Source organism: Geotrypetes seraphini, chromosome 10 (genome assembly GCF_902459505.1).
Source record: "Geotrypetes seraphini chromosome 10, aGeoSer1.1, whole genome shotgun sequence".
Lineage (NCBI taxonomy): Eukaryota > Metazoa > Chordata > Amphibia > Gymnophiona > Dermophiidae > Geotrypetes > Geotrypetes seraphini.
In genome coordinates this window covers 105072395-105649110 of record NC_047093.1, presented here as the reverse complement: position 1 = coordinate 105649110, position 576716 = coordinate 105072395, and the positions used below count along the sequence as shown (strand labels likewise).

At 44.2% G+C, this 576716-nt stretch overlaps 3 protein-coding genes and 1 long non-coding RNA gene across 11 annotated transcripts; 3 read left to right on the top strand and 1 right to left on the bottom strand.

Annotated features, from left to right (window-relative positions):
* The first annotated feature begins 4686 nt into the window (after positions 1-4686).
* On the top strand, positions 4687-114358 carry MEGF9 (multiple EGF like domains 9). Its single transcript, XM_033961584.1, has 6 exons — positions 4687-5488; positions 30666-30867; positions 81319-81458; positions 100595-100744; positions 110771-111034; positions 113797-114358. Exons 1-6 carry the CDS (start codon positions 4762-4764, stop codon positions 114252-114254), a joined length of 1941 nt encoding a protein of 646 aa, XP_033817475.1. The 5' UTR covers positions 4687-4761; the 3' UTR covers positions 114255-114358.
* Positions 114359-139257: 24899 nt separating this feature from the next.
* Positions 139258-512192, top strand: LOC117367981 (CDK5 regulatory subunit-associated protein 2-like). Of its 5 annotated transcripts, XM_033961144.1 has the most exons (24): positions 139349-139498; positions 160085-160255; positions 160337-160401; positions 178249-178307; positions 183962-184072; positions 198514-198590; positions 229634-229757; positions 259358-259492; positions 275445-275564; positions 278413-278505; positions 296445-296663; positions 306461-306794; positions 327872-328310; positions 334741-334973; positions 360529-360577; positions 367074-367282; positions 380844-380969; positions 385926-386109; positions 400049-400170; positions 420899-421140; positions 429607-429741; positions 444927-445065; positions 467253-467299; positions 511932-512192. In XM_033961144.1, the coding sequence occupies exons 1-24, from the start codon at positions 139446-139448 to the stop codon at positions 511956-511958; spliced, it is 3513 nt and encodes a 1170-aa protein (XP_033817035.1). In that variant the 5' UTR covers positions 139349-139445; the 3' UTR covers positions 511959-512192. The 5 variants fall into 5 exon arrangements, with proteins under 5 accessions (XP_033817040.1, XP_033817038.1, XP_033817035.1 ...); XM_033961149.1 differs by lacking the exons at positions 139349-139498; positions 160085-160255 and adding an exon at positions 139258-139302; XM_033961147.1 differs by lacking the exon at positions 160085-160255 and having other exon boundaries at positions 139347-139498.
* Positions 512193-520382: 8190 nt separating this feature from the next.
* PDCL (phosducin like) lies at positions 520383-571373 on the top strand. 4 transcript variants are annotated; one of them, XM_033961264.1, is made up of 5 exons: positions 520525-520597; positions 520692-520750; positions 555809-555977; positions 566777-566958; positions 570678-571373. In XM_033961264.1, the coding sequence occupies exons 3-5, from the start codon at positions 555815-555817 to the stop codon at positions 571218-571220; spliced, it is 888 nt and encodes a 295-aa protein (XP_033817155.1). In that variant the 5' UTR covers positions 520525-520597; positions 520692-520750; positions 555809-555814; the 3' UTR covers positions 571221-571373. The 4 variants fall into 4 exon arrangements, with proteins under 4 accessions (XP_033817157.1, XP_033817156.1, XP_033817155.1 ...); XM_033961266.1 differs by lacking the exon at positions 555809-555977 and having other exon boundaries at positions 520383-520597; XM_033961265.1 differs by lacking the exon at positions 520692-520750 and having other exon boundaries at positions 520393-520597.
* Positions 571325-572540, bottom strand: LOC117368027. The gene is made up of 2 exons (XR_004540894.1): positions 572498-572540; positions 571325-572205 (listed from the first exon to the last, which is right to left on the bottom strand). It is a non-coding gene; the product is annotated as an uncharacterized LOC117368027 (long non-coding RNA).
* Positions 572541-576716: the final 4176 nt, after the last annotated feature.

Genomic DNA, 576716 nt, shown 5'->3' with positions numbered 1-576716 from the left:
CAAAAAAACTATAACAAAACTCAATAAAGTAACATACACCTCACGCAAACACATCGAACCCTCCATATTCTGGTCTAAAATAGATGAAACTATTCTAGAAAACAACCCCAAGGACTTCATCTTACATTGGGAAAGACTTTGCTCCAACACCCTTGATGATTTAGCCCCACTGCAAACCAAATCCAGACCCAGCAGGAGATCAGATAAATGGTTTGACTCCGAACTACTACAACTCAAAAGACAATGTAGACGACTAGAGAGAAAATCGAACTCGGATCATACAAAATCCGCCTGGAAAAAAATCAACAAACAATACAAATCACAATTAAAGGACAAGAGAAAAGCACACTACACCAACCTAATAGGCACTGAAACCCAAGACACCAAAAAACTATTCCAAATTCTAAAAACCCTAACCGACACCAAACCTTACCTGACCACTAACAATACTAACCCCCCCCCCCTCAGCCACTCTATTAGCAGAACACTTCCAAAATAAAATTACCAATGCAAGAGCTACCCTCTACCCATCCTAACAAATTCACAATTCTCCCCATAGATAGAGATTCTACTGCAGCAGATAGAATATGGTCTCAATTCCCCAACATACAATGGCCCGAATTCAACAAATACTACAAAAAATACAGCCATGCATCCTGTGACCTCAACAACTGTCCACCATATCTCCTAAAAACATCCAGCACAAAATTCCGCACTCTTCTTCTAAACTGGATACAAATCTCGCTAATAAATGGCCACTACCCTACCAACCTCAGCGAAATCATCATCACCCCGATCCTCAAAGACCCCAAAGCCAAACAAAGCCAAATAGACCAAACAGCCAACTACAGACCCATTGCCTCTATTCCACTCTACGTCAAAATAATAGAAGGACTAGTTGCCAAATTCCTCTCCAATTACCTAGAAAACCATAACATACTCCATCCCACACAATCCGGCTTCAGAAACAACTTCAGCACAGAAACACTACTAGGATCTCTCTTGGACACAGCCAGACAACATCTCAACACAGGAAAAAAAATGATGCTCGTACAACTAGACCTGACCGCTGCATTCGACTTGGTGGACCATAACATTCTACTACAAATCCTGGATACAATAGGTATCACAGATAAAGTATACACATGGTTTGAAGGATTCCTTAAATCAAGAACCTATAGAGTAAAATCAGACAAACAAAAATCTGAACCTTGGTCAAACCCCTGCGGAGTTCCCCAAGGATCCCCTCTATCCCCTACTCTCTTCAATCTCTATACAGCCTCCCTCAGCTCTCACCTGGACAAACAAGGCATAACCTCCTACAGCTATGCCGATGACATTACCATTCTCATACCCTTCGATCAACCTGAACTCTCCATGACGAACACAATATACCAAACACTAAAATCAAAAGCAACCTGGATGAAAGATCACAAACTGAAATTGAACCCAGATAAAACGAAATTCATCCTCCTAGAAAACAACAAAATACCAACCATAATCAACATTGAAATCAACGCAATCAACTACCCCATACAAACCACTCTAACACTGCTAGGAATAACTATCGACAGATGCTGCACCATGCAACCGCAAATCAATAAAACAATACAAAAGTCATTCTTGGTCATGAGAAACTTAAGACAAGTTCGGAAATTCTTTGAAAAAACTCAATTCCAGCTCATAGTTCAGTCCTTAATACTAGGCCTACTTGACTACTGTAATATCCTCTACCTCCCATGCCCTACAACCATAACAAAACAACTACAAACTATCTAAAACATAGCACTAAGACTCATCTACTCATTAAAGAAACATGATCACATTACAGAAGCATATCTCCAATCGCACTGGCTTCCGATCCCAGCAAGAATACAATTTAAATTCTACTGCCTACTATTTAAGACTTTATACGGAGACAGTCCAAACTACCTGAATAACTGCCTCATCCACAACACCACAACCAGACATTGGAAAACTCACACCCCATTCTCATACCCCCCAATTAAGGAGGTCAAATGGAAAAAACTATATGATGGCCTCCTGGCCAATCAAGCAGCCAAACTAGACAACCAAATTGACAATCTACTGACGGCATCCCTTGACTACAAGACTTTTAGAAAAGAAATAAAGACCATACTCTTCAAGAAAACTCTGAAAAAATAAATAATACCACAAGTCTCAAACTCCACCTCTCACTAAAGCCAACTACCCCAAACAAATAACCTTACCCATTTCTTACTCTTTTTGAAAATGACCAATTTTTTTTTTTTTTGTTAGTTCTTGTTGTAATACATCTTGGATTATTCTTTTGTAATCTGCCTTGAACTGCAAGGTAATGGCGGAATAGAAATCCCTAATTCTAATGTAATGTAATAATAGTGGGGGGCCAGAAATGTAAAATTAGCCTATTTGCTGATGATATCTTACTTTATTTGGATCAGGCTCTGGAGTTCATGAGATTTTGGGGCAGTGCAGGGGAAGTGGGGCCTGCCATCTCGTTATCTATTTTCCTATTTCCAAATTTGACATTACTGGGAGTTTGATGGAAAAACACATGAGGGAGCATGGATTAAGGGGCCACTGGATAAGATTTACTCGGCTACCCCAGTACCACTTAACAAATTTTCCCACTGGTACAAGGCTTTGAAAATGACTAGCCCTCTTGATGGGATATAACCTCAATAATCGAAAAAAACTTCTGTGAACAAGGTTGGCTAATAAATTAAACTGATTTATTTGAACTTTGTACATAGGACTAATCATAAAACAAATAGTCAGGAATAGCTCTCTCAGTTCTGACTAGTGCTGCCCGATTTGCTGATTCAAATCAATTCACTAATTCACTTTGGTGAATCGATGCAAATTGATCTGTTCTCCCAAAAAATCAGGCTCATCGATTCAGTGACCAACATCCCTCCGGTGACATACCTCCAGGCTGCCTAAAGCAACAGCAGCAGTGGTAGTGGCCAGCCCACAGAAGCAGCACTGTGAATAGGCTGGTACAACCTGTCCCGCCGGGGTCTTCCCTCTGCCATGTCATTGATTATATCATTAATGATGCAACAGAGGGAAGTCTTGGTGGGGCAGGCCACAGGCAACCTGATCACAGTGCTGCTTCTGTTGGCTGGCCACCATCGCTGCAGCTTTAGGAGGCCCGAAGTATATCAGATCTCATGGCGAGGGGGTCAGTTGGGAGGTACTGTACTGAGGGATAGGAGGGATGGAAAGCTGCTGTATAAGGGGGGAGAGGGGAGAGAGGAAGTACAGCCCTGCTTTAAACCCGCGTGTTAAAATCATGGGCTTGTACTCCAGAGAAGGGCAGCCTAGCCTGGGACACGGGAGAGTAAATGGGCTTGTGAAAAGTCTCATAGCTCTCAAAAAAAAAAATCTTCCCTCCTCTGTTCGCAGGCACCCAACCCCATTGCACGCTGAAGTGAGGAAACAGCAGTCCCCCTTGTCTTCTTGTAACCCACAGGAAGCTATTGTGTGTGCCTGAAGGTTATCCCAGTGTTTCTTATTTGCAAGTGGGGGGGTGAACCTCGGCTACTAAATTGCAGTAAATCTGTTCATGTTCAGAATCCCATGGTGAGCATGCACAGACCATCTTTACAGGCAAACATGATGGTCTGCGCATGTGTCAGGATTGCTCTTCTACAATCCGTGGGGTCAGTAAGGGGCGGGCGTCCGATTGGGCTAATTTGCATGGAGACTAATGGTGAATCAATCGGCTGGCCAGTGATCGCATAGGAACAGACACCGACCGGAAAGGTAAGGTGGGCTTAGTGAATCTAGGTAGGCATGAATCTAGGTAGGTGTGGCTGTTTACCTAGATCCATCTTTCTTTTCCAATCCACCCTCACCCAGTCCCCAAAATCTCACTCAATCCATGGAGGCTCTTAGGTGGGTGTTGTCTTCCCTGGCTGGTGGGCTTCCCCATGTGGCAGCCTCCTGGTGGTTATCTCCAGGGAGCCTTCTCCCTTGTTGGGCCACTGGTGCCAATTGCACCCCAGAGGCCTGGCGCTTCCATTGGGCTACTAGTGGCAATTCGCACTCTGGTAGCCTTCCCCTTCTTTGACAGGAGCCTCTGGGATAGCTCCCTGCTGGGGTCCTGGTTACCAGCACTCAAATGGGCTCAGCTAGAGGTTAGCTGGCTCCTGGTGGGGTGGGGATGCAAGAGGGTTGTAAAAATAGTATCACAGAAAAGCAGTACTGTATATTAAATCCCATTTACCCTTTGTATGTGTTGAAGAGGAATATCTTTCATTTAGATAAATAGTCATCCATGTGACTCTTATAGTCTTACTGTTGGGATTCATTATTCTTTGTGCCTTATGATTCTTCATCACACCACTTGTCCAGGTAGCCCTGGTCTGTCCTCTATACTCCAAAACTCATTTCCTTATTCTTAGATATGGAGCGCAGCCCGGAAGTCTCTTTTGACAGTATACTAGAGTGATGACGTCATAGCACACTCTCCCGCTCTCTGCCATATAATTGGTCGAGAAGCATAAACAGGCGGGGAAATGGTACGTGATTTGGCAGCTCGTACCGCAGGCACTGTCGTGATAGTGACATCGAACTTGACAAGCGACGCGCGAGCTTTTAGGCTGCTGTAGCAGCTCTAATTCCAACACCTCCCTCCCCCCCCCCTCGCGTGTCTGAGCACGCGCTTTCTCACGTTAACCGTCAGGTGTGCACGGCGCTGTCATCTGGGTTCGCCGAAGGAAGGATAGGCTGGGCGGAACCAGCGGTGAGTGAATGAATGGTGATGCAAGGCGACTGACGTCTGGGATGTTGCGTTCGGCACCGGTAGATCGAGTGTACCTGGTGGCTGCACTCATTCTGGCCTCGGTCAGCCTCGCTTTCATAACTGATGGTGATGGAGAACTTACGGGTAATGGCATTTACGACCTCCCCGAGCCTGCTCTTCGTTCACGTAACGCGGCCGAAGACTCCGGAATTCGGACAGCAGACGCAAGGAGCGCTGCGGAGATCACCTGGACCCCAGCGGCGGTACCCGAGAGCCGGTCCGAGGATGCGGGAAGCCCAGCCGTAGAGCCTCAGTACCGGACCAATGAGACCAGAGACCCGATCGCAGACGCCAGCAATCGGACTGAAGACGCGGGCAGTTTGAGCGAAGATGTTAGCAAGCAGGCCGTGGACTCGGAACCGGCAAACCGTAACACGCACACCATGACCGTAAAACCCGAGAATCGGACCGAAGACTCGGTACATTCTCTTAGGTTCCCGGCCCCAACTGAGAGCGGCAGAGAGCTGGGAGCAACGGACACGGAGGACAACCGAGCCGAGGCCGTTTCGTCTGTCGGTGGGCTCCTGGTGACCGCGACACCTGCTGTGCCCACGGCTTCGACCCGCTCCCTGGTAACCGGCACACCTGAGGTTTCGGTGATCGAAACGGCGGTGCCCTGGATGTGGAACGTCTCTAGTACGGTGGACTCGGTAGTCCCGGATACGGAGGACGAAGGTGAGTGTTTAATTCTCCTCTAGTGACATTGGTAAGTAATGGGACAAAAAGACTAGCTGAGGCTGAGCCACCCATTGATTCATCGCTACGTCCCTCTCCGCCTTAGGAAATAGGGTTCTCTTACTGGCTGATGCTGATGGTGTCTTTCTTTCTGTGCTTTCTGCAGTAAGAACTAGGGTGCAACTGTCTTTTCTGCCCCGATGATAAGTAGAGCATGTGTAACCTGCAGTATTTATTCTTCTGAGTCTTGTACACTTTCGATGGGGCTGGGGTAGGAGGGGCAAACCTCACCTTATTTTTTTGTTTTATTGCATTTAATTCTAACTTATCGTGAAATGAAATAGTAAAGGCTGCTTTTGTTTTGCTGTACGTTAAAACTAAGTAGTGCAGGCCTAGTATTTTAGAATGTGCTAAACAAAGATGAAAAAAAGCATATTCTTGTTCAGTTGCTAGAGGCAGAGCTTACTACCACTGGAATACTGATGAGTTTGCTTGCTTAACACATCAGATAGCCTTTCCAGGTCAAACTTCTTGTATTTTTATATATTGTTCCAAAATACATAGGTTGAGAATATTGCCTCCATTGGATCTGTAAATATTGTTTTGTCTTGGATGTGCTTTGGGTCAGCAAGGAAGTTGATGCCTGAGACGGAGGTGCTCAGCATCGCCGTCCCATGCATTCTTCCCCGTCACCCCAACACAGACATGCCTTCCTGCCACACTCCCCCCTCCCGTCATACCTCTTCACCAGCAGTGAGCAGAATGTCACACCCACTGCCGGTGCTGGCTGAACCTTCCTTCTGACATCACTTCAGCGAACAGGAAATGACCTCAAAGTGAGGGAAAAGGCTGGTGCTGCACTTGGGGTGGGGAGGGGGACAAAGCCCTGTCGCCAGTGAATTGGGCAGCACTATTGTCAGTGATGGAGTCAGGGAGTGTTGTGGACATTTGAGAGGAGCTTCGGGGGTCGATCAAACTAGGGCTTATTTTTGGGGTAATGGTTATATTAGGAGCTCCTTTAAAAATCATTCTAGGGCTTATTTTCAGGATAGGTCTTATGTTCACGGAAACACGATATCTATATATCTTTCCTCCCCTCTCACCCATCCCCTTGTGCAGCATCTTTATATCCCTCCCCCCCATCCCTCTGTGTAGCAGAACCCCGCTGACCCTCCCACACATCCCCTTGTGCAGTATCTTTCCATCCCTACCACCACGAGACCGACATACCTCCGTTCCAAACAGCAGCAGCAGCACTCTGAACAGGCTGCTTTGCGGCCTTCCCCGTGCTACATCACTGATGACAATATTGATAAAGAGGTTTTACCAGAAGTTACATTAGAAGGGGGACTTGGTGGGAATTCAGTGCTGCATGCGACGACGTTGCTTCTTCGTCCTATGAATGCTTCTAAGAAGCTGGTAGGCCCGCCTCGGGAGATGCAAAGGGGCCATCGGGGGAGTCGCAGATTTGTTTGTTTTGGGGAGCTGTTTGCTGGTAGCCATGATTGTGATCAAGGGGTCTGTTGGACCTACGAGAGGGAGGGAGGGGGGTGCTGCTGCTGCATCCATGAAGGGGAGAAGGGGTTGTTTGGGCTGCTGGACTAGCTGGAGCTGAAGGGATGGGAGACAGTTGCTGGATCTGGTCTGGTGATTGGGGGAGAAGGGAAACAGGTGCTGGGCCCATGTGGTGGGTGGATTGGTGCTGGAGGTAAAGGAGAGGTGCAAGACCCACACCTGGGCAGTGAAGGGAGGGGATGGAGGTGTTGGACCCATAGGAAGGGTCTAGAGGGAAGGGAGAGAGGTGCAGGACATGCAGGAAGGAAGAGAGAGAAGGAAAGGGCAAGAGAAAAGCTGAACCAAGGGGATGAAGGAAAAGCGAGTGAAATATTGAACATAGCGGAGGGAGGAAAGAGAGATTGTGAGAGTAAGAGAAGGGAGAAGCTGGACACAGGGAGATATACAAAAAGAAGCGAGATGGTGGGCATGGATAGGATCATAGGAACAAGGACAAAAAGGGGAATGCTGCATCTGCATGGGGGTGGTATATGGACACAGAGGGATAATGTTATATATGGGAGGGTATATGGACACAGAGAGAAGACAGCTAGACATGGGGGACAATAAGAATGCAGAAAGAAGATGCTTGACAGGGGGCATAGGGAAATAGAGGAGTGATACTGTACTCAGGAGAAGGGGATCATAGAATGGCGAGATGATGAAGGCAGGGAGATGGGCACAGGGGAAATACTAGAAAGGGACTTATAGGAGACATAGAGAAGGGAGATGCTGAACATGGGGAACAATACATACACAGAGATAGAAGATGGATGGTGAGCATGGAGAAAGAAGAAATGTCAAATGGTCAGAAGACCCTGGCAAATGAGTTAAGAGAATTCAAAAGAAAACAGAGACTAGTGCCTGAGACTAACATGATTTGAAGAATAAAATGACGAGACAACAAAAGGTAGAAAAAATAATTTTATTTTCTATTTTGTGATTAGAATATATCAGATCTGAAATATGTATCCTACTAGAGTTGGTATTAGACTTAACTGGGGACTGCAAAGCCCAGGCCGTGCTTCTTTAGCTTCCAGCTGGTTTAGGGCTCTCTCTGACCAGAGGGCAGTTACCCTAGTTGCACTCCCCTAACACTATTCCTGTCATGTGTGACTGTGGTATTCTGTTAGCATGATTTTTCTGTGTACAGGTAGCATTCTGTAATAATTTGGCTTATTCAGTTTTCTCGATAGTGCAGAGGATATTTGTGGAGGGGAGTGGAGACGGGGGGGTTTGTGTTTATAAAATGACAATTGTACAGAATATTGTTTCTTTTTATACTTTAATAAAATAAGTTCAATATAAAATCATAACTATTCGAGGCTTGTGCGGATGGGATCAGATGGGATGTGGGCAAATTTTTCCCTGCATCATTCTCTAGAGCAGAGTCACAGAAAGAAAATCTGGATTGGATTCCTTCTGCAAATAGCACACAGTCACTGGGATACTACCCAATTGTATAAAATGTCTCCCCTATTGCACTGGAAAAGATTTTACTTAGGTTGTACATGTCTCCCCCGTAGGGCCTTCCTTATGAAGTTAAGAGCAGATTTTACTTGTCCTAAGTTTGAACAGGTGGAGGCCAGTCTGGGACATATGCTGTGGAAATGTCCTCTTATAGCAGTTTTTTGGACAAGAGCTTTTGAATTTAATGAAACTATTTGGAGGGTCAGGATTCGCTTTGAACCTGCTATAGTTTGGTCAGCTACCATTTTATAATCCCAGGAAGAGGAGAGCAGGTAATTTATCTTAGATGGTCCACACTTCTGGCCCTTAAGTGCATTCTGATTAAGTGGCTGGACACTGATGCTCCTTCTTTGCATGTATGGCATACTCAAATGCTCTAAGTTGTGGCCTGTGAAAAGGCACTGCCTACATTTTCATGGAGGCCTTATTCTTGATTCTCCCTCATTTGGGAGAGAAAGGAAATATTTGAATTCTCATCCCGAAGTGAAGAGAGTTTTCAGACCGCATGGGAACTTTTTTGGACACTGACTACTACTGTTGCTTGCAGTCATATCTTAAATGGCTGAATGTCTTGGGATTTTCTGTTTTCAGTGGTTGTTTGATACTTGCACATTTCTGAATTTTGAAAGGGTAGGAGGGAGGGAGTGGGTAGTGCATTGTATTTTTGATAATCAGAGCTGTAAACATGTGAGAATTGGTTAAGTTCTGTTTGAAGATTTTGAACAGCTCAATAAAATTATTTGAACTAGTATAACTCTAGAAATTACTCTTTAAAACTCAGAAAATGGAAGTCTCTCTCTAGAGAAGTGGTCTTAAACTTGCGGCCCGGGGGGCCAAATGTGGCTTTGTAAAACAGGCCCTTAGTCAAAAGGAATTTCTTTAATAAGACATTAACTATTTTTTATGAGGCCCTCCAAGTACCTACAAATCCAAAATGTGGCCCTGCAAAGGGTTTGAGTTTGAGACCACTGCTCTAGAGTATTTTCTTTTATAATTCAGGAACATTTTTCTTTATTCAATTTTTTGTGCCTGCTACTGTGTTTCCCCCCCAAATAAGACAGTATCTTATATTTATTTTGGGTCCAAAAAATGCACTAGGGCTTATTTTCAGGGATGTCTTATTTTTTCTTGTACAATGATCATCTCTCCCTTCCTGTCTTCCACCCCAATTCTTCTTCTTTCCTTTTTTCCCTTCCATGTGCAACATCTTTCCTCTTCTCTCACCCATCCCCTTGTGCGGCATCTTTCTATCCCTCCCTCCCATCCTTCACCCCCTCCACCCCATACAGCAGAACCCCGCTGACCCTGTGCAGTATCCCTCCATCCTTTCCTCGGTTCAGTGAACTTCAGGGCTGCGTACGATGACTTTGCCTCTTCACCTATGAACGCTTCTAAGAAGCTGGTATACCCACCCTGGGAGGTGTAAAGGGGCTGAAGGGGGAGTCGCAGGTTTGTTTGGTTTTTTGCCGGTAGCTGTGATAGGGAGGGAGGGGGGCTGTTGGATCTGCAATAGGGAAGATGGGGGGGCTGCTGACCGGGAGGGTTGGAAAGGGAGGTGACTGGTGGCAGATTCTTTACTATGGGGACAAGGCCATTCACTGCTCCATGGGGCGGTGAAAAGCCTTGTCCCCATACCCACAGCAACCAGTCAATTTTTCCCCCTGTTCCTATGGGTTACCAGCAGCTACCTGCGGCAAGCAGTCACCATATCATTCTCTACTCTGCTCTATTTCAGTGTGCTCTCTAGCTCAACCTACAGTTTTTCTCTTCTGCACTCATGACAGCAGGAGTATGTTTGTTCTGCTCCTTCCTTTTTTTAACTTTAAATTTTTTATTAAATTTTTGAAAATATACATCTCACAAATAATGGGTACAGTAATGCACATTCCATAAAACTCTATGAACTCAGTACATCACAAACCAAATATAAATTTTAACAATTTGACCATAGGCTAAACAAGTCTGCCTACAGTCCTGCAAAACTCCTTCATGATCCTAGCAACGATATGTATCCAAACTTTATTGAAACTCTAGTCAAGTTAACCGGCTGAAGCAGCAGGCACACCCATCCCTCGCTAAGCCCAAATTATGCATCCCCACCTCCCCCCCCCCCGCCATGATTATATATAGCGTGAACAGGAGCCACAGTCCAGAGTGAAGAACAAAATTGGCTGATACCATGCTGCACCTACCCTTATAGGGTTTCTAATTTATCAGACAATGTATTCCAGGATCCCATAGAGTGAGCTCCATTCTCCCCAGCATTTGTAACTTCTGGCTCCACTCTGCCAGAGTGGGTGCTCTAGTATTCTTCCAAGAAGCAGCTATCAAACATTTAGCAGCCGCCAAACCTAAGCGCGTTAATCTGGTTTGCCATTTATAGGGGCAGATATTGTACAAGCCCAATAAACAACACTGGGGTGTATCACCCACAGGTCTGCCCAACAAAGAGAATAAAGTTCCCACCACCAACCTCCAAAATAGTACCAATACTGTACATTCCGGCACTTAGACACACACGACCTGATGAGAGCCAGCCAACATGGATTCAGGAAGGGGAAGCCATGTTTGACGAACCTACTTCAATTCTTTGAGACAGTGAACAGACAAATTGATAATGGAGAACCGGTGGATATTGTATACTTGGATTTTCAGAAAGCATTCGACAAGGTTCCACATGTAAGACTCCTCAGGAAACTGCAAGGCCATGGAATAGAAGGAGACATACTAAGATGGATAGGCAAATGGCTGGAGAACAGAAGGCAGAGAGTGGGCATAAATGGGAAATTCTCATACTGGGAGACTGTGACTAGCAGTGTGCCCTAGGGCTCGGTACTTGGGCCCATCTTATTTAATAGAGCAGGGCAGCAGGAGAGAAGCGAGGAGTGAACACTGCCCAGGAGAGTCGGAAGGCAGGAGACAGTGAGGGGCAGTGGCGAGAGTTAGCTCCGCCCACACCTCCGACGTCACCAGAGCAGGATCGGAGCTCCTCCTTAAAAGGGGAGGGGCCAAACGGCGATTCACTGCAGGGAGAGCAGGGCAGCAGGAGAGAAGCGAGGAGTGAACACTGCCCAGGAGAGTCGGAAGGCAGGAGAACCCAGGGCAGAGGAGAGCCGCGAGGCAGAGGGAGAAGGCAGGAGACAGTGAGGGGCAGCGGCGAGAGTTAGCTCCGCCCACCCCTCCGACATCACCAGAGCAGGATTGGAGCTCCTCCTTAAAAGGGGAGGGGCCAACGGCGCACAGCCGTTCGGCGCACATCGAAGGCGAGCGTCAAAGGCGCTCGCCTTAGCGAGAGCGCCTTCGCGAAGGAGCCTTGTGAAGGAGCCCAAGCAGCCTAGCAGCAAATCTAACTTCTAACTTCCAAAAAAAAAAAAAAAGAAAATTTAAAACCAAGGTACTTTTCTTATCTTCTCATTCTTTTCTCTCTTTCTGCTTTTTCAGCTAGCTGCAAGCCAGGCACCACTCCCAATCACCGAGGAGCAAGAATAAAGCAATGGAGGCTACAGGAACCCAGGGGAGCTACCCAGTATACTGCATCGAATGTCATATGTATGACTACCTCCCCTCCGGGAGGCAGGCATACATATGCAGTCGATGTCAGGAACTGGATAGCCTGAAGAAGGAGGTCGGGAGACTGCAGGTTCGAGTACAGGAACTGGAGGGACTTTGCACCATGGAGGAACAGTGCTGGGCAACTGAGGACACTGCCAGAGAGGACCACATCACGGAACAAGTTAGAGAGCTCGAGAAATTCATTGAGGAGGCCTGCAGGATGGTGGAGGCACAGGACTATCAGCACATCAGGGGAGAACTAACAGTCGGACGACAAAATCCACCAGACACCATGGGAGTGGGACCTTGCGGAGAATCTGGACAGGCAGATGAGGAGGAGACCCAACAGAACCCGGAGGAAGGACTAGAGGACACAGACCTGAGACCAAAGAGACAGCTGAGGAAGGGGAAATCTGCTATCGTAGTGGGAGACTCAATCCTGAGAGGAGTGGACAGTCACATAGCTGGAGGGAGAGAGGACCGACTAGTGACATGTCTCCCGGGGGCAAGAACGAAGGACGTCATCGACAGAATTGAGAGGATCCTGGAAGGGGCCGAGACGGAGGAGACAGCTGTAGTAATCCATGTTGGAACCAACGACATCAGCAGGAGGAGCTACAACAGGACTGCACTAATTGATCAGTTCAGGATCCTGGGGATGAAACTGAAACTGAGGGCAAGAAAGATAGCCTTCTCAGAGATACTGCCAGTACCGAGAGCGGACGCAAGGAGGCAGAGTGAACTACAAGCAATAAACGGTTGGCTCAGGAAATGGTGCGAGGAAGAGGGTTTTCTTTTTGTTCGGAACTGGACAACTTTCTTGGGCAAGAATAAGCTCTACAGGGGAGACGGACTGCACCTGAGCACGACTGGGACGAGGATGCTGGCACGCAACGTCCAGAGCGTCATAGATATGGCTTTAAACTAAGGAAGAGGGGAAAGCTGACAGTCGATCTGACACATCGGACAAAAGTATCCAATGAGGATACTGAGAAAGGACATTGTAAAAGAGGGCTTGGGACTGAGAAAGGACATTGTAGAGGAGGGCTCGGGACTGAGTGGGAAATTTTGGAAAAAGGACCTAAGGATGCAATACAGGGGCCCAGGGCCAAGGACATTGAGCAAAGACATTGTAAAAAAGGGATCGGGACTGAGTGGGAAATTTTGGGACAAGGACCTAAGGACGCAATGCAGATGCCCAGGGCCAAGGACATTGAACAAGGACACTGTAAAGGAGGGCTCAGGACTGAGTGGGAATTTTTTGAAGAAGGACCTAAGGACAAATTGCAGGGGTCTAGGGCACAAAGGAATTTGGCAAACAGGACTAACAGAGAACAACGGAGCCCAGAAGGACAACCAAAAATGGGGAAGCAGGCTGAGGATGAAACAGACACACCACAGGAGGAGGATGACCGAGACGAGGCTTGGGGACTGGCAACTCACGAGGGGGTCGCCAGGAGCGCCAAACCACGAGTAAAACCAGCAAGAAAGGAGAACAACCGGGACTTACATTGCCTATACACAAATGCTAGGAGCCTAAGGGCTAAAATGGGAGAGTTGGAAGTCCTAGCCAACAAAAAAGGGCCTGGACATAATCGGAGTCACAGAAACGTGGTGGACCGATGAAAATAAATGGGATGTGGCTTTACCAGGGTTCAAACTCTACAGGAGAGATAGGCCACGCAAAAAAGGTGGAGGAATAGCGCTATATATAAAGGATTCTATATCTTCAACCAGGATAGAAACAACAGAAAGGGCGGATGACTTGGAATCACTATGGGTTAAGCTATCCGGAGGAACTGGAGCAGACATAAAATTGGGTCTGTACTATCGCCCACCGGGCCAAACAGAAGAAATCGACCAGGATCTGGAGGCTGAACTGGGGCAGATATGCAAAAGCGGAAGTGTGGTGGTGATGGGGGACTTCAACTACCCGGGAATAGACTGGAGTATAGGGCACTCAAACTGCATGAGGGAGACCAAATTCCTGGAGGTCACGAGGGACTGTTTCATGGAACAGCTGGTCACGGAACCAACACGGGGAGATGCCACTCTTGACCTAATCTTCACCGGACATGGGGGACCCGCTAAAGAGGTGGTGGTACTAGCCCCACTAGGAAACAGCGATCACAACACGATCCAGTACAGGCTAGAAATTGGATCATCAAAGGTGAAAAGAACTACAACGACAGCACTGGACTTCAAAAAAGGGAATTATGATGCCATGAGGAAAGTGGTGGGAAAGAAACTCAAGGACACCGCATGGAAGATGGAGTCCGTAGAAAAAACCTGGACCTTACTCAAGGGCACGGTGCACGAAGCACAAAACCTGTGCATCCCCAAGTTCAGGAAAAGGTGCAAAAAAAATAGAACAAAAAACCCAGTGTGGATAACAAATGCAGTGAAAAAGGCGATAAGTGACAAGAAGGCATCATTCAAAAAATGGAAAAAGGACAAATCAGAGGTCAACCAAAAGGAGCACAAAAAACACCAAAAGGAGTGTCACCGAGTGGTTAGGAAAGCAAAGAGAGATTATGAAGAGAGACTGGCGGGGGAAGCAACAAACTTCAAATCATTTTTCAGGTACGTCAAGGGGAAGCAACCAGCTAGGGAGGAAGTGGGACCCTTGGATGATGGAGACAGAAAGGGAGTGGTAAAAGAAGAAGAGGAGATAGCTGACAGGCTAAATGAGTTCTTCACTTCAGTTTTCACGAGGGAGGACACAACCAACATTCCGGAACCCGAGGAGATCGTAAAAGGAGATCAGGATGAAAATCTGGTCCAACTAGAGGTGAGCAAAGTGGATGTCCTCAGGCAGATAGACAGGCTAAAGAGCGACAAATCGCCAGGCCCGGACGGCATTCACGCAAGGGTACTCAAGGAACTAAGGAACGAAATAGCTGAGCCACTTAGACAAATATGCAACCTATCCTTAAAAACTGGAGAGATTCCGGAAGACTGGAAAATAGCAAATGTCACGCCCATCTTCAAGAAAGGCTCAAGGGGAGACCCAGGAAACTACAGGCCGGTGAGCTTGACCTCGGTCCCGGGAAAGATGATGGAAGCGCTGATTAAAGACAGCGTCTGGGAACACATCGAAAACACTGGGCAGCTAAAGCCGAGCCAGCATGGTTTCTGCAAGGGCAGGTCATGCCTCACGAACTTATTATACTTCTTTGAGTGGGTAAACAGCCAGGTGGATAAAGGGGAATCAATAGACATCATTTACCTTGACTTCCAAAAAGCCTTTGACAAGGTACCACATGAAAGACTGCTAAAGAAGCTATGGAACCATGGGGTGCAAGGGGAGGTCCACCGATGGATCAAAAACTGGCTGGTGGACAGGAAACAGAGGGTTGGAATAAAGGGCCATTACTCAGACTGGCAATGGGTCACGAGCGGAGTTCTGCAGGGGTCGGTGCTGGGACCGCTCCTGTTTAATATATTTATTAACGACCTGGAGGCAGGAACCAAATGTGAGGTTATTAAATTTGCGGATGACACCAAACTATACAGCAGGGTTGAAAACGAGGAGGACTGCATAAATCTCCAAAAAGATCTGACAGCGCTGGAAGAATGGGCCAAAAAGTGGCAAATGAGCTTCAACATAGGGAAATGCAAGGTCATGCATGTAGGGAAAAAGAACCCGATGTTCACTTACAAAATGGGCGGGATCACCGCTAGGGGTGAGTAACCTTGAAAGAGACCTGGGAATGATGGTAGACACATCATTGAAGGCGTCAGCACAATTTGCCACAGCCTCAAGGAAGGCAAACAGAATGTTGGGTATCATTAAGAAGGGTATCACGACCAGGACGAAGGAAGTCATCCTGCCACTGTATCGTGCAATGGTGCGCCCGCACCTGGAGTACTGTGTTCAGTACTGGTCGCCGTACCTCAAGAAGGACATGGCGGTACTTGAGAGAGTCCAGAGAAGAGCAACTAAGCTAATAAAGGGTATGGAAGACCTCTCATATACTGACAGACTGAAGAAGCTGGGGCTTTTCTCCCTGGAAAAGCGGAGGCTTAGAGGAGACATGATAGAAACCTTCAAGATCATGAAGGGCATAGAAAGAGTAGACAGGGACAGATTTTTCAAATTATGGGGAACCACAAGTACAAGGGGACACTCAGAGAAATTGAAAGGGGAAAGGTTTAGAACAAACGCCAGGAAGTTCTTCTTCACCCAGAGGGTGGTGGATACATGGAACGCGCTACCGGAGGATGTGATAAGCAGAAGCACGTTACAGGGATTCAAAGAAGGTCTGGACAGGTACCTGGAGGACAAAGGGATTGAGGGGTACAGATAGGAGTAGAGGTAGGAAATAGGGATAGGATTAGAGGCTGTTACAAAATTAGTCAGGGACACTGTTCAGGCAATTAGGCCTGAGGGGCCGTCGCTGGAGCGGACCGCTGGGCAAGATGGACCTCTGGTCTGACTCAGCGGAGGCAACTTCTTATGTTCTTATGTTCTTATCTTCATAAATGACCTGGAGGATGGAACACCTAGTGAGATCGTCAAGTTCGCAGATGACACAAAGCTATGCCGGGCAATCAAATCACAGAAGGACAATGAGGAACTCCAGAGCGACTAGAGCCGATTGGAGAATTGGGCAGATAAATGGCAGATGAAGTTTAATGTGGAAAAATGCAAAGTGATACACTTAGGCAGAAAAAATAAGGAACACAAGTATAGTATGTCAGGTGCAACTCTGGGAAAAACCGAACAGGAAAGGGACCTGGGCGTATTAATCGATAGGACCCTGAAGCCGTCGACGCAATGCGTGGCGGCAGCGGCAAAGAACACAAATAGAATGCTAGGCATGATAAAGAAGGGAATCGCGAGTAGATCGGAGAAAGTAATACTACCGCTTTATAGAGCGATGGTCAGACCACACTTGGAATATTGCGTCCAACATTGGTCTCCATACCTAAAGAAAGATTTAAAAATACTCGAGAGGGTGCAGAGACGAGCAATGAAGCTAATGAAGGGCATGGAGAAATTGGAATACGAGGAACGACCTAAGAGACTGGGATTGTTCTCCCTTGAGAAGAGAAGACTGCGAGGGGATAAGATCGAGACTTTCAAAATACTGAAAGGAATCGACCAAATAGAGCAGGATAAAAAATTATTTACAATGTCCAATGTGACCACAGACAAGAGGACATGGACTGAAGCTAAGGGGGGGACAAGTTCAGGACAAATATCAGGAAGTTCTGCTTCACGCAATGAGTGGTGGACACCTGGAATGCTTTTCCAGAAGAGGTAATTGTGGAATCCACCGTTCTAGGGTTTAAGGGTAAGTTAGATGTACATCTCCTTATGAGTGGCATAAGGTGACATAGGTAAGGGTAAGCTAGATGCACATCTCTTATGAGAAGCTTAGAGTGATATGGGGACTAAATCTATGCCAGGGTACACCTAGCGGGGCCTCCGCATGTGCGGATCGCCGGAATTGATGGACCTAGGATCTGTTCCGGAGAAGGCACTTCTTATGTTCTTATGTACTTATGTTCTTATATGAAGAAAAAGAGCCCAGCTGTATATTACAACGCCAACATTGATTCGAAGCCTGTGGATACATCTTATGAAGTCTCTCTGGAATATAATACCAGCGGGGAGTGGTGGCAGCACAAATATTCAGCAAGTGAATAAACGCTCGGCTACCCGGCGGGGCAGTTTATTTTGTTTTTGGGACTCGGCATGGCTGATGGTTCCATGCGCAAGACTGCGGACCCACCACAGCCTCAGAACTGCATTTTTCTGTCAGCTCAGGGTGACTGTGCACCCCAGGTGACAAGCGGCCTTCTCAGACTTTATGGCATATTTGCATAATGCATCTTTCAGCAGGCGTTCTTCCCATTCCGCCTCTTATCTGTCTCTAAGCAGCGTTGCTTCTATGGGCACGTAGTCTGCCGCTGTTCCAGTACTGCCTGATCCTGATCTAGGTGATCCTTCAGATGATGACCAGCTTGCTGGTCCTATATTCTCTAGTGCAGCGCTTCCAGGCATAGGAAATCGGGGACTGCATTCTGGCTCTTTGGAGTCCTCAGGAGCGGCTTTGCTGGATCTTATGTCTGCATTCTGCAGCAGTTGAGTTTGGTCACTTAGCCGGCTCTGTCCACTTTTCCTCCTGGCTTTGTAGAGTGTGTTCCCAGTCTTCCACCCTTCCTTTGTACCCTGATAAAAGCATTTTAATCTCAGAGCAGTATGTCTTTCTGGAAGGAGCTCTTAAGATAGCGTGGACATTGTCTCGCTTTTAGCTGCTGGCACAGCCTTGGGTAGATTTTTGAGTTGCACAGGTGTTTTCCATCACCTCTTTTCCCAGGTCAGGTGGTATGGTGCTTACAGGTAGATGGTGTCCTCTGGAGACTTTTGCTGCAGCTGCTTTAGGCATTAAGGCTGCTTTGGCAGCATCCTTTGTTGCTCACACCTGTCTGTCTCTACTGAGATGCTCTGGAGACTGAGGCTTTGGAGCTTCCTTCTCACCTTGTTTTAGCTTCTTATGGTACTGAATGCTCTGGATCTGCCACTGAGTTGCTCATTCCACTTACAATTCTCCTTTGGCTAACCTTTCCTTTATGGAGTGGTTTTGGTTTGGCAAGAGACTGGATGACCTCATGATTTCTGTTGTGGACCATTGCCCTATGTTCCAACTTGTTAGCAGACCCAGATTCTTTAGAGGTTCTGGTCACTCTTATTGTTCGTGGCTCTTGGCGATTCTGTCCATAAACAACTGCCATGTCTCCTGGATTTTCCCAGAGCACCCGGCAGCGGTACTCCAACTGATGGCGCTTCCAGGCTTCTGTCTCTGTTTCGTGCACAAAGGTGCAGTGATGCCAGGCTGAAGTATGCCCCTCTGTAGATAGGGGGGCAGATTCTCAGTTGCCTACTGGCCTGGGCTCACCTTTCATCCATCCTGTGGGTTATGGATGTTATTTGGTTAGACTTCACGTTGGACTAGCCTGGCTTCTGACAGATTGGTTTGTGGACTCTTCTGAAAGTCGACCTGCCACAGCACTCAAGGGGCAAGCCACTGTATAATGCTTGCTGGATATTCAAGCTATAGAGCTGGGGCTGCCCGATATCTTAGGCTCTGATGGCTACTCCTTATTCTTCTTTGTGCCTAACAAAAACCAATGAGGCTCCGAAGCGTAAGGGCCTATCCTGGATCTCTAGCACGTAAATGCAGCTCTCATGATTTAACGCTTTCGCCTGGAGACAGTGCAATCTGTCATTGCAGTAATGGCCCCAGGAGAGTCCCTCACCTATCTGGATTTCATGTAAACTTACGTGCACATGCCGATGTTTCCAGCGGTTGCATGTTAAAAAAGTCCAAATTAACAAACATTGCCAGTTCTCGGCTCTCCGTACCTTCTCCAAGGTGATGCTTGAGATGGCAACTTATTTACGGACCATGGGTCTGCCAGTTCACCCTTACTTGGACAATTGCCTGAGAAAAGCTTCCTTGTTAGCTGAGGGTTGTCATACAGTGGATCTGGTGATACCCGTTCTGGAGGACATAAGACATAAGAATAGCCTTACTGGGTCAGACTAATAGTTCATCAAGCTCAGTAGCCCATTCTCATGGTGGTCAATCCAGGACACTAGTATCTGACCAAAACCCAAAGAGTAGCAACATTCTATGCTACCGCTCTTACCACAACCTCTGGCAATGTGTTCCACAGCTGAGTGAAAAAAAATTTCCTCCTATTGGTTTTAAAAGTATTTCCCTGTAACTTCGAGTGTCCCCCTAGTCTTTGTAATTTTTGACAGAGTGAAACATCGATCCACTTGTATCCGTTCTACTGCACTCAGGATTTTGTAGACTTCAATCATATCTCCCCTCAGCCGTCTCTTTTCCAAGCTGAAGAGCCCTAACCTTTTTAGTCTTTCCTTATACAAGAGGAGTTCCATCCCCTTTATCATCTTTGTCACTCTTCTTTGAACCTTTTCTAGTGCCACTATATCTTTTTTGAGATAAGGAGACTAGAATTGAATGCAGTACTCCAGGTGAGGTCGCACAATAGAGCGATACAGAGGCATTATAACATTCTTAGTCTTGTTAACCATCCCTTTTTAAAATAATTCCTAGCATTTTGTTTGTGTTTTTGGCTGTCGCTGCACATTGGGTGGAAGGTTTCATTGTATTGTCTACAATGACACCCAGATCCCTTTCTTGGGCGCTAACCCCCAAGGTGGATCCTACCATCCAGTAACTGTGATTTCGGTTGAGATGCCAGCAATAGCTTTCCCCCTCAAGCTCAGAACCACAAGAGGCCTGCCATCTGAACTTTGAGAGACGCCACCACTAGATCTTTTTCTAGTCCGGCCTGCAGAAATGCTAGGTTCACAAGAGTTGGCATCTCAAAAGGTTCTATCTGATCTTTGGCATAAGTTACAAGTTATTCGCTATTGTGCGGATGACCCTGCCCACCATGGGGCAAGGAAAACCATATAGAAGCCTCTATTTGGCTAGGATTGAACCAATGCATTCAACCCTGTGCTTCTCGTTTTGTTTCTTTGGCTGTAGAAGTGATTCACCTTTGCGTTCTTGGCTGAATTTATCAAGGCCATGTCCAGTCTGGTTAGTAGGAGAACTATCATCTAGAATCTTGACATTTTAGTGAGTTGCTTGCAGATTTATATAGATAACAGTTTACAGGACTGACATGTATGGCTCTTGTTTATTATTTTATTTTATTCTATTTTACTTTACAGTGTGTCCTATTCTACATATATATATATATATTTATTTATTAAAAAATTTATATACCGCATACAACTATGCGGTTTCCATATCACATACATAAAATCTTGTTTCCCTCCGATTATTGCATATAACATAGACATGCCAAGACATTGTTAATTGCCCCTGTTATAATAGGGATAAAGTACAAATTCAATCAATTCAGAATTACAAACAAGCTTTAAATCATACATTGATGTCAGAAAAATTCTAGAAGGCGATTATCAACTGAAATATCTTAGCATAAGAAGGCATTGGCAAATAATTGAGTTTAGTGATTTTACTTTGTGACATATTTTACATTGTGTGATCTGGTGTGACACATTGTAAAGTATGTAGTAGATTTTTGGGGGTTTATTTTATTTTAAATTATCATTTTTATTAATTCCATAGCAACCACCAACTGTACAAAGTGAATGCTCAATCTACAGAAAAGTGTAATACCAAAATTCCACACAGATCAGAACTAAAAATTGAGGACAGCATGAAGTACAAACTGTGGAAAAACGGTGTTGTACAAATAAACTTTCCCTACTCCCTCCCACCCCTCCCCTCTCTGCGGAGACGGTTGGTACAATTTTTATACAAAACCTGTAAATATACTGTTAAGAGTTCAATAAACGGCTTCTGGCTGTAGGGGAGAGTATTCCAAAAGGGCTCCCAGACCTTGGTGAAATGGTGTCCCTCCTTAGAATCCAAATCAGCAATATTTCTCCATTTCATGGAGGCTTGTTGAATCATCAGAGATCGCCATTGTGGAATAGAAGGAGTCTGTGCAGAAAGCCAGCAGTGTAATATGCACTTCTTCCCCAGAAGAATAGACCTGTGCAAAAAGCTCTGCAAACCCTTCAGACGAGTGGAACCAGCGTTGAACTGCCAAATAACATCAAGGGGTCCGTTTTCCAGGATAAGGCCAGAATTTTGAAACCACCACATTGAGTTTCTTCCAAAAAGTCAAAATAACTGGACACGACCAGAACATATGTCCCAGAGAAGCAGGGCTCCGCGAACATTTCAGGCAGCAATCATTAGCACATAAATTAACTAAGAAAGCTCTTCTGGGCGATACATACAGCTGTGTAACAGAAATTTAAATTGCAACTCACAGAGTAATACATTTTTGAATACTGTTCGCCAGTTCTTGATACACTTGTGAAATAACTCCAAAATGAGGGTGAGCATAGCATCACTCTTCCATTTAATAACCCAGTTTTCACAGTTCAGCTCCGGAATCTTATCTAGCAAAAATTTATGATAGCATTTCATAGGGACCAACAACTGAGCATCCGGCCAATAAGTTTGTGTTAGTAACTCCTGCTGCTCTGCATTCTATGATGCTTTTGGCAGGGATGTGACATAATGGTGGAGTTGTAAATAGCTATAGATATCCCATTCTGGTATATCAAATTTTTGGCACAATGTAAGGAAAGTCTTCAATGTTCCCTGTGTAGACAGTACCTGGGATAAGTAGTAGATTTTCTTCTGCACCCAACAGTGAAAAATTGAGGCATCGAATCCCGGGCAGAAGTTGATATTACCACATAGGGCAGGGGTGTCCAATGTCGGTCCTCGAGGGCTGCAGTCCAGTCGGATTTTCAGGATTTCCCCAATGAATATACATGAGGTCTATTTGCATGCACTGCTTTCATTGTATGCTAATAGATCTCATGCATATTCATTGGGGAAATCCTGAAAACCCGACTAGATTGCGGCCCTCGAGGACCGACATTGGACACCCCTGACATAGGGGAAGCAATGAAGTCACTTTAGAAGAATAACCCATGAAGGCCCCCCCACTTTTTTTCTAGACAGTATACAGAGGGACATAAAACAATTCTAGGGGACCCAAGGGTACCATGGGTGGACGAGCAGCATGCAAAAAGGAACTGAAACATAGAGGTGTAGATAATTGTGTTTCAACTGCTGTGACAGAAAAGTGTGAAGGTTATGGAACCAATCCCCAGTATGACACATGCCACAAGCCCAGGAAAACCACTCTAGACTAAATAGACTTAAGCCACCCTTAGCCTTTGGAAACATTAATATGAATAAAAAAATGCAAGCTCTTTCCTTTCCACAAAAACTGAGACACCACTTTACCAATATATTGTGCGTGAGTGGGAGAAAGCAACAAGAGCAGCACTTGAAAAACATAAAGCCAATGTAGTACAATCAACATATTAAACAAAGCAATACAGCCCGAGAGTGATATAGGAAAAAACTGTCATGCTTGCAGTCAATTCTTCAATGCTCTCAATTGGAGTTCAATATTAGTAGTATACTGTACAGCATAGCAAGATCTTGCGGAAGCAATATTCCCAAGTATTTAATTTCTTTCTCTGCCCATGCTAGAGGGAAATCCCCCATCCAGGTGCGCCATACTCCTCCTATAGTGGAAGTGCCTGTGATATGTGCAAATTTAAAGTAAGGCCCGAATAACACCCATACTCTAAGAGAGCAGCAATAAGTGCAGTAATGAAATATGTGGTTGCACTAATGTAAAAAGCATGTCATCTGCATACGCCAACACTTTTAAATTCTGCGCACTCAATGATTACCCTTGAATATCCACATCCCTTTGAATGGTACACAAAAGAGGTTCCAGATAAAGTACAAACAAAAGGGGAGCTAGAGGCCACCCCTGACATGTCCCTCTGTTTTGATTGAAAATGCTGGAGTTCTCACTCCATTAACCATTACCTGTGCCAATAAGTGTATTACAGAAGCTAACCAGCCACTAATGCCCACAAAATTCAGGGTATGAAACAAAAAGTCCCAATTCACTTTATCGAATGCTTTCTCTGCATCTATATTTACTAACATACCTGGGATTCCATCCTGGTGTAAAAGTGACATTGCTAGTAAGACGCGGCAAACATTAAGCACTGAATGTCTGTTAGGTAAGAACCCCACCTGATGATCTCCTATTATGGAGGGCAAATGTGCAGCTAGTCTATTAGCCAATATTTTGGACAATATTTTGATATCTACATTTATCAGGTATATGGGCCTATAAGAGTCCAAGAAGACTCCTTCCTTTCCAGGTTTCGGAATCGGAGAGATATGAGCCGAGTTAGCATAATCTGGAAAAGCGCCCCCCTGTCCAACGCTGCATCATAGAAAGCTTTCAGAGGTGCAATCACAGAGAGGGATAACAGTTGATAAAATTTGGTACTGAACCCATCAGGACCAGGAGCCGTCCCTCTGTTCAAAAAAATGGATCATTGTTTGTATCTCCTTTGCATGTAGGGGAAAATTAAGTGCCACCACCGCTACATCTGAAAGATGTGGAAGTCCGGAGTCCTCCAGATAGTCTAATACAGGAGCCCAAAACGGCATCTGGCTTTGCATAGAAAGACTAGAAATAGTTATAAAAACCATCAGCTATAGCCGTCAGAGACGTGAGCAAATTACTACCCTTCCCCCCCAGGCATGAGATGTAGAATGATCCTTGCCAGTTCTTAGTAATTTGTGCAAGAAATTTACCTGGTTGGTCCCCGTATTTATATCGGAACTTGTGGTAAATGAGCATTTTCTTACTGCTTCTTTTACAAAGCCGCGCTAGCGGCTGCCGCATGGCAACGGCCCCGAAGCCCTTTAAATCACTATGGGTTTCGGGGCCATTAGCGCAGAGCAGCTGCTAGCACGGCTTTGTAAAAGAGGCCGATAGTCTGCTCATGAATAAGTGCATTTAATGCTTTTTGGGCCATTAACCAGAGTTCTTTATTCGAGGGCAATGGATGAAGAATATAACAGCGTTTAGCTGCTCTGCTTTTTTTTTTTTCTAACAGAATAATGCCCTATGCAATACGCTTATTTCTCGCTGCTACATATGCCATTATGTCACTCCAAATTACCACTTTAGCAGTGTTCCAATAGAGAAGGGGATCTGATTGATGTTGTTCATTAAATTTAGCAAAATCCTCCCATCTAGTCTGCAGATATTGTTTAAAATATTTATCCTCCCATAAATATACTGGAAACCGCCAAACAGTACTACCCAAGGACCAACCAGGCAACTCCATATCCACCCAAATGATATGAAATTTCCAAGGGTCCTATCTCTGCCCTCTGAACCCAGGTGAACGCAGATTGAGAAATTAAAATGTAATCTAATCTGGAAAGTGAGGTGTGTCTGGTGTTTCGTCTCCAGTAAAACAGACGAAGATCCTGTCTCAGCTGAAACACCACAAAGCTGATATAGCATGTTTGCAAGAGACAAAGTTAACTAAATTGGAACACCAGAAATTACGTAGGGGTTCGGTGGATAAGGTTTTTTATTCCTCTTCTGCCATAAAAAGAAAGCTGGAGTAGCAGTGCTGGTTTGAAAGAATTTATCAGTGGAAATAAAAATGCTCCATAGAGATGATCAGGGCAGATATATTCTTTTGCAGCTATCAGTTCAGGGAACGGTATTTAGGTTATTAGTCGTGTATGCGCCTAATATATACACTCTCACTTTTTTCATATCTCTTGCCCAGCTAGGCTTACAAGATACCTCTACTCCTCTTCTTTGAATCAGGTTTTGGACGCTCAGTTGGATTACTTACCTGCCGGACATCTTTCAGGCGACTCCCTTATTTGTGCACTGCTCTTACATTGGTGGGTCCATGGAGACTGCTCCATATCTCATAAGCTGATTACCGTATTTTCGCGGATATAACGCGCACCCGTGTAAAACGCGCACACGGGTATAGCGCGCAGAAATCACGATGACATGTACAAAAACTTTTGTATACCGCGCTCACGGGTATACCGCGCATGATGCCCGACGCTCCTTTCGCCCGCCCTGACTTTCCGTGCGCTGTCCCGACTCTCCGTTCACCCCCCCTGACTTCCGTGCACTGCCCTGACTTTCCGTGCGCTGTCCCGACTCTCCGTTCACCCCCCCTGACTTCCGTGCACTGCCCTGACTTTCCGTGCGCTGTCCCGACTCTCAGTTCACCCCCCCTGACATCCGTGCACTGCCCTGACTTTCCGTGCGCTGTCCCGACTCTCCGTTCACCCCCCCTGACTTTCCGTGCACTGTCCTCCCTTGAAGTCCTGTCCCCCCTTGAAGGTCTGTCCCCATCCTGAAAGCCTGATGCCCCCCCCCGACGTCCGATACATCCCCCCCCCCCGGCAGGACCACTCGCACCCTCACCCCGAAGGACCGCCGACTCCCCAACAATATCGGGCCAGGAGGAAGCCCAAACCCTCCTGGCCACGGCGACCCCCTAACCCCACCCCGCACTACATTACGGGCAGGAGGGATCCCAGGCCCTCCTGCCCTCGACGCAAACCCCCTCCCCCAACGACCGCCCCCCCCAAGAACCTCCGCCCGTCCCCCAGCCGACCCGCGACCCCCCTGGCCGACCCCCACGACACCCCCACCCGCCTTCCCCGTACCTTTGTGTAGTTGGGCCAGAAGGGAGCCCAAACCCTCCTGGCCACGGCGACCCCCTAACCCCACCCCGCACTACATTACGGGCAGGAGGGATCCCAGGCCCTCCTGCCCTCGACGCAAACCCCCCCTCCCCCCCACGACCACCCCCCCCCAATAACCTCCGACCGCCCCCCCAGCCGACCCGCGACCCCCCTGGCTGACCCCCCCACCCCCCCTCCCCCGTACCTTTGGTAGTTGGCCGGACAGACGGGAGCCAAACCCGCCTGTCCGGCAGGCAGCCAATGAAGGAATGAGGCCGGATTGGCCCATCCGTCCTAAAGCTCCGCCTACTGGTGGGGCCTAAGGCGCGTGGGCCAATCAGAATAGGCCCTGGAGCCTTAGGTCCCACCTGGGGGTGCGGCCTGAGACACATGGTCGGGTTGGGCCCATGTGCCTCAGGCCGCGCCCCCAGGTGGGACCTAAGGCTCCAGGGCCTATTCTGATTGGCCCACGCGCCTTAGGCCCCACCAGTAGGCGGAGCTTTAGGACGGATGGGCCAATCCGGCCTCATTCCTTCGTTGGCTGCCTGCCGGACAGGCGGGTTTGGCTCCCGTCTGTCCGGCCAACTACCAAAGGTACAGGGAAGGGGGGTGGGGGGGGTCGTGGGGGTCGGCCAGGGGGGTCGCGGGTCGGCTGGGGGGGCGGTCGGAGGTTCTTGGGGGGGGGCGGTCGTTGGGGGGGGGGGGGGGTTTTGCCTCGAGGGCAGGAGGGCCTGGGATCCCTCCTGCCCGTAATGTAGGGCGGGGTGGGGTTAGGGGGTCGCCGTGGCCAGGAGGGTTTGGGCTCCCTTCTTGCCCGATATTGTCGGGAAGTCGGCGGTCCTTCGGGGTGGGGGTGCGAGTGGTCCTGCCGGGGGGGGGATGTATCGGACGTCGGGGAGTCGGCCGGGCAAGAGGGCTTGGGCTCCCTCTTGCTCCGATCGTGGATGCGGGTGCGGGTGGGAGCGCGTGCGAGCGGTCGTTCGGGGTGGGGGTGCGAGCGGTCCTGCTGGGGGGTGAATCGGGCGTCGGGCGGGGTGGGAACTATGTTTAAAAACTTTTGTATACCGCGCTCAGGCATATAACGCGCGAGAGGTATGCGCGGTAGGTAAAAACGCGTATAACGCGCGCGTTATATCCGCGAAAATACGGTACACTCATAGATCATGAGTTCACACCTCACTTTCCAGATTAGATTACATTTTAATTTCTCTTCCCAACTACCCTCCTATCCAGTATCTCTATCCCCCCTCCACACCATCCTTTGTGTCCAACTTCTCTCCCTTTCTGTTCCTTCCCTCCCTAAATCCCATTGTCCACCATCTCTCTCCCTATCCTCTGTTTTTAGACCTATTATTTCTTCCCTCTCCCAGTCCAGCATATGCACGTCTCTTTGAACCTTCCCTCCCTCCCTCCATGTACTTCTACACCAGGATCCCCTCCACCTAAGGCCTGTCCCTCCTGAAGACCTGCCCTTCCTGCCCTTGAAGGCCTGCCTGTCCCCCCTTGAAGGCCTGCACCCCACCCTGAAGGCGTGCCCCCCCAAAGACCTGCACCCCCCGGAAAGCTTGCATGTTCCCCCCCGGCCTCCCGTGTATCCATTTACCTAATTTCAGCAGCGGAGCAGCCTGCAGAGAGGATCGTCGGTGCTTTAGCGATCCTTACAGGCTGCCATCGGACTCCGGAGCTGTTGATTCCTCTGCTGCGATCCTGCCTCTGATGTCAGAGTAGGGGCGGGACCGCGACAGAGGGAAGACAGCTCCGGAGGCCGATGGCAGCCTGCAAGGATCGCTAAAGCTCCAGTGATCCTCTCTGCAGGCTGCTCCGCTGCTGGAATTAGGTAAATGGATGCGTGGGAGGCTAGGGGGGAAGCTGGACACTGCAGCACTTCCTGACTGACCCTCCCCTCTCGCCCTCTAAAGCAGGAGCGGCAGTGGCCGGCCAGCAAGAGGCAGCGCTGTCGCTCCTGCTTTAGGGAGCGAAGGGGGTGGGTCAGTCACCGAATTGGGAGGACGATTTTTTTTTTTTTTATAGATTCGAATCGGGCAGCACTAGTGTCTACATTCAGAGTATCCTGAAAGGTTTGTGTGGCTTCTATAGAATCATATGTGACCCATTTCCCTGCAAAACACACTTTTAATACTGCATGGTACAGCAGCATAAACCAGATTTTTCTGTCCGCCAGCATGGAACCGATGGGATGGAACTTTCTATGGCGTTCTTGCAAGGAGGATAAGTAATCCTGAAATATCTTAATTGAATGTCCATCATAGGATAAAGTATCTTGTTTCTCTTTAAATCCTCTTAGAATATCCATTTTATGAAAATTATGAATTTTCACAATCATCACCCTGGCTTGCGTATGATCATCGTGGCACCAGCCCATGCAGTGCGCCTGTTCCACACAAAAGGTTCCCATTTTCGAAGAAAGTTGAAATTCCTTCCTTAGCCAGGTCTCCAATAATTGAGGCAGTTTACGTTCTGGCAATGATTCTGGGAAGCCCACGAAACGAAGATTACATATCCATGAGTGGTTCTCTAAATTGTCCAATTTTGCCATGTGATTGGCGAGTTGTTTTTGCATACGCTGAACTGCAGGACCCATGGCAATGTCAGCATCTTCCAAAGCAGACACTCATTTTTCCACCTTATTTATACGACTCGTGGTATCCTCTAGTAAGGTTTCCATGTGTGCAATTTGAGAAGAGAGTTGTTCCAGCCTATGATCCAAAGCTGTGTTTTCAGCCGAGGTAAATTGCTGCAATTACAACATTGTGAAAGTTGAGGTGTTTTCTAGGCCGCGTGTCATCATTTTCTCTTCAGGTATGCGATTCTTCTCCTTTTTTGATATTTTCACCGCCATACCCTGGAAATGCGGCTCAATATATTTGTCCATACAGTATCGAGAATCAATCTGGCTCAATATTGGTATGCTGACAAATGCTAGAAAAATGAAGAGGTTGACTCAGCGCAGGGACCCTAGAGCCGAGCATCTGCTCAGATCAAGGCATCACTTGCTCTCTCATGGTAGATTTTTAAAAAAAAATTCATTAATGTAATCAGTTCAATAGAGTATGGTTGAATGCCTTAGATATATTACATTTTGATGTAATAATTATTTATAATGCATTATAGTTGGTGTCCACCATCTTATATTTATTTTATGAATTTTTGATGTATTTTTATGGTTTTGGTTTTAATGATTGCAGATTTTTTGGTATAATTAGCAATTGTATGCTCTTTCTTTATTCTTTTTAAGATGCATATTGTGTTATGATTTGTATTTATGTGCAATTTCATTTGTCTTAGGGTTTATTTTTTACATTTTGTACCCTTGTTAACATTTTATATATTTTTAATAATATATGTGTATCAACTATTTGTAGACTCCTGAGGCAGGCCAATTTGGTTAAAATGTGTGTGTCAAGTCATTGAGTTAATAAAGTGCATCAGTCTATGGACATCTCTGCTGTTTTCCTGTGTGATAATCAACTTGTGGGGGTGGTTCTTCTGTTTCACGGCTCCACTTTCCATACTTTCACAAAGTTTTACAGAATGGACATGAAGGTGCAAATGGATGCCACTTTTAGGTCCTTAATGCTAGCAGCAGAATCATCTGACCTGCCCTAGACTCAGGGGACAGCTTTGGTACTCATGTCCTTTTGCAATGGAAGGGAAGATTAGGTTTTTACCTCAATAATCTTCTTTCCAGTATAAAGGAACATGAGTCTTGACATCTGCCCTGCCAGATATCAATTTAGCCTGCCTGCTTCTTGTCTCAAACATGTATGTGTGTCTCCAAATGCTTGCTTGGAGCAGCCAAGAGAGTATGTAGATTGATTTTCAACTGTCCAGCAAGTACAGTAAGTGATGCAATAACTTGCTATGTCAAAGTTTGAGGGAGAATCTGTAATAACTGTATAAATATGAGTGTTGATTATACTTAGATAGTTGGCTTGTTTGGGTCCACTTGCTTTTGTTAAGTTTCATGGGGTTTAATTAAGTGTCTTCATTGCAGAGCAGAAAACATTTGACTTGGTCGGTGAGTTTCACGTGCCCTTCTTGTTGTTCTTCCTCTTTTAGGGATGATCAACTACTTTGGTACAAACTGAGGAGATGGGGGACTGCCCACTACCACAAGGAGACGGAGCTGAAAAACTGTAGATGATTCCTTCTGCAAAGACTTGTGCATAGAGGTGAATAATCCACTGGTCAAGACTCATGTTTCTTTATACTGGAAAAAATATTATTGAGGTAAGAACCTAATCTTCCCTTACTGTACTTCTTGTTCTTGCATGACATTCTTTTGCTCCTATGTGAAAATCTTGCAAGCAGCATCAGAACCTAGGTGGGCTGCAGGGTGTAATGCTAAGTTTGTCCAGGGATGAATTTTAGTTTATAGGACAGATACAGACTGAACATATTTTCTGTGGTTTTCTTCTTTGCAGGTTTTGTTTGCAACTGCAGTACCATTGGAAGTTGGAATGCAAATCGATGCAACAGAACAACTGGAAGATGTGAATGCACCCAAGGTTACATAGGTGTGTACTGTGAAAACTGTGATGAAGGATTTTATCAAAACTCAACCAGTAGTTTCTGCTTTCCTTGTAACTGTAGTACTACAGGAGCTACAACCAGCTCTTGTGAGAGGTAAGTGGCTTTTAACTTTAAATATGTGTTTAAATTTTTTTTGTTTATTGTTCATCGTGGTAGTTTTGTCATTTTCTATAGTTTTTATTGTATATACCATATTTGCCAGTGTATAGGATGCAGCAGCGAATAAGACGCACCCCCTTTTTTATACACATTTTTAAGAAAAATATAATTTTTTACATTTTTTCATGTAATTAGGGAACACTGTACCTTTTAATCTTCATCCTCAAAACTCAGAAATTCATCTCCAGAGCTAAATGAAGAATCACTTGAAGCCTCTTCTTCAGAAACTGAGTCTTCGTATAACAAATCATCCTCTGTGCCATCAAGTGAGTTACTAAGTCCACATTTCTTAAATGACTTTACAACTGTCTCATGTTTCACAGCATTTCATGAAATTTTGACCCAAGTTTTGACAAATCTGTGAAATGCTAGGCATCTTCCTTCTTCCTGATGGTCTCACTTCAAAATCCATAGACTGCATCCAACTGTTCCATTTCTCCTTCATGAATCCTTTAAATGGTTTATTAATACAGACATCTAAAGGTTGAAGCTGGCTCATTAGGCCCCTGGAATTACAGCTATTTGAGTGTTCAGTTGTTTGATTTTATATTTCACAGCTTCTGTTCTGTGACTCTGAAACTGATCCCATACTAGCAAGGCATGTTTCTTTAACATTCCACCAGGACGCCTAGACCACACATTGCCTATCCACAAATTCATCCCCCCTTCATCCATCCAGCCCTTAGGATAAACATGCACAAACGCACCTTTAGGCAGTTTTTCCTTGGGCATGGCTTTCCTTTTGAAAATCAAAAGAGACGGCAGTTTTGTTCCATCGGCACAGCAAGACAACACGACTGTGTAATGCTTTTACTTATGTCCACAAGTTTTAACAATAACATTTTTTGCACCTTTGGAATCTACTGTTTTGTTTGAGGGTACATCGAATATCAGTGGGACCTCATCCACGTGTCCTATTTGTGAAAGTTCAAAATTTTCTTTTATTGCTTGCATTAATGACAAATTTATGAAACTTGATAATCTTGTCTTCATATTCTGTTGGTATTTTTTGTGCTATTTTTGTTTTAGTCCGCATATATAGGTCATTTCTCTTCATGAATCTAGAACACCATGACGTTGATCCTGTAAAATCAGCGATGCCTCTTTTAGTAGCTATCAGTCTTGCTTATTGAATAGTCATTTTTGTGGAAACTGAAAATCCCAAGCATCTATAGTCTAATATCCAAGATTTTAATTCTTTTAATTCCGGCCATTTTGCAATTCCATGTCGCAGATTGTGTTTACTATGCATAGCTTTTCGTAGGTCCTCTTCCTGTCTTCTCCAAGTTCTTATCATGTTTTCAGTTGGTGGTGATCCAAAATTCCTTTTTGTTGCCCTGCTTCCGTATTCTTTAGCATACTCAATCACTCGTAGCTTGAATGCAATATCATAGCAGAATCTGCGTTGTTTATGAGCCATGTTTTACCAAGAAATCTCAATATAAAATATCACAGAACACCAATAATGTTCTGGACAAATCTACCAAGTTCAAAATACTGTACTATACTATAGAACAGTGTGTACTTGTGACGTGTGTAGAGTGCATACCTGTGAGACCCTGAGGCATCTGAGAGAGAGCAGAAACAACGTGATGGTGTATTAATATAAACCAAAAGTTTTAGACTGACTGAAATATCAACTCAAGAGAGAAGTGGAGAAGTTTTTAAACTAGGAAAAAGGGAAAAGCTGACAGTCGACCGAGAGAGAGAGTCGATGGTTTGGGAACCGGTATACCCAGAGGATACCGTGCAAGAAGATAGAGGGGAAGACTCACCGGATCACAGGCAAGATAGATCGAAAAGGACACAAGAGGGAAGGAAATGCAACAAAGGAACAGACCTCAAACTCAAGTGTATGTACACGAACGCAAGGAGCCTTAGGAATAAGATGGATGAATTAGAAGCCATGGCGCAAAAAGATAACGTTGACATCATTGGCATCACGGAAACATGGTGGACTAAGGAAAATGTCTGGGACACTGTGTTACCAGGATACAAACTATACCGTAGAGACAGAGTGATTTAAAAAGGTGGGGGCATGGCCATATACATCAAAGAGGGAATTGAATCTACTGGAGAGAACACGCCCCAACTGACGGATAAGTTAGAGTCTCTATGGGTCAAAATTCCGGGAACAAATGACCTGGAAACGAAGGTAGGCATCTAGTACCGACCCCCAGGGCAGTCCAAAGAAATTGACGGAGCAATGACGGACGATATTAAACGCAACTGCAAGGGAGGCAACACAGTTATCATGGGTGACTTCAACTATCCGGGAATAAACTGGAACCTAGGCACCTCCAGCTGCGTTAGGGAGACCAAATTCTTGGATGCTGAAGGCGATTGCTTCGTGGAACAACATGTCAAGGAAAATACAAGGGGAAATGCAATTCTGGACTTAATTCTAAATGGCCTGCGAGGACCGGCGCAAGATGTAGAAGTAGAAGGGACGCTGTGAAACAGCGATCACAATATGATCCACTTCAATCTGGACGCATGGGAGAAACATCGGTCCAAAACGACAGCCATGGCATTGAACTTCCGAAAACGGAATTACGAAGGGATGAGACTCATGGTAGGGAAGAAGATTAAGAAGAGGATAAGCACTGTAAAAATGCTAGAGCAAGCTTGGTCCCTTTTCAAGGACACGGTCACCGAGGCGCAAAATCTATATATACCGCGTATCAAAAAGGGATCCAACAGTACAAAGAGCAAAGAACCGGCGTGGCTCATTGTAGAGGTGAAGGAAGCGATCATAAGAACATAAGAACATAAGAAATGCCTCCGCTGGGTCAGACCTGAGGTCCATCACGCCCAGCAGTCCGCTCACGCGGTGGCCCACCAGGTCCAGGACCTGTGCAGTAATCCTCTATCTATACCCCTCTATCCCCTTTTCCAGCAGGAAATTGTCCAATCCTTTCTTAAACCCCAGTACCGTACGCTGCCCTATAACGTCCTCTGGAAGCGCATTCCAGGTGTCCACCACACGTTGGGTAAAGAAGAACTTCCTAGCATTCGTTTTGAATCTGTCCCCTTTCAACTTTTCCGAATGCCCTCTTATTTTTTTATTTTCTGAAAGTTTGAAGAATCTGTCCCTCTCTACTCTCTCTATGCCCTTCATGATCTTGTAAGTCTCTATCATATCCCCTCTAAGTCTTCTCTTCTCCAGGGAAAAGAGACCCAGTTTCTCCAATCTCTCAGCGTATAAAGGCTTTCCATCCCCTTAATCAGTCGTGTCGCTCTCCTCTGAACTCTCTCGAGTAACGCCATATCCTTCTTAAGGTATGGTGACCAATACTGGACGCAGTACTCAAGATGCGGACGCACCATTGCCCGGTACAGCGGCAGGATAACTTCTTTCATTCTTGTTGTAATACCCTTCTTGATTATACCTAGCATTCTATTCGCTCTCTTAGCGGCCGCTGCGCACTGTGCCGTCGGCTTCATTGTCATGTCCACCATTACCCCCAAGTCCCTTTCTTGGGTACTCTCATTCAATAACATCCCTCCCATCGTATAGCTGTACCTCGGGTTTCTGATTCCCACATGCAATACTTTACACTTCTCAACATTGAACTTCATCTGCCATCTCTCTGCCCATTCCCCTAATTTGTCCAAGTCCCTTTGCAATTTTTCGCAGTCCTCCTTTGTCCGAGCTCCACTAAATAGTTTGGTGTCGTCCACAAATTTTATTATCTCACTCTTCGTTCCTGTTTCTAGATCATTTATGAATATATTAAACAGCAGCGGCCCGAGCACCGAGCCCTGCGGAACACCACTCGTGACCTTCCTCCAGTCTGAGTAGTGGCCCTTCACCCCTACCCTCTGTTTCCTACCCGCTAACCAGTTTCTAATCCATCTATGCACGTCTCCGTCCTCCCCATGGTTCTTCAGTTTCCGGAGTAGACGTTCATGAGGCACCTTGTCAAAGGCTTTCTGGAAATCTAGGTATATGATGTCTATGGGGTCTCCTCTGTCCATCTGTTTGTTAATTCCCTCGAAAAAGTGCAATAAGTTGGTCAGGCACGATCTCCCCCTGCAGAAACCATGTTGGCTGGTTATCAGAAGTTCGTGTTTTTCAAAATGTTCATCGATTTTTTTTCTTTTATCAGTGCTTCTGCCATTTTCCCCGGAACAGAGGTCAGACTCACCGGTCTGTAGTTTCCCGGGTCACCTCTTGATCCCTTTTTAAAGATGGGCGTAACGTTGGCTATCTTCCAATCCTCCGGGATCACACCTGTTTTCAGAGATAGGTTGCAAATTTGCTGTAGTAGTTCCGCTATTTCCTCCTTTAGTTCCTTCAGCACCCTTGGATGGATTCCATCCGGACCCGGGGATTTGTCAGTTTTTAGTTTTTCTATCTGTCTGTGCACATCATCAAGGCTCACTTCTATGGATGTTAACTTTTGTGCTTGATTGCCATTGAAGATTTGTTCAGGTTCCGGTATATTGGTTGTGTCTTCGCTTGTAAATACACACGAAAAGAACATGTTAAGTCTTTCTGCGACCTCTTTCTCTTCCTTCACCGCTCCCTTCCTGTCTCAGTCATCCAGTGGTCCCACCTACTCCCTAGCCGGCTGTTTCCCTTTAACATATCTAAAGAACGGTTTGAAATTTCGTGCTTCCCTGGCTAGTCTCTCTTCATACTCTCTTTTGGCTTTTCGAACCACACGATGACATTCTTTTTGATACTTCCTGTGCTCTTTCCAGTTTCCCTCAGTTTTGTCCCTTTTCCATTTTCTGAATGAATTTTTCTTATTGCCTATCGCTTCCTTCACTATTTTAGTTATCCACGCCGGGTCTTTTATTCGACTCTTGTTGCACCCTTTTCTGAATCTGGGGATATACAGATTTTGCGCCTCGCTCACAGTGTCCTTGAAAAAGGACCAGGCATTTAAATCTTTGTTTATGGAATGGAAAAGGTCAAAAACGGACAAAAACTGGAACAAACACAAACGATATCAACGCAGGTGCCATAGGGCGGTAAAAGGGGCCAAAAGAGACTTCGAGGAAAAAATAGCCAAGGAGGCATAAAACTTCAAGCCGTTCTTTCAATATATCAAGGGGAAACGACCCGCGAAGAAAGCGGTGGGACCGTTGGATGACCATGGAATAAAGGGAGTGCTAAAAGAGGACAAAGCAGTCGCCTACAAACTGAACATATTTTTGTGTCTATATTTACCGAAGAAGATTTACACAGTATACCGGAACCCATCAGGCTATATGCTGGAAATGAAGACAGAAAGCTGACAGGATTGATGGTCAGTCTAGAGGAGGTTTGTAGGCAGATTGATAGGTTTAAGAGTGATAAATCCCCAGGACCGGATGGCATCTATCTGAGGGTCATCAAGGAACTGAAAAAGACCATAGCTGAACTGCTTCAACTAATTGCCAATCTGTCAATCAAATCGGGAAAGATTCTGGAAGACTGGAAGGTGGCGAATGTTACGCCTATCTTCAAGAAAGGTTCGAGGGGAGATCCAGGAAACTACAGACCGGTGAGTCTGACCTCGGTATCGGGTAAGATGGTAGAGGCGCTGATAAAGGTTCTGCATAATTGATCACGTTGATGGACATGGGCTGATGAAGACCAGTCAGCACAGTTTTAGGAAAGGCAGATCATGTTTGACGAACTTGCTGCACTTCTTTGAAGGAGTAAACAGGCAGATAGACAAAGGCGACACGGTCGACATTGTATATCTAGATTTTCAGAAGGCATTTGACAAGGTTCCACATGAACGACTACTTCGGAATATTGCGAGCCATGGAATTGAGGGTAAAATACTCACATGGATTAAAAACTGGCTGGAGCATAGGAAACAGAGAATGGGGGTAAATACTCGGACTGGAAGCGCATCACCAGTGGGGTGCTGCAGGGCTCGGTGCTTGGACCCGTGCTCTTCAACATCTTTATAAACGATCTGGACATTGTTACAACGAGTGAGGTGATTAAATTTGCGGACGATACGAAGTTATTCAGAGTAGTGAAGACGTAGGAGGATTGCAATGATTTGCAACATGACATAATCAGGCTCGAAGAATGGGCATCGACATAGCAGATGAGGTTCAACATGGATAAGTGTAAAGTGATGCATGTAGGTAACAAAAATCTCATGCACAAATACAAGATGTCTGGGGTGGTACTTGGAGAGACCTCCCAGGAACGAGACTTGAGAGTTCTGATCGACAAGTCGATGAAGCCGTCCATGCAATGTGTGGTGGCGGCAAAAAGGGCGAACAGAATGCTAGGAATGATAAAGAAGGGGATCACGAACAGATCGGAAAAGGTTATGACGTTGTACCGGACTATGGTGCGCCCTCACCTGGAGTACTGCCTCCAGCGACTTGTCGCCGTACATGAAGAAGAACATGGTACTACTCGAAAGGGTCCAGAGAAGAGCGACTAAGATGGTTAAGGGACTGGAGGAGTTGTCGTACAGTGAAAGATTAGAGAAACTGGGCCTCTTCTCCCTCGAACAGAGGAGATTGAGAGGGAATATGATCGAAACATTTAAGGTACTGAAGGGAATAGATTTGGTAGATAAGGACAGGTTGTTCACCCTCTCCAAAGTAGGGAGAACAAGAGGGCACTCTCTAAAATTGAAAGGGGATAGATTCTGTACGAACATAAGAAAGTTCTTTTTCATCCAGAGAGTGGTAGAAAACTGGAACGCTCTTACAGTTTTCTACCACTCTCTGGATGAAAAAGAACGTTCTTATGTTCGTACAGAATCTATCCCCTTTCAATTTTAGAGAGTGCCCTCTCGTTCTCCCTACCTTGGAGAGGGTGAACAACCTGTCCTTATCTACCAAATCTATTCCCTTCAGTACCTTAAATGTTTCGATCATGTTCCCTCTCAAGCTCCTCTGTTCGAGGGAGAAGAGGCCCAGTTTCTCTAATCTTTCACTATACGACAACTCCTCCAGTCCCTTAACCATCTTAGTCGCTCTTCTGTGGACCCTTTCGAGTAGTACCATGTCCTTCTTCATGTACGGAGTCTGTCATAGGGGAGAACACCCTCCAGGGATTCAAGACAAAGTTAGACAAGTTCTGCTGAACCAGAATGTACGCAGGTGGGGCTAGTCTCGGTTAGGGCGTTTGTCTTTGACCAGAGGGCCGCTGCGTGAGCGGACTGCTGGGCACAATGGACCACCGGTCTGACCCAGCAGCGGCAATTCTTATGTTCTTATTACCAGCGCATAAGACGCACCCTCATTCTCCAAGCGTTTTAGGGAGAGAAAAATAACTAAATGAGAAGGTTCTACAAAAACATATTTTAAAGAGCGGTATCTAATAATACACTTGCAGGGGTAACACAAAAAGAAAACATCCCCTAATTGAGTTACCCCTGGAGAATGAAGGTGTAACAGCTCCTGTATAATCGAATAGCTCTTTGTTTCAGCAGCAGATATACATATCTTCATTATTTTATTATGACTTAGTAATTACTCTTTATCCCAGGACAAGCAGGCAGCATATTCTCACATGTGGGTGACGTCATCTACGGAGCCCCAGCGCGGACAGCTTTTTAAGCAAACTTGATTGAAGTTTCAAGTTTGCTACACTGCACCACGCATGTGCATGCCTTCTTGCCCACTAGAGGGCGCATCCCACCTCGTGGTCCTCAGTTCAGTTTTTTCCGCGGAGCCAGAAGCCCTGTGGAAATTGAGCTCCTATTTTTCAGCCTTCTGACACCGCGTCTGGGTTGTTTAGCTCGGTCGCTGTGCTTTATTTATTGTTTTTTCTTCATAGTCTGTCGTTTTTCGTCGAAAAAAAAACAACAAGGTTTGTTTCCTCCGTTCGGCTCCGGGGGCTCCCGGGAGCCCCGGCTGCGGGACTTCGTTCGTTCCCGGCCCCTTTCTTTTTCATGTCCCGTCCCTCGACGGGCTTTAAGAAATGCACCCGGTGTGAGCGGTTACTATCCATCACTGACCCCCACCGGTGGTGCTTGCTCTGCCTGGGACCCGAGCATCCGACTAATTCCTGCGATCGGTGTTCCACTCTTCAGGCTAGAGCGCTCCGTTGATGCCGCGCCAGGATGGCGGAGCTTTTTACAGTTGACTCCGCGCCCAGGAAGGCCTCGACGTCGGCCTCGGCTTCGGCCCCGGCCTTGACCTCGGCCTCGGCGCCTTCGGCGTCGCCGCGTGCCTCGACCTCGACTTCGAAGCCGACGCCTGCGACCAAACCTGCCTCGGGTAAGTTCTCTTTTCCATCCCCGACTCCAGGGTCGTCGAAGAAGCCATCCTCGAGTTCCTCTGCGGCGGGTGGGTCGTCCTCGGCCCCGCCCAGGACTCCGGCCACTAATGCCCCGAGGGAATACTCGAGACCGAGGTCGCCCTCCAGGGAGCATCCCCCGGCCTCGGACCTGCCTACCATGGTTGGGATCCCGGCGTTCCAGGACCTGCTCCGAGCATTGATTTCCTCGGAGCTGTCTGGCGCCCTTGAACAACTGCAGCGGGCTGTGACCTTGACTGCTTTGGTCTCGGGGGCACCGACCTCAGCGACCTCGGTCTCAACTCCCTCGGTCGCGGCTACCGGGGCACCGCCGACCTCGGCCTCGACCTTGCCCTCGACCTCGGGGGCCCCGCCTGAGAGCAGCGTTCGGCCCCGGGACAAGGTAATGTAATGTAATGTAATTTATTTCTTATATACCGCTACATCCGTTAGGTTCTAAGTGGTTTACAGAAAATATACATTAAGATTAGAAATAAGAAAGGTACTTGAAAAATTCCCTTACTGTCCCGAAGGCTCACAATCTAACTAAAGTACCTGGAGGGTAATAGAGAAGTGAAAAGTAGAGTTAGAGGAAAAATAAAAATAAAATAAACATTTTAATAAGACAGTATTGATCTAAATACTTTGGAAGGTAGAAGAGAGGAGAGAGAAGGAATAGAAGCAGAAGGGGGAGCCGTTGAACAGTAGAATTCTGGAGAAATTTAAATGATAGAAATAGAACAAAACAAAGACAAAAGGCAAAACAATAGATAAGATTAAAGATAAATCATAAGCTGGAAAGAAAAATAAAATAAAACTTTGTCTTCAATCCACGGTTTCAGCGTCAGTGATGAAGTGGAGCAAGTAAGTTTAGGAGGAGCGATTGACGTTTCCAGAAAGGTGCGCAGAGTGAGACGGATTTCCTCCTCCTCCTCCTCGAGGTCCTCCCGGGGTTCCTCGCCCTCGGGCCGGCCTCGGGCGAGGCGTCCGCGAGGCTCTCCTCGGCGACGTGGTCGCTCCTCGCCGCTCGGGGGCGAGGCCTTGCGGGTTTCGGAGCTTCGTCTCGACAACCCGAGGCTTCTCCGTTCCCCTGCGAGAGGGGGTTCTCGTGACTCCTCGCCGAGGAAAAGGGGGCGTACCTCGGTCCCTCGGACGCCTGGGACGTCTCCCAGGGGCTCTTTGAGGCGGAGACGTTCCCTGACCCCCTCGAGACCATTAGATCTGGCCTCATGGGGCTCGGGTTCCGGTAGGGAGCCCCGTTATTCTCATGAGCCCTCCCCCTTTTGTTCGGCGGAGAGGTTGAGAACTCCCTCCCCGCCGGCCAGGCAGTCCTCCTTCTCTGGCTTCGTGCAGGACATGGCGCGTGCCTTGGGCCTGGACCTCATGGCTGGGTCGCAATATACTAAGGAGTTCCTCGAGGAGCAGGACCTTCCTGCTCCTCCAAGGGAATCCCCTCGGCTACCCCTGAACAAGGTCCTTCATCAGACCTTGCTTAAGAACCTGACTTCACCTCTTACAGTCGCAGCGGTGCCGTCTAAGATGGAGTCCAAGAACAGGACGATACCACCCAAGGGGTTTGAGAAGGCTCAACTCTCCCACCAGTCTTTACTGGTCGAGTCTGCGCTCAAAAAGACGCAACCCTCCCGGGTTTCTGCGGCGGTTCCGCCCGGCAGGGAGGGTCGGACCCTTGACAAGTTTGGTCGTCGCCTCTATGCCAATTCCTTCATGGCAACCAGGGCGTTAAATTATGCCTTTACCTTTTCCTCCTATCTACGTGGCATGGTAAAGGATCTGCCCCAATATCGTGAGGCCTTGCCGGACTCCCGCAAGGAAGGGTTCGACAGGTTTGTGTCCAAACTGTCTCAATTGCGGTTGTACCTTTTCCATGCGGTGTACGATACGTTTGAGCTGGTATCGAGGGTGTCGGCCTTTGGGGTAGCTATGCGCCGGTTGGCGTGGCTACGCACCCTCGATATGGACCCAAACCTGCAGGAACGCCTTGCGGACTTGCCTTGCGTGGGGTCCGAATTATTCGATGAATCCCTGGAGGCGGCGACCAAACGGCTCTCCGAACAGGAGCGCTCGTTAGCCTCCTTGGTCCGTCCGAAACCTCGAGCCACGCCGCAGAAACCCTTCCGGCCTCCCCCGAGGAGGTACCCTCAAAAGTCGACCCCGGCTTTCTCAAGGCCACCACCTCGGCGCCCCCCTCGACAGGGCAGAGGGGGACAAACCAAAACTCCAGCGCAGGGTCCTGCCAAGCCGGCGCCGTCCTTTTGACGGGATAGGCGGATGGGGCCGGCCCCCCTCCGCCATCGCGCCGGACTCCCTTCCCATAGGGGGTCGACTCCGGTCCTTTTACGCGGCCTGGACCGAGATAACATCCGACGCTTGGGTGCTCTGGACCGTCTCCGAGGGCTACTCTCTCAACTTTTGCTCTGCGCCGCCGGAACATTCACCGGGGGCTTGCCCATACAACCGGACCCAGCTCCCCGTCCTCATGGCCGAGGCCAGGGCCTTGTTGAGGCTTCGGGCGGTGGAACCTGTTCCCTCCGACCAGCGGGGGCGGGGGTTTTACTCCCGTTACTTTTTGGTCCCAAAGAAGACCGGGGACTTACGCCCCATTCTAGACCTCAGGAAGCTCAACAAGTTCCTGGTCCGGGAGAAGTTCCGGATGTTGTCACTTCCGGTATTATATCCTCTCTTGGAGGAAGGGGACTGGATGTGCTCCCTAGACCTGAAGGAAGCGTACACCCATGTTCTGGTGCATCCCGCTTTCCACAAATTCTTACGGTTCCAGGTGGGCGAGCTGCACCTGCAGTACAGAGTCCTCCCCTTCAGCCTGGCCTCGTCCCCTCGAGTCTTCACGAAGTGTATGGTGGTAGTCGCTGCAGCCCTGAGGTCTCGGGGGCTTCAGGTCTTCCCTTACCTGGACGATTGGCTGATCAAGGCCCCGACCAGGGAAGGGGTTATCTCAGCGACCCTACAGTCTATCGCCTTCCTTCAACGACTACGGTTCGAAGTGAACTTTCCCAAGTCCCAATTATGCCCGACCCAATCACTTCAGTTTATAGGCGCAGTGCTGGACACTGTTCGCCTCCGTTCATTCCTTCCTCCTCCGCGGTTGGAGGCTTTGGTTCGGTTGGGTCGGCTAATCCTTCAGCTGCCACTGGTGTCGGCCCAGCGCATGATGATGCTTCTGGGCCACATGGCCTCGACGGTCCACGTCACGCCGTTCGCCAGGCTGCACATGAGAATTCCTCAGTGGACTCTGGCCTCTCAGTGGCGCCAGGAGTGCGATCCGGTCTCTTCTCGCATAACGGTGACTCCTTCTTTGAGACGCTCGCTCCGTTGGTGGACCGACTCTTCGAATCTTTCCGGGGGTTTGCTCTTTCTCGTTCCTCCGCCTCGCAAGGTTCTGACCACGGACTCCTCGGAGTACGCGTGGGGGGCCCATCTCGATGGTCTGCGGACCCAAGGCCTGTGGTCGGTGGAGGACCGACGCTGTCACATCAATGTGTTGGAGCTTCGCGCCATCTTTCTGGCGGCTCGTGCTTTCTGCCACCTGCTCCGCGACCAGGTAGTACTCGTGCGAACAGACAACCAGGTGGCCATGTATTATGTGAACAAGCAAGGTGGGACAGGCTCTTGGCCCCTTTGCCGGGAAGCTCTGCGCCTTTGGGAATGGGCGATCTCCCAGAACATCTTCCTACAGGCGGTCTATATACAGGGGGAACAGAACTGCTTGGCAGACAAACTCAGTCGGCTTCTTCAGCCGCACGAGTGGTCACTCAACTCCAGAGTCCTGCGCGAGGTCTTCGACCGCTGGGGGACTCCGCAAGTGGACCTGTTTGCCTCCCCGGACACTCGCAAACTACCCCTGTATTGTTCTCGGATGTACTCCCCGGACCGTCTGGAAGCGGATGCCTTCCTTCTCGACTGGGGAGGGAGGTTCCTTTATGCGTTTCCTCCTTTTCCCCTGATCTTGAGGACGTTGGTTCGTCTCAAATCGTCCAGAGCCACTATGATTCTCATTGCGCCTCGGTGGCCTCGTCAACACTGGTTCTCCCTGCTTCTTCAACTCAGTGTCAGGGAGCCTCTGCTTCTGCCTGTGTTTCCCTCTCTGCTATCTCAGAGTCGGGGTTCGTTGTTACATCCCAATCTTCAGTCGTTACACCTGACCGCTTGGTTCCTTTCCCCTTGACTTCGGTCCAGGTTTCACGGTCGGTGCGGGAAGTTTTGGAAGCCTCGCGCAAGGTCTCGACCAGGCTTTGTTATTCCCAGAAGTGGACCAGGTTTTCCTCCTGGTGTTCCTCACGTCATCCGGAGCCGGATTCGGTCCCGGTGTCTTCGGTACTGGACTATTTGTTACATTTGTCTAATTCCGGCCTGAAGACGACATCTGTCCGGGTACATCTCAGTGTCATTTCGGCTTTCCATCGGCACTTGGATGGACGTTCTCTTTCGCTTCATCCTCTGGTGACGCGTTTCATGAAGGGTCTAATCAATGTTTGTCCCCCTCTGAAGCCCCCTCCTGTCGTTTGGGATTTGAATGTTGTCTTAGCTCAACTGATGAAACCTCCTTTTGAGCCTATCGACAAGTCTCTCCTGAAATTCCTTACTTGGAAGGTGGTATTTCTGATTGCTCTCACATCTGCTCGACGGATTAGTGAGTTGCAAGCTTTGCTTGCGGATCCGCCCTTCACTGTGTTCCATCATGACAAGGTGGTCCTCCGCACCCATCCTAAATTTTTACCTAAAGTTGTGTCTGATTTCCACCTCAATCAGTCCATTGTCCTTCCTGTGTTCTTTCCTAAGCCCCACTCCCATCCTGGCGAGACGGCGCTCCACACGCTTGACTGTAAGAGGGCGTTGGCATTTTATCTCCAACGTACCAGGTCTTATCGGAAGGTTCCTCAATTATTTTTGTCCTTTGATCCTAATCGTTTAGGACACCCTGTTTCAAAGCGCACCTTGTCAAACTGGTTGGCTGCTTGTATTTCTTTTTGCTACGCTCAGGCTGGTCTTACGCTCCCGGGTCGAGTCACGGGGCATAAGGTCCGGGCGATGGCAGCTTCGGTTGCTTTCCTCCGATCTACTCCTATGGAGGACATATGTAAAGCTGCCACTTGGTCTTCGGTTCATACGTTCACCTCCCACTATTGTCTGGACACTTTGTCCAGAAACGACGGCCGGTTTGGCCAGTCGGTGTTACGTAATCTGTTTTCCTAATTGCCATCCTCCCACCTGCTCTTTTTTGGTTGGCTTGGAGGTCACCCACATGTGAGAATATGCTGCCTGCTTGTCCTGGGATAAAGCACAGTTACTTACCATAACAGGTGTTATCCAGGGACAGCAGGCAGATATTCTCACAACCCGCCCGCCTCCCCGGGGATGGCTTCTTTACTAGTTATGGAACTGAGGACCACGAGGTGGGATGCGCCCTCTAGTGGGCAAGAAGGCATGCACATGCGTGGTGCAGTGTAGCAAACTTGAAACTTCAATCAAGTTTGCTTGAAAAGCTGTCCGCGCTGGGGCTCCGTAGATGACGTCACCCACATGTGAGAATATCTGCCTGCTGTTCCTGGATAACACCTGTTACGGTAAGTAACTGTGCTTTTCTTACTTCTTGGATCACTTATGAGGACTTGAGTGTATTAAGAATGTTCTTCTTATTTTGATGATTTTTGTTTAAATTGTTATGTCTTACATTACACTTTCTGTACAAGATGTTAAAGCTTGGAAAATAATTTTGAAAATTTAATAAAGAATTAAATATATTTAAAAAAAGACGCACCCCATATTTTAAGCGTATTTTGAGGGGGAAAAATTCTGACCTATACGCCGGTAAATAAAGTAATTCTCAAACCTCAGCTTACCAAACAAGGTTTAAATGCTGCTAACAAATTGGTCTCTTGGTTCATATTTACAAACAGTTGGTGGGGGGGGGGGGGTGGAAATGGCCTGGCATGCAGTTCGGTTGTTGCTTTTCATTCTCTAGAACAGCAGGGGTGATCTGCTTCAGTCCTTCCTTTCCAGGCAGCTTCTAGGGAAGAAGAGGTGAGCCTGAAGCAGAGCAAAGAAATTTTTTCTGCTCCCTTTTTCCAGCTCTTGGTTAAGTAATTCCAATTCCATTTTATCTACAAATTAATCCCTTCAAAAATATATTTATGAATAAGAAAATTTTGTGTTGAATGTAGTATTGTGTTATTTGTTGAATGTAGTTTTGTGTGATTTGGTCAGGATCGCTCTCTCCATATTGTTGTGAATTAAATAATCAAAGAACATTTTTAAAAATCCTTTCTAGATTTATCCCTAATGAAGTTTTTCCTATAGGGTAACTTTTTAATATTTAGTTCCCCCCCCCCCCCCCGCCTTAACATCTACGGTCTACTGATGCACTTTATTGCTGCCCTTCGAATTCTCAAATGGCCCATCTAGTCTGCCCATCCATAGTAACCAAGTACTGTAAGCCAGTTTGCCAGAAGGGATAAATCACCACAGGTACAGAATCTAGAGTAGATGTAATTGAATTTGAATTATACATTATTTATTAATTTACTTATACAAATTTGTACACCCATTCTAGATGGTGTACAAAAACAGTTCTAAAATTCAACATCTAGGAAATACAATTTTAACGTATTTTATAAAAAAAAAAAAAAGAACAGTTTCCTGATCCCATGTGGCAGCCTGTTTGCCAGAAGGGATAAATCACCACAGGTACAGAATCTAGAGTAGATGTAATTGAATTTGAAATATACATTATTTATTAATTTACTTATACAAATTTGTACACCCATTCTAGATGGTGTACAAAAACAGTTCTAAAATTCAACATCTAGGAAATACAATTTTAACGTATTTTATAAAAAAAAAAAAAAAGAACAGTTTCCTGATCCCATGTGGCAGCCTGTTTGCCAGAAGGGATAAATCACCACAGGTACAGAATCTAGAGTAGATGTAATTGAATTTGAAATATACATTATTTATTAATTTACTTATACAAATTTGTACACCCATTCTAGATGGTGTACAAAAACAGTTCTAAAATTCAACATCTAGGAAATACAATTTTAACGTATTTTATAAAAAAAAAAAAAAAAAAAAGAACAGTTTCCTGATCCCATGTGGCAGCCTGTTCCATTTCTCAACAGCCCATTGTTGAAAAAGATATTTTCTCAGGAAAAACGACATGGACATTTCCAAACAATTTTTTATAAATTTGCCCTCTGAAAGTGGTTTCCCTTTCTTAGCTAAGTTACAGTTTCCGATGTTTGTCTTGCAATCTTGAAGAATGACTGTTGTCCCAAAACACTCTGTCTTAATGTGTTCACTCAATCAATCCGAGCTTGACCTGTAACAGTGTCTTTTTTTTTTTTTTTTCTTTTCAGCATGTTTCGTCAAATAGTGTCACTTAACATTGTATTTTTTGTAAACTGCTATCATTTCTTGACAAATAAGGCACAATAGTCTTTTGGAATGTTCGATAACGAAATAGTCAGCTATCCATGACTCCTTAAAAACTCAACCTTTATCATCAATTTTTGATTTCTTATGTGCACGTGGAGACATGATATGAAGTGTGTTTAGATAAAAAAATTGGCAGAAATTGGTTCACTCTTCCTCCTCTCGGCCTTCACCCAGTTTCTTTCTTTCTGTCTGTCATATGTAGCTTTCCAGCTAAGCAATAATTCTCTCTTAAAAAAAAAAAAAAGATAGGTAGGTAGTGAATTGATGGTGAATTTATTCAGCAGTTTATTTTTCTTCCACTTGCCCAAAATGCCCTTTTTCAGACGGAAGTTCAAGTGTTGGATTCAAGCACAAGGTGGTCTGTAATTAAGTGCCAAATAAATAAAAATATTGCAACTTGTTAAGCAAAATAATATTTGTAGTATTCAGGAAATAGGTTAACGCTTGGCTCCTATACAGGCCTAGTCCCCTAATCCAGCATCTTTTGAACCACCAAGAAGCACATTTTGCATGCATTGAAACACCAGAGAAAGAGAAAGTGATACATGTTAGAGAATGACACGGTGGCGGTTTACCCGCGGCCACCGCATTTTAGCCGCGGGTCACCCGCCGAAAACGGGGAAGAAAACTAGCAGTCGCTGCGGCGACGGGGACAAGGCCATTCACCGCCCGTGGGGCGGTGAATGGTCTTGTCCCCGCAGTGAGGCATGAAGGATCGCGCGGTCCCCGCAGCTCACACCCGCCTGCCCAATCGATTCTAGTGTTTAGCCAGCTCTCTCCCTTCTCCTCACCTTAGTTTGTAGATTTTCTTTTTCGGCGACCCGCACGCTATCAGAGAGCTGCGCACCCGCTGCTGCTCAGTTTCGATCTTCTGCTCTGACGCAACCGGAAACAGGAAATTGCAGCAGAGCAGAAGATTGAACACTGAGCAGCCGCGCGTGCGCGGCTCTTTGGGAAAGCGTGCAGGTCGCCGAAAAAGAAAACCTATAAACTAAGGTGAGGAGAAGGGAGAGAGCTGGCTAAACACTAGGATCGATTGGGCAGGCAGGTAGTGGCTGCAGGGACCGTGCGATCGCTAGTGTTCCCGGCTCAAATTGGAAGGAGGGAGTGAAAGGGAAAAGGATTCTGGGCCAAGGGGATGAAGTCGGAAAGAAAGGGAAGGACTGGCAGGTGAGCCAGATGCTAGAAGCAGGGGGGGGAAGAAAGAGGGAAAAAAGCTAGATGGGGTTGAAAAGAAGAGACACACTGGTATGGAAGAGGAAGATAGGGGAAATCTGGACACAGGAAGGTAACAGAAAGAGGGGAAATTATGTGCATGGGGCATAGGGACAGAGACATAAAGGGGACATGCCATGGGGATGGTATATGGACACAGGGGGGGCAATGACAGATACATAGGGGAGATATTAGAAATGGAGAAAATAGGAGCACAGAAGCGAGATGGTTTGTGGGGATGGGACAGGGACCGAGCTTGTAGGCTCCAGTGGCTTGCACAAATTACATTGTAACGTGCCATGAAAATAAGAGGAAGGAAGGTAGATAGGCCACGCAAGAGGAGCTGAAGGGTAGTAGAAAGGAACAGATGGTAAAGGAGGGAGGGAAGGGTGGTGGTGGAAAGGAATAGAACAGACATTGAAGGAGGGTGGAGAGGAACAGACCCCCAAGGGAAATGTGGAAGACAGAGTGGGAAGAAGACAGATGCCAGACTATGCGGGAGCGGAGGGAAGAAGATGGGTGCTAGACCAATTGGGGGGGGGGGGTTAAGGGAGAGGCACAGTAACAGCAAATGGAAGACGCAGAGAGAAGACACACAGTGGATGGAAGGAATTCAATGAGAAGATGTGGAAAGCAGAAACCAGACAACAAAGGTAGAAAAAAAAATTATATTTATTTATTTATTTTTTGCTTTAGGATAAAATAGTATATTAGTTGTGTTGATAAAAATTTATAAACAAAGCCCTTCCAGCTGAACATCTCTTTCTCTAGTTCAGCAGCAGGAACTTTGATTTATAAGAAAGGAATAAGCTAAATATTACAGTACTAAGGCTTATATGGATGCAGCGGGGACGGTGACGGGGCGGTGAATGGGATGGCAGTGGCGGTGACGGGGCGGTGAAAGGGATGGCGGTGACGGTGACGGGGCGGTGAAGGGAACGGCGGTGACGGGGCGGTGCAGAGGATGGTGGGCCGGTGACGGGGCAGTGACGGGGACAGATTTTTTCCCCGTGTCATTCTCTAATACATGTCTCTCTGTACTACAGAAATAGAGCAGATATTACATTACATTACATTGCATTACTGATTTCTATTCCGCCTCAACCCTGCAGTTCTGGGCGGATTACAAAAGAGAGAACTATAAATTTCAAAAACTGACATATTCCAATTGCTACATCATAATCATAAATTAACAAATAAAGTGGAAATGGAAAATAAGGTGACACCTTTTTATTGGACTAAACACCCCTTTTACAAGGCCATGGTAGCAATTCTACCTCGGCAAATGTACTGAAACCCATAGAAATTGAATGGGCTTTGGTGCATTTGCTGTGGTAGAATTGCTACTGCAAATTTGTAAAAGGGGCCCTAACTTGTTAAATATTTAACTAGCTTTCAGAGGCTAAGAAGAGCATACTATAAGCCAGTGTCCCTCAAACTGTGTGTCACAGCACAGTGGTGTATCCCAAAGGGATTCCAGGTGTGACATGAGAGATCCAGAATTTTACTTATTTTTAAAAATTCCCTTCATAAGTATACACTAGAATAGATGACATGTATGTCGCGTTTTCAATGTTATGAGTGTTTGTGTGTAAGGATACAACTGCCCAGACAAGCATCATTTTTTTGATGTGATTGGTCCTTGAAAATTAACGGCAAGTAATGTTGGGGTCATTTTACTAAGGCATGCTAACGCATCCATTATAGTCTATGGACGCGCTAGCATTTAGCGTGAGCTAAAATGGCTAGCACACCTTAGTAAAAGGACCCCTTTATTTTTATGTTTTGTGCAGTAGTTAATTTGAGCAACAAAGCAATCAAGACTTTGTTACCATTTGGATCTTCTTATCTTTATAAACTTGGATTTTCAGCTCTGATAGATATTACATTGAAAAAAAGAGAATGACTGCAGATGGTGGGCGATGAAATGCATGTTTGTTTATTGACTATCGCTTGTTGAGTTAATTTGCAGTCCAAAAACAAGCACATCTATCCATTTGATTAGCAATTCTATTCTATCTACTTTAGTTGCACTGTTACAATTACCCATATTTAGCTTAAAGAACTTTAAATAAATCTCTCTCAAATTTAATTTGTTGTTGGTTTTGCAATTTTATAATTTCAGTTATAATGTGTCACGAAAAACATTTATATCAGAGCTAAAAAAGTATGAGAGTCACTGCTATAAACTAAACTATTCAAAAAATATATTTTGTCCAATAAAGGTTTCATCTTACTGTATTTTTCCATTTTTTCTTTTCTTTTTATTTATTAACTTTTAAGGTGGATTAATGCAGCTACTACATTACTTCATCCTAAATTAAAAATAAAATTATTTTTTCTACCTTTGCTTTATGGCCATTTATTTTTTTTTTTTTTTGTAATTGTATTGGCCATGTTTATCTCTGTCTCTCTCTGCCCTCTATACTGCTGCCCTCCATATCTGTCTCTCTCTCTCTCCCCTCTGCACTATTTTGCCATGACCTTGTTTCTTTCTCTCTGTCCACCCCATGCAGCTGCCTCTGTCTCTGTATTACCTCTGTCTATATTCCTCTCCCTCTCATCATTGCCTCACACTTTAGCACAGTCTACAACTTCAATATCTTTGGCTTACCTGAGCCATGCAAAGAATGTTCCAGTGCAATAGGTGAGACATTCTAGACCAGGGGTGTCCAACCTGTGACCCGAGGGCCGCAAGCGTTTGTGCAGCCTCAGAAACTTTTTTATTGGCCAATGCGGCCCAGGGAGCCAAAAGGTTGGTCACCCCTGTTCTAGACAGTAGAGTTATTTCCCTTTAGCTGTATGCTGCAGAAGGAATCCACTCTGGATTTTTCATTCTGCCTCTATAGTACTTCACTGGGCTATTTAGCTCCCTCTACATTTCTTTCCTTCTGCACGCATGACTGCAGATGTGTTTTTTTCTGCCCATTTTATTATTTTTAATTTGATGTAATTTTGTTCCCTTTTTAGGAGTTTTAGTGCTTGGATCGATTTTGAAGCCTTGCCTGCTTGAAAATTCACAGACTTCAGTCTGAAGCTGACATGCCGATCCCACTGGGCACATGTTAGTCTGCATAGTTTCTCTGGAGTGCAGGGCCATCCCTGATGTGGTCTCACCTACTGTTAATCAGGGGTCGAAGCTCGGCAGTGTCTATAGAGTGCCGGCTGCATCGTTTCGCCTTCACCTGTACTGGTGTGCATCCGTTGGTCCGCAGGGTGGAGATGTAGTCAGACATTGGAGTCTGACTGACAGCCCAAAATTTAGCTTCACTGAACATTGTGGCAGTGAATTTTCTCATCTAGCTTCTGAATAGCATAGTTTATAGCAGTGACTCTCATACTTTTTTATCTCTGACATAAATGTTTTTTTGTGACACATTATAACTGAAATTATAAAATTGCAAAACCAACAGCAGATGCGGACGCACCATCGCCCGATACAACGGCAGGATAACTTCTTTCGCTCTGGTTGTAATACCCTTCTTGATTATACCTAGCATTCTATTCGCTCTCTTAGTGGCTGTTGCGCACTGTGCCGTCGGCTTCATTGTCATGTCCACCTTTACCCCCAAATCCCTTTCTTGGGTACTCTCATTCAATAACATCACTCCCATCGTATAGCTGTACCTCGGGTTTCTGCTTCCCACATGTAGTACTTTACATTTCTCAATGTTGAACTTCATTTGCCATCTCGTCGCCCATTCCCCCAGTTTGTTTAAGTCCCTTTGTAATTCTTCACAGTCCTCTTTAGTCCGAGCTCCACTAAATAGTTTGATGTCGTCCGCGAATTTTATTATCTTGCACTTCGTCCCTGTTTCTAGATCATATATAAATATATTAAATAGCAGCAGTCTGAGCACCGAGCCCTGCAGAACACCACTTGTGACCCTTCTCCAGTCCAAGTAGTGGCCCTTCACTCCTACCTTCTGTTTCCTACCCGCCAACCAATTTCTGATCCATCTATGTACGTCTCCTTCCACCCCATGGTTCTTCAGTTTCCGAAGTAGACGTTCATGGGGTACCTTGTCAAAGGCTTTTTGGAAATCTAGATATCTGATGTCTATGGGGGGTCTCCTCATTCCACCCGTCTGTTAATTCCTTCGAAGAATGCAATAAGTTTGTTAGGCATGATCTCCCCTTGCAGAATCCATGTTGGCTGGTTATCAGAAGTTTGTTTCTTTCAAAATGTTCATCGATGTTGTCTTTTATCAGTGCTTCCGCCATTTTCCCCGGAACCGAGGTCAGATTCACCGGTCTGTAGTTTCCCGGGTCACCTCTTGATCCCTTTTTAAAGATGGGTATAACTACTGATTCTATTTTAAAATCGAAACAACAGACTATTTGGGTAAACTCCAAGATACAAATAGGCGGGTTTAAGGTTGTCTGGAAAGATTGGATTAAAGCAGGTATAAGATCATTAACGGAAGTAATTGATAATGGTAAGATGCTTGAATTTTCACAATTGCAACATAAATATGGTCTGAATAAAAAACAAAGTTATAAGTGGTTGCAATTGAAGCAGGCTATTCAGGTGGGGTTCCCTGAATGGAAATCTTTAAATGATCATTACAGCTTAGAATTCTTATGTTTCCAGGCAGATTTTCTGGGTCACCAGGCCGCAAAGTGGTATAAAATTATATCTAATTATTTGAATAAGAAGCCTAAAAATGGATTAAGAGATATTTGGAGCATTGAGATTAAGCATCAGATTAATGCATCTCAATGGCCACGTATTTGGTCTTGGAGAATTAAAGGTACGATGTCAGCATCTATTAGGCAAACATGGTTCTTTTTGTTGCATAGAGCATTCTGGACCCCTACTAGATTACAAAAATTAGATTGCTCTAAGTCTAATAGATGCTGGCATTGTAAAATTGAAGTTGGAACGCTAGACCATCTTTTATTTTATTGTCCATGTATTCAGGCATTTTGGATATCAATATGGGATCAAGTTAATATGTTGATGGAGAGTCATGTGGCTTTATCCTATGACACAGTGATTTTTGGAATGTGTATGAGGGCCAAATGCCAAATATCTGCAGCAAACAATAAATTATTGATGATTCTTACTGGTGTGGGAATTCAGCAAATAACAACTAATTGGAAAGACTGTTCTAGACTGAATTGTAGTTTCTGGTGGAACTCAGTTTGTCATATGTACAAGATGGAAAGATTTCTTGCAGTACAAAGGGGGTATTTTAAAAGGTTTCAAGAGGTGTGGAGGCCATTAATTGATTATTATAATGATTAAGATTTATTCTTTTTCCTTAGGGGATAATTTATAGAAATGGGGTGGGGTGGGGGGGATAGGGAGGGAAAAATATTGGAAATATGTTGTTATGAAAAATAAGGAGATATATGTAATAGGATGGGATATTTATTGTTGTGCATTACTGGGTATAATAAAATGTTTAAAGTGTTTGAGGAAGAAGGATGGGGGGAGGGACAGATTTCATGTCAGATTAATTGTATTATCAAAAAGGGATATATAATTATATATAAATTTGTAAGGAATATTTTATTGATATGGAAAAGGGTGGGAGGTGGGGGAGGGAATAAAAACATGTATAATAATATTGTTTAAGAATGCCAAGTGTGTTATGTAAATTAATTGTAATAATACTGTACACTTGTTGAAAGAAATAAAAAGGAATAAAGATTTAAAAAAAAAAAAAAAAAAGATGGGTATAACATTGACTATCTTCCAATCCTCCGGGATCATGCCTGTTTTCAGGGATAGATTGCAAATTTGCTGCAGTAGTTCTGCTATTTCCTCCTTTAGTTCCTTCAGAACCCTTGGGTGGATTCCGTCCGGACCCAGGGATTTGTCAGTTTTTAATTTTTCTATTTGCCTGCGTACGTTTTCAAGGCTCACTTCCATCAGGGCCGCCATCAGAAATTTCTGGGCCCCTTACTGAGCAATCCTACTGGGCCTCCCACGCACCCCTTCTCCCCCCCGACCCACCCTTCTTCCATGGGCCGAATACACACATACTTTTCTCTGTCGCCGCACTCTTTGACCATAAGATTTGTAAGCCTGCAACCACGTCAAGGTAGACTCTTTCAGCAGGGCCCTAACCTAACCTAAACTAAACTAATCTATACCTATCTATTCTAAACTAACATGTCTAATACTGAACTAATAACAAAATAACAAACATCTGCATAATAAATAACTAATAAATAATAGTGCTAGTAGCTATAATTCACTTTTGAATGTAAAATCTCAGTTAAGGATTTCTTTTGACCTTTGTAGGCCAGAAGTAGATCACAATTGCACAATATTTTTTGTAACAAGTATTAAATGTGTTTTTATAAATACTGTAAGCTTAATAAATATATCAGAAAAAAATACACATCTGAGCGCATATCTGAACATACACATCTGTATGATCCCATCCTATAGCTGCATCATGCATGTTAAAAATATACGATATGTTGATATGTGCACCTTCCTTCCTTCCCATCCATCCTCCTCAGCCTGTCCTTACACATCCACAGCTGCATGTTAATGATGATGTATATGTTATGATGATAAATAAGTGCATATGAGCACATCATTAACATGCAGCCATGGATGAATATATAATGATGTTATGAGTGTGCACCTCTTCCTTCCCATCCTCCTCAGCATGTCACATACAGCATGTTACATTACACAGACTTTGTGTAATGTAACATGCTGTATGTGACATGCTAAGGAGGATGGGAAGGAAGAGGTGCACACTCATAACATCATTATATATTCATGAATCAATCTGATAATCATCACCACCAGGCTATGTGTGTTATGGGATGGAGGAAGAAAGGTGCATTGGATGGAGGAAGAAAAGTGCATGTTTAAATTGATGACTGCCTTACTAGTTTTGCAGCTCCTCGTGCTGCTCCTCTCGTCCTGTCCTCCTAGAGATGTGGTGATGTCATCCGGCCGACCCGCTCTCGCAGATTCAGTGGCAGGCAAGTGATGTGTCTCCAGATTGGCTAGGCACCCTAAGCCCAAGCCAATCGGAGTGGAGACAGAGCGGACCTTGGTGAAGGAGTCAGGAGACGAGAGGCACGCACCTAATATATCACTGGCTGCAGCTGCGGGCCAGGTAGACGGATCCACTTTTGTCCGGGGGGGGGTGCTATCAGGAAATCGGCAGGGGACAAAAAAAAGTATGACAGCAGTGTTTATTGTTTATTGTTGTGCACAGCAGAAGCATAATACAGGAATTTGTGCTATGGTGGCCTAGGACAGTGTTCTTCAACCTTTTTACACCCGTGGACCGGCAGAAAAAAAAGAATTATTTTGTGGACCGGCAAATTACTAGGACTAAAATTTAAAAACCCCGTTTCCGCCCCATCTCTGCGAGCTCGGTCCCCACAAATCATCTGATCCCATCCACACAAGCCTCAGTTATGATTTTATATTTAATGTATTTTATTAAAGTATAAAAAGAAACAATATTCTGTACAATTGTCATTTTATAAATACAAATAATACAGAGCAAGGATCAACAAAACCCCTGCCTCCCCTCCCCTTCACATATATCCCCTCTACTATCAAGAAAACTGAACAAGCCAAATTATTACAGAATGCTACACAGAAATATCATGCTAACAGAATACTGCAGTTACACATGACAGGAATAGTTTTAGGGGAGTGCAACTAGGGCAACAGCCCCCTGGTCAGAGAGCGCCCTAAGCCAGCTGGAAGCTAAAGAAGCACTGCCTGGGTTTTGCAGTCCCCAGTTATGTCTAACACCAGCTCTAGCAGGATATATATTTCAAATCTGATATATTCTAATCACAATGATGACACCAAACTCTGCAGCAGGGTTAGAAGCACGGAAGACTGTGAAGACCTGCAAAGGGACCTGACGAGACTGGAAGAATGGGCAAAAAAGTGGCAAATGAGTTTTAACGTAGAGAAATGCAAGGTCACGCATGTAGGGAAAAAGAACCCGATGTTCAGCTACAAAATGGGGGGAATATTGCTAGGGGTGAGCAACCTTGAAAGAGACCTGGGGATGATGGTGGACACAACATTGAAACCTTCGGCGCAGTGTGCGACAGCATCAAAGAAAGCTAACAGAATGCTGGGCATCATCAAAAAGGGTATCACAACCAGGACGAAAGAAGTCATCATGCCGCTGTATCGCGCAATGGTGCGCCCGCACCTGGAGTACTGTGTCCAGTACTGGTCGCCGTTCCTCAAGAAGGACATGGCGGTACTCGAGGGAGTCCAGAGAAGAGCGACTAAACTGATAAGAGGTATGGAAAATTTTGCATACGCTGACAGGTTAAAAATGCTGGGGCTGTTCTCCCTAGAGAAGAGGAGACTTAGAGGGGACATGATAGAAACCTTCAAAATCCTAAAGGGCATTGAAAAAGTGAATAAGGACAGATTCTTCAAACTGTGGGGACCCACAACCACTAAGGGTCACTCGGAGAAATTGAAAGGGGACAGGTTTAGAACAAATGCTAGGAAGTTCTTTTTTACCCAGAGGGTGATGGACACTTGGAACGCGCTTCCGGAGGATGTGATAGGCCAGAGCACTTTACAGGGGTTCAAGAAAGGTTTGGATAGGTTCCTGGAGGACAAGGGGATTGAGGGGTACAGATAGAACCAGAGGTAGGTTATAGAAGTGGTCAGAAACCACTTCACAGGTCATAGACCTGATGGGCCGCCGCGGGAGCGGACCGCTGGGCGAGATGGACCTCTGGTCTGACCCAGTGGAGGCAACTTCTTATGTTCTTACAAAATAGAAATAAAATTATTTTTTTCTACCTTTTGTCGTCTCTGGTTTCTGCTTTCAATCTTCTTTTCACTCTCTTCCTTCCAGCGCTTGCCCTCTCTGTCTCTTCAATCCAGCATCTGCCCCTTCCATCCACTGTCTGTCCTCTCCCACTTCCATATGATATCTGTCTTCTTTCTATGCTCCTCTCCCCTTTCCATCCAGCTTGTGCCCCCTCTCTCCTTTTTACATGATTCATTCCAGCTTCACTGCTCTCTTCATTTTTATCTCTCCTACACCAGATCTATCATCGTTGTCCCTCTCTGCTTATTTTTCTGCTAACCCCTTCCTATCATCAATCTCTCTACTTTCTCATGCCTGTGTCTCCCCTTCCCCTCCTCTAATTTCTCTGCCAGCTGTTTCCTTCCTTTTTTCATTCTCCCTTTCCTCCTCCTCCTGTCCAGCAGTAACTCTCTTCCCTTCCTCCCCTCCCAGCAGCATCTCTCCTTCTCCCTCTCCAGTAGCAGCTGTCCATTTTTTTCCCTTGCCAACAAGCTTCCCTCTAGGTCCAGTAGCAGCTGTCCCTTTTTTTCCCTTGCCCAGCAGCTTCCCAGTCTCCTTTCCCTCCTCGCCTCCCAGCAGCATCCCTCCTTCTCCTTCCTTCCAGGTCCAGTAGCAGCTGTCCCTTTTTTTCCCTTGCCCAGCAGCTTCCCAGATTCCTTTCCCTCCTCCCTTCCCAGCAGCATCTTTCCTTCTCCCTCTCCAGAGCAGCTGTCCCTGTTTCCCCTTGCCCAGCAGCTTCCCAGACTCCAATAGTTGCTTTCTCCCCTCCCAGCAGCTCTCCTTACTTCCCAGCGCAGCGATTCAGGAAGGCAGTCTTGGGTCCTTTGTTGGGTCGCGCCGCCTCTGAGGAAAGAGGAAGTTGCATCATCAGAGGCAGCCGCGACTCAGCAAAAGCCCTGAGGCTGCCTTCGTGAATTGCTGTGCTGGGAAGTAAAGGAGAGATGCAGAGAGGGGAGAAAGCCACTGTCGGAGGCTCCCCAAGATCTTTTCGGCCCAGCGCAGACTTCAGCTGTTGATCTTGCCGGCCCTGTGCGGACCGGCAAAAATTTCCTGCGGACCGGCAGTTGAAGAACTGTGGCCTAGGACCCTGGGGGAGCCCGTCTTTTGTTCGACTCTTTTTGCACCCCTTTCTGAATCTGGGGATATGCAGATTTTGCACCTCGCTCACCATGTCCTTGAAAAAAGACCAGGCATGTTATACCGTCTGCCATTTCTTGGAAGTGTTCCTAAGTTTCTTCCTAAGTACATAATCTGCTTTTCCTGTCGCTTAACAGTCTCTCTCTCTCTCTGTCTCTCTCTGTCTCTCTCTCCTCTCACTCCTCTCTCTCCTCTCTCTCCTCTCTCCTCACTCCTCACTCCTTCCTAAGGCTTCTGCCTCAGCTCACAGGTCTAGGGAAAACTTGGAGTCTCTCGTTCACTCACATTCTCTGTCTGGGATTTCTCTCTGAACCACTCTAAGCTAGGCATGTATCCTTCTCCCTACCTGAGTCCCACCCCTCTGTCTCAGCAGGGTTAAATTACTTCTGTTATGGGACAGGTAATTCCTCTCACACCTATCTATTGCCCCCTTCTGCCCAGTAGGACAGATGTAGCTTTAGTGAGGTAAAACTCCTTAATCTTTCATATGCCTCCTCTAATACCATGAATTTAAGGACTAGAAATGTCAAATCATTGATAGAACACTGGTATGTATTAAGACATTATCCCAGGACAAGCAGGCAGCATATTCTTGACTGATGGGTGACGGCACCGACGGAGCCCCGGTACGGACACTTTTAGAGTGATTGCACTCTAAGAACTTGGAAAGTTCTAGAGGCCGCACCGCGCATGCGCGAGTGCCTTCCCGCCCGACACAGGCGCGCGGTCCCCAGTTTCTTAGTTTCCGCGGAGCTAAGAAGACGTGTGTTCAACGGCTGTTGAATATTTTTTCAATTTTTGCCTTCCACGCTCGCGTAAACCTTTTGGAAAATATCATTTTCCTCATTTTTTCTTTATTTCTTTAAAAAAAAAAAAAAAATTCTATTTAGTCATTTTTTTCATTTTCTTTCGGTTTCGCCCCGGCGGAGCCTATTGCCACTATCGAAGCCTCGGGCTTCGATTTGGCTGAAGCCGTTTTTCCATTCATGCCCCCTCAACCCGGGTTTAAAAAGTACCAGCGGTGCGCTCGACCAATTTCACTGACAGACCCACATAACTGGTGTCTGCAGTGTCTTGGTCCTGATCATCGAGCGTCATCTTGTACCCGCTGCGCATCGTTAAAGAAAAGGACTCTGAAAAACCGCCAGATCCAACAGCGGTTACTTTTCGGTGCCGAGATGTCCGACTCTGCTACACCGGCACCGACATCGGTTCCATCTCAGTCGGCACCTTCCTCGTCGACACCGCGCGATACCGCGCCGGCGTCGCACCCTCCAGGTAAGCCGGCTAAGAAGCCTTCCCCGCTTGAGCGTCCTCCGGTCTCCACTGCAGTGAGCCCAATCCTGCCGACCGTGAAACGCCAGCGGAAGCGCTCCTCTCCGATTGAGGTTAGCCCTTCGACATCGGGTTCTTCCTCGGAGTGTAGAGCGGCACCTAAGGTACCGCAGAAGAAAAAAGCATGACCGGTGCCCTCGTTAGATGAGCGCATTGCTGCCGTCTTGCAGGTTCAGCTCAGGGAACAACTCCAGCAGCTGCTTCCTGCTATATTAACCCCGATCCTTCCAGAACCGGTCCGGTCTGAGCCACCGGTACCGGTAGTGGAGCAATCTCTTATTTCTGCATCCACTCCTTCGGTACCGGTGCACTCGGCCTCATCGACATCGATGCCACTTCTTGCACCGGAGCCGAGGCATCAGTCCGTACAGACTTCGGCACCGGTACAACCAGTGACTTCTCCCGGTACCGTGTCGATGAGATCGGGTAAGTCGGTACGCAAATCCCGACATTTAGAACCCTCGACTCCAGAGTCCCGGGATCGTACATCTCATGTAAGAGACCCTGATCTGTGGGGAGACTCTGAAGAACCATTCCTTTCTGAAGGTGAATGTTCCTCTGAAGAAGATGATTCTGCGTTACCTGATCCTTCTTCAAGACAGGAATCCACATCTTTCACTTCCTTTTTGAAAGATATGTGTGATTCCATGTCTATTCCTTTGGAGGCTGAGTCTAAAAAATCTAAAGCTTTTTTAGACGCACTTGACTTTGACCAGCCTCCTAAGGAATTCTTGAAACTGCCTCTGCATGATATATTACGAGAGACATTCTACAAGAATTTGGAAACTCCTTTAACAATTCCTGGAGCTCCCCGTAAACTAGATTCTTTGTACAAGGTGATCCCTATTCCTGGATTCGACAAACCTCAGCTTCCTCACGAATCATTGTTAGTGGAATCTACCCTAAAAAAATCCTCAGGAGCTAGTGTATATGCTTCTGTACCTCCTGGCAGAGAGGGCAAAGCCATGGACAAATTTGGTAAGAGACTTTATCAGAATGCAATGTTAGCCAATAGATCTGGCAACTACGCATTCCATTTTTCATTTTATCTGAAACACCTCCTTACCACCATGGCTTCGTTCGAAAAGTACCTCCCTCAACGAAAACAACAGGCTTTTCATCAATGCTCCTCTTCGCTATTCCAACTGCGAAAATTTATGGTTAGGTCCATCTATGATATCTTTGAGCTAACCTCCAGAGCAACAGCTATGTCTGTGGCCATGCGTCGACTTGCCTGGCTTCGGGTATCCGAACTTGATGTTAATCATCAAGATCGGTTAGCCAATGCACCATGCCTGGGGGATGAGCTCTTTGGGGAATCCACGGACTCGACCACTCAAAAGCTCTCGGCTCATGAAACACGTTGGGATACTCTGCTCAAAAATAAAAAGAAGCCCCCTACTACACGGCCTTTCAGACAGCAGTCGGCTTATCAGCGCCGCTATGCAGCTCGACCATTGTAGACACCTTCCCAACCACCTAGACGTCAAAGCCAACAACAACGTCAACCCCCGAGGCCTCAACAGCAACAGCAGCCTGTGAAGCCACCTCCACAACCAAAGTCCCAACCCTTTTGACTTAATTCTCCAAAGCATAGCCAGTGTTCAAATCTCCACCCACCTTCCTCAACCCATAGGTGGTCGTTTATCTCTTTTCCTCAGCCGATGGGAAATCATCACCTCGGACCAATGGGTCCTCAACATCATCCACCACGGCTACTCTCTCAACTTTCAAACTCTGCCGGCTCTAAGTCCACCAAAAGAGTCTGCTTTGAACACTCCTCAATCTGCTCTCCTTGTTCAAGAAGTTCAATCCCTTCTTCTTTTAAATGCTATAGAGGAGGTTCCTCCAGATCAGCAGGGGCAGGGGTTCTACTCCCGTTATTTTCTAGTCCCCAAAAAAAACAGGAGATCTAAGACCCATCCTAGATCTTCGAGATCTCAACAAATGTTTGGTCAAAGAGAAATTCAAAATGCTTTCTTTAGCCACTCTTTACCCTCTTCTCAATCAAAATGACTGGCTATGCTCCCTCGATCTCAAAGAAGCATACACTCACATTCCGGTCAATCTGACCTCCAGACAATATCTTCGTTTCATGATCAATCATCGCCATTACCAATACAAGGTGCTACCCTTCGGTCTTGCCTCCTCTCCAAGGGTGTTCACCAAGTGCCTCATTGTGGTGGCAGCATTTCTTCGCTCTCACCACCTTCAGGTCTTTCCTTACCTAGACGACTGGTTAATCAAGGCCGTCTCATCTCAGTCAGTTCTTCTGGCCACGAATCAAACCATCTTTTTTCTTCAAATCCTGGGATTCGAGATCAATCTTCCAAAATCTCACCTCATCCCCACTCAAAGACTACAGTTCATTGGAGCAATACTGGACACAATCCTGATGAGATCATTCCTACCATCCAATCGTCTTCAGACTCTCCAATTTCTCTGTCAGCAGATATTGTCTCAACGTTCCATCTCTGCCAAGCAAATGATGATTCTTTTGGGTCACATGGCTTCCACGGTTCACGTCACTCCCCTTGCGCGTCTCCACCTGCGCACTCCCCAATGGACCTTGGCTACCCAGTGGTCCCAGGCGACAGATCCTTGCTCACAACACATATCTGTGACATCGTCACTTCGTCGATCTCTGCAATGGTGGTTGATATCCTCAAATCTATCCAGAGGTCTTCTATTTCATCTGCCTCCGCATCAGCTTGTCATCACCACCGACGCATCCCCTTATGCATGGGGAGCACATTTGGACGAGTTTCAAACTCAAGGGTTTTGGACACCTCAGGAAATGAAGCATCACATCAATTTCCTGGAACTCAGAGCAATGTTTTATGCCCTCAAAGCATTTCAGCATCTTCTCTTTCCTCAGGTCCTCCTGCTTTGCACAGACAATCAGGTTGCAATGTATTACATCAACAAACAAGGTGGGACAGGCTCTCGCCTATTGTGCCAGGAAGCCCAGAGAATCTGGACTTGGGCCACAGATCACCACTTGTTCCTGAAAGCGATCTACATCCAGGGGGAGCAGAACTCGTTAGCGGACAAACTCAGCAGAGTTCTACAACCACACGAATGGACTCTCGATCCCTCGACCTTGCAGTCCATCTTCGACCAGTGGGGCACTCCTCAGGTGGACCTCTTTGCAGCTCCTCACAATCACCAACTGCCCCACTTCTGCTCCAGACTCTACACTCCTCACCGTCTGGCAGCGGATGCGTTCCTCCTGGATTGGTCCAATCTGTTCCTGTATGCTTTCCCTCCGCTACCACTCATGTTACACACCTTGTTCAAGCTCAAGAGGGACAGAGCCACCATGATCCTAATTGCTCCAAGATGGCCCAGGCAGCATTGGTTCTCCCTTCTACTTCAACTCAGTTCCAGGGAACCTTTTCTACTTCCAATATTTCCTTCTCTGCTTACGCAGCATCACGAGACCCTTCTTCATCCCAACCTCCAGTCTCTACACCTAACAGCTTGGTATCTCTCGGGCTGACTTCACATGATTCTCTACTGTCTCAGCCCGTTCGTTCTGTTCTGGATGCTTCCAGGAAACCGACCACTCTTCAGTGTTACCATCAGAAGTGGACAAGATTTTCTTCTTGGTGTCTTCTTCATCATCATGATCCCACGTCTCTTGCAGTGGAGACCTTGTTGGATTATCTGCTTTCTCTGTCTGACTCTGGCCTCAAATCTACCTCCGTCAGAGTTCATCTCAGTGCTATTGCGGCTTTTCATGAGCCAGTCCATGGGAAACTCCTTTTAGCTCATCCCCTGGTCACCAGATTCATGCGAGGTCTTTTTAATTTAAAACCACCTATTAAAGCACCTCCTGTGATCTGGGATCTTAATGTGGTTCTATCCGCTTTAATGAAGCCTCCATTTGAACCTTTGGCTAATGCCACTTTCAAGTTTCTCACTTGGAAGGTTCTTTTCCTTATTGCTCTCACCTCTGCCAGGAGGGTCAGTGAGCTCCATGCACTAGTTTCTGACCCACCTTTCACAGTCTTTCATCATGACAAGGTGGTTCTACGTACACATCCAAAGTTTCTCCCTAAGGTTGTTTCGGAATTTCATATCAATCAATCCATTGTTCTGCCTGTCTTCTTTCCGAAACCTCACTCTCACTCTGGAGAACAGGCTCTACATACTTTGGACTGTAAGCGGGCTCTGGCTTACTATTTAGACCGTACTAAGCCCCACAGATCATCTCCCCAACTCTTTCTGTCCTTTGATCCGAATAAATTGGGACATCCTGTTTCTAAACGTACGTTGTCAAACTGGCTTGCAGCGTGCATTTCATTCTGTTATGCTCAGACCGGACTGACACTGGAAAGTTCTGTCACGGCCCATAGAGTCCGAGCTATGGCAGCATTTGTAGCTTTCCTCCGTTCCACTCCTATTGAGGAAATCTGCAAGGCTGCCACTTGGTCCTCAGTTCATACTTTTACATCTCATTATTGTCTGGATGCATTCTCCAGACGGGATGGACACTTCGGCCAATCTGTTTTACAAAATTTGTTTTCCTAATGGCCAACCTTCCCTCCATCCCTCTTTTTGTTAGCTTGGAGGTCACCCATCAGTCAAGAATATGCTGCCTGCTTGTCCTGGGATAAAGCACAGTTACTTACCGTAACAGGTGTTATCCAGGGACAGCAGGCAGATATTCTTGCGTCCCCCCCACCTCCCCGGATTGGCTTCTTAGCTGGCTTATCATAACTGGGGACCGCGCGCCTGTGTCGGGCGGGAAGGCACTCGCGCATGCGCGGTGCGGCCTCTAGAACTTTCCAAGTTCTTAGAGTGCAATCACTCTAAAAGTGTCCGTACCGGGGCTCCGTCGGTGCCGTCACCCATCAGTCAAGAATATCTGCCTGCTGTCCCTGGAAACACCTGTTACGGTAAGTAACTGTGCTTTATCAGTGATGCTGATATGACATTGTGGCTTATGCAGCTGTAGTGTTCTACAATTTTTGTCCTAACCATCCTTTTGGTCTTGTCAATATACATGAGTGAACATGGACACTGAATTAAATAAATTACTTGTTCAGAATTACAATTTGAAGTGTGTTTTAAAAAGTAAGTTTGGTGTTTTTTTTTGTTCGTGGAAGGACAGTGTTAGAAGTCTCCCAGCAGGGAAGGGAAACACTACATTTACCACATTTTCGATGCCCTTCCAGAGGATGGTTTAAATGCGGCTGTTGAATCATAGGCAAAAAGAAGGTACCAACTTGTCTTTAAGATATTTTTATCTAGAGCATGTTACTACTAGATGTTTATCTGTGAAGCAAGAATGTCCCTCTGAAATGTGCCAGATTTTATGAGTAATCTTCTGAACGTCAGTTGTTAAATGTGAGAATTTACGTATTCAGACAATATTTGGTATTTGTCTGCTTGATCAAGAGTTCTTCCCTATGTTGTGGACATGCTTTGAGGTAACCTTCCTGAATGTGTGGTTTTGGGTAATGTTAATGCTGAAACCTCTGTGCAAAATATCTTGCGTTGCAAAACTTGACCTTAAGGCAGATTTTTCTTGGTTATGAAAGTTAGTATAGAAAATGCAAGAATTTGTCGGTTGGGCTTCCTATATACCTTAGTGGTAAAGCGTATTTGTCCTTTTAATCAATAGATCTAAAAAGTTTATTTCTTGGTGGTGATGTGTCATTTTTAAGATAGATGAGGATTCCTTGTGTTAAGCCATGTAAAGAAATTTGATTATATTTTTAAAGGGATAGTCTGCTGAAAAGGTTTTCTCAAATGAGCCATATCTGGGACCATTGTTGCCTTCATGGTGGTACCCTTTATTTGCTGATAAAGGAGTCCTGACAAATAAAATAGATTTGTGTGAGTGCAGTTACGGTAAAAGCAAGAATCAAAAAGTTAGGTATCTTTTGTACACTGGTATGTGTCTTGTCAGTATCTCTTTTCTATGATGTTAAGAACCTCTAACTGGGAAATACTGGTGTGTAGTGCATCAATGTTTAGAGTTACCAGTAGAATCTCTGAAAGACTGCCATCAAACTCATCCAACAGAGTAATCATATGGCTCAAGACCTATCATAGGAATTGATATTGAGGACATAAAGAGTGTGAAAAATAACAGAAATGGTTAAGGATTCAAGTACTGTTATGTAGTGTTATCTTACATTTAATTCAATATATATTGTTGCACATATACTTTTTTGGTGAACATATACAATGTTCCCTCTAAGCCAGGAAAGCAGATGTGCAAATCATGATGTATTCTGAGCAACAGTTGATTTGGGCTAGACTGGGCTGGTACTTGTTGAGGGGGGGGGGTGCAAAGACAAGCAATTTTTGAAGATTATGCCAAATTATATTACAAAATTGAGAAGTTAAATTATTTCTATTGAACTGGAAAGGAAGAATAAAGTTGTACATAAAATACTGTCGACTCCGCTTAAGTTCAAGCCTTCCAGACCGGACCGCGAAGTGCACTTAAATGAAGTGTGCACTTAATCGGAGTACCACTTTTTAGTCATGAAAAATCACAGTATGCTGTAGTCAAATGCAATAAAACTTTTATTCAGCAAAAAACACACAATTTAACACGGTTCAGTTTTAGAAACAGCACTGTTCCGTCTAATGCAATATACTGTAAACCTTTTTTAAACCAACATTCTACTGAAATAATCAGTCATTGTTTTCTGCACGCAGATTACACGATTCAGGCTGTGTATCTGATTACTGATGTTGTAAAACTGGCTATAGTCGTGACATCCATTTATCTCCAGATAACAACGCAGCATGTGTAGGAACTTCAGTGCATCTGAGAAGGAAACAATCCCTGCAGGCGTTTCATTATTCATAATGACTACAGCAGTATCTCCATCCTCATCAGACTCTTGGACGTCTGCAGTGTCCTTTATGACTGTACAGATATTAGAATTAGTGCTGTCAGATTATGTGGGCACGTCATTGTCAACGGCGACATACAGCTCAAACTCTTGTGGTGAGAGTCCAACTGGGAGTTCAATGGATGAAGTGTTAGCTTCAGTTGTCTCATCAGATGCGTGAACGAAGCTCACCCATCGATAGCAATTTGAAATTGTTGATGATGAGACTTGACTCCACGCCCTCCCGTACCATGTGAAGAGATTTGAGCACCGTCATTTTTCTTGCGAGCTCAGCAGCTCGGGGGCTGGATTCCGTGCTTGCATCAATCATTGCCATCACATATTTTAGAAACATAGAAACATAGAAAATGACTGCAGAAAATGGCTATAGCCCATCAAGTCTGCCCACTCTATTAACCCTCCCTAACTACCCTCCTAGAGATCACACTCAGGTGGCAATACCTTTACACTGCCCTCGTAGAGATCCGATGTGGGCATCCCACTTATTCTTGAAATCAGGCACGCCATTGGCCATGATCACCTGCTCTGGGAGCTTGTTCCAATGGTCAACCACTCTCTCTGTGAATAAATACTTCCTGGTGTCACCATGAAATTTCCCGCCCCTGAGTTTCAGCGGATGCCCTCTTGTATTAAATTACAAGAAATTGAATATGTTTTTTGGGACCCCATTCAACTACAACAATTTTTAATGGCTAGAGAACAGAAATGAAGCTTGTTGGTATACTGTTTCACTACTGAGAAAGATGGAGGATGTTAAAGTCCCATAAATAGTGAATGGTTAAGATTCATATGAATCCGAACTGATTCTTAGTTTTCTTTGTATTTCAGATAGGTAATATAGGTATGGCTCCCCAGTTTAGTGGGCTTGAAAAGTAATTTTGTGTTATATGTATAATGTAGGTTAAACTTTGTGTAAGATTTCTTTTTCTTTGATATCAATCGATATTAAAACTGTTAAAATTAAAAAAAAAAAAAGAAAGAAAATATCATCTTCCACCTCTACACGACCAGTGATATACTTAAATGTCTCGATCATGTCTCCCTTCTCCCTGCGTTCTTCGAGAGAGTATAGCCGCAATCTGTTCAGCCTTTCCTCATACTTGAGATCCTTGATCCTCAAGACCATCCTGGTGGCCATTCGCTGAACCGACTCAACACTCAGCACATCCTTACGGTAATGTGGCCTCCAGAATTGTACACAGTACTCCAGATGAGGTCTCACCATGGCTCCGTACAATGGCATAATGACCTCGGGCTTCCGGCTAAAGAAGCTTCTACGGATACAACTCAGCATTTGTCTGGCCTTTGATGAAGCTTTCTCCACCTGATTGGCAGTTTTCATGTCTTCACTGATGATCACCCCTAAATCTCATTCTGCCACAGTCCTAGCCAAGGTCTCCCCCTTCAGTGTGTACTTTCTGCATGGGTTATTGTTGCCTAGGTGCATGACCTTGCATTTCTTTGAGTTGAAGTCCAGCTGCCAGGTCGAGGACCAATCTTCCAATAAAAGCAATGTTCCAAAATAAGACGAGTGACCTGTAATGATGTTTGAAGTTAGTGATTATCCACTGGTCCTTTGGTTGGATCAAAGAGGTTGTGTTTGGTGGCAGAAACACGAGTTTGATGTTGGTTAGTCTTACGTCATTACTGTGTGCTGCACAGTTATCACACAGCATTACAATGCGCCTCCTACGCCTTCTCATCAGATTGTCAAGCTTCTGCAACCATTCAATCCAGAGTGTCGCCGTCATCCATGCGTTTTTGTTGCTTTCATATTCAACAGGCAGGTGTTTAATGTTTTTGAAGCACTGAGGATTTCAATTCTTCCCAATTACCAGTGGTTCGAACTTTTCACTACCGTCCATATTGCAACTGTGCAGCAATGTCAATCGTTCCTGTGGCACCTTGAAGCCAACTGTTTCGCTGCATTTGAAAGACAATATTCCATTAGGGATTGCACGCCAGTACAGGCCCGTCTCATTGGTGTTGAAAACGTTGCAAGGTTCATATCCACCAATGACTGATGGCAACACTTCCATGACCCATCTTTCTGCACCAAACTCATCCGCGTCTTGTTTTTTGCCATACTGCTTCTTAAATTTTATGCCGTTACGAACATTCCACCTCTCTAGCCATCCGTTTGTTGCTTTGAAGTCTTCGACACCCAGTTCTTCAGATAGCTGTGCTTCTTTCTCCATCAGCAGAGGCCCACTGATTGGCGGTTGATGACTTCTAACATCAGCAAACCATCACAGCAACGCCTGTTCAATGTCTCCAGCCTTCCCAATTCTTTTCCATTTCCTGGTAGGATTGCTGTTGTTTTGCCAGTCTTTCAATATGGTTTGCTTTTTTTTGTGAATCGGAGAAATCTGGCTAGGATGAACACTGTAATGTTTTGGAATAGAGACCTGACTCTCCCATTGGTCAAGTCTCTTTAAGACATCGACATGTTCAGCCAAAGACAATGACTTTTGTCCAGTGTGGTGGACATGTTCAGCTAAAGACAATGACTTTTGACCAGCGTGTTGGACACGTTCAGCCATAGAAAAAGATTTTTCTCCACGCGACGCCATGGTGCAGTTCCGAAAGTTCACACACCTGGCCAGGCCTAGACTGCTGATCTGAAACATGTGGCTCAGCCACGTGAGAACGTGATTGCTTTTAAATGGAGTGAACATAACGTGAACGAATAGAGGTGGGACCTATAACATCAGTGCGCATAACCGGATTGTGTGCTTATCAGAATTGCAATTAGCCAGAGTTTACGTCCATTGACTTTAATGTAAAAAAACCCAGGACCATGGTGGTAGGCTGCGGATAACCGAAGCGCGCGCTTAACCAACGTGCGCTTAGGTGGAGTCAATTGTTTTCAAACAGTAGAAAAATATATCTAGATCAACACTAATGCTTTTTTGGACCATCAGAGGTGATATTCTCAAGAGTTTTAATGAAACTATAAATCCACTTCAACTCATCATTTAGTCGAGTATTTTTGCAATATTCAATCCACTCTTCATCAATTAAAGATTAAAAGTCACTAACTCACTTTTTTTTAAATTTTAAACAGAAAGCACTTATCTGAGTTCACATCAGGGAAATTAGATTTGCTGACACATCTTCCATGTTTCACCTAAATAGGCTGTTTCAAGGTACTTCCCCCTCTGAAATCATTGCTATAGGTCTTTGTGGTCGCCAGGAAAATTTTGAAAGGCAAATGCTTTCTGGTTTTGGGTTTTTAAAAAAAACTATATGTGAGTTAGTGACTTCTAATCTTTAACTGATGAAGAGTGGATTGAATATTGCAAAAATACTAGACTTAAGGGCTCCTTTTACGAAGGTGTGCTGGCAATTTTAGCGCACGCTACATGCTAACGCCTCCATAGAGCTTGCATTAGCATTTTCCATGTAGCGCGGGGTTAGTGCGCGCTAAAAAAGCTAGCGCACCTTTGTAAAAGGAGCACTAAATGATGAATTGCAGTGGATTTATATTCTCATTAAAACTCCTTTTTAACATTTTCTACTGTTTGATATCTACCTATCTATCTCCCTCACTCTCCCTCTCTCTCCTTGAAGATGTGCAGTTTTTCTTTTTTATACTCATATACATATAAAAAGTAACTTAAATAGGAATACAGTGATATGAAAAAGTTTTAACCCCTATTATTTACCTAGCAATGTTTTGGTAGGTTACCAAAGGGCCACCAGGCTTTAACTCCACTATCCTTTAGTTTGCTGATTATCCTTTAGTTTGCTGATATGAGCCAAATATGGCTGGAGCAGCCAGCTGAGAACTAGGGAAGCCAGGGCTCAAATCCCACTGATGTTGCTTGAGATCTTGGAAAAATCACTTAACCCTCTAGTACTTCAGATACAAAACAAGACCCCCATAGACATCATGTATCTAGATTTCCAAAAAGCCTTTGACAAGGAACCCCATGAACGCCTACTTCGGAAACTGAAGAACCATGGGGTGGAAGGAGACGTACATAGATTGATCAGAAACTGGCTGGCAGGAAGAAAACAGAGGGTAGGAGTGAAGGGCCACTACTCGGACTGGAGGAGGGTCACGAGTGGTGTCCCGCAGGGCTCGGTGCTTGGGCCGATGCTATTTAATATATTTATAAATGATCTAGAAACAGGGACGAAGTGTGAGATAATAAAATTTGCGGACGACACCAAACTATTTAATGGAGCTCGGACTAAAGAAGACTGCGAAAAATTGCAAAGGGACTTGAACAAACTAGAGGAATGGGCGTTGAGAAATGTAAAGTACTACATGTGGGAAGCAGAAACCCGAGGTACAGCTATACGATGGGAGGGATGTTATTGAAGGAGAGTACCCAAAAAAGGGACTTGGGGGTAATGGTGGACATGACAATGAAGCTGATGGCACAGTGCGCAGCGGCCGCTAAGAGAGCGAATAGAATGCTAGGTATAATCAAGAAGGGTATTACTACCAGAACGAAAGAAGTTATCCTGCCGTTGTATCGGGCGATGGTGCATCTGGAGTACTGCATCAAATATTGGTCGCCGTACCTTAAGAAGGACATGGCGTTACTCGAGAGGGTTCAGAGGAGAGCGACACTGATAAAAGGTATGGAAAATCTTCCATATGCTGAGAGATTGGAGAAACTGGGACTCTTTTCCCTGGAGAAGAGGAGACTTAGAGGGGATATGATAGAGACTTACAAGATCATGAAGGGCATAGGGAGAGTAGAGAGGGACATATTCTTCAAACTTTCGAAAAATAAGAGAACAAGAGGGCATTCGGAAAAGTTGAAAGAGGACAGATTCAAAACGAATGCTAGGAAGTTTTTCTTTACCCAACATGTGGTGGACACCTGGAATGCACTTCCAGAGAGCGTAATAGGGCAGAGTACGGTACAGGGGTTCAAGAAAGGATTGGACAATTTCATGCTGGAAAAAGGGATAGAGGGGTATAGATAGAGGATTACTGCACAGGTCCTGGACCTGTTGGGTCTCCGCTTGAGCGGACTGCTGGGCACGATGGACCTCAGGTCTGACCCTCCAGGGCATGAAAAATACTTACTGCACTTAATATAACTTGCCTTGAGCCATTACTGAGAAAAATATGATCTAAATCCAAAATCCATTACCAGGTATAGTGTGAACTTAAGTAATACAAAACACTACAAATGTCTTTCAGGACCTACAAAGCAATTCCAACATACCATAATAGCAGTAACTTCCACAAGTCACACAAACACCTACCTAGGAAAAGACAGTATTAAAAACACATAAAAACATAAGAATTGCGATACTGGGACAGACCGAAGGTCCATTAAGCCCAGCATCCTGTCTGTGGCCACCCCAGGTCCCAAGCATGCCGCTGGATCCCAAGTAGTAAAACAGATTTTATGCTGCTTATTCTAGGATTATCAGTGGATTATTCTAGGATTATCAGTGGATTTCCCCAAGCCATCTCAATAATGGCCTATAGACTTTTCTAAACCCCGTTAAGCTAACTGATTTCACCATGTTCCCTGGCAACGAATTCCAGAGTTTAATTACACGTTGTGTGAAGAAATATTTTCTCTGGTTTGTTTTAAATCTACTACTTAGTAGCTTCATCACATGTCCCCTAGTCCTAGTATTTTTGGAAAGATTACATTATATAACATTTCTAGACCACAAAACCTCTTGGATCGATGCGGTTTACAAAAGATAAGAAACTGGACAACCCCAGTGACCTGCAAAATGATCATACATCCTTTTTTAATTCTCTAAAAATCTTACAAGCAGAGTCGATTTTAATAACTTTCTGAAATGCATGTATGAGCTGGACTTTGCAAGTAGAGTATGTAGTTCCCTGTCCCAAATAGCTGCCTGATAAGCGAATAAATACTGATAGAACTTCTTATGAATGCAACCTCGGACAGGTGGAAAGACAAATAAGGAAATGGCACATAATGGATGATTCACTTTGAATAAAGCAAACAGTTCTGATAAATATTCAGGTGCCTGGCCATATAGTACCTTATAACAAAGTGTCCCGAGTTTGAATAAAACACGGGTCTCAAATGCAAGCTAGTGGAGTTCTCTATAATAGGATGTGATATGATCAGATTTCTTCAGATCAAAGATTAGACGCACTGCTGCATTCTGGATTTTACGTAATCTAATTAGGTTTGTACGATGCCCAGCAAGGTATACTGAATTACAATAATCTAGTGTACTAAGTATCAAAGATTGGACTAAGATCCTAAATGCCACATGATTAAATTTAATAGTACACAATTTCCACAGAATGAAGAAACATTTTTTAACCAGTACTGAGGTAAATGCCTTCATAGACGGATTCCTATCTAAATACACACCTAAGATTTTGATTTCTGATTCAATAGGCTAAGTAATTCCAACAAATATCAAATCTTTATCTACCATTCGATTTGAAGGAGAGGCAAAAAAACTTAGTTTTGTCCGAATTGAGCTTTAATTTATAATCTCTCATCCAATCATTCATGTTACACATAATCTCTTGAATAGCATTGAAAGAAAGTTCCCCAAAATAGGGATAACTCGTAATATCTATATAACGAAAGATCTTCACGTTAAAAGCTTCCAGTTTCTCACCTAAAGATGCCAAATAGATGTTAAAAAGCACCGGGGAGAGTGGAGAACCCTGTGGAACATCACAGGGATTACACCAAATTTCAGAGAAAACACTTTTTAAAGAACACTTCGTACGTACGGAGTGAACAAGCGATTCACATCTACCCTTTTCACTCCACTCAGTATTTATATAGACCTCTTATCATATCACCTCTGAGCCGTCTCTTCTCCAAGCTGAAGAGCACTAGCCACTTTAGCCTTTCCTCATAGGGAAGTCGTCCCATCCCTTTTATCATTTTTGTTGTCCTTCTCTTTGCCTTTTCTAATTCCACTATATCTTTTTTTGAGATATGGTGACCAGAACTGCACACGGTATTTGAGGTGTGGCTGTATCATAGAGTGATACAAGGGCACTATAACATTTTCATCTTTGTTTTCCATTCCTTTCCTGATAATTCCTAACATTCTACTTGCTTTCTTAGAAGCCACTGCACATTGAGCTGAAGGTTTCAATGTATCCTCAACAATGACACATAGATCCTTTTCCTGGTTAGTGACTCCTAACACAGAACCCAGCATCACATAGCTAAAGTTTGGGGTCCTATTTCCGATATGCATCACTTTGCACTTGCTTACATTAAAACTCATCTGCTGGGGGTCACGTGATGATGCAGAGCTGAGTGGTGCTCCTTGCCTTGGCTCTAACCCTCGCTCGCCCATTCGAGTGCTTTTTCTTATACTATTACCTTGACTGCATGCTACAAAATATCTCCAGGGGTACCTTGCGACCTACTGCTTCGGAGGGGCAGAAAGCGTTTGGCTTTTTGGAATTTTGACTGAGATATGCCCATAAGAACACCTTGACCAGCCAAGACACAGAGACAGAACAGTGCAGGCAATATGGCTTCCATGCCTCCATCCCCACCAAACGTGCTCTTCCAAAATGCTGCTCTGAAAGAACTTACCAAGAATATCTCGACCGTCATTGATGATCGTTTCTCCAAATTACAGGCTACTGTAGAAGACATCAGACATAGCCTGGAGAGGCACGGTTAGAGAATTAAATCAGCCGAACAAAGGGTATCCAATGTGGAGGTGCAGGTTTGCACCTTAGAAACTTGATACCAAACCCTACATGCCCAGCTTGAGGACCAGGAGAATAGGGGCCGCTGGAACAGCATTTGCATCGTGGGCCTAGCAGTCGATCAAAGACAAGGAGCTGTGGATGATCATGGAGCGCTGGATCCCAGAGGCCGTTAGCCTTTCATCTTTAAGTACCCGTGTCCTAGCGGAGTGTCCACTGATTGAGCCCTCATAGAGAGGGTGATGGCCGACCCCGTCCTGTGATCGCCCAGATCTGCAACTTTGGAGGAAATGTCCAATTAATGTCTCTGTATAGGAAGAAGGGTGCGCTGGATTACCGTAGCGCCAGGGTACTCCTTTTGAACGACTACTCTGCTGAGGTGGTTGCGCGTAGATGTGCACTGGCACCTACTGCTCCAAGTTCTGAAACCGGGGCCTGCGTTTTGTGGTTCAGTTTCTTGTTTGGGTGTGTATTATGGGAGACGCAGGGCCCAAGCTTTATGAAACCTTGGAGGACCTTAAGGATTATATTCAGAGTCACCTTCTAGGATTACCTTTAATAACTCAGTTTCAAACACTTTTATCAACAATTACGGCTTCCCTCAAGGCACTATACAATCTCCTCTTCTATTCAATATCTTTACAGCTCCATTACTAACTCTGAGTCAATCCATAGGGTTTTTCGTTTTCGCCTATGCTGATGACTTTCAGCTTCTTTATTCAGTTAACTCCGACTCTGACGAGGAGATCCATAACATTAACCAAAAACTATAAAAAAAAAAAAAAAATGGCTTCAGGAAAACATGTTATCTTTGAATATCACAAAAACAAAATCCATATTCTTCCCCTGGAAAGAAGGACTCGAGCATCCCTCCTCAATCTGCATTGACAACTCTTCGATTCAGTCGGTCGATAAGATAAAAATTCTTGGTATTCTCCTCGATCACAAACTCAACTATCACAGTCAAATTAATACAGTTGTAAAAAGTTGTTTTCACAGGCAGCGGATGATTAGATTCCTGGTTAACTTCCTTATCACTGAACACCCTAATACATTCCCTGATAATTTCAAAATTGGATTACTGCAATTCACTCTATAAGGGTATTGCTGAAAAAGAAATTAGAAGATTACAAATAATACAAAACACTGCAATAAAAATTAGTACAAAAAAAGGAAATTTTATCACATCATGCCATTACTCACTGGCTCCCCATCAATCATAGAATTATAGTGGTACCTCGGTTTATGAGTGCACCGGTTTGCGAGTGTTTTGCAAGACGAGCAAATGGGGGCACTAAATACAGGAAGGGGCACTAAGGACATGGGAAGGAGGCACTGGGGGCACTAAAGACATGGGAAGGAGGCACTGGGGGCACTAAAGACATAGGAAGGGGCACTAAGGACATGGGAAAGAGGCACGGGGGCACTAAGGACATGGGAATGAGGCACTGGGGGTACTAAAGGCATGGGAAGGAGGTACTGGGGGCACTAAAGGCATGGGAAGGAGGCACTGGGGGCACTAAAGACATAGGAAGGGGCACTAAGGACTTGGGAAGGAGGCACTGGGGGCACTAAAGACATGGAAAGGAAAGAGGGAGGGAATAGAAAGGGACAATTGTTGGGCCTGAGTGCAGAAAGAAAGAAATGAAAGGATACCCAGACAGAAGGAAACACAACCAGAGACAGAAGGAAACACAACCATGAAATCACCAGACAGCAAAGGTAGGAAAAATGATTTTATTTTCAATTTAGTGATCAAAACGTGTCAGTTTTGAGAATTTATATCTTCTGTCTATATTATATCTTCTGTCTATTTTTCTATAGTTACTGAGGTGACCGAGCTCACGGAGATGGGGTGGAAACGGGGTTTTAAAATTTTAGTCCTAATAGTGTGCCGGTCCACAAAATCATTCTTTTATTTCTGCCAGTCTTTTATTTCTGCCAGTGTAAAAAGGTTGAAAAACACTGTTATAAAGCAGCGGTCCCAGCACAAACCCCTGGGGAGCCCCACTATATATCCACTCTCTGTTTTCTATCTTTCAACCAATTCTCAATCCATAAAAGAACATTACCTCCTATCCCATGACTTTCTAATTTCCTCAGAAGTCTTTCATGAGGTACTTTTTCAAATGCCTTTTGAAAATTCAAATACATAGTATCAACCGGTTCACTTTTATCCACATGTTCATTCACCCCTTCAAAAAAATGCAGATTGATTGGTGAGGCAGAATTTCCCTGACTAAAACAATGTTGGCTTTCTCTCATTAATCTATGCTTACATATATGTTCTGTCATTTTGTTCTTTATAATAGTCTCTACCATTTTGCCCTGCACAGATGTCAGACTCACCAGTCTATAATTTTCCGTATCACCTCTGGAACCCTTTTTAAAAATTGGTGTCACTAAAACATCAATAAATCTATTGGAAAACTAAACAAACCAGATGGCTTGGGAAAATCCACTGCTTATGCAACATTAAAACTGTTTTTACTTGGGATTTAGCTTGATACTTGGGACATGGGTCTGTCCCAGTATGGCAATTCTTATGTTCTTAAAACAGAGCAATCATGCGGTTGGTGCTAACAGAAAACCATGTCTCTTTCAAACATGCAGAACACAGATCTTCACCCAGTATAGAATAAGTAACCATAATATAAAAATTAAACTGAACCCATAAGACGTTTATCAAGTTTGTACTGTTTGGATTGTGCTTCCTAAAAAAACCCCATTTGAACATAAAATGGTATTTTCCATTTTTTTTGTTTTATTTGCATTTGTTAATTTGCAACGTGATTGGAATATGTCAGTTTGCTATCATTAAATTTTGCACAGTACAAGGGGACACATATTATGTTCTCTTGTATAAAGAGTCAGCTACAGAGCCAATAACATGCTACAGGATCAAAACACAAAGCTATAGAATCAAAACTTTCATCGTATTGTCTATAACGACACCCAGATCCTTTTCTTGGGTGCTAATCCTCAAGGTGGACCCTAGCATCAGGTAACTGTGACTTGGGTTATTCTTCCCAATGTGCATTACTTTGCATTTGTCCACACTAAATTTCATCTGCCATTTGGACACTCAGTTTCCAGTTTCCTAAGGTCTCCTGCAATTTTTCACAATCTGCATGAGTTTCAACAACTTTGAACAGTTTAGTGCAGGGGTGTCCAACCTTTTGGCTTCCCTGGGCCGCATTGGCCGAAAAAAATGTTTCTGGGGCCACACAAATGTGCAAACGCTGTAGCAAGACAGAGGAGGGAACCAACAAGATGGTAAACGCCCGGGGGCAGCAGAGGAAAACACTGCATCGCCCTCGACCGGGACCGCACAAAATACTTCACGGGGCCGCAGGTTGGACACCGCTGGTTTAGTGTCATCTACAAAGTTAATCACCTCACTTGTCGTTCAGATTTCCAGATCATTTATAAATAAGTTAAATAGCACCGGTCCCAATACAGATCCCTGCAGCACTCCACTGTTTACTCTCTTCCATTAAGAAAAATGACCAATTAATCCTACCCCTGTTTTCTGTCTGATAACCAATTCCTAATTCACAACTGAAATTTGCCACCTATTCCTTGACTTTTTAATTTTTTCAGGAACCTCTCATGAGGAACTTTGTCAAAATCTATCTGAAAATCTAGAAACACCACATAAACTGGCTTACCTTTATCCACATGTTTATTCATACCTTCAAAGAAGTCAAGCAAATTGGTGAGGCAAGATCTCCCTCGGCTGAACACATGCTGACTATCTCATTAAATCTACTTCCTTAGCAGCAAATGAATCCAGAGACTAGTGGAATAGCATACATCTACCAGCAAGTGGAGATAGAGAATTGACTTGCAGGTGTATATCTTGGATGGAGTCCCTCCTGGCCAGTCAGTATTGTCTATCTCCAGCAGGTTGGATGGCTGCTATTCCAGTGGTTCCTAGATATCTGATGTTGACTCCTGTTTGAAAAGGCTGATTCTGCTGTTGCTTAGACTCCAGTTGAGTTCAGGGCTGTCGGCAGCTGATGTGCTGACTTTAGGGGCAACACCTGAGCTCTCCCAGGTCCCTTCCCCACCCTCACCGTCTGGGGGGAAGGATTCTTGGTCAGAAGGTCTTTTTTCCCATAAGAAAAAATAAAAAGCCAGCCGTCAGGCCCAGACCAGGTTTGCTGGCACAACGTTGGTGCTTCAGTGCTGGATTAGGCCTTTTGGGAGCAGGAGCATGTGAGTAGCACTGCTAGTTTTTTGCCTGGGTGTGCAAGGAGAAGGCCACGAGAGGCATGGCAGCAGAAGCAGTGAAACGCTGCTCGCGATGCGGGATGCGCCGCTCTCCTTTGGGGGTATGTTTGGCCGGCTGCGTAGGAGATGCGGCAGTGGCTGCTCTATTGTCACTAGAGGGTGTGCTACCTCCCTACATAAAGGATGCGCTTGGGGAGAAGAAGGCGGGACTGACACTGGTGGCGGCGATGGAAGTGCGGCTGAGCACTTCAGCGGCTGCTGCAGGGGAGATGCTAGCACAGGGAGCAGCAGCCTCGGATGGGCTTGCTTCCTTTGATCAATTCTCTCCAGAGTTTGTGTTTCTGCTGCATAAGGCTTTTTTGCAGCCGAAGGCAAAATTGGATGGAGGAGAAGGGAAGGTGTCAAATTTGACATTAGGGTCTCAGCCAGATGTGATCTGGTTCCTTAAGGGGGTGAACCGCATTCAGCCACCTTTGTGGAGGCCATGTCCAGATTGGTGTCTGAAGGTGGTGCTTGGGGGTTTGCAAGGGGCTCCTTTCGAACCTTTGAGTAACACAAAGCTCAAAGATGTTACCTTAAAGGCGATTTTTCTGGTAGCACTTGCATTGGCCAGGCGTGTGTCTGAATTGCAGGCGGTTCCTTCCTTTCTTCCTAAGGTGGTGTCACCTTTTCACGTCAATCAGTTCCTCTTCCTACCGTCATTCAAAGAAGAAGATTGGGGAGTCGTGGTTTCCTGCTTTGCATGTGCTTGATGTATGGAGAGTGCTCTTGCACTTTCTTCAGGTTACTAATGATTTTCAGCGTTCGGATCACTTCTTTGTGCTCTTTTTGGGTCCTAGGAAGTGTCTTGCGGTTTCCAAGGCATCGTTGCCTTGTTGGGTCCGAGAGCTATCGCTTCCGCTTATTTGTTGGTGGGCAAACAGTTGCTGGAAGCTCTCCATGCTCACTCGACAAGGGCAATAGCTACGTCTTGGGCTGATTCCAGGAGGTTTTCTCTGGAAGAGATTTGTAGAGTGGCCATTTGGTTGTCCTCGAACACGTTTTCTAAGCATTACCATTTGGGTGCTTTGGTTACTGCAGAGGCGGCATGTTCGTCCCACCCGAGTTGAGATGGCTTTGCTACATTCCACTAGTCTCTGGATTCATCTGCTGCCAGCGCTAAGGAAAGAAAATTTATGGCCTACCTGTTAATTTTCTTTCCTTTAGACGCAGCTGATGAATCCAGAGGCCCACACGATCGGAATTGTTCAAAGATGATTTTTCTCGCAGGTTATGTTCATGGTTGGGGTCAAGATATTCTTTTGCTTATGGGAAAGAAGTTGTTGAGCTGCAGTTGCATTATCCGGATGCTTGGCATTGAGTGATACTGACTGGCCAAGAGGGACTCCATCCAAGATATACACCTGCGAGTCAGTTCTCTATCTCCACCTGCTGGTAGATGTATGCTGTCCCACTAGTCTCTGGATTCATCTGCTGCGTCTAAAGGAAAGAAAATTAACAGGTAGGACATAATTTTTCCTTTGTCTACGTGTTCCACAATTTTATTTTTTATAATTGTTTCCACCATTTTGCCTGGCACTTAAGTCAGGCTTTCCATTCTAATTTCCCAGATCTCTCCTCGAAACCTTTGTAAAAATTGTTGTAACATTGGCCACCTCCAATCTTCAGGTACTATAGATGATTTTAGTGACAGGTTACAGATCACTAACAGCAGGTCAGCAATTTTATGTTTGAGTTCTTTTAGTACCCTGGGATGTATACCAAACATTCAAGATGATTTATCACTTTTTAATATGTCAATTTGGCTTCATACATCTTCCAGATTCACCGAGATTTCTTTAAGTTCCTCCACATCTTCACCCTTGAAAACCATTTCTAGTTCAGGTAGATTTCTTACATCTTCTGTAAAGACCAAAGCAAAGAATTAATTCAGTTTTTCTGCTATAGCCTTATCCTCCCTGAGCGCCCCTTTTGCTCCTTGATTATGATAGAGGTCTATAAAATACTGAGTGGAATGGAAAGGGTATATGTGAATCACTTGTTTACTCTTTCCAAAAATACTAGGACTAGGGGGCATGGGAAGAATCTATTAAGTAGTAGATTTAAAACAAACCAGAGAAAATATTTCTTCACACAATGTGTAATTAAACTCTGGAATTCATTGCCGGAGAATGCGGTGAAATCAATTAGCTTAGCAGGGTTTAAATAATTTCCTAAAAGAAAAGTCCATAGGCCATTATTGAGATGGCTTAGGGAAGTCCACTACTTATTCCTAGGATAAGCAGTATAAAATCTGTTTTATTACTTGGGATCTAGCTGGGTCAGGGGCCGGCACCCTATTGGTTTTCTGCTATGTGGCTGTGACTCTCCAGGTCCCAACCCTTTAATCTCCCTCCCAATCCCATAATTCGCCATCCCCCAGGCCTACCAAGGTACCTGGTGGTCCAGCAAGGCTCTTCGTTTCAGGAGTGCCGCCCTTTCGCTCCTGCCTTCTTGCGGCTGCCTTCTAAAATGGCTGCAACAACCTCTCACAGCAGCTTGCAGTACTACAGGAAATGATGCAAGCAGCTGCAAAAGATCATGGCAGCCATTTTAGAAGGCAACCACGCAGAGGCAGGAGTGAGAGGGTTGTCCTCCTGCCACGAAGACCCCCAGTGGACCACCAGGTACCTCGGTAGACCTAGGGAAAATAAATCATGGGGTTGGGAGGGAGATTAAAGGGTCGGGGCCCGGAGAGGAGAAAGAACCTTGGCTGTGGGTTGGGGGGAGGAAAATGGGCAGAGGCGGGGCAAAGGAGGGAGTGAAGAGAGGTGCAGAGACCGAGAGGTTGGAGGGAAGAAAGAGGGAAAAGAAGCTAGACTTTGGAGAGGGAAGAGAGAGTGAGAGACCGGGAATATCTCAAACTCCCTTCTGTACCCATTGCGGCTCTTTGTAAATCCTGGGTAAAATTTATAGGATGAATTGGCTCTTTGCTTTAAAGAGGTTGCCAGTCCTTGAGCTAGGTACTTGGAACCTGGGTTGACTACTGTTAGAAACAGGATACTGGGCTTGATGGACCTTCACTTTGTCCTGGTATGGCAATTCTTATGTTCTTATACATGGAGAGAGCAGCAAGTGTTTTGTTTTGGGTTGGGTTTTTTTTGGTGCTTGTATAAGGGTGGTCTACCCCATTTGATCACATTTCTTATTAGCAAACAAGAGTGGGAAAAGGTCTGCATATGTTGCCTTTTATTTGTATCCTTCGTAACCTTATAAATCCAGTAACCAGTGCTCAGAGCTATAATGAATAAAAAATTAGAGAAGCATGCTGAGACAGTTAAGTTTAACTTTAGCAAATATGGTATTATTAAGGCAAATGGTGATCAGTTAACTTTTTTTTTCTGACAATTAAAATATTCATATTTGTCCTGTTTTTCAAATGCATTTCCCTTTTTTTCCCCCTTTTTAAACTTGTAGGTCTGGACAGTGCTATTGTAAAGCTGGAGTGACAGGTGTTAAATGTGATCAGTGTCTTCCTGAGTACTATAGATTCAGTGAAAATGGATGTTTACGATGCCAGTGCAATAATCACTCCAATAGCTGTGATACATTAACAGGTAATATTTAATATCCTACCATTTATTTGTAAAAAATGAGATCTGGCCAGTGTACCGTATTTCTAAAAAGAGTTTCAGTGGTGATAAGGGAAATTACAGACCGGTAAGCCTAACTTCAGTGGTGGGCAAAAGAGTGGAAACATGGAGCAGATAGACAAATATGGTTTAATGGGACAGTCCAATCCCATCACAACAAACTATTTCCGTCCCAACAAAAATCCTCGTTTCAGCATTATAGTGTGCTGAAACTAGGATCCTTGTTCGGATTGTAATAAAGTTTGTTGTGCTTGGATTGGCCATCACACTTGCCTATTTTTGGTGTTTGTTCAGTCTGTAAGGCAAGTTAATTCTTTTCTGTCAGTCAGCATGGGTCCAGTCAAGGGACGTTTTGCTTTATTTCTTTGAAAGCATGAATAAACATATGGATAAAGATGAACCAGTTGATGTAAAGTAGGGGTGCCCAAAAGGTCGATCACCAGTGACCAGTAGATTGCAAAGGCAAAGCATGTCTATTGCGGAGCCCATCCCGGGCTCCGCGATAGACTCGCTTTGCCTTTGCATTCTGTTCTCCCTGCTTCCCTGATGCCAGGCCTGGTGCGTACAAGCGCTGGGCCCACAGCCTCCCCCCTCCCCCCCCCGACATCAATTCTGATGTCTGAGAGGAAGTTCCTGGCTAGTCAATTGCTACCTGGCTGGCCCGAAACTTCCTCTCTGACTTCAGATTTGACCGGGGGGGGGGGGGGAAGAGGCTTGTGGGCCCGGTGCTTGTATGCGCCTGGCCTGGCGTCGGGGAACCAGGAAGAAATCGGCGGCGGTGACTTGGGGGGGGGGGAGCAGGGAGAGAGAAAGACAGAAAGAAAGGGGGGGGCGGGGAGAGAGAAAGACGGACAGAAAGAAAGAAAGGGGGGGGCAGAGAGAGAGAAAGAATGAAAGGGGGGAATTTTGGGTTGGATAGTATTGCCTTATATTGAAGAGTACCAGTATGACTGTTCATGTTTTGGGGTAGGGATTTGGCTATCTGGTGTATTGGTTGTATTGTTTTGTGCTGTATTTGCCATTGTGAAAATCAATAAAACTTGTTAAAATAAAAATTTAAAAAAGAAAGATAGGGGAGGGGACAGGGAGAGAGAAAGAAAGACAGAAAGAAAGAAAGGGGAGCTGAGAGAGAGAAAGAAAGACAGGGGGCAGAGAAAGAAAGAAAGAAAGGGGAGGGGGCAGGAAGGGAGGAAGAAAAAGTTGGACTCATGGAGGGACAATGAGAGATGTTGGTTGGGGAATGGAATGAAGTCTGGAGGAGAGGAAGCATGCAGGAGGCAGAAAGAAATAAATATTGGATTTACAGTCAGAAGAAGGAAGTGCAACCAGACTCATGAAATCACCAGTCAACAAAAGTAGTAAAAATGATTTTATTTTAAATTTAGTGATTAAAATGTGTCTGAATTTGTAGCTGCTGTCTATATTTTGTACTATGGCCCCCTTTTACTAAACCGCGATAGCAGTTTTTAGTGTAGGGAGCCTTTGAATGTCGGGAGCAGCACAGGGCATTTAGTGCAGCTTCCTGCACTAAAAACTGCTATCAGAGTTTAGTAAAAGGAAAAGGGGGTGTATTTGTCTATTTTTGTATAGTTGTTACTGAGATGACATTGCATATTTTAAAGTCATCTGCCTCGACCTCTTTGAAAACCCCCCCGAATATAAATGATAATTAACATTTTCTATGTGTACAGTGTGCTTTGTATTTTAAAAGTTTTATTGTTGGTAGATCATTTTGATTTGGTCATTTTAAAAGTAGCTCGCAAGCCAAGAAAGTGTGGGCACCCCAGATGTAAAGTATCTAGATTTTTAGAAAGCTTTTGAAAGTTCCTCATGAGATATTCTTGAGAAAATTAAAAAGTTATGGAATAAGCAGTGTTCTGTTATGGATTAGGAATCAGTTATTGGACAGAAGACAGGGTTAAATGGACATCTTCCTCGATGGAGGAGGGTGAATAGTGGAGTGCCACAGGGATCTGTACTGGAACTGGTGCTATTTAAAATATTTATAAATGATCTTGATATTGGAATGACAAGCGAGGTGATTAAATTTGCAGATGACAGGAAATTATTCAAAGTTGTCAAAACACAAGTAGACTGAAAAATTGCAAGAAGACCTTAGGAAATTGGAAGACTGGGCATCCAAATGGTGGATGAAAGTTAGGGCTCCTTTTATGAAGGTGCGCTAGGGTTTTTAACGCACGCACAAAATTACCGTGCGCTATAGTGTGCGGTAGCCAAAAATCTACCGCCTCCTTAAAAGGAGGCGGTACTGGCTAGCGTGCTTGGGAATTTAACACATAGAAACACAGAAACATAGAAATAGACGGCAAATAAGGGCCCACGGCCCATCTAGTCTGCCCACCTTAATGTCCCTCCCCTACCTTTGCCCTGTGAATAGATCCCATGTGCCGATCCCATTTGGCCTTAAAATCAGGCACGCTGCTGGCCTCAATCACCTGTAGTGGAAGACTATTCCAGCGATCAACCACTCTTTCAGTGAAAAAGAATTTCCTGGTGTCACCTCGTAGTTTCCCGCACCTGATTTTCAACGGATGCCCTCTTGTTGTCGTGGGACCCTTGAAAAAGAAGATATCTTCCTCCGCCTCGATGCGGCCCGTAAGATACTTGAACGTCTCGATCATGTCCCCCCTCTCTCTGCGCTCCTCGAGCGAGTATAGCTGTAATTTGTCAAGCCATTTTTCGTATGGTAGATCCTTGAGTCCCGAGACCATCCGGGTGGCCATTCTTTGCACCGACTCCAGTCTCAGCACATCCTTGCGATAATGCGGCCTCCAGAATTGCACACAGTATTCCAGGTGGGGCCTCACCATGGATCTATACAATGGCATAATGACTTCCGCCTTACGACTGACGAAACCCCTTCGTATGCAGCCCATGATTTGTCTTGCCTTGGACGAAGCCTGCTCCACTTGATTGGCAGACTTCATGTCCTCACTGACGATTACCCCCAAGTCTCGTTCTGCTACCGTTTTTGCTAGGATCTCGCCATTAAGGGTATAAGACTTGCATGGATTCTGGCTGCCCAGGTGCATAACTTTGCATTTTTTGGCATTGAAGTTGAGTTGCCATGTCCTAGACCATCGCTCCAGTAGGAGTAGGTCGTGCATCATGTTGTCGGGCACTGAATCTTCGTCTGTTGTGCATTTGCCCACTACATTACTCAGTTTGGCGTCATCGGCGAATAATGTTATTTTACCTCGAAGCCCTTCTGCCAAGTCTCTTATAAAGATGTTGAATAGGATTGGGCCCAAGACTGAGCCCTGTGGTACTCCACTAATCACCTCCGTCATTTCGGAGGGGGTGCCGTTCACCACCACCCTTTGGAGCCTACCTCCAAGCCAGCTCCCAACCCATTTCGTCAATGTGTTACCTAATCCTATAGAACTCATCTTGCTCAGTAACCTGCGGTGTGGTACGCTATCGAATGCTTTGCTAAAGTCCAGGTACACGATGTCCAGGGACTCCCCTATATCCAGCTTCCCCGTTACATAGTCAAAGAAGCTGATCAGGTTGGATTGGCAGGATCTCCCCTTAGTAAATCCATGTTGTCGGGGATCCCGTAGATTCTCCTTATCCAGGATCTTATCTAATTGGTGTTTGATTAGAGTTTCCATTAGTTTGCTCACTATTGATGTTAGACTCACTGGTCTGTAGTTTGCTGTCTCCATCTTTGAGCCTTTCTTGTGGAGTGGAATGACGTTAGCCTTCCTCCAGTCCAACGGGACGCTGCCTGTACTAAGGGAGAGGTTGAAGAGCGCGGACAGTGGCTCCGCCAAGACATCACTCAGCTCCCTAAGCACCCTAGGGTGCAGGTTGTCCGGCCCCATTGCTTTGTTAACCTTGAGCTTTGACAGCTCACCGTAGACACTGCTGGGCGTAAACTCAAAGTTACTAAACGGGTCAACTGAGCCAACCCTTGTCTGTAGCTGAGGGCCGAGCCCTGGCGCTTCTCGGGTGAAGACTGAGCAGAAGTATTCATTTAATAGTTGGGCTTTTTCCGAATCCTTTTCCACATAGTCTCCGTCTGGTTTCCTAAGACGTACAATCCCGCCTGAGTTTTTTCTTCTATCACTGATATACCTGAAGAAGGATTTATCTCCCTTCTGGATGTTCTTTGCTAGAGACTCCTCCATGAGGAATTTAGCCTCCCTGACTGCTGTTTTGACGGCTTTTGATTTGGCCAGGTAGTCTGCTCTAGAGTCCTACTTCCCTGATTGTTTATAAGAGATGAATGCTTTTTTCTTCTCCTTGATCAGGTCTGAGATCTCCACAGTAAACCACTGTGGCTTATTGTTCCTTCGCCGTTTACTTACTGATTTTACATAGCGGTTTGTTGCTTCTTGTATGGTTGCTTTCAAAGTCGACCACATGTCTTCCACGTTATCGGTTTCTTCTTGGCTTTGTAGCGCCTGGTGAACGAAGTCTCCCATTTCTTTGAAATGTGTGTCCTTGAATTTGAGGACTTTGGTTAGTGTAGTAGATTTAGTGAAACCTTTCCTGATATTGAACCATACCATGTTGTGGTCACTGGAGGCCAATGTGTCGCCCACCGAGACCTCTGTGACACTTTCTCAATTGGTAAGTATCAGGTCCAGTATTGCCTGATCCCTTGTCGGTTCCAACACCAGTTGCCTGAGGCTTGCTCCTTTCATAGAGTTTAATAGCCTCTTGCTGCTGCCGGAAGCAGAGGTAAGTGTAACCCAATCCACATCAGGCATGTTGAAGTCACCTAGCAATACTGTGTCCCCACGCAAGGTGATATTTTCTATATCTTCAATTATTTCCATATCCAGGTCATCCTGTTGTCTTGGGGGTCTGTAAATTACGCCAAGATACAAGCATTTGTCCTTCCCTCTGGCCAAATTAACCCAAAGGGATTCCCCAGTATACTGGACATCTGAGATTCTCGTCACCTTAATGTCATCTTTAGTATATAATGCTACACCCCCTCCCTTCCTACCCTCTTGCTACCAATTACCCTACCAATTGCTTGCGTTAAGGCCCTAACGCAGCTTTTTAAAAGGAGCCCTTAATGTGGACTAATGTAAAGTGATGCATATTAGGAAGAATAATCCAAATCATAGTTAACTGATGCTAGGGTTCACCTTAGGAAACAGATCTAGGTGTCATTGTGGACAATATGCTGAAATCTGCCCAATATGCAGCAGTGGCCAGAAAGCAAATAGGATGCTAGGAATTAAGAAAGGGATGGTAAATAAGACAAAGTATAATATAATGCCTTTGCATTGCTCCATGGTGCAACATCACCTTGAATAGTGCATTCAGTTCTGGTTGCTGTATCTCAGAAACAATATGGGGAATTAGGAAAGGCTCAAAGAAGAGAGACCAAAATGATAAAGGCTAAATAAGTTAGGATTCTTCAGCTTGGAAAAGATGATTGAGGTCTACAAAATACTGAGTGGTGTAGAACAGGTAAAAGTGAATTGATTTTTACTCTTTAAAAAAGTACAAAAACTAGGAGACATTCAATGAACTTATATGGAGATACTTTTAAAACAAATGGGAGGAAATATTTTTTTACCCAGTAAATAGTTACACTCTGGAACTCATCGCCAGAGTATGTGGTAATGGTGATTAGTGTATCTGGGTTTAAAACAGGTTTGGACAAGTTAGTTGGAGAAGTTCTTAGTCTGAGATAGACTAAGGGGAAGAAGCCACTGCTTGCCTTAGGATTAGTGCTGCCCGATTTCCGATTCGAATCTATTCACCGGTTCACTTTGAGTGAATCGATTCGAATCACTTTTTTTTTTTATTGGCCTGACTGATTTGGTGACCAACCTTCCTCCCCATGCCTGCAGCTCTCCTAAAGCAGGAGCGGCAGCGCTGCCTCTTGCTGTCCGTCCACTGCCACTCCTGTTTTAGGGGGCGAGAGGGGAGGGTCAGTCAAGAAGTGCTGCAGCGCTTAGGCGCTCTTTGCAGCATCCTCTGGCTTCTCCCTGGTCTCCCCGTCTTATCTTTATTTAATTACAGCAGCGGAGCAGAGAGGATCGCCGGTGCTGTAGCGATGCTTGCAGGCTGCCATTGGCCTCCGTAGCACGTTCCATCTGCCATGGTCCCGCCCCTCCTCTGACATCAGGGACGGGATCGCGGCAGAGCGAACGTACTGCTGAGTATGACGGCAGCCTGCAATGATCACTAAAGCACCGGTGATCCTCTCTGAAGGCTACTCTGCTGCTGTAATTAAGTAAAGCTCAATAGCTCAGAACTTTCAGCTCAAACATTGGCAGATACCTTTTGCAATAAAATTATTAACATACGAAACAAATTCACTCCTTACCCAAACACTAACCCCCCTGATTTAAATAACAATTCTAAAATTCCATGCGCCAAATGTTCTAACTTTAACATCCCAACACTATTAGAAATCAAAACAGTTATTCAAAACTTAAATCTGAAAAATTCCACGTTTGAGACCATACCCCCGGCAATCTTAAAAAAACACTTTTTGGGTTTTGGACCCTATATCCATTCCTTAATCAAAAAAAGTTTAATTTCCGGGAATGTACCGGAAAACTGGAAAACATCACTAATATCTCCTATAATAAAGGATCATAAAGTTAGTATTGACGACCCCACTAACTATCGCCCTATTGCTAACATCCCTTTCTTGGCAAAAATCACAGAGAAAGTGATCTTCAATCAGTTATCAGATTTTGTTAATTCCACCAATGTACTACACCCCAATCAAACGGGTTTTAGGAAACATCATAATACTGAATATTCCTTAATTGGACTTACGACAAACATCATCTACAATCTTGATCACCATAACTCAGTTATTCTTTTCTCTTTGGACATATCAGCCGCTTTCGATACCATTGATCATTCCCTCCTCATAAACAGACTACAATCCATAGGCGTTAGTGAAGTATCTCTACAATGGTTCACTTCTTTTTTATCTGATCGAACATCCACGGTACGGTTCAAGAATACATTTTCTAAACCTTTTTCTCACAACTATGGAATCCCTCAGGGTTCAATTCTATCCCCTTTATTATTTAACATCTTTTTAGCTCCCTTACTCAACTTAAGTCAATCCATAGGTTTTACCACTTACGCCTACGCAGATGACATTCAATTAATTCACTTAGTCAACCCAGAAAATCCTAATGATGTAATTCAAATTAATCAAAAATTAGAAAAAATTAAAAACTGGCTTCCTCAAAATAAATTAGCTTTAAACATATCCAAGACAAAGGCACTACTCTTTCCAACTAGACAGGACCTAAAGCTTTCCACTCCTTTTTTAATCGAAAACACTTCAATCGTTCTAGTACCATCGCTCAAGATCTTAGGAGTAACATTAGATGCCAAATTTACCTATCAGGAACATATCAATAATATCGTTAAAAGTTGCTTTTATCGCTTGCGCTTAATCCGGTCAATGGCTAAATATCTAGAGATAGAATCTTTAAACATCTTAGTCCATTCTCTCATAATTTCGAAACTAGATTACTGTAATTCATTGTTTTTAAACATTACATATAAGGAACAAAGGTGACTACAAATTATACAAAATATCGCCATTAAACTAATTCATCACGGGAAGAAATATGACCACGTTACGCCTTACCTAATAAATTCGCATTGGTTACCTATAAATCAAAGAATAACATATAAAATAGCTTTATTAGTATCTAAAACAATAACTACCAATGAACCACAGTTCATTGACCGCCTTCTAATTCCACAAACCTCAAATCGTCTTCTCCGATCTAATACACAAGATCTATTAATGGTCCCCTCACTAAAAACAATAGGAACCAGACGCCACGACATCTTCTCAGTTAAGGCACCTCTTGTTTGGAATTCCCTTCCTTTGTATATTAGAAATACGAAAGATCTCAACTCATTTAAAATTAAGTTAAAAACATTCCTCTTTAAAGCTGCATTCAATCTCTAAATTCTCATCCTTCCATGCAAATTTTAATTTCAGTCTCCTATACCCAAACCCTAATGTTTTTACCCTCCCCCCTTCAACCTTCTTTTTATCCGCACTAGGAAACAAAAATTTTGTAACTTTTTCCCTCTCGTTCTCTCCAATTCATTCCAGTTTTGTATAATTTGTCAGTATTGTCAGTTTGAAATTGTTCTGTTTTATTTATTGTAGAAACTTTATTAATATTTTTAATGTTTTTACCCCAATTGTACATTTTATGTAATTCGCTTAGAAATATTAAGCGAACCATCAAATTTAAATAAAACTTGAAACTTGAACTTGAAAGGTAAGACCGGGAGGCCAGGGGGGAACATGCAGGGCTTTGGGGGGGAGCAGGCCTTCGGGGGGTGTAGAAGTACATGGAGGGAGGGAAGGAAGGGGGGGTTCAAAGAGACGTGCATATGCTGGACTGGGGGGGAAGAAATAATGGGTCTAAAAACAGAGGATAGGGAGAGAGATGGTGGACAATAAGATTTAGGGAGGTAAGGAACAGAAAGGGAGAGAAGTTGGACACAAGAGATGGTGTAGAGGGGGGGATAGAGATACTGGATAAGGAGGTAATTGGGTAGAGAATGGGAGTGATGGTGAACCCTGGCGTGGTGGGGAAGGAGGAAGAGATGCTGGATGAAAGGGTAGTTAAGAAAAGGAGAGATGGTGAATCAGGGGATGGTGGGGTCTATCACTGCAGCTGCGAGGGTGGAGACAAAAAAAAAAAAGGAAAGATGCCAGACCTCTGAGGGAGGGAAGGGAAATGGAAGGAGAGGAAAGAGATGGAAGATGGATGGTTAGCACCGATAAAGAAGAAAACTACAAATGGGCAGGAGACCCTGGCAAGCATGTTATCAGAAGACAACCAGAGTGTGGGACCAACATGATTTAAATAAGGTAAAAAAAATAATTTTATTTTCTGTTTTGTGATTACAATATGTCAGACTTGAAATGTGTATCCTGCCAGAGCTGGTGTTAGACCGCGAACGTGAGCTAGGATTTAACAGAGAGAGGAAAAGTCTTTTTTGTTTGTTTATTTTGTTTACACCACAGTGCCAGTGTGGGTAGGAGAGGGCAAAGGGGGTGAAGAGGCTATAAAATAAACCCACCAGGATGTTTGAAAAAAACACCCAATTGGGCAGGAAAATTGAAGCAAAAAATCAATTCAATAGGCTGAATCGAATTGAAAATGTTTTTCCTGAATCGGGCAGCACTACCTAGGATCGATAACGTGAAATTTTGCTACTATTTGGGTTTCTTCTAGGTACTTGTAACCTGGATTGGCCACTGTTTGAAGCAGGCTACTGGGCTAGATGGACCATTGGTCCAACTCAGTATGGCTATTCTTATGTTGTAATGGCTTCATGATGATACCGAACCAGGCAGTGTCTTCCAAAATTTTCCAGGAATTTCTTCAGGTCCTCCAAACTTGTAGTAGTTTCTGCACACCTGCAGCAGAACTTGGTCTTTTTTTCTCTACAGTTAACATGTTTTTTTTTCTTCAGTGAAGCCTACTCTTTCTGGTAGTTTGCTTTCTTGCTTTTCAAGCGTATCTTAGTGAATTTTATTTCTTCAAGGACAGGTAGATAGAAACATGATGGCAGATAAAAGCGAAATGACCCATCTAGTCTGCCCATCCACACTAACCATTATCTCTTTCTCTCTCCAAGAGATCCTACGTGCCTATCCCATGCCCTCTTGAATTCAGACAGAGTTTCTGTCTCCACTACCTCTTTGGGTGACTGTTCAATGCATCTACCACCCTTTCTGTAAAAAAGTATTTCCTTAGATTACTTCTGAGCCTATCACCTTTTAACTTCATCCTATGCCCTCGTATTCCTGAGCTTCCTTTCAAATGAGAGTCGACTCATGCAAATTTACATTTCAGAATTAGGTGACCTCATCTCATAGCCAGTGGTGGAGTGAGTACAGAAGCCCTGATGTAAAAGATGTTCTTTGAGGATAAGCAAGCATAATATTCTCACATGCGAGTGACATCATCCACACAACCTGGTACAGACAGTCAAATGTGTACTGTCATTTAAAATTTTTAGAACTGTCCATACTGCACACATTCTGGTGCCTTCCCACTTGATTTCAGCTCGCAGGACCTGCAGTTCCTAGTTTTCTGTGGAGCTGAGAAACTGTGTTTTTGAGTTCTCTCAGTGCATCAAATTTTCATCTTTTCTTTGTGCCTTCCCTTTGGGGTTTTGTTGTTTTTTGGGCGGGAGGGTTTTTTTTCCTTTTTGTCATAATATTTTGTTTGGCATATTCCCTCATTTTTAGTTAAAATTTAATTTTTCTCCCCAAACTTTGGGATTTTAGACCTTTGGGCTCATTTTCAACCTGTTCCCTCACTGGAAGAATCCACTCTCATTTTTGGTCCCTGGGCCATTAAGCCCTTTGACTTTGTGTCAGTAGTTTTTCCATTGATGTCTAAGGCACCTAGTGGCTTCAAACAACACACTTGATGCAATAGATCCATTTCAGGCACCGACCCACTTAACTGTACAATGCCTAGGTCCTGACCATGGGGATACTTCACGCACACTTTGCTTTCGTATGCACAAGAGGTCGCTTAAAGCCAGAAAATTACGGTTTGAAAAAAACTTTCCGGTACAACTTCAGGGACATTGAGCATGGCTTGAGACTCTGACCTCGACGCTCAACCTTGTATTACTCCAGCATCAACCACATCGACAACTTACTCTACCTCTTCATCTTCGGTGCTACCGGCTTTGGGGGAGTCTCATAAGTTAGCTAAGAAGCATAAACATGTCTCCCCTACCAGGCATGCATCGGCATCATCTCATGTGTCTTTTCCATTGATGCACTCAAACGTTGATGTACTGATGACCGATCACCATCTTTACAGATGTGCTTGAGGCCGCCCCCGCCCACCTATGTGCTTGAGGCCCCGCCCACAAGAGGAGCCTAAGGCTCCCGGGCCTATTCTGATTGGCCCAGGCACCTCAGACCACACCTGTGGGTGGGGTTTCAGCTGCCTGGGCCAATCCGGCCCCATTCTGGACCCGGCTGGCCTGCCGGACGGGCGGGCTTGGCACCCGTCTGTCCGGCCAATGATTTCAGGTACGGGGAAGGGGGGTGGGGGTGGGGTGGGGTCGGTGGGGGGGGTCGCGGGTCAGCAGGGGGGGGCCGATCAGGGGTTTGGGGGCGGACGTTGGGGGGAGGGGGGTTGTGTCGAGGGCAGGAGGGCCTGGGATCCCTCCTGCCCATATTGTAGTGGGGGGTGGGGGATAGGGGATAGGGGGGGTCCGCCTGGGCAGGAGGGGTAGGGCTCCCTCTTGCCCGATCATGTAGGGGGGGTGGGGGCGAGAGGTCAGGAGGGCTTGGGTTCCCTCCTGGCCTGATCGTAATTGGGGGGGGGACCCATGGGGCAGGAGGACTTGGGCTCTCTCCTGGTCCGATGTTGTCGCGGGGTGCCGCAGCTGGCGGGGCAGGAGGGCTTGGGCTCTCCTGCCCCGATGTCGTCAGGGAGGTCGGGGGTGCCTGGGGCAGGAGGGCTTGAGCTCCCTCCTGCACCAATGTCGTTGGGGAGGTCAGGGGTGCCACGGGGCAAGAGGGCTTGGGCTCCCTCTTGCCCCAATATTGTCGGGGGGGGGTGATGTATCGCGGCAGGAGAGATTGGCCATAAAATTATTTTTTTCTACCTTTTGTTGTCTGGTCATTTTTCAAATCATGTTGGTCCCATGCTCTGGTTGTCTTCTGATAACTCGCTTGCCAGGGTCTCCTGTCCTTTTGTCATTTCCTTCTTTTTCCGTGCTAACCATCCATCTTCCATCTCTTTCCTCCCCTTCCATTTCCTTTCCCTTCCCTGGAGGTCTTGCATCTTTCCTTTTTTCGTCTCCATCCCCGCAGCTGTAGCGATGAACCCCCACCATCCCCAGAGCCACCATCTCTCTGTTTCTCAACTACTCTTTCATCTAGCATCTCATCCTCCTTTCCCACCACCCCAGGGTCCACCATCTCTCCCTTTCTCTTCCCAACTACCCTCATATTCAGTGTATCTATTCTCCCTCTACATCATCCCTTGTGTCCAACTTCTCTCCCTCTCTTTGTTTACATCACAGAGCTGGCATGGGGTTGGAGAGGTTGTAACCCTATACTTCTATTAAGACTAAGGGGTCCTTTTATTAAAGTGCGCATTTAGCTTGTGCTAATTTTTAGTAATCTTTAGTAGTAAGTTCCTCTGCAGGAGGGGGGTCAAGGGTTCTACTCTAGGTATTTCCTGATACTGAAAAAGATCTCTGCTGAATTCTAGACCTCCATACTCTTAACAAATACTTGATGAAGGAGAATTTCACATGGTCTCTCTGGGAACTCTACCCTTTTTGGAGAAGAGCAATTGGCTCTGCTTTCTAGATCTCAAAGAAGCTTATACCTACATTGCAATCTTACCTGCCCAAAGGAAATATCTCTGCTTCCAAGTGAGTTCTCATCATTTCTAGTACAGGTTATTTGGCCTGGTGTCGGCACCAAGAGTGTTTACGAAATGCCTGATGATAGTAGCTGCAACCCTTTGCTCATAGGGGTTGCACGCATTTTCTTATCTAGACAGGTGGTTGATCATGGCATCATCATTACAGCAAGCTCAGAATGCCATCAACTCCACATTTTGTCTATTAGAGCTACTGGGGTTTGCAGTAAACTACCAGAAATCACATCTCCAACCCATGCAGACCTTAGAGTTCATAGGAGCTCTGCTGGACACCACTCAGGATCGAGTTTATCTACCTGTGCAGACTGTCGACAATTTAATCTATCTGTTCAGAAAGTCTCCATCCTATCACATATCTATGCACGCCAAATACAGTAGAACCTTTGTAAGTTGACCACCCGAGGAACTGTAACAGACAGGTCAATATAAGAACATAAGAATAGCCTTACTGGGTTCTCACCGTGGCCAATCCAGGTCACTAGTACCTGGCCAAAACCCAAGGTGTAGCAATATTCCATGCTACCAATTCAGGTAAAGCAATGGCTTCCCCCTTGTCTTTCTCAATAACAGACTATGGGTTTTTCCTCCAGGAACTTGTCCAAACCTTTCTTAAAACCAGCTACGCTATCCACTCTTACCACATCCTCTGTAAACGCGTTCCAGAGCTTAACTATTCTCTGAGTGAAAAAAATTTCTTCTAATTGGTTTTAAAAGTATTTCCCTGTAACTTCATGGAGTGTCCCGTAGTCTTTGTAATTTTTGACGGAGTAAAAATTCAGTCCAATTGTACCCATTCTACTCCACTCAGCCATCTCTTTCCAAACTGAAGAGCCCTAACCGTTTTATTCTTTCCTCATACGAGGAGTTCCATTCTCCTTTACCGTCTTGTTTGCTCTTCTTTGAACCTTTTCTAGCACCACTATATCTTTCTTGAGATAAGAAGACCAGAATTGAATGCAATACTCCAGATGAGGTTGCACCGTGGAGCGATACAGGACCATTATAACATTCTTAGTCTTGTTAACCATCCCTTTTTTAATAATTCCTAGCATCCTATTTGCTTTTATGGCTGCCGCCGCACATTGGATGGAAGATTTAATCGTATTGTCTACGATGACACCCAGATCCTTTTCTTGGGCGCTAATCCCCAAGGTAGACCATAGCATCCAGTAACTGTGATTCAGGTTATTCTTCCCAATGTGCATCACTTTGCATTTGTCCACATTAAATTTCATCTACCATTTGGACGCCCAGTCTTCCAATTTTCTAAGGTCCGCCTGCAATTTTTCACAATCCACATGCGTTTTAACAACTTTGAACAGTGTAGTATTCCAACTTTCAGATCATTTATAAGTTAAATAGCACTGGTTTCAGTACAGACTCCTGTGGCACTCCACTGTTTACTCTCCTCCTTTGAGAAAAATGACTATTTAACCCTATCCCTGGATAGCGAGAGGAGTCATATCTACCATGCAAGACTGTTCCGCACCACCATCATCCAGGGCAAGGGTACATGTAATGGGGATACCAGCATGAAAGCAGAGCATCCTGCAGTGGACACAGATGGGCTCTTACCCAAGGGACCACATCAATCATTGCCAACATAGTCCCCAGAACCTATAGAAACTGACCAGAAGGTCCTTGATAATCTGACGGAGCTTCTCCTGACGGGACACAGGCAGGTACACTTTGTTCTGTTCTGTGTGAAATTGAATGCCTAGGTATTCCAAATCAGGAATCGGCTCAAGGTGACTCTTCCTGAAATCGAACACCCAGCTGCATCAACTGTACCACCTGCTGAACAGAATGACGCCTCTCGGACTCCGAGGGAGTTCTGATCAACCAGTCTTCCAGATACGGGTGAATCAGGACACCCAGAGTGCAAAGATGGGCCACCACCATCACCTTGGTGAAGGTCGTGGGTGCTGCCACCAACTCAAAAGGCATTGTCCCAAGACGTGGAACCTCAGATATTTCCGGTGGTACGGAAAAATGGGAATGTGAAGATACGCTAGTATTTGCCCCAGCACCACCAATGCTATCACTGAGTGCACTGTCTCTGTGTGGAAGCGAGGCACTTTCAACCCTGCAATGACCGCCTTGAGGTCCACAATTGGACTCCTATCATCAGAGCCTTTCTTTAGAAAGATGAAGTATATCGATTATTTCCAAAGTCTCGATCTGGAACAAGTTCTATGGCCACAATATCTAGTAATCTGCAGAGCGGAGCTCAAGTCTCACTCTGGAATAGGTTCTATGGCTGCAATATTGAGTAATCTGTGGACTGTGATATCCACCCGAACCACCTTCTTGGAGCGGCCCAGCAGGGAATCCAGAAAATACTCAGTCAGAGAAACTTCAGTTTAAAGCCATCTCTGAGAACTTCCAGTTTAAAGCCATCTCTGAGAACCTCCAAGACCCTGCCATTACACCAGAAAAACCGACAACCGTCCCCCGATGTGCGGGGGGGAGGGGGGGAGACACTGGCCTTATGTCAGAATTGCTTCTTTGCAGGAGCCGCTGGATGACTCCCTGTGGACAGCTAACATTGAGAACCGCCAAAGCATGGTCTGGCAGACGAAGAGGAACACTGGCCCACGGAAGGGCCCAAGTAAGGACAAGAGTGCCTGAAGGGACGAAAATTAGGATTACAGAATGACACGGGGAAAAAATTTATCCCCGTCCACCATTCCTGTCCCCGCCCTATCCCCATCACCACTTTCCCCGTCCTGTCCCCGTGACTTCTATCCCTGCAGCATCCATACAAGTCTCAGTACTGCAATATTTAGCTTATTCCTTTCTTATAAATCAAAGTTTGGCTGCTGAACTAGAGAAAGCGATGTTCAGCTGGCAGGGCTTTGTTTATAAATTTTTATCAACACAACCAATTAACTACTTTATCCTAAAGCAAATAAATAAATAAATAGAAATTTCTTTTTCTACCTTTGTTGTCTGGTTTCTACTTTCCTCATCTTCTCATTCAATTCTTCTAATCCACTGTCTGTCTTCTCTCTGTGTCTTCCATTTGCTCTGTTACTGTGCCTCTCCCTTCACCCCCCTCCCCAGTTGGTCTGGCATACATTTTCTTCCCTCCGCTCCCCCTCCCATAGTCTGGCATCTCTGTCTTCTCCCCTTCCAGCGTCTTCTCCCCACTCTCTGTTCCCCATTTCCCTTCAGCGTCTTCTCCCCACTCTGTTCCCCATTTCCCTTTAGCATCTTCTCCCCACTCTCTCTTCCACATTTCAGCGTCTGTTCCTCTCCACCCCCCTTCAGTGTCTGTTCCATTCCTTTCCACCACCACCCTTTCCTCTCGCCACCGCCCTTCAGCACCCCTTGCGCAGTCCGACCATCTCCCTCCCTCCCCCTTACCTTCGTGGCGTGTTACAGTGTAATTTGTACAAGCCGCTGGAACCTGCCTAAAGTCGCATGCGTCCGCGGGCGGTAGCTTCTCCTCTGACGCAACTTCCGGTTGTGTCAGAGAACCTTCCATCAGCAGACACACACGATTTCAGGCAGTCTCCGGCGGCTTGCACAAATTACACTGTAACGCACCACGAAGGTAAGGGGGAGGGAGGGAGATAGATGCGGCTGTTAGGTAGGAAGGAGGGAGGAGGCCGCGCACGTTCCCTCCCTTAACTGCGGAGACAAAACCATTCACTGCTCCACGGGGCGGTGGATGGCCTTGTCCCCGAACCCGCAGCGAGCACTTTCTTTCCCCCTACTATTTCGGTGGGTTGCCCACGGCTAGCAGCGGGTAACAGCCACCGTGGAAACTTAGTATTGATTCCTCCCCCATTCAGATGGACAGCAATGTTAAACTTCTTGGCGTTATCCTCAACAGAGACCTTACATTTCATCAACAAATTAGTGCTGTAACACAGAAATGTTTTCACAAACTAAGACTTATCTGTTCTATCTCCTCCCTCCTTGATTCCCCTTCTATCAACATTCTGATTCATTCTGTTGTCATTTTGACACTTGACTACTGTAATGGCCTCTACCAAGGCATAACCCAGAGAGAAATCCGTCGGGTACAACTATTACAAAACACTGCTGTTAAACTTCTTTACCATGCAAAAAAATACGACCATGTCACTCCCCTACTCCAAAAGGCACACTGGCTACCCATCACACACCCACCTCACTTATAAAATATTACTTCTTGTCTTCAAAACTAAAAACTCTCATCAACCAGCTTTCATTGACAAACTTTTAATTCCATATGCATCTTGTAGGGCTCTCCGATCAAGTAACCAAAACTTGATCGGATTCAAGACAAAGTTAGATAAGTTCCTGCTAAACCAGAACGTACGCAGGTAAGGCTAGTCTCAGGGCACTGGTCTTTGGCCTAAGGGCCGCCGCGTGAGTGGACTGCTGGGCACAATGGACCACTGGTCTGACTCAGCAGCGGCAATTCTTATGTTCTTATTTCCCCGATACAAGAACTCTTCTATGACACTACCCACAAATCCATTTTTTCCGTTACAGCTCCGACTTTATGGAATGCCCTTCCCACCGATCTCCGATTAGAAAACTCATTAGATAAATTTAAAAACAAACTCAAAACTTTTCTTTTTAAAGATGCCTATTCTCTTTAATTGCAGGTCCCCCTGACAAATCATCCTTTATTTTTGTGGAACCCTTTCGGAAATCAAATCACTTCTTTTGAAGCGAGCCCGTCCTCCCTAAATGTAATTCCCTCTATCACTTCCCTCCCTTTTTGTTTTATTTTTTTCTATTACAATATATTTAATCACTTCTCTCTCCTCACTTCCCTCCTGTTTCATGTACCTCAGTGTGTCAATGCTTCCCTCCTTTTTAGCTTAGACATGATTTTAATTTTTAACTATATTTTATTGTTAACCATTTAGACACTTGTATGATAAACGGTATATCAAAAATAAATAAACTTGGATACAGATTGAGATCTTTAAGTCTGTCCCCATACGCCTTATCACGAATACCACACACCATTTTAGTAGCCTTCCTTTGGACCGACCCCATCCTTTTTATATCTTTTTGAAGGTGCGGCCTCCAGAATTGTACACAATATTCTAAATGAGGTCTCACAAGAGTCTTATACAGAGGCATCAATACCTCCTTTTCCCTACTGGCCATACCTCTCCCTATGCAACGTAGCATCTTTCTAGCTTTCGCCATCACCTTTTCGACCTGTGTGGCCACCTTAAGATCATCACATACAATCACACCCAAGTCCCGTTCTTCCGTCATGCAAATAAGTTCTTCACCCCCTAAACTGTACTGTTCCCTCTGATTTTTGTAGCCCAAATGCATGACCTTGCATTTCTTAGCATTAAATTTTAGCTGCCAAATTTCAGATCATTTTTCAAGCTTCGCCATGTCTTTCTTCATGTTATTCACACCATCCGGCATGTCTACTCTTTTGCAGATTTTGGTATCATCCGCAAAGAGGCAAATCTTACCCGACAACCCTTCAGCAATATCATTTATAAAAATGTTAAAAAGAACAGGCCCAAGAACAGAACCTTGAGGCACACCACTGGTTACATCCCTTTCCTCAGAGCGATCTCCATTGATCTCTACCCTCTGTTGCCTTCCACTCAACCAGTTCCTGACCCAGCCCGTCACTTTGGGACCCATCCCAAGGGCACTCAGGGTTGACGGACAGTCTATAGGAGGTATGCAGATTGATAGGCTTAAGAGCAATAAATCCCCGGGACCAGATGACATCCATCTGAGGGTCATCAAGGAACTGAAAGGGACTATGGGCTATATTCACTAAGCAAACTGATCATGTACTGATAGGTTTGCGAGCCCTTAACGACCAGATTTCCATCCAGCCCGATTCACTAAGGCCTGTAGCGATCCGATCCCGATCGTCCCATGCAAATTAGTAAAACCTTATGCAAAATACCCAAACCCGACTGCTGAATTCATGACTGACCTTCCCGCCGCCATCTTGCTTCCTCGTCATATTTAAACTGTTGGCCATCCCATGGCATTCTGAATCATTTAGAACTGGGATAAATTCTTTGTAGGCAGTGTTGACTGTATTACAGTAATCAAACGTTGATGTTATGGCATGAATTACTATGACAATACTTGCATAGGGGTTCATTTTCAGAGCACTTAGACCAGGGGTCTCCAAAGTCCCTCCTTGAGGGCCAAATCCAGTCAGGTTTTCGGGATTTCCCCAATGAGTATACATGAGATCTATGTGCATGTACTGCTTTCAATGCATATTCATTGGGGAAATCCCAAAAACCTGACTGGATTCGGCCCTCGAGGAGGGACTTTGGAGACCTCTGACTTAGACTCACAAAAGTACTATAGGTTACTATGGTACTTAAAAAGTGCTTTGAAAATGAGCCCCATAATGTTCCAAAGCCATGTACAAAACCAGACAGTTTCATAATTGTAGTTTCTGATATCAACTTGGTTATACCCAACATCCTTCTTTTTGGAAATTAATTTTAATTTTTAAAGCCAGGTTTATCAGTGTTTATCTAGTTATCTGCTTTGGGAATCTTGATTAAATTGTATCCGGGTACTGCTGCATACTGTGTGCTTTGTAAATTGAGACCAATGTTTTTAGTATTCTTCCAAATTGTGTGGCTAAGAAAATGTGCTTTGTACAATGTGCATTGATGTAAATTGATCACTAGCATGTTACCCATCTTTTTCTTTTAGGAAATTGTTCACAATGCCAGGAAAATACCCAAGGAGCCAAGTGTGAGAACTGCAAGGCTGGTTTCTACAGAAGAGAAAATGCTTTGCTCTCTGATGAGTGTTTGCAGTGCCCTTGTTCTACAGTAATGTCTACTGGCAGCTGTCACCAGGGTGGGTTCATATTTTCTGATTTTACTCTAGTTCAAATACTTGAGCCTCATAAAAATAAACTAACATGATAATGATTAAGATTGCATAGACTGCTATGTGAACCAAAAGCACAGAGCAAGTACTTTCCAACGGATGTTCAAACTAGAGAATAACATGGGGACAAAGTTTATCCCTGTCCCCACCCCATCACCCCGAGTTCTGGCCTCGTCCTTGCAGACTCTTTTCCTGCACCTTCCCCACAAGTTCTGTCCCCATAGACTCTGTCCTTATTTGCACAACCCTCAAACACTTATGATTTTATATTTAAATCGTTTTATTAAAGTATAAAAAGGGACAAATATGGATGAATCTGTTGCAGTAATATTAAGATGCTGAGGCAGCTGGACATATGATGGAATGACATTGATAGAAGTCTGATCAGCAGACATGGCACAAATTTTGTCATTTAACAGTAGCTCATTTGAATCCAAAAGCAACTTCTGCAGTTTTTGTTTAATCATTGAATTCAGTTGCCAGTTGTCTAAAAGATTTTACATATTGATACTAGTTCCAAGCTTTTAGAGAATGACACAGGAACAAAGTTTGTCCTTGTCCCATCCCCATCCTGTCCCTGCCCTGTGATTAACTGTGGGTATCCATTCTCATGTCATTCTCTAGTTCAAATACCAAACAGAGCTTGAAAGGCAGACAGTGAGAGTAGGGGATGTATTCTATTAAGACTATAAACATACAACACAATGGTAGGTGGAAAGGAAGAAAATCTTAAAGAAGCCAGCTGAAGAAAAAGTATGAATGGAACACAATCTAGAGAGGATTATATCTACATTAGGAGATTAGTAGATGTCTAAAATCAAGGTCTTGCATAAGTATCAGTCTTTTTTGTACAATCCCACTTTATTCCGGGACCAGTGGGTTATTTCTCTCCACCCATCAGGATCTGTAGGAAGCCTCAAACTTCAGAGGCTTTTACCCCACCCCCCCTCATACCTCATCACTGAGCATGCTCCTGTGCTCATCAGTCTTTCTTCCTACAAGCCAGGCTGTAGGAGCTTATCTTTTCTGCTCATGTTTTCTTTCATGATATTTCAGTATTTCACCCTTGTGCTGTGGAAGTTCCCTATGGGGACATCCTTGACTGTGGCAGATCGCAGACTGTCAGAGAACGTCTGCTTCTTGGGGGGTTCCCTGCCTGGCAGTAAGCCCCTTGGACAGCCTGCACATCAGATCAGGACTCAGGGACCATTCCCTTGAAAGTTTGCTCACCCCAGGTGCGCCTGCTATTTGGGTGGAGCGCAGGCTGAGCAGTTTCATGGAGGTGCGACCAGGATTGGATCCAGACTGCATTCCTGTGCCAGACATTTGTGCGATGTGTCCACAGGTGGCAGAGGTCTCTGGCTGTGGTGGTCAGGCTGGTGTGGCAGTCAGAAGTGATGAAATCCAGTTTTCCAAGTTCCCTGAGGCAGAGGATCTCCTTGTGAGCTGTTTTAGCTGTGCCTGCAGTTTCTCTCATTCAACACATGTCACAATAAGAACTGACAGCCTAAATCAGAATTTTTTTTGGGGGGGGTCTTCATAATGGCCTTTTGGGTGGTTTCTCTGCATGCCCTACCCCTCCACCCCTTTAAAATTCCCAAATCACTGTTTTTTGTGGGCTCCTATGATTTTCCCAGGCTATTTTTTAAAATCAAAATTGTCACCCGCGGCAGCTATCTTGTATTTTTCCCGATTTGAATTTTAAATTATTTTTCATACTTCCCAGCTTTGTTTTTGCAAGAAAACCTCATAGATGGCCTCAATAGGACAGGGTGGGATAGATTCATGCCTCATTTACGGTGAATGGCTGTCAGATGCACAACCATGTTCCATATGTGCTTCGGCCTGCGAGGGGGGTGATATTTGCTCAGATGCGGTGCCTTTGACCTCCGGGGAGGATCTTCAAGCATTTTCTGCCCCAACTTTTGTGAAATTGGCATCAGAGGGCCCTGGGAAGTATGCTGGTGGTGTTTCAGTGAAATGCAAATGTGGCTCCGGCAATAAAACTCATAAATCTTCTAAGCATTCCAAATCTGAGGTGCAGAAATCTGCTCCCATCGCAGAGGATGGTTTCCCCCTGGATTTTGTGAATATGCTTTATCAGGCATACTTAGTTAAAAAGTCTCTGCCTGTTTCCCTTCCACTGGCCTCTGTGCCAGTCACAAGGACCCCTGCCTCTGAAGAACCAGGGTCTGCCTTCTTGCCTTCCTGCGGGGGGTACCGGGGAGTAGTAAGTTGGCTGTGCCTGCAGTTGCACCATTCCTCTGCCAGTGGCCATGGATGTGGCAAATCTGGTGGATCTCCAGGATTTGGACCTGTGTGGAGCCCGTGATTTGGGGGAGGACACCACTGTGTGCAGATTCTTCAAACCCGCACAGCTTGTGGATTTAATCTCTGAATCTCTGCAGGAATTGAAGCTGCAGACGGAACAGCCAGTCACTGCGGAATGTTCCCTCATGAGTGACCAGAGGCCACAATCTGCCTCCAGAGGGTCCCTTGAAATGTGCTCAAGCCATGGTGCAGCTTTATCCCATGGCGTATTTCTTTAAAAAGCACTTTCTTTCCCGAAGGTAAATTCTTTGGTGGCGCAGGTCACCCCCAGCGCTTGGGGGAGGGTTTCCTGAAGGATGTCCAGGATCGACACATTGGTTTCTTCCTTAAGCATCTGTTTGATTTGGCCATTACTGGTGTTTAAAGCGGCGATGGCCTCCTTCTTTGTGGCTTGGGCATGCCATTCCAAGCTGCGCCATGATCCTGACATTGTAGTGCTTTGTGATTTGGATTTTTTCATCTCCAGAGTGGATTACATGGCTGATGCCTTGTATTGAAAGTTTTTGCCAAGCTTGGCGCCTATTCTGGATCGGGCAAAGGTTTAGTGATTCATCTTCTTAAGCTACATTGGTGGTGGGAGGGGGGAGTGCTTTTTTTTCTTTTTTTATACCGGGCTATAATCTTTTTTAGGACAGACAGAGATGTTAAAAAAAACCAGTTGCCCGTCATTGATGGGGGGGAGGGGTGCTTTTTTTTTCTCTAATGGGGCAGATATACCGGGCTGTAATTTTTTTAGGATGGACAGAGATGGTCAAAAAAGCGGAGGAGTAGCTCTTTCTGTAGAGAACAATATCCAAATGACTGAAATGTAGGGAACTTGGGGAAAGGAAGAAGTAATATGGATCGCTTTGTAAAAAGAAGATGGAACTTTTTTCTACATGTGTGTTGTATACAAGTTTCAAGTTTATTAAAAAATTTTTATACCACTCAATCAGACTTCTGAGCGGTGTACAATTAAAATACAGTTTGTGACAAAATAGGGTTTGCATTTGACAATTAAAATATATGTGACATACTCAGACAAAGACAAACGGGAACAAAGAGGAAAAAGGGTAGGAACTACAATACTTTGAGAAAAGAGTACAATTAGGGAGAAAAATGACACAATCACAGCAAATTGATAAAGATCTGGTTGCAGATATCCAAACATTGGGAAAGAAAGGGGAGGTTCTGTTGCTGGGTGATTTCAACCAACTACTACTACTACTAATCATTTTTATAATACTACAAGATATATGCAGTTCTATACACATCACATGCAGGTACCTGTCCGTAGGGGACTCACAATCTAAGTTGCCTGATACAAATTGGAAAATTTTGTCTATGGAATCAGAAAGAAGTAGAGAGATTGTGGATGCCTTTCAAAGTACTCTGTCAGACACATGAGTTTCCATGAGGTAAAAGACGATACAGTGGTACCTTGGTTTACGAGCATAATTCGTTCCAGAAGCATGCTCGTAAACCAAAATACTCATATATCAAAGCGAGTTTCCCCATAGGAACTAAGGGAAACTCGCTTGATATGTTCCCCCCACCCCCCGCGATTCGGCACCCTCCCCCCTGCGATCCGGCACCCCCCCCCCCCGCCGTGATCTGAAATCCCCCAGACCCACCTGAACACGCTTCTTACTTCCATCTGGCCACCGACACAGGCATGTCCTGTGCGTTGGTGCCGGTGCCCGAAAATCTGCCTCCTCTTCTTTGCTGGGCCTTGAGCATCCGCGCATGCTCAAGGCCTGCGAGTTCACGCGAGTGGAGGGGGGGGGTGCCGTATCGAAGGGGGGGGGAGGGTGCAGGATTGCAGGGGGCGCCGCTCGCAAATTGAGGGAAGCTCGGTTTCCGAGGTGCCGATTTTGCAAATGTTTTGCTTGTCTTGCAAAACACTCGCAAACCAGTGCACTCGTAAACCGAGGTACCACTGTACTGTATCTGGTGCTTACAACTGGGGAAAATGTCTCCAGTGTCTGAGTGGGTGCTGGGCTGGGCTGGGTGATTTTCAAACAATTTGGTTTGATATAACAGTTAAAGTGGAGGACTGGAGGACAACCATACAAAACTCAAAGTTCTAGATTTCAAATGTATTGACTTATATAAAATGGGGGAATACCTGAAGAAAGAGCTGATAGGATGGGAGGACATAAAGAAATGGAAAAACAGTGGTGCAAGCTGAAATGAGCAATATAAATGGCTACCGATCTTTATGTGTGGAAATATAACAATAGAAAAAGGAAACTGATATGGTTATCCAAATAAGTGGCAAAGAAAATAAAAGCAAGAGTTGGCATTTGTGAAATATAAAAAAAAAAAAAAAGCTCAGGAAGAGAAGTACAGAAAGGAATACTGGATGAAACTAAAAGAAGCCGAGAGAGAGAGAGAGATGCCTGGCAAAAGTGCATGCAGAAGAGCAAATGGCTAGAAATGTGAAAAAGGGAAACAATTTTTTATCAGGCGTATTAATGAAAGAAGAAAGACAAAAAAATGGAATTGTAAGACTGAAAGAAGCTATGAACCACTATGTGGAAAGTGATGAGGAGAAAGCAAAGGTCTCTTAAGATGGCAAAAAGTGCCATGAAAAGATTAATTGATATTGGGGTGATAATTGAACTCCAAGGTAAACTATAAAACACAGGATAAATTGCAGATACAGATACAGAATCATTCATGAACATCTGAAAATGATATCAAGACAGATAAATTTAAAACCAGTTGAACTGTGCCAGCAAGACCAGTTTGATCCATGTATTGTTTTTAGAAAATACAGTGGTGCAGAAATGAGGTCATAGGAATCAACTTTTAAAAATGATTGGGAGTGCTGAACTTATAAATTCAACACACATTTTCCCCTTGCCCAGCAGAAAAGAAAGAAAAACAAAGTCCTGCTGGTTGCGGGTGACCTACCTAGTACGTAAATGTTGTCACCCACCTGGCCTTCCTTAGCATAGTGGTAGTGCTGTGGTGGGTGACTACCGAGACTAGCATGCCTCTCAAAAGGGAGAATGGCCCTTCAGGGTGAAAATGCCAAACAGGCTGTAAAGGGAGTGATTTTAGCAACTCAAACAGAAAAGAAAACTCCCCAAACAGTTCTTACTTTCAAGAGAAAAAAAACTCAGGTTTATTATACCTCCTTTCTTAAAAGATGGATAGTTCAAAACTCTCAGGTAAGTTCCTACAGTTTAAGTTTAAACAGACATCATCAAGCCAAAAGAAGGAAAAAAAAACCACTTGCTTCTAACAGTTAAAACAAGTATCAGTAAGTCCCCCCAAAAAACCAACTCCTCCTGGGCTGCCTTACTCCAAAGTATCAGAAGAAAAACACTCCTCAAAAGAAGAAACAACACTACAGCAGTCCTTTGGGCTGGCAACAGGCCACAACCCAGCAAGGTGCCCAGACTTCAGTAATCCTTGCAAAGTTCCCCTCACTGGGCCCTTGCAACAAAGACAAAAGTTTATCTTGTTATAAGGGTTTGTCACTTTGATTACAGTGCCTTATCATGCTTCACACAAGCATTGGCAGGTTCCTGCTCCATAGAGCTGATTGCGGGGCAAAAGTTGCTGTGTCTGCTTTTAAATTACTTTTTTTGATAGCACTTAAAAGTATCCCTCAAAATAATTTTCCACCCAGATGTCATAGTACACTCCCCAACTTAACAATCCCCAGTAATGCCACCTGCTTTGAGGCTCTAGTAACAATAAAGAAAAAGTGTTTGAGTCCCACAAACAAAGGAAAAGAGAAAAACTTTCTTTTTCCCAAAAAAAGGGGGGAGGGGGGACTGTCCCAGTAGACCTTCCTGACAGCTTTGTTGAAAAACAGTCCAATGGTGTGTTGGTTTTTTTTTTTTTTAAGTACAAGTCTTTCTCCATTCAAAAGAGAAAAGCAAACAAACTGTTATTTGCCCAATACAGATAGATTCACTTCCATTTCCTCTGAAGGCACAGGCTCTAGCTCAGCTCTGGGGTCTGTGGTTCCTCAAGACTCTGCCATTCCATCAGGTCTTCTTCAGACTGCTGCGTGGCCTGGAGAGCTTTTTGTAGCAACTGCTCCTGCACTACTCTGCGTAGCTTCTGTAAGCTGGGCTTAAGTTTTGCAGGGCCACACCCTAACCTAGCTGAGAGGGAAGCAGACTTCAGCTCCCTCTGGTTCCCCTTATGGCCACCTAGGAAATTTTCCTGCTCTCATAGAAGGGATCTGTCTGAGCTCTGAATGCATTGGATTGATTTCTATTGTGTGCCTGCCTTTTCTTATTGCCTAGATGTACTGTTTCTTTCTGAGTGACTGGGATGACTGTGTTCTGGCCTGCCTGCATGATATTACTCCAGTGGTCAAGGAATGCTTTCAGATTTTCCAATGAATTAGACATGGCACCTTGTTATGCCTTTCTGTATGAAAATTTTCCATCATTAGCACTTCAAAACCAGACACAAGATGAGTATCTGTGTTTCTAACTCTTTCTTATAGAATCTACAGATGTTTGCTGTGAAGCATCTCAACCTTAATCTGATGTTCTGGGCTGCAACTATTGATCACTCATGCTTATGTTTCAGTTCACCTCTCCTTAAACATGTGTCTGATTTTTGATCCATGAATGGTTCCTGGAGTAAAATTATGGGGCTCATTTTCAAAGGATAAAAACGTCCAAAAACTGTCACAAGGGAGGGCTTGGATGGCCATGTAGGCATAAAGGTCTAGCTGCTCTAAATGTTGCCGATTTTTTAGGTGCCCAAGCTCACTAAAAACTGCTGTTGAATGATGTTTTAACCGAGTTTCAAGGTGCCTACCAGCGCCTAAAAAAAAATAGACACTGGAATCACACCTCTTTAGGAGCTTTAGGTATGGTTAATGCTGGAAGTGCCGTTAGGCAGCCTAAAGTGCCTACAGAGGCACGATTCACATCAAATGTAGGTGCTGGAAATGTAGACCTGGAAAATCCTGATCTATATTTCTGGTGCCTACCTTTGACAGAGGCATGATTCTGTACCTGGCGCCATCAAGTGATTGATGCGCAATCAGCAGCCGCTTTTAAGGCAGTTGCAAATGGCGCCGGCTAGAGAATTCAGGCCTAAATATCCAAAGCACATAATCAAACATCTTTTAAAATTGCTTTCTGCGGTGCTGGGCGGAATGTAAGCTTGACTTAGGGCTCCTTTTACAAAGCTGCGCTAGCGGTTTTAGCGCACGCTAGACGCTAACGCTAGCATTGAGCTGCTGTTAGTCCTAGCTGCGTAGCGCGGGTTTAGCGTGTGCTAAAATTCTGCACACACTGAACTGTTTGTGGTACTGCGGTATATAAAAATAAAGTTATTATTATTATTATTAAAAACGCTATCGCAGCTTAGTAAAACGAGCCTTTAGACAACATTATCAGATGATCTTTGTACCATAACAGATTGCAAAATAATTTTTATCCCAGGACAAGCAGGCAGCATATTCTCACATGTGGGGTGACGTCATCCACGGAGCCCCGTACAGACAATATTAAAAGTGCATCACTACTTTAAGTTTTTAGAAACTTTGTAACTGCCCACCCCGCACATGCGTGAGTGCTTTCCCACCCGACATAGGCTCGCGATTCCTCAGTTCTTCGTTTTCCGTGGAGCAAAGAAGTACTTTTCTGATTGAATTCCGTCAGTCCGTGTTGCCTTCCTGCTTCACATTTTCTTCTGACTAGTTTTTCTAGTGTATTTTTTTTCTTTCTCTTACTTATTCTCTTAAAAAAAGAAAATCTGTAGAAAAGAAAACTAAATTTTTTTTCTTTTCTTATCTGCTTTGGCCTTTGGGGTTCTCCCTCGGGCCAAAATTGAGTTTAATTTTGCAGAAGTCATTTTTCCATCCATGTCAAAACCATTAATGGGCTTTAAAAAGTACTGTAGGTGTTGGCAGCCTATTTCAGTCACCGACCCTCACAGTTGGTGTTTGCAGTGTTTTGGTCCTGAGCACCGGGTGGAGACTTGCGCCCGGTGTTCCACCTTACTGAAGCGCTATATCAAAGCCCGTCATCTCCAACATGAGAAGTTATTCAGTGCGGCCATGGACATTGACAAGACCTCGCAGCAATCAACGTCAAAGACTCCTGCATTGACGTCAATATCAGGAGATCTTGCACCATCGGGGAAGCCAGCTAAGAAGCCATCCACTTCCCAACCAGCATCAAAGGTTGCAACAGCATCGAGTCCCTTGATGCAGACCAAACAGTGACCTCCTTTGAGGTATGCATCCTTGTCGACATCAGGCTTTCTGAGGCAAACTGCTGCACCGATGGTACCAGCAGATAAGGCAACAGTATTGGTGCTTTCATTTAAGGAGAAGCTCATTGAGTTCTTCCAGAGGGAGCTCGGTGATCTTGTATTTAATAGTGCAAAAGAGCTGTTCACTAATTCTCTTCATCTTCTTCCTTGGATTGTAAGCATCGATCTCCTCTATGCACAGATGCACACCATCCCTACTCAGCAGCTCTTGGAAAATCATCGAATGGTCCAGGAAGCCAAAATGCTCTCGATGTAGCTATCCATTCATCTATAGGATGTGAGCTTCTGTGCTCTAGCCTTTATCCTCGACAGGGAGGATGGATGAGAATACCACCTGCGCACCTGTCTACTCATACTCTAAATTCCAGTTTCTCTAGAATAGTTCCAGCAGCCGAGCTTTGACTGCATACTTGTGAAAGCGGGCAACCATCGACCAGGGCCTGGATACTCCATTACCTTCCTGCCTCTGGCCCACACTGTGAACTCGCTCAATCACTATTGGTTCCGCACTGTTGGGCAATCCCAAATCCTGGGTAAGCCGGTGTTCTGCAAGTTTTGGAGCTCAGAAACTTTGATATTCTCTGGCACACTAACAATTCTGATGTTCTTGCGCTGGCCCCAATTTTTCTGATCTTCCATCCAATTGAAGAGCAGACACGCGTGATTTTCAAGGGCGTTCAACTGCCCCTCTGATGATGCCAAACAATCCTACTGAGCTGACACCTGCTCCTCAATATGCTGGATTTGTGTCATGTGCCCCACAATGGCATCCTTGAGCTTCTCCATGGAAGTATGGAGCTTGGCTAATTTATCGTCTAAAAGCTGTGATAAGTGCTGCATAGACACTTGCAGGACATCCTCTGCCAACCTTCACCACCATCTTGGTGAGAAAATATGTTGTGTTCCCTTTGCCCGGCTGCAGAATTTTTGTCAGCATTTCCTCTACTAAGTTACTGCAGTGTAGCAAGTCCAAAATCAAGATCCTCTGAAGGCTAGAACTTTAGTACTGTAAGCGGAGCCAAACACACAAGCATCCGCTCAAGAACAAGCTATCATGTCACCCCCCTCAATTCCCTCTTTAACATATAGTGCAAACCTCCCCCCCTAATTTGATCTACTCTGTGATTGTGATATAATTTGCACCCAGGTAACAGTGTCCCATTGATTGTCCTCCTTCCACCTGGTCTCTGAGATGCCTATTATATCTACCTTATTCAGTGCTATATACTCCTGCGGAGGATTTGTATTTCTCTATGTTTTTTAACTGAACCTTAACTAATTTGAGAAATTATTTATAACTTAAGGTTCTACTAAATACAATGGTAGTATAAACTTTAGTATTAATGCTGGACTGCTGGTCTAGAAAAACTAGGAGGCACTATTTCTGCTGATAATTGTTTTTATTTTTTTTTTTTTCAGGATCTGATGGACCTGTGTGTGATAAGTGTAATATAGGATACAGTGGCCCCAACTGTGATGAGTGTGACTATGGTTATTATTTACATGATACCATTTGTGTGAAGTGTGATTGTAATGGAAATGTGGACACAGCAAAATTTCCAGACATCTGTAACCCAAAGACAGGCCAATGCCTAAACTGTACTCGCAATACTACTGGCCACCACTGTGAGAAATGTCAAGAAGGCTACAGTAGGGATCCAACTGAAAACTGCACCAAAACAGGTAACATTCATCTATAATCTAATATACTCTACCTTATTTAGTTAATTACTGCAAAAGTGATTAGAAATCCTAGACATTAAATCAATTTTCTATCAGAAATACAAGTTGCATAGTAAATGCACCTGGAACAATAGTGCTGATAAAGCCAGTTTCCTGGTCTGATCATAGAATGGGACATGATTTCTGTAGCACATTCTAGGGCTTTCACAGTTAAATAATTTAGAACCATAACCTTTGTGATGGCAATATACCGTATTTTCGCGGATATAACGCGCACCATTGTAAAACGCGCACAGGGGTATAGCGCGCAGAAATCACGATGATATGTACAAAAACTTTTCTATACCGCGCTCAGGCATATAACGCGCATGCTGCCCGACTCTCCTTTCGCCCGCCCTGACTTTCCGTGCGCTGTCCCGACTCTCCGTTCACCCCCCCTGACTTCCGTGCACTGTCCTCCCTTGAAGTCCTGTCCCCCCTTGAAGGTCTGTCCCCATCCTGAAAGCCTGATGCCCCCCCCGACGTCCGATACATCCCCCCCCCGGCAGGACCACTTGCACCCTCACCCCGAAGGACCGCCGACTCCCCAACAATATCGGGCCAGGAGGGAGCCCAAACCCTCCTGGCCACGGCGACCCCCTAACCCCACCCCGCACTACATTACGGGCAGGAGGGATCCCAGGCCCTCCTGCCCTCGACGCAAACCCCCTCCCCCCAACGACCGCCCCCCCCCAAGAACCTCCGCCCGTCCCCCAGCCGACCCGCGACCCCCCTGGCCGACCCCCACGACACCCCCACCCGCCTTCCCCGTACCTTTGTGTAGTTGGGCCAGAAGGGAGCCCAAACCCTCCTGGCCACGGCGACCCCCTAACCCCACCCCGCACTACCTTACGGGCAGGAGGGATCCCAGGCCCTCCTGCCCTCGACGCAAACCCCCCTCCCCCCCAGCCGACCCGCGACCCCCCTGGCCGACCCCCACGACCCCCCCAACCCCCCTTCCCCGTACCTTTGGAAGTTGGCCGGACAGACGGGAGCCAAACCCGCCTGTCCGGCAGGCAGCCAACGAAGGAATGAGGCCGGATTGGCCCATCCGTCCTAAAGCTCCGCCTACTGGTGGGGCCTAAGGCGCGTGGGCCAATCAGAATAGGCCCTGGAGCCTTAGGTCCCACCTGGGGGCGCGGCCTGAGACACATGGTCGGGTTTGGCCCATGTGCCTCAGGCCGCGCCCCCAGGTGGGACCTAAGGCTCCAGGGCCTATTCTGATTGGCCCACGCGCCTTAGGCCCCACCAGTAGGCGGAGCTTTAGGACGGATGGGCCAATCCGGCCTCATTCCTTCGTTGGCTGCCTGCCGGACAGGCGGGTTTGGCTCCCGTCTGTCCGGCCAACTTCCAAAGGTACGGGGAAGGGGGGTGGGGGGGTCGTGGGGGTCGGCCAGGGGGGTCGCGGGTCGGCTGGGGGGGAGGGGGGTTTGCGTCGAGGGCAGGAGGGCCTGGGATCCCTCCTGCCCGTAATGTAGTGCGGGGTGGGGTTAGGGGGTCGCCGTGGCCAGGAGGGTTTGGGCTCCCTTCTGGCCCAACTACACAAAGGTACGGGGAAGGCGGGTGGGGGTGTCGTGGGGGTCGGCCAGGGGGGTCGCGGGTCGGCTGGGGGACGGGCGGAGGTTCTTGGGGGGGGGGGCCGGCGTTGGAGGGGGGGGGGTTTGCGTCGAGGGCAGGAGGGCCTGGGATCCCTCCTGCCCGTAATGTAGTGCGGGGTGGGGTTAGGGGGTCGCCGTGGCCAGGAGGGTTTGGGCTCCCTCCTGGCCCGATATTGTTGGGGAGTCGGCGGTCCTTCGGGGTGAGGGTGCGAGTGGTCCTGCCGGGGGGGGGATGTATCGGACGTCGGGGAGTCGGCCGGGCAAGAGGGCTTGGGCTCCCTCTTGCTCCGATCGTGGATGCGGGTGCGGGTGGGAGCGCGTGCGAGCGGTCGTTCGGGGTGGGGGTGCGAGCGGTCCTGCTGGGGGGGTGAATCGGGCGTCGGGCGGGGTGGGAACTATGTTTAAAAACTTTTGTATACCGCGCTCAGGCATATACCGCGCGAGGGGTATGCGCGGTACGTAAAATCACGTATAACGCGCGCGTTATATCCGCGAAAATACGGTAGTCTTTAGATCAGATAACACCAGTAAAACCGGCCCTGCCGGCAGCCAACTCACAAGTATGGGATATTTACCTACTGTCAGGACTCGTGTACTGTGTTAATAGAAAGAAGATTATTGAGGTAGGTATATAATCTTCTCTTACTAAAAAGGCTAAACTGTGGTTGAGGAAAGAAAGATTTTTCTTTGACATTGTAGTGAAAAAGCAGAGTATATAAGTTCATCAGTACATACATTTCTGATGTGCCCACTTTGAAACCATGTTGTGTGTGGTGGCATATAAAGTGATCACCAGGTGTTGAACAGTGCTGAGTGTAGTAGTGGCTCTCTTGCTTTAGAAGTTTTGGAGTATAATAACACTGTTTATTTGCATATGTGCACATTCATGCACATTCTTATACTGCATCAGTTGTGTAAGATGCCATTGTGCCCTGTTCAGTGCATATGTACATTATTTTATTGCATTATCTAAACATCTCCTTGCTTGTAAAAGCACATTTTACTGCACTCATTGTGAGAACAGACTTTTTCTGGTGCAACAGCTATATGTGTTCAGTAAAGAGCATTATAGTTAAGGCATTTTAAATTTTCAATGTCTGACTTTTGTTTGTGTTTGTCTCTTAGAAATTCCTGGCACTAAAGAATCCAGACGTGTCAATATAGATGCAAATTCTACTATGATACCATCATTTTCAACTCCTCTTTCAAACAATACTATAATACCTACAACTTTACAAATAACTAATATATTTTCAGTAAGCTCCTCTGATAACAGCACTTCAACATTAGCAGATGTATCATGGACTCAATTTAATATAATTATTTTGACAGTGATCATCATTGTTGTGGTCTTATTGATGGGATTTGTAGGTGCTGTGTATATGTACCGTGAATATCAAAGCAGAAAGCTTAATGCACCATTTTGGACTATTGAACTTAAGGAGGACAACATTAGTTTTAGCAGCTACCATGACAGCATCCCAAATGCAGATGTTTCAGGTTTACTAGAAGATGATGGGAATGAAATCGCACCAAATGGACAGCTATCACTGACATCATCCATAAACAACTACAAAGCCTAAGAAAATTAATGCCATTCTTCCAACAGCAGATGGAACAGTTACAAAAGGCATATCATGTGCCATACTGCAATTCCAGAGAGATGATTTTTTGGGTTGTAGAGAAGCTAAGATGATGCAAAATGTAACATTAAAAATAGGTAAGATCTAAACATGATTTAGTGTTTAAAATATGAGTGCTGCAGTGAGGTGTGACAAACTATTGTGGATATAATGATGGTCCCTATTCAGGGGCAGCATAATACCTATGGGGCAGAGGAGGTGAATCAAACAATCCTGTCTCATCCCTTCTTCATGTCCTAGTTGCTGATGGCTACATGAGGCAAAAATTGGATTGAGCCCACTCCTTTCCACTGGCTATGCCTCTATGTCAACCAGAGAAGTTGAGGGTGTCTAGTACTGGTTTCTTTCACCCTGCCCGTAGGCATAATGGAGTGGCAAAAACTACTTAGGATACACGCTAAGTGGCAAAACGGGCTATTTTATGTGAATTCATTTAATCTATTACAGACTCTAGAGCAGGGGTGGGCAACTCTGGTCCTCGAGGGCCGGAACCCAGTCGGGTTTTCAGGATTTCCCCAATGAATGTGCATTGAAAGCAGTGCATGCAAATAGATCTCATGCATATTCATTGAGGAAATCCTGAAAACCCGATTGGATTTCGGCCTTCAAGGACTGGAGTTGGCCATGTCTGCTCTAGAGAGATTGTTTTGACCTTAAAGTATATTGTATGTAAATGAAAGGATATTGAGAATTACACCATAAATTAAAAGAATCTAAGTTGAAAGACCAGAGAAGGAATTAAAGACAGTCATGACACAGATGATCCCTTATGGCAAGAGAATAGAAATCAAGCATAAGGCACCTTAGCTGACTATACCAATGAAATGACTTCAGATAAAACAAAAACATGTAGTAGGTGGTAGTTACCATTTTATCCGCCTTATCGGGCAGACTAGATGGATTGTTTTAATCTTCATGGACTATTTGCAATATGGCTTTCAAAAGTCTTTACACATTCTGCTGTCCTTAAAAAAAAAATACAGTTCATAAAATATTGAAAAAGGAGCTTGCTTCATTGATCTATGTAAAATGCTGTATACTTTCAACATGAAAGAACAAATATAGAAATATTCACAAAATTAACAGTTATCGATCAAGACCTAAGTCTTTACATATTTTGACTCATACTTGGTGGAAGACCCTCTTACAACATAACTGCCATGAGTCATTCAGGATACCAGCAGTATAAATACTGCCTAAGCAATCCCTCCAGTGTTGGGAACAAACAGCACCAGCAAGAGACAGAGCAAATAGATGTTTTCTGATATCTTCCATCAATTAAAAATTACCTGACAGAATTCTCTCCCCCAAAGTTGGAAGCGCATCACAGCACCACATTGCAGAAATTGACATCTTTTCAGAACACTTGGTGCATACCCCCTAGTGGTAAAATCCATTTCAATTTCTGCAAGCAGTCTGGGCAGAAGTCTTTTGCTGTTGCTCTGCTTCTTTTTCTTATTTTTTCTATTAAATTTGGCATAAACTTCATTTCTCGGTGCCTTGAGACCCCTTCCCGGTGGTCCGCTGTTGGAGAAAAGGACACAGTCCTGCAGTGCTGGACTGCAGCTTCACAGAGAAACTCAGGTAGATCTGTGAAGCCAGCCTGCTGTGTGCCACTTTCTGGAAGTACCCGGGGTCCTTCCCATGGAGTTTGCTGGCCAGTGACCCCACAATCACAGGTTTCTAGTGCAGGCTGAGTGCATCTGGACAGAAACCTACCCGGATTTCAGGGTGCAGGCTGCCTTTCCCTGCCCCCGACCATGTGGCAGAGGATCTGTGGGGGCGGAGGTTGGGGTCAGTCTCTGGCTGGCTGGCAGTCCAAAGATCTCCATTCCTGGGCATTTGGAGCTGTTCTGAGGCAGAAAAGTCTTTGTTTCTCCATTCAGCTGCTGCAACATAAGCAGTGCTTCTGCTGGGTCAGACCAAAGGTCCATCATGCCCAGCAGTCTGCTCACGCGGTGGCCCATCAGGTCCAGGACCTGTATAGTAATCCTCTATCTATACACTTCTATCCCCTTTTCCTGGGGGGATTCTGCCATAGCACAGGTTTCCAGTGCACAGCCTTCCCTAGGGCTGGTAAGTGAAAATTCAGTTATATCCAGATTGCAGGAGGCTGTTCCAATACAAAATATTCTTTTCTAGCATCCTCAGGTAGCAGAGTGACAGTGGCCATTTCATTTCTGGCATGTGCCTGTCTTTCCCGCCTGCATAATGCATCCTCTGTGATGGTGCATGCCTGTTCTCTGCTGCTGTGTAGCTGTAGTGCCGATGTAGACGCAACCTCGAGGGTCTCCTTCAGCGGCCGTCCTTTCAAGGGCCAGATTCTTGTTGGTATAGGTTGGGATGATCTCTTCTCAGGTGGGGTGCTCGCCACCCTATGTTGCTCCCTGTAATTCAGTTTCGCTGATGGTTGGGAGGGGATTGTAGTTCTTTTTGTTCCTCCCGCAGGTGGCATTCATAGGGCTACACCTTCATTACCACTGTTCCAATTCTGGGTGTCCTCAGGTTCCTGTGCAGTGGCTACTCCGCACACATACAAAAAAAACTTAAAATTAAAAGCGCCGATGTTGCCTGGGGCAGGTGTGGTTTCTTCACTCGCAGGCTGTCTTCTGCTGTTTTGTCAGTGTGGATTCGACTTTCATTGCTCACTTCTTAATCTTACTGTGCCTCCCTCCGTCTTTGTTTCTGGACTCCAGTAAGTCACCAGCAGCAGTATTCAGAGTCTGCGATATCTTGCAGTGCCTCTTGGTCTTTTGGGTGTTTAAACCTCTTCCAGTGCCCCAAATGAGAACTGAGGGGCTCGGTGATTTCAAGACATATTCTGGTTCTACAGTTGGTTACTCGCTTCTTGTGAATTTTCCTTTTCTGAGTGGTCAACGGAGTACACTGTGCTATCTGCTGTCTCCAGAGGAGTTTCTAAGTGTCCTTGGATCTCCCAGAGATTTCCTCCATATTTTGATCTCCCCAGAGCATTGCAGGTTTCTACGTTTCCATGTTCTACATCAGCATTTCCAGTTTGCAGCTCTGCCCTTTGACCTCGCCCCTTTCATCCCAGTGATTGTAGTTGAGCTGGCTTTCTGCCAGCAGGGGGTCCACGTCCACCCTTACTGGGACAGTGAGTGCTCTGGGCTCTATCTCGTTAGGTGTACAAAGATGTGGTGGGGTCAGTAGAGTCTCTGCTGCAGGCATGAGCAAATTCAGGAAGAGACGCAGGGCATCCTCCCGGTCTCTGGATTTTCTAGGGCTTCTCTTCATCTCCAGATGGAGTCATGTATTTCTTCTCAGGGCAAGTAGACAGAACCTTCGTCAACAGATTAGAATTCTCTTGGATTGTCTGGCTCACTCAGCCTCCACTGAGTTTTCTCATCTTTCACGACTGCTCTCTTGGAAGGAGTCAGATAGCAGCAGTTTGAGCTGGTGGCTTCAGTGTGGCTCTCGATTAGGGCTGGCTGCTTCAGATTTCCGAGTGGTTAATTCTTAACATGAATGCCAGCCTGTTGGGTTACAGGCTCATTGTGGGGCCCACTCCATTCAGGGGTATTGGACTCCTGGTCCACAACGTTGGTGGACCTTTCATCTGGAGCTTTGGAAATTTGGCTGACACTACTCGCTCTCCAGCCCCTTGAGAAAGACTGACGGTTTTCTTCAACGCCATGGCAGTGGCAAATGTACATCATGAGGGATCTCTAGTGCCCTCTCTCTCTTGGGCAAGATAGATCGATGGCATTCCACTAGGAGGAAGCACTTCTTTGGCCTTTCTCAGTGGCCCTTGGGGCTGGAGCCACCACTGTTCCGGCAGTCTTCCTTGGCCGACATATCCTGGTTTCGGGAGCCTGGTTCCTCTCAGAGGAGCCGTTTTGTCTTCTCTTACAAGAGCCAGGGTTTGCCCCAGATGATCTTGTTGGCTTTGGCAGAGATCTCGAAGGCTGGGTGCCTTTTGGTTGACGAACAGCTTGGAAGCTAGGGTTGTATGTATTGGTTTGGCCCTGGCTGGCTCACACGTTCCTTTATGATGTTTCCCCCCATGGCCTCTGATAGGTCAGCTTATCTACTAAACAAGTGACACATTCCAGCCTGGTGTATTTAGTGGCTCTGGTTTGGCCTCGCCGCCTGCGGTATGCAGTTCTTCTATATCTTTAGCGGGACGAGAGGCTTGGTTCCCTTTTTATTAATAACTTCTCAGTCAGGGACTGGTTTCATTGGAGAACCCACGGTGTTTTGGTCTTATGGCATGGCTTTTGAGTGCTCAAATTTGAGGATGAGCAATTATTTGGAAGTAGTTATCTCGACTCTTTTGCACTCAAAGTACCATCTACTTTGGCTTCTTCTGCCAAAGCCTGATAGGTGGGTGCTAGGAATTAGGTGGAACCTGAGGAGGCTCCCAGTTAGGTAGTCCTAGTTTTCCTTCAGGAGGGTTTAGCCAGGAATCTAGCATTGGCCTCCCTGAAAGTTCAAGTTGCAGGCTTTGCGTGTTTTCAGGCATGCAGAGGAGCTAGTTAGCTTACTACTCTTTCAGATCTGACCAGGTGTATGAGGGGAATGCTTCATCTGTATCCTCCCTTGTGTCTCCTTTCCCCTTCATGAACTCTTAAGATCGTTTTACAAGGCGTTGATGAGGCTTCCTTTGAACCACTATAGGATGTATTTCTTCTGGACCTGTTATTCATAACTGTTTTTCTGGTCACCATTGTCTCAGCACGGTGTATTTTGGAGTTTCTGCTCTTTCGTGCAGATAACCTTTTTTCTGTGTGATAGACTTGGGTGTTTTCCTCTGTATTGTACATTCCTTGTTGTCGACAGTGGTCTCGGCTTTCCGAGTCCATCAGGAGATTAGATTGCCTGCATTTCATATGATAGGTTCGGAGCTTAAAGTTCAGATCTTCCGCAAATTAGATGTCCGGAAGATCTTGCTCCTTTATTTGGAAAGGATAACTGAATTCTGGGCTGTCAGATCACTTTGTTGTTCTCACTGTTGTGCCTCACCATGGTGGGCCAGCATCCAAGTCCTCAATCACTTGATGGATTTGAATGGCTATTTCCGCAACTTACATCGCCTGCGGTGCGCAGCCGCTGATTTCTCTTCCAGCACTCTTGATGGGAAGGATGGCTTCATCATGGGAGGTATCTTGTGCAATTTATCCTGCTGAAATTTGCAGGGCGGCTCTTGGTCCTCTTTTCATACTTTTACCTAGTTTTCCCGAAAGGCGCATTCTGCTGCCGTTTTTCAGGACCTTGGTTTTGTGGGCAGGGTCCTCTGTCCCTCCCTAACTTCCGTGGCTTTGGTAAGTCACCTAGCACATGGAATCCTCCAGGGACATAACAGAATGGAAGATTAGGTTTCTATCTATGATAATTTTCTTTCTGTTAGTCCCTGGAGGATTCCATACGACCCGCCCTCTGTATGCATTCAGTGGTTTGGAATTGCCTGCTTCTTTCTTCCTTGGTTATACAGGCTTGAAGATTGTCCAGCCAGTTGCTGGATCCTGTGGAGAGTTCTCTGTAAGTATCACATTGCCGAAAGATCACTCTTGAGGTGCTCGTTGCACACAGCAGGTTGATTCTACATTGTTCATCAATGTTTTTTTACTGAGTTGTCTTGGTGCCTGTTTATTACTTATTGATACTTTGCAGAGCATACCAGTTCGTGACTTACTTGGGTTGATGGGGATTCTCCCCTGTGCCCCCTTTGTCCTGGATTTACAGGTATGTGCTTGGTTTTGGGACTGAACTGATTTTACCACTAGGGGATATGCACCATGTGTTCTGAAAAGATGTGAATTCCTGCAATACCCAGACTGTGGTTTGGGATTGAACACCTAGCATATGGAATCCTCCAGGGACTAACAGAAAGAAGATTATCGTAGGTAGAAACCTAATCTTCCATTCCTGCAAAATCTAGCTGTAATTTGCAATATCCATCTTTCCCTCAATCTTCACAAGCCTTTTTTGTTCCCACTACTGAAAAGCATCCCCACAAAATAATGATGTTTTACTATAGCAAAGGTGTTGGTGCAATTTGCTGTGTGCTTTTTCCCTATATGCACTGCTTAGCATTGAGACAAAAAAATTCCACTTTCATCAACCACAAAACCTCCTACACTCATACAGTGCCCAAAAAGTATTGGCTTGTAAATGCTAAGCAGCATTTCTTGTAGCTTCTTTCCAGCATTTCTTTCTTTCTTGCCACCCTCTTATATAGGCTGTGTTTATAGAGTAAGAAAATAAGAATAGCATTACTGGGTCAGACCAATGGTCCATCAAGCCCAGTAGCCTGTTCTCACGCTGGAAAATCTAGGTCACTAGTATCTGGCCAAAACCCAAGGAGTAGCAATATTCCATGCTACCGATCCAGGGCAAGCAATGGCTTCCACCATGTTTTTCTCAATAACAGACTATGGGGCTTTTCCTCCAGGAAATTGTACAAACCTTTCTTGAAACCAGCTATGCTATCTGCTGTTACTACAACCTCTGGCAATGCGTTCCAGAGCTTAACTATTCTCTGAGTGAAAAAAAATTTCCTCCAATTGGTTTTAAAAGTATTTCCCTGTAACTTCATTGAGAGTCCCATAGTCTTTGTAATTTTTGACAGAGTGAAAAATTGATCCACTTATTTCCGTTCTATTCCACTCAGGATTTTGTAGACTTCAATCATATCTCCCCTCAGCTGTCTCTTTTCCAAGCTGAAGAGCCCTAACCGTTTTAGTCTTTCCTCATATGAGACTAGTTACATTCCCTTTATCATCTTGGTCGCTCTTCTTTGAACCTTTTCTAGCGTCATTATATCTTTCTTGAGATAAGGAGACCGGAATTGAACACAATACTCCATGGAGCGATACGGGGGCATTATAACATTCTTAGTCCTGGTAACCATTCTTTTTTAATCATTCCTAGCATCCTGTTTGCTTTTTTGGCCACTGCCACACATTGGATGGAAGGTTTCATTGTATTGTCTACGATGACACCTGGATCCTTTTCTTGGGCGCTAACCCCCAAGGTAGACCCTAGCATCCGGTAACTGTGATTCGGGTTATTCTTCCCAAAGTGCATCACTTTGCATTTGTCCACATTAAATTTCATCTGCCACTTGGATGCCCAGTCTTCCAATTTTCCAAGGTCTGCCTGCAATTTTTCACAATCTGCATAGATTTTAACAACTTTGAACAGTTTAGTGCCATCTGAAAATTTAATCACCTCACTCGTTCCAATTTCTAGATCTTGAAATTGAGAAGTTATGTTCCCCAATCTCAGCCAGAGATTTGCATTATTCTGAAATTAATCTTAGACCTCATGGTGACCTTCCTCAGCAGTTTCTTTAGCCATAGCTGCTGACTTTAAAGTAGTGGCTCTCAACCCAGTTGTTGTTACAGATAAGTTTTCAGAATACCCACAATGAATATGCATACAATGGATGTAGCACATGCAAATTTATCTTGTGCATATTCATTACCGGCAGCCTGAAAACCTGGCTGACAGGGTGTGTCACAAGAACTGGTCAAGAAACCTCTGTTTTAGAGGACCTGATTGAGGCATTGTCTTGGGTGACAAACATACCCCTTTACAAGGATGGATCCGAGATTGCCCCCAGTGCACCCTGAAATTTATTACAGCCTTCACTCATGGAGTTCTTTCTTTTGTTTGCCATATGTGTATCTTATGGTTTATGGTTATTGATATAGTGCCAATCATGACCACACAGCAAAGCAGTTTGTACATTCTAATAAAATATTGAAAAGGAATTCCATTTCAAGTTGACTTCATAAAACAAATTTTTGAATCAATCCAACTATTATTGGACGTAAATTAATGGGTCTTTTTAAGGCATTGTTTGGAAACCAAGCTAGTTTGGGTTTCTGTGGCAAAGAGCAGAAACTTTTATGCAGTGAAAAATTTTTTCTTAAATATTTCTATACTTGTAAGTACAGTACGTAGAATATGTTGTATAGATAAGTAAAACTTTACTGCAGTTTGAATTTCTAATTTTTGACAGAATATGGAAAAAGTACAGGGGTGTGAAGACTTTTGAAATGCACCATATACTGCAATGAAAACTTCATCAATATTAAGGCTGTACTTAATATTTTGAAAGGTAGCCTTCTGATGACTTATGCAGTTGACAGTAGCCTATAAAACTGAGAAGCAACATACAGCATTCAGGGCTTATGTCAGAACTTCACAATACCACTGAATTTTGAAAATATAAACTAAAAATTGATTTACATTGTAAGGTTTAAAATCAGAACATCTTAATTTCTTTTTCCTAGGATATGTCTTGAAGCTAAAGTGGTTTAGTTTGACATATTTTTAAGGAAATTTCACCTGAATGAGATTTGTTTTTAAAACTTGTATATGTTAGGAAACACTCATGTTACTATACAAGTGATAAAAGGTTATACAATGTAACTTGCTGTATGCTCAGACATACAAGTGTATGATGTGTGTATTTATATATACATATGAGGTGATTTTTAATAGCTTGTATATTTGTAAAGTATGTGTCCTTTCACATCCTAACTAATTTCCAAAGGAAAGCTGCCAGATAGTTTTTCTACGTGTATAAAAGTGCCCATGTATTTTTAACTTGCTGCTTTCTGTGTGGCAATTGGGCAAGATAAATCTGCATATGTACCATACTGTATATACTTGATTATAAGTCAAGGTTTTTGTACCCCCCTCCAAGAAAAAGCCCCAAAATTGGGGTATCGGCTTATAGTCAAGTTAGAAGAGTTGACTGTGCCTCCTTCCCTGTGGTGAGAGGCAATCTGGTGTTTCCCTCTCCCACCCAGATGCCATATGATCTCTCAATTCACCACCCTCAAGGCCCATTCCCTCCTACTTCTGGCTGCTACTACCGCCACCAATGCCCCCATGCCTCCCTTCCTCCCACCGATGCCTCCCCCCCAGCTGTCCATTGCCCCTCAACACCAAGGGAGAAGTTTGATAGGCGGGATGCTCACTCCTTCCTGCCTCAGCTGCCACTGCACGGAACCCCTCTCCCCCCCCCCCCCCGTACCATCTAATGAAAACCAGCAAGAGAGATGCCCATTTCTTCCTGTGGACAGATCTGCCTCTTCAAAATAGTGGGTCTTCCCCTTCCTGGTGCATCCTGGGAGGGGCCTTAGATGCCTCAGCCAATCAGGGCCTTAGGCTGTTCCCAGTGCATCCCAAGATGCACCAGGAAGGGGAAGGCTCACTATTTTGAAGAGGTGGGCCTGCCAGCAGGAGGGAGTGTACACCTTCATTAGAAGGTATGGGGGGGGGGAGAATTGGATGGGGGGTCCAAGCAATGGTGGCTGAAATAGGAGGGAGTGGGCATCCCTCCTGCTGATCTTGAAAAAAAAAGTATGGGGGCTTGGGGGGGGCCGATATATGGGGGGGGGAGGATTCATCAAGAGGGTGGACAGAGGGATTGGTGTGAGGGAAGGATTTTTTTTTTAAATGATTATCAGGGCCTTTACAGGCAGGGTGATCTGTCATAGCCTTACTTTTCTGTAAGTGCCTGAGCCAGTTAGTGTTCAGACATTGACTGGAAGGTAAGACTATAACAGCTCAGACTATGTCTGAGGAGGGAGGGAGCGGGCATCCTTACTGCAGGGCTACTTTGGGAAGGGGTATTGGGGGATCGTGAGACAGTGGCAGGAGGGAGTGGGCTTCCCTCTTAGCAATTTTGGGGGTGGGGTGCTGGAGGTCCTCTGCTGCAGCCGGCTCAGCTGATTGTGGCAGGGGTATTCCCCCCCCCCCCCGTCAGCTCAGCTGGCAGGATTCCCCGAAGCTACAGCCTGTCAGTTAAACTGATAAGGAACTCCCTTGCCACAATCAGCTGAGCCGGCCGTGTCTATTTTTAGATTTTGCTAGCCTACATTTCAGGCGTTTGTAACAACTCTAGGGAGACAAATACGGACACTTAAACTCGTCCAAGGCCACTTCTGGGCGAATCCATGCCTATCCTTGGGCAAGCTTAGATGTCCCTACGTGTTTCCCTAGACCCGCAACAAATGCCTACAGTGTAGGTGACCTGCCTCGGGGGAGCTCTTTTTTTAAAAAAAAACAAACCAAAACATGCATCCCAATTGGCTGCCAGACGGCAGTAGGACCCCTACTGCTGCCTACAATCGGGATGGCCATTTAGAGACTCAGCCCCTTTTTGTATCGAGGCTCCAATCTCTGTGGGGGTATGTGGAAGGGAAAAAAAAGAGAATTGCTAGTCATGGGAGCGGGGAATAGAAGAGGGAAAAGGAGAAATGCAGGATACTACAGGGGGGAAGAATTACCAGTTTACTTGAATATAAACCTCCCAAGTTTAGACTCAAGTTAGGTTTTCCCCCTTTTTATCAGGAAAAGTTTAACTCTGCTTATACTTTGATCTGCTTATATTTGAGTATGGTATTTTTTGAAAATGCTATGTACCAGCTGTGTTTACTTAACCACTTTAAGAAGAGGTCATTTAACTTGGGTATATTGGTATTTGAAGAAAAGGCTTTGAAAAATTGTCATGCTACTTTGATTACATTAGTGTGATTACAATAGAGATAAGTCAACAAACTGGTTTTAGGTGAAACCTCTGTATTGGACTAGCTTTGGAGTTTTTATCCCAGTGCTTGGAACATAGTCAGTCAGTCAGGTTTTCAGGATATTCAAAATAAATATGTATAAAATAAATTTGCATGTGCTATTTTCACGCATATTCATTATGGGTATCCTGAAAACTGGACAGGTTGGGTATGTCCAGAGGATTAGGCTGAGAGCCACTGGACAAGCTTAATAGTATTAGACAAATACTTATCTAAAAGATTTTTATCCCCCATTATCTAAATCAGTGTTCTTCAACCGCCGGTCCGTGGACTGGTGCCGGTCTGCAGAAATTTCCTGCCGGTCCACAGGGCTGGCACGTGCATCGGGCCTGAAACAATGTTCTTCAACTGCCGGTCCATGGTGTGATCGATGCAGCGTTATCTTCGAGCTGGCTTCCTCTTCTTCACTACCACATTGCACAAAGCTGCGGGCAGCGGCTCCTATGCATGTCCTGTGCTTGAACCGGAAGCCTTCTCTTTGATGTCTCAACCTCAAGATGTGGCGCAGGACGTGCGAGGATCTGCTGCCTGCGGCTTTATGCACTGCATCATTGAGGAAGCAGGAGTCGGCATGAAGCTAACACTAGGAGCAGCACAAAATGACCAGGCGAGAGCAGGCCAGATAAGGCACAGCATGGAGGGAGGGAGACATCAAAGGGAGGGGGAATGATTTTATTTTTTAATTTAGTGATTTGTGTCAATTTTAAGAATTTACATCTCCTGTCTGTATTTTGCACTGTTCAGGAAGGGTTGTAATGCATGTAGAGTCTTGCATCTTAGGGTTTGTTTGTATATATTGGTACTTTTAGTTTTTGGTCCCGTGTTTGGGGTTATCTGTGTTCTGATAGGAATGAATGTTGAGAAGCATACAGTGTGCTTTGTGTAGTTTAATTTTGTGGTTAACCATTATGTGTTAATAAGATTATATTGTGTGTATATATGAAAAATGAATGGAAAAATAGTGTTACAATTAGTACTATTATGGGGACGGGATCTGGGCCGGAAATTGGGCGGAGATGGCAGGGTCTGGCCCACGACTTAGCCCAGTGTTATTCAACTGCCTGTCTGTCGACCAGTGCCGGTCCACAAAATAGTTCTTTTATTTCCTCCAGTCCCTAGGTGTAAAAAGGTTGAAGAACTCTGATCTAAATTATCTAAGCAGATTACAACATTACATACATATAAGAAACATTAAAAAACCCAATATGTACAAATGAAAAGCATAATGCACTCAAAAAGTTCAAATAAAAATTTGACTATCTCTAGGAAAAGGTGACTAAAGTAGTGGATCCAAAATATTGAGAATGGTCTATTTATTTTTCCTCCATGTCATTAGTCCATAAGCAGTTTCTGTTGCAAAGATATAGGATTCTGTTCTGAATCTGTTATCCTCCTATAATTGCAAACTTTGCAGAAGGGTGTCACTCAAATCTCTCAGCTATTCCCCTTCACCAGAGGAGAATAGCTCTCTTCAGTTTTTCTTTTTGCAAGCGAACTGAGAAGATACGTTCTGATTTGCTCTGCTTTTTATTATTTTGGGGTATTTTTGTCCATCTGTTCATTTCCTGCATTGCTTTGGTGCTTGGAGGTCTCCTTGGGCTTACTCTACTGGGGAAAGGAAGCAGTCCTGGGAGAGTGGTCTGCTGCTCACAGGCCAATCTTTTTCAGTACCTATAGAGCCAGCCTACTTTGTTGTCCTTCAAGAGCTTGGAGTCCATTCCCCTGGGATCTTGCTTGCCTGCTGTGAGGCCCCTGTGTAACAACCCTCTGGGTATCAGGATGTCAGCTGCGTATAATCTCCCTGATGTACTGTGTGGGCATGGGAGTCTTTGGTAAGGGTCTCTTTGACCTGCAGCCAGAAGATTTCTGGTGGTGGATTAATTCTCAGCAGTTTCTAATTGCGTATAATCTCCCTGATGTACTGTGTGGGCATGGGAGTCTTTGGTAAGGGTCTCTTTGACCTGCAGCCAGAACATAAGAACATAAGAACATAAGAAGTTGCCTCCGCTGAGGCAGACCATAGGTCCATCCTGCTCAGCGGTCCGCACCCGTGGCGGCCCATCAGGCCCATTGCCTGAGCAATGGTCTATACCTATCTATACCCCCCAATCCCTTTTTCTTCTAGGAATCTATCCAAACCTTCTTTGAAACCATTTAATGTTTTCTTGTCTACAACAGCCTCTGGAAGCGCGTTCCATGTATCCACCACCCTCTGAGTGAAAAAGAACTTCCTAGCGTTTGTTCTAAACCTGTCCCCTTTCAATTTCTCCGAGTGCCCCCTTGTACTTGTGGCCAGTGCTCCCTCTAAGCGGGCGGGTGTTGTGGGCAAAATTTTTTTCGCTGTGCGCTACAAATATCGGGCGCCAGCGCCAACTCGCCCGATTCTCCTCTCGCCGCGGCCTGCCATCTCCGTACGCCGTGCGCTGTGACGTAAACTTGTGCGCTGCGATGCAATATTTTGTGCGCCAGCGCAGCTTAGAGGGAACACTGCTTGTGGCACCCCTTAATTTGAAAAATCTGCCCCTGTCTATTTTTTCTATGCCCTTCAGGATCTTGAAGGTTTCTATCATGTCTCCTCTAAGTCTTCGCTTCTCCAGGGAGAAAAGTCCCAACTGCTTCAATCTGTCGGTATATGGGAGATTTTCCATTCCCTTTATCAGTTTGGTTGCTCTTCTTTGTACTCCCTCAAGTACCGCCATGTCTTTCTTGAGGTACGGCGACCAGTACTGGACACAGTACTCCAGATGCGGCCGTACCATTGCACGATACAGCGGCATTTACAGAAGATTTCTGGTGGTGGATTAATTCTCAGCAGTTTCTAAGGCAGACATCTTTTCCCTGCAGGCAGGCTGCTGCAAGCTGACATACAATAGAAGTCTCAGTGAATACTCCTGTAATTCCCTATGGGGAAAATTGGGGGGGGAAGGGGGGTTCTGAAAAAGGTAAATTCAAGGGTTTCTGGTGTTAGAGTTAGGCCCCCCACCTACAAAACACCTTGTTCAACATTTTTTGGTTTTCAGGAAAGCGCCCACAGGGCTGTTTTTGGCATGATTTTACTGGTGGCATGGCAGCCATCTTGGATTTTTATTTTACAAATGCTTTTTTCTGCCTCAAAAACTTCTCATTTTGTTCAGGGATCATCTGCCAATTTCCCAGGCTAATCTGCCAGAAGAGCAGGACTTAGGTGTGATTGTATGTGATGATCTTAAGGTGGCCATACAAGTTAAAAAGGTGACAGCAGCAAACAATTTATGGATTTTAAATTTTCCTAAAATTCCTATGACAACTCCTCGAGATATGTTGAAGAGATACTTTTTGGAAGTCCTGAATGTTCCAGAACAATCATTACCCCTTTTGTTAAAGTGTATTATCTTCCTGGCAAGAAACACCAGGAACAATCGGACCAAGATCAAACTTGTCAGGACAAGCCTCTTGATGTTTCCAAATTATTGGAAACTTCAGAGGAAACACTTGTGAAACCAGCAACGTTATTAGTAACAGTGGCTTTAGCGCCTGATAAGGACTGGATAATGAGGTTATTTTTTAAGAATAAATCAAAAAAATTTCTGGGACAAAAAATATTAATGTTTCCTGATGTCTCTAAAGATACTCAGAGAAGAAGGAGAGAATTTCTGTTGATGAGACCAGCAGTAACTTCTATTGGTGGAGTTTTTTTCCTGTGCTCTCCGTGCAAATGCATAATTAGATATAAATCCTATAAATATGTTTTCTTCGATCCATCCCAGCTGACTGGATTTTTGTCTCAAAAACGCCTTGATAAAGAATAAGATATAACAACCTCTAAACGTAGTATTAATCTCCTACCATTATAGGCTGTCTTTTTTCCCTTTTGATATAAGTTCCCTTTATTATGTTTAGTCACTTAATGAATCTTGGAATCTCTATTTGAGGACTTGAGAATGATAGAATTGTTTGATATTTCCTGAAATTTGATTTGGTGTTTTCCTCAGATTTGTGATTTTATTTCTGTCAATTTTTCTGTTCAAGATGTTTATGCTTGGAAATGTATTTGAAAAATTAAATAAAGAAGAAAAAAAAAAAGGTGACAGCAAAAACTAGAAGGATGCTAAGGTGCATAGGAAGAGGTATGGTCAGTAGGAAAAGGAGGTATTAATATCTCTCTGGTGAGACCTCATTTAGAATATTGTGTACAATTCTAGAGACCGCATCTTCAAAAATATATCAAAAGGATGGAGTCATTCCAGAGGAAGACTACTATAATGGTGTGTGGTCTTCATCATAAGGCATATGGGGACAGACTTAAAAGAAAGGCAGGAGAAGGGAGACATGATAGACATGTTTAAATACCTACGTGGCATAAATGTTCATGAGTCGAGTCTCTTTCATTTGAAAGGAAGCTCTGGAATGAGAGGGCATAGGATGAAGTTAAGACATGATAGGCTCAGAAGTAATCTAAGGAAATACTTTTTTGTAGAAAGGGTGGTAGATGTGGAATAGTCTCCCGATGGAAGTGGTGGAAACAGAGACTGTGTCTGAATTCAAGAAGGCATGGGATAGGCATGTGTGATCTCTTAGAGCAGGGGTGTCAAAGTCCCTCCTCGAGGGCCGCAATCGAGTCGGGTTTTCAGGATTTCCCCAATGAATATGCATGAGATCTATTTGCATGCACTGCTTTCATTGTATGCTAATAGATTTCATGCATATTCATTGGGGAAATCCTGAAAACCCGACTGGATTGCGGCCCTCGAGGAGGGACTTTGACATCCCTATCTTAGAGAGAGGAAGAGACAATGGTTATTGTAGATGGGCAGACTAGAAGGGCCTTTTGGCCTTTATCTGACATCATATTTCTATGTTTCATGCCATTTTAATAGAGGTTTGATGGCAGAAGAGCGGCCATGCTCCATGTGCCATGGGGTGCAGGAGTAAGGGGCAGGAGCATCAGGCCCAGCCTCCTTAGAGTATTCCAGGGTGGGAGAACCCTCAAAATCCCAGCCTTAAGAGAAGAGATCCCATTCAGAAGCTGCACACATTGAAGTTGCGAAATGTAAGGGTATGGAGAAGGCAGAGGTCCAATTACTCCAGTCGAGTCCTGCAGTGGTTCTTTGATCCTCCTAGTACAGGAGTTTTCAGACTTTGTTAGTCTTTTATGGAAAGCCTATTTGACGGGCCTGGGGAGCACTGCACTGCCTGTGAGCACGCCAGCCCCAATACAGGAAGAGTTACTCCCCATCTCAGAACAGGTTGGCTCTAAGTGTCGGTGACCATTCGAAGCACTGGAAGGATTGGAAGTCCCTTTCTATGCCTTTATTATCTCAAGGATTCGTAGCATCCTTAGATGATTTAGGGTCCCTGGCGGTGATCGGAGGTCGGGAGGCTGTGGCTGCTCTTGATCAGGGAGATGATCCCTCAATGCGCTGTCTTTTCAAGACCATAAGTCATTTCAGAGACTCACTGTGAGCTGAAGTTGAATCCTCAGCAGCCCTTCATCTCCCAGTGTTCAGTTATGAATGGTACAAACACACAAGCTATTTTCTTTCTAGCACATCCAGGCATCACCTCACTGACTAATGGGACTCACCAGAAGGTTACCTGAAGATGGCAAAAGCTAGGTCCAGGTTTTATACTAAGGCTCCAGATTTTCAATAGCTGTTTTTACAGCCGAAGGTGGATTCCACGATAGCTCAAGTGACTAAGCGTACTTCCCTTCCTAGTGAGGGAAGGGTGATAATGAAGGATGCACAGGATCACAAGGTGGACATGGTCCTTAAACAGTTTGAAGCGCTAGCTTTATGTATCAAAGTGTCAACCACTGCCTCCTTTGTGGCACTGGCCTGTCAAACCAGATTACAGTGTAGTTCTTCAGAACTGGAGTAAATCTGGTCACACTTGATATGGAAGGAGTGGATGACATGGCCAATGCTCTTTATGACATCAGAGTCATGATCAAAGTATCAGCATATGACATTTCTGCCCATCAGATGCTCTGGACACAGCTTATGTTGCTGGCTCAAGAAGGATGGGTGGCACTTATGACCGACGTCAGCCTGAGTGGATGGAGAGACCCACTGCTATGGTTGCCTTCTCCAGGGCAAGTGGACCTCATCAGAAAACAAGTGGTCCATAAATCTGGAGCTGAGAGCCATTCATTTGGCAATGAAAGCATTGGAGACTTTCCTGACAGGAAAGGCGGTAAGGATATTCTCCAACAATAGCACCATGGTAGCTCATGTAAACAAGGAAGCACCAGAAGCACCCCATTGTGCCTACAGGCGCAGATGATGTTCAAGTGAGTGGATGCTCACTTACACACACTCTTAGCGGCCCTCATGGCAGGAGTAGAGAACATCCAAGCCAGCTTCTTAAGCAGGCAGACTCTGGATACAACATTCAGCCTCATTGTATGATGCTGGGAAAGACCAGAAATGGATCTTGTGGCCTTAGCCAAAAATGCAAAACTAGATCACTTCTACAGCCAAAGAGCCAAACTGTGAATCTTAGGGCTGGATGTCCTGTTTCAGTCCTGCTCCTCAGAGTCTACTCTGTGTTCCCACTGTGGGTCATGGTGGGCCAGATCATCCGCAGAGTTGCGAGCCACCAGGGTCTTGCCAGCCTAGGTAAGCAGATCTGGTGTGTCTACAAAAAGACAGATGTCTCGAGCTGCTGATTCATTTGTATCTTCTCAGTCAGGACCCAGTTCTCATGGAGAATCCAGAACACTTTGGTCTTATGGCATGGCTATTGTGCACATGGCCCTAACTCATAAGGGTTATTGAGAGGTAGTCATTGCAACTCTCCTTAGAGCCAATGAGCCTTTGACATTTGCAGCTTATGCTAAAACCTGGAAGGCTTTTCAGCTATGGTGTGCTAAGGAGCAGATAGAGCCTTGTCGGGCACCAATTCTGGTGATCCTGGCATTTTTGCAAACATCTCTCAAATACATGTATCGGGCCTCTCGTGCTATTGGGCTTGAGAAGGTAAACAGTCGCTAGCATCTCATCCAGATGTGTCTCGCTTCTTGAGGGGGCACTCAGATTGTGTCTTCCTTTGCGTTGGACTTTCCCGTCATGGGACTTTAATGTCATTCTGAGGGACCTCTCAGTCTCTGTTCATTACTGCGTCCCTTTTGGACCGTACAGTCAAGACAGTTTATGTGGTGGCCAAAGTATCAGAGAGCCGAATCTCGGAATTACAGGCTCTCTCCTGCAGGGAACCTTTCCTCAGGATTATGGAGTCTGGTGCTTATGTCCGAGTGGTACCTTCTTTCCTACCTTCAGCCTTTCACATCAGTCAATAAAATTTGTTTGCCCGTTTTTCACCCTATGGGTTTAGCCAAACAAGACAGGATTTTGCAGAGGATAGACATGCAAAGAATCCTTCATTACCTGGACAGTCTGATCTCGGTACCAGGAAAGATGGTAGAGGCTCTGATAAAGGACCGCATCATTGATCACCTTGACGGACACAATCTGATGAGGACCAGCCAGCATGGCTTCAGCAAAGGAGATCTTGCTTGACGAACTTGCTGCACTTCTTCGAGGGAGTAAACAAGCAGATAGATAAGGGTGACCCATTGACATTGTATATCTGGATTTTCAGAAGGCGTTAGACAAGGTCCCACATGAATGACTACTTCGAAAAATTGTGAGCCATGGAATCGAGGGTGAAATACTCACGTGGATTAAAAACTGGCTGGTGGATAGGAAACAGAGAGTGGGAGTAAATGGATAATACTTGGACTGGAAAAGCGTCATGAGTGGAGTGCTGCAGGGTTCGGTGCTTGGACCTGTGCTCTTCAACATATTTATAAACGACCTGGAAAATGGTACGACGAGCGAGGTGATTAAATTTGCAGACAATACGATGTTATTCAGAGTAGTGAAGACACAGAAGGATTGCAAAGACCTGCAATGTGACATAAACACGCTTGAGAAATGGGCTGCTACATGGCAAATTAGGTTTAACATGGATAAGTGTAAGGTGATGCATGCCGGGAATAAAAATCTTATACACGAATACAGGATGTCCGGTGCAGTACTCGGAGAGACCCCCCCAGGAAAGAGACTTGGGAGTACTGGTCAACAAGTCAATGAAGCCGTCTGCGCAATGCGCGCCAGCATCAAAAAAGGCGAACAGAATTCTAGGAATGATTAAGAACCGATCGGATAAGGTTATCAAGCCGCTGTACCATGGCATGGTATGTCCCCACCTGGAGTACTGCATCCAGCACTGGTCACCATTCATGAAGAAGGACACAGTACTACTCGAAGAGCGACTAAAATGGTTAAGGGGATAGAGGAATTGCCGTACAGTGAGAGATTAGAAAAACTGAGCTTCTCCCTTAAAAAGAGGAGACTGACAGGGGACGTGATCAGATCATTCAAGATAATGAAGGGAATAGACTTAGTAGATAAAGACAGGTTGTTCACCCTCTCCAAGGTAGAGAGAACGAGAGGGCACTCTCTAAAGTTAAATTGGGATAGATTCCGTAAGGAAGTTCTTCACCCAGAGAGTGTTAGAAAACTGGAACGCTCTTCCAGAGCCTGTAATGGGGGAAAACACCCTGCAGGGATTCAAAACAAAGTTAAACAAGTTCCTGCTGAACCAAAACGTACGCAGGTAAGGCTAGTATCAGTTAGGGCACTGGTCTTTGACCTAAGGGCTGCCGCGGGAGCTGACTCCTGGGCACGATGGACCACTGGTCTCACCCAGCAGCAGCAATTCTTATGTTCTTATTTTCTTTAAATTTTCTTTATCATCTTCCCCAAACTAACCCACCCACCATCCTCCCAAATCCCAAAAAACATAGCCCTGACCCTCTCAGATAAACAGGACAGAACTGGAGCTGAAACAATAACTCATCTCATAACAAATATCCCCAGACTATCAGAATCCCAAAAGAAATAAAAATCCAAATTCAGCTCCACGTAGAGCACTTAGTTGGCTGTTAAACTCTAAATAGGTTTCTGCATTTGCTGTAATTCCCACAACCTCTGTGGCTGAACTCTCCTCACCATCACCATGTTCAACAGTTTTTAAACACATGGAGGTGAGGTTGCTCTTGTTGCTGGTGAGTCTTAGCCTCTTCAACCTTTTTATATATGGAGCCTGTATGGCAATATATTAAATATAATAGATCATAAACCATGATAAGTGTCAAGCTGCTGCATTAACTGTTTGCATGCGCCAATTTTTATTTTAACTGCTTAACACAGTTGGTAAAAGGGCCTCTTAGAAACAAACACAAAAGGATTAACAAACACTGGTCTCCTTGCCTATCATTGTGGTTTTGCTGTAAGGGTAAATTTTGTCTCCTTCAGTTTCTTCCTCACCCCAGCACCTCTTCTGTACCTCCATCCTTTCACATTACAACTCTACAGTTTGGAATTCTGCACCACCATTGTAATACAACTTGTAATTTACTTGTATACTGTATTTGAGTAGATTTATCTGTAGCTCATTCCCCACTGATCTCATGAAAGGGCCAGAGTTCTCAAAAGCTGATAAATGTGTTAAGTTAGTCCAGTACAAAGGTGTCTCCTACAGCTTATTTGCTGACCTCAAAGTTCTTGATCAATCATGGAACTTTTTAACGGATAATGTCAACATACGATTTGTCAGGGGCTCAAAGTAGAAAATACTAAGTTATAATATGCTGAAAGAGCTATTGTAAATACATGTAGAATATCTTATTGTCATTGTATTTGTCTCTATTTGTTAAAAAAAAAAAAGTTGTATGTAATTTTAATCTGATTTTGTTTGTACAGCAACTTAATGTCATTGTACAGACTGAAGGGTGTTTAAAATAGTATAAAGGAAATTATCTTGCTGGAGCTGGATCTCTGGCTGTGCTGTTGGCTAACTTCCTTTTGTAAAATCACAGAAATATAAAATTGCTTTTCTATAGTATTTCCTAAGGCTGAGTTTCAACCAACAAGTTTTTGTTTATTACAGGTTAACGCTTTCAGGTTTGTTAATGGCCAGACAAAACATTTTCCCAAATTTGGCTTTGTTCTCAAACATTTAATCTGAAGAGACTTACATTAACATTTATGTACCCATAACTGGAAAAATAAATACTGTACTAATATAAACCATTTTTTCATATCTACATTCCTTGTCCATCCCAGCAATATGACAGTAACCTGGAATTAATGCACTAGAACAAGCAATTTGTGCTGCCCTGATGGCAATAGTTTGCTAACTATGGGGATCTTTTACTAAAGCGCACTAGCCGATTTAGCGCACACTAAATGCTAATGCACCCATTATATTCTATGGGCATGCTAGCATTTAGCATGCGCTAAATCGGCTAGAGCACCTTAGTAAAAGACCCCCAATATGTAATATGATTAGTGCCCACATTAGAATCCTTAAAGAATAAGCAGGCTCATTTCATGAGAAACCTCTTCATGAGAAACTGTCCATCATAAAATACTTGGTATTTTTCACTGCTGAGCCAGTGAATCTATTGGCCTATATTCCTAGATCCTGGCAATCATCAAACACCCTAGTTTGTCCAGTTATTTGACACATGACATTGAAGTTCAAAAAGATTCCCAAACCATTTTCTGTAGTGAGGACATAGGAATCTGTAGGTGAATTACCTCTTGTCGCGAGCTGCTTGCAGAAGGATATCAATCACATCTTTCAGCTCCTCCTCCTTCACCAGTGGAATATAGTTCCCTCTTCTGTTTTCCCTTCTGGAAGCAAATTGAGAAGGTATGTTCTGATCTGCTTGGTTTTTATTTATTTATTTATTTAATTAATTTTATTTAGGAGTATTTTTTATCCGTTTGGGGTAGCTTTACCTGGGAGAGGATGAAAATTCCACTGAGTCAGCCTGCTGATCTAGCCTGTTTTGTGTATTTTGGAAGCTCAGGAACCATTCTCCTAGATTAGAAGCTAGCTCAATTTCTAATTTATCAAATGCTTGAGCACAGGCTGTGGGGTCTCTTTATTAGTAACACACTGATATACACTAAAGATGGTGAGTGAGATCCACTGGAACAACTCCAAAATAATAAAAAGATCCTATTGCTCAAAGCATAAGATGAGACCAACATAGCCTAGAGAAGGTATAACAACCCCTGTACTAGGCTGCTCTTATTGCATTAAATGAACAAAATCCACAGTAAGAGGTTCAGTAAGATTTTTGTGTTGAAGTTTGTTTAGCTCAAGATACTAGATCTGAAGCTATAACAGAGTTAGTACAAAGAAGTAGAAAATAATATTGCTGATTTCTATGATCCAGCTGCTATTCATAGCATTGAAAGTTGATTCTACCCAATGAGGAGCTTCTGAAGCTATTTAAAGATGGTATAACATTTTGTAACTTTGGAGGGGCCTAACTCACAAGTCGTCCAAAGTCAGACATGGGAAAAGGTCCATTTTCAAAAAATACGTCCAGCATATTTTTTTTTTTGAAAATAGTCTTAACTGTACATCCAGCCGTCTGATCGTCCAGACCACTAAGTTGTCCATCTTTATACCCCATTTTCGTCTAAAAATTCATCCAAGTCAAAAATGCCTAGAAAAAGACCTTTTGGACGTGGGAGGGGCCAAAAAAGTAAGGGACTGGACACCCAGACATGGCAACAGAGTAATGGGGCACCTTACAGGGCTCTCCAGTGAACTTCACAAAAAGGGTGCCATATAAACATCTCGCAACAGCTCCCTTATAGGTCATGATGAGCCCCCAAAAACACCCCCAGAATCTACTAGGCCCACCTATCTACCACCCCAATAGCCCTTATGACTGCAGGAGCCACTTATATAGCAGTACAAAAGGATTTTGGGGGTGCACATGTTTCTCCATGAATGCAGTGATTAGAGTGATTATGGGCCTGGATCCTCCTCTCCATGGTTTACTAACCCACCCCCAAGACCACTTAAGCCACCTCTGTGTAGCTCTACTAGGCTTTCCTATGCCAGGCTTCCAGGTGCTGATGTTCTGGAGGCAGATATGTAAAGTTGTTATTACGTTTTTTATGTGGGGAGGGGGGTTCAGTGGGGCTCTGTACTTTGTGTCTGCAGTGCTTATTTGGTCACTTTGTATACCTTTTGTGGACTTAGACCTGGTTTTAGATGGCCTAAGTCACAACGTCCAAGTTCCATCTAGGCAGTGTTGTAAAACCTTTGGTTATACATGCAGTACGACTAAGTCTAGGACGGATTTTAGTACCACATCCAATATTTGTGGTTTTTCACAATTTACAGTCACTCTAGGAACATAACCCCTGCAAATTTGGGGGTAGTACTGTAGTCTGCGACACCGACATGGAAGCAGGTACTTCTGATGATGGTACCTTTGATATTGAGGGTTTAGCCAGTGTCGAAGGTACCTGTAACGCCTCCATGTTACCAAACAGAACAAAGGTACAAAGAAGACACTGGATCTGGGGAGGGTAACAGAGGGACACTGGATCTGGGGAGGGTAGCAAAGGGAAAAGAGAGAGAGACCTGGACCCAAAGGGGATGGGGTTGGAGAAATAGAGAGAGAGACCTGGACCCAAAGGGCTAAAGAAAAAAAAAAGAAATATTGGATGCACAGTCAGAAGGAAGTGCAACCAGAGACTCATGAAATCACCAGACAACAAAGGTAGGAAAAATGATTTTATTTTCAATTTAGTGATCAAAATGTGTCCGTTTTGAGAATTTATATCTGCTGTCTATATTTTGCACTTAACATCTTTGAAACCCCCCAAATATAAATGATACCTTATATACTCAAATATAAACTGGGATTTTTGGGCCAAAAAATTGGCCCAAAAAAGGGGGTCCTGGTTTATATTCAGGTCAATGCCGCCTCCCAGAATTTTTTTGTAAGGCCGCCGCCAGGCTCTGCCCCCGCCTTCCTTCCTGCCCTAGCCTCATAAGGTACCTCGCGGCAGGGCAGGAACTTGGAAAGTTTGCTCCTGCCCGCTTCACCTCCACCGCGGATTGCAAAGACGAGGTACCTTATGAGGCTAGGGCAGGGAGGGTGCAGAGTCTGACAGGGAAAGGAAGGAAGGGTGCTGGGTGCAGATTCTTGACAGGGGAGGAGGGAAGGAAGGAAGGAGGCTGGTGCAGTGACTGACAGGAGAGAGAGGTAAGGGTGCTGGGTGCAGAGCCTGACAGGGGAGGGGAGGATGGAAGGGTGCTGGGTGCAGAGCCTGATAGGGGAGGGGAGGATGGAAGGGTTCTGGGTGCAGAGCCTGATAGGGGAGGGGAGGATGGAAGGATGCTGGGTGCAGAGCCTGACTGGGGAGGGGGGAGGATGGAAGAGTGCTGGGCGCAGAGCCTGACAGGGGAGGGGAGGGGAGGATGGAAGGGTGCTGGGTGCAGAGCCTGACGGGAGGGAAGGATGGACGAATGCTGGGTGCAGAGCCTGATAGGGGAGGGGAGGATGGAAGGATGCTGGGTGCAGAGCCTGACTGGGGAGGGGGGAGGATGGAAGAGTGCTGGGCGCAGAACCTGACAGGGGAGGGGAGGGGGAGGACGGAAGGGTGCTGGGTGCAGAGCCTGACGGGAGGGGAGGATGAACGAATGCTGGGTGCAGAGCCTGACAGGGGAGGGGAGGATGGAAGGGTGCTGGGTGCAGAGTCTGATGGGGCAGGACACTTGAAAATTAAACCACCCGACATATTTGAGTCAACCATTTTTCCTCCTTTTGGGGGGGGGGAAAAGGAGGTCTCGATATATTTGGATCGACTTATATTTAAGTATATATGGTAATTTAAATTTTCTGTGTATAGTGTGCTTTGTGGGGCTTTTTAAATTTTACGGTTACCATTATGAATTAATATTATGTATACATAAAAAAGGAATGAAATAAATTTGGGGTGGGGCTAGGAGGCGAAACTGAAAATTAATAGATGTCCCGTTTTGATGAAAAAATAAATGGTCACGATAAGTAAGGAGGACTGATAGAGACATCTTGGTTTATTTCCACTGTAAGCAATGGAAGTAAAACCCAGATGTCTCAATCCTTTCTTTTTCTGGAGCCATATGGTAACCCTATCTAATCCCAACCGCGGGCTCGTCTCTGGCAGTTTAAGGGCCACTTATTCCAGTGCTTTTGACTCTTTACACCTTGAGTTCTGCATACCCAAACCTAAATGTCATGTCTGTCTGTCCAAGTTAAGATTGTAAGCTCTTCTAAGCAGGGAGCGTCTATAAATGTTCAGCGACAGCGTTGTGTACGCCTTTCAGCGCTATATGTGATTAGTGTAGTAGTACCACTTTTGCAAACTTGCGCAATTACCCTGCATTAAACTGCTTCATCTTACATTTCTTTTTTATTCGTAGAATGTTTTAGCAACACATTACGACTTAATACTCATGCATCAGAATACAATTCCCATGATCCCATACCGCTCTATTCAGGCTGAAGAATTAAAGATGGCAACTACAGATCCCACCCTCCGCCACTGACAAGGCCGAGACGATGTTGAGACGTAAGTGACGTTAGATCTATAGTGCTTTTCATTGTAGCGTGCCGGGAGGGCGCATGCGCCCAAGTGGACTGTGACATGAAGACCGTTTGAAAGTTTGCGGAACTGCCAGAGGGTTCATCCTTGGATCGCCTCGGCTTCCCGTCATGGATTCTTTGGCAGTGGAAGATCCGACTCTGCCCTTAGACCTGAATGGCAGGTGGGTGCACGCTGTGCGGGTTCCCGATTAGGTGTAGTGAGTATTCATGAAGTCCTAATGGCCAGTGGATGCGAAGGGATGGAAACAACTTTATGACTTGTCAGTCTCTGATCTGCGCTTAGCTTTGGGTGATTTCCTCTGATTTTGGGTCGAAGTCTTTCTTGCCCAGTTTTAAGCGTATTTTTCTAGTGCTGCTTTTTTTTTTTTTTCATAACTCTTGACACTTTGGACACAGGTCACTACATTCTCCTGCATGTTGTTGGACTCTGGAAGCGCACACGTCTCCCGTTAGATTTAGTTTAACTGGTAGGATCAAATTCAACCCATCCTGCCTACAAGTAACGTCTCGCTTTAAACATCAACTATCCAGGTTGCAATTTATTTTGGTTATTTATTTAAACAATCCTTTAAAAAAAAGTGTGGGCAGTATGTGAGGGCAGTGGCATAGTAAGGGGGGGCCACCCTGGCGCTGATTTGGTGAGGGCGCAAGCACCCATCCTTCTCTCTGTCCCCCCTCCCTGCACACTGCTTCCCTTCCCCTGTACCTCTGTAACCCCCAAGCTGCTGTTGCGTCAATGTCAGCTCTTCTTACTTCACTTCCTGGCAGGGTTACCAGATGGCAAAAAAATTTCTAGCCCAACTCATGACAAAAAGTAGCCCAACTTCTGACGGACGGAGTAGCCCAAAAAGTAGCCCAAACAATTGCCACTGGAAACGCCTCTAATTTATCAAACAAATGCAGTCAAACCTTGGTTTGCAAGTAACGCGGTTTGTGAGTGCTTTGCAAGACGAGCAAAACACTTGCAAATCTTGCCTCGCAAACCAAGCGTTGGCTCGATATGCGAGCCCCCACCCCCAAGAACCGGCATTGCCCCTGAGAACTGGCATCGCCTGCCCGCCCAAACCCTTACCGCGATCAGGCACCGGCATGCAGCATCAACCCACAGGACGTGCTGGTGCCGAAAGTGCCTGTCGCTGATCTCTGCTGGGCCTTGAGCATCTGCACATTCTCAAGGCCTTTGGCATTCGCTCTCTCAGAGATTCCAATGAGAGAATCTGGGGATGGGGTGGAAGCGCGTCAGTGACCTTGGAGGGGGGGGGGGTCTTTTTGGGATGTGGAACGAATTGCCTGCGTCTCCATTACCTCCTATGTGGAAAGTTGCTTTGATATACAAGCACTTTGGTTTACGAGCATGCTTCTGGAACGAATTATGCTCACAAATCAAGGTTCCACTGTATGTCATACAAATACAAACTGTTTATTTATTCACTGCACATATCCCAAACAGTACATAATGGTGCAAGAAGACCTAAACTCAAATATAAAACATTCAGGAAAAACACAATAAAAACAAACACTTAATGTAAAAGTCCTTCCTAAAATTAAAAGCTCTTTAAACTTTTGGACATAATGGGACATAATGTATAGGACACTCAGTCTCAGAAGCTGCCTTAGCGGCTTTAGAGATTCACACACAAGCATCCTATATAGAATCGTGTCTGTCCTCATGGACAGACGCCTAAGCCTGCCTAACCACCACAATTCTCTAACTGGTGTAACATGTTACAGGCGCCGTTTAGAAGATCGGGTTGCCGCTGAGCTGATCGCAGCAAGGGAATCTCACTGCTGCGATCAATTTAGTGGCCACGGCAGGGAACCCATCCCCCCCACGCGATGACTATAAGGAGGGAAGCCCAGTCCCTCCTGCCAGAACCCCCAAAGGCCCACCTGAATGTGGGCAGGTGGAGTGTCCTATTCCTTATGCCACCACTCCCCCCTCCCGGACAATCTTTCCCTGTATATTTTGTGTTCCTCTAGTCTCTCTTTTTAGTTGTTTTTTTCTGATTCAAATCCGTCCCTCATGCCCCTCCATACTGCTAGTTAAGATACGAAAGCGACTTAGGGGAGCAGAAGCCAGGGATGAGCTGTACCTTCGTGGCACTGACACCTCATCTGCAGCATTCCTCATCCCCTCGCCTCCAAGCAGGTGCAGAAAAAAATTAAAGCTGATTTATCTGTTTCCCACTGCCCACCTTCACCTGGCCATGGCTGTTCTGGTGCCATTCGTTTGCAGTTTATAAGCTGGATCACAATGGACCAATCACAAACGACCTCAGAGTTCCTAAGGTCATTTGTGATTGGCCTGTTTTGCTACAGCTGAACAAATGAAAAAAAAAACCCCAGCAATTACTCTGTAGGAGGTCCGGAACCGTTCCTGTCCCAATATAGCCCATTAGTTTTTGAAAAGTAGCCCGAAAACCTGCCACCCACCCAAGCCCCGTGGGTTTTAAAAAGTAGCCCAATTGGGCGTGAAAACCACCCAACTGGCAACACTGCTTCCTGGCCCCTTGCCTAGGAAGTGACGTCAGAGGAAGAGCTGATACTGACGCAACAGCAGCTTGGAGGTTGCTGCTCATTCCAGGATTGTTAGAGGTACGGGGGAAGGGAAGTGGTGGGAGGGGCACCCCTACCCTGGGTGCCTCTCAGCCTTGCTATGCCACTGTGTGAGGGTACTCCTCACACAAGAGACTGGGTAAAACGTGGGCCTCGCGGATTTTAACTGCACATCCTTAAAAATCTGCTCACTTCAGGGGTGAGCGAGATCCGTGAGGTCCCTGGGAATTAAAACTAGGATCTCTGCAGACTCCACGTCATGGCCACTTTCATAAGAACTTGAGAATTGCCGCTGCTGGGTTAGACCAGTGGTCCATTGTGCCCAGCAGTCCGCTCATGCGGCGGCCCTCAGGTCAAAGACCAGTACCCTAACTGAGACTAGCCTACCCTGCGAACGTTCTGGTTCAGCAGGAACTTGTCTAACTTTAACTTGAATCCCTAGAGGGTGTTTTCCCCTATAACAGCCTCTGGAAGAGTGTTCCAGTTTTCCACTATTCTCTGGGTGAAGAAGAATTTCCTTACGTTTGTACGGAATCTATCCCTTTTTAGCTTTAGAGAATGCCCTCTCGTTCTCTCTACCTTGGAGAGGGTGAACAACCTGCCTTTATCCACTAAGTCTATTCCCTTCATTATCTTGAATGTTTCGATCATGTCTCCTCTCAGTCTCCTCTTTTCAAAGGAGAACAGGTCCAGCTTCTCTAATCTCTCACTGTACTCACTCCCCCAACCCCTTAACCATTGTAGTCGCTCTTCTCTGGACCCTTTCGAGTAATACCATGTCCTTCTTCATATATGGCAACCAGTGCTGGACGCAGTATTCCAGGTGAGGGCGTACCATAGCCCGGTACAGCGGCATGATAACCTTCTCCGATCTGTTCATGATCCCCTTCTTAATCATTCCTAGCATTCTGTTCACCCTTTTCGCTGCCGCTGCGCATCGTGCAGACGGCTTCATTGACTTGTTGACCAGTATTCCCAGGTCTCTTTCCTGGGAGGTCTCTCCTAGTACATCTTGTATTCGTGTGTGGGATTTTTGATACCAACATGCATTACCTTACACTTATCCATGTTGAACCTCATTTGCCATGTCGCTGCCCATTTCTCGAGCGTGGTTATGTCACGTTGCAGATCTTCACAATCCCCCTGCGTCCTCACTACTCTGTATAGCTTCGTATCGTCTGCAAATTTAATCACCTTACTCGTCGTACCCATTTCCAGATCGTTTATGAATATGTGGAAGAGCACAGGTCCAAGTACCGAGCCCTGCGGCACCTCACTGGTGACATTCTTCCAGTCTGAGTATTTTCCATTTACCCCCACTCTCTGTTTCCTATCTGCTAGCCAGTTTTTAATCCACCTGAGTATTTCACCCTCTATTCCATGGCTCTCAATTTTTCGAAGTAGTCATTCGTGTGGAACCTTGTCGAACGCCTTCTGAAAATCCAGATATACAATGTCGACCGGGTCTCCCTTGTCTATCTGCTTGTTTACCCCCCTCGAAGAAGTGCAGCAAGTTCATCAAGCAAGATCGTCCTTTGCTGAAGCCGTGCTGACTGGTCCTCATCAGTTTGTGTCCGTTAAGGTGATCAATGATGCGGTCTTTTATCAGCGCCTCTATCATCTTTCCCAGTACCGAAGTCAGACTCACCGGTCTGTAGTTTCCCGGATCTCCTCTCGAACCTTTTTTGAAGATCAGCGTAACATTCGCTACCTTCCAGTCTGACGGAATCCTTCCCGATCTAATCAACAGATTGGCTATTAGTTGAAGCAGTTCAGCTATAGTCCCTTTCGGTTCCTTAATTACCCTCGGAAGGATGCCATCCGGTCCTGGGGATTTGTCGCTCTTAAGCATATCAATCTGCCTGCATACTTCTTCTAGAGACTAACTGTCAACCTTGTCAGTTTTCCGTCTTCGCCTCCAGCGTATAGCCTGTCGGGTTCCGTTATGTTGTGTATGTCCTCTTTGGTAAATACAGACGCAAAAAATGTGTTCAGTTTATCGGCGATGGCTTTGTCCTCCTTTAGCACTCCCTTTATTCCATTATTATCCAACGGTCCCACCACTTCCTTTGCTGGTCATTTCCCCTTAATGTATCGAAAGAAAGGCTTGAAGTTTTTCGCCTCCTTGGCTATTTTTTCCTCGTAGTCTCTTTTGGCCCCTTTTACTGCTTTATGGCACTTGCGTTGATGCTGTTTGTACTTTTTCCAGTTTTCATCCGTTTTTGACCTTTTCCATTCCTTAAACGAAGTCTTCTTGTCTCTGATCGCTTCCTTCACCGTGCAGTGAGCCACGCCGGTTCTTTGATCTTTTTCCTCTTGGCTCCCTTGTTGATACGCGATATATATAGATTTTGCACCTCGGTGACTGTATCCTTAAAAAGGGACCATGTCTGCTCTAGCGTTTTAACAGTGCTTATCCTCTTCATGATCTTTTTCCCCACCATGAGTCTCATCCCTTCATAATTTCTTTTTCGAAAGTTCAGCGCCATGGCTGTTGTTCTGGATCTATGTTTCGCCCCTGCATCTATGTTGAAGCGGATCATATTGTGATCACTGGTAGTGTTCTCCCCAGAAATTTTTTCCAGCCGGGTGGCATGAAAAATTAGCCGGGTGGGGCGGGACAGGAAAATTAAAGGCTTCTTTTACGAAGTCCCTTTAGCGGCTTTAGCGTGCGTGACTTTTCATCACACGCTAATCCCCGCGCTAGCCGAAAAACTACCGCCTGCTCAAGAGGAGGTGGTAGCGGCTAACGCAGCCGGCAGTTTAGCGCGCACTATTACGCGCTTTAAACCGCTAACATGCCTTCGTAAAAGGAGCCCTAAATGTGTACTATTTTTATTAGTTAATTATTATTGTTTTCCAATGCTCAATATGAGTTCCTTTTTTAAGGTTTGACACTTGTGCCAGAATATTTTTACTAAATTTAAGAAGTATCCAATTCTAGAAGCGAATAATTAGATATGCGCCCTTTTTCAAATGATATAGAGGTTTACAAAGGGAAATGTGTTAATGAAGTCATTAGGTTCAATCTAGCTATTTATTTCTGCATGAATTTAAACAACTAAAAAAAAAAGATAAATATAGCTCATGCAGTCATACAAGAAACGGCTCTACAGCACCTCTAATAATGTTTTGATCACTAGGTTCTTTCTTGAGGTCTCCCTGAGGATATGAAATAGATGCGATCCCCACTTCTAGACCTCATCCACATAATTTATGGAGAGGTGTTACTGAGCCTTGAAGGAGACCTGTGTGATTGCATTACAGCAAAGTAAAAAAGTAGCAGATAAAGATCATAGTGAGAACTAGGGCAAAACAGTTTAGGTTAAGATGCAGGTAATAATTAGCAATGTATGAAAAATATTATTATTTGCTGCCACTGTATCGAGCAATGGTGCGCCCACATCTGGAATACTGCGTCCAATACTGGTCGCCATACCTCAAGAAGGACATGGCAATACTCGAAAGGGTCCAGAGGAGGGCAACGAGGATGATAAAGGGTATGGAGAACCTTTCATATGCCGAATGGTTAGACAGGCTGGGGCTCTTTACCCTGGAGAAGCGGAGACTGAGAGGGGACATGATAGAAACTTATAAAATCATGAAAGGCATAGAGAAGGTGGAGAGGGACAGATTCTTTAGACTAGCAGGGACAACTAAAACAAGAGGTCATTCAGAAAAACTGAGAGGAGACAGATTCATAACGAATGCAAGGAGGTTCTTCTTCACTCAGAGGGTGGTGGACACCTGGAACGCGCTTCCCGGAGAGGTAATAAGACAGAGTACAATTCTGGGGTTCAAAAAGGGACTGGATGACTTCCTGGAAGCGAAGGGGATAACAGGGTACAGATAGAGGTTTACCGTACAGGACATTGAGCGAATAGGGTATGGATATTTCAGGTTAGGTAGGGAACACTTTCAGGTCATGGACCTGGGGGGCCGCCGCGGGAGCGGACTGCCGGGCACGATGGACCCCTGGTCTGACCCGGCAGAGGCAACGCTTATGTTCTTATGTTATGTCATTTGGAAAGCTGCTTGATGTTAATACAACTTTAATTCTTTAAAGTGTGTGTGTGGTGGGGGGGACACAACACCTATGTCAACAGTAAAGTTAGAATAGGTCATTAAATCCAGTGGCGTACCTAGTATATATGACAGCCAATGCTGATCATTTTTAACAACCCCCCTCTTCTATATAAAAAAAGTTATTTTTAGTAATAATCCACAAGTCACACAACAACGGTGCACCTTGGAAAAGGCAGCATCTTAAACACTGCAGTGAGCACTAGAAAACCAATACACGCATTGTAAAACTAAACAAGCCAGATCCTGCACAGTCTATTGATCCTGTGCAGTCGATGCTAACAGAAAACCATGTCCTTTTCATACACACAGAACAGATACATCCTTGCCCAGTATGGAATAATCACAAACTAAAAATAGAAATATGTAGACGAAAGTTAAACTGAACCACCAAGAAACCAGACTCTGCATACAATGCAACACCACAAAAACAGTGACACATGTCCCCTAATACTGTGCAAAATATAAAGACAGTAATGTAAATTTGAAAAAACTGATACATAACAATCACCACTTTACAAATTAACAAATAGAAATAAAACAAATAATAATAAATAGGAAAATGCCATTTTATTGGACTAATCCGTTAGGTGGAGTGTGTGGCGTAGTGGTTGAAGCTACAGCCTCCGCACCCTGGGGTTGTGGGTTCAAATCCCATGCTGCTCCTGGGCAAGTCACTTAATCCTCCATAGCCCCAGGTACGTTAGATAAATTGTGAGCCCACCGGGAAAGATAGGGAAAATGCTTGAGTACCTGATTGTAAAACCGCTTAGATAACCTTGATAGGCGGTATATAAAATCCTAATAATAATAATAAACTTAATAATAATCCATTTTTCAATTAACTTTCAGAGGCCAAATCTTTCTTCAAGACAGTACAGTATACCTTTGTTATGATATCCTGTCCTGATATGAGGAAAGAGGTTTTTAGTAAAAAAAAATTGCCTTATTTCCATTTCCTATTTATAAATTTTTATCAATACAGTTACAACGCTACTTGATTCTACATAAAGCAACAAAAAAATTTTCTTTCTACATTTCATCTTCTCTTCGCTCTCTTTTTTCTATTCAGCGTTTGTCCTCTCTCCCTTCCGTGCCACATCTGCCCTCTCTTTGCCCCTTCCACCCAGCCTCTGCCCTCTCTCTCTACCCCTTCCATCTACTGTCCACCCTCTCTGCCCTTTCCATCCAGTGTCTGCCTTCTCTCTCTTCCATATGGCATCTTCCCTCTTTCTATGTTCCTTCAAATAAACTGTATATCCTGTGCAGTTTCTCTCCTTTGTACATATTCATTTCAGCTTCATCCCTTTCCATTTTTTGTCTCTCCCCTCTCCCCTATGCTCTGGCATCTCTCTCTTCTCCTTTCCTTCCTTCCTTCCCACTCCATCCCATAGTCTGGCATCTCTAGCTCCTTTCCTTCCCTCCCCCCATGCCCTGGCATCTCTCTCCTCTTCTATCACTCCCTCTCCCTCCATGCTCTGGCACCTCCTCTCCTTCTTTTCCCTCTAGTCTGGCATTTGTCTCCTTAGTTTCCCTTCCCTCCCCCCATGCCTTGGCATCTTTCTCCTCTCCTTCCATCGCCCCTCCATTATCTGGTATCTCCTCTACTTACTTCCTTTTCCCAGGTCTGGCATCTGTCTCCTCCCCCTCATATTCCCTTACATCTCTCCCTCCCCCTCCATCTCATTTCCATATCTCATTTCCTTTTCCTTCCATGGTCTTGGCATCTCTTTCCTCTCCTCTCCCTTCCCTGGTCTTCCTTCTCTCTCCCCAATTAGGTGCAGCAGCAGCATTTTTCTTCCCCCTTTCCAATTGGGTGCAGCAGCAGCATCTTTCTCCCCCCCCCAATTGGGTGCAGCAGCATTCCCAGCATCCCCCCCGGCAGATTCGTTATAGGCTAAGGTGAGAGAAAGGGCAGCGACGGAGGGTAGCTTACAACTTGCTGCTCTTTCTTGCTTCGGGCTTTCCTCGCTGCCGGTTCCTACCTTTGCGGAAACATAAAGTAGGCAGAGCCCAGCAGTGAGGAAGGCCCGAAGCAAACAAGAGCACCAAGTTGTAAACTTCCCTCCCTGCCCTATCTCCCACCTTAGTCTGTAGCAAATCAAACCAATGCTCTGGAGCTTCCCTTCCCTTCTCTTCCCTCCCCCGCCCCCCTAGGACATAACTTCCAGTTTCAGAGGAGAACTAAGGGAAGCCGACACGCACAGTGTTACCGTTAGAGCCCCAGAGCCCCAGAGGGTTCAAGTCGCTTGCTTGCACTTTAAAAAAAAAAAAAAAAAAGTTAGGCTGAGGGGAATTCGCAACCCTACCTATGCACTTGCCCTGCATAGGCACTTCTGGCTAAATATTTTATAATGGCACATAAGTGGCCCTGGAAGCAGATATTCATGCATAACTTTATACCTGTTCTGAGGTAAATGTAAACACCTCAGAACAGGTATAAAGTTATGCATGAACATCTGCTTTATAAAATATTTAGCCAGAAGTACCTATGCAGGGCAAGTTCAAGGCTATTAGACTCTCTAAGTGACCTCTTGATCTTGGACCTTTGCCCGTTTCCTCTGCCCCTGGCAGTCCAGCATCTTGGTGCTTTCCGTCTTCTTCTCGTAATTCAGTATCTCCTTGTTCCCCTCTGTTCTCATTCCCCTTCCCTGGCAGACCAGCATCTTGTCTCTCCCCTGCTTGGTGGTCCAGTATCTCCCCTTTCTCCTTGGCCTGTTCCTTGCTGTTTTGCCAGATCTGAGCAGACAGATCTGCAGCTGAAAATTGAAGTGCAGGCCTCCTATGTGTTTAAGACTATAACAGGAAGTCATGAAGTAGGAACACAGTGGGCGTCCAGCATACATATACTAAAGTGAAAACCCCACTTTCTTGATTATCTGGCAGTCTGACTGCTAGCTCCGCCTATTCTACTCATTGCTGACAGAAAGGGAGAAATGCCTAGGTTGCCATCTGCCATTTATCACTCCCGAATCTCAGCACTCTAGCTGACACCTAATGGAAACATCAATCTTGTGCCTATATAAATAAGCACGAATAACGGTTCACTGTTCACATATTTTTGGTGGCCAAATCAGCTGGCAGCCAAATTGGCTACAAGTTTCTCGCTCTACAAATGAAAGCTTTTAAAACATAGGTGCCCAGAGTCCCCAAAGGACCTTAATCTATAACCGCTGCAATCCCTTCCCCCTCTACTTCTTGGGCCTGCTTTATTCCTTTTACGCATCTTCTCCCTCCTTTTCCGTGTGCCAGCAGCAGTTACTTAAGCACGCAACTGCTGGCTTCTGCCTCTCCTCGTTCCAATTGGTTCTCCTGCACAAAGCGAAACCAATGTCCTGCAGAAACAGATCTGCAAGCAGTGGCCAGCCTGTCTTGTGGGATCAGCAGCAGAACGAAAACAAAAGGACATCGGGGTTCTTCCGGTTTCGCGCACTCGGTCTTAATGAGCCTGCAATCTCTGCCTCCAACTGCGACCGTAAAAACCGACCAGCAGTAGGAAAAATAAAAAAGAAGTAAAGCTGAAAACTCGCTTCCTGGTGCTTTAAAAAAAAAGTCAGGCTGAGGTGAATCTGTGACTGAGATGACAGCTGGGCGCTCACCTAAATTAGCGCCCAGCTAAAAGGTGCTAGGGAGAACACTGACTGGTTCCCAGCATCCCCTCTACTTCTACATCTTGCGCCTGTCCTCGTAGTCCATTTAAAATTAAGTCCAGAATTGTATTTCCTCTCATGTTTTCCTTGACAAGTTGTTCCAGGAAGCAATCACCTACAGCATCCAGGAACTTGGTCTCCCTACCGCAGCTGGAGGTGCCTAGATTCCAGTCTATTCCCGGGTAGTTGAAATCACCCATGATAACTGTGTTGCCTCCCTTGCAGTTGTGTTTGATCTCATCTATCATTTCTCCATCCATTTCTTCGGGCTGCCCAATCCATTTGCTCCCGGAATTTTGACCCATAGAGATTCTAACTTATTCATACTTTCAGGCGTGTTCTCTCCAGTAGATTCGATTCCCTCTTTGACATATAGGGCAATTCCCCCACCTTTGTGACCCACTCTGTCTCTGCGGTATAGTTTGTATCCCGGTAGCACAGTATCCCAGATGTTTTCTTCGGTCCACCATGTTTCCGTGATGCTGATGATGTCAAAAGTTATCCTGTTGTGTCATAGCCTCTAATTCGCCCATCTTGTTCCTTAGGCTCTTTGCGTTCGTGTACATACACTTGAGTATGTGGCCTGTTCCTTTCTTGCATTTCCTTCCTTCTTGTGTCCTTTTAGATCTGTCTTGCCTGAGATCTGGTGAGTCTTCTCCGCTATCTTTCTGCACAGTATCCTCCGGGTATACCGGTTCCCGAACCATCGACTCTCTCACTCGGTCGACTGTTGGCTTTCTTCTTCTTCCTAGTTTAAAAACTTCTCAACTTCTCTCTTAATGTTGTTTGCCAGAAGCCTCATTCCGTCTCTGCTGAGGTGGAGTCCATCCTTCCTGTATAGCTTGTTCTTCCTCCAGAACGTCGTCCAGTTGCGCACAAAGTGGAATCCTTCTTCCTCACACCAGCGCCTCATCCACACGTTGACTGCTTGCAGCTCCATCTGCCTCTTCTCATCTGCTCTGGGTACCGGCAGGATTTCCAACATTATCCGCGTTGATCTGGTCTTCAGCTTCCTTCCTAGCATCCGGAACTGTTCCTTCAGTAATTCCCTGCTGTAATTCCTGTTGCTCACGTTGTTAGTTCCCACATGGATCACCACCACCGTATCTTCCTCTTTCACGCTGTCGATGATCCTGTTGATGCGGCTCACTATGTCTTCTATCTTGGCTCCTGGTAGACAAGTTACCAGCCGATCCTGTCTTCCTCCTGCTATGTTGCTGTCAACTTGCCTGATGATGGAGTCCCCCTTCTCCTCTTCCTAGTGGCAGCTCACTGCGTGCTTTTAACTTCCACACACAGGTGCCACTAGCGTTAGTTTAGCCGCGGTTCCATCAGGCAGCCTCAGGGCCTTTGCTAAGCCAACCTTCCTCTGACAGAAGAGGAATTTGCATCATCGGAGGCGGGCCAACCTAGCAAAGGTCCCGAGGCTGCCTGATGGAACTGCGACTAAACTAATGTTAGTGGCAGCTGTGTGGGGAAGTTAAAAGCATGCAGTGAGCTGCCACTAGGGAGGGGAGAGATACTGCTGGACATAGGGAAGGGCTGGCGGTAGGGATAAGGGGAGAGGGAGAGGTGCTGCTAGACAAGAGGGAGTGAAAGAGGAAAGGAATATCTGGCAACTAAAATTCAATGTAAAGAAACGCAGAGTAATGCATTTGGGGATTAATAATTGGAAGGCGCTGTATATGCTGGGAGGCGAGAGGCTGATATGCATGGATGGGGAGAGGGACCTTGGGGTGATAGTGTCCAAAGATCTAAAGGCAAAAAAACAGTGCAACAAGGCGGTGGCTGCTGCCAGAAAGATGCTGGGCTGTATAAAGAGAGGCGTAACCAGTAGAAGGTGTTAATGCCCCTATATAGGTCGTTGGTGAGGCCCCACTTGGCGTGTTGAGTTCAGTTTTGGAGACATATCTGGTGAAGGACACAAAAAGACTTGAAGCGGTCCAGAGGAGGGCGATGAAAATGATAGGAGGTTTGCGCCAAAAGACGTATGAGGAGAGACTGGAAGCCCTGAATATATATACCTTAGAGGAAAGGAGAGACATGGGAGATATGATTCAGACATTCAAATATTTGAAAGGTATTAACGTAGAACAAAATCTTTTCCAGAGAAAGGACAATGGTAAAACCAGAAGACATAATTTTAGATTGAGTTGTGGTAGACTCAAGAGCAATGTAAGAAAATTCTTCTTTACGGAGAGGGTGGTTGATGCCTGGAATGTGCTCCCGAGAGAGGTGGTGGAGATGAAAATGGTGACAAGAGTTCAAAAAAGCGTGGGACAAACACAGGATTTAGAATCGGAAAATAATAGTAAATATTGAAGAACTAAGGCCAGCGCTGGGCAGACTTGCACGGTCTTTGTCTGTATATGGCTGTATGGTAGAGGATAGGCTGGGGAGAGCTTCAATGGCTGGGATGGTGTAGATGGACTGGAGTGAGATTTGATGGAGACTTCAGTAGTTGGAACTGAGGAACAGTAACGGGCAGAGTTTTGGATTCTTGCCCAGAAATAGCTAAGAAGAAGAAGAAAAAAAAAACTCCCAACAAATTTTTAGATTGAATCAGGTTGGGCAGACTGGATGTACCATTTGGGTCTTTATCTGCCGTCATCTACTATGTTACTAGGTTAGAAGAGGTACTGCTGGACATGGCAGAAGGGAAGGGGAAGGGAAAGGTGCAGCTGGACTTGAAGGAGAAGGAGAGGTGAGAAAGGGAAAGGTGTTGCACGCTGGAGGGGAGGGTGTAATGGTGCATGGGGAGAGAGCATATTGGTTTTGAGTGGGGTTGTGGGGAGAGAAGGAAGGAAAATTGTTGCAGGATGAGTGAGTGTGATGAGAGAAGAGAGAAATGGACATGGTGTGGAGGAGAGAGAAAAATAGGGCATGGGGAGAGAACATGTGAGTAGGGTTGGGGAGAGATGGACTGGAGGTGGGAAGAAGGGATGTCACACTTGAGGGAAGGGACAAGGAGAAAGAGAAAGCGTGCATGAGGCAGAAAGTGTTGGACTCATGGAGAGAGAGAGAGGGAGAGATGGATGGGGAGGGCAGAAAGGAGGGAAGGATAAATGTCACTCTCAGGGGAAGGGGGAGATGACAGAGTGAAAAGTTGGACTCATGGAGGGAGAGAGAAATGTTTCTTGGGGGAGGGAATGAGGACTGGAAGAGAGGAAGGGTGCAGGAAGCAGAGAGAATGAAATGTTGGTCTGGTGGAAAGGAGGGAGAAATGTTGGATGTGGCAATCGAGGGAGTGGGAGAGATGCAACCTGGATCTCTCTCTTTCCCCACTACCTTTGCAGGAAGGAAGGAAGGGAATGAGAGAAGTACAGTGAGAGAGAGGGAGACATGTTGACAATAGGGGTAGAGGAGAGAGGAAGAAAAGTTGGAGAGACACAGAGAGATGTTGGAGAAGGTAATGAGGTCCAGAAGAGAAGAAGCGTGCAGGAATCAGAAAGAAAGAAATATTGTATGCACAGCCAGAAGGAAATTCAACCAGAGACTCATGAAATCACCAGACAACAAAGGTAGGAAAATTGATTTTATTTTCAATTTAGTGATTGAAATGTATCAGTTTTGAGAATTTATATCTGCTGTCTATATTTTACATTATATTTGTCTATTTTTCTATAGTTGTTACTGAGGTGACATTGCATATTTTAAAGCCTTACCTCTTTGAAAAAAAAAAAAAGAATATAAATAATTAACATTTTCTCTGCGTACAGTGTGCTTAGAGCAACATAATAATAAAAAAAAAATCCTCTTAGACCTAGGGCACTAGTCGTCCAAAGTCGGCAGCGTCTAAAGTCCATTCTCGAAAAATATTTCCAAAATATTATTTTTTTTTTGAGAATCGTCTACTTCTGTGTCACCTGGTAGACCTGTATAGTCCTTACGAATGGATATATATCTCACTGTGACCAGCAGATGGAGTCTGAGACCAAAGCTTGTATATCAAGATAGGCTTCCCCCTACCAATCCAGTATTTCTCAGTCTTCGAGCAGTGTGGTAAGACTAATTCGTCTCCCCCCTTAGAGCTATTGTAATTTGTTTCGGTCTCCTGAGTTCCCTTGCTTTGCCGAATGACGGGTCCTGTTTGGGGATCTGTCTGACCTCGGGGGTGTTAAACCTGGCGGGTCTTGTGCTGGGTCCTTCTACCCCCCCTTCTTCCACCTACCCATGTTCTTCCACCTACCCATGTTTTGCCTTAGCCGGCAGCCTGGCCCCTGTGGTTGGTCAGGCTTCCAGCTTTGAGAGCAGTGGAGGCTCATTTCCCTGTAAAATTGCTGTTTTTACTGTATTTTTTCAACTAACTGGCACTTTGTTGCAGTTAGGGCGGTTTTCAGCACAATGAGCAATTTAAAAGGGAAAAAGTGCTCATTGTGCTCCAGAGGCAAGGTACTTGCGGCTGGCCTGTTCAAGTGGGGGTGGGGGAGCTTCGTCGGCATTGGGTGCTGGTGGCCAGGGTGCACCGCCGCAAGTACCTTGCGAGTTAGCCTCGGATCGTGGGGAAGCCCAGGATTCCCTTAATGCCCACGCGGGAGGTTCTCCAGCCGCCAAAGGTCAGGATGAAAAGGATTCCCTTACCGCCAGTGCAGCTGGTGATTCCCTTACTGTGTCAGTTGGCTCCTTGTTCTCAGCGTCAGGAAAGTCCCAGGCTTCTCAGATGCTACAGGTCTTTGGAGCTCCGATTTTGGCGGTTTCGGGTCCAATTTTGGCGGAAACCTCCTCCTTCATTTCAGTGTCCTCAGGTGACCTTCCCCCTTTTTTATTGGAGAAACAGGGGCAAGGTTTTGCTGGGTCCCCGGCTGTGGCAGGAAGTCCCTTGGGGCCACCAGGGTTTTTCCCCCCTGAATATATGTTGGCACTTTGTAAAGCTTATGTGCTGGTGGCTGGAGGTTCTGTGTCAAATCCGGGGGTCTCGGGAGGGGGGGGGGTTGCCCTCGACGTCTTCTCCAGTTCAGCCCCAGACAGTGGCGGTTTTGCCCCTTTCTACTCCTCTCTTGTCCAAGCAGCCAAAGGTCTCTAGGGACGAGGATTTTTGCCAAGAGGAGCAGGGTATGATTGATGAGGACCTAGACCTTTTAGGGGATTTCCAGGATCCTCTTGGGGGGTCGGATTCTGCCAGTGGTGGACTCGAGCACCCACATGCTGACGAAGATGCGTCTTGTGTGCATTTTTCAGCGGGACGAGCTTTAGGAGCTAATTCTTCAGGTCTCCTCGGTGTTGAAGTTTGAGGGCCCCTGTGTATGGTGGACCCCCTGCTTAAGGAGATTTGCTCTGCTTCCCACTCTTCCCCTATGCATCAGGATATTCAGGATATTATGCTCGCACAGTGGCAGGTGCCGGCGGCACCTTTTTGTTTTTTGCACTTCATGGCCCGCCTCTATCCCAACCCAGAAGGGGATAGGGACTTTCAGCATCTCAAAACAGCATACTATTCCTGTTGAAGGCGGTGCTGCTTTGAAGGACTCTGAGGAGCGTAAGTTGGAGTCCCTCCTTAAACAGAGTTTTGATGTGACAGCTCTGGCGGTCCAAGCGGCAATGTGTGGTGGGCTGGTGGCTTGGGCATGTTTTCGCTGGGCAGAGCGTGTTCTGGACTGTGAGTCTGATAATTGGGAATTGGTGGAGCAGGAAGTTGCCAAAATTGAGATGAGTGCTTCTCATCTCTCAGATGCCATGTTTGATCTCTTGCGAGCTTCTGCCAAGTCTCTGGCTTTTGGAGTGGCAGCACACCGTAACTTGTGGCTTCGCGCTTGGTTGTCAGATGCGGTGTCCAAAGCTAGGTTGACAAAGTTTCCCTTTAAGGGGTCTTTCTTGTTTGGTGAGGACTTGGACAAGTTAGCTCAGATGTTAACTGATTCTAAAGTGCCTTGTTTGCCTGAAGATAGGTCTAGGCTGCTGGCTCGGGGCGGTGCTGCTCATGGGTGTTATTTCTGCCGCTTCCAACCTGGTTGAGGGGCCACTTCCTTTCAGTCCCCTGGGCTTTCCAGAGACTGGTTCTTTCAGCGCATGCATTCCTTTCGAGGGCCCCGCCGAGGTACGGGGTAGTGCCCCGCCTGGTCACTTTCAGCCTGTCCTGCCCAATGACTCCTTGCTAGCCCCCACTTTGGTTCTGGTGGGCGCCTGGCTGTGTGAATTTTACCCAAAATGGGCAGAAATCACGATAGATCAATGGGTTCTGGAGGTGATTTTGGACGGTTATGATCTGGAGTTTGCCCTTACTTTACCAGACCATTTTCTCGCTTCTCCTTCTCAGGTGCCAAGGAAACAGCAGACCTTTCTCCAGACCCTTCAAAGATTACTGATTCCTGTGCCCAAGAAAGAGGGGACTTTTTGGCCCATCTTAGATTTAAAAGTGGTCAACAGGGTTCTCAAAGTTCCTTCGTTTCGAATGGAAACTCTGAGGTCGGATATTCTGGAGGTTCAGCCGGGGGAGAATCTGACTAGAGAATGACACGGGGAAAAAATTGTCCCTGTCCAGTCCCCGCGAGCTCGGTCCCCGTCCCTGCAAACCATTTGATCCCATAAAGTATAAAAAGAAACAATATTCTGTACAGTTGTCATTTTATAAATCAAAGTCCTGGCTGCTGAACTAGAGAAAGAGATGTTCAGCTGGCAGGGCTTTGTTTATACATTTTTATCAACACAACTAATATACTACTTTATACTAAAGCAAAAAAGAAAAGAAATATAAATTTTTTTTCTACCTTTGTTATCTGGTTTCTGCTTTCCTGATATGCTCCTCATTCAATTCCTTCGATTCACTGTCTGCCTTCTCTCTGCCTCTTCTATTTTCTCTGTTACTGTACCTCTCCCTTCCATCTCTTCCCCCCCCCTTGGTCTGGCACCCATATTTTCCCCTCTGCTCCCCCCATAGTCTGGCACGAATGTCAACACCAAAACACCTTACTTCTTCAGTCGTCGCAGAGACGGTCAGGCTGAGAGTTTAGATGCTCTGGTTCAACCATGGGCAACAGAGGGGCTGTTGTATGAGTTCCCTCCGTGGCCATTAGTGGGCAGAGTTCTCCGCATTGTTTGTCATCCGGGCCTGGTGATTCAGTGGCTCCTGATTGGCCAAGGCGTCCATGGTACATGGATCTGGTGAGGCATCTGGTAGCGGATCCTCTGTCTCTGCTTCTCTTGCCTGACCTTCTGATTCAGGATCCCATTCCTATGTTGGATCCGGGTCCCTTTTGTCTTCTAATCTAATCTTCCATTTGTGAGTCGCACATACCTATACAGACTTGGCTCTTGAAAGAGATTGCCTAGGTAAGAAGGGATATTCAGATAAAGTCATCTCTACCCTGTTGGGATCCCAGAGACTTTCCACATCTCGGTATTTTGCGGGTTTTGTGTCTATTTGAAGAGTGGTGTGCTGTGCGTGCAGTGGTCTCTTTTCACTCTTCCCTGCCTAACATCGTGGAGTTCTTGCAGGATGTCGTAGACATGGGCCTGACTTGGTCTTCTCTCCGGATTCAGCTTACGGCCTTGTTAGCCTTTCGTGGATTGTTGAGAGGTCAGCGTATGACAGCCATTCCTGATGTCGTTCGATTCATGCGGGCGGCCAAATTACTCAAGTCTCCCGGCGACCATCTGTTCCTTCTTGGGATCTGAAACTGGTCCTGTCCATTCTGGTGCGTCCACCTTTTGAACCTTTGGGTGATTGCTCTTTGAAGGACCTTACTCTTAAAGTGGTCTTCTTGGTGGCTATTACATCTGCTAGACGTGTTTCTGAGCTGCAGGCTTTCTCTTGTAGGGTTTCCTTCCTGGAGTTTTCAAGGGAGCGGGTTGTCTTGCGGCCTATTCTTTCTTTTCTGCCAAAGGTAGTTTCTCTTTTTCATGTCAATCAGTCAGTGGTCTTCCTGGTGTTGGTTTTTCAGGAGGGATCTTCTGAGCAAAAACAGTTGCACAAGCTGGATGTCAGTAGGGTCCTTTGCTCGTGTGGGCAGAGGACCCAGGAAATCAGATCATCTCTTTGTCCTTCTAGCGGGTCCTCGTAAGGGGGATGGCGATTCCAAGGCTACCATTGCGCGCTGGATCAAGGAGACTATTGCTTCGGCTTGCTTTCTTCAGAAAAAGCCTGAGCGTTATCTGGTGGCGGCCCTTTATGGGTACTATTTTGGTAGGTCCCATTTGTAAGAGACAATGTTTTTGTGATTTCTGCATAGTAAAATAAACTTATCTTTAATTTTCTTTATTTGATTATTCATTATAATAACAAATATTCACGAATATCCATCAAATTCTATATACAAGATACAACTTAACATATAAAGGAAATAAGTCATCCATGATATAGTCCACATTATATGGTCGCCAGTATTAAGTAAAAAGTAAATATCTATCTATCATTTAACATTGCAGGCTGTAAATGGCCAATCCATATTGTTATTACACCATCCTCTAATATATATAAAGTTATTAATAATAGAAATTATACTTTCAATTTCCCTTTAAGAAAGTCTTCTAACTGGACTGGTTCAAAAAAGATATACTTATCACTTCCATACGAGACTAAGCATTTGCACGGAAATTTAAGAAAGAATGTAGCTCCAGCTGCTACCACCTTAGGTTTCAGCTGGAGAAATTGCTTTCTTTTATACTGAGTTTGTCTAGAGACATCTGGAAAAATTGTCACACGTTGACCACAAAACAGGTCGTAAAATAAACATATAAAGAATATACCTTTACAATCTATACGATCTACCAGGCGACATAGAAGGAGAAATTAGGTTCTTACCTGCTAATTTTTTTGCTGTTAGCCTGTAGACTGATATAGTCACCCACCCTGTCTGTCTTTATGCGGTGATTGCGGGTTTTTTGCTTGTGTGCAGATTTTGATTTTTCTGCGGATTCTAGTATTTTTCTAGGACTAGGGAGATTTAAGAACAACGGCTATGGCTCAGCTTGCTTAGCTGGTGAGCTGTGGGAATTTTTTCTATGCCAGATTCTAGTTCTATGCATGTTCCAACAGTTGTTTCTATGTGTTGTTTGTTTTACATTCTTTTGGCGTTCTTGGTGGTATGTCTGGCAGGAATGAACAATGTGCAAGCAGATTTCCTCAGCTAGAAGACCATGGAATCCCAGTGATTGGTCACTGTCTCAGGTAGCCTTCACCTGCATTGTGAATCGATGGGGGTGCCAGACAGTTCATCTGATGGCATCGGCAGCCAACAAGAAGGTGGCTTGGTTGTTCAGTAGAGGATACAAGCTAGGAAGCGAAGGCTTGGATGCCCTGGTGCAACCCTGGCCAAAGACAGGTCTTTATGCCTTGGCCCATGATAGACAGACTTCTGTGCAGGATCATGGCACACCAGGAGTCAGTGATTCTAGTAGCACCAGACTGGCCGAGGTGACCATGTCCGTCTACAAAGGGATCAAAGTCTCAAACTTCATGTTATCCCTGGTTGCTCACGCAGAGTCCAATTGCTCTACAGGATCCAGAATACTTTGGTCTTAAAACATGGCTCTTTGTGCGGCGCTACTGCGTAAAGTCTGTTGGATGGGAGTGGTCTCCACCTTTCTAAGATGTAGGAAGAAGGTGACTTGCAGCATATGTAGTTGCACTCAGAAGCTGGAGGACCCGAGCTTGGCACCAATCTCTGTGGTGCTTGCCTTTCTGCAGGAAGGTCTGGAAAAAGGCCTGGCGATTGGCTCCCTGAAAGTTCAGATTGTGGGGCTCTCCTGTTTTGGGCCTAGGATTAATAAGAGCACTGTAGCACCACATCCAGATGTGGCCAGGTTTTTTGAAGGGCGCATTGTGCCTCTGTTCTCCGGTATGACACTCTTTTCTGGCATGGAGTCTTAATCTGGTCCTCCAGGCACTGGTTAGAGCACCCTATGGTATCTCTGGAGCAAGCTTCTCTGATGGATCTTTCCATCAAGACGGTGTTTGTGGTGGTGATTACCTCAGTCTGATGAGTGTTGGAACTACAGGCTTAGTCAAGCAGAGATCCCATCCTCAGAATTTTGGATTCCGGAGTGGTCTTATGCACAGTCCCATCTGTCTTATTGAATGTGGTTTCCAGGTTCCACCATCAACCAAGAAGTGGCATCGCCTCCTCGCCGGCGCCTCTCTTCCTCTCCACACCTCTCCTCCTCCAGCACCCCTACACCAGCCTAGTAATAGAAGGCTCTGCACATGCGCAGACATTGACATGATGACAACACACATATGCGTTACATTATTGCATTGACATCCACGCATTTCTAGCTGTGGCACTGAGTTTAGTATGCTGTGTCTTCATAAAGTTTGCGGGACACTGATCTTGGGGGTATCTATATAATATCCCACAGAGCAGGTTTCACTCAGGTTGGTAACTTACTTTGTTTTTTACCTTGTTATGTATTGCAAATGGTTACATTTTGTTTATTTGTTATATGTTTTAATGATATGAGCAGAACAGACATGTTTCTTGGGGGAGCGTCCCCATACCCTTTCCTATTCTATTTCCTCTCTAGGGCTGACCATCTGCTTTGGCATGAACTGAGGAATTGGAGGGCAGCCCACAGGGATGGGAGGCGGAGCAAAAGAATGCTAATGAAACTCCCTACAAGAATTCTCTCAAGAAGGGATTGTCTACCCATAGGTTCAGGCTGGAGTGTTTGTCTACTAGAAAGAAAATTACCGAGGTAAGAACTCAGTCTTTCCTTCATGACTAAGTTGTCCTTTAAAATTTTTTGTTTTGACATTTTTTTCAATATTATTTTCAGCTCCAGTATTTATAAGATCCCAGACATTTCTGGAGACGGCGATGATCAGCCCTCAGCAGTTGGTGGTATGTATAGAAGCATTAAAACTTTTAGTGTCTTAATCCTAAAACTAATTCTGGTGCAAAGGGTATAAGAGTCCTGACTGTAGTTAATATCCCCCTGCTTGCGAATTGTGTTGCAGAAGGATGAAACTTACATTCTTCAACTCTGTCTCCTTCACCAGTGGCTGTAGTGCCCCCTTTAGTTTTTTCTTGTGCAAGCGAGTTGAGAAGGTAGTGTTCTGACCTGCTGTGATCATTCATTCTTATTTAATATGTTTTAATCAAATCTAGAGGTTTTGCAGTGCTTTAATAATAATAACTTTATTCTTCTATACCACCATAGTCGAAAGACTTCTAGAGGTTCCCAGTGGCCCTGGAGAGGACACAGCCTCTGGGAAAGAAGTCTGCAACCCTCAGGGTACCTGTCTGGCCGGCCTGCACTAGGACTTGTGGAGCTCGGGGTCCATTCTTCTGGAAACTAGCTTGCAACCTGATTTCAGCGCAGGCTGTTTGGGCCTCCTGTGGCGGTCTGGTCAGGCTTTAGTAGGTGCTAGCTATGTTTTCCTTCCCCCCTTTATCGCAAGGTCTCAGTCTGATTTCAGTCCAATTAGTAACCTGAAGATTGCATCATGTCGACTTGAATTGGCTGACCAGAGGCAATATCTTCTCTGGATATGAACTGAAGCAGTTTAGCACTAGCACAGGCAGACCTGAGTACAGGCTGTTGAAGCCTATGGGAAAATCAGAGGGGGGAGGGGGGCGGTTAAAAGTTTAAGTTTGTGGAGCATTTCTGGGACTGGATATAGAGTCTCTCACCTCCAAAAAACTTTTTCCCAGAATTTTTTGACCATTTGGATTGGTTTTCAAAGGCCACACAACCACGCTGCTGTCCATTAGGGTGCAGGGGAGGGAAGATGGATAGATACTGGACCCATAAGTGGGGTGAGAGAAAGTGACCCAAAAAGAAGAGAAGTACAGATACTGGACCTACAAGTGGGGTGGGGGGGGATGATAGAGTGAAGTGGGAAGGGAGACAAAACTTTTTACAGTAATTCTCAAGCAACCAGAAACTACAATTATCCGGCATCCACCAATCCCCTTAGGTGCCAGATAACTGTATATCCTTATTTAGATGATTAGCTGACCAGAACCCTGTCCAAGACGAAGGAAGAAAGAGCAGTGATCCAAGTGGTGCAGATGTTACAGGACCAGGGTTGGATTGTCAACTTCCAGAAAAGTCACCTGGAGTCAGCCCAGTGCCTGGAGTATTTGGGAATCTGCTTGAACACAAAGGAAGGCCAGGTCTTTTTTCCCGAACTGCACAAATAAGCTTACAAATCAGATTTTGGACTTCTTGACGAAGCCAGGTCCTACAGATTGGAACTATCTCCTGTTGCTAAGATCCATGATGATGACTATAGAGGCAGTCCTTTGGGTGAAGGCTCATATGTGGCCTCTCAAGACTGTTGTGCAGAGGGATTCTGTCCAGAAGCAGCTAGCTTGGATGGCGGAAGCCCGGTAGAGCTTCTTTTGGTGGCTCCAGCCAGCCAGTTATTTTCTTCTTTTTTAAGTAGGTTGTATTATGGCTTCCCCTTTTTTTTCCCTTTCCCTTGCATATTTTATTGTAATCTCACCTTATTGTTTTCTCCTTTAAATGTAATGTAGTTTGTTTTTGTATTGTTTTACCTCCCCAATTTATATTCATTGCTTAGATTTTAACTTTGGTTTTATATTTGCGGTATATTAAATAAATTGAGCTTGAACTTGAGAGGGGCATGCCTCTTTGCATTTTGTCTTGGGTAATTTTGACAACAGATGCTAGTCTCTATGGGTGGGGGGGGGACATTGCCTCAGTCACCCAGTAAAAGGCCACTGGACTCCCATCGCAAAGGAAGTGGTCCATAAACCGTCTGGAATTACCATTGGAGAAAACCCTGGAGGGCAAATTGGTCAGGGTTTTCTCAGACAATGCCACAGCAGAGGCTATGTCAATTTGACAGGGAGGCACCAGAAGTGCTCCATTTTCTTGGCTTCCAAATTGTTGTTCCATTGGGTAGAAAGCCACCTGCAGGCGCTCTCAGTAGCGCATGTAGCAGGAGTAGAAAATGTTCAAGCCAACTATCTCAGCCAGCAGACCTTAGATCTGGGGGAGCGGTCCCTGTCCCAGAAGATTTTTGACTGCATAGTGCGCCAATGGGGACAGCTGATATTCAACCTCATGGTGTCTGTGGAAAACAAGAAAGTAGATCAGCTGCAGATTTGAGCCAAAGAGCTCCGGTCTAGAAACCCTGGTTCATCTGTGGCCAGAACAGAGACTATTGTATGTATTTCCCTCGTGGCCCTTGATAGGCCGGGTCGTTCAGAGGATAGTGAACCATCCGGGTTTGGTAAACCTGGTGGTACTGAATTAGCTGCATCTGCCATGGTATACAGACCTGGTGCGCCTTCAGGAGGACAGAGTTCTCAAATTGCCATGCATAGAGATCTCCTGTCTCGGTATCAAGTTCCCATGGAGAGTCTGGAATGCTTTGGTCTTACGACATGGCTCTTGAGCGCACAGCCCTAGTGGGTGAAGGTTATTTGGAAGTGGTCATTGCTACCCTTCTTAGAGCAAATAAGTCAACGATTGTGGCCTGTTCAGAGGTCTGGAAGTTGTTCCAGCAGTGGTATATAAAAAACAAGGTGGAGTTGTCAAGGGCTCTGGTGTGGCTGGTGCTGGTGTTTCTGCAGGCTGTACTAAAAAAAAGACCTGGTGGTGAGATCCTTCAAAGTGCAGGTAGCAGGGCTATTCTGTTTTGGATCTCGAGTGGAAAAGGTCTTTTTGTCCTCGCATCCTGACATAGCCAGATTTTTGAAGGGGGTGCTCAGGTTGCTCCCTTTGGTAAGACAGCAGTTTCCCCTCATGGAATTTTAACATTGTCTTGAGGGAGCTCAGTAAGTCGCCCTTTGAGCCTTTGCAGGAGGTGTCTCCGCTGGATCTGACAGTGAAGACGATGTTTCTGAAAGATGCTGTCTGTGGGAAGAGTCTTGGATATATCAGGCGTTGTCATACAGAGAACTGTTTCTTAGATTTACAGAAGCAGGAGTATTCCTTCGCACAGTTCCATCATTTTTGCCGAAGATAGTGTCAGCCTTCATTTAGGAGGTTAGGTTGCTTGTGTTCCATTGCTCGTGCTCCAAGAGAGGAATTGCTGGATGCGTGGACAGTATCTTGAGGTGACCAATGATTTTTATCTTTCAGGTCATCTTTATGTTCTCACTAATACTGCTAAACTGGGTAATCCAGCATTTAAGGTGACCATTTCCAGGTAGATTCATATGGTGATATCAGCGTACATTGGCTGTGGGAAACAGCTACTGATTTCCGTGAGAGCACACTCTACTAGAGGGGTTGCTTCTTGGGTAGAGACTCGAGCAGTTCCACCTGAGGAAATTTGTAGGGCAGTTATGTGGTCCACTTTCCATACCTTTTATAAAGTTTTAGAGTAGATATGACAGCACAAGAGGATGCTACTGCTTTTGGACATCACCTATACTCTGGACTTCTATACCCTTTGCATCAGAGGGGAAGATTTGGTTCTATCCTTGATAATTTTTCTGGTGTAAGGGTGTAGGAGTCCTGATGCCCCACCCCGTCATTCTGGAATTTGTCTGCTTCCTGTCTCTTCCAGCTCTGGACACACATATCTGTCTGTCTACTTCTGTCAGTCAGATAAAAGCAGATTTAAAAAAGGTGGTGAGACTCCACAACAGGGGTGCCGAAAAGGTCGATCTCAAGCTCTGCGATAGACTCGTGTTGCCTTTGCATTCTCCCTGTCCCTGACGCTGTAACAGGCCAGACTGCAGAAGGGCTGGGCACACCAGCCTTCCCCCTCCCACCAATGTCAATTCTGACATCGGAGAGGAAGTTCTGGGCCAACCAATCGCTGCCTGGCTGGCCCGGAACTTCCTCTCAGACGTCAGAATTGACGTCTGGAGGAAGGTTGCTGGCCTGTTACAGCGTCAGGGAGCAGGGAGAACTTGGCGGCAACGGCGGCCTGGGGTCCTGTTCTCAGACGACAGCGGTGGTCACTGTCGTATCTCTTCTTAGAGTATATTTTGTTATTATTAACACAGAAGTATATTTACATCAAACACGGAAGGCAGATAGAGGGACTCTCAGAGTTCGATGATGGTCCCTCTACACAACCAGAGCTTGCATTTTATATGACGCTGTATGGTTGGTGACTGAGCACTTGCATTCACATTTACATTTATGATACACTTTTCTAGTGTTTTTCAAGTATTTATACAAAATTTTATGCACATTGGCTTGTGGAGATTGTGTTTTGACTTGTTTTGTATTATAACACAAGCAATTTATACCATAGCTCCTTTTTTTGAGTTAGTAATTCAGTTTTAAATGCCTGATCTCATTTTACAAAGAAGCCAGATTGCAATATTAGGAGTAAATTATCAACACAGGTTGCCATGATGATGAATTCTTGGAGGATAAGCAGGCATAATATTATCACGTGTGGGTGACATCCTCTACTTAGCCCGATGTAGATATTGCCAAGTGCACTGTCGCTTTAAATCTTTGAGGCAGTGCTCCCTCACCATGTTGGTGCCCCTTCCTGCCTGTTGCTCAAGTGCAGGATCAGCAGTCTCAAGTTTTCTGTGAAGGTGAGAGAGGTGATATGATCAGTTTCTTCTTAGTTCATCAAACTTGATATTTTGGTACGTTTCCTTATGGGGTTTTCCTGTTTGCTTCATATTCTGCCTTTTTTTACCATTTCCTGTCTTTCCTGTCTATAAAAGGGATCAAGTCAGCTAACAAAATCTCCCATTCCTTTCCATATTCACTGACTTCGATATGGAATGAATTACCTTGAAAGCTACAATGTTCCATTGCTTTTTGGTAATAGATCCAATGAGCGTTAATGGATTCCTTTTTTGTAATCTAATTATGTAAACTAGAGAATGAAACAGTGATTGTTTCCTGCGGCTAGCCACGAATAACCCGTAAAAATGGGGGAAGAAATCGACTGATCTCCGTAGAGCGGTGAATGGCCTTGTCCCCGCAATAAACGATCTGCCACGAGTTGCCTACCTTCTCACTCCTTCCGGTCAGCAATTGTGGGTGCAGCAGCCTCCCTCTCGCGGTTCCAACAGCCTTCACTCCCTCCCTCTCCCTGATTGCCAGTGGCAACAAAAAGGAAAAAAAATACTCAAACCCGTGACTCTCTTGGGTTGGTCCTTTCCTGCCTACCAGGGCGGGCCTACTAGCCAATTGGAAGCTTTTTGCACGCAGTACTACTCTGGGAACCTTCTTGCTGCTGAGTCCCTCCTTCCATTGTAACTTCTGGTTTCACTGGAAGTTACATTGGAAGGAGGGACTTGGCAGCAAGAAGATTCCCGGAGCAGTACTGCGTGCAGATAGCTTCCAACTGGTGGAAGGCAAAAAGGGGCTGACCCAGGAAAGTCACAGGTTGGTGTATTTTTTTTTTCTTTTTGTTGCCGCCGGCAATCGGGGAGAGAGAGGGAAGGTGCAAGGGCTGTTAGAACCATGAGATGAAGGGAGGGGGCTGCTGCTGTACCCATGAAGGAGGGAGGGTTTGCTTGGACTGCTGAAGGGAAGGGTGACAGTTACTGGATCTGGTCTGGGACTGAGGGGACAGTTACTGGGTCTGGGCTGGGCTGGAGCTGAAGGGAAGGGTGACAAGTTACTGGATCTGGTCTGGGGATTGGGGGGAGAAGGGAAACAGGTGCTAGGCCCATGTGGTGGGTGGAGTGGAGCTGGAGAGAAGGGAGAGGTGCCAAACCCACACCTTTGCATTGAAGGGAGGGACTAGAGGTTTTGGACCCATGGGAAGGAAGAAAGGTGCTGGACCCTTAGAGAAGAGAGAAGGAAAGGGTAAGAGAAAAGCTGAACCAAGGGGATGAAGAAAGAGTGAATGAAATAATGAACATAGTGGAGGGAGGGAGGAAAGAGAGAGTGTGAGAGACGTATTGGTGTAAGGGAGTAAGAGATGGGAGAAGCTGGACATGAGATATATAAAAACAGGGGAGATGAGCATATGAACAGGGTTAAAAAGGGGAATGTTGCATGGGGGTGGTATAAAGACACAGGGGTAATGTTATACATGAAATGGTATATGAACACAGAGAAGATGGCTAGACATGGGGGAGAATAAGAACGCAGAAGAAAGATGCTGGACAGGGGGTATATAGAGGAGTGATACTGTACACAGGGGGAGGAGGTCAGAGAATGGAGAGATAATGAAGGCAAGGAGATGGGCTCGGGCAATAATAGAAAGGAACATACTGAATAGGAGACATAGAGAAGGGAGATGCAAAACATGGGGAACAATACATACACAGAGATAGAAGATGGATGGTGAGCATGGAGAAAAAAGAAATGCCAAATGATTAGGAGACCCTAGCAAGTATGTTAAGATGGAGGACAGAACCCATCAGATGCTAGGGAGGAAGGACCTTGCGAAGGAACTGAGCAGGCAGAGGAGGCAGATACCCATCAGAACCCGGAGGAATGACTGGAGGATCGAGTCAGTGATACGGACCTGAGACCCGAGAGGAAGCTGAGAAAAGGAAAATCTGCAATCGTAGAGGGAGACTCAATCCTGAGAGAGGTGGACAGTCGCATAGCAGGAGGCAGAGAAGATCGGCTTGTGACATGTCTCCCGGGGGCGAGGACAAAGGACATCTCTGACAGAATCGAGAGAATCCTGGAAGAAGCTGAGATGGAGGAAACAGCAGTGATAATCCACGTTGGAACCAATGACGTCAGCAGAAGGAATTACAACAGGACTACACTGACCGAGCAGCTTAAGATCCTGGGGAAGAAACTGAAACTGAGGACAAGGAAGATAGCCTTCTCGGAGATCCTGCCAGTACCGAGGGCGGATGCAAGGAGGCAGACCGAGCTGCAAGCAATAAACGGTTGGCTGAGGAGATGGTGCGAGGAGGAGGGTTTCCACTTTGTACGGAACTGGACAACCTTCCTGGGAAAAAACAAGCTCTACAGGAGGGACGGACTGCACCTGAGCACGACTGGGACAAGGATGCTGGCACGAAACATCCAGACCGGCATAGACATGGCTTTAAACTGAGGACAAGGGGAAAGCCGATAGTCGATCTGACATCGACACATCGGACTAGAGTATCAAACAAGGATACTGAACGGGGAAAAGGTGATAGAGGGCTCGAGACTGAGTGGACATTTTTTGAAAAAAAACCTAAAGACGCAATGCAGGGGCCCAAGGAACAAATGAAACAAGAGAGCGGGAAAAGGAGGAAACAGCCGGAGCCAGAGGAACTTCCCCAAAAATGGGGAAGCAGACTGAGGACAAGATAGACACTCCACAGGAGGGAAATGAGGACGAAACAGACACATCACAGGAGGAGGATGAACGGAACGAGGTTCGGGGACTGGCAGCCCATGAAGAGATCGGCACGAGCACCAAACCACGAGGAAAACCAACAGAGAAGGTAAACAACCGGGACTTAAACTGCCTATACACTAATGCTAGGAGCCTATGAACCAAAATGGGAGAGCTAGAGGTTATAGCCAGTAAGGAGGACCTAGACATAATTGGAATCACAGAAACATGGTGGTCCGAAGACAACAAATGGGATGTGGTCCTAACAGGGTACAAACTCTATAGGAAGGACAGGACACACAAGAAAGGTGGAGGAATAGCGCTATACATAAAGGACTCCATTCCTTCAACCAGGATGGAAAAAACAATAAGAGTGGACGGCTTGGAATCACTATGGGTTAAGCTGACAGGAGAAAATGGAGCAGACATAAAATTGGGACTGTACTATCGCCCACCAGGACAACCGGAAGCAAGCAACCAGGACCTGGAGGCTGAATTGAGGCAGATATGCAAAAGCGGAAGTGTGGTGGTAATGGGGGATTTCAACTACCCTGGAATAGACTGGAGCATTGGACACTCAAATTGCATGAGAGAAACAAAATTCCTGAAGGCGGTGAGGGACTGTTTCATGGAACAGCTGGTCACGGAACCAACACGAGGAGATGCCACTCTTGACCTAATCCTCAACGGGCTAGGGGGACCTGCAAAGGAGGTGGTAGTACTAGCGCCACTAGGAAACAGCGATCACAACATGATCCAGTACAAGCTAAAAATAGGAACATCAAGGGTGAAAAGAACCACAACGACAGCACTCAATTTCAGAAAAGGAAATTACGAGGACATGAGGAAAATAGTGGGAAAGAAGCTCAGCAACAGCTCAGGGAAATTGTAGACCGTAGAGGAAGCCTGGGCCCTACTCAAGGGCATGGTGCACGAAGCACAAAACCTGTATGTCCCCAGGTTTAGGAAAGGGTGCAAAAAGAATTGCACAAAAACCCCAGCGTGGATAACAAATGCAGTGAAAAAAGCGATAAGTGACAAGAAAACATCTTTCAGAAAATGGAAAAAGGACCAAACAAAAGAAAACCAGAAGGAGCACAAAAGGCACCAAAAAAACTGTCACCGAGTGGTTAGGAAAGCGAAAAGAGAATATGAGGAGAGACTGGCGGGGGAAACAAGAAACTTCAAACCATTCTTCAGGTATGTGAAGGGGAAACAACCAGCCAGGGAAGAAGTGAGACCGTTGGACGATGGAGACAGGAAGGGAGTGGTAAAGGAGGAAAAAGAGATAGCTGACAGGTTAAACAAGTTCTTCTCGTCAGTCTTCACGAGAGAAGACACATCCAATATCCCAGAACCCGAGGAGATCATAAACGGAGTCCATGATGAAAAGCTGGTCCAACTAGAGGTAAGCCGAGAGGATGTCCTCCGACAGATAGACAGACTGAAGAGCGACAAATCACCAGGTCCGGACGGCATCCACCCAAGGGTACTAAAAGAGCTGAGAAACGAAATAGCTGAAACACTTCACCAAATATGTAACCTATCCTTAAAAACTGGGGAGATCCCAGAGGACTGGAAAATAGCAAATGTCACGCCCATCTTTAAGAAGGGATCAAGGGGTGACCCGGGAAACTACAGACCGGTGAGCTTGACCTCGGTCCCGGGAAAGATGATGGAAGCACTGGTCAAGGACACAATCTGCGATCACATAGAAAACAAGGGACAACTGAAGGCAAGCCAGCATGGCTTCTGCAAGGGAAGGTCGTGCCTCACGAACTTACTGTACTTTTTTGAGGGAATAAACAGCCAGATGGATAAGGGGGAAGCCATAGACATCATTTACCTTGACTTCCAAAAAGCCTTCGACAAGGTACCTCACGAACGGCTACTTAAGAAGCTGTGGAGCCACGGGGTGCAAGGGGATATTCGCCGATGGATCAAACACTGGCTGGCAGGCAGGAAACAGAGGGTTGGAATAAAGGGCCATTACTCAGACTGGCAATGGGTCACGAGCGGAGTTCTACAGAGGTCGGTACTGGGACCGCTCCTGTTCAATATATTTATTAACGACCTGGAGACGGGGACGAAATGTGAGGTTATTAAATTTGCTGATGACACCAAACTCTGCAGCAGAGTTAGAACAACGGAAGACTGTGAAGACCTGCAAAGGGACCTAACGAGACTGGAAGAATGGGCAAAAAAGTGGCAAATGAGTTTTAACATAGAGAAATGCAAGGTCATGCATGTAGGGAAAAAAAATCCGATGTTCAGCTACAAAATGGGGGGATCATTGCTAGGAGTGAGCAACCTTGAAAGAGACCAGGGGGTGATGGTGGACTCAACATTGAAAGCATCAGCACAGTGTGCGACAGCCTCAAAGAAAGTGAACAGAATGTTGGGTATCAATAAAAAGGGTATCACAACCAGGACGAAGGAAGTCATCATGCCGCTGTATCGTGCAATGGTGCGCCCACATCTGGAATATTGTGTCCAGTACTGGTCGCCGCACCTCAAGAAGGACATGGCAGTACTTGAGGGGGTCCAGAGAAGAGCGACTAAACTGATAAAAGGTATGGAAAACTTTTCATACGCTGACAGGTTGAACATGCTGGGGTTGTTCTCCCTGGAAAAGCGGAGACTTAGAGGGGACATGATAGAAACCTTCAAAATCCTGAAGGGCATAGAGAAGGTAGACAGGGACAGATTCTTCAGACTGTGGGGAACCACAAGTACCAGGGGTCACTCAGAGAAACTGAAAGGGGACAAGTTTAGAACAAATGCTAGGAAGTTCTTTTTTACCCAGAGGGTAGTGGACACATGGAATGTGCTTCCGGAGGTTGTGATAAGCCAGAGCACATTGCAGGGATTCAAGGAAGGTTTGGATAGGTTCTTAAAGGATAAGGGGATTGAGGGGTACAGATAGAAGTAGAGGTAGGTTATAGAAATGGTCAGGAACCACTTCACAGGTCATGGACCTGATGGGCCACCGCTGGAGCGGACCGCTGGGCGCGATGGACCTCTGGTCTGACCCAGTGGAGGCAACTTCTTATGTTCTTAAGAGAAGACAAAAGAAAAGAGAGACCAGCGCCTGAAACCAACATGATTTGAAGAATAAAATGGTGAGACAACAAAAAGTAGAAAGAAATCATTTTCTTTTCTTTTTTGTGATTAGAATATATCAGATTTGAAATATGTATCCTGCTAGAACTGGTGTTAGATAAAATGGGGAACCGCAAAGCCCAGGCTGTGCATCTTTAGCTTCCAGCTGGCTTAGGGCTCTCTCTGACCAGGGGATAGTTGCACTCCTCTAATACTATTCTTGCCATGTGTGACTGTGGTATTTTGTTAGCTTGATTTTTCTATGTAGCATTCTGTAGTAATTTGACTTCAGTTTTGTTAATAGTGAAGGGGAGGAGAGGGGAAACAGGGATTTTGTTGATTCTTGCTCTGTGATTTATAAAATGACAATTGTACAGAATATTGTTTCTTTTTATACTTTAATAAAATAATTTCAGTATAAAATCATAACTATTCGAGGCTTGTGCATATGTTAAAGGGAAGCAGCCGGCTAGAGAGGAAGTGGGACCGCTGGACGACGGAGACAGGAAGGGAGTGGTGAAGGAGGAGAAGGTAGTGGCAGAAAGACTTAACATGTTCTTCTCGTCTGTATTTACAAACGAAAACACGTCCAACATACCGGAACCTGAGCAATTCTTCAACGGAAGTCAGGCAGAAAAATTAACATCCATAGAAGTGAGCCTTGAGGACGTTCGTAGGCAGATAGAAAAACTAAAAACTGACAAATCCCCGGGTCCGGATGGCATACATCCAAGGGTTCTGAAGGAATTAAAGGAGGAGATAGCGGAACTACTGCAGCAAATTTGCAACTTATCCCTGAAAACAGGCGAGATCCCGGAAGATTGGAAGATAGCCAACGTTACGCCCATCTTTAAAAAGGGATCAAGAGGTGACCCGGGAAACTACAGGCCGGTGAGCCTGACTTCGGTTCCAGGGAAAATGGCAGAAGCACTGATAAAAGAAAACATCGATCAACATTTTGAAAAAAATGAACTTCTGATAACCAGCCAGCATGGTTTCTGCAAGGGAAGATCGTGCCTAACGAATTTATTGCACTTCTTCGAAGGGATCAACAAACGGATGGACAAAGGAGACCCCATAGACATCATATATCTAGATTTCCAAAAAGCCTTTGACAAGGTGCCCCATGAACGTCTACTCCGGAAACTGAAGAACCATGGGGTGGAAGGAGACGTACATAGATGGATCAGAAACTGGTTGGAGGGTAGAAAACAAAGGGTAGGAGTGAAGGGTCACTACTCCGACTGGAGGAGGGTCACGAGTGGTGTCCCGCAGGGCTCGGTGCTCGGGCCGCTGCTATTTAATATCTTCATAAATGATCTAGAAACAGGAACGAAGTGCGAGATAATAAAATTTGCGGACGACACCAAACTATTTAATGGAGCTCGGACTACAGAGGACTGCGAAAAGTTGCAAAGGGACTTGAACAAATTAGAAGAATGGGCGGCGAAATGGCAGATGAAGTTCAACATTGAAAAATGTAAATTATTACATGTGGGGAGCAGAAACTCGAGGTACAACTATACAATGGGAGGGATGTTATTGAATAAGAGTACCCAGGAAAGGGACTTGGGGGTAATGGTGGACATGACAATGAAGCCGTCGGTACAGTGTGCAGCGGCTGCTAAGAGAGCGAATAGAATGCTTGGTATAATCAAAAAGGGTATTACAGCCAGAACGAAAGAAGTTATCCTGCCGTTGTATCGGGCGATGGTGCGCCCGCATTTGGAGTACTGCGTCCAATATTGGTCGCCGTATCTTAAGAAGGATATGGCATTAGTCGAGAGGGTTCAAAGGAGAGCAACACGTCTGATAATAGGTATGGAAAACCTGTCATATTCTGAGAGATTGGAGAAGCTGGGTCTCTTTTCCCTGGAGAAGAGGAGACTTAGAGGGGATATGATAGAGACTTATAAGATCATGAAGGGCATAGAGAGAGTAGAGAGGGACAGATTCTTCGAACTTTCGAAAAATAAGAGAACAAGAGGGCATTCGGAAAAGTTGAAAGGGGACAGATTCAAAACAAATGCTAGGAAGTTCTTCTTTACCCAACGTGTGGTGGACACCTGGAATGCGCTTCCAGAGGACGTTATAAGGCAGAGTACGGTACTGGGGTTCAAGAAAGGATTGGACAAATTTCTACTGGAAATGGGGATAGAGGGGTATAGATAGAAGATTACTGCACAGGTCCTGGACCTGTTGGGCCGCCGCGTGAGCGGACTGCTGGGCACGATGGACCTCGGGTCTGACCCAGCAGAGGCATTTCTTATGTTCTTATGTTCTTGTGTGAATGGGATTAGATAGTTTGCGGGAACGGGATGGGAATGGGGACCAAGCTTGTGGAGACAAATTTTTTCCCTGCGTCATTTTCTAATGTAAACCGAATCGAGCCCTTAATTCTAAGAGATGACTTGGTATATAAGTCTAAGTTTTAGATTAGATTATATAATTTATACCATTTTTTTCTGGCCTTTTCAGTTTCTGAGGCCCTTTTTATAGCCAAGAAACATTGATGGTTCTCAAGTAGTTGAGTATTCGTGTTCCCTTAACCGTTGAGCCCTTTAATCTTGTGTCAGCCCTTTTTTATCCCAGGACAAGCAGGCAGCATATTCTCTACATGTGGGTGACGTCATCCACGGAGCCTTGTCGCAGACAGCTTTCAAGCAAACTTGATTGAAGATCTCAAAAGTTTGCTAGTGCTGCACCACGCATTCATGTGCCTTCCCGCTCCACTAGAGGGCGCATCCCCTCCTCGTGGTCTTCATTTCTTAGTTTTCCGCGGAGCCAGAAAGCCCTGTCTCTCTTCTCTGCGTTTTCATCATGCCTTTCTTGCACCGCAGCTTCATGTTTTTTCTTTGAATTCGGAGTCGCTGTGCTCTTTTTTTGTTTTCTTGTAGTTTTTTCTTGGACTTCGTATTTTCGGCGAACCGGGGACTCCCGGTTTGCCATGGCTGCCTGGTCTTGCGTGGCCGCGGCCTTCTTTTTGCCTTATGTCCCGGCCCTTGATCGGGTTTAAAAAGTGCACTCAGTGCGATCGGGTGATTTCGATCACTGATCCGCATCACTGGTGCATCTTGTGCCTCAGGGTCGACCATCCTACGGGCTCTTGCCCTCGTTGTGCTACCCTCGGCCTCTCCGGAGGCGTCGGGCGCGGATTGCGGAGCTCTTCGCCATGGATACCGATCAACCTGCGGGCCCGGCCTCGGCCTCTGGAAAGTCACCCTCGACCTCGAAGACCTCAATGGCCCCGGCCTCGAAATCCTCCACAGCAGGTAAGTCTCCTCTTTTGTCTTCAGGGTCTGGTCAGCTACCTAAGAAGCCATCCTCAGAGACTCCGTCCATCCAGGCGGGACCTGCCTCGACGAAACCGCCTTCTAAGGCCTCCAAGTGTGCCTCCACCATATGGGAATACTCTTCCTCGAGGTCATCCCCGGCGGAACGCACTGCCGCACCTGTAGGGCCGAATGTTCGAGGATATGCTTAAGGCTAGCATCTCCTCGCAGCTCTCCTCTGCTTTGGCTCGGCTTGCCCCGTCCTCGACCTCGCTCGCGACAGACCAGCCTGAGCGTCGACTCAAAGGCTCTCGGGGCAGGGGGCGTCGGTCTCGACGTCTGTCCTTGTCCGACTCTTCCCCGCTTCCCTCGCGGCGGGAGTCGCCCGCTGCTCGGCCTCGTTCAAGGCACCAGTCGCGGCGTCTTTCTCCCTCGTCCCGGAGACCCGCTAAGAAGCCCAGGGATGTTTCCCCGAGGTGGGGTAAATCGCCGGGCCCAGAGATTTGTCAGTTTTTAATCTATCTATCTGCTTATGTACATATTCAAGGCTTACCTTTATGGATGTTAATTTTTCTGCTTGGTCTCCTTTGAAGATTTTTTATGTTTCCAGCACGTTGGATATGTCCTCTTTTTTGTAAAAACTGACAAAAAGAACATATTTAATCTATCCGCCACTTCTTTTTCCTCTTTCACTACTCCTTTCCTATCTCCGTCATCCAGTGGTCCCATCTCCTCCCTTACCGGCTGCTTCCCTTTAACATATCTGAAGAACAGTTTGAAATTTCGCGCTTCCCTGGCTAGCCTCTCTTCGTATTCTCTTTTTGCTCTTCTAACTACTTGGTGACATTCTTTTTGATGCTTCCTGTGCTCTGTCCAGTTTTCTCCAGTTTTGTCCTTTTTCCACATCCGGAATGATTTTTTTCTTATCTCCTATCGCTTTCTTCACTTCTTTAGTTATCATAAGAACATAAGAAATGCCTTTACCGGATCAGACCTTAGGTCCATCTAGACCGGCGACCCGCACACGCGGAGGCTAAGCTAGGTGTTCCCTGATGAAGACCTTGTTAACCCGTATCCCTCAATGTGATTTGCAAGAAGGTGTGCATCCACGCCGGGTCTTTTGTTCGGTACTTTTTGCATCCTTTTCTAAATCTGGGGATATACAGATTTTGCGCTTCGCTCACTGTGTCCTTAAATAAAGACCAGGCTTGCTCCACAGTCTGCAATTTCTTTGAGCTGTTCCTAAGTTTCTTTCTTACCATTGCTCTCATCGCTTCGTAGTTTCCTTTCTTGAAGTTAAAAGTTGTCGCTGTGGTTCACTTCCCCTTCGATATTCCTACTTCGACTTCTAACTGGATCTTATTGTGATTACTGTTTCCTAATGGTCCCACTACTTCCACTTCCTTTCCAGGTCCTCTTAGCCCATTGAGGATTAGGTCCAGAGTGGCATTACCTCTTGTCAGTTCTCTGACAAGCTGCTCCATGAAGCAGTCCTGTATAGCCTCCAGGAATCCGGTTTCCCTAGCGCATTTTGATTATCCAAGACTCCAGTCTATCTCGGGATAGTTGAAGTCTCCCATAACAATGGTATTATCGTTTTTGCATTCCCACCTCATCTCGGCTTCCATTTCTTCGTCGTTTACTTCGGTTTGCCCAGGTGGACGATAGTACAGGCCCATCTTTATGTCGGGCCCATTCCCTCCTGGTATTTTAACCCATAGTGATTCCAATTTGTTGGTCGTCGCCGCTGTGTCCACTCTGGTCGAGTGTATGTTATCCTTTATGTATAGGGCTATTCCACCTCCTTTCTGATTTGACCTGTCTTTGCGATAGAGTTTGTACTCCGGCAGTACTATGTCCCATTTGATTTCTTCATTCCACCATGTTTCAGAGACCCCAATGATGTCTAGGTTCTCTTTTTTGGCCATGACTTCTAATTCTCCCATTTTGTTTCTTAGGCTCCTTGCATTAGTATACATGCAATTTAAGTCCTAGTGTTTTCTTGTCTTCATTTTCTTTTCCTGTGCTACGTTCTTCTTATCATCCTCTTCTTGTCAACTCTTGTTTTTTGCCCATTTTGTCTTCCCCCTGTGCTATGTTCTTCTTATCATCCTCTTGTTCCGTCAACTCTTGTTGTTTGCCCGTTATGTCTTCCCAGCATTTTTCCCATTCAGTATCTTCTTGGGATACCTTCTTCCGAATCATCGACACCTGGTCGACTGTCGGCTTTCCCCTTCTTCTTAGTTTAAAGCCAGCTCTATACCTCTCCTGACGTTGCTTGCTAGAAGTCTAGTTACTGCCATGCTCAGGTGTAGTCCATCTCTCCTGAACATCTCAACATTTCATCTCATTTGATCCTAATAAGTTAGGGCATACTGTTTCCAAGAGAACAATTTCCAACTGGGTAGCGGCCTGTATATCGTTCTGCTATGCTCAGACTGGGCTGCGCCTGGAAAGTTCAAGCTATGGCAGCTTCTGTAGCTTTCCTTAGATCTACTCCTATTGAAGAAATATGTAAAGCTGCCTCCTGGTCCTCGCATTATTGTCTGGAGTCTTTCTCTAGACGGGATGGGCAACTCTCCCACCATCCCATTCTAGTTAGCTTGGAAGTCACCCATGTGTGAGAATATGCTGCTTGCTTGTCCTGGGATAAAGCACAGTTACTTACCGTAACAGGTGTTATCCAGGAACAGCAGGCAGATATTCTCACAAATAAAAACAAAAAACTGTGGATACAGATGTTCTGGAGATAATTTATTATACACTGACATATAAAAACATGAAAATTCAATGAAAAAAGTACAATGATAAAAAATGCAGTGGTAAAAATCCAACCGGACCATACCCGGTCTGTGTTTCGGCGAACACACCTTCCTAAAAGGAAGAGGTAATGATGAAAAATGATAAAGAGAAAGATAAAGATAAAAAGATGAAAAGATAAGTGACTGTGATGCCAATCTGGAGCATGCGTATTAATGTCTGTACTCGACTGTAGGATAAAATGAGTGAGCCAAGTGTGATCATGCTATATAGAGAGGCTTAAAACATTGACAAGATACATAAGAGGAAAAAAAAATGTGCCAAAAAAGGCCGAAAAGAAAAAGTGCCATGGCATGTATTAGAGTTTAAGATTAAGCACTAAAATCTATATAATGCCTGAGAGAAGCCATAAGAATGAAAAGTTAATAGGATAAAGCAACCATAGTGCATATTCTCCCAATCCACCCACCTCCTCTGGTTGGTTTCTTAGCCGGTTTATCTTAACTGAGGGACCGCGCGCCTACGTTGGGCGGGAAAGCACTCGTGCATGCGCCGTGCGGGCTGATCCCGATCTTTCTAAAACTTAAAGTTGCAATTCATTTTTCAAGTGTCCGTACCAGGGCTCCGTCGGTGACGTCACCCATGTGTGAGAATATCTGCCTGCTGTCCCTGGATAACACCTGTTATGGTAAGTAATTGTGCTTTATCTACCTGTAACAGGTGTTATCCAGGGACAGCAGACAGATATTCTCACAACCCTCCCACCTCCTGTAGTTAATGTCTTAGTTTTTTTAACTGCACTGATGGTCCGGCGAGCCAACATCGGGCAGAAAAGCACTTGCGCGGTACGGGTGGTCTAGAGACTTCTGAAGACAATAGTGACAATACTCCTTAGCACTGTCCATACTGGGTTCTGTGGATGAATTCACCCATCTGATGAGAATATCTGCCTGGTGTCCTTGGATAACACCTGCTACAGGTAAGTAACTGCTTTATTTGTTCTCATATGATCTTGTGTAACAGAGCTTTAGTGTGGCTTTGGTAAAGTTTTATTAGTATGATCATTTTTATCTTCAGTAATTCTATGATCATTTTGGTTGTATTTCTTTTTACATAAGACACTAAAAGAGTTTTTGTATACATTTTAAAAAAATCAGCATTGCTTAAACCTATGTGCTAGAAAATGTCCTAAATCGGTTTGTGTGTTTTGATCAGTTTGTCTAAAAGTCTTATAGCAATGTAGTGGTCTATCAAGATCATCCATTGCTGTAGGAAAATAAGGTGCTTCAGGCCTCTAAACTTGTGCTGTTGTCTGCTGTGCTAGTATTAATAATGTCTATATTTGATGTTTCCAGACATCGCCAAAGATAGATTATCTGCACTGAGGGCTCGAACAATGAAGGATTTTGAAAAGGTAAGTAAAAATTACTTAATTGTGGTCTCTGATACATATGCCATTGTTTCTTGTTTATTCTCTAGCTCTCGGGTGTACAGGACTTGAAAGATTTTGAGTGCCATCTCCCCATGACAATTAGAAATTTCACCTTGGTGCCCTGTTTTTTTGCCCCTGTTTTCCTTCCTGCTATTTAAGGTTCAACTTTATTTAATATATAGCAAAATCAACAATGAGAGGAAACAAGAGCCAGCGTGGTTAAAAGGTGAAGTGAAAGAGGTTATTAGAGCCAAAAAAATGTCCTTTAAAGAATGGAAAAAAGATCCAAATGAAGAAAATAAGAAGAAACACAAGCACTGGCAAGTTATATGCAAAGCACTGATTAAAGGCAGCTAAGAAAGAATATGAAGAGAAACTTGCAAAAGAGGCAAAAACTCATAGCAATTTTTTTAGGTACATCAGAAACAACATGTGAGGGAATCTGTGGGACCGTTGAATGATCGAGGAGCGAAAGGGATGCGCAGGGAGGATAAGGCCATAGTGGAAAGAATGAATGAATTCTTTGCTTTGGTCTTTATGAAAGAAGATGTAAGAGATCTACCTGAACCGGAAATGGTTTTCATGGGTGATGATGTGGAGGAACTGAAAGAGATCTCGATGAATCTGGAAGATGTACTGAGCCAAATTGACAAGTTAAAAAGTGATAAATCGCCAGGATCGGATGGTATACATCCTATGGAATAAATAGAACTCAAAAATGAAATTGCTGATCTGCTGTTAGTGATCTGTAATCTGTCGCTAAAATTGTCTGTAGTACCTGAAGATTGGAGGGTGGCCAATGTTGCGCCGATTTTTAAAAAGGGGCTCCAGGGGAGATCCAGGAAATTACAGACTGGTAAGCCTCAATTCAGTGCTGGGCAAAATTGTAGAAACGATTATAAAAAATAAAATTATGGAACATGTAGACAAACATAATTTAATGAGACAGAGTCAGCATGGGTTCAGCCAAGGGAGATCTTGCTCACAAATTTGCTTGACTTCTTTGAAGGTGTGAATAAACATGTGGATAAAGGTGAGCCGGTTGATCTGGATTTTCAGAAAGCTTTTGATAGTTCCTAATGAGAGGCTCTTGAGAAAATTAAAGTGTCATGGGATAGGTGGCAAAGTTCATTTGTGGATTAGGAATTGGTTATTGTATAGATAACAAAGGGTAGGGTTAAATGGTTATTTTTCTCAATGGAGGAGAGTAAACAATGGAGTGCCACAGGGGTCTGTATTGGGACCGGTGCTATTTAACTTCTTTATAAATGATCTGGAAATTGGAATGACGAGTGAGGTGATTAAATTTGCAGATGACAGTAAACTGTTCAAAGTTGTTAAAACACATGCAGATTGTGAAAAATTGCAGGCGGACCTTAGGAAATTGGAAGACTGGGCGTCCAAATGTTAGATGAAATTTAATGTGGATAAATGCAAAGTGATGCACGTTGGGAAGAATAACCCGAATCACAGTTACCGGATGCTTGGATCCACCTTGGGGATTAGCGCCCATGAAAAGGATTTGGGTGTCATTGTACAAAATATGATGAAATCTTCTGCCTAATGTGCGGCAGCTGCCAAAAAAGCAAATTGGATGTTAGGAATTACTAAAAAAGGTATGGTTAACAAGACTAAGAATGTTATAATGCCCCTGTGGCGCTTCATGGTGCGACCTCATCTGGAGTATTGAGTTCAATTCTGGTCTCCTTATCTCAAGAATGATATAGTGGCGCTAGAAAAGGTTCAAAGAAGAGCGACCAAGATGGTAAAGTGGCTGGATCTCCTCTCGTATGAAAAAAGACTAAAATGGTTAGGGCTCTTCAGCTTGGAAAAGAGACGGCTGAGGGGAGATATGATTGAAGTCTACAAAATCCTGAGTGGAGTAGAACGGGTGGGTACAAGTGGATCAATTTTTCACTTTATCAAAAATTACAAAGACTAGGGGGACACTCGAAGTTACAGGGAATACTTTTAAAACCAATTGGAGGAAATTCTTTTTCACTCAGAGAATAGTTAAGCTCTGGAACGCTTTGCCAGAGGATGTGGTAAGAGTGGATAGCATAGCTGATTTTAAGAAAGGTTTGGGCAAGTTCCTGGAGGAAAAGTCCATAGTCTGTTATTGAGGACGACATGGGGGAAGCCACTGCTTGCCCTGTTATCGGTAGCATGGAATATTGCTACACCTTGGATTTTGGCCAGTGACCTGGCTTAGTCACCATGATAACGGGTTACTGGGCTTGATGGACCATTGGTCTGACCCACTAAGGCTATTCTTATGTTCTTATGGACCATGCAATGATTTTCCAAGGGCTGCTGAGTAGGGATGGTATGCATCTATCAAAGGAGGGAAGAAGTGTCTTTAGCAGCAAGCTAGCTAATCTACTAGAAATGATGGGACAGGGTGAACAAAGGCCCCAGGTAAATATAGGCTCTCAGATAAGTAAGTCACTGAATACGTCTACATGGATGGGAAAAGGGGGCAATGTCTGGAAAGCAGTATATGCTGAAAGTATGGGAAACAAGATTCTGGATCTAGAAGCTATGATGGAAGAAGATGAGTTGGATATAGTGGTGATCACAGAGAAGTGGTTCCCAGAGAACCATGACTGGGATGTAATTATACTGGGCTATAATCTGTTCAGGAAAGACAGGGTAGGAAGAAAAGGAGGAGGAGGAGTGTTGTATGTTAAAGATCATATTAAAGCCACATAATTGCAGGATCTGCAGGACAAGGAAGAGGCATTGTAGATTAATTTGGAAAGAGGGAATTGTGAATATATTTACATTGGCATGATATACAGGCCTCCTTCACAGATGGAAGAAGTGGACAGAAATGTAATAGACATTCAGAATCTATCTAAAAAAAAGTTTTTCTAATAGGTGATTTTAACATGCTGGATGTTGGTTGGGGTATTCCTATTGCGGGGTCTTCTAGAAGTAGGGAAATCCTGGATTCTCTACAAGGGGAACTGTTCCAACAGTTGGTAATGGAACCCATACTGGATTAGTGCTTACAAACAAGGAAAGTGTTTCTGATGTTACAGTGGGTGATCACTGCATGGTACAATGTAATATTAAGATAAGTATAGAGAATGCACATTCAAAAGCAAAGGTTCTAGATTTTAAAAACTAACTTCGAATGGGGTTTACGTCAAGGAATTGTTGTCTGGATGGGAACGTCTGGAAGGAATGGAAATGCAGTGGGTAAAACTGAAAGGAGTACTTGTAAGAGTGACAAACCTTTTTGTGAGGCCAGTAAGTAAAAGTAAGAGGAAAAGAAGGCCGCTTTGTTTCTCAAAAGTAGTAGCTAGGAATAAGGGATTAGCTTTCATAAACTATAACAAAAATCACAGAAAGAGAAAGGCAAAAATATCTGGAAAAGTTAAGAGAGGCTGGTCATGTAATCAGGAAAGCAAAGATGCAAATTGAAGAAAAAATAGCTGACACTAAAATGGGGAGACAAGACATTTTTTAGATATATTAGGAAGAAGTGCAAAAGTGGCATTGTGAGACTCAAAGGTGAAGGGAAGAAATATGTAGAAGCTGAAAAGAAAAGGCTGAATTGCTTAACAAATATTTCTGTTCTGTGTTTGCGGAACCACAGAAGACCAACATGAATAGGGATGGAGGAGTGGTAGACCCTGATTAATTTTCAGAGGGATGTGTTCGTGAGGAGCTAACTAAAATAAAAGTAGACAATGCGATGGGGCCAAATGGTGTACATCGGAGGGTGCTGAAGGAACTTAGGTAAGTTCTGGTGGCTCCACAGACTGAACTTTTCAATGAGTCTCTAGAATCAGGTGTGGTACCGGAGGACTGGAGAAGGGCGGATGTGATCCCTCTCCACAAAAGTAGAAGTAAGGAAGAAGTAGGGAATTATAGGCCGGTAAGTCTGACTTCTGTGGTAAGCAAATTCATGGAAACACTTTTAAAACAGAGAATGGTGAAGTTTCTGAAATTCCATGGATTACAGGATCGAAGGCAACATGGATTCACTAGAGGTAGGTCTTGTCAGACAAATCTGATCACTTTCTTTGACTGGGTGACCAGAGAATTGGATAGAGGGAGTGCGCTAGATGTGGTGTGTTTAGATTTTAGCAAAGCCTTTGACGTGTTCCACACAAATGTCTAATAAATAAACTGAGTGCTCTTGGGATGGGTTCCAAAGGACGGGCTGGATAATGAATTGGTTGAGTGGAAGGCAACAGAGGATAGTAATCAATGGAGATTGCTCTGAGGAAAGGGATGTTACCAGTGGTGTGCTTCAAGATTATGTTCTGGGGCCTATTTTTAACATTTTTATAAACAATTTTGCTGCAGAGTTGTTGGGTAAGATTTGCATCTTTGCAGATGATACAAAAATCTGCAATAGAATAGACACCCGGGATGGTGTGAATAACATGAAGAAAGACCTGGCGAAGATTGAAGAATAGTCAGAAATTTGGCAGCTAAAATTTAATGCTAAGAAAAGTTAAAGTCATGCATTGTGGCCGCAAAAACCCAAAAGAACGGTATAGTTTAGGGGGTGGAGAACTTATGTGCACAACAGAAGAGCGGGACTTGGGTGTGATTGTATGTGATGATCTTAAGGTGGCCAAACAGGTTGAAAAGGTGACGGCGAAAGCTAGAAGGATGCTAGGTTGCATAGGGAGAGGTATGGCCAGTGGGAACAAGGAAGTATTGATCCCCCCATATAAGACTCTGGTGAAACCTCATTTAGAATATTGTTTGCAATTCTGGAGGCCGCACCTTCAAAAAGATATAAAATGGATGGAATCGATCTAGAGGAAGGCTACTAAAATGGTATGTGGCCTTCATCATAAGGCGTATGGGATAGACTTAAAGATCTCAATCTCTATACTTTGGAAGAAATGTGGGAGAGGGGAGATATGATAGAGACTAGAAAAGGTTCAAAGAAGAGCAACGAAGATGAGAGAGGGGATTGAACACCTCTCATATGAGGAAAGACTTAAAAGGTTAGGGCTCTTCAGCCTGGAAAAGATACGGCTGATTGAAGTCTACAAAATCCTGAGTGGAGTTGAGATAAAACACCTATCGTACGGACTCCTTCGGAGATTAACAGAACGAAGATTACCAAAAGTAAAAACCTAATTTTCCAATCCAGAGTCTTTGTCTTAAACCTAGAACCATTGGTTCAGAAGAAACTGGCAGACATCCTTTGTTGAGGTGATAACCTTTTTGGGGACAAAGGGCTCCTTTTACAAAGGTGCGCTAGTGGTTTTAGCGCGTATTAGCCACTACCGCCTCCTTTTAAGCAGGCAGTAATTTTTTGGATAGTGCGCGCTATAGCTAAAAATGCTAGCGCACCTTTGTAAAAGGAATCAAAAGTGGAGGAAGCAAGTAGAGAACAGAAATCAAAAAAGTCCCTTACAAGATGAGTGATAGCTTTTGTTATGGTAAGAAGATGGTTTTCAATAAAATTTTGAACTTTAAAAATCTGCCTTTGTATAAATCCTTTTCGGGTGTTTTCCATAACATTGGGGGGGGGGGGGGGGGGGGAGGCTTTCCAAAAGAATGCCTTTTTTTTATGTACCACAATGTGGTATATAAAAATGATGATTTCTTTGTAACATAGCAAACATATTTTTATTCTTACTGTGGTTTTTCTTCTGCAGCAAATTACTGAATTTAAAAAGGAAAACTTCAACTTGAAACTTCGAATATATTTTCTAGAAGAACAAATACAGCAGAAATTTGATGGAGCCATTGAGGATGTCTATAAAAATGTAAGTTTTTTAAATTCACTTTGTAGTTTTTGGGTTTGCTGACCTTTTTGTCCCTTGTTTAAAAGTAAGGTTTTGTGATATAATGTGGGGATTTCTCAACTCCAATTTTCTTATTAGGTACAGCCCAAATAACCAAAAGGTTCAGCGTACCCAAGGTGGTATATAGCAAGAACATCCCAGACATAGGGAAAACAACTACAATAGTAAGATAGTTGAATAACAATATTCATAAGAACAAGTAGTAAAACAGATTTTATGCTGCTTATCCTAGGAATAAGCAGTGGATTTCATGAAGCCTTCTCAATAATGGCCTAGGGACTTCTCTTTTAGGAAATTTATCCAAATCTTTTTAAACCCCGCTAAGCTAACCAATTTCTCCACATTCTCTGACAACAAATTCCAGAGTTTAATTACACGTTGTGTGTAGAAATATTTTCTCTGGTTTGTTTTAAATATACTACTTAATAGCTTTATCGCAAGCTCCTAGTATTTTTGGAAAGAGTAAACAAGCAATTCACATCTACCCATACGTGGCAGCACAAAGGTTCTTGTACAAGCTCTCAGGATGCTGAACGGATGGGATCTTGTATCTCTATTAGCTTCAGCTGCAGGGCAACTAAAAGGGCTACCTGTCCGGGAGCTTCCTGTCTTGCTTCACTGCTTGGTTTCACAGTTAATTCTGCGCGTGATTTGTTTTCACTTTCTAGTCTTATTTAGATTTTTTCGCGGGTTTGCCCATGTGCTGTGGATCAACTCTGTGTGAGTGATCCTTCGGCGGGAGATGGCAGACATGTTAACATTTGCTTCTGGAGAGTGCTCTGTAAGCCTGAAACTGCAGTAAGCCCTTTGGACAGCCTGCAGATTGAATCGATTTTCTTTGTCGTGCTAAAGAAGGACTCTGTCGATTGCAGACCAATTCTAGACCTCATGGAGGTGCATGAGTTCTTGCGAGTTCCACATTTCCGGATGGTATTGGTGCATGCTATGTTTACAGCGGTGGCACCTGAGGAGTTTTTGGCTTCCTTGGATCTCACGGAAGGGTATCTGCACATCCCGATTTTCCCAGAACATTGGAGGTTCCTGCGGTTTTGTGTTCTAGGGAGGCATTTCCAATTGGCTGTGCTTCCTTTTGGTTTGGCATTGGCGCCCTGAACCTTTACCTAGTTCATAGTGGTGGTGGCTGCCCTTCTGCGATCTCTGGGTGTGTTAGTGCATCCATTCCTCGCCGACTGGCTGATCAGAGCTCCCTCGTGGGAGCAGGGCCACTTGGCGGTTTGCCTAGTGGTGTCTTGACTGGAACGTCTCAGATGGGTGATCTATCTGAAGAAGGTCGCCTCGTGCTGACCAAGGTTTTGGAGTACCTGGGTATCCAGTTCAACACGGGGCTGAACTGGGCGTTTCTTTCAGAATCCAGAATTCTGAACCTATGGAGTGTGATTCGGCAATCCCTATTTTGGCAATCCCGGTTCCGCTGGCCTGGCGGTACCTGCAGGTGTTGGGTCTCATGGTGGCAACCATGGATGTCATCCGTAGGTGAGAGCTCGCCTGCATCCTCTTCAGTTTTCTCTTTTGTAAAGGTGGAATCCCCTGAGAGCTGTGCTGGGGATGCTGCTGCCTGGGTTGGCAGCGGCGTGCAGCAGTATGCTGTGGTGGTTGAACCCAGTCACTCTGTCCACAGAGCTTCCTCTGCGGGTCTTGGATTGGGTGACCCTGACTAAGATCAAGAGTCTCTCCCTAAACCTGACAGAGATGACACTTTAGTTAAAAACTTTCGCCCCATCTCTCTCCTCAATTTAGACTACAAGATAATGGCAAAATTACTTGCATTAAGACTTACCAAAATAATCCCACTGCTTATACATAAAGATCAAACAGGGTTCATTAAACAAAGATATATAGGAGACAACCTGCGCCTATTTCACTATATTAACGCTCATGCTAAAACAATATCAGACCCTGTAATAGGCCTAGCTATTGATGCTGAAAAAGCCTTTGACCGAGTGGAGTGGCCTTTCCTTTTCCGTGTCCTGAAGTGGTATAATTTTGGCCCATTTTTTACAAACTGGATAAAAACGCTATATCATCAACCCACAGCTCGTATTAGGATTAACAACTCTTTATCCAATAAATTTCCCCTCCATAGAGGTACTCGACAAGGCTGTCCTCTCTCACCATTGCTATTTAATTTAGTGTTAGAGCCACTCCTTTCAGCTATACGACAAAGTCCCTCAATTAAAGGTATTCCCTCCTCTGATCGAGATTTCAAATTAGCAGCTTATGCTGATGATGTTTTACTTTTTCTGAGAGACCCTTTACTCTCCCTTCCCAATCTTATTCATATTATCACTCAATACTCCCTCCTTTCAGGATACTCTGTTAATTGGGAGAAATCAGAGATCTTCCCTTTAAATGATAATATACTTCCATCAGATTTGGCTCATTTTCCTTTCTCATGGTCACATGAAGCTGTGAAATACTTGGGGATTTTAATACATAAAGATTCGGTTCATGCTCAAGATCTTAATATATCTAAAGTCAAAAATCTAGTTCTAAACACTACATCTCGATGGACTCCACTCTTTCTATCCTGGTGGGGTAGAATTGCATCCATCAAAATGACTCTGGCCCCTCAAATTAATTATATCCTTTCTATGCTCCCTCTGTTATGCCGGAAATCATTATTTCATTGGCTAAATATGAAAATATCTGAATTCATTTGGAACAAGAAAAAACCTCGAATTGCTCTCGCCAAATTGAAAGCCTCTAAGATCAACGGTGGTCTCAACTTTCCTGATTTCTATCACTATTATATTGCTTCATTAGCCAAATATGGAGCTTACTGGCTCACTAACTCCTCCACTCAAAATCTTCCCACTCAAGATCTTCCTGCCTGGTTTGAAATGGAATGTTTTTTATGTACGCCTTTACACATCTCATGCTTACTAACGGTGTCAATACCAAGGCACTTAAAGAGATACTCTTTATTGGGTGCAACGCAGCATGCTCTTTATCTTATAGATACATTGACTGAAATCTCAGTTAAGGTTAGTCCACTCATGTCCCTTTGGAACAATCCCAAAATTCAAAATCACGACAAATCTCTATCATGGAAAAGGTGGCAGCGGGCAGGTATATGGTTTGTCCATCAATTGTCTACCCTCAACTCGTTAATTCCATTCGATATACTGTGCTCTACATACTCGCTGCCTCCTTCTACTTATTCACAATGGCGTTCTCTCACTGGAGTGTTGCCGTCTTTACATATACGATTTGACTATATGACTTCCAAAAATACTATTTACAACTGGTCTTCTCTGTCTCTATTAAAAGGCAAGGCGATATCATCCTTCTACAATATTTTAAGAGATCACTCCTTCACTTTTTCACCTCACTCTATGAAGCACTGGGACGCTATACTTACCACTCCGCTTTCTGACATTGATTGGGAGCTTTTCTGGTCATCAACAAATCGCCCGCTCTTATCTTCTAGAGTATCACAATCAATGTACTTCCTTATGTGGCAGGCAATATGGACCCCACTTCGCATGTGGAAAGCTAACTTAAAGCAAGACTCTGTTTGCTGGAACTGTTTGAAAGAGGAAGGAACTCTTGATCATATGTTATTTCATTGTACTCTAGTCCGCTCTTTTTGGACCTACGTCTGGAACACCATACAATCTATTACTAACTGCTCAGAAGAAATCTCTATAGACATTGTAATCCTTCGCTCTCAACACCCATGTTTCACACAATCAAATTGTCCACCCAAACTCATTGATACCATGTTGGTGACTGCCCTCATGCACATTCTAAAAAATTGGAAATCACCCTCGCTATTAGATTATACCTTTTGGTGGAACTCTCTGAGTATGTATCATAGATTTGAATCCTACGCATATGAGAAGAGAGTTACATTCCGAACCTGCATGAACTTGAAATACAACAAATCTCCATGGTCATTCTTAGATTCCTATGTACGCTCATCTTCTTAGACACTCCTGTTATCCTTTTCTTCTCCTCTCTTCTCTCTTTCATTTTTCTTTCCTTTTTCTTTACTGCTCTCTCTCATCTTTATCTTATATATCCCTTACATACATTTTTAATAATTGGAGCCTTTGCTCCTATACAGTTAAACATAGATTTATATATTTTATATACAGAAAGCTTTATTTTGTTTCTATGTACTTTAAATGATTCTTGTATCCTTTAAAATACTTAATAAAAATTATTGAACTTAAAAAAAAAAAAGAGTCTCTCTGGTTGGGGAGAAGTTTGCATGTCCGTCCCGGTACAAGTCTGAGTCAGAGAGAGCAGATGGTCGATCGATCGGCCGGAGCTACGAGCGATTGGTTAGCTCTGCTACGGTTCCAAATGTATCTTCAAGCGACGACTGTCTGTGTGTTCTCAGCCAATGCGAAGGCTGTTGCCTATGTCTGCCATCAGGGGGCGGGAAGAATCCCCGGCTAGGATTGGAGACTTGGATGCTCTTTCCATGGGCAGTGTGTCATTTCTTAGCTTTATCCACAGCTCATGTGGCCGGTGTTGACAGCGTTCGGGAAGACTTCTTCAGTTGTCAGTCTCTGGACCAGGGAGCATGTCCGGGCTGGCTTTCGCTCCTTCGATCTGATGGCGTCCTAGTGAACAGGAAAGCGGACAGATTCTTCAGCCGTCGACAAGAGATCGGTGGTGTCAGACTCGATGCTCTGGTTCAACCTTGGCCCACAGAGGACCTTCTGTACGTCCTGCTTATATGGTCCATGATAGACGCGTTTTGCGCTGGGTGTCCTCGCACAGGGGCCCGGTGATCCTTGTTTCTTTGGACTGGCCCAGACAACATTGGTACACAGACCTTGTGAGGTTGAGCTGCGGGAGTGGTCTGCATCTTCCTTGCCATCGGCAGTTCCTCACGCAGGGTCAGTTTGCACTTCATGATCCAGACCGCTTTGGTCCTGCGGCCTGGCGCTTGAGCGGGCAGCCTTGACGGCAAGGGGTTAGTCCTCTGCGGTTATGGCCACGCTCCTGCAATGTAAGCGGAAGTCGCCGGTCTTGACCTACCCGAACACCTGGGGGTGTTTTCAGCTTAGTGTGCGGGGCTCCAAGTGGAGCCTGTGGGTTCCGTTGGTGGCTCCGGTTCTGGACTTCCTGCAGGCTGGCCTCAGGAAGGGTCTGGCAGTCTCCTCACTATGTGTTCAGTTTGCGGGCCTCTTCTGTTTGGGTCCTTCTTCGTTCAGGGATTCTCTAGTTTCTCACCCGGCTGTTGTCTTGTTCTTGCAGGGGGCAGGGAGGCTGGGGTCTCCCTTAAGATGGCCTTGCCGTCGTGGAGCCTGAATTTGGTCCTACGCTCCCTGACTCGTCCGCCTTATGAATCCCTGGATGAGATCGCTCTAAAAGATCTTACGATTAAGAATGTCTTCCTGGTGGTGGTCACTTCTGCACGGCGAGTGTCAGAGCTTCCGGCTTTGTTGTGCAGAGTTCCTTTTCTCCACATCGCGGAGTCGGCAGTGATTTTGAGGACTGTGTCTTCTTTTCTTCCGAAAGTGGTTTCTTCTTTCCCCATAAACCAGGAAGTTCGGTTGCCGGCCTTTTGTTCCTTCGGATTCCACGTCTCGGGTCCGTGTTCTGCGGTCTCTGGCTATCTGGCATTGTCTTTTGAGATACCGTGGGGCGACTACTGACTTACGTCTTGTCGGCTCCTCTGTTTGTCGTGGCGGGCCCCGTGCGTCGGGGTTGGCCTGCTTCCAAGACTTCTCTTTCTTGTGGATGCGAGCGGCTAATTCCGCGGCCTATGTGGCAGTACAGAAGAAGCCTCCCCTTGGGGTGGAGGCTCACTCTCCTGAGGAATGGCTTCCTCGTGGGCTGAATCTCACATGGTCTCGCCTGTGGAGACTTGTCGAGAGGCCCCATGGGCTTCCCTTCATACCTTTTGCAGGTTTTCCAGGCTTGATGTGGTGGCTGCGGGTGATACGGTCTTTGGCCCCTTTTGATCTTCAGGCTGTCCCTGTTCTAGGATTTTCCTGGGTTTTACAGTTTATGATGTTTGCATTCTCTGTTTGTTTCCAGTTGTCCATTGTCGGCTGTAGTTTTTGGTATACGATATTGAGCAGAATTTAACTGGTAGCGGGAGTTCCCGCGCCCTCTCTCTCTCTTCTTCTGTTTCCTGTTGTCCTAGGTCTACGTGGCTTTTCTACTAACTGAAGCAAGACAGGAAGCTCCTGGGCAGGTAGCCCAAAGGGGAGGAATCTTTTAGTTGCCCTGCAGCTGAAGCTAATAGAGATACAAGATCCCATCCGTTCAGCATCCCGAGAAGCTATACAAGAAGGAAGATTAGCAGAGGTAAGAAACCTAATCTTTCATTCTGCGTTTCTTCATTCGGGTCAAGGAATATGGGTTGGAGGAACTGTATGCTGTTTTTACCAACTATGGACGTCAAAGGATCTGGTGTACGTTTTTTCTCCATGGCCAGTGATTGGTTGGGTCCTTCAGCGGATTGCTTATCATCCAGGGAGAGTGGTGTTGGTTGCTCCCAACTGGCCGCGCAGACCATGGTTTGCTCATCTTTTGGTGGACAACCTCTGTGGCTGGTGCCTGACCTTTTACAAGGTTCAGTGCTGATTGACAACCCTTCCCGCTTTGGTCTTATGGCTCGGCTCTTGATTGGTCAGGGTTGAGGAAGAAAGGTTATTTAAACATTGTCATTACCACTCTTTTAAAGGCTCGGACAATGTTGGCAGCGTATGCTAGGGTACAGAGGACCTTTGAGTCCTCGTGCATCCAACAGGTGTTCTCTCCTATGTCTACCTCACTGCCTTTCTCCTGGACAGTTGTTCCAAGAGGCTGCCAGTCAGCTTGCTTAAGGTACAAGTAGCAGCCTTTGCAGTTTATGAATTCTGCTTCAGAATTGCTCCCTCACGGAGCACCTGGATGTAGTGTGTTTCCTCAAGGATGTCGGTCGGTTGCACCCTCTGGTACATGCACTGTGCCTAGAATGGAGCCTGAGATCTATTTGCATGCACTGCTTTCAGAATGTATTCATTGGGGAAATCTTGAAAACCTGACTGGATTCTGGTCCTCGAAGACTGGAGTTGCCCACCCCTGCACTAGTGGGTCAAGCGTAGGCTGCATGGTTCTGTGGAGGTACGCCTGGGATCGGAGCCAGACTGTGTTCCAGGCGTCTGCACAATGTGTCTGAGGATGGCGGAGGTTCCCGGTCGATGAGGAAGTCAGAAGACTAAGTCCAGCTTTCATTTTCAGCTCTGAATGCAGTGTTTTCCATTCGGCACCTGGTTCTGTGAGTACAGGCTGCCTTTATCAGTGATTTTGGGGGGTCTTTAAAAGGGGTTTTGGATAGTTTCCCTGCATGTCCTATCCTCCACCCCTAAAATCCTAAAATCACCATTTTTGAGGGTTCTTTGTGATTTCCCCAGGCTATTTTTATTCAAAATAGGCACTGTTGGTGGCCATCTTGGATTTTTCCCGATTTGATTTTAAAGTTTTTTTTATACTTGCCAGCTTCGTTTTTTGAAAGAAAACCACATAGATGACCTCCCCAGTACAGGATGTCACGGAATCGTGCCTCATTTTTTCTGGCTGGCTGTCTGGCTGTCGGATGCGCAGCTGTATGTGGGGTGTGAGGCTTGCACAGATTCGCTGCCTTCAACCTCCAAAGAGGGTCTTCTAGCACCTTCTGCCCCGACTCTCCCAAAAATAGCGTTGGGGGGCCCTGGGTAGTACGCAGGCGATGCTATGTAGAAACACAAGCGTGTCTTGGGAGATAAACCTTATAAATCCTCCAAGCAGTCCAAAACTGGTATGCAGGAGTCGGCTCCCACTGCGAAGGATGGATTTTTCCTGGATTTTGTTAATATGCTTTATCAGGCATATATGGTTAAAAAGTCTCTTCCTGTTTTCCTTTCATCGGCCTCCGTGCCAGTAATAGGGACCCTTGCTCCTGTAGACCAAGGCCTTTTCACTTGCCTCTCCTTGGGAGTGCCAGCAGTAAGCTGGCAGTTCTCATGGATGTGCCAAATATACGCTTTCCATACCTCTGCTTTCACAGGGGGACACTGTGGCGGCCGTAGATAAGGCAGATCTACAGGATCTGGATCTGTGCGGAGCCCCTGATTTGGGGGAGGATTTCACTGTGTGCAGATTTTTCAGGCACACGCATCTTTTGGGTTTCATCTCTGAATCTCTCCAGGAATTAAAACTACAGTTCCCTCATGAGTGACCAGAGGCCATAAACCGTTTCTTTTCCTGATCATCCTGACCTCATTTGGATTCTTATAGACATTTGGGAGACTTCTGAGAGTCCCTTGAAATGTGCTTATAAGAATAGCCTTACTGGATCAGACCAATGATCAATCAAGCCCAGTAGCCCGTTCTCATAGTAGCCAATCCAAGTCCCTAGTACCTGGCCAAAACCGAAGAAGTAGCAACATTCCATGCTATGGATCCAGGTCAAGCAGTGGCTTCTCCCATGTCTTTCTCAATAACAGACTATGGACTTTTCCTCTGGGAAGTTGTCCAAACCTTTCTTAAAACCAGCCAAGCTTTTCGCTCTTACCACAACCTCTGGCAATGTGTTCCAGAGCTTAACTATTCTCTGAGTGAAAAATAATTTCCTCCTATTGGTTTTAAAAGTATTTCCCTGTAACTTCATCGAGTGTCCCCTAGTCTTTGTAATTTTTGATGGAATGAAAAATCAATCCACTTGTATCCGTTCTACTCCACATAGGATTTTGTAGACTAAAATCATATCTCCCTTTAGCCATCTCTTTTCCAAGCTGAAAAGCCCTAACCTTTTTAGTCTTTCCTTATATGGGAGGAATTCCATCCCAATTATCAACTTGGTCACTCATCTTTGAACCTTTTCTTGCGTCGCTATATCTTTTTTGAGATAAGGAGACCAGAATTGAACGCAAAACTCCAGCAAAACACCATGGAGCAATACAGGGGCATTATAACTTTCTCAGTCTTGTTAACCATTCCTTTTTTAATAATTCCTACCTTCCTGTTTGTTTTATTGGCTGCCGACGCACATTGAGTTGAAGGTTTCATCGTATTGTGTACAATGACAACCAGATCGTTTTCTTTGGCACTAACCCTCAAGGTGGACCCTAGCATCTGGTAACTATGATTCGGGGAAGGTTTATTCTTCCCATTGTGCATCACTTTGCATTTGTCCAAGTTAAATTTCATCTGCCACTTGGACTCCCAGTCTTCCAATTTTCCAAGGTCTGCCTGCAATTTTTCACAATCCGCATACGTTTTAACAACTTTGAACAGTTTAGTGTCATCTGCAAATTTATTTACCTCATTCATTGTTTCAACTTCCAGATCATTCATAAATAAATTAAATAGCACTGGTCCCAGTACAGACCCCTGCGGCACTCCACTGTTTACTCACCTCCTTTGAGAAAAATGACCATTTAACCCTACTCTTTTTTTCTATACGATAACTAATTCCTAATCCACAACTGAACTTGCCACCTATTCCATGACTCTGATTTTCTCAGGAGCCTCTCATGAAGAACTTTATCAAAAGCTTTCTGAAAATCTAGATGCACTACATCAACCGGCTCACCTTTATGCACATATTTATTAACACCTTCAAAGAAGTCAAGCAAATTGGTGAGGCAAGAGCTCCCTCGGCTGAACCCAGGCTGACTTCGTCTTGTTAAATCATAGTTGTCTACGTGTTCCACAGTTTTATTTTTTATAATTATTTTCATCATTTTGCCCAGCACTGAAGTCAGGCTTACCGGTCTGTAATTTCCCGGATCTGTCCGGACTCCTTTTTAAAAATCGGCATAACATTGGCAGCCCTCCAATCTTCAGGAGGATGATTTTAGTGGCAGGTTATAGATCACTAACAGCAGATCAACAATTTCATGTTTGAGTTCTTTTAGTACCCTGGGATGTATACCATCCGATCCAGATGATTTATCACTTTTTAACTTGTCGATTTGGCTTAGTGCATCTTCCAGATTCACCGAGATTTCTTTCAGTTCCTCTGCATCATCACCCATGAAAACCTTTTCCGGTTCAGATAGATCTCTTACATCTTCTTTCGTAAAGACCGAAGTAAATAATTCATTCAGTCTGTCCGCTATGGCCTTATCCTCCCTGAGCTCCCCTTTTGCTCCTTGATCATTCACTGGTCCCACAGATTTCCTCACAGGTTTTCTGATTTTGATGTACCTAAAAAATTATTAGTTTTTGCCACTTTTGCAAGTTTCTCTTTATATTCTTTCTTAGCTTTCTTTATGAATGCTTTGCATCTAACTTGCCAGTGTTTGTGTCTCTTATTTTTTTTCATTCAGATCATTTTTCCATTCTTTAAAGGATGGTTTTTTTGGCTCTAGTAGCCTCTTTCACTTCACCTTTTAACCACACCGACTCTTGTTTCCTCTTCTTTGCACCTTAGCTGATACGTGGATATCTGGTCTGATCTGGTCTGGTCTGGGCTTCCACAATGCCATTGGCATGGCTTTATCCCATGCAAGATGCCTTTAACAAGCACTTTGCTTTCCCAAAGATGGATTCCTCAGTGTCACAGGTCACTAAGCGTAGTTCTCTCCCCAGTGATGGGGGAATTGTCCTGAAGGATGTTCGGGACCAACGTGTGTATTTTGTCCTTAAGTGTCTGTTTGATTCAGGAGCTGCTGGTGTTAGTGCAGCATTGGCCTCTTCTTTCATAGCCCAGGCATTCCATCTAAACTGTGCCATGTGGTGCTTCATAATTTGGATTTCATAATCTCAGGAGTGGATTATATGACTGATGCCTTGTATGACATCTTGAAAGTCTTTACTAACCTTTTTGCCTATTCTGTTTCAGCTCGCAGGATGCTTTGGATCTGGCAGTCTTCTAAAGTGACATTGAGCCGGTTGCCCTTTAAGGGACAGCTGCTGTTTGACCACAGTCTGGATGACTTTATAGCCATTATGCAGGATCACAGGCTCAAGTCACTGCCTTTGAATAGATCCCGCCCTTCTAGGGGTTTGAGGCATCCTAATTAGAGAATGACATGGTGGCTGTTACCCGTCAAAACAGTGGGGAGGGGAAGTGCTCACTGCGGGCACGGGGACAATGCCATCCTCCGCCCCGTGGAGTGTTGAATGGCCTTGTCTCTGCAGTTAAGGGAGGGAACTCGCGTGGTCCCCTCCCTCCTTCCTACCTACTGGCCGAATCTATCTTCCTCCCTCCCTCCTTACCTTCGCAGCGCGTTAGTTTTCAAAGTAATTTGCTCAAGATGGCCGAGCCTGCCTGCAATCACGTGTGTCTGTGGGCTGAAGCTTCTCTTCTGATGCAACTTCTGGTTGCATCATAGGAGAAGCTTGGAAGCTTAGAAGGATGCAACTCACAGTATGTAACATGCATCTTCTCTAAGATTTTAGTTAAACCAGTCAATGAAAGCAATTGAAAGGAAGATCAGCCTGATCTCCCTATTACCATCTCAACCCTTTCCTCCTCTCCCTCAATTAATAATATTAATAGCTTTATTTATATCCCGTCATACCTTTTCAGTTCAAGATGGTGTATAAGAGGTGCTGTAAGGACTGTTAGGTAACATCAATTAGAATTGGGGAGGTGGCATAGGGTAGGAGGAAGAGGCTTGCAGATTTGGAGGATCAGGTGAATTTGTCAAATAGGTGGTTTTTTAGTGATTTTCTGAAAGAGTGGTATGTTAGAGAGTTCAGGATTAGGTCACTTAAGGTGTTGTTCCAGACCCCTGCTTGAAAGGAGAGTGTTCTATTGAGGAATCTTTTGAATTTGCATCCTTTGGGGGAAAGGAATGCGAACAGCAGTGTTCTGCATGGGAAGCGGAGTTTGTCCTGCAGGATGAGGTGTTTCAGGAGGTAGGTAGATGGGTGCGGTGCCGACAAGAGTCTTGAAGCAGAGGCAGTTGAATTTGAAAATTATTCTTGTAGTATGGGGTGATGTGGTCAGATTTTTTCAAGCCAAAGATTAGTCGGATGGCTGTGTTCTGGATAAGTCTCAATTTCTTGATAGTTTTTTTGTGAGATCCTAGGTAGATTATGTTGCAATAGTCCAGTGGGCTTAGGACCAGAGATTGGACCAACAGTCTGAATGAAGTGAAATCGAAAGAATGGTTTTAGCGTGCAAAGTTTCCATAGTAAGTGGAAGCATTTTTTGATTAGGATGTTGGTATGGGCTTCAAGTGTCAGTTGCTGGTCTAGGGTTAGGCCTAGGATTTTGATGGTTGAGTTGATTGGGAAGTTTCTTCCATTTAGGTCGATAGTAGATACAGTTGGTTTGTTTGTCGGGGAGGCCATAAATATTTTGGTCTTTTCTGAGTTTAATTTTAGTTTGGAGTTTGTCGACCATTGTTCTGCTTGGTTGATGATAGATGCGATGAAGTGACTGGTTTCAGTTGACAGTGCAGAGATGAGGACAATGATTGTGATGTCATCCGCCTAGATGTGAGATTGGAGGTTCAGTTTGGATAGTTCCTGTCCTAAGGAGGCCATGTACAGATTAAAAAGGGTGGGGGATAAGGGGAAGCCTTGAGGGACACCACAGGAGTTGGTTCAAGCCTGGAAGTAGGTTTGTCGCTGATGACTTGGTAGGATCAGTTTTTTAGGAAGCCTTTAAAACAGTTACGTATTTGGCCCGAGATACCTATGGCGTCTAGACAGCTGAGTAGGTTGTCGTGGCCAACCAGGTCGAAGGCACTGCTAAGGTCAGGATGATTTTAGTGCTGGAGTATCAGTGCGTTTTTCCCAGAGCTGAGTAGTTGTGCGATGTGATCTATGATGGAGGCTAAGGCTGTTTCGGTGCTGTGGAATGAGTACCTGATTGGTACTCGTGAAGTATAGAGAGTTTATCTAGGTAGTTTGTAAGGGCATGGTTATCAGACCTTCCATCAGTTTGGTGAAGAAGGGCATGTTGGCTATTGGTCTGTAGTTGGATGTTATTGATATAGGATCTTTGTGGTTCTTTACAATAGGCGAGATGAGGATGTAGCCAAGATATGTTGGGAATTCATTGTTTGCCATTAGTTGAGATATCCATTCAAAGAGCATGATCTTGAAGGGGGTGGGGGCTGCTCTCATGATGGAGGGTGTGCAGTTGTCTAGGTGGCAGAAGGTTTTGGCGTATTTATTGTAGAGCTGGGTCGAATCTGAGAGTGTGGGTGAGGTTGTTGGGAGGGGACTGGAAGATGGGTTTTAGAAGGAGGCTCTGAGATTGAGAACTTTTGACTTGAAGTGAAGTGCGAAGTTCTCAGCAGTAGGTAGTTTTGTGAAGGAGGATCTTTTGAGATGATCAATTTCCAGTAGTGAGTTGATTAATCTGAGTAGTTCTATACTGTTGGTAATGGGGTTCCTATTTTGTTGGAGTAGAAGGTACGTTGTTTTTCCTTGGTGATTCTTTTGTACTCATGGATTTTGGATCTCCATATTGCTTTGTCCTCCTCCTCCTTTGTTTTGTTCCAGATTCTTTCAAGTTGGCGTGCTTTTGTTTTGAGTGAGGTTAGTTCCGTGTCATATCATCCGTCTATTAGGTGTCGTCTTTGTTTGCCTTTCTTTAGTTTGGCGATTTTGTCTAGGATCTGATTGCTGAGGGTGATCCAGTTGGAGTTGAAATCTATTTCTGAGTTTGGGTTGGATAGTAGGTCAAAGTGGGACCAAAATTCTGTGGGATTGAGGGAGGGTCTGAAGGTTGTTGTTGGGTAATCCTTTCTGTGCTTTGTTGATGTGGAGGAGGGGAGTGTTGCTCCATAGTATTTTAAAGTTGTCCCTTAGGTGGTCAGACCAGATGGTGTCTGTCCAGGTAACATCTGATGTGAGAGGATTGAGGGTCTTTGGATGAGAGAGAAATAAGATCTAGATGGTGACCTTTCTGGTGGGTGGGGGTCACAAGGGGGATGTTACTATTCCCATACCTGTATGTAAAGATATAACCTTAGTGATAAAATATTAAGCCCTCTGCATCTCATAAAATTTGCTTTAATTCTCTAAATTTTCCCCTTGTTAAAGATGAAACCATGGAAAAAAGTTGTTTAGCTGGCACCTCAGCTTCTTTAATCTTTTAAAAAATATTCTTTTTTTTGCCTTTTTAACTGCGTATTATAATTTTGTAAATTTATTTATTTTATTTTTAAAATTTCTATACTGTCTAAAAGCCTAAACAGTGTATAAAATGTTACATACATAAGTTTTAAAACAAAATAAAAAATAAATGATCAGGTCCCTGCCGTGACCCTAATGAGGAACGTGATCAAAAGACTTGTCTGTTAGAGAAGTGGGGTTTGAAACTAGACTTTCCAGAACCACTATTTACAGAAGTAAGTTTATTGAAATCATACCTTAAGATGAATAACTATTTATAGTGTAGCATGCATGATTAATACTTTTACTTTAATAAAAGCTTTTACTTTTGGCATTCTATGCACTTATCTGTGACATTTGTCTTACAGAACATTGAACTAAAGGTAGAGGTGGAAAGTCTGAAGCATGAGCTACTGGAGAAGCAAAATTTACTCATCAAAGCTTTGTAAGTTAATGCATTTTTTGTTTTGTTTTGTTTTTTTTAAAATCTTTATTCATTTTCAATTCTTCAACAAGTATACAATGTTATAATGAATAATATACAGAATCACTTGTACATCCTAACCAATATTCTTTAAGTATTATAAAAATCCCTCCCCCTCCCATCCTTCCCCACATCAACAATGAATTCCTGCAAAACATCTACTATACCCCTTATTTATTATAATGTTTCAAATACATAAAGGTGTCTAATCATTTGAATATATAATCAGTGGCCCCAAAATCTTTTTAAAATTAGCATAATGTCCATTTTGTAAAGCAATGACTCTTTCCATCTTGTATATATGACATACAGAATTCCACCAAAAGGTATAATTGAGTCTTGTATAATCTTTCCAGTTCCTAGTAATATGCTGAATGGCAACTCCTGTCAAAATTAGTAATAATTTATTATTGGACATTGAAATTTGACTTTTAAACCTCATTGAAGTTCCAAATAAAATTGTATCATACGACAAGGCAACAAAATTTTCTAATAGTGAATTAATTTGGGGCCAAATTGATTTCCAAAAGGAATTAATGCAAGGACAGAAAAATATTAAATGATCTAAAGTCCCTGCATCCTTATTGTAATGCCAACATCTATTAGACTTGGAACTATCTAATTTTTGTAAACGAACTGGGGTCCAAAAAGCTCTATGTAACAAAAAAAACCATGTTTGTCTCATAGATGCCGACATTGTAGATTTTATTCTTCAAGACCAAATTCGTGCCCACTGAGATGCAGAAATTTGATGCTTGATCTCAATGCTCCAAATATCCCTCAAACCAGTTTTCTGTTTTTTATTCAAATATTCATATAGTAATTTATACCACTGTGCGGCTTGGTAACCTAAGAAATTCACCTGAAAGCATAGGAATTCTAAACTATACTGATTATTAAGATTCTTTCATTCAGGGAACCCCCTCCTGAATAGCCTGCTTCAGCTGCAACCATTTAAAATTTTGTGTCTTATTTAAACCATATTTATGTTGCAACTGTGAAAAACTAAGCAGTGAACCATTAATATAATATCATTCAAAGTTCGAATACCTCCAATTATCCATTGCTTCCAGACGATTTGAAATCCGCCAATTTTAATCTTGGAGTTTACCCAAATGGATTGATGTAACGATTTAGAAATTGGAATAGGTGACAAATTACTAACATAACGTAAAGTTTTCCAGGTATCAATCAAAATCCTATTCTCTTTATGTGCAAATATATTTTATTGAGCTCAAGAAAACAGCAAACAGGAAACCAATCGAATACAAACAAGCTCAGCTTTTTAGAATACAGAAAAAAAAAAAAAACCCATCCCAACACAACCCACCCCAAAATAAAGAACCCCCTCCCCAGGGTCCTCCTTCCAAATACATCACAACCAGAGAAAAGTATACAAAAAGCAATTTAAATAGGCAGAACAATAGATAACAAGATACAAAAATTCAACAGTTCAGCAAGCGGCTTCGGGCCAACGGGGTCATCGTTGCCCAGAAGGGTTCCCAAGTGTGTTGAAAGACCCGGACAAGGAGAGAAGAAAGGTCCAACACATCTCTCCGTTCCCACATCAAGAGGGTAATCATTCGGCAGCGCCAAAGAGAGTAATCAGGAGCCGTATCCTCAAGCCAGTTCAGCAAGATACATTTCAAAGCCACCAAGACAGTCCATTTAAGGAAAGCTGCAGCACCTCGCCCATGAGGGAAATAGTGAGGAACAATTCCAAACAATAATAAAGGGGAGCGACAAATGGTAATTTTCCATATACGCTCCACAAAGGCAAATACTGCATTCCAAAAAACTTGAATAGCTGGGCAAGTCCAAAACATGTGTCCCAAGCTCGCTTCTGGAGCTTGGCATCTAAGACAAGCAGCGGTGTCACGAAGGTGGGATGTATGCCCTCTTCGGAGAGATGTATAGGAGAAAAACTAACTTATAATGTTGTTCCCAAAACGTGGTATATTTTCGAAAGGCTGGCAACCTATGGACTGCCTGCGAGAGTTCATCATCCGGTAGGGCCACAGCAAGGTCACGAGCCCAGGCGTCCCGTAATTTGGTATGATCAAACAAGGGGGACTCATCCTTCAAGTGGCGATGATGGAATTTAAGAGGGACTGGAAGTTGAGAATCAATGGTGAAAGCTGTGGAGAGCAACTCATGACAAGAAGCAGTCAGAGAATTGGAAGGTAAAGATGAAATATAATGATGAATTTGCATATAAGCAAAATAATCAGTAGAGGGGAGATCAAACTCCTCTCGCAATTGTGCAAAAGGCTTTATTTTGCCATCATCATCAACCAACTGAAAAACGTAGTGAATCCCCCTTGTTTCCCACCGAGCAAAACTCGGCCCATCAATCCCTGGCATGAAGGAGTTATTGTAGCGGATAGGCAAAAAGGGAGTCACAGAAGCTGAAAGAGCGTGGAATTTACAGACCCAGCGCCAAACCTTCAAGTTCAAGTTCACTTTATTTTTGATGAATCGCCTATTTAAAACATTCTAAGCGATGTACAATTAAAAACAAGTTATAAGAGAACATACAGTCATATTAGTAATACATTAATATTTGTTAAATAATTACATAAAACAGAAAAGATCTCTATATATAATGTTAAAAACAAACATGAAAAGAGGGGAAGAGGGGAAAAAGTTACAAATTATTCTCTTGATGGAGGAAAAAAACATATATTAGGGAAAAAAAAACAAAGGGAGGGGAAGAAAAGAGAAGAAAAAAAAAAAAAAAGAGATTATTTAATCGGTAAAGGCATCATTGAATAAAAAAGTTTTTAAAAGTTTTTTAAAAGAGACAAGATCTCTATCCTTTCTAATAAAAAGAGGTAGAGTGTTCCAGAGTTGGGGAGCTAAAACAGAGAACATATCGTTTCTCCTTGTTCCCACAATTTTTAAGGAAGGGACCAATAATAACTCTTGTTGTGACGATCGAAGGGATCGGTTAGAATGATATGGAATAATCATTCTAGATATAAATTGAGGGGTATTATATAGTAGGACCTTAAAGACTAGAAATGCTATTTTAAACGTTATTCGATGGTTAATAGGTAGCCAGTGTGATTTAATAAGAAGGGGTGTTATGTGGTCATATTTTTTTGCTTTATGTATAAGTTTTATGGCAGTATTTTGGATTATTTGAAGTCTTTTCTTTTCTTTTTGAGAGATATTATATAATAAAGAATTACAGTAGTCTAATTTGGAAATAATCATAGAATGAACAAGAATATTAACAGATTTTGGTTCTAAGAAGGATGAAATAGATCTTATCAAACGTAATTTGTAAAAACAGGATTTGACCGTTTGACTTATGTGATCATGAAAAGATAGGTTCGTATCAATAGTAACTCCTAAAATTTTTATGGATGAAACAGATTCAATTGGGTTATTTTCAAGCAAAAAAGGGGATATTGGTCTAATGTCTTTTTTCCATGTAAATAGCATTGTTTGTGTTTTTTGTATATTTAGTGAGAGTTTATTGTTGCAGAGCCAGTTTTTTATTATATCCAATTTGGCGTTGATGGCTATAATTTCATCATTATTTTCGGGATCAAGTGGGTGAAGAAGTTGAATATCATCGGCATAGGAAAATGAGGTAAAGCCCAGTGATTGACAAATAGTAAGAAAAGGTGAAAGAAAGATATTGAATAAAAGAGGAGATAGAATAGAACCTTGAGGTATACCAAAAGGCGAAGTGTAAGGGGTAGAGTAATCTTCTTTGATTATGACAGTTGAAAATCGATTGGAAAGAAAAGATTGAAACCATTCCAGTACCTGTCCTCCAATACCGAAGGATTCCAAATGATTGAGTAGTAGAGCGTGATCTATAGTGTCGAAGGCCGCTGAGAGATCCAAAGAAAAAAGGGCAACCGATCTGTGGTGGTCTAAGTAGTAATGAATATTAGATACCAAGCCTAGCATTGAATATTCTGTATTATGGTGTTTCCTGAAGCCCGTTTGGTTAGGGTGCAATACGTTTGGTTAGGGTGCAGACTCAATAAAGTCTGTAAGTTGTTCAAAAACCAATTTTTCTGTTACTTTTGCTAGGAAAGGCAAGTTTGAAATTGGGCGATAGTTGGTAACATCATTACAATCAGCATTGTATTTTTTCACTATTGGGGTGACGATAGCTTTTTTCCAATTGAGAGGAACCGTGGATGTGAGAAAACTATTTTTGATAAGTGACTGTATAAAGGGACCAAAGCAAGAAATGAATTTTTTCAAGTAGAATGGGGAGATTAATTCTGAACGAGAATTTTTTAATTTAATTCTTTGGAGGACCCCTTCTATTTCTTTTATAGATGGAATTTTAAAATTTAAGCATTTAGATGTTGGTAGCGTGAATTTAGTGTTTTTATACAAAGAGTCGTCAACTTTATTTGTAGTAAAAGTTTCTCGTATTAGTGCAATTTTTTTACAGAAGTACCGTATTTTCACGCAAATAACGCGCACCCGTATAAAACGCGCACACGGGTATAGCGCGCAGAAATCACGATGATATGTACAAAAACTTTGGTATACCGCGCTCACGGGTATACCGCGCATGCTGCCCGACGCTCCTTTCGCCCGCCCTGACTTTCCGACTCTCCGTTCACCCCCCCTGACTTCCGTGCACTGACCCCCTTGAAGGTCTGTCCCCATCCTGAAAGCCTGATGCCCCCCCCCCCGACGTCCGATACATCCCTCCCCCCGAAGGACCGCCGACTCCCCAACAATATCGGGCCAGGAGGGAGCCCAAATCCTCCTGGCCACGGCGACCCCCTAACCCCACCCCGCACTACATTACGGGCAGGAGGGATCCCAGGCCCTCCTGCCCTCGACGCAAACCCCCCTCCTCCCAACGACCGCCCCCCCCCAAGAACCTCCGACCGCCCCCCCAGCCGACCCGCGACCCCCCCTGGCGACCCCCACGACCCCCCCACCCCCCTTCCCCGTACCTTTGGTAGTTGGGCCAGAAGGGAGCCCAAACCCTCCTGGCCACGGCGACCCCCTAACCCCACCCCGCACTACATTACGGGCAGGAGGGATCCCAGGCCCTCCTGCCCTCGACGCAAACCCCCCTCCCCCCCAACGACCGCCCCCCCAAGAACCTCCGACCGCTCCCCCAGCCGACCCGCGACCCCCCTGGCGACCCCCACGACCCCCCCACCCCCCTTCCCCGTACCTTTGGTAGTTGGCCGGACAGACGGGAGCCAAACCCGCCTGTCCGGCAGGCAGCCAACGAAGGAATGAGGCCGGATTGGCCCATCCATCCTAAAGCTCCGCCTACTGGTGGGGCCTAAGGCGCGTGGGCCAATCAGAATAGGCCCTGGAGCCTTAGGTCCCACCTGGGGGCGCGGCCTGAGGCACATGGTCGGGTTGGGCCCATGTGCCTCAGGCCGCGCCCCCAGGTGGGACCTAAGGCTCCAGGGCCTATTCTGATTGGCCCACGCGCCTTAGGCCCCACCAGTAGGCGGAGCTTTAGGATGGATGGGCCAATCCGGCCTCATTCCTTCGTTGGCTGCCTGCCGGACAGGCGGGTTTGGCTCCCGTCTGTCCGGCCAACTACCAAAGGTACGGGGAAGGGGGGTGGGGGGGTCGTGGGGGTCGCCAGGGGGATCGCGGGTCGGCTGGGGGGCGGTCGGAGGTTCTTGGGGGGGGGCGGTCGTTGGGGGGGAGGGGGGTTTGCGTCGAGGGCAGGAGGGCCTGGGATCCCTCCTGCCCGTAATGTAGTGCGGGGTGGGGTTAGGGGGTCGCCGTGGCCAGGAGGGTTTGGGCTCCCTTCTGGCCCGATATTGTCGGGAAGTCGGCGGTCCTTCGGGGTGGGGGTGCGAGTGGTCCTGCCGGGGGGGGGGGATGTATCGGACGTCGGGGAGTCGGCCGGGCAAGAGGGCTTGGGCTCCCTCTTGCTCCGATCGTGGATGCGGGTGCGGGTGGGAGCGCGTGCGAGCGGTCGTTCGGGGTGGGGGTGCGAGTGGTCCTGCCGGGGGGGGGGATGTATCGGACGTCGGGGAGTCGGCCGGGCAAGAGGGCTTGGGCTCCCTCTTGCTCCGATCGTGGATGCGGGTGCGGGTGGGAGCGCGTGCGAGCGGTCGTTCGGGGTGGGGGTGCGAGCGGTCCTGCTGGGGGGGGGTGAATCGGGCACTATGTTTTAAAACTTTTGTATACCGCGCTCACGCATATAACGCGCGAGGGGTATGCGCGGTAGGTAAAAACGCGTATAACGCGCGCGTTATATGCGTGAAAATACGGTAATCAGCTAAATCTTGAGCTTTGAGTGTATTTTCCAGGGTTTTATTATTATTTTTTTTAAACTCAGGAGTAATGGATTTAAGAATTAAGAATATTTCAGAGCTATTATTGGCCTTATAAATTTTATTGGAGTAGTAATGTTTTTTTGCTTGATTAATTTTATTTTTATAAAAGTGTGATTGTTCTTTATAGCGTTGTAAATTAATTGAAGTTTTTGATGAACGCCATTTTCTTTCCAGTGCACGGAGTTGTGTCTTAATAATAGATAGTTCCGTAGTATACCATGGATTACGAGCTTTACGAGTAGGAATAATTTTAGAGATTAATGGTGATTTTTCGTTCAGAGAGGATTCTAGTAAAGAGTTCCAAGAGAGAAGTTGATCGTCAACAGAATCAAAGTTAGGAATATTTATGGAAGGGCTGAAAAAAGGAGAAATATCAGAGGTTTCTAGTTTAGAAAAATCTCTGAAAGTGATTTTTTTTGAGTCGGGAGAAGAGACTGTTTCTATTGGGTAGGTATAACAACAATCAATAGAGATCAAGTGGTGATCAGACCATGGGACTGGAGAAATACAAGGTATATATTGTGATTTAGTGGTAAATATCATGTCAAGGGTATGTTTTGAGGAGTGGGTAGGTTCCCTTATGTGTGTAACCAAATCTAAGGTTTCAATAAACTTAAACATGTCAGTTGTATACGGATTATTAAGGTTATCAAAGTGGATATTGAAATCGCCTAAGATTATAGAGCAAGTAGAAGCTGAACAGAAATCAAATAGTAGGTTTTGTAAAGAAAATAATTTAGTGTGATCTATAGGAGGGGGAATGTAGAGTAAAAGGAGATCAGTTTTTGGGTTCTGATTAATTTGGACATGTAAGAATTCAATGACAGTATTATTAATAGATTGATCACGTATTGAAATTAGGTTTTTTTGAAAAATAATAGCAACTCCTCCTCCCTTACGATTTAAGCGATGATTCCAATAATAGTCATAGTTTGGAGGACAGCAGTATGATAGGAACGCCTCATCACCGGATGTAAGCCATGTCTCTGTAATACATAGAATCTGAAGACTCTGAAGAAGGATAACATCTTTTAATAAATGATGTTTATTTCGGATAGATCTAGAGTTTATAAGACCAATTTTTAGAGATTGATTAGTGAAAGGAGAATGATTTTGAAAAGTTTTTAATTTAAAGTTGTTTGAACTTAAAGAGGAGGTTGGAACTGCTAAGAGGGATTGGGGAGAGCGTTTAACAGATATGGATGAAGTAGGTCTAGAGGGCCTATTCCCCCACAAGACTGAGATATTGTTAGATGGCATATTTGAAAAGCCTGAGTTAAACTGATTATGTATACAGAAGGTGCAAAGTATCAGAATAATTAGACTAATAATATTAAAGGGTAGCGATTTGAAAATATCCTCAAGGGACGGTGAAGCACTTTTGCAAAGAGAGGTTCAGGCACACGAGAATGAAGATAAGCACTAAAGTGAATAGAGCGAAAACAAAAAAGTTCTAGAAAAATATTAGTGAACACCGAAGTGCCCCTAAAAAAGTCATTAATGTGGCGCATGCCACAACCAACTGTCAAGTAATGGAGATTCAATAAACCCAATCCACCCCTATACCACGGAACCACGGCCCTCTTGTAAGGCATGCGAGGCCGTTTCCCAGACCAAAGGAATCTCTGAACCAAGCGTTCTAACCGTTTCTCATCTCGAGAAGACAAGTAAAGAGGAAGTACCTGAAAAACATATAGCCAACAGGGGACAATAAGCATGTTGTAAATATGTACCCGACCCAAGAGCGAAAAAGGAAGAGATCCCCATAACTGCAATTTGTTCTGAAGGGCCTGAAACAGCGGTTCTACATTTAAATGATACAATTGAGATAAGTCCAGAGAATGAAGACCCCCAAGTATTTCAAGTGAGAGTCCGCCCAACGAAGAGGAAATGTACCCCTCCATCGGGAACGCAAATTGGGGGGGGGGGGGAATGGCAAGGCCAAGGACTTATCCAAATTAAGAGACAGGCCAGAATAAAAGCCAAATTCGGAAATGAGATCCAATGCAGTCGGTAAAGAATCCTCAGGTCTAGTGAGAATCAAGAACATATCATCCGCAAATGTCAATGTCTTCAGTTCAATCCCGTCAACACAAAGACCCCTCACTTCCGCAAATCCCCGAAGAGTACACAGCAAGGGTTCTAAAGAAAGCAGAAACAGTAAGGGGGAAAGAGGGCAGCCCTGCCGAGTACCAAGGAGAACAGGGAAAGAATCCATTCGGGTCCCATTAACTAAAAGGGAAGCCCGCGGGTTAGAGTAAAGAGAACTTATAGCATCAAGGTAGAAATCCCCCAAGCCAACATGTTCTAGAGTGCGAAACAAGAAAGACCAATGGATACTATCAAACGCCTTAGAGGCATCAAGGCTGAAAAACAGAGCCGGAATCTGAGAAGAAGAACAGTGGGCAAGGGCAAAAAGAACCTTGCTGACATTACAGACAGATTGATGCCCCCGGACAAACCCAACTTGGTCCTCATGAATAAGTGCAGGAAGAAGTGGAGCAAGACGATCGGCCAACATGCGGGCAAAAAGCTTGAGATCTACGTTGATCAAAGAGATGGGACGGTAGGATCCCGGGGAATCAGCCTCCTTGCCAGGCTTCAGCAAGAGAGAGATAAGTGCCTCATTGGCATAACGTGGAAAAGAGCCCTGAGCAATAGCAGTGTTAAAGTATGCCAACAAAGAGCCACAAAGATGAGAAGAGAGAAGTCGGTAAAAGTCACCCGAAAAGCCATCCGGTCCGGGAGCCTTGTCAGAATGGAGAGTTCTAATAGCAGATTCCAATCAGCCTCCCTGAAGGGGTCATTAAGAGAAGAAACTACATCATCAGGTAGGCGAGGAAGGCCAGAGGACTGAATATAATCCGTCAATAAGTCTGAAGAGACTTAATCGGGAGCAGCATTTAACTGGCTGAAAAAGTCAAAGAGCACTCTGGAAACATCATCCGTTTTAGTCACCACCCCCCCACTCGGGGTCCGAAGAGACAAGATCGGTTTTCTAGGAGCCTCAATTTTGATCAAGCGGGCCATGAGACGCCCAGGTTTATTGCCAAATCACTGAAAGCGGTGTTTATAAAATGCCTGCCACCGTTGGGAACGAGAATGAAGTAACGAGTTCAAAGCCTCCTTGGTAGACAAGTAGCATTCTCGAGTCACCTGTGAGGGAGTCAAATGAAAAGACTGCTTAGCCACCCGTAGAGCCCGCTCTAAATTAATAATTCCTTTATTGATATGCCTATTACGAGCACTCAGAAAAGAAATAATTTGTCCCCGAATCACAGTCTTACCCGCCTCCCAAAACAATATAGGATCATTCAAGTGGGAAGCATTGTTAGCGGAATAGTCCTCCCATTGAGCCTGCAGAAAGGTTATGAAATTCCTTGTCCTTAGCAAGGTAGGCGGGAAAGCGCCAAAAGGGAGTCCAGATATACTCAGAATCCAGAGAGATATCAACCCAAATCTATGCCCCAAATCTTTAAATATTCTTATTCACTCGTTGGTAATAGCAAAATTGGACTACTGCAATGCACTCTTTAAAGGGATAGCATTAAATGAGATCAAACGTCTCCAAATTATTCAAAACGTCTCTATTAAACTTATAACTAACTCTAGAAAGTTTGATCATGTTACTCCTCTTTTAATAAAAGCACATTGGCTCCCAGTCACTCATCGAATAACTTATAAACTCTGTCTACTCACCTTCAAGGCTTTACTCAATAAAACTCCAGCTTTTATCTATAAATTATTAATCCCATACAATCTGACTAGAACATTAAGGTCCAATGAGCAAAATTTACTAACCATTCCTTCACTCAAGATCATTAATACAAGACGGCAATTCATTTTTTCAGTAACTGCGCCACAGATTTGGAACGTCCTCCAAATCTATCTACGAAATGAGCGTGATCTGGGAAAATTTAAAAGTAATTTAAAAACATTTCTTTTTAAAGATGCATTTGGCATTTGATTTATTAATTTTTAAACTGTTGTTTTAAATCTTAAATTTTACTGTTACATACCTTCCCAATGTTTTTTTCCTTTGTTTGTTCTACTTTTCTATCATGAATTGTATTTCACTTCCCTTTTTTACCTTTTGTTACGAATATGTTGAACTATTTCTAATATTATGTTATTATTCAAGTTTGATTTGTATTATATGTTTAATCTTTTTTAAAGTTTGTATTGTATTGTTTCCCTCTGAATGTATTTTAAATTGTACATCGCTTTGAATTATGATTAAGCGATTAATCAAAAAATCATTAAACTTGAAACTTGAGTATGGTCCGAAATATTCAGGGGAGCCGATCTCAGCCGATTGGACATATGGGAACAATGTCGAGGACAGAAAAATATGATCAATCTGGGACCATGTCCCATGGGCCCGAGATAGATGAGTATAGTCTCGAACTTCAGGATGTAAGAGACGTCAAAGGTCTATCACAGAAAGAGAATCACAAAAGTCAGAAAGAAGATGACCCTTAGCCCCCAATGAAGCAACAGAGGTACCAGACTTGTCCAGGTCCGGTTGCAGTACCAAATTGAAGTCACCCAAGATAAGAAGCTGGTCCCCAGAAAAACGAGAGCAGAGTTGAAACAAACACTGTAAAAAAGCGGATTCCCCCGAGTTAGGACCATAAACCACAAGTAAGAGATAAGAACGAGCACCCAAAGTAAGGCGCAGAAGCAAAGATCTCCCATCAGGGGCCTTATCCAAAACCTGTACCCCAAGAGGCGAGGATTTGCGGACCAACACTGCAACCCCACTATGGCGGCCCTGGGAGGAAGCATAATAAACCTCCCCCACCCAAGAGCGGGCTAATTTAAGGTGCTCCACATCAGTAAGGCGAGTTTCCTGAAAACAAGCAATATCTGAGCGATAGCGCTGCAAAGCAGCCAAAATTTTGGACCGCTTAATCGGAGAGGAAATACCCCCAACATTCCAAGAGGTTAGTCTAAAAGAGGTACTCAAGTCAGGAGGAGAAGATAGAAACAGCTCTGAAAAGGCAAAGAATAAGAGAAATATTCTACTCCAAGGGCCCAGCCACCCTCCAGAGCAGTATTACCAATTGTACAGCAAAACCTAAAAGGAAAAACGTGATAAGTTGAAGTCATTAGAGTTCTATCAGACATACCGAAGGAGGACCCCCCATCCCAACCCAAAACCCACCCCTTCCCATCCACCCCGAATCCCCCAGAAATCCCAAAAACCCCACCACAAACACCCACCCTAACCCGCAGACCCGGAATGGGGAAGAAGCCATGTAAAGATGTAACAAGGGCCCCCAGTCCCACCCACCCCCTGAAACCTAGCAAAACTAATGTCCCTTGCACATATACCTAAGAGTCCAGTCACTCACCTTCCACCTCTTACTCCCCCTCAAACTCCCCGCACAAGGGTAGTAACTGTAAGGCAAAGGCCGCACACTGCCCTAGAAACAGCAAACCTTACAGCCCATCCAGAGATATTTACTAAAAGTCGCACACAACCGCTCATCAAAGGTCCACACACACAACAACCAAACCAACCATCCCAGCCCAAAACAGTGTCTAAAAGCAGAAAGAAATGTAGAACCCCACGCACACTAAAATCCAGAACTCCCCACAAGTAATGCAGTCCCCATCTATCAATCCAAACAAACAAACAACCCCCCACCGCAAACAAAACTCCCCTAACATTTTACAGACTCCCCTGACAGAATCTTCCCAAATCAAACAATGGCAAGAGGGCAAATGAAGGCAGCAGTAAGTCCCAGACCTCCTGGAAGCAGGCCCTCCCGGCTGAGCAGTGAAAGATGTCCATGAAATATTGGAGCATTGCTGTGCCACCCCAGACAGCGGGGGAGAGAGAAGACTCAACTGAGAGGCCAAAGGCCATAACACAGTAACTCCAGATTGAGATCTTCCCCAAGAAACCAACACTCAAGAATCCACCGAGAGGGGACTGTCAGAAGATAAAACAGTAAATCTCCCGGGAGGCTAGCCAGGTGGGACCACACATCTCCAGCCAGTCCAGCATTGCCAGTTGGGTCCAACCCTGGCATAAGATGGGGGGAGGGGGAACCCCTACAATGGGGCCAGATAGCAAAACTCGAGTCTTTAACAACAAGTAGGCCCCCCCCCCCTGAGAGGGGAAACAACCAGCCAGGATGGAAGAACCACATTAAGAAGAGAAGTGCTGCAATGAAGACAAAATCCTTATGATGCTGAGGACGGGCCAGCCTCTCCCGGAAGGGTATCCAAGTATGCTTGCGCGTCCTCCGCCAAGGTGTAGCTCCTCCATCCGGTAGCCGTCCAGATCCTCAATAGAGCAGGGTAGTTGAGCTGAAAGCGCTGTTTGCGCTCAAATAAGGCAGAGCAAACTCTGGAAAACCGACGCCGTCGTTCCTGTAAGGCAGGGGAATAGTCCTGGAACAAGCGTACCGGGGCCCCTTCATAGGTTAGCATGTTGCGATTCTTTCTATAAGTATGCATCAATTCCGCCTTATATGCTGAGTTAAGGACTTTGAAAATAGTAACCCGCGCACGGGTATGGTCCTCATGTTTCCTCCCAAGACGGTGGGCGCGCTCCAGTCGTAAGGGCCCCATTCCAGCAGGGAGCGGTAATTCTGCCTAGAGCAGGACTCCAGAGCAGTGAGCAAGCGAGATTCTGAAACCGCCTCAAGTAGCCCAATTAGACGCAGATTATCACGTCTCGAGCGGTTTTCCAGGTCTTCTATTTTATCCTCCTGGCGCCGAAGCTGAGCCTTGAGGGAGGCAAGGTCTGCCGCAGAAACTGATTGGGCCTCCTCCACATGGTTGACTCGGGTCTCCAATTCCCCGGTGCGGCGGGTAGTATCCGTGAGAAGGGATTCCAGGGAGGAGAGCTGGGTGGAAAGCTGGTCAAAGCGAGCATCCAGAGCTCGCACCACCGAAGCAGACAATGCCTCTATGTGAACCGCCGATAAGGGAAGCGCGGAACCCGCTTCGGCTGCCACCGCCATCTTTGAGTCAGCCCGCGAGGCTCTCACCTCTCAATCCTTTGCAGCGCGGCTCCCTTTTCCACTCATGACTGGGCTACTCGATTGAAGAAAGCGTTCCATGCAGCGCTAATGCAAGATACCAAAATTAAGAGTAGATTCGCAGGTAAGCTAGGTGCAGGGGGACCCGGGGCCCCGGAGCCCGAGCAATGCACGTCTTGCTCGGCTCAGCACATCACGTGACCCCTCCTATTCTCTTTATATTTCCTAGGTATCTTTATACTAAGCAAATGAACCAGATATAAAGGAAACAGGAGTCGCCATTCTAAATATAACCAATCTGGGACATTCTCCATGAGCTCTGGGAGGACCCAATACATACCCTGACATAGAATATAGGCTTGATGATACCTATAAAAATTTGGAAAATTTACCCCTCCCTCCATAATTGATTTCTGTAAAGATACTAAAGCAATTCTTGGTCTTTTATCCAACCAAACAAATTTTGTAAGAATACCATTTAACTTTTTATAAAAGGACCCCTGAAAAAAAACTGGTATCATACTCATTTGATAGCAAATCACAGTCAGTATCATCATTTTAATAGTTTGAACTCTCCCCCACCATGATAAATGCAACGGATTCCACTTCTCACACATTTCTGTTACTTTTTTTAACAAAAGTCTTTCATTCTCCTTCACCGTATCTTCAATATTTTTAATAATGATGCCTAAATATTTTAGACCATCATCTTTCCAGACAAAAGTAAATGAATCGAATAAGCTTTTGGCACAGTGAACATTAAGCGGGAGGACTTCAGACTTACTCCAATTAATCTTATATCCTGAAAACTTTCCAAATTTCTCTATCAATTCAAGTAAGCATGGAATGGTGGACTCTGGATTCCTCAAATAAAGCAGTATATCATCTGCATAAGCAGAAAGTTTATATTCCCAATTCAAATAAGGAATACCCTGTATCCCCTTTGCTTGATTAATAGCAATTAACAAGGGTTCTAAAACAACATCAAAGAGCAATGGAGACAAGGGACAACCCTGTCTAACCCCCCTTCGCAAGTTAAACCGATCCGATAAACTATTGTTAATGTATAATCTTGCACCAGGAGAGCTTTACAGCGTCTGGATCATTTGAATGAAACCAGAACCCACCCCAAACCATTCCAATGCTTGATACATAAAATTCCATTCTACCCTATCAAAGGCCTTTTCCGCATCCAAAGAAACCAAGAAAGCCGGATCATTCACTTTTTTTGTTAAATTTAAAGTATGAAAAGCCAGTCTAGTATTATGAGAAGAATGTCTCCTTGCAACAAATCCTGTTTGGTGAATATCAATAATAAAAGGGAGAGCTTTTGTCAATCTTAAAGCCAATAATTTGGCAATAATTTTCCCATCCACATTTATTAATGAAATCGGCCTGTAGTTTGAAACCAAAGTGGGATCTCTGTTTGGTTTTGGCAAAACAATAACCAAGGAATCTGCCATAGTACCTGAAATACAACCTTTAGTCAGTTGATATTGATATAAATTTAACAAATATGGTAAAAGAGTAATTTGAAATGACTTATAGAATTCTAGAGTATATCCATCACCACCTGGAGCGGATCCAGCTCTAAGAAATTTCAATGCTATTTCTAATTCTTTTAGAGATATAGGTTCTTCTAAACTTCCTTTTATATACTCAGGAATTTTTGGTCCATTAATTAAATTTAAAAATTCTAAACAATCTTGTTCTTTGTTTCTATAAGTCTCAGAAGAATATAGGTCCTTATAGAAAGTAAGAAACTGTTGTAAAATATGCTCATTTTTAGTATGTATTTCACCTTTATTATCTTTTACAATAATTTTTGTTTTCCTTTTTTTGCTTTAAGATAGTTTGCTAGTAATTTCCCTGCCTTATTTGAATTTCCATAATACTGAGCTTGCTGATAAAACAAATCATTTCTTACAAACTTTGACGATAATTCATTATATTTTTCTTTAGCTTTTAATAAAATTTGTAGTGTACTCTGTTCCCATCTGCTAATTAATTTATTTTCCAAAATCTTAATTTATTTTTCCAAATCATAAAATTGTTTTTTAAGTTGTTTTCTAATATAAGCCAAATATGAAATAATATGTCCTTTGCATCCCACAACACTTCAATATTAATATCATCAGAGGCGTTCATTTGAAAAAATTCAATTATTTTTAATTTAAATCTTCAAGGAATTTTGAATCTGCAATCAAAGTATTATCAAACCTCCAAATCGGCTTAGCATCAACTTGCTCGTCCACTTGTAATTCAATCCAAACACCACCATGATCAGATAAAATGATAGGATCTATGATGGCTTTTATTATTTTCTGAGCTATTTTATTTGAAACAAAAATATAATCAATCCTTGAAAAAGAATTTTGAACCTGTGAACAAAAGGAAAATTCCCAATCACCAAAATGAAGAATACGCCATATATCTATCAAATCACAAGATTGAACCAAATTATCTAAACCTAATGATTTCATAATCCTACTTGGATTCTTATCCACTATTGGATCCATTACAGCATTGAAATCTCCAGCCACCACTAAATTAGAGGCAGCCAGTGGGAGTAATAATTGTTGTAAAGTCTGATCACTTTTTAATATCATTAACATATACTACTTTTCAAAACCTAAATCATAATAAACAACAAATAATTAACTTTAGAAACTACAATAACCTCTCTTCAGAATTAATCAGTTCTTCATTCGACCTAGATTTTACTAATTTTAAATCCAACACCTTAGATGACCTAACTAATTCTTGGAACACAGCTATAAAATCTTTTTTGAACATCCATGCTCCTTTACAAACTAAAGTAATCTCTGCTCGCAAAATGCATAATCCGTGGTTTACAGCTGAACTTTCCCTCATTAAAAAACAAGTGAGATCTTTAGAACGTAAGTGGAGGAAAGATAAAACTCAAATTAATCTACAAATGTACAATGAGCAATCTAAATTTTATAAAATGAAGATAAATCAAGCAAAAAAGAAATTCTATTCAGACAAAATATTCAAAGCTAAAAATCCATCGGTACTTTATACAATATTAAATTCATTAACAATTCCAAAAGTTAAACAACAACCTGAAGCGGCAAATTCCAGTCCCACTTCCCAAGAACTTGCAGATCACTTTATTGAGAAAATTAACAAAATTTGTAAAACCTTTACATTAAACCAGCCTTTAACAGATGAGTACAACCAAACTGTTTCAGAATCACTAATTTCTAAGTGTTCAAGATTTAATTTACCCAGTTTAAAAGAAATTGAATCCATCTTCAAATCTATTAATATTAAGGGATCTAAAGCTGACTTAATTCCACCATTCATTCTAAAGCAACATTTTGATATTTTTGGACCTTTCATTCACATTTTAGTTACTGAAAGCCTGAACCAAAACACGGTACCGCTAGCATGGAAGAAATCCATTATTCGTCCTATTGTCAAAGATAAAAACGTTAGCCTTGATAACTTATCCAATTACAGGCCCATAACAAATATTCCTTTCTTAGCCAAATTGACATAAAAAGTAGTCTTCAATCAAATTTCGGATTTTGTAGAGAAAACTAACGTGCTGCACCCTAATCAAACGGGTTTTAGACATCACCATAGTACAGAACTTTCATTGATCGGTATGACCACTTCAATTCAATACTTTTTAGATCATCACCAGTCAACTCTGTTAATCTCTATCGATCTATCAGCGGCTTTTGATACGATCGATCACCAACTACTTCTTCACAGATTGCAATCCATTGGCATTACTGAACAAGTTCTTTCTTGGTTTACATCTTATTTAACAAATCGCACTTCGGCTGTTTTCTTCAAAGACTCAACTTCAAATTACTCATTAACTACGCATGGGGTTCCTCAAGGGTCGATTCTTTCCCCTTTATTATTTAATATTTTCCTTGCCCCACTAGTCACTCTTTGTCAATCCGTGGGTTTTCAAGTTTATGCATATACTGACGATATTCAGCTTCTGCACCCAATAGATGCAAATAAAATGTCTGATATCCAGGAGATTAATGAAAAACTTGATCTAGTTTATCAATGGCTAAATACAAACAAACTGTCACTTAATATCAAAAAATCTAATATTATGTTATTCCCATGGAAAGAAAATTTCACTCTCATAGCTCCTATTACAATAAAAAAATGTCCCTCTACAACCAGTTAACCGTATAAAAATTTTAGGGGTGACTTTTGATAACAAACTTAACTTTCACGATCATATCAGTACTATCGTTAAAACAACCTTCTATAGATTACGTAAGATTCGAGCAATTTCAAAATTTCTATGTCCGAAGTCATTAAATATTCTCATTCACTCCTTGGTGATTTCCAAACTAGATTATTGCAACGCACTTTTTAAAGGAATATCATTGAATGAAATTAAACGCCTTCAAATCATTCAAAACGTCTCTATTAAGCTTATAACCAAATCCAGGAAATTTGATCATGTTACACCTCTTTTGAAAGACGCACACTGGCTTCCAATCACTCATCGAATAACATATAAACTTTGCTTGCTCACTTTCAAAACTCTTCTCAATAAAACACCGGCATTTATATACAAACTACTAATCCCTTACTATCCGTGCAGAACCTTAAGATCCAACGAACAAAATTTACTGACTATTCCTTCGCTCAAGATTATTAGCACAAGACGGCAGTTTATTTTTTCTGTAACCGCTCCACAGATTTGGAACGCACTTCCAATTTACCTACGAAATATCTATTAATTTAGTGACTATTGTTTTTTTTTTTTATATTTCATTATTCATTTTCCTCATGTGTTTTCCCTTTTTTTGTTCTACTTTTCTATCATGAATTGTATTTCACTTCCCTTCATTACCTTTTGTTATGCGTATATTGGACTATTTTAAATTTAATGTTATTTAAAGTCTGTAATGTTTGTTTCCCTCTGAATGTATTTTAAATTGTACATCACTTAGAATTATGATTAAGCGATTAATCAAATGAACTATTAAACTTGAAACTTGAAACTTAAAAAACTCCATTTGATTCGTATTTGGAGCATAAATATTGAACAAATCAAGGGTATTATTTCCCATGCTCATTTTGATATGTACCCACCTTCCTAAGGGGTCCGAAGCAACCATTTGGAAATTCGCTGAACACTTTCTACTAACTAAGATAGCAACCCCCGCTTTTTTCCCAACTGCTGGAGCAAAAAAACTTTTAGAGATCCAATCCCCTTCCAGCTTCCTAGATTCAATAATTGACAGATGCGTCTCTTGAATGAAATAAATATCAACATTTTGCTTTTTAAGGAAATCTAACATTTTCTTCTTTTTAATCATGTGATTAAGGCCATTGACATTTAATGAAAAAAGCTTAATCATCAACTAAAATATGGAAATACCTATAATAGTATGCATGCTTAATCAACTTGAAATGACTAGACACCAGCACCTTCATGAAAACGAATAATAAATTAATTAAATAACAAACCCCTTTATTCCCTAAAATCATCTTTATCAATAATATAAAAGAATTCCCCCTCCCTATAAATGGTTAAACTTGTAACACGCATAGGATATGTAACCCATTCACTCCCCCCAGGCAACGTAAACTCCAATCCATTTTCTTATAAAAATGATAACATAAATCAATTCATTAATGCCATAAATATTCATACAACAATTCATTTGTTTCATAAAATAAATAATCATATTATCAATCAAATTCATGTTGACTATATAGATCAATTATACTACATCACAGAGACTTATTAATACCCCAAATACTAGCATTAGAACTCATTTGATCCCCTTTAACTATATTCTTCTTTAAAACAAAAATTTTAAATATCTTCATAATATGCATTCTATATCTTGTTTAAAAGCTTTTTTTTTAAAAAAAAAAAACAAATATACACTACCCTAACACATTTTAAAATATATCATTAAAATCCCCTCATCCAATTCATTAAAATGAAGACATTAAACACATATTTTATATCCATCCTCATATTCAAATACTTATCATACTTAAGCATAGCACATACAATATTATAGTTGGAAAATCAAATAAGTAATTCATAACTTCCATATTCCAAAATCAGCTAATGAAAGCAGCAATTAATCCTAGAATTATAACTAATAAGGAATAATCACTGATACCTTCCTAAATCAATCACAACTGACATATCACACATACATCTAGATTATCCTAAAGGAAATAAATTAGTTCAAAAACACATTTAACTGTATTTCCTTGTAATCTTTGACACCAATTGATAAAACCTAAACATGACTGATAGACAATACATTAAGACCAAATAACATACAACATTCAAGACATCACCAACCCATAAAACATGTCACATAAAACAAGCCATGGGGCTGGACAATTTACACCCACGAGTGCTCAGAGAGCTATGCGATGTTCTAGCGAAACCGTTAGCCATGCTCTTCAATCTCTCCCTAAGTACGGGGAGAGTCCCCCTGGACTGGAAAACAGCTAACGTCGTTCCTCTGCACAAAAAGGGATGCAGAGCAGAGACTGCGAATTACCGACCAGTGAGTCTCATGGAAACTCTACTCAAAGGTAAATTAGACACGATTTTGGATGAGGGAGACCTAAGGGATCCCCGTCAACATGGATTCACTAGGGGTAGGTCATGCCAATCCAATCTTATTAGCTTCTTCGATTGGGTGACGGGAAAGCTAGACCTGGGAGAGTCTCTGGACATAGTGTACTTGGATTTCAGCAAAGCGTTTGACAGTGTCCCGCACCGCAGACTATTAAACAAGATGAAGTCGATGGGTCTAGGCGAGAAGCTAACTGCATGGGTAAATGATTGGCTGAGTGGAAGACTTCAGAGGGTGGTGGTCAATGGCACCCTCTCTGAGACATCGGAGGTGACTAGCGGAGTGCCGCAGGGCTCGGTCCTGGGACCATCCCTTTTCAACATATTCATAAGAGACTTGACCCAAGGGCTTCAGGGTAAAGTAACACTGTTCGCCGATGACGCCAAACTGTGTAATATAGTAAGTGAAAACAATCTTAAGGATAGTAGGACGCAAGATCTGATCACGTTGGAAAACTGGTCCTCGACATGGCAGCTGGGCTTCAACGCAAAGAAATGTAAAGTCATGCATCTCGGCTGCGGAAACCCATGCAAAACTTACACCTTGAATGGAGAAACACTAGCTAGGACTTCAGAAGAACGGGACTTGGGAGTAATCGTCAGCGCAGACATGAAGGCTGCCAAACAAGTGGCAGGCCTCATCCAAGGCAAGGCAAATGTTGGGATGTATCAATAGAGGCTTCATCAGCCGCAAACCTGAAGTCATAATGCCGCTCTACAGAACCATGGTGAGACCTCACCTGGAATACTGTGTGCAATTTTGGAGACCACACTACCGAAAAGATGTGCTTCGAGCTGAATCGGTCCAGCGAATGGCCACTAGAATGGTCTCCGGACTCAAGAGTCTCCCATACGAGGAAAGACTGGACAAACTGCAGCTCTACACTCTTGAGGAGCGTAGAGAAAGGGGAGACATGATTGAGACGTTTAAGTACATCACAGGACGTGTCGAGGTGGAAGACGACATCTTCTTTCCCAAAGGACCCTCGGTCACAAGGGGGCACCCGCTCAAACTCAGAGGAGGGAAATTTAATGGTGACACCAGGAAGTACTTCTTCACAGAAAGGGTGGTGGATCACTGGAACAAACTTCCGGTGCAGGTGATCAAGGCCACCAGCGTGCTCGACTTTAAGAATAAATGGGACATCCAGTGGGATCCCTACGAGGGTCGAGCTAAGGAACTAAGTCATCAGCACTCAGACTTAATGGGGTGGGTCAGTAGAGTGGGCAGACTTGATGGGTTGTAGCCCTTTTCTGCCGTCATCTTTCTATGTTTCTATGTCTATGTTTCTATACACAAAGGAAAGAACAAAGAAAAATAATAAATAGATATAATCAAATCCTATAACATCTTTGAAATAAAGTAAACTCCATTGGACATCATAAGAACACTATTATGTTCATCCTCTTCTTTTCTTCTTCTTTTCTCTTCTTTTCTTCTTCTTTTGAAATACCTTCAAATAGACATTGGCTCTGAAGTAGTCAAAAAACTCTCAGTTTTTCAGGATCCTCAAAATAAAGAGATTTATTCCCACTGGATACTCTCATCTTTGCAGGATAGTATAATCCATACTTATATCCTTTTTCTTTCAATTGAGGACGAAGCTGAAGGAACTGCTGTCTTACAGCCACAGTGCTCTTTGCAAAATCCGGCAGGAACAATAATTTGGAGCCTTTATAATTTAAGTTTTTATCTGCCTTTGCTAATTTTAATATTTCAAAGACTTGTTGAAATCTCAATAGCTTGAAAATAAAAGGTCTGGGCTTAGAGTTGTTAGCAGATCTTTGAAAAGGAATCCTATGTGCTCTTTCAATCTCTAGGGGGTACTTAGAATTCAATTGCAATAATTTTGGCAGCAAATTTTCCAGAAACTGAATTGGATTCCCCCCCTCCAAATTTTCTGCTAGCCCAATTATTTTTACATTCTTCCTCCTCCCGCGATTTTCATAGTCTACCAACTGTTTTTGTAAATCTTTAATAACTCTGTTGTCATCTTTAGATTGGGCTGCAGTTATTTCTAACTGCTCCACTCTGTGTTCTAAAACTGCCATTCTCTGGTTAGCAATCTCCATCTGTTTATTTGTATTTAAAACTTCTTCCTTTACCTCTTGAATACTTTCAGCGTTCTTTTGAATCTGCTGTGATATTTTTTTAAGCTCAGCCATAATTTCTTTTTTTTCAATCTCCTCCTCCTCCGGAAGTGGTGTTTTTGAGGGTGTCACATGATCATGTTTCACTCGCTTCGCCGTGCCGGCTGTCACAAAAGCCGCATCAATTTTCCCTTGCCGCTTACTGGCCATCTTCACACAGCCTGCGAACCACCCAAGACCAAAATTATGGCGAAAATGGTATTTATAATCTTAAAACTGCTGCCTGGAAAAACAGAGCAACTCGATCACACCTCCATGTTTAGCGCTCTCCAAGCTACGCTCCCCTTGTTGTTGTTTTTTTAAAATAAATGCACCATTGAAAATTCTTGGGTGTAAAGTAGTGGTTCCTGAACTTGTTCTTAGAAACATAGAAACATAGTGGCAGAAAAGGGCTTTAGCCCACCAAGTCTGCCCATTCCAAAGTATTCGCTCCCGAATTTACTCCCTTAAAGATCCCACGTGAGCATCCCATTTACTCTTAAAATCCTTCACGCTGCTGGCTTCAACAACCTGCAGTGGGAGTCTGTTCCACTGATCCACCACTCTTTCGGTGAAGAAGTACTTTCTGGAGTCTCCTTGAAACTTCCCTCCTCTGATTTTCAGCGGATGCCCTCTGGTGGTCGAGGGACCCATGAGACAGAAGATATCATCTTCTCAATCATGTCTCCCCTCTCTCTTCGTTCCTCAAGTGAGTACAGCCGCAACTTCTTTAGTCTTCATACGTTATATCCTTTAGCCCCGAGACCATCCTGGTGGCCATTCGCTGAACCGACTTGATCCTCAGCATGTCCTTACGGTAGTGTAGTCTCCAGAATTGAACACAGTACTCCAAGTGAGGCCTCACCATGGATCTGTACAATGGCATAATGACTTCAGGTCTCCTGCTGACAAAACCTCTGTGGATACAACCCATCATTTGTCTTGCCCTGGAGGAAGCCTTCTCCACTTGATTGGCAGCCTTCATGTCTTCACTAATAATCACTCCTAGATCACGTTCTGCCGTGGTCCTAACCAAGGTCTCTCCATTTAGTGCATAAGTTCTGCGCGGGTTTCTCTTACCCAGGTGCATTACCTTGCATTTTTTAGCATTGAAGCCTAGCTGCCAAGTCGTTGACCATCGTTCTAGCAGCAGTAAGTCCTGTGTCATATTGTCAGGTAATAAGCTGTTGCCTACTATGTTGCAAATTTTGGCATCATCGGCGAACAGTGATATCTTTCCCCTAAGCCCTTGCGTCGTATCTCTTATGAATAAGTTGAATAAAATCGGGCCCAAGACATGCGGCACTCCACTGAGCACATCCGACGCTTCTGACGGGGTACCGTTCACCACCACCCTTTGTAGTCTACCGCTCAGCCAGTCCTCAACCCATTTAGTTAGAGTGTCTCCCAAGCCCATCGATTTCAGCTTGTTCAATAACCTTCGGTGTGGGACGCTATCAAATGCTTTACTGAAGTCCAAATATACCACGTCCAGTGCCTCCCTGGCATCCAGTTGTCTAGTAACCCAGTCAAAAAAGCTAATAAGATTGGATTGGCAGGATCTACCCTGGGTGAACCCGTGTTGGTGGGGATCACGTAGGTTTTCCTCATCTAGGATTGTGTCAAGATTCCGTTTGATCAGTGTTTCCATGACTTTACACACTATAGACGTGAGACTCACTGGCCTGTAGTTTGCTGTCTCTGTCTTGCTGCCCTTTTTGTGGAGTGGGATTACGTTGGCGGTTTTCCAGTCCAAGGGGACTCTTCCTGTGCGTAGGGAAAGATTGAAAAGCACAGATAATGGTTCCGCCAGGACTTCACATAACTCCCTGAGCACCCTGGGGTGTAGGTTGTCTGGTCCCATGGCTTTGTTCACTTTGAGTCTTGATAGTTCGCTGTAGACGCTACCTGGCGTAAATTCGAAATCCTGAAACGGGTCTTTCTGGTTATCTCCCGTCTGAAGCTGTGGACCGTCTCCCGGTGCTTCACATGTGAAGACTGAACAGAAATATTTGTTTAGTAGTTCTGCCTTGGCAGAATCTGATTCTGCAAAGTTACCGTCCGATTGCTTCAGGTGTACAATCCCATCTTTGTTTCTTTTCCTGTCACTAATATAGCTAAAGAAAGATTTATCTCCTTTCTTAATGTTCCGTGCTAGATCTTCCTCCATTCGGATTTTGGCCTCTCTGAATACTTTTTTGACAGCTCTGGATCTGTCTAGATAGTCCTCTTTCGCCTCCTGTTTTCCTAAATGTTTGTAGGCGATAAATGCTTCTTTTTTCTTTTTAACTAGGTCTGAAATATCTTTGCTGAACCATTGGGGTTTTTTGTTTCTCCTGCGTTTACTTACTGTTCTTATGTAGCGGGTTGTCGCTTCATTTAGGATGGACTTCAGAGTCGACCACATATCCTCCACATTGTCAGCTTTTACTTGTTTATATAACTCTTGATGGATAAATTCTCCCATGTGGTTGAAGTCTGTGCCTCTAAAGTTGAGAGCCCTCGTTGCTGTGTGTGACTTAGGGAAACCTTTCTCAAGGTTGAGCCATACCATATTATGGTCACTGGAGGCCAGTGTATCACCTACGGAGACTTCCGAGACGCTATCTCCGTTGGTGAGTACTAGGTCTATTATTGCCTGGTTCCTGGTGGGCTCCGATACCAATTGCTTGAGACGTGTAAAGTAGTGGTTCCTGAACAGTCAGGTTGTCAGTAGTAAAGGTGAGAGCCCCTGCTACAGTCACTGGTGTTATATAATGACATGGGGGCTGTTTCCTGTGGCTAACCACGACTAACCCGCAGGAATGGGGGGAAAAATTAGTCCTTTTCCAGGAGTATGGGAACAAGGCTTTTCACTGCCCTGCGGAGCAGTAAATGGTCTTGACTCGCAATGGACTTGCCATGAGTTGCCTCCCTTCCCAGCCCTCCTGACCAGCAGTCCCCCTTCATGAGTCCAACAGCCCCCTCGCTATCGTGGGCTCCAACATTCCCCCTACCGTAAGTTACATCGGAAAGAGGGACTCGGCTGGAAGAAGGTCTCGGAGCAGCCCTGCATGCAATATTGCTTCTTCTTCCACGAAGCTTCTAAGAGGCTAGTAGGACCTGCCCTGGGAGGTGTAAAGGGACTGACCCAGGGTATTCACAGTTTTTTGGGTTTTTTTGCCAGTTTTGACCTGTGATTGGGTGGGAGGGGGGCTGCTGCTGCACCCGCGAAGGAGGGGGTGCTTGAACTGCTGTAGCAGTTGGGGGGAAGGGAAAGGTGCTGGGCCCATGTGATGGGTGGAGTGGAGCTGGAGGGAAGGGAGAGGTGCCAGACCCACATCTGGGCGCTGAAGGGAGGAGATAAAGGTGGTGGACCCATGGTAAGGGAGCTAGATGAAAATGAGAGAGGTGCAGGGAGGAGGAGAGAGGAGAAAGGAAAGAGAACATCTGAACCAAGGGGATGAAGGAAGAGTTAGTGAAATATTGAATATAGCAAAGGGAGGGATGAAAGAGAGATTGTGAAAGACACATTGGTGTGAGTATGAGAGGGGAGAAGCTGGATACAGGGAAATATACAAAAAGAGGAGAGATGGTGGGCATGGATGGGAGCATAGGAACAGGGACAAAAGGGGAATGCTGCATGGGAGTGGTATATGGAGAAAGAGGGGTAATGCTAGACATGGAAGGGTATATGGACACAGAAGATGGCTAGACATGGGGAGAATAAGAACGCAGAAGGAAGATGCTGGATGGGGGAGGCATAGGGATATAGAGGAGTGATACTGTACATGGAGATAGATACAGGGGAAATACTAGAAAGGGACGTATAGGAGACAGAGAGAAGGGAGATGCTGAACATGGGAAACAATACATACACACAGATAGAAGATGGATGGTGAAAGAAGAAATGTCAAATGGTCAGGAGACCCTGTCAAATGAATTAAGAGAAGACAAAAGAAAACAGAGACCACCGCCTGAGACCAACATGATTTGAAGAATAAAATGATGAGACAACAAAAGGTAAAAAATATATATATATATTGTGGCGGGGCCGGGGGTAAGCCTAGCGCTGGCAACCCGGCTCCCGCCCCAGGCGTAAGGACGGAGCGCTCCCAGGAGGACTCCCACTGGATAAGCAGTAGAATAATTAGTGGAGACTGCGTTCTTGGTAAAGTTCAGCTTTTATCTTTATTACCCCTAGTTCACAGAACTAGGGTTCCAGTAGTCCCTCTGGTCTGAGGAGACTTAAAACAAAACATATATTCATAAGGTTTCTTCCTTACAATACAGTCCAGCCTGCTGCCCAGGCAGAAAAGCCAAAAAATAAACCAAAACATTTTCTCCTTAATTTTGCTCCTTTTGTTTGGAAATACTTCAGGGAAGCTCTGTGACCTAACCCACCCGAAGTCCAATGCCCCCCACTACCCTATGCTCCTGGGTAGGGGCTAGGGAATTTTATATAACACAACCTTTTAGGACTGGTGTAAGTCCCCTCCTGAAAGTTCCCTGCTTCAGGGTTACACAATGTCAGGTCTCTGAGTTCCGTTACACTTCTCGGGGAAGTTAATTAAAGGTTCTCACCTCCTTCCCTTTATCTACATGGCCTGCCTCTCAAGCTCTAAGTGATTCATTCACACATGCTCACAGTTCTGCTACGGGAGAAAGAACGCTACACAAAGATACATTCACTTTCATTCCCCTCCCCCATTCATACCTTGTTAACTGTGATTCTCCAGGAGATCCCATACTGCGAGACTGCACTCCATCTCACTGCTTTCAGATAGCTCTCCCTCTAATTCCATTAGGGAATCTCCGCTTTCTGAGACAGGGTAAGAACTCCCTTCAGGGACAGCTAACGGCCAGCCCTGCCCTGAAGTCTTTCTACTCCCCTGCACTTCTGCTTAGGAGTCAGAAGTCTGTTAGCTCGGGAGGGCTGTAAGATCAGCTGTGCTTTAGCTAGGGTCTGGGACAGAGACCTCCTAGCAGGCTCTTTCCTGCTTAGCACGGCATGTCTCTCCCCTGCATTCCTCCCTGCAGTCTTCTCCCGAGTGTTCTCCCCTGCAGTCTTCTTCTCAATCTCCTCTCTAGTGTTTCCACCTGTGCTCATTTTATGCTGTAAGCCTAATCCCACTCTCCCTCTGGGTTCGTCCTGCTTGCCAGCCACACCCCTCTCATTAACCATGCCTGTGCTGGTTTTCTTTACTAGAGGTTTTGTTGGAGATTTGCCCAAGGTATTATAAAAGGGATTATAGTGCCCTAAACCAGATGTTATGGTTTCTGCCCTTCTCTCTCTGCCTTGCCCTGCCTGTTGGCTCTTGGTGATAGGTACAGGATTATTAGGCAGCTTCCTGGGCTTAGGAATAGGGGCCAGCCTTTGCAAGGCAGGGTTTAAAGCTGGATTTAAACTGCTGACAGGCTCTTCTCTGTCACAATATATTTTCTATTTTGTGATTAGAACATTTCAGATTTGAAAATATGTATCCTGCTAGTACTGGTGTTAGACATAACTGGGGACTGCAAAGCCCAGGCCTTGCTTCTTTTGCTTTCAGCTGGCTTAGGGCTCTCTCTGATCAGAAAGCAGTTGCACTCCCCTAGCACTATTCCTATCATGTGTGACTGCAGTATTCTGTAAGCATGACTTTTCTGTGTAGAATTCTGTAGTAATTTGGTTTATTCAGTTTTCTTGATAGTAGAGGGGATATTTGTGACAGGGTGGAGTGACGGGTTTTGTTGATCCTTGCTCTGTATTATTTGTATTTATAAAATGACAATTGTATAGAATATTGGTTCTTTTTATACTTTAATAAAATAAGTTAAATATAAAATAACTATTTGAGGCTTGTGTGGATGGGATCAGACAATTTGCAGGGATGGGGACCGAGCTCACAGGGATGAGACCGGACCGAGCTTCCGGGGACGGGGTGGAAATGGGGACAAATTTTTTTCCCCGTGTCATTCTGTACCTGGTTTATTTCAGAGCTCGACTACATACAGACATGTTTTATAGAATATAAAGGTGCAACGCTAAGATTCCAATAGAGCATGGTCTTTGCTATGACTTTTGCCAGTGCTTGCACTTCAGAATGAAAACGTGTGTCCTTATTTTCAAGGATAGAGGAATGTTAGCAGTCATAACAAAAACTTGGGTGAGGTTGACCCCTTGACTAAATTTGGGGAAAATCTCCCAGAAAGAATGTCACAAGATTTATTATTTATTTATTTAAAAATGTATATACCGCATAAAAACTATGCGGTTTACAAAATTACATGCATACATATTTAAGAAATGCTAAACATGTTTCAATAAGACAAAAACAAAAAGACATTAACTAATGGTATCATTATTAAAATCTTCTGGTCAATTTAACTACAACAAAGTCACTAATCAATCACCTGTCATGATCTTATCAAACTATTCAAGACATTGCTGATATTAGTGATATGAGTTAAGATACGATGACAACCTATTTTAACTCATCTTATGAACTGTCCTCTCTGCATCATATTACTGACCGACCAGCATTGGAACATTGAGTATTGCCTGCAGTCTCTGCTGTTCCTGAGGGAAATGATGACTCTTCAATGCTAGTTATAAACCAAGATCCGTAATCACTTGCTGGTAACAGGTGACACTTATTTTTGTGTCAGAGGGAGGTGTGTGTTCCAATTAATATCTGATTAGTGGTCATTTTATCATGTAAAGAACTAATATTTTACTTTGATTTTGTGGTAATCTAAAACATTCTTAACTGACTCTTTTATTCAAATTATTTCTGTCATCGTTTACTTACACCTTGTTCCTACGTTGCCCAGTGGGAATTACTAGTCACTCCTACATATCCACATTAAATATTCATGAGAGAGATTTTCATGCACTTATTCATTGGGCATATCCTGACCATGACTGATTTGGGAGCACTGTTGTGTAGTGTGTCACGTTTTATTGCTCTTGGGGAAAAATAATACACTTCTTTAAAAAAAAAAAATAAATAAAATGTCCTAAATTTCACAGGAATGTAAGTCTTTATTGTGGTACTTTTTTTCAGTCAATAACTAAAAATATATTGTGCGTGCTTTAAGCTTTCATAATCCTGCCTTGTTTTGAAAAGAGCCTAGAGTTGTACAGCTTAATATCTTTTTTTTTTTTTATAATTCTTTATTTAAACATGCAAATTCAACTAGAACTTACACAAGATAATATACAGTCCACAAACAGTGCACGGAAACAAGAATCACCCGAGTACCATCAGCAATAGTGTTAACCAATTTCTGAAACCCCCAAGGAAACACACACCCCTGACCCCCTACCCCAAAACCAGAAAAGACCTCCCCCTATCTCTCCCCCGAGAGACAGTAATTCTATTAGCCCTATACCACAACATAATAAAGTAATTCTATTAGCCTTATACCACAACATAATAAAGTAGGGCAATACTAAGACCAGGAGGACGCCCCCCCATAATCAACATGGGTCATTACCCTCCACCGCCAGGAATCTATCCCAGAGATCCTCAAATTACTGCCAACGACGGGTCAGTAGAGCAGAAAGTCCACGATTTCCAGATGTATCCTAGGGTCATTTCGTCAGCTTACGTTCTTGCTGGGAAACAGTCTCCTCTTTCCGTCAAGGCGCATTCTAACAGAAGTGTGACTTTTTTGTGGGCTGACGCTGGAGCTGTCTCCTCTGAGGAGATTTGCAGAGTGGCAGCATAGTCTTCTCTTCACAAATTTGCCAAGTTCTACAGAGTGGTCGTGGTGGTAAGACAGGATTCCGCCTTTGGGTCCTCTGTCTTACGGGTCGGCGCAGCAAACCCACCCTAGCTTTTTGGGCACTGCTTTTGTTCATATCTACTCTCTCGAATGTCTCACCTATTGCACTGGAAAAGAAGATTATGTATTTACCCTGGTAAATTCTTTTACAGTAGATAGGTGAGACATTCTAGACTCCCGCCCTGTCTTTACTGTACCTGATTACAGTTTTCAGTCTGTTTATGCTTCTCCAAGCTGATTCTTGGATACCTGTCAGCCTTTTGGGGCTGGGAGCATTTGAATATATGTTACCATTTATTGGGGAGTAATTTCTGAACTCCTTTGAAGCCCATCTTGGAGGTTAATGATCCTGTTTAGTTACTCTTTGAGCAAATTAATTTGTTTGAGCCTGTTGCTGTAGGTGCCTCTATTTCACATGTATTGGGTGGCTCTATGTGCTTGGATACTGACTGAAGGTGGAGCTAGAGAGCCCAGTGAAATACAACAGAGGCAGAGTGAAAAATCTGGAGTGGATTCTTTCTGCAACATGCGGCTAAAAGGAAATAACCCTACTGTCTAGAATGTCTCACTTATGGTATCTACTGGAAAAGAACTTACCAGGGTAACTACATAATCTCCTTTTACCCGTAACAGGTGTTCTCCGAGAACAGCAAGACTACAAAGGTAACAGCCCACCCACTTTCTCTCATTGGCTTCTTAGCTTTGTTATTAAACTGCAGGTTCCTCTAGCTCAGTGGTTCCCAACCCTGTCCTGGAGGACCACCAGGCCAATCGGGTTTTCAGGCTAGCCCTAATGAATATGCATGAGAGAGATTTGCATATAATGGAAGTGATAGGCATGCAAATCTGCGCCATACATATTCATTAGGGCTAGCCTGAAAACCCGATTGGCCTGGTGGTCCTCCAGGACAGGGTTGGGAACCACTGTTCTAGCTGACGTCCGACGGAAGTTACCAGCATGTGTGTGATATGGACAGTACCTTAAAAAATTTAAGGCTCCTTGGATGATGTCATCCATATGTGAGAATATATGCCTGCTGTCCTCGGAGAACACCTGCTAAAGGTAAGTAACTGTATTTTTGGCTATGTATTGGTTTTTTTGGTGCTTTGTTTTAACAATTCCTTCATATGATTTTAATAAAGTATAGCAAGACAGAGATTTGTCATAACTTATTTTTGTTCTGTTTTGCCTCTTTTTTTTAGTAAAGCTGTTGAGAGCTTGGCTGGTGACAGGGTTTCAAAAATTCATCATATAAAAGAGGATGCCCAGAACCATATACAGCAAATGGAGGACTTTCTGGGTTCCCAAATCTATGGCTTGGAAGAGGCAAGTGTTGATGAATAATGGATTTTTTCGTAATACAGCCTTGGGATTTACTGATTTGTTTTACTTTTTTAGCATTTGTGGTGTATTTATCCTCCACCACAAATCATAAGATATGTTAGAATGATATGCAGTAGATGATTCACAGAATGAACATTTATTTGAAAACTAGTCTTTAAGCCCGTTACATTAACGGGTGCTAGAATAGATGTGTCTGTCCGTCTTTCTTTTTGTTTCTGTCTCCTTAGCTGCTGCCTGCTTTCTTTCTTTCTTTCTCGCTCCTTGGCTGCTGTCTGTCTATCTCTCTGGCCCCCTGCCTGTCTCCCTCCCTGGCCCCCTGCCTATCTCTGTGGCCCCCCCGAGTAAACCAAGAATGCTGCCTGCCCCCCCAGTACACACAGTCCCCCCGAAGCAGCCCCTTTTCCCTCTCCCCCCTTCACTTTTTTCTGTCTGTCTCTCTCCCTGGCCCCCTGCCTATCTCTCTCTTAGTAGCAAATCTAGGGAAGTCATTGTGTCCCCAAATTCATTGTCTGGAAGATTGAACAAAAAAAGCAAGAAGAATTGAAAGTACCTTATTTTTTTTGCTCCATAAGATAGACCCATGTGTAGAGGAGGACAAACCAAGAAAAAAAAAATTTGGTTCAGAATTTTTTTTTCTTAGTTTTTCCTCCTATACACATGGGTGCGTCTGGTGGTAAGAGGATGCTTTAGGGACATTTGGGTGATGCAGGAGCATGCATCAGGGCAGCGTTTGAGCACAGGAAGTGCAGGAGTTTGTGGCTCTGGAGCTGAGTATCCAGAGAGAGTGAAGGGCTTTCTGCAGCCTTTGTTCCTTGCTGCTGGCTTCCCTTCATAAAGAAGACGGTCCCTGTGCTTCAGGGCCTCAGATCCCCTCTCCCCTGCTCCCTCCCTTTCCTCTCTGGCTTCTCTCCATAAAGAAGACAATCCCTGTGCTTCAGGGCCTCAGACCTCCCCATCTCTCCTCCTTCTCGGGCTTCCCTCCATAAAGAAGATGGTCCCAGTGCTTCACGGCCTCAGACCTCCTCTTCTCCCCCCTCCCTTTCCTCTCAAGCGCTACGAGCGCCATGACACTCCCATCGGGCCCAGTGGAGCAACCCTCTTCTTCCCTCCGCCTTGACTGTACGCCATGGAGCTGGCGGAGGAGCAACAAGTCAGCGGCAGAGAGCAGGAGTGCACGGTGAGAGGCCGGTCTCTAGGCAGGAGGCAGAGCTCTGCTCCAGCGGCAAGGCAGGAGGAGGCGCGCACCACGGGCTTAGAGAAGAGAGCGGCCCGAAGTAAAGAATATAAATATCTAGTGGGGGCGGGGTCAGTTGCACCATCCTGAAGCGCATTATAATTGGCTAGCAGATGCTGCCAGGTACTAGGGACCTGCCTTGGCCGCTGATGCTTTGACCCAACAGAACAATCAGAGAGGCGGGGCTCTGTGGATCTTGGCTGAGGAAGGAGCACAAGGAAGCAGCATTTTAAAAAGGTATCAGGGAGGTGTTTAAAAAAGTGTATTCGCTCCATAAGACGCACCCACTTTTTTGGGGGGAAAAAGTGCGTGTTATGGAACGAAAAATACGGTACTAAAAGTTGAAACAGGATCTTTGAAATCTCAGTTTGATAAATTGATTAAAGACTTTAGTGAGTTGCAGGAAACCTTGATATAAGATAATATTAATTTTAGGAGAAAGACAGAATTATTAGGAAATTATTCCCAAAATAATAATTTACATTTTTTGGATTTCCTTAAGGTGTTTTCAGTTACACCTAGAGAGATGTTGAAAAGATATTCTTGGATATACTTTTAGTTGCTGAAGAATCAATTCCTCCTTTTTCTCAAGTTTATAGGGCTCCTTTTACGAAGGCACGTTAGGGCCTTAATGTGCGAAATATCGTGCGCTAAAATGCTGCACACGCTAGCCACTACCGCCTCCTCTAGAGCAGGCGGTAGTTTTTCGGCTAGTGCACGCTATAGCGCGCTAAAAATGCTAGCGCACCTTCATAAAAGGAGCCCTTAGTACTTATAATATTTCAACTATTTTGGAAACCTCTGATACAGAGGCAGATAAATCTTCAACTTTAGTGGCTTTAGTGGCACTTTTGCCTGATAAATTGTGGATTTTGAAAATGTTCTTTAAAAACAGACAAAAAGAATTTTTGTTTTTTGTTCTGCCACGTGTTTATCTAGCAAGGGTATATAGAAGTCACCTCCACCAAAGCTTCAGAGTAATATGATGTTTTTATTGCATAAACATCAGATAATATACAAATAATGCAGATAGACGTCAGATATTATACAAGATATCAGCAGAGAATATCTATATACACCAAATAGAATACTTCACCGTGTCTGGCACGCCCCCTTCCAATACTGATCTGGAATCTGATCGATCAAGGGAAAGGACCCAATTCACGGTACTCCCAAGGCTGCAGCAAGATTCAAAGTCCAGTCTGTGACTCTCAGTCTTATATAGCACAGAAAGTACTGAATCTCTTACACACACAGACACTGCTGTTTCTGCAGTAACAACAGGTGTCTCCCTTATCTCCTAACTTTCACAGATGGAATGTTAACTGCTGCTCGAACCCTCCCTTAGCATGAGAACTCTTCCTCAGCAAGACATGAAACAGTATAAGATATATGACACAAGCTGATAACAACTTGCTCTCACGAAAAGGCTGCCTAATTGTCTGGCACAGATGTGAGGCAAGGATTGCAGCTAAAAAGCAAGCAGACATGAACTGCCAAAGGCTGCCCTGGCCAGCCATGGCATAACAGGTTTTAAGATCCAAATATTTCCATTTGTTTCCCAGGATACACAGAAGCAAAGTCGTCAGTTTTTGCTTTTCAAACCAGGAGCTACTTTCTTTTTTTTTTTTAATATTCTTTATTCATTTTATATTTACAAGTGTACAGAAAGTAATAACAAATTAACTTAATACATCACTTGAAATACCACAAATTTTCCTAAAATAAAATTTATCCCCTTCCCATCCATCATTTTATTATCATTTAATACATACAATATATTAAAATCATTCATTCCCTTCATAACCAATAATAAAAAGTCAAAAAACCATCCCCCTCCCCATTTTTTCATTTATGTAGAATCAAGAAAAAATGATAACTATTCTTTACAATAATTTATCAATGGCCCCCACACATCCTTAAACTTATTAAAATATCCTTTTTGAACAGCTAACGCTCTTTCCATTTTATACATGTGACACATTGAACACCACCAAAAACTATAATTCAATCTTTTCCAATCTTTCCAATTATACGTTATTTGTTGAATGGCAACTCCTGTCAGAATCAGTAAAAGTTTATTATTTTTGGAAGATATATGGCTCTTATCTCTCATAGACATGCCAAATAAAACTGTGTCATACGATAAAGCCACATGATTCTCTAACAAGCAATTTATTTGGCCCCAAATCGATTTCCCAAAAGCCAAAATAAATGGACAATAATAGAACAATAAATGATCTAAGGTCCCTGCTTCGAGATGACAGTGCCAACATCTATTAGACTTAGAGCAATCTAATTTTTGTAAACGAACAGGGGTCCAGAATGTTCTATGCAACAGGAAAAACCATGTTTGTCTCATAGATTAAGACATTGTACATTTCATCCTCCAAGACCAAATTCGTGGCCATTAAGAAGCAGTAATTTGATGCTTAATCTCAATGCTCCAAATGTCCCTGAGGCCAGTTTTTGGTTTTTTATTCACATATCCAGATATTAATTTGTACCACAGTGCGACCTGGTGTCCCAGGAAGTCCGCCTGAAAGCATAAGAACTCTAAACTATATTGATAATTAAGAGTTTTCCATTCAGGGAACCCCGCCTGAATAGCCTGCTTCAGTTGCAACCACTTATAACATTGTGATTTATCAAGATCAAATTTATGTTGCAACTGTGAAACATCAAGCAGCTTACCATTAGATATAATATCATCTAAAGTGCTACTTTCATTGGTGGAACTTTTTACTTGAGATACCCATGCAAATGTATAGTGAGATATCAATCTTTGAAATATTTTTTCTTTGAACCTTCTCACCTAACTGCTTTTCTGTCTATGAAACACCTTTAAGGAGTATAAAGTTTAGAGCTCTTACCCAGGCGCTAGATAAATAATCATGTTCTATTATAGATGACTCTATAATTTCCTTAAATACTCTTATGAATAATTTTGGATCCAAAATAGTGGACTTGAGAAGGTTTAGTATATTATATTTTCTTGCTTCTTTCTTCCCCTTTTTAAAAATTTGAATCTAGACTATATCATTCTTTTCTGTACAAGTGTTTTACTTGATATAATGAAAGAAATACAATAAAAGGGAATGAACTTCCAAAAAGGGAATTACGAAGGGATGAGACTCATGGTAGGGAAGAAGATTAAAAAGAGGATAAGCACTGTAAAATCGCTAGAGCAAGCTTGGTCCCTTTTTAAGGACACAGTCACCGAGGTGCAAAATATATATATACCGCGTATCAACAAGGGATCCAAGAGGAAAAAGAACAAAGAACTGGCGTGGCTCACTGTAGAGGTGAAGGAAGCGATCAGAGACAAGAAAACTTCATTTAAGGAATGGAAAAGGTCAAAAACGAATGAAAACTGGAACAAGCACAAACAACATCAACGCAGGTGCCATAAGGCGGTAAAAGGAGCCAAAAGAGACTACGAGGAAAAAATAGCCAAGGAGGCGAAGAACTTCAAGCCGTTCTTTCGATATATTAAGGGGAAACGACCTGCAAAGGAAGTGGTGGGACCGTTGGATGACCATGGAATAAAGGGAGCACTAAAGGAGGACAAAGCAATCGCTGACAAACTGAGCACATTTTTTGCATCTGTATTTACCGAAGAAGATGTACACAGCATACCGGAACCCATCAGGCTATATGCTGGAAACGAAGACAGAAAGCTGACAGGATTGATGGTCAGTCTAGAGGAGGTATGGAGGCAGATTGATAGGCTTAAGAGCGATAAATCCCTGGGACTGGATGGCATCCATCCGAGGGTCATCAAGGAACTGAAAGGAACCATAGCTGAACTGCTTCAACTAATAGCCAATCTGTCGATCAAATCGGGAAAGATTCCGGAAGACTGAAAGGTAGTGAATGTTACACCTATCTTCAAGAAAGGTTCGAGGGGAGATCCGGGGAACTACAGACCGGTGAGTCTGACCTCTGTACCGGGAAAGATGGTAGAGTCACTGATAAAAGACAGCATCATTGATCACCTTGACGGAAACGGGCTGATGAGGACCAGTCAGCACGGTTTTAGCTAAGGCAGATCGTGTTTGACGAACTTGCTGCACTTCTTTGAGGGAGTAAACGACAGATAGACAAGGGCGATCCAGTCGACATTGTATATCTGGATTTTCAGAAGGCGTTCGACAAGGTTCCGCATGAACGACTACTTCGGAAAATTGCAAGCCATGGAATTGAGGGTGAAATACTCATGTGAATTAAAAACTGGCTGGAGCATAGGAAACAGAGAGTGGGGGTAAATGGACAATACTCGGACTGGAAGAGCGTCACCAGTGGGGTGCCACAGGGCTCAGTGCTTGGATCCGTGCTCTTTAACATCTTTATAAATAATCTGGACATAGGTACAACGAGCGAGGTGATTAAATTTGCAGATGATACGAAGTTATTCAGAGTAGTAAAGACGCAGGGGGATTGCGAAGATCTGCAACGTGACATAATCAAGCTCGAGGAATGGGCATCGACATGGCAGATGAGGTTCAACGTGGATAAGTGTAAAGTGATGCATGTCGGTAACTAAAATCTCATGCATGAATACAGGACGTCTGGGGCGGTACTTGGAGAGACCTCCCAGGAAAGGGACTTGGGAGTTCTGATCGACAAGTCGATGAAGCCGTCCACACAATGTGCGGCGGCAGCAGAAAGGGCAAACAATGCTAGGAATGATAAAGAAGGGGATCATGAACAGATCAGAGAAGGTTATCATGCCACTGTAACAGGCCATGGTACGCCCTCACCTGGAGTACTGCGTTCAGCACTGGTCGCCGTACCTAAAGAAGGACACGGTACTACTCGAAAGGGTCCAGAGAAGAGCGACTAAGATGGTTAAGGGGCTGGAGGAGATGCCGTACAGCGAAAGATTAGAGAAACTGGGCCTCTTCTCTCTCGAACAGAGGAGATTGAGAGGGGACATGATCGAAACATTCAAGGTACTGAAGGGGATAGACTTAGTAGATAAGGACAGGTTGTTCACCCTCTCCAAGGTAGGGAGAACAAGAAGGCACTTTCTAAAGTTGAAAGGGGACAGATTCCGTACAAACGTAAGGAAGTTCTTCTTCACCCAGAGAGTGGTAGAAAGCTGGAATGCCCTTCCAGAGGCTGTTATAGGGGAAAACACCCTCCAAGGATTCAAGACAAAGTTAAACAAGTTTCTGTTGAACAAGAACGTGCGTTGGTAGGGCTAGTCTCAGTTAGGGTGCTGGTCTTAGACCAGAGGGCCGCCGCATGAGCGGACTGCTGGGCATGATGGACCACTGGTCTGACTCAGCAGTGGCAATTCTTATGTTCTTAATAAATTTTGAAAACTTGGTCATGTCCAAGGTTAGTGCAAGATGGGTTTCAAGAATGCTGATGCCATGTCAGAAGACCACGAGATTCCAGTGCTATCAGGAGAACTTAGAGATGCTTCGTGAAGACCAAGTGAATTTTTTTCATCATTTGGTCACTGGAGATAAGACTTGGATCTATCACAGAGATTTTGAGTTCAAAATGGAGTCAATGCAGTGGAAGCATAAGTCATCCCTCACTCCAAAAACGTTAAAGACAGAAAAATCTGCAGGCAAAGTCATGGCAACTATCTTCTGAGATGATGGAATTTTGCTTCTGCAGTTCACACAAGACAACCATAACGGGGGAGAGTTGTACCAACACAGTGATCACTTTGTGGAAGTCAATAGAGGAGAAAAGAAGAGGAAAACTCATAGCAGGTATGCTGCTGCTTCACAATAAGAACATAAGAATTGCCTCTGTCAGGTCAGACCGGAGGTCCATCGTGCCCAACAGTCCACTCACGCGGCGGCCCCTCAGGTCCAGGACCTGATAGTGCTCCTACCCTAAAACTCTCATACGCTTTTCGCTTATGTCCTGTAGAGTAACCTTCTATCTATACCCTGCAATCCCCTTCGCTTCCAGGAAGTCATCCAGTCCCTTTTTGAAACCCAGTATTGTACTTTGTCCTATTACCTCATTTGGAAGCGTGTTCCAGGTGTCCACCACCCTCTGAGTGAAGAAAAACTTCCTTGCATTCGTTTTGAATATGTCCCCTTTCAGTTTTTCTGAATGACCTCTTATTTTTGTTGTCCCCGCTAGTCTGAAGAATCTGTCCCTCTCCACCTTCTCTATGCCTTTCATGATTTTATACGTCTGTATCATGTCTCCTTTCAGTCTCCGCTGTTCCAGGGTAAAGAGCCCCAGTTTGTCTAACGTTTCGGCATATGAAAGGTTCTCCATTCCTTTTATCATCCTAGTTGCTCTCCTCTGAACCCTCTCAAGTATCGCCATGTCTTTCTTGAGGTACGGTGACCAGTATTGGACACAGTATTCCAGATGTGGTCGCACCATTGCTCGATACAATGGCAGGATAACCTCCTTCGTTCTGGTATTGATACCTTTTTTGATAATGCCCAGCATTCTGTTCGCTTTCTTTGAGGCTGCTGCACATTGCGCCGCTGGCTTCATTGTTGTATCCACCAATACCCCCAGGTCTTTTTCTAGGGTGCTTTGCCCCATCACCCTTCTTCCCATCGTATAGCTGTACATGGGGTTCCCTTTCACCATGTGCAAGACCTTACATTTCTCCACATTGAGGCTCATCTGCCATATATTTTGCCCACACACACTTTTTGTTCATGTCGCTCTGTAGTTCTTTGCATTCCTCAACAGTTTTGACCCTGTTGGAGAGTTTTGTATCATTCCGCGAACTTGATAACTTCGCACTTCGTGCCCGTTTCCAGATAATTAATGAATATATTGAACAGCAGCGTTCCCAGCACAGACCCCTGCGGGACACCACTCGTGACCCCTTTCCAGTCAGAGTAGTGTCCTTTTACTACTACCCTCTGCTTCCTATCCGCCAGCCAATTTTGGATCCATCTGTGGACTTCCCCTTCCACCCCGTGGTTCCACAGTTTCTTCAGCAGGCTCTCATGGGGTACCTTGTCAAAGGCTTTTTGGAAATCCAGATATACTTTGTCAATGGGGTTACCTTGGTCCAAATGTTTGCTTATCCCCTCAAAGAAATGTAGTAGATTCGTTTGGCACGATCATCCTTTATAGAAACCGTGCTGGCTTGTTCTCATCAGTTTATTTTTTTCTATATGCTCATTGATACCTTCCCTGATTAGTGATTCGACCATTCTCCCCAGAATTGAGGTCAAGCTCACCGATCTATAGTTCCCCGGGTCGCCTCTCGATCTTTTTTTGAAGATTGGTGTAACATTTGCTATCCTCCAATCTTCTGGGATTATCCCTGTTCTCAAGGATAGGTTGCAAATATGCCTGAGTAACTCCGCTATTTCGTCTCTGAGCTCTTTCAGTATTCTCGGGTGGATCCCATCTGGGCCAGGAGATTTGTCAATTTTTAATCTATCTATCTGCCTTAGAACGTCTTCGAGGCTTACCTCCATGCATGATAATATACCCTCCTGATCCCCCTTGAAGATTTTTTCCGGTTCCGGCACGCTGGATGTGTCTTCTTTTGTAAAGACCGACGCAAAGAACTTGTTTAGTCTATCAGCCACCTCTTTTTCCTCCTTCACCACTCCTTTCTTGTCTCCCTCATCCAGAGGTCCCACCTCCTCCCTCACTGGCTGTTTCCCTTTTACATATCTGAAAAATGGTTTAAAATTTCTTGCTTCCTTGGCTAGTCTCTCCTCGTATTCTTTCTTGGCTTTTCTGACCTCTCAGTGACATTCTTTCTGATGTTTCCTGTGCTCTTTCCAATTTCCTTCAGTTTTGTCCTTTTTCCACTTCCGAAATGATGTTTTCTTGTCTCCTATCACTGTCTTTACTTCATTGTTTATCCATGCTGGGTCTTTAGTCTGATTCTTTTTGCATCCTTTCCTAAATCTGGGTACATATAGGTTTTGTGCCTCGCTTACCGTGTCCTTGAGTAGGGACCAGGCTTGCTCCACAGACAGAGCTTTCTTAGAGCTGTTTCTAAGCTTCTTCTTCACCATTTGTCTCATGGCATCATAGTTCCCTTTCCTGAAGTTAAACGCTGTTCCCTTTGTTCTCTTCCTCTTTGGTAATCCTACTTCCACTTGGAACAGAATCATGTTATGGTCACTGTTTCCTAGCGGTCCCATTACTTCCACTCCCTTAGCAGGTCCTTTAAGCCCGTTGAGGATCAGATCCAGGATCACTGCCCCTCTCGTTGGAGTCTTGACAAGTTGTTCCATGAAACAGTCTTGGATGGCTTCCAGGAACTCCGTTTCCTTCGTACATTTTGAATTTCCAAGATGCCAGTCTATCCCGGGATAGTTGAAATCTCCCATAACTATAGTGTTAGCGTTCTTGCATTCCCTCCTCAGCTCGGCTACCATTTCTGTATCCTCTGCTTCAGATTGCCCAGGTGGACGGTAGATCAGTCCCATCAGACGGTAGTTGCTCCCAGGAGCAAGAACGAAGGACATCGTCGACAGAATTGAAAGAATCCTGGAGGGAGCAGAAACGGAAGAGACAGCAGTGATAGTCCACGTCGGGACGAACGATGTCACCAGGAAAGACTACAGCAAGAATGCACTGAAACAAAGAGGCAGACGGAACTACAATCAATAAATGCGTGGATGAGGAGATGGTGTGAGGAAGAGGGATTTCTCTTCGTGAGGACTAGCCGATCCTCTCTCCCTCCTGCTAAGTGACTGTCTACTTGCTTTAGGATTGAGTCTCCCACCAGGATTGCAGATTTCCCCTTTTTCAGCCTCTTTTGCGGTCGCAGGTCTGTGTCCCTGGTGTTCCTCATTTCTTCTCGCTCTAGGCACTGAGAGTGCCTCTCCTCTTCTTTCAGCAAAATTCCTCCGTGGGTATCCTCTATCTTGGTGTCAGATGCTTCTTGTCTTCTGCTCTGTGTGTCCTCCTCGTCTCTCCACTTCTCATGTTCCTGCTCTTCCACTCTCCTGTAGGCATCTTCAATGAACTTCTCGAGCTCCCTGACCTGTTCCTCGATGCGTCCCTCTTGCGTGTGATCTTCGGCTGTCTGGAAGGGGTCTTCTGAGATGTAGAGTCCCTCTAGTTCCTGGATCCTCAACTTCAGGTGACTGACTTCACTCCTCAAGCTCTTCAGTTCCTGACAACGCCCGCACATGTATAACTGCAACCCGGAGGGGAGGTAGTCATACATGTGGCAGTCCGTGCAGTACACTGGGAAACTCATCCTCTGTGTTCCTTCAGCTTGCATTCTTGTCTGCCCTTTAGGAGTCCTGATGCTAGTATGTTCACTCCTGCGCCTGGCTTTTCCTTACCTTCTTCGTCTTCCGCTCCCCTTTGCTTGTGCGTGTGTGTTGTTTGCCTTGTGTTTGCCTTCTCTGCTTGCTCGTGTATTTGTGTTTTTCCTTGATTCCGCCTTATCTTGTTCTGCTGTGCTTGTTGCTGTCTTTGTGTATGTGCGCACGTGTGCTACCTGCTTGGCCTGCCTCTACTTTATCTTCTGCCCGTACTTCTTGTCTTCTGCCCCTGCTTCTATTCTTCGGTGCCTTCCTTGCCTGTCGTTTCCCTATATGTGTGGTCCTCCCTGAGCCTACTCTGCCTTTTGTTCTGTGTTTGTTAACCCTACGCCTTTCTTGTTTGTATGTGGATGTGTCCTTACCTTGATTGTCTTCTTATCTTGGGGTCCTTAGATGTAGTGACCTGGCCCTTCTTAAGGCCCTTCGCAAAGGCGCTCTCGCTAAGGCAAGCGCCTTTGCTGCGCGCTGAACGGCGGTGCGCCATTGGCTCCCTTCCTCTTAAGGAGGAGCCCGGCCGATGATGCTGCGCTGACGCGGTGGGGGTGGGCGGAGCCTCCTCTCGCCGCTACCCGCTCCGCTGAAGCTGTTCTCCTTCTCCCCTCTTCTGGCTTCTCTCTCCGGCTCCTCTGCCTCTTCGCCGCTGCCTACACGCGGCTCAGTGCAGTCTTCAAGCGCCGCAGCTCCCTTCCTCTTAAGGAGGAGCCCAGCCGATGACGCTGCGCTGACGCGGTGGGGGTGGGCGGAGCCTCCTCGCGCCGCTACCCGCTCCGCTGAAGCTGTTCTCCTTCTCCCCTCTTCTGGCTTCTCTCTCCGGCTCCTCTGCCTGGTGCACTGGTGCATATGTTACGACAATCACAAGCTGCCATCCAAGAATGTGGGTTTCAGCAGCTGCTCCATCCACTCTACAGTTCTGACCTGGCTCCCTCGGATTATTTCATGTTCTGAGTTTTGAATAAATCTCTCAGTGGATGATTTTCAAGTGATGAAGATGTCAAGGAAGCTGTGACGTCCTGGTTTGAAGGTCAAACAGAAGAATTCTTTTCAAAGGGGTCAAATTCATTGCAGGAAAATTGGATGAAGTTTATGAAGCTATCGGGGGACTACATTGCAAAATAATAATTTTTTGAAAAATTGTCTTTCCTACTGAGGTAGATAAATTATTGAATGCTTCTTGTATGAATAATGTAAAGTAAAATCCTAAGATAAATTTTACCTTTAGAATGGGTTGAGCATAGAGATTACCTTAAAACTATTCTAGCACATGAAATTATAGGTATTGTATAGATTAAGAACATAAAAATTTCCATACTGGGACAGATAGGTCTATCAAGCCCAGTATCCTATTTCCAAAAGTGGTCTACCCTATTCCCAAGTACCTAACAAGATCCTAAGCAGTAAAATAGATTTTATGCTGCTTATCCTAGGAATAAGTAGTGGATTTCCCCAATCCAGCTCAAAATGGTCTATGGACTTTTTTAAGGAAATTATCCTAACCATTATTATTCTACTAAGCTAACTTATTTCTCCACATTCTCCAGCAACAAATTCCAGAGATTAATTACACATTGTGTGAAGAAATATTTTCTCTGGTTTGTCTTAAATCTACTACTTAGTATCTTCATCACATGCCCCCTAGTCCTAGTATTTTTGGAAAGAATAAACAAGCGATTCACATCTACCCTTTCCATTCCATTCAGTATTTTATAGACCTCTGTTATACCATCCCTGAGCCGTCTCTTCTCCAAGCTGAAGAGCTCTAGCCACTTTGGCCTTTCTTAATAAGGAAGTCGTCCCATCCCTTTTAACATTTTCGTCACCCTTCTCTGTACCTTTTCTAATTCTGCTATATGGCGACCAGAATTGCACACAGTATTCAAGGTGCAGTCGTACTATAGAGCAATACAAGGGCATTGTAACATTTTCATCTTTATTTTCCATTCCTTTCCTAATAATTCCTAATTTTCTATTTGCTTTCTTAGCCGCTGCTGCACAATGAGCTGAGAATTTCAAAGTATCCTCATCAATGACACCTGAAATCTTTTCCTGGACAGTGACTCCTAATGTAGAACCCTGAATCATATAGCTATAGTTCGGATTCCTCTTTTCCACATGAAGCACTTTGCATTTGTTCACATTAGAGAGTTGCGCGAGGACTGAAATCCCACCTGTCCCCGTGAGGAATCCCTCCGTCCCCACCCGTCCCTGCAAGGAATCCTTCCGTCCCCACCTGTCCCTGCCCGTCCCTATAAACTTCAGAAATAGTTATTTCATTTAATTATGCTACTAAATTAAAGGCTCTGGTAGAAACCCATTTACAAATAAGCAAAGACACTTTATTAATTTGGAAATATTAATTGGGAAGAATACATACTTTGTAAACTGGTTTCTACCAGAGCCTCTAATGTAAATATAAAATCTCAGCTGATGAGAACCCCCAAGCTGTCAGCTGAGGACTTCCTTTGCAATTGACTGGGGTCCCTTTGCCAAGCTTGGCAGGAAGCAGTAGCCCCATGCAGAGCCTTCAATAAAAATGGCTGCTGTGAGTTCCCATGGTCTGATATAGAGGTTGAAGAGTAAAGGGCACCCTGCAGTATTCCAGACGGTGCCTAGGTAGCTCAACATCCTGCTTCTGTCTGCTGCTTGCCGTTCTGCTGTGGATGTCTTCTGTGTCTGCTGTGGTTGTCTGCTCCTACTGTGTCTGCCTGGTTGTGTTTCCTCTGCGCCTGCTGTGTGTCCTCTGCGCCTGCTGTGTCCTCTGTGTCTGCCTGTTTGTGTGTCCTCTGCGTCTGCTATGGTCTCCTGCTCTCCTTTAGCGGTGGCTCGTCCCTTCTCAAGGCCCTTTCGCAAAGGCGCTCTCGCTAAGGCATGTGCAATACAGCCTTTAAAGCTCGCCTTTGCGCGCCGAATGGTGAGTGCCATTGGCCCCTCCCCTTTTAAGGAGGAGTTTCTGTGGTTGATGTCAGTGGGTGGGCGGAGCTACCTCTTGCCGATGTACTCTCTCTTGCCTTCTGTTGCTCCTTCTTCCCCTCTCCTGTTCTCTGCACTGCTTTTCTCTCCTCTTTTCCTGCTTGCCTGCCCAAGCCTGTTTAACTGAGCTCCGTTGGCCCCTCCCCTTTTCAGGAGGAGCTCCGCTGGATGATGTCAGGGGGTGGACGGAGCTACCTCTCGCCGATGCCCCTTTTGCTGTCTCCTGCCTTCTGTTGCTCCTTCTTCCCCTCTCCTGTTCTCTGCTCTGCTTTTCTTTCCTTTTATGTAATATACTTTATTGAATAATAATAATAATAATAACTTTATTCTTGTATACCGCCATACCCAGTGAGTTCTAGGCGGTTCACATTAATTAGACATGGTTAAATAAATTTAGTAGATGTATTCACAATTGGTATATTTTTGAAAATTGCAGCTAGAAGTGAAGATTTGAGGAGCAGAAGCTTTGTGGCAAAAGTTAGAGAATAGTTAGATAGTGAGGTATTTTCTTTCCAGAGATGAAATGCTGAATTGTTAATGTGTGTGGTCAGATGGCTAGAGGTAAAAAAGCTGGTCTTTTATTTGGGGAGCACATATAAAGAGATGGAAGCAGAAATGTGACCGATTCTGAGACAAAGGATTCTCAGGGAGTACCAAGAAGGCTAGAGGAGAGAAGGGAAGAAACCAGTAGAGACAGAGCTTGGCAACAGGTAACAGAGAGGTCATACCTTTGCAGACTCATAAGAGTAAAGGTGGCCATGAAGTACAGCAGTGAGTCAAAAGACTCAACCTTAGATGAGAGAAAAGGGGAGGAAGTCTTAGGAGAAAGACCACTAGAAACAAAGCTTATACAGGTAATCAGGAGTGGCTGCAGTATGTATGAGACTACATTTCACACAATGCTTTGCTCACACATTATAGCAGGAAATGCAGCATTACTGTCCTTTCAAGTGAGAATAACATTAAACACATCTTAGAGTTATGTTATAAACTAGCATGAAGCTGCCGGGGGCAGACAACCAGATAGCCGTGTACTACGTGAACAAACAAGGATGCACCGAGTGTCCTCATCTATGTTAAGAGGCAATGAAAATTTGGGCTAGGAATTCCTCAAATTGTGTTTCTAAAAGCTATTTATCTTGCAGTAAAGAAGAATGTCATAACATACATATTAAGTTGACTTCTGTGATCTCACAAGTGGTTGTTCAACTCAACAGTTTCATGTCAGATATTCAAGGATTGGGGGACTCTTTGCTTCCTCACAAAGCCACAAACTTCCAGTCTTCTCCAGAATCAACACTCTACACCACCAGCCTTTCTTCTCAACTGGCAAGGAAACTTCTATATGCTTTCCCTTTAATTGGAAAACTCTACTCAAACTTCACCAAGAGCAAGTACCTCTGTGGCCCCGACAGCCTTGGCTCTCTCCTCCTGGAATACAGTGTATGGGAGCCTATTACACATTAGATCTTTCAAACCTTGCTGAGACAGAATGAAGGATCCCTGCTTCATCCCAATCTACATTAGCTAGTACTCACAGGATGGTATCTCTCCCACTCAATAGATACTTCCATATTCTCCAGACCAGTATCAGCCATTATTGAAGTTTCTAGAAAACCTTCTATTCAACACTGCTATCGCTTTAAATCAGAGGTGTCCAACCTTTTGGCTTCCCTGGGTCGCATTGACCGAAAAAAATGTTTCTGGGGCCGCACAAAAGCGCAAACGCTGCAGCAAGACAGAGGAGGGAGCCGACAAGATGGTAAATACCCGGGAGCAGCAGAGGAAAAACACTGCATCGCCCTCGAATGGGGCCGCACAAAATACTTCATGGGGCTGCAGGTTGGACACCCCTGCTTAAATGGACTTGCTTCTCTGCCTGGTGTAATCTCAACTCGTTGAAACCAGCCACTTATCCCATTCCATCGTTTTTTAACTATCTTCTGCATCTCTTAAACTCTGTTCTCAAAACTATTTCAGTCAGAGTTCATCTCAGTGCTATTACAAAATTTCATAACCTTCTACATAAGGATCCTTTAGTTTACAGATTTATGAAAGGACTTTTTCCATATCAAACCACCAATCAGAGCTCCTCCAGTTGCTTGGAATCTCAGTATTGTGCTCTCTACCCTAATGAAGCCTCTTTTTGAGCCACTCTCGCCTTCATTTCTCAAACACCTGACTTGGAAAGTTGTGTTCCTCATCTCTTTCAATTCTGCATGTCAAGTCAGTGAACTTCAAACACTTGTGTCAGATCTGCCTTACACAGCTTTTTACCTCGACAAGTTGGTCCTTCATACTCACCCAAGTTCCTCCCAAAGAACGTCTCAGAATTTCATCTGAATCAATCTTTATTTCTTCCTGTCATCTTTCCAAGACCACGTTCTCACCTCTTGAAGCAATACTCCACAGATTAGACTGCAAACAGGTTCTTTCTTGTTGCATGGATTGCACCAAATCTCACAGACCTTCAACCCAACTGTTTCTGTCATTCTCTCCAAACAGACTTGAAGTTCCTGTTACCAAAAGAGCAATATCACTTTTGCTGGCAATCTGTATCGCTTTTTATTATGCTTGAGCCATGTCATGTTGCTTAGAGTCAGAGCAATGGCAGCTTCAGTAGCTCATGCACATTACACTCCCATTGATGATATCTGTAAAGCTGTCACCTGCTCCTCAATTCATACCTTCACAATCCATTACTGTCTTGAGCAGGGGTGTCAAATATTGGTCCTCGAGGGCCGCAATCCAGTCGGGGTTTCAGGATTTCCCTAATAAATATGCATGAGATCTATTTGCATGCACTGCTTTCATTGTATGCTAATAGATCTCATACATATTCATTGGGGAAATCCTGAAAACCTGACTGGATTGTGGCCCTCGAGGACCTGGTCTAGAGATTCATTCCAGATGGGATAGTTGGTTTAGCCAAACAGTTCTGCAAAATTTATTTTCCAATTAGAAACCAACTTCCTTCCAACCCTAATTATGATAGCTGGAGAAGTCCCACATGTGAGAATATGCTGCCTGTTTGTCTTAGGATAAATAAATCAGTTACTTACTTGTAAGGTGTTATCCAAGAACAGCAAGCAGATATTCTCATAACCCTTTTACTCTCCCCTATTTTGCTTCATAGCTATTTTACTGAACTGATGATCATGCGAGCTGATGGGCAAGAAGAAACTGGCGCATGTGCAATATAGAGAATCTCTAGACTTTTTGAAGTGACATTAACTTTAGCATCGCCTGTACTGGTCTCCCTGAATAACACCCATATGTGAGAATATCTATCTACTGTCCTCGAATTACACCTGTTACAGGTAAGTACCGTATTTTTCACTCCATAAGATGCACCTAACCATAAGACACACCCTAGATTTAGAGGAGGAAAACAAGAAAAAAAATATTCTTCATACTTAAGTTACCCTCATCACAACCTCACCAGAACTACTTTCTTATTATTTAATTCTTTATTCATTTTTAAAACGTCAATTGTGCACAAAAAAAGATGCATTTACATAAATTATTATCATTACAGCACAATATACTTAATAGAATAAAAACAAGACTTATTTTCTCCCACCCACTTTCTAATTTACAAATACCTCATAAAAATACTTGTAATCAACCCTTCTATATTTCTTAACAAATGCCAAAACATATCTTCCTCCCCCCTCCCCAGAAGTGTATGTTTTCCTCAGTTTATACAAATAAATCAATCTTTACAATATTTGGTTAATGGTTCCCAAACTTCCATAAATTTTTTATAATAACCCTTCTGAATGACCATAAACTTTTCCATTTTAAAGATATAACATAGGGATTCCCACCAGAATGAATAATTTAATCTATCCCAATTTTTTCAATTCTTTAAAATAATAGATACTAGGGAAACTATAAAATTTGTAGATAATTTAACACTTATTCCTATATATAAATCTACGTCTCAGACTATATGGCTGAACTCCAAGATTAAAATTGGCGAATTTAAGGTCATCTGGAAATATTGGATGATTAAAGGCATACGCACTTTAGATGATGTTATTTCTGATGGTAAACTGCTTGATTTTTCACAATTGCAACACAAATTTGGTCTTAATAAAACACAAAATTATAGATGGTTGCAGTTGAAGGAGGCCATTCAGGAAGGGTTCCCTGAATGGAAAATTTGGAGGTTCAAAATAGTTTGTCGGTCTTATGTTTTCAGGTAGACTTCCTGGGTCACCAGGCCGCTCAGTGGTATAAATTAATATCTGGATTTTTGAATAAGAAACCAAAAAATGGTCTGCATGACATTTGGAGCATTGAGATAAAGCATCAAATTATTGCATCTCAGTGGCCACGAATTTGGTCTTGGAGGTTGAGACAAACATGGTTTTTTTTTATTACTTAGAGTATTTTGGACCCCAGTTCGGTTGCATAGAGTAGATAGTTCTAAATCTAATAGATGTTGGCATTGTCATCGAAGTTGGGACGTTAGATCATTTACTATACTATTGTCTTTTGATACTAAAATTCTGGAGATCGATTTGGGATCAGGTTAATAATTTATTAGAAAATCCAGTGACACTATCATATGATACTATTTTATTTGGAACATCTATGAGGGCGAAAAGTCAAATTTCAGCAAAAAATAAACTTTTATTTATAATGACGGGAGTTGCCATGCAGCTTATTTTAAAGAACTACTTTCTTCTAAGGAATCTTCTTGAGGTCTCATCCAATTAAACAGATGTAATAGTACAAAGCCACACTGAATCTTGGTGAGCTTAACTGTGAACTTAACATTGTATAACACACATCCCTGCATTGTGCCCATAGACACAACATATGGATCACCCATCCAAACTAAGAAGACTTCCCCCAACACAGTTTCCACATTTAACAATCTTTTTATTTAAAAGTTGCTTAACTCATAGCATAATTTTATTTTTTTTTTAAACACTTCCACTTTAAAGGTCTGCAAATGCTCACATATACAATGAATAGCAAGAAAACACTCAGCCTGAAATAGCTTGCAATTTCTGTGGCCAAGTGACTTTGACATCCATCTACAGCATTTGAATTACTTGCAAATGGCTTTCATTTGCTTCCTACTGAACAGCCTGTATCTTGTGGCTATCAAGTGGCTACAACAAGCCAATTTAGCAGTACAAGGTTGTATGCTCTATAACAGTGTTCTTCAACCTTTTTACACCTATGGACTGGCAGAAAAAAAAAATTATTTTGTGGACCGGCAAACTACTAGGACTGAAATTTAAAAACCCCGTTTCCGCCCAGTCTCCGCGAGCTCGGTCCTCGCAAACCATCTGATCCCATCCGCACAAGCCTCAGTTATGATTGTATACTGAATGTATTTTATTAAAGTATAAAAAGAAACACTATTCTGTACAATTGTCGTTTTATAAATACAAATAATACAGAGCAAGGATCAACAAAACCCCTGTCTCAACTCCCCATCACATATATCCCCTCTACTATCAAGAAAACTGAATAAGCCAAATTATTACAGAATGCTACACAGAAATATCATGCTAACAGATACCGCAGTCACACATAGCAGGAATAGGGTTAGGGGAGTGCAACTAGGTCAACTGCCCCCCCCCTGGTCAGAGAGAGCCCTAAGCCACTGCCTGGACTTTGCAGTCCCCAGTTATGTCTAACACCAGCTCTAGCAGGATATATATTTCAAATCTGATATATTCTAAACAAAAAATAGAAATAAAATTATTGTTTTTTACCTTTTGTTGTCTCTGGTTTCTGCTTTCATCTTCTTTTCACTCTCTTCCTTCCAGCGTCTGCCCTCTCTGTCTCTTCAAACCAGCATCTGCCCCTTCCATCTACTGTCTGACCTCTCCCACCTTCCATATGGTATTTGTCTTCTTTCTATGCCCCCCTCCCCTTTCCATCCAGCCTATGCCCCTCTCTCCTTTTTACACGATTCATTCCAGCTTCACTGCTTTCTTCATTTTTATCTCTCCTACACCAGATCTAGTATCTTTGTCTCTCTTAATTTCTCTGCTGACCCCCTTCCCATCTCATTCCTGTCTCTCCCCTTCCCCTCCTCTAAACTCCCTGCAAGCTGTTTCCTTTCTTTTTTCTTCTCCCTTCCCTCCTCCCCCTGTCCAGCAGTAACTCTCTTCCCTTTCCTTTCCCTCCTCTCCTCTCAGCAGCATCTCTCCTTCTCCCTCCCTCCAGGTCCAGTAGCAGCTGTCCCTTTTTCCCCCTTGCCCAGCAGCTTCCCAGACTCCTTTCCCTCCTCCCCTCCCAGCAGCATCTCTCCTTCTCCCTCTCCAGGTCCAGTAGCAGCTGTCCCTTTTTCCCCTTGCCCAGCAGCTTCCCAGACTCCTTTCCCTCCTCCCTTCCCAGCAGCATCTCTCCTTCTCCCTCTCTAGGTCCAGTAGCAGCTATCCCTTTTTCCCCTTGCCCAGCAGCTTCCCAGACTCCTTTCCCTCCTCCCCTCCCAGCAGCATCTCTCTTTCTCCCTCTCTAGGTCCAGTAGCAGCTATCCCTTTTTCACCATGCCCAGCAGCTTCCCAGACTCCTTTCCCTCCTCCCCTCCCAGCAGCATCTCTCCTCCCTCTCCAGGTCCAGTAACAGCTGTCCCTTTTTTTTTTCACCATGCCCAGCAGCTTTCTCCCCTCCCAGCAACTCTCCTTACTTCCCAGCGCTGCGATTCAGTAAGGTAGCCTCGGGTCCTTTGTTGGGTCGCACCGCCTCTGAGGAAAGCGGAAGTTGCATCATCAGAGGCGGCCCAACTCAGCAAAAGCTCCAAGGCTTCCTTCCTGAATCGCTGCGCTTGTAAGGAGAGCTGCTGGGAGGGAAGAAAGCACAGTCTGAGGCTCCCCATTATCTTTCTGGCCCTGCGCTCCTCGATCTTGCCAGTCCTGCGCGGACCGGCAGGAATTTTCTGCAGACCGGAACTGGTCCGCGTACCGGCGGTTGAAGAACTGTGCTCTATAAGGATATCACCAATATTCAGTGACTGGATCTTGGCCCTGATGTCTAAGATTTTGATAATATTCAAAACGTGCTATTTCCTAACCAAGTATTAGGGTCAAGACTGAAAAAAAAAAATGACTAGTTTCCATTTAAAGCTCAGAAATGTACACTGGAGAATTCAATGGCACAAAGTGCACTGCCAAAAAGGGAATATACACAAAAACGGCTATAGCTTTTCAACACTGCAGTATATAATCTAATGCTCCCAACAGACCACGTACAAATGTTAATCTAAGTGTCTAGACATCCTTTCTGTGTTCCTGGTACCTGTGGATCGGTTCATTGATGGTTGTATCGACGAACGTTGACTGTGGAACCTTCTAAAAAAATATATATTTTCTTGCCATTCACAACAGCTCTCGGCTCTGGCATTGGTGTGTTGCTTTGGATGGAGAATGCTGCTGTCCTGTCGCCGGTGGCTCTTCAGCCTCGGGCTCTGCCTCCTCCCCGAGCATGGAGACAGCCACTGTCCCAGTTCGCTGCCCCAGAAGTTATTGATAGAGGCCAATGATTGCGTCTGCAGCGGTGCCTGTGCTCTCCTCCGAGCTCATCACGGATGGAGGGCGAGGTCAGCAACAAGAGCTCAGCTCAGCAAGGGCTCAGCGTCACCATCCCGATCTCCTCACCCCGATGGTTGCGTCTGCGGCGGTGCCTATGCTCTCTGAGCTCATCGCGGACGGAGGGCAAGGTCAGCTGCAAGGGCTCAGCGCATGAGGGCAGTGTCCAGGGACCCGGTAAGGTGTAATTCTCTCTGCGGCTGGGTATATTCGCTCCATAAGACGCACCCTTATTTCCACCCACTTTTGGGGGGGAAAAAGTGTGTCTAATGGAGCGAAAAATACGGTAACTTTCTATTTAGCTTGCTTGGAGAAAATATAGTTATTTAACCCTTCCTCTTCTCAAAGGAGTTATATTCTAAAAAGCTTATAATGAGTGTCTCTCTCACTTGACAGTGGAGGGGTAGAGGAAGAGGTGCACATGCACAGTGAAACTTTCTCAAAAGTTCTTTAAATTGTCATACTCTGTCGGATAGTGTCACCATGTATGATGATTCCTATACTGCTGTCCTTGGAGAATATCTGCTACAAGTAACTTAATATAAGAACACAAGCACTGCCATACTGAGACTGACCAAAGGTCCATCAATCCCAGTATCCTATTTCCAGCAGTGACCAATCCAGGTTAACAAGTACCTGGCAAGATCCCAAAAAACTAAAACAGATTTTATGTTGCTTATCCTAGAAATAAGCAATGGATTTTCCCAAATCCATTTTACTAATTGCTCATTACTGAATAGCTTTCTGCAAATTCATCCCATAGTGAAACGAAGGTTTTCCTTGATTAAATTAATGTAACTTGAATTAAAAAGTACAAGGTAATTATAATAAGTTTAAAAAGATTTGGGGGCCATTGATTATTTATTCTAATGATCAGACATCTTAAACACCTCAGTATTGGAAAAGATAGAAGGAGGGTGGGAGTATGAATGATAATAATTGATAATTGTTAATTATTAGTATATGGGAGGGAGGAGTGGGATTCTTTTATATTTATGTATTTGGAAGATTACAAATAAGATTGTCAAGTGATTAATTAATATATTTCTGATGGATTATTGTACACTTGTAATTTTTGAAAACAAATAAAGATTTATTTATTTTTTTTTTTTTTTAATCTTTATTCCTTTTTATTTCTTTCAACAAGTGTACAATATTATTACAATTAATTCACATAACTCACTTGACATTCTTAAACAATATTATTATACATGTTTTAATACCCCCCATCCACCTCCCATCCCTTCCCATATCAACAAAATATTTCATCCAAACTTATACATACTTGTATATCCCTCTTTCATAATACAATTAATCTTACATTAAATCTGTCCCTCCCCCCACCCTTTCTTCCTCAAACTCTTTATTCATTTTATTATACAAAGTAATGCACAACAATATATATCTCATCATAGTACATATATCCCCTTATATTTCATAACAACATATTTCCAATAAATTTACCCTCTTTCCTTTTCTATTCATACCTATATACCATGTTTCTTATATCCATTAATCAGTTGAAATATACCGCTAGTTAACTAAATTATCCTATCCCCCCCACCCCACCCCATTTCTATAAATTATCCCCTAAGGAAAAAGAATAAATCTTAATCATTATAATAATCAATTAATGGCCTCCACACCTCTTGAAACCTTTTAAAATACCCCCTTTGTACTGCAAGAAATCTTTCCATCTTGTACATATGACAAACTGAGTTCCACCAGAAACTACAATTCAGTCTAGAACAGTCTTTCCAATTAGTTGTTATTTGCTGAATTCCCACACCAGTAAGAATCATCAATAATTTATTGTTTGCTGCAGATATTTGGCTTTTGGCCCTCATACACATTCCAAAAACCACTGTGTCATAGGATAATGCCACATGACTCTCCATCAATATGTTGACTTGATCCCAGATTGATATCCAAAATGCCTGAATACATGGACAATAAAATAAAAGATGGTCTAAAGTTCCAACTTCAATTTTACAATGCCAGCATCTATTAGACTTAGAGCAATCTAATTTTTGTAATCTAGTAGGGGTCCAGAATGCTCTATGCAACAAAAAGAACCATGTTTGCCTAATAGATGCTGACATCGTACCTTTAATTCTCCAAGACCAAATACGTGGCCATTGAGATGCATTAATCTGATGCTTAATCTCAATGCTCCAAATATCTCTTAATCCATTTTTAGGCTTCTTATTCAAATAATTAGATATAATTTTATACCACTTTGCGGCCTGATGACCCAGAAAATCTGCCTGGAAACATAAGAATTCTAAGCTGTAATGATCATTTAAAGATTTCCATTCAGGGAACCCCACCTGAATAGCCTGCTTCAATTGCAACCACTTAAAACTTTGTTTTTTATTTAGACCATATTTATGTTGCAATTGTGAAAATTCAAGCATCTTACCATTATCAATTACTTCCGTTAATGATCTTATACCTGCTTTAATCCAATCTTTCCAGACAACCTTAAACCCGCCTATTTGTATCTTGGAGTTTACCCAAATAGTCTGTTGTTTCGATTTTAAAATAGAATCAGTAGTTAATTTGTCTATAAACCTTAATGTTTTCCAAGTATCCATTAATACTCTATTGTCCTTACGTATTCTAGGCACCTTTATACCAAGCAAAAGATCAAGCCTAAGTGGAAAGATAAGTGATCTCTCCACCTTTAACCACTCTGGTAATTGTTCCAAAAGCTCTGGGAGGACCCAATACATACCTTGGCGCATGATATAGGCCTGATGATACCTATAAAAATTGGGAAAATTTACCCCACCCTCCTCAATTGGTCTTTGCAAAGACACTAAAGCCACTCTTGCAATTTTACCCAGCCAAATAAATTTAACCAGAATACTATTTAATTTTTTATAGAAAGACCCCTGAAAAAACACTGGTATCATTCCCAATTGATAGCAAACCACAGGCAAAATCATCATTTTAACAGTTTGAACTCTTCCCCACCAGGACAAATGTAAAGGATTCCATTGCTCACACATCTCTGTTACTTTTTGTAATAAAATTTTTTGATTTATTCTCATTGTCTCTTCGAGTGTTTTATTCAACCAAATACCTAAGTAATTTATTCCATCCTCTTTCCATATAAAAGGGAAAGAATCAAATATACCTTTTGTACAATGCACATTTAAAGGTAAAATCTCTGATTTAGTCCAATTTATTTTGTATCCTGAGAATTTTCCAAATGTATCTATTACCTTCAGTAGACATGGAATTGTTGTTTCCGGATTCCTCAAATGAAGCAAGATGTCATCTGCATAAGCAGATACTTTATATTCCACTCCAGCACATGGAATACCCTGTATGTCCTTTGCCTGTCGAATAGCTAATAATAAGGGTTCAAGAACTATATCAAAGAGCAAAGGAGATAATGGACAACCTTGTCTAACTCCCCTCTGCAACTTAAAAGCATCTGAAATATTATTATTTATATATAAGCGAGCAGTTGGGGAGCTATACAGTGTTTGAATCATTTGTATAAATCCGGATCCAATACCAAACCACTCCATAGCTTGATACATGAAATTCCATTCTACACGATCAAAAGCCTTTTCAGCATCTAGTGATACCGAAAAAGCCGGATCATTAATTTGTTTTGTTAAATAATACATCTGAAATGCCAGTCTAGTATTATTAGAAGAGTGTCTCTGAGCAACAAATCCAGTTTGATTCATTCCTATTATATGCGGAAGAGCTTTAGCCAATCTTAATGCTAAAATCTTAGCTAATAATTTACCATCTACATTTATTAAAGATATAGGCCTGTAATTTGACACCAATGTTGGATCTTTATTTGGCTTTGGCAAAACAATAGTTAAAGATTCTGCCATAGTGCCTGATATACAACCTTTATTCAGTTGATCCTGATATAATTTTAATAAATATGGTAATAGGGAAATTTGAAATTCTTTATAAAACTCTACTGTAAATCCATCTCCACCTGGAGCGGTCCCAACTCTAAGGGATTTCAATGCCATTTGTAACTCTTTTAATGATATAGGTTTATCTAAACTTCCTTTTATATGATCAGGAACCTTAGGACCTTCAATTAAACTCAAAAAATCCAACCCATCTTTCTCTTTATTTAAATAAGACTCCGAAGAATACAGTGACTTATAATATTTTAAAAATTGTTTTAATATATTTCCAATTTGAGAATGTGAATTGCCTAACTCATCTTTAATTATGTTTATTTTTTCCTTCCTTTTCTTTGTTTTTAAATAATTTGCCAATAATCTTCCAGCCTTATTTGCACTACCATAATATACCGCTTGTTGAGCAAAAATATCTTTCCTTACTAACCCAGAGGAAATTTCATTATATTCACATTTTTTTTTTAACAATATTTGAAATGTCTCTTGTTCCCATTTATTAACCAATTTTAATTCCAAATTTTTAATTTCTTTTTCCAAATTTACATATTGCTTTCTTAGCTGTTTCTTTTTATATGCAGAATATGATATAATTTGTCCTCTCATAGTTGCTTTGAAAGCATCCCATAAAATTCCAATCGACATTTCCTCTAAATCATTAAGTAAAAAATATTCATTAATTTTAGTCTGAAATTCTGTGCAAAATTTAGAATCAGCAAGCAATGCATTATCAAACCTCCATACCGGTTTAGAATTATCTTGATCTACTAAATTAACTTCTATCCACACACCACCATGATCAGATATTATTATTGGTTCTATGTCAGCTTTTACAACTTTCTGTACTATCTGATCTGAAACAAAAATATAATCAATTCTTGAAAATGATTGATGAACATGTGAACAAAATGTAAATTCCCGATCATTAAAATGAAGAATACGCCATATATCTTTTAAATTACATGATTGTATCAAATTATCTAACCCCATTGATTTCATAATTCTACTTGGTTTTTTATCCATTATTGGATCTATAACAGCATTGAAGTCCCCAGCCACCACTAAATTAGTAGTAGCCAGTGGTAAAATTAATTGTTGTAGAGACTTAAAGAATTCACTTTGATTCGAATTAGGGGCATATACATTTAACAACGCCATTGTATTATTGCCCATGCTCATGTCAACAAGTACCCACCTTCCTAGAGGATCTGCCTTAATCATATTAAACGTTGCTGGACATTTTTTATTTATCAATATTGCTACTCCTGCCTTCTTTTTTATCGCTGGTGCAAATAAACATTGTTTTATCCAATTATCTGACAGCTTCATAGACTCTATCCCAGACAAATGTGTCTCCTGCAGAAAACATATATCTATATTCTGTTGTTTGATATATGACATTACCTTTTTCCTTTTTACTGGGTGATTCAGGCCATTAACATTTAAAGAAAATATTTTGAAAGTCATTACACAAATAAAAATTTAATATCTAAGAATCTCCACTTCAATATCATATTATACTCCTTTTCCTTATATCCATACTGTAAATTATCTCGGTCCCCTTCCCCCCAACATCTCCCTATCTCTCTATCAACATATTTCCCCCAATTCACAAAATCTTTAATAAATACTATACCAACATCTCTTCCTCCCATTCCCCTCCCTACTCCCTCCCTTCCCCCCCCAATTAATAATGCAAACTTGGAAACGCTCATATATAATCAGGTGACAAAAAGCTCCCTTCAGGCTCTGCCATATACATCATTTATCACTCCTAATAAGCTACATTATATAATATAATATCTTTCAAATAATCTACTAAGTTCAAATTTCCTTTTTTTTTTTTTTTTTTCTTTCTTCCCCTCCTTCCCCTTTTTTTTTTTTTTTTTTTTTTTTTCTTTTCCCCCCCCCTATTCCATCTTTTTTCCTCCATTCCCTTTTCTTCTTCCACCCTCACTCCCCTCCCCACTTATCCTTAAATTATAAAACATCTATAAATTCAGAATCTTTCCCTCACATGCCCAACAAACTCATTTTCTTATACCAATATCTTTTAATATTAAATTGAATTTACTACAAATAAATAAATCAATATTATTGTATTCCTGTGAAAACAATTACATGTTAATAAATTATTCAATTTTCTAATTGCATACCCCCTTTAATTAATCTAAAATCACCTTCTTAACCTTAAACATTAAAGTGATATTAAAATATATCATTATATATCATAAATAAACAATTTCATCAATCTTCCGCTTTGTGTAGAAAAACTCTCCAAGCATATTCAGCTTCTCCCCATCTCTTCAATTCTTCATGTCTTTATATCAGCTGCTTGTTTTAACTAATTCATTACTATTATGCATCCATTTTTATCGTTCATTCCCTTTTTTTTTTTCATAAAATCCCTAAACAGTTTCAGTTCCTTTAATATATTATAGTCATATAAAAGTCTGAATAAATCCAACCACACTTTCCAGTTTCATTATATTTAAATTGTCATCTATGTTTCTACAGAGTCATTCATACACTGAAGAGTCAATCCAAAAGAAATCTGATGTTCTTTGCTTTACAGTCAATTCATAGTGAAATTATTCTTAAATCCTGTTCAGATACTGCTTTATCCTTTACATCTCATACTTTCTTTGATCTTTCTTTCACTTCTTTCAAGTCACTTCTTCTTCCAAACAACTTGCATTTTTTATAATAAGTTTATATTCTCTTTAAAATTTAGGATTTATCTGCAATCAGGCTTCTGTCTCCTTCATATTTCCAAATTCTTTTCCTTTTTTAGCGCAGTTCAAGTAATTATCCAATACAATTCTTTTTCTGTTTAAACCACCTCTTTTCCTGTAAAGTGTCCTATGCACTTAAGGAAATCTCCATCATCTACCGCCCTTTCCTTAATCTTTGAAATCATGAGTGTTTCCATTAATATAAAGTGCTCTTTGACCTCAGCTAGACTATATTCAATTCTAAAGTGTCAAGAATGTTATAAAGCTGACATCAATATATTCCAGCACTTCAAAAAGAGTCTATAGCAGGATCCTATAAATTGCTGTTTATTGCCTGGAACATCAATATCAGATAAAGGGCTGGAAATGTTATTTAAAACTGCCCTAACTTCTGTAGGGAGCCTAATTTCAACAATTAGAGCCAGTCATTCTTAGTTTATATTTAACTTTTAATATCCACCTCAATCAGAGACATCAGAATGTTCATTCACATTAATATCCCTGAGATTCATAGCATGTGGAATGATGTCATCATAGAATCCTTGCATCCACATCCTTCCATTCAGTTCCATCAGCAATTCAAATCTGTTCCATTTTTAACTGTAACTCCCAAAGTCCAATTCTCCATAAAATATTCTATATCAGAAACCAATCAAAACAAATAAAAAATCAAATGAAGAGAGGAAAAAAAAAAACAAAAAAAAACCTCAGAATCAAAGTATTTCTTACTCCAATCCTTCTGTTAAATTCTAGTCTCAGTTTATGTATTCATAGGCTGTTCACATTGCTCTAAGAATTCTTTTAATTTCAAAGGATCATCAAAGTTTGAAGTTTTATTTGCAAAAGTGACCCTCATAATAGCTGGGTACATTAAACCGTACCTTGCTCCAATCGCTCTAAGTTGTGGTCTCAATTCAAGCAATTTTTTCCTTTTTTGAGCTGTTGCTTTTGCAAAATCTGGCACTATATATATTTTAGAATCCTGGCACTTCAAGGTCTTATTTTCTTTTGCCAGTCTTATAATTTCCTCCACATGCTGATAACGGAGCAGCTTACAAATTAAAGGACGCGGACCCTTTTGATTATCATATCTTTTAGTCGGGACCCTGTGCGCCCTCTCTATTTCCAGAGGAAATTTAACTGTCAGAGGTAGAATTTTTGGTAAAAATTGCTCAAGAAAGGCAATAGGATTATTTTTTTCTACCCCTTCCGGGATCCCAATCAGCCTTAAATTATTTCTTCTTTCGCGATTAGAAACATCCTCAAGATCCCTCTTTAATATTTCTATTTCTTTACAGTCTCTCTTGCAATGAGCTATTTCTTTTTCTGTTTTTTCCACTCTCTTATCTAATTGCTCCACTTTAACATCCACCACCTTCAAACTTAATTTAAGCCCTGCCAGCTCTTCTTTAACTTCCTGTATATTCTTTGCATTTTGTAAAACTATTTCCTTTATCTGCCGCAGTTCCTTAACAATGTCAATATCTTCTGCCTCATCCGTTGGCAATGGAACTTTAGAGGGGGCTATCGGCTCTATTTTTGATCTTTTATTACTTCCTCCTACTGAGTTAGCTTTTGTCAGCTTAACCGATGCCATTATGCTGTTGATCCTCGTCTTTTTAATGAATTTCAACTGTTTTTCTGTAGCTATATTTTATTTATTTGAGCCTTTTTCACAGAGCAGTTCAGTCACCCGACCATTCTCCTTCGTCTCCAAGCCACGCCCCCTCCAAATAAAGATTTATTAAAAAAAAAAAGTACAATTCCAAATAAAACTGGTAGTTGACTATTTTTACAATTGTTGCTGAAAAATCTGCATCTGCATATTTATTTTGTTCTGCTAACTAGTGATAGAAAAAAGAAAGAATCCTATACAATTCTGCATTTATAAATCTTTACCATTTTGCCTCTGTTATATGATCTTAATCTTGTAGAAGTTAAGTGAAAATCAGAAGCAGCTGACTGATCCTGAAGTTTCTTTAGATCAAGTCTTCGAGGAGCTAGAGAAAACAAAAGTAACAGTCCTTTCATTGGAAGAGAGACTCAAGGAAGCTGATCAAATAAATTATGTGAGTACTGCCTATATTTTACGTGCAAAGGATTTTTCTCATACAAAAAATGTGGAGGGGCATAATCGAAAGGGACGTCTAAGTCCGTTTACATCCATATTGCAAGTCGTCCAAAGTTAAAAAGAGCCTAAGACACATTTTCGAAAGATACATCCAACTTTTTTTTACTTTCGAAAATCGTCTAATTATATGTCCTGCCGATCTGATCATCCAAGCCACTAAATTGTCTATCTTTATACCACATTTCCGTCCAACATTCCGTCCAAGTCCAAACGCCTAGAACAAGCCCTGTTGGACGTGGGAGGGGTCTGCAAAGTGATGGACTGCACACCCAGATATGCCACCTAAATAGTGGGGTACCTTACAGGGCACCGTTGTGAACTTCACAAAAAGGGTGCCATGGCTTCTCCTCACTACAGCTCCCTTATAGGTGATGGTGAGCCCCCCAAACCACCTCCAGAATCCCCCTAGACCCACTTATCTACCACCCCAATAGCCCGTATGGCTTCAGGAGCCACTTATATGCCAGTACAAAAGGGTTTTGGGGGTGTATAGGGCAGTGCACATGTTTCAGTATCAATGCAGTGATTACAGGGGCTTATGGGCATGGGTCCTGCTCTCCATGAGTCCCTAACCCACCCCCAAGACGACTTAAGCTGCCTCTGGTATGGACGACTAGACTTTCCTATGCCAAGCGGCCAGGTGATGATGGTCTGGAGGCTGAAATTTAAAGTTGTGAATAAAATTTGTATAGGGGTGGGGGGCGTTGGTGATCACTGGGGTAGTGTGTGGGGGTCTGTGTTATGTGTTTGCAGTGCTTATCTGGGGAGTTTAGGTGGGTTTTTGTGACTTAGACCATGTTTTACATGGTCTAAGTCACAACGTCCAAGTTCCGTCTAGGCTCTGCTGTTAAACTTTCGGTTATACATGCGGTACGACTAAGTCTAAGCCGGCCCACGTCCCGCCCAACTCCCGCCCTCGACACGCCTCCCAAAATGCCCCGTTTAGCGTTGGACATTGAGCGGCACTATGAAGGCCTAAGTCATTTTTAAATACGTCCAAAACCTGGTTTTATTATCGGCGCTTGGACGTTTTTGAGAAATGTTCGTCCAAGTGCCGACTTAGGCCGGTTTTTGGACGTTTTTCTCTTTCGATTATGAGCTCCATACTGTATACACACATACAGTCATAAAAAAAAATTAGAACACCGCATGAAATATTCGGTTCTTTTAAGAAATGTTCACATATTGATGTGTATTCATATAATCACAGCTATGATCCAATTAGAAATTTTTACCATTTATAATTGTACAAAATACATTATTTAAAATATTTGTGAAGTGCTCAGACCAAGAAACCCATATAATAGTGATGTCACTACAATGAGGTTTTCAAGGGGACCATCATCGCCTTCACAAGTCCCCTGCCCTCCCTATATATTAAAGCCTGTCTAAAGCCTATCTGGTAAGTACATCCAGCTTGTGGTACTTATCTGTATTGGGGAGCAATTAACGATGTTGACTCTCATTGGTGACTTATTGAAATAAAAATAATAAAGTGCTTCAGTAAAATCCTGATTGTTTTTTCTTATCTGATTAAATTCCCGTCCCTCCGACCCGGATTTCGTCTCTTCGTCAGGGAGGGACACTAGTGAAGGCTCGCTGAATACAGGAACAGTCAAAGTGGACGGGCCGTCAGACGGCAAAAAGAAAACAACTGGATATCATAGGAATAACAGAAACATGGTGGAATGAAGAAAATGAATGGGACACGGCATTAGATGGATATAAGCTATACAGAAGAGATAGGATTGGGCAAAAAGGGGGGGGTATTGCCCTGTACGTCCAAGAAGAGATAGAATCTATTAGAGTAGGGGAGACGGAAGCAAATGGAAAGCTGGAGTCCCTCTGGATAAAGATTCCTGGACAAAAAGAAGCAGACACTAAAATTGGCCTCTATTATCTACCCCCCGGACAGATTGAAGAAACAGATAAAGAAATGATGGAGGAAATTAACCGTGGATGTAAATCAGGGAATGTAACGATCATGGGGGACTTCAACTTTCCAGGGATAAACTGGAAAATGGGGACGTCAATCTGCGCCAGGGAAACAAGATTCCTGGAAGTGATAGGAGATTGCTTCCTTGAACAAATGGTGGAAGAACCAACAAGAGGAAATGCAATCCTGGACTTGGTCATAAATGGCATTACTGGAAGGACAGCGGATGTAGAGATTACGGCCCCGCTGGGGACAAGTGATCACAATACGATCAATTTTACCAATGGCATTGGAAAAGGGAAACCAATCAAGACTAAAGCCACAACCTTTAACTTCAAAAAAGGGAATTATGACAGCATGAGAACCATGGTTAAAAAACGGCTCAAGAAGGGGAAAGCAGAAATCAAAACAGTTGATCAAGCATGGTCTCTACTGAAAACCACCATTACAGAAGCACAGAATCTTTACATACCAAAGATATCCAAAGGAAGGTGAAAAAAGATCAAAGGAGAACCAGCTTGGCTATCCAAAGAGGTGAAGGATGCAGTGAGGGATAAGAGGAACTCGTTTAAAAAATGGAAACGTGAAAAAACGACGGAGGCCTGGAACTGCCACAAAATCGACCAGAAAAAGTGTCATAAAGCGGTAAGAGACGCCAAAAGAGTCTATGAAGAGAAGATAGCGCAAGAAACCAAAAACTTCAAGCCCTTTTATAGATATATTAAAGGGAAGAAACCAGCAAGGGAGGCAGTGGGTCCTCTAGACGACCAAGGAAAAAAAGGGTCCATTAAAGAAGACAAACAGGTTGCCGATAGGTTAAATTCATTCTTTGCCTCTGTCTTTACAAATGAGGACACTACAACAATGCCAGAAACAAAGAAGATATTCGCCGGAAGCATAAAGGAGAGGCTCGCAACAGTACATGTGGGGTTGGACATGATATACTTTCATATTGATAGACTTAAAAGTGACAAGGCCCCTGGACCAGACAGTATTCACCCAAGAGTATTAAAGGAACTTAAGATAGAAATAGGAGAACTATTACAATCCTTAGCTAACATGTCAATCAGAACCGGGCAAATACCGGATGACTGGAGGATAGCAAATGTCATCCCAATTTTCAAGAAAGGATCAAGAGGTGAACCGGGAAACTATAGACCTGTGAATCTCACATCGGTTCCTGGGAAGATAATTGAAGCACTAATTAAAGATACCATAGTACAACACCTGGAAGAGCACAACCTAATAAGTGCTAGTCAACACGGCTTCAGGAAAGGGAAGTCATGTTTGACAAATTTAATTCAATTTTTTGACAAGGTGAACAAGCAAATCGACAGTGGAGACCCGGTGGACATAATTTACTTGGACTTCCAGAAGGCGTTTGACAAGGTCCCGCACGCAAGGCTTATGAGTAAATTACTAAGTCATGGAATAGGAGAAGTGCACAGATGGATCGGCAAATGGCTAGAGGGTGATCATAAATGGGAAATTCTCGGATTGGGAGAAGGTGACTAGTGGCGTGCCCCAGGGCTCGGTTCTTGGACCCATCTTGTTCAATATTTTTATAAATGACCTTGAGGAGGGAACGACATGCAATATAATCAAGTTTGCAGATGATACAAAGCTATGTCGGGGGGTTGGCTCTCCAAGGGACTGCGAGGATCTTCAGAAGGATCTGAATCAGCTGGAAGAATAGGCGATAAAGTGGCAAATGAATTTCAATATAGACAAATGCAAGGTGATGCATCTGGGAAAGAAGAACAAAGAACATGAATATAGATTATTGGGAGTGACATTAACCGAATGCGAACAAGAAAGGGACTTGGGGGTCCTGATAGACAGAACCCTAAAACCATTGGCTCAATGCGCGGCGGCAGCAAAGAAAGCAAACAGGATGTTGGGCATGATTAAAAAGGGGATCACGAGTAGGTCAGAGGACGTCATAATGCCACTTTACAGAACAATGGTCAGACCACACTTAGAATACTGTGTCCAGTACTGGTCTCCATACCTCAAGAAAGATATAACTCTGCTGGAGAGGGTGCAGAGGCGAGCCACAAAACTAGTCAAAGGTATGGAGAATTTGAGCTACCAGGAACGCCTCAGAAAACTGGGACTGTTCACCCTCTAAAAGAGAAGATTGAGAGGGGATTTGATAGAGACTTTTAAAATATTAAAAGGATTTGACATAATAGACCAGGAAGAAGCATTACTGACATTATCTGACGTGACACGGACAAGAGGTCATAGCCTGAAACTGTGTGGCAGCAGGTTCAGGACAAATGTCAGGAAATTCTTTTTCACACAGCGAGTGGTGAGCGCTTGGAATGCTCTCCCAGAGGAGCTTGTGGAGGAGACTAGTGTTCAGGGTTTCAAGCACAAGTTGGATGCACACCTTCTTGCAAATCATATCCGGGGATAGGGAAACCCGGGTCTCCGACAAGGAGCACCTAACTGGGCCTCCGCGTGTGCGGATCGCCGGACAAGATGGACCTAGGTCTGATCCGGTGAAGGCGTTTCTTATGTTCTTATGTTCATTTCCTTTCCCTGTGCTTCGGTCTTTAGTGTCTTCTCTTTTGCTACAATCTTTCTAACCTCCTCTTCTGGGGTAGTTGAGTCCTGTAATTCTTCCCTTGTTTCTTCCCAGCCTTTTTTCCCCTTAGTATCTTCACGGGATACCTTCTTCCGAATCGTCGATACTGGGTCGATTGTCGGCTTTTCCCTTCCTCTTAGTTTAAAGCCTGTTCTATTCTTCTCTTGACGTTGTTTGCTAGAAGTCTTGTTCCCGCCACGCTCAGGTGCAGTCCATCTCTCCTGTAGAGCTTGCTCTTGCCCCAAAATGTTGTCCAGATCCTCACAAAGTGAAACCCTTCTTCCTAACACCATCTCCTCATCCACACAGTTATTGATTGTAGTTCCTCCTGCCTTTTCACATCTGCCCTCGGTACTGGTAGGATCTCTGAGAACGCTAACTTCTGGGTCCTCATCTTCAGTTTCCTTCCCAGAATCCTGAACTGTTCTATCAGTGTGCTTCTTCTGTAGTCTCTCCTGCTGACATCATTCGTCCCAATGTGGATCATTACTGCGGTCTCCTCCGTCTCCGCTCCTTCTAGGATCTTCCCAATTTTGTCCACGATGTCCTTGGTTCTCGCTCCTGGGAGGCAGGTCACCAGCCGATCCTCTCTTCCTCCTGCTATGTGGATGTCCACATGCCTCAGGATCGAGTCTCCCACTAGGATCGCTGACTTTCCCTTCTTCAAATTTTGCTTCGGTCTCAGATCGATGTCCTCGGTGTGCTTCGCTCTCTCTTCTTTTGGGCATCGACTAACCAATTCCTCCCCCTCGTGTGGTATTCCTCTGTGGGTGTCTTCTTTGAGGTCATCTGTTTCTTGCTCTCCCTTCCATGTTGGTGTTGGTGTTACTTCATCTTTCATCTGGAGATCATTCTCTTCCATCCTCCTCCTGTATGCTTCCTCAATGAATTCTTCGAGATCCCTGACTTCCTTCTCGATTTGTCTCTCACTTATGAAGTCTTCAAATGTCCTGAGAGGGTCCTCCATGGTGTAAAGTCCTTCTAGCTCCTGTATCTTGTCCTCAAGTCGCTTGACTTCCTTCTTCAAGCTTTTCAGCTCCTGACACCGACTGCATACATATGACTGTCTCCCCGAGGGGAGGTAGTCATACATATGACAGTCTGTGCAGAACACTGGAAAGTTCATCTTTTGGTTTCCCTCTGCTTCCATCGTCGTTCCTGCTTAAAGATAACAGTTTAAGATTACGTGTTCCTTCTGTGCCTACTTCCTTCTGCGCCTGCTTCTTGCTTTGCTGCCTTCTTCTTGTGTGTGCTGCTTACGCTCTACCTTACTTTACTTTTACTTGTATGTTTATTCCTTCTGCGCCTGCTTCCTTCTGCTCCTGCTTCTTGCTTTGCTGCCCTCTTCTTGTGTGTGCTGCCTACGCTCTACCTTTCCTTACTTAAATAATTGTAAAAAAAGAATGTGAGCCAATGAGGAATGAAAACACCAGTATTCCCACCGAGATTGAACACTACTAAGGGTGGAGGAGGTGTACTGAGGCCACATTTTGTTACATTTGAAATATATGAGAGTATGTTTAACAATTTGTAATTCTACAAAGGGGAACACTGGATATTTTGGAGGTTGGGTAAAGTATTGGAGAGTCCCATTACGTCTGAGCCATATTTTCAGTATCAAGTTGCCCAGAATATACAAGGATAATAATATTCTTTTTCCACCTGGAACACATTAAAATTCATTAATAGTAACACAGTAGATAGTAACATAGTAGATGACGGCAGATAAAGACCCGCATGTTCCATCCAGTCTGCCCAACCTGTTGGGCCGCCGCATGAGCGGGCTACTGGGCATGATGGACCTCAGGTCTGACCCAGCAGAGGCTTTGCTTATGTTCTTATGTTATGTTCTTATGTTTTTTATCCACCGTGCTCTTTTTAGAAGTTTCCTTGAGATTATTCTATTTAAAAAAATGTTCAAATAAGTTGTATACTTAGCTTATCTTGCTACTGGGTTACTTGATCCGACATGTTTCGCAACAATTTGCTTTATCAAGGATCCCCCAGAGCCATTGTGTCCACCATCTTACTTAAAAGTTTTTTGCAAACTCTCCCCCACCCAGAAAGATGTAATGGGTTCCAATGCTCACACATTACTTTGACTTTCAATAATAAGGATTTTTCATTTACTGTCATTGTATCTTCCAGTGTTCTTTGGATCATGATACCCAAATATTTTATACCCTCTTCCTTCCAAAGGAATGGGAATGGATCAAATAAGCCTTTTTTACACAATGCACATTTAATGGAAGAACCTCTGATTTACTTTAATTTATTTTGTAACTAGAAAATTTGCCAAATTGATCAATCAATTCCAATAAATGTGGGATGGTAGGTTCAGAATTCTTCAAATGAAGCAAAATATCATCTGCATAGGCCGAAACCTTATATTCTCGACCTGCATATGGAATTCCCTGTATCTCCTTTGCCTGCTGAGTAGCCAACAACACGAGTTCAAGAACAATGTCAAAAAGCAAAGGAGATAAGGGACATCCTTGTCTAACTCCCCTCTTCAGACTAAAAAGCTCTGAAAATGTATTATTAATATATAATCTGGCTGAGGGGGAACTATACAAGGTTGAATCATTTGATTAAATCCGGATCCTATTCCAAACCAATCCATAGCTTGATACATGAAAGTCCATTCTACATGATCAAAGGCCTTCTCTGCATCCAAAGAGACAGAGAAGGCCGGATCATCCATTGTTTTTGCTAAATTTAGCATATGAAATGCCAATCTGGTATTATTTGAAGAATGTCTTTGAGCAATGAAACCCATTTGGTGCATACCAATCATATAAGGGAAAGCTTTGGCTTAACTTAGAGCCAATAATTTAGCCATGAATTTCCCATCCACATTAATTAAAGAAATAGGCCTGTAGTTTGAAACCAACATAGGATCTCGGTTTGGCTTTGACAAAGCAATGGTTAACGATTCCACCATAGTACCTGATATACAACCCTTAGTCAGTTGTAATTGATATAAATTTAAAAGATGAGATAATAGTAAATTTTGAAAAGATTTTAAAAACTGCACTGTGAAACCATCACTACTTGGGGCGGATCCAGCCCTGAGAGACTTCAACGCTGATTGGAGTTCTGTACATGATAGAGGTGCCTCAGGTTTTTCTTTCACATACTCGGGAATTTCTGGCCCATTAATTAAGTTTAAAAATTCTCTTCCTTCCATTCCTTTATTTGAATAAAACTCAGAAGAATATAAAGCTTTATAATAATCCAAAAATTGTCTTAAAACATCTCCAATGCGAGTATGAATTTTATCTTTTTCATCTTTAATGGCCACAATCTTTACTTTTCTTTTTTTTTTTTTTTTTGCTTTAAGATATTTAGCCAATAGTCTTCTCGCTTTATTTGAGTTTCCATAATACAGAGCCTGCTGAGAAAACAAATCTTTCCTAGCCAATTGTGAAGAAATCTCATTATATTTATATTTAGCTTTCAAAAGGGCATGCAAAGTATTTTGTTTCCATTTCGAGGCCAATTGTGACTCTAAAGTCATAGACTCCTTTTACTAAACTGTGATAGTGGTTTTAGCGCATGCAGAATTGCTGCACGCGCTAGACGCTAACGCCAGATTATTCACTAATGGCTAGATTTTCAAAAAAACGTGTAAAAACTGACAGGCTGCTGTTGCAGCCGATAGAGCAATGATTATAAAAAAGCAAGTCATTCTCCAAAAAATGCTCATGCAAATGAGGTTGGCAGAGAGTAGCAAAGATATGCTGAATTTGCATGTGCCCATCGCTGGTTACAGTGATGGGCACATGTGCAGAATAAAATAAAAACAAAAAACCATAACAGCAGGAGAGATGCCCAATGTCTCCTACTGCCAACCAACACCACCCCCCCTTGCAGCAGGAGAGGTGCCTAATCTCTACCACCCAACCGACACCCTCCAACTTCGCTTGTCAGTGGGAGATTTGCCCACGCTCTCCCACCACAATGCAACTCCCTCCCCATGCCTCCGACAACACCCCCGACCTTATTTTCAGATGCCTGGCCGGAGGGATGCCTACTCCCTCCAGTCAGCTGGCCTGCCTCTTCAAAATGGTAGGCCCTCCCCTCCCCGGTGCATCCTGGGATGCATCAGGGAGGGGCTTAAGGTTCTGATTGGCCCAGGTTGTTTATGGTCTTTTATGTGTCTGGGCCTTAGGCGCCTCCCCGGGTGCATCTACCATTTTGAAGAGGTGGGCCAGCTGGCCAGAGGGAGTAGACATCCCTCCAGCCAGCCATCTGAAAATAAAGTAAAGGGGGGGTCGTCAAAGGCATGCGGAGGGGGGGCATGGTGGCAGGAGAGCGTGGGCAATTCTTCCGCTGCCGAGAGGAGTTGGGAGGGGTGTCAATTGGGCGGGAGAGATTGGGTATCTTTCCTGCTGCCTAGAAGAGTTGCGGGGGGTGTTGGTTGGCGGCAGGAGACATTGAGCATTTCTCCCGCTGCCTGGGGGAGGGAGGTGTCGGTTGGTGGTGGGAGAGATATCATCTCTTCCGCTGCAAAGGGGGGCTATAATGCAGTCAAAACACACGCCACATGATGCACTTTTAACAGTGCTGTCACTGTACTGGCATCCTTGGCCCAGTCACTGATTTTTGTCGCTAAAAGCCAACATCGCATTTGGAGAACGGCTCGGAGATTTTTAATAATCCACTGGAGTGCTCATTTCAATGTTGAAGTGTCCATTTGCATGGCAGTGTCTGAGACTGCTAGAAAGCTTGCTAAAGACCGAGATAATCCACCGCTAAAATGCATGCAGGCTAAACCATCAGAAACCAGTTTAATGACTGCATTAAAGTTTTGAGAATCTGGGCCCAAGTGCCTAGTTATATAGCAGCAACGCTATGTACCTACAAGTTTCAAATGTTTCCATATCTGGATGATTGGCTGATAAAAGCTTCATCTCCTCAAGCACAGCATTCAGCAACAGAGATAACAATAACTTTTCTCCAGCTCCTAGGGTTCAAAGTCAACTTCCCCAAGTCACAACTTCAACCTTCTCAAGTGCTGCAATTCATAGGAGCCCTCCTCTTCACCACTCTTCTATAAACTTTTCTACCTCAACAAAGCACATTATTTCATCTTTGCAATCATGTCTCTTCTCTACAAACCATCTCAGCAAGACAGATGATGTGACTCATAGGTCACATGGCCTCCACAGTTCATTACCCCTCTTGCACGACTTCATCTCAGAACAGCTCAGTGGACTCTAGCATCTCAGTGGTCTCAAGCTCTCGATCCTTTATGTTGACGGATTACAGTTACCTCACCTCTTCGACAATCTCTTCAGTGGTGGATGGATCTGACAAATCTCTCCAGAGGTTTGTTATTTCACATTCCCCCAAATCAGAGTGCGCTCACTATTGACACATCTATTTATGCTTGGGGAGTCCACCTGGATAGTCTCAGGACACAAGGTCAGTGGTCAGCTCAAGAAAAGACATTCCAGATCAACCTGTTAAAGCTGCAGGCAATTCAAAATGCTCTAAAAACCTTTTAGGAGAGTCTTTCCAACCAAATCCTCCTTCGAACAGACAATCAAGTAGCGAACTGGGCAATTGCTCGAAACATATTTCTCAAAGCCATATATGTACAAGGGAATCAATGCTCTAGCCAAGAAGCTCAGCAAATTTCTTCAGCCACATGAGTGGACTCTCAACTGTAATGTCTTGCGCCACATCTTCTCACTATGGGTACTCCTTAGATAGCAAAACAAAAAAGCAGTAATTCCACAACCAAATATCAAATACACACAAAAAAAGTGCAATGAAACAAAAATTAACTTTGTCAATTAAATTGCACTGATAGATCATAAATGGAAGAAGTCAAAACCTCAGACCATATTGCTACGTCTCATAACAGCCAAGGGCTATTGACAAATGCAATGTTATGGTTTCAATCATTGGTCCACCTCCATCCTTTTCATGTGAATGCAATAGTTCATTAAGTGCTATAATTGATGTCTTTTTTTGAAAAAAATTTTCAATAGATTTTGTAATTTTGTATAAATAAAGTTATTGTGATTGTCAAAGTTAATAATAAAGTTGTATGAAGTCATATACAAAGTTCTGTACGAAATGGCACTTCTGTGCAAAAATAGCAGTTTTTCTGTGCAAAATGGCAATTTTGTGCAAAAATAGCAGTTTCTCAGTACAAAATGACAGTTCTGTGCAAAAATAGCAGTTTTATCATAAATAGAGATTTCAAAGTTTATATCTTATCTTAGTGGCACAGTGACTAACTCTGGAAAACTTATCAGAAAATAAAAAAATTCATAGAAACCACTTATCTTAGTGGCACAGTAACTGACTCTAAAACTTTTTCAATAGATACTCCTTAGATAGACCTGTTTGCATCTCCCTACAGCTACAAATTGCCTCAATTATGCTCCAGACTATACTCACCTCATTGTCTCGAAGCAGATGCATTTTTCTGGATTGGATGAATAAGTTTCTCTATGCATATCCACCAGTCCCTCTCAAGACCTTAGTCAAGCTCAAGCGCGAATCAGCCACCATGATCCTGATAGCTCCTTGGTGACCCAGACAATCTTGGTTTTCCCTTCTACTTTAGCTGAGTTCCGAGGATCCAATTCCTTTACAGATCTTTCCATCTCTGCTTACTCAGAGTAAAGGATCTCTCTTACATCCCAATATGCAATCTCTGCATCTAACTGTTTCAAAGTTTATTTAAAATTTGATATATCGCCTATATGTAGTTTCAAGGTGGTTTACATTTAAAATTAGCATGTAGCCTGACAGAAATCTAACATTTATTAACAATAAATACAACATGTTGACTTACTGGAAACACTAGGGTAGATGTGAGAACTGATGGCAGCCATTCAGGGAGTGGCATGGGGCCAGGCAGGAGTGCGTAAAGCTCACACCTGCCTTGTGTGCTGCTCTGCTGCAAGAGATGAGGAGGCAGCCATCCAGCAAGGGAGGGGCAGGAATGTGGAAAGCTCCTACCAATACAGCGCTGGACTGCCAGAATTTAAAAAAGATATCTGGGGGAGGGGGACTACCTGCCTACCACTAGAACTACCCTGTCCTGGCCTACCACTAGACCATTAAACGGGGGACAGAGGGCAGGGCGGTGGGACAGGATACACCATTTGGTTCAGAATTTTATTTCTTGGTTTTTCCTTCTATACACGTAGGTGCATCTTATGGTCAGGTGCATCTTATAGAGCAAAAAATACGGTATATTGCCACTTTATAGAGCAATGGTCAGACCACACTTGGAATACTGTGTCCAACATTGATCTCCCAACCTAAAGAAGGATATAAAACTGCTGTAGAGGGTGCAGAGACGAGCAACGAAGCTAGTAAAAGGTATGGAGAACTTGGAATACGAGGAACGACTTAGGAGACTGGCATTGTTCTCCCTTGGGAAGAGGAGACAGAGAGGATATGATCGAGATTTTCAAAATACTGAAAGGAATCGACAAAATAGAGCAGGAAAAAAAGTTATTTACATTGTCCAATGTGACATGGACAAGAGGACATGGACTGAAGCTGAGGGGGGACAAGTCCAGGACAAATATCAGGAAGTTCTGCTTCACGCAGCGAATGGTGGACACCTGGAATGCTCTCCCAGAGGAGGTTATTGCAGAATCCACCGTTCTAGGATTTAAAAGCAAACTAGATGCACATTTCATTAAGAGAGACATAGAGGGATATGGGTGACTAAAATTACGTCAGGTGTACACCTGGCTGGGCCTCCGAGTGTGCGAATCGCCGGACTTGATGGACCAAAGGTCTGATCCGGAGATGGCAGTTCTTATGTTCTTATATTCACCTGGCTCTGTTCTGCCTTTAATTTATATTTGCCGTCGTAGATCCTGCGGGAACGGGGACAAATTTGATCTCCATGTTATTTTCTAACCCCATACAAGAACAAATTTAGTTACTACATCTAGAACAGAACATAAGAACTGCCATCTCTGGATCAGACCATCGGTCCATCAAGTCCGGCGATCTGCACACGCGGAGGCCCAGCCAAGCGTACACCTGGCGTAATTCTAGTCACCAATATCCCTCTATGCCTCTCGTAAGGAGATGTGCATCTAGTTTGCTTTTAAATCCGGGAATGGTAGATTCCACAATAACCTACTCTGGGAGAGCATTCCAGGTGTCCACCACTCGTTGCGTGAAGTAGAACTTCCTGATATTTGTCCTGGACTTGTCCCCCCCCCCCTTAGCTTCAATCCATGCCCTCTTGTCCATGTCACATTGGTCATTGTAAATAACTTTCTTTCCTACTCTATTTTGTCGATTCCTTTCAGTATTTTGAAAGTATCGATCATATCCCTTCACAGTCTCCTCTTTTCAAGGGAGAACAATCCCAGTCTCTTCATTCGTTCCTCGTATTCCAAGTTCTCCATACCTTTTATTAGCTTTGTTGCTCGTCTCTGTACCCTCTCCAGCAGTTTTATATTCTTCTATAGGTTGGGAGACCAATGTTGGACACAGTATTCCAAGTGTGGTCTGACTATTGCTCTATAAAGCTGCATTATAACTTTCTCCGATCTACTCGTGATTCCCTTCTTTATCATGCCTAACATTCTATTTGGTTTCTTTGCCGCCGCCGCACATTGTGCCGACGGCTTCAGGGTCCTATTTATCAGTAAACCCAGATCCTTTTCTTGTTTGCTCTTACCCAGAGTTGCACCTGACATTCTATACTCGTGTTTCTTGTTCTTTCTACCTAAATGCATTACTTTGCACTTTTCCACATTAAACTTCATCTGCCATTTCTCCGCCCATTTCTCTAACTGACACATGTCACTCTGGAGTTCCTCGCTATCCTTCTGCGATCTGATTACCCGGCATAGCTTTGTGTCATCTGCAAACTTGATGATCTCACTAGATGTTCCTTCTAGGTCATTGATGAAAATATTAAATAAGATGGGCCCAAGTACCGAGCCCTGGGGCACACTGCTAGTTACTTTCTCCCAGTCCGAGAACTTCCCATTTATGCCCACTCTCTGCTTTCTGTTCTCCAGCCATTTGCCTATCCATCTTAGTATATCTCCCTCTATTCTATATCATCTACTATTACTACTATTAATTATTTCTATAGCGCTCCATCTCCTTGGAATAATATTCCGGTCCACTTACGGGAAAAATCAACTCTTCACCATTTTAAGATGAATTTAAAAACATTTCTTTTTCTTGATGCTTTTGAGACCTAAATGCCCTTTTTAGGGCTACATAGTTTTAGTCTACTTTTAGACACTCTACTCTCCCTTTTGTTTTTTCTCCATATGTGTTCTCTTTTTACTTGATAAATTGTAGTTCTACCCTTCTTCCCTTTTTTGTTTCTGTTTGTTTTTGTTTTGTTTTGTTTTTAAATGTTTTTAATAATGATTAATGTTTTAAAGGATGTATTCCATATATGTTTTTAAGACAATGTTCATTGCCTAGAAGGCCGATTGGGCGGTATATAAAATTTTTAAACAACTTGAAACGTACGCAGCGCTGTACAGAGTCACAAAGAACACAGTCCCTAAGTACTATTACATAAGACAAATGGATAGACCATTCTTAGTATAAGGTGCAATTCTTCCATTACCAGAGCATTTTTAGCTCTGCATTATGAAGCAATTTTTAATCTCATTAATGTCATGCAAAATCTGAGGAACTGAGTTGCCACCTTCATAAGATGGAGAGGTTTGACTCCTAACAGGCCATATTCTAATTTTACTGTAATTTTTTATGCCTCAAAGATGCATATTGAAATTCCCTTTCTCAGAAGTTTGTATCGTCTTGCATTGCCACCAAATATGTAAGAACTTTTCAACCAAGAGGAACCCCCCACCTTTCCACTAAAATTTTTTTTCAGTTCCATACAATTTTGCTATTTTTGTGGACAAGAAGGATACGGTATTCTGACTGGTGTGTGATGCTACCGACAAGAGCCCTAATTCAGAAATGCTCCCCAGTGTTCTGTTTTGAAGTGGCTTACTATAAATGCACATGTCTTTCTTCCTGCACTCATTGCTTGGGACCAAGTCAGTCTTCTTTTATCCACAGAGCAGAGAGGTTGTGTTCTTCTGATGTCCCCTCTTCCACATGAATTGCACGAGTATATTCTTACCCAACCAGAAACAAACAATCCAACCAATCTGCAGTAGAAAAGTCAAATGACAAAACAAAGAAAGGATACTGCAGAGCTGATGTACAAGAGTATGAAAGTCTAATCTTTATTAAGAAAGATGCAATGTTGACGCTTTTGTCAGATCTGGGAGCATTTCTGGATTGACCTTACTCCGCAGGCTCGTAGTAGACTATTGAATTTGTGAAGATGGCCACATACCGCAGGGTAGACTGCTGGACACTGCCATTATGAACAAGTGGGGGACGGGGATTGGTTTGTGCACATGTAAAGTATTTGGTTTGCATTGTTGTAATTTTTCTTTGCACTTTATTGAAAATCTTAATAAATATATTGAAACATAAGAAAGATGCAATGTAGCATTCCAAACAAATGGTCCTCTTGTGCGAGTACGCGGGACCCAACACGGTCTGTGTTTCGTAAAACACTCCATCAGGGGTCCACAATGTAGAGAACCTGAATAAAACAACTGTCCTTAAAGGACAGACAACGTTAACATCCAGTGAGGGCTGCTGCTTGTGAGTACGCAGGAACCAAAAAGAGTATATTCTAATGCATATAAGTAACCTGCTCTTCCTCCCTAGCCTATACTTCAACCCAGACAGTCAGTGGTAATTGACAGAAAAATTACTTTAAAATTTATTTATTTATATACCACTTATATCCTAAGTGGTTTACATTAGTAACATAGAAACATGATGGCAGATAAAGGCCAAATGGTCCATCCAGTCGGCCCATCCACAACATCCACTATCTCCTACTCTCCTTAAGAGATCCCACATGCCTGTCCCATACTATCTTGAATTCAGGTAATCTAAGTATTTTCCCTATCTGTCCCGGTGGGCCCACAATCTAGCTATGGTACTTGAAGCTTTATTAGGCACCAGTTTTGGAACAATTACAATGAAAGAATTAATGATACGGAAATGAAATAAGAAAGAAGCATCTAAATTTTCTTGCAGTTTACACATATATCTTAATCATGTAAGTTTGAATTTCAGCTCTAATCTTTTTTTTTAATTTTAGGAATGCCAATGATGTTAATGTTGTTCCTATGGTAGTCTGATTCTCTAGGTTGACCTACTTTAAAAAAAAAAAAAAAAAAAGGTTCTCCGGCAGGTGATTCATTTGTAGTCAGCTTAAAATACTAAAACCTCTTCTTTCTGCATCCAAATATTGTACCAGCTTCAATGTTAATATCTTTTATTTATTTTTTTTTTTTTAAGGATCTCAAAAATTGTGTTTTGGAGAAAGAAGAGAAACTTGCTTTTGAGCAGAAAAATGGTTTAAAAAGAGATAAAACCATTCAAGGATTAACTTTGGCTTTGAAGAGAAAGGAGAAAGAGGTAAGCTCACTGCATGTCTGGCATTAATACCCAGCTCTCTAAGCCTTACATTGAAGATAGTTTGTTTTAGTTTGCCATTTTGGGTTATCTCTATTTGCCTGATAGGAGAAGCACCAGTTTTGAATGAATCACAATGAAAGTAGACCTAGTAAAGTTGATCTTGAAAGATAAAAGCAGAATGGAAACATTAAGGTAGAAATCCAAAATGGGAAATAACTGTCAGTAGTAATGCAAATTAGTATTCCAGTGCAATAGGTGAGACGTTCTAGACAAGTGTGTTATCTCCCAATGGCCACCTGCCATATGCAGAAGGAATCCACTCCAGATTTTTTTCTGTGACTCTTCTTGACTTCACTGGGAGATCTGGCACCACCTGCAGTTTTTCCCTTCTGCACAAACGTGCCTGAAACATAGAAACATGATGGCAGATAAAGGCCAAATGGCCCATCCAGTCTGCCCATCCGCAGTACCATTATCTCCTCCTCTCTCTGAGATCCAACGTGCCTATCCCATGCTTTCTTGAATTCAGACACAGTCTCTGTCTCCACCATCTCTTCTGGGAGACTGTTTCACACATATACCATCCTTTCTGTAAAAAAAGTATTTCCTCAGATTATTCTTAACTTCATCCTATTCCCTCTCATTCCAGAGCTTCCTTTCAAATGAAAGAGGCTTGACTCGTGCGTATTTACGCCACGTAGGTATTAAATGTCTCTTATCATATCTCCCCTCTCCAGTCTTTCCTCCAAAGTATACATATTGAGATCTTTAAGTCTGTTCCCATACGCCTTATGAAGACCGTGCACCATTTTAGTAGCCTTCCTTATATCTTTTCGAAAGTGCGGTCTCCAGAATTGTACACAATATTCTAAATGAGGACTCTCCAGAGTCTTATGGAGAGGCATCAATACCTCCTTTTTCCTACTGGCCATACCTTTCCTTATGCACCCTAGTATCTCTTTGCCGTCATCTTTTCAACCTCTTTGGCCACCTTAAGATCATTACATACAATCAGACCAAAGTCCCACTCTTCTGTTGGGCACATAAGTTCTTTACCCAACTAAACTGTACCGTTCCTTTGGGTTATTGCAGCCCAAATGCATGACCTTGCATTTCTTATCATTAAATTTTAACTTCCAAATTTCAGACCATTCTTCAAGCTTCGTTAGGTCTTTCTTCATGTTATTCACACCATCCTGGGTGTCTTACTCTATTGCAGATTTTGGTATCATCTGCAAAAAGGCAAATCTTACCCGACAGCCCTTCAGCAATATCACTTATAAAGATGTTAAAAGAACAAGCCCAAGAACAGAACCATTGGTAACATCCCTTTACTGAGAGTGATCTCCATTGGCTACTACCCTTTGTCGTCTTCCATTCAACCAGTTCCTGACCCAACCTGTCACATTGGGATCCATCCGAAGGGCACTCAGTTTATTTATTAGACGTCTGTGTGGAACACTGTCAAAGGCTTTGCTAAAACCAAAATTATCACATCTAGTACACTCCCTATATCCAATTTTCTGGTCATCCAGTCAAAGAAATTGATTAGATTTGTGTGACAAGACCACCAGATTCCAGAAACTTCACCATTCTCTGTTTTAAATGTGTTCCATTCATTTGCTTACCAAAGAAGTCAGACTTACCTGCCTTTAATTCCCTACTTCTACTTATGTGGAGAGAGACCACATCCACTTTTCTCCACTTTAAGTAATCATTCTTCTGAAGGTAACACTGTTTTGGATGTAGAAATGCCAGAAGAAATGTATACAAGTGATTATGAAATGGAACCTGTAGAATCGTGTTTGCCAGAAGCCATGCTTAGTGAGTTAAAGCTTGGGGAAATCATATGTGATCTGGAAAGGTGGAATTGCCTCACAAACCCTAATAACAGAAGGGTGGAGAATCCCTGCTTCTGATTAAATTGAAGTTAACAGAAGAGTTGGAATAATTGTGGCCTGAAATTGCACAGACACAGAAGTACTGTAAAAGAACCAGACTGAGCAGACCCAGCTGGTTCCAGGACTTTGATACTGGAAGTTTGGTCTTTTGTTTTTGTAATAAGGACTGGCAGAGCATAGCCTGTTGAAAGCCTATGTTTGGTGGAAAATGCCTGATTGTGAACTGTACAACTGTGGAGCCTGATTGGGCTAACAAGCTTTTTAGCCACCAGAGCAAGTTTGTGTTTTGTTTTCCTTTCACCAAAGTATAAACAGAAAATAAAGACATAATAATTCACACCAAACACCTTTGCTGGACCTTTTTTATTTGATCTAGACACCCTTCTACCCTCCATGCCTCGTTCAACTGCTTGGCTGAGGCTTGGATGACCCAGGTCAGGACTCTGGCTAATCCAGTCCAGATCAAGATCACAATAGCAAGAATGTGAAACTTCCCATCGAAATTCACAAAACCAGAGTATACACACTATTTCGCAAAAATCTAAAATCCCTGGCTTTTTAAAAAATCCCTACCAGAATCCAAAGATATTCACTTAGAATACAAGGCGCCTGAAATAAAGACAATGTTAATGGTCACTGTTAATGGTCAGCTGGTACTTTTGATATATTGCCTCAGACTGCATTTATAATGATAACAATTTGATAACTTTATGTAGAATGTATAATTCTCTGTAATATATTTAACTATATATAGAATATCTAACAATATGTTGCTTGTAACAGCCTAATACTTTAATGAAGATTTGATGGGAAATAAGATTGCACATAACATAACATGGGTTCTCCTTTAAATAGAAGCTGACAGCTTATTTTGAGAGTTTAAGCTTACCATTGAAGTTACCTGAAATTTTTTTTTTTGCTCATGTTTGGTCATTCTTTTTCCATAGACTGAAGAACTTAGTCAACAAATTAAGGAACTGAATTTGACACTTTCTGAAGCAAGAGAAACTGTCCTCAAATTCCAGATCCTAAAATTCAAGGTATATAGTTTATATATTTATCATCTCTATTCCTTGATCTCAGAACTGCAAGCATTACTCCGGGGAGAATGCTGCACTACTGTGCAATGCAAAATTTGTGCAGAATTTCACACCTCAGCAGACTACACAGAATTCTGTTCAGTCTGCTTTTGCAGCACACATGTTTCACTTTCAAGCTGCCTCCTCCCCCAGCATGACAAAAGGAGGAGCTACACAGTCACAGGTATGGACTGCTTTCTTCTGCTTGGTCCCCAGCAATTTTTTAAGTCCTAAAACGTTATGGAAGCCCAAGAGATTCAAAGGAACAGTCAAATCCAGTATGGCAGGAGTAGGAAGTAACCTAGATTGTAAAGTAGATTGTAAGCTCTTTCGAGCAGGGACTGTTTTCTTCTTTGTGACACTGTGCAGCGCTGCGTGCATCTGGTAGTGCTATAGAAATAATTAGTAGTAGTAGTAGTAGCCTGATATGTGTAGGGAGGGAGATGGGGTTGGAAAATGGAAGTGGGTGGGGCTGAAAAGTGGTGGATGGAATATGTATGTGGAAGGACTGGAAAAAAGTATGCAGAATTTTGCAGAATTCTCCCAGGAGTAAAACATATATTTTAAATACTATTTTCACTTAAAAATGATAGGAGTGTGGTTTGTAAAATTGCCTTTATATACTTAGGATTGCCAATTTTTTGAAAGATCTAAACTTCTACCTGTTACTGCCTGTGCTTCACCCCCTTCTGTACCCTTCTTCCCTCCCCCCTCCAAATTAACTAGTTCTATTACATCCCTTCCGGTTTCAGTACGCTAGGTGTTCAATCCCTTCCTGTAATCTGGGAGTTGCAGAAATCCAAACACTTTTCTGAGCACATGCTCCTCCTACCTTAGAGAGAGAGTTAGAGCTCCCTGCAGTTTCAATTTCTTCAAGCAATCAATACAGAAGTCTCTTGGATTTACTCTGCATCTTTTTCTTATTTTTTCGCTTAAAGTTTGGCTTTTTCATTTTCTTGGGTGCTTTGAAACCCTTTTGCATCGGTCCTCTGTCGAAGGAAAAGACGCAGTTCCATGGAGCCAGACTGCTACTTCACTGAGAAACTTAGCTGGATCTGTAGATTCAGCCTGCTGTGTGCCACCCTTCCTGGATTTGGGGTCCATTCCCCTGGAAGCTTGCTTGCTCTCTGACCTTGTCAGGGGTTTAAATGCAGGCTGTATATGCGTCCTGAGTAAAAAACAAATCCTCCAGGCTTCAGGGCGCAGGCTGAGTTTCCTTCCCCCAGCTGCGTGCAGAGGTTCCGTGGGAGTGGAGATTTAGGTCATTGTCCGTCCGACTGGCAGTCCGAAGATCTTCAAGTCTGGTCATTTTGGAGCTGTTCTGAAGCAGAAAATCATTTTCCTCCATTCAACTGCAGTATATAGAGCTGACAGACAGGCACTTCAGAAACTATGCGTATACCTCCATTGTTTCCTATGGGAACATCAGGGGTGGTCTGTGAAACTCTCTAAAACAAATTTTTGAGAGTTTCTGAGGATAGGGTTCAGATCTCCCACCTCCCTAAACCCCAATTTGCTATTGTTTATTTTCAGATTTTCTTTATTTTTGCCATTTTTGGTGCGAATTCGCTGGTGGTGGCCATCTTGGATTTTTATCGATCTTTTTTTCATAGTTTTATTTCTGTCTCAATACCCCTCGATTTGAATGAATATAATTTTGGATGGACTCCTCGCCCTAATCAGTCGAATGTGTGTGCATTGGTGGCATTGGATTGGCGCCGGGTCAGTGACCATGAGTACGACGTACTAAAGATCTTACAGCTATTTCCTACCTCAGCTAGGGAACCGATTATCCACACAGAACAGATCACTAGATTCACTAATGGCTTTCTGCAGAGCAGTAAAGACCTTCCTCTTCCACCAATCGGGCCATTAAAAACTGCCTCCTCAATATACTTTTCCTAGTACTCTTCACTATGACCAGTCTGATCTCTAGAATTAACTCTGTTATTGTCTACTGTAACCTATTTGTCATGACTAGTCTGTTTTCAAACGATTGTGAATGTCTACTTGCAACCCGTTCTGAGCTTCTGGGAGAACGGGATAGAAATTGAAATAAATAAATAAAATGTCCAGCGTGCTGGGGAGGGGGTGGTAGCTTTGGACTTTGCCTTCTCTGGGTACTCCAGGGTTGAGGAGCCAGCCTGGGTCCATGATTTCAGGGAAAACATGTCTCCCAGAGGCTGTTCTGGAGTCTGGCACCAAACACCTGCATTCTGAATCTGGAGATTTTTTCGGTACGGTGCAGACACAGGGTGTACATTTTCACTGGAATTTATTTGGCTCCTCTGGAAAGTATAATCTTTGGACCCAACTCATTAGATACAGCCAACGAGCGCATCAGTTTCTTCTAAGCCAGTTGTGCCAGTGGCTGAGATCCCTGTTTGGGAGTCCTCTTGTCAAGCTATGGCAAAGCTCGATTACATTATTTGCCTCTTCTGTTTTCTGCTTCTATTTTGGATCTGGATGATACCCTTACTGGGACTAGTCAACATGGTCACCCAGAGTCCAGGCTTGGGTGCGGACCCCTCCGTCCGTAGACTCTAAGCATAGCTCTGTCCACCGTTTTATTGCTGATTATTTGAAAGAGCCCAACTTGGAATCTCCACCTTCCATATCTCAGTGTTCGGTCATGGAGCATTCTAATGTGCTGTTCTCCCTTTTTCCATCCCATCCGCAGCTTCTTGGTTTGGTTATGGAACAATGGGATGCCTCAGAAAGTTCTTTCTGGTTCTCTAAAACTATGTCTAAGGTTTATCCACTAGCCTCCTGAGTTTCAGCAGTTTTATTTAGAAACCTAAGATGGATTCCACTTTGGCGCAGGTTACCAGGCATAAGGCCCTCCCTAGTGTTGAGGGAGTTAAGCTTTAGGACTCCCAGGATCACAGAATGTAGAATATGTTGAAACTGCTTTTTGAAGTGGCTTTTTCAGGTATCAAGGCTGTAATGGCAGCCTCTTTTGTGGTGCGTGCCTGTCACAAGAGAATGCACCATGCACCTTCTGCGGATGAGGATGCCTGTCTTCAGCTGGTGTTGGAAGTTGTGTATTATGTGACAGATGCCCTTTATGATCTTATTCGAGTTCTTCGAAAAGTCTTGGCTTATGTGGTATCTGTGCGCCAGGCTCTTTGGATCTGTCGGCAGCACACATAGTGGGAATGGACAATGTTGAAGCCAACTTCCTCAACAGAAAATCTTAGATCTGGTCGAGTGGGAGCTGTTAGCGACAGCATTTCAAGCCATTGTACGGCACTGGGGTTGTCCATGATTTGACCTCATGGCAATGGCAAAGAACATAAAGTGAGGGGGAATAAGGAAGAAGACCTTCATGAGGATTGAAGGTGAAGACCCCCATGAGACCCCAAAAAGAAACATTTACTGTGTTGTTGAATTGGACTTACTTAAGCCTTATGAACAATGCAAAAATCATATCTCTCCCTGTCAGCACAAATAACAGGTCGTTTATGAGAAGCTCATCTTTGCCCTAGAAGCTGGCAAACATCTGCTGACTGTGACAGCATTGCATATCTGCTGACTGTGATAGCATTGGATATTTTGGGACTTTCCAAAATGCTTGGGTCACCAAACCACATAACTCCAGGTCAGGGCGACTTACCAGAAGTCATATCAACCGCAGGTGAAAAGCACTGACAGATCTACAATCAAGCCTTGGAGGGAGGGGGTCCACTCTCAGGAATTATTGACCTTAGTATTAAGAATGCATTGTCATGGGAAATACAGAAGTCATATTTGACACCAGGTAACATCATGCTTCAGTATGACTCAATGACCAATCCAATCAACAGAAATAACAAATGTAACAAGCCAATAGAAAGTGAGTATGTAACTTATAACCAGGTAGTACTCTTGACTCTAGGCTACTGTACTAGAGTATAAAAACAGTAGACCGGCTGCCTTAAGCTTCAGAACGGATTCCACATATCAGATGCTGGCAATTCTATATGTAATCCGTTGGCCTAATTTGCTGTTACTTTATTACATGTAAGCTGACTTCTGTTTATTACTAATAAATCTATTATATATACAGCAACTGGGTTGTCGGTGTGAGGTCATTATTTTTCCTCTGAAGAAGTTTTGCAGCGGCCTACTTCAAAAGGCAGACAGTTCTTCAGTTGAAGATTAGAACCTGGAAACAAGGGTCTAGACCAGGGGTAGGGAACTCCGGTCCTCGAGAGCCGTATTCCAGTCGGGTTTTCAGGATTTCCCCAATGAATATGCATTAAAAGCAGTGCATGCAAATAGATCTCATGCATATTCATTGGGGAAATCCTGAAAACCCGACTGGAATACAGCTCTCGAGGACCAGAGTTCCCTACCCCTGGTCTAGACACTTTCGTTCAAACACTTCTGCCTTGATGTATTCTTAAAACACTCCTAGATAAACTCAATTAATCTTAACATGCTAATGTAATTTCAAAAGTTTTTTGTATTATCGCTGTCTGTGTACAGTCTCTTCCGCTTTAAACTGCTCTGAACTATTGTGATATTGCGGTATATTAAATAAAGTTATTATTATGTCTCCTCCCTGCCCCATGATAGCCTGAATCAGTCAAAGGATTGAAACTCATCCGGAAAATTTCATTCTCATGGTTCCAGATTGGCTCTGCAGACTGGTGCACAGATGTGATGTTCTTTGAATGGGTCTGGGTCTCTGGTCTCCAGTGCTACCGGACCTTCTCTCTCAGGGTCCAGTGTGCATAGATGATTCAGATTGAACATAAGAATTGCTGCTGCTGTGTCAGACCAGTGGTCCATTGTGCGCAGCAGTCCGCTCACACGGCGGTCTGTAGGTAAAAAGACCAGTGCCCTAATTGAGTCTAGCCTTACCTACATATGTTCTGGTTCAGCAGGAACTTGTCTAACCTTGTCTTGAATCCCTGGAGGGTGCTTTCCCCTATAACAGCCTCCGGAAGAGCGTTCCAGATTTCTACCACTCTCTGGGTGAAGAACAACTTCCTTATGTTTGTATGGAATCTATCCCCTTTTAATTTTCTCTACCTTGGAGAAGGTGAACAATCTCTTTTTCTCTACTACCGCAGGGCTCAGTCTTGGGCCCGCTCCTTTTCAACATATTCATAGGGGATTTAACTCAGGGGCTTCAAGGTAAGATAACATTATTCGCTGACGATGCCAAACTATGCAATATAGTGAGAGACGGCAATTCACAAGATAGTATGACACAGGACCTACCTGGCAGCTGGGCTTCAACGCTAAGAAATGCAAGATCATGCACCTCGGCAGCAGAAATCCGTGCAGAACTTACACCTTGAATGGTGAGACCTTAGCTAGAACTTCAACAGAACGAGACTTGGGAGTGATCATCAGTGCAGACATGAAACTGCTGATCATGTGGAGAAGGCTTCATCTAAAGCAGTGATTCCCAAACCCTGTCCTGGGGGACCTCCAGCCAGTCGGGTTTTCAAGATATCCCTAATGAATATGCATGAGAGAGATTTGCATACCTGTCGCTTCCATTACATGCAAATCTCTCTCATGCATATTCATTGGGGATATCTTGAAAACCCGACTGGCTGGGGGGGTCCCCCAGGACAGGGTTTGGGTACCACTGATCTAAGGCAAGACAGTTGTTAGGTTGCATCCACAGGAGTTTCGGAAGCCTGAAGTCATAATGACATTATACAGAACCATGGTGAGACCTCATTTGGAATACTGTGTGCAATTCTGGAGGCCACACTACCAAAAAGATGTGCTGTGAGTAGAGTCGGTGCAACGGATGGCCACCAGGATGGTCTCGGGGCTCAAGGATCTATCGTACGAGGAAAGGCTGAAAAATTTGCGGCTGTACTCACTCGAGGAACGTAGGGAGAGAGGAGACATGATCGAGATGTTTCAGCATATTACCGGCCATATCAGGATGGAAAAAGAGATTCTCTTTCTCAAAGGACCCTCAGCCACAAGAGGGCATCCGCTGAAACTCAGAGGCGGGAAATTTCATGGCGACACCAGGAAATATTTCTTCACCGAGAGAGTGGTTGATCCTTGGAACGAGCTCCCGGTGCAGGTGATCGAGGCAAACAGCGTGCAAGAATTTAAGAGCAAATGGGATGCCCATGTGGGATCCCTTAGAGGGTTAAGCCAAGGGAACCTGTCACCAGGAGTGGGATCCCTAGGATAGTAGACTTGGGGGTGGGTCAGTAGAGTGGGCAGACCTGATGGGCTATGGCCCTTATCTGCTGTCATCTTCTATGTTTCTATGTTTCTACTACATCTATTCCCTTCATTATCTTGAATGTTTCGATCATGTCCCCTCTGTCTCCTCTTTGCAAGGGAGAAGAGGCCCAGTTTCTCTAGCCTCTCACTGTACAGCAACTCCTCTAGTCCCTTAACCATTTTTGTTGCTCTTCTCTGGACCCTTTCTAGTAGTACTATGTCCTTTTTCATGTATGGTGACCAGTGTTGGATGCAGTATTCCAGGTGGGGGCACAACATGGCCTGGTACAGCGGCATGATAACCTTCTCCGATCTGTTTGTGATCCCCTTCTTAATCATTCCTAGCAATCTGTTCGCCTTTTTCACCGCTGTCGCACATTGCACGGACAGCTTCATTGACTTGTCGACCAGTACTCCCAAGTCTCTTTCCTGGGGGGGGGGGGGGGTCTCTCCAAGTACTGCACTTGGCATCCTGTATTCGTGTATAAGATTTTTGTTACTGACATGCATCACCTTGCACTTATCCACGTTGAACTTCATTTGCCATTTCGTGGCCCTTTCCTCGAATGCGTTTACGTCTCGTTGCAGGTCTTCGCAATCCTTCTGTGTCCTCACTACTCTGAATAACTTTGTATCGTCCGCAAATTTAACCACCTCGCTTGTCGTATCAATTTCCAGGTCGTTTTTAAATATGTTGAAGAGCATGGGTTTGAGCACCAAACCCTGTGGAACTCCACTCGTGATGCTTTTCCAGTCCGAGTATTGTCCATTTACCCCCACTCTCTGATTCCTATGTGCCAACCAGTTTTTAATCCACGTGAGTATATCACCTTCGATTCCATGGCTCGCAATTTTTTGAAGTAGACGTTCATGCGGAACCTTGTTGAACACCTCTTGAAAATCTAGATATATGATGTCGACCGGGTCACCCTTGTCTATCTGCCCATTTACTCCTTTGAAGAAGTGCAGTAAGTTTGTCAAGGAAGATCTTCCTTTGCTGAATCTGTGCTGGCTGGTCCTCATCAGATTGTGTCCATCAAGGAGAACAATGATGTGGTCCTTTATCAGCGCCTCTACTATCTTTCCCGGTACCAAAGTCAGACTCACTAGTCTCCCGTAGTTTCCCGGATCTCCCCTCGAACCTTTCCTGAAGATCGGCATATCATTCACCACTTTCCAGTCTTCCGGAATCCTTCCTGATTTGATCAACAGATTGGCTATTAGTTGAAGCAGTTCAGCTATAACCCCTTTCAGTTCCTTGATTACCCTCGGATGAATGCCGTCCAGTCCTGGGGATTTATCATTTTTAAGCCTATCGATCTGCCTGCATACATCTTCTAAACTGACCATCGACCCTATAGGTTTTCTGTCTTTGTTTCCTGTATATAGCCTTTCGGCTTCTGGTATATTGGATATATCCTCTTTGGTAAATACAGAAACAAAATATGTGTTCAGTTTGTCAGCGATGGCTTTGTCCTCCTTTAGTATTCCCTTTATTCCATGGTCATCCAATGGCCCCACTGTTTCCTTTGCGGGTCATTTCCCCTTAACATATTGAAAGAACGGTTTAAAATTTTTTGCCTCCTTGACTATTTTTTCTTCATAGTCTCTTTTGGCCCCTCTCACCGCCTTATGGCACTTGCTTTGATGTTGTTTGTGCTTTTTCCAGTTTTGTCCTTTTCCATCCCTTAAATAAAGTCTTCTTGCCTTTGATTGGTGCCTTTACCACTACAGTGAGCCACGCCGGTTCCTTATTCTTTTTCCTCTTGGAACCCTTGTTGATTCACGGTATATATAGATTTTGCGCCTCGGTGACTATCCTTAAAAAGGGACCTTGCTTGTTCTAGCGTTTTTACAGTGCTTATCCTAATCTTCTTCCCCACCATAACTCTCATTCCTTCGTAGTTCCCTTTATGGAAGTTCAGTGCCGTGGTCGTCATTCTGGATCTATGTTTTGTTCTTGTGTTCAGGTTGAAGTGGATCATATTGTGATCACTGTTTCCCAGCTTCCCTTCTATTTCTATACCTTGTGCCGATCCTAGTAGTCCATTTAGAATTAAGTCCAGAATTGCATTTCCTTGACAAGTTGTTCCAGGAAGCAATCGCCTACAACATCCAGGAACTTGGTCTCCCTACTGCAGCCTGAAGTGCCTAGGTTCCAATCTATCCCGGATAATTGAAGTCGCCCATGATAACTGTGTTGCCTCCCTTGCAATTGCGTTTAATCTCGCCCATCATTTCTCCATCAGTCTCTTCGGACTGCCCTGGAGGTCGGTAGTAGATGCCGATCTTCGTCTCTGTTCCATTTGTTCCCGGTATTTTAGCCCATAGAGATTCTACCTTATTTTTCATTTCCGGCGTGTTCTCTCTGGTAGACTCAATTCCCTCTTATGTATAGGGCAATACCCCCACCTTTTTGTCCTACTCTGTCTCTGCGGTATAGCTTGTATCCCGGAAGCACAGTGTCCCAGACATTTTCCTCGTTCCACCATGTTTTTGTGATACCGATAATGTCTAGGTTATCTTTTTGTGCCATAGCTCCCATCTCCAATTCTCCTTGCATTTGTGTACATATACTTAAGTTTGCGGCCTGTTACTTTCTTGCATATCCTTCCCTCTTCTGTCTCCCTCGCTTCCGTCCTTTTCGATCCGTCAGGATTTCTATGTTGCCTATGATCTGGTGAGTCATCCCCGCAATTTTCTTGCATGGTATCCTCTGGGTATACCTTTTCCCGAACCATCGACTCTTGGTCAACTTTCGGCTTTCCCCTTCTTCTTAGTTTAAAAACTCAATTTCTCGCTTGATGTTGCTTACAAGTAGCCTTGTTCCGTCTCCGCTGAGGTGGAGTCCATCCTTCTTGTATAACTTGCTCTTCCCCAGAACGTCGTCCAATTGTGCACAAAGTGGAATCCTTCCTAACACTAGCACCTTATCCATGCGTTGACTGCTTCCAGCTCCGTTTGCCTCTTGCCGTCAGCCCTGGGTACAGGCAAGATCTCTGAGAATGCTAACTTTAGCGTTCCGGTCTTCAGCTTTCTTCCTAGCATCCGGAACCAGTCTTTCAGTGTTTCCCTGCTGTAGTTCCTTTTGCTCACGTTGTTTGTCCCAACGTGGATCACCACCCACCGTATCTTTCCCTTCTGTGCTGTCGATGATCCTGTTGATTGATGTGGCTCACTATATCTTCTACCTTGGCTCCTGGTAGGCAGGTCACCAGCTGATCCTTTTTTCCTCCTGCTATGTGGCTGTCGACTTGTCGGATGATGGAGTCCCCCACGACCATTGCTGTCTTCTCTTGTCTCTCTAGCTGCAGGTCCGTGTCCTCAGCACACTTCCATCTTTCCTCATCCTGGCGTGGGCTTGCACTGGACTCGTCTTCCTGTGGGTTCCCTCCACTGTTTCCAGGTCTCCTTCCTTGTGATTGTCCTCCAGATGGTCTTCACTCGCTGTAAGTGTATCTTGGCAGTTCCACTGTTGTTGATTTTACACGGCCTCTGTATGCCTCCTCGATGAACTTCTCTAATTCCCTGACTTCTTCAATGGTTCCCTCTGTTATAAAATTTTCTGCCTCTCTGTCCTCCTCCTCAACTGCTCGAAGTGCTTCTAGTTCTAGTATTCTGCTCTTCAGTAGTCTGACTTGCTTCTTCAGGCCCTCCAGTTACTCACTTCGAGTGCATACATAAGACTGTCTCCCAGAGGGGAGGTAGTCATACATATGACAAATGGCGCAGAAAACTGGGTAGCTTAACATCCTGCTTCTGTCTGCTGCTTCCATTGCGGTCTGCTTGATGGTTTGCTGTCTGAAGTGGCTTCTTCCTGTTTCCCAGGTCCTCTATGCTTCTTATTCTTCCCTATATGCCTTCTCACGCTTGTCTGAAGTGGCTTCTCCTTATGTAGGAATCTGTGTAGTGTGCTTGGTGTTACTGTGCAGTCCCTCTCCTGATTTTAAACTTGCTACCCCTGTTGCTTGTGTGTGTCCTCTGTGTCTGCTGTGTTTTCCCTCTGCTACTACTACTGTAATTGTTTATCTGCTGCTTGTCTGTCCTGTTACCCTGTGGTACTTGCCTATATAGGTGTCCTTCCCTAGTGTTTCTTCATTGCAGTGACTCGTCCCTTCTTAAGGCCCATCCCAAAGGCGCTCTCGCTAAGGTGAGTGCCTGTAACGCTTGCCTTTGTACGCCGAATGGCTGAGCGCCATTGGCCCCTCCCCTTTTAAGGGGGAGCTCCGGATCTGTGCTTGGCTGACATCAGAGGGGTGGGCGGAGCTACCTCTCACTGCTGCCCCTCACTCTTGCCTGCCTTCTCTTGTTCTTTCCCCTCTTACTCCTCTCTCTCTTCTTCCAATTCTGCTCCTTCTGCTCGCCTGCCTCCCGACTTTCTCCTGCTTGCCCTGCTCTCTGGGCTCAGCTGTTGCTCTTATGGCATGGCTCTTGAATACGAAGTGTTAAGAGTGAAAGGGTATTCAGAGGTGGTCATTATTATCCTCCTCAAGTCTAAGAAGCCAACTACAGTCTCTGCCTATGCTAAAGCATTGAAGACTTCTCAAAATTGGTGCACCTAAGAGTGTGCAGAGCCGTTTTCAGCTCCGGTTTCTGTGGGTGTTGGCTTTCCTCCAAGCTGGCCTGAGCAAGGGACTCACTGTGGCTTTCCTTCATTTTCAAATCACAAGGCTATCTTGTTTCAGGACTCTGGACCACAGACCTATGCTAGCATCTCATCCAGACCTAGGCAGATTTCTGTAGGGTGCTTTCTGCATCAGACCACCAATTAAGCCTCCGTTTCCTTCGTGGGATCTTTTTTTTTTTTTTCACTTAATCAACAGTACAAGATACATCAAATCCAATACCACTAGCAATACACTCAATGAAAAACAACATTCTGCACATTTTGGAAGAACTCCCCCCGAACAGCAGGTCAATAACCATTAAACCATATTCCCCAATACCCCCCTAATATCCTAACACAGTCAACCAAGTACTATATAAGCATAAAAATGTCAACCACAATCCCCCAACCAACCACCCCAAATCCGGCGCATCCACTCTCAACCCATCCACTTCTAAATATCTACCCCAGATGTCTAAGTACTGTTGCCATTGCCTGGTCAGCATGGCCGAAAGCTTGCACACACCCATCCCAACTTTTCCTTCATTAAAATCAAGGTGGGCAAAGTCAAACTCCTCCAAAAGCGTGCCACAACCAGCCTGGCCGCTGTGAATGCTAGCCGGGCCAATTTATCTTGAGTATCCTCAATCCACCCCTCCTGAATCCCCATTAAGGCCATGTCCACTCTCTCCAGAATGGGAACCTGCAATAACTTCCCACATAACCAAACACTTGCCCCCAATAAGCTTTCAATTTAGGACAACTCTACCACATATGAATAAAGGTTCCCCTCTGTCCACACCCCCTCCAGCATGTGTCAGCACTAGCAGCAGACATTTTACTCAAAAGGACTGGAGTCACATACCAGCGCACCAGCAACTTGAGAGCATTTTCCACTAATGCAGGTGCTACAGCAATATGATGAAGCTTAAATGTTATCTGCTTCCATTCTTCTGCTGGAAACACCCTTCCCAAATCCACCTCCCAAGCCATTAAATAAGAAGGCTTCCTTCCCCGCTCCCCATGTACCATTTTGTATAACCAAGATATACAACCTCGCTTTACTGGAATGCCCAGTAACTGTTCAAACTCAGACAACATACAGAGCGGGGTCCCACACCCGAGCCCTCATGAGATAATTTTTCACTTCTAAATAAGGAAACAAGTCCCCCGCTTCCAACTGATAGCGAGACTGAAGCACCGGAATGGCTCGTACGGAGTCCCCCTCCAAGAATTGGCCAAAGTACTGCAGCCCTTTCCTCTCCCACCTCCTGAATATCCCCCCTCCCTACCCAGTATAAAATTGGATGCCCACCGCAGAGGAAGGTGATGTACCCCCTTACCCTTGCCCATCAGCTTTCAAGCAACCCCTTTCCAAACCCGCAAAGTCCACCGAGTAAAGGGATTAGTTATAGCCAGCAAATCTTTTCCCCCAGTTCCCCCACAACAAAGATCCCAGGCCCGCTCTCCATTATAGCCCTCTAGCACACCCAGTTCTACCAGGACCCACAGCTTCCTAGAGACAGCATGCTATTCAACCCCTGCTTGCAGCTGCGCCACATTGTAATAATGCTCCAAATGAGGAATACCCAGCCCCCCATCCGCCTTAAATTTAAACATGGCAACCTGAGCCATCCTAGATCATCTACAACCCCCTCCACTCATACACACAGACATGAATCAAAGCAGGCTTCTATGCCAACGCTGGAAATACTGTTTGGGAATTTCAGTAGCAAAACTTGAAAGAAATACAAAAAATTAGGTAAAATCACCATCTGAACTACCTCCATATGCCCCAGCCACGAAACATAACTTTTCCCAACATTCCATATCCCTAATCAGGGCCACCACCAAAGGAACATAATTAAGCTAAAGTAACAACTGTCAGTCCACCCCCAATTGAATACCCAAATATCGGCTAGGTCCCTTAACCCATCGTAAAGGAATTGTCCTTTTAATCCCTGAAATGGCTGAATCCAGTACCGAAATATTCAATATCTCCGTTTTAGTTAAATTTGCCTTGAACCCAGACAGCGCCCCATAAGTCAGCATACACTCCTGAAAAGTCATAAAGGAGCGCTCTGACCCCTCTACAATAGCCAGGATATCGTCAGCAAAAAGAGACAGTTTATGCTCACACCCCTGAATAGGTACCCCTTGTATCTTATCCAACAACTGAATCTGTGCTAATGGTTCTATCACCAAAGCAAAAAGCAGCGGCGACAGCAGGCAGCCAAGCCTCGTCCCTCTCCAGAGTTCACAGGAAGAGGAGTAAACCCCATTGATTTTAACACATGCCAATGGCAAATTATACAAGGACTTGATCCAAGATACAAACCGGGACCCCATCCCCATATGTTTAAGCACAGCCTCCATAAACTGCCAGTCCACACAGTCAAAAGCCTTCTCAGCATCCACCGCCACTGCTACCCATGCTGCCCCATTCCATTTGGTTTGCCATACTAGATTTCAAAACCTTATGAATCCCATCGGCCACCTGCCTCCCCCCCCCCCTATAACCCCCACCGGATCCGGATGGATAAGCACAGGCATATGAACCGCTAATCTAGCCACCAATACCTGAGCAATAATTTTGGTATCTATGCCCAGCAATGAGATTGGTCTATAACTTCCACATTGCGTACTATCCTTCCCGGGTTTAGGTAGAATCGTTATCCCCGCCAACTGCATAAAAAAAGAGCAATTGCGCTCTGTCCCTCAGATTATTATACACCCTCACCAACAGAGGAGCCACTAGGGTCGATAGCTTTTTATAAAATAAGCCTGTAAACCCATCCAACCCTGGAGACTTCCCTGGTTTAAGATGCCAAATCACCGTGTGTACTTCATCTAGAGTTATATCAGCATCCAAACCCTGAGCCTCCGGCTCCGACAATGAGGCCAATCCCAAATCCGATAAATACCTCCCAATTTCTTCTTCAGAGCCCTGACTCTCAGGAGTATAAAGCACCTGATAAAAGTCCCGGAAACACTTATGGATGGCCACCTCAGCGTCAGCATCAGACCCGTCCGATCCTTTATAGCCATGATATTAGATTGGGTTTGTTTAAGCTTAAGGCGATGCGCCAATAACCTCTCTGCCCTATTCCCGGACTCAAAGAACTGGAAGTGAAGTCTCTCCAAGTTAAATTGGATCTCCTCATCCTCCAATTTCCCCATTTCCTCCCGTACTTCCCTAATCCTTAAGTGAAGTGGATCCCCCCCCTTGACCCTGCTTATGTTGGGCCACCAGCTGTCTTGAGGTCTCCCGCAGATCTTGTTCCTTTTTCAATTTAGTCCTTTTGTTATAAACCGCCAGAGAAATGAGCTCCCCTCTAAGTACAGCTTTTAAACTTTCCCAGATCATCGTCTGAGAATACTGATTAATAATATGCGCCAGAAAATCTAGAATAACCTACTCAATTTTACACACCATTAAGGATCTTGCAGCAAACTATCATTCAATCTCCTGTATCGGTCCCCCACCTCACATCCATCCAAATGGGAGAGTGATCCGACCACCCTATATCTTCAATGCAGGAATCCAACAGCCACGACCCCCCCCCCCCGCCAACTTTTTTCTAAATATAACATATCAATCCTGGTATATACTCCGTGGACCGGGGAATAATAAGAATAGTCCTTTCCCTGCCAATGTTGGGAACGCCATCCATCCACAATATTGAATACTTCCTCAAAATGTTGCAAGTGCTGCCTATCTGATTGAAGCCTTTCCCTACCCGATCCCGTAGAATCCCATTCAGGGTCCACCACCAAATTAAAATCCCCTCCCACTATCACCGAACCCTGCTTCATCTGCAGTACCTTGGCCAAAACCACCTCAAAAAACTGACCCTGCTTAGGGGCATATAGATTAACCAGGGTAACCAGTTCCCCATCAATCCTTCCCACCCAAATAACCCATCTCCCCCCCCTCAATCTGCCAATCCTACTCCAGTATAATCTTAAGATGTTTGGCAAACAGAATGCGCATCCGCTCCTTCTTATTAGAAGCCCACAATATGTAGGGATATTCCCTATATTGAATCAGTTTCTCCCCAGTTTTCACAAAATGTGTCTCTTGTACAAAGTTGCCATCAATCTGAAGCCTCTTTAACTCTTTTAGTAACAGTTGTCTTTTACGGAGCATATTAAGGCCCTCAACATTGGAACTACCCACCCGCAATTTATCACCCCCCCCCCCCATATCGTGCACAAAAAGACCCTCGACAGTCCCCCCTACCCTCATCCATAGCCTCTCAAAGTTGCCCGTCCACCCCACCCCTAACCCCCTGCCCATCCAACCCACACTCACTGTCTCCTACTCCCCTCCATGACTTTGTGTGACCCCACCAAATCCCATTTCCACCACCTCCTTCCCCCCTCCCTCCACCCACCCACCTGCAGCATACACCCCACTAACTCCCCCATATTAGAAGCCCCTCACAACCAGCCCCAGTCACACACCAAATGCAAAACCAAAAGATCCATAACAGTGCTATGTCCCAGGATGGCCAAAGACAGCCATGCAAGAAACCGCCCCCACATGCTCCCCTCACATCAGGTATCTGGGTGACCTCTGCTCCCAGCTGGCTCCTCCAAACCATGACTGCCAGATCCCCGCTTCTGGGACCTCATCGAACTCTCTCTCCAGCGAAACTTATCCAGCTGCTGTGTCACCTGCTTTCCTAGGACAGAATCCTCTACACTGACCATCCCTTCTTTCCTCAGCAGCGCTCCTGCCTCTGCCACAGTGGTTATCCTCTTATGAGCTCCGTTGATGGTAATAAGGAGTCCAAAGGGAAACAGCCAACGATAACGCAGGTTTTTCTGCTTCAGGACCACCACAATCGGTCGGAACTCTCTCCTCCGCTGCAGGGTAATAGCGGATAGGTCCTGGAATACCTCCACTTTATGGGACTTCCACTCAAAGGTGCCCAGATCCCTGGCTTTGTGCACCAGTTTGGCATTATCTGCAAAGTTGTACAAGCAAGAAATAATGTCCCGGGGATAGTCCGCTTTTTTAGGCCGCAGCATGCGGTGAGCCCAGTCCACCTTCAGCACCCTAATAGATGCACTTGCTTCCTCAGCTGAGGAGAAGATAGAGCAATATATCTCTTGCATCACCTGGATTGCATCAGAGTAATCTGCCGTTTTGGGCACCCCATGGATGGGGATATTATTCCTGCGGGACCTGTTTTCTAGGTCCTCCACTCTGTTATAACAGTCCTGCCAGAACTTTTGGGCCATTTCAAACGCTCCACTCAGCTCCTGGTCCACCTCCTTCTGCTCACCTATGCGACACTCCGTCTCCTCACTCTCCCCATGAGGTCTGCCAGGTCCCTCTTAATTTCCTTAACCACGTCCTTAATTTTCCCTTTCACCGCGACGACCTCCTGCTTGATATCACTGGCCCATTGCTGGAGGTCTGCTGCTGAAGACTCCATGCACCGCAGTCTTAGAGAGGCACCCCTCTCTGATTCATCTTCTTGACCCACTCTCCCCAGACTCACACACCGACGCGCTGGAGGCTCCGTGCATCTGGCGCAGGCTGCATTTTTCCGGTACCTTGTCAGTCAGGCGCCCCTTTAGCAATTTTCTTTTTCGAAGGCATTTTGCAGCCACATTCACCCTCCGGAACGCTGCCGCTCAAGTTCAACGTGCCCCACCAACTCACACGCACTTAGGGAAGGGGGAATTTGCTCACTAGGATCAGAGCTCCGGTTCTAACCCGCCATTTGATTTGGTGACGTCACCAGAAATCCTCCTTCATGGGATCTTAACGTTCTGTGGAGTCTCACCAAAGCTCCGTTTGAGCTGCTGGAAGAAGTATTGTTACTGGATTTATCCAGGCTCTTTCATGTAGAGAACCTTTCCTTAAAAACTCAGAAACTGGAGTCTCTCTACCTTCTTTTCTACCGAAGGTAGTTTTGTCGTTTCATGTCAATCAAGAATTCAACTTACCTGTATTCCTGTCCACAGGTTCTAAGAAACAGGACCATATTTTGAAGAAGCTAGATGTGAAAAGAGTACCACTTCAATATCTTGAGGTCATTAATGAGTTTAGAATCTCTGACCAACTGTTTGTGCTCATTCAGCTAAGTGAGGCATGCCAGCTTCCAAAGCCACCATTTCCAGATGGATTTGTAGAGCCATTTCGTCAGCTTACATTATCTGTGGGAAACAATCTCCTGTTTCCATGAAGGTGCATTCCACCATAAGTATGACTTCATCATGGGCTAAAGCTAGGGCTGTCTCCCCCGAGGAAATTTGTAGGGTGGCAACTTGGTCCACTCTACATACATTTGCTAAGTTTTACAAGGTGGATGTTACGGCAAGGAATGACTGCTTTTGGGTTCTCAGTATTATGGGCTGGCACAGTCAGCTCGCCCTAGATTTCTGGGACTGCTTTGGTATGTCCCGCTTGTCTAGAATGACACATCTATTGCACTGGAAAAAGAGATTAGGTTCTTACCTTGCTAATATCTTTTCCAGTAGATAGATGTGTCATTCTGGACCCCTGCCCCGTCCTTCCTGCACCTGCCTGCTGTCTCATTCTGATTGTTCTTCTCCAAATGTGTATCTTGGATATCAATCAGCCCTTCTAGCATCTACGGGGTACTTCATGAGCTGCTTTGGTGCTTCTGTTGGCTTTGGTTAATCATTACGTTTTCTTATGTTGATTTGTTAGAGCATTTCCTTACTTCTCCTACTCTCAAAGGAATTCTTGCATGCTTGGAAACTAACTGTAGGTGGCAATAGAGCTCCCAGTGAAGTGAGAGGGTTACAAAAAAAAAATCTAGAGTGGATTCCATCTGTAGAGCTTGCGGCGATGGGAAAATTACCCACTTGTCCAGAATGATACACCTATCTACTGGAAAAAATATTAGCAAGGTAAGAATCTAATCTCTTTTTTGGTTTTCTACCCCCCCCCTCCCCCAAGTTAGAGATGTTAAGACTGGCAGAAGTTTTGAGCTCTGGTATTTTATCCTCACAGCTCAGATGGCGCCTCTCATGAACTCATTTTCTTAACTAATGATAGCTTAATTCAGATTAACTTGCCTCATTGTAATGGCTATATTGTTACATGTTTCTGTTTCAGGGTGTTGAAGACTCTCAAATTATTTTCATGGAAAAAGAAACTCTTCTGGCTGATTTACATGTAGACAACACAGCAAAAGATACAGAAATCTGTAAATTGTTGGGAGTGATGAAAAACAGAAATCAAGAACTTTGTGATTTACAGCAGGAGAAGGAAAACCTAGAGAAAGAACTGGATGAGGCACAACAGCAGAAGAGCAGAAATGACAAAACAATTAATGTTTGTAAACATTTTACATTAAGCTTCTTGATTCCTTACATACTAGGAACAAAGTTCTTTTCAAAATTATACAACATACCTGGATTGCTTCTAGTCAGACCCTAACCTGCCTTGACTGAAACCCAACCATTCATGTCATGAATGTTGCCCTACCTCAGGGGTAGGCAATTCCGGTCCTCGAGAGCCGGAGCCAGGTCAGGATATCCACAATGAATATGTATAAGATGTATTTGAATGCACTGCCTCCTTGAGATGCAAATCTATCTCATGCATATTTATTGTGGATATCCTGAAAACCTGACCTGGCTCCGGCTCTCGAGACCGGAATTGCCTACCCCTGCCCTACCTGATTTCCAAATCTCTTGCTTTACTCACCTCCTCCCCCATTTAAAGTCGGTTTATATTGAGGAGCTTACATCTCATCAGGTGCAACATTGCAGGGGTTGTATCTCTGCTGTGGCATTAGAGCAGGGGTCTCAGAGTCCCTCCTTGAGGGCCGCAATCCAGTCGGGTTTTCAGGATTTCCCCAATGAATATGCATGAGATCTATGTGCATGCACTGCTTTCAATGCATATTCATTGGGGAAATCCTGAAAACACGACTGGATTGCGGCCCTCAAAGAGGGACTTTGAGATCCCTGCATTAGAGGGACTTAATAATATCAAACAAATGTGCTTTTAATTTGTTTCAAAACTGCATAAAATCTTTCATTCTGTATTTCGATATTCAGTATATCACCATTAGTGATTACTATCCTTCAAGCGAATCAGTTTTATTACAGAGAACCTCAGAACACCACTTCGAGCTCACTCAGATCACAGCCCTAAGCTTCACATGCATGTTCCTCAAGTCCCGTTTTCTGTAAATGCAGGTTAATTTTTAATTTATTTTTAATTTATATAATATATAAAGTGCTATATCGTGCATAACTTAATTCATTTTTAACCATTTAGGCCCTAGTTGCACTCCCCTAACATTATTCCTGTCATGTGTGACCGCAGTATTCTGTTAGCATAATGTTTCTATGTAGCATTCTGTAATAATTTGGCTTATACAGTTTTCTCAATAGTGGAGGGGATATTTGTGAAGGAGAGTGGAGACAGGGATTTTATTGATCCTTGCTCTGTAGTATTTGTGTTTATAAAATGACAATTGTACAGAATAGTGTTTCTTTTTATACTTAAATAAAATAAGTTCAATATAAAATCATAACTATTCGAGGTTTCTGCGGATGGGATCAGAAGGTTTGTGGGAACGGGGACCGAGCTCGCGGACATGGGGCAGAGACGGTGACAGATTTTTTTCCTGTGTCATTCTCAGAATCTAAGCAACATCAATCATGATCTACAAGCCCTAATGTTAAAAACAGACTTGGATATTGTCGCAATCACAGAGACATGGTTCACTGATTCCCATGGATGAGATGCAAACATACTAGGCTATAATCTTTTTAGGAGAGACAGAGATGGTAGAAAAGGTGGAGGAGTAGCTCTCTATGTAAAGATGAAATGCAGGGGGCCTGGGGAAAAGAAGAAGCAATATAGATAGCTTTGAAAAGAGAAGATGGAACTTGTATCTACATGGGTGATGTCTATAGACCTCCTAGTTAAGTGCAGCAAATTGATAAAGATCTTGTTGAAGATATCCAAAAGCTGGGGAAGAAAGGAGAGGTGATGTTGGGTGATTTCAATCTGCCGGTTTTGGATTGAAACGTTCTGTCTTTGGAATCAGAAAGAAGTAGAGACATAATGGATACCCTTCAAGGTGCTCTACACAGACAAATGGTGATGGAACTGATGATGGGAAAAGCGATACTAGATCTGGTACTCACAAATGGTGACAGTGTCCCTAATGTGTGAGTACATGCCCAGCTAGGTGGTAGTGATCATCAAACATTTGGTTTGATATAACAAATAAAGTGGAGGCAGCCACACAAAACTTAGTCCTGGATTTCAAACATGTGGAATTTAGCAAAATGGAGGAGTATCCAAAGAACACTGCTGGGACAGACCAGTGGTCCATCCTGCCCAGCAGTTCACTCATACGGTAGTCCCTAGGTCAAGACCAGTGCTCCAAATGAGTCCAGTCTCACCCTGGAGGGTGTTTTCCCTTATAACAGACTCCGGAAGAGCATTTCAGTTTTCTACCACTCTGGGTAAAGAAGAATTTCCTTACGTTTGTATAGAATCTACCCCTTTCAACTTTAGAGAGTGTCCTCTCATTCTCCCTACCTTTGAGAGGGTGAACAGTCTGTATTTCTCTAAGTCTATTCCCTTCAGTATTTTGAATGTTTCAATCATGTCCCCTCGCAGTCTTCTCTTTTCAAGGGAGAAGAGGCCCAGCTTCTCCAATCTCTCACTGTATGGCAACTCCTCCATCCCCTTAACCATTTTAGTCGCTCTTCTCTGGACCCTTTTGAGTAGTACTGTGTCCTTCTTCATGTACAGTGACCAGTGCTGGAGAATGGAAATTGATAAAGCTAGAGAACATAAATTGAGGTTGAGGGGTGATAGACTTAGGAAATTCTTTTTCACGGAGAGAGTGGTGAATGCCTGGAATGCTCTCCCAAGGGAGGTGTTGGAGAGAAAAACTGTGGTGGGATGAACACAGAGTATCGCTAATTTGAATATGAATTGGCAAACTATCATGGCCTGAATCCTGCAAAGGAGATGGTTTGGATAGTCTGGAGTGAGCTTCAATGGCAACTCCAGTAGTTGGAACCTAATGATAGTACCAGGTAGACTTATAAGGTCTATGGCCCAAAAATACCAAAGAGAAAAAAGACATTTTAATTTAATCATGAAATTGTAATGCATGTGATTACGGGGCAGACTGGTCTTTATCTGTTGTCATGTACTATGTTTTCCTATGTCTTCCTGACATTAATGTTTTAGATACAGAGCATCCTTTGTGACTCATGCTTATCATACCAGTTTATGGAGTCTTGAATGTGAGCGTAACAAACCTTGTTACCTCAAGTCCTACTAACAGGAGTGCATTACGTAGCAGATTCTCTGTATGAAAGAATCGGGGTTATGGTAAAACTTCAGCTTATTCAGTCTCAGCCTGCAGGATGCTGTGGATCTGACAAAGGGCTGGTGATTCCATGTCCAAGGCTACCCTCATCAGACTCCCTTTCAAAGGGTAATTGTTATTTGGGAAAGGTCTGGATGATCTTATGACCTGTGTAGTAGATCGATATCCAAAGTTTTTGCCCGATAGCAGGCCCAGAACCTTGAGAGGCTCAGGGCACTTTAATTTTTGTGGCTCCAGATGAGCTCAACAGTATTCTGGGGCCACTTCCCAGAGATCCTTTCAGGGTTACAGGCAGAGGTTTATTAGATCCAGGTGCAACCAGGCCTCCGGTTCCCAGGATCTGTCATCATCCAAAGATTCAATGAGGCCAGATCAAGATAGGGGGATGGCTCTCGGACTTCCTGCAGACCTGGGTTTAGATTTCCTCAAATCGCTAGGTTCTGGGGATCAGAAAAGTTACTTACTGGAATTTGCTTGGCCCTTAACGGATTGGTTTATGGACTCTCCAATGGATCGTCTGGAAAAAGTGAATAGAGTGGAGGCCACTGTGAGAAGGTTGCCAGACATTCTGGTCCTAGAACCTGTACCACCCGAAGACTTGGGCTCTAGCAGATACTCCATGTACATCATCGTGTCAAAGAAAGCCATCCCTGGAATACCTGGGCGTCTTGTTCAACATGGAGGATGGCAGTGTTTATCTTCCAGAAGCATGCAGACGGAAGCTGTGCTTTCAAATAACAAACCTGCTAGCCAACTCGTCTGCGTCGGTGTGGCACTATCTTTAAGTGCTAGGGTCTGTGGCGGCCATAATAAAAGTGGTTCCCTGTGCAAAGGCTCACATGCGTCCTCTCCAACACACATTGCTAGCCCATTGGTCTCTGCAAATGGACTCTACAGAAATCCCTACGTTGGATGCCTGAGACTCGGGCCAGTATAGACTAGTGGCTACACCCTCAGTCTCTCACCAAGGGCAGACTTCTCTGCATAGCTTCCTGGGTAGCTGTAAGAATAGATGCCATCTCGTTGGCTGGAGAGCTCACTGCAGTCGTCAGCTGATTCAGGGACTTTGGTTGGCACCCAGAGAAAGTGTTCGATTAACAGGCTAGAACTCAGCCATTCAGCTAGCCTTATCAATACTGCAGAAGACTCTGGAAGACCAGGCGGTCCGAGTCTTCTCAGATAATGCTTTGACGGTGGCTTATGTCAATTGCCAGGGAGGCACCAGAAGTGCCCATCTGTATCTGGAAGCCTGCTTTCAAATGGGCAGAACTTCATCTTCAGACACACGTAGTGGGAGTGGACAATGTCCAAGACAATTTCCTCAGCAGAGAGACCCTGGATCTGGGCGAGTGGATGCTGTTGGTGTCTGCCTTCAAGCCATTATTTATTGCTGGGGCTAGAATTGGCTAGTGTTTGACCTTATGGTAACGGCGGAGAACAAGAAAGTGGACAGGTTCTTCAGTCGAAGGTCTGAGCCTGAAAGTGCGGGTCTGGATGCTCTGGTCCATCTGTGACTGCAGAGCATGCTGTTATATGTGTTTTTTTTCTGTGGCCCATGATAGGACGAATCCTTCAACGGACCGCAAGCCATCGGGGAAAGTTCATTCTGGTGGCTCCAGATTGGCCGTACACACCATGGTATTTGGATCTGCTGCATTTCAAACGGGTCCCGGTCTCAGGTGCATCTGGACCTACTTTCTCAGGGTTCAGTGGTCATAGAAGATCCAGGTTGTTTTGCTCTTACATGCTGTGAAGTATTAGTGTGCAAGGGGTACTCAAGTTGTCATTGCACCCTCCTTAAATTTAGGAAGCCGACAATGGTCTCAAGTTTCAAGTTTTACTTTAATTTGATGTCGCTTAATTTAATTTTTACTAAGCGAATTACAACATAGAAAAAAAATTTAACATTTATTTTAACATAATGCTTAAAAATTAAAAAAAAATTTTAAACAATAGTTAAGACCAACAGACATACAGACCAACCGAGACACTAGGTAAAAAAAAAAAAAGGGCAGAACTACAATTCAATATTTTTAGGGTACAGAAGAGAACCATAAATGGAAAAAACATTAGGGGGGGAAGGTAAAATCCTGGAAGGTAATGTAAAAATTTTTGAACATAATTTATAGATTAAAGGCGTCTTTAAAAAGAAAGCTTTTTAAATTACTTTTAAAATGACTCAAATTATTTTCCTCTCTCAATTGCTGAGGTAAAGTGTTACAAAGTTGTGGAGCCATCACCGAGAACATATCTTGTCGTCGAGTTCCAATAATTTTCAGGAAGGGAACCACTAAGAGTACTTTAAGGAATAAGTGCTTTATTGATAAATTGGGGTTCGTTAATATCAAGGGTTTTGAATACTAATAATAAAATTTTAAAAGTGATGCGGTGATTAATGGGAAGCCAACAACTTAGATTGCACCTTCTTCAGTCATCTTATGATGCCTTTGAACTTTCCTCGAGGGTCACTGCATTCTTGGTAGCGATGCGCTGTCTGGCCTGGCTTTGCACCATCGATATGGATCCCAACCTTCAGGATCATCTGGCTAATATTCCGTGTGTGGGCAATGACCTCTTTGATGAATCAATAGAGGCTGCCACCAAGAAGTTGCCTGAGCATGAAAAATCTTTTGCTTCCATCGTCAGACAAAAGCCTAAGCCAGCTCCTGCAAAACCTTCTCAACCTTTTCCATCTTATCAGAGGTGTGTATCCTCCTTACACTCGAGCACCCCCAAGAAACAACAACAGTTGAAGCAACAGAAACCTCAGCCTTCTGCTACACCCAAGGCTTCTCAGCCTTTTTGACTTTCTCAAACAGAGCATAACCTCCATCGTTCTACCTCTGTCCTCTCCTCATTTTTACCATCGATGGGAGATCATTACATCCGACCTCTGGGTGCTGTCAATCATCAGGGAAGGATACTCTCTTCATTTCGCTCAGATTCCACCAGAGCTTCCTCCAAAAGAGTATCCTTCCAATCCATCCCAGACCAACCTTAGTGATGACATGAAGGTTGCAAATCAAGTGGAGAAAGCTACCTCCAAGGCAAGGCAAATGATGGGTTGTATCCGTAGAGGTTTTGTCAGCAGGAGACCTGAAGTTATGATGCCGCTGTACAGGTCCATGGTGAGGCCTCACTTGGAGTATTGCGTTCAATTCTGGAGACCACACTACCGGAAGGATGTGCAGAGAATCGAGTCGGTTCAGCGAATGGCCACAAAGATGGTCTGGGGGCTCAAGGATCTCACGTATGAAGAAAGACTGAATAAACTGAGGCTGTACTCACTTGAGGAACGAAGAGAGAGGGATGATATGATTGAAACATTTAAGTACATCACGGGCCGTATCGAGTCGGAAGAAGATATCTTCTACCTCATGGGACCCTCGACCAACAGGGGGCATCCGCTGAAAATCAGGGGAGGGAAGTTCCATAGCAACTCCAGAAAATACTTCTTCACTGAAAGAGTGGTGGATCATTGGAACAAACTCCCACTGCAGGTGATTGAGGCCAACAGCGTGTCGGACTTTAAGAGAAGATGGGATATTCACAGGGGATCCCTAGGGGAGTGAAACCAGAGGGCGGGTATTTGGAATGGGCAGACTTGGTGGGCTGTAGCCCTTTTCTGCCGTCTTTTTCTATGTTTCTATGTTTCTAACCTTCTTCACGAAGCTCAAGCTCTGCTTCGTCTCCGTGCCATCGAGGAAGTTTCCTTGGAAGAGCAGAGCAGGGTGTTTACTTCCGTTACTTCCTAGTTCTGAAGAAGACAGGCGATCTGTGGCCCATACTGGATCTCAGGGCTCTCAACAAATTTTTGGTCAAAGAAAAATTTTGCATGTTGTCCCTGGCATCCCTTTATCCCCTTCTAAATCAGAACAATTGGTTATGTTCTCTAGATCTCAAGGAGGTTTACACTCACATTCCCATTCATCCAGCCTCTTGTCAGTACCTCAGATTTTGGGTGGGGAATCTGCATTTTCAATACAGAGTGCTATCCTTCGGCCTAGCATCATCTTCCAGAGTGTTCACCAAGTGCCTTGTGGTGGTAGCAGCAGCTCTAAGGAACCATGGTCTTCAGGTATTCCCCTACCTGGATGACGGGCTCATCAAAGATTCTACATCTCAGGAGGTTATTGTAGTGACCCAACATGGTTCCTACAAACCTTGGGATTCGAAATCAACTTTCCCAAATTCCGGGGCTGCACGGTTGAGCTGTTCTAGGGGTTGGGATTTAGCAGGGATTTTTTCATGCTACAACTGAATTTCAGGTTTGGTTTGGTGGGGGGAGGGGGGTGTTTGTATGTTTGGGATGTATGTGGTAGTGTGCTCAGGGTTGTATGACTGTTTTCTCTGCCGGTGGGACACCACGGGCTGGGGTTTTTCACTTTTTGTGATCAATAATCTGCTGTTGAGTGTGATACGACGGGCAGGATATGGCTGGGACCTAGCAGTGTGCAGTCACAGCATGTTGAAATGTATTCATTGCAGCCCAGCATCCTTCTGGCAGCAGCCACTGCCTTGTCACACTGTTTTTTCGCCTTTAGATCTTCGGACACTATAACCCCAAGGTCCCTCTCCCCGTCCGTGCATATCAGCTTCTCTCCTCCCAGCACATACAGCTCCCTCAGATTTCTACTCCCCAAATGCATCACTCTGCATTTCTTTGCACTGAATTTTAGTTGCCACACATCAAACCATTCTTTCAACTTTTGCAGTTCCTTTTTCATGTTTTCAATTCCCACAGGGGTATTCACTCTGTTATCAATCTTGGTATCATCTGAAATGTACAAGGTGCAGGAATGTTTATTAAAAGTCTATATAAAATTGTAATCCAGAAATGTGGCTCTCATATACATGGAATATGGACCCAACATGGTCCGTGTTTCGAAGAAAAACTCCTTCCTCAGGGGTCCAAGGTATCCTATGTATCACAAATAGAGAACCATGTGAAGAGTGGCGCAGTGGTTAAAGCTACAGCCTCAGCACCCTGGGGTTGTGGGTTCAAACCCATGCTGATCCTTGTAACTCTGGGCAAGTCACTTAATCCCCCCATTGCCCCAGGTACATTAGCTAGATTGTGAGCCCGTCAGGACAGACAGGGAAAAATGCTTGAGTACCTAAATATATTAATGTAAACCGTTCTGAGCTCTCCTGGGAGAACGGAATACAAAATTGAATAAATAAATAAAGAACAACATGGATGCTTAAAATGTGTGAATTGAAAGCAAAACTGCACTTTACTTTAAGCTTGCCAGCAGTTTTGCTTTCAATTCACACATTTTAAGCATTTTAAACAACCACATTGTTCTTCACATGGTTCTCTATTTGTGATACATAGGATACTTCGGACCCCTGAGGAAGAAGTGTTTCTCCAAAACACAGACTGTGTTTGGTCCTCATTCCATGTACTGTATATGAGAGCCACTTCTCTGGATTACAATTTTGTATACACTTTTAATAAACATTCCTGCACCTTGTACATTTCACTCGGCAGTCTTTTTTTTTGCTTTTGGTATTCGCCTTCTACTGCACAGAGTCATTGGATTTCTCTTCGTTTTATCATCTACAAAAAGACAAACCTTTCCTTCTAACCCTTCAGCAATATTGTTCATAAACATATTGAACACTTTCCCAAATCACAACTTCAGCCTTCTCAGAATCTACAAATCATTGGAGCTGTTCTGGACACTATCCAACTCGGAGCTTTCCTTCCGCAACAATGTCTGGAAGCTCTCCTTCAACTCTATCATGCAGTGTCTTCCCACTCTTCTATCTCAGCAAGACACATGATGGTACTACTAGGTCACATGGCCTCCACTGTACACGTGACTCCTTTTGCCAGACTTCACCTCAGAATTCCTCAGTGGACCCTGGCATAAGAACATAAGAAGTTGCCTCCGCTGAGGCAGACCAGAGGTCCATCTTGCCCAGCGGTCCGCTCCCGCGGAGACCTATCAGGCCTATTGCCTGAACAGTGGTCTCTGACTAATTTTATAAATTACCTACATAAGAACATAAGAATTGCTACTGCTGGGTCAGACCAGTGGTCCATCATGCCTAGCAGTCTGCTCACGCGGCGGCCCTTTGGTCAAAGACCAGCGCCCTAACTGAGACTAGCCCTACCAGTGTAAGTCCTTGTTCAGCAGGAACTTGTCTAACTTTGTCTTGAATCCCTGGAGGGTGTTTTTCCCTATGACAGACTCTGGGAGAGCGTTCCAGTTTTCTACCACTCTCTTGGTGAAGAAGAACTTTCTTACTGATTCTCTTTGTGCATCTAGGCCTCAGTAACTGTACAGTTATTCAGATACTCAGCTCTAGCTTTCCAACACAGATAGATTGCTAGTGGGTCAAAAGACAATGTGAGACTCAGATCTGTTTTAAAAGCGAATAAGCTAAGTGTTAGCGTCTCCAAGCATGCCTAGAGCTTTCTTTTCCATTATCGTGCTTCTGCATTCAAGTTGTAGACACTCCCATAATATGCCCATGTATTGCCCATTATTTAGGTGCATTTTGCTAGCCATTTAGCATCCTTGTATGTTTTGTGGTCACCTTTTTGTTATAGGGTTTCAGGTCATTTAGGCATACACGCTTGTCTTGTGTGACTTTTAGATGTTTTTATCTTTTGAAAATGCCCCTGGTAGTCAGTAGCCTCAAAATAGGCACCTATTTGTCCCCCATCTAGGCAATCTTTTATAAAATTACCATCCTTTTATTTCAGAAAACAAAAAATAGCAACTGGATTTTTTTGTTTGTTTTGCAGATTAACCCTAAATCACGGTTACCTGTTCTAAGTAAATCATATAGATCTTTTATTAAACAAGGAGTGCTTGCTGACTTGCAACATTACAGAGCAGAGGAAGAACTTAAGGTCTATAAGATGCAAAATAAAGAGTTTCAAGAAAAGTTGGATATGTCTGAATTAGTGATTGAAGATCTAAAGGATAAATTAAATGTGTCTGAATCAGTGACTTCAGATCAAAAGGAGAAGCTGCAAGTGTTGGAATCAGTGATTGAAAATCTAAAGGAGAAGTTGCATATGGCTGAATCAGCAATTGAAAGTCTAAAGTCCATTGCTAACAGAATGTTGCTTATGGGTGAGTAAATTTGAGTTGATCTAGTCCTGAATGAAATTTTAGGCCATGTATGATGCTGAAGATGTCAAACTTAACTGACAAAATAAAATGCTAGTTTTAGTGTTTTTGTTAACATACTGGATCCAGTATAAACTGTCTTTGTCAGTTAAATTGAATGCCTGTATTTGCTTTAAATACTGTCTTGCCTATTTTCTATCTGCATTTATTTTCAACTTTAAATTTCTGTCCCCCTGATATAGTTGTCAGCAGTGATACCAGAAATTTAATACTGATGCCATATCCGGCCACTGGCATTGAATTTCAGGTCTATTTTTAGTCAGCAGTGACATAGCCGGGTATGCAAGTATTCAGTGGCTGTAAACTCTAGCACCCAGTTAATCCGATTTGCAAATGAAGGTATAAACCAACGTCTAATTCAGCTGGAAGAAGTTATCAAACAGCCTTAGTTGACTTCATTTAGTAAACTTTTGTTATATATTCACTGGTCCTCAGCGGGCCACCACACACTCAATACATTCATAGTGAATGGCTTTACGCTCCCACTCGTCATTGGAACCAGCCCGACCTTATATTAAATTTTGACTATTAAATTTTGACTTGCATTAATGATGGTAATATATAAATACTAAAAGTACTTAGCTTCTAGTAGAATGCTGTGCAGGGAGAATGTATTCTAAACATCAACATGTTTCGCCCGTTAAACTCATTGGGCTTCATCAAGATATATTACTCCCTTTGAATAAACTTGCAGCCACCATTGCACAAACGTGAAAAAGTATTCAGTGGCTAGCATTACAGAAGCTGGCAAGAGAACTAAGGGAGGAAGTAAAAAGGACAAAGGAGCAAAACCAGATTGCTGGTAGACAAACTGCACAATAAAGAAGACCAGTGTAAAGAAGAGTATTACAGCCTGGTAGAAGAGAAAAACAACCGGGAAAGAGAAAAGGAAATAATAACTTGCAGACTGCAGGACTTGTAAAGACAACTGGAGAAAAGGATTCTGGTTGACCAGTATAAGGAGATGGAGGAAAGGCTGGCCGATGAGGTAGTCAAGAACGTGATGTGGCTGATAGCCATGGAGGGAGTAACAACAAGAGGTCCAGGTGTTAAAGGACCAAGTCATCCTGCGGCCAACCCAGTGAGGAGTATTGGGCCAAAACAGAGTTGGCTGCAGCTGGAGTTGGCAGTGACAGTGCCCGGATGGCAGCATGACAGATTGCAAGAGCAGCTAAAGGAAGTAGTACAAACTTGTGAGGCATTAGAAGCTAAAACAAAAGTGCTAGAAGTCCTGAATAACAGGCTACAGGAGGGAGTACAAGCAGTGCACCTCTGGGAAGAGAAGGGGACAAAGAAAGCTGTGAGAATACAGCAAGAGTGTACTCAACTGAAAGAAGAGAGTGTTGTATTGTCCCAGAGGTTGGGGGAGACTCAGTCTGAGAAGGGGGCTGCTAACCTTCTCATAATACTGACCTCGCACAACAACCCAATTGCTGTATATAATATATATGTTTATTTGCAATAGACAAAAGTCAGCTTTCATGATACAGCACATTGAATCAATGGATAACATACGCAGGGTGGCCATCTCTTGTCATGAATCCATCCTAAAGTCTAAGGCAACCAGTATGCTACTTATATACTTTTAGTTCAGCAGCCTAGCCTAGTTACAGATTACATACTCACTTTCCATTGGGTTGACACATTCATCATATCTATTGATTGTACAGTATGCATATTTATCTCAGAGCCATATTGAAGCATGATGTATCTAGTGTCAAAACTGACCTCTCTTTTTTTTTTTCCTGACAATGCATTCTTAATTTCTGAGAGTAGGCCCCCCTCCCCTCCTGAGCTTCATTGTCCTTCATTAGTAGTTTAGATAACTTTTGGTAGGACATCTTGTTTTATTGTAATGGTGCTGGTCTTATCTTCTTGCTATTGTTTTGGGTTTGTCGTCTTCTGGAAATTCCTAAAATATCCAAGGCTGCTACCATCAACAGATAACTAATGTTGTAATAGTCAGCAGATGCTTGCCAACTTTTTGGGGCAAAGATGAATTTCTTACAGAGCATATTGTTTCTTGTTGACAGGGAAAGATATAATTGTTCAGAAACTAGAATTCAATAGCACAATGTCTCTCTTCAAAATATAACTTCTGAGTTCTCATAGAGGTCTTCACCTACATTTTCATGAAAGTCTTATTCCTGATTCTTCCTCAAGTCTCAGCTCACCACTGAGAGTATTGCAGTACAGGAGTACTAGGAGCAAGTGGCACAGTTAAAGCAGAAGTACAAGCAGTTCAAGAAGTCCAAGAGCAGCTGAGACAGAAACAAGCCCAAGGCCCAGAGAAATGGCTTAATGGAAGCTTGGTGGAGCTGCAGGATGCAAGCCAGGAGAAGGATGACCCAACAGAAGGAGGCTTGGTGACCTCTACAGTGGAAGGAGTTGTTACAGGCATGCACGCCTGACAATGGGAAGCAGGTGAAGAACATCGTAGTGGAATTCTCCAGAAGTGGCTATCCACTGGGGTTTGTAGTTCAGTTTTACCCTGCACCTAGGCACCAAGCTGCTGGTACGATGACTGTAGATGGGAAGGATTCCCAGTCTGGAGGATAGGAAAATGCTCCCTGGCTAGAGGGAGATGGTGTCTCTCCAGGAAGAATAAATGCCTTGGAAGAAGGTAGTTCGGGCCCTCAGAGGAGTGGTTTGAAACTCAAGAAGAGAATACAGGGGAGATGTCAGGTGTCAAAAGGGAGTTGTATATGGATACCATGATATTTATATGAAATCTTATATATAAAAGTTGTAGAGATTCCTTAAAGGAGCTAGAAAATAGCTACTACTTTAATTCTATTTCATATCAATTTAAATGAAGTTAATAAAAAAGCAATCATTTAACAATTAATTGAATAAAGTTTCCATTTGAAACTATTGTGTAATTCTTATTAAGGAACTGAGGTGAGCATATCATAGAGGGATAGAGAGAGGACACCGGCTGAAGGCAGAGAGAGAGAGAGGACACCAGCAACAGGCAGAGAGAGAGAGAGAGGACACCAGCAGCAGGCAGAGAGAGAGAGAAAGGGCACCAGCAGCAGGCAGAGAGAGAGAGGATGCCAGCGGCAGGCAGAGAGAGAGAGAGGACACCAGCAGCAGGCAGAGAGAGAGAGAGGACACCAGCAGCAGGCAGAGAGAGAGAGAACGACAATGGAAGCAGAGGAAAACCAGAAGATGAGCTTTCCAGTGTTCTGCACAGACTCATTTGTATGACTACCTCCCCTCTGGGAGACAGTCATATGTATGCGGTCGGTGCCAGGAACTGGAAAGCTTGAAGAAGGAAGTAAAGCGACTAGAGGACAAAATACAGGAGCTAGAAGGACTTCACACTACAGAGGACCCAATCAGGACAGCTATAGACTTCATGAATGAGAGACACATTGAGGAGGAGGTCAGGGAACTCGAGAAATTCATTGAGGAAGCCTACAGGAGGAGAGTGGAAGAAAACAAACTTCAAATAAATGATGAAGTTACACCAACACCAACATGGAAGGGAGAACAAGAAGCAGATGACCTCATAGAAGACACCCACAGAGGAACATCGCACGATGGGGAGAAAATGGCTAGTCGATGCCCAGGAGAAGAAGCAGCGAAGCACACCGAGGACATTGACCTGAGACCGAAGCGAAACCTAAAGAAGGGAAAGTCAGCGATCCTAGTGGGAGACTCAATCCTGAGGCATGTGGACAGCCACATAGCAGGAGGAAGAGAGGATTGACTGGTGACCTGCCTCCCAGGAGCGAGAACCAAGGACATCGTGGACAAAATTGGAAAGATCCTGGAAGGAGCGGAGACGAAAGAGACCACAGTAATGATCCACATCGGGATGAACGATGTCAGCAGGAGAGACTACAGAAGAAGCATGCTGATAGAACAGTTCAAGATTCTGGGAAGGAAGCTGAAGATGAGGACCCAGAAGATAGCGTTCTCAGAGATCCTACCAGTACCAAGGGAAGATGTGAAAAGGCAGGAGGAACTACAATCAATAAATGCGTGGATGAGGAGATGGTGTGAGGAAGAAGGGTTCCACTTCGTGAGGAACTGGACAACGTTCTGGGGCAAGAGCAAGCTCTACAGGAGAGATGGACTGCATCTGAGCACGGCAGGAACAAGACTTCTAGCAAACAATGTCAGGAGAGGAATAGAACAGGCTTTAAACTAAGAAGAAGGGGAAAGCCGACAGTCGACCAAGTGTCGACGATTCGGAAGAAGGTATCCCGTGAAGATACCGAGGGGAAAAAAGACTGGACAAATTACAGGAGTCGACTAACCCAGATCTAGAAACAGGGATGAAGTGCGAAATAATAAAATTTGCAGACGACACCAAACTATTTATTGGAGCTCGGACTAAAGAGGACTGCGAAGAATTGCAAAGGGACTTGAACAAACTAGGGGAATGGGCAACGAGATGGCAGATGAAGTTCAACGTTGAGAAATGTAAAGTATTACATGTGGGAAACAGAAACCCGAGGTACAACTATACGATGGGAGGGATGTTATTAAATGAGAGTACCCAAGAAAGGGGGGTAATGGTGGACATGACAATGAAGCCAACGGTACAGTGCGCAGCGGCCGCTAAGAAGGCAAACAGAATGCTAGGCATAATCAAGAAGGGTATTACAACCAGAACGAAAGAAGCTATCCTGCCATTGTATCGGGCGATGGTGCATCCACATCTGGAGTACTGCGTCCAATATTGGTCACCATACCTTAAGAAGGACATGGCGTTACTCAAGAGGGTTCAGAGGAGAGCGACGCATCTGATAAAGGGGATGGAAAACCTTTCATACGCTGAGAGATTGGAGAAACTGGGTCTCCTTTCCCTGGAGAGGGGGGAGACTTAGAGGGGATATGATAGAGACTTATAAGATCATGAAGGGTATAGAGAGAGTAGAGAGGGACAGATTCTTCAAACTTTCGAATAATAAAAGAACAAGAGGGCATTTAGAAAAGTTGAAAGGGGACAGATTCAAAACAAATGCTAGGAAGTTCTTCTTTACCCAACGTGTGGTGGATACCTGGAATGCGCTTCCAGAGAGCATAATAGGGCAGAGTAAGGCACTGGGGTTCAAGAAAGGATTGGACAATTTCCTGCTGGAAATGGGGATAGAGGGGTATAGATAGAGGATTACTGCACAGGTCCTGGACCTGTTGGGCCGCCACGTGAGCGGACTGCTGGGCACGATGGACCTTAGTTCTGACCCAGCAGAGTCATTGCTTATGTTCTTATGTTCCTATAGCTTATTAGGATGGTCAGATCATAGGACCTTCTATGATCTATATATCATTTCAGGTCCACATCCTGAATATAATGTTATAATCATTTATGATCTAACCCTCCTCCCTACCATTTCAATTGATTATCCACAAGTGCTAAAAAGTTTCAATATTAATTGATTATAAAAAAATCTTTATAATACAAAAAAAACTTTTTTATCACACATCCTTTCTTCCTATATTTCATGTGCAAAATCTCTTATCAAAAATAACAAATGACCATAATATAATTTGAGAAGGCAACACTTATCTGAGGTGGAGCCAGCCACCACCAGCACTGGTATATCAATACAAATTCCTGACACCAATTGGTAAGAGGCTTTTCAATCCAACACAGATCTTTCTCGGGGGATTTGAGAAAGTGGCTGCCTTTTCGTCTGAATTATTCAAAAACATTAGTTGTTTGTCAAGAAGCTTCTATTGGTGTGTTGGTATGACGGGGCCCAATGCCCTGTTCATTGCAGTGTACATTAAGCATGGAGTGTGCAGGATGATGACTTGGTGATAGTCCTAGGGCATTCTATGGGATTTCCTGTAGGTAGGGAGGTCCTGGATGCCTTTGAAGAGATGTACCCTAGACCATTTGGGGGATTCACCTGATAGTAACAGACACTCATCTCCTAGGGTTGATAGACCCTTTGGGGGATTCCCCTGATAGTAGCAGACACTCACCTCCTAGGGTTGAGCTTAGGAGGGGAGGGTACATGAGAGAGTAAGGGGTTCCCCCTCACTAATGTGGCTATTGTTAGACAGCAGGGGGCACAAACATAAGTTAGCCATCTGGAGTAAAGTAATGCAACCCTGCTAATATTTGTTTAGCTGAAGTAAGTCACTTATGTTCCTTGAATACGATGAAAGCTGGTTAATTGACAAAAAGCTGAGGATTGCTGAACTGAATGAGACAGAGTCAGCTTGGGTTCAGCTGAGGGAGAACTTGCCTCAACAATTTGCTTGAATTCTTTGAAGGTGTGAATAAACATGTGGATAAAGGTGAGCCAGTTGATGTAGTGTATCTAAGATTTTCAGAAGGCTTTTGATAAAGTTCCTCATGAGAGGCTCCTGAGAAAATTAAGAGAGTCATGGGATAGGTAGCAAAGTTCAGTTATGGATTAGGAATTGGTTATCAGATAGAAAACAGAGGGTAGGGTTAAATGGTCATTTTTCTCAATGGAGGAGAGTAAACAGTAGAGTGCTGCAGAGATCTGTACTAAGACCAGTGCTGTTTAACTTATTTATAAATGATTTGGAAATTGGAATGACGAATGAGGTGATTGAATTTGCAGATGACATTAAACTGTTCAAAGTTGTTAAAACGCTTGCAGATTGTGAAAAATTGCAGATAGACCTTAGGAAATTGGAAGACTGGGCGTCCAAGTGGAAAATGAAATTTAATGTGAACAGATGCAAAGTGATGCACATGGGAAGAATAACCCAAATCACAGTTACCTTATACTAGGGTCCACCTTGGGGGTTAGCACCCAAAAAAAGGATCTGGGTGGGGCAGCAGCCAAAAGTGCAAACAAGATTCTAGGAATTATTTAAAAAGGGATGGTTAACAAGACTAAGAATGTTATAATGTCTTTGTATCGCTCTATGGTGCATCCTCACTAAACTAAACTAAACCTTAAGTTTATATACCGCATCATCTCCACAGATTTTGTGGAGCTCGGCACGGTTTACAAGAACTTAAAATATAGGAAGAGAAGGAAAAAAAAAGGTTTATAAGAACTTATATATAGAAGAGAAGAGTAAGGGGAGATAGAATTCGACAAAGTTCCGCATGAAAGACTTCTCAGGAAACTACAAAGCCATGGAATAGAGGGAGATATACAAAGGTGGATAGGCAAATGGCTGGAAAACAGGAAGCAGAGAGTGGGCATAAATGGGAAGTTCTCAGACTGGGAGAAAGTGACTAGTGGTGTGCCCCAGGGCTCGGTACTTGGGCCGATTCTATTTAATATATATATCAATGACCTGGAAGGCGGAATATCCAGTGAGATCATTAAGTTTGCAGACGACACAAAGCTATGCCGGGAAATCAGATCGCAGGAAGATAGCGAGGAACTCCAGAGCGACTTGTATCAGCTAGAGAAATGGGCAGAGCAATGGCAGATGAAGTTCAACGTGGAGAAATGCAAAGTAATGCATTTAGGTAGTAAGAATAAGGAACACGAGTATAGAATGTCAGGAGCAACTCTGGGTAAGAGCGAACAAGAAAAGGACCTGGGTGTACTGATAGATAGGACCCTGAAGCCGTCGGCACAATGTGCGGCAGCGGCAAAGAAAGCAAACAGAATGTTGGGCATGATAAAGAAAGGAATCACGAGTAGATCGGAGAAAGTCATAATGCCGCTTTATAGAGCAATGGTCAGACCACACTTGGAATACTGTGTACAACATTGGTCTCCCAACCTAAAGAAGGATATAAAACTGCTGGAGAGGGTGCAGAGACGAGCAACGAAACTAATAAGAGGTATGGAGAAATTGGAATACGAGGAACGACTCAAGAAACTGGGATTGTTCTCCCTTGAGAAGAGGAGGCTGCGAGGGGACATGATAGAGACGTTCAAAATACTGAAAGACATCGATAAAATAGAGCAGAAAAACAAATTATTTACATTGTCCAATGTGACACGGACAAGAGGACATGGTTTGAAGCTAAGGGGTGACAGGTCCAGGACAAATGTCAGGAAGTTCTGCTATACGCAGCGAGTGGTGGACGCATGGAATGCTCTTCCACAGGAGGTTATTAAGGAATCCACTGTGCTAGGATTCAAAGGCAAATTAGATGCACATCTCCTTATGAGAGGCATAGAGGGATATGGGTGATTAGAACAATCAGGTGTATACCTGACTGGGCCTCCGCGTGTGCGGATCGCCGGACTCGATGGACCATGGGTCTGATCCGGAGATGGCAATTCTTATGTTCTTATGTTCTTATGTTCTTTTGTGAAAAGTCAGGTTTTCAGTTGCTGGCAGAATAATTGGAGAGAGCCCAGGTTCCGCAGCGGGGTAGTAAAGTCGTTCCAAAGATCTGTGATTCTGAAGAGAAGGGATTTTCCCAGTTTGCCTAAATATCGAATACCGTGTAGAGAGGGGAAGGATAATTTATACCTTTGGGCGGGTCTGGTAGAGTCGGGACTCGAGGAGTCTTGACCTAATCCTCAACGGACTAGGGGGACCCGCTAAGAAGGTGGCGGTACTAGCCCCACTAGGAAACAGCGATCACAACACGATCCAGTACAGGCTAGAAATTGGATCATCAAAGGTGAAAAGAACTACAATGACTGCACTTAACTTCAAAAAAGGGAATTATGATGCCATGAGGAAAATGGTGGGAAAGAAACTCAACGACAGCGCAAGGAAGATGGAGTCCGTAGAAAATGCCTGGACCATATTCAAGGGCACAGTGCACGAAGCACAGAACCTGTGCATCCCCAAGTACAGGAAAGGGTGCAAAAAAAATAGAACAAAAAACCCAGTGTGGATAACAAATGCAGTGAAAAAGGCGATAAGTGACAAGAAAGCATCATTCAAAAAATGGAAAAAGGACAAAACAGAGGAGAACCAAAAGGAACACAAAAAACACCAAAAGGAGTGTCATCGAGTGGTTAGGAAAGCAAAAAAAGAATATGAAGAGAGACTGGCAGGGGAAGCAACAAACTTCAAATCATTCTTCAGGTACGTTAAGGGGAAGCAACCAGCAAGGGAGGAAGTGGGACCCTTGGATGATGGGGACAGAAAGGGAGTGGTAAAAGAGGAAAAGGAGATAGCTGACAGGCTAAATAAGTTCTTCACGTCAGTTTTCACGAGGGAGGACACACCCAACATTCCGGAGCCCGAGGAGATTGTAAAAGGAGAGCAGGATGAAAATCTGGTCCAGCTAGAGGTGAGCAAGGTGGATGTCCTCAGGCAGATAGACAGGCTAAAGAGCGACAAATCGCCAGGTCCGGATGGCATTCACCCAAGGGTACTCAAGGAACTAAGGAACGAAATAGCTGAGCCACTTCGACAAATATGCAACCTATCCCTAAAAACTGGAGAGATTCCGGAAGACTGGAAAATAGCAAATGTCACGCCCATCTTCAAGAAAGGCTCAAGGGGAGACCCAGGAAACTACAGGCCGGTGAGCTTGACCTCGGTCCCGGGAAAGATGATGGAAGCACTGATTAAAGACAGCATCTGGGAACACATCGACAACTATGGGCAGCTAAAGTCGAGCCAGCATGGCTTCTGCAAGGGCAGGTCATGCCTCACGAACTTATTATACTTCTTTGAGGGGGTAACCAGCCAGGTGGATAAAGGGGAATCCATAGATATCATTTACCTTGACTTCCAAAAAGCCTTCGACAGGGTGCCACACGAAAGACTACTAAGGAAGCTATGGAACCATGGGGTGCAAGGGGAGGTCCACCGATGGATCAAAAACTGGCTGGTGGACAGGAAACAGAGGGTTGGAGTAAAGGGACATTACTCAGACTGGCAATGGGTCACGAAAGGAGTTCCACAGGGGTCGGTGCTGGGACCGCTCCTATTCAATATATTCATTAACGACCTGGAAGCAGGAACAAAATGTGAGGTTATTAAATTTGCAGAAGACACCAAACTATATCGCAAGGTCAATAACATGGAGGACTGCGAAGATCTCCAAAAAGATCTGACAACACTGGAAAAATGGGCCAAAAAGTGGCAAATGAGTCTCAACATAGGGAAATGCAAGGTCATGCATATAGGGAAAAAAAAACCCGATGTTCACTTACAAAATGGGGGGATCAGCGCTAGGGGTGAGCGACCTTGAAAGAGACCTGGGAGTGATGGTAGACACAACATTGAAGGCGTCGGCGCAATGTGCCACGGCCTCAAGGAAAGCAAACAGAATGTTGGGTATCATTAAGAAGGGTATCACGACCAGGACAAAGGAAGTCATCCTGCCACTGTATTGTGCTATGGTGCGCCCGCACCTGGAGTACTGTGTTCAGTTCTGGTCGCCGTACCTCAAGAAGGACATGGAGGTATTTGAGAGGGTCCAGAGAAGAGCAACTAAGCTAATAAAGGGCATGTAGGACCTCTCATATACTGACAGACTGAAAAAGCTAGGGCTTTTCTCCCTGGAAAAGCAGAGACTTAGAGGAGATATGATAGAAACCTTCAAGATCATGAAGGGCATAGAAAAAATAGACAGGGACAGATTTTTCAAATTAAGGGGATCAATAAGTACAAGGGGGCACTCAGAGAAATTGAAAGGGGAAAGGTTTAGAACAAACGCCAGGAAGTTCTTTTTCACACAGAGGGTGGTGGATACATGGAACGCGCTACCAGAGGATGTGATAAACAGGAGCACGCTACAGGGGTTCAAAGAAGCTTTGGATAGGTACTTGGAAGACAAAGGGATTGAGGGGTACAGATAAGAGTAAAGGTAGATTATAGAGATGGGATTAGAGGTAAGTTACAAAATTAATCAGGGACCATTGTTCAGGCACTAGGCCTGATGGGCTGCCGCGGGAGCGGACCGCTGAGCAAGATGGACCTCTGGTCTCACTCAGCGGGGGCAAGTTCTTATGTTCTTCTTATGTTCTTATGTTCTTCTTATTCATCTTCCACACCCTATCTTTTGCCTCCCTCTGCCAGTGCAAATGCACAGTCACTGTCAAGTGGTCCTTGAAAACGACATCACAAATTTCCGTGCAGTCCACCATCCTCCTGGAGTTCTCGTGAAGGAGAATGTAATCAATACGAGAATGACAACCATGTACTTTAGAGTAAAAAGTGAAATCGAGATCCCAGGGTTGTGCATCTGCCAACATCCATAAGCTCAAGAGACTGCATGAGAAAGTTCACTCCCAACCTGGCTGCGTCTTTTCATAGTGGGCGGGGCACAGCTTGCAGTTCACGTCTGAGGCTCAGGGGATATTAAAATCCGACGCCACTAGGTGCCACTAGGTAATCAGGTGCCACAGTTTGGTACAATATCCAAGAAGTGATGGGAGTAGACGTTAGGGGCGTAAATGTTACAGAGGGCCACCTTAGAGATCCCCTACTAAAATAATGAAGCGGCCATTGGGTTCCTGTATGACTTTGTGGATAGAGGGGGCTATTCTTTTATGGAGCAATAGTGACACTTTTCTCTGTTTGGAATTGTAAGAAGAAAATGCCACCTTGCCTATGCAATCCTTTTTTAATTTTCTGTGTTCCACATCTATCAGATACATTTACTTCAGTTACACCACATCAGCTTTCTCCTTTTTCAAATAAGCCAAGAGTTTTGTACGTTTGACGGAAGAATTAATATCTGCTACATTCAAGGTTAAGAATTACTACTATTGTTAATTATTAAGAATTGCAACTTATCTGTGGTCCCTAGACATCAGAACCATCCTAAAGCAAAGATCGGTACCATGAAAGCATGCAGGAAAAGCCTCTCAGCTGAGCCTCCTCCTGCAAGATAAATGTAGAAATGACCACACCGAAAGCCCACACTCCCTCTCTCCCACCTACTCCCTTTGTAGAACACCCCCTTCTTCCCAATCCCCCTTCAACAGCTTCCCATCAGAGAACACATCCAAATCATACTATTCACACATGTTTCACACACTGCCCCCAAGCATCCTACCCAACAACACACCAGAAAAATACCCCACATTATAAAAACACTCATACCACCCCCCAACCTTGGCCCGCTCCCAAACTAAACCCCACATCAGTACAGTGTCAATACTGTCATGCAAAAACCCTGGCTATGCGGTGAACCGATTCCACAGGCAACATAAGCTGACACAGAGTAAGAAACAATAAACCATGGCAGAACAAGTTGAGAAACAGCACCTTGACATATTGAGGGAGAGAACACAATCACCGCCCCCATCCGGACAATGAGACCTCGCCGGCCCGATGTTAAAGTCAGAGAAGATACTTTAGTGGGTAGGAAAATTGGTAACAAACCCCTGTAAGGCTGCCAAGGAGTCAAATAGTTTTGGCTTGTCCTTGACGAACACCTGGACCTTGGCAGGAAACTGGACAGTAAATTTGATGCCCCTGTTTTTTTTAGATCTGCACAATAAGATGCTAAAGCCTTGTGACTGGCCGCAACTGTGGTCAAGTAATCATTGAAGAGTAGTTGCTTGCCCTCGTAAAGTAAATTGCCATTTTCCGGTAAAGAGACATGAGCTTGTCTTTTTCTACAAAGTTCAGAATCCTGGCAATAACTGGCTTGGGCCGATTATTCTCCACATGTTGTGGCCCCATGTGGTGCACACACTCCACTTTAATAGCGGAGCTGAGGCCCATCGCGTCTGACAGCCATGCTTCCATCAGGGACCAGAGGACATTGGATGAAACCAATTCAGGTATGCCCACAATTCGCAGATTATTCTGTTGGCCCCTATTTTCCTGGTCTTCCAGGCTTACATTGGTCTTCCAAGCCACACACTTGGCCTGCTAGGACACTTGTGGTGTCCTCATGTTGCAACACTCATTGATTTTGCCATTCAATACTATCCCTGATATTGTCCACAGATGCTTGAAGTTTGGAGAGCTTGTCATCGATGATCATCAAGTGGTTTCAGGTGAGTTCCCTTACCACCTCGTCTTGAAGCATGATCACAGGCGGTAGCAGGTGCAACTCAGACTCCATCTTAGGGGCCGATTCTCTTCTCTCCTGGATAGGCATCACTGCCTTAATCAGCATAGCACTTGTTCCAAAAAGAGATAAAAGCCCCAATACCAACACTGCCAGGTACTAGTTGAGTTTAACTCTGTGCCAGAGTGGTCCAGGCCAAGCTGCGGTGTGGCAATGTAGAGTAATTTATAGATAAATTGCCGAACGGGTAGGAACAGAGGCAAAGAGCTACCACTCAGCCCAGCGTCACCATGTGACACACCCCTCCCCCATGGTCTCTTTATGAACAAACTCTCCATATCGATCTGCTTAAACTCCAAGCAGTAGGCAATGCTCTTGAGCCATTCCAGGAACGTCTCCTCCAACAGGTAGTACTCATTTCATTCGAACAAACAAGAAGGCACACTCACCCTCTATGCATGGAAGCAGTTCAGATGTCTCATGGCATTCTCCTCAGATTGCTTATAGAATTCTCCTCAGAGCAGTTTTACGTTGTGGGAAGCAAAATTTGTTGGTGGACAGATTAAGCAGACTCCAACCCCCATGAATGGACCTTTGACACAAATATCTTTTGTCAGATTTTACACAAATGGGGAACTGCAGATTGTGACAAACCTAGCACCCGCTTAGGCTTTATCCCAAAATCTGGAATTGGGAATACTAAAATCCTGTGCAGAAGAGCTGACCAGGTGAGTTCTGCAGAGCAGTTGGATGCTGACCTCCCTTACAATCACAGGGATAAAACATTGAGGGATTGTCAGGAAGAACACAAGCAACCAGTTACACCTTTTGCCAAACCTGCCTGTAATCCTGAATGCCTGGCCCTTTAAAACCAAGACAGGGCAGAGAAGGGAAGCAGGGTTTCACAGAACCAGATAGAGAACCTAAAACCACCCCCCTCTACAGGCAGAAGGGGAGTGGTTTAATGTTCCTTAAAGAGAGGCTCTTAGAAGAGTCAAGGGTAGGACAAGGAGAGGCTCAGAATGGGACTGAGCTTTCCACACCCCAGTCAGCTGAGGTGAGCAGTCCTGATTGGGACATGGCAGAGGAGGAAGTTTGCTTCACTTCAGATTCCTTTACATCAGAACCATTTGAGGCCATGAATATTGAAGAGAGTGGTGCTGTGGAAGAATCTTTGCCAGAGCAAATGGAGATAGCCTGAGCAAATGTGAGTGTGCTGGATTTTTTCTTGTTTCCTTTTCTGGTATGTAGACAGTGTGTGCTTCAGTAGAAATTACATTTGGACTGTGCCTGTGGCTTGTAAAGTTCTTTGCATTTTCTCTGCTCCTTATGACTGATGAACTGACTCTCTTTTTGCCAAGCAGAGAAGTTACTAAAATATGGACAAACGTTGAGCAGGAAAAACTCAACATGTTTTGTTTTTCGTTGCTTCACTGTTAGCAGAACTACGTGTGCAGATACTAGCTGTTAGCCATTGCCAAGGCTAGCTAATTAGAGTGAACTGAGCTTGGATTTTCCCCAGTAAAGAACTGAAAATCCCTGAAGTAAAAACTTACCTGTTCCCATTGAAGTGTTTATCCTTGAAAGCCATTTCTGTTAGCCTGCTTCAGGAATGCCAAAGAAGGATTCTTCATGTCTCAGTAAGACCATTTTTCCACAGAGGTCTAAACCTATTGTCTCTCTGCTAATTATGCCTGTACCTCAGCCTTAGTTAGTATGAGCAGTCATGAAGTGTAAGCCATTGCAGAAAGAGGCATTTTGAGTACGACAGGTTTTAGGCACTGCTCTGCAAATAGTGGGAAAGTTGTGCTGCATGAATTCGATTATGAAAACTACAAATTAAGACATTACTGAGTTTTGGCTTTGGTAAAGAGAACTGTGATCACTTACCTTGTAAAGTCCAGAGACCATGGTTTGTGTCAGAACTGTGATGGACAGAAATACCAATCTTTTCTTTTGCGGGGAATTTTCTTTGGTTATGTTGAGGCCAGATTTTGGCATTACAATCTGAACATTGCTTAGTGCTATACAAAACTGACCAATGTTATGAGCACTGATTTTTGAGGCCAGGTGCCGAATAAAAGCTTTCATTCCTTTGCCACCCTGAGGTCTGTTCATGAAATAGTCTACTGATAAGGGCATACCTAGACTGTTGCCTAAGTTTCAAAAATCTTGAAAGGCTCCCCTAGTTATAGGGGGACAACCAAATCTGTATATCGTGTCACAACCCAGCAGCTCGCTACATTCTTCAGGGGCATGGGTATGACAAGATATAGATCTCTTTGTTTCCCCCTGCAAGTACAAACTTCTCTTATTTTGCTCCAGACTCTATGCCCCCAGTTGCCTTAAGTCAAATGCCTTCCTCCTCCATTGGGGAAACAGAATCCTCTACACATTTCCACCAACCCTGTTATCGGGAAGACTTCATACTTTGCCAAGATCAGGACATGATGATTCTCATAGCTTCTCATTGGCCATCTCATCTTTGGATGCCACTTCTAAAGCTTTCAACCCATGGAAAAGAGATGATTGAGGGGAGATATGATTGAAGTCTACAACAATAATAATAATAATCATCAATTTATATACCGCAAGGCCATAAAATTCTATGCGGTTTACAGTAGTTAAAAAAAACAATAAAAGAAGTTGAATAGAACTAAAAAAAAGTTAAAAGCCAATAATTAGAGACACTAAAATGATCAAAATAGTGCATAATAAAATTTTTACAAATTAGCTGCCTAAATACTTCGAAAACAGATGTTTTTAGATGTCTCCTAAATTCTCCATAAGTGTCAGTAAGCAAAAGCAATTGTTCTAAATCCTTACCCCATAACGCTGCTTGATATGAAAAAAAAAATTTGATTATGTTTTTTAAGTTTACATCCTCTAACAGGTGGAAAAACAAAATTCAGATGTGAGTTTCTCTTATGTCTGTTGGTTGCAAAAGAGAAAAGCTCAATTATATATTTGGGAGCTAAACCAAACAAAGCCTTAAAACAGAAGCAACCAAACTTAAACTTCACCTGCGCCTCCATTGGCAGCCAATGCAATACTCGATAGGAGAGTGTTACGTGATCATATTTATTCAACCTAAAAATCAGCCTGACCGCCGCATTTTGTACTATGCGCAATCGTATATTCTTCTGGGAAATTGCCAAATAGGCTGGCTTAGAATAAGAGACTGTACCAAAACTCTAAATGATGAAACATCAAAATATGCCCTAATAGACCAAAGCTTCCAAAGAGTAAAGAAGCCCTTTCTGACTAAAGAGTTCACCTGGTTCTTCATAGTCAAGCCCTGGTCCAGTATTATTCCGAAAATCTTAATGGTAGATTGAATAGGATAGCTGAATTCATTTAAACACAATGATGTTTTAGTATCAAATGGGCTTGGTGAAGCTACAAAAAACTTCGTTTTTTCTGAATTAAGCTTCAGTCTAAATTCAGTCATCCATTAGACATAATACTTCTGTTGCTTTAGGAATAACTTCAGAAAGAGAAATAGCAAAAGGAATAATGATTGTAAAATCATCTGCATAACTAAACAGCTTTAACTCCAGCTGGAACATATAAACGTAAAAGAGCAATAGGGACAATGGTGAACCTTGCGGAACGCCAGATGAATTATTCCAAATACCTGAAAGATCATTATTGAAACGAACTTGATAGGTGCGAGACATGAGAAAGCCCTGAAACCATTCTAACACCTCTCCTCTAATACCAATAGCATCCAAACCTTGCAGCAATTTCCCATGGCCCACTAAATCAAATGCAGAATTCATATCAAATTGCATGATCAAGACATTAAGACCTTTACTAAACAAAGAATGTAAATTGTCCAAAATAGCCACAAATACTGTCTCGGTACTAAATAAAGGTCTAAAACCAGATTGAGATTTATGCAAGAGAGAAAATTGATCAAGATATTCCATTAGTTGAGAATGGACCAATCTTTCCATAATTTTTACCACCTTGAGTAGTGTAGAACCAGGTACAAGTGGATCAATTTCTTTTTTTTCTTTTTTTTTCCACTCCATCAAAAATTTTAAAGACTAGGGATCACTCTGAAGTTACAGGGAAATACTTTTAAAACCAATAGGAGGAATATTTTTTCACTCAGAGAATAGTTAAGCTCTGGAGCACATTGCCAGAGGATATGAAAAGAGCAGTTAACATAGCTGATTTTAAAAAAATGGAGAGTTTCCGTGAGGAAAAGTTCATAGTCTGCTATTGAGACAGACATAGGGGAAGCCAAAGCTTGGCCCAGATCAGTAACATGGAATGTTGCTATTATTTGGGTTTTGCCAGGTACTTACATGGATTGAAAGGATTGAAGATTGGACCAGGATTTTAAATGATATAAAATCAAAATATTTCCTAATAGTACGCAGCTTCCAGAGAACAATAAAACATCTCTTAACCAGTGAATCTGTATGGACCTTAAAAGATAAGGACTGATCTAAAATAATCCCTAAAATTTTTAGCGTAGGAGATATCGAATAAGATTGACCATTTAAAAGTAAAGTTGTTTCAGTAATTTATTCATTAGGACTAGCTAGAAAGAATTTTGATTTACCCGGATTTAATTTCAATCTAAATGTATATGTCCAAGTTTCCACTTGTGTATGAATAAAAGCTATGCAATTTAATACTTCTGAATTGAGAATACGTTGAAGCCCTCAGCTTAATGTGTAGCGGTGGCCAAAAAAGCAAAAGAGGATGCTAAGAATTATTTTAAAAAGGGATGGTTAACAAGACTAAGAATGTTATAATGCCCCTGTATCGCTCCATGGTGCGACCTCATCTGGAGTATTGCGTTCAATTCTGGTCCTTATCTCAAGAAAGATATAGTGGCACTAGAAAAGGTTCAAAGAAGAGCGACCAAGATGGTAAAGGGGATGGAACTCCTCTCGTATGAGGAAAGACTAAAATGGTTAAAGCTCTTCAGCTTGGAAAAGAGACAGCTGAAGGGAAATGTGATTGAAGTCTACAAAATCCTGAGTGGAGTAGAACGGGTACAAGTGGATCGATTTTTCACTCCCGTCAAAGATTAAGGGACACTCGATGAAAATACAGGGAAATACTTTTCAAACCAGTTGGAGGAAATTTTTTTTTACTCAGAGAATAGTTAAGCTCTGCAACGTGCTGCCAGAGGATGTGGTAAGAGCAGATAGCGTAGCTGGTTTAAGAAACGTTTGGACAATTTCCTGGATGAAAAGTCCATAGTCTTATTGAGAATGACACGGGGGAAGCCACTGCTTGCCCTGGATCAGTAACATGGAATATTGCTACATCTTGGGTTTTGACCAGGTACTAGTGACCTGGATTGGCCACTGTGAAAATGGGCTACTGGGTTTGATGGATCTTTGGTCTGACCCAGTAAGGCTATTCTTATGTTGTTATCATTTTCATTGCCCTTTTCTGTACCTTTTCTAATTCCGCTACATTTTTTTTTTAGATACAGTGACCAGAATTGCACACAGTATTCGAGTTGCAGCCATACCATAGAGCAGGGGTAGGAACTCCAGTCCTCGAGAGCTGTATTCCAGTCGGGTTTTCAGGATTTCCCTAATGAATATGCATTGAAAGCAGTGCATGCAAATAGATCTCATGCATATTCATTGGGGAAATCCTGAAAACCCGACGAATACGGCTTTCGAGGACCGGAGCTCCTTACCCCTGCCATAGAGTGATCCAAGAGCATTATAACATTTTCATCTTTATTTTTCATTCCTTTCCTGATAAATCCTAACATTATGTTTGCTTTCTTATCTGCCTTCACACATTAAGCTGAGGGTTTCAACATATTCTCAATTATCCTAGGACAAGCAGGCAACATATTCTCACACATGTGGGTGATGTCATCCATGGAACCCGGTACAAACAGTATGGAAAGTAAACTGTCACTATAAGTTTTGAGAAACTTTGCGACTGCCCGCACTACACATGCACAAGTGCCTTCCCACCCGATGTAGGCTCTCTTCATTCTCCACAGTGCAAAGAAGTGCATTTTTCTGGACTTCGTCCGATCAGCATTGCCTTTGGCCCGTTTGTATTCTGGTCTTTGACTACATTTTAATTTATTTTAAACTTTACTTTCTGTACTTTGCATTAAAAAAAAAAAACAACTCTTCTTATTTTTTCCCTCATCCAGGCTTCTGCTTGAGATGAGGCATTGTCTTTGCACGTGGTCTTAACCTTTTTTGGCGGTCCTTCCTTTAGCTTTTTCTTTCGGAAGTTTTTTCCATGCGGCTTCATCATTGAGTTTAATTTTGCCAATGAAATCTCTCCGGCCATGTTGAAACCTTTGATGTGTTTTAAAAAGTTCTGTCAGTGACAACGGTCTATTTCCATAACTGACACACATAGCTGGTGTTTGCAGTGTTTTAGGCCCTGAACATTGGGTCTGTGTTCTACCTTGCAGAAGACGCTCACTTAAAGCATGTCATATCCAGCAGGAAAAGCTCTTTGGCTCAATGATGGGCTTTGGACAAGCCAGCTAAGAAGCCATTCTCCTCTCAACCAGCATCGCAAGCCTCGACAGCATCGAGTTCCTTGATGCAGGTTAAGAAGCAACACCTCGACAGCATCGAGTTCCTTGATGCAGGTTAAGAAGCAATGCCCATGCTCTCCATCTCCACAGGTGTTGTCTACTTTAGGGCATGAATCCTCACCGAGGTCATCTACCCCTAGGCACCCTGCCACACTGATGGTACCGGCTGTTGAGCCAAGGGTACTTGTGCAGTTATTTAAGGAACAGCTGAAGGAGTTCTTCAGGAGGGAAATCAGTGACATGTTTAAATTATATGCAACACCGCTATTAACATTGACTCCTTTGGTACTGGCCCAGCCTAAGCATTGCACCTCAAGGCCGCAGGGTACAAACTCCAGATCCCCAGCGTATCGATCTGCTAGTAGACAACAAAGTTCATCAAGATATCGATCCTCATTCTCTTACCGACGTTCTTCATCGAGGCTTCGATGTTCATCTTCAGCCAACTGCTCCAGAGCTCCATTCAAAACAGGATTCACTACACAGTCATTTTGGACACACATCTGGAAGCCCTCTGGTTCGTTTGGATGGTGAGTTGCTCCACGGTTGTGTGCCAGTTAGCATGCACCAACCTGCGCAGCCAACGTTCACCTCTCGCATCAATATCTTGTGCTGCACCACAGTTACCACATTGGGTCATCGAAAAGGTTCCATTCATCCACTCATGGTACACTTTAACTACAGCAGCCCGTGAACAGTTTACACGCCGTTTCTGAAATGCTGCCACCATTGGCCTGGTAGGCGATGATCATGTCTTTTTCAATGTCTGATAAATCACACTTTTTCCCCATGAATGCCATGGTTGCTGTTTTGGCAACTTGCTGACATCCCTCCTTCTATAACCATGAAGTCTGCACGTGACGTGTATTTTTCATTGGCTATGCGCCCCTTACGTCAGAGGTAGGTGGTGTTCATAATAATGTGACTCGACCGTGTATAGTTCTTTATGAGAAGCATAAATAAGCTTGCTGTGATCCTCAACATATGAGACAGCTTTTGAAAGCTTAGTTACCCAGAGGAAGATTGATGGTTGAGGGTCCTGCTTATAATGGATTTGTAATGATCATTTGAGACTGCCCATCTTGTGTTTTTTGTATTCCTCATAGCACATTATGAATTTGATCATTTCTCTTTTATTTTTGTACACATTTTTAATAGACAATTTTCGCAACAGTTTAAAAACTTTTCCTCACTGTCTGACTAAAAGTAGTCACAGTCTTCGTACTTTGTGTAATGATGAATCTTTTTTATTGGTTATAACAGACAATACAAGTTCCATGAATTCAAAGACCACTTATATGGAACCGATAGCCAATGAACAAATTCCAACTACATATCTAAAAATAATAAGAGAAGCATTCCATCTTACCTTATCTTACCTCTCTAAACGTTCCCCCTGCCCTTACATACCCCCATGCCTTTGATGAAAGAGGTTGGGCATCTCTGCAGTAAAGGCTTTTCTTGTATTGGCAGCTGGCTGTCAAAGAGAGCTCAAGAAGACTGAACACAAAACAATTTTATATTTTGCTCAGTGGAACTTAACATATTGCTCTATCATTGACTTTGAAGGTTGTAAGTGCTCCTCACATTATTCTGATTTACTTTTTCTTTTCATAGGATCTGAAATTGAAACACAGTTTGGTAACTGTGTGAAGGAGCTAGATGGACAAAATTCAAAGAATGTACTAGATGACCCTGATGAATTGAAACAAAGAATAAAAGATATGGAGCTTCAGCTTGAAAAGTACCAAAATGTATTATTCTTCTTTCAAACTTACAGCAGACAAGTACCATCCAGTGATTCATTTAATACATTTTTGACAAATTTGAGAACTTCTGTAGAAGATGTTTTAGATAATAAGAAAGAACATACAGATGATCAGACACTAGAGACAAGCCTTTATTCTTCTAATGCAACAGAGGTAAAAAGAGTAGTGTTCTTAAATCAGCAAAGAATGCAACTCAAGTCTGAACTCCAAAAGGAGAAGGCTGCAAGTATGAAACTTCTGGATCATGTATATATTCTACAAAAGAAAATAAAAATGTCACTATCCAGGTAAGAATTTATTCATATCATGTAAGAAAGTATTTCAGTATTTTCTGCATATGAATTTCAGCAAATGCTTTGACACTATGGGGCTCATTTTCAAAGCTCTTGCACAAAACAGCATAGTAATCTATGAAACCTTGTGTGTCTTAAGTGCTTTGTAAATACACTTCCACCCAGCTGGAAGCTTATAAATAAAATGATCAGCATGGGAGTGAACTCCCAAGGTGGTAGCCTGGATTGGAAAGTGATTTAGCATTGAACAGTGTAGTGTAAATGGAGTTCACTGTAAGGAAATGAGAATTAACAGAGGACACATCTGGATTATATCTCTTTAAGTGATATCACTGAAAAGCAGTAGGAAAAAGATTTTCATTCTGTAGATGGCATTATGATCTGCTGCAAAGTAGAACTCCCCTAAAAGAATAGAATGAAAAGTGCTCTAAAATGCTTTAATGGTTAAACTCATAACAGCTAAGATTTAATGCTAAAAGTACAGAGTTAGTGTATCTGATGTGCAAGGGAGCAATTACATGATTTAGATTAAGATATTGGTATCTACCAGGCAAGAATGAGATGAAGGTGTGATTACATTTGCTGATCTCAAAGTAGTGAAATATTGTGACAAGTTGGTACCCAGGACCAAAGGAACACACAGGCGCACAACTCAGCGGTTCAATCTTAACCCAATCCTCAGGACACACTTAGCCTGTCAGGTTTTCAGGATACCCACAATGAGTATTGTATGAGATAGATTTTCATGCATTGCAATTTATCTCATTCATATTCATTATGGAGATCCTAAAAATCTGACTGACTGGGTGTATTCTCAGGATTTGATTGAAAACCCTTGGCATAAAGAAAGATATCCAGTAGAAGAAAAAAAAAAGATGATGATGATTGTTGGTGAGATTTTGTTTGGAATTTTGTGTCCAATTCTTGAGGCTGTAGCTCCAGTTAGTTATGGACATTGTAGAAGCAGTTGAGAAGAGGGGAACCAAAATGGTATAGGGTGCAGGTTCTTAATCAAAAGTCCTGTTAGTTGAGAAATAGACTTATTATAAATATGTATGCCATAGAGAATAAGAGTAAATGAAGAAGGAAATATGATTTAAATACCTCAAAGATATGTATCAAATCCTTTAAAATAGAAAGAAAATTCTAGAACAAGAAATCATGACATGAGACTTCAGACAAGGTAGAATTAGAAAAACAGTAAAATAAATATTTACTCACAAAAATGATGGTGGATATATGAAACAGCTTTCTAAAGGAGAATTCATAAAACTATGATTTTAGTATGTTTTCTGATTTGGTCAACTTTCCCACTATTCTCTCCAATTGTGGGCTTTGGATATAATTTTCTAGTTACCTTCCATTTTTTTGTCATATCTGCCTTGCTTTGTGGCTGCTCCTGTTTCAGTCTGCTGGTATTACTGTACTGCTTGTTTTGATCCAGTACCTTGTTAACTCTCCCATCACACCTATTCCTGTTTCCTTCCTCCCTGATCTTGCCTACCAGATCCACTCCACTCAGCAATTATTTTTAGATCTCTGGTATATTTCCTTTCAGTCGTGTCTTCTCCAGGCTGAAGAGCCTTAGCTGCTTTAGCCTTTCCTCAAAGGGAAGATAACATAACATAAAAATGTATTTATATACCGCATTCTATTACTTACCTTCCGGATTCCATATGCTAGGTGTTCAATCCCAACCCGCAGTCTGGGTGTTGCAGAAATCTACTTTTTTTTCTGAACACATGCTCTTCCCCCTACTGTGAGAAACAGTAAGCAACCTTAGGTTCAATTTCTGCAAGCAGCCCAAGCAGAAGTCTAATTGCTGGTGCTCTGCTTCTATTTCTTATTTTTTTCACTTAAAGTTTGCTTAAACTTCATTTCTTGATGGCTTCAGTGCCTTCAGACCCCTCCCTGGTGGTCCACTGTTGGAGAAAAGGATGCAATCCTACAGTGCTGGACTGCAGCTTCATGGAGAAACTCTGGTGGATCTGTGAAACCAATTTGCTGTGTGTCACTTTCTGGAAGTACCTGGGGTCCCTTCCCATGGAGGTTGCTGTCTGGTGACCCTGTCTTAGGTTTCTAGTGCAGGCTGTATGTATCTGAACAGAAACCCCACCCAGGTGTCAAGGCACTGGCTGCCTTTTCTGCCCCTGGCCACATGGCAGAGGATCTGTGGGGGTTAGAGGGTGTAGTCGATCTGGCCGGCTGGAAGATCTTCCATTCCATTGCATTTGGCGCTGTTTCTGAGGCAGAAAGTCTTTTTTCTCCACTTTAAAAACTCTGACAGGCAAAGGCTCTACAGAGACTGAGTACATCCATTATTTCCTATGGGAACTTCAGGGGTGGCTTGTGGATCGATTTAAACTTATTTTCACAGTTTCTGTGGGTAGAGTTCAGGTCTCCCACCTCCCCAGACCCCAAATCACTATTTTTTATTTTTTATTTTTGGATTTTGTTTTTGGCATGAATTTGTGACGGTGGCCATCTTAGATTTTAAAATCGATCTTTTTTTCTAACTTTAATTTCTGCCTCAAAACCCCCTCGATATTACTCAAAATTGATTGGGATGGATTCCCCAGCCTCTAATCTATTGAATATGGACATTGATTGTACCGGATCAGTGATTGCGTACTGCGTTAAGTAGCATGCCTAGGGAGGGGTTGGGAGCTTCAGGCTTCACCTCTTATGTGTCCTCTTGGACTGGGGAGCCAGTCTGTATCTGTGTCTTCCAAAGAAAATCTTGCCCAGAGGCCATTCTTGAATCTGACACAGTATGCCTGTGTTCTGAGTCTGGGGACTGTCTTACCGCAATGCATGTATCTCAACAAAGCCCTGCCATGGTTGCGAAGTAGGCCTTTTCACCAGAGTTTACTAGGCTCCTCGAAGGCGTATCCTCAAACCCTGCTCGTTGGACGCAGCGACATGTGTGTTGGGGCTTTTTCGGTCTGTGGCGAAGCATCCTGTTAGGGAGCTCTCTTGTCTGGCCATGCCAGACCCCGATTGCAGTAATTGCAATGCTGATTTTATGTTTCTTCTGTCTCCTGCCACTGTATTTAAGTTGGCTTTGGCTGCCTTTGCTGAGCCTGGTCTCCTTGGCCGCTCTGAATGTCCGGATTTAGAGGTACTGATCCTTCTTCTCATTTTCAGCCCCTATCACCATTAATGGCAATCCATTACAAATTGTTAATTCAGTAAAAATTATAGGTGTCATTTTTTACTTCAAACTTACATATCACAAACATATTAGTTCGGTGGTCAAGTCTTGTCATTACAAACTTTGTATGATTCGGTTGGTGTCAAAATTCTTAGAACCAAAATCAATAAATATATTAATCCACTCTAGTGATCTCAAAACAAGACTATTGCAACTTGCTGTTTAAAGGTATTATGCAAAGGGAGACCAGATGTCTACAGATTATTTAAAGCACTGCTATTAAACTCATCTCTAAAGCACAGAAATTTGATCATGTAACTCCTCTTTTGATAAAGGCTTACTGGTTGCCAATCAGTTACAGAATTACTTATAAAATTGCCCTCCTAGCCTTTAAAATTATAACAACTAATGTACCAATCTTCTTAGACAAACTGCTGATTCCCTGTGCACCTGCTTGCCCACTTAAATCAGCTGATCAATCCATCTTTAAAGATACTTTCCATTCCATCTTTAAAGATAATTAGTACAAAACGCCCCGACATCTTTTTAATTACAGCGCGCCAAACGTGGAATGCTTTACCAACCTATATTAGAGAAGAAAAAATAGAGGATCGATTCAAAAGCAAACTAAAATGCTTCTTATTCAACTTTCCTTTTTCCATTCCGCATCCATATTGTTTTATCCTTACGAGTCTTCTTGTCCTATCATAAAATTTATTTCTTCCCCCTTTCCCCTCGGATCATGTACATTGTAATGTCCTTGTGATTTAAAACCCTTTTATGCTTTGTACATTGTTTAGAAATTGGATAGGCGATTTATCAAATTTTAATAAATACTTGAAACTTCTGTCCGCCTCTTTACGGCTGATGTTCTTATAGAGCTCCATTTGGATGCAGAGTAATGCATTTGGGGATTAATGATGGGAAGGAACCTTATATGCTGGGAGGGGAGAGGATGTGCTGATATGCACGGAAGAGGAGAGAGACCTTGGGGTGATAGTGTTTGAAGATCTAAAGGCGAAAAAACAGTGCGACAAGGTGGTGGCTGCTGCCAGAAGGATGCTGGGCTGTATAAAGAGAGGCATAACCAGTAGAAGAAAGAAGGTGTTGATGCCCCTGTACAGGTCGTTGGTGAGGCCCCACTTGGACTATTGTGTTCAGTTTTGGAGGCCGTATCTGGTGAAGGACATAAGAAGACTGAAGCGGTCCAGAGGAAGGCGATGAAAATGATAGGAGGTTTGCACCAAAAGACCTATGAGGAGAGACTGGAAGCCCTGAATATGTATACCCTAGAGGAAAGGAGGGACAGGGGAGATATGATTTAGACGTTTAAGTTCTTGAAAGGTATTAACATAGAACAAAATCTTTTCCAGAGAAAGGAAAATGGTAAAACTATAGGGCATAATTTGAGGCTGAGGGGTGGGAGACTCAAGAGCAATGTAAGGAAATTCTTCTTTACAGAGAGGGTGGTGAATGCCTGGAATGCACTCCCGAGGGAGGTGGTGGAGAGGAAAACGGTGATAGAGTTTAAAAAAGCATGGGATGAACACAGAGGATCTCTAATCAGAAAATAATGGTGGTTGCTAGTCTCCTCGAAAGAAGTGTGAGGAGTCTCTGAAACCGCTCTACCTTGTGCCAGGTCTCGTCCGGCTCCACTTTGGGTCCCCGTTCGACGAACGCATCCATCGGGCCAGGTAATTGTGGTTATGGCCTGGATTCTGATGGGAAAACCCGGGTCTTTGATTTCCTTTTGACCATTGCTGGTAATAGGCACTGCAGCGTTCAACCGAACGCAATCAGGCTGCCATCTTAGACTCCATATGAATTCTTGTTAACGTCATCAGTCTACATATCTGTGCAGAACTACACAGCTATATGGACAGAACTAGTCATAACTTGTTTCATGATTTCCTTGCAGCATTGCTTCATTCTTTCGAAGATCACTTCCCTTACTGTTAGGTGTCCATTCAGTGTATCATCAAAACTTATGTTTCCATAACTGCTACCAATTAAAATCATTTGCTGGGCAAATGATTTCAAACCCAAACTATCAACAATAGAGAACAATAGTCCAGCCTCAACAACTGAACACAGTTCAGCACTCTTCACAGCAGCTCTATCCCCTGGTGAAATATTTGTACGAGGAACCTTTCTCACAAACCAATCAATCAGCGTTTACCTTCCCAGTCTGGCGATAGCACATGACTTCATATGATCCATCATATTTTTTGTCCCATACTGTTTAATCAATCCTTTGTCTGATCTTGACTTAAACAGTAGACAACTCAAACAATTCACGCAGGCTGCCCAGCCAAAAATATGCTCACCATTTGCAGTTTCAACCAATCTGAACGTTTTCCAACATTTGGCTTTGCCGTCTGCATTTTCTTTCAGAACAACAGAGTCATTTCGAATCATATTATACAAACTCTCCGATTTCCACAATTGAGATGGTTTACAGTCATTCTTAGATATATTGACTGATATTTCACTACTCTTACACACAGGGCAAGACTACCCAGGCCCATCCAATCTCAGCTCAGATCGTCAGTCGAATTTCTACCTGCAATCATTCCAGTTCTGCACAATCGCATTCAGCCACCAGTTAACAGAACTGGTGTTTTGTTTTTACTGGGGAGTGGGGAGTCCACGTCAGGGTTGGGCTGCTCCTGCTCAGTTGCCTCATTGCAGTTTTCTTTCTACCTAAGTTGTGCGGGCATTTCCTGTGGTAGCTTCAAAGATTTGCAGTAAATTGTCTCCCCGCAGCCACAGGCAGCTATGTTCTGCAACAGAGCTCAGGCCTCCAGGAGCAGTAGCACTCTACTCCCCCACCATAGCCCAATGGGCTTTATAGGAATACCAAGCCACAAGCACACACTACAGCAATCATCAGGGCCACTAACCTCCAGACCAGGGGTCTCCAAAGTCCCTCTTTGAGGGCCGAATCCAGTCGGGTTTTCAGGATTTCCCTAATGAATATGCATTGAAAGCAGTGCATGCACATAGATCTCATACATATTCATTGGGGAAATCCTGAAAACCCGATTGGATTCGGCCCTCAAGGAGGGACTTTGGAGACCCCTGCTCCAGACCATTACCAACTCTGAGTAAAATGCTCCCAAATCTTGTGTAGACCTGGAGAATTATTTCCATGTCAAGCTTCATCAGATGATTTCACCCACATGCTATCTTGAAGAATAGTTGCTAGGGGTAAGTAATTGCTTTCCTTTCAGAAAATACACACTTGTAGTTTGTCATTTGTTTTTCCAGGTATGATTCTTTAATGCAGTCCCAAGCTCAAGAAATCTCATTTCAACGTCAGCAAATGAAAGAAAGTTTTAGGATTTGTATGATGTATCACGAGCACCTGAAGAATCTTATTAAAGCCTTTGAGGAGTTGCTGCAGGCTAATGACATTGATTACTGTGTCGCTGAGGGGTTCTATGAACAGTTAAATCAAAGTCTACACATGCTCTCAACTCTTGAAGAGAAACTTCAAAATGGTAAATTAATTCTACCTGACAGAAAACATACAGACCTTTTTTTCTTAGTTTTATTAATAATTTAAATTTTAGGTAATTTAATGCAAATTGCATTTTGTAGAGAAAATCTTACCAGTACAGCTTTGTTCTGTTAGAAAGCACCAAAGTTGATGAGCCAACAGCAATTCTAGGTTAACAAACAAGCACCTTATCTGTTTGTGTGTAGTGTACTCCTCCTTTACTATTTGTGTTGGGTGCAATTTTTTCCCAGTTTGTAACAATCACTAAAGGTAACAGTTCTGTGCATTTTAAGATGTTTAATATACTGTATATAGTACACTTGAGTTTCTCCTTATAACATTGAGTGAAGCATTTTGACCTACATTTGTTAAGACAAGGTTTCCGTTCCTTCATTGTGCAATCCTCTGTACAGAGCTGCCAGCATAATAATCTGGTATCATAAGACTAGTGATCAACTTGGTTTTCATTTTCTATCTCTCTTTTGTAAGAATTTATATTCTACTGCAATAGGTGTGTCATTCTGGACGGGTAATATCCCAGTGCTCTTAAGCCATGCAGAAGAAATTCACTCCAGCTTTTGAATCGCTCCTACTTCACCAGAGAGTGAGAACCAGAAGGCCTTGAGCATGCGCAGATGCTCAAGGCCCAGGCAAGAGGCAGGAACTTCTGGCACCGGCACATCCTATGGGCTGCGTGCCGGTGCCAGATGGGGTAAGGCTGGGTGCTGTTCAGCGGAGGGAGCGATGCCGGTTCTTGGGGGGGAAGGGTGCTCGCAAATCAAGTCAACGCTCGGTTTGCGAGACAAGATTTGCGAGAATGTTTTGCTCGTCTTACAAAATACTTGCAAACTGCGTTACTCGCAAACCGAAGTTTGACTGTATTAGTGAAAGGAGGAAGATGAAAAATGGAATTGCTAAGCTAAAAGATGCTGGGACTAATATGTGGAGAGTGATGAGGAAAAAGCAAACGTGCTAAACAAATACTTCTATTCTGTGTTCACGGAAGAAAATCCAGGAGAAGGACTGAGTTTGTCTGGCAAAGTAACACGAGAAAATGGAGTAGATTCTGCGCTGTTCACGGAGGAAAGTGTTTATGATCGAAACATTCAAGATAATGAAGGGAATAGACTTGGTAGATAAAGACAGGTTGTTCACCCTCTCCAAGGTAGGGAGAACGAGAGGGCACTCTCTAAAGTTAAAAGGGGATAGATTCTGTACAAACATAAAGGAAGTTCTTCTTCACCCACAGAGTGGTAGAAAACTGGAACGTTCTTCTGGAGGCTGTTATAGGGGAAAACACCCTCCAGGGATTCAAGACAAAGTTAGACAAGTTTCTACTGAACCAGAACGTAAGCAGGTAAGGCTAGACTCAGGGCACTGGTCTTTGACGTAGGGGCAACCGTGGAAGCGGACTGCTGGGCACGATGGACCACTGATCTGACCCAGCAGCAACAATTCTTATGATCTTATGAGCAACTTGAAAAACTGGAGGTGGACAAAGCGATGGGACTAGACAGGATCCATCCCAGGATATTGAGGGAACTCAGAGAGGTTCTGGCGGATCCTATTAATGATTTGTTCAACAAGTCTCTGGAGACGGAGGTGGTTCCTGGGGATTGGAAAAGTGGAGATGTGGTGCCAATTCACAAAAGTGGTCCCAGAAATGAAGTAGGAAACTACAGACCAGTAAGCCTCACTTTGGCTATTGGAAAGTAATGGAAGCATTGCTGAAAGAAAGGATAATAAAATTTCTAGAATCTAATGGGTTACAGGATCTGAGGTAGCATGGTTTTACTAAAAGTAAATCGTGCCAAACAAATCTGATTGAATTTTTTGATTGGGCGACCAGAGAATTGGACCAAGGACATATGCTTCATGTAATTTATTTAGATTTCAGCAAAGCCTTTAACAAGGTTCCTCATAGGAGGCTCTTAAACAAACTTGATGTGTTGAAGTTGGGACCCAAAGTGATGAACTGGATTAGAAACTAGTTGACGGATAGACACCAGAGGGTGGTGGTTAGGAAGGAAGGAAAGGTGAGTAGTAGAGTCCCTCAAGGATCGGTGTTGGGGCCGATCCTGTTCAATATGTTTGTAAGCGACATTGCTGAAAGGTTAGATGGAAAGTTTGCCTTTTTGCGGATGATACCAAGATTTTTAACAAAGTAGTAGGCACTGAGGAGGGAGTGGAAAAAATTAAAAAGGATCTGCAAAAGTTAAAGGAATGGTCTAGTATCTGGTAACTAAAATTTAATGCCTAGAAGTGCAGAGTAATGCATTTGGAGATTGGAAATCGGAAGGAGCTGTATATGCTGGGAGGTGAGAGGGTGATATGCACAGATGGGGAGAGAGATCTTGGGGTGATAGTGTCTGAAGATTTAAAGGCAAAGAAACAGTGTGACAAGGCAATGGCTGGTGTCAGAAGGATGCTAGGCTGTATAGAGAGAGGCATTACCAGTATATGAAAGAAGGTGTTGATGTCCCAGTACAGGTCGTTGGTGAGGCCCCACTTGGAGTATTGTATTCAGTTTTGGAGACTTTATCTAGCAAAGGACATAAGAAGACTTGAAGTGGTCCAAAGAAAGGCAGCGAAAATGGTAAAAGGTTTGCGCTAAAAGATGTACGAGGAGAGACTGGAAGCCCTGAATATGTATACCCTAGAGCAGGGGTCTGCAACCTTTAAGACATAAAGAGCCACTTGGACCCGTTTTCGAAAAGAAAAAAAAACTTGGAGCCGCAAAACCATTATAAAACAAATCTAACACTGCATATATTGTTTCTTATCTTAATGCTATATACAGGATCACTAAATTGAAAATAAAATCATTTTTCCTACCTTTGCTATTTGGTGATTTCATGAGTCTCTGGTTGCACTTTCTTCTTCTGACTGTGCATCCAATCTTTCTTCCTTTCTTTCAGCCTCCTGTATGTTTCCTCTCCTCCAGACCTCATTCTCTCCCCCAACTTTTTCTTTCTGTCTCCCTGTTCCCCCTTCTTTCTGTCTCCGTGCCGTCCCCCAAGCCACTCGGTTTGCTGCCACCGCAATCGGGGAACAGCCCCCAAGCCACCGCCGTCCCAAGCTTTCCCTGCAGAAGTGTTGCGCTGACCAGCATTCCGCTCCCTGACGTCAATTCTGACGTAGGAGAGGAAGTTCCGGGCCAACAAGGCATTTCTCCTCATTCCATCCAGCCTGAGCCCCATCTCTCCTTGATCCAGCATTTCCCTTCTGTGTCTGTCAGAATTACCATTCCACCTATTTTCCAGCATCACCCTTCTTTGTGTCCATCTCACCTATATCCCTATCTCACCACTTTTTCAGAATCTTCATTTGTCTCTGTCCTTATCTTTACGCCATGTTCACCATTTGCCCTTTCAATGTCTTTATCTCCCCCCCCCCCACTTTTTCAGCATTACTTCTATGTCTCTATTTCACCTCCTCTTCATGTCCCCTCTGTATCTCTATCCTTATTCAGTAGGTCCTGCTTACTCTTTCTCTTCTTTGTGTCACTATCTCCATTTTCAGCTTTCCCCCCCTTTTCCTTTGTTAATGCACCCTGTAGCCAGAATCTTTCCACCCTCCCTCCACTCCGGCCCAGCCCAGTATGAAAGATTTCCTTTTGTTTCCCTCCCCTCTCTCTTTCTCTCTCTCTTCTCCTCCCTCACCCACGAGTCCTGCATCTGGCCCTCTCCCTTCTACCTGCACCTGGCAACACCCCCCTGCTCCGCGGCTCTCTTCAGCAACTCGTCAGCAGCAGTGATCAAGACAAGCTGCCGACATCGAGGCCTTCCCTCTACGAGTCCCGCCTTTGTGGAAAAAGGAAGTTGAAACAAGCGGGACTCGCAGAGGGTAGGCCCCGACGTCAGAAGCTTGTGTCGATCGCTGCTGCTGAGTTGCCGAAGAGAGCCGCGGAGCAGGGGATGTGGCCGGAAGCAGGTAGAAGAGAGAGGGAGATAGGAAGGCTGTAGATCTCCGGAGCATGACACCGACCCCGGCCAGGATGATTTCTTTTTCAGGCACCTTACAAGTCCAGCGTCGCGGCGGGAAATAGCCATGCTGAGCAGTGAGCTCAGCACTACACAGATGAAAGCCTTGCTTGCTGATTGGTCCGGCGGGGCGGGGCCGCCGGACCAATCAGCAAGCAAGGCTTTCATCTGTGTATGTGCTGAGCTCACTGCTCAGCATGGCTATTTCCCGCCGCGATGCCGGACTTAAGCTGCATGCCTGCGTGATACACTACCGGAGCCGCAGCAAAGGTGGAAAAGAGCCGCAGGTTGCCGACCCCCGCCCTAGAGGAAAGGAGGGAAAGGGGAGATATGATTCAGATGTTTAAATACTTGAAAGGTATTAACGTAGAACAAAATCTTTTCCAGAAAAAGGAAAATGGTAAAACCAGAGTGCAAAATCTGAGGTTGAGGGGGGTGGTAGACTCAAGAGTAATGTTAAGAAATTCTTCTTTACAGAGAGGGTGGTTGATGCCTGGAATGCACTCCCGAGGGAGGTGCTGGAGAAGAAAATGATGGCAGAGTTCAAAAAAGCATGGGATGAATACAGAGGATCTCTAATCAGAAAATAATGGCACATATTGAAGAACTAAGGCCAATACTGGGCAGACTTGCACGGTCTGTGTCTCGAATATGGCCATTCACTTGAGGATGGGCTGGGATGGTTTAGATGAGCTGGAGTGAGCTTTGATGGAAACTTCAGTAGATGCACAGTACCAGGCAGAGCTTTGGGTTTCTGACCCAGAAATATCTAAGAAAAAGAACAATTTAAATTAAATCATTAAATTATAGAGTGTATGTTTGGGCAGACTGGATGGACCATTCGAGTCTTTATCTGACATAATTTACTATGTTACTATCATGTGGACGTCCACACATGCATGGAAGCCCTCCAGACAGGGTCCTGAGCCACCAGTGGGGGAGGGGTTCGTCTAAGAGGAGAGGAGGAGAGGTGCTGGTGAGGAACAGAGGCATCCTCTGATTGCCTACAGGAATATAAAAACATATGAATAGCCTTACTGGATCAGACCAATGGTCCATCAAGCCCAGTAGCCCGTTCTCATGGTGGCCAATCCAGGTCACTAGTACTTGGCCAAAACTCAAGGAGTATCAATATTACGTGCTACCAATCCAGGGCAAGCAGTAGCTTCCTCCATGTTTCTATCAATAACAGACTATGTGCAACACAGCATTAACCAGACACCATCTACCCTCTACATCCATTCTGTGGGATAAAAATAGTGGTAGGGAGCTGATTTTTAAAGAGAATAGAAACACCATTTTTTTAAAATTATGCGTGGCAGGGGAGAAAAAGTGGGATGCATATCCCGCAATATGAAATTTGAGCACAGCTGTATGGGGAAGATGCATTTCTTGCATGAAAATGATATCAGGGGGGCGGAACCTGACTGCCACGGGGATCGCACGCATGGTTTAGCGGCTCCTCCACACCAGCACCTGAAGCCAATTTAAAAGTGCTTTTTCGCGGAAAATCGCAGCCGCAACTGATTTCAGCCTATACCCAGCACCTCCATGTCACCGCCGAAACCGTCAAAAGCCGAGTCTGTCGCGCCCGCGCCACTCAGCGGTAAGAGATCAAAGCCAGATCCGAGCACGCTGGAGAAAATGGCGTTGAAGAGCGACGAGGCCCCATTCGACCTGCTTTTAAAAGAAATGAGGTCAATTCGGACCGTAGTGCAGGAGCAGGTTGAGGAGACAAAGCTTCTGCATGGGGAAATAGAGGCGCTGAACTCTCAATTTGTTGATGCACGCCACCGCCTTGACGCCCTTGAAGAAAAAACGGCTGACTTGCAAGCAACGCAAGCGCTGGTACACAAACATGAAAAAATGCTCACCACCCTGCAACGGGACATTGAAGACCTCTCCAACCGCAGCAGAAGGTCCAATTTAAGAATCATTGGGCTACCTGAATCAACGGAGGGCTCTGATATGATTTCCTTCCTGTCTAATTTTCTGCCTACAACTCTGGGTCTTGTCTTCTCTCCTCCATTGGAAATAGAGCACGCACACCATTGGAAATAGAGCGTGCCATCTCATCTCTCTTCACACGCTTCCTCTCCTCGGCCCATAGTGGCTAAGCTGCTTAGATTTCAACACACGCTGCAAATCCTTACAGCTGCAAAATCTAAACCTCAGCTGCTTCACCAAGGCAGGAAGTTCTTTATAGTTCCAGACCTGGCTAAATCCACAGCTTTGAAGAGAAAAGTTTTTCTGTCCCATCAACAAGAGCTCAAAGATATTGGAGCTAAATATGGTCTTATGTACCCAGCGAGGATGAAAGTGACCTACAACAACCGCACAACTTCATATACAGACCCTGATGACCTTGTTACATTTCTGGAATCTTTAAAAATGCATTGACATGTTATGCTGCTGACGGTCTAGTCTGTCTTTTCTTCTCTCCTGTTGCTGTAAAATGCATTTACTGGTTTTTCAGTTTTATTGCAAATATTGATAAGCACACCAGTTCCATGTTATAGGTATTGTATGGGTGTGGGGTTCTTTGCTAGTTATTCCATCTGTGTTATATCTCCATCTGTGTTATATCTCCATCTGTGTTATATCACAGGAGCACCCTTGAATTGTTTATTACACGCATGATAGTGTGGTCTTTTTTGGCTATGCTTTGTGCTGACATTTCTAGCTTTCTCTCTTTTACCTCTATGCTTTTTCTTTCTTTTTTTTCTGACAGGAGTGTCTACCCCAAGCATTTTCTCTATTATCTGCACTTATTGAACTTGGGTCTTATCTGTTACAAAATGGTACTGTATCTTAAGGATTATGGCTGACTTGCATGTTTTTTCTTTTAATGTGAATGGGTTAAATCATCCCATCAAGAGGAAAAAGATAGCTAATTATATTTCTAACAAGCACCCTGATGTGGTTTTTTTACAGGAGACTCACCTTCCACCCGCTGCTGCCTTAAAACTCCAATTAAAGGAATACTCCTCTCATTTCTACTCCCCTGCGACTCAGCGTAAGAAAAATGGGGTCTCAATACTTTTTAGTGACAAACTATCTCCTGTCATTCACTCCTTTAGGACAGATATGGATGGCAGATGGTGTTTGGTGCATGCTGCGTTGCACTCAGTGGATTTCGTGTTCCTTAACATTTACACTCCAGTCCTGGACCACCCAGAATTTTTCCAAGACCTTTAGCTGGCGTTGGTAGAATACGGATCTTGTTATCTAATACTGGGAGGCGATTTTAATCAAATTCAAGACATCTATATTGATAGATCATCATCCTGCAAACCCTCCAAATCCAGGTCTTTCACAGCCCTACATGCCTTCAAGGACGCCTTTTCTCTTGTAGATCCCTGGCGTTTGTTTAACCCAAAGGGTAGGGAGTACTCTCATTTCTCACCACCTCACAATACCTACTCAAGAATAGATTTCTTTCTTTTATCCTCCTCTCTTATTCAGGACTTGACAAATAGTATTATTCACCCAATTACTCTTACAGACCACGCGGCCATCTCTTTGCATTTACTTATTTCTGCCCCTCGAAAAGAATCCTCCTCTTGGAGACTAAACAACGCTTTACTTTTAGACTCGGAAATAGCAGAAAAAATTAAATCCTTCACCACTGAATTCTTCGAACTTAATTCTAAAGACCCTGAGATTTGCCCTTCCATTGTTTGGGAGGCTTACAAAGTCTCCCTTAGGGGTGAACTGATCAATCTCGCCTCTTGGAAAAAGAAACAATCCATGAAAATGGAGAAAGACTTAGAATCCTCTATCAAAGAGTTAGAATTACAACATATGTCTGCTCATTTACACGACCCGTCCATATTTCAACAGATCCAAAACCTTAAATACGAATATAACACTCTGGTCTCCTGTACTGCTAGACGAGACATTTTTAATCTCAACTTCTGGTCATTACATGGGAGACAACCTCATGGGACGCCCTTTGGCTAGATATCTTAAAACTAAATCTAAACGTTTACATATCACAGCTGTTCAAGACCCATTGGGACAGTTGGTCAAAACCCGGCCTCTGATCTCTTCCCAGTTTGAAAACTTTTATGCTACCTTATATAAATCTGAATTTTCTGCCTCAGAATCGGGGATAGACTCTTTTCTTGCCTCTTTGGTCCACCCAACCTTATCAGATTCTGTAAAATTGGAACTGGACTCTTCTATAACTGTATCCGAGATAGAAACCGCAATATCATCCTTGCCTAATGGCAAGGCTCCGGGTCCAGACGGTTTTACCAATGAGTTTTTCAAACAGTTTTGTACTCTTTGGGCCCCTCATCTTCTTTCCTATTACGAATTCCTTCACTCCACTCCGGACAAACAATTTAATTTCACTGAGGCCACTATTGTAGTTATTCCCAAGCCTGACAGAGATCCTATGTTGGTTAAAAACTTTCGCCCCATTTCTCTTCTTAATTTAGATTATAAGATCATGGCAAAACTTCTTGCACTGAGGCTCAATAAAGTGATCCCTTCTCTAATTCATAAAGATCAAACGGGGTTTATTAAACAAAGGTTTATAGGGGACAACCTACGCCTCTTTCATCATATTAACGCCCATGCTAAAATACTTCCAGATCCTGTAATCGGCCTGGCCATTGATGCTGAAAAGGCATTCGATCGTGTGGAGTGGCCCTTTCTGTTCCGAATTTTGAAGTGGTACAACTTTGGTCCGTTCTTTACAGAGTGGATTGAAGCTCTATATCGACAACCCACAGCACGCATCTTAATTAACAACTCTCTCTCTAACAAATTCTCCCTTCACAGAGGTACTCGCCAGGGCTGCCCTCTTTCGCCATTGTTATTTAACTTAGCATTGGAACCTCTTCTCTCTGCTATCCGACAATGCCCTACAATTACAGGCATTGCCACCACTGCTCGCCAAATCAAATTAGCAGGATACGCTGACGATGTCCTTCTATTTATCAGGGATCCTGTTGCTTCCCTTCCATCTCTTGTTAACATTGTTTCTCAGTACTCCCTGCTTTCTGGATACTCATTCAACTGGGATAAGTCGGAGATTTTCCCTCTCAATGATCATATTTATCCCTCAGATCTCGCCCACTTTCCCTTCACGTGGTCGGGTGGAGCTGTGAAATACCTGGGAGTGTTAATACATAAAGATCCGACTCACGCTCAAGATTTGAATATATCTAAAATTAAAAACTTAGTTCTAAATACCTTGTCTCGTTGGTCTCCACTTTTTCTATCTTGGTGGGGTAGAATAGCTTCTGTCAAAATGACCCTTGCCCCTCAGATAAATTATACCCTCTCAATGCTTCCCTCCCTATGCAGGAATAAATTTTTTCACTGGCTGAATAAGAAAATCTCTGACTTCGTGTGGAACAAGAAAAAACCTCGTATTGCTCTCGCCAAGCTGAAAGCCTCTAAAATCAATGGGGGTCTGAATTTACCAGACTTCTATTTTTATTATGTTGCCTCACTGGCCAAATATGGAGCTTACTGGATCATTGATCCTTGTACCCAGGACTCACCAACCTGGTTTGAACTGGAACGGTTTCTATGTGCACCATTACATGTCTCCTGCTTATTGACGATACCAGTGCCCAGGCTTTTGAGGAAGTACCCCTTGTTGAGTGCAACGCAGCATGCTCTTCACCTACTGGATGCAATTGCAGAGATTTCAATTAAAGATAGTCCATTCATGTCCATTTGGAATAATCCCAAAATCCAAAATAATGGTAAACCTTTCTCATGGAAAAGGTGGCAGCGGGCTGGTTTGTGGTTTCCTCACCAGATAACCACTCTCACTTCTCTTGTCCCCTTTGACACACTCTGCTCTGCCTATTCGTTACCTTCTTCTGTTTACTCACAGTGGCTTTCTCTTACTGGGGTAATATCTTCTCTGTCTATACGTTTTGATTTTATGACATCCATTCACACTATACATCACTGGTCTACACTGGCTATATCAAAAGGTAAAGCGATATCTCTCTTTTATAGTATTCTAAGAGACCACTCCTTTACCTTTTCTTATCACTCCATGAAACATTGGGACTCTATGTTGACAATCCCACTTTCTGATGTTGACTGGGAACTTTTTTGGTCTTCGACAAATCGACCTCTCTTATCCTCCAGAGTCTCACAATCGATGTTCTTCATTATGTGGAATGCAGTGTGGACCCCTTTTCGGATGTTGAAAGTTAACCTAAAACAAGACTCTATATGTTGGAACTGTATGAAAGAAGCTGGAACTATTGATCATATGCTTTTCCATTGCACTCCAGTTCGTTCCTTTTGGACTCGCATTTGGGACACCATAAAGTCTATTACTAACTGCTCAGAAGAAATTTCTTTAGACACTATAATTCTTCGATCTCAACACCCCTGTTTTGCTCAGTCGAACTGTCCTCCTAAACTCATTGATGCCATGTTTGTGACTGCTTTGATGCACATCTTGAAAAACTGGAAGTCCTCTTCGTTACTGGATTATACTTTCTGGTGGAATTCTTTGAGCATGTATCACAAATTTGAATCATATGCATACGAAAAGAAAACTATAGTTCGACTCTCCACAAATTTGGTGCGATGTAAATCACCTTGGAGGTTCTTGGATTCCTATGTTCAATCTGTTTCATAGACACTCCTGTCTTCTTCTTCTTCTTCTTCATCTTCTTCTTCTTCCTTTCCCTTCTCTCTATTCTTCTTCTCTTATCTTTTATTATTTTTTCACAAGCAGTTCCAGTACTCCGGATCTTTTAAAATGATTTGGTTCTTTATTGCAGACTGTGGTTGAATATATGCTACACTAAGTGTTTTGTTCTGTTATCTTGTATTTGGACTGCTTCTTGTATTTTTTCATGAAACTTAATAAAAAATATTGAACTAAAAAAAAAGAAAATGATATCAGGACATTCAGCAATAAGATAATTAGCAATTTTCTTACGCTTAATTGGTTGATTTAGCCCATTGACATTATATGAGATTATATGTAAATCAGCCATTATCAATAATACTGAGAACCAGGTAGAATAATACATACTGATGTGCATGAGTAAATAAGTCATAGTAAGCAAGAGGTGACTGACCATTACAGTGAAACTTTATGCAATTAGAGAATGTTAAGGCTAGAGATGAACCATAAAAACTAGCACAAAATATGTCTGTTAAAAAAGACAAGCTGATGTGCATAAAAGTGGAATAGTATATGGGTGTTCCTGTAGAACAAATGAGAAGCGAAATGGAGCATAGCACAACTCCACACCAGACAGTCAGGATAATATAAAGCCATCCTTATATAATTGAGCTTTTCTCTTTTGCAACCAACAGACATAAGAGAAACTCACATCTGAATTTTGTTTTTCTGCCTGTTAGAGAATGTAAACTTAAACATCATCAAAATCTTATCAAGCAGCGTTATGGGGTAAGGATTTAGAACAATTGCTTTTCGCTTACTGACACTTATGGGGAATTTAGGAGACATCTAAAAACATATTTGATTTTGAAATATTTAGGCAGCTAATTTGTAAAAAATTTTATTATGCACTATTTTGATCATTTTAGTGTCTCTAATTATTGGCTTTTAACTTTTTTAGTTCTATTCAACTTCTTTTATTGTTTTTTTTAACTATTGTAAACTGCATAGAACTTTACAGCCTTGCGGTATATAAACTGATTATTATTATTATTCATCCTAACTAGATAAAGACACATATAAACATAATGCACCTGCTAGTGATAGTCATTGCATCTTGATAAATTCTTTGAATATTTTGAGATCCTTCGGATCCACATATGAGGTGGTGCAATTATTATAAGTTACCTTCATTCTTGCCAGGTACATGAGTCCGTATTTCGCTCCAATGTCTTTTAATTCTTGACGGAAGGAAAGAAATTCTTTACATTTGAGGGCAGTGGATTTCGCAAAATCTGGTACAATGAAAAATTTTCTTCCTTGGTAAAGAAGCTGTGGATGAGCTTTAGCGGTGGCCATGATTTGCAGCACGTATTGAAAGCGGAGAATCTTCGCCACAGTGGGTCTTGTGTTGTTTGCTGTGCAGGGAGCCTTGAGGGAATATGGTGTGCTCTTTCAATTTCAAGTTGCTCTGCAAATTTCAGGCCCAAGGTTTTAGGCAGGAAGTCTGTGAGAAAAGCCATGATATCAGGGCCCTCTGAAGATTCAGGTAATCTGGTAATGCAAATATTATTTTTTCTACTGCGGTTCAAGAGATCCTCCAGATCTTGTTGTAGGGCAGTAATCATTTTATCATGCTTTTCGATGATGTTGATTTTGGTTTGCAGCATGGCCATTTTTTCCTCCAGCGCATCAATGCGGTGTCTGACGTCAACAAAATGTGCATTTAGAGATTCAATTTCCACATGCAGCAATTTTTTCTCTTCCACTTGCTCTTTCATAATATGTTTGAAGGATTGCATTTCTTTAATGAGGATTTCCAATTGTGAGTCATCAGGTTTATCCGCCATTTTGGTGAGCCCGGATCTATTTTGGGTCTCTTGTCGCTGGGCAGTACGGATTGCGCTGCTTCTCCTTTGATATTTTTCAGCGGCATCATTAGGAGAAGAAAGCTGGAGCAAAACTCACTAGCAAGCGATGAAAAATGACTGGAATGAGCCTCAGTAATCTGCGTATTTGGTATAGTGTGGAGGAGCTACTACTCCATGCGTCTTTCCTCTCTGCCTACCAAGCTCTGCCTCCCTTAGTTCTTGATTTCTAAGACATTTTCATTTTTGCAAGACTAGGGAAATGTCTTTTAATAATTTTATTTCAGGATATTGGAAGTAAACAAAATGCAATATTAATATCAGTGATGATAAATTGATATTTTATTGTTGTCTAATTTTACAGCCAGATTGAATGTACTTTGTAAATTCTATACAATTAGTGTGAAAATTGAATCATGGGAAATTAAGCAAGTTTGACCTGTCTATGTTTGCACAGGGCTGGCCCAAGTATAACTGATGCTCTAGGTCAGTGGTCTCAAACTCGCGGCCCGCCAGGTACTATTTTGAGGCCCTCGGTATGTTTATCATAATCACAAAAGTAAAATAAAACAGTTTCTTGATCATATGTCTCTTTAGCTATAAATGACAATATTATTATTTTTTTAATTCTTTACTCATTTTAACACTTACAATAAGTGAAACAGTATAAAACATCCATTTGGTCTTACATACATCACTTAATATTATACAAAACTCAATTTTAAATCCCATATCCCTCACCTTCCCTATTCAATAACATTCATCAACTCAAGAAAAACATATAATAATCTCCCCCTCCCCACATTGTTGCTCTCAAAAGAAAATCCCCACCCCCCTTCCACCTTCCTGGATGTGCATATTTAAGGGGGAAAAGTTGATATTCAATCATTACAGTATTTTGTTAATGGCTCCCAAATATCCTGAAATTTCTTAATGCACCCCTGTTGTATAGCAATTACCCTTTCCATTTTAAATATGTGACATAGCGAATTCCACCAAAAGCTATAATTTAAGCAATTCCAGTTTTTCATTATATGTTGTAGGGCAACCCCTGTCATAATGAGTAATAGCTTATTATTATTAGATGAAATTTGCCTCTTAGCTCTCATTGATGTGCTGAATAACATAAGTGTCATAAGTTAACACAACCGGATTTTCTAACAAATCATTTACTTGATCCCAAATTGATTTCCAAAAAGCAAGTATCAATGTACAATAGAATAACAAGTGATCTAATGTCCAGGTTTCGAGATGACAGTGCCAGCATCTATTAGACTTAGAACTATCTAACTTTTGTAAATGAGCTGGGGTCCAAAATGCTCTATGCAACAAGAAAAAACAAGTTTGTCTCATAGATGCCGACACTGTACATCTCATCCTCCAAGACCAAATCCGTGGCCATTGAGACGCAGTAATTTGATGCTTTATCTCAATGCTCCAAATGTCCCGTAGACCAGTTTTTTGTTTCTTAATTAAAAAGCCAGATATTAATTTGTACCACTGAGCAGCCTGGTGTCCCAGAAAGTCCACCAGGAAACATAACATTGACAAACTATACTGACTATTAAGATTTTTCCATTCAGAGAACCCCACCTGAATAGCCTGCTTCAACTATAACCATCTATAGCTTTGTGATTTGTTAAGATCAAATTTATGTTGCAATTGTGAAAAATCAAGCAGCTTACCATCAATAATAACATCATCCAAAGTACATATTCATGCCTTCATCCAATATTTCCAGATGACCTTAAATCCGCCAATTTGAATCTTAGAGTTCAGCCATAAGGTTTGATATGTTGACTTATGAACTGGAATAGGTATTAAATGATTCACATATTTTAAGGTTTTCCATCTTAATACTCAGAACGTGACTTAGACGCTGTGGAGACAGGAGTTGCCATTCCAACCATAACCAATCCGGGAGACTTTCCATGAGCTCTGGAAGGATCCAATACATACCCTGACGCATAATATAGGATTGATGATACCTATAAAAATTAGGAAAATTTACCCCACCCTCCACAATTGGTTTTTGTAAAGATACTAAAGCAATTCTTGCAATTTTTACCCAGCCAAATAAATTTAATCAGTATACTATTTAACTTTTTAAAAAAGCATACTCATTTGGTAACAAGCCACAGGCAAAATCATCATTTTCACAGTTTGAACTCTCCCCCACCAAGACAAATGTAAAGGGTTCCATTGCTCACACATTTCTGTGACCTTTAACAATAAAGATTTTTCATTTACTTTTATTGTCTCTTCCAGCGTATTTTTTATCCAAATACCTAAATATTTTAACCCCTTTTCTTTCCATATAAAGGGGAAAGAATCGAATAAACCTTTTGTACAATGTACATTCAGCAGAAGAACCTCTGATTTACTCCAATTTATCTTATATCCTGAAAATTTTCTAAATTTCTCAATCAAATCCAGTAAATGTGGAATGGTAGATTCAGGATTTCTCAAATGAAGCAAAGCATCATCTGCATATGCAGAAACTTTGTATTCCCGACCTGCATAAGGAATACCTCGAATCTCCTCCGCCTGTTGAATGGCTAATAACAAGGGTTCCAATACAATATCAAAAAGCAAAGGAGACAAAAGACACCCTTGTCTAACTCCCCGCTGCAAACAGAAACGCTCTGAAAAATTATTATTAATATACAATCTAGCCGTAGAGAAGCTATACAAAGTTTGGATTATTTGTATAAATCCCGAACTTTCCATACGATCAAATGCTTTCTCTGCATCTAAGGAGACAGAGAAAGTAGGATCTACCATAGCTTTTGTTAAATTTAACATTGAAAAGCCAATCTGGAATTATTAGAAGAATGTCTATAAGCAACAAATCCCGTTTGGTGCATACCAATGATATGTGGGAGAACTTTAGCCAAACATAAAGCCAATAACTTAGTCAGTAGGATAGCATCTACATTAATCAAAGAAATAGGCCTGTAGTTTGAAACCAACATAGGATATTTATTTGGCTTCGGCAAAATTATAGTTGATGATTCTGCCATAGTACCTGTAATGCAACCTTTAGTCAGTTGAGCCTGATACAAATTTAATAGATGTGGTAATAGGGTAATTTGGAATGACTTATAAAATGCTACAGTGAATCCAACATCGCACATGCTCAAGGCCCAGCACAGGAGGCAGATCTTCGGGCACCGGCACCAACGCACAGGACATGCTGGTGCTGGTGCCGGTGCCGGTGCGGAGGCTACATCAAAGTAAGAAGAGGGTTCGGGTGGGTTGGGGAGGACCTCAGGTCACGGCGGGGGGTGCCCGATGGCGGTGGGGGGTGCCGGATAACGGGGGGAGGGTGCCGGTTCGCGGGGGGGCTTCGGGGGGAGCAATGCCGGTTCTCGTGGGGGGGAGCAGTGCTGCTGGCCTCGGGGGGGGGGGGGGGGGGAGGGGGGAACCTATCAAAGCGAGTTTCCATTATTTCCTATGGGGAAACTCGCTTTGATAAACGAGCATTTTGGATTATGAGCATGCTCCTGGAACAGATTATGCTCGTAATCCAAGGTACCACTGTATCCGCATTCTGTTGTTTCATGAAATAAAGCATTTTATTTCTTTTAATTGGATGATTAAGGCCATTAACATTTAACAAAAATTTTTTTTAATCCATTATAATATGTTAATAAAAAGGAACCACAAGAGATACCACAATATCAACCAATGTCTCAGTAAATTTATATTTCCCCTGCACATCCACACCCTAATTTTTTTTTAAAAACCCTCCCCTCTCCCTCCCCCTCCCCTCTCCCCCCAAATAAAATGACTGCCTTGGAGCACGCATAGGATTAGCAATCACAATACACCCTCCCCCAGGCCACTATACCTCTTCCTTCCCAAATCCAAACCTTCAAAGAAATAATCCCATAACTCAGGGCTCCTTTTATGAAGCCGAGGTAATGGCTTTAACGTGCACAATGTTTAATCACGCGCTACCGCCTGCTAAAGAGGAGGCGGTAGCAGCTAGTGCAGCCAGCAGTTTAGCATGCGCTATTATGCGCGTTAAACCACTACTGCGCCTTCGTAAAAGGAGCCCTTAATTTAACAATGAGAATAATTCCCTCACCACCAACACAATTGAGAATAAAACAACCCCCCATCCATTCTTAGAATCATCCAAAAACTTTTATCTGCATTCTCACCACATTAAGTAAAATATTAAATATTCCTTTACTAACCTCCAAATATCCTTAGGGAGATAAAATAAAATCAATAAAACACTCCTTTTACCCATTAAATTCATTTTATCCCCATTTCTATATCCCCCCTTTCCTATTTACCACCCATGAATATTTCCCATAGAATACATCCATAAAATTTCATAAATTTGAATTTCATTAATTAATAATTATCTTAATTAACATGTCCTTGAAACAGCCTATCTAAAAATTCATCTCGGCACTAAATTAGCATCCAATAAGTAATAAAGACCATCAGTAGTTACTTACTGCCCTTAAAATCATTTTTTTTTGTAGAACATCAAAATTTATCATATAGTTTATCCTTACTAATACTATATTTAAAAACCTGAAATTAATCACTCCTGAATAACAATTTTTATCCCAGGACAAGTAGGCAGGTATTCTCACTAGTGGGTGATGTCATCCGACAGAGCCCCGATGCGGACGTCTCACAAGCATACTTGCTTGAAGAAACTTCAGAAGTTTCGAGATGCCCGCACCGCGCATGCGCGAGTGCCTTCCCGCCCGATGCACCGGGCGTGTCTCCTCAGTTCTTTTCTTTCCGCGGAGCTGAGAAGTTTTGCTTTAACTCTCTGCACTGAGTGAACCCTTGTTTTTGCCTTCTAGTGCTCACGGTTTTGAGTTTATTTCTCTTATCGTGTGTTCTATTCTGTCATTTTCTTGTTTTTCAAAAAAAAAATTTTTACATAGATTCAACCGGATCGGCCGCGTGGCTGGGGCCCCGCAGCTTCAATCTAGCGGCGGAGCTTTTTCGGCCTATGTCCCAGCCTTTTACCGGTTTTAAAAAGTGTATCAAGTGCCAGCGCGCGATTTCGTTGACGGACCCGCATCGACGCTGTTTACAGTGTCTCGGGTCTCAACATCTTCCGAAATCGTGCCAGCCTTGTTCCACTCTAACAGCACGTGCTTTCAAGCGTCGCTGTTTCCTATGGGAGTCGATGTTCGCTATGGAAGCTTCCAAGGAACCTTCAGCTTCGACCAGCACTTCGCCTTCGCCTTTGATGTCGGCATCTGCTCCTGCTGCATCAGGTCTTTTGAAACCGGCTTCCTTCGTTCCTGTTTCGACCCCGCATCCTACTCCGGTGCCTTCTTCGGTCTCCTCAGGTCAGGTAACTCAGCAGACTGTTCCCCCAGTGGTTCTTTAAGTGCCTAAGGCTTCTAAGGCCAAGCACTCGACCACCCGGGACCGCGAAGACCGTACAGGGGGTCCCACTTCAGATGCGGCTCCCCCCTTGTCGGCTTCGATGCGGTCGCTCATGGAAGCCCACTTCCTCGAGCTCATGACTACCATGGGCCCCAAGTGGCTTGCCACAATCCAGCATGGGCATGCGGAACCCCCTTGTGGGATCCATCCGCCTCCTCCTCCTCTGCCTCGCCGCTCGCTCTCACTGCTAGGCTCGGAGGCTCGGCGTTTGGCTGCAAGTTCATCGAGGCGTGCTTCGCTTGGTGAAATGCCGCCTCTGGAACCCATCCCCGCCTCGGACGGAGACAATTGGTATTTGCCTCCGAGTAGCCGAAGCCCTGTGTGTCATCAGGAGGATTTCTTCCAGAGCTCCTTGCCTACCAAGCCGTTTCTCGACCCGTGGAATGCTGCTCGAGAGGCGTCGACCCATCCTCCTCTTCGCTCTACAGCCTCCAGCCCCCATCTACTTGTTGGAGGCCTCTGCGGAGCCATCTTCGCATCGTCGTCCCAGATCTCCTTTGAGACAGAGTGAGGGGCACCGCTCCAGGCATTCTTCAAGGCATTCGTCCAGACATTCTACCGTCTCGCCTCAGAAGAAGCTTCCTCGTATGGTGTATTCATCTTCGGATGTCTCGCCTCCTCTGGGCCCGGAGTTCGAGGATACCATCAGGTCGTTCTCTCCTTGTAGATCCCATGTCTCCTTGGATCAGGAGGCCTCGACTTCATCGAGTCCGTCTCAGCGTCCTGTGTTGGCGGACCAGCTGTCTTTTTTATCTTTTCTGCGGCAGATGGCGGATGATCTCGACATCACCTTGGACTCGGGTTCCCGCTACTCCAAGGAGTACCTTGATACCATGCATCTGCCTCATCCTCCTGCTGAGTCTCTTCGCCTGCCTCTACACAAGCTCCTCGACCAGACGTTCATGCGCTGTTTTGAAACACCTTACTCCATTCCTGGCAAACTGGATACCAGGTATCGCACAGTGCACCATAAGGGGTTTGAGGGCTCCCAGCTCTCCCATCAGTCACTGTTGGTCAAGTCCTCCCTCAAGCGATCTCATCCGTCCCAGGTGTATGCCTCGGTGCCCCCGGGCCGAGAGGGGAGGACCATGGATAAGTTCGGGAGGCGCATCTACCAGAACTCGATGATGGCTTCCCGAGTTCTCAATTAAACCTTCCATTTTGCCACCTATTTGGAGTTCTTCCTTCCAGTGCTTCGGATGTTTATGCCTTACATCGACTCTCAAGCTCGTTTTGAATACGAGGAGGTCATCGCCTCGCTGTTCCAGCTGCGTCTTCAATTGATGCAATCCTCATATGATGCGTTTGAGCTCTCGGCACGGGCTGCCGCCTGTTCCGTGGCCATGCGTCGCTTGGCATGGCTTCGGACCATTGATATGGACCCGAACCTCCAGGACAGGCTTGCCAACGTCCCGTGTGCAGGTGCGGATTTGTTTGATGAGTCCATCGAGACGGTGACGAAGAAGCTGTCGGACCATGAGAAGTCATTCCAGTCCATCCTTCGTCCGAAGCCTAAACCTACTCAGTCTCGACCTTCTCGACCACCCTTGATATACCAACGGCGTTACACTCCCAGGCAGGCTCCTGCTGCAAGGCAACCGGCGAAGAAACAGCCTCCGCAGAAGTCTCAACAAAAAACTCAGCCTTCTGCTGTTCCCAAGGCTCCTCAGCCTTTTTGACTCTCTTGTCGGGAGCATAACCAATACCGTTCTGCTATCCTCTGTCTTTCCAATTGGAGGTCGCCTCCATCTTTTTTACCATCGATGGATGGCTATAACCACCGACCTATGGGTCCTTACCATCATCAGGGAAGGATATTCTCTTCAGTTCCATCGGGTCCCCCCTGACCATCCTCCAAGAGAGTATCCTTTCAACTTGACCCAGACCGCCCTTCTTCTTCAGGAAGCTCAGGCTTTGCTCCGGCTTCGGGCTGTCGAGCCGGTCCCTGTGGACCAACACAACCGGGGGTTCTACTCCCGGTACTTCCTTGTTCCGAAGAAGATGGGCGACCTGCGTCCCATTCTGGACCTCAGGGTACTCAACAAGTTCCTGGTCAAGGAGAGATTTTGCATGCTGACCCTAGCTTCTCTCTACCCTCTCCTCGAGCAGAACGACTGGTTATGCTCTCTGGATCTAAAAGAGGCCTACACTCACATTCCCATTCATCCGGCCTCTCGCAAATTCCTCAGATTTCGGGTGGGACATCTTCATCTGCAATATCGAGTGCTCCCTTTCGGCCTGTCCTCGTCTCCCAGAGTTTTCACCAAGTGTCTGGTGGTGGTGGCCGCTGCACTCCGGAACCATGGTCTTCAGGTGTTTCCCTACCTCGACGACTGGCTCATCAAAGCTGCCTCGGCTCCAGGGGTTATTTCGGCAACCCAAAGGACTATTTGGTTCCTGCAGAGTCTGGGGTTCGAGATCAACTTCCCAAAATCTCATCTGCAACCTACCCAGTCTCTTCCCTTCATTGGGGTGGTTCTGGATGCTATCCAACTCAGAGCATTCCTTCCTCCACAGCGCCTGGAAGCTTTCTTCATCTCTGTCAGTCAGTGTTTTCTCGCCAGTCCATCTCAGCGAGACACATGATGGTTCTCCTGGGCCACATGGCCTCTACGGTTCATGTGACTCCTTTTGCCAGACTTCACCTCAGAATTCCTCAGTGGACCCTGGCTTCTCAATGGACACAGGTGTCAGATCCTTTGACTTGTCACATCCTGGTCACTCCTGCTCTTCAGCAGTCTCTACGTTGGTGGATGATCTCTTCCAATCTATCCAGAGGTTTGCTGTTTCACACTCCTCCCCACCAGAAGGTTCTCACGACCAATTCCTCGACCTATGCATGGGGGGCTCATCTGGACGGTTTTCGCACTCAGGGCTTCTGGACCAGTGCGGACCGGCTGTGCCATATCAATCTTCTGGAACTCAGAGCGATTTTCAATGCTCTTCAAGCTTTTCAACAACTGCTTCACGACCTGGTGGTCCTCATTCGCACGGACAAACAGGTCGCCATGTATTATGTCAACAAGCAGGGGGGCACGGGATCGGCCTCCCTCTGCCAGGAAGCTGGGATTGGGCGATTCGCCACAACACCTTCCTCAAAGCTGTCTACATTCAGGGGAAGGACAATGCCTTGGCAGACAACTTAAGTCGTCTCCTCCAGCCTCACGAATGGACTCTCCATTCCAAGCCCCTTCATCAGATCTTCTCTCAGTGGGGGACGCCTCAGATAGACCTCTTTGCGGCTCCCCACAACTGCAAACTGCCTCAATTCTGCTCCAGGATCTACACTCCTCATCGCCTCGAGGCAGATGCCTTTCTTCTGGACTGGGGGAATCTCGTTCTATATGCATTTCCTCCGTTTCCTCTCATTCAGAAGACTCTAGTCAAGCTCAAGTCAGATCATGCCACCATGATTCTAATAGCTCCTCGGTGGCCCAGACAACCTTGGTACTCCCTTCTACTTCAACTCAGCAGCAGGGAGCCATTCCTTCTTCCAGTGTTTCCTTCACTGCTTACTCAGCATCAGGGATCTCTGCTCCATCCCAACCTGCAGTCTCTCCACCTGACAGCTTGGTTCCTCTCAACGTGACTCCCCACCAGTTTTCCCAGGCGGTGAGGGATGTGTTGGAGGCTTCCAGGTAGCCTGCTACTAGACAATGCTACTCCCAAAAATGGACTAGATTTTCTACCTGGTGTAATTCTCATTGTAAGGAGCCTCAACGAGCCTCCCTGTCTTCTGTGTTGGACTATCTTCTGCACCTATCTCATTCTGGCCTCAAGTCTACATTGATACGAGTCCATCTGAGTGCAATTGCAGCTTTCCATCAGCCTCTGCAAGGGAAACCTCTCTCTGCTCATCCTGTGGTTTCCAGATTTATGAAAGGACTTTTCCATGTCAATCCTCCTCTCAAACCTCCTCCAGTGGTTTGGGACCTCAATGTTGTCCTTTCTCACCTTATGAAGCCTCCTTTTGAGCCTCTCCACAAGGCTCCACTGAAGTTTCTCACTTGGAAAGTGGTTTTTCTTGTTGCCCTCACTTCTGCTCGCCGAATCAGTGAGCTTCAGACCTTAGTGGCGGATCCGCCTTTCACAGTATTCCATCATGACAAGGTGGTCCTCCGCACTCATCCGAAATTCCTGCCTAAAGTGGTCTCTGAATTTCATCTCAACCAATCCATAGTTCTTCCTGCGTTTTTTCCAAAGCCTCGTTCTCATCCTGGAGAATCAGCTCTTCACACTCTGGACTGTAAACGTGCTTTGGCTTTTTACCTGGATCGAACCAAACCACACAGAACTGCTCCTCAACTTTTCGTCTCCTTTGATCCGAACAAGTTGGGACGCCCTGTCTCGAAGCGTACCATCTCCAACTGGATGGCGGCTTGCATCTCTTTCTGCTATGCCCAGGCTGGATTACCCCTTCCCTGTAAAGTCACAGCCCATAAGGTCAGAGCAATGTTGGCCTCTGTAGCCTTCCTCAGATCGACACCGATTGAGGAGATTTGTAAGGCTGCCACTTGGTCCTCGGTTCATACCTTCACTTCTCATTATTGTCTGGATACTTTCTCCAGACGGGATGGACAGTTTGGCCAAACACTATTGCAAAATTTATTCTCCTAAGTTGCCAACTCTCCCACCATCCCATTGGGGTTAGCTTGGAGGTCACCCACTAGTGAGAATACCTGCCTGCTTGTCCTGGGATAAAGCAATGTTACTTACCGTAACAGTTGTTATCCAGGGACAGCAGGCAGCTATTCTCACGTCCCACCCACCTCCCCTGGGTTGGCTTCTCTGCTAGCTATCTGAACTGAGGAGACACGCCCGGTGCATCGGGCGGGAAGGCACTCGCGCATGCGCGGTGCGGGATCTCGAAACTTCTGAAGTTTCTTCAAGCAAATATGCTTGTGAGACGTCTGCATCGGGGCTCTGTCGGATGACATCACCCACTAGTGAGAATAGCTGCCTGCTGTCCCTGGATAACAACTGTTACGGTAAATAACATTGCTATCTACTTTCTTCTTTTTTTTCCCTTCCGTCTTTGAACTTTTTTTTAAACTATTATCCAAAATCTCTAATGTAATATCATCTTCGTACATACTTATGAAATTAAAAACCCTATATCAATAAATTTGATAATAACTCCATACTCTCTGACCTCCTAGATCGATATCTGACCTCCTAGATCGATATCTGAATATACAGAGAATAACAATAAAAGCATGTCTATGAACAACATAACAGACAAACCATATCATATATATCCAAATGTCCCAAAAACAAATAATAGATCTATAAAGATTAATTTCCATCCCATTGAGCCCAACATATATCTTGTAAAATCCTCCGGAATCATAAGAGAATAATATTCTTTTTCAGAACCCTTTTTTCCATTAACTGCATCTGCATTGTCCAAGTTTGGATGATATGTCTTTTATTCCCATCTTCATCAGCATGAATATAAGTTTTCTTAAGACAAAGTCTCCAAGATTGACATGCTGGCAATAATTGTTCCTCATCTTGTAAATCTTCAATTTCATCAAATTTCAAATGACAGGATTTTGAACTTACTTTTGTGTAATGACCAATTCAGAATTAAGATCCTTGTATCTATATTTCTCCATCCTAAATATTGATGTAAATACTTGAATAGATAGTTGTAAATGACCAATAACATTCAGATTCCACAAGTGTTCAATTCATTAAATACTTTTCTTCTTTCCTATCAGAGTAACAAAGTCCAATTAATAGAGCCAGATTCTGTATTATTATTATGTTAAACTTCTAACACTCTTATCAATTCTAAATAGACATTGGCTCCGTCTTTGACAAGAAATCCTTTAGTTTTTCAGGATCCTCAAAATGTAATGTTTTATTTCCACTTGTAACTCTCATCATCGCTGGATAGTATAAGCCAAGGGTCTCAAAGTCCCTCCTTGAGGGCCGCAATCCAGTTGGGTTTTCAGGATTTCCCCAATGAATATGCATTAGATCTATTTGCATGCACTGCTTTCAATGCATTGGGGAAATCCTGAAAACCTGACTGAATTGCGGCCCTCAAAGAGGGACTTTGAGATCCCTGGTATAAGCCATATGGGATCCCTTTTTCTCTCATTTGTGGCCTTAACATAAGGAACTGCTTCTGGGTGTTCGCTGTCGTTTTTGCAAAATCTGGCACCAACTTCAGCTTAGAACCCTTGTAGTTCAAATTTCTATCAGCTTTAGCCAACTTTAGTATCTCTAGAGCCTGCTGGAAGCGTAGTACTCTAAAAATTAATGGTCTTGGGCTCACTTGGTTTGCTGACCGCCTTGTTGGAATCCTGTGAGCTCGTTCGATTTCCAACAGGCTTTTTGAATTTAACTGTAGTAATTTAGGTAACAGGCTTTCTAAAAACTGAATAGTATCCCCCTTCAAAGCCTTCTGCCAAACCAATAATTCTCATGTTCTTTCTTCTTCCCTTACTTTCATAGTCCTCAAGTTGTTTCTTCATTTCTTGAATAGTTTGTCTGTCTTTTTTACACTGCTGCGCTTTAAGTTCCATCTGCTCCACTCTAATCTCCATGTGAAACTCTAGTTTGCGATCTCCATTTGTTTGGTTAAATTCACTACTTCTTTCATCTCCATAATTCTGCCTGCATTTTCTTGAAGCATTTGTTTTTATGTTTAGCAGTTCTGCCATTACGTCCGTCTTGTCAGATATTTCTGCGGCATCTTTAGGGAGAGGCATGTTTGACGGCGTTTCGCCATCCCTCCCACTGCGAATGCCATCTCCAATTTCATTTGATGCGTGGTAGCCATATTCCTTTACTTCTCTCACTAATTTCGGGGAAGAAAAAACTCTGTATAACTTGACAAATTTCCTGCCTGTTGCTTGGGTTAGAGGAGCATTGTGGTTACGCCTACATCTTGTGCGCTGCCAAGCCACGCCCCCCAAATGACAATATTATTATTAAGACTTAGCCAAAAGGAAAGACTTATAAACTATAAAGAGTTTTACCTCATGCAGAATTGTCATTTCTTTAACAAGACATTAACTATTTTTTTCTGAGGCTCTCCAAATACCTACAAATCCAAAATGTGGCCCTGCAAGGGGTTTGAGTTTGAGACCACTGCTCTAGGTGAACCATCAGTTGTGTACTGCTTCCCACTCCAGGGAGCAGCACAAAGCTCTACCCCCTTCCATAATCCAACATCTTCCCTCCCCCTTCATGCAGCCAATGTTTATCTTCCTTCTGCCTCTTTGCTCTATTCCTACCCTAGCTAGCATCTATTTCTCCCTTTTACTACCCTTCCCCTCATTATTTTCTCTTTCCCAGCTAAGACTAGAGTTAACTTATTGCAACATGGGGCCTTAAAGCACAGGCCCATGTTAACCCACTGCTATGTCCTGTCTCCCCAAAAAAGTCTTTGTTGGAGTGGGGTAGGACTTAGCAGTGCTTGAGCATGGTTCTTTGCTTAAGCACCATGCACTGTGCTAAATTCAATTGAAGGTAGATAGGTGACAGACATGGAAGTGACAGGAAATGCAGTCTTGCTCATTGGTGCCGCACCATCATTCCCTAAATTCTTCTGACCAGGCCTACAGGTTTGCTATAAATAGTTTCACTATTATTTAGGATCAATTGCAGTGTTTTTAAAATACATTTCTTGTTTTATAGAATTATCAGGTCATTCAGATGTCGGCTTGCTGTTTGAATTAAGTGAAAGGTAAGATATTGGTCTGTATGTGTAAAAAATGCTGTCACCAGTAAGTTTGCTTTGATCTGGGACTAGGAATAGATTGCATCCAATAGCAAAATTCTTTCTCCTTTCCCACAACATGCTTATACTTGGATAGTAGGACAATGTAATCCAGTTAAATGAAAATAAATTAGCATATCGTCATCCAATAGTTGTAAACTTTACTTTGCCTGCACTTAGGCCCAGATACACTATTGTATAAGCGATTGTCGCTAAACCAGTTTTGACTGATGCAAAAAATGACTCATCGCGTGTTTTTCCCTCTGTATTTGTTCATTTTTATAGCTCGTCCTCCCCAGGAGCCCAGAATAGGTTACAATAAAATAAAATTAGGTATTTGGAACTTTGATCACCTATTTTTCAGATTAGCTAAAATTCCATGCAAACTAGCCAAGCGATTGATGCACTATTATCACTTGGCTTTGCACAAAAAAAAATACCCGAGGGATTTTAGCAATCCAAAAAATCTGACTGGTCAAGGCCAGTCACATACCTGTCAGCCCTTTTTTTAATTTAATGGGTACAGATGTTGTGTGCATGTTACAATCTGTCTCATAAAAAAAAGAGAAAAGCCCCCCTCCTCCGTAACGCACCTAGAACTGACCCCCGCAGCAGCAAAAACAGCGGGAGGGAGGCTCACTTCTTCCTGCCAGGGTGACACCCCTCCCCCCCCCAGCATGAGAGAATATTGGCAGGAATGATGCCCACTCCCTCCTGCCAACCGAGCCCCCCTCCCCAAACCATTCCCTCCCCACCCAAAAATAAGCAGGAGTGATGCCCACTCCCTCCTGCTGCCAGATCCGCCTCCCCACCCCCAAACGGGTACCTTTTTCAGAAGTTGGAAGCATGGTCCCTTCAGCTCAAAGGCCTGCCGATTCAAAATAGTGGGCCTTCCCTCCTCGGTGCATCTTGTGATGCATGGGGAGGGGCCTAAAGCCCTGATTGGCTCAGACACCTGAGGCTCCTTGAGAGGGACCTTAGGCATCTGAGCCAATCAGAGCCTTGGGCTCCTCCCTCTGTATCCAATCAGGGTCTTAGGGATACAGAAGGAGGAGCCTAAGGCCATGATTGGTATAACAAGTTCCAAGTTTATTAGGTTTTTATATACCGCCTATCAAGGTTATCTAAGCGGTTTAACAATCAGGTACTCAAGCATTTTCCCTTGTGAATACCATGAAATTGCAAATAAAATGTATCATTGGTATTCGTGGTTGTTTAAAAAAAACAAGTTATATACTTCAGTTCTTGCATTGTACTTACTGTACACTTTAGCAGTACTATAATGTTAAACATAATCCTGTAACACGTACCTATCTCGTATTCTAGTGAAATAGGCGAGACATTCTAGACAGTAGGGTTATGTCCCTATAGCCTCGTGCTGCTGCAGAAGGAATCCACTCTGGATTTTTCACTCTACCTCTGTTGTACTTCACTGGGCTCTCTAGCTCCAACCTCAGAAAGGATAAGTGAGCACCAGGTGCCTCATCAGACAGTGGAAGTGAATCTTTGATGTCTCCATCCTCATCATTCAGTACATGTTCAGTATGCAGTGCAGAAATAGGAGAAGGAGGTGCCTCCTCATGGGTGACTGAGGTAGAAGAGGTGGATGGAGAGACAGGGACTCTTGGTATCTTCTGGAAATACATTGTGATTTCAGTCTGGCTCTTCTGCTTCTTCAGACATATAGATATATGTAGATATATATTTTGAAGCTGCTTTCAACTCGTAACTCCCACTCACTGTCAGATACCTATACCCATTATATCATTACTTCTACCCGAATCTTGTGCAAATTAGATTATAAGCTCTTCTAAGCAGGTACCATCTATTGAATGTTAAATGTACAGCACTGTGTACACCTTTCAGCGCTATAGAAAAGATAAATAGTAATAGTAGTATATAGACATTGCTGCTTCTGCTAACTCCTTCACCTTCAAGGCACATACTATGGATGGGTTGATGTCATAAAAAAGTCCATGACTGCATTGAATCTGCATAGACCCTCCGCAATATTGTCCAATGTAAACTTGTCTTCTAGCACTTGTTCTTCTTCATCTGGTATTTTCTCTTCGGGAACAGTCAGGTCAATTAGGTCATCTTCTGTTAATTTGCAGGCTCTGGTATCTGTTAAGTCTTTGAATATCCTCCAGATCCATATCTTGAAAGCCTTCCCCACCCACCTTCTTTGACTGGCTCTGTGGTAATGACAGTGAACTCCTTTACAAATTCAGGCCAAAGATTTTTCCAGCACAAGTTCACTGTCCCTGGCCTGACAGCTTTCAGCGCTCTTTCAGTAACATTGATGGCATTGGCGACAGTGAAGTCCTTCTATGTTTTCATGATGATCTCCATTGAAGACCTTCATTCGTATGGACAATCCTCCCCATTGAATCTCTTGTGTAGTGTGCCTTGAATGTCCTTATTACCCCCTAGTCAAGAGACTGGATGAGAGATGTTGTGTTGGGAGACATGTAGATGACCTCAACACCCTCAGTGTGGAACTCCTGATTCTGGGTGTCCAGGGGCATTGTCCAATAGCAGCAGAACCTTGAATTCCCTTCTCTTACTGGCAAGGTATTTTCTTACTTCAGGTACAAAGCACTGATGAAACCACTCAAGGAACGATACCCTCGTTGTCCAAACCTTCTTGTTGTGCATCCAGTGAACAGACAGTTGGAATTTATCTTTTCCCTTTAAGGCTTGGGCGTTTGCAGCTTTATAAATCAGAATAGGCTTTATCATATAGCTTACTGCATTTGCACAAAGCAGCATGGTTAGTCTATCCCTTGCAGCCTGGTGCTCTCACTTATCTTCTTTGCTAATGAAAGTCCTCTGTGGCATTCTCTTCCGAAATACAGCGGTTTCATCAGCATTGAATGCTGAAAGGTTCATATCCTTTCTCTTACATAATTTCCTTAAAGGTAGCAGGGAACTCTCTAGCTACCTCTTGGTTGGCAAATGCTGCTTCTCCTGTCACTTTCACATTATGTAAGCCATACCTGTGCCGGAATTTATTAAACCTCCCTTTTCTGGCCTGAGAGTCTGTGGATTGTGGCAATCCACCTTCTCTTTTCTTCAAGTTATACAAAGACTTTGCCTTTCCTCTTATCAACAGAGTTTACAGGAATTATCTTCTTGTAGCAATCCTGCAACCATATAAATGTTGCAGTTTCCACACGAGAGAGATTGTTGTCTCGCACAGCATGTAATGTCTTCGCACCCACCAGTGTAGCTGCAGCAACGGCTTCATGGATTGGCTTTTCCTTCTTTTTTATGTACCTAACAGTAGATTCATTAAATCCATAATGACAAGCAACAGCGGAGCTGACTTTACAAAGCATATCCAATAATTCAACCTTTTCTGGTAAAGTCTTCACTTTTTTTTCCCTTGGGAGCACTTTCGGTAGCACTAGGATCCTTACACTTTGTAGTCTTACTGTGAATATGGAGGGAGACCTGACCTGTTCTTGAAGGAGAGGCAGTACAGTACCACTTTTTCTCTCTGCACCCCCCAGCAACAACAGCAGGATTAATTAAGCACACAAGCTTTCCCACCTCCTTTAGTTTGCCCGACCATGCTGAAGCAAGTGCTGAAATTTTCTTTCTGCACACTTTTCTCCAACGCTGTATGCCCGACCATGATGATGCAAGTGCTGATCTTTCTGCACATTTTTCTCTGACACTGCCGTTTGCCCGACCACGCTGAGAAAAAGCGCTGAACTTTTTCTTGGCACTCCAGGATGATGTCATTCAGGAGGCAGAAGCACAAACGAAAGATTGACCCTTGAAACGCCACAAAAAATGCAAATCCAGCAAAAAACTGTGGAGAAGGTGATGTTCAATATGCAGGCTTTATTAAAAGTACAATTTAATAATCTACATTAAATATAACTAGGACCCAAAACGGGAGCTATGGACCCAACACGGTCTGTGTTTCGACAATGCTGTCTTCCTCAGGGGTCTCTAAAGATCCAGCTATAAAAGCTCGTGGATTAAAAACTAAAAACAAACTGAGTCGTAACTCTGCACGGATGAGGAATCCTTAAGGGGGACAGAATCAGCAAGATAAAACCGACAAATAATCAGTCACGAGTGCCGAACCTGCGAATATGGAGGGAGAATTTCCACGTACTTGTCACAGATGGTGGAAACAAGCCCTTATCTGTCAGCTTGTTAATTTTTAAAAAAATATTTAGAAATTTATATAATATTTACTGTACACTTGTTATATATGATAAAATGAATAAAGAGTTGGAAAAAAAATATTTATATTCCACATTATCTCACCATTCTAAGCAGATCTGACTGTAGAGAGACACTCTCAGCAATTCTTCCTAAAGTTTTACCTTACATCGCCGGAATGCCGAAGAGGAGAGGAAAGAGCGCTGGTGGAGCCTTGCGGCGCCCGGAAACCTCTCCTCTGGTCACGATAGATGAATTACTGAGGCGCCTGCAGCAGGAGACAGTAACACCGGGGAATCGCCCGCTGGAGGTCCCGGCAGTGAGTGAAGCTGTGGTGAACCTCCCTGGGCTAGATGTGACTCTGAGCCCTGACGCAAAGATCCCACCTCCACAGCCGCAGGGAGCCAGCTCACCTAGAGAGGACAGTCTAGCCGAGGAGGTAGACTTGTTCTCCCAGGAGGCTTCGCTGAGCCAGGCTACAGAAGTCATCGAGCCTGCGGCAGGAACAACTTTGGAGCAGATGGAAGGACAAGATAGAGCAGAGAGGAATCTGGAGGTTGAGACAATCCACCCAATACTTTCCACCAAAAAGAATAATTAAGATTTGTATAATTTTTCCAATTAGCCGTAATGTGCTGAATTGCCACCCCTGTCATTATTTTTAAATAAATAAATAAAGTGCTTTTTTTAATGAGACTAGGACATGTGGCAAACGCCCTTTAGTATTTATCAGGGTCATGAGTAAGGTGTTGGCATATGCGGTCTCTGCTCGCAGAATGCTCTGGATCTGGCAGTGGGCAGGTGACTCCGCATCTAAGGCAACTTTAAGCAGACTGCTTTTTAAGGAGCACATGCTTTTAGGTAAGGGCCTAAATGATCTTACGACCATTGTAATGGATTGCCGCCTGAAGTCTTTGCCAGAGAGCAGAACTTGCGGACTACTGGGTGGGAGTAGAGGTAATTTTCAACCCTTCTACCTTTCTCGACAGTACAACCCAAGTTCCTCTTCCCAGAGATCCTTCCAACGTTACAGTCAATGAATTAGCAATCCCATACGCCAGCAGCCCTCGGAGTCTGATGTCAATCCACCCTCCAAAAACTCCCAGTGATGCCAGCTTCACATATTGAAGGGAGGCTGTCAGCATTTCAGAGGGAGTGGGAGAAAATATCTTTGGACTAATGGTTGCTGGACATCATCCAAGTGGGTCAGAAGATCGAGTTTTATCATCCTCCTGTGGATTTGTTCCTTGATTCTCTTGCTGAACAGCCAGAAAAAGATACTAAGGTTCGAGCCACTTTGGTAATGATGTCCATTGAACTACTGTAAGGTATTCCATTCCAGTTTGTACAGCTAATTACGCATTGAAGAAACTCTAGGGTCTTTCCACAATGCTGTATTGAAACAGAAACATATTAAATGCAAATTGAGTGCTGGAGTATCCAAGAATTACCTTAAAAATTACCAGGATCCCATGGGACCAAGTCGTCCAGTAAAAAAATTAAGCTGAAATTGAACATTTCTCCATAAACTTGTGCTTTGTGACAACTCTATGAGATAAGAATCATGGACCCCACTCTAGAGCAGCCTCTCCAGCAATTAGTAGACTATAGGGTACCATTTGGGTAATTTGTCCAGAGTTTTGATACCATCAATACACCATCTTTGTATGGCTTTCTTGGATATGGGTAGGCACAGCCAATTTAAGCAACAAGGCATCAGTGGCCAACCATTCTGCTTCATCATATTTCTTTCTAATATCCACCCCCCCTTGACCCTATGTACATGTTCAAGAGGGTCTACTTTTAGCTGCCATCTTCAAAGAACAGTTATCTATTTGCCATTATGAAAATCTTCACAAATGTCTTCTAGATATTTAGGTAGAACAGGTTAATAGGGAATACTTTTTTACACTATTAAATAGTACTAAAACTAGTACTATTTAATATACCCCAGAAGAGTAGATTTAAAGCAAATTTAAGAAAGTAAGGAGATTAAGACTGCAGCTGATTTTAAAGAAAGTTAGAAAAGTTTCTGGGAAAGAGCAATATAAAACTTACTTTCCTTTTGGGATCTGTGAGATTTTGCCAAGTGGTCTGGATTAGCCTATATAGGGAATATGATTGAATTTAGTCTAACCTAGCATAGCATACCTTAAGTGCTCAGCCTTAACTTATATAAAATCTTTTTTGGAGGGATAAGGGGGAAGTTTAGAAACAGTGCTGTTAATATTATTGAGCATTGTGATCTTGGACTTTAAATGTTATTTCTATTATTTGCTAGATATAAAAATGATATTCAGAAAATGGATAAAACAACTGATCATCCCCAGGAACACTATAGGAATGAATCTATGGCACTTTCTGCTGGTCCCTCTTTATCCGATTTTGAAACCTCAGATAAGTCGTCCATTGTGTCACTAGAAGACAATCTGAACACACTGAAGACAGAACATGGGGGTATGATGCATTTACCACAGAATCTTTCTCAAGGTAAGTTATTGTACTGCTATTAGATAAAGCCACAAACAACCTTTTCACTCTCTTGACTAGTAGGCAAGTCAATGAACATCTTTGCCCAGGAATTTTGTAGACTTTACAATTGCAATAATTTATTCAAATTATATTTTCCTTGAGAAACCTAAATTACATAATTGTTTTTATTTGCAGTTACTATTAGACAAATCAAGCATAACAAAACTTAACCCAGAAATCTAGCAATGCATTGCCCTAGAAAATGGCACAGTTCTATAATTGCAGAACCAAAAAAATCCACCAAAAGATCCATAATCCCCAATGCAAAAAAGAGATTCCAAGAAATGCATGCTAGGAAGCAGGTTAAAACCATGAAAATAAGAAAGGAAAGAATACTAATATATACAGTAGAGGAGCTTGCAACCTAATCATAGGCAGATTGATCCATAGCCCAACATAATACCTTCAAGCTATCTTACCATTTGGGCCCTGAAACAACTAAGAAATAACACAATTATGAGAGCTCAAAAATACATATTTAACATGTTCTTAATCATACATTTACAGGGAAGTTTAAGAAAGAGAGAATCTCCAAGAATGAGAAAATCTTAGTACAAAACAATCAACTTTATATACATTGGGAAAATCCTAGTTTTCTGCTCCAGAGCTAACTCTAGAATCCCAGGCCATTATGGATTGTTGGCTTCTCCCATAGGCGTTTTCAAGGGGCATGCCTCTAAGAATAGCTTCTTGGGTAATTGTGGCACTGGATGCTAGCCTGTTTTGCTGGGGGCCTCACTGCAATGTATGCCCAATTCAGGGGTGTTGGCCTCCCAAAGGAAGTGGTCGATCAACAGATTGGAGCTTCAAGCCATTTGTTTAGTATTGCAGATGCTAGAGAAGAGTCTGGAGGGACAAGCAGTCCAAGTCTTCTCGGACAATGCTACCACAATGTCCTATGTTAATCATCAGGGAGGCACCAAGGCTGCACAGCTGAGTCTGGAGACTTGATCTCTGTTCTGGTGGGCGGGGTGTCATCTTCAAGCTCTTTCATTGGTGGAAGTGGACAATGAGAGTTTGACAGTACTTGCTACTTTGTTTGCTCTGAAGAAGCTTAGATTTCTTTTTCTTTTTTTCCTTTATTTATTTATTGAAAAATAATGCAATTACAAAACAACTAACTTATACAGTTACATACAAAGCATTACATTAATACTTTATATATCTTATTTATAATAAATACTAAAAGTTTCCAAATTATCAATGATATCTAATATACTTCAAACCTCCCTCAATTTCCCCCCCCCCCCCAGTCCCCAGAAGCTTAAATTTCAAACATAGCTCTTACCTCCAGTTTTGTACTTTGTAAGTGGATTGCTTGGATTGCTGATGAAGCCTTTTGCCGAATCACTGCCAGTGTTGAATGATACCTAATAAAAGCTTGTTTCATTGCATTCCATTCAATTGTCTCGCTTGTTCCCACTGTGTATGTTTGACTCTGCGGGAGGGGACAATGTCTAGACAGAGTTTCTCAGCAGACAAACTGGATCCTGGAGAATGGTCGTTGTCTGCCGCAGCCTTCCAAACCATTGTGCTTTGCTGGTGTTGCCCAAGTTCGATCTGATGATGACAGTAAGAAACAAGAAGGCAGACTGCTTCTTCAGTCAAAGATCCAAGCCTGGAAGAGTAGTTCTGGATGCTGTGGTACAGTCGTGGCCAAAGAACGAGCACTTGTACATGTTTCTTCCATGGGCCATGATAGGGCGGATATTATACAGAATTGCATGCTATCTGGGAAAAGTCATTCTCATGAAACCATATTGGCCATGCAGACTATGGAATATGGATCTAATGCAGGGGTGCCCAACGCGTCGATCGCGATCAACCGGTAGCTCAGGAAGGCAACATAAGTCGATCGCAGAGCCCATCCCGGGCTCTGTGATAGACTCGTGTTGCCGTCCCGATCTACCGGGCCTATCAGTCTTCCTCTCCCCAACGTCAAAGACGCCGACGCCGGGCATTAGGCTGTTTTTGTCATTTCAGGGGGGGGGCGTGGTGGCGTGGCGGCGGCAGCAGCAACAGCCTGAAAAAGAAATCATCCTGGCCTGGGTCGGTGTCATACTCCAGAACTTCTACCTCTTTCAGCAGCCCTCTCCCTTCTACCTGCTTCCGGCTACACCCCCTGCTCCGCGGCTCTCTTCGGCAACTCAGCAGCAGCGATCGACACAAGCTTCTGACGTCGGGACCTACCCTCTGCGAGTCCCGCTTGTTTCAACTTCCTTTTTCCACAAAGGCGGGACTCGTAGAGGGAAGGCCTCGATGTCGGCAGCTTGTCTTGATCACCGCTGCTGACGAGTTGCTTAAGAGAGCCGCGGAGCAGGGGGGTTTTGCCAGGTGCAGGTAGAAGGGAGAGGGCCAGATGCAGGACTCGTGGGTGAGGGAGCAGAAGAGAGAGAGAAAGAGAGAGGGGAGGGAAACAAAAGGAAATATTTCATACTGGGCTGGGCTGGGCTGGGTGGAGGGAGGGTGGAAAGATTCTAGCTACAGGGTGCATTAACAAAGGAAAAGGGGGGAAAGCTGAAAATGGAGATAGTGACACAAAGAAGAGAAAGAGTAAGCAGGACCTACTGAATAAGGATAGAGATACAGAGGGGACATGAAGAGGAGGTGAAATAGAGACATAGAAGTAATGCTGAAAAAGTGGGAGGGGGGGAGATTGAAAGGGTAAATGGTGAACATGGGGTAAAGACAAGGACAGAGACAAATGAAGATTCTGAAAAAGTGGTGAGATAGGGATATAGATGAGATGGACACAAAGAAGGGTGATGCTGGAAAATAGGTGGAATGGTAATTCTGACAGACACAGAAGGGAAATGCTGGATCAAGGAGAGATGGGGCTCAGGCTGGATGGAATGAGGAGAAATGCCTTGTTGGCCCGGAACTTCCTCTCCTACGTCAGAATTGACGTCAGGGAGCGGAATGCTGGTCAGCGCGACGCTTCTGCAGGGAAAGCTTGGGACGGCGGTGGCTTGGGGGCTGTTCCCCGATGGCGGTGGCAGCAAACCGAGTGGCTTGGGGGAGGGTATGGAGAAAGAAAGAAAGGGGGAAGACAGGGAGACAGAAAGAAGGGGGAACAGGGAGACAGAAAGAAAAAGTTGGGGGAGAGAATGAGGTCTGGAGGAGAGGAAACATACAGGAGGCTGAAAGAAAGGAAGAAAGATTGGATGCATAGTCAGAAGAAGAAAGTGCAACTAGAGACTCATGAAATCACCAAACAGCAAAGGTAGGAAAAATGATTTTATTTTCAATTTAATGATCAAAATGTGTCGGTTTTGAGAATTTATATCTGCTGTCTATATTTTGCACTATGGCTCTCTTTTACTAAACCGCAATAGCGTTTTTTAGTGCAGGGAGCCTATGAGCATTGAGAGCAGCACGAGGCATTCAGCGTAACTCCCTGTGCTAAAACCTACTATTGTGGTTTAGTAAAAAGGGAGGGGGTGTATTTGTCTATTTTTGTATTTTGTTACTGAGGTGACATTGCATAGAGTCATCTGCCGTGACCTCTTTGAAAAAACCCGGAATATGAATAATTAACATTTTCTCTGCCTTTCAGTGTGCTTTGTGTTTTTTTTTTTTATTTTATTGTTGGTAGATCATTTTGACTTAGTCATTATAAAAGTAGCTCGCAAGCCCATAAAGTGTGGGCACCCCTGATCTAATGCATATTCAGAGGGGTATGAGTCTCAGATTGCAATTGCAAGCGGACCTTCTTTCACAGGGGCCAGTGGTCTTAGAAGATCCAGATCGCATTCTTCTTATGCATGGCTCTTGAGTATGCAGCGTTAGCATGCAAAGGATACTCAGAGGTAGTGATTGCTATTCTTCTTAAAGCTAAAAATCCTGCAACGGTTTCTTCTTATGCTAAGGCATGGGAAACTTTCCGTTACTGGTGCATTTATTTTTATTTCCTTCCTATCTAACAGTCTAGATGGTGTACATAAAATTAAAAGCAAAACATAATTGTCGGAGGGCATCAATTATACAGACATTGGACAGAGACTTGGTACAAGAGGTAGAGAGGAGATACTAGTTACATTGAATTCCTAAAAAATAAAAAGAAAGGGCATGAGACAAAAGGGTGACAGGACTCTCTTGTTTCAGGGCTCAAGAGCGTAAAGCTTCCTTGGTGTCTCATCCAGACATAGCCAGATTCCTAAAGGGGGTGCTGTAGCTCAGGCCTCCAGTAAAACACCCGTTTCCATCATGGAGCCTTAACGTGGTTTTGCAAGGCCTCAGTCAAGCTCCATATGAGCCCCTAAATGAAGCGTCCTTGATGCTCAAGATGGTTTTTCTCATGGCCATTACCTCAGTAAGAAGAGTCTCAGAGCTACATGCTTTTTCCTGCTGAGAGCTATTCCTCAAGATCATAGAGGTCAAAGTTTTTATGCGCACCTGTGCAGTCCTTTTTGTCAAAGGTTGTTTCAGCTTTCCATGTCAACCAGGGATTCAAGACAAGGTTAGAAAAGTTCCTGTTGGACCAGAACATACGCAGGTAAGGCTAGATTCAAATAGGGCTTTGGTCTTTGACCTAAGGGCTGCCGCATGAGCCAACAGCTGGGCATGATGGAACACTGGTCTGACCCAGCAGCGGCAAATCTTATGTTCTTAGCCAACGGCACAACGAAGCCAGCCTCCGGCCTACCCTGGAAGTGTTCTTTCTGCAATGTCCTGCCTACATGGGAAGAGGAAGTGCTGCAGAAAGAACACTTCCATGGCAGGCCAACTGCGGGAGGCTGGCTTCGTTGCGCCGTTGGCAGCCCAAAGATTTTAAATTGTAGCAGCAGGGAGGTGGTAGGTGGGGGAATCAGGAACTGGGGACAGGATCCAACTGAGAGAGGAGAGCTGGGATTGGGAATGAGGGAAGGACATGCTGCATGGGCTGCGAGGGGTTAGGAAAACAAGAAGGACAGGTTAGGAGGGGGTTGGGAAGGACAGAAGCTGCACAGACTGGGGGTTAGGGAGGGAAAGAGATGCTGCTTATGGCCGAGGGAAGAGAAAAAGAAAATTCTTGGACTTAGGTGTGTGGAGTGGGAGGGAAAGAGGTGGTATACATAGGGAAGAGGGAGAATTGTTGGACATTATAGTGGTAGAGAGGAGGGAGGGAGAAATGTTACACTGGGAGGGAGGAGAGATGACTCAAAGAAGGGAGAGATGTCAGATTCTGGAGAAGGGTGATGGAAGGAAGGGAGAGAAGTCAGATAACTGGAATGGGAAGGAGAGAGAGAGAGATGTCAGACCACAGAATAGAAGGGAAGGAGGGGAGAAACAGACTGCAGGAAGGAGAGATGCAGAAAGGAGAGCTATCGGGGGCCCCCCCAAACAAAAAAGTGCTCTGCTGCCTATGCCTAGAATGACTTATTTGAAAAAAGTTGGGATTAAGTATGGTAACATCTATGAGGTAAAAATAACCAGGTGGATCGCCAGAATGGTGTTTCAGGGTGAGGAAGGACTTCTACTAAGACTAAATATCTTAATAAAAAATTCAGCCCACAACTTAGCCTGCGTTTTAGATTTCAGCCCCATATGTGATTGAGTTTGACACCCCTACACTAGAGGTAGGTGTTGTCAGACAAATCTAATCAATTTTTTTGACTGGGTGACAAGAGAATTGGATAGAGGGAGTGTGCTAGATGTGATGTATATAGATTTTAGCAAAGCCTTTGACAGTGTTCCACACAGACGTTTAATAAACTGGGTGCCCTCAGGATGGGCCCCAAAGTGACAGACTGGGTCAGAAACTGATTGAGTGGAAGATGACAGAGGGTAGTGGTCAATGGAGATCGCTCTGAGGAAAGGGTTTTTACCAGTGGTGTGCCTCAGGTTCTGTTCTTGGGCCTGTTCTTTATAACATTTTTATAAGCTATGTATATTGCTGAAGGGCTGTCAGGTAAGATTTGCCTTTTTGCGAATGATACCGAAATCTACAATAGAGTAGACATCTCAAATGGTGTGAATAACATGAAGAAAGACCTAACGAAGCTAGAAGAAAGGTCTGAAATTTTGCAGCTAAAATTTAATGCTAAAAAATTCAAGGTCATGCATTTGGGCTACTAAAACCTGAAGGAACGGTACAACATCGAGGCAGGTGGGAGCCCAAGCCCTCCTGCCCAGCGAAACCCCCTACCTCCACCCCTCTAAGATACAGGCAGGAGGGATCCCAAGCTCTTCTGCCCTCGTCGCATCCCCCCCCCCCCGAACCGCCATTCGAACCCCGCAGATCCCACCCGACGACCCCCCACCCCCGACACTTCCCCCCTGGTACCTTAAGAAATTTGGCCGGATGGACGGGTCCCAAGGCTGTACGTTCGGCAGGCCCGCCATCCTCATAATGGCGAGCCTTAGGGCCTGATTGGCTATACCGGGCTACAATCTACTTCGTCAGGACAGAGAGGGCAGGTTAGGAGGGGGGGTAGCTCTATACATTAAAGAGGACATCAAAACCACCAGGATCACAGATGTCAAGTACACCGGGGAGTCCCTCTGGGTAAACCTGGCAAGAGGCAGAGAAAAATGCCTGTATCTAGGTGTGGTATACAGACCCCCAAGACAACTGGAAGACATGGACGCAGAATTAATTGAAGACATAGAGAATATCACTCTACGAGGAGAAGCTGTACTGCTAGGGGACTTCAATATGCCTGATGCAGACTGGAACTCATTTTCAGCGACAACCAGCGGTAGCAGAGGCTCTTAACCTCCATAAAGGGAGCACATCTCAAACAAATGGTAACGGAGCCCACTAGGGCCCAGGCGATCCTCGACCTGGTACTCACCAACGGGGAAAGCGTCTCAGAGGTTTCAGTAGGAGATACGCTAGCTTCCAGCGACCACAACATAGTATGGTTCAACCTTAGGAAAGGCTTCTCTAGATCAAACACTAAAACAAAGGTACTCAATTTCCGGGGCATAGACTTTGCACGCATGGGAGATTTCGTCCATCGGACACTGCAGAACCAAGCGGAGACCGATGATGTAGAAGCTAAATGGTTAACACTGAAATCAACCATACATGAAGCAACTAGCCGCTTCATAAAATCAGTAAATAAACGACAAAGAAACAATAAACCCCAATGGTTCACCGCGGAGATCTCGCACCTCATTAAGGAGAAGAAAAAAGCGTTTCTCTCCTACAAGCGCACGGAGAAACGAGAGGCAAAGGTAGAATATAGGACCAGGTCTACAACGGTCAAAATGGCAGCTAGGGAGGCAAAACTTCGAGTGGAAGAAATTCTGGCAAAAAACATTAAAAAGGGGGACAAATCCTTCTTCAGGTATATTAGTGACAGAAAAAGGAACACAGGCGGGATAGTACGCCTTAGAAGACCGGACGGAAGTTACGTGGAAGCAGATTCCGATAAAGCCGAACTACTGAATGAATACTTCTGCTCAGTCTTCACCTGTGAGGCACCGGGATACGGTCCGCAGTTGAAGGCAACACAAATCACAGAAAACCCGTTTCAGAATTTTGAGTTCACACCAGGTGAAGTTTACAGTGAACTGGCAAGACTCAAGGTGAACAAAGCCATGGGACCAGACAATTTGCACCCAAGAGTGCTCAGAGAATTGAGCGATGTCCTGGCGAAACCGTTGGCTGAGCTATTCAATCTCTCCCTAAGTAAGGGGAAAGTTCCCCTGGACTGGAAATTAGCTAATGTCGTTCCTCTGCATAAAAAGGGTTGCAGGGCAGAGGCTGCGAATTATAGACTGGTGAGTCTCACATAAATAGTGTGCAAACTCATGGAAACACTAATTAAAAGCAAATTGGACATGATCTTGAATGAAGGGAATCTTCGGGATCCCAGTCAGCATGGATTCACCAAGGGTAGGTCCTGCCAATCCAATCTCATCAGCTTCTTTGACTGGGTAACAAGAAAGTTGGACTTGGGAGAGTCTTTGGACGTCCTGTACCTGGACTTCAGTAAAGCTTTTGACAGTGTCCCACACCGCAGGCTGCTAAGCAAGATGGAATCGATGGGGTTAGGAGAGACACTAACTGCATGGGTCAATGATTGGCTGAGTGGCAGACTTCAGAGGGTGGTGGTTAATGGTACCCTCTCTAAAACATCGGAGGTGACCAGTGGAGTGCCGCCGGGCTCGGTCCTGGGTCCACTCCTTTTCAACATATTCATAGGGGATCTGACTCAAGGGCTTCAAGGTAAAATAACAGTATTCGCCGATGACGCCAAACTATGTAATATAGTAAGTGAATGCAGTTTACAGAATTATATGGCGCAGGACCTGCTTACATTGGAAAGTTGGTCCTCAACCTGGCAGCTAGGCTTCAATGTTAAGAAATGTAAGGTCATGCACCTCGGAAGCGGAAATCCATGCACTACGTACTTCTTGAACGGAGAAACTTTAACTAGGACTTCAGCAGAACGAGATTTAGGAGTAATCATCAGTGCAGACATGAAAACTGCCAATCAAGTGGAGAAGGCTTCATCTAAGGCAAGGCAGATATTGGGTTGTATCAATAGAAGTTTTGTCAGCTGAAAGCCTGAAGTCATAATGACCTCATTTGGAGTACTGTGTGCAATTCTGGAGGCCACATTACAGTAAAGATGTGCGCAGAATTGAATCGGTTCAGCGGACGGCCACCAGGATGATCTCGGGGCTCAAGGGTCTCTCGTACGAAGAGAGACTGAACAAATTGCAGCTCTACACTCTCGAGGAACTTAGGGAGAGGGGAGACATGATCGAAACATTTAAGTACCTCACAGGAGTGTCGAAGTGGAAGATGATATTTTCTTTCTCAAGGGACCCTCAGCCACAAGAGGGCACCCGCTCAAACTCAGGGGCGTAAAATTTCTGGTGACACCAGAAAGTATTTCTTCACAGAGAGAGTGGTTGATCATTGGAACAAGCTTCCAGTGCAGGTGATCGAGGCAGACAGCGTGCCAGACTTTAAGAATAAATGGGATACCCATGTGGGATCCCTACGAGGGTCAAGATAAGGACATTGGGTCATTAGGGCATAGACAGGGGGTGGGTAAGCAGAGTGGACAGACTTGATGGGCTGTAGCCCTTTTCTGCCGTCATCTTCTATGTTTCTATGGGGGTCCGCAGGGTTCAGGGGGCTGAGCGTAGATTCCGGGGGGCGATCATGGGGGGGAGTGTGCGACGAGGGCAGGAGGGCCTGGGACCTCTCCTGCCCAAATCTTAGAGGGGGTGGAAGTAGAGGGTTTCGTTTGGGCAGGAGAGCTTGGGTTCCCTCCTGCCCCGATGTTGGGGGGTCACGGCTCGCCGAGGCAGTAGGGCTTGGGCTCCTTCCTGCCTGATCCGATTGGGGGGGGGGGTGGATCGCAGCTGGAGAGATTGGCTATCTCTCCTGCTGCGATAGCAATCCCAAGTGGTTGGTGGCACTTCGGGATCGTTTTCGCGGCACAGGAGATGAGTCATCTCTCCTGCCGCGATGGTTGCGGTGGAGGGTGGGCAGGTTGCCGCGATCAGCTCAGCGGCCCCTTTTTCGGCATTAATACCTGTTTTGACTTGGTCTAAGTCAAAACGTATAAGTGCCGACTAGGCAACCTGTCAAATGTTTTAGTTATACCTGCTGTACGACTATGTCTAGGTCTGCCCACCTCCCACCCTTTCCCCTCCTCTAAAAACGCCTCTTTTCGCTCTATCTGTTTAGAAGCAGGGGAAAGGCCTAAGCTGGTTTCAGATACGTCTAAAACCAGCTTTGGTTATGGGTACTTGGATGATCAGGCTTTTTGGCCACTTTGTACTTTTTTTTTTTTTTTAATTATGAACCCCCATGTGTCCCTGGCTTCCATCTGATCGCTTATTGATCATTACATCGAGAAAGGGAAGGCATCATTTGGTCTTTGTCTCCATGGTGAATTTTTTTTTTTTTTTATTCTTTATTTATAATTTTAACAATTGACAATCTGTAAAAGTCAACAAAGCAAAAACAGCCTGTAAAAGGAAAAGATATGACAGAAAAATAAAAAGAAAAAAATACATGTTGTACTTAGTCCATCATATTTTGGAGAAAGAGCTGAAATTAAGCTGATATCAAAAGCAAATATTTTAAAGGAAAACTAAAGATGAGGCGATACAGGTCCCAAACTTTTCTTTCTTTTCGAGCTGACATACTGTATTATAACTCAGATAACATCAACAGGTTGTACTTTAGCGGAAATAAATTTAGATAATTACTGCGGCTCATAAAAAACATATCTATTTCTATTAAACACTACGACACACTTGCAGGGATATCTCAAAACGAAGGTTGCTCCCAACCTTCGGTCTCATAATCAAAAATTGTTTTCTTCTCTTTTGGGTAGGACGAGATACATCTGGATGCATCTTTATAACATTAGACATAAAAGGAACATCTTTATACTTAAATAACAGCTTAAGCGTCCGTTCCCTATTTGAGTCTATAGCAAATTGTACCAATAATGTAGCTGTGGTCTGGACCTCCACATCCGACTTCTCCAAGAAATTACATAAGTCCAAACTATCAGCAGATAAATTCTGCTGGTTATGACATTGAGCTTTAATGCATCTAGGTAAATAATATATTTTTGAGATAGGTGGATATGAGGTCTCTGGTACCTTAAGAACTTCATTCAAATATATTTTAAACATTACTAAAGCAGTTGTTGGAAATATTTTTGGGAAATTAATAATCCAGAGTCTTTATCCTAGTGTCCGCATCTTCTGCTTTATTTTCCAAATTCAATACTTTAATCTTAAGCTCCAAATTTTCTGATAACACCATGGTACACTTTGAGGACAGTTGCTCAATCTGATTTCCCAAAGAGATTTGTAAGCTGGATATTGCCTCCCATAATGATTCCATGTTAAAGACCTTGGATCTATTCAAAGGGGCTATCTCTGTTCTGGGCCCTGCAATAGAAACCAAAGTACCTTTTGTTGCAGCAGAAATCATTAAGTTTTTCTGAGCTTGTTCCAGTCTCCCTGCCGGCTGTATTAATGTTAAAGAAAGCTCCTCCTGCTTCCTTTCATGGACAGTCATTCTGTCCTGTTGTACCAGCAGAAGGATGTCCCGGGTTGGTCTAGCCGGAAACAGCTCCTCCAATACCTCGGGCCGAAAGAGAATTTACACGCCTTAGCTTGTGCGCCCTCTCCAGCTGAAGTTTGATCCTCCGGATATGTTGTTCAGGAGCTTCACTCAATGAAGAGATCCATCAGCCCAGTCTGACCAACAGCTGATTCATCTGGGAAAACCCAAAACTTTGATTTTCTCTTCACCATCAGGCCAAGGGAAGGAAATTTTCAAAAAAAGACCACGATAGCGTCTCCCTGCTGAGCTTACACCGCCATCATGGGTAAGCTCCTCCCCCCCTCCATGGTGAATTTTATGTTGGAATGACAATTGTTCAGATGGTTTAGAAACTCAGAAAGGTTTTCCCATCTGTGGGATCAAATAATGAAAGTGACATCTACATAGCGGCTCCACAATCTAGGTTTGAGCTTGCCACTCTTCAGTAGGGTGGTTTTAAGAAACTCCATGAATATATTGGCTACCACCGGGAAGAGGGGGGAGCCCATCTCTGTGCCTTCTGTTTGGCTATAGTACTGTTCTCAGTACAAGTACTTGTTGCCTTACGACCTATTTAAGTTACGACTGTTTGACTTTACGACGCGTTTATGACTGTTTCCCCTGCCAGTTGTTAGCAGCCCCAGTCTCCCTCACTCTCAAGTCTCGCTACACAGCAGTAATAATATAAAGAGGAGGAGGCGCCACAATGAATGGTCACCACAAAGTGATTGTGCTGTGCTTGACTTAGAAAGTAAGAAAATGTTGATAAAATATTACTTTAAGATGATTATTATATCAGTCTAATACAGTATTCTTACCTTAGGCTAACATGGGCCGACTTATGTTCCGATCAACTTACAACCTGTCAGTTGGAACCAATTGCGGTTGTAAGTCGATGAGTACCTAATCTAATCTAATCTAATCCTTAGGTTTGTATACCGCATCATCTCCACATTCGTAGAGCTCGACGCGGTTTACAGTATGAGAAATAGGAAGGAATTACAACAGAGGGTAAGAGGTAAAAGTATGAAGAAAATTTAGAGGACTTGGGATGCCAAGATATAAGAGTTTCCTTGATTCCTAAGTTGGAGGGAGACTTACATTTTTTGAGAAAAGCCAGGTTTTCAGATGTTTGCGGAAAACTTGGAGAGAGCTCAAGTTCCGAAGAGGGGAGGTAAGTTTGTTCCAGAGCTCAGTGATTTTGAAGTGGAGGGAGGTCCCTAGCTTTCCTGTGTGGGAGTACCTGTACTGAAAAAAAGTATTTAAACAGAAAGCTGCTAGGTTTGCCCTTTCCAATGGTGTCCACTTGCCTGTAGCCTCTGGTTTATGACCTGGATTGCTTCATCCACTGGGATTTTGGTGAACAGTGAAACTATGTTGAAATTGACCAGAATGTCTTGTATTACTTAGTTGCAGGTCAGTGATGATCTTGATGAGATGGGCACTGTAGAGAAACTGGATGCACTGTAGAGGAAAGGCTGAAAGAGCACAAGAGACACCATAAGCTATGCAATACAGAAAAGTCCGCTGTAGCACAGACACTGGTCATACGATTAGATTTGAGAACACAAAAGTCTTGGAGAAAGAAGATCGCTGGTGGTCGAGAAGAATCAAAGAGGCAATAGAGATAGCAAGATAAAAGGCTCTCCATAAACAGGCATGGCAACCACTCATCCAAAAGAAATTTAGCGCTGAAAGGACTGGGGCCGAGGACAAATGCCTTCTCATTCCATCTAAAAGTTTCCACACACACACACTTTTTGTCTGTCAGAATTCGAAAAATGTGACCACAGACTTCCCTGCCAGAATTTAAAACTGGGTCCAACGGACATTCCTGCCAAAATTCAAATTTCCCTCTAGAATTCATATCTATGACTAACAAATTTTCCTGCCACATTTCAAATTTGTGACCAAAGAACTTTCCTGCCAAAATTCAAATTCATGAGCAACAGACCTCCCTGTTCTCAATCAGGTCAGTCAACAAACTGCAGACCTCAATGAATACCCTGAGCAAAGCCACAGATACTGCAAGACCTGGAAATCAGCAACAATCATGTTTTGAATTTTCCCTTAAAAAGTTCAAAGCCATTCTCAAGACTCACCTTTTTGTTAAAGCATTTCCTTTTTCCAACCAACACCCCTAAGATTTCATTACTTTGCTACTTTTGTGTTCACTGAGCAGCTCTCACATATGTCTGTGTCTTTCCCTCCCTCCCTCCCTCATGTGTCTTAGATTATATTGTGTTTCCTATCTCTTTCTCACTGTTATACTTTATATTTTAAAATGTAACCTAGATTCTAGATATGATTCCACCCCTTTCTAATTATTTTTATTATAGTAATTATTTTGTAAATTGCTTAGATAATTAATTTATAGACAGTCCTTGCTAAGTAACTTTGTTTTTTCTGTCTTTAAGAAATGATTTCCTAAAAATGTTTGACGTTATAGTTTGTTCTTCACCTATATAATGTAGATTTTTATGTCCTCATTTGTTTGTTTAGATATATTAAAGGAATACCTACAAGAAATTCAATTGCTTAGCCAACGTTTAGAAGATTCCATTAAAACAAACAATAGGTTGCAGGAACAGCTTGAGCAACAAGTAGCAAATGCCGAATTGAACCAAGGTAAGTTCCGTTCAATTTTATAATCATTTCAAATATTAATAGCCACATCCAAAATCAATGTACATTACATAAAACCCCACCCCTTTTACTAAGCCATGGTACAGGTTTTTACATTGTTCTGGGGCAATAAATGCTTCGACGCTCATAGAATTCCTTGGAGCGGCTTAGTAAAAGAGGGCCAAAGTGAAGAAAAAGGAAGAAATGCTTTCAGGGAACTAGAACACCCTCATCACAATTTTAATCAATCCACTTATAGCTCAAGCTATAATTTGTTTTCAGACTGCTGCACAAGAACTTCGGTTAATCTCTTCATAATGGCGGTTAATAAATCCTAAGAATGAATAAATAAATAAACGTACTTACCAAGTTTATTCTATACTTGATATATTGTCTATCAACTTGTACCTAGACGGTTTACAATACTGAAAACTTTAAAAGAGAATGAAAATAAAATATATATATATATGTTCAGTAGATAAGACATAAAAGTACAGAGTGTTCGCCCAGCTAATTTAGGTGAGCGCCTGGCTGCCTTCCTCCAATCACACAAAAAACAGTGGGAACGGACAATGAACACTCCACAAAAAATAAAGAATGTAAAAACAGACTTGTTTATTCAAAAAACAAAAGGACAAACATCAACTGTGGACCCGACACAGTACTGTGTTTCGGCAAATCAAAACGCCTGCATCAGGGGTCACTAGCACAAAAACATAATAAAAAGAACAAGTTATTAAATGTAACATGATACAAATAACTACATTAACCTTAGTGCAACAACTAGGAGCAGCCAAAGAAGCAAAAAAGTGAGACTATGAAAATAAATTTTTACCTTGCATCATTGGAAAACCTCTTGCAAAGTTTAAATCTTAAGTTTTATATTTATGCTGATAACATCACTATAGTCATCCCCCTAACATGTCTGACAGTAGAGATAACAAATTTTATAGCAACTATTCTGAAACAGATTGAATTCTGGATGATTGATTTCAAATTGAAACTGAACCCTGAAAAAATTAAATTTTTTCCTGCAAGTCCTGGTGACAAGATTAAAGAATCAATGATACACCTGGATGGTTGTGACTATCCTATAGAACAGTTCATAAAAATATTGGGAGTGACTTTAGATGGACACCTTACCTTAGAACAAAATACAGATTTGTTACTCAGGAAATGTTTCTCAGTTCTTTGGAAACTCCGAACCATTAAGAAATATTTTGATACAGTGTCGCAACCCGCAGGCTCCTGATCACTGCAGCGAGCCGGGTTCACCACGACCGTAACTGCTCCCAGCGTGTTCCCTTCAACTAGGAAATCCTTCAGTCTATATAGGCAACTGCCTAGGGTAAAAACCATAGGACAAATGACCTCAGTGAAAACAGGCAAGGAATATCACACACACACTCCAGAAGGTCCAAAATAAGGATATACTTTTATTTCTGACTCTCGGTCAGGCTGATCGGGTGTTATCAGTAGGTTATAGCATTTTTCAGTACATTTGTTCAGAAACAAAACATAAAATGCTGGGCCAACCTGGCCTCACTGGTTTCACATATTTCACACATGGCTCCTAATTTCAACGTCCAAAACAACACACACAAACTTGGCCAGACTGTCCCAGTTAGCTTCACTGGGAAGATCCAGAAAGAGTCCAAAAAGTAACACAATAATATAAAGTAAATGCTTCACCAAAATCACAATGCTCTAGTCTGTAAATTCCAGCTTGTGTTTGTTGCTGAGCTGGCTTGCACACAAAGTGGTGCAGGCAGCCTCTTCCAGCTCTTCTTATCAGCACCTCCCCCACACTCAGGCAGTGAACCAGGAGTGCTCAAGGCTTTTAGCCACAGTTCTTAATTGGCAGACAAAACAGGTAGTATATTCCTTAAGAGTGTTATGAAAGCAGCTTTAAACCCCATATAGATTGATTCATACATAGAATGGTGGAAAACATTAGCAGCAAACAGGACAGCATTCAGCTCCCAGCCTGCAGACCTCAATCTGCTACTGGTCTCCGTGGCACCCACTCTAAGCAACACAGCTGAATGGAGCACAATAATCAGCACAGACGGAAACGTATCCTGCTACCAGCTTGAAACAAATTCAAATACTTTTGCCTCTGTACATGCTTTGCCAAAACACTGCTTTCTTTTGTCCCAAAACACAAATCCTTTCTTAGTCAGCAGGTCAGTAGAACGAGAGAGGAACATAACTTACAGGCTCAATCAATCTGCATAACCTCTACAGCTTCAGGGAACTTAAATATGCCTTCTCCAATTACCATAGCTTCTGGCATTGAGTTAGATTCAGTAGCTGGGTTAGGAGAAATTTCACCCACCTCATGCATATCCCAGGTTGCTGGTTCAGTTTTAGTAGGCAGCTTCTGCTGGTGCCTTGGACTGCTGGTGCTCTTGGTCTGCCTGCTCTCAGACCCTCTCCTTCTGAAGTCCCGTGCTCTCTGCAGCTCTCCTCCCTGCTCCTCCCCCTCTCTGGGTCTCAGCTGCCCTGCTGCCCCGTTTTAACAGGTTCCAAATTGCCCCTACCTGCTCTGAAGAGGGGGAAGGGAGAAAGCTCCCTCTGCAGCTCTGTCTGCTTAGCTGACAGCTTCCTGCCAATTCCCTGGCCTTCTGGGAGATGTAGTTCCCTGGCTCTTGGGTTTCTTTGAGCTCTAATAGCAGGCTTGGGAGAGTAACCTGCAACTGGACTGAACTCTCCCTGGCAGTCACTGTCTGGCTCAACAATGTCAGTAGCAAGGGAAGTCAGCGCTATCACACTCGGCAGGGCCAACCTGGTCAGCTCTCCTGCATAGGGTCTTACTGCTCTTCCTAGCTAACCCTGTGCCAAAGCTAGACGGAGAGCTAGATTTGTTGCAACAGCTTCCTTTTGTTTGTTAGTTCAGTCATCGATACTGAGTATCCTTGATTATTGTAATATAATCTACCTGAGCGCCTATAAGAAAATCTTCAAAAAACTTAAGAGTGGTTCAAAACACTGCTGTCCGACTGATTTTCGGTCTGAAAAAATGGGAGCATGTTACTCCTTATTACTAAAAATTACACTGGCTACCGATTGAGGCTAGAGTTTTATTAAAATTCGCATGTATTTGATTCAAATCAGTCTTCGGTATGTCCCCAGGTTACCTTGTTTCTCCATTTCTCTTTAAATCACTCCAATAAGCCCACACGTAGAGTCCAGTTATTCTCATATCCTACTCTCAAATTGTGTCATTTGAAAAGATTTCTCGAGAGAACTCTCTCTTTCCAGGCAGCCAAAATGAATGCCTGGTTTGGCAAAATCATGCCAGGAGTCTCATCCTATTATTTTTTTAGAAAACTATTAAAAACACAATTATTTGACAAATTTATAACCCAAGCTTCCTAATTGCTTTTTAAATATAACATATATTGTGTACATTCTAGAAATTGATGTATCTTTTTGAACTGTATATTCACTGGATGTTCAGCCTTATCTGCTGTGAACCACCTAGAACCATTCGTGGTCTGGCAGTATATAAAAATAAATTATTATTATCTGTAGTAGTTTGAAGCCCATAAATAGGCCCATCAAACTTTTTATTTATTTTGTCTCAATAAGATGGGGCTCCCATAGATAAATACACTTTGTCCAATTGACTGACAGACTGCATTTTCTTCACTTATGTCCAAGCTAGCTGACTGAAGGGTTGTATCACAGCTTATAATGTTAGAGCCATGGCTGCATTGTTAGCCAACATGAGATTTGCAAAGTTGCAATGTAGTCATCAGCCCATGCAATCACATCTCACTACGGCCTAGAACAGGACTTCAATGTGATAGCCTTTGGAATCTATTTGTGGTCTAGAATTCATCTCTGCCCTCCTAGGCCCATTTGTTTCAATTCCAGGTTGACACATTAACAAAATAAATTAGAGCTTCTGAAACTGTTGGTTAGGACTCCAGATGAGGTCACAAACTTACTTTTAGGGCAGTGGTCTCAAACTCAAACCCTTTGCAGGGCCACATTTTGGATTTGTAGGTACTTGGAGAGCCTCAGAAAAAATAGTTAATGTCTTATTAAAGAAATGACAATTTTGCATGAGGTAAAACTCTTTATAGTTTATAAATCTTTCCTTTTGGCTAAGTCTTAATAATAATATTGTAATTTATAGCTAAAGAGACATATGATCAAGAAACTGTTTTATTTTACTTTTGTGATTATGATAAACATACTGAGGGCCTCAAAATAGTACCTGGCGGGCCACAAGTTTGAGACCACTGTTTTAGGGTCAGAACCTGAGTGGGCTCTCCATAGGTACATCATTACTCTGCATTCCAAGGGGTCACACAGTTTTATTTGGCTGCAATCATGGGGTAATAGACACAAAATGATTGAGAATCACTGTTTCACTGTTATAAGTGCTGTTTAGAATTCCTATATTGTTCAGTGGGCCTCACCTGTGCAGGCCACTTTTCTTCCCTGTTTTTATTTTAAGACACCCTGGTAGCTAGGAATTCCCATCAGAATACTGCATCCAGCTTGTTCTCAGAGAATGTAAAGTTACTCCCCTGTAGCAGGTGTTCAAGGACAGCAAGATACTTATTCTGACTGCCCATCCACTTTCCCAACTTAATATATTATATTGACCTTGTCCTGCATGATGACAGCAGTCAAGAAGATGTGTACATGTGAAGCAAGCTACTTCCAAAGGCATCTAGAAAATAGAACACTAAGAAGTGTCTCATGTCAGGGCTCCATCAGTGGCATCACCCATCAGTCAAAATAAGCATCCTGCTGACTTCAGAAAACATTTGCTATAGATGAGTAACTTTACTTTCCCCATGCCCTTCTGAGATCTATATTGCAGAATTTCAAAACTAGACTGAAAACTTGCTATGTGCATAATATACATTTGCTTGCTTGTGCATAATATACATTTTTTAAAGAGTTTATTAGCAAACTGTATTTTTTTTGTACTGTCAGATAAACAAAATGAAAAATTAATGGAATCCTTATCACAAGCGAATTTCCTGACAGAAAGTATTCGCAGTGAATATGAGTGTATTAAAAAAGAGAAAGAGAAATTGCAACAGCAGATCTGTGAACGGGATGAAGAAATCAGATGCCTGATTCAGGATAAACATAAAAACCATAATGAATTAAACAGGTAAATTAACCAATATTTTTGTTTTATGGTTGCACTTAATAAAGTTTTTGGAGCCTTATGTTTCAAGCTTGTTTATCAATGCTATAAAAATTATCTGTGTGGCCATTAAGATTTCTCCAGTCATTGATTGTGACAGTAAGACTTTTCTAAGTGGACAAAACATGATTCTATATCAATCAGAGGAGTCACCCTGTAGATATTGAAAAGACAGTTATATAACAGGGCATGTACAGTTAGGTGCCTTAGACACATGGTGGGAGCCTGTTTTATAAAGGAAATTCTTATACAAACCCACTGTATTCCTGAACACTTGGGTACTCAATCCAATTTTGCACGATCTCTTATAGGAAGCCTTATTAGCATAGCTTTTTGCTCCTCCTCTCAACTATAGACTACCCTCCAACTTCCAGTTGTCTTCCTACAAGCGAGACAGTAGGGGTTAATCTTTACTGCTCGTGTTTATTTTTTCTTTTAACTTCAGTATTTTCTCGCTGCTTCATGTACCTTCGTGCTGCAGAGGATCCCTGTAGGGACAGTTCTGGCTGTGGGAGATCAGACTTTTAAGAGAAAAGTCTGCTTTGCAATGCACCCACCTGGACAGCCTGCAATCTCAGTTCGGGACACAGGGACCGTTCACTTGGTAGCGTTACTCATCTCTGGTTCGTCTATTAGTGGGTTTGAGCGCAGTAGTGGTGTAGGATTGGGGCTGACTGTGGTCCTCCACTCATTTGCATTTGTGGGTTTGAGGAGAGATGGAGGTCTCCGAACAGTGCATTGGATTTGAGAGGCGGTCAGAAGACACAGGCAATCCAGGTTTCAGGCTTCTTAAGGCAGAGGATCTCCCTGTAAGCTGTTCCAGCTTCCATCTTGCAGCACACAGCATTGCACAGTGAGTAACAGGCTCACAGCCTGTGAGATCAATTTTGGGAGATCTCCAGATTTAAGTTTTGAGTAGTTTAGAAGTTAACATAAGAATTGCCGCTGCTGGGTCAGACCAGTGATCCATCGTGCCCAGCAGTCCGCTCCTGCAGCGGCCCCTAGGTTAAAGACCAGTGCCATAACTGAGACCAGCCCTACTTGTGTACGTTACAGTTCAGCAGGAACTTGTCTAACTTTGTCTTGAATCCCTGGAGGGTGTTTTCCCCTATAACAACCTCCGGAAGAGCGTTCCAGTTTTTCACCACTCTCTGGGTGAAGAAGAACTTCCTTACGTTTGTACGGAATCTATCCCCTTTTAACTTTAGAGAGTGCCCTCTCATTCTCCCTACCTTGGAGAGGGTGAACAACCTATCTTTATCTATTAAGTCTATTCCCTTCTGTATCTTGAATGTTTCTATCATGTCCCCTCTCAGTCTCCTTTTATCAAGGGAGAAGAGGCCCAGTTTCTCTAATCTCTCACTGTATGGCAACTCCTCCAGCTCCTTAACCATTTTAATCGCTCTTTTCTGGACCCTTTCGAGTAGTACTGTGTCATAAGAACATAAGAAGTTGCCTCCGCTGAGGCAGACCAGAGGTCCATCTCGCCCAGCGGTCCGCTCCCGCGGCGGCCCATCAGGCCCATTGCCTGAGCAATGGTCCCAGACTATCCCTATAACCTACCGCTACTCTCATCTGTACCCTTCAATTCCTTTATCCTCCTTCATGTACGGCGACCAGTGTTGGACACAGTATTCCAGGTGAGGGCGTACCATGGTCCAGTACAGCAGCATGATAACCTTCTCCGATCTGTTCGTGATCCCCTTCTTAATCATTCCTAGCATTCTGTTTGCCCTTTTCACCTCTGCCGCACATTGCACAGACGGCTTCATCGGCTTGTCGACTAGTACTCCCAAGTCTCTTTCCTGGGGGGTCTCTCCAAGTGCCGCCCCGGACATCCTATATTCATGTATAAGATTTTTGTTACCGCCATGCATCACTTTACACTTATCCACGTTGAACCTCATTTGCCATGTCGTTGCCCATTTCTCAAGCTTGATTATGTCACGTTGCAGATCTTCACAATCCCCCTGTGTCTTCACTACTCTGAATAACTTTGTATCATCTGCAAATTTAATCACCTCACTTATCGTACCAGTTTCCAGATCGTTTATAAATATGTTGAAGAGTACGGGTCCAAGCATCGAACCCTGCAGTATTCCACTGGTGACACTTTTCCAGTCCGAGCATTTTCCATTTACCCCCACTCTCTGTTTCCTATCCGCCAGCCAGTTTTTAATCCACTTGAGAATTTTACCCTCAATTCCATGGCTTGCAATTTTTCGAAGTAGTGTTCCTTCCACCCCAAAAATCCTAAAATTGCTTCTTTGTTTTTTGACGTGAGTTTCCCGGGCTGTTTTAAGCTTTTATCTGCCTCAAAACACCTCACTTTTTGTAAGAAAATGGGTGGGATGAATTCCTCTGGGCAGAATACTTCAGATTCATGCCCTGTTTGTAGCAAATGGCTATCAGGTGAGCATCCATGTTCCACGTGCTGCATGGCACGTGAGGAGGAGGTAACGTCTGCTTTAGCCTCCCCTGCCCTTTTGGGGGGTTCTAGTGCTCGGTTCACCCAAGGACTGGCCAAAAAGTCCAAAACTGGGCCAGAGGCAGTGCAAGTATATCCCCGGCTAAACACAGCTGTGATTCAACACCGAAATCCCGGAAAATCTCCAAGAGCTCTAAACAGGGTCTGGAAGGGGCCTCTGCTCCTCAGTGGCAAGGTTTTCCCCCGGAGTTTATTAATATGTTGTTTCAAGCTTATTTGGCTAACAAGTTTGCCAAATCCACCTACTATGTCGATCTTGTTAGAACCAAGGGTCCCTTCCCCCAAGAGCACAGGTCCCCAACAACAGAGCCATGCGCAGTTAATCTGTGGACAACTCGGATGATCTGGATGATGACTTAGGGGGTACTTGGCTTGAAGAAGTTGAGAAACACTGATTTAGACAGTGTAAAAGCAGGTATAAGTGCAAAAAGCTATCCAAAGTGACCAGATAACCACTCATAAAGACATCGTAAAGACCCACACACATTCCCAAAGTGATCACTGACCTCCTCCCACTGCCACAAATATCAGAATAAAGATGGAGATACCTGTTTCCGGAACATCAGCGCTTGCCATAGAAAAGCCTAGTGGAGCTGCACAGAGGTATCTAGTCTGGGGGGGGTGGGATAGTGAACCATAGGGAGGAAGATCTAGGCCCATAAGCCACTCTAACCACTACATTCATGGTAGAAAATGTGAGCAACCCCCCCCAAAAAAAAAAAATAAAAGAAAATAACAAAAAAACAAACCTACTGTACTGCCATATAGTTTCCACCTGCAGCCATAATGGCTATTGGAGTTGTAGACAGGTGGATATAGTGGGTTTTGGGAGTGTTTTGGGAGGCTCACCACATCCTATAAGGGAGTTCTAGTGAGATATTTATGTAGCTCCCTTTTTGTGAAGTTCACAGCAGTGCCTTGTAAGGTTCCCCACTGGCCCCTTCCACATCCAAATGGCCTTATTTTGGGCATTTGGGACTTAGACAAATTTATGGTTGAAAATGTTGTATAAAGATAAGACGTACTGGCGTTCTGGACAATCTATGGCCTGGATGTTCAGCTAGATGATTTTCGGGGAAAAAAATTCTAGACGTATTTTTGAAGAATGGACATTTTACCACTGCCAGTTTTGGGCATCTAGCACCTTAAGTCCGAATCGGACTTAGACATTTCTTTTGATTATGCCCCTCTAGGGCTCTTATGGGTAATAGTGATAGTGCAGAATCTTCAGATAAAAATAATATTCCTGTTCTGTTGCCTGAGCCACAGTGAACTTCATGGAAAGTTCTTCATAAGAATTTGCTGGAGCCAGTCATGAAGCCGCTCAACACTGAGCAGGAGCGCCAAAGCGCACTCCTGCTCGGTGCTGCTCAGCAGCTGAAAAACCCGATCTCATGGCAGCCACTGACCGACCGGGTTAGCAGCGGGGCAGGAGTGCGGAAAGCTTGCTCCTGACGTCTGCATCTTTGGACCACCAGGGATTCCAGCGGCAGAGGAGGTAAGACAGACAGACAAGGCAGGGAGGGGTACAGGGTGGAAAGCCTGGGAGGGAAGGGGGTTTTGAGTAGTGCCTGGCAGGAGGGGGTTTTGAGTAGTGCCTGGCAGGGAGGGGGTTGGGTGCAGAGCCTGACAGGGGAGGGGGCACTGTACACGCGCATAAGTATTTTTTTTCTTAAAAAGTGTTTTAAAAAAGGGGGTGCGTCCTATAAGGTACTATGTCAAATGCCTTTTGAAAATCCAATATCAACTGACTCATCTTTGTCCCCATGTTCGTTTGCCCCTTTAAAAAAATGCAGTAGATTAGTGAATCAAGGTTTCCCTTGACTAAATCCATGTTGGCTTTCTCTCATTAATACTACTATTAATTATTTCTATAGCACTACCAGATACATGCAGCGCTTAACAAAGTCACAAAGAGTAAGAAAATAGTCCCTGCTCGAAAGAGCTTACAATAATATGCTTATGTATATGTTCTATCATGTTGATCTTTATAACAGTCTCTACCATTTTGCCCTGCACCGACGTCAGACTCACTGGTATATAATTTCCTTGATCACCTCTGGAACCCTTTTAAAAATTGGCTTGATGTTGACCACCCTCTAGTCTTCGTTTCTATGCTGGATTTTAGAGATAAATTATAATTTACTAACAATAGCTCTGCAAGTTCATTTTTCAATCCTGGTGTATATATATATATATATATACAATCCAGTCCAGGTGATTTGCTACTGTTTAGTTTGTTAAATTGACCCAATACATCATCCAGAGTGTGACGGGGCCAGGGGTAAGCCTAGCGCTGGCAACCCAGCTCTCGCCCCAGGCGCAAATATTAGCGCTCTTTGGAGGACCACTCTGGAATAGCATTAGGCCAGCCTTGCTCATGAAGCTTTTCCCTTTCAATTAGCCTCTGCTTAGGAAGCAGAGTTTTGTCAGCATGGGGGTGCTGTGGGACCGGAGGTTTCTTAGCAGAAGGCAGTAAGGCTTCTAGCCTTCAGTTCCTTGTTCTGTGAGGAACGTCCTTCCCTCCAAGTTCCTGATTGTTTGTAGGTGTTCTCAGCTGGCCTTGATTTATTCTTTCCTTAACCCTTGCTGTGTCAGATTACCTGACCAGAGGTTTAGCTAGAGAATTAACAGATGATTTATAAAATGGGTTTAGTGGCTTGGAATGGGTATTCTGTTCTTCTCTGCTATCCCTTCTCTGTTCTGCCCTGCCGTTTTCTTTAGTGGCAGGGTTTAAAGCAGGTTTTGAACCCGTGACAGGGGCTTCTCTGTCACATATCCCCCCCTCCCCTCAAAACACTATCATTCTTTTTATTTTTGGGTGAGGGTCCTATCCCTTCTAGCTGAGACAGAATGTTAGCATCAGGCTTTCCCTGGCTTTGAGCATCGCCTATACCAGTGGAACGCCATCCCTGGTTTCTCTGGCCAAAGTTTCACTAAAAAATCCTCTGAGTCCATATCATGATTATTTGAAGGAAGCCTGGTGGGACTTGTTAATTGAGAGGCAAACACATCACCTGAGTCACTTCTAACCCTCTTCCTCAGCTGACAACCCAGAAACTCATGAAATCACCAGACAACAAAGGTAGGAAAAATAATTTACTTGGACTTCCAGAAAGCATTTGACAAGGTCCCGCACGCAAGGTTTATGAGTAAATTACTAAGTCATGGAATAGGAGGAGAAGTGCACAGATGGATCGGCAAATGGTTGGAGAACAGAAGGCAGAGAGTAAGCATAAATGGGAAATTCTCGGACTGGGAGAGGGTGACTAGCGGCGTGCCCCAGGGCTCTGTTCTTGGGCCCATCTTATTCAATATTTTTATAAATGACCTGGAAGAGGAGACAACATGCAATATAATCAAGTTTGCAGATGATACAAAGCTATGTCGGGTAGTTGGCTCTCAAAGGGACTGTGAGGATCTTCAGAAGGATCTGAACCAGCTGGAAAAGTGGGCGATAAAGTGGCAGATGAATTTTAACGCTGACAAATGCAAGGTAATGCATCTGGGAAAGAAAAACAAAGAACATGAATATAGGATATTGGGTGTGACATTAGCCAAATGCGAACAAGAAAGGGATTTGGGGATACTGATAGATAGAACCCTAAAACCATCGGCTCAATGTGCGGCGGCGGCAAGGAAAGCAAACAGGATGTTGGGAATGATTAAGAAGGGGATCATGAGTAGATCGGAAGACGTCATAATGCCACTTTACAGAGCAATGGTCAGACCACACTTAGAATACTTTGTCCAACACTGGTCCCCATACCTTAAGAAGGATATAACTCTGCTGGAGAATGTGCAGAGGCGAGCCACGAAACTTGTCAGAGGTATGGAGAATATGAGCTACAAAGAAAGCCTCAGAAAACTGGGACTGTTCACCCTCGAAAAGAGAAGACTGCGAGGAGATTTGATAGAAACTTTTAAAATATTAAAAGGATTTGATAAAATTGACCAGGAAGCAGCTTTACTGACATTTTCAGATGTGACACGGACAAGAGATCATAGCCTGAAACTGAGCAGCAGCAGGTTCAGGACAAATGTAGGAAAGTTCTATTTCACACAACGAGTGGTGGGTGCTTGGAATGCTCTCCCGGAGGAGGTTGTGGCAGAGACTACTTCTGGGTTTCAAGCGCAAGTTGGATTCACACCTTCTTGCAAATCACATCAGGGGATAAGGGAAATCCGGGTCTTCAATAAGGAGCACCTAACTGGGCCTCCGCGTGTGCGGATCGCCGGACTAGATGGACCTAGGTCTGATCCGGCGAAGGCTTTTCTTATGTTCTTAACTTAGTGATCAAAATGTGTCAGTTTTGTGAATTTATATCAGCTGTCTATATTTTGCTCTATATTTGTCTATTTTTCTATAGTTGTTACTGATTTCAGATTTTAAAGTCATCTGCCTTGACCTCTTTGAAACTCCTCTCCCCCGAATATAAATGATAATTAACATTTTCTGTGCATATAGTGTGCTTTGTATTTTTTTAAATTGTGTGGTTACCATTATATATTAATACATAGAAACACCATGGCAGATAAAGGCCAAATGGCCCATCTAGTCTGCCCATCTGCAGTAACCATTATCTCTTTTTCTCTCCAAGAGATCCCACAAGCCTATCCCAGGCCCTTTTGAATTCAGACACAGTCTCTGTCTCTACCACCTCTTCTGGTAGACTGTTCCAGGCATCTACCACCCTTTCTGTAAAAAAGTATTTCCTTATATTACTTTGGAGCCTATCACCTCTTAACTTCATCCTATGCCCTCTCATTGTAGAGTTTCCTTTCAAATGAAAAAGATTCGACTCACACACATTTACATTTTGTAGGTATTTAAACATCTCTATCATATCTCCTCTCTCCCGCCTTTCCTCCAAAATATACAGATTGAAATCTTTAAGTCTGTCCCCATACCCCTTATGATGAAGACCACATACCATTTTAGTAGATAGAAACATAGAAAGATGACGGCAGAAAAGGGCTACAGCCCATCAAGTCTGCCCACTCTACTGACCCACCCCATTAAGTCTGAGTGCTGATGACTTAGTTCCTTAGCTCGACCCTCGTAGGGATCCCACGTGGATGTCCCATTTATTCTTAAAGTCGAGCACGCTGGTGGCCTTGATCACCTGCACCAGAAGTTTGTTCCAGTGATCCACCACCCTTTCTGTGAAGAAGTACTTCCTGGTGTCACCATTAAATTTCCCTCCTCTGAGTTTGAGCGGGTGCCCCCTTGTGACCGAGGGTCCTTTGGGAAAGAAGATGTCGTCTTCCACCTCGACACGTCCTGTGACGTATTTAAATGTCTCAATCATGTCACCCCTTTCCCTGCGCTCCTCTAGAGTATAGAACTGCAATTTGCCCAGTCTTTCTTCGTATGAGAGACCCTTGAGTCCGGAGACCATTCTAGTGGCCAACCGCTGGACCGACTCGGCTCGAAGCACATCTTTACGGTAATGTGGCCTCCAGAATTGCACACAGTACTCCAGATGAGGTCTCACCATGGTTCTGTAAAGTGGCATTATGACTTCAGGCTTGCGGCCGACGAAGCTTCTCTTGATACATCCCATCATTTGCCTTGCCTTGGATGAGGCCTTCTCTACTTGTTTGGCAGCCTTCATATCTGCATTGATGATTACTCCCAAGTCCCGTTCTTCTGAAGTCCTAGCTAGTGCTTCTCCATTCAAGGTGTATGTTCTGTATGGATTTCTGCTGCCGAGATGCATGACCTTACACTTCTTAGCATTGAAGCCCAGCTGCCATGTTGAGGACCAGTTTTCCAATATGATCAGATCCTGCGTCATACTACCCTTGAGACTGCTTTCACTTACTATATTACACAGTTTGGCGTCGTCGGCGAACAGTGCTACTTTACCCTGAAGCCCCAGGGTCAAGTCCCTTATGAATATGTTGAAAAGAGATGGTCCCAGGACTGATCCTTGCGGCACTCCGCTAGTCACCTCCGATGTCTCAGAGAGGGTGCCGTTGACCACCACCCTCTGAAGTCTTCCACTCAGCCAATCATTGACCCATGCAGTTAGTTTCTCACCTAACCCCATCGATTTCATCTTGTTTAATAGTCTACGGTGCGTGACACTGTCAAAAGCTTTACTGAAATCCAAGTACACCACGTCCAGAGACTCTCCCGAGTCTAACTTTCCTGTCACCCAGTCAAAGAAGCTGATAAGATTGGATTGGCATGACCTGCCCCTAGTGAATCCATGTTGTCAGGGGTCCCTCAGATTTCCCTCATCCAATATCGTGTCCAATTTACCTTTAAGTAAAGTTTCCATGAGTTTACACACTATTGATGTGAGACTTACTGGTCTGTAATTCGCAGCCTCTGCTCTGCAACCCTTTTTGTGCAGAGGAACAACGTTGGCTGTTTTACAGTCCAGGGGGACTCTCCCCGTACTTAGGAAGAGATTGAAGAGCATGGCTAACGGTTTTGCCAGAACATCGCATAGCTCTCTGAGCACTCTTGGGTGCAAATTGTCCGGTCCCATGGCTTTGTTCACCTTGAGTCTTGACAGTTCTCTGTAAACATCAGCTGGTGTGAACTCAAAATTCTGAAATGGGTCTTCCATGCTTTGCTTTGCTTCCAGACGTGGCCCGTGCCCTGGTGCCTCGCATGTAAAGACTGAACAGAAGTAATCATTTAGTAGTTTGGCCTTATCGGAATCTGTTTCCACATAGTTCCCTTCTGGCGTTCTAAGGCGTACTATCCCGTTTGCGTTCTTTTTCCTGTCGCTAATGTATCTGAAGAAGGAGTTGTCCCCTTTCTTAATGTTCTTCGCTAGAGTTTCTTCCATTTGAAGTTTGGCCTCCCTGACTGCTGTTTTGACCGCTGCAGACTTTGTCCTGTATTCAATGTTTGCTTCTTTTTCCCCGGTGCGTTTGTATGAGAGAAATGCTTTTTTCTTCTCTTTGACGAGGTACGAGACCTCATCAGTGAACCATTGGGGTTTCTTTTTTCTTTGTTGTTTGGTTACTGATTTAATGTAGCGTTTAGTTGCCTCATGAAGGGTCAATTTCAAGGTTGACCACATAGCTTCCACATTATCAGTTACTTCTTGAACCTGGAGCGTCTGATGGACGAAATTTCCCATGCGTGCGAAGTCGGTGCCCCGGAAATTGAGTACCCTTGTTTTTGTTTGTGACCTAGGGAAGCTTTTCTTAAGGTTAAACCATACCATGTTATGGTCACTGGTGGCTAGCGTTTCTCCCACCGAGACCCCCGAGACGCTTTCCCCGTTCGTAAGTACCAGGTCCAGGATGGCCTGGGCCCTAGTGGGTTCTAGTACCATTTGTTTGAGCCGTACTCCCTTCATGGACGTTAATATCCTCCTGCTATCATAAGTTGTCGCTGAGAGTGTGTTCCAGTCTACATCAGGCATGTTGAAGTCTCCTAACAGAACAACGTCCCCCCGTAAGGTGATATTCTCAATGTCTTCAATTAATTCTGCATCCTTGTCCTCCGATTGTCTTGGAGGTCTGTATACCACACCAAGGTACAGGCATTTTTCTCCGCCTCTGGCCAGGTTTACCCAGATGGATTCCCCAGTATACTTGACTTCTGTGATCCTGGTTGTCTTGATATTCTCTTTGATATAAAGTGCTACCCCTCCTCCTAACTTACCTTCTCTGTCTTGTCGAAGCAGGTTGTATCCTGGTATAGTTATATTCCACCCATGAGAGTCTGTGAACCATGTTTCGGATATTGCTACTACGTCTAGGTCTGCATTAATTATTTCTGTTTCTAGTTCTAGAAATTTATTCCCTAGGCTGTGTGCGTTAACATACATAGCTCTCCACTCTTTCTGTTTACTAGTAGACTTCCTCTGTGTGTATATAAACAATGGAAGGAAGAAATTGCGTTACAATTAGTACTATTATTATGGGGGTGGGGTCAGGGGTGGAGCTTGGGCGGGACTGAGAGCAGTCATGATTGAAACCTTCAAGATAATGAAGGGAATAAACTTAGTAGATAAAGACAGGTTGTTCACCCTCTCCAAGGTGGGGAGAACGAGAGGGCACTCTCTAAAGTTAAATGGGGATAGATTCCGTACAAACGTAAGGAAGTTCTTTTTCACCCAGAGATTGGTGGAAAACTGGAATGCTCTTCCGGAGGCTGTCGTAGGGGAAAACACCCTCCAGGGATTCAAGACAAAGTTAGACGAGTTCCTGCGGAACTGGAACGTACGCAGGTAGGGCTGGTCTCGGTTAGGGCGCTGGTCTTTGACCTAGGAGCCACAATAGACTACTGCAGTGTTCTCCCTAGGGCCTTTTAGCCGGGCGCTCCGCCCAGCTAATTTAGATGACTGCCCGGCTGTCATCCGATCGCAAATTCTGCTGCCGCCGCTGCTCTACATTAAAAAAAAAACAAACAACCGGCTTGGAGATTTCAGGCCTTAGCCCGTAGCGAACTCATGCTCCGGGGCTCTAAAGTGTGTGTGCCAGCTTCCCTTCTCTTCGAAACCGGAAGTTATGCCCGGGGCGGGGAGAGGGAAGAGAAGGGAAACCAGCACACACACATTAGAGCCCTAGAGCATGAGTTCGCTACGGGCTAAGGTGGGAAACTTACAATCTGCTGCTCTTGCTGCTGGGTCCTGCCTACTTTCTGTTTCCGCGAAGGCAGGACCCGGCAACACTTCTCTACATCGCTCCTTAGTTTTTATCAAGGGGTGCAGTGAGGGGTCATCGGCTGTGGTTACCACAGCCAGCACTTTACTGGCGCAGGCAGCAGCAGCAGGAGGACAATGGTGGCCTTATGTAATCAATGAGGCGAGCCCAGCGGTGGCGCTGCAGTGCCGGCTGGAGGTGTGCGAGAGTGTGGCAACCGCCCTGGAGCCGCTGCACTTCAACAAACTGGACTTTTGCGAGACCGGCGTGCTCAATCGCTTCTACAACGCAGGTGCACGGGAAGCGCGAGAGTGGGGTTAGAAAATGGCCAGAATGAGAAGGTATCAGGCACCGTGGGATTGTTGGGGGTGTATATGGGGTTTTTATTACTTATAACCAGCTGAATTTCAAAATAAACGTGTGAGCAGAGTGGCTGTACTGCTATAAATAATTTGTTTGAAAAGTGCACTAACGAATTGCCATCTTAATGGAAATTCTTGCAAGCCCCCTTGTTTGTACTAGTGCTCTGCTGTTTTCTTGGTAGTTATTTCAGCTGGGGGGGGGGCAGCTCAGAAGAGCCAAACTGAGCAGTCTTTTACCTCTCCTTTACTGTCACTCATTGTCATTTTCAGAGCCCCCACTCCCTTTTTCCTGCTCCTCCTTTTCACAGCTGGGCCTTCCTCCCACAAAACAACAAACGGTGAGTGAGAGAAGTGTCACCACCACATTGTCCTGTCCAGAAGGCTGAGCCAATCTTCCATGTCTACTTTCAAAGGCTGTTCAGAAAAATCTAAAGTTGGAAAAACTGAATTGAAGTTTTCCCCATGAATTTGATTGTACTTGATCAGAAAATAATTTTTTTTAAAAAAATTTGAAAGCCCTTCCTGGGGTCCCTCAAAGTCACTGATTACAAAGCTCCATTTTTCTTAAAATTTGCTATTATTTTTGATTAATGAAGCAATTTTCTTGGTATTATAGCTATAACTGTTTAGATTGCTGTGGCTGCCAATGCTGCTGGAGGGAGGTTTGTTGGTCATCTCACGGTGGGGTTCGCATGGAAGGGAGAGATAGGAGGGTCAGCGGAGTGGGGGGGGGGAGAAGTGGGCTGCTCTGGTTGCTCCAAGGCCTAGCGTCATTAACTTCTTTGGGCAGTGTTTACAATTCGCTGCTGTTGCCAGCTTCAGGCCTTCCTCTCTGCTGGGTCCTGCCTAATTCCTGTTTCCATGAAGATAGAATCCAACAGAGAAGGCCCGAAGCCGGCAACAGCAACGAATTGTGAATGCTGCTGCTGCCCGAAGAAGTTCATGACCGGGGATGGGGTGACAGAAGGAGGAAAGGGAGCAGAGGGTGGTGAGAATTGCTGCACACAACTGGAGGGAGAAGGAAGATAGGGAGGATGGGAAAGGAAGGAATGAAAGGAGATGCCAGGGTATGGAGGGGGAGGGAAGATGGAAGAAAAGGAGAGAGATGCCAGGGAATCAGGGAAGGGAAGGAGAAAGAGATGCCAGACCAAGGGGTGGGAAGGAAAAAAAGGAGACGAGAGATGCCAGAGGAGGTGGTGACAGAGAGAGAAAAATGGAGAGGTGGCAGAGCTGAAATCAATCATGTACAAAGGAGAGACGGGGCACAGGGCAGACAGTTTATGGAAGGAGCATAGAAAGAGGGAAAATACCATATGGAACAGGGAGAGGGCGGACAGTGGATGGAAAGGGCTGATGCTGCATGGAAGACAGAGAGAAGACAGATGCTGGCTAGAAAGAAGAGAGTGAAACAAGATGATTAAAGCAGAAATGACAAAAGATGTTTTGTTGCTTTAGAATAAAATAGTATTGTAGTTATATTGATAAAGCTTTTAGAAACAGAAAATAAGATAATCTTTTTACTGGACTTATTTTAATACATTTTTTACTAACTTTTAGAGACCAAAACCCTCTCAGGTTAGAACAATAATATAACAGCAGTATACTATATTGACCTGAAGAAGGAGGCTATGGCCTCTGAAAGTTAATTGAAAAATTGATTAGCCCAATAAAATGGTATATTCTTATCTTCAATTTATGTTTTATTTTTATTTGTTAATTTGTAAAGTGGTGATTGTTATGTATCAGTTTTTTCAGATTTACATTTACTGTCTTTATATTTTGCACAGTATTAGGGGACAAGTGTAACTGTTTCTGTGGTGTTGCATTATATGCAGAGTCTGGTTTCTTGGTGGTTCAGTTTAACTTTTGTCTACATATTTTTATTTTTAGTTTGTGATTATTCCATATTGGGCGAGGGTGTATCTGTGTTTTGTGTGTATGAAAAGGACATGGTTTTCTGTTAGCATCGACTGTACAGGATCTGGTTTGTTTAGTTTTACAGTGCGTGTGTTGGTGTTCTAGTGCTCACTGCAGTGTTTAAGATGCTGCCTTGTCCTAGGTGTACCCTTGTTATGTGACTCATGGATTATTACTAAAAATAACTTTTTTTATATAGAGGATAGGGTTGTTAAAAATTATTAGCACTGGCTGTCATATACTAGGTACGTTACTGGATTTAATGACCCTATTCTAACCACCAAATTTCGCCGCCCCACCTGGCTACTTTTTCATGCCACCCGGCTGAAAAAAATTCTGGGGAGAACACTGCACTGGTCTGACCCAGCAGCGGTATTTCTTATGTTCTTATGGGTCTGGGGTGGAACTTGGGCAGGGTACTCATCTGTTATTTGTTAGGCTTAGGGGGTACTTGGCTCAAAGAAGTTGAGAAATTCTGTTCTAAACTAAGCTATCCTTGTTCTAACAATTTTTACAGACTTCAGAGTGAAATGAATTTGCAGGAGCATTATCTTTGTGAAGAAAAGCAAGTTCAGCAGTCACTACAGATTGAAAAGAACCTGTGCAAAAGGCTGACTGAAGCAGGCAGAAGAAAGAAGGGTATGAACTAATGCTCTGTAATGATTGCATTTTTCTTTATTTGGTTGTTGATACTTTAATTTTAAAGTGCACTGCAGCAGCAGTTCTAGCAATTGGGAAATTCAGTTGCTCATAATTGGCACCTAATAGTGTCTATCGCAGGGGTAGGCAATTCCGGTCCTCGAGAGCCGGAACCAGGTCAGGTTTTCAGGATCTCCACAATGAATATGTATGAGATGGATTTGCATGCACTGCCTCCTTGAGATGCAAATCTATCTCATGCATATTTTTTGTGGATATCCTGAAAACCTGACCTGGCTCCGGCTCTCGAGGACCGAAATTGCCTACCCCAGTCTATCAGTTCACTAACCAGCACAGCTACACCTTTACAAACAGCACAGCTACAATCTTCATGCAGGATATAATCTTCAGAAGCCTTGTGGTGACCAGATTCACACGAGCCATTCTGTTCGTGATTCACCTAACTTTTCATAGGCTTCAAATATTGTTTGGTTAAATACTCATGAAACACATATTTTTGAAAAAATCTTTCACTATAATCCATATCCAAAAAGGTACTTAGCTTGAGAAAGTGTATCTCTTATTATCCCAGGACAAGCAGGCAGCATATTCTTGACTGATGGGTGACGGCACCGACGGAGCCCCGGTACGGACAATTTTAGAGTGATTGCACTCTAAGAACTTAGAAAGTTCTGGTAGGCCGCACCGCGCACGCGCGAGTGCCTTCCCGCCCGACAGAGGCGCGCGGTCCCCAGTTTCTTAGTTTCCGCGGAGCTAAGAAGACGCGTTTTTCAACGGCTGTTGAAATTTTTCTAACTTGCCTTCCCGCTCGCGTAAACCTTTTTGGCTCTATTGCCTTTTTTCTTTTCTTTAACTTTTGTAAAAAAAAAAAAAAAAACTTTAATTTTTTTACGTCATTTTTGGTTTTTCCCCGGCGGGGCCTTCTGCCACCATCGAGGCCTCGGCCTTCGATTTGGCTGAAGCCGTTTTTACTTTCATGCCCCCTCAGCCAGGGTTTAAAAAGTGCCAGCGGTGTGCTCGGCCTATATCTCTCACGGACCCACACAACTGGTGCCCAGTGTTCCCTCTAAGCGGGCGGGTGTTGTGAGCAAACTTTTTTCACTGTGAGCTAAAAATATCGGGCGCCAGCAAGTTATGAGCCAAATAAATATGTTGCTTTCTACCACAGAACTTCCTTACGTTTGTATGGAATCTATCCCCTTTCAACTTTAGAGAGTGCCCTCTCGTTCTCCCTGCCTTAGCTACTAAGTCTATTCCCTTCAGTACCTTGAATGTTTCTATCATGTCCCCTCTCAATCTCCTCTGCTCAAGGGAGAAGAGGCCCAGTTTCTCTAATCTTTCGCTGTACGGCAACTCCTCCAGCCCCTTAACCATTTTAGTTGCTCTTCTCTGGATCCTTTCGAGTAGTACCGTGTCCTTCTTAAAGTACCAGTGCTGGACGCAGTACTCCAGGTGAGGGCGTACCATGGCCCGGTACAGCAGCATGATAACCTTCTCTGTCTCTTCAGTCCAGCATCTGCCCCTTCCATTCACTGTCTGTCTTTCCCTGCCATCTCTCCTCCTGCCCCCCCCCCCCACCCCCCAATTTGGTCTAGCATCCATCATCTTCCTTCTGTTCCCCTCATGGTCTGGCATCTCTATCCTTCCCTCCCCCCTGTGGTTTTTAGCATATCTCTCTTCTCATTTCCTCCACTCAGATCTGATCATTCTCTGCTCTCTCTTCCCTTTTCTTCTCTGGTCTTCCTTCTCTATTTTCTGCCTCCATCTAAATTAAATTCTTTCTTACTATTTAGTCCCGTTTCCCTCTTTTCACTGTGTCTACACACAGCTTGTCACCCCTTTCCCTCACCCCTCCATTATCTTACTATTTTCTTCCCCCTTTATTTATCTCCTCCTTCCATCCAGTATGTGTTCTTTCCCCACTTCCATTCAGCATCTGCTCTCCCTTCTCAACTGACATCCATCTGCCTTCTGCTCTCTCTCCCTTCTTCTCACTTCCATCATCTGTCCCCTTCTCTCTCTCTCTCATCTCCTCCCTTCCATCATCTGCCCCTTCTCTCTCTCTCTCTCTCCCCCCCCCAACTTCCATCATCTGCCCCCCTTCCCCTCACCTTTGTGGGTCACTTTCTTTCCCCTGAGGGTGGCTCATGTCACAGGGGAAGCTTTGGCCGAGCAGAACCGCTTGATTGACAGTGGAACTTACTTGATTGATGTCGATGCTGGGGCCCGTTGCCGTTTGAAGGAAAAAAAAAAAGGTGGAAAAAAGGAACCTGTAAAGGCGAGAGGAAGGGACAGCTGCTTTTTGCCCTCCTTCAGCGGCCCAAGAGTTCAGACCAGCAGCGGCAGCTCTGTATGCTTTTAACTTCGGCACAGAGCTGCCCCTAATCAATAGTTTAGCGCGGTTTCATGAGGCAGCCTCGGGGCCTTTGATAGCCGGCCCGCTTCGATGATGCGATGTGGGCCGGCCTAGCAAAGGCCCCGAGGCTGCCTTATGAAACCGCGCTAAACTATTGATTAGGGGCAGCTCTGTGCCGAAGTTAAAAGCATACACAGCTGCCGCTGCTGGTCTGGAGGTGCGGAGACAAGGCAGGAGGCAAACGCGGTGGAAGGCAGGAGTCCCGGCGAAGGCAGGAGTCCCGGCACAGCGACTGCAACAGGAAGTTGCAAGTCAGCTGACGCCGGCCTTTCGTTGTGGCGGGGACCGAATCCTTCGCGGACCGGCAAGATTTTGTTTGCGGACCGGCGGTTGAAGAACTGTGCTCTACACTGTGTGCGCTGTGACGAGAAACTTGTGCGCTGCGAGGTAATATTTTGTGCGTCAGCGCACCCCAGCGCAGCTTAGCGGGAACACTGCTGGTGCCTACAGTGTTTGGGTCCTGAGCATCAGGCCTCCACCTGCACCCGCTGTGCCACACTTAAAAAACGAACATTGAAAAATCGCCAAATACAACAGCGATTACTGTTCGGTGCCGAGATGTCCGACCCCGTTCCATCAAGATCGGTTAGCCAACGCCCCGTGCCTAGGGGATGAGCTCTTTGGGGAATCCATGGACTCGACCACTCAAAAGCTCTCTACTCATGAGACACGCTGGGATACCCTGCTTAAAAATAAGAAAAAGCCTCCTCCAGCAAGGCCTTTTAGGCAGCAATCGGCCTATCAACGCCGCTTCACAGCTCGCCCATTACCAGCAGCTGCTCAGCAACCCAGGCGTCAACGGCAGCAACAACGTCAGCCTCCCAGACAACAACAACAGCAGCAACCTGTGAAGCCACCTCCACAGCAGAAGACACAGCCCTTTTGACTTAATTCTCCAAAGTATAGCCAGTACTCCTATATCTGTTCTCCTGCCTCAACCTATAGGAGGTCGTCTTTCTCTGTTCCTCAGCCGATGGGAACTTATTACTTCGGACCAATGGGTCCTCAACATCATCCGCCACGGCTACTCTCTCAACTTTAAGACTCTTCCGCCCCAAAACCTGCCAAAAGAGTCTGCTTTGAACAGTCCTCAATCTGCCCTCCTTATTCAAGAAGTTCAATCCCTCCTCCTTCTGAACGCTATAGAAGAAGTTCCTCTAGATCAAAAGGGGCAGGGATTCTACTCCCGTTATTTTCTAGTTCCCAAAAAAACGGGAGATCTCAGACCAATTCTAGATCTTCGCGATCTCAACAAACATCTGGTAAAGGAAAAATTCAAGATGCTTTCTCTAGCCATTCTTTATCCTCTTCTCAATCAAGACGACTGGCTATGCTCCCTCGATCTCAAAGAGGCATACACTCACATACCGATCAATATAACCTCCAGACGGTATCTACGCTTCATGATCAATCATTGTCATTACCAATACAAGGTGCTGCCCTTCGGTCTTGCCTCCTCTCCAAGGGTGTTCACCAAATGTCTTATTGTGGTAGCTGCATTTCTACGCTCTCACCACCTTCAGGTATTCCCTTACCTGGACGACTGGTTAATCAAGGCCACATCCACTCAAGCAGTACTCCTGGCCACCAACCAAACCATCCTGTTTCTACAAATACTGGGATTCGAGATCAATCTACCCAAGTCTCATCTCATCCCCACTCAAAGACTTCAATTCATTGGAGCGATACTGGACACACTCCTCATGAGAGCATTCCTGCCATCCATCCGTCTTCAGACTCTTCAGTCTCTATGCCAGCAGATGCTTCCACAACATTCCATCTCGGCCAAGCAAATGATGATACTCTTGGGTCACATGGCATCCACAGTCCATGTCACACCCCTTGCACGTCTTCACCTGCGCACTCCTCAATGGACCCTTGCTACTCAGTGGTCCCAAGCGACGGATCCTTGCTCACGACACATATCTGTGACATCATCTCTTCGTCACTCTCTACAATGGTGGTTGGTATCCTCAAATCTATCCAGAGGTCTTCTGTTCCATCTACCTCCTCATCAACTAGTCATCACCACCAACGCCTCTCCTTATGCATGGGGAGCTCATTTGAACGAGTTCCAAACTCAAGGTCTTTGGACAGCCCAGGAAAAGAAGCATCACATCAATTTCCTGGAACTCAGAGCGATGTTTTATGCCCTCAAGGCCTTCCAACATCTTCTCTTTCCTCAAGTCCTCCTGCTGTGCACAGACAATCAAGTTGCGATGTACTACATCAACAAGCAAGGGGGGACGGTCTCTCGCCTCTTGTGCCAGGAAGCCCAGAAGATCTGGACTTGGGCCATAAATCACCATCTATTCCTGAAAGCTATCTACATTCAGGGAGAACAGAATTCCTTAGCGGACAAGCTCAGCAGAATTCTCCAGCCTCACGAGTGGACACTCGATCCTTTCACTCTACAGTCTATCTTCGCTCAATGGGGCACTCCTCAGATAGACCTCTTTGCAGCTCCTCACAATCACCAGCTGCCCCTATTCTGCTCCAGACTCTACTCTCCTCACCGTCTGGCAGCGGATGCATTTCTCCTCGACTGGTCAAATCTGTTCCTGTACGCTTTCCCTCCTCTGCCTCTCATGTTGAGAACTTTGTTCAAGCTCAAGAGGGAACGAGCCACCATGATTCTGATTGCTCCGAGGTGGCCCAGGCAACATTGGTTCTCCCTTCTACTTCAACTCAGTTCCAGGGAACCTTTTCTTCTTCCTCTGTTTCCTTCTCTGCTTACACAGCATCAGGAGACCCTTCTACATCCCAACCTCCAGTCTCTGCACCTGACAGCTTGGTATCTCTCGGGCTGACCTCTCATGATACTCTTTTGTCTTAGCCTGTTCGGTCCATTCTAGATGCCTCCAGGAAACCAGCCACTCTGCAATGTTACCATCAGAAGTGGACACGATTTTCTTCCTGGTGTCTTCTTCATCATCTTGATCCCACTTCCCTGGCAGTGGAGACATTGTTGGATTATTTGCTTTCTTTGTCTGACTCTGGCCTTAAGTCTTCTTCCATCAGAGTCCACCTCAGTGCCATTGCTGCTTTTCATGAGCCGGTCCATGGAAAACTTCTCTCAGCTCATCCCCTGGTGTCCAGGTTCATGCGGGGTCTTTTCAATGTGAAACCACCTCTTAAAGCCCCTCCTGTTATCTGGGATCTCAATCTGGTTCTTTCCGCCTTAATGAAGCCTCCATTTGAACCTTTGGCTACCACTCCTTTCAAGTTTCTCACTTGGAAGGTACTTTTCCTTATTGCTCTTACCTCTGCCAGGAGGGTCAGTGAGCTACATGCACTAGTTGCAGATCCACCTTTTACGGTCTTTCATCATGACAAGGTGGTTCTGCGTACACATCCAAAGTTTCTCCCTAAGGTTGTCTCTGAATTCCATCTCAACCAATCCATTGTTCTGCCTGTCTTCTTTCCGAAACCTCATTCTCATTCTGGGGAACAGGCTCTGCATACTTTGGATTGTAAGAGGGCTCTAGCTTTCTATCTAGAGCGTACGAAACCCCACAGATCAGTTCCCCAACTCTTTCTGTCCTTTGATCCGAATAAATTGGGACGTCCTGTTTCTAAACGTACGTTGTCTAATTGGCTGGCAGCGTGCATTTCATTCTGTTATGCTCAGACCGGACTGACACTGGAAGGTTCTGTCACGGCCCATAGAGTCCGAGCAATGGCAGCATCTGTAGCTTTCCTCCGTTCCACTCCTATTGAGGAAATCTGCAAGGCTGCTACTTGGTCCTCAGTTCATACTTTTACATCTCATTATTGTCTGGATGCATTCTCCAGACGGGATGGACACTTCGGCCAGTCTGTTTTGCAAAATTTATTTTCCTAATGGCCAACCTTCCCTCCATCCCTCTTTTTGTTAGCTTGGAGGTCACCCATCAGTCAAGAATATGCTGCCTGCTTGTCCTGGGATAAAGCACAGTTACTTACCGTAACAGGTGTTATCCAGGGACAGCAGGCAGATATTCTTGCATCTCTCCCACCTCCCCGGGTTGGCTTCTTAGCTGGCTTATCCTAACTGGGGACCGCGCGCCTCTGTCGGGCGGGAAGGCACTCGCGCGTGCGCGGTGCGGCCTACCAGAACTTTCTAAGTTCTTAGAGTGCAATCACTCTAAAATTGTCTGTACCGGGGCTCCGTCGGTGCCGTCACCCATCAGTCAAGAATATCTGCCTGCTGTCCCTGGATAACACCTGTTACGGTAAGTAACTGTGCTTTAGAGACTTGGGCGAGATAGCCTGACATGGACCATGTTTTGTTCACGCTGTATCAAATGCTGGTCCCAACATTCTGAAAAGCGCCCTAAATCTCTTATCTGTATGCTGCAGAGTGTTGGGATCAGGCTTTGATACAACATGAGCAAAACCATGTCAGGCTATCTGTCCCGTCTCTAATAAGAGAGACTTTCTAAGTACCTCTTTGAATATGGATTATTGTGAAAGATTTTTCATAAATATGCGTTTCATGAGTAGTTAACCCAAACAATGTTTTTGTAACCACTGAGGCTTCTGAAGATATCCCGCATGACGATTGTAGCTATGCTGTGTTTGTAAAGGTGTAGTTGTGCTGTTCATAATTACATATTGAGCGTTGAGCACATGTACAAGGTTTGAACATAAGAATTGCCGCTGCTGGGTCAGGCCGGTGGTCCATCCTGCCCAGCAATCCGCTCACGCGGCGGTCCTCAGGTCAAAGACCAGTGCCTCAACCAAGAAAAATTATTTGACCTGAACAACTTAATATCAGTTCAGTAAGGCACTGTCAGATGCCAATTCTAGATTTTTTTTAAACTTAATTAGGCATTTCCCTTGCAGTCACATACCCTCAATACACTTCAGTCCTACTGTTATGTTGACTTTATTTTATTTTTTTTAATTTTTCAGAATGGCTTACTACTGTAAAGTAAACTGTTTCAACAAGAATATCTATCCCAGCATGTGTTAATGTTTTCCTTTCTTATTTCTAGTTTGCTCTTTTTTTGTCTTTTTAGATTCATATTTTGATGTTGTTATATCATACCCTCTTCAGGAACCCTTGCAGCATTATCCATTGATACCATAATTTTTTTTACTCATTGACAGACTTTAAAGCAGTCTCCTCTTTCTTTGTTGTTTTTTTTAATTTTGCATCAATGACTTTTTGGCAATTTAAAAAACACCAGTGGCCTAAAGTGCCTGGACTTTTGTCATCCATGTGCACAAGCATTTTGTCAGGTTTGTTAGTGGCCCCCACAATATATGGTTGGTGGGGTCACTTGAGAGGCGCCCTGACAAACGCCCGGTCCCAGGTTCAGTTCCCTCACTGAAGACTCACCAGGAAGTAGAATCAAAGAGGTGATTGCATAAAGAATATATTATAGAAATAGTCTTACAGAAAAGTAGAATTCATAGGCATTACAATAATTAAGCATTACAATTAAGTAGAGAGCAAAGCAGTTTCCCTGCCTTACAGAGTCCAGAAGGAAGTGTGAAGTTTCAGGGAAAGGCAGAGAGAGAGAGAAAAGGGGGATGGGGGTAATGCTTCGTGTTCCATAGATAAAGAGAAAGATGGACAGAGAAAGAGAGAGCTCAAGAGATAGAAGAGAGGACCAGAGTGCCAAGAGCCAAGAAATAGATAGATAGATGTGTTTTGCAGAGAGGAGGCTTTTATAGCTTGGAATATTATTCTGTGTATAGAAACTATTGTATGTCCCAGTATCTTTCTGTTTAGAATTTGTAAACTGTTTGAAACAATGGTTAATTTAATTGATAAAGGAGGGTGTGATACTTGCAGGCATGGAAGATGGGATTAGTCTCTGGCTTCTTTGTCCCATTCAAGCAGCCTATCTTCTTGATCTGTGCACCTGGACCCATTGTCCTAAGCACCCTCTTAAACAGACATTAACACCTTTTAGCTAGTCATGATTCAATCAGGGCTACTTGAAACATATCAGGGATACTTAAAACATATCAATCAGGGCTACTTAAAACCGTCTCCCTGCCCTCAGGGTCTATCTGCATTCCCATGCCAGAGTCAGATTGATATAATTTCCCATAGGCCTTCGCTGACATAAGTAATGGCAACTAAAAATGCTGAATGGTAGTAATAGCTAGGCTGACATATTTCATCAAGAATAATCAGGTAACAATCTTCAAACCCACAGATCTATTTTGCACTGAAATAGAAGCCAAGCTGGCATCAAGACCATCAAAGCATAAGAACCACAGAAATATGCAGCCTACTGAAGGCAAGAATGTGCCATAGCATGTGTCAGCTCTGTTGGTACCAGACCCTGTTATAAGGCCCAGAGAACACTCAACCACAGAGGATATCCAACACTGAAAACTATGGAATTAGCTGTAGTGGTCATTACTGCTCAAATTATTCCCCTGTTTCTTTTGCCACTAATAAATGCTTCTGGCAGTGGCAGTTTGCTCCCTTCCTTTATTTCTGGAACAATCTCTCATCCCCGCTCAGAAATTCAAGCTCCTTCCAATCCTTCCGCAAACACTTGAAAACTTGGCTCTTTTCAAAAATCTAATCACCTCCCGTTCTCCAGTATCCTGTCCCTCTCTATCTCCTTAGTCCCTCTCCTATATCCCCTCGTTGTAGTTCCTTTCCTCTTAACTCTGTAAACCGTACCGAGCTCTGCGCTTGCGGAGATGGCGCGGTATACAAACCTAAGGTTTAGTTTAGTTTAGTTCATACTGTTAATCTCCTTTTGACATAGGTCCAAAGCTTTCTGGGTGACAGTCCTCCACACCATTTACTACCTCTTTTTAAGCAAGATAAGGTTTCTGACAGAAGTAGAAGAGACTCAATAGATCACACTCAACAGCTGCATTTTTGGTGAACTTCAGGTTGAATACCACTGAACTAGGAGACACTTAGATTAGTTTATACAAAATTTTATATTCTGCATTATCTAAATATCTGTGCAGATTCCAGCGTTCCTGTGGTAGTTTCAACTGTCTTCAACTTCTAACTCCCATTCACTATAAAATTACCTAAATCTTTAAATTCTTTATATGTCCTGTCAAAAATTCAAAACAAAACTGCAGAAAGTTTCCAAGTTTATTGTAAATTTGATAAAACGCTTATCAAAATGCTAAGCGTGTGTACCGGACCTGACAAGGCCCCTTGTTTCGAAAAACATTTCTTCCTCAGGGGTCCCGGATATATGGTATGTTAGAGTTTCAAAAAACCAAATTGGATAAAAATAAACAAAATTTCAAACGTAACAATCGTGAAAAACTCCTGCACTAAGCGCTGCACTAAGAAACATTGTTTATTTTCATCCAATTTGTTTTTTTGAAACTCTATGTACCATACATCCGGGACCCATGAGGAAGAAATGTTTTTCGAAACATGAGCCGTGTCGGGTCCTGTACACATGAGAACAAGGACCAGTTTTTGGATACATTTGATTTATTTATGTTATATATGTTTTTATGACTTTTATTAATATAAATTCCTGCACCTTGTACATTTTTCTGCAGTTTGGTTTTGGTTTTTTTGCTTCACATCTTCAATGCAGTTTTCGTTGGTTCTTTTTTGCCTTGCCTATATGTCCTGTCTAATTAGATTGTAAGCTCTTCTGAGCAAGGACCATCTATTGCGTGTTTGATTGTACAGCGCTATGTACGCTTTTCAGCGCTATAGAAGTGATAAATAGTATATTTGTAGTAGGATTTAGTACTAGTAGTAGGATATTGAAAGAAAGAACTGAAATCTAAGGATCAGAGATTTATAGGTGCAGCCAAGGACAGCAGTTTACAAGCAAGATCAAACAGCAAGCATAGAAAAAACTGGTACAACAGACATATATAGATTCTATGAGAAAAAGTTGGAAACATTAATTCATGTGCTCCAGTAATTAAAATTAGCAGTAGAAGCACAAACTATGGAGATAGGAAGAGAGAGAAATCAAAATAAATTATTTAAGAAAATCCAAAACTGTTTTATAGGGAATTGGAAGAGAGTTTAAGTACAGTGCAAATACCACCAATTGAAATGGAATCGAAACATTCTGGAGAAGCTTATACAAGGACTCTGTTGAGCAAAGTGGCTACCTTGTATATAGGAGAATCTGGAAAAGGCAAAGTTATGGACTGGCCAGTTGTATTAATAAAAGAGCTTGAAAATAGGTTAAAAGGAGCCCCAAACTAACCTAGATGAAGTAACCAACTTTTAGGTCAAACATTTAACCTCACTTCACCAAATTCTGACAAGAAAACTTTGTTTAAGGAAAGGAAAAGGTAAAAAACGGAATAAGCATAAACAACATCAATGCAGGTGCCATAAGGTGGTAAAAGGGGCCAAAAGAGACTATGAGGAAAAAATAACCAAGGAGGCAAAAAACTTCAAGCCGCTCTTTCTGTATATTAAGAGGAAACGACCCGCGAAGGAAGCGGTGAGACCATTGGATGACCATGGAATAAAGGGAGTGCTAAAGGAGGACAAAGCTATCGCCAACAAACTGAATACATTTTTTGCATCTGTATTTACCGAAGAGGATATACACAACATACTAGAACCCATCAGGCTATATGCTGGAAATGAAGATGGGAAACTGACAGGGTTTACGGTCAATCTAGAAGAGGTATTCAGGCAGATTGATAGGCTTAAAAGCAATAAATCCCCGGAACCGAATGGCATCCATCTGAGGGTCATTAAGGAACTGAAAGGGACTATAGCTGAACTGCTTCAACTAATAGCCAATCTGTCGATCAAATCGGGAAAGATTCCGGAAGACTGGAAAGTGGCGAATGTTACGCCGATCTTCAAAAAAGGTTCAAGGGGAGATCCAGGAAACTACAGACTGGTGAGTCTGACCTCGGTACCGGGAAAGATGGTAGAGGCGCTGATAAAGGACTGCATCATTGATCACCTTGACGGACACGATCTGATGAGGACCAGCCAGCACGGCTTCAGCAAAGGCAGATCCTGTTTGATGAACTTGCTGCACTTCTTCTAGGGAGTAAACAGGTAGATAGACAAGGGCGACCCGGTCGACATTGTATATCCGGATTTTCAGAAGGCGTTCGACAAGGTTCCGCATGAACGACTACTTCAGAAAATTGTGAGCCATGGAATCAAGGGTGAAATACTCATGTGGATTAAAAACTGGAGAATAGGAAACAGAGAGTGGGGGTAAATGGACAAAAATCTATAATACTATAACTCACAGCTGAAGGATAAAGAGACTTAATTATGACACATAACCAATAACCTAAAATCTCTTGTGCAAGTCAAGGATTAGTAAGCTTATATCAGAGGAAAAAGGGTCTCAGTAACCCAGCGAACCATCCACAAGAGATCAATTTTGTTCGCATGTGTGAGGGGTTCCATTGTCTATCACTGACCCAAAAAACCTCCTATTAACTCAATATTTATAACACAGAATTTATCTTTTTAAATAAATTTTTCTTATATCTTTTTTTCATGCAAAACCTTAATTCGATAATTGTAAAACAGCAGAGTGGGACTTATCTTTTTACCAGCGCCTGCCGGCATCAAAGTTTCACAGAATTAAATGATGGGGATTGACTGAACAGTCATTTCATTCTGTGAAATTTTGAAGCCGGCAGGCGCTGTTAAAAAGATAAGACCCACTCTGCTGTTTTGCAATTATCGAATTAAGGTTTTGCATGAAAAAAAAATATAAGAAAAATTTATTTAAAAAGATAAATTCTGTGTTATAAGCATTGAGTTAATAGGAGGATTTTTGAGTCAATGATAGACAATGGAACCTCTCACTCACGCGAATGAGATTTATCCCTTGTGGATGGTTTGCGGGGTTACTGAGACCCTTTTTCCTCTGATATAAGCTTATTAATCCTTGACTTACACAAGAGATTTTAGGTTATTGGTAAATGGACAATACTCAGACTGGAAGAGCGTCACCAGTGGGGTGCTGCAGGGCTCGGTGCTTAGACCTGTGCTCTTCAAAATCTTTATAAACGATCTGGACATTGGTACGACAAGTGAAGTGATTAAATTTGCGGACGATACGAAGTTATTCAGAGTAGTGAAGACACAGGAGGATTGCGAAGATCTGCAACGTGATATAATCAAGCTTGAGAAATGGACAGCGACATGGCAAATGAGGTTCAGCATGGATAACTGTAAGATGCATGTCGGTAATAAAAATCTCATACACAAATACAGGATGTCCGGGGCAGTACATGGAGAGACCTCCCAGGAAAGAGACTTGGGAGTTCTAATCGACAAGTCGATGATGCCATCCACGCAATATGCGACGGCGGCGAAAAGGGCGAACAGAATGCTAGGAATGATTAAGAAAGGGATCACGAACAGATCGAAGAAGGTTATCATGCCGCTGTACCTGGCCATGGTGCGCCCTCACCTGGAGTACTGCGTCCAGCACTGGTCACCGTACATGAAGAAGGACACGGTACTACTCAAAAGGGTCCAGAGAAGAGTAACTGAAATGGTTAAGGGGCTGGAGGAGTTGCCGTACAGTGAGAGATTGGAGAAACTGGGTCTCTTCTCCCTTGAAAAGAGGAGACTGAGAGGGGACATGATCGAAACATTCAAAATACTGAAGGGAATAGACTTAGTAGATAAAGACAGATTGTTCACCCTCTCCAAGGTAGGGAGAATGAGAGGGTGCACTCTAAAGTTAAAAGGGGATAAATTCTGTACAAACTAGTGCTGTCCGATTCACGATTCGAATTGATTCAAAACAAAAATAAATCGGCTTCCTGATTCGGCTGACCCTCGCCCCCTAAATCAGGAGCAGCAGTGCTGCTCTTGCTGACCAGCCGCTGCCGCACCTGCTTTAGAGGGCAAGGGGGGAGGGTCAGTCGGGAAGTGCTGCTGTCCGGTTTCCCCCCTGGCATCCGGTTTCCCCCGGCTTCCTTCCTGGCCTCCCCGCACCGTTTACCTTTGAGGAGCAGCCTGCAGACAAGATCGCAGTGCTAGCGATCTTTGCACTGCTTCAGAGCTGTTTCCTCTGCTGCAATCCTGCCTCTGATGTCATAGGAGTGGCGGGACTATGGCAGAGGAAACAGCTCCAAAGCAGTGCAAAGATCGCTAGCACCTGCAGGCTGCTCCTCAAAGGTAAACGGTGCGGGGAGGCCGGGGGGAAGCCGGACACCAGTGGAGGTCAGGGGGAACACGCAGGCTTTCCAGGGGGGGGGTGAGCAGTCTTTCGGGGTGGGACAGGCCTTCAGGAGGGACAGGCAGGCAGTCCTTCAGGGGTGGGATGCAGGCCTTTAAGGGGGTGGACAAGCCTTTAAGGGGGGGGGGACAAGCCTTTAAGGAGGGACAAGCCTTAAAGGGGGACAACCCTTCAAGGGGGGGACAGGCCTTCAGGGGGTACAGACCTTCAGGGGAGGGGGCCCTGGTGTAGAAGTACATGGAAGGAGGGAAGGGGGAGTTTAAAGAGACATGCATATGCCGGACTTTGGGGGGGAAAGAAATAATGGGTCTAAAAATAGAGGAGAGGGAGAGAGATGATGGACAATGGGATTTAGGGAGGGAAGGAACAGAAAGGGAAAGAAGTTGGACACAAGGGATGGTGTGGAGGGAGGATAGAGATTCTGGATAGGAGGGTAGTTGGTAAGAGAAAAGGAGAGATGGTGGACCCTGGGGTGGTGGGGAAGGAGGGAGAGATGTTGGATGAAAGGGTAGTTGAGAAAAGGTGAATCTGTGGATGGAGATGAAAAAAAGGAAAGATGCCAGACCTCCGGGAGAGGGAAGGGAAACGGGAGGACAGAGATGGCAGATGGATGGTTAGCACGGAGAAAGAAGAAAGAAGGAGACCCTGGCAAGCAAGTTATCAGAAGATAACCAGAGCCTGGGACCAACAAGATTTAAATATTGACCAGACAACAAAAGGTAGAAAAAATAATTTTATTTTTTGTTTTGTGATTACAATATGTGAGATTTGAAACGTGTATCCTGCCAGAGCTGGACCGCAAACATGAGCTAGGATTTAACAGAGAGAAGAAAAGTCCTTTTTGTTTCTTTATTTTGTTTACACCACAGCGCCAGTGTGGTTAGGAGAAGCCAAAGGGGTGACGAAGCTATAAAATTAACCCACCAGGATGTTTGAAAAAAAACATTCAATTGGGCAGGAAAATCGAATCGAAATACCAATTCAATAGGCTGAATCGAATCGAAATTTTTTTTCCTGAATCGGGCAGCACTAGTACAAACATAAGGAAGTTTTTCTTCACCCAGATAGTGGTAGAAAACTGGAACGCTTTTCCGGAGTCTGTTATAGGGGAAAACACCCTCCAGGGATTCAAGACAAAGTTGGACAAGTTCCTGCTAAACCAGAACGTACGCAGGTGAGGCTGGACTCATTTAGAGCACTGGTCTTTGACCAAAGGGCCGCCATGTGAGCGGACTGCTGGGCACGATGAACCACTGGTCTGACCAGCAATGGCAATTCTTATGTTCTTATTGCAAAAGTCAGTTGATCAGACAGCCACAGTGGCTAGTAACATGCAGAACACCATTTCTTCCAAAGGGAACATAAGAACAAGCTTCTAATTTTGCCCAGTCTCTAACCTTCCTTTCGTTTCAAAGGTTTTAGAAAAGATTGTTTTTTTCACAACATGCTGAATCCTCTTTCATGTTACATCCATCGCAATCTGGGTTCCAAAGATTTCATTCTACTGAAACAATCTTAGCATCTTTACTAAATGATTGTTACACGGCCTTTGATCAGGGTAAGACGGTATTATTAGTGTCTTTAGATCTCTCAGCAGTCTTTGACCTTGTTAGCCATTCTTTTCTAATAAATTGGTTGGAGGATTTTGGAATATCTGAAAAAGTATTGGAGTGGTTTAAATCATTTCTCAGAGAGAACTTTCAAAATGTCTTTTTCCTCTGGTTGCTTCTCGATTAGTAATCTTCCCTGTGGTGTGCCTCAAGGCTCTAAACTCGCCCTTATTGTTTAATATTTTTTTGAGTACTTTGGCTCTGAGAATTCAGGAACATCAAATTAAATATTATTTATATGCTGAAGACATATTACTGGTTTTCCCTCAACCAATTGCTAACCCAGATTTAGCGCCTCTACAATCATGTATCAATATGATTAGCAATTGGTTAACCAAAAATAAATTGATTTTGAATCCACAGAAAACAGTTGAGATGTGGGTCTCTAGTTCATCACAAACTCCAGGTTTATCATCTTTTTATGGGTATCCAACCCATAAAGCTTTACAATTATTTGAAATATTTAGGTGTCCACTTGGACCCTGCACTAACATTTCATTTACAGATTTCATCAGTTGTGAAATCTTGTTTTTTTCTCTTTGCGAAAGATTTGCTCTATTCGTACTTACATCAATACACCGAGTTGTGAGTCTCTCATTTATGCTCTAGTAACATCCAAATTAGAGCTTGCCCTGCTTCATTTCAGCCTTTTAAAGGGCTCAGGGCTCCAACGGCTTATCTTTGAAACTCAGCACAGTGAGGGGAAGGGAGGCCAATTCATCCCCCTCACTGCACCGATTCTCCACCTTCTGACCAGCGTCCTTTGGCGGTAAGCCCCACCCCCGTTTTCCCTGGAGCCTGCCCTGTTTCATTTCAGTCCTTTAAAGAGCCGGGGCTCCAGCAGTTCAACTTCTCACTTCAGCATAGTTAGACTCCATCTCTCTGCTTGATCCTGTTTGGTGGGAAGCCCCATCTCTTCTCCCCAGAGCTTACAGTTCTTTCCTCTTCAGCCCTTAGGGGCTCCTGCTGCAGCATGCAGTCACCTCTTCAACACATTGAGGGGAAGGAAGCCAGTCATCCCCCTCACTGCACTGAGACTCCGTCTCTCTGACATCCATCTCCCGGCTCCTTCTCTCTATTTCTTCCCCAGAGCTCATAGTGCTTTCCCCTTCAGCCCTATAAAGGGCAGCCAAGCAAGTGAATATCTCCCAAAGGCCATCTGCGTGGCCCAGGGAGGACCATCCCAAAAACTATGCTCAGACTTGACCATGTCACTCACAGTCAAGCCAATACACCATACCCCCTTCTAGCCATCACACTCATACTTCCCGTGATGGCATACCACATACCCACCATCACTGGCCAGGGCCGATATGGAGACCTAAGAAGCTGCTACTGCACAAAGCCCAAAATAATCAATACCCACAACCTCATAAAGATCAAAACTGACACATACACCCCCATTGCACACAAAGTCGCAGAAGCCCTAGTGAATGCCAGATCCATAAACGACAAAGATCTCGTTCTCACAGACACTATCACAGAGTACAGCTGGGACCTCCTACTAGTAATGGAAACATGGCTCAAATACAACGATGGAGCCACCTAGGGTGTGTAGCCCTCAAGGCTACCAAGCACTGGCATGCTCCCGTCCCAACAAGAGAGGGGGAGGGTTGGCAGTGATCGCCAAGTCCAAGTTAAACCCACGCCAAATACACTCCATAACACTACCATACCTAGAATGCCTCATTTTCTCAATAGGCCACGACAAAAAAATCATGATCATACTAGTCTACAGAGCACCCTCCTTTCCTATGTCTGCGCTCGATGAACTGCTAACCATTATAAGCAACCTGTCCATAAACCATAAACAAATTATAGTCCTAAGAGACCTCAACTTCACGGACTACCCAGAAGTCACAAGCGCCCCACGAGATTTCATCAAAACACTATCAGATCTGGGACTCACTCAACAAGTCACCTCTCCCACTCACTTATCTGGAAACACACTGGACCTAATCTTTTTCCCAGACGGTCCACAAATTGATCAGAAAACATCCTCACCGACAAACATCATGGTCCCCTGGACAGACCACCATATAATCACATTCGGCCTGCACACCAGAGTTAGAGGCAGCAGATCGAATAAATTCCCAGGAAACAATTACATTCGACCCAAAGTTAGTAAACCCAACCACATTTTTCCACGACATCTCCAAACTACAACTAAGCACAAACTCCCTAGAAGAGAAGGCACTGACCTGGCATTCAGACATCAAAACACTCTATGAGAACCTAGCAAAAGTCAAGATGACCAAACCTAACTTATGACCATTCTCTTCACCCTGGTTTACAGAAGACCTGAAAGTACAAAAAGGAGAGTCAGAAAAGCAGAAAATACTTGGTGCAAAACTCTCAGTGACGAGGACAAATCCTTCTGGAAAAACGTGCTGCAAAACTACAAACTAGCCACCCATGAAGCAAAGAAATCACATTTCACCACTTTACTATTCAAGGTCCCAAGCAGATTGAAGGCCATCTTCTCAATAGCGAAAAACCTATTCTCCTCATCCCAAGGTCCAGTGCATTCCCAGCAAACAAACCTAGACTGTGAATCCCTCTCTACCTTCTTCCACGACAAAATATCAAAGATATGCACAAATCTGGACTCAGAGGCCAAAGCACTCCCATACATCCCAGAGACCACCAAAGTTGACCATCCACTCAAGATGGAAACCTTGAACAGTTTCAAATTGATCTCCCACAATGACCTCAAAACCATAATCAACTCCGTACACCCTGCAACCTCGATCCTGGATCCATGTTCCTCCACTACACTCCTGGACAGAAACAAGGTATTCCTGGAATCCATCCTACCCCTAATAAACGAGTCCCTTATGACAGGCGTAGTTCCCAGAGCTGGAAATCTGCCATAGTAAAACCACTCCTGAAAAAACCAACCATGGACCCAGACAACCCAATCAGCTTCAGACCTGTCTCAAATCTCCCATTCATCTCAAAAATATTTGGAAAAGACAGTACTCATGCAATTGCAAGACTTCATGGAGACAAACATCACCCTCTCCAACTTCCACTCGGGCCTCAGGAAACACCTCAGCACAGAAACAGTGCTTTTGGACATCCTAGATGACTGCTGGAAAATCCTAGACGACGGAAATGATGCATTGCTGGTACTATTAGACCTCAGTGCCGCCTTTGACACCATCAACCACTCTCTCCTCTTGTCCAGGCTAAAGTCCATCGGAATCCGTGACAATACACTTCAATGGTTCTCTTCATTCCTCACCGACAGATCGCAGAAAGTTCTACTAGGAAAATCCTTATCTGAACTCAAACCACTCCACTATGGAGTGCCTCAGGGAGCCTTACTATCACCTCTCCTCTTCAACCGCTGTGTCAAACTAATACTGGACATAGCGGGAAAACCTGAATCAGAATCCACTCTTTTGCTGACGACCTACAACTCTATCTTCCCTAGGCCGTCACCGAGACACACACATCTATAACTTCCAATCTTGTTTAACTGACATAAAGACCTTGATAACCGAAAACAAGTTACAGTTAGATGAATCCAAGTCAGAACTTATCTGGATCCACAAAGACCTATGCGTATACTCCCATCCGTCCTTTTCCTGGGACACAAACACCCTTACACCCAAAGACAACATCCGCAGCCTAGGAGTAACTCTTGACTCTTAACTTATCAATGACTGATCACATAGCCAAACTAGTATCATCCTCCTTCTACTATCTCCACCAACTAAAAACCATACATGCATACTTCTCTGAACCCGAATTTGCCCAACTACTCTACTCTTTTGTACTATCCTGCATAGACTATTGTAACACTCTACTAGTGGGCCTGCCTACCAAAACTCTCTCCCGCCTCCAAAGGGTGCAAAACGCTGCAATCCGCCTTTTGAAAAACCTAGTCATCCGAGACCATGTTACTCCTGCATTAGCTTCCATGCACTGGTTGCCCATTCAAAAACACTGCACCTTCAAGGTCCTGGTCCTTGCTGTCAAAACCTTCCATGAAACGATTCCATACTACATGAAAACTAAACTACAAATCTACTTCCCAAAGCGACCACTGAGGTCCCAAGGAGAAAAACGGCTGCTCCCTCAAAACTGAAACAGCCTGCAAACGCTCCTACTCACATTTCATACCCAGACTTTGGCACACCATCCCCCCATCTAATAGATCACTAGATGGACACTGGAACTTCAGGAAGGCCGTGAAAACCTTCCTCTTTACAAACCCAGCGCCTTAAAGTCATTCACTCAGAAATGCCACTCAGTCAACGCACCTATGCCACCTAATCTCACCAGATGCTACTTAGTGCATATGTTTTATTGTTATGTCTATATTGTAAATTATGTCATCTCTGTCCTGTCTTGATTATATTGTGGATGTACTTTGTAACCCGTTCTGGACTCCTTTGGGAGGACGGGTTAAATAATTGAATAAATAAATATATAAAATTATTGTAACATTGTTTATATTGGATTACCATCAGTATCTCTTAAGAAACTTCAAACTGTTCAAAATACTGTTATCAGAGTTCTTGTTAATGCGCGGAGATATGATCACGTTTCTCCTTTTTTAAAGGAGTACCATTGGCTCCCGTTAAATTTTGCCTTATGCATAAGGCCTTAACCCTTGCATATAAAGCATTACAATCAAGTTAACCAGATTACTTAGGAAAATTATTAGTTTCTTATAAGCCTTCTCGTAGCCTATGCTCATTGACTGCTCATTAATTGACTGTGCCTGCCATTCATTTGGTATGCTTGACTCTGATGCAAATGTCTGCTTTTTTTGCAGCAGTTCCTCACTTGTGGAATTCTCTTCCAGTTACGATTCGTTCAGAAAAATGTAAAATTTAGATCAATGCTTAAGGCGCATTTTTTTTTTGTTTAGTATTTCTATGAGAATGTTTTATAAATTATGATCCTGTTTTCTGGCAACTATTTAAACAAAATTTAAACAATTTTTTTTTCCTTGAGATTTGATTATTTAGATTTAATTAAGTTTTTATATTTTACTTTTCTTCTGTTCTTTCTTTATTGTTCTTCTTTTGTTTTCCTAATTTTTATGGCATTCTTTTAATTTCTTGTTTTTCATATTTTGTACACCATGCTGTTGGCAAATCGAAGTGCGATTAAAACTTTTAATAATCATAAACATAAGCATTTGCATACCGGGACAGACCAATGGTCCATCAAGCTCAGTATCCTGTATCCAGCAATGACCAAAACAGGTCACAAGTACCTGGCAAGATCCCAAAAGAGAGACAAACAGGCCCACACTGTTCTCACATCTGAGTGATGTGAGAACAGTGCGAATGCTGCCCAATGTGTACAGCTATTAGAAATTTTAGCAGTGTCCTAGGCAGCTTTGGTATGAACTGTGGAGAAGGAGGAAGAGTTGAAAAGCTGTGATTGACATCTTCTGCAGTATGCTTGTGAGCACAGATGGATTACCCTATGGTTCAGCATACTGTCCCTATCTACTGGAAAAGATGATATCAAAGTAAGAATCTAATCTCTCTTTTTGTATTTCATTTTACTTGCAAAAGATAATGACGATGGTGCTTCTCAGTGCAGCAGCAGTTCTACTGTTAGCATATCCTATGCCCCAGCTCTTCTGGTTCCTGGCCTTCATATGTGGGCAGATAAAAATGGACGCCATATTCTTGGTTTGATTGAAGATTATGATGCTCTATGCAAGCAAATCTCAGAAGGGCAAAAGCTGGTACATAACATAGAGGTTTCTATAGAAGATGTCCAGAATATAAAGTCCCAAGGATCTAGAATCAAGGTAAATAATAATAAAACTCTTAAATTAGGGGTTGGACATGCCTGGTTAGGCAAGTTTTCAGGATTCATACAATGAATATATGTGAGAGAGATTTGTATACAGTGAAGGCTATTCATTAAAATTTCTCTCATGCATATTCATTTTGGATATCCTGAAAACCTGTCTGGTTATCTAAACTTTACTGGTTGAGTGTATTCAGAGAGAATCTTTGGCTTAGAGTATTGTAGTTCATTGGTCTTCCAAGGAACCATCTTGTCTGTACTACAACCTGTTCAGATTTCAACTGTGCATCTTAGCTTGTCTTCTGTTATGGTAATACTCATGCTACTTTGGCTCATTTTCTGCTTCCACATACAATTCAAGATTTCATGTGTATTTTTCTGCAGCTCCTCATTACCATTCTACTTTTATCTCCCCCCTATACCCCTCCTTTTGATTTCTGTTCAATAGACAAGTTGCTTTTAGCTGTGACCTATATTACTAACTTCCCAACTTTTCATCTTGTTGCACTGTGTGACTGGAAAACCTTTCCTTAACTGTTTTCTTATACTTTTCTGGCCTTACTCAAATCTTGCCAAAATGCAATAAAAACAGCTTTAAAAAAGTAAATTTAAATCCTGGCTTTCCCTGGTAGCCTTGCTGATTTTAACCATGTTTACTGTAATAAATGTTTCTAAAGCCTTATACAGTGATGTGAAATTTTCCTTATTTTTGCATGTCACACTGAATAGCTTCTGATCTTTACAAAATGAAATACTGTATTATCTAAATGGAACATGAGGAAAAATATAACTGTTTTATAAAAGGGGCTTTGTGCCTGAAGAATTTTGTTTAAAATCCTCATGCGTATGACTGTTTTGAACTATGATGTTCCAGAGTTATGGAGCTTCATGAGAACCATATTCCCTGAATGGAACTGTTTTGTTTTTCAACTTACAAGAAAAGCATAATAAAGAACCTTTGTTTGAGATATTTTTGGGTGCAGAACTCTTTATTGCCTCATAATTCCAATCTGGCCACTCCACAGCTTCCGCACGGCCAAGTGCTTGGTGGTGGCTTAGGCAAGCCTAGACTTTCGCCTATTCCTTGGTTGTTCATGGTGTATGTTTGGTTTCCTATTATGGGGAAACCAAAAGGCACATCCACTCAAGTGGAGAAGGCTTCATCTAAAGCACGGCAGATGATGGGATGTATCAAGAGAAGCTTCGTCAACAGGAAGCCTGAAGTCATGATGCCATTGTACAGAGCCATGGTGAGACCTCATCTGGAATACTGTGTGCAATTTTGGAGGCCACATTACCGTAAAGATGTGCTCAGAATTGAATCAGTTCAGCGGATGGCCACCAGGATGTTCTCGGGGCTTAAGGGTCTCCCGTACGAAGAAAGACTGAGCAAATTGCAGCTCTACACTCTCGAAGAGCATAGGGAGAGGGGAGACATGATTGAGACATTTAAGTACATCACGGGACGGGTCGAGGTGGAAGATGATATCTTTCTTCTGAAGGGACCCTCGACCACAAGAGATCATCTGCTCAAACTCAGGGGAGGGAAGTTTCGTGGAGACGCCAGGAAGTACTTCTTCACAGAGAGAGTGATTGAGCATTGGAACAAGCTTCCAGTGCAGGTGATCGAGGCACACAGCATCCCAGACTTCAAGAATAAATGGGATACCTATGTGGGATCCCTACGAGGGTCATGCCAAGGGATAGGGTCACTAGGGTATAGACTTGAAAGAGCGGGTCAGTAGAGTGGCAGTATAATTACAATTATACTTAAGGGGGTCAATAGACTTAAAAGGGAGGGTCAATGGTGTGGGCAGACTTGATGGGCTGTAGCCCTTATCTGCCGTCATCTTTCTATGTTTCTATCCAAGGCAGCTCCCATTAAACAAAGGATGGTTTCACTGCTCCAACAAACAACTTGACGGCTTTCGTGCATTGACCAGATCCCTGACTGTTATTTCTTCTGCCCCACTGGACCTTATGAGTTCTAGCAACAGCGTAGATAAGGTATTGCTTAGCCCTGAACTATGCACCACTCCCCTTCAGCATGGAGTGAAATCCATGAAAGTAGAGCAATGACCTATTTCAAAGGCAGATGACCAGGATTTGGAGCCACAACAGGGGAGCCTTCCATTAGTGGTTTCTACCCCCAGAGAAGGAGCTGTTCCAAAGAGGGTAATGCACCGGCCTCTTGTGGGTCAACATCTGAGGTACTCCCTTTTTAGATGGGAATACAAAAACCTCCCTCTGGATTTTTGAAGGAATTGGAGACCTGCGATGATAAACATGGAAATACTCTGCTAGTCTTTACATGAGTTAAACTCTTCTGTTAGGTTCTTTTTGGTTAAAGAACATGAGGAAGTTACAGTTTTGTCTCAAACTGTTGTGGAACAATCTCAAGAGCTACAAGAACTGACAACTAAAGTGTGTACTGTGGAAGGAAAATGTGAGAAGTTTAAACAGCTAAAGCAGGGGTGCCCAAATGGTTGATTGTGATCGACCAGTAGATTGCAAAGGCAATGCGAGTCAATCACATTGCCTTTGCAAAATTGTTCTTCAAGCCTCCCCAAGCCAGGCCAGGTGCATACAAGCGCCGGACCCACAAGCCTTCACCTCCGACATCAAAGAGGAAGTTCTGTGCCAACCAATTGCTGCCTGGCTGGCCTGGAACTTCCTCTTCGACGTCAGGGGAAGGCTTGTGGGCCTGGTGCTTGTACGCGCCAGACCTGGCTGGGGGAAGCAGGGAGAAATCGGCGAGGTGGCTTGGGGGGGGGGCAGGGAGAGAGAATAAATCAGGAAAGAGGAGAAATCAGCACGGTGGCTTGGGGGGGCCAGGGGGAGAGAGAAAGAAAGACAGGCAGGCAGGGGGAGAGAGAATGAAAGACAGAACTAAAGAGGGGGGTGGGGGAAAGAGAAAGAAAGAGAGACAGAAAGAAAAGGAGAGGGGCAGAAATAAACAAAGTATTGGATTTACAGAAGAAAGAAGTGCAACCAGAGACTCATGAAATCACCAGACAAAAATGTAGGAAAAATGATTTTAGTGATCAACATGTGTCCGTTTTAGTGATCAAAATGTGTCTATATTTTGCACTATGGCCCCCTTTTACTAAACCACAATTGTGTTTTTTAGCGCAGGGAGCCTATGAGCGTCAGAAGCTGTGAGGGGCATTCAGCACAGCTCCCTGTGCTAAAAACCGCTATCGCGGTTTAGTAAAAGGGCAAGGGGTATATTTGTCTATTTTTGTATAATTGTTACTGAGGTGTTTTTTGTATTTTTTTAAATTTTATTGTTTGTAGCTCGCAAGCCAAAAAAGTGTGGGCACCCCTGAACTAAAGTATCTCAAGCTATTGTTAAAGATCAAATTTTTGTTTATCAGAAACTGAAACATATAGAAAATCTGTCCAGACGTAGTAATTTAAGTTTTTTGAATTTCCCTAAGTCACCCTTAATGACTCCCATTGACATGGTTAAGAAATACTGAATGGAAATTTTAAAGATCCCTTCTGAATCTCTACCCCCCAATTGTGAGGACTTATTATTTAATCTTGAAAAATTCAGAAAGTGGTAATAGAAAACATCATGATCAAATGAATCTTGGCTTAACTAGTTTGTTTTTTTAGTCTTTTATAGAAGTAGTGACTTTGAGAACTACTTTGCTTTGACTTTTGCTCATGACTTTTGCTTTGGAGACAGACCACAACAATGTATTGCATCTTTACTTCAGACATATTATTATTATTTTTTTTATTTTTTTTATCATTTTTGAGAATTTTTCTTGATTTGTCTAAAAATACTCAAAAGACACCAGGATTTTCTGGCCATATGCCCCAGAGTTTTATCTCTTGGAGCAACTTTTGTTTTGAAATTTTCTTGTATTTGTGTTGTATTGTATATGTCAAAATCTTATTTGTTTTATGATCCAAAGCAGTTAAAAAATTTCTTGGAAGCTAATGAGGAGGTAAAAGCAAATTGGACACGATCTTGAATGAAGGGAATCTTCGGGATCCCAGTCAGCATGGATTCACCAAGGGTAGGTCCTGCCAATCCAATCTCATCAGCTTCTTTGACTGGGTAACAAGAAAGTTGGACTTGGGAGAGTCTTTGGACGTCGTGTACCTGGACTTCAGTAAAGCTTTTGACAGTGTCCCACACCGCAGGCTGCTAAGCAAGATGGAATCGATGGGGTTAGGAGAGACACTAACTGCATGGGTCAATGATTGGCAGAGTGGCAGACTTCAGAGGGTGGTGGTTAATAGTACCCTCTCTAAAACATCGGAGGTGACCAGTGGAGTGCCGCCGGGCTCGGTCCTGGGTCCACTCCTTTTCAACATATTCATAGGGGATCTGACTCAAGGGCTTCAAGGTAAAATAACAGTATTCGCCGATGACGCCAAACTATGTAATATAGTAAGTGAATGCAGTTTACAGAATTATATGACGCAGGACCTGCTTACATTGGAAAGTTGGTCCTCAACCTGGCAGCTAGGCTTCAATGCTAAGAAATGTAAGGTCATGCACCTCGGAAGCGAAAATCCATGCAGGACGTACTTCTTGAACAGAGAAACTTTAACTAGGACTTCAGCAGAACGAGATTTAGGAGTAATCATCAGTGCAGACATGAAAACTGCCAATCAAGTGGAGAAGGCTTCATCTAAGGCAAGGCAGATATTGGGTTGTACCAATAGAAGTTTCGTCAGCCGAAAGCCTGAAGTCATAATGCCGTTTTACAGGGCCATGGTGAGACCTCATCTTGAGTACTGTGTGCAATTCTGGAGGCCACATTACAGTAAAGATGTGCGCAGAATTGAATCGGTTCAGCGGACGGCCACCAGGGTGATCTCGGGGCTCAAGGGTCTCTCGTACAAAGAGAGACTGAACAAATTGCAGCTCTACACTATTGAGGAACGTAGGGAGAGGGGAGACATGATCGAAACATTTAAGTACCTCACGGGACGTGTCGAAGTGGAAGATGATATTTTCTTTCCCAAGGGACCCTCGGCCACAAGAGGGCACCCACTCAAACTCAGGGGCGGAAAATTTCATGGCGACACCAGAAAGTATTTCTTCACAGAGAGAGTGGTTGATCATTGGAACAAGCTTCCAGTGCAGGTGATCGAGGCAGACAGCGTGCCAGACTTTAAGAATAAATGGGATACCCATGTGGGATCCCTACGAGGGTCAAGATAAGGAAATTGGGTCATTAGGGCATAGACAGGGGGTGGGTAAGCAGAGTGGGCAGACTTGATGGGCTGTAGCCCTTTTCTGCCGTCATCTTCTATGTTTCTATGTTATTAGTTCAGATGCAGACTTCATTCAGAGAGTTGTTCGCTGTATAGGTAGGCTGGAAAGTTAGTTACATAAGAACATAAGAAGTTGCCTCTGCTGGGGCAGACCAGAGATCCTTCTTGCCCAGCGGTCCGCACCCGCGGCGGCCCATCGGGCCTAATTGCCTGAACAGTGCCCCTGACTAACTTTGTAACTGCCTCTAATCCTCTAACCCTATAACCTACCTCTACTCCTATCTATACCCCTCAATCCCTTTGTCCTCCAGGTACCTATCCAAACCTTCTTTGAATCCCTGTAGCGTGCTCCTGTTAATCACATCTTCCGGCAGCGCATTCCATGTATCCACCACCCTCTGGGTGAAAAAGAACTTCTTGGCATTTGTTCTAAACCTTCCCCCTTTCAATTTCTCTGAGTGTTCCCTTGTACTTGTGGTTTCCCATAATTTGAAAAATCTGTCCCTGTCTACTCTTTCTATGCCCTTCATGATCTTGAAGGTTTCTATCATGTCTCCTCTAAGTCTCCGCTTTTCCAGGGAGAAAAGCCCCAGCTTCTTCAGTCTGTCAGTATATGAGAGGTCTTCCATACCCTTTATTAGCTTAGTTGCTCTTCTCTGGACTCTCTTGAGTATTGCCATGTCCTTCTTGAGGTACGGCGACCAGTACTGGACGCAGTACTCCAGGTGCGGGCGCACCATTGCACGATACAGTGGCAGGATGACTTCCTTCGTCCTGGACGTGATACCCTTCTTAATGATGCCCAACATTTTGTTTGCTTTCCTTGAGGCTGTGGTGCACTGCGCCGACGTCTTCAATGATGTGTCTACCATCATTCCCAGGTCTCTTTCAAAGTTACTCACCCCTAGCGGTGATCCCCCCATTTTATAAGTGAACATCGGGTTCTTTTTCCCTATACGAATGACCTTGCATTTCCCTATGTTGAAGCTCATTTGCCACTTTTTGGCCCACTCTTACAGCGCTGTCAGATCTTTTTGGAGATCTTTGCAGTCTTCCATGTTTTCAACCCTGCTGTATAGTTTGGTGTCATCTGCAAATTTAATAACCTCAGATTTTGTTCCTGCCTCCAGGTCGTTAATAAATATATTGAACAGGAGCGGTCCCAGCACCGACCCCTGGGGAACTCCGCTCGTGACCCATTGCCAGTCCGAGTAATGGCCCTTTACTCCAACCCTCTGTTTCCTGCCCGCCAGGCAGTTTTTGATCCATCGGTGGACCTCCCCTTGCACCCCATGGTTCCATAGCTTTCTTAGCAGTCTTTCGTGTGGTATCTTGTCGAAGGCTTTTTGGAAGTCAAGGTAAATGATGTCTATAGATTCCCCTTTATCCACCTGGCTGTTTACCCCCTCAAAGAAATATAATAAATTTGTGAGGCATGACCTGCCCTTGCAGAAGCCATGCTGGCTCGGCTTTAGCTGCCCATTGTTTTCGATGTGTTCCCAGATGCTGTCTTTAATCAGCGCTTCCATCATCTTTCCCGGGACCGAGGTCAAGCTCACCGGTCTGTAGTTTCCTGGGTCTCCCCTTGAGCCTTTCTTGAAGATGGGCATGACATTTGCTATTTTCCAGTGTTCCGGAATCTCTCCAGTTTTTAAGGATAGGTTGCATATTTGTTGAAGTGGCTCAGCTATTTCATTTCTTAGTTCCTTGAGTACCCTTGGGTGGATGCCGTCTGGACCCGGCGATTTGTCGTTCTTTAGCCTGTCTATCTGCCTGAGGACATCCACCTTGTTCACCTCTAGTTGGACCAGATTACCATCCTGAACTCCTTTTACAGTCTCTTCCGGTTCCGGAATGTTGGCTGTGTAAGAGTTAAGAGTATACTGTGTTATGTTACTATTTTTTTTTTTTTTTTTTTTTTCTTATATCATGGATCCTCTATTTTCCTAATTATTGTGAGCAAAATTGTAGATTTTTTTTCCTTACCTCTTCCATTTTACAATGCTGCGCTAGTGGCTGCCACACAGCAAAAGCCTCAAAGCCCTTTAAATCCCCATGGGGCAATTACTGCAACAGCAACCGCTAGCACAACTTTGTAAAAAAGGGGGGGGGGGATAATTATGCAATGATGGGAAATGTGGATTTACTTATTTGTGAATCATGAATATATTTTTCTGAAGTGATGTAATTTCAAAAATACTAATTAAAAAATGTATATGTATTCCAGCCAGGCAGGATGGTTATCATTAATCTTTAGTCTTATCTGGACAATCGGAGTAAAGTGGCTGGCTAGCTTACACATACTGAAAATCAGAACTGACTGGCAAAGAATTTAACCCCTGTTTGAAATCTCCTTTTTGGTTAAATTTTGTATGGCTTGTTACTTGCCTTGAAAAATTTAACTGGTCAGCCAGGGTGAAAATTCATACAGCAAGGTTTATCCAGCCAACTCCCGACATTAGTTGGGCAAACCTTTTGAACATCAACTGTTGTACCTGTGGCAACTTTCAAAGCTAAAGTGCACTTCTATGTCCCTTTAAACTAAAGTATAAGGCATAGATTAAATTACAGTTTTTGGTGGAATTCACTGTGTCATATGAATAAGATGGAAAGAATGTTAGCGTTGCAGAAAGGAAATTTTAATAAATTTCAGGATGTTTGGAGACCATTAATAGAATATTGTAATAAATAAATAATCATTTTTCCCAAGCTGATATAATTGGGAGGGTTGGGAGGGAGGGATTTATTTTTATTTTTAATTGTGAAATTACTAAGAATAGATACTCAAGTGATATTGTATAAGTTTAACTGTTAATATTTGTTGCACTTGTTGTTAAATGAAAAAATGAATAAAGAATATTAAACTAAAGTACAAGGCTATACCCATTGACTTTTCACTTATGTAGACATTTGAAAAACTTCAACTCTTTATGTTCAAATGATAATTACAGTAGTAGTAGAAATAAATATGAATTCCATAGTACTTTCAGCACAAACCAGTTGTGTTTGGCCATATATAACCTTGCAAATTTATTGATAAAGCTATCTGATCCTGACCCAAAAAAACAACAGTTTCATTTGGTTGGCTTTATTCGTGACATACATCATTATGGAAAAAAAAACTCATCTGCAAGCTTTATGTACTTCTTTCTCTACCTTTTCCCTCAAAGCCTAAATCTGGCCCTTAAGGCAAATTATGATTTTTTTTTTTCCTTTATTTTAGAGTGGAGTTCAAGGATCATCAACTAGTTTTTCTGCCAGTGTTATCCGAGTGCAGCAGATACTGGAGAAGGCCAATCATTTGTTGAAACTTCTTTGGCGCGTTTCCTTACCCAAGAGTACCTCTTGTTTCAGCCAGGTAGGTGAGAGTAATAGATGCCTTTTGGGGCTGATTCTACAAACAGATGGTGGTAAGTGTCCTACTGCTATCTAGCAGCCAATCGGGACATACGTTTTTCTTTTTTTTTCTTTTTTTTAAAAATTCTTTATTCATTTTTAAACTTTCAACAAGTGTACAATATATGTAATACATAGATTTACTAACAACACTTGATAACTTTATCAAGATATTAACAAATGTATATATATCTAAACCCTTCTCCCTCCCCTCCCTTTCCATACAATTTACTTAATTGAATCAATCTTTTTCATAGTTCTTTTTATCTTTTTTCTTTCATTTATACAATTCCTCCCCTTTCCCTTCCATTCATAAATAATGTTAAGAAAATGGTGTTTATTCATTACAAAACAATGTCAATGGCTCCCATATTTCATTAAACCTTTTATAATTTCCATTTTGTATTGCTATTGAACGTTCCATTTTGTATAGGTGACAAAGTGAATTCCACCAGAAATTAAAATTAAGTCTGGTGTAATCTTTCCAATTGGTAGTAATATGTTGTATGGCAACTCCTGTCATAATCAATAAAAGTTTGTTGTTACTTGTCGATATCTGACTCTTTTTCCTCATAGACATGCCAAATATCACAGTATCATAAGTTAATGCTACAGGATTTTCTAATAAAGAATTTATTTGATCCCAGATCGAATTCCAAAAGGCTAATATATAGGGATAGAAAAATAAAAGATGATCCAAAGTCCCTACATCAAGCTTACAATGCCAGCACCTATTAGACAATTAACTATTTAATTTTTGTAATCTAACAGGGGTCCAAAATGCTCTGTACAAAAGAAAAAACCAAGTTTGTCTCATAGATGCTGACAGTGTACATCTTATTCTCCAAGACCAAATTTGTGGCCATTGAGATGCTGAAATTTGATGCCTAATCTCAATGCTCCAAATATCCCTAAGACCATTTTTAGGTTTTTTATTAACCAATTCACTAATAACTTTATACCACTGTGCGGCCTGGTGACCCAGAAAATCTGCCTGGAAGCATAAAAATTCCATGCTATATTGAGAATTTAGATTTTTCCATTCGGGGAACCCTGCCTGAATGGCCTGCTTCAATTGCAACCATTTGTAAAATTGTGATTTATTCAGTCCAAATTTATTTTGCAATTGTGTAAACTCAAGCATATTTCCATTTGAAATAACATCATTTAAAGTTCGTATTCCTGCATTTAACCAATGCCTCCAGACAATCTTAGATCCGCCAATTTGAATCTTGGAGTTTAGCCATATAGATTGATTTGTTGATTTATTAATAGGAATTTCAGTTAAATTACTTACATATCTCAGAGTTTTCCATGTATCTAGTAAAAGTTTATTTTCTTTATACAATCTGGGCATCTTGATACTGAGAATGTGACAAAGATGTAAAGGAGACATGAGTCGCCATTCCAAATATAACCAATCTGGAGTGTATTCAATGAGATCTGGGAGGACCCAATACATACCTTGACGTAAAATATAGGCCTGATGATACCTATAGAAATTTGGGAAATTTACCCCACCCTCCTTAATTGATTTCTGTAAAGATACCAAAGCAATTCTAGGTGTTTTGCCAAGCCAAATAAACTTAATAATTATTGAATTCAATTTTTTATAAAAAGAGTTTTGAAAAAATACCGGAATCATACACATTTGATAGCAAACCACAGGCAATATCATCATTTTTATAGTTTGAACTCTCCCCCACCAAGATATATTTAACGGATTCCATTGTTCACATAATTCCGAAACCTTTATTAATAAAATTTTTTCATTTTCTTTTACTGTATGTTCTATTGAATTTTAAATCCAAATTCCTAAATATTTTAATCCATCCTCTTTCCAAACAAAAGGAAATGCATCAAACATAGATTTTATGCAATGTACATTCAGCGAAAGAATTTCAGATTTATTCCAATTGATTTTATATCCTGAAAACAATCCAAACCTTTCAATCAATTCTAACAAACATGATATAGTTGAACCTGGATTGCGCAAGTATAATAAAATATCATCTGCATAAGCAGATAATTTGTATTCCCATTCTTTCAGGGTAATACCCTGTATCCCCTTTGTCTGATTAATAGCTATCAATAAGGGTTCTAAAACAATATCAAACAGCAAAGGAGATAATGGACATCCTTGTCTAACTCCTCTATGTAGTTTAAAACTTTCAGATAAATTGTTATTAATGTATAATCTTGCCATAGGGGAGCTATACAAAGTTTTACTCATTTGAACAAAACCAGGACCTATACCAAACCAATCCAAAGCCTGATACATGAATGTCCATTCTACCCTATCAAAAGCTTTTTCTGCATCTAATGAAAGAGCAAAAGCTGGTTCATTCATCGTTTTAGTTAAATTTAAAGTATGAAACATCAGTCTTGTATTGTTAGAAGAATGTTTGTTAGCAACGAAACCCGTTTGATGTACATCAATTATGTAAGGGAGAGCCTTTGCCAATCTTAATGCCAGAGCCTTAGCCAATAATTTTCCATCAACATTAATCAATGATATTGGCCTGTAATTTGAAACCATAGTGGGATCTTTATTTGGCTTTGGCAAAACAATCACCACGGATTCTGCCATAGTACTTTTAATACAACCTTTATTAAGTTGAAACTGATATAAATTTAGTAAATAGGGTAATAAAGAATTTTGAAATGTTTTATAGAATTCCACAGTAAAACCATCCCCACCTGGAGCGGATCCAACTCTAAGAGACTTCAATGCTGTTTCTAATTCTTTTAATGATATAGGTTCTTCTAAACTTCTTTTTATATGATCAGGAAGTTTTGGACCCTCAAGAAGATTTAAAAATTCCATACCTTTTTGAACTTTATCAACAGAAGACTCAGAAGAATACAACTCTTTGTAAAAAGCCAAAAATTGCTTTAAAATATTACTAGTTTGACTATGCATATTTCCTTTTTCATCTTTTATTGCAATTATTTTTATTCTTCTCTTTTTTACTTTAAGATAATTTGCAAGTAAACTTCCTGCCTTATTAGATTTTCCATAATACAAGGTTTGCGAAGAAAACAAATCTTTCCTTGCCATTTTTGAAGAAATTTCATTATATTTACCCTTAGCCTTTAATAAAGCTTGCAAATTTTTGTGATTCCATTTATCTATTAATTTGGACTCCAGCAGTTTAATTTCTTTTTCCAAATCTGAAAATTGTTTAATAAGTTGTTTTTTAATATATGCAGAATAAGAAATAATATTACCTCTTATAGTAGCTTTAAATGCATCCCATAAAATTTCCGCATTAATATCTGCTGAAGTATTTATTTGGAAAAATTCCAAAATTTTTAACTTAATTTCTTCAAGAAAAGTTGAATCCGAAACCAATGCATTATCAAACCTCCATAATGATCTATTATATTCATTGTTATCTAGTGTAAGTGTAATCCACACTCCTCCATGATCAGACAAAATAATTGGATCAATGGAAGCTTGCGTCACTTGTTGCACTATGGAATTTGATACCAATATGTAATCAATTCTTGAAAAAGATTTATGAACTGGTGAGCAAAAAGAGAATTCCTGATCATTAAAATGAAGAATACGCCATATATCTTTCAAATTACAATTTTTCACCAAATTATCTAACCCTAATGATTTTATATTTTTGCTTGGTTTTTTATCCAAAAAAGGATCCATAACAGCATTAAAATCTCCAGCTACTATTAAATTAGAAGCCGCCAGTGGGAGTATTAATTTTTGTATATTAGTAAAAAAATCATTTTGATTCGAATTCGGGGCATAGATATTTAGTAAAGTCAAAGTATTATTTCCCATTCTCATTTCCACTTTTATGCATCTCCCTAAAGGATCAAAATCTATCATTTTAAATGAAGCTAAACATTTTTTGTTCACTAATATAGCCACTCCAGCCTTTTTCCCCACTGCAGAAGCGAAATAACAGTGTTTCACCCAATTATCCTCTAGCTTCCTGGATTCAACCACTGACAAATGTGTCTCTTGAATATAGTATACATCACCCTGTTGCCTTTTTAAAAATGCTAACATTTTTTTCCTCTTTACTGGGTGATTAAGGCCATTGACATTGAGTGAAAAGATTTTAATCTCCATCCTTCCAAATAATCTTTACATATACTCTTCCATTTATTTTATAGAAACAAAATACTGAAATAAGTTGAAATGAAGAAACACCATTTTCATTCATATCCCATCCTACTACATCCTTACCCCTATTATCAAATCCCCTTAAACCCCCTCCCAACCCTCCCTCTCCCACCTTTGATAATGACTGATAAAACCTGGAACCGCACATATAGGACCAAGCAAAGCGAAAAGAAAGCTCTATACAGACCTCAAATATAACACAATATTGTATGTAATAATCATATATACTTTCACATATAGTAAATGTAATGTTCTGGAAATATTGAAAATAAAAATTAAATAAAGATCTAGCCCTCTTAGTATAAATGGCAATAGAGAATCTCAAACTTTATATATCTCCTAAAAGAGTTAGGCTTGTAAGATACTTAAAATATAAAGTAATTATTAATAATATATTATCCTTTTTTTTTATTATTAATATTTTCTTAAAGGAGGAATACTAAACCCAAACTTAGAGTTATTTGAAAACCTCCTATAACAAAAAATCATTTTTCAAGACTCTGTACCATAACCTTCAATGGCTTATATTATTCTGTGGCTTAAATCTGACAATATACTCTCTAATCATTTATATTTTATTTTCATAAATTATAGTAAACTAATAGATATCAATAATATACCAATAATATCTATTCAAAAATAAGTAAAAGTAAAGGAAAAATAGCTACAACTTTGACAGTTTTCATTTGAGTAAAAGATATTAAAGGCATTCTAAAGAAATAAACTGCCATCTCCTTCAGAGTTCCAATTCACAGTTATCATTCAAAAATAAAAACCTATCCAAACTTTCAATTAGGATATTTTCAATATATCAAGATGAATAACCATAACATCAAAAACAAAGAAAGAAAATCCAAATCCAGTTTCATGAAGCCATATTAAATCGACATCGGCTGCTCCCTTTGATTTAAGTACATTTCTAGTTTCACTGGCTCATCAAAGCTCATAGTTTTATTGTCAATAGTTATTTTCATAATCGCAGGGTATATCAGCCCAAACCTGGCTCCGATGTCTCTTAACTTCGGCCTCATGTCTAGAAATTTTTTCCTTTAATCAGCCGTTGTTTTAGCGAAGTCAGGAACGATGTGTACTTTGGCATCCTGACATTTTAAATTCGCATGTTCCTTAGCCAATCTTAACACCTCTAAAACTTGTTGATGCCGTAACAACTTGAAGATTATAGGGCGAGGACCTTTTAAAGTATCAGGTCTTTTCATTGGTATGCGATGTGCACATTCAATTTCAATTGGGTATTTGGATTTGAGGGGCAGGACTTTCATCAAAAAGTTTTCAACAAATAAAACCGGATTGCTTTTCTCCACCCCTTCCGGTACGCCTAAAAGTCTCAGGTTACTCCGCCTCATGCGATTCTGGCAATCCTCCATTTCCTTGGTGAGTGCAAATATTTTATCTGTCCAGTTTATATTGCCTTTTTTCATTTTCAAAGCTGTCCATTCGCATTTCCAATTTAGTTGTTTTGATCTCTAACACTTCGGTTCATTTATTTAAAGTTGTTACTTCTTCTTGTATCTCATCCAGTTTTTTGGCGTTTTTTAAAAGAATTTCCTTTATTTCTTGAATTTCCTTCCAAAAGTCGATATCGCTTTTCTCCCTTGACAACGGGCACTTCGATGGTGTTGCCGGCTCTGGCTTGGATCTTTTAACACTGCCGGTATTAGAAACCACCATTTCCGATTTATTTTGCTTTCCTGAAGCCATAATGTTATCAATTTTCTTCGTTTTAAGTTCAAATTGAAATTTTTGATTTAGTATTTTAATTCATGAATGTCTGTTTATACGGAGCCTCTGCCTTACCCGTCCATACTCGTGCACTCCCAAGCCACGCCCCCTCCACGTTTTTCTTTTTTAAAAAGCCCCACAAGACTGGATGCCTACACTGTAGGCATTTGTCATGGTTCTAGGGAAATGAGTAGGCTAGTCATTGCGTGGTTTTGCCTGGAAGTATTGAAAATAACTTGTGAAGGAAAGTGTCTCAGAGCACCACTCAAAGGATCTCACACTTTTCACCCTTGAATATCATGGTGATGGATATCTTTCATTGACCAATCCTTCACTTTCATTTTAAAGCTATTTATTTAGCCTAATTAATCTTTCTTATCTGTTCTTAATTTCAACTTTTCAGATACTATGGGGTTCATAATAAAAATAAAAAAAAGTCTAAAAAGTGTCCTAAATGGCTACTTGGACAATCAAAAAGGCTGATCATCCAAGTACCCATAACCAAAGCTGTTTTTTAGACTTATCTAAAAACAGCTTAGGCCTTTCCCCTCCCTCTAGACGCACAGAGAGAAAAGAGGGGTGTTTAGAGGAGGGGAAAGGGCGGGAGGTGGGCCGACCTACACCTAGGCGTACAACACATATAACCAAAACAGTTGACAGGTTGCCTAGTCAGCACTTAGACCTTTTTGACTTAGACGAAGTCAAACCAGGTTTAAGTGCTGAAAAAGGGGCCGCTGAGTAGAGAATGACACGGTAACAAAATTCATCACCGTTCCCGTCCCCGCGGATAACCGCAGGAAACCATCTTCATGTCATTCTTTAAAGAGAGAGGGAAGAATCAGAGTATGAATGGCCACAACCACTGACCCACAAGCTTTGCTTTGAAGAATGCTGGTGTAGAAGGACTGAGGTTGAAATAGACACTAGAAATGACATGGGATTATTTCCCGCGTTTATCCGCGGGGACGGGGACGGTGATGAATTTTGTCACCGTGTCATTCTCTACCGCTGAGCTGATGGCCGCTGGTGTGATCAGCGGCCCGGCAACCATCGCGGCAGGAGAGATGCCTCATCTCCCCTACCGTGATGCGATCACCCCTCTACCCGAACTGCCACGACCTGCGGCAGGAGAGATGCCCAATCTCTCCTGCCGCAGGTTGTGGCAGTTCGGGTACAGGAGTGATCGCATCGCGGCAGGGGAGATGGCCAATCTCTCCTGCCGCGATACATCACCCCCCCCCCCCCCGACAATATCGGGGCAAGAGGGAGCCCAAGCTCTCCTGGCCCCGGCACCCCCCCCAACTGGATTGGGCCAGGAGGGAGCCCAAGCCCTCCTGCCCCCGGCAACCCCCCACCCTCCACTACAATACGGGCATGAGGGATCCCAGGCCCTCCTGCCCTCGACACAACCCCCCTCCCCCAACAACCGCCCCCCCCAGAACCCCCGATCGGACACCCCCCCCCCCGCCGACCCGCGACCCCCCGGCCGACCCCACGACACCCCCACCCCTTCCCCGTACCTTTAACATTGGCCAGATGGACAGGTGCCAAGCCCGCCCGTCCAGCAGGCCAGCCGGGTCCAGAATGGGGCCGGATTGGCCCAGGCGGCAGAAACCCCACCCACATCCGTCTTCGGCATTAACTTTAACATTCAACTTTCTTTCATTTTTCTGCTTCCATAACTCCCCTCCTCTCCATCCATGTGCATCCTCTCCTCTCTCTACCCTTCCTCCTCCATTCATGAACACCCTCTCCTCCCCTCTTTTCCCTTCCCCTCCTTTCCATCCATGTGCACCACTCTCCCTCTCGCTACCCTTCCCCTTCACACATGTGCAGCGTCTCCTCTCTCTCTGCCCTTCCCCTCTTCTCTATCCATGTGCTACATCTCCTCCCTCTCTCTGCCCTTTCCCTCCTCTCCATCCATGTGCACCATCTCCTCCCTCTCTCTACCCTTTCCCTCATCTCCATCCATGCATACCATCTCCTCCCTCTCATCGCCCTTCCCCTTTCCTCCCCATATTTCTTCCCACAGAGGTCTAGCATCTTCTTCCCCTTTCCCTCCCCCCCCCAGTCAGAATCCAGCACTTGTTTTTTTTTTCCAGTGCTGCTGTCCTGCACTCTTCAAACTGTGGGCAGCATGAATGAATTAAACACACTGCCTTCTGCAGTCCCGGAAGCCATCCTTCTGCTACATTTTCCTATCGCCTTCCTCTGGACTCCTTCAAGTCTTCTCACATCTTTAGCAAGATACAGCCTCCAGAACTGAACACAATATTCTAGGTGGGACCTCATCAACAGCTTGTACTGGGGCATCAACACCTCCATTTTTCTCCTGTCAATTACTCTCTCTATGCTGCTCAGGATCCTTCTGCTGTGGCCACCATTTTGGACTAGATTCACTAAGCAAACTGATTGTATACCGATCGGTTTGTGAGCCTTTGCGACCCGATTTCCCTCCAACCCAATTCACTAACCTCTGTCCCGATCATCCTCCGATCAGCGCATATAAATGAAGGGGAACGGCATTCAAATGATGACAGGCAGCGATTCACAAACTAAAATCCTGCAATACCGACTAGGCTGGCAATCACAAACAAGCGACTGCTGAGGACCAGTCGCTCAGGTCCTTTCCGATTGCCCTGCCTTCTGCCGCCCTGCTTTCTGCCCCGAACTCCTGCTTTCAGCCCTGGTCTCCTACAGCCCTGACTCTCCCGCCTGCCCTGATCTCCTGCTGCCCCGAACACCTGCAGCCCCGACTCGCCTGTCTGCCCAAACTCCTGCAGCTCTGACTCTCCTGCTTGCCCCAAACTCCTACAGCCCTGACTCTCCCACCTGCCCCGAACTCCTGCAGCCCCGACTCTCCCACCCTTCCCCCACAGTGCAAGCCTGTGGTTTTAACCCACAGGCTTAAAGCGGGTTACAACCACAGACTTGCAAAAAAAAAAAAAAAAAATTCCTACTGAGAGCATGCGCAGACCATCTACAGGCAAGGAAGATGGTCTGTGCATGCTTAAGAATCTCTCTCTAGCAATCCATGCAGCGGGTGGGGGACATGTCAACGATTGTTCCTATTTGCATGCAGGCCTTTACTTAATTCGTCGGCCTGCATGCAATCGGGCAAAGATCGGACACAAAATCGGGGGTTAGTGAATCCTCAGATGCTATCATATCTAGGTCCCTCTTCCAGTCTGTGCTTATCAGCTTCTCATAAGAACATAAGAAGTTGCCTCCGCTGAGGCAGACCAGAGGTCCATCTCGCCCAGCGGTCGGCTCCCGCTGCGGCCCATCAGGCCTATTGCCTGAGCAGTGGTCCCTGACTATTTCTATAACTACCTCTTGCTCCTATCCCTATAACCTACCTCTACTCCTATCTGTACCCCTCAATTCCTTTGTCCTCTAGGAACCTATCCAAACCTTCTTTGAAGCCCTGTAACGTGCTCCTGCCTATACAGCCTCCAGAAGCGTGTTCCATGTATCCACCACCCTCTGGGTAAAAAAGAACTTCCTAGCGTTTGTTCTAAACCTGTCCCCTTTCAGTTTCTCCGAGTGCCCCCTTGTACTTAATGGTTCCCATAATTTGAAAAATCTGTCCCTGTCTACTTTTTCTATGCCCTTCAGAATCTTGAAGGTTTCTATCATGTCTCCTCTAAGTCTCCGCTTCTCCAGGGAGAACAGCCCCAACTTTTTCAGTCTGTCAGTATATGAGAGGTTTTCCATACCCTTTACTAGCTTAGTTGCTCTTCTCTGTACTCCCTCAAGTACTGCCATGTCCTTCTTGACCAGTATTGGACACAGTACTCCAGATGCGGGCGCACCATTGCACGATACAGTGGCAGGATGACTTCCTTCGTCCTGGTTGTGATACCCTTCTTAATGATACCCAACATTTTGTTTGCTTTCCTTGAGGCTGCGGCGCACTGCGCCGACGCCTTCAATGTTGTGTCCACCATCACTCCCAGGTCTTTTTCCAGTTTACTTACCCCTAGCGGTGATCCCCCCATTTTGTAAGTGAACATCGGGTTCTTTTTCCCTACATGCATGACCTTGCATTTCCCTATGTTGAAGCTCATTTGCCACTTTTTGGCCCACTCTTCCAGCGTTGTCAAATCCTTTTGGAGATCTTTGCAGTCTTCCATGGTTTTAACCCTGCTGTATAGTTTGGTGTCATCCGCAAATTTAATGACCTCACATTTTGTTCCTGCCTCCAGGTCGTTAATAAATATATTGAACAGGAGTGGTCCCAGTACCGACCCCTGCGGAACTCCGCTCGTGATCCATTGCCAGTCTGAGTAATGGCCCTTTACTCCAACCCTCTGTTTCCTGTCTGCCAGCCAGTTTTTGATCCATCGGTGGACCTCCCCTTGCACCCCATGGTTCCATAGCTTCTTAAGCAGTCTTTCATGTGGTACCTTGTCGAAGGTTTTTTGAAAGTCAAGGTAAATGATGTCTATGGATTCCCCTTTATCCACCTGGCTGTTTACTCCCTCAAAGAATGACAATAAGTTTGTGAGGCATGACCTATCCTTGCAGAAGCCATGCTGACTTGACTTTAGCTGCCCATTGTTTTCGATGTGCTCACAGATGCTGTCCTTAATCAGTGCTTCCATCATCTTTCCCGGGACCGAGGTCAAGCACAGCGGCCTGTAGTTTCCTGGGTCACCCCTTGAACCCTTCTTGAAGATGGGTGTGACATTTGCTATTTTCCAGTCCTCCGGAATCTCTTCAGTTTTTAAGGATAGGTTGCATATTTGTCTAAGTGGCTCTGCTATTTCGTTCCTTAGTTCCTTGAGTACCCTTGGGTGAATGCCGTCCGGACCTGGCGATTTGTCGCTCTTTAGCCTGTCTATCTGCCTGAGGACATCCACTCGGCTCAGTTCTAGTTGGACCAGTTTATCATCCTGATCTCCATTTATGATTTCTTTGGGTTCCGGAATGATGGTTGTGTCCTCCCTCGTGAAGACTGACGTGAAGAACTCTAATCTAATCCTTAGGTTTGTATACCGCATCATCTCCACGTTCGTAGAGCTCCTCTTTTACCACTTTTTCCTCTTTTACCATTCCCTAGAGAATGACAGGGGGACCGTTTACCGTGGCCACTGCAGTAAATCCGCAGGAATGGAGAAATATGCAACTGGTGTACTACAGGAATGGGAACAAGACCTTTCACCGCCCCACAGGGATGGAGACGAGACCTTTTACCGCCCTGTGGGAGCAGTGAAAAGTCTTGCTCCTGTAGTAAAAACATTGTGCCTGTGTCAGATTCGGCATCTCCTCCCCAGCTCCTCCTATTTTGCCTTCAGGAGCCAGCCATGCCACAATGAAGACAGAAGGAAACCAAAGCCTGAGACCAATGTGATTTGAAGAATAAAATTACCAGACAACAAAAGGTAGAAAAAATAAATGTATTTTATATTTTGTGATTAGAATATTTCAGATTTGAAATATGTATCCTGCTAGAGCTGGTATTAGACATAACTGGAGACTGCAAAGCCCTGGCTGTGCTTCTTTAGTTTTCAGCTAGCTTAGGGCTCTCTCTGACCAGGGGGCAGTTGCCCTAGTTGCTCTCCCCTAACACTATTCCTGCCATGTGTGACTGAAGTATTCTGTTAAAATTCCAAAAAGAATTATTTTTCCTCTCTCAAAGAGATTCACAAAGAGAGGGAAATATTGTTATAAAGTTGCATGAATCACTTCATGTCAGCACATCAATTGTGATTGATTGGTCCTCAGTAATAAACAGCTCAACCAATTTTTTAGTGAGTTGTAAGCTTGCAAACCCAGCAGTATAAATTAAGCAAGATACATCCCTGGACCGAAATCAATTTATAGTGAAGTGCTATAAATGAAGTTATAAGAGTTCCCAATCAAAAGTGGATCTTACTCTGTGGAAAAACGCAAGTAATCAAAAATTGAAAGTGATCAAAAGGAGATCCTATCTCTGTGAGTAATGATAGCCCGCACATGCGGATCTAAATATCCAAATAATTTTGAAATATCAATTGTTCAAAATATAGTAAAGTACTTATATCCAAAAGTTCATGTCCAAAATACAGATTGTAGAGTTAGTTTTGAAGTCCGTGTTGGGTATTCAGCTCTACAGAGCTCCGTTACGGGGATTAACAATCCCCTTCTTCAGGAGCAATGCACTGGACCACAAAGTTTGGACGTAGGAGAGCAACAGGAACTCCTAAGGTTCTCATCAGTAATGGCGCTTCGGCGTGGTAACGCCCATGAAAAATCTGCAGATAAGGGTGAACATAATTAGCTCACAGAAAACGTGATGACGTAGTGAACACATAGTGAACACGAGATTACAATGTTAAATGTCCATAAAATTAAGGTATTTAAAAACTATGAAAGGTAACAGCAGGTTTAATAAAAACTCAAGTTGAACCCCAATCAGATCCAAAAATCAAATAATAGAATGCCACTCTATCATTTCATTCAAACCATCAGGGTCTACAGAATGAAGTGTATAGATCCAAAACTGCTCACGTATAGTGAGCCTTTCAAGTCTGTTACCCTAGAAAGACTCAGGTATCTTCTCAATGATAAACCAGTTTTCATAGTTTTAAATACCTTAATTTTATGGAAGTTTAACATTGCAATCTCGTGTTCATCACGTTTTCTGTGAGCTAATTACGTTCACCCTTATCTGCAGATTTTTCATGGGCATTACCACGCCGAATTGCCATTACTTCTGAGCACCTTAGGAGTTCCTGTTGCTCTCCTACGTCCAAACTTTGTGGTCCAGTGCATTGCTCCTGAAGAAGGGGATTGTTAATCCCCGTAATGGAGCTCTGTAGAGCTGAATACCCGACACAGACTTCAAAACTAACCTCTATTATCCATATTTTGGATCTCCTTTTGATCACTTTCAATTTTTAATTACTTGCGTTTTTCCACAGAGTAAGATCCACTTTTGATTGGGAACTCTTATAAACTTCATTTACAGCACTTCACTATAAATTGATTTCAGTCCAGGGATGTATCATGCTTAATTTACCCTGCTGCTGTTGAGCTGTATATTACTGAGGACCAACCAATTGCAATTGATGTGCTGACATGAAGCGATTCATGCAACTTTATAACAATATTTCCCTCTCTTTGTGAATCTCCCTGTGAGAGGAAAAAGAATTATTTTTGGAATTTTGATATATTTTCTATTCTTTTTTCCACTTTGGGTTTCACTTTTTGAAGTATTCTGTTAGCGTGATTTTTCTGTGTAGATTCTGTAGTAATTTGGTTTGTTCGGTTTTCATAATAGTGGAGAGGATATTTGTGAAAGGGAGGGAAGACAGGGGTTTTGTTGATCCTTGCTCTGTATTATTTGTGTTTATAAAATGATAATTGTACAGAATATTGTCTCTTTTTATAATTTAATAAAATAAGTTCAGTATAAATTCATAACTATTCGAGGCTTGTGTGGACGGGATCTGACAGTTTGCAGGACGGGGCAGGGACAGGGGCTGAGCCTGCGGGGACGGGCTAGGAATGGGGACGGGACAGGAATAGTGACTGAGCTCACGGAGATGGGACGAGAACGATGTCATTCTCTACTTATCACCCCTTAGTGCATATTGCTCCTTTGGATTTTTACATTACATTAGTGACTTCTGTTCCGCCTGAACCTTGCAGTTCTACTCACCAAATGCATCACTCTGCACTTATTTATAAATAAATTAAATATCTGTGGGTTTTCCAATAAGCACCTTTTTTTAGGCAGAAGGGGGGACCCTGTGGCAAAATTTTAACTTCTTTTTTTTTTTAATATCTTCCAAATTTTGCTACATGGCAAATGAAGTTTAACATGGATAAGTACAAGGTGATGCATGTCGGTAACAAAAATCTTATACATGAACACAGGATGTCCGGTGCAGTACTCGGAGAGACCCCCCCAGGAAAGAAACTTGGGAGTACTGGTAGACTGAAGTCAATGAAGCCGTCCGCGCAATGCGTGGCGGCAGCAAAAAGGGAGAACAGAATGCTAGGAATGATTAAGAAGGGGATCACAAACAGATCAGAGAAAGTTATCATTCTGCTGTACACCCCCACCTGGAATACTGCGTCCAGCACTGGTCACCGTACATGAAAAGGACACGGTACTACTCGAAAGGATCCAGAGAAGGGTGACTAAAATGGTTAAGGGGCTGAAGGAGTTGCTGTACAGTGAGAGATTAGAGAAACTGGGCCTCTTCTCCCTTGAATAGAGGAGACTGAGAGGGGACATGATAGAAACATTCAAGATAAAGAAGGGAATAGACTTAATAGATAAAGACAGTTTGTTCACCCTCTCCAAGGTAGAGAGAACGAGAGGGCACTCTCTAAAGTTAAAAGGGGATAGATTCCGTACAAACGTAAGGAAGTTCTTTTTCACCCAGAGAGTGGTAAAAATCTGGGACTCTCTTCCGGAGGCTATTATAGGGGAAAGCACCCTCCAGGGATTCAAGACAAGGTTAGACAAGTTCCTGCTGAACTAGAACGTAAGCAGGTAAGGCTAGTCTCAGGGCACTGGTGTTTGACCTAAGGGCCACCGTGTGAGTGGACTGCTGGCACAATAGACCACTGGTCTGACCCGGCAGTGGCAATTTTTATTTTCTTATTCCTCTTTGCTCTCTATAAATGATTTGGGTGAATTAAGCCCTTGGCATATTTTTTAGCTTGAAAAGTATATGATGATTGGATTTTTAGATTTATTACTCATCTTTTGTAAGTGCTGATTTAACTTTAAATATTTATAAAGCAACAATGAAATTTGTTCTCTAAACTATTTTTGCATAGCACTCTGAATCCTGATTTGACTTTGGCACACTTGATATTATACATCTCGTACTGCAGCAGGAATAGAGTAGTAGCTAGGGAATATATACTAGTTTTTGCTGGGTTTTACTAAGCGGCACTAGAGGTTTTTCATGCGGGCCTTCAAGGTAAATGCGCCGATGCTCATAGGAATTCTATGAGCATCGGAGCATTTACCTCACAAGCCTGCGCTAAAAAACCTCTAGCGCCATTTAGTAAAAGGATCCCTTTATTCTTTGCTCTACACTGTTTTCTAATTTAAATGAAAGAAAAACATAATTGATATATGAATACCTACAATTAGTTTTATTGCCTAAGGTACCATAGTTAGTTTGTGAACCCACTGGGACAGATAGGGAAATAATTAAGAGTATCTGAAAAAAGAGAAATGTGAACTGCAATGATCCATATGTTGTAAAATGTGGTATATAAAGCACCAATATGTTGATTTCTAGGATGAAGACTTGAAAAGTGAAATTGCCAGACTTCGCAAAAATTTGTCTGAATGTGAAAGAAAGCTACATAGCACTGTGAAACACTTACACTCCACCAGGCAGTTAAAGGAGAACATGGAGAAAATCGTTACTGAACAATGTTTGTAAAAACTCTTTCTATATTTGTTATGTATCAAAAACAAGGTTATAGATTTTGTTCCTTTCAAAAAATCTGAGTTTTATAATATATATTTGTAGGATTGAATAGACTAGTATAAGAGCAGTCTCTCTCAGCATCAGGTCCTGCACTGTTGTCAACTGATTATATTATGAGAAGTCAGAACATACTATACTCTTGAGTATTGAATTGTCCTATTAATAGTAAGGTGCATAGGGAGCAATTAAGTATAGTGTACCAAAAAATAGGTAATAAAATGAATGTGAAATGCTGGGTTCTGTAATGGCATCTGCGTACCCTCTACCATTCGGCCTACAGTCTATTTGTAGCTGTTACTCTCCTGCTAGAAGAGGACATCCCAGAGGTATGAGGTAATGCCATGTAAATAATTGAATAGTAAATAGTTGAATAGTTTTAAATAGATGGTTTTAAACAATATTATAGGCCTTATTGGATATATCTCCTTCTCTGCCCATTTTATTGACATATTGTGTTGTTTTGGTGATGTGGAATCACCTGACAAGTCAGCATGAGACACTTCATCAAATATTCAAGATAAATGTATTCAAATTATGTGTGGCAAAATTGCAGAGGGTGGGGCAGGCATGCCAGTATACATCCACACTTATTCTTTTGACCCTAAATGTGAGCCTTGCCAAAATTTCTTATTCATAAAATTTTCCCAGTGCTCAGTGTACAGTGCACAGAAGAGCAGAAAGCTAAATGTACTCAAACTATATGCACAGAAAACTTACACAGCAAAGATTTTTATTTTAAAATAGCTCGTCACATAATGCACAATGAATATGTATGGAAAACTTGTGCACAGCATAAGAATAGCCATACTGGGTCAGATCAATGAACCATCTAGCCCAGTATCCTGCTTCCAACAATGGCCAATCCAGATCACAATACCTGGCAGAAACCCAAATAATAGCAACATTTTATGCTACCAATCATAGGGCAAGCAGTGGCTTCCCCCATGTCTAGCTCAATAACAGACTATGTACTTTTCCTCCAGGGACTTTTCCAAACCTTAAACCCAGGTGCGCTAACTGCTGTTACCATATCTTCCGGCAACAAGTTCCAGAGCTTAACTACGGTATTCATTGAGTGAAAAATATTTCCTCCTATATGTTTTAAAGGTATTTCTGTTATATCAACTCCGGAGTCTGTACAGTAGGTATTCATTCTGTATCTACGAATCGGGTCTTGCAGAAATCCACACATTGTTTTCTGCTTCTCCTACTTAGCAGAGGAACACAGAGCCCCCTACATTTTTTTCTTTCTGTAAGCAAACCATACAGAATTATTTCTGATCTGCTCTTCTTTTTTCAGTGACTTCAGTACCTTGAGACCCCTTTTTCAAGGGTTCTCTGTCTGGGAAAGGAAGCAGTTCCCACAGAATCGGACTGCAGCTTCACAGGGCAAGCTTTGGAGCAAGCACAAGGCAAGCTGTGGAGCCAGCCTGCTGTGTGCCACCATCAGAGCTCGGGATCCGTCCCCCTGGGAGCCAGCTTGCCTTGTTTAAGCACAGGCTGTATGCACCCTGAGTAAGAGCCCTGGGGGATATCAGGGCGCAGGCTGCATTTTCCCACCCTCAGTCAAGTTTCTGAGGGGGTAGAGGTTTTGGTTGGGGTCCTTCCGACTGGCAGCCCGAAGATCCTGAAGATTGGACTGTTTGAAGAAAATTTGAGGCAGAAATTCCTTTCCCTTCACTTCAGATGCAGAGACAAAAGCTGACAGGCAGGCACTTCTGAGCCTGTGAGTTTAACCCCATTATTTTCTATGGGAAAATCAGGGGGGGGGGGTGTCTAAAAACTGTGCTTTTAGCAGTTTCAGGGGGTAGGGTTCAGGTCTTCCACTTCCAAAACCCTATATTTTGTGTTTTATATTTTTTTCAAATTGTCTTCACAGGCCTTTTAGGTGCAAATTTACTGGCAGTGGCCATCTTGGATTTTATTGATCTTTTTTCAACTTTTTTTTCTGCCTCATAACCCCTTGGTTTTGTAAAGAATCATCACGGATGAACTCCTCAGCCTCTAATCAGATGAATTCATGTGTGAATTGCACCAGACTACCAGCGAAGGAGCGTTCATGTGCCATGGCATGCACGAGGATGGGGCAGGAGCTTCGGGCTTTGCCCCCTCTGTGTCCTCTAGGGCTAGGAAACTAACGTGGATCCAGGAAATGGGCAGAAAATCCTGCCCAGTAACTGTTTTGGCAACAGCACAAAATGCAAGTACGCAGAGTCTGGGGACCCCTTGCAGGCCTGTCTGGGGTCCAGAGGGAGTCAACTTCAGCCCCTGTGTGTGGTTTTTCCCTGGAATTTGTCTAGCACATGTGGAGAACATATATTTCGGACCCAGCTTACGTGGCATTGCCAGCGAGTATTTATTTATTTAATTTATTTATTTATTTATTTGGATTTCTATCCCGTCCTCCCAGTAGCTCAGAACGGTCTACAAATGAACATACACAGTGGAGAGTAAATAGACATATAAGTAATACAACAGGTTTAGTGATTGGATTTATAGATTTTGGAGAGAATTAAATACAGGGAGAGTATAGCAGAAAGAGAGAGGGGGGAAATACAGTAGTTTAGTTTAAGGAAAGTTATATGCGTTTAGGTACAATTTGTTGGTGGAGAGAGTAAGAGAGGGTTATATTGGAGTTTTGGGGAGGAGATAGGAGGGTGGGGGGGGCGTAAGGGGGGGAGAAGACAGAGGAGATCTTTAGTTGAAGAGGAGGGTCTTTACCGATTTCCTGAAAGTTAATAATGAGTTCTGTTGTCTAAGTTGGGGGGGGAGTTGGTTCCAAAGGTGTGGAATGAAGTGGCTGTAGGATCGTTTGTGGGTAGTTTCTGTGAGCAGGGATCTTCCGGGGGGGGGTGCGTAGGCGTATCTCTGACTTTGAGCGGAGGGTGCGAGTGGGGTTGTAGATGGGAAGCTTGGATTTTATGTAGGAGGGGGTGGTGGAATAAATTCTCTTGTGGGCAATTGCCAGGGCTTTGAAAGTACAGCGTTGGCTAATTGGGAGCCAGTGTTCAGCATGGAGTGCCGGGGAGATGGAATCGTGGTAGTTGAGGTTGTGTAGGAGGCGGATGGCTGTATTTTGGACCCGTTGGAGGCGTTTGATATTATTTTTGGTTAGTCCATTAAATAGGGAGTTACAATAATCCATTCTGGAGAGGACATATGCGTATAGGAGTTGGGCGAGGTCTGGTGTGGAGATGTAGGGTTTGATCCTTTTCAGTTGGCGAAGGTAGTAGAAGGAGGTGGAGACTACTTGGGATATGTGGGCAGATAGGGATAGGTGTCCGTCTAGGGTTACTCCCAGGCTGCGAACTTGATCTGCTGCCGTTAGTAGAGTGGAATCCCATGTTAGTGTAGGTCGTAGGTATTTGGTGTTTTTCTTTCTGATCCATAGGAGTTCGGTTTTGGAGGCGTTAAGTTGAAGCTTGTTGTTTGACATCCAAGTTTTCATGTCAGTGAGGCAGAGTTTGAGGTTAGCAATTTGGGATGGCCGGTTTTCGCCTAAGGGGAGGAGCAGTTGGATGTCATCTGCATAAGAGTGGATTTTGATTTTATATTTTTGCGCTATATCGATGACGGGTTTGATGTAGAGGTTGAATAGGAGGGGGGATAGAAGGGCGCCTTGAGGAACACCATATTTGATAGGCTTAGGGTTAGATTTATGTGTCCCTAGTAGGACAGTTTGGGTCCTTTGGTGAAGGAAGGAGGTGATCCATTTGAGGGCTGTGTCTCTGATTCCGAGGTCGTGGAGTCTAGATGTGAGTAGGTGGTGGTCAACTGTGTCGAAGGCAGCGCTAAGGTCAAGTAGGACTAGTAGGGCGTCATTGCCTTTGTCGAGTATTGACCAGCTGTCGTCGATAATATCAAGGAGTACTGATTCTGTGCTGTGGCCTTTACGGAAGCCGGATTGGGCTGGGGATAGGGCAGCTTGTTCTTCAATGAAAGGGTGTAGGCGGTGGAGCACAATTCGTTCAAGGAATTTGGAGACAATTGGGAGGTTGGAGACTGGGCGATAGTTGCCAGGTTCATTAGGATCAAGGGAGGGTTTTTTGAGAGTGGGCTTGATAATAGCTGATTTCCAGCTGAGGGGGACAGTTCCAGTAGTTAGAGAGGTGTTAATGATGGGGAGGATGGATTCTGCCATGGCGTCTCCGGCAGATAGCAGGATGCTGGACGGGCAGGGGTCGAGGATGGTGTTGGAGGGTTTGAGTTCTCTCAGGGTTTCGAGGACCAGGATGCTGGACGGGCAGGGGTCGAGGATGGTGTTGGAGGGTTTGAGTTCTCTCAGGGTTTCGAGGACCTCCGCATGAGTAGTTGGATGAAATTGGGAGAGAGTGGTGGAAGGGGGGGTATATAGAATTGGCTGGAGCTGAGTAGGATTGGGTTTGGTGTTGACGTCGAGGTTAGCTCGGATTTTTTGTACTTTGGACTGGAAGAAGTTCGAGAGAGTTTCGCTATCGAGTTCTGTTTGGTTGGTTTGATTATTCCTTTGGGCGTTGGTGAAGAGATGGTTGGTGAGGGTGAACAGTTGTTTAGATCTAGAAGAGGCTTGTTGTAGGAGACGAGAGTAGTAGGTCTTTTTTGCTTCTAGAATGGCAGTTTTGTATGTGGTGGATATGCTTTTCCAGTGGGTTTTGGTTTCATTGTCCGGGTGTTTGGCCCAGATCCTTTCTGCTTTTCTCAGGGATCGTTTTATGGATCGGAGGTCATTTGTGTACCAGGGAGCAGGTGCTTTGTTGGTGCTTATTTGGGTTGTTTTTGTCTGGACCAGGTTATTATAGAGGGATTGGATGTTAGAGTGCCATGTGGCGGCTGCCAGGTCAATTGATAGGGGATGTTGGGTACAAGATTCATTTAGGGTGCGAATACCTGCGGCCATATCTTGAGGGTTGACTGAGTTAGGGAGTTGACGTTGGGTGGGGGGGTGGGATCTTTACGTGGGGTTAGGGCAGTATCGAGTGGGAGTTCGAATTCGATGAGGTGGTGGTCTGACCATGGGACAGGTGTGGAGGTGTAAGTTTGCTGGGGCTCTGCCGTTGGGTCTCTGAGGGTGAAGAGCAAGTCTAAGATGTTGCCTGCTGAGTGCGTGGGGGTGGTTATAGCTTGGTGGAATCCTAGGTCGGAGAGGGAGGAGAGGAAGTTGTCAATTTGTCCTGAGGTGTTGGGGTAGTCTGGGAAATTGAAATCTCCTAGGATTGTCATGTGTTTGTGTGAGATGGTTAGTTCAGTGATAAATTTGAGGAGGGTTTCTAGGGTATCTGCTGGGGAGTTGGGGGTTCTGTAGAGGAGTATGAGGGCGGTTTTTTGTTTGTGGCCTAAGGTGAACGCCATAGCTTCTAGGGAGGGAATATTGATGGAGTTTATTAGTTTTGGTGTGGCGGAGGTTTTGATAATGGAAGTCACTCCACCTCCTTTTCCAGAGGTACGCGAGCAGGTTAGAGCTTGGTAGCCTGGAGGACATAGTTCGCCTAGCGTTATCCCCTCGTTGTCTTGGAGCCAGGTTTCGGTGATCATGAGGGCGTCCCAAGTCTTGTCGCAGATGAGGTCATGTAGGAGGAAGGATTTATTGTTGACTGATCTTGCATTGATGAGTGCCAATTTGAGTGTGTTGCGAGAGGGGGTTTGTGGAGAGGGAAGAATGGGGATGAGGTTGGCAGGGTTTCTGGAACGGCTTTTTTTAGGTTGTGGGGGCGATATCACTGTATCTGCCTTGGCCTGTAATAATGGGGATGGTGAAGTATAGTGTTGTAAGGAGTGTAGTGGGAGTGCTGGGCGTGGGAATGGGCAGGAGGGTGGTTTGTAAGGTGGTGGGAGGAGGGGTGGGGAGGGTGATGGCCTGGATAATTAGAGGCATGGCAGGAAGGGAGATTGGGGCGTTAGGTTAGCGGGATTCAGGGGAAACTCACTATCAAGTCTTGGTTTAGTCCTATTGTTGAGTTAAAGTTTGGTGGGTCAATTTTGATAAAATTAGATCAGGAGCTTGGAGCTTTAGTGTTAATTATTGGGGCAGCTGGAGGAGCAAGTAGAGAAAGAGAAAGCTAGGAGACAGCAAAGGACAGGAGAGGAAGGAGCCAGAGAGCAACCAGTTAAGTTAAAGAGGATTGAGTAATTTACTGTTGCTAGTTATAGTAATTTGTGTAAGTTGTGTATGCTGCTATGTTAGTTAGAGAGCATGCAGCTCGTGTGAGGGATAACAAGTGGTCTTTAAACAAACAATAAATGTCTGCTTTCCTGTGTCGGGAGGGGGGCGGAGCAGGGCTCCCACGCTCCTCTCTCGATGCAGGGGGCTGAAGAAGAGGACAGGCACCTCCGATGGATTTTTCTTTTAAAAAGTCTGCCTTCCTGTGTCGGGAGGGGGGCGGAGCAGGGCTCCCACGCTCCTCTCTCGATGCAGGGGGCTGAAGAAGAGGACAGGCACCTCCGATGGATTTTTCTTTTAAAAAGTCTGCCTTCCTGTGTCGGGAGGGGGGCAGAGCAGGGCTCCCACGCTCCTCTCTCGATGCAGGGGGCTGAAGAAGAGGACAGGCACCTCCAATGGATTTTTCTTTTAAAAAGTCTGCCTTCCTGTGTCGGGAGGGGGGCGGAGCAGGACTCCCACGCTCCTCTCTCGATGCAGGGGGCTGAAGAAGAGGACAGGCACCTCCGATGGATTTTTCTTTTAAAAAGTCTGCCTTCCTGTGTCGGGAGGGGGGCGGAGCAGGGCTCCCACGCTCCTCTCTCGATGCAGGGGGCTGAAGAAGAGGACAGGCACCTCCGATGGATTTTTCTTTTAAAAAGTCTGCCTTCCTGTGTCGGGAGGGGGGCGGAGCAGGGCTCCCACGCTCCTCTCTCAATGCAGGGGGCTGAAGAGGACAGGCACCTCCGATGGATTTTTCTTTTAAAAAGTCTGCCTTCCTGTGTCGGGAGGGGGGCGGAGCAGGGCTCCCACGCTCCTCTCTCGATGCAGGGGGCTGAAGAAGAGGACAGGCACCTCCGATGGATTTTTCTTTTAAAAAGTCTGCCTTCCTGTGTCGGGAGGGGGGCGGAGCAGGGCTCCCACGCTCCTCTCTCGATGCAGGGGGCTGAAGAAGAGGACAGGCACCTCCGATGGATTTTTCTTTTAAAAAGTCTGCCTTCCTGTGTCGGGAGGGGGGCGGAGCAGGGCTCCCACGCTCCTCTCTCGATGCAGGGGGCTGAAGAAGAGGACAGGACCTCCGATGGATTTTTCTTTTAAAAAGTCTGCCTTCCTGTGTCGGGAGGGGGGGCGGAGCAGGGCTCCCACGCTCCTCTCTCGATGCAGGGGGCTGAAGAAGAGGACAGGCACCTCCGAAGGATTTTTCTTTTAAAAAGTCTGCCTTCCTGTGTCGGGAGTGGGGCGGAGCAGGGCTCCCACGCTCCTCTCTCAATGCAGGGGGCTGAAGAGGACAGGCACCTCCGATGGATTTTTCTTTTAAAAAGTCTGCCTTCCTGTGTCGGGAGGGGGGCGGAGCAGGGCTCCCACGCTCCTCTCTCGATGCAGGGGGCTGAAGAAGAGGACAGGCACCTCCGATGGATTTTTCTTTTAAAAAGTCTGCCTTCCTGTGTCGGGAGGGGGGCGGAGCAGGGCTCCCACGCTCCTCTCTCGATGCAGGGGGCTGAAGAAGAGGACAGGCACCTCCGATGGATTTTTCTTTTAAAAAGTCTGCCTTCCTGTGTCGGGAGGGGGGCGGAGCAGGGCTCCCACGCTCCTCTCTCGATGCAGGGGGCTGAAGAAGAGGACAGGCACCTCCGATGGATTTTTCTTTTAAAAAGTCTGCCTTCCTGTGTCGGGAGGGGGGCGGAGCAGGGCTCCCACGCTCCTCTCTCAATGCAGGGGGCTGAAGAAGAGGACAGGCACCTCCGATGGATTTTTCTTTTAAAAAGTCTGCCGCAAGCTTCCAGGCCAGTGCTTTCCTTGGTGAAGATCACTATGCAGATCCCCAGTGGCCAGGTTTTTATGGTCCCAGACTACCCTGGTTGACACACTATGCCTCTTTTGTCACCAGACGCTGCTTCCACCTTGGATGACATTGATTCCCTTTGCAGAACAGTTAAGCAGGATACCTCAAGGAGCCCTGATCTGGGTGATGATCTTTCCATATGCCACCTGTTTAAGTCAGCTTCAGTCCGTCATTTCATTACAAATGCCATGAAAGAACTGAAGTAGGAGGGTCAGCCCTCTACGTCTCAATGTACAGTCATGAGCTGCTCTAATGCTCTGACATCCATTTTTCCTGCGCATCCAGATCTCACTGCTCTGGTTACAGAACAATGGGAGACACCAGAGAGTAATTTCAAATTGACTATAGACTAAAGCTGTTTGAGCAACTAAAGTTGGATTCAGCAGTGGCTCAGTTTACCAAACGCACAGCTCTCCCTAATGAAGGAGGAGCAATGCTTAAAGACGCCCAGGATCGCAGAGTGGACATGGTCTTAAAGAAGCTTTTTGAAGTGGCTTCTTCAGGCATTAAGGCTGCAGCAACTGCCTCATTTGCAGCATGTGCCTGTCACATGAGATTGCGCCAGTAACCCTTGGAGGAGGAGGACACCTGCCCCCAGCTCTTGCTGGAGGGTGTGGATTATGTAGCAAACACCTTGTATGACCTCGCAGGACACTTTGGAAACACCACTGGGCTGGAGATTTGGCTTCTAAAGCATCACTGAGCAGGCTCCCCTTCAAGGGACAAATGCTGTTTGGCAAGGGGCTAGATGACCTCAAGGCTAATGTGGCGGACTGCTGTCCTAAGTCTTTTCCGGATGGCAAGCCTCGCTGTCTTCCTGGGGGGAGTCGCAGTAATTTTTGACCCTTTCGAGTTTTTGTCAGAATTCCATGGGCTCATCCGCCCAGAGATATTCCCAAGGATACGGACAACACTATGGTAACTCCAAACGCCAAAAGGCTTCGGGTTCTTGCACCAGGCCCTTGATGGGCTATAGCCCTTTTCTGCCGTCATCTTTCTTTTTTTTTTGTAACTGTTTATTTATGACAAGAGAAAAACAGCACAGCAAAACATCAGGAAGATCCAACACAATACAGGCAGGCAATCTGCAGAACAACAAACCTCCTGATGTCACCCCCCCACCCCCACCCCCTCCCCCCCCTACCCCCCTAGTGACAGCACCCTGCTCCCCCCATAAACCCAAGAACAACACCAATAGGCACAATGACACCCCAACGTGAGGAAAAGTAGAAAAATCAGAAAATAAGTGGACCAAAGGTCACAGACCCCCAATAAGAACCCCAAGAAGACAAACCCCCACAAAACCCATCCGGCCGGAGCCAATACCTCAGCTGACAACAGAACTATTCATCCCCAGACCCTCCATTGCCAGGTATCTCCCCCAAATATCGTGATATTGCTGCCATTTTCTAGTCAACAGGGCCGAGAGCCGATATTTCTCACACACCCAACCCAATTTCTCTCGCACCAGAGCCAAAGTAGGGGAAGCAGTACTGCGCCAGTGTTGAGCCACAGTCAGCCTAGCCGCTGTAAAAGCCAAGCGCTCCAATCTATCCTGGGTGTCATCTACCCCTCCAGAGGGAAACCCCAACAAGGCCACCTCAGCTCTTTTCGTGAGAGGCACTTGAAGGAGAGCCCCCACATACTTAAACACCTGGCTCCAGAAGTCTTGAATGGAGGGGCAACTCCACCACATATGAAAGAATGTTCCCCGCTGCCCACATCCCCTCCAACAGAAGTCTGTGCCCGTAGCGGACATCTTGCTCAGAGTCACTGGGGTGAGATACCAGCGCACCAGCATTTTAAGCGCATTCTCCACCAACATAGGGGCCACAGCTAAATGGTGTATCCTAGACGAAATAGTTTCCCACAGAGATGCCTCAAACACCTGCCCCAAGTCCCCTTCCCAAGCCAGTAAATACGGAGGCTTCCGGTCCTTATCCTGATGCACCCATTTATACAGCAGCGAAATGCAACCTTTACGCACTGGGGACCCCAAAAGCTGCTCAAAGTCGGAACAGCTATAAGCTGCAACATCTGCCCTTTTAGCCTTCTGCAAATAACTTTTCACTTGTAGATACGGGAAGAGGTCCTTAGAATCAAGCTGGTAAAGCTTTTGGATCTCTGAAAAAGCACAAATGGACTCTCCCTCTATAAATTGGCCAAAGTACTGCAACCCTTTCCTTGCCCACCGTACAAATATCCCCCCATCTCTGCCCGGTACGAAATCAGAGGCAGTGCACAATGGCAAATGATGCAACCCCTTACTACGACCCAAGAGTTTGCCAGCCTCTCCCTTCCACACCCTCATTGTCCAATTAGTAAACGGGTTAGAAATGCTTCCCAACTCCTGTGCCCCCAAGTCCCCCCACATAAGCGACCCTAGGGTACGAGCCCCCCCCCCCCCCCGAGCCACTCAAAACTCCCTGCTCTACCTGCACCCACAACTTCAAAGGTGGCGCATGCCACTCCACTCCCGCTCGGAGTTGAGCTGCGCGGTAGTAATGCTCCAAATGGGGGAGTCCCAGACCCCCTTCTGCTTTAAACTTGAACATGGCCCATTGAGCCACCCTGGGTCGTCTACCTCCCCACACGAATCGTAAAAGGTTCCGCTGCCATCGGAGAAGATACTGTCTAGGGACCTCAATAGGCAAAACCTGAAAAAAATATAAGAACTTCGGCAGTACCAACATCCTAATAACCTCCATGCGCCCCATCCAAGACACATATAATGAGGCCCACTGATCCATATCCCTAGCTAGGGATGCTACCAAAGGAATATAGTTAAGCTGAAATAGGGATGTCCAATCCACCCCCAACTGAATACCCAGATATCGTATAGGGCCCTTAACCCACCGAAAGGGGACCACCCTCTGAATACACGGAATATCCACTACCGGGACCGATATATTAAGTATCTCCGTTTTTGTCATATTGGCTTTAAAGCCTGATAAAGCCCCATAGTCTGTCATAAGATCCTGAAGGGATCTAAGGGACTCCGCCGAGCCCTCCACAATTGCTAAAATATCGTCAGCAAATAAGGACAATTTCTGCTCACCCCCTTGAACCCGTACGCCCTTCACCCCAGTGGCTAGTCGGATCTTTTGCGCAAGAGGCTCAATCACCAAAGCAAAAAGCAAAGGTGAGAGCGGACAACCCTGTCTCGTTCCCCGCCTGAGCTCAAAAGGAGCAGAGTATACCCCATTAATTTTCACACACGCCAGAGGTCCGTTATACAAAGACAGAATCCAAGACACATATCTGGCCCCCAGACCTACATGGCGAAGAACTGCCTCCATAAAACGCCAATCCACGCGGTCAAAGGCCTTCTCGGCATCCACCGCCACTGCTACCCAAGGACCTCCACTACGTCGGGCCTGCCAAATCAAGTTCAAGACTTTGCGGATTCCATCTGCCGCCTGCCTTCCCCCTATGAATCCCACCTGATCTGGATGAATAAGTGTCGGCATGTGAGGGGATAAACGATCAGCCAGCACTCGAGCCAAAATTTTGGTATCAATACCCAACAGTGAGATAGGCCTGTAGCTCCCACACTGAATGGCATCCTTCCCAGGCTTTGGTAAAATCGTGATCCCAGCCAGCCGCATATAAAAGGGCAATTGGGCTCCCTCTCTCAGATTATTATATAAACGCACCAACAATGGAGCCAACAATGTAGACATCTTCTTATAAAACAACCCCGTGAACCCATCTAAGCCCGGTGATTTCCCCGGTCTCAATTGTCTAATCACATTATGTACCTCCTCCAACGTAATGTCCTCATCCAGCCCCTGCGCTTCACAGGCCGTAAGGGATGCCAAGCCCAAATCCTGAAGATACTTCCCAATTTCTTCCCCCGACCCCTGACTCTCTGGCGTATAAAGCTGCTGATAGAATTCACGAAATCGTGCATGAATAGCCCCCTCAGCTGTCAATGTTTGTCCTGAGCCATCCTTAATAGCCATAATATTAGACTGCGTCTGCTGCAGGCGCATACGATGAGCCAGCAATTTCCCCGCTCTATTACCAGATTCAAAGAACCTTAAACGAAGACGTTCAAGATTGAATTGAATCTCCTCATCCTCCATCTTCCCCAATTCCGCCCGAACTTCCCTTATCCGAAGCCCAAGGGGAGCTCCTCCCTGGCCCCTCTTATGTTGATCTACCAGTTGACGTAAAGTCTCTCTCAGACTCCGTTCCTTCTGCAATTGAAGCCTCTTTTTATGAGCGGCCATTAAAATAAGCTCCCCCCGCAGTACGGCCTTCAAACTTTCCCATATTGTTACCGGAGAGTAGGAATCAACATTATTATGCTCCAAAAAGTCCTCAATAACCTGCTCCACCTTGCGGACCAGCTGCGGATCTTTCAATAAACTATCATTCAATCTCCAGTAGTGATCCCCTACTCTCGAAGCACCCCATCGCACATCCATCCAAATGGGAGCATGATCTGACCAGCCAATGTCCCCAATGGAGGACCCCATTAGTCTACCCCCCCATCCCTTATCCAGATACAGCATGTCAATTCTAGTATAGACCCCATGAACAGGGGAGTAGTACGTATAATCTTTATCCATGCAATGCTGAGATCTCCACCCATCTACAATATTGAGTACGTCAACCAAGTGTTTAGGGCGTTTCCTATCGGACTTAAGCCGGTCCCCTCCAACCCCCGTAGAGTCCCACCTGGGATCCATAACTAAATTAAAATCCCCTCCCACAATCACCGACCCCTTCTTAACCTGCAGTACCTTGGCCAATACCTCATCGAAGAAAGAACCCTGTTTAGAATTCGGGGCATATAAATTCACCAGGGTGACTACCTCCCCATTTATCTGCCCCACCCAAATCACCCATCGCCCCCTCTCATCCCTCCATTCCCGTTCAGGCACGATCTTAAGACGTTTAGCAAACAAAATGCCCACCCCTGCCTTTTTCCTTTCTTTCCTATTGGAGGCCCAGACCCTTCCCGGATATTCTCTATATTGTACCAGCTTCTCCCCAGGGCGCACAAAATGAGTTTCCTGAATGAAGCTGATATCAATACGCAGCCTTTTCAACTCCTTCAACAAGAGCTGGCGTTTACGTGGCATATTGAGGCCCTTAACGTTAAAGCTGCCCAATCTCAAAGAATCAGGTCCCATAACCCAAGAATCCTACCCCACACCCTGCACCCCTCTTCCCCTTCCCCCCACTCCAGATCCAAAAGCCCATGCTGTCACCTACCCTTCCCCCTATCCCCACCCTCCACCAACCCCACCCCCCTCCCAACCCTACCCATATCCACCTGCTCCTCAGCCCTCCCATGACTCCGGGTGACCCCATCCCAGCTCATGAACCCCTCATCCATTCCCCCACCCCAGCCCCCCAACAAGCAATCATCCTCAGTCACACTCCCATAGGCACCCTCTCACACTCACCCCCATGAAGAAAACCCCTCACATCCAACCCCCCACACAGTCCCAGCCACACATCTGCCCAGTCAAAGCATTGAAAGTCCCAATTGTCCAAGTGCAGCCAAGCAGGATCCGCCATTGCTCACTCGTCATTGCTCACTCGCCAGTGCCATTGGAAGGTCCAGCTCTGCTTCTTCCATATGGTTCCTCCACCTCTCGACCACCAGCACCTGGCTTTCGTGACCTGGTCACACGCTCTCTCCAGCGAAATTTCTCTGACTGCTGGGTCCCTTGCCGGTCCGACATCAGAACCTCTCCAGTAAGGATCCCCTCCTTCCGCAACAGTTTGCCAGCCTCCGCTACAGTGGTCACTTTCTTATGGGCACCGTTAATAGTGAGAAGGAGCCCAAAGGGGAACAGCCATCTATATCTGAGGTTGTTCTGCTTCAGGATCATCACGATCGGGCGAAACTCTCTCCTGCGTTGCAAAGTAATAGCAGAAAGGTCCTGAAACACCTCCACTTTATGGGTCTTCCACTCAAACGACCCCAGATCATGGGCCTTGCGCACCATCCGCTCCTTGTCGGCAAAATTGTGGAGACATGCAATAATGTCCCTTGGATAGTCATCTCGCTTGGGTCCCAGTGTGCGATGAGCCCAGTCCACTTTCAAGACCCCACTGGGTTCTCCGCCGTCGTCAGCCAAGGAGAAGAGAGATTGATATATCTCCTGCACCACCTTCACCGCATCTGCGTAATTCGCCGATTCAGGTACACCGCGGATGCGGACATTATTCCGGCGGGATCGGTTTTCCAAATCCTCCACCCGGTGGTAACAGTCCTGCCAGTCCTTTTGGGCTGCCTCAAATGCCCCACTCAGATTTTGTACCACCTCCTCCTGCTCCCCCATTCTCCTTTCAGTCTCCTCCACTCTCCCCATGAGGTCGGCTATTTCCCTCTTGATTTCCTTCACTGCGTCCCGGATTTTCCCTTTGACACCAGCAACCTCCTGCTTAATGTCACAGACCCATTGCTGGAGGTCTGCTTTAGTCACAGCTGCGGAAGAGGAATCCATTCTCCGCAGTCTCGGAGAAGCCCCCCTCTCCTACTCTTCATTGGACCCGCTCTCCCCGGACTCACGCTGGGACGCGCACGAGGCTCCGCGCGACTGGCGCAGGCCGCTCTTTTCTGGCGCCTTCTCGTGCGGTCTCCCTTCGTCGGGTTTCTTTTTAGACGGCATATTACGAATCCGCTCAGCTGCACTCGCTCTGCTCACCGGGTGCCCAGCTCGCTACCGCGGCGTGCCTGCTCCTGATCGGGGGAACGTTAGCTCGAGGATCAGAGCTCCGGCTCTAACCCGCCATTCAGGGTGATGACGTCACCGGAAGTCCTGCCGTCATCTTTCTATGTTTCTATTTGGTGGAGGATGGGCTGGTGGAGGATGGGCTGGGGTGGCCATTTGGCCTGTGTGTATATATGGTCATTTGGTGGAGGATGGGCTTCAATGGCCGGGAGGGTGTAGATGGGCTGGAGTAGGTTTTAACGGAGATTTCGGCAGTAGGAACCCAAGCACAGTACTGGGTAGAGTTTTGGATTCTTGCCCAGAATAGCTAAGAAGAAAAAATTTAAATTGAATCGGGTTGGGCAGACTGGATGGACCATTCGGGTCTTTATCTGCCGTCATCTACCATGTTACTATAATATAGGAATATGAAGATAAGCTTCTGTCAGATCCAGAGATGAAAGAAATTGCCCCGGAGCCACTGCTGTGATGACCAATTGCACTGTTTCCATTCAAAAGCATGGAATCTTCAGAAAGGCAATGACCGTCTTTCCCGGGGCACCGGAAGTATCTGAGATTTCATGTAATCCAGTAGCATTTCCAGTTTGCAGCACTCCCCTTTGAACTAGTGATGACCCCCCCCCCCCGCACCTTCACCAAAGTGATGGTTGTAGTGGCAGCACACCTCCACAGAATGGGGATCCATGCTCATCCCTGTCTGGATGACTGATCAGGGCTCCGTCCCAGCTGGAGTGCGAGCAGGCAGTGGACACTGTGTGACTCTTCTGCAGTGCCTTGGCTGGATTATCAATTTCAGGAAAAACCAGCTTCTGCCATCTCAAGCAATGGAGTATCTCAGAGTTCTATTCGATAAGGCACAAGGTCATGTTTTTCTTCCCAAGCCGCGTAAACAGAAGCTCCAGAAACAGATCATGGATCTCTTAGTGCTTCCAAACCCCACTGCTTGGCATTACCTTCAGGTGTTGGGATCCATGGCTGCCTCCCTGGAGGTTGTACCCTGGGTCAGGGCGTACATGCAGTTTCTACAAGAACCCCTCCTGTCTTGGTGGTCCCCTCAGCGTCATCCCCTTCAGATGCCCCTGCCCTGGATGGAGCCAGCAAGGAACACCTATGCTGGTGGATTCCGGGAGAAACCCTAGGGAAGGGCATGTCCCTTCAAATCATGGACTGGATTATTCTCATGACTGATGCCAGTCTGTCTGGCTGGGGAGCTCATTGTGGAAACCGCTCCATCCAGGACTGGTCGATCAACTATCTAGAGCAGTGGTTCCCAAACCTGTCCTGGGGGACCCCCAGCCAGTCAGGTTTTCAAGATATCCCTAATGAATATGCATGAGAGAGATTTGCATATAATGGAAGTGACAGGTATGCAAATCTCTCTCATGCATATTCATTAGGAATATCTTGAAAACCTGACTGCCTGGGGGTCCTCCAGGACAGGTTTGGGAACCACTGATCTAGAGCCTCAAGCCATATGGCTAGTATTGCGGGCTCTCCAAAACACCCTGGAAGGAAAAGAGGTAAGTATTTTTTTTTTACAATACCACAGCAGTGGTGTACATGAATCGACAGGGGGCCAGAAGTGTTCCCTTGAGTTGGAAGGCACGGATGCTGTGCCGGAGGCTGGGATCTGCAGAGCAAGGAAGAGGCACTGTGGATCAGTTTGGAAAGAGGGAATAGTAAATACTGTACCGTATATTTTTTAACAACTCTGGTATGATTCCATACAAGAATTGATGGCAGATCATTACTGCTTTATATTATATTCTGAAAACAATTGGTAACCAGTGCAATTTTAGGAGGTAAGGTGAAATTTGATCATATTTCGATAATTCCATGATTAATCTTGCTGCTGCATTTTGTACAACTTCTAGAAGACGCATAATAAGAACATAAGAATTTGCCTCCACTGGGTCAGACCAAGGGTCCATCGAGCAAGACTGGAGATTATTGATTTGTGTGTCTTGGTGTCAGCCTAGGGGGAGGTAGAGTTGTAAGTCATCTGCGAAAGTGGATTTTGATTCGGTGTTTTTCCACTTTGTCCAGTACTGGTTTGACATAGAGGTTGAAGAGGAGAGGCGATAGGAAGGCTCCCTGAGGCACTTCATAGTGGAGTGGTTTGGGTTTAGCTAAGGATTTTCCTAGTAGAACTCTCTATGATCTGTCGTTCAGGAATGAAGAGAACCATCGAAGTGCATTGTCACAGATTCCGATGGTCTTTAGCCTGGATAGGATAGGTGGTGTTTGGCTGTGTCTAGGAGAGAGACTAGGAGTGTTTCTGTACTGTATTGGCTTCTGAAGCCTGATTGTGAGGGGTGGAGTATGTTGTGGTTTTCTAAATATTCGGTGAGAAGTTTTGCTAAGATGCCTTTGGCGTATAGTGGTATTGAGGCTATCCTGTAGCTCCCTTAGGGTCTTTCAGGATAGGGGTTATGATGATCTTGTCGACATTGGCCGTCTGAGCATGTAATTTATCCACTGCATGAGGTGGGTGCGAAATTTACTGCTGGCAGTTTTTAACAGGTATGGGAGACAGTGATTGAGGTTGCAGGCCGCATGATTGTATTTATTATAGTCTGTCTAGGTTGAGCCATTGTTTGGGAAGTCTGTCTAGTTTCGGTCTGCTGCGCAGGAATCTTTCTGTGGGTGGTAGAGAGATTTTGTCAAGGTGGTTTGGGGTCTTGGTGAATAAATATTTATGAAGAACCAATAAAATAGTCTTAGTCATATATATATAGTCTCTTGTCACAAATTGGATTGAAAAGTGTTGTAGACCTGACACAGTCCTGGTTTCGGCTTTAGTGCCTGCCTCAGGGGTGTAAAAGCATCCTGTAGATGGCAGTCTTATAACATCAATGTTTGCTTGTCACAAATCAATCGTCTATGCTAAGGGTTTATCCTGGAAATCAAGAGAGCAAATCTGATTCTTCTTCCATAAATACTGAAGCAAAGAATTCATTCAGTTTCTCCACTATGGCCTTGTCCTCCCTCAATGCCCGTTTTGCTCCTTGATGACCTAACAGTCCCAAGGATTCCCTCACAGGCTTTCTGCTTCTAATATACCTAAAATTTAACCCAAAGATGATGAAAAGTCAAAACCACAACAGCCTTCCGCTAAACTACCTTTCTCCCCTTCGATCTGCTCAGAACTCTGCTGCATGCTTCATATTCCGTTGATGTCACTATTACCCCTATCCTCAAGTCACTTCATTGTCTCCTTATCCATTTCCACATAGAGTTCAAACTCCTCTTATTGACCTACAAGTGTATTCGCTCCGCAGCTCCTCAGTATCTCTCATCTTCCTCCACACCTGGCACTCCTTTCATCAAATAAATCTCTCTGCCCATCTCCTCTACAACCAACTCTAGACTCTGGCCATTCTACCTTGCTGCACCGTAGCCTGGAACAAACTGCCTGACTCAATACATCAGGCTCCATCTCTTGGCAGTATTCAAATCCAGACTCAAAGCCCATTTCTTTGAAGAAGATTTCAGTTCCAAACTTCATCCTGCCTTCTAAGCACCAATGTCTGTTTTATCATTCTCTCTGTAATTCCCCCACCTGAGCACAGTGTATTGATGCACCTTCTTATCCAGTTTGTCTATCTAAACTAGATTGTAAGCTCTTTTGAGCAGGGACTGTCTCTTCTGTATTTTGATATACAGTGCTGCGTATGTCTAGTAGTACTATAGAAATGATTAGTAGTAGTAGTAGTTTATCATGGCAAGCAATTACATAGGATAGGAATGGGATGAGGTAGCATCTTGGAATCCTGTGTGGATAAAATAGGAAAAAGAATTGGTGTGCTTGACTTCAGTATGTGTTTAGCAAGGCTCATATTTAGGCCCCAAGAAACAGGTGCCAATGTGTGCTGGCACTTTCAGTTTCCTTTAGACATGTGCACATAGAAGCTACGATTACCGGCATATTCCCCCACATTTGCTGCAAGTTTTTCATGCATATATTTAAAATGGATTTAGCCTGAATATATGTTGAAATGTCAGTGGTGGTGAAATGTTGAGTGAAGGAGTGACAGATTAAGTTAATGAAAATGCTGTTCTACTGCACCTAAATACGAGCCTCCATGAAAAATTTTTTATGTAAAATGTTTTAGCGAAATTCATATCTGCTATAATAAAACCCTTAGCGCACATGCGCAGTTGAAACTCTGTGCGGCCATGCTTCATGATCCGTGTCTCTGTTTTGCCGAATGCGCAGTAGAATAGAACTCTGTCTGCGACGGTTTCCCCATCGCCTTCCCTTGGTGACGCTGCAAGCGTCACGCTGCCGACTGCATGGGTCCCTGCCCCACCCCCGGATGGCCCGCCGAAGCACCTGTGCATGCGGGAGAGTAGCCGGAAGCGATGAAAGGCCATGGTGCTATCCTGTCAGCTCCCAGACACAACCCACTCCTCCCGCAGCCCGGAACACCTACCCCACAACCTCGGACACCAAGCTTCACAGACACGTAGTGTGGGCAAACCAGCTCCCTATGGCCCGGCAGAGACCCCGCACCAGAGTGCATCAGCACCCAATGCACAAGTCATCTCCCCCGGAGCCCAAATCCCACCAGCGCCAGACGTACCCAAACTAGCGCTGCCACCAAAACTCCCCCACCTCTGCTGACTTGCTCCCTGGCCTGTCCCACAGGGCGCCCCCGGCAATCCTGGCCCACAATAGCCGGCCCAGACCCAAGGCAGAGGAAACACCGGAATGCCAAGAATGCAACAGGTACTACACTACCTACCAAAGTGACCTCTGAGGAACAGGGAAGAACCCTGCGCCTTGGAGGCACATGTTCTATACATACCCTAGCAGGCTCCACTTAGCCCTATGCATATACTTCCCATCTCCCGACAGGAAGCCCAGTTCTCCTTTCCTACTGCTTCCCCCCCCCCCCCTCAGAGACAGCAGCATGCTGGATGGGGAGAAAAAGGTGGAAATAGAGAAGGTAAAAGGGAAATGGGAACCTGAATATGGGTAGATAAAAGGAAGGGAGAAGGGCTACTGGACGGGGGAGCAGGGAAAGGGGTGCTGCTGGACAGGGGGGAGAGACAGAAAAAGAGAAAGAAAGAAATGCCTAAGTCTACACATCTATTCTTCTAGCACCCATTAATGTAACGGGCTAAAAAACCAGTATAAGTATAAAAGAACAGGCACGATAGATGTGCAGGCATGCTCCCCTCATTTTGCCACAAGTTTTCTATACATATCATTTGAATACATTTAGCTTGAATACATGATGGTGTACTATTATAATACAAATGTTCATGTGTTTCTAGACAGATTAACTTACTAAAAGACACCAACAAATTTTCTGTGTGTTTGGATTAGCTTAATGAGATCTGTTATAAATTATTATACATATGTATATTTTGGCTTAATTTGTCTGTATCCATGATAGGAAAGTTTTAAAACTAATGTTTTTTCCAAAGATATAAGAGAGGTTAAGATGTACACTGTTTCATAACATAGATTTGGGTTTATGCTATTATTGCTTTTCATTTATTTGTAAAAATATTTATTTTTGCATATCATTCATGGCGACATAACTTTTCATTTCACTCCCATAACACTCTCCTTTCTACACTATTCACAACTATGGCACCCCTTGCATCCCTAAATGTCGCATTCTTTTTACATTCTCTTGTTCCATTTCAATGATACGTGTTTGGTCTTTTACCACAGACTTTTTTTTTTACCTTCCACATTTTATTGATAGTTTTTATTTTTTCCATCGTTATTTTAATCAGTACCTCAAATGTTCTCACATTCTTTGCTCTCACCATAGTTTAATCTATTACCAACACTAATATAAAGTGTCCCATTCATACGCTTCATCATTAATATCCGTTCATTATTTTAGAGAATTTTTGCTTAAACCAAAGATTTACCTTCCGTATTGCTATGTAAATTTTACAGCGTGATTTATCACCTCTCTTTACAACACGTAATTTACGGGCCTGTCATCTTATGATGTCAATTTTGTTGCACATATAAAGTCAGTTACCTGGTTTCGCGACACCACCGTTTTACCGGAGCAAACTTTTTTGATCACTTTCCATGTACCTGGTAAGTCCGAAGGTTTATTCACATATTTCTCAAGCTGCTGGTTTACTTTGCTTTGCTACGCCATTGGTTGCTTTCCTAGAACATTGACTAATCACTATTTACAGTTTGTACTGTTCCCCTGTGGCGGTGGCGGTTTTCTATTGCACAAGGTTTGGAAGCTAGTCTACTGTTGGCATCCGGTGTTTAGTTTATATGTCTACATATACTATCTTTATATTTAGTATATTTATTTGCCATATATATACGTGGACCTCTTTTTCTTAGCTTTTGTCCATCATTGCGGTTTTCTATTGCACAAGCTTTTGTCCATTGTGCTCTCCCATAGCATTTGCTCCGGTCTCAAGCGGTTTCTTCCCTGTAGCTTCTGATACTTTCACATGATATATCTCTCTACATTTTTTGAGTTTATAGTTTGAGTTCATACTTAGCTTATTGTTCATATTGTTCATATTGAGTTCATACTTAGCTCATGCATTGTAATGCATTCTCCACCCACACATTTTATTTTTATATATTTTAATTCGTACTTTTGGATTTTACTTTTAAAATTCCACTCGTCTTAATATGTTTTGGACTGGTCAGATTTTTTTTGTGGTGGTTCCCTCACTAGGGTTGGTTTTAGATTTTTATTAGACTTGTACTGCCACATGCTTTTATGTGGCTCCTAGAATATCTCTTGCCATTCTCCATCACAGGTGCATTTTTATTCATTATTTTTATTTATTTTTTTATTTACCATTTATCATTTTAATTTTTTTACCTTTACTTTTAATAAAACCATTCATATTGGTTTCATTTTCCTTTCTTTTATTTTCCTAAGGGCTTATGTTACAACATCCATGTATGTTCTTTTGATATAATTGCTAATATTGGGTGTGCACGATTTCTTCTTTTTCCAACTATAAGAGACATCTAATCAGTTTTGCACCACTGCTCCGTTCTCATTAAAGTCGGCCTGAATCTCCTTCTTCTGGTCCAATGTCCTCTCACTCTGGTTTGGTAGTCATACACATCACACTAAGCACCATTTGTTGCATATTCACATGACACCATTTATCCACTACTTAATCAAGTCACAAAAATTTTTTTTTACAAAAAAGTTTTACACTTTTATTCTTCACATTTTATTAGATTACATAGAATTTTGTTTATACTTACATTCATATCCATAGGATACCTGAGGAAGATGTGTTAGTCAAAACTTGGACCGTTTTGGATCCCCTTCATCTTATACACATGTGGATTGTCCTATTTTTTATAGACTGAATAAAGCCTGCACCAGGAACATCTGTCTCCACAGTTTCTTTTACTTTGGTTCGTTGTCTCACTGTGGAAATATTGGGCTCTTTTCTGTTGGTTGACTTAGGAATGTTTCTTACATTAAGCTATTCTTTTTTTTCCATAGTGGCCTTAACCCATAATGTTTTAAAGAAGGCTCGAGGAAATCTTGAGGTAAGATAAATTCACATTTTTACATTTTAATTTACATTCTGCATGATTTATACTAACATATTTATCACAAATGTTAAAACGGGCAGTGTGTGCCATACCTGTAATACATATACTTTTAAAACTACATTTTTAAATCTTTAATTCGATTCATTTTAAGCAAAGAACAGTTTTTATTCTACAATAGCCATATGTCTGTTGTGTACCATTTTTGAAAAAGCCTGGAAAAGCAGTTTGTAAATGAATGTTGCCCCAGGAGATAAGAGTTGGGATAGACGGAAAAATGTCATTATTGTTATCGTCTGGGTGGGGGTGAGGGTTTCCGGAATGATGGGGGGTTCTGGAATGAATGCCATTATAATAATAATAATAACTTTATTCTTCTATACCGCCATAGTCAGACGACTTCTAGGCAGTTCACACCAAAGAGAGGTGGACAATCAGCGAATTATAATGAACACATTATAAGATTATAAGCTTATAAGAGTACGACATGTTATACAAGAGTAGATATAATACATGTTATACAGGAATAGATATAGTACAATTGTTGGAATTTTTAGCTTCTGTTTAGGAGATAAATCTATCGAACAATACAGTTTTAATTTCTTTCCTGAAGGCGCCATAAGTCAACCTAGCTCCATTAATGTAGTTGCCTAACCAAGACTGCTGTTTACTTGCTTGATATATGAGAGTTATGTCTAAGAAGGATTTGTATTTACAGCCAGTGATGCTTGGGTATGCAAAAAAATTACAATTTCTGGTTATTCTTGTTGGACTATATAGCGCGAAATGAGATAGAAGATAAGTGGGAGCTAGTCCCCATACCAGTTTGAAACAGACACAAGAAAACTTGAACATTATTCGTGCCTCTATAGTCAATCAGTGTAGCAGCTTGAAGTAGGGATTAACATGGTCGCTTTTCTTCAATCCAAATATCAAGAGGACAGCCGTGTTCTGACCTATTTTTAATTTTTTCACTATTTTTTTAGGTATGTCCAGATAAACGATATTGCAATAGTCCAAGGTTGATAATACCAAAGACTGCACCAATAGTCTAAATGATAATGGGTCAATGTAATTTTTAATGGTCCTTAATTACCACAGTGCAAAAAAGCACTTCTTCACCACTATATTCATGTGTTCGACCATGGTCAGGTGAATGTCTAGTGTGACTCCTAATATTTTTATGGTTTTTGAAATCAGGTAGTCATGATCTTTTAGATGTAGTGATGTTCTAGTAATTTTATCCTTTGGGCTTGCTAAGAAAACTTTTGGCTTTTCTGTGTTATGAGTGCATACTGTTCTTATTAAAGGGTGCAAAGAGGGCATATTCTTTTGCAAGAGTGTACGTATGCACAAATCATGCATGCATGCATGCACTGTTGGAAAAGTGCACCCTCTTTGCACATAGTGCACAATGTTTAAAAATGACATTTCATTGCAAACAGCCCTTCTGTTAAGTTCCTTCCAGATTCCATACACTAGGGGGCTCATAATCAAAAGAAAAAAATGTCTAAAAAGTGGCCTAAATGGCTACTTGGACGATCAAAAAGCCTGATCGTCCAAGTACCCATAATCAAAGCTGGTTTTAGACATATCTAAAACCAGCTTAGGCCTTTCCCTTGCCTCTAAACGCATAGAGCAAATAGAGGCATTTTTAGAGGAGGGGAAAGGGCGAGAGGTAGGCCGACCTAGCAGGCCGAAAAGGGGCCATTGAGCTGATGGAAGCTGCCGTGATCAGCTCAGCGGCCTGCCTCTAAACGCACAGAGAGAAAAGAGGCATTTTTAGAGGAGGGGAAAGGGCGGGCGGGAGGTGGGCCGACCTAGACCTAGGCGTGCAGCAGGTATAACCAAAAGATCAAAATTGGCGGGTTTAAAATCGTCTGGAAGCATTGGATTATTGCAGGTATACGGACTTTAAATGATGTGATTATAAATGGATCATTGCTTAGTTTTTCACAATTGCAACATAAATTTGGTTTAACTAATTCACAAAGTTTTAAATGGTTGCAGTTGTAGCAGGCCATCCAGGAAGGGTTCCCTGAATGGAAAGTTCTTTTTTTTTTTTTTTAATTCTTTATTCATTTTAAAACTTTCATCAAGTGTACAAAAATTTATAATAAATAAAATAAATCTAAGCACTTGTGCATCTTATCTTTATATCTTATAATTAAAAATATAACCCTCCCACCCTCGAATCCCTCTAATTATTATATTTTCATATAATGGAAACCCACCCCCCACCCAACCCTAAATCTTACATAATTAATAGAAAATTATTAGAAAAATGGCATCAATCATGACAAAAGGATGTTAATGGCTCCCAAATTTTAATAAAATTTTTATAATTTCCATTCTGTAACGCTATTGATCTTTCCATTCTATATGTTCTTAAATCTGAGTATAGTTTAGAATTTCTGTGCTTTCAGGCGGATTTCTTAGGTCACCAAGCTGCACAGTGGTATAAATTGTTATATGGATATTTGAATAAAAAACAAAGAACTGGTCTTAGGGACATTTGGAGCATTGAGCTTGGGCATCAAATTTCTGCCTTTCAATGGCCACGTTTTTGGTCTTGGAGAATAAAAACTACAAGGGCAGCATCTATGAGACAGACTTGTTTATTTTTGTTGCATAGAGCTTTATGGACCCCAGTTCGTTTAGAAGTTGGGACATTGGACCATTTGATATTTTTCTGTCCCTATATAAATGCCTTTTGGAAGTTAATTTGGCCCCAAATTAATTTATTGTTAGAAAATCATGTTGCCCTTTCATATGATACTATATTATTTGGTACTTCAATGAGATTTAAAAGCCCAATTTCAGCTAATAATAATAAACTTTTATTAATATTAACAGGGGTTGCCATTCAGCAGATTACAGGGAATTGGAAAGATTATACTAAACTAAATTATACTTTTTGGTGGAATTCAGTGTGCCATATTTATAAAATGGAAAGGGTATTTGCTTTGCAACAAGGTAATTATAATAAGTTTAAAAAGATTTGGGGGCTATTGACGATTTATTCTAGTGATCAGACATCTTAAACACCAGAATATTGGATAAGATAAGGGGGGTGGGATTATGACGGATAATATATTGATAGCTGTTATTTATTGGTATATGGGTGGGAGGGGTGGGTTTCTTATATAATTATTTATTTGGAATAATACAAATAAGAATGTCAAGTGCTGAATTAAGGTATTTCTGAATGAATGTTGTACACTTGTAATTTTTGAAAATGAATAAAGATTTTTTTTTTTTTAGGCAGGTTGCCTAGTCGGCACTTATACATTTTGACTTAGACCAAGTCAAAACAGGTATAAGTGCCAAAAAAGGGCCACTGAGCTGATTGTGGCTGGCGCGATCAGTTCAGCGGCCCGGCAACCTACCCCCCCCCCCCACTGCAACCATCGCGGCAGGAGAGATGCCTCATCTCCCATACCGTGATGCGATCACCCCTCTACCCGAACTGCCGTGACCCGTGGCAGGAGAGATGCCCAATCTCTCCTGCCGCGGGTTGTGGCAGTTCGGGTAGAGGAGTGATCGCATTGTGGCAGGGGAGATGGCCAATCTCTCCTGCCGCGATACATCACCCCCCCCATACACACACACACTATCGGGGCAGGAGGGAGCCCAAGCCCTCCTGTCCCGCAATCTCTAATCCCCCCCTGAGTCTGATGGGGCCAGGAGGGAGCCCAAGCCCTCCTGGCCATGCGACCCCCACCCCCTACAAGATTGGGCAGGAGGGAGCCCAACCCCTCCTGCCCAGGTGGATCCCCCACCCCCACTAAAATACGGGCAGGAGGGATCCCAGGCCCTCCTACCTTCGAATCGCCCCATGACCGCAGAACCCCCGATTGCCCGACCCGCGATTCCCCGCCCGACCCCATGACTCTCCCTACCCCCAATCCCACCCTCCTTACCTTGTCAACTTTGGCCGGATGGATGGGTGCTAAGCCTGCCCATCCGGCAGGCCAGCCGGCTCCGGAATGGGGCCGGATTGGCCCAGGCAGCTTAAACCCCGCCCACAGGTGGGGCCTGAGGTGCCTAGGCCAACCAGAATAGGCCCGGGGTTCACGGGTGCCGCAGGGCAAGAGGGCTTGGACTCCCTCTTGCCCCGATGTCGTCAGGGAGGTCGGGGGTGCCATGGGGCAAGAGGGCTTGGACTCCCTCTTGCCCCGATGTCGTGGGGGGGGGGGGTGGATCCTGTAACCGGTGTTGTTTTTGACAGACACCGGTTATAGAATCCAGCTTTTAGGCGAAGGACTGGCTCCTCCTTCGCCTAAAAGCTCTTGTTTTGGACGTTTGGGTCTTAGGCTTTTTTTTGGTTGATTATAGGGTATAAGTTTAGACATAGTGGTGGTCTGGGCGTTTAAACAGCTGAACATAGAAGCAGGCCATTATCAAAAAAAAAACCATCCTTTTGGACGTTTTTTTTTGATTATGGACATTTTCCCTGCTTCTTCTTTCAACGTTTAAGGCCTTAGGCCAAAAGGGGACTTAGACGTGGTTTTTTTATTATGCCCTTCTAGGTGTGCAATCCTAATCCTTAATCTGGGAATTGCAGAAATCAACCAACTTTTCTGAGTACATGCTCCACTCCCTTAGTCTGAGAGCTAGTAAATATATCCAATTACAATTTCTACAAGCAGTCCATGCAGAAGTCTCTGGCAGTTGCTCTGCTTCTTTTTCTTATTTTTTCACGTAAAGTTCATTTCTTGGTGGCTTCAGTGCCTTGAGACCTATTCCTGGTGGTCCCCTGTCGGAGGAAATGACAGTCCTGCAGTGCCAGACTGCAGCTTCACATAGAAGCTTTGGTGGATCTGTGGAGCCACCCTTAGAATACTCGGGGTACCTTCCACTGGGAGTCTGCTTGTTGGTGACCTTGTCACAGGTTTCAAGTGCAGGCTGTATGCGTCTGGAGTGAAACCCACCCAGGTTTCAAGGCACAGGCCTCCTTTCCCGCTCCCAACCGCGTGGCAGAGGATCCGTGAAGGCGGAGGTTATAGTCGGTGTCTGGCTGACTGGCATTTCTTCATTTCTGGCTGACTGGCATTTCTTCATTTCTGAGCATTTGGTGCAGTTTCTGAGGCAGAAAGTCCTTTCTCTCCACTCAGCTGCTGTTAAAATTGCTGACAGGCAAGGCATTGCAGAACTGTGAGTACACCTCCAACGCGGGGAGATGCCACTCTTGACCTAATCTTCACCGGACATGGGGGACCCGCTAAAGAGGTGGTGGTACTAGCCCCACTAGGAAACAGCGATCACAACACGATCCAGTACAGGCTAGAAATTGGATCATCAAAGGTGAAAAAAACTACAACGACAGCACTGAACTTCAAAAAAGGGAATTATGATGCCATGAGGAAAATGGTAGGAAAGAAACTCAACGACACCGCAAGGAAGATGGAGTCCGTAGAAAAAGCCTGGACCTTACTCAAGGGCACAGTGCACGAAGCACAAAACCTGTGCGTCCCCAAGTTCAGGAAAGGGTGCAAAAAAAATAGAACAAAAAACCCAGTGTGGATAACAAATGCAGTGAAAAGGGCGATAAGGGGCAAGAAGGCATCATTCAAAAAATGGAAAAAGGACAAATCAGAGGACAACCAAAAGGAGCACAAAAAGCACCAAAAGGAGTGTCACCGAGTGGTTAGGAAAGCAAAAAGAGAATATGAAGAGAGACTGGCGGGGGAAACAACAAACTTCAAATCATTCTTCAGGTATGTCAAGGGGAAGCAACCAGCAAGGGAGGAAGTGGGACCCTTGGATGATGGAGACAGAAAGGGAGTGTTAAAAGAGGAGAAGGAGATAGCTGAAAGGCTAAATGAGTTCTTCACTTCAGTCTTCACGAGGGAGGACACAACCAACATTCCGGAACCCGAGGAGATCGTAAAAGGAGATCAGGATGAAAATCTGGTCCAACTAGAGGTAAGCAAAGTGGATGTCCTCAGGCAGATAGACAGGCTAAAGAGCGACAAATCGCCAGGTCCAGACGGCATTCACCCAAGGATACTCAAGGAACTAAGGAATGAAATAGTTGAGCCATTTAGACAAATATGCAACCTATCCTTAAAAACTGGAGAGATTCTGGAAGACTGGAAAATAGCAAATGTCACGCCCATCTTCAAGAAAGGCTCAAGGGGAGACCCAGGAAACTACAGGCCGGTGAGTTTGACCTCGGTCCCGGGAAAGATGATGGAAGTGCTGATTAAAGACTGCATCTGGGAGCACATCGAAAACACTGGGCAGCTAAAGCCGAGCCAGCATGGCTTCTGCAAGGGCAGGTCATGCCTCACTAACTTATTATACTTCTTTGAGGGGGTAAACAGCCAGGTGGATAAAAGAGAATCTATAGACATCATTTACCTTGACTTTCAAAAAGCGTTCGACAAGGTACCACTTGAAAGACTACTAAGGAAGCTATGGAACCACGGGGTGCAAGGGTAGGTCCACCGATGGATCAAAAACTGGCTGGCAGGAAACAGAGGGTTGGAATAAAGGGCCATTACTCAGACTGGCAATGGGTCACGAGCGGAGTTCCGCAGGGGTCTGTGCTGGGACCACTCCTGTTCAATATATACATTAACAACCTGGAAGCAGGAACAAAATGTGAGGTTATTAAATTTGCGGATGACACCAAATTATACAGCAGGGTTGAAAGCAAGGAGGACTGCGAAAATCTCCAAAAAGATCTGACAGCGCTGGAGGAGTGGGCCAAAAAGTGGCAAATGAGCTTCAACATAGGGAAATGCAAGGTCATGCATGTAGGGAAAAAGAACCCGATGTTCACTTACAAAAAGCACAGTTACTTACCGTAACAGGTGTTATCCAGGGACAGCAGGCATATATTCTCACATGTGGCTGACGTCATCTACGGAGCCCCGATAAGGAAGCATTTTCAAGCAAACTTGATTGAAGATTTAAGTTTGCTCTGCTGCTCCACGCATGCGTGCCTTCCTGCTCCACTAGGGGGTGCATCCCCTCGTGGTCTCCAGTTCACTTAACTAGCAAAGAAGCCAACCTCGGGGAGGTGGGCGTGTTGTGAGAATATATGCCTGCTGTCCCTGGATAACACCTGTTACGGTAAGTAACTGTGCTTTACCCCAGGACAAGCAGGCATGATATTCTCACATGTGGGTGACCTCCAAGCTAACTGAAAAGGGATGGAGGGAAGTTGGCAATTTAAGCAAATAGATTTCGCAGAACCGATTGGCCGAATCGGCCATCGCTCCTGGACAGTGAGTCCAGACAGTAGTGGGAGGTGAAAGTATGAACCGAAGACCACGTGGCAGCCTTGCAGATTTCCTCGATAGGTGTGGACCTGAGGAACGCTACGGAGGCTGCCATTGCTCGGATCTTGTGTCCCGTTACTCGACTATGCAGCGTGAGACCAGCCTGAGCGTAGCAGAAGGAGATGCAATCGGCCAACCAGTTGGACAAGGTGCGCTTGGAAACTGGGTGACCTAACCGGTTTGGGTCGAAGGACAAAAACAATTGTGGGACTTTCCGGTGTGGCTGAGTGCGTTGGAGGTAGAAGGCCAACGCTCTCTTACAGTCAAGAGTGTGGAGCGCCACCTCTCCGGGATGAGAGTGGGGCTTGGGAAAAAACACAGGCAAGACAATGGACTGATTGAGGTGAAAATCAGACACTACTTTAGGCAAGAACTTTGGATGAGTGCGGAGTACCACCTTGTCGTGATGGAATACCGTGAAGGGTGGGTCCGCTACCAGAGCCTGTAACTTACTAACCCGCCGAGCGGAAGTGAGCGCAAGCAGGAAAGTTACCTTCCAAGTGAGGAATTTTGGATGGCATTTGTCTAGGGGCTCAAATGGAGGTTTCATTAGTTGAGCCAGAACCACGTTGAGGTCCCAAACCTCCGGAGGGGGTTTGAGAGGAGGGTGGACATTCAGGAGACCCTTCATGAAGCGAGAGACTAAGGGATGGAGCGAGAGGGCTTTCCCTTCCAGGGGCTGGTGAAAGGCCGCAATCGCACTGAGGTGTACTCGAATGGAGTTGGTCTTTAGGCCGGAGTGAGATAATTGAAGTAAATAGTCAAGGACCAGAGGGACGGAGACCGACACCGGGTCCTGGCTGTGGGAGGAGCACCAGGTTGAGAATCTGGTCCACTTTGGGGAGTAGCAGGTTCTCGTCGAGGTCTTTCTAGATGCCTCCAATATCTCCTTGACTGATTGAGACACGGGGAGAGAAGTCAGGGGGAAAGAAACCAAGCATTCAGATGAAGAGATTGAAGATTGGGATGTAACAGCGAACCCTGACCCTGTGATAGTAGAGAGGGAAACCGAGGCAGAGGCAGTGGATCTCTGACACTGAGTTGAAGTAGAAGGAAAACCAAGGCTGGCGTGGCCAGCGAGGAGCAATCAGGATCAGGGTGGCTTGTACTGTTTTCAGGTGGACAAGCATCCGCAGGATCAGAGGAAACGGTGGAAACGCGTACAGGAACCTTCCCTCCCAGTCGAGGAGGAAGGCGTCGGCCTCGAGCCGGTCCGGGGAGTATATCCGGGAGCAGAAGAGAGGCAGTTTGTGATTGTGGGGGGATGCGAACAGGTCTATTTGAGGTGTCCCCCACTGTTCGAACACCTGTCATAAGGTATGAGAGTGCAGTGACCACTCGTGTGGCTGGAGGAGGCGGCTGAGTCTATCCGCCAGACAGTTTTGTTCTCCTTGTATGTACACCGCTCAAAGGAAGGTGTTGTTGGAGATTGCCCATTTCCAGAGGCGCAGGGCTTCCCGGTAGAGGGGCCAAGACCCTGTTCCCCCTTGTTTGTTTACGTAGTACATTGCTACCTGGTTGTCGGTTCGGATGAGAACCACCTGGTCGTGAAGCAGATGTTGGAAAGCTACAGCTGCGAGATAGATGGCTCGAAGCTCTAGCACGTTGATGTGGCAGCGACGGTCCTCTGCTGACCACATCCCTTGAGTGCGTAGGCCATCCAGGTGGGCTCCCCAAGCGTACTCCGATGAGTCCGTGGTGAGCACCTTGTTGTGTGGGGGGGCGAGGAAGAGCAAACCTTTGGAAAGATTTGAAGAGTCGGCCCACCAGCGGAGCGATCGTTGCAAGGAAGGAGTCACTGTCACGGGGCGATCGATCGAGTCCCGATCTTGGCGCCATTGAGAGGCCAGGTTCCATTGAGGGATTCTCAGGTGGAGATGGGCGAATGGTGTGACGTGGACGGTGGAGGCCATGTGGCCTAGTAGAGTCATCATCTGTCGAGCTGATACCGAGGGTTGCAGTGAGATCCTTCAACTCAGATTTACTAACGCCTCTAGACGTGGAGGGGGGGAGGAAGGAACGGAGGCGAACCGTGTCCAGCGTGGCCCCGATGAACTGCAGGGACTGCGAGGGGCTCAGTTGGGATTTTGGGAAGTTTACCTCGAACCCCAGACTCTGTAGGTAGATAATAGTCTGTTGGGTCGCTGAGATAACCCCTTCCCTGGACGGGGCTTTGATCAGCCAGTCGTCCAGGTAGGGGAATACCTGAAGGCCCTGGGAGCGTAAGGCAGCTGCGACCACCACGAGGCACTTGGTGAAGACCCGGGGTGACGATGCTAGGCCGAAGGGGAGGACTCGGTATTGTAGGTGCAGGTCTCCTACTTGGAAACGCAAGAACTTGCGGTGAGCAGGGTGCACTGGAACATGTGTGTACGCCTCCTTCAGATCGAGGGAGCAGAGCCAATCGCCTTTTTCGATCAGGGGGTAGAGGATCGGTAGGGAAAGCATCCGAAATTTTTCCCGTACCAGAAATTTGTTGAGTCATCTCAAGTCTAGTATTGAGCGTAGGTCTCCCGTTTTCTTCGGTACCAGGAAGTAACGGGAGTAAAAGCCCTTCCCCCGTTGGTCGGGGGGAACCTCCTCCACTGCTCGCAGGCAAAGCAGATCTCGAGCTTCTGAGAGGAGTAGGGGTAGTAGCGTTCGGTTGGGAGGACACTTCCCTGGGGGGCTGTCTGGGGGAATGGCTCGAAAGTTGAGAGAGTATCCTGATGAGATCACGCCAAGGACCCATGCGTCCGACGTGAGTTGTTCCCAGTGAGGGTAAAAAGCTCTGAGGCGGCCCCCGATAGGCAGGGAGCTTGGAACTCTGGCGGAGGGGGTCAGCCCCCTTCCGCGTATCCTGTCAAAAGGACGGGGATGGTTTGGTAGTTGCAGGTGGTTGGGATTTGGGTGGGGCCAGGTGGTGGGCTTGCGGACGCCTGGGCGGAGGCCGGGAGAAAGCAGGAGTGGATTTTTGTGGGTAGCGGCGCAGAGGGGCCCTGAATGGCCTGGACGCGGGCGCTTTTGGCTTTTGCCGGACAAGGGAAGCAAATGAGCGTTCATGTTCAGAGAGGCGTTTTGTAGCTGCCTCGATAGTGTCGTCAAACAGCTCTTTTCCCACGCAGGGGAGGTTAGCTAACCGGTCCTGTAAGTTGGGGTCCATATCGACCAGACGCAGCCAAGCTAGTTGGCGCATGGCGATAGCAAAGGCTGCCTCTCTGGAGGAGAGTTCGAAGCCATCGTAGGCCGCGTGGAATAGATGGAGGCGTAGGTTGGAGAGGGACTCTACAAGCAGGTTAAATGCCCCTTGGCGAGAGGCTGGTAAGTCAGTCTCAAAGGCTCTCAGTAGTCCGATGAGGTGTTTGAGGTAGGATGTGAAGGTGAAAGTGTAGCTTTGCACCCTAGAGGCCATCATCGCATTTTGATATAGTCTCCTAAACTAAACTAAACTAAACTAAATCTTGGATTTATATACCGCATCATCTCCGCAGATGGAGCTCGACACGGTTTACATGGTTAGGGAAGGAACGGAACTCCAGTGGAATTATATAAGTAAGAGAGGAGAGAGGTTAGGTGTAAGAGTGCCAGGGTTCGGCCTTCCCGACCTGGGGGGACCGTGGCTGAGACCCAGGAGGGGTGAGCCTTTTTCAGGGACGATTCTACCAGCAGCGACTGGTGGGAGAGCTGCGGTTGTTCAAACCCCGGGTAGGGTACCGTACGGTACTTGGCTTCCATTTTGGAGGGGACGGCTGTGACCATGTAGGGGGTTTCCAGATTCCTGAAGAAAGCCTGTTGGAGTACCGGATTAGGCGGTAAGCGAAGGGACTCTCTGGGCAGTGATGGCATGTCCAGCTCCGCTAGGTACTCCTTTGAGTATCTGGAGTCGGACTGGAGGTCTAAGTCCAAAGCGTGGCCCATGTCCTTGACAAAGCGAGTGAAGGATGGGCGGGATGTTCCCGAGGCCCCGTGTGGGGTCGGTGAACGAGACATCCTTCAGGTGGAGAAGGACGGGGAGGCTTCCCTCGAGTATCGAGGTTCCCGCTCCGATTCATGTTCCAAGACCGGGGAAGCACTGTGAAAGTGTTCCGGGGTCGGAGATCTCCGACGTCTCGAGGAGCCCCTCGGAGACGATGCCGGGGTTCGGGGTACCGATCGATGTCGAATCGGTGACCTCGACCCGGACTCCCTGGTGAAAGCCTGACACCTCGGATCGGGGCCCCGGTCCGAGGGGGAGTTCGGAGGATGCGTGGGTTGGAGAGTGATAGCTCTGCCATCCTGAGCGGTCCCGTACGAGGTGTAGGGTAACGGCCTCGTAGAGTGGGGGAACTCCGGGCCTTCTTGGAGGTACGGCGGTTCGAGGTTTCTGTAGGTTTAGCACGACGTTTTGCCCTGTGGCGGTCTGTGGAGGGAGAGTGCCTCGGGTGCCTCGGAGAGGAGTCAGAGGAGGATGAGATGCGGCGAAGCTTGCGCACTTTTCCCCGAGGTGGCTCAACGCGAGGCTCAGGCTGGTCTGGCACATGCGGGGTCGAGGTCGAGGCCGGTTGTAGATGGGCCATTGCAGCGGACAGCTCCGACGAGATCATTGCTCGGAGTAGGTCCTGGAAGACAGGCACGGACAGCATCGAAGGCATGTCCACTGCCTCGGTTCACTCCACCGGGGGCGACCTCGTATCAGAGTATTCCCGTGTGGTGAAGGCACGGCCCGAAGGCTTGGAGGGCTTCGCTGGGGCTGTAAGCATGGGGCTTCTGCCATGCGTCGCCGGTGTCCCCGAGGTTGGTTTCTTTGCTGGTAAAGAACCTGAAGAGGGAAGAGGGGACTTACCCGGAGCCGAGGCTTTCTGCTGTCCCGAGGACTTCGGAGTCGAGTCTCGAGGCGATGTCGAGGTATTCGGGGCAGAGGTCAAGGCCGGGGCCGGGGCCGACCTCGAGGCCGAGGTAGAGGGTTGGTCTGGGGCGAAAAGATCCGCCATGCAGGCTTTCCTTTGACGGAGGGCCCGGTTCTGGAAGGTAGCACACTGGGGGCAGGAGTCGGTTGGATGAGCGGCCCCCAGGCAGAGGATGCACCGGCGATGCGGGTCTGTGATGGAAAGAAGCCGCTCGCACCGGGTGCACTTTTTAAAGCCGGTCAAAGGCCGGGACATAGAATCGAAAGTGGCCGCGGCTCGAGTAGCCACGCGACCACGGGGACCCGAAAGCCTCCGGGTCGGTCAAAAATGAAGCAGGAATCAAGTTGAAAAGGAAAAAATTCGCGCACAGCGACTTAATCGAGAAAAACCAAGAAAAAATTGCAGTGCTAGAAGGCAGTTGGGGCAGAGCCTGAAAAACACAACTTCTAGGCTCAGCGGAAAATTTTGAACTGGAGACCACGAGGGGATGCGCCCCCTAGTGGAGCAGGAAGGCACGCATGCATGGAGCAGCAGAGCAAACTTAAATCTTCAATCAAGTTTGCTTGAAAATGCTTCCGCATCGGGGCTCCGTAGATGACGTCACCCACATGTGAGAATATCATGCCTGCTTGTCCTGAGATAATGGGGGGATCACTGCTAGGGGTGAGTAACCTTGAAAGAGACCTGGGAGTGATGGCAGACACATCATTGAAGGAGTCGGCGCAGTGCGCCACAGCCTCAAGGAAGGCAAACAGAATGTTGGGCATCATTAAGAAGGGTATCACGACCAGGACGAAGGAAGTCATCCTGCCACTGTATCGTGCAATGGTGCGCCCGCACCTGGAGTACTGTGTCCAGTACTGGTTGCCGTACCTCAAGAAGGACATGGCGGTACTTGAGAGAGTCCAGAGAAGAGCAACTAAGCTAATAAAGGGTATGGAAGACCTCTCATATAACGACAGACTGAAGAAGCTGGGGCTTTTCTCCCTGGAAAAGCGGAGACTTAGAGGAGACATGATAGAAACCTTCAAGATCATGAAGGGCATAGAAAGAGTAGACAGGGACAGATTTTTCAAATTACGGGGAACCACAAGTACAAGGGGGCACTCAGAGAAATTGAAAGGGGAAAGGTTAGAACAAACGCCAGGAAGTTCTTCTTCACTCATAGGGTGGTGGATACATGGAATGCGCTACCGGAGGATGTGATAAGCAGGAGCACGATACAGGACTTCAAAGAGGGTCTGGACAGGTACCTGGAGGACAAAGGGATTGAGGGGTACAGATAGAAGTAGAGGTAGGTATTAGGGATAGGATTAGAGGCAGTTACAAAATTAGTCAGGGACACTGTTCAGGCAATTAGGCCTGATGGGCCGCCGCGAGAGCGGACCACTGGGCAGGATGGACCTCTGTTCTGCCCCAGCGGAGGCAAGTTCTTATGTTCTTATTTCCTATGGGAACTTCAGGGGTGGCTTGTGAATCATTTTAAATCACGTTTTTCACAGGTCTCCCACCTCCCCAGATCCCCAAATGTTTTTTTTTTGTTTTTGTTATTTTTGCCTTTTTTTGGCACGAATTCACTGGTGGCGGCCATCTAGGATTTTTATCGATCTTTTTTTCAAAGTTTTATTTCTGCCTCAAAGCCCCTTGATTTGTGTAAAAATCATTTGGGATGGATTTCCCAGCCCCTAATCTTCTGAATATGTGCAGTGATTGTGCCGGATTGGTGCTGGATAAGTGACCGTGTACTGCGTGCTGTAGCACACAGGGGGAGGGGTGGGAACTTCAGGTTTGGCCTCCTCCATGTACTCTAGGGCTGGGAAGCCAACCTGGTTCTGTGAATTCAGAATACACTATCGCCCAGTGGTCCTTTTGGCATCTGACACAAAACGCCTGCGTTCCGAGTCTGAGAACTCTTGTAGTGGGGCGCGAGTGCCTCACCAGCTCCCTGACATAGTTGCAGGGTGTGACTTTTTACCGAAATTTATTTGGCTTCTCTGGAAAGCATATTCTGTGGACCTCGCTCACTCATTCAAAGCGGGCACGTTGGGGCCACTCAGCCTGTTGCACCGGTGGTGGAATTTCCAGTTCAGGAGCCCTCTCGCCCTGAACAGTTGCCATTCTGATATCATGCTTGTGCTGTTTCCTGACACTGTTTCTAATTTGTATCCGGCGGATACCCTTGCCGGGACTAATCATCTCGGCTGCCCTGAAAGACTGGATATGGGTGATGACCCTAATGTACACAGACTTTTAAGCATGGTTCTTTCTCTCTTTTCATTGCTGCTGTTGTAAAATAGCTCAAATTGGATCCTTCTTCTTCCAATTCAAAGGCTTTGGTCGTGGACCACTCTAATGTGCTGTATTCCTTTTTTCCATCCCACCCATAGCTTCTTGGGCTAGTTACAGAGCAGTGGGACTCTCCAGAGAGCTCTTTTTGACCCTCTAAAGCTATGCCTAAGCTTTATCCACTGGTACCTGATTTTCAGCAGGTTTTTGACCAGCCTAAAATGGATTCGGTTGTAGCACAGGTTATCAGATGCACAGCCCTCCCTAGTGAGGGAGGAGTTATGCTTAAGGATTCTTAGGCTCGCAGGGTGGACATTATGTTTAAAAAGCTTTTTGATGTGGCGTCTTTGGGTATCAAAGTGGTGGTGGCTGCTTCTTTTATGTTGCAAGTCTGTCATTCCAGATTGTGCAGTGCATCCTCGGTTGGTAATGGATAGCGTGGATTATCTGGCAGACATCTTTTATGATCTCATTCAAGTTCTTAGTAAAGTCTCTGCTTATGCAATGTCCGCACACTAGACTATGTAGGATTCAACACACTAGATGTTCAATCCCAACCCGCAATCCGGGAGTTGCAGAAATCCACAAACTTTTCTGAGCACATGCTCCATCCCCTTAGTCTGAGAGCTAGTAAACGTATCCAGTTAAGTCCCAAAGCCAAGCAACATTCCTGAACAAATCCATGACAAGGTGGTACAGGGGAGGATCCCCAGCAACATTAAGTAATTTTTGAACTGGTCTACTCTGCAAAATATTAACTCATGCGCAGCACAAATTCAACTTGCACTTGGAAAGCTTATGCAATAACATAATATAGTCAAACTTCGGTTTACGAGTGCATCGGTTTGCGAGTGTTTTGCAAGACGAGCAAAACATTCTCACAAATCATGACACAAACCGAGCATTGACTCGATTTGCGAGTCCCCCCGCCTGCTAACTGGCATCGCCCTCCCCACCCTCCCGCCCGCAAACGCTGCCCCATCGCGCGAACTGGCATTCCCCCACCTCGCGCAAACTGGCATCCCCTGCCCACCCAAACTGAAAGCTTACCCCCCATTGTGGCACCGGCACGCAGCTCCAACCCACAGGAGGTGCTGGTGCCTTAAGATCGTGCCTCTCCTCCGACTGGGCCTCGAGCATCTGCGCATGCTCAAGGCCTTCTGGCTTTCATTCTCCAGATTCGTTCTCCAGATTCAGCTGACTTTTAATAGAATTTTCTTACCAAATAACGCTGGAAAAATGCAGCCTAAGAACCCTACTGCAAAGGGGAAGGATCGGCGAATCGATCGGACGTGCTTAGGTGTCTCGCCAATGCGGCATGCCAACTCGAGCACAGAAACAAGTGGCTGGTCATGCAGCGCCTTCCAAGATGGTGCTTCTGCCGCGAGCAGTCTGGTGTTCACACTGCAAGAAGAGGCTGTCCGGGAATTAAAAACACATTTGGCTGCAGCCCTGGACGATTGCCTGTCCAAACTTCAGTTGTCAGTGGATGACATTAAAGATACTTTGGAGCGGAAAGCCTCCTGCATACAGCACATGGAGGAGCACGTCTCCTCCTACGAGGACCGGACAGGAGGCCTGGAGGCAGCGATGTGGGAAGTTGATGAATGCTGCAGATGGCTCGAAGATAAGGCAAAAGACCTGGAAAATAGGAGCAGACAGAATAATATTCACCTGATTGGGATTTTGGAGGCCCTACCTGAAAAAGACCTGTGGGAATGTGAATGGCTTCCGCTGCGATTCCCTTGCAGGTGGAGCGGGTCCACTGGGTTGGGACTCGCAGGGCAGAAGAGAATCGTTCCAGGCCGGTGATCACCAGGATTTTCAATTATGCTGACAAGCACAAGTTACTTTCTTTGTACAAGAGAGATCTGAATTATAATGGAAACACATGAAAACAACCGAAGCATGGAAAAAACATAAAGATGATCAGAAGAAATGTCACAAGGCGGTGAGGGATGCCAAAAAGGACTATGAGGAAAAAATAGCGCAAGAGGCCAAAAACTTCAAGCCCTTCTTTAGATACGTGAAAGGAAAAAAACCCGCAAAAGAGGCGGTGGGACCCCTGGACGACCAGGGAAGAAAAGGGTACATTAAGGAAGATAAACAAATTGTGGACAAACTAAATTCCTTCTCTGCGTCCGTCTTTACGGAGGAGGATACCGCAAAAATACCAGAAGCAGTGAAAGTGTTTAGTGGAGTAATAGAAGACAGCCTCACCACAGTTGAAGTGGAGTTGGACCAGATATACTACCAGATCGACAAACTGAAAAGTGACAAATCCCCTGGACCGGAAGGAATTCACCCGAGAGTCTTAAAGGAATTGAAGGTTGAAATCGGAGAGTTATTGCAAAAACTCGCCAATCTGACAATCAGAACTGGACAGATACCAGATGACTGGAAGATAGCGAACGTCACGCCAATTTTCAAAAAAGGATCGAGAGGAGAACCAGGCAACTACAGACCTGTGAGCCTTACGTCTGTCCCTGGAAAGATGGTTGAAGCACTGATCAAGGATAGCATAGTCCGGCACTTAGATACACACGACTTGCTGAAACCCAGTCAACATGGGTTCAGGAAAGGGAAATCATGTTTAACGAATTTACTTCAATTTTTTGAGACCGTGAACAAGCAAATTGATAGTGGAATGCCGGTGGACATAATATATTTGGACTTCCAAAAAGCATTCGACAAAGTTCCACATGAAAGACTTCTCAGGAAACTACAAAGCCATGGAATAGAGAGAGATATACAAAGGTGGATAGGCAAATGGCTGGAAAACAGGAAGCAGAGAGTGGGCATAAATGGGAAGTTCTCAGACTGGGAGAAAGTGACTAGTGGTGTGCCCCAGGGCTCGGTTCTTGGGCCGATCCTATTTAATATTTATATCAATGACCTGGAAGACGGAATATCCAGTGAGATCATTAAGTTTGCAGACGACACAAAGCTATGCCAGGCAATCAGATCGCAGGATGATAGCGAGGAACTCCAGAGCGACTTGTATCAGTTAGAGAAATGGGCAGAGCAATGGCAGATGAAGTTCAACGTGGAGAAATGCAAAGTAATGCATTTAGGTAGTAAGAATAAGGAACACGAGTATAGAATGTCAGGCGCAACTCTGGGTAAGAGCGAACAAGAAAAGGACCTGGGTGTACTGATAGATAGGACCCTGAAGCCATCGGCACAATGCGCGGCAGCGGCAAAGAAAGCAAACAGAATGTTAGGCATGATAAAGAAAGGAATCACGAGTAGATCGAAGAAAGTCATAATGCCACTTTATAGAGCAATGGTCAGACCACACTTGGAATACTGTGTCCAACATTGGTTTCCCAACCTAAAGAAGGATATAAAACTGCTGGAGAGGGTGCAGAGACGAGCAACGAAGCTAATAAGAGGTATGGAGAACTTGGAATATGAGGAACGACTCAAGAAACTGGGACTGTTCTCCCTTGAGAAGAGGAGGCTGCGAGGGGACATGATAGAGACGTTCAAAATACTGAAAGACATCGATAAAATAGAGCAGAAAAACAAATTATTTACATTGTCCAATGTGACACGGACAAGAGGACATGGTTTGAAGCTAAGGGGGGACAAGTCCAGGACAAATATCAGGAAGTTCTGCTTCACGCAGCGAGTGGTGGATGCCTGGAATGCTCTTCCAAAAGAGGTTATTAAGGAATCCACTGTGCTAGGATTCAAAGACAAATTAGATGCACATCTCCTTACGAGAGGCATAGAGGGATATGGGTGATTAAAACTACATCAGGTGTATACCTGACTGGGCCTCCGCGTGTGCGGATTACCGGACTCGATGGACCATGGGTCTGATCCGGAGATGGCAGTGCTCTCCTATTTCAGCTAAAATCACTGAACAACAGAGGGCACTGGTACCTTACTGTATGTAGTTATATCAGTGGAAGATCAAATTTGCCCTGCAGTACCCAGCAAAAGTTTGAGTTACCCATGAGAACCACATGTTATTCCTGACCAAGCCTGCAGAACTCCCAAGATTTTATAGTGTGTCTGCCCTGAGTGGTGGTGCTGTACAGCCTGGTGTGGTGAGGATATTATTTGCTGTCTTTGTTTTGGGAGGGTTTTCACCTTGTATAGACCTGTTTTGGGGGTATTGGGGTTGTCCTGCTGTGCAGAGGATACATGAACCTGGGCACTGGAACTGTTTCACCTGAACCCGGGCACCTGAGACTTTTATGCCTGCAATTGTGCTGGGACTGGTACCTGTCTGAGATTGCCCAGAACTAATTCTTTGGAATACACTACTCGCTGTCACAGTGGATGCCTCCAGGTCACCTCTTGATTCATGGAGGGGCGGTTAAACGGGACTGAGCGGCGACACAGTGCCCGGGGTTGCCCACTGGCTGTTCTGCTTCCCATGGTATCTCCAGAGAAAGGGCTGTGGTAATTCTTTGGACTGCTCTGGAGGGGAGTATTGTGTTTCAACTTTTCTAGCTGGTTGAGACTTTTCTGGACACTTATGGTCAGGACTTGTATTTCGTGCAGTCTTGTGGATGTGCCTTTTTGCGGTGTGGAATATTGTTCCCGCATAGCCTTTATGATCATTTCTTTCTATTGGGCTTGCACAGAGCACAGAACGGGGGGAGGCTTAAGAGAAGGAGATAGACTGGATGGGAGACCAGGAGTGGTGGAGTGGCATTAGGAATAGGAGGGGTGGGTTCTTCTTGCTGGATAAATGGGTGAGCAATTCCTCAGGGTGGGGCGGGCAGGCCTTCAAGGGGGAGACAGGCCTTCCAGGGTGGGGACAGGCAGACCTTTGAGGGTGGGATGCAGGCAAGCCTTCAGGGGTGGGATGCAGTCCTTCAAGGGGGGGACAGGCCTTTGGGGGATTGCAGGTCTTCAAGGGGGGGGACAGGCCTTTCAGGGGGACAGGCAGGCCTTTCGGGGTGGGATGCAGGCAGGCCTTCAGGGGTGGGATGCAGGCCTTCAAGGGAGGGGCAGGCTGGCCTTCAGGGGGGATGCAGACCTTTAAGTGGAGGACAGGCCTTCAGTAAACAGAGGGAGGGAGGGAGGGAAGGGGGGTTCAAAGAGACGTGCATATGCCGGACTTTGGGAGGGAAGAAATAATGGGTCTGAAAATAGAGGAGAGGGAGAGAGATGATGGACCATGGGATTTAAGGTTGAAAGTTACAAAAAGGGAGAGATGATGGACCCTGGAGTGGTGGGGAAGGGTGGATAGATGCTGGATGAAAGGGTAGTTAAGAAAAGGTGAATCTGTGGAGGGAGACGAAAAAAAGGAAAGATGCCAGACCTCCTGGGGAGGGAAGGGAAATGGAAGGGGAGGACAGGGATGGCAGATGGATGATTAGCACAGAGAAAGAAGAAAGAGGAGACCCTGGCAAGAAAGTTATCAGAAGACAACCAGAGCCTAGGACCAACAAGATTTGAATAATGATCAGACAACAAAAGGTAGAAAAGCTAATTTCATTTTCTGTTTTGTGATTACAATATATTGGATTTGAAATGTGTATCCTGCCAGAGCTCTTGTTAGACCGCAAACGTGAGCTAGGATTTAACAGAGAGAGGAAAAGTCTTTTTTGTTTGTTTATTTTGTTTACACCACAGCGTCAATGTGGTTAGAAGGCAAAGAGGGTGAAGAGGCTATAAAAAAAAAAAAACAACAACAACAAAAACACCCAATTGGGCAGGAAAATCGAATCGAAAAACCAATTCAATAGGCTGAATCGAATCGAAATTTTTTTCCCTGAATCGGGCAGCACTACTGCCCGGTACTGTTCTTAGGTTCCAACTACTGAAGTCTCCATCAAAGCTCATTCCAGTCCATCTACACCCTCCCAGCCATTGAAGCCCTCCCCAGCCCATTCTCCCCAAGACGGCCATATACAGATACAGACTGGGCAAGTCTACCCAGTACTGTCCTTAGTTCTTCAATATTTACTATTATTTTCTGATTCTAGATCCTCTGTATTCATCCCACACTTTTTTGAACTCCTTTACCGTTTTCCTCTCCACCACCTCTCTCGGGAGTGCATTCCAGGCAACCACCACCCTCTCTGTAAAGAAGAATTTCCTTACATTGTTCTTGAGTCTCCCACCCCTCAACCTCAAATTATGTCCTCTGGTTTTACGATTTTTCTTTCTCTGGAAAAGATTTTGTTCTACGTTAATACCTTTCAAGTATTTGAACATCTGAATCATATCTCCCCTGTCCCTCCTTTCTTCTAGGTATGCATATTCAGGGCTTCCAGTCTCTCATACATCTTTTGGCGCAAACCTATCATTTTCATTGTCCTCCTCTGGACCACTTCAAGCCTTTTTGTGTCCTTCGCCAGATACGGTCTCCAAAACTGAACACAATACGAACGACCTGTACAGGGGCATCAATACCTTCGTTCTTCTACTGGTTACACCTCGATATAGCCTAGCATCCTTCTGGCAGCAGCCACCGCCTTGTCGCAATGTTTTTTCACCTTTAGTTCATCTTGATGTGGTTCATTTTCTGCAGGGCGCTCTGCAACGTAGGCCTCCCTTGCGCCTTCCTGTCTGGAATCTTAATCTGGTTCTTTGCTCTATGGCTCATCTACCATATGAGCCTCTGGAGCAGGCGTCTCTGATGGATCTCACAATCAAGGCAGTCTTCCTGGTGGCTATTACCTCAGCCTGTAGGGTTTCAGGCTCTCTCCTGCAGGGATCCCTTTCTGAGTATTATAGATTTTGCTGTGATGCTGCATACTGTTCCTTCTCTTCCGAAAGTAGTTTCCGCTTTCCATGTGAATCAAGAAGTCCAGCTTCCTCTGGTTCGAGGGAACATGCGCAGAATTTTATCGTGGTATCCGGAGGTCACCAACAAGTTTCGCCTCTCTGGCCAGCTGTTTGTTCTGCAGGGTCCTGCCCACAATGGTAGACCGGCTTCTAAGGCTACCATTGCCAGGTGGATTTGCACGGCCATTTCTACGGCTTGCGTGGCAGCCAGAAAGAAGGCCTCCCCCCCTCATAGTGCAGGTTCATTCAACCAGAGGTGTTTCGTCATCTTGGGCAGAGTGATCGGCTGTTTCTCTGGATGAGATTTGCAGGGTCGCTATCTGGACCTCCTTTCATACAGTCACCAAGTTCTATAGAATCGATGTGGCGGCCAACATTCACCAAGTTCTACAGGATCGATGTGGCGGCCAAGCAGGATGCTATTTTTAGTGCCTCTTCTGGCAGTGGGCTCATCAGTCCCACCCTGAATTTTTGGGACTGCTCTGTTATGTCCCACTGATCCCAGAATAAAGTGGGATTGTACAAGAACGAAAGATTAGGTTCTTACCTTTGCTAATCTTCTTTCTTGTAAATCCACACTTTATTCCAGAAACCCACCCTATTCTTTGTTGATTCGCCAATTGCCTGCCTTTACAAGTTCTGGTAAGTTGGATTTCTGTTTTCTGACCATCAGAATGGATTTAGCACTTAGTATTTGGAGGGTCCCTTTTTCAGGCGCCTCCTAACAGTGCAGGCTGTGTCTCCCTATAGCACTGTTTTGTCTTTCAGGTTTCTAATGTTTCATAACCTATTCATTTTTAATTGTTGCTGTTTTGTTGATATGAGCAGAATTGATTTACTTGTTGGGGAGTTCTTTCCTTTCCCCTCTCTTGTTTTTGTCCTCTACAGATGTTCCTGGCTGCTATTAGACTGACTGAGGAATTGAAGCACTGGCACAGTGATGAGATATGAGGGGGAGGGGTTTAAGTCTTTGAAATTTTGAGGCTTCCTACATAGTCCTGGTAGGTAGATAGAAATAACCCACTTGTCCCGGAATAAAGTGTAGATTTACAAGAAAGAAGATTAGCAAAGGTAAGAACCTAATCTTTCATTATTTGTAAGACAATTATATTGATGCAACAAAACAGGTAATTTACTTTTCTGCCAAACCTTTTTCTAAAGCGAAATCAGGGATAATAAATGTCAAAAGGAAGTCAGAAAGACGTATATATCCAAAAATAAACTGACTTCTATTGAAAACTCTGTCTGAAGAGAGTGATCAGTTGTTTGTATAGAGCGCTCAGAGATATGAAACTCCGAAGGGTAAACTTAAAAAGCCACCCTGCAAAAAGGAATTCACCTTCCAATCATTGCACCTTCTTATAACATGATCACTCTCTGAGACTAAGCTAAGTGAAAAGTATTTTCCACCTAACCAACTCAGTGATTTATGCACTTCATATATTGTGATACAAGGAGAGAAAGTTCATCTCAGATTATAAATTATATGACCAATACAATTTAACATCCATTCTCAGAGAGTGATCATATTATAAGAAGGTGCAATGACTGGAAGGTGAATTCCTTTTTGCAGGGTGGCTTTTTAAGTTTATCCTTCGGAGTTTCATATCTCTAAGTGCTCTATACAAACAATTGATCACTCTCTTCGGACAGAGTTTTCAATAGAAGTCGGTTTATTTTTGAGATAAACCTTTTTCTAAGCCATTTATTTGTGTGAATTGAGTCTTTTGATCATAAGAGGATCTTAAGGGGATGATTTTATGATAGTGCCTATGTCCCAATAATGTGCTAATGTGAAAGCACACATTTAAACCGGCTTCAAAGCACATGTAAATTTATGTGTGTATTTTCATTCATGTATTTTATAAAATATAAGTTAGGTACATCACAACTCTACCAATTATTCCGAAAGCATCTGAAAATCTGGCTTTTCTCCAAAACGTAAAGCTATCTATTTAAAATGTAAAGCTAGCTATCCACTCTAGTTTTTGCATATTGGTGTTTGGTGGTGTTTTTTTCCCCTGTTTATTCTTTTCTAAGCTAGCTATCCTCTTCATAACCTCTAATTTCTTATTATGTCCTTCCCTCATGTATTGAATTACCTGTCTATCTTTATGGAGATGATGCGGTATACAAACTTAAGGTTTGGTTTAGTTTAGTTTACTCAAACCATGATAACTTACATACTGTGGACATATAAGTATGCACTATCTTTGTCAGCAATTGCCTCACATTTTATAATAGGTCTATCTTCATGTAAAACACTTTACATATGGAAAACCCATGAAATTAAATTCTTGTACAATCTCTCTGGATGCTGAACAGATGGGATCTTGTATCTCTATTAGCTTCAGCTAAAGGCAACTAAAAGATGATCCCTCCCCTTTAGGGAGTGATTCCTGGGGATTGGAGGAGAGTGGATGTGGTCCCTATTCATAAAAGTGGTCACAGGGATGAAGCAGGAAACTACAGGCCGGTGAGCCTCACTTCAGTTGTTGGAAAAATAATGGAAGTGATGCTGAAAGAAAGGATAGTGTACTTCCTTGAATCTAATGGGTTACAGGATCCAAGGCAACATGGCTTTACAAAAGGTAAATCGTGCCAAACGAACCTGATTGAATTTTTTGATTGGGTGACCAGAGAGCTGGATCGAGGACATATGCTAGATGTAATTTACTTGGATTTCAGCAAAGCCTTTGATACAGTTCCTCATAGGAGGCTGTTGAACAAACTTGAAGGGCTGAAGTTAGGACCCAAAGTGGTGAACTGGGTCAGAAACTGGCTATCAGACAGACGCCAGAAGGTGGTGGTTAATGGAAGTCGCTCGAAGGAAGGAAAGGTGACTAGTGGAGTCCCTCAGGGTTCGGTGCTGGGGCCAATCCTGTTCAATATGTATGTGAGTGACATTGCTGAAGGGTTAGAAGGAAAAGTGTGCCTTTTTGCAGATGATACCAAGATTTGTAACATAGTAGACACCGAAGAGGGAGTGGAAAATATGAAAAAGGATCTGCAAAAGTTAGAGGAATGGTCTAATGCCTGGCAACTAAAATTCAATGCAAAGAAATGCAGAGTAATGCATTTGGGGATTAATAATAGGAAGGAACCGTATATGCTGGGAGGAGAGAAGCTGATACTCCTCACCAATTACTTAGACGACCACAACCTACTCCACCCCATGCAATCAGGCTTCAGAACAAACTTCAGTACAGAGACACTACTAGGCTCCCTTATGGATACCGTAAGACAACACCTTAGTACAGGGAAAAAAATGCTTCTCATACAACTGGACCTAACTGCGGCATTCGATTTAGTGGATCACAACATCCTTCTACAGATCTTAGACGCAATAGGCATCTCAGATAAAGTATACTCTTGGTTTGAAGGATTCCTAAAACTCAGAACCTACAGTGTAAAATCAAACAAAGAAAAGTCAGAATCCTGGTCAAACCCCTGCGGCGTACCACAAGGATCTCCACTATCCCCTACCCTCTTCAATCTCTACACCGCTTCTCTAGGAACGCATCTGGACAACCTGGGCATAACCACCTATAGTTATGCTGATGACATCACCATCCTCATCCCATTCGATCATTCTACACCTACCATGACAGACAAACTTCACCAAACACTTGAAACAGTCACAACCTGGATGAAAAACCACAAACTTAAACTCAACCAAGACAAAACCAAATTCATCCTTCTCGAAAATGACAAGGTCCACACCACAACCAACTTAGAGATAAACGCAATCAAGTATCCCATCCAAACCACCATAAAACTGCTTGGCATGACCATAGACAGATGCTGCACTATGCAACCGCAAATAATTAAAACAATTCAGAAATTACATTACATTACATTACATTAGTGATTTCTATTCCGCTTGTACCTTGCGGTTCAAAGCGGATTACATAAGAAGAAGCTGGACATTTCCAGGAGGGTACATGACATTTAGGGTAAGACGTAGTAACAGAATGAGTATAGTCTTAGTAACATTGGATGAAAGTAGTTATATTACATTACATATCAAATCTTTTCCAGGCGTTGGTAGGTAATATGATTTTTTTTTTTTTTTTTGGTCGGTTGAGGGTATGGTGCCAGGGAGTGGGTAAACCTGGTCGGTGTACGTGGAAGAGGAGAGTGATTAGGTGTTTTGAATATGCTTTTTGAAAATCTGAGACAAGTCCGAAAATTCTTTGAAAGAACACAATTCCAACTCATAGTACAATCCCTAATACTAGGTATATTGGACTACTGTAACATCCTCCTCCTTCCTTGCCCTGCAACCACAATTAGACAACTCCAAACAATCCAAAACACAGCTTTGAGACTCATCTACTCATTGAGAAAACATGACCACATCACTGAAGCCTTCATCAACTCACATTGGCTTCCAATCCAAGAAAGAATCCAATTCAAATTCTACTGCATATTATTTAAAACCCTACACGGAGACAGCCCCTCATACTTGAACAATCGCGTCATCCAAGCACCCACTACCAGACATAGAAAAACGCACTCCCCATTCATACCACCCCCAATCAAGGATGTAAAAAGGACAAAACTACACGACGGCCTCCTAGCCACTCAAGCCGCAAGGCTGGACAACCAGATCTCCAACCTTCTGATGACCACCCCAGACTATAGGACGTTCAGAAAAGAAATAAAAAACCACACTTTTCAAGAAATTCCTGAAGCAGCAATAACATCACGACCTCTTTATAACTCTAAAACTGACATCTGATCTACCCATCACTGCACTAATAATAACAAAAGAACCTCCACTATGACCACCTATTAATTCTTTTACAAACCACCTCACCCTCAACAACCCGTTAAATGTTTAAAAGATCTACAACTTACCTCTCTAGCTAATCATTGTAACTCTGTTTTTTATTTAAATTAACCTTTTGTAATCCGCCTTGAACTGCAAGGTAATGGCGGAATAGAAATCCCTAATGTAATGTAATGTAATGTAATATGCACGGAAGGGGAGAGGGACCTTGGGGTGATAGTGTCCGAAGATCTAAAGGCGAAAAAACAGTGTGACAAGGCAGTGGCGGCTGCCAGAAGGATGCTGAGCTGTATAAAGAGAGGCGTAGTCAGTAGAAGGAAGAAGGTGTTGATGCCCCTGTACAGGTCATTGGTGAGGCCCCACTTGGAGTATTGTGTTCAGTTTTGGAGACCGTATCTGGCGAAAGACGTAAGAAGACTTGAGGTGGTCCAGAGGAGGGCGATGAAAATGATAGGAGGCTTGCGCCAGAAGACGTATGAGGAGAGACTGGAAGCCCTGAATATGTATACCCTAGAGGAAAGGAGAGACAGGGGAGATATGATTCAGACGTTCAAATACTTGAAGGGTATTAACGTAGAACAAAATCCTTTCCAGAGAAAGGAAAATGGTAAAACCAGAGGACATAATTTGAGGTTGAGGGGTGGTAGATTCAGGGGCAATGTTAGGAAATTCTACTTTACGGAGAGGGTAGTGGATGCCTGGAATGCGCTCCCGAGAGAGGTGGTGGAGAGTAAAACTGTGACTGAGTTTAAAGAAGCGTGGGATGAACACAAAAGATTTAGAATCAGAAAATAATATTAAATATTGAACTAGGCCAGTTACTGGGCAGACTTGCACGGTCTGTGTCTGTGTATGGCCGTTTGGTGGAGGATGGGCAAGGGAGGGCTTCAATGGCTGGGAGGGTGTAGATGGGCTGGAGTAAGTCTTAACAGAGATTTTGGCAGTTGGAACCCAAGCACAGTACCAGGTAAAGCTTTGGATTCTTGCCCAGAAATAGCTAAGAAGAAAAATTAGAAAAAAATAAAAATAAAAAAATAAAATAAAATTTAAATTGAATCAGGTTGGGCAGACTGGATGGACCATTCGGGTCTTTATCTGCCGTCATCTACTATGTTACTATGTAGACTACCTGCCCGGAAGCTTCTTGTCTTCTTCAGTTTGTTCTGCAGCTTCTCTGCATGGTTTCATCTCAGTTAATTCTACTCGTGATTTGTTTTTGATTTTTTTTTTTGCGGGTTTGTCCACATACTGCGGATCAACTTCGGCGGGAGATCGCACACATTTTAAAGTTTATCTGCTTCCGGAGGGTGCTCTGTAAGCCTGAAACTGCAGTAAGCCCTCTGGACAGCCTACAGATTGGATCAGGTCTCCAGGTTCGGGAGCCTTCTCTCCCCTGGTTCGTCAGCAAAGGGGTAGAGCGCAGGCTGCTGCGGTTCCGAGAAGGTACGCCGGGATTGGAACCGCGCCGCGTCTTCCCTGATTTCCCTGAGAGGTCCTGGTGGTCGTGATCTGAGGTGGCAGGGAAGGTGAGGCGGTCAGAAGACCTGAAATATCCAGTTTATTCAGCTCCTGAGGTACTGATCTCCTTGCTTGTACTGTGTTTTACAGGCTGCCATAGACTTTCATTGCAGCACATGTCTCTGTGGTGTCTGAGAGTCACAAAGTTGCTGATTTTGGGGGTCTTCAAATCGGGGTTTTGGGGGGTTTCCCTGCCTGCCCTGGTCCCATCCCCCCACCTGTAAAATCCTAATTTCGTCGTTTTTCACATTTTCCTGTGTTTTTAACGGCCGTTTTTTTGTCAAAATCAGCACCCGCAGCGGCCATCTTGGATTTTCTTTAAAGTTTTTAAAACTATTTTTTTGACTTAGAAACTTTGTTTTTGTTCCAAACTTCACAGATGGCCACCTTAGGACAGAATAGCATAGATTCATGCCTTAAATGTGGCAGATGGCTTGTGGATTCGCAGCCGTGTGTTACGTGCACCGCTGCCCGTGAGGGGCCTGAACTGTGCGTGGATGTCGCACTATCCTCCGAGGAGGTTCTAACTGCCTTCGATTCCACCGAATATGTGTTTCCAGCATCTGGGACGCCAAATTTGGGCGAGGAGGGCACTTCCACGAAATGCAAACACAGTTCCGGCGATAAGTCTCATAAATCTTCAAAACACTCCAAATCGGAGTCCCACAGATCGGCCCTGGCCGCTGGGGACTATTTTCCACCAGAATTTGTAGATATGATGTATCAGGTTTTCTTGCGAAAGTGGGCTGTGACTGTGTCTCCCCCTCAGACTCCGGTGCGACAGTTGTGCAGCCTTTGGATTCCACCATGTCAGTCTGCTCCCTTGCTGGTCTGCCGGAAAGCCAGAGGCAACTTCCTGCTATTGCCTCACTGCCTGCGTCAATTTCTATGCCGTTGCTGTCGCACGGCTCTTTGGCAGGCTCCACTGATGTGGCTAGCCTAACGAATCTCGGGGATTCTCAGAGCTCTGAGGTCCACGATCTGGGTGAGGATCAGGTGGTAGGCAGGCTATTTAAGTCTAGTCGCCTTCCTGATCTTATCTCTGAATCCCTGCGGACGTTGAAACTTGATTCTGACTCAGCGGTTCAGGTAGAGTGTTCCATAATGAGTTCTAAGCCCCTGCTTTCCGCTTTCTTTCCAGATCATGCGGATATGGTGGAAATGCTTTTGGAGGTTTGGGAGGCCCCGGAGGGTCCCTCTGAAGTGCACTAGGGCCATGGCGAAATTGTAACCCATGGCTTCAGAATTTTCCAAGCGCCTAGTCCTGCCGAGGGTGGATTTAGCAATGGCTCAGGTCACTCACTATACTTCCTTGCCCTCAGATGAGGGGTGGTCCTGAAAGATGTCCAGGACCGTAGACTGGATTTTGTCATGAAGCGTCTTTTTGATTCTGCTGCGACGGGGGTGCGAGCTGCAGCGGCCACTTCCTTTGTGGCCTGGGCTTGTCATACTAAACTTCATCAGGATCCTGAGGAGGTTGTCCTTCGGGATCTTGATTTCCTGGCCTCTGGAGTGAATTATTTGGCAGACGCCCACTATGATATTTTGAAGGTTTTTGCTAAGCTTATTCAGTTTCTGCTAGGAGAATGTTATGGATTCGCCAGTGGTCGGGTGATTCTTCATCCAAGGCTACTCTGAGCAAGCTGCCATTCGAAGGTTCACTCTTATTTGGTCAGGATTTGGCGAGTGTGCAGGACCATATGCCTAAGGTGCTTCTGGCCCTAGTTCTCGTCCGCCCAGGGGGTCGGGACGGTTGAATTTTCATCACTTCTGGAGGACCTCGCAGTACGCTGGACCCTCTGCGGCGGAACAGCGTTTCAGATCCTCCTACAGACCTCACTTTGGAGGTACAGCGTGCCCACAGCCTCCCAACTCTCGACCTTTGGTCTCTTCCAAAGGAAAATTATGACGCCAGGGCTCTGGCAGGGCCTCTCCAAATCGGGGGGCGGCTGTCAGCCTTCCTTCTGGAATGGCTGAAGATAACCTCAGACCAGTGGGTTCTAGAGGTACTCGGGGAAGGTCTTCGACTGCACTTTTTCCGGCCGCCAGCAGTCTTCATGATGTCCTCTCCTGAGGGCAATCCAGACAGGGCCGGCAAGGTGCGCTCTACGGTGCACTGGTTGCTAGATCTGGCGGCCATAGAGCAGGTCCCATAGGACGACTTGGGTTACGGGAGATACTCTATTTACTTCCAAAAAAGGACTCTGTCGATTGCAGACCAATTCTAGACATCAAAGCAGTGAATGCATTTTTGCGAGTTCCGCGTTTCCGGATGGAAACGGTGCGTTCTGTAATAGCAGCAGTGGCACTCAGGGAGTTTTTGGCTTCCTTGGATCTCACGGAAGCGTATCTCCACATCCCAATTTTCCCAGAACATTGGAGGTTCCTTTTCCCAGAACATTGGAGGTTCCTGTGGTTTCATGTTCTCGGGAGGCATTTCCAGTTTGCAGCACTCCCTTTCAGTTTGGCATCGGCGCCCTGAGTCTTTACCAAGATCATGGTGGTGGTGGCTGCCCATCCGCGATACCTGGGTGTGTTGGTGCATCCATACCTCAATGACTGGCTGATCAGAGCTCCCTCGTGGGAGCAGGGCCGTTTGGCAGTTCACAAAGTGGTGTCTCTACTGGAGCTTCTCAGATGGGTGATCAATCTGAAGAAGAGTTGCCTCGTGCAAACCCAGGTGTTAGAGTACCTGGGTACCCGGTTCAAAACGGGTCTGAACCGGGTGTTTCTTCCAGAATCCAGAAAACTGAAACTCAGGAGTGCAATTCGGAACATGTTGGCAGTCCCTGCTCTGACGGTCTGGCAGTACCTGCGGGTGTTGGGTCTCATGGTGGCAACCATAGACATAATTCCGTGGGCAAGAGCTCACCTACGTCCTCTTCAGTTTTCACTTCTGTCGAGGTAGAATCCCCAGAGAGATGCGCTGGGGATGAAGCTGCCTTGGTTGGCAGCAGCGCGCAGCAATATCCTGTGGTGGTTGAACCCAGTCACTCTGTCCACAGGGCTTCCTCTGCGGGTGTTTGGATTGGGTGACCCAGACAACGGACACGAGTCTCTCCAGTTGGGGAGAAGTTTGCATGTCCATCCCGATCCAGGGCCGCCGGATACTGAGAGAGAGCCGATGGTCGATCAATCGGCTGGAGCTACGAGCGATCCTGTTAGCTCTGCTACGGTTCCAAGTGAATCTCCACAGGACAGCTGTCCGTGTGTTCTAGGACAATGTGACGGCTGTTGCCTATGTCAACCATCAAGGGGGTACGAGGAGTCTCCGGCTGGGATTGGAAGCTCGGTTGCTTTTTGCATGGCTTTTTCCGTGGCTCATGTGGCCAGCATCGACAATGTTCAGGCAGACTTCCTCAGTCGTCAGACTCTGGACTAGGGAGAATGGTCCCTGTCCGGGCTGGTTTTCAGGGCCATAGTACACCACCAGGGGCATCCTTCGATCTGATGGCGTCCTCAGTGAACAGGAAGGCGGACAGATTCTTCAGCCGCCAATGATAGGTCGGCAGTGTCGGACTTGACGACCTGGTTCAACCTTGGCCTAAAGGGGAATTTCTGTGCATCTTTACTCCGTGGCCCATGATAGGGCGCGTTTTGCGCTGGGTGTCCTCGCACCGGGGTCTGGTGATCCTTGTGGCTCCGGACTGGCCCAGACGATCTTGGTACGCAGACCTTGTGAGGTTGAGCTCTGGGAGCGATCTGTGTCTTCCTTGCCATCAGCGGTTACTCACGCAGGGTCCGTTTGCTTTTCAAGATCCGGACCGTTTTGGTCTTACGACCTGGCACTTGAGCGGACAGCCTTGATGGCCAGGGGGTATTCCTCTGCTCCTACAGAGCAAGCGAAAATCGACAGTCTCAGCCTACGTGAAAGCCTGGAGGTGTTTTCAGGCTTGGTGTGCGGTGCTCCAGGTGGACCCTTTGGTCCCGTCGGTGGCTCAGGTTCTGGACTTCCAGCAGGATGGCCTCAGGAAGGGTCTGGCAGTTTTCTCTATGTGTTAAGATTGCAGGACTCTCCTGTTTGGGTCCCTCTTCGTTCAGGGGTTCTCTGGCTTCTCATCCGGATGTTGTCCGTTTCTTGCGGGGGGCAGGGAGGCTGAGGCCTCCCTTGCGACTGCCTTGTCCGTCGTGAAGCCTGAATTTGGTCCTGCGCTCCCTGACTCGTCCGCCCTAAGAACACCTGGATGCGATCTCTCTGAAAGATCTTCCATTAAGTCCGTCTTCCTGGTGGCTTTAAACTAGGTAAGTTGGGGGAGGGTTCATACATACATATCAGAGCAGCAAGGATCCACCCTGGGGAAGCAAGTAAAACCCACACTTCTGAGCCTAAGGTAAGTACCCATAGTATACACAAAACAACAAGGGTCACACTAAAGGGGATAGGCATCTCATCACAAATTTGGAAAGCAATGTATGTTAGTTAATGCAGACAGCTTGGGCAACAAAATCCTGGAACTAGAAACAGAGATAAGGAATGCGGACCTTGACATAGTAGCGATATCCGAGACCTGGTTCACAGACTCACATGGGTGGGATATGGTTATACCAGGCTACAATCTACTTCTTCGGGACAGAGAGGGCAAATTAGGAGGGGGGGGGAAGCACTATACACTAAGGATAATATCAAAACTACCAGGATCACAGGGTTAGATACACAGGGGAATCACTTTGGGTAAACCTGGACAGAGGGAATGAACAATGCCTTTACCTCGGTGTGGTATACAGGCCTCCGAGACAACAGGAAGACAAAGACAAGGAATTGATTGAGGACATAGAGAACATCACTTTGCGTGGTGACACAGTACTGTTAGGGGACTTCAACATGCCAGATGCAGACTGGAACACCCTCTCCGCGACTACCCATTAAGGGTGCAAAACTCAAACAAATGGTATTAGAGCCCACCAGGGAAAAGGCAATACTGGACCTGGTACTCACAAATGGAGACAGTGTCTCAGAAGTATCAGTGGGAGAGATGCTGGCCTCCAGTGACCACAACATGGTATGGATCAACCTCAGGAAAGGTTTCTCTAAAACAAACACAGCAACGAGGGTCCTCAACTTTAGGGACGTAGACTTCGACCACATGAGAGACTTTGTCCATCAGGAGATGCAAAACCATGCAGAAACTGACAATCCGGAAACTATGTGGTCAAATCTAAAATCCATCCTGAACGAAGCATCTAGCCGCTACATAAATACAGTAAGCAAACGCCAAAGAAACAAAAAACCACAATGGTTCAGTAAGGAAATTTCGGACCTCATTAAAAAGAAAAAAGAAGCATTTATCATCTACAAACATCTTGGGAAAAGGGAGGCAAAAGAAGACTATCTGGCCAGATCTAAGGTTGTCAAAAAGGCAGTCAGGGAAGCCAAACTTCGAACAGAGGAAGATCTAGCACGGAACATTAAAAAAGGGGACAAATCCTTCTTCAAGTACATTAGCGACAGGAAGAGAAACAAAGATGGGATAGAACGCCTTAGGCAATCAGATGGAAACTACGCAGAATCTGATACTACCAAGGCAGAACTGCTAAACAAATACTTCTGCTCATTATTCACCTGTGAAGCACCGGGAGCTGGTCCACAACTACAGATAAGAGGCAGCCAAAATGACCTGTTTCATGATTACGAGTTTACACCCAGTAGCGTCTACCACGAACTCTCAAGACTCAAAGTAGACAAAGCCATGGGACCTGACAATCTACACCCCAGGGTACTCAGAAAGCTGAGTGAAGTTCTGGGTGAACTATCCGTGCTCTTCAATCTTTCCGTGCGCATGGGAAAAGTACCCCTAGACTGGAAACAGCTAACGTAATTCCACTCCACAAAAAGGGCTGCAGAACAGAGATAAAAAATTACAGACCGGTGAATCTTACATCCATAGTGTGCAAACTCATGGAAACACTGATCAAACAGAAACTCGACAAAATTCTAGACGAAGAAAATTTACGTGATCCACACCAACACGGATTTACCAGGGTAGGTCCTGCCAATCTAATCTGATTGACTTCTTTGACTGGTTGACCAGTCATCTGGATGCCGGGGAGTCCCTGGACGTGATATATTTGGACTTCAGCAAAGCTTTCGATAGCGTTCCACACCGCAGGCTGTTGAACAAACTAAAATCGATGGGATTAGGGGATACATTCATGTTCTGCCACTAATTTCATACAGGTGGGATGATCAGTAACACTCAGAAAAGCACCCAGACAATATAAAGCAAAAACAATAACACTTTATTATACATATATATATATGATAAGAATTAAATACCTTCACCGTATCCCAAGCAAACACTCCCTTCCCAATTGGAGAATCCATACAATTGATAGGTGAGTGGACACGGGAGACTGACCCTTTAGCCTCGTGGCTTCTGTTCCTGTAGCCGGCTAGGATTCTACTGTCAGGGTCAGAATCCCGGTCTTATATAGGATGCACACTGCGGAGTTCATAGTAAAAGTATAAACAGCTGGTCCTGCTGTTACAATTAGTCCTGCTCTTTTGTTCTGTGTTTTGACAACACCCAGGTCAGGATGTCAGAAAGAGGTGTTTGCAGTAATTGTTTTCCCATGAGACTGGTTTCACTGTCCCTTTGAAGATCAAGGAGGTTAGGATGTTCACTGTCCCTTTTCTTTTTGATGTAGTTTCCCATCTGTCTTTACTGATGTTAATTAAGCGGTAAGGAGGTCAAAAGAGGTCAGGATCTTAAATAAGCAAGGAGGTGTTGCAGTTTATTGTCTCTTTGATGCTATCCAGTTGTCACTCAAATAAAGGAAGTCAGGATAGGTGTTGCACTGTCTCGTTGATGCTATCAAGAAGGTGTTACAGAGGCCATCTGTCTTTACTTATCCTTTTGGTGTGGTCAAGGAAGTCAGATCAAAGAGGTCAAGATCCTTTTGATGTTACTGGCCTCTTCCTTGTGATGTAGTCTCCCATCTGTCTTTACTGATGATCATCTGGTTTTACTGTTCTTTGGAGGTCAGGAGTTCAGGTAAGCAGACTTTAGGATACATATCATTAATATTCTGAACATGTCAGTAAGTAATATGCTGAACATGTCAGTAATATGCTGAGGTCACGTCCATTTACCCCCTGGGCATAACATTCCACCCTTGGATCCTTAAGTCTGCTCCCATAAAAAGTCCTCCTAATAAAGGGAGAGGGTGTCCGTTTGTATACACAATTGTTTGTATAACATAAGGATATCTAAACAAAATTATAGAGTAAGAAATGAAGAAACACCTTTTATGCCATATCACTGCCTCTAGTAATAGCCTCCCACCCATGGAGTGCAGTGGTAGTTTCAATATGATCTGCCACAGAATGCAAGTTATTATTTCAAAATTCAGTTGCTCACTGCAACACACTAACATTCTGTAAACATACTGAAAAGGGAGCTTGACTAGCAGGAATCACAAGTTCAACAGTACTAAGGACACATTGTTTCATTTCAAAATTTACACCATTTTCTATCTAAGGGTACAGAATGTGATGTGGTTTTTAAATCAATGCGATAAAGTTAATTCTTTGTGATATCATTCATATCGTAGCGTTAGTTCATAATTATGTACAGTATTTGTCACCCATTCACCTTTCCTTCTAAATACATCTGCTACTCTGGAGCCAAAATATGCTTCTTTGCCAGCCAGTATTTCAGAAACAATAGTATCTATTCTACTTTTAAGCAAAGGTAAAATGGGAAAATTAATTTTCCCTTCATAATTTATTTCCTTATGGGCTAAACCTGGTATCCTTGCATTCCCTAATATTTCAAGCTAATTAGGCATTTTACTTGAAAGTATCACATATAGGGAATCATGGAAATTAATAATGTTATTAATATTATATTTGTGCTCTTACTCTTGGCTTACATATATTTAGGGTAGCTTCATAGTCACCATCGATCACTGCAGTTATCTGGTATCCTGTTTTTCTTAGCAGCTTTGGTTAGGGTCTGGCTATGCTCCAGTTTCAATAGGCTTGCTATGCCACTCACATGCCTTCACTCATGTAAGTCACGTGCACTACCCCCAGAGACCAGCCCTAATGTGAAGTGGCAGGATATAGGCTCAGTTCTATTCCCAAGTCGGTGCCACATAATAGCCTCATGGCACGGCACTGTATGTCTGGTCATCTTCTCGGTCTGGTGAAATTTTCTCTTAACCCAGCATGTTAGCCAAATCATCAGAATGAGAGAGCAGAGCTGACCAATTTTATCACAAAAGGATGAAAGTCTATATGGAATAACATTTCCCAGTACGTGATTTTTCAAGGAAAATATTTCCTCATGATTGTTTAGCTTCAATGCTTTAGTTACATTAAACCCCCCTAGTGGTAAAAGAGAGTATAAGAGAAAAAGGAGAAAAACCACTTTATGTACAGAAGGTGATAACATGTGACACAATACTTGTGTGTAAGGTAGTATTTGTGTGAGATAAGAGAAACAACACTAATGTACTTAAAGGTATTCTGTAGGACATTCAGAAAATACACCTTTTTATGTTCTGGACATAATTATTATGTCATTTAAGAGAGACCATACACACGTACAGAATGTGATAACATTTGACACAATACTTGTGTGTAAAGTAGTATTTGTGTGAGATAAGAGAAACAACACTAATGCACTTAAAGGTATTCTGTAAGACATTCAGAAAATACACCTTTTTATGTTCTGGACATAATTATTATGTCATTTAAGAGAGACCATACACACGTACAGAATGTGATACTAAAATAACTTATGTCAGAGATGTGCACTGCACTGTTTATACCTGTGGAAGTTAAATAAAGATAGACCATTTTTTATTTTTATTTAGCAAATATCAAATACCAATGAACACCAATTTTACCAGGTATAAAGCTTTCTAATTTTTTCTCTTCAGATATTCTTTTATAATATAACCCCTAACTAAATTATCATTGGGCTGTATAGAAACATAGAAACACAGAAAGATGACGGCAGAAAAAGGCCAAGGCCCATCAAGTCTGCCCACTCTATAGACCCTTTGCCCTGACCCACGTAGGGATCCCACATGGGCATCCCCTTTATTCCTAGAAAACTGGCACGCTGCTGGCCTCGATTGCCTGTGAGTCCTAGCATAAAATCATTGTGAGCATGGTTTTCATAAGATACTTTCTGGTATGTGGGGGAATCTTTTTTGGAAAGGGATATGGTACCATTTGGACTAATAGAAGGGGTGGAATAAACTCTGGAAATGGCCAATGTGCAATGTTGGGGTACCCCATAAGTTAAAACAGACAACACATAACAGAAACAGACAAACACAGAGCTCCGGCATGCTTTCTTCCATCGGTAATGATTCAGGGTTGATTTTAATCTGTAAATAAGCACACTATTAATCAAAAGAGTCACAAACAAATGTGGTATCCATTGGATTCCCACTATCAGGTCACAGTGCTGGACGTATTTTAAATGTGGCACAGTGAAATTGGTTCTCCTGACCAAGTCTGGATACTAAGCTTCTAAAAGAAAGAGAGAGATAGAAACTTAAGTTAATTGCTCTATATAGTTTTACTGGTCTTCTTTTCTATTTTCTTCCATTTCAAAGCTCTGTCACACAATCGTAAGAGAATGCACGCAGGGAATTTTTAATCTATAAAATATACAAGAGAGGTTTACGTGCAAGTACAGTGGTTCACAATATTAGTGTTTTAGGTAAAAGACACATTTGCAAAATTACTTGGAGTGCAACTTCCTTATACTATCTAACAAAACTTTATACATTATAAAGGTCACTTAGCAATATTTCTACAGTTTAGCTTTCTCTATCACCTCTCGGCATCTGTAAGTATTTTTTGTGGTAGTCTGGTATATGTATATTGCCTCCCTTGCCAAGTGGATGTAAATGGTTCTGGACATTGCTCCACTATAGGAATAGTACAATTTTTGTGGCGATCAGTACTACTATTGGTTTCTCCACCACTACTGATCTCATAGGAATGTCTGGCAATTTACCAAAACTATATATTCCATCGGAAAGCTGTCATGTTAACCCTTTTTGGATATCTGGCAAGGAATCCCATAGATTAATCCCAAATTGGTAATTGTCCAATTTTAAAATTTGTAAAATTTTTTCTTCCTGCTTGTATAATTTTCCCCCAATCCTGATATTTATATTCCTACACCCCAGTGTCCACTACAGCTTGTACCTTTTGCTCCCCAGATTTCTACTAGATATTTATCTCTACCTGCGGACGCTGTTCTAATTTGGTCCAGGCAAACACTGAGACTCGGCATTCACATTATTGATCCTCCCAACACTTCCACCCTTTTAAATCAGGATAAAGAATGGAAGCAATTTCCTCAGGGGAAACCGTTGGCACCCTCTCTCCTTTGTTCACTTGTGCTTGAGGCATGGATTTCTTTCCCAGTCCTCTACTTTTGTACATTCCCCATAATGTCCTTGTATCTTTTCCATCTATTTCTTCCCTCTTTACACCATCTTTTATTAATGCCAAAAATATATTCCTCCGAGACACCCGCTTAGCCCTGTTTGAATTGGATTGTCTTGTTCTCTTTTTATCAAAAGTATTTTGAGGTCCCCAGTCCCCCCAATCTCCTAACTGTCGGACCGCTTCTAAGGCTTCCAAAATAGTCCTGTTTATTTGATTGATCAACAAAGTTATCATTACCTGTTTGTATGCCGGTGCAGCATACTTAATAATTTTATTTCTCATGGACTCAGTAAAAGGTAATGACATATATGTGTCAGCGTGACTTATTACTAAGGCTGCCTTCATAGACTCCTCCTTAATTCTCATTTGAGCATCTTTTAATGTATACCAAATCTTATCATTTGAGGGCCAATCAGATTCAAGTGGATATCGCCTCGTGACACCCCTACTAATTATCTCTAATAAAGACCATTGGGCATTTTTTGCAGGATAAGGATCCTCCCGTAATGCATTTTGTACTGCTATTTCTTGACTAATTTGAACAAATTTAGGGGCATCTGTGGCATCCCACATAATCCCTGCTGCGCCCATCTCCTGTACCCGAATTACCCATGGTATTAATGGTTCCCCAGGCTGCTGTGTAAAGCGTGCCATCGTATCCATGACTTCTTGCTGAGTAAAGTTTTCCATAACATCATTTTTAGTTAGATTTTCTCCTGTCTGCAAATTTCCCTGTAATCTTCGTCTCCTCACTGGCTTTGCTTCTGAACTTTCTGCCTGCTTTCCTTCAATACATATATCCTCCTCACTGTTATTAGCATTTGAATCACAAATTTCCCCATCCCGTATGTTTGGATTCCAATTATCCGGCAGATAATAATTTAAGATTTTAACTTTTCTGTAACTCACTTTCCGCCTCCGTTTTTTGTATTTATATCGTGCATATCGCACGGCCTTATCTATTAACAACTTATTCTGACATTGCAGCATTCCAAAGGCATGCAGTTGATTACACCTATTCTTTTCCAGCTCTCCTGATTTCAATTGTAATTCCTGTTTAGCTTCATGCAAATTCCTCCAGTCTGACAAAATCATCCTTCCTTGTCTAGAAATTACTTCTTGCTCTTCTCCTTTTGAGATTTTCACCTTTTGTAAGGAGGCACATAATTCATGTGGATCCCCACTTCCAAAAGTACAGGATTCACACAATCCTGCTTCTACAGACCACTCAGTGGTCATTAATTTTCCCATAATTTCATTCCCATTTGGAATGGAGGGATTGGGAGCCTGCTCCTCCACCCCTTGTTTTCTAGTTAGCTTTTCTGACCACATGATTACCCCACTCCTGGTACCAATTTGTTCTGCCACTAATTTCATACAGGTGGGATGATCAGTAACACTCAGAAAAGCACCTAGACAATATAAAGCATAAACAATAACACTTTATTATACATATATATATATGATAAGAATTAAATACCTTCACCGTATCCCAAGCAAACACTCCCTTCCCAATTGGAGAATCCATACAATTGATAGGTGAGTGGACACGGGAGACTGACCCTTTAGCCTCGTGGCTTCTGTTCCTGTAGCCGGCTAGGATTCTACTGTCAGGGTCAGAATCCCGGTCTTATATAGGATGCACACTGCGGAGTTCATAGTAAAAGTATAAACAGCTGGTCCTGCTGTTACAATTAGTCCTGCTCTTTTGTTCTGTGTTTTGACAACACCCAGGTCAGGATGTCAAAAAGAGGTGTTTGCAGTAATTGTTTTCCCATGAGACTGGTTTCACTGTCCCTTTGAAGATCAAGGAGGTTAGGATGTTCACTGTCCCTTTTCTTTTTGATGTAGTTTCCCATCTGTCTTTACTGATGTTAATTAAGCGGTAAGGAGGTCAAAAGAGGTCAGGATCTTAAATAAGCAAGGAGGTGTTGCAGTTTATTGTCTCTTTGATGCTATCCAGTTGTCACTCAAATAAAGGAAGTCAGGATAGGTGTTGCACTGTCTCGTTGATGCTATCAAGAAGGTGTTACAGAGGCCATCTGTCTTTACTTATCCTTTTGGTGTGGTCAAGGAAGTCAGATCAAAGAGGTCAAGATCCTTTTGATGTTACTGGCCTCTTCCTTGTGATGTAGTCTCCCATCTGTCTTTACTGATGATCATCTGGTTTTACTGTTCTTTGGAGGTCAGGAGTTCAGGTAAGCAGACTTTAGGATACATATCATTAATATTCTGAACATGTCAGTAAGTAATATGCTGAACATGTCAGTAATATGCTGAGGTCACGTCCATTTACCCCCTGGGCATAACAATTCACTACATGGATAAAGGATTGGCTAGATGGTAGGCTTCAAAAGGTGATGGTAAACGGTACCCCCTCCAAAACGTCAGCAGTGACGAGTGGAGTACCTCAGGGCTCCGTCTTAGGGCCGATTCTATTCAATTTATTCATAGGAGATTTGACCCAAGGGCTTAGAGGAAAAGTATCACTGTTTGCCGACGACGCCAAACTATGCAACATAGTAGACAAAACAGTGTGCCTGACTTTATGACGCAGGACCTACGGCAGCTGGAACAGTGGTCATCAAATTGGCAGCTAGGCTTCAATGCTAAAAAATGTAAAGTAATGCAGCTAGGCAAAAAAAATCCACACAGAACTTACACACTAAATGGTGAAACCTTGTCCAGGACCACGGTGGAACGTGATTTAGGAGTGATCATTAGCAATGATATGAAGGCTGCCAATCATGTGGAGAAGGCTTCGTCCAAGGCAAGACAAATGATGGGCTGCATCCGTAGGGGTTTTGTCAGCAGAAAACCTGAAGTCATAATGCCACTATACAGATCCATGGTGAGACCTCATCTCGAGTATTGTGTTCAATTCTGGAGACCACACTACCGGAAAGACCTCATCTCATCTTTATTTAATATTTATTGAAATTTTCAATATATTCAAGCATATTATAACTTGTACAGAAAGGAAATTTAGCAAGAAATTAATACAAATGAAAACATATATCAAAGAACATATAAGCATAAATTTCTACTCAAGTCCTCAATAAGATCCAAGAAGGAAAATAGGCGATAGAAAGAAAGAAATTATTATAAAACAAAATAATGGCTAGTCGAATGAGATTGAGGCACCCTTTCTTAAACTAAGCACTTTCTTTCTCCAAAGATGCAGTTGTGAGAAAAGTTGTCAGTTGAGATGGCTCAAAGAAAACATATTTATGAGAATGGTAATTAACAACACATTTACATGGGTGTCGCAAGTAAAAAGTCGCCCCCAGAGATAAAACACCAGGTTTCCTTAACAGAAATTCTTTTCTCCTTCTCTGCGTCTCCTTGGCCAAATCTGGGAACATCTGAATTTTACAACCTAAAAACTCTTTTTGCTTATTTTTAAAGAAAAGTCTCAGCAACCAGTTTTTATCTGGTGCGAGAGCTACTGTCAATAATAAGGTTGCAGAGGTCACTAATTCTCTATCAGACATTTCCAATATATTGGATATATTCATTAAATCAGGTCCCGACTTCTGTTGTAATTGCTGTTGTTGTTGGTCTTGAGGCTTACTTGGAAGATAATAAACCTGCGTAAATGGTGGTAATGATTCATCAGAGAGTTCCAATATTTCCGTCATATAACGTTTCAACATTTCCCTTGGGGCTATCACAGAGACCCTAGGGAAATTTATCAATCTGAGATTATTGTTACGAGAAAAGTTTTCCATTGCTTCCATTTTCCTTCTTAAATTGGTATTATCTTTAATTAATACCTCAGTAATTTGTTGTGATACTTTAAGTTCTTGATGAATATTTTGTATTGAAATTTTTGAGTCCTCAAGTCCAGTCTTTAAATTTTTAATCTCAGTTCCATGATTTTCTAATTTCTTTTCTACTTCTTGTAATTGTGGATTAATAGATTTTGCCAAATTGGCTACCAGGTCCCACAGAGAGTCTAATGTAACCTCTCGGGGCTTCAAAATTTGCAATGGTTGTAATTTTAAGTTAATTAGCTCACCCTCTGGCAACTTGTCTCCTCCTGCAATCTGTTGGATTTTCTGTTGGATTTTCTTATCCCCCACTGCTTCTTCCACAGTCTCCTCGTTAAGACTCCTCTGCTCCAGCAGGGAGTCCCGTGGCACAGTCCCCGTGTTCTCCTCCTTAGCCTCCGAGAGGAAGTGAACTCCAACCTCAGGAAGTTCCTCCTCTCGCGGGGAACTGGTCGACTGAGGGCGTGGGGGTGGTGCTCTCACTTCGGGGCTCAACGATGTCTCCAGCCCCATGGTGAACGCCACTGACGCGCCTCCGCCGTGTGTCTCCTGCGGGGAACTCCCCGAAGCTATCGGCGTGCCCTGCATTCTCCTCATCAGGTCCTCGATGTTCCCGAAGACGGCTGTTCTGGAGCGCTGCGAGGCTCCAGCAGCGCTACGTCCCCTCCTCTTCGGCATCGTGAAACAGGTAAAGATTTGAGTGGACAAATTATGTCAAGGAATAGACGGGAGCGTGAGACTCATGCGACTGCTCATGCAGCCATCTTGGATCTCGGAAAGACCTCATCTCGAGTATTGTGTTCAATTCTGGAGACCACACTACCGGAAAGAATTGAGTCGGTTCAGCGAATGGCTACCAGGATGGTCTTGGGGCTCAGGGATCTCACGTATGAAGAAAGGCTAAAAAAACTGCGGATGTACTCACTGGAGGAGCGAAGAGAGAGGGGGGACATGATTGAGACCTTCAAGTATGTCATGGGGCATATAGAGGTGAAAGATGATATCTTCAGTCTTACAGGGCCCTCGGTAACCAGAGGACACTCGCTGAAAATCAGGGGAGGGAAATTTCAAGGTGATGCTAGAAAGTACTTCTTCACCGAAAGGGTGGTCGATCATTGGAACGAGCTGCCTCAGCAGGTGATTGAGGCCAACAGCATGTCAGATTTTAAGAGAAAATGGGATATTCACGTGGGATCTATAGGGGAGTAAAAGTCGAGGAGTGGGTCATTGGTATGGGCAGACTCGATGGGCTATGGCCCTTTTCTGCCGTCAATTTCTATGTTTCTGCACAGTGAGTGTCAGAGCTTCAGGCTTTGTCATGCTGAGATCCTTTTCTCCGCATTAAGGAGTCAGCGGTGATTTTGAGGACTGTGCCTTCATTTCTTCCAAAAGTGGTTTCTTCTTTCCACATCAGCTAGGAAGTTTGGTTGCCAGCCTTTGTTCCTTCGGGTTCCAAGTCTCAGGACCGTGTTCTGCGGTCTCTGGATGTCCGACGTCTTTTGAGATACCTGGAGGCCACTAACGATGTCCGTTTGTCGGACCATCTGTTTGTCCTAGAGGGCCCCACGCGTTGGGGTCGGCCTGCTGCCAAGATTACTATTTCGCATTGGATACGAGCGGCTATTTCCTAGACCTATGTGGCGGCGGGGAAGAAGCCTCCCCTTGGGGTGAAGGCTCGCTCTACCAGAGGTCTGGCTTCCTCGTGGGTGGAATCTCATGCGGTCTCGCCTGAAGAGATTTGTCAGGCGGCCACATGGGCTTCCCTTTATACCTTTTCCAGGTTTTACAGGCTTGATGTGGTGGCTAAGGGTGATACGGTTTTGGCACTTCTGTTCTTGCGGCGGGCTCATCGGGCCCCCCGAGTTTTAGGACGGTTTTGATACGTCCCATCCGTTCAGCATCCAGAGAGCTTGTACAAGAATGAAAAATTAGGTTTCTTACCTCTGCTAATCTTCCTTCTTGTATATCTTCTCTGGATGCTGAACGCCCGCCCATTTGTTGTTGTTTTTTTTTGTCCGATTCGCAGGTTACCTCTTCAGTGACTGGTAAGCTGGATTTATGTCTTTGACCAGCCTCCCTAAGAATTTTATGTGTATTCCCCTTTGTTGAGTTTAAGGGTTGGGGGTTCCCTGGGGGGTACCCCTTCTGATCTTCAGGCTGTGTCCATGTTCCAGGATTTCCCTGGGTTTTGTAGTTTATGATGTTTGCATTCTCTGTATCCAGTTGGCCATTTTTGGCCGTAGTTTTTAGTATAATACGATATTGAGCAGAATTGACTGGTAGCGGGAGTTCCCGCGCCATCTCTTTCTTTTCTTCTGTTTCCTGCTGTCATAGGTCTACATGGCTTTTCTACTAACTGAGCAAGACAGGAAGCTTCCAGGCAGGTAGCCCAAAGGGGAGGGATCATCTTTTAATTGCCTGCAGCTGAAGCTAATAGAGATACAAGATCCCATCCGTTCAGCATCCAGAGAAGATATACAAGAAGTTAGATTAGCAGAGGTAAGAAACCTAATCTTTCATTACCTCCAATTTGTTTAGGGCTGAGGTTCATTGTGCAGGGCTTTGGTTTAGGATGCCTTTTAAATGTAAGTAAATACAGTATATAGATTTGAGTTATCCTTGAACAGAACAGTCAACAAATCTGCATTATAGGTCCTCTTTGAAAACACTTTTTTAAACAGGCTTTTCCAGTTTAGGAATAGTGGTCTCGCCAGGATGCCAAGAGATGATTTTCAGGTACTGGGACCTGGGAATGCAGCATTCAGGAAGGTCTTTCTCTTTTTTTTTTTTTTTTTAGCTTTTCTGTATGATTTGTGCTTTTCTGTTCTGTACAAATTTAGTATTTGTAGTCTGCTTTGATGGGTACTCTTTAAACGAATAATCAAGTTTAACAAACCTTGAAACCTTATTTTTTTTCTTTTCAGTTTCAACCAGTTGAAGTTCAACAATGAAAAAAATGACTTCCTTGGATACATTGATAACAGGAAATGGATTATATGTACTTGCACATCTATGTATTTTCAGAATGTGTTCATTTTAACATAACTTAACTTTTTTTCTAAAAAAAAATTTCAGCAAAAAATTAAAGATGCCTTAAAATATATTATGGTGAAAGTATTAGAGCTAATGCATTATTCAACATTAGATGTAGAATTAACGTATGATTCACAATAAAACAACTTGATCAAAACTCAGCATTTTTTGTTATTTGTTTTTATCCTAAAGCCTTATTTTAGACAGGTACTTATTTTGTACCTGGAGCAATGAAGTGTTAAGTGACTTTCCCAGAGTCACAATGAGCTACAATGGGAATCAAACTCACAATTTTAGTGTGCTGAGGCAGCTGCTCTAACCACTAGGCCATTCCTAGTGGGGAAAGATGCAGGCTTTTTTCTTTTTTAAATTAGTGCAGATTTCCCAGGGGTCTAAAATTTGGTATTAGGCAGTACCCTGAATGTAAGTGGTGATGCTGTGACCAGTAGCAGCAGGCTCAAGGAGAGCCACCACAGCCCAGGGCTAACCCCACCACACAAGTAGAGAAGTTGAGTGTAAGGAAGGAAAGGAGAAAGAGACTGAAGGAGGGAGATCATAAAGTAGAGAGTGATACATTAAAGAAAATAATCTCCATCCCCATGCATTCTGTCCCTATCCCAACTAATTTAAACATAGAAAAAGGTCAAACATAGCTTAAAGAAAAAAATCTATTTAACTATCAAGAAAAATACTGATTATATAACTCAACATTTCCTAGAGTTCACCAACCATTTTGGTGAGTGTGCTGACAATTTGGAAGTATTAACTGCTTTAATGCTCCATATTGCAGTAAAATAGTGATCATTATTGTGGTAATACTGTGCAGATTGTCCCTACGGGAATTACCATGGTTAAGGAAAGGATCCTGCATGGAAGAATGGATGATCCAATTAATCCCACAGTTGTTCTTCCTCCCCCACTTATTACCCAGTATGCTGCAACCCTTCTAATTGTCTTTTATACTCCTTCCCTTTTAACCACTTCCTGCTCTCATTGTAAACCTCCTTCCTATTCTATCAACATTTTTTTTTCAGCCTAACTACTATTTCCCTTAGTAGCTTTGTTTCTGGATTATAGATACGCTGAATTGCTGTTGTCATGTTTGTTCTGAACCTAATTAGTTGTTATATGTCCATTTTGCTCCAGCACCAGCCTTCCTCACACTGGCCCAGCTCTTCCAAGTTCACTGCTTACCTATCCAGCACACCTCCCCACTCTCTGCAATTACTGGCAGTGGTGGGAGCTAGCACAGATGTTGTTTCATCATTTCAGCTAGATTTCCTCCTGTAGTGACCAGGGCTGTGGAGTCGGAGTCGAGGAGTCGGAGGAAATTTCGGGTACCTAGAGTTGGAGTCAGAAGTACAAAAAACTGAGGAGTCGGAACCGGAACATTTATCTACCGACTCCATTTTTAAACTTGGCATACCAATCACGAGCGATTCTTTCAGCTATAGCACCCACTATATACACAGCACAAATGTTGCGAGCAGCTTCTGCGGCCTTAGAACCTTGATTAAAAGCAAAAAGAAGGTGGTGTCGAAAATGCTCATTTCTCTCAACTTGACATTCCATTTTAACGATCTGAAAATTAACCAGTGCTGTGGAGTCGGAGTCGGAGTAAATTTCGGGTACCTGGAGTCGGTGTCGGAGTCTGAAGTACAAAAAACCGAGGAGTCGGAGTCGGAACATTTATCTACCGACTCCACAGCCCTGGTAGAAACATAGAAACATAGAAAATGACGGCAGAAAAGGGCTATAGCCCACCAAGTCTGCCCATTGCAATTTGCCTCCCCCCAGAGTTCATTTCCTTAGAGATCCCACATGAGTATCCCATTTCTTCTTAAAATCAGTCACGCTGCTGGCCTCAATCACCTGCAGTGGGAGTCCATTCCAACGCTCCACCACTCTCTCGGTGAAAAAGTACTTCCTGGAGTCGCCATGAAATTTCCCTCCTCTGATTTTCAGCGGATGCCCTCTGGTTGTTGAGGGTCCCATGAGACAGAAGATATTATCTTCTGACTCGATATTTCCCGTGATGTATTTGTACGTTTCAATCATGCAGCTATGCTTTGGGGTTTAGGACATGAATTGCTGATTGCTGCAGCTACTGCTGCTTCCTGCAACTACTATTACTTATCAACATAAGACTATCCTTACTGGGTCAGACCAAAGGTCCATCTAGCCCAGTAGCCCATCCTCATAGTGGCCGATCCAGGTCACTAGTACCTGGCAAAAGCTCAGAGTAGCAACACTCCATGCTACCAATCCAGGGCAAGCAGTGGCTTCCCCTATGTCTGTCTCATTAACAGACTATGGATTTTTTTCAACAGGAAATTGTCCAAACCTTTCTTAAAACTAGCTAGCTATCTGCTCTTACCACAACTTCTGGCAACACATTCCAAAGCTTAACTATTCTCTGAGTGAAAAAAATATTTCCTCCTAAGAACATAAGAATTGCCAAGTTTCAAGTTTTATTTTATTTGATATACCGCGTATAAAGCCTAAGCAGTTTCCATATGAATCATACACAATTTAAAAAAACAGAAAAAAAAACTAAATAAGGGGAACATACATTGTATTTTAAAACAACTGCAAAGGACAAACAAACATGACACAGAGGGGAAAACGGGGTATGGATACATCTATATTTCTTCTATTCGAAACCCCGCAGGACAAATTCTCACCACCACTGAAACTATTGCGTCCCAATTCAAACTTTTCGACACTAATCTCTATAAAACCGACTCTACTTCCTCTGAATCAGACATTGATTCTTTCTTAACCAAAATTGATCATCCCCAACTGAGCTCTTCTGCTAAATCTGACCTCGAAACACCTATATCTTCTTCTGAAATACTCCTCGCGATCTCATCTTTAGCTAATAACAAAGCCCCCGGACCCGACAGGTACACAAATGAATTTTATAAAAAATTCAGTACTCTTTTGGCCCCTTATCTTCTCGATTATTATAACTTTATTCATAGTTCTCCTGAAAAACAATTTAACTTTGCTGAGGCCACCATTGTGGTCTTTCTGAAACTTGATATAGATCCTACCTTGGTTAAAAATTTCAGACCAATATCTCTCCTGAACCTAGATTACAAAATCTTGGCCAAAATTCTCTTACTCAGACTTAATAAATTGATAGCCATTGATAGCCTCTTTAGTCCATAAAGATCAAATAGGATTTATTCGACACCATCACATTGGAGACAACTTAAGACTCTTTCATCACATTAATGCTCATGTCAAACATCTCCAGGAACCTGTGGTGGGACTTGCCATTGATGCCGAAAAGGCTTTTGATCGGGTTGAATGGAAGTTCCTATTACGGGTCCTATGCTGGTTCAATTTTGGCGACTACTTTACTACTTGGATACAAGCACTTTACTGTCAACTCACTTCACACATTCATATCAACAACTCGCTCTCTAATCGTTTTTCCCAATACCAGACAGGGATGCCCTCTTTCCCCTCTCTTATTTAATCTCACCTTAGAACCTCTCCTTGCATCTATCCGGGAATGCTCCTCCATTAAAGGCATTATCTCTCATCCCAGACATATTAAACTCGCTGCCTATGCGGATGATGTCCTTCTTTTTATTAGAGATCCTCTTCATTCTATCCCGGCACTCATTTCTCTTGTCACAAAATATTCCCTTTTGTCAGGCTACCTGGTTAACTGGGAAAAATCTGAACTTTTTCCCCTAAATGATCTTATCACAATGTCGGACGTGTCCCACTTTCCATTCAAATGGTCCCAAGAAGCCATTAAATACCTTGGTATATTGATTCATAAAGACCCACACCATAGTATGGAGCTCAATGTGGATAGGATCAAACAGCTAATCACTAAATCTACCACTCAATGGTCTCTCCTGTATCTTTCATGCTGGGGGAGAATTGCATCTATTAAAATGATCTTCGCCCCTCAAATTACATACATTCTATCCAAGTTACCTTTTAGATGTAAGAAGCCACTGTTCCAATGGATTAATAAGAATTCATATGGAACAATAAGAAACCTCGTATTGCTTTATCCAAATTGTTCGCATCCAAACTGAATGGTGGTATGAATCTTCCCAACCTTCACTTATACCAAATTGCCTCTCTAGCTGGTTATGGCGCTTATTGGAGCTACACTTTTCCCCCCCATGGCTTACCTTCCTGGTTAGAGTTTGAGACCTATATATGTGCTCCATGTCCCTTAAATATTTTGAGAACTATGAATATTCCAAGACATTTGAGGGTATATTCCTTACTGAGTGCGACACAGCAAGCTGTGAGACTTTTAGATGCTGCTTCCGATGTTTCTATTTACTCCACTCTCAACATGTCCATCTGGGATAACTCCAAACTCAAGCATAATGGTAAACTGCTAAGGAAGCTATGGAACCACGGGGTGTAAGGGGTGGTCCACTGATGGATCAAAAACTGGCTGGCGGATAGGAAACAGAGGGTTGGAGTGAAGGGCCATTACTCAGAGTGGCAATGGGTCACGAGCAGAGTTCCGCAGGGTCGGTGCTGGGACCGCTCCTGTTCAATATATTTATTAACGACCCGGAGGCAGGAACAAAATGTGAGGTTATTAAATTTGTGGATGACACTAAACTATACAGCAGGGTCAAAACCATGGAGGACTGCGAAGACCTCCAAAAAGATCTGACAATGCTGGAAGAGTAGGCCAAAAAGTGGCAAATGAGCTTCAACATAGGGAAATGCAAAGTCATGCATGTTGGGAAAAAGAACCCGATGTTCATTTACAAGATGGGGGGATCACCACTAGGGGTGAGCAACCTTGAAAGAGACCTGGGAGTGATGGTAGACACAACATTGAAGGCGTCGGCGCAGTGCGCCACAGCCTCAAGGAAAGCGAACAAAATGTTGGGTATCATTAAGAAAGGTATCACGACCAGGACGAAGGAAGTCATCCTGCCACTGTATCGTGCAATGGTGCGCCCGCACCTGGAGTACTGTGTCCAGTACTGGTCGCCGTACCTCAAAAAAGACATGGCGGTACTTGAGATAGTCCAGAGAAGAGCAACTAAGCTAATAAAGGGTATGGGGACCTCTCATATACTGACAGACTGAAAAAGCTGGGGCTTTTCTCCCTGGAAAAGCGACGACTCAGGGGAGACATGATAGAAACCTTCAAGATCATGAAGGGCATAGAAAAAGTGGACAGGGACAGATTTTTCAAACTAAGGGGAACCACAAGTACAAGGGGGCACTCAGAGAAATTGAAAGGGGAAAGTTTTAGAACAAACGCCAGGAAGTTCTTTTTCACCCAGAGGGTGGTGGATACATGGAACGCGCTACCGGAGGATGTGATAAACAGGAGCACGCTACAGGGCTTCAAAGAGGGTCTGGATAGGTACCTGGAGGACAAAGGGATTGAGGGGTACAGATAGGAGTAGAGGTAAGGTTATAGGGACAGGATTAGAGGTAAATTATAAAATTAGTCAGAGACCACTGTTCAGGCAGTGGGCCTGATGGGCCGCCGCGGGAGCGGACCGCTGGGCGAGATGGACCTATGGTCTGCCTCAGCGGTGGCAACTTCTTATGTTCTTAAACCCTTTTGCTGGAAAAAATGGCAGAAGTCCGGACTTTGGTCAGTGAAACAACTCTTTTATAATGACCGTATTATACCCTTTCCTTTATTCTGCACACAGTATCCACAACTCGCACCATGCCATTCACAATGGCTCTCCCTTACTACAGCTATTGTTATTATGACATTACATATAATGGACGCAACTTCTACTCATTCAGTACAACGTTGGAGTTCAATTGTTATCTCTTCTGGTAAGGCTGTATCCACCTTCTACCACATCCTACGAGATTACCACTATTCCTTCTCCTCTCAATCCATGCAACGATGGGAGAGCATGCTGACTTCTCCTCTCTCCGATATTAATTGGGCTGAGTTCTGGACTATGACCAATTGTCCTCTGCTGTCCTCCAGAGTTTCACAATCCTTATTCTTTGTCATGTGGCAAGCTGTTTGGACTCCTGTACGTAGGTGGAAGGCTAATCTGAAATCTGATTCGAAATGTTGGCACTGTTCTGAAGCTGAAGGTTCCCTTGACCATATGTTATTTTATTGCCGAACTATTCATTCCTTCTGGTCCCGTATTTGGACAACTATCAAGGACATTACATCTTGCTCGACAGATTTAACCTTTGACATGGTCATCCTTCGCTCTCAACATCCATGCTTTACCAATTCAGCTTGCCCTCAACTGATCGACACAATGTTTGCTACTGCCATCATGCACATTCTCAAAAACTGGAAATCGGCAGCCTTGTTGGATTACACCTTCTGGTGGAACTCATTATGTTTCTACCACAAACATGAACAATATGTTTTTGAAAAATGCTGTATATCCAAAATATCCATGCGATCCTCTCGCACATCCTCTCCATGGAAATTTCTGGATCGATTTATCCACTCTATTTTCTAGACTACTTCATTTCTCACTTTGCTCTTTTTTTTTTTTTTTTACTTTTTCTTCCTTTCTGTCTTTCTTTTCACTTATCTTTTATTCTATGTATTCATGCTTCCTTTTACTTGTATGGCTGATTCTTGCTCTAGATCAGGGATCTCAAAGTCCCTCCTCGAGGGCCGCAATCCAGTCGGGTTTTCAGGATTTCCCCAATGAATATGCATTGAAAGCAGTGCAGGCACATAGATCTCATGCATATTCATTGGGGAAATCCTGAAGACCCGACTGGATTGCGGTCCTCAAGGAAGGACTTTGAGACCCCTGCTCTAGATATTGTTCCATAGATTCCGATGCTTTTTTGTTAAATGAATGGTTGATTCTGTATTTACGGAAGTTATTGTACCTTGATATTTACTTTTATGTTGAGTTTTATAAAATTTCATTAAAAATCTTTTGAACTGGAAATGCATGGAACTTTAGAAAAAAGATTGCTAAAATTCCAAGATGGCTGCTGCAAAGAAATTTGCATCTAAAAACGCTTAACAAACACACATGCAAAGTGCAAAAAAAATCAAAATTAGGGGTGGTAGGGGGGACAAAGGGGATCATGCAGAAACACCCAAATACCTGAAATTTGGACCTCCCCTGATTCAGTTCCCAGGCTGAAGCAGCTTTACTCACTGTGACCTGTGCTGAACATGTGCTGCAGCTAGCCTCAGCCCTTAAAAGTAGCTGGAAATGTGAAGAAGCACTGCTTCAAGCTGGGAATGCCTCTTCAACGCTGATCTTTGGGCTGCCAGCCAGACACGGAGCCTGACCGCACCTCCACCCCCACGGACCAACGGGCATGATTAGAGAAGGGGGGGGGGAGATGAAAAATATAGCCAGCACCCTGCAAGACACTGCTGAGCCTCCAAAGGGTGTCTAACAGCCCGCTCTTAAACCCCTGCAAATCAGTAGGTGAGAAACAAATGTGGAGACGGCCCAGAGCTCCCAAAAATACTTGTTCAGGCATGGCTAACAGGTACTACCAGAGATCAGCTTGTTACCTGCAGACCAGAGTCTGCTTCTTCTCTTTGCAGGTAGAACTGAAACCAAGGTGAAAGCTCCGAGCACTGAAAGCACAGAATAAAATAAGAAAAAGAGAGCCGAACAGAAACACCCTGTGGAGAGTTAGAGCAAAAATCGGGAGTGGATTTCTTCTGCAGATGGCTCCCAGCCATGGAGAGAGAACCTGCTTCTCTAGAATTGCTCACGACTTCTTTTGTCTGGGCTTTGAAAAGCTTCCAGCTTGTGATGTCATCGGGAGGGTATCTGTGCATGCCCGGATGCAACATGGTGATGTGTGCATACGTATGACATCATCACATAACGCATGTGCAGATACCCTCCCAATGTGGCTCCGAGCACGAGGGGGCAGGGCAGAACGGGACAGGGTCATGGGTCTGGATTTTACTAACATAAAATCTAGTAACCCCACTGAGACACACTACTTTTCAAAACTACATTACTTTGGCCTGAGTAATACAAGACTTTTGTGCAAGAGCTCCATAGTAAAAATAAATACAAATTATTAAGTTACATTCTTTTTACCTCCTTTTCTCCACTAAAAGGGTAGTCCTCATTCTCAACTCCTCCCCACCATGAACAAGGTTCCCCTTCTTTCTAACCCCCAAAACCTCTCGCTTCTGCATGGCACCCACCTACTCCTGCCCTAGCACAAGCAGTCAGCTTCTCAGCATACAAATCACCTGCTATCCTACACTTATTCCTGGCTGATTCAGTTTTCACCAAACAAGTGTGCTGCATTATAAAACATCTGAAACTGATTTCAGTTGTTAGTACCACTATAAAGGATGGATCCGACCCACTTCCAGCACTAAATAATTTAGATGGAAGTGGATGGATCTAGCCCTTCTGGAAGGCATGAGCACCTTCTGCTATAAAGTACTGCTAGGGTCGGGGAAATCCAGCCCTTTTGATGGGCAGAAGGCTGGATCTGAGTACATTCAACAGTTGTGATGTTATTTAGTGCTTGTGATGGGTGGATCCAGCCCTCCTAGTGGGAGTCGGTGCTGGATTCAGGAACATCTAATCCTTCGCTGTCTCCGGTGGGTATGACGGTTCTGGGTAGAAGAGCGATACAGTACCGTACTTGCTATTGTCTCGCTCGTTTCCTCTGACCCAACTTCCTGTTTCCGGCAGAGAGAAAAAAAAGTTGATTCAGAGAGGTTGGAACGCTGAAGAAAAGAAGTTTTGGGAAGGTTTGTATAAATTATTGTCCCCGTCGGTGGTCTGAAAGACAATTTTGAAGGTACAACGTGGGGGAGAGTAGGGTCGTGAAGAGAGAGATGTAGGATTACGGTTCCAGAAAAAGGAGGACGGATTCAGACGTCTGAGTACTTCTATTGCTTTCAATAGAAGTAAAACCTGGATGTTTTAATCCTTTCTTTGTCTGGAACCCTAGAGACATGGTCTGGGGGGTGTTGGAGAATGAAGGATAGATGCTGACCCGCGGGTGGGGATAGGGGAGTGGAGGAAAAGATTTTGGACTGTGGGTAGGGAGGCGAGCGGTAGAGATTAGAGGGAATGAGGACTTTGTTGTCCTGTTCACATCTCAACCTTGTGGCCTTGGAATCGGGAACTCGTCCGCCCGTTATCAGACCCTCGAGCCAACGGCTGTTCTCCGCTGCCCGCCTTTAAATTCAGACCTGCCCATATAGAAAGCCTGCCTACAGCTCGCGCCGGGCCTTTGCCTGGCCCTTTCCTTCTGACGCAAGTTCCTGTCTCAGAAGAGGCTGATTGGTCAGAAGGAACAGCCCGTTGCAGGCCGCACGCAGTCATCCTATACGGCTGCCGCTGGCTTACAGTGCCGAAGATTGAATTTAAAAAGATGGGTAGGGAAGAGCAGCCACGTTGGGTCCGGGAGGGAGATGATGGTGGACAATGGGAGCTGGGGGAATAAAACAGCAGTTGCCATGTGAGGGAGTCTAGGAATGAAAAAATTGGGGCAGGGAGGAAGTAGAGAATGGCACGGGAAAAAATTTGTCCCCACCTCTGCGACCACTGTCCCGCATAATCCATACAAGCCTCAGTACTGCAATATTTAGCTTATTCCTTCCTTATAAATCAAAGTTCTGGCTGCTGAACTAGAGAAAGAGATGTTCAGTTGGCAGGGCTTTGTTTATACATTTTTATCAACACAACTAATATATTGCTTTATCTTTAAAGAAAATAAATATAAATTTTTTTTCTACCTTTATTGTCTGGTTTCTGCTTTCCTCATCTTCTCATTCATTTCCTTCCATCCACTGTCTGCCTTCTCTGTCTCATCCATATGCTCTGTTACTGTGCCTCTCCCTTCCATCTCTCCCTCCACTCTCTCCCCCCCCCCCCCCCAATTGATCTGGCACCCATCTTCTTCCCTCTGCTCCCTCCATAGTCTGGAATCTCTCTTCCCCATTTCCCTTCATCTGTTCCTCTCCACCCCACCTTCCCTCCCTCTATCCCTTCCCCAGTTCCCTTCATTGTCTTCTCCCAACTCTCTCGTCCCTATTTCCCTTCAGCATCTGTTCCTCTCCACCCCACTTTTGCACCCTTTATCCCTCCCTGCCCCTTACATTCATGGCAGGCAATTTCTAAATTTCCTTCCTATGAGCAACCAGAGTGTTGAAGTTGCGTGTGGCTTCAGGAATGGTCGTCTCTGATGCAACTTCGGTTGTGTCAGAGATGACCTTTACGGCAGCTACATATGATTTCAACGTTCTGGCTTCCTATGAGCAACCGGAGTGTTGAAGTTGCGTGTGGCTTCAGGAAAGGTCGTCTCTGATGCAACTTCGGTTGTGTCAGAGATGACCTTTACGGCAGCTACACATGATTTCAACGCTCTGGCTGCTTGTAGGAAGGAAATTTAGAAATCTCCCGCCACAAAGGTAAGGGGCAGGGAGGGAGAAAGGGAGATGCTCGGACAGGGCAGCAGTGGCGATAATAAGGAGGGAGGGAGATGCTTGGACGGGGCAGCGGTGGCAATCAGTAAGGAGGTAGGATGCACGATTGGTGACCGCGTGCGTTCCCTCCCTTAGTTGCGGAGACAAGGCCATTCACTGCTCCACGGGGCGGTAAATGGCCTTTGTTCCTGTAGCCGCAGTGACCTGTTTTTCCCCCACTGTTTTGGAGGGTTACTCGCAGTTACCCGTGGCTTACCACAGGTAACAGCCACTGTGCCATTCTCTAGGAGGAAGGAAATAGCTGCTTCTGAGGGAGGAGGGAGAGCTGGGCCTGGGGATAGAGATAAGAGAAAGAGGGATCTAGGTAGGGTTACCTTATGGCTCCAGAAAAAAGAAGGACAAATTGAGACATTACATTACATTAGTGATTTTTATTCGGCCATTACCTTGCGGTTCAAGGCAGATTACAGAAGAGGATTTGTGGACATGTCCAGAAATGTTACAGAGTAATAATAATAATAATAACTTTATTTATTCTATACCGCCACAATCTTATAACTTCTAGGTGGTTTACACTGAAGCGAAGTACAGAATACAAATAGCGAAAAAGTCACTGAACAGTCAGCGAGTTACAGAATACAATTATTAAAAATACACATATTTCTCAAAGTTATCAGCATGGTGTTAATAGTTTTAAAATGGTATCTGATTAGGAGATAAATCTATTGAACAGTGATGTCTTAATCTCTTTCCGAAATGCGCCGTAGGTCAACCTGGCTCTGTTGATGTAATTGCCTAGCCAGGTCTGCTGTTTACTAGCTTGAAACTTAAAAGTTCTGTCTAGAAAAGTTCTGTATTTGCAATCGGTGATCCTTGGATAGGCAAAAAGATTACAATTTCTGGTTGTCCTAGTGGGGATGTATAGCTCGAAATGTGGTAAGAGATACGTAGGGGCCTTTTCCCACACCAGTTTAAAGCAAATGCAAGAGAACTTGAACATTATTCGTGCCTCCATTGGCAGCAGTTTGTAGTAGGGACTAGTGCTGCCCGATTCAGGAAAAAAAAATTTTGATTTTATTAGATTCAGCCTGTTGAATTGGTTTTTCGATTCGATTTTCCTGCCCAATTGGGTGCTTTTTTTCAGACATCCTAGTGGGTTTATTTTATAGCCTCTTCACCCCCTTTGCCTTCTCCTAACCACACTGGTGCTGTGGTGTAAACAAAATAAATAAATAAAAAAGACTTTTCCTCTGTTTGTTAAATCCTAGCTCACGTTTGCTGTCTAACACCAGCTCTGGCAGGATACACGTTTCAAATCTGACATATTGTAATCACAAAACCGAAAATAAAATTAGTTTTTCTACCTTTTGTTGTCTGATCATTATTCAAATTTTGTTGGTCCCAGGCTCTGGTTGTCTTCTGATAACTTGCTTGCCAGGGTCTCCTTCTTTCTTCTTTCTCTGTGCTAACCATCCATCTGCCATCTCTGTCCTCCCCTTCCCTCCCCAGGAGGTCTGGCATCTTTCCTTTTTTTTCATCTCCCTCCACAGATCCACCTTTTCTTAACTGCCCTTTCATCCAGCATCTCTCCCTTTCTTTTCCCCCCTCCACACCATCCCTAGTGTCCAACTTCTCTCCCTTTCTGTTCCTTCCCTCCCTAAATCCTATTGTCCATCATCTCTCCCTCTCCTCTATTTTCAGATCCATTATTTCTTCCCTCCAAAGTCCGGCATATGCATGTCTCTTTGAACTCCCCCTTCCGTCCCTCCCTCTGTGTACGTCTACACCAGGGCCCCTCTCCCCTGAAGGTCTGTCCCCCCCTGAAGGCCTGCACCCCACCCCTAAAGGCCTGCGCCACCATTCCTGAAGGCCTGTTTCCCCCTTGAAGGCTTATGTCCCCCCTTTAAAGGTCTGCATCCCAACCCCTGAAGGCCTGCCTGTCCCCCCCCCTTGAAGGCCTGCACCTCCCCCGAAGTCCTGCCTGCCTGCCCCCCCCTTAAAAGCCTGTATCCCACCCCTGAAGGCCTGTCTGCCTGTCCCACCCCCCACCCCAAAGGACTGCTCACCCCCCCAGGAAGGCCTGCGTGTTCTCCCTGGCCTCCCACTGGTGTCCGGCTTCCCCCTGGCCTCCCCTGTACCGTTTACCATTGAAGAGCAGCCTGCAGACAAGATCGCAGTGCTAGCGATCTTTGCACTGCTTCGGAGCTGTTTCCTCTGCCGCAGTCCCGCCCCTTCTCTGATGTCAGAGGCAGGATCGTGGCGGAGGAAACAGCTCAAAAGCAGTGCAAAAATCGCTAGCACCACGATCTTATCTGCAGGCTGCTCCTCAACGGTGACGGTGCATGGACGCTGGGGGGGGAAGCTGACAGAAGCACTTCCCGACTGACCCTCCCCCTCGCCCTCTAAAGCAAGTGCGGCAACGGCCAGCCAGCGAGAGCAGTGCTGCCGCTCCTGCTTTAGGGAGCGAGGTCAGCCGAATCAGGAAGCCAGTTTATTTTTTTTGTTTTGAATCTATTCGAATCAATTCACCCGAAGTGAATCGGTGAACCGATTCGAATTTGGCAGCACCAGTAGGGACTAACATGCTCACTTTTCTTTAGTCCGAATATTAAGCAGACAGCTGTGTTTTGCACTATTCTTAATTTTCTCACAGTTTTGTTTTTTTTTAAGATATACCAAAGTAAATGATGTTGCAGTAGTTCAATATGGTTAAAACCAATGACTGAACCAGTAGTCTAAAAGATAGAGGGTCAAAATATTTTTTAATGGTCTTTAATTTCCATAGTGCAAAAAAGCACTCCTTTGCCACCAAGTTCGTGTGTTCGATCATGGTCAAGTGGGTGTCTAATGTGACTCCTAATATTTTTATGGTTTTTGATATTGAGTAATCGTGACCATTTAGGTATAATGATGTTCTATAAATTTTATCCTTTGGGCTTTCCAAGAAAATTATTGTCTTTTCTGTGTTTAATTTCAGTTTAAAATTGATAGTCCACTGTTCAATTTCAGTCATGATATGGGAAATGTGTTCTAAAATTTTGTTGGTCACGTTATTCAAACGTTATTCAAAGGAATTAAAATAGAGATATCATCAGCATATTTGTGGTATTTTAGGTTTAACTTTTGTAATAGATGTCCTAAAGATGAAATGTAGATATTAAATAAGGTGGGTGATAGTGGGGAACCTTGAGGTACCCCCGAAGAATTTTTCCAAGAACTGGAGTATTTCCTATCGCAGACCGCTCGATATGATCTTATGGTTAAAAAACCCTGAAACCAGTTCCAAACTCTTCCCGAGGGCCCCATTGCGTCTAGGCAATGTAGCATTATTTAATGATCCACTAGATCAAAAGCACTGCTAAAATCTAGTTGTAAGATCAGAGCACTGGTATCTTTTTACTAAAAAGACTATAAAGGTGGTTGAGGATTGAAGCTAAAACTGCCTCTGTGCTGAATCCTTTTCTGAATCCTGATTGATGTTCACTAAGAGCGCTAAATTTGTCTAGGTAATTCACTAGTTCCAAATTGACCAATCCTTCTAGTAGTTTGGTGAATAAGGGGATATTCACTATGGGCCTATAATTGGACTTCAGTGCGATTGAGTTCTTCTGGTCTTTAGGGATGGGTGTGATCAGGATGTGTCCCATTTCCTCATGGTATGTCCCTCTGATGAGAGTAGTTGTTATCCAATTAAATAAATCCCTTTTAAACTCAGGTACTGCAACTTTCATGATCTTAGATGGGCATTCGTCTAGCAAGCAATTTGATTTGGTGTATTTGTTAAACAAAGTGAGGAATTGATGCAAATTAGGGAGCTCAAAATGATCCCAGAGCATGTCTACACTGGGCTCCCTTTCATGTGGTCTGAATTAGAATTCGAAATCAGGTGTAGGTGTAGGTATTGTTGCTCTTAAGTCTAAAATTTTTTTGTTGAAGTAGCTGGCAAGGGTTTCAACCAATGGTATGCGTTCATTATTCTTTTTTAGAACCTGTAGAGCGGGTTGCTTCAGAAGATTGAAATGTTTCATACAGTGTTAGTTAAGACATAATTTTAGTGAGGGAGGCGAACAGGTGAATTCTGCGGGAGCTCTTATTGTTGTAGTTTAAATTGAAGTGTGGGTTGAGGTATCTTGGTTAGAGAGTTGCGCGGGGACAGAAATCCCACCTGTCCCCGCCAAAGATCCACCCGTCCCCACCCATCACCGTGAGGACTCTCACCCGTCCCCACAAGGAATCCCCACCCGTCCCCGTGAGGAATCCCCTACGTCCCCGCCCGTCCCTATAAACTTCAGAAATAGTTATTTCAGTTAATTATGCTACTGAATTAAAGGCTATGGTAGAAACCCATTTAAAAATAAGCAAAAAGACTTTATTAATTTAGAAATATTAATTAGGAAGAATACATACTTTGTAAACGGGTTTCTACCAGAGCCTCTAATGTTTATAAATTTTTATCAACACAACTAATATATTACTTTATCCTGAAGCAAAAAAAAAAAATTTTTTCCTACCTGGTTTCTGCTTTCCTCATGTTCTCATTCAATTCCTTCCATTCACTTCCATCCATCTTCTCTCTGCGTCTTCCATTTGCTCTGTTACTGTGCCTCTCCCTTTCTCCCCCCTTCCAAATTGGTCTGGCACCCATCTTCTTCCCTCCGCTCCCCCCATAGTCTGGCATCTCTGTCTTCTTCCCTGCCAGCGTCTTCTCCCCACTCTCTCTTCCCCATTTCCTTTCAGCGTCCTTCTCCCCCCATCTTCCCCATGTCCTGTCAGCATCCTTCTCCCCCCCTCTGTCTTCCACATGTGCTTTCAGTGTCTTCCCCCCTGTCTTCCCCATGTCCTTTCAACGTCCTTCTCCACCCCTCCCGTCCTCCCCATGTCCTTTCAGCGTCCTTCTCCACCCCTCCCGTCCTCCCCATGTCCTTTCAGCATCCTTCTCCACCCCTTTGTCTTCCCCGTGTCCTTTCAGCGTCCTTCTCCACCCCTTTGTCTTCCCCGTGTCCTTTCAGCGTCCTTCACCCCTTTGTCTTCCCCGTGTCCTTTCAGCGTCCTTCTCTACCCCTTTGTCTTCCCCATGTCCTTTCAGCGTCCTTCTCTCCCCCGTCTTCCCATATCCTTTCAGCATCCTTCTCCACCCCTTTGTCTTCCCCATGTCCTTTCAGGGTCCTTCTCCCCCCTCTGTCTTCCCCATGTGCTTTCAGCGTCCTTCTCCACCCCTTTGTCTTCCCCAGTGCTTTCAGCGTCCTTCTCCCCCCTCAGTTTTACCCATTTCCCTTAAGCATCTTTTCTTCTCCACTCCACCTTTCCTCCCTTTCTCCCTCCCTGCCCCTTACCTTTGTGGCGCTTCCCCACCCGACCGACAACAGAACAGGCCCGGTCGGACAAACCTCCCTGCCCTGTAGCCGCGGATCTAAATTACCGTCTTACAGCAGCTGGAGTATTGAAGCTGCTGTAAGAAGGTAATTTAGATTCGCGGCTACAGGGCAGGGAGGTTTGTCGGCCTGGCCTGTTGTCGGTCGATCGGGGGAGCGCCACAAAGGTAAGGGGACCTGACCGGCTGTGCACACTCCCCCCCCCTGCTTTGGTACGCTACTGCCTTCTCCCGACCTGCCCTGCCACACACAGCTGACCAGAAGTCTTCCCGATGTCAGCGCTAACGTCGGAGGAAGGAAGGGCTTTGCTTAAACCCTCCCTCCGACGTCAGCGCTGACATCGGGGAAGACTTCCGATTGGCTATGTGTGCTGCAGTGGGCAGGCAGAAAATGGAAAACGAGACCTCGCAGCAGGGCAGGTAGGAAAGGCATTGAACCCCGCGGGATCCCCGCGACCCTAGGGGGCGTCCTCACAGGATCCCCGTGACCCGAAGGGGGAACCCGCGGGATCCCCGTCGTCCCCGTTCCCGTGCAGCTCTCTAATCTTGGTGACATACCAAATACTGTTTTATAGCAGAAGCATGAGAACTTGAACAGGACTCTGGATTCAAATGGTAACCAGTACAATTTATAGTAGAAGGGGGTGACGTGTTCCCATTTGTTCAAGCCAAAGATGAGGCAGATGGCGGTGTTCTGAATCAGTTTCAGTCTCCTGATGGTTTTCTTCAAGGAGCCCAGGTAAATGATGTTGCAGTAGTCCAGGATGCTGAGAATGGAGGATTGTACTAACAGATGAAAAGAGGTGTTGTTGAAGTATTTTTTTATGGTGCAGAGTTTCCAGAGTGACTCCCAGTACTTTTAAGGTTTGTTCTAGGGGAGAATCCGATCCATTCACTTGTATTGTGGTGTCCTTGATTTTGTCGTTGGGTGTTGCTAGGAAGAATTTAGTTTTTTCGGAGTTTAATTTTAATCTATAAGATAGCATCCAGCGTTCTATCTGATTAAGCGTGCTTGATAGAGAGTTTAGCAACTCTGGTGTAAAACAGGTTAGCGGGATGACTATAGTAATGTCGTCTGTGTAGATGAAGAATTTGAGCTTTAAACTTTGCAGGTGGTTTCCCAAGGAGACGAGATAGATATTAAACAGGGTGGAGGACAGGGTGGAGCCCTGTGGAACCCCACAAGAGTTGTCCCAGCTATAGGAGAAAGAGTCATTCTTAAACGCCTTGAATGATCTATTTCCCAGGAACCCGCGGAACCAGTTGAGAACCTGGCCTGAGATGCCGATGTTTGCCAGGCAGTCCAGGAGAATAGTGTGGTCGACCAGATCGAATGCACTACTCGGGTCAAGTTGCAAGATCAGGGCGCTAGAGCCCTGGCTAAAGAGTGAGTGCAGGTGGTCGAGCAGTGAGGCTATAATTGTTTCGGTACTTTGGCCTGAATGAAAGCCCAATTGATTGTCATGTAAGATATTGAATTTTTCCAGATATGTGGAGAGTTCAGCATTTACCACCCCTTCTGCTATCTTGGTGACTAGTGGGATACTAGCGATAGGTCTGTAATTAGATGGGGCGTTAGAAGGTTCTTTTGCGGTTTTTATAATTGGAGTTATCATGATATGGCCTTGTTCTACTGGAAACTTTCCTGTGGATAGTAAGCACAGTTACTTACCGTAACAGGTGTTATCCAGGGACAGCAGGCATATATTCTCACATGTGGGTGACGTCATCTACGGAGCCCCAGCGCGGACAGCTTTTCAAGCAAACTTGATTGAAGTTTCAAGTTTGCACACTGCACCACGCATGTGCTAGCCTTCTTGCCCACTAGAGGGCGCATCCCCACCTCGTGGTCCTCAGTTCCATATCAAGCAAAGATAAAAGCCATCCCCGGGGAGGAGGGCGGGTTGTGAGAATATATGCCTGCTGTCCCTGGATAACACCTGTTATCCCAGGACAAGCAGGCAGCATATTCCCACACATGGGTGACGTCACCGACGGAGCCCCGCAGCGGACAGCCTCGAAAGCATCTTGCTTGAAGATCTCGAGCTTTCGATTGCTGCATCGCGCATGCGCGCGTGCCTTCCCGCCCAAACTAGGGGGCGCATCTCCTGAGAGGATCCTCAGTTCAACGTTTTCCGCGGAGCCGAGAAGACTTGTCGACTTGGTTCCCGTAGCGTTGTGCCTTCTCTTCACCGCGGCTGAGTACTTTTTATTGTTTTCGGTCACTGTGTTTCTATTCTAATTCTATTTTATTTCTATATATATATAAAAAAAAAAAAAAACATCTTTTTGTTTTTCTTTAGCGTCGGGTTGGAAGATTGAGGCCTAGGCCTCTCTTCTCCGTTCTCGACATGGACTTTGTCCTATCTATGTCCCGGCCTGTTACCGGGTTTAAAAGGTGTTATCAGTGCGGTAGGACTATTTCCATCACTGATCCACATAGTCGGTGTATGATCTGTCTCGGGTCGACTCATCGCCCTGAAGATTGTCTTCGCTGCCTCACTCTTCAACCTCGTGCTTTTAAACGCCGCTGCGACAGGTTTTTAGAGCTTTTTCCTCGTATGGAGCCTGAAAAAGCTGTGGCCTCGGTCGAGGCATCTGTAAAATCCTCGACTCCGGGTCCAACCTCGAGTACTAAAACCTCGACCTCGCCTCCTCGACAGGCCTCGGCCTCGAAGACCTCCGGGTCCTCGGCCTCGAAGGCCTCGACGATGTCCTCGAAGCCTGGATTGGGGGGTAAGTCTCCTGCTTCCTTTTCAGGTACCATCCCTAAGAAGCCGACAGAGTCTACCTCCATTCAACCTGGGGCCCCAGGTTTGACTCCGTCTTCCAGACCTTCAAAACGTGCTTCCAAGTCCAGGGAATACTCTCGATCGAGGTCGCCCTCCTTGGAACGCACGAGACCTCCTGTGACTCCGAGTCCTTTGGTCTCCGTCCCCATGTTTGAGGATATGCTGAAGTCAATTCTGACTACGCAAATTTCCTCAATAGTGGCTCAGTTGGTACCGGCCTCGACTCTGTCTGCGCAACTCCAGCCTGAGCAAAAATCTGCACCTTCTCGACGATCTCCTCGTCGAAGGTCTCGATCCAGAGTTTCCTCGTCGGACTCCTCATCTGAACATGGGGCTAAACAAGCATTACCTCGATCCAAGCACAGGTCTCGATCTTCGAAGCTTACCTCTACAAAGAGCTCGAAGCATTCTGATCTTACTTCCAAAGCTCATACTACCATTGCCTCTTCAATTTCATCGAGGCATTCGAGGTCGAGGACACCACCTTCGAGGCATTTGTCTCGAGAAAAATCTCCTCTTACTAAGCCTCGTACTCCGCGCACCTCTCCGACTCGGAGCCTTAAGCGGAAACATTCAGCCACTCCTCCTCTGACAGGCAGTGGAGCATCTTCCATCACTTTACATCTTGAATCTGAGCCTGTATCTCAGTATTCACGCGAGGCTTCTCCATCTTTTTCAGTGACACATCGTTCTCGTTCTGTTTCTCCTGAGGAAGCCTCGACCTCGAAGTCTGCTTCCTTTGCTAAATTTGTCTTCGACATGGGGCAGGCTCTTAATATTGATTTACGTTCCGATTCAAAATACACGCCTGAATATCTGGCGGATATGGAACTTTCTCATCCTCCTAAGGAGACCTTACGTCTACCCATGACACCGGTGCTGAAGCAGACGTTTCTACGTAACATGGAGACTCCTTATTCTGTGACAGCTATTCCATCGAAGCTGGAGTCTCGGTATCGTACTGTTCCATGTAAAGGGTTTGAGAAATCTCAACTTTCTCATCAATCTCTAGTGGTGGAATCCTCCCTGAAGAAGGCTCACCCATCTAAGGTGTCTGCAACAGTTCCACCAGGACGCGAAGGGCGAACTATGGACAAGTTTGGGCGCAGACTTTATCAAAATTCTATGATGACAAATAGAATTTTGAATTACAACTATGTCTTTACTTCATATTTTAACCATTTTTTGAAACAGTTGTCATCGTTTTGCCCAGACTGGCCCAAAGAACGCCTTTCTGAATATAAACATATTATTCAATCTCTATCTCAGTTACGTCTATTCATGTTGCAGGCATCTTACGATGCTTTTGAGCTATCCTCCAGAGTCTCGGCATTTGCAGTGGCTATGAGACGTCTTGCATGGCTCAGGATTGTAGATATGGATCCCAATTTACAAGATCGTTTAGCAAACCTGCCGTGTCAAGGTTCTGAGCTCTTTGATGACTCTATTGAAGCAGCTACTAAAAGGCTTTCTGAGCATGAGCGCTCCTTCGCCTCTCTGCTTCGTCCGAAACCAAAACCTTCTGTGACTAGAGCTTACAGACCTCCAGCTCGTCGTTACCCCATGAAGTCCACACCGGCTTTTTCTAGGCCTCCACCTAGACGGCCACAACAACAACGTCCTCAAAAGCCCCAGACACCTGCTCCAACCAAAACAGCTCCGTCTTTTTGACGGTCCAGTGATGAGCATTCCAACCTCTTTACATCCAAATTCCTCCCTACCCATCGGAGGTCGCCTTTCCCTTTTTTCATCTGTCTGGGAAACCATTACATCGGACCTTTGGGTCCTTACGATCATCCGCGAGGGATACTCTCTGCGCCTGCTTCAGGTGCCTCCAGATCACCCTCCAAGAGAGTGTCTTTCCAGTTCCTCGCAACTTCCCCTTCTTCTTCGGGAGGCTCGGGCTCTTCTTCACCTTCGAGCAGTGGAGGAAATTCCTCCTCTCGAACACAACCAGGGGTTTTATTCCAGATACTTCCTGGTTCCAAAGAAGACGGGGGATTTGCGACCTATTCTGGATCTCCGAGCTCTCAACAAATTTCTAGTCAAAGAAAAATTTTGCATGCTCTCTCTCCCGATTCTGTACTCCCTCATGGATCAAGGGGATTGGATGTGCTCACTGGATCTCAAAGAGGCTTATACTCACATTCCTATTCATCCAAACTTTCGCAAATATCTCAGGTTCAAGGTGGGGAACCTTCACCTTCAATACAGGGTTCTTCCATTTGGCTTAGCAACCTCCCCTCGGGTTTTCACCAAGTGTCTGGTTGTGGTAGCCGCGGCCCTTCGAGCCCAGGGATTGCAAGTTTTTCCTTACCTCGACGATTGGCTTATAAAAGCTCCTTCTCTTACAGGGGTTACGCAAGCGACCCTTCAGACTATTTCTTTTCTTCAAAGTCTGGGGTTCCATATCAACTTTCCAAAATCTCAGTTAGTTCCAACTCGATCGATCCAATTTATTGGGGCGGTGTTGGATTCTGTCCGCATGAGAGCTTTTCTTCCTCTCAACCGACAGAATACTCTTTTAAACCTTTGTCATCATGTAGCTTCCCTATCAACTATCAGGGCGCGTCAAATGATGGTCCTTCTCGGTCACATGGCATCTACAGTACATGTGACTCCTTTAGCAAGACTACATCTTCGCATCCCTCAGTGGACTCTGGCATCCCAATGGCAACAAGCTCTAGATCCACCTTCTCGCCATATAACGGTGACACCTTCTTTAAAGAAGTCTCTCCGCTGGTGGATGCTCTCTTCAAATCTTTCCAGAGGTTTGCTGTTTCACCATCTCCCTCATCAGAAAGTTCTCACAACAGATTCGTCCGAGTACGCATGGGGAGCCCACGTAGATGGTCTCCGTACGCAAGGATTATGGACGGCCACAGATCGTCGATGTCATATCAATCTGTTGGAACTCAGAGCGATATTTCTTGCTCTCAAAGCTTTCCTTCACATCCTTCACGACCAAGTAGTCCTTGTTCGGACGGACAATCAAGTAGCAATGTATTATGTCAACAAACAGGGCGGGACGGGTTCCCATCCTCTGTGTCAGGAAGCTCTGAAGTTGTGGCATTGGGCGATTTCACACAACATCTTTCTTCGAGCCGTTTATATTCAGGGTATTCAGAATTGCCTTGCAGACAAATTGAGTCGTCTGCTTCAACCTCACGAATGGACGATCAACTCCCCCACACTTCGTCAAGTATTCAATCGATGGGGGACTCCTCGGGTGGATCTTTTTGCGTCACCCAACAACTTCAAACTTCCTCTGTTTTGTTCCCGCATCTTCTCCCCTCTTCGTCTCGAGGCGGATGCTTTTCTACTAGACTGGAGGAATCAGTTCCTTTACGCCTTTCCTCCTTTTCCTCTGATTCTCAAAACTCTTGTCAAGTTGAAGTCGGATCATGCCACAATGATTCTCATAGCACCTCGGTGGCCCCGACAACATTGGTTCTCTCTTCTTCTGCAACTCAGCATCAAGGAACCTCTTCTTCTGCCAGTTTTTCCTTCTCTGCTCACTCAGAATCAGGGATCCTTACTTCATCCAAACCTGCAGTCTCTTCATTTGACAGCATGGTTCCTTTCTACCTGATGGATTCTGCTGAATTTTCTCAGTCTGTTCAGGATGTATTTCTGGCTTCCAGAAAACCGTCCACTCGTCAATGTTATAGTCAAAAGTGGACCAGATTCTCTTCTTGGTGTTCCACTCATAATCTTCAGCCAACTTCTTCTTCTTTGGCTTCCGTTTTGGATTATTTACTTCATCTATCCCAGTCAGGTCTTCAATCCACATCTATTAGAGTTCATCTTAGTGCAATTGCTGCCTTTCATCAGCCTTTAGAGGGGAAATCACTTTCGGCACACCCTCTAGTTTCTCGTTTTATGAAGGGTCTTTTTAATCTCCATCCACCTGTCAAACCACCTCCTGTGGTATGGGATCTTAATGTGGTCTTGGCTCAATTGATGAAGCCTCCTTTTGAACCTATTGACTTGGCTCATTTTCGATATCTTACTTGGAAAACTGTTTTCTTGATTGCTCTCACTTCAGCTCGTCGAGTTAGTGAGTTACAAGCTTTGGTTTCGGATCCACCTTTTACTGTTTTTCACCATGACAAGGTGGTACTCCGTACACATCCCAAATTCTTACCTAAGGTAGTGTCTGATTTTCATATCAATCAATCTATTGTTCTACCGGTATTTTTTCCTAAGCCACATTCTCACCCTGGTGAGACGGTTTTGCATACTTTGGATTGTAAACGTGCGTTGGCTTTCTATCTTCAACGTACTCAACCTCACAGAAATTCTCCTCAACTTTTTATTTCTTTTGATCCAAATAGATTGGGTCATCCCGTCTAGAAGCGTACTATCTCCAACTGGATGGCTGCGTGTATTTCTTTCTGTTATGCTCAGGCTGGTCTTCCTCTACAGAGTCGAGTAACGGGCCATAAAGTCAGGGCTATGGCGGCTTCTGTTGCTTTCCTCAGATCAACTCCTATTGAGGAAATTTGTAAAGCTGCCACTTGGTCCTCGGTTCACACTTTTACTTCTCATTATTGTCTGGATACTTTATCCAGGAGGGATGGCCATTTTGGCCAATCTGTTTTACAGAATCTTTTTTCTTAAATTGCCAACTTCCCTCCTCCCTTTTGATTTAGCTTGGAGGTCACCCATGTGTGGGAATATGCTGCCTGCTTGTCCTGGGATAAAGCACAGTTACTTACCGTAACAGGTGTTATCCAGGGACAGCAGGCAGATATTCCCACAACCCTCCCACCTCCCCTGGTTGGCTTCTTAGCTTGGTATCTGAACTGAGGATCCTCTCAGGAGATGCGCCCCCTAGTTTGGGCGGGAAGGCACGCGCGCATGCGCGATGCAGCAATCGAAAGCTCGAGATCTTCAAGCAAGATGCTTTCGAGGCTGTCCGCTGCGGGGCTCCGTCGGTGACGTCACCCATGTGTGGGAATATCTGCCTGCTGTCCCTGGATAACACCTGTTACGGTAAGTAACTGTGCTTTACGGTAAGTAACTGTGCTTTATCCCAGGACAAGCAGGCATGATATTCTCACATGTGGGTGACCTCCAAGCCAACCAAAAAAGGGCAGGAGGGAGGATGGCAATTTAGGAAAACAGATTACGTAACACCGACTGGCCAAACCGGCCGTCGCTTCTGGACAAAGTGTCCAGACAGTAGTGGGAGGTGAACGTATGAACCGAAGACCAAGTGGCAGCTTTACAAATGTCCTCCATAGGCGTGGATCGGAGGAAAGCAACCGAAGCTGCCATCGCTCGGACCTTATGCCCCGTGACTCGACCCGAAAGCGGGAGATCAGCCTGAGCGTAGCAAAAGGAAATACAAGCAGCTAACCAGTTGACAAGGTGCGCTTTGAAACCGGGTGTCCTAAACGATTAGGGTCAAAGGACAAAAACAATTGAGGAACCTTCCGATAAGACTTGGGACGTTGGAGATAAAAGGCCAACGCCCTCTTACAGTCAAGCGTATGAAGCGCCGCCTCACCAGGATGAGAGTGGGGCTTTGGGAAAAATACTGGAAGGACAATGGACTGATTGAGGTGGAAATCAGACACAACCTTAGGCAAAAATTTAGGATGGGTGCGAAGAACCACCTTATCATGATGAAACACCGTGAAAGGAGGATCCGCAACCAAGGACTGCAGTTCACTAATCCGACGAGCGGACGTGAGCGCAATCAAAAAGACCACTTTCCAAGTGAGAAACTTAAGATGAGATTTGTCGATAGGCTCAAAAGGCGGCTTCATCAGCTGAGCCAAGACCACATTAAGATCCCAAACCACCGGAGGAGGTTTCAGAGGAGGATGGACATTCACTAAACCCCTCATGAAACGAGTAACCAGAGGATGAAGAGAGAGGGAACGACCCTCGAGGTGCCGATGGAACGCCGCAATGGCACTGAGATGCACCCGAATGGAAGTCGTCTTCAGGCCTGACTTAGACAGATGCAATAAATAGTCCAGTACCGAAGACACGGGAACCGAACTCGGGTCCAGATGGTTCGATGAACACCAGGATGAAAATCTGGTCCACTTTTGGGCATAACAACGCCGAGTCGAGACCTTGCGAGAGGCCTCCAAAATCTCCCTCACCGCCTGAGACACCGGGATCGAAGTCAGGGGGAGAGGAACCAAGCGGTCAGATGTAAAGACTGAAGATTGGGATGTAACAGCGAACCCCGACTCTGAGACAGCAGAGAGGGAAAGACAGGCAGAAGTAGAGGTTCCCTGACACTGAGCTGAAGAAGCAGGGAGAACCAGTGCTGTCTGGGCCAACGAGGCGCAATGAGGATCATAGTGGCTCCGTCGATTTGAGATGTACCAGCGTTCTCAAGATCAGAGGAAAAGGAGGGAACGCATAAAGGAACCTCCCCCCCCAGTCGAGCAGAAAAGCATCCGCCTCGAGACGGTCCCGGGAGTACATCCGAGAACAGTAGAGGGGAAGTTTGCGGGTTTCCGGGGAGGCAAACAGATCCACCTGGGGAGTCCCCCAGCGGTCGAAGACCTCGCGCAGGACCCGGGAGTTCAGAGACCACTCGTGCGGCTGGAGAAGACGACTGAGTTTGTCTGCCAGCCGGTTCTGCTCTCCCTGAATGTAAACTGCCCGCAGGAATATGTTCTGGGAGACTGCCCATTCCCAAAGACGAAGAGCCTCCTGGCACAGAGGCCAAGAGCCCGTACCCCCTTGTTTGTTGACATAGTACATCGCCACCTGGTTCTCGGTCCGCACGAGCACCACCTGATCGTGCAGCAGGTGGACAAAAGCTCGCGCAGCCAGAAAGATGGCGCGAAGCTCCAGCACATTGATGTGGCACTGACGCTCCTCGGGCGACCACAGACCTTGCGTCCGCAGACCGTCCAGATGTGCCCCCCACGCGTACTCTGAGGAGTCCGTGGTCAGGACCTTGCTGCACGGGGGAACGAGAAACAGCAAACCCCCGGAAAGATTGGAAGAGTTGGTCCACCAACGGAGCGATCGCCTCAAAGAAGGAGTCATCGTTATCGGGGACGAGACTGGATCGCGATCCTGCCTCCACTGAGAGGCCAGAGTCCACTGAGCGAGCCTCAGGTGCAAGCGGGCGAAGGGAGTGACGTGAACCGTCGACGCCATGTGGCCCAGCAGAATCATCATGTGCTGAGCCGAGACCACCGATTGCTTCCGACAGTGGCGACTCCACCGAAGCAAGGCCTCCCGCCGAGGAGGGGGGAGGAAAGAGCGGAGGCGAACCGTGTCCAGCACGGCCCCAATAAACTGGAGAGACTGCGCCGGACACAACTGAGACTTGGGAAAGTTCACCTCGAACCCCAGGCGTTGAAGTAAACTGATAGTCTGTTGGGTCACTAAGAGAACCCCCTCCCTGGACGGGGCCTTGATCAGCCAATCGTCCAGGTAGGGAAAGACCTGCAGCCCCCGAGAGCGCAGGGCGCCTCAACCACCACCATACATTTGGTGAACACCCGAGGGGACGACGCCAGACCAAAGGGAAGAACCCGATACTGAAGGTGCAAATCTCCCACTTGGAACTGCAAGAACTTGCGGAAAGCGGGATGCACCGGAACATGGGTATACGCTTCCTTCAAGTCGAGGGAGCACATCCAATCCCCCGCTTCCAAAAGTGGATACAAAACCGGAAGAGACAACATACGGAACTTCTCCCGGACCAGGCACTTGTTGAGCCTCCGAAGGTCCAAAATGGGGCGCAAGTCCCCGGTCTTTTTCGGGACCAAAAAGTAACGGGAGTAAAACCCCCGCCCCCTCTGATCGAGAGGCACCTGCTCTACGGCGCGGAGGCTCAACAAGGCCCTCGCCTCGATCAGGAGAAGGGACAACTGGCTCCGCGACTGCGGGCAAGCTCTTGGTGGCATGTCTGGAGGCTGCACGGAGAAGTTTAGCGAATAGCCCTCTGAGATGGTCCGGAGCACCCAAGCGTCGGACGTGATCCCAGACCAAGCCTCGGAAAATGCGCTGAGGCGACCCCCGATGGGAATGGGGTCTGGCGAAACCGCGGAGGGGGCCCGCCCCCAACCGCACACCCCGTCAAAAGGACGGCGCGGGCTTGGCCGCTCCCTGCGCGGCGGGCTTGGAGGGGCCACCCCTACCCTGTTGGGGAGGGCGCCGTGGTGGTGGTCTTGAGAAGGCCGGCATGGACTTCTGAGGATACCTCCTCGGAGGCTGCCGGAAAGGTCGCTGCGGAGGAGCCTTGGGCTTTGGGCGCACCAACGAGGCCAGGGAGCGTTCCTGTTCCGAAAGGCGCTTGGTCGCCGCCTCTAAGGAGTCGTCAAACAGCTCTGACCCGACGCAAGGCAAGTTGGCCAAGCGCTCTTGCAAATTTGAATCCATCTCGAGGGTACGCAGCCACGCCAGCCGGCGCATGGCCACCGCACAGGCAGATACCCTCGAGGCAAGTTCAAAAGCGTCGTATACTGTGTGGAACAAGTAGAGGCACAGCTGGGAAAGATTCGACATGAAGGTGGCGAAACTGTCTCTATGGGACTCCGGTATCACCTCACGAAAAGAGGGGAGGTCCTTCACCATCGTACGTAAGAATGAAGAGTACGAAAAGGCGTAGTTCAGCACCCTCGTTGCCATGAGAGAGTTTGCGTAGAGGCGACGGCCGAATTTGTCTAGGGTCCGTCCCTCCCTACCAGGTGGGACCGCTGCCGACACCCTGGAAGGCTGCGTTCTCTTAAGCGCCGACTCTACCAGGAGCGAATTGTGAGAGAGTTGCCCCTTATCGAAACCCTTGAGGGGAATGGTGCGATATTTAGACTCCATTTTGGAGGGCACCACTGCGACCGTCAAAGGGGCCTCTAGATTCCTGAGGAAGGTCTGATGGAGGACCTTGTTGATTGGGAGGCGAGGGGATTCCCGAGGGGGAGCAGGAAGATCCTGCTCCTCCAAAAACTCCTTGGTGTAAGTGGACCCCTCTAACAAGTCCACACCCAAAGCCCCTGCCATATCCTGCACAAACTTCGTAAAGGATGAAGGTCTAGCAGGAGGAGAGGGTGACCGAGACTTCCCCGCCGAGCCGAAGGGAGAGGCCTCGAGGGAGTACCTCGGCTCCCTACCCGATCCCGATCCCAGGGAGGCACAGTCCTGTGACCTCGAAGGGGTCGGAGACCGAGTCTGTCTGAAGGAACCCCTGGGGGAGCCCCCCAGGGTCCGGGGTATCGAAGCCCGTCCCTTCCGCCCCGGCGAGGAAGCACGGGAACACTCCCTGACAGGGGACCGAAACAGGCTGGGGTTATCCACCCGGAGGTCCCGTACCCGCAAGGTATCGCCCCCGGCCGGCGACGAGCGACCGCGCCTCCGAGGCGAGGCCCAAGACCGCTTGGCCTTCCTCGGACGGCGCCTCGCCCGAGGCTTGCCCGAAGGCGATGAACCTCGCGAGGACTCCGAGGACGAAGACGAGAGCCGCCGCACCCGGCGCACCTTGTCTCGTGGGCGCACGCTACGCTCCGGCTGTCCCATCGAAGCCGGGTCCGAGGGCAATGCCGAGGTAGAGGCCTTCGGCGCCTCGGGAGCCGAAGCCCCGGTACCCGAGGCCGAGGTCGCCAACTGCGGGGCCACCGAGACCGAAGCAGTCGAGGCCGAAGCCTGCTGCAGGTGCTCAATGGCCCCGGTCAGCTCCGAGGCGATCAACGCCCGGAGCAAGTCCTGAAACGCCGGGATCGACATCCCCGGGGGCAACACCTGTCGACGCTCCTCAGAGGGCGACCTCGGTCTCGAGTATTCCCTCGGGGCGATCGACTTGGGCACCTTGGGCTGGGCGGAGGTGGACCCTCCCGCCGTCGAAGAGCCCGAGGATGGCTTCTTGGACAATCCTGGAGCTGAGGAGGGAAGTGGAGACTTACCCGAGGCTTGCTTGGATAAGGCAACCTGCTTCGACGGCATCGAGGGACGAGGCGAAGCCGAGGGCCCCGAAGCCGAGGCCGAACTCGAGGCCTTCCCGGGCGGGGACTCGACGGAGAAAAGTTCCGCCATGCGGGCCTTACGGCGTTTGAGTGCCCGCTTCTGGAAGGTGGCACACTTGTCACACGCGTCTGTCTGGTGCTGGGATCCCAAGCACCGTAAACAGCACCGATGAGGGTCTGTTATAGAAAGGAGTCGGTCACAACGACCGCACTTTTTAAAACCCGTAACAGGCCGGGACATGGGCCCAAAACCTGGCCGGGAACGAATGAGGTTCCCGGGCCGTGGCTACCGGGAGCCCCCGGAGCAACGGAAAAAGGAAATTTTTTTTTTTTTTTTTTTTTTAAAGGAAAAACAAAGAAAGAAAGAAAAGTACACGCAGCGACCGCGTCGAAAAAACGTACACAGCCGCGGCGACAGAAGGCAATTAGAGCACACAAATATCCACAGGGCTTCTGGCTCCGCGGATGAAATAGAACTGAGGACCACGAGGTGGGGATGCGCCCTCTAGTGGGCAAGAAGGCTAGCACATGCGTGGTGCAGTGTGCAAACTTGAAACTTCAATCAAGTTTGCTTGAAAAGCTGTCCGCGCTGGGGCTCCGTAGATGACGTCACCCACATGTGAGAATATCATGCCTGCTTGTCCTGGGATAAAAAAGTTTACCCATGCCAACAGTTTGGCTTTGAAGTTGATCGGGGCAGTTTTCATGACATTTGGGGGGCAAGTATCCAATCTGCAGTAAGAGTTGGTATATTTATTGTAGTATTTGCTAAAAGTTTGCCAGTCAATGGTTGTAAAATAGTTCCAATTCAGATCAGCTCTGGACTCTAGATCAGATCTGGACTTGTCGGCATCTAGAAGAATGGGATAGCACCAGTGGGGTTTGGCAGGAACAGTTATCGATGGAAAGGGTGGTAGATGCATGGAAGAGGTGGTGGAAGCAGAGACTGTGTCTGAATTCAAGAGGGCCTGGGATAGAGATACGTGGGATCTCAGAGAGAAAGAGATAATGGTTACTGTGGATGGGCAGACTAGATGGGCCATTTGGCCTTTATTTCCCGTCACGTTTCTATGTTTCTATTGATAAATATATTAAAAAGCAGCGTTCTAGCATAGACCCCTGGGGGACTCCCACTATTTAAACCTATTCTCTGTTTTTCAACTCGTTCTTACTTAATCCATAATAGGACATTACCTCCTATCCCATGACTTTCTAATTCCCTCAGAAGTCTTTCATAAGGCACTTAGTCAAATACTTTTGAAAATCCAAATACACAATATCAACCGGCTCACCTTTATCTAAATGTTCATTCACCCCTTCAAAGAAATGCAGTGGATTGGTAAGGCAAGATTTACTTTGACTAAATCCATGTTCATTAATCTGTGCTCATGTATATGTTCTGTCATTTTGTTCTTTATAATAGTCTCTTCCATTTTGCCCAGCACCTATGTCACTCATCAGTCTATAATTTCCCGGATTACCTCTGGAATCATTAAAAAAAAAAAATCAGCGTCATGTTGGCCATTGTCCAGTCTGCAGTTGCTATTCTAGATTTTAAAGGAAAATGACAAAATTATTAACAATAGCTCTGCAAGTTCATTTTTCAATTCTATTAGCACTCTGGGATGTATACTATCTGGTCCAGGCGATTTGATACTGTTCAGTTTATCAAATTGATGGAGCTAGGAAAGGAGTAGTGAAGGAGGAAAAAGAAGTGACGGATAGACTAAACATGTTCTTTTTGTCAGTATTTACAAGAGAGGACACATCAAGCGTGCCGGAACCAGAAAAGTTAACATCCATGGAGGTAAGCCTCGAAGACGTGCTCAAGCAGATAGACAGATTAAAAACTGACAAATCTCCGGGCCCGGACAGAATCCACCCTAGGGTATTGAAAGAGCTAAAAGAGGAAATAGCGGAATTACTACAGCAGGTTTGTAATCTATCCCTGAAAACAGGGGTGATCCCGGAGGATTGGAAGATAGCAAATGTTACACCCATCTTTAAAAAAGGATTGAGAGGCGACCCAGGGAACTACAAACCGATAAGTCTGACTTCGGTTCCGGGGAAGATGGCGGAAGCACTGATAAAAGACAGCATCGATGAGCATCTAGAAAGGAATAAACTGATGAAAACAAGCCAACATGGCTTCTGCAAGGGAAGATCGTGCTTAACGAACTTATTGCACTTCGAAGGAATAAACAAGCAAATGAACGAAGGGACCCCCCTTAGACATCATTTACTTGGATTTCCAAAATGCCTTCGACAAGGTACCCCATGAATGTCTATTTAGGAAAATTAAAGAGCCATGGGGTGGAAGGGGATGTACATAGATGGATCAAAAACTGGTTGGCGGGTAGGAAGCAAAGGATAGGAGTGAAGGGCCAGTACTTAGACTGGAAAAGGGTCACGAGTGGTGTTCCACAGTGGTCGGTACTCGGACTGCTGCTGTTCAATGTATTCATAATTGACCTAGAAACAGGGCTGAAGTACGAAGTTATAAAATTCACAAACTACGCAAAACTTTTTAGTGAGGTTAGGAATAAAGAGGACTGTGAAGAGTTACAAAGGGACCTGAACAAACTGGGAGAGTGGGCAAATAAATGGCAGATGAAGTTTAATGTAGAGAAATGTAAAGTCTTGCATGTAGGAAACAGAAACCCGATGTACAGCAGTGTTCTCCCCAGAAATATTTTCCAGCTGGGTGGCATGAAAAAGTAGCCGGGTGGGGTGGGATGGGGAAAATTAACCCCCTCTTTTACTAAGGTGCGCTAGCATTTTTAGCGCACGCAATCCCCCGCGCTAAGCGGGAAAACTAAAGCCAGCTCAATGCTGGTGTTAGCATCTAGTGCACGTGGTAATTCTGCGTGCGCTAAGCGCACGCTAAAACCACTATCGCAACTTAGTAAAAGGAGCCCTAAATGTGTACTATTTTTTATTAGTTTATTATTATTTTCCAATGCTCAATATGATTTCCTTTTTTAAGGTTTGACACTTGTGCCAGAATATTTTTACTAAATCTAAGAAGTATCCAATTCTAGAAGGGAATACAGTGGTACCTCGGTTTACGAGTGCACTGGTTTGCGAGTGTTTTGCAAGACGAGCAAAACATTTGCAAACTTGGTGCCTCGTAAACCGAGCTTGCCTCGCTGTACGAGCCCCCCCCCCCCCCCGCGATCCGGCATCCCGCCCTGCTCGCGTTGCCCCCCCTCCACCGCGATCCTACTTCCCCCCCCCCCCCCCCGAGCACGTCAATGACACTAACTTTACCCCGTCTTGGCACCAGTGCCGGTGCCCGAAGATCCTCCCTCTTCTGGCACGGCCTGGGCTGGGCGGTGTGTCGGAGATCCTCCCTCTTCTGGGCTGGACTGGCTTTGAGCATTTGCGCATGCTCAAAGCCTTCTGGTCTCGCTCTCAATCTTGGAGAGAGCGAGTCCAGAAGGCTTTGAGCATGCGCAAATGCTCAAAGCCAGTTCACCCCAGCCCAGACCAGAAGAGGGAGGATCTCCAACGCACCGCCCAGCCCAGGCCACGCCAGAAGAGGGAAGATCTTCGGGCACCGGCACTGGTGCCAAGTCGGGTAAAGGAAGTGTCATTGACGTGCTCGGGGGGGGGGGGGGGAAGTAGGATCGCGGTGGAGGGGGGGCAACGCGAGTAGGGGGAGGATGCCGGTTCGCAGGGGGGGGAAGCCGGGTCGCGGGGAGGGGTTTGGAACAGCGTCGGATTTCTCAAGGGGGGGGGAGAATGAAGCAGCGCCGGTAGCCTCGGGGGGGAAGGAGGTGGAACCAATCAAAGCAGTTTCCCTTACTTCCTATGGGGAAACTTGCTTTGATATACGAGCAATTTGGTTTACGAGCATGCTTCTGGAACAAATTATGCTCGTAAACCAAGGTTCCACTGTAATTAGATATTTGCCCTCTTTCAATTGGTATAGAGGTTTAAAAAAGGGAAAGACGTTAATGAAGTCATTAGGTTCAATCTAGCCATTTATTTCTGCATGAATTTAAACATGCTACCGAGTTGGAGAGCGGCCTGCGAGGTTCGTTACAGCCGGCCGCGAACCTCAGCAGGCCGCTTTGAACAGGAGCGGTAGCGGTTGTTGCAGGAAGGGGGAGTTTTAACAGGATTAGAATTTTAACAGGAGGAGTCGCCGAGAAAAAACCTTCAGCCACAGCAGGCCAGCACGTGGGAAGGGAAGGGGGAGAGACCGAACGGAGCAGGGCAGCTCACGGTAAGAGAAGGGGGTGGGGGAAAATGCTTCTACTACTCAGCAGGGACCTGGAGGGGAAGGGAAATACCGCTGCTGCTTCTGCAAAGGAAAGTGGTGGGGGGGAGAGAAGGGAATGGGGGGTGGGTGGGGGAAAATGCTGCTACTACTTCACAGGGATCTGGAGGGGAAGGGAAATATCACTGCTGCTTCTGCAAAGGAAAGTGTGGGGGGGGGAGACACAGAAAGAAATACAGACAGACAAAGGAGGCTAGGGAGAGAGACAGACAGAAATAAAGACAGACAGGGGACCAGAGAGAGACAGAAAGAAAGACAGACAGACAAAGGGTGCCAGGGAGAGAGAGAGAAAAATTGCAGGAGGGAGAGAGACAGAAAGAAAGGAAGAAAGAGACAGGAGCAGGGAGAATATTAGGATTTTATATACCGCCTATCAAGGTTGTCTAAGCAGTTTTTACAATCAGGTACTCAAGCATTTTCCCTCTCTGTCCCGGTGGGCTCACAATCTATCTAACGTACCTGGGGCCATAAAGAAAGGCAGACAGCCATATATTCTAGCACACGTTAATGTAACGGGCTTAAACACTAGTTTCTTTAATAAGACATTAACTATTTTTTTCTGAGGCCCTCCAAGTACCTACAAATCCAAAATGTGGCCCTGCAAAGGGTTTGAGTTTGAGACCACTGCTTTACAGCAAGGGAAGGAATGAGAGAGAGATGGTGGACATAGCACATGGGGGTAGAGGAGAGAGGAAGAAATGCTGTGCAAGGTGGGGAGGGGTAAAAGAGTGTGCTTTATGTAGTTTAATTTTGTGGTTACCATTATGTATTATTAATAAGATTATATTGTGTGTATGTGAAAAATGAAAGGAAGAAATGACATTTACAATTACGGTAGTACTATTATTAGTATGGCGGCTGGGTCTGGGGTGGAGCCTGGGCAGTGCTTTTGGGCCCCCCAAACAAAAAAGCATTCCACTGACTGGACCTAGTGTGGGAGGAGAGATGGTAGACCTGCTGGGAGGAAGGGGGACGAATGACCGCATCCCAGAAATTTTGGCATAATTTTGCATTTTCAATTTTAAAAATCCTTATCTCCAAGATGCAAACCGAGCTATTTTCTACATATAGCTATTTAAGTTTTTGCATACAGGCCCCTTATATTAGCTTTTTCACTCCTTTATATTCATATGACACAAGTTCACCATTTTTTAAGTTTTCTCTCCCTCTTTTTTTTTTTGTGCACTCAGCATCTTGAACATCCCTGTTTACTGAGTAGACATACAAATTTTGGTTAGAAATGATTCACAATTACTATGCTAACAAGAGCTAAACAAACTTTAAATAACTTTACAGTAACTTCAAATCCTGGGGGGAAAAAAATACCACAGTACTACTGTACCTGCACATTTTTTCCAGTAACAAATTACTAAATATAAAATAATATCAAAACATATCCACAAATGAATTTTGGCCCTTTGAAACCCAGTAATCAGTCATATCAATCATGGAGTAAGATGTCATTCACACCCCTATAAGTACAAGGCCAGACCAGTCCACCTGACTTCTACTACCGGCAACCCCCCTCACACAATGATGTCACCTATTCGAGCTCCCGGAGATTCCTTGTTCGCTACGACTTAGATGTGGCCTGGCAGTCAACTCTGACAGGAGGGTGTCAAAAGTGGGCACATGCTTGCCATTGATCACCAATTTCCTGCCAATGAAGAAAGGGTCCCCGTTACGGTAGAAGACCTGCGTCGGTTAGCCATTGTATATCCTGTGATAACCTGTACATGATGATGATTCGGAGAACGGGAGAGGGGGAATCGGTGATGAACTGGTATCAAACAGGTGGTGACCTTGCTTTAAGCAGCAAGGTTGCGAGGGACAGTGTGGTAGAGAGTGCGAGGTCTGATTTGGTCAGTGTCCTGTCCTGCACCATAGGCATCCTGCGCTGCGGTGAAGTTTCCAAGCGAGAGAAGGGGAGGCTTCCCTTGCGCCGTGACTTTTTTTGCGTCATTAGGCATAGGTCAGCGACGGATGAAAACTTACAACTTGCTTCGGGCCTTCCTCGTTGCCGGGTCCTGCCTTCGCGGAAACAGAAAGTAGGCAGGACCCGGCAGCAAGAAAGGCCCAAAGCAAGTTGTAAGTTTCCATCCGTCGTTAACCAGTTTCCTGCCTTAGCCCGTAGCGAACTCATGCTTCAGGGCTCTAAGGTGTGCGTGCTGGTTTCCCTTCTCTTCTTCCCCCCCCCCTCCCACCCCGGGACGTAACTTCCGGTTTCGGAGGGAAGAGGAGGGAATCCGGCACGCATACCTTAGAGCCCCGAAGCATGAGTTCGCATCTCCAAGCCTGTGAGAGATGGTATTTTGGGGGAATTTTTTTATGTTGAGCGGCTGCAACTGCAGGATTCCTGATAGATGACAGCTGGGCGGTAATCTAAATTAGCTGGGTGGACCGCCCGGTTAAAAAGCCCTGGGGAGAACACTGTACAGCTATACGATGGGAGTTCAAGTTCAAGTTTATTTGTTCTTGATGAATCGCCTATTTAAATTGCTAGACGATGTACAATATAAAAACATATACAAATAAAAAAATACAAGTGAAAAATGTTAGTATTAGGGCTGGTAATGGGAGAAAGTATCCTAGAGAAAGACTTAGGGGTACTGGTGGACAAAATAATGAAGCCGTCGGCACAGTGTGCAGCGGCCTCTAAGAAGGCTAGGTATTATCAAGAAAGGTATTACAACCAGAATGAAGGACGTTATCCTGCCGTTGTATCGGGCGATGGTGTGCCCGCATCTGGAATACTGCGTCCAGTATTGGTCGCCATACCTAAAGAAGGATATGGCGATACTCGAGAGGGTTCAGAGGAGAGTGACGCGACTGATAAAGGGTATGGAAAACCTTTCATATGCTGAAAGATTAGAGAAACTGGGCCTCTTTTCCCTGGAGAAGCGGAGGCTTAGAGGGGACATGATAAGAGACTTAAAAGATCATGAAGGGCACAGAGAAAGTGGAGAGGGACAGATTTTTCAAACTTTCAAAAACTACAAGAACGAGAGGACATTCGGAAAAATTGAGAGGGGACAGATTCAGAACCAATGCTAGGAAGTTCTTCTTCACCCAAAGGGTGGTGGACACCTGGAATGTGCTTCCAGAGGGTGTGATATGACAGAGTACGCTACTGGGTTTCAAGAAGGGATTGGATGATTTCCTGAAGGAAAAGGGGATTGAAGGGGTATAGATAGAGGATTGGATGATTTCCTGAAGGAAAAGGGGACTGAAGGGTATAGATAGAGGATTACTATGCAGGTCTTGGACCTGATGGGCCGCCGCGTGATGGACCTCTGGTCTGACCCAGTAGAGGCACTGCTGGATCATAAGAACATAAGAGTCAGACTAGTGGTCCATCGTGCCCAGCAGTCCGCTCATGCGGCGGCCCTTAGGTCAAAGACCAGTGCCCTAACTGAGACTAGCCTTACTTGCGTACGTTCTTGCTCAGCAGGAACTTGTCTAATTTTATTTTGAATCCCTGGAGGGTGTTTTTCCCTATAACAGCCTCCGGTAGAGTGTTCCAGTTTTCCACCACGCTCTGGGTGAAGAAGAACTTCCTTACGTTTGTACGGAATCTATCCCTTTTTGGCTTTAGAGAGTGCCCTCTCATTCTCTCTATCTTGGAGAACAATCTGTCTCTGTCTACTAAGTCTATTCCCTTCATTATCTTGAACATTTCGATCATGTCCCCTCTCAGTCTCCTCTTTTCAAGGGAGAAGATGCCCAGTTTCTCTAATCTCTCACTGTACGGCAACTCCTCCAGCCCCTTAACTATTTTAGTCGCTCTTCTCTGGACCCTTTCGAGAAGTACCATGTCATAGAAACATAGAAAGATGACGGCAGAAAAGGGCTATAGCCCATCAAGTCTGCCCACTCTACTGTCCCACCCCATTAAATGTACGACGACCAGTGGCGTACCATGGCCCGGTACAGCACATGATATCCTCCGATCTGCTCATGATCCCTCTCCTTAATCATTCCTAGCATTCTGCTCACCCTTTTTGCAGTCGCCGCACATTGCGCGGACGGCTTCATTGACTTGTCCACTAGTATTCCCAAGTCTCTTTCCTGGGGGGTCTCTCCAAGTACCTCACCAGACATCCTGTATTTGTATATAAAATTTTTGTTACCGACATGCATCACCTTACATTTATCCATGTTAAACCTCATTTGCCATGTTGCAGCCCATTTCTCGAGCGTGTTTATGTCACGTTGCAGGTTTTCGCAATCCTGCGTCCTCGCTACTCTTACAGAGGTTTGTTGGAGTTTCTCTGGTTCACCCAAATTGAATATCATTTCTGGCAGTGTTAACTCACCCACATCTTCGGAAAAGACTAATATAAAGAATTAATTTAATCTCTGCTGTGACCTTATCTTCCCTGAGAGCCCTTTTTACCGCTTGGTCATGTAGCGTTCAACTAATTCTCTTCCTAACTTCTTATTTTTAATATACATTAAAAAAGTTTTACTGTGTATTTTTGCTTCCAGCACAATTTTCTTTTCAAGATCTCTCTTTGTCTTCCTTATTTGTGCCTTGCATTGATTTACCATTTCTTATGCTCTTTACAATTATTTTCAGTCGGATCATTCTTCCACTTTCTGAAGGATTCTCTTTTAATTCTAATAGCTTCTTTCACCTCACTTGTTAACCACGCTGGCAGTTGTTTGATCATACTTTCTCCTTTTTTAATACATAGAATAGATATGTTTTTTGTATTAAAAAAGGAGTTTGGGCTTCCAGGATGGTATTTTTGAATAACATCTAGCCTGATATAAATTTTTGACCTTTGCAGCTGCTCCTCTGAATTTCTTTTTTTTTTTACCAGTCTCCTCATGTATCATAGTCTCCTTTTTTAAAGTTAAATGCTGGATTTCCTGTGTGAACTTATTCCAGGGATTATATCAAATCTAATCATGTTATGATTACTGTTATCAAGTAGCCCTCCAACACCATTACCTCTTGCACCAATTCATGCATTTCACTAAGAACTAGGTCTAGAATTGCTTCACCTCTTATTGGTTCCTGAACTAGCTGCTCTATAAATCAGTCCTTGATTTCATAAAGGAATTTTATCTCCCTAGCATGCCCTGATGTTACATTTACCCCTGTAGTTGAAATCACCCATTATTATTGTGTTACCCAGTTTGTTAGCCTTCCTAATTTCTGATAACATTTCAGCATCTGTCCGTTCATCCTGGTCAGGCGGATGATAGTGCACTCCTATCACAGCATTTGTCCGTTCATCCTGGTCAGGCGGATGATAGTGCACTCCTATCACAGCATTTGTCCGTTCATTCTGGTCAGGCAGATGATAGTGCACTGCTATCACAGCATCTGTCAGTTCATCCTGGTCAGGCGGATGATAGTGCACTCCTATCACAGCATCTGTCCATTCATCCTGGTCAGGCGGACGATAGTGTATTCCTATCACTATCCTTTTCCTTTTTACACATGGAATTTCTACCCATAGGGATTCCAAGGTATGTTTCTGCTTCTGTTGAATTGTCAGTCCATTCGATTCAAGGACCTCCTTATCATATAACTTTGTTGTGTCACAACAAAGACTCACAACAAAGGCTCAAAAGACTGGAGGCCCATCCTGTATCTCAAACATGGCCCTGAGAGTTCCTCAGTTTCAGATTGGGTCCGTCATCGCAGCAGTGGAGCCAGGAGGTTTTGGCTACCTTAGATTTGATAAAGGAAGCTTACCTTCACATCCCCCATCTTTCCAGAACACAGGAAGTTTCTCATATTCCATATGTTATAGAATCAGTATCAATTCTCAGCGCTTCTCTTTGGGCTTGTAACAGCACCCCAAACTTTCACCAAGGTTGTGGTGGTGGTGGCCTCTCATCTCCACAGAGCAGGTTGGCAAGTACACCTATTCTTGAATGATTGGCTTATCAGAGCACTTTCCCGAGTGGAAGGAGAAAAGGCGGTAGGGGCAGTTATGGAGACACTGCAGAGTCTGGGATGGATTGTGAACTTTTGAAAGAGCCACCTGGTTTCGATACAGTCCCTTGAATATCTGGAAGTCCTATTCAACATAGAAGGCCATGTCTTTTTTTCAGAAACATGCAAACAGAAGCTTCATGGTCAGATTATAGATCTGTTGATCAAGCCAGAGCTTATTGCATGACATTACCTTCAAGTCCTGGGGTCAGTGGCAGCCATGATAGAGGCAGTGCTCGCCATGATAGAGGCAGTGCCCTGGGCAAAGGCTCACATGCACCCTCTCCAGGCCATCTCAGATAGACTCTGCAATTTCTGCTTCCCTGGACAATGGCAGCCAAGCACAGCATTGTCTGGTGGCTCCGTCCATAGTTTCTGGCCAAGGAATTTCACTTTGGATTGATTCATGGGTTGTCTTGATGACAGATGCCAGCTTGTTAAGATGGAGGGCTCATTACAACAGTCACCCAGTTTAGTGCCAGTGGACTCTGTCATAGTGGAAGTGGTCTATCAACAGGCTGGAACTCCAAGCAGTTCATCTGTCACTGCTCTATCTGTGGTCTTTGCTGGAGGGCAAAGCAGTCAGAATCTTCTCCGACAATGCCACGGCAGTGACCTATGTGAACAGGCAGGGAGGCACCAAAGTGCTTTACTCTGACAGGATGAGAAAGCATTGTTCTTTTGAGCAGAAACACTTTTGCAGGCCATCTCTGTGGCACACGTAGCCAGAGTGGACAGTGTTCAAAAGGATTATCTCTGCATACAGACATTAGACCCAGGAGAGTGGCTGTTGTCCCTGAAAGTGATCCAGACCATTGTGAGAAGATGGGGTCGTCCAGCCTTAAGATGACTGCAAAGAACATAAAGGTGGATTGGTTTTTCAGTCGAAGATATGAGCCCAAAAATGCAGGGCTATACACCCTGGTTCAACCATGGCCAGAGTCCGGGCTACTGTATGTTTCTACCCTTGCCCATGAAAGTCTGGATGATCCGTTGAATAACACATCACACTGGAACAGTAGTTCTTTTAGCACCAGATCGTGCGTCTGTGGTACACAGATCTGGTACAGCTACAAAAGGAACAAAGTCTCAGACTTCCAAGTACATCCAGACTTACCCTTGCAGGGCCCAATTACCCTAGAAGATCTTGGACACTTTGGTCTTATGGCATGATTCAAAAAAGGATATTCAGAAGTAGTCATTGCTACTCTACTTAGAGCCAAAAAGCTGATGTTGAATTCAGTGTATGCTAAGGCATGGGAGATGTTTCAGCGCAGGTGCAGCAGTGAAAAGTTAGAGCCGGGCAATGCCTCCATCTCATCTGGGGATCTGAGGCAACATGGTTTTACTAAAAGTAAATTGTGCCAAACGAATCTGATTGAATTTTTTGATTGGACGACTAGAGAATTGTACTAAAGACATATGCTAGACTTAGATTTCAGCAAAGCCTTTGACACGGTTCCTCATAGGAGGCTCTTGAACAAACTTGATGGGCTGAAGTTAGGAACCAAAATGGTGAACTGGATTTGAAACTGGTTGACAGACAGACACCAGAGGGTGGTGGTTAATGGAATGCGCTCAGAAGAAAGAAAGGTGAGTAGTGGAGTCCATCAAGAATTGGTGCTGGGGCCGATCCTGTTCAATATATTTGTGAACGACATTGCTGAAGGGTTAGAAGGAAAGGTTTGCCTTTTTTGCAGATGATACCAAAATTGGTAACAGAGTTGACACCCTGGAGGAAGTGAAAAACATGAAAAGGACCTGCAAAAATTAGAGGAATGGTCTAATATCTGGCAACTAAAATTCAATGCAAAGAAGTGCAGAGTAATGAATTTGGGGATTAGAAATCGGAAGGAGATGTATGTGCTGGGAGGTGAGAAGCTGATATGCACGGATGGGGAGAGGGACCTTGGGAATGATAGTGTCCAAAGATCTAAAGGCAAAGAAACAGTGTGACAAGGCAGTGGCTGTTGCCAGAAGGATGCTAAACTATAGAAAGAGGCGTAACCAGTAGAAGAAAGAAGGTGTTAATGCCCCTGTACAGGTCGTTGGTGAGACCCCACTTGGAGTATAGTGTTCAATTTTGGAGACTATCTGGCAAAGAACATAAGACTTGAAGCAGTCCAGAGGAGGGCGATGAAAATGGTTTGAGGTTTGCGCCAAAAGACGTATGGAAACCCTGAATATGTATACCCTAGAGCAGGGGTGTCAAAGTTCCTCCTCGAGGGCCGCAATCCAGTTGGGTTGTCAGGATTTCCCCAATGAATATGCATGAGATCTATTTGCATGCACTGCTTTCATTGTATGCTAATAGATCTCATGCATATTCATGGGGGAAATCCTGAAAACCCGACTGGATTGTGGCCCTCGAGGAGGGACTTTGACACCCCTGCCCTTGAGGAAAGGAGGGATAGAGGAGATATGATTTAGACATTCAATTCGTGAAAGGTAATGACTTAGAACAAAATCTTTTCCAGAGAAAGGAAAATGGTAAAACCAGAGGGCATAATCTGAGGTTGAGGGGTGGTAGACTCAAGAGTAATGTTAGGAAATTCTTCTTTACAGAGAAGGTGGTTGATGCCTGGAATGTGCTCCCAAGGGAAGTGGTGGAGAGGAAAATTGTGACAGAGTTCATAAAAGCATGGGATGAACACAAAGGATCTCTAATCAGAAAATAATGGTAAAATGAAGACTTAATGCCAGTACTGGGCAGATTTGCATGATCTGTGTCCTGTATATGGCTATTTTGTTGATGGGCTGGGATGGTTTAGATGAGCTGGAGTGAGCTTTAACAGAGATTCCAGTAGATGCACAGTACCGGGCAGAGCTTTGGGTTTCTGGCCCAGAAATATCTAAAGAAAAGAATACTTTAAATTAAAACATTAAATTATAGAGAGTGTATGTTTGGGCAGACTGGATGGACCATTCGGGTCTTTATCTGCCGTTATTTACTAGGAGGGCCTTGACAAGGGAATAGCAGTGGCGTCCCTTAGAGTTCAAGTAGCAGGACTCTTCTGTTGCCAAGAGAAGAGAGCTTCGCTTGCACCCCACTCTGATATTGTCAGGTTCCTGAAGGGCGCCTTGAGACTACGGTCTCCGATTCGAGACCTGTTTCCATCCTGGAACCTTAGTATAATTTTAAAGGGACTTGGCAGAGCCCCATATGAGCCCTTACAATTCCCTCAATACTATGATGGTCAAAAAGTCTTCATGGTGGCAATTACTTCTGCCAGGAGAATCTCAGAATTGCAGGCCCCATTGTGCAGAGCCATTTGTCAGGATCACAGAAGTGGGAGTGACCTTGCAGATGGTTTCCTCCTTCCTACTGAAGGTTATTTTGGTGTTTCATGTCAACCAAGAAGTTAGATTGCCAGCATTTCACCCCACAGGGTCTAAGAAGAAAGACAAAGCCTTAAAGGTTTTGGATGTCAAGAGTCCTATTGTGTTTCCTGGAGGTGACCAATGAGTTTTGTCTCTCAGATCATTTATTTGTGCTAACCAATAAGGTGAGACAAGGCAGACCCACTTCCAAGGCTACCATCTCCAGATGGATTTGTAAAACTATATCCTCTGTATACTGTGCATCAGTTGCGACAAACAGCCACCTATCTCATTGAAAGTGCATTTGACAAGACGAGTGGCCTCCTCTTAGGCAGAAGTACTGGCAATTCTTCCCGAGGAAATTTGTAGATCAGCAACTTGATATAGAAACATAGAAAGATGACGGCAGAAAAGGGCTATAGCCCTTCAAATCTGCCCACTCTACTGTGCCACCCCATTAAGTCAGAGTGCTGCTCGACCCACGTAGAGATCCCACGTGGATGTCCCATTTATTCTTAAAGTCGAGCACGCTAGTGGCCTTGATCACCTGCACCGGTAGTTTGTTCCAGTGATCCACCACCCTTTCTGTAAAGAAATACTTCCTGGTGTCACCACCACATCTCCCTCCTCTGAGTTTGAGCGGGTGCCCCCTTGTGACTGAAGGTCCCTTCATACCTTCACCAAGTTCTACAATGGAGCTGAATGCTTTTGGGTCCTCTGTACTATGGGAAATCCTACCCGAGGAGATTTGTAGATCAGCAGCCTGATCCTCCATTCATACCTTCACCAAGTTCTACAGTGTGGACATAGCAGTACAGGTGCTCAGTACTATGAGCAGGCTCTTTTCTCCCACCCTAGGCTTTTGGGACTGCTTAGGTACGTCCCTATGCTTCAGCATACCATCCCTATTGCATTGGAAAAAGAGATTAGGTTATTATCTTGATGATCTTTTCCAGTAGATAAGTATGGTATTCTGACCTTCCGCCCGGCAATTTATCCGATGCATCTGCTTTCTGACTCAAGCTTCTTGGTCAGTTCCATAGCTATGATTTTTCTTGTCAGACTAATGGATTATGAAGTGTCTGTGCATATGATTGAAAGTAAGGAATGGTTGAACTCTATAAATGTTCAGGCTGTTATATTCTTATTTAACTTGTATTTTTGTTACATTCATTGTTCATCTTGGAGACTTGTTACTGTTTTAACTACATTATTGTTTGTTCATTGATTTGTTTTAAAATTCATCTGTGCAGATCAGACATCTGGTTTTGGGGGAAGTCCCTATACCCCTCCTTCTGTCACCTTCTTATAGGGCTATCATTGGCTTTGGTATGAACTGAAGAGGGCAGCAGAGACCAGGGAGAAGGAGGAACTGAAAAGCTGTGATTGACATCTTCTGCAGTATGCTCATGAGCATGCATGGACAATCCTATGGTTCAGCATGCCATCTTTATCTACTGGAAAAGATATCAAGGTAAGAACCTAATCTCTCTTTTTAGACATGTAGACTTGGGGGAAACCACTGCAAATCTCTTATGTGAATAATAAGAAATATTTTTCTCTTTGGGTACTTGACCTAGTTTAGCCAATGTTATTCAGACGTGATAATGAACTCAATAGACCTTTGGTCTGACACAATATGGTACCAATTATATTCTCTTCAGAAGCAAATTGTAGATTATTTTGGAGGTCTGTATGTTTTCTTTTAGGCTACAATGACCACTCTGGATGACAAGTTACTTGGTGAGAAGCTGCAGTATTATTATAGTAGCAGCGATGATGAAGACAGTGAAAATGAGAATCAGCAGGCACCAACTTTCTGTGAATATGGGGATAGAAAATCCAAGGTGAATAAGGATGGCAGTTCAGTCAATACAGGTAATATAAAAGCTGTAATTTATTTGTACATATCCCCCAAATTCTGTAAGTAGCACTGAAAATTGTGCATGCAAATTTAGGTGCATGTCCAATGTGCAAATGCAATTTACTTGAATAATGAGCTAATTAGCGCTAATAATTGAGCCCTACTAATCAAATCAGATTGATGGTAATTGGCATAAATTTAAATTTGCACACTCATATTTACGTGCCTGAATCCATGTGTAAATTTTGCATGTAGGTCCAAAAAAGGTCATGTCTATGGGAGGGTCATGGATTGATCAGGGGCCTATTTATAGAATAGGGGACCTATGCCTAATTTTAGGTGAGAATATTTGCACTAGGGTTCAGTTGGTGTAAATGCTCACACCTAAGGTCCTAGTACTAAGGCACATAATCGCTAATACCAACTGGATCACTGTTGGCCAACTCTCTGGCTGATTGCAGAAGAGTGATTGATGTACCAAAAAGATTGCATGTGAATGATTCGCAAGGAGGTTTGAGTCTCTTGTCCGATTGATTGGTGTGAGAGCATCTCTCATACATGCGCAAAGCTGGCAAAGTGAAGACCGAGCAGCTAAGAGGTAGGGGAAGCCCCGAAAGCAGCCTCCTGTCACTCAGCTGTTTAGAGCAGGAAACCTTTTTTTTTTTTTTTTTTTTAAATGGACAGATGTGTGTGTATTACACACAATATCTGCCCGATTAAAAAAAAGCCCTCCCCAGTGACCCAGCACTGGGAACCAACCAACTCCTCCCCCTGCAGCAGTGAAAACGGCAGGAGGGATGCCTTCTTCCTCCTGCCAAGCCATCCTCACCCCCCTACAAGAGAAAATTGGCAAGAAGGATACCCACTCCCTCTTGCCAACGGAGGCCCCCGAACCATTTCATACCCGCCCCTCTTCCATCCCCCCAAAAAAGACTGGAGAGATGCCCATCTTCCTGCCATTGGATGCTCCCCCAAACAGCACCCCCATCTCCCCCAAACTCCAACGGTCCCTCCAGCTCTGAGTCCCGCCCATCGAAAATGACAGACCGTCCCCTCTGGTGCACCATGTGATGCACGGGAAGGAACCTAAGGGCCTGATTAGCTCTTCTCTTTTGATCCCTTGTGATGCATGTGGAGGGGCCTAAGCTCCTGATTTGCTCAGATATAAGACCTTAGGTTTCTCCTCATGCATCCATCATATGGTACTCCAGAGAGGAGAAGGCCCATCATTTTTGACAAGCGGGCTTCGGAGCTGAAGGGACCATGCTTCCCTCTAGCTCCCAACGTCAACCAAAGGTTCCGGGGGGAGGGTGGGGGGGGTTGAGGGGTGGGGGTGATGTTCGGGGGACCATCCGATGGCAGGAGGGAGTAGGCATTCCTCCTGCAAATTTTCTCATGGAGGATGGATTCTCAAAATGTTGTGTTAAAACCAACAGGCCGCTGTCACAGTCGTTATAGTAGCAATGTTAAAAAAGCGAGTCATTGCCCCAAAAAAACGCTCATGCAAATGAGGTTGGCGGGCAGTAGTAAAGATTCCCTAAATTCGCATGTGTCCATCGCTGGTGATAGCGATGGGCACATGCGCAGAATGAACACATTAAAAAAACCAAAACACCGAACAACAAGTCAAGCAACCCTCCACCCGACAGCAGGAGAGATGCCCACTTTCTCTTTCTGCTAAGCAATATACTCCCCCAACATCCTCTTAGCAGCGGGAGAAATGCCCACTCTCTCCCACCACCAAGCATCACCCCCAGTGGGAGAGATGCCTACTCCCGCCGCCATGCATAAGAATACAGTGGTACCTTGGATTACGAGCATAATCCGTTTCAGGAGCATGCTCGGAATCCAAAATGCTTGTTTATCAAAGCGAGTTTCCCCATAGGAAATAATGGAAACTCACTTTGATACGTTTTCCCCCCCCCCCCCCCCGAGGCCAGGGCGCTGTTCCCCCCCGCTCGCAAAGTCCCCCCCCCCCCCGCGTGATCCAGCACCCCCTGTGAGAACAGGCACCCCCCCGCCCAACTTTAATTCACCCCCCCCCCCGTCTGGCACCGGCACGACAACCGCTCCCCCCCCCCCGCTCGCAAAGTTCCCCCCCCCCCCGCGAGAACAGGAACCCCCCCGCCCGACCAACTTTAACTCACCCCCCCTTTGGCACCGGCACGCAGCCCACAAGTGCCGGTGCCGCTTGACGATCTTCTTCCTTGTCTCTGCCGGCTTCGAGCGGGAGGGGGGGAGCCCTTTGCGAGCGGGAGGAGTGATGCCGGTTATTGGGGGGTGCTCGTAAATCGAGTCAACACTCGGTTTGCGAGACACGTTTTGCGAGAATGTTTTGCTCGTCTTTCAAAACACTCGCAAACCGGGTTACTCACAAACCGAGGTTTGACTGTATAAGAATAGCCTTACTGGGTCAGGCCAAAGGTCCATCCAAACCTAATAGCCCGTTCTCACGGTGACCTATCCACGCAACCCCCCCATATGCCTCGATGACCTCGCCCTCTCCCCCTTACCTTACTTAGCGGGCCACAGGGATGCCTACTCCCTTCGGCCAGCAGGCTCGCCTCTTCAAAATGGCGGGCCTTCCCCTCCCCAGTACATCCTGAGGCTTTGATTGTCTCAGGTTTTTTAAGGCCCCTCCTATGGGTGGGGCCTTAAGCATCTGGGCCAATCAGAGCCTAAGGCTCCTCGCTAGTGCATCCAAGGAGGGGCTTGAGGCTCTGATTGGCCTAGGTTGTTTAAGGCCCCTCCTATGGGAGGGGCCATATTCCTGATCCAATCAGAGCCTCAGGCCCCTCCCCTGTCATCCCAGGATGCACTGGGAAGGCCACCATTTTGCAGAGGCAGGCCTCTAAGTAAGGTAAGGGGGAGAGGATGGGGGTCATCAGAGGCATGGGGGCGGTAGGCATCTCTCCCGCTGCCGAGGGGGGCTATAATATACACACTCAAGAACTGTGCTTCTACCACTCCCACTAAAAAAAAAAAAAGACTATAATTTGAGACTTACATAATTTTTAATTTTTTTCCATTAACCACAGTCAAAACACATGCCACAAGATGCACTTTTAACAGTGCTGTCACTGTACCGGCACTCCTGGACCAGTTGCTGATTTTTATCACGAAAAGCCGACGCCACTCTTGGAGAATGACTTGACGATGTTTAAGAATCCACTGGCGTGCTTGTTTTAATATTCAAGGGCCCATTTGCAAGGCAGTGTCGGAGACTGCTAGAAAGCGTGCTAAAAACCATAAGTCATTTTGATAATCTGCTCCTAAAATGCATGCAGGCTAAACCGTCTGGAACCAGTTTAGCGATCACATTAAAGGCAACCTCAAGTTTTGAGAATAGCAGTTTCATAAATGTGTGCTTAAATTCAGTGTCATACAAACTGAAAATAATTTAAAAATCATAGCATAGAAATGAGGATCATATTTTATTCCAGACCAGTGATTCTCAACCTGACAGATGATGCTTATATTTATGACACACCACATATGTGATCCTCACAGACATTTGGTTTGATTTAAATGTAAACATGTTCTACATCCATAAAACCTGTTATCCTCTCCCATCTCATAAATTAATAGCAACATAAATCACTCCACATTGTTAATACAAAATCTGAAAAAATTCCTAACTCAACACACATGTACAAACCTACCATAAAAAGTAACACTAATTCCTATGATATAAACAGCTTGAACCTTACCTTTGAATAAGCAGCATTACAAATATTGCATGGGTCCTAGAACACTCATAACACCTACTACTAGTAAAACAGAACATGCAAACAGCATACTACACCTCAGTCACAGACAAAAAATACAGACCCTAACCAAATACAGAGCAAGGGATTATAAATGGGAAATACTCGTAGAAAAATGAAGGCAAAAAGTGAATTGAGAACATCAGTAAGTCAAACTAGTTTTACACCATCACATGGGAGAAATAAAAACAAAAGTGTGGTTTTATTGGGGGGGAGGGTTTGTTCAATAAAAAAGAAATGCATTGGTAATATGCATTTCCAGTGCAATAGATGAGACATTCTAGACCATACATGGGCAAACTACAGCCTGCGGGCCATTTCCGGCCCGTTTAGCTGGATTGCAACGACATCCCTTTGAATCAGGCCGTTATGTATTTTGTTGGGCGGTGCCTCTTAGAGAAGGATAGTGTTATGTGATGGCTATCAAGGTATTGGCTGCGATGGGGCTGAAGTGGGATGTTGCAGCTAGGGAGCCTCTGGGGTCGAGAGTGGTGGCTTTGGCGTTGTTGCTGCTGCTCTTCGTTCTCTGCAGCCCAGCAGGTGCAGGCTGCAGCGGTGTCGACAGTAAAAAACGTTCGAACATCGATTATCTTTCATTGAGTTCCTCTACCAGGGAGGGTGAATTTACAGTCGCTCTGGGGTAGTGGGGAGGAGGCTTGGGGGTGTTAAGTGTTAGAAAAATAGGGAAAAACGATACTTGAGATGAATGAATTTTAGGGGCTTTCTTGTTTTGAATGGGGTACTTATTAAGTGGAGTCTACGCCATTCCTTGCTGATGGTTTTCTCTGATAGTATTCTAAGCTGATGGTATTCTAAGCTAGTAAAAGCTGTGCAAGCTTGGTGGTTGTGGCTGGGATGTAGAAGAACCCCCCTCCACCTTTTTTTCCCTTTCATTTTCTTTTAAGACACCCCCCCCCCCCCCCCCCGCTCTTGGTCCAGCCCCTCTGTCAAATTTAAGAACCCATTGTGGCCCACCAGTCAAAAAGTTTGCCAACCCCTGTTCTAGACAGATGGTTTTTTTCCCCATAGTCGCGTGGTGCTGTAGAAGGAATCTGACCCGGCAGAGGCATTGCTTATGTACTGATTTTTCACTCTGCCTCTGCTGTACTTCACTGGGTTCTCTTGCTCCACCTACAGTTCTTTCCTTTTGCATGTGTGCCTGCAGCAGTGTTACCTCTGCTCTCTCCATTTTATTATTTTTAATTTGATGTAATTTTGTTCCTTTTTGGGGTAATTTAGTGCTTGGAGCAATTTTGAAGCTATGCCTGCTTGAGAATTCTCATACTTCAGTCTGTAGCTGACAGGCCGATCCCACTGGTTACCTGTTAGCCAGCCTGTATAATTTTCTCTGGAGCTCAATGTCGTCCCTGAAGTGGTCTCACCTACTTTTAAGCAGGGGTCTAGCGTAGGCTGTTGGGCGCCTTTAAGAGACTTGACGGTATATTGCAGGGTGCTGGCATCTTCACGCCTTTGCATATCCTGGTGCATATCCATTGGTCCGCAGGGGTGCATATCTATTGGTCCGCAGGAGGTATAGTCAGGCATAAGAGTCTGACTAGTAGCCCGAAGATCAGCTTTATAGAAGCATTCCCAGCATTGTGCCAGTGATTTCTCATCCAGCTACTGTAAGAGAGCTGAGGCAGGCTGCAGCACAGATCCTCTGTCAGGTCACAGTGAGTACACAGGCTGACAGCCTGTGAGAGAAATCGGGGGAGTTTGAAAAAGGGTGTTCTCTTTGACACGGCAGTGGACTGCATCTCTCTACCAGAAGCCTGCAGGCAGAAGCTGTGTGCCCAGATTTCTTCTCTTCTGGAGCTGCAGGCTCCTTCAGCATGGGATTATCTTCAGGTTCTAAGATCCATGGTTACCACCATAGATGTCGTTCTTTGAACGAGGGTGCACAGGCATCCTCTTCAACATGCGTTGCTCTCTCGCTGAGTTCTGCACAGGGATGCCTTGCAGGCCTGTCTACCATGGATTCTGGAAGCCTGAGCAAGCATGGTGTCTTCTCCCGCAATCGCTCCACAGTGTGATGAGGCTCTTTTGAACCTGGGCGTGGCAGCTTATTAAAAATGGACAGCTATGTGGTAGAATGGGCAAGCATGAAAAATAAAATAGCCATTATATTTTCCTCTCATTGCTCTGGATTTACTAGTCAGGGTTTGTTTATAAGATAAGGACCTTTCCAAGGGCAAAGGAAGAGGGTTTAAATGGCTAGATAAAATTACAATTGAAGAAGCCAGAACACAAACCAGATAAAACAAACATGGGATAATATATTGACCTAAATATGTGTTTTGTGCTGAGGTCACTGGAAACAGGAAGCTCTGTTGAAGACCAGAGAAGATACACACAGGCTGTAGCTTAGTTTTTATAAAATTCCATTGTTTCAATGTTCAATGTGTGCCCAGTCTGGTCTCCAGAGACCTGCAGGACAGATAAGGTTTGGCTTTTGACCTAGTTTCTACAGAGATGGACTTTTCTTCTTACTACAGAGATTACATTCCAGGGGAGGGGGTTCCCTCTCCTTTTTGCAGGGTAGTTAGAAATGCTAATTGGATATACAAAATGCATATATGATGAATAAAATTTTAGTAAACTAATAACGTAGGGACTTTCATATTTAAGATTTCAGATTGAAATATAATTACGCCAAAAAATTGTACTGGAGGATGCATATAGGAAAATGTAGGTTTTGTGGGAGTGGATTGGCCACTCCCCTTTTCTTTCACTGAGACACGGGATTTTCAGTGCATGCTCTTAAATGATTCAGTAACATGGGAACAGTAGTTTGACTCTTAAAGAGAAATGATTTAAAGCTGTGTGAATGGATAATTTTTCCTCTGTGAGTATATTATATTGTAATACTTTTTCCTGGTTTCTTCTGTACCTTTTCTTTATTAGATAAGCTAGTATTAAAATGTAACTTTTAAGAATTCTTGTGTGAGGGGGACAGATACTCCCCCAATATGCATACAAGCGCCTTATATGGTATCAAGTATTCATGACCAATTATATGCAGGCAGTAAAATGTCGTCATGTATTAGGTATATTTAAGTGAACCTACAGAACAGAATTTTGAGGGCGTTATATCAGGGAAGTTGCATTTACACTCTGACTTGTAATGTTCCTCCATTGTACAAATGAATGCCTTAAAACAGGACTGTCTGCTGAATTTTAATAAAACAATATTTTATCTGAAATATTTGTACAATTATCATCATGTCAGTGCACCTATGGGCAGGGTAGAACCAAAGCTCTGCTCAAGTGGTGTGCCACTACACATTGCCTCCTGATCATGGTGATGACAGATGCCAGCCTTTGGGGTTAGGGAGCCCATTGCAATTGCTGTCCTGTTCAGGAGTGTTGGACGCCCTTGCAACAAAAATCAACCAGTTGGAGCTCAAAGCCATTCAGCTGGCTCTGATAAGTTGCAGAAGACTCTGGAGGGCCAAGCAGTCAGGGTCTTCTCCAACAATGCAACAGCAGTAGCCTATGTCATTCGCCATGGAGGAACCAAGAGCACTCCTCTGGCTCAGGAAGCCCGCCTTATTTGGGCAGAATGTCATCTAGCACTGATGGCAGTGCATATGGCGGGAGTAGACAATGTTCAAGCAGACTTCCTCAGCAGACAGACCGGATCTGGGCAAGTGGGTCCTGTCCTTAGCGGTGTTACGAGCCATAGTGCAGCACTGGGGTTGGCCCCGTTTCGATCTTATGGCCATGGCAAAGAACAAGAAAGCAAATTGTTTCTTCAGTTGAAAATCCAAGCCCAGAAGCGAGGGTCTTGAAGCTCTAGTGCAGCCATGACTTCAGGAGCTTCTCCTATGTCTTTCCTCCCTGGGCCACGATAAACTGGGTCATTCGGTGGATTGAGGTTCATCAGGGCTGCGTCATTCTAGTGGCTCCAGATTGGCCTCGCAGACCATGGTTTGCAGATCTAATGTGTGTTTGCGAGGGTCACAGCCTTTGGCTGAGCATCCATCGAGACCTGCTTACGCAGGGTGTGGTCTGCATGGAGGATCTGTTATGCTTTGCTCTTACAGCATGATTCTTGAGAACGCAGCCTTAGAACACAAAGGCTATTCTGATGTGGTTATTGACGCTCTTCTCAAGTCTAAGTCATCTACAGTTTCTGCTTACGCTAAAGCGTGGAAGGCTTTCCAGCATTGGTGCGCTCAGGACTAGGTGGACCCTTATTCAGTTCTGATCTCGGTTATTCTCACTTTTCTTCAGGCTGATCTTAATAAAGGCCTCACTGTAGCATCTCTTCAGGTTCAGGTAGCTGGGCTGTCATGTTTTAGAACCCAGAATGGTCGTTCCTCTTTGGCATCTCATCCTGATGTTGCTAGATTTCTGAAGGAGGCTCTTCGCATCAGACCACTGGTTAAGCTTCCATTCCTTTTCTGGGACCTCAGCCTGGTGCTGTCTATCCGCACCAAGGCACCCTTTGAGCCCCTTTGAGATGCTTCCCTCTTGGAATTGATGCTCAAAGATCGTATATCTGGTCGCTATTACCTCAGCATGACATGTCTTGGAACTCCAGGTTCTTTTCTGTAAGGAACCATTCCTCTGCATTTTGGAGACTGGGGTTTCCCTACATACAGTTCTTTCCTTCCTGCCTTAGGTCATTTTGGCTTTCCATATCAATCAGGAAGTGTGTTTGCCTGTTTTTCAGCCTACTGGTTCCAGGACACAAGATCACCTTGTGAAGAAACTTGATGTGCGCAGAATACTTCTTCGCTACCCCCATGACCAAGAAAGCTGCATCTGTAGACAATAGAGTTTGGAGGGGGGACCACCTGGAGAGAAGGGAATCCTAGGGGTCTACCTCCAGGGTGGCCGCCATTGAGCCGAGTACCTGGAGGTAATGCCAGGCCGTGGGGCTCGGCAGTGCCAAAATCTGTGTGATCTGTTTCTTGATCTGTTTGTGTGGCTCGAGAAGGAAGATAGCTTCTTACTGTGTCAAAGCAGACTCCCAGATATTTCAAGCACTGAGTCCGCTGTAGTTGACTCTTCCTGACATTGAATATCCAACCGAGTCCCTGGAGGAAATCCACCACCAGCTGTACTGCATGTACACCTTCCTGCCGTGAAGGGGCTCCAATGAGTCAATCTTCCATGTAAGGGTGAACCTGTATGCTCATCCTGCGAAAGTGAGCTGCTACCACCACCAACACCTTGGTAAAGGTGCACAGGGCTGTTTGTCAATCTGAAAGGCAGCGCCACAAACTGGAAGTGCCTCTGGAGAACACATAGGGTGGAATTGTGGTGTTGTAAGCGATTTCACAACTTTGCTTGCTTGAAAATTCACAGACTTCAGTCTATAGCTGACAGGCCGATCCCTCTGGGTACCTGTTAGCCAGCCTGCATAGTTTTCTCTGGAGCTCAGGGCTGTCCCTGAAGTGGTTTTACCTACTGTTAAGCAGGGGTCGAGTGTTGCTGCTTCCTGGGTGGAGTCCCGGGCTGTTTCACCTGATGGAATCCGTAGAGCAGCTATTTGGTCTACTCTCCATACCTTTACAAGGTTCTACAGAGTGGATGTGGCAGTCTAAGAGGATGCTGCATTTGGGTCCTCTGTGCTACAGGCATGCTCATCTGTCCCTCCTTAGATGTCTGACACTACTTTGGTATGTCAGCTTCAGTGCGGAATCCTATGTCTTTGCAACAGAATGAAAGATTAGGTTCTTACCTTGATAATTTTCTATATGTTATAAGACATAGAATTCTGTATGGCCCAACCTGTGCAGACTTCTGATTCACCTGTTAACTGCCTTGGACATTGCTGGTGTCCGTCACAGGACTTCTCCTGTCATGTGGATTAGTAAAAATAAACAAAACCTGAAGCTACAGGAGTATGAATAACTCTGTTCTTCGGTTGCATCCACTCAGTGAACTGGATTTGCAGAAGTATGAATGCTAAGTTTGGATTACCTCACACATGGAGGCAGAGCCCAGTGTCCTCTTTTAGTTTTTCTTCTGCAAGCAAACTATGTAGAGGTGCTCTGTTCTACTGTGCTTAGTTTTTTTGGCCTAAGTTCATTTTTTTCTGATGCTTTGGTGTCCTGAGACCTCATATTCCTCTTCCTGGGAAAGGACTGTGGGCTGGTGGGGCGGGAAGGTGGAACCAATCAAGTGAGTTTCCCTTACTTCCTATGGGGAAACTCGCTTTTGATATACGAGCAATTTGGTTTACGAGCATGCTTCTGGAATGAATTATGCTCGTAAACCAAGGTTCCACTGTATATTATTGTCTCTGACCTCTCTACTTACATTCAAATGCAGGAGAAAAATAAAGTAGTGACCACCAGCATTTTATCTTCCTAAAACATGTTTTTGCACATTAGTGGGGAGAAGCATTGCATGTCTCATCTTCTGCCAACCTTGCTACACTCAAGTCACCCCTCTCCTTAAATCACTTCACTGGTGCACCTCTTTCGCACACAGTTCAAGCTCCTGTTGCTGACTTACAAGTGTGTTCATTCTGTTGCCTCTCCATATCTCTCCTCTCTCCTTATACACCTCCCAGAGAACTCCATTCCTCAGATAAGCTGCTCTTAGCTATACCCTTCTCTCACTGCCAGTTTCAGACTTTGTTCCTTTCATCTAGCTGCCCTCTATGCCTGGAATAAATTACCTGAATTTGTCCACCACGCCCCTTCCCTTATGTAAAAGCAGACTGAAACCCCACCTTTTTGATATAGCCTTCAATCTATAACCCTACTACCCACTGCCCATCAACTTAGTCAGCAGATTAACCATTCCCCTTAACTGTATCCATGCCATCCTGTTTGTCTGTCTTGTCTGTTTAGATTGTAAGCTCTTTCGAGCAGGGACTGTCGTCTTCATGACTCTGTACAGCACTGCATACATCTGTTAGTACTATATAAATGATAATAGTATCTTTGCCTTAGCTAGAAATCTTCTTGTGAAGCCTGTGAGTGAAATACCCTGTTGTTGCCCAAATTAGAAACCTGATTGAGGAAAAGTGGTAGAAGAATTTAAAATGACTGAAGGTTCTATACACAAAGCAACTATTCTTTCAGGTCCAAAAGGTGTTATCAATGACTGGCAGCGTTTTAAACAGCTGGAAACTGAACAACATGAAGAGCAGTGCAAAGAATTGGAACAGCTTATCCAGAAACTTTCTATGACATGCAGATCCCATCTTGATGAGCAGAAGGAAGAGCAGAAGCAAAAAGATCTTGGAGATAAAATCAGTGGAAAGGTGAGTAATAGTTTTATTGTCACTTATTTAACTTTCAGTAATGTTCCAGTATTGAGAAATTTATATCAGGAAAAGTCAATTTTTTAACTTTTTATTTAACAGGACAAGCAGATTAGAGGCCAGTGGAATTTTGGTTTCAGCCTGTGCATTTTCAGCTAGAATCAAAACTATGCTATACAGTCCCTATATGCTATATTCCCTCTTCTCCTCCCAGACCTACCATGTGTATCCATACCAGCACGATAGATTAGGTTCTTACCTTGATAATCTGGGTTCTATTAAGATACACATGAGTCCATATTACCCTCCCTGTACGGATTTGTTTTGATTCACCTGATTTCTGCCTCAGACATTGCCAGTGTCCATCTTGGGACCTCTGGTACTATACCTAAGATTAAGAAAGATGTGTTTCAGGTACTGGGTGTGTCCCTTTCTCTATCCTCGTGGGAGGGACCTTTAGTCTCTGATTGTTGCACTTAGCAGATTGGCTTAGTTACTTATTTGAGTTATTTATTGTTCACTTTTTGCTTGTTAAAGGTTTATTTATCACTGTTCTATTTCTAAGTTTCAGAACAGAGCAGAATGTTTCTTGTCGGGGAAGTTCGCCATGATTCTCCTCTTTCATATGTTTCAGTGGAGTTTGATTGCTTTGGCATCAACTGAGGAGAGTGCTGTGCTCGACTGCAGAAGGGGAGAAGTTTCAAGTTCTTAATGTGATATCTTTCTGCAGTTTGTGGGAAATGGGAATCAACAGCTACAGTATGGACTCCTGTGTATCCCAACAGAACCTATATTAATGAGGTAAGAACCTAATCTGTCTTTTGGTTGCAGAATCACAATATTTCCAATTAATGTGTTAAAAAATTTAATTTATAATCGCAGTGTAAACCTAAATTCACAAGATCCTGTGATAGTGACAGATTTACCACAGATCTCAGGAAGAGCACATAAAACATAAAACATAATTATGAGAAATTCGCAAATCAGATGATTTATCAACATTCAAGACCAAATTGTGCTGGCATATCCAGTCTGTTATGATCGAAAGTTTATTGTTAAGTTAGAGATGACATTTTCTTGATCATCTTCAAAGAAAAATGACAAGCTGGCTGTCATCTGCAAAAAAGTAAAAGTTAATATGCCAATCGTCTACTAATTTTGCTGAAGGTGCCAAATACAGATTTAAAAATATTGGCGAGAGGAGTGATACTTACAGAACTCCTCTTATCAATTCCCTTTTAATGAAATACCTTGATGTTGCAGACATAACCACAGACTCTTTTTTTTTTTTTTTAATTATTATTTATTGAATTTTTTTCAATATAATCAAGCATAAAACTTGTACAGAAAGGAAATTCAGCAAGAAATTAATACAAATGAAAACATATATAAAAGAATATTAAATATAAGCATAAATTTCAACTCAAGTCCTCAATCAGAGCCAAGAATGGTAATAGGCGAATCAAAGTAATTATATTAAACCAAGCAATAACTAGTTGAGTGAGATTAAAGCACCCTTTCTTAAACTAAGCACTTTCTTTCTCCAGAGATGCAGTTGAGAGAAAGGTTGTCAGTTGAGATGGCTCAAAGAAAACATATTTATGAGAATGATAATTAATTACACATTTACATGGATGTTGCAAGTAAAAGGTCGCCCCCCAGAGATATAACACCAGGTTTCCTTAACAAAAATTCTCGTCTCCTTCTCTGCGTATCCTTAGCCAAATCTGGGAACATCTGAATTTTACAACCTAAAAATTCTTTTTGTTTATTTTTAAAGAAAAGTCTCAGCAACCAGTTTTTATCTGGTGCGAGAGCTACTGTCAAAAGTAAAGTGGCTGGGGTCACTAATTCTTTATCAGATATTTCCAAGATATTAGATATGTTCATTAAATCAGGTCCCGATTTCTGTTGTTGTTGTTGGTCCTGGATCTTATTTGGAAGATAATAGACCTGCCTAAATAGTGGTAATGACTCTTCAGGAAGCTCCAATACTTCCATCATATAGCGTTTCAACATTTCCCTCAGGGCTATCATAGAAACCCTAGGGAAATTTATCAGTCTGAGGTTATTATTGCGGGAAAAGTTTTCCAATGCCTCCGTCTTCCTTCTTAGGTTAGTATTATCTTTAATTAATGCCTCGGTGATTTGTTGGGAGACTTTTAATTCTTGATGGACATTCTGTACTGAAATGTTTGAGTCCTCAAGTCCAGTCTTTAAATTTTTAATCTCAATTTCATGGTCATTAAGTTTCTTTTCTAATTGTTGTAATTGCGGGTTTATGGATCTTGCCAAATTGGCTACCAGATCCCACAGAGAGTCTAATGTAACCTCTCGGGGCTTCTCAATTTGGAAAGGTTGTAAATTTAATTTGGTTAGCTCACCCTCTGGCAGCATGTCTCCTACAGCAGTCTGTCGAATTCTCTCATCCCCCACCGCTTCCTCCTCAGCCTCCTCGCTCAGACTCCTCTGCACCGGCAGGGAGTCCTGCAACACAGTCCCCCCGTTGTTCTCCTTAGCCTCCGGGAGGAGGTGAACTCCGACCTCCGGAAGTACCTCCTCTCACAGGGGAACTAGTTGACTGAGGGCTTGGGGGAGGTGCTCTTACTTCGGGGCTCAACGATGTCTCCATGGAGAGCGACATAAATGCGCCTCCACCATGCGTCTCCTGCGGGGAACTCCCCGAAGCTGTCGGCGTGCTCTGCATTCTCCTCATCAGCTCCTCGATGTTACCGAAGACGGCCGTTCTGGAGCGCTGCGAGGCTCTAGCAGCGCTGCATCCCCTCCTTTTCGGCATTGCAAGACAGGTAACAAGGTTAGAAGTACACAAGAATATTTTTAAGGAGCTTCAGGGAGAGTGAAGCTCAAACAACTCCTCTTGCGGCCATCTTGGATCCATAACCACAGACTCAATTCCAGTGCTTTCAAGATGCTGCAATAATTTGTGATGAGATACTTTCAAAGGCAGCAGTAAGATATGATTGAGTAGCCCTATGCAGTTGCCTGAGAACTAGGGGAACTGTGTTTGTGCAAACTTCAGTGCAAACAAACTGTGTTTGTGCAAACTTCAGCTTCTTGTAACTCTGGGCAAATCACTTAACCCTACATTGCTGCAGGTTAAAAATAAGTATCTGTTTATAAAGATCTACAATGAAGAAATAGAAGTGATTGACAGCTTTGTTTTCCCTGGGTTCTTCATTGATCACAGTGGTGGTTTAATAGCAGAGATCAAGCGTCGATTAGCACTGGGGCATGGATCAATTATCCCAGGACAAGCAGGCAGCATATTCTTTACATGTGGGTGACGTCACCGACGGAGCCCCCTAGCGGACGTTTTCGCAAGCAGAGAGAGAGAGAGAGACAAAGAAAGAAAGAGACACACATCTATTCTAGCACCCGTTAATGTAATAGGCTTAAAGACTAGTAAATAAATAAATCCCTTTGACCAGTGCTGTCTTTTCAAGAATCCTTTGAAGTCTGCATGAAGAAGCGCTCCATTTGGTATGACAAGGAGGTGCTCTTCCTCCAGCACAAGACCTTGAATCTCCTCTCTTCCTTTGGTTTAATCCAGTGTTTAAAATATAAAATAACTTATTAATTGGAGGGAATGCAAGAAGAGGAAAATTTGGTAATAGATGATAGAACAAAAAACACAAATTATAATTTATTTTATAATTCTGTTGTAAATGTATCCTTTTAACATTTTGATTTACTTCCAGATAATATTACAGGAATACAGACTTCAGGATGAAGATGAAGAGTTTTTACAGCAGTACAGAAAACAGAGAATGGAGGAGATGAAAAAGCAGCTGCATAGTGGGCAAGAGTTCAGGCAAATTTTTGAAATTACCAGCGGCAAAGGATTTCTGGACACAATAGATAAAGAACACAAAAATACCCTTATAATGATTCACATTTATGAAGATGGCATTCCAGGCTCAGAGTCTGTAAATGGCTGTATGATCTGTCTTGCTAATGAATATCCGACGGTCAAGTTTTGTAGAGTCAAAAGCTCTTTGATTGGTGCCAGCACAAGATTTACCAGCAGTGCTTTGCCCGCTCTCCTTGTGTATAAGGGCAGTGAGCTAATTGGTAATTTTGTGCGAGTTACTGATCAGCTCGGGGACGATTTCTTTGCTGTAGATTTAGAAGCATATCTCCAAGAATGTGGTCTGCTTCCAGAAAAAGATCTGTCCATCCTTTCTTCCATACGTAATTCTTCAACTGTGTATAATGATGACAGTGATCTTGAAATAGACTGAGGACAATAAAGGGGAACGAGCAAGTTTTTCCATTTATTTATAGATGTAAACAAAAATTTGTTTAACCCGTCTTTTTTTTTCCCTACCTTTTTTTCTGTCCATTGCTTTGTAAAGATATAAAATAGTGTGTGTTTTGCAATGAATTATGATTCAAATAACTCGTAGAAGTTATTACTGTAGTACTTTTTATCTGATTTACATTTCTGTTGGATTTGATAAAAACAGAGGGATATCACAAAGTAAACAGGAATAGCTATATTTTACCAAACAAAGAAGTCCTTTTACAAAGGCATGATAAATGCTAGCATGTGCTTATTGCAACTTAAAAAGGCTTACTAGAGGACACACTCGGGAATCCTGCGGTAAGTCCCAAATGTGTGTGCACTATATACAAGCTGAAAAATATTTTTATTTTTTGGTCAACATGTCGTGTCACTTTCTACCACAGCTTTGTAACTGGACCCCTAAAAAAACTTAACCCAATAAAAATAAATTAGTTTAACTTAATACATTTCTCTTCTAGACTTGGGAGCTTGGCATTCTTTCAAAACTAGTCTCATTGAGAATGCCTTAAGAGCTCCGTTTACAAAACTACAGTAGCAAATCCTGTGGATTGAGTCACATTTTCTGCACTGGTACTCAATACTGTTTCCTTGTAAAAGGAGCCCTAAGTTAGTGCAATTTAAAATATTTCCTTATTTTTTCTTTAATTTAAATTTTAATATACATTACAAGATACACGAGTATATAAAGAAAATCACATAGATCATATTTAATAAAACATAAAGGTTTATAACCCTCATTCAGCAGACCCAATGAAGAGAAAGGAAAAAAAACTAAATACAAATCTTCAAATTATAGATCAAGCAAGATATACCATATATACTCAAATATAAACCAGGATTTTTGAGCCAAAAAATTGGCCCAAAAATGGGAGTCCCAGTTTATATTCGGGCAAGCGCCTCCCTCTCAGACTTATTGTAGGCTCTGCCAATCCTGGTGGTCCAGAGGTGCAGCAGGCAGGAGTGAGCTTTCCGTGCTCCTGCCCTGCTGCTAACCCAGTCAATTGGTAGGTTCTGCGAGTTGTGGTTTCTTCAGCCACTGAGCAGCAATGCGGGAGCCAGTCAGGAAGCCACTCAGCATCGAGCAGCAGCGCCAAAGCACGCTTCCGCTCAGTGCCGCTCAGTAGCTGAAGAAACCACAACTCGCGGCAGCCATTGACCAACCAGGTTAGCAGCGGGGCAGCAGCGCGAAAAGCTCACTCTTGCCCGCTGCACCTCTGGACCACCAGGGATCGTCAGAAGAGGTACAACAGGCAGGGAGGGGGGACGGTACAGAGCCTGGGCGGGAGGGGGCTGGGCATATAGCCTGACAGGGGAGGGCACTTGAATATTAAACCACCCAACTTATATTTGAGTCAACCATTTTTCCTTCTTTTTTGGGGGAAAATGGGGTCTTGACTTATATTCGAGTATATATGAAAACCCCTATTGTTGTTTGGAGTTCGCGCCTGCCTCATTATTACACATTTTAGCAGAATTTAGCAAAGGTTTATCTATCAAAAATTGCTCAAAATGTATATGATCAATAAAAATAAAAGAGTTACAAGCATAAGTGACTAAACATTTGCAGGGAAACTTTTGAAAGAAAGTTGATCCCACAGCTGAAACTCTAGGTTTCAGCTACAAAAAGGCTTTTCTTTAATTGTATTGCTCTAGCCAGATTTGGAAATATCATTATAAGATACCCACTTCATTTAAAGTGATGAGACTACAACTCTGGAACAGTTTACTGTCCACTTTATATGGATTACAAAATTGTGCAGACTTTAAGAAAGCCTTGAAGACTTTTTTTTATTTCAGGAGGTATTTGGAAATTAGGATAACTTTTATTGAAGATTGATGTAATTGTTTATATGTAGTATGTATTTTAGATTTGTATGTGACTGGTAAACAACCAAGAACATTTGGATTGAGTGGTTAATAAATCCTGTAAATAAGATAGATTTCAGGACCATTTTTTGATGCTTTGAATCTAGAACAAAAAGAAGAGTGGCCCTCTTGGATATCAAATCTTGAGAGGATTCAAGAAAAGTTGACAATTACAGCACCCGTTGTCTGAGGCCTGTGGCTATCATTGTGTGGGTTTGGGTTTGTTTTTTGGTTTTTTTTTACATCGCTATAAAGGACACCCTTTTGAAAATATTTTAGAAATGTATTCTGAAGATTTAATGCAAAATGATGAAATGGTACTGAAATTTGTAAAAAAAAAAACAAAAACCAAAAAACCACAGTGATAGCCAAAGGCCTCAGACAGAGGGTACTGTAATTGTCTCTTATGATATAATACGGTCTTACATTGTTTAGTGAAAAAGTTCATAATACTGTTAGGAAAAAATTAACTATCTGGCGGTTGTCTGTAAGAATCAAAAAATTTTCCTGTTCCATCCCCGATCACATAGAGGGCCAACCAGTGTTCTCCCGGTAGGTTGCTGGGTTTGTGTTCACAACAATTCCCATGGGTTTCCTTGGTATTTCTAATCATTAACCAGTCACTGGGCAGTACATCTAAAAAAGATTATGCAATACAAGAGTCCTTTAAAACAGTGTTCTTCAACCACCAGTATGCGGACCGGTGCCGGTCCACAAAAAATCTTGCTGGTCCGTGAAGGATTCAGGTCCCCACCGCAACAAAAGGTGCTGGCGTCAGCTGACTTGCAACTTCCTGTTGTCGTCGCTATGCCAGGACTCTTGCCTTCCACCGCATATGCCGGGACTCCTGCCTTCCACCGCATATGCCTCTTGCCTTTTGCCTTTGTCTCCGTACCCCCAGATCAGCAGCGGCAGTTACTTTCTCCCTATCCTTTGATAGAGGTGCCTGTGGTGCACCTGTGGCTTCGTTCCGAGATTCCGTTGATTTGTCATGACTTCAAAACTGCAAAGGGGAGCTAAGGAAAAGCAAAAGCCTGCGGAATCCAAGATGGCAGAGGCCCACGAGGTTCCCATGTTTACCCTCCAAGACGTGGCGATCCAGGGACTCAAGAGGTCTGTCATGGTGGTGATGGAGGATAAGCTCATGAAGATCCAATCGTTCATGGAGGAGTTTCGTGAGAGCTTGAACGCCCAGGCGAATCGTCTGCAGCGAGCAGAGGGTCGTTTGGCCCAGCGGGAGGAAAAAACAGACAATTTCGAGGAGCGTCTAAGAACGCTGGAATCCTCCAGCAAGGTCCGGCAAGAGCGCCTCGAAGATCATGAAAATAATGGGTGGCGCAACAATTTGCGATTTATTGGAATCCCGCTGCAGTCAGGGATGTGGACCTGCGGTTGCCAGGTGCGCTGGATGTTCAACCCCCGGCGTCCTTGATCACCATTGAACGAGCCCACCGAGTGGGCCTTCACCAGGAGGGGGAACAGCGCCTGAGGCCGGTGGTCGCTCGTTTCCTCAATTTCGCTATTAAAGAAAAAAATACTCAGCCAGTACCGCAAAGGGAAAGAGCTTTCCTACGAGGGCAATAAAATCCTTATATTTCAGGACTTTTCCCCTCAAGTGTCCTACCGCCGTCAAGCAATGGCACCCTATTGCAACGAGCTTTTCAAAAGGAATATCCACGTCATGCTGCTGGGCCAGAGTCTTTCATAACAACAAGGTCGTCTGTCTAGACACCCCACAGGACCTGGATCTCTTTATCAAAAAGCTACCCCCGGCGATGGCCGATCACCGTGAGGAGGTTTGAATCCTGAGACTTTAAAAAAAAAAAATTATTTATTCTTTTTTATAATTTACATCAAGTGCATCAAAAAGTAACAACATTTTAACTCAAATACATCACTTGAAATTCTACAATTCTTCATATTAAAATTAATTTTAGCCCTTTCCCTACCATCTTTTCAATATCTTATAACGCATATACCATATAATAAAATCCCCCCACCCCCACCTGAGACTTTTGCAGATCGGTTGTAGTGGTTCTTTTCTACATTGGACATTTGATAGACTGGACAGATGAACACCAGCAGCTCCCCTTACTATCTTACTGGCTCATGCAGGGGACGATTGCTCACCTTTCTGGGGTTGGTTCCGTGTCCCAGCTGGCTGTCTGCTGCTACTGCCCGTTATTGCTGCTGGGGGAGTATATGTTACTTCGTGCAACCTTTACAGGCCTCTATGGTGCCCTTTGTTGGTCATTTTTCTGGGGCTATGCTCTATTTGCTATTTTCCAGTCGTGTTCAGACTGCAGGTTCCACAGTTCTATGTTATAAGAACACAAGCAATGCCTCCGCTGGGTCAGACCTGAGGACCATCGCGCTCAGCAGCCCGCTCACGCGGCGGCCCAACAGGTCCAGGACTTGCACAGTAATCTTCTATCTATACCCTTCTATCCTCTTTTCCAGCAGGAAATTGTCCAATCCTTTCTTGAACCCCAGAACCGTACTCTGTCCTATTACGTCCTCTGGAAGCGCATTCCAGGTGTCCACCACACGTTGGGTAAAGAACTTCCTAGTATTTGTTTTGAATATGTCCCCTTTCAGCTTTTCCGAATGCCCTCTTGTTCTTTTATTATTTGAAAGTTTGAAGAATCTGTCCCTCTCTACTCTCTCTATGCCCTTCTTGATCTTGTAAGTCTCTATCATATCCCCTCTAAGTCTCCTCTTCTCCAGGGAAAAGAGGCCCAGTTTCTCCAACCTCTCAGCGTATGAAAGGTTTTCCATCCCTTTTATCAGATGTGTCGCTCTCCTCTGAACCCTCTCGAATAACGCCATGTCTTTCTTAAGGTACGGAGACCAATATTGGACGCAGTACTCCAGATGCGGACGCACCATCGCTCAATACAACGGCAGGATAACTTCTTTCGTTCTGGTAGTAATACTCTTCTTGATTATACCTAGCATTCTATTCGCTCTCTTAGCGGCTGCTGCGCACTGCGCCGTCTGTTTCATTGTCATGTCCACCATTACCCCAAGTCCCTTTCTTGGGTACTCTCTTTCAATAAGATCCCTCCCATTGTATAGTTGTACCTCAGGTTTCTGCTTCCCACATGCAATACTTTACATTTCTCAACGTTGAACTTCATCTGCCATCTCGTCGCCCATTCCCCTAGTTTGTTCAAGTTCCTTTGAAATTTTTTGCAGTACTCCCTTGTCCGAGCTCCACTAAATAGTTTGGTGTCATCCGCAAATTTTATTATCTCACACTTCATCCCTTTTTCTAGATCATTTATGAATATATTAAATAGCAGTGACCCGAGTCTTAAATAGCAGCAGCCCACTGTTTGGAGATCTTGCCTATATTTCTCATGTGGTTCTCTGTCGGAGAGTAGAGGGTATTATTTTATACTATTTTGCCATTTCCCGATTTTATGTTTTTCCCCTCCTATCTTTTTCTGTTTGGGCCTGTGGTGGACCTCATTGTTCATTTTGTACTTGTTTTATTCTGCTGTTTAGGTTTTATTAAGCACTGTTTGTTACTTCTCTAGAGGATTTTGGGCTGTCTGCTTTC

Bases quoted from the DNA above. Each gene is read 5' to 3' on its own strand.
- MEGF9 (XM_033961584.1), top strand. From the start codon at position 4,762: ATGAATGGTGATGCAAGGCGACTGACGTCTGGGATGTTGCGTTCGGCA. The intron at 81,459-100,594 runs GTAATATTTAAT...TTTTTCTTTTAG, and splicing joins TAGCTGTGATACATTAACAG to GAAATTGTTCACAATGCCAG. The intron at 100,745-110,770 runs GTGGGTTCATAT...TTTTTTTTTCAG, and splicing joins TACTGGCAGCTGTCACCAGG to GATCTGATGGACCTGTGTGT.
- PDCL (XM_033961265.1), top strand. From the start codon at position 555,815: ATGACCACTCTGGATGACAAGTTACTTGGTGAGAAGCTGCAGTATTAT. The intron at 555,978-566,776 runs GTAATATAAAAG...CTATTCTTTCAG, and splicing joins TGGCAGTTCAGTCAATACAG to GTCCAAAAGGTGTTATCAAT. The intron at 566,959-570,677 runs GTGAGTAATAGT...ATTTACTTCCAG, and splicing joins GAGATAAAATCAGTGGAAAG to ATAATATTACAGGAATACAG.
- LOC117367981 (XM_033961144.1), top strand. From the start codon at position 139,446: ATGGATTCTTTGGCAGTGGAAGATCCGACTCTGCCCTTAGACCTGAAT. The intron at 380,970-385,925 runs GTAAGTTCCGTT...TTGTACTGTCAG, and splicing joins AAATGCCGAATTGAACCAAG to ATAAACAAAATGAAAAATTA. The intron at 429,742-444,926 runs GTAGGTGAGAGT...GTTGATTTCTAG, and splicing joins GTACCTCTTGTTTCAGCCAG to GATGAAGACTTGAAAAGTGA.